Source organism: Rhinolophus ferrumequinum, chromosome 16, assembly GCF_004115265.2.
Source record: "Rhinolophus ferrumequinum isolate MPI-CBG mRhiFer1 chromosome 16, mRhiFer1_v1.p, whole genome shotgun sequence".
Taxonomy (NCBI): domain Eukaryota; kingdom Metazoa; phylum Chordata; class Mammalia; order Chiroptera; family Rhinolophidae; genus Rhinolophus; species Rhinolophus ferrumequinum.
Genome location: NC_046299.1, coordinates 40501954 through 41078669, shown reverse-complemented (window position 1 = coordinate 41078669; position 576716 = coordinate 40501954). Strand labels below are relative to the sequence as shown.

General features: G+C 37.7%; 1 protein-coding gene, 1 non-coding gene and 1 pseudogene across 26 annotated transcripts; 2 read left to right on the top strand and 1 right to left on the bottom strand.

Annotated features, from left to right (window-relative positions):
- Positions 1-1354: 1354 nt before the first annotated feature.
- LOC117035953 (60S ribosomal protein L9-like) lies at positions 1355-1922 on the bottom strand (annotated as a pseudogene).
- Positions 1923-68501: 66579 nt separating this feature from the next.
- TRNAK-CUU (transfer RNA lysine (anticodon CUU)) lies at positions 68502-68575 on the top strand. The gene has a single exon. It is a non-coding gene; the product is annotated as a tRNA-Lys (tRNA).
- Positions 68576-91236: 22661 nt separating this feature from the next.
- ANK3 (ankyrin 3) lies at positions 91237-564956 on the top strand. 25 transcript variants are annotated; one of them, XM_033130271.1, is made up of 52 exons: positions 261723-262288; positions 360027-360128; positions 360532-360630; positions 360841-360939; positions 368276-368374; positions 373194-373379; positions 374060-374083; positions 375272-375370; positions 398773-398871; positions 416056-416154; positions 421039-421236; positions 423098-423196; positions 425420-425518; positions 427377-427475; positions 430274-430471; positions 432582-432680; positions 432965-433063; positions 438884-439081; positions 443562-443660; positions 447854-447952; positions 448042-448140; positions 448672-448767; positions 452646-452718; positions 452891-452953; positions 465343-465396; positions 472386-472509; positions 477504-477606; positions 491884-491990; positions 496917-497141; positions 497692-497790; positions 499859-500013; positions 516026-516237; positions 517515-517722; positions 518835-518931; positions 519544-519772; positions 520412-520537; positions 521298-521420; positions 521856-521882; positions 522961-523042; positions 527178-533657; positions 535595-535669; positions 538720-538851; positions 539767-539910; positions 542549-542857; positions 543137-543224; positions 545618-545990; positions 547724-547774; positions 549792-549878; positions 555853-555936; positions 556061-556120; positions 557541-557618; positions 563533-564956. In XM_033130271.1, exons 1-51 carry the CDS (start codon positions 262175-262177, stop codon positions 557607-557609), a joined length of 12561 nt encoding a protein of 4186 aa, XP_032986162.1. In that variant the 5' UTR covers positions 261723-262174; the 3' UTR covers positions 557610-557618; positions 563533-564956. The 25 variants fall into 25 exon arrangements, with proteins under 25 accessions (XP_032986167.1, XP_032986150.1, XP_032986162.1 ...); XM_033130255.1 differs by adding an exon at positions 474139-474150 and having other exon boundaries at positions 477519-477606; positions 542549-543224; XM_033130259.1 differs by lacking the exon at positions 261723-262288 and adding an exon at positions 91321-91739 and having other exon boundaries at positions 542549-543224.
- The last annotated feature ends 11760 nt before the right edge of the window (positions 564957-576716 follow it).

Here is a 576716-nt window from a genome sequence, read left to right as displayed (position 1 = left end):
TAAACTCTCATCTACCTATCATCTAGCCTTAACAATTATAGACACATGGCTAACCTGGTTTCATCTATATACCCCGTCCATTTCTCTCTCTCCTGTATTATTTTGTAGCAAATTAAAGGTGTCAAAATACTTTAACTCTAAATATTCTACTTGTATCTCTGAGAGAAGAATTAAAAAGAAAATAAATCCTAATGTACCACAATACTTAAATCTTAACGATACCTAAAACTTCAATAATAATTCCTTAAATATCGTCAAATATCCAGTAAGTTCAAATTTCCAGTTGTCTCTTAAATATCATAATATTTTAAAATTGTTTTTATGAATCAGGATCCTAAAAAGATCCACACATTGTAGTTGGTTGATGTGTTTCTTGACTTTCTTTTAATCTATTGGTTTCTCCTCCTCTGTTTTTTTCTTTTTCAATTATTTGTTAAAGAAACTAAGTCTTTTGTTTGCTGATTGCATCCCTAAATTACCATGGAATATGCTCTTCAATTTCCTATAAATTAGTAGTTGGATTTAAAAGTGATATCAGATTCAGATTTTTTTGGGGGGTGGGTAGAACTTGATAGGTTATGGTATACCCTTCTATGTGGAGGCAAAATAAGGAATGCTTGGTTGTCTCTTTACTAAGGAAGAAATGCACAGATCCACTAATATTTAAGAAGCACAAAATTGTATTCTGATTCTAGAATTTATTCTTTGCTAAATCTGTAATTCATTTTCCTTTATTTGTGGACATCCTTCTGTAAAGGAAAAAAATCCTTACATCCACTATTTGTTTATCTTTTGGTACAGTTCATAGAGGAAGTTCTCAAAATAACAAGTTAGTTCACTTGTCTCCTATCAACATCCGTACCTCTCTTTTTACTCATTAAGAATTAGTCCCCAGAAATGATTGGACTAGAATACCAAATGATTACTCTCTTGTTTTATTTCACGGTACAGTCATGCACCACTTAATGAAGGTGATACATTCTAAGAAATGCATCCTTAGGTGATTTTGTCTTGTAAACATCCCAGAGTGCACTTACACAAACCTAGATAAGTCTAGCCTACTACACACCTAGGCTATATGGTATAGTCTATTGCTCCAAGGCTACAAGCCTGTACAGCTTGTTAACTTACTATAGAAAACAACACGGGATCAAATCAAACACAAGAGAAAATGGTGCAATCAAGATACACAGTACCCGTGAGATATATGAGGCTGCTGCTGACATAATTGTTTTACAGCAAACTTGTTTCCCTCCCAATACATGTCGTTTATTGCACCTTCAAAATATCACAAAGTTGAGATTCCCTCGGTGTCTTGATGTCTTGGTGCTTCTGTAACTGGACAACTTAGACCTTATTCATCAGACTGCTGAACTGTTCCTTTTTCAGAAACATAGATACCATCCTAAAATTTTCTAATATCCTTCACTGTTGGGGTTTATTGAATCAAATCAGCTGAGTTTGATACAAATTCAGTGTCATTTCCTTCAAGAATTAACTCATCTTTCTGGGCTTGAGATATTGAACAAGAAACACCTGACCTCATCCGAACCCTGTGGATGTATTTTTCACCCAAGAAATTTTGGATTTCAACAAGAGAACCATTCTGCTGAACAACGACGTTGATGGGGAAGTGAGCACACACAGACCTCCTCTTGTAACGGAAGCCCAGTGTGACACCCGTGATCATGTTCTGTCCATGACTACAGATAGTGTGAACAGTAGCCAGTTCCTTTCTCTTTTCCCACTGTATGTCAACGCGGAGACTCTTCTTCTTTCCAAAGAGTCTGAGTTCTGCAATGACGTGATTAAAGTCCCTCCACAGGGTGCCTCTGGGTCCTTCCCAATCACTGTGGTCCCTTCAGAGTGATGTCAACATTTTCTGGAATGCCCACAGTCTGATTGCTGAGAATGGTCTGCATCCTCGCAGTAGATTCAGCAAAGAGCCAAACCTTTTTTTTAATAAGTAAAAAAGTACACTCTACAATAACGATAAAAAGTATAGTACAGTAAATACATAAACCAGTAACATGGTCACTTATTATCAAGTATTATGTACTAGACACAATTGTATGTGCTATACTTTCATGGGACTGACAGTAGGTTTGTTTACATTAGAATCACCACAAAGAGTGAGTAACATGTTGCGCTACTGTGTTGCATTATGACAGCTGTGAAATCACCAGGTGATGGGAATTTTTCAGCTCCATTATAATCTTGGGGGACCACCATGGTATATGCAGTCTGTTGTTGATCAAAACATTGTTATGTGATGCATGACTGTATACACTTAACAATCTCAAAATAACAATACCAATATTGTAGTCAACAATGTGATTACTGCAAAATGTGTTTTTCTCCCCTGGTTTTTTGTCTCTGTGTATATCTCACTTGAGCTATACAAATTACTTGTTTCAAAATCACGTGGTGTAGTTTCTATATAGTTAGGCCTCCAAGTGACCACACATTTAAGTTTGTTTTCATTTTATTTTTGATTTTTTTAGGAATTCCTGCTTTAAAATGTAATTTGATTTTGTAATTATGTACATTATTTATTTTCCTTCTGCCTTGTTCCTTCCCTTCCCCTTTAATTAACTATTTTAAAGTTTATGGTTTAACCCTTACATTGTCTTTAGCTTAATAGGCCATTTTTGGTAGATATTTACATTCCCTTTTTTAGATAAATGATAGTATACTATAACACACTTACCCTACCTTGCTCATTTTACTTCACAAGATATCCCTGAGATTACTTCAGAACTGTGGAGAACTCCATTGTGTTAGTGTACCACAATTTTATTTCTCTCGTCACCTCTTGATGGACTTTTGATTTCCAGATTTTTGCCATTATAAATAATCCTGCCATGAATTGCCTTGTCTTTTCATGAGGTTTTTTTGTTTGTTTGTTTGTTTTGCTAACCTATGTCTTTTCATGTTTTTGCTAGTTATCTTTGAAATAAATGTCTAAAACAATGTTGATTGGTCAAAAGGCAAATGAGCATATGGTTTTGCTGAATATTGGCAAATTTCCTTTCATAGAGGCTGTACTATTTTGCATTTCCACTAGTGTATAAGTACGCTAGTTTTTTCACAGCCTCATCCACAGAGTATGTCATCAAACACTATTCTTACCAATTTAATGGGTTAAAAAGTCACATATGGGCATCGTTTTGATTTTTGTTTCTCTTAAAAGGAATATTGAGTTTTTATTATACAATTAAGATGTTTTCCCTTATTTTTCAGTCAAGTATTTTTCTAGCCCATTTTCCATATCATTATTGTCTTTTTTTTTCTATTTTTAAGAAATTCTTTATATATAACTGATATTCCGTTTGTGATAAAAATTGTAAACATTTTTTCCATTTTTGTCATTTTACTGATCTTATTATTTTTGCCGGTTTGATTTTTCTTTTTCTTTTTAGTAATCAAGTTATCTCTGTTATTGCTTTTAGGGTTTGGGTCTGTAATTAGAAAAGCTTTCTCCATTCTTTGGTTATAGAGGAATTGACTCAGGTATTCCTTTAGTATTTTTTACATTTAAATTTCTGATCCATTTGGAATTTATCGTAGTGTATGGTATGAGGAAGGGATCCAATTTTATGTTTTTTCCATTTAGTTATTAAAATATCATTCTGCCAAGTGAGAGTCTGTCTTTATCAATATTAGATTTGCGATTGTAATTGGAAGTAATTCTTGATTTCATATTTTGCTTGATTTGTCTGCTTACTCATGTGTCAATACCAGACTGTTTTAATATTAGAGACTTTATGAATGTTTTAATATCTGATACAGCTAGCCACCCCAACTCCATCTTATGCAGGATTTTTCTGGCTTTGTTGTATGTTCATTCTTTTAAATGAACTTCAGAATTGACTTGTCTACCTTCAGGGGGGAAATGATATTTTTATTTGGATTGTTTTAAATTAATAAATTAACGTAGATCTGACATCTTTGGGATGTTGAGTCTTTCTAATCAAGGAATATTTTTCCCTTTCTAATTCAAGTCTACTTTTGTGACTTTCAGGTGTGTTTTATATTACTTTTAATTTGTTTTGGACATTCAAATTATGTGAAGACTTTAAATTAATTCATGAGACAGCTGATGAGACTTACTGTATGTGAAACTTAATATATTAAGCAGAAAAAAATGAAGGTTATTGCTTTAGTAAGTTGAATTTTCTCTGAGTTGTAATTATGTACGTCACTGATATTCTCTATAGTAGATATTTTGTATATGTATTTAGTTTCTTTATTTCAACTTACTTGTATTGCATCTGACTTTAGGATGCACTGTGCTCTATGCCCTGGTCGCATAAAAGCAGAACAACAACAAAAGACAAAACATCAAAGGGTGACTGGGAGAGGGGGTGGGATGGGAAAGAGAGAGAACTGTACAGAAACCTAAGCTGTGATGTGGGTAATATCTATATTTAAGTACAATATTTACATAAACTTCTAAGCTTGTAGTCTTTGCATCCCCTGAAAGAATTATGAAAAAAAAACTATTTGCCTCTTCACACATTTTTCAGTTGACATCTAACATTTTTACCATAAATTTAAACTCTTGCAAATGGTGTGATATCCTGTATATGGTAAACATTGTCACTTAAAAAAGATACCATTACATCATTCTTTTAAATGTAGCCAATGAAATTGAAATAACATAGCAATTTTAAGGTCTCTGGTCATCCAGTAGAAAAACATAAACAAGATCTTGAACAGCTAAATTTTACATTATTCCCTTTTCTCCTTGAATGTGTATATCCTTCCCCTTCCTAAGTAGAATTACATTGTAATGAAATACACTTTTATGCAAATTGTTTTTTTTAAATTGATCACTGCATTATACTTCCTTGCAATAAAAATGTATGTAAATTTAAAATAATTATTTAAAAATTTTCTGTGACCACAAAGATTTAAGTTCTAAGAAATTATCTGTTGGATTAATTTACCATTATAATTATTAGCAGTATAAACTTTATTCAAGTAGCACAAATTATTAAATTGAGAATCATTGTATTTTTATAAAGTAAAATATCTTGGAAATGCATTTCTTAAAGAGATAGATGATCCTTTTTGATGTCTTCTTATTTGAATATTAATTATTACCGGAATAAAACTGGGTTCAACAACAATTTCATCTGTGTTTTTATTTTTATAGCTATGATCTTGAGAAACTTGGTTCACATGAATAATAAATGGTAATAAAAGGAGTTTTATTATAACCGTGTCATTTAGTTCTTTCACCTGCTACTATATCATCTGCCAAAATTCACATAGCAATCTTTTATCAACAATCACTTTTTAAGGGTCAGTTCACAAGTGGATTATGCCTTTCTTCGGTTTTGTTCAAAGCAGAGAATTGAAAATCACCTGAATTACAAGAGAGTGTGTTCATCAAACAATAAGGCCATTCAGTTTCTTGAATTGACTGCAGTAAAATTTGAACTATCCTTATTATTGGAAACCCCAGTGATTGTATATCCTGAGGCTATGCACCCTAGAAAGATTCAGAATTGGAAAGAGATTTGCTTATTTTATTTTTATTTTTTTTGTAAATTGGGAGGAGAGCGGGGGCTATAAGAAAAGGAAAGGAAGAGGAAGAAAAGGCAAACTGTAGGACTGGTACTCTCACATATTCTTAGGTAGAGCAGATCAATTTTAGGAGTGTAAAAATGGAAATGGAGAATCTGGAAATTGATACATAAAATATCCATGTTCCAGTTTGTCCTCCTGAACCCTGTGGAGTACACATAACCCCAGTCTTAAGACCCCTGTTCTAGGTCTCCCATGTGAGAAGGCACAATACTTTGGACTGCATTGGTCTCATCTAACACAGGAAGCACAGCAGCTGGAGGTCAGCAGAGGCAGTGCTTCTGTGCTCAGGCAAACTTAGGCCAGTGTTGCTCATATAGAGGCCCTGCCCAGTGTATTGATACTGTCTTCACACGATGTTTTATACAAGATAATATGTGGTCGGTCAAAACAAAACAAAACAAAAAACAACAATCCTTAATAGTAACAGGCAACTCACCAAAGAATATATACCGATGGCAAAAAAGCATATGAGAGCATGTGCCACATCATACGCCATCAGGGTAATGCAAATTAAAACAAGAATGAGATACCACTACACACCTATTAGAATGGCCAAAATCTGGACCATGGCAAATGTTGGCAAGATTGTGGAGCAACAGGAACTCTTGTACATTGCCAGTGGGAATGCAAAATGAACCGCCACTTTGGGACACAGTTTGGTGGTTTCTTCCAGAGAAATAAACACTCTTAACACATGATCCATCAATTACACTCCTCGGTATTACCCAAACATACTTGAAACCTTATGTTCCCACAAAAACCTGCACGTGGATGTTTGTAGTGACTTTATTCATAGTTGCTAAAACTTGGAAGCATCCAAGATGTCGTTCATTAGGTGAATGGATAAACTGTAGTCCATCCAGACAACGGAATATTATTTGGTGCTAACAGGAAATGAGCTTTCAAAATATCAAAAGACATGGAAGAAATTTAAATCCATATGGCTAAGGGAAAGAAGTGAATCTTAAAAGGATGAATACCGTATGATTCCAACTATATGACATTCTGGAAAAGGCAAAATTACAGAGAAAGTAAAACGATCGGTGGTTGGGGAAGCGGCAAGGGACGGTTAGGCAGAAGACAGAATTTTTAGAGCAGTGAAGGTACTCTGTGCAGTAATGATGGGTGCATGTCATTCTACATTTGCTCAGGCCCATAGAATGTAAAACGCTGAGAGTGAACCCTAATGTAAACTATGGACTTTGGGTGATTATGATGTGTCCATGTATTAGGTTGGTGCAAAAGTAAGTACGGTTTTTGCAATATTTAACCTTTTAAACTGCAATTACTATTGCACCAACCTAATAGATTCATCCGTTGTAACAGATGTTTAGGTGATGTCGATAACGGGAGAGGCTGTGCATGTATGGGGATCAGGGGTATGTGGGAAATCTCTGTACTTTCTTCATTTTGCTGTGAACCTAAAACTGACCTAAAAATTAAAGTCTTAACAACAACACACATTGTTTTGAATAATGTCTATGTGAACCTTAAATAACGTAGTCCACATAAGTTTGGTCTACTTGAACACTACTTGAATTTAGCTAATGATGAGGAATAGAGGATTCACTGGCATATTCCTTAGAGCGGAGGCTATCGAGTCCTAATAACCCATCTTATTGGGCGTGAGAGAGAGGAGAGAGTTCTTTTCCTGCTGGAAATGAGTTTGTAGTACAGGTATGTGAGTGTGTGTATGTGTCGGCAGAAGAAACATTTCAGAAATACTGTCTTAAATTATTTATTCTTAAGTATTTCAAAAAGCTCGGCTGGGCTTTTGAGAGAAAGAAAAGGAGCAGATGAATGCCTAGGGTTAGGGATTGAAATGCAGCTACTTGGAAGGAGAACTGACTCCGGGTGGTGAACACACAATGGGATTTATAGATGAGTGGTACAGAATTGTACACCTGAAATCTATGTGATTTTACTAACAATTGTCACCCCAATTAATTAAAAAAAAAAAAAGGAAATGTAGCTACTATATTTGGTGGTGGTGTGTTACGAAGCAATCCATGTGAGACAGGCAAGAGACATAACTGACATGTTCTGTTAAAAGGTCAAAGACCCTGACCTATATTTTGATTGGGAAAAATGGTCTTCTCACTTTGCCTTTTGTGAACATCAGAGACATGCACCCTCTATAGGTTAAGAATTTGCTTTTGATCTGCTGGTAATTTAAATAAGTAAAAAGCGGTACATTCCCTGTATGCCAAGTACAATTCTAAGTACTTTGTATTTATGTAATCCTTATAATAACCCAGTAGAGTTCATACTGGTTTTATCCTCTCCATTTTACATACAGGGAAACTGTGGCGTGGTATGATTAAGTAATTTTCCCAAGGTCACACATTAGTTAACCCGCCAGTCTCTACTCCTAAGCATTGTATTACGCTGCCTTGAGGTATTTGAATAAAACCTCACAGAGCAGAGCTTGCCAATGATGTGCCATACCACAGGGAATGGGGTTCAGATATAGCGGTCCTCTCTGTCTCAGATTTGGCAGGAGCTCCCAGGCCAATTTGCCTATCACAGCGAGCAGCCTTTTCTTCTTACCCGGAGTGCTAGTCTAAATATTATTTTCTACATATGTCAAGAAATGGGAAAGATTGGGAGGTCTGCCATAGAGTGTAGGACAGCTGACTTTGATCTGAAGGATCTGTGGGCAGATGCCATAAATTGCCTATCTGCCCACTAAAAAGAAGTGAAAACATACAAATGGACATTTTGAATCAAGTTACTAATACAGTTTGTAAGAATGGGAGAGCAAATCTGTGTTGCTTTAATTCGGGAGTTATAAAATAGTGGCCTGTGAGCAAAATTAGCCTGAAAATGTCTATCAACAACCTTGTGTTATAGCCCAGCCTAATATTTAAACACGCACAGAATATGCACGCCTTTTCATGGGCTAGAAACAGTCCCAGCAACAGTTCTTACTGCTGCTATATACCCAGAAACTTCACACTTTTACACTTTCCTGCCTGGCTTCTGATGGCTTCTAAGTGTACAGCTCTTGGTTAAATCACTCCAAGGAGGGGTAGGTCACACTGGTTGATAAGCTATATTAATGATCTTTTGGTTATTTTCACCAGAGGTTTGGTGGAGGTGGAGGCGACAGCAGTGGACTTACCCAATGAAGCAGAGTAAAACATGCCTCCAATCGGTTGCCAGCCAATGAGAAGCACAAAACACAACAAAAATCCTCATTTCTTTCTTCTTTTTTGAAAAACTTATTTGGAAAAATTTGATTTCGTATTCATGAAAGGTATCAAAGTAATTTTAGAAAACTACATTGCCTGTCATATAAATAAATACTTTGACATAAGTTGAATTATTTTCTGTAATTACTGGTGAAATCAGAACTACTTTGTATTTACATATTCTGATATCTCAATATTGTTTTTAACTTGAATTGCATATTTTGAGAGGGCAGGATACTACAAATCTTGCACTGGAGAAGTGACTGTGTCCCTTGCAGAGGTAGTTTCTAGAAAAGAACATCCAACTTGTAAAATCATTCCTCAGGTCAAGTCCGTATAACCTTCCTGCCTTAGTTATTATGTTGGGTTGTGAATATTAGTATATCCACTCAGCTAGTTTCCTTTAAAAAACAGCTTCTTAAGTTTTTCTAATCTATACAATTAGGTTAAATATTATAATGATATCTGTGAATCCATCCATCAGCTTTCCTTTTTTTTTTTGTGGCCACATTTTTTCTAGATATTTCTTTAAAAGCAAAATATGTAAATACTGTTTATCCCTGCTATTTTCCCCTTTCTAATGTGATTTCTCTCTCACTGCATGCCCAGAATAATTTTATCTGAAAGTTGGTATTTGCTATTCTCGAGCATGTTCTCATACTACCATGGCATGTTTGCATCTATAAAGAATGCATAGTATTGTTTCAAATTTCATATAAATGGTTCAAGCTCTACATACAATTCTGTACTTTTTTTGTTTAACATCACGATTTTGAGATTTATTCATATTTATATATAGCTCTACTTCATTCATTTTTAATTGCTGTTAGTGATTTCATTTTATAAATACATTTTATGTAGGCATCCGTTCTCTGTTGATATACATACCATTTGTTTCCTCTTTTCTGCCTGTTATGTTAGAAACCAAGAGTCAGTATTTTATAGGGGCTAAAAGCAGGGACCAAGGAAATCTTTTCTGGTTCAAATACTTGTCACATCATTGACATTATTAACAATCTAGCTACTAGGTAAAAATAGGAGGAGATGATGTCAGGAATAAAGGATACTGATTCATCCAGTGTTGTATACATGAGCTCCAAAAATGAAATAAAAAGTAAACTGGTGATAATAATTATACCTAAATCATGGAGCTGTAATGAGGACTAAATGAGTTAATATTTATAAAAAACTTAGAATAGTACTTGACACATAGTAAGTACTATATCGATATTTGTTATATAAATATTAAAATAATATAAAACAATGAAAGGTCTTTAAAAATCTCTCCTTGGGTATAGGAGTAAGAAGAATTGCTGAATCTAAAGGTATGCACATTTTTTATTTATTTTTCAGCCTTTGGGATTTTTGATATATATGTACATCTTTAACTTTACAAGATATTACCAGATTGCTCTCCAAAGTATTGGTACTAATTAAGTTTACAGCAACCTCCATCATCCAAGAGATGACATTTTTTCATATTATTTCAACTCTTGAAATTGTGAGTTTTTAAAATTTTTGTCAATTTTTGGTTGTGAAATGAATCTCACTGTGGTTTTAATTTACTCTATTTCCCGATTTCAAATGAGGTTGAAGTACTTTTATATGTCTATTGGCTGTTTTAGCTTCCTCTTTTATAAATTGTCTAATAATATTCTTCACCTTTTTAAAAAAAATTAAAAAAAAAATTTATTGGGGAATATTTATTGGGGAACAGTGTGTTTCTCCAGGGCCCCTCACTCCACTCCAGAGCCCATCAGCTCCACGTCACCAACCCTCAACCTAGCTGTGGAGGGCGCAACCCAGCTCCAAATCCATTCGCTGTTTCCAGTCTTTAGTTGCAGGGTGCACAGCACACCATCCCATGCGGGAATCGAACCGGCAACCTTGTTGTGGAGAGCTCACTCTCCAACCAACTGAGCCATTCAGCTGCCTCTTGACTTTTTTTTTAATAAGGTCCTTTGTGTTTTCCTCATTGACTTGTTGGCCATCATTATATATTCAGGATCTGCATCCTTTTTGTTTGGCTTGCACATAAGCATTTTCAGTCTGGTATTTAAACATTTTTATAGTGTCTTTTGATAAGTAGAAGTTTAACATTTAATTTGGTTAATTTAATTTATTTTTCTTTATTTTTTGTGCTTTTTAAATCCAGCTTAGGAAATCCTTTCTTACTCAAAGTTCACAAATATAGTCTCCTCTATTTCCTTCTAAAAGTATTAATTTTTTTCTTTTGATGTTTTATTCTTTAATCCATCAGGAATTGATTTTTGTTGGTGGAGTAAAATTAGGATTCAAGTGTAGTATACATGTACAGTTTTTCTGTTGGTTATTCTTGTTTGTTCTTTCCGTGTCTGCTTGGGTCAGATAGCAAGTTTCTATGTACATGTATTTGGGTCTGTTTCTGGGCTTTCTGTCTGGTTTTAGTGGCCTGTTTATCTTTGTTTCAGTCACATGGGGTCTTAAATATGATAGTTCTGTAAATATTCTTGATATCTAGGACACACTGTCTCCCCTTATTTAAAATTATCCTCACTATTCATACTCTTTTACAAAATTTGATATCAATTTGTCAATTTTCATGAAAAATTCTATTTTGATTTTGATTGGAATTATTTTGAATTTATAGATTAATTTTGGGGAGAATTAATAATGCTATTAGATTTTCTCATTTATGAGAAAATTTTTACTTAGGACTTTTTTTGCTCTGTTTATATTAGGAGTGATGCTTAATTTTCTTTGTTCTATTTATATATTACTTTCCATTTTTATGCTTGTAGCAGATATGGTTAACTGGTGGGTTTATGTCTTCATTAGAAGTCCTTTGTTTCTTTCTTTACATTTTCTCCCTCACAGATTGGCTTTCAGAGTCCCAACATTCACCCGTGTACAAATGAATCTTCAGTGTCTCTTCATAGCTTATCTACTCCTGCTCTTGATTATCTAGGTCATCATTCTAGGCACTTATTTTCTGTTCCCATTTTCAATTACAAATAACATTTCCCATTCTAAAATGTATTATCAATGCTTTTTAGATTAAGTGAAGTTTTGCCACTCTTCAATAATGTAGATCATTTCTACGTAATAAACGTGCAGTAGCTATTTAGCAAATGCTAATGACTTAAGATCGACTATACTTTAAAGTCTCTTAGACTATAGTTAGTACAGTTACAAGGCTTTTTATCAAGGGAAGTGAATGCAATTTGACATCAAATGTTGTTGGCCATTTTGCCTTTACGTTGGTTTTTGAAAGGGTGTTTGGCTATCATGCAGCATAAACAGATTAGACTTTCAGACTCATCTCTGAATTAGGGAAAAATGCAAACAATATACTTAAGACTATGATTTGTGTGTTCACTCCTCAAGATGATAGAACTTCTTTTGTGCTCTTTTTATGGCAGCTGTGGCTTATCTAAGTGGATGGAGCAGCTGCATTTTTCTATAAGACTTTGAGCAATCTTGCCAAGAAAAATCTAAATGATTTAAAAGACACTCTCAGTCTGGAACATTAACAAGCATTTTCTAATAATTGAAGGAGGGGCATTAAAAACCATGCCACATCTTTTAACATACTCATATTGAGCTTTTTGTTCTGGCGATACCCCGCCCAAGTGAATGACAGTGTAATAATGAGGATGAGTCTTCACCAACATTAAGGTTTATCGTATTTGTCAGACTGCTTCCCCGCCCTTCTAAGACAGTGATTGTTAGTTCTCTATTTAATGTTTATACTTTTTTTTTGCTGCCTCCATCTTCACATTTATTTTAACCCTACATAATGATTTGATACTAGTTTTATTGGTTAGTATTGACTAAACAAAAACACACAAAAAATTATTGTGGACGCATAAATTAAAAATATTCTTAGGGAATTAAGGTAGTTCCATGCATTTTTAACGAGTAAGTGTATCTGAGGTAAATGTATCATGTTTTATTTTTCTTTTGATGAAAAGATGCGTCTATGTGACAGAAAGATGCGCTGACTTGGGAATGGAATGTCTGGCATGTGGTTCTGGCCACTTCCTTTCATTCTATGAGCCTCAGTATGTTAGTTTGGAAAATTCGGGTGATGCTTATGAGAACTGTATAAAGAAATGACTGTGTAAGAGTTTGGAGAAATATAAAAGGAGAGCAATCTGGTAGATTTTGCCCTTTATGAATTCAAAACAGACTTCTCATAGATTTCTGGCTTTTAAGGTACAGTTGAGAAAAGGCAAACTCTATGTTTCTAAAAAGGAAACCCCACTTGTGAAATATCTTCAGAGTGAAATTCAGGAATATGTTTCTACCGTGTTTCCCCGAAAATAAGACCTAGCCCGACAATCAGCTCTAATGCGTCTTTTGGAGCAAAAATAATATAAGACCCGGTGTTATATCATATCATATCATATCAATCATATTATAAAGACCGGGTCTTATAGTAAAATAAGACCAGGTCTTGTATTAATCTTTGCTCCAAAAGATGCATTAGAGCTGATTGTCCAGCTAGGTCTTATTTTCAGGGAAACACGGTAACTCCTCTTCCCTTTATGGCATAAGGACAGGGAACTGTACTATGTTAGACAGTGAGAGTGATAGGGCTGAAATTAGGCCTCCATCAATTAGCAAGTTTGATGCTGTTGGTTTGACTTCTACTCCTCGATCCTTGCCAAAAAGGCCTGTGTTTGGCACCATGAAAGAGGTACTGTTGATTTTCATTTTATAAACAATGGAGGTGCGGAGAGATGAACAATGTGCCCCAGTAAGTGGTGGAGCCAGAATTCAGACCATCAGTCTGAGCCCAGAATCCTGGCTCTTAAACACCACATAAGCCCTGCTGTGTCTGATCAATGGAGGAGGTGAGTTCCATTTTGGTGATGAGCCTGAGGCACCTTCAGGCCATCTGAAAGGAGAAACACAGTGGTTTGGAGTTTCGAAAAGAAATTCAATTACATAGATTTGGGAAACATATACTTGTACATGGTAATTGAATTGAGAAAGGAAGAGGGGGTTGAGTGAAAAGAGGAGGAGAAGGTCTCATGGGCCATTCAGTGTCACAGAGCCATTCCTAGAAGCCTGAGATTAGGCAAGACTGCCGAGTTATGTAGAAACCGAGGAGAGTGTGGGCTAGATATTCAGGGACATCTTCATGGGAGTAACTGGTTTTCAAAGGACTTTAGTAACCGTCTTCCACACTCCTTCCGTGACTTGGAGCCGCCGGGCCATGCTAACCCTGCTGCCTTGTTCCTGGTCCTCAAGGCGCTCCCATCTTCTGTGCTGTGTCCCTGCTGCTCAGAACCGATTACTGGAATATTTCATCTCTCAGATCAAGTTCTTTGTCTGCCTTGTTCCGTGCATCGTTTTGGATACTCTGGTATGTACGCAGACTGTGGAACTTATGCATCAATTCATTGAGCTTTCTGGTTGTATGATTCCAGACCTGTGGTTTAACTCTGTGTCAGGCTGAGCACCCTGCAATTCCCACCCTGAACAGTCAGTCTCCTTACCAATGATCTCCCCTGTTCCCTAAACCCTTTGCTCTGCGATCTCCACCCTTGCTTTTTAGTTCAACCTGTTTTCTGTGGTCCGCCACCCAACTCTTTAAAACCCGGTCTCAGACTCTTATTAACTTACTTCCGTGTCCAAGACCCAACCTTGGGTTAGGCCTGTGGTGGCTTTTTCCTGTATTCTTCTGGGCCTCAGACATTATGGAAAACAAACAAACAAACAAACAAAATAGTGATTCAGCCTCCAAAAATTCTTTTTATATTTCTGAGACTTTGGAATCCTAATATGTCTTTAATTTTGTCTTAGTAATCAACAATCCATAAGTGAATAATTTACATAAATATTCAAGCAGAATAAAATAATGAATGTTTGTTAGTAGCCTGATAGCATTATCCATGATAGCTTCTGTAGATTTTATTTAGTAATGATACTGAATATATATTCTGGTATATAAGGCATTTTATAAATTAAGCATTTTTAAATATATACTTGTTAATTCTGAGGAGAAGGAAACCATATTCAGTGTTTAAGCTAGATAATAAGATGTTTTGTGCTTTGCTTAAATATATACTCTTATGTATACTTAGGCATTGTGGTTCTAAAGCTATCCAGACTTCCTTGTTTTTATTCTTCTAACTCAATGTTCTGAAATTTTGCCCACAGAATTATTTCTTAAGTAATCATCTGTTTTCCCATTTTCCCATGTTTAAGCCAATATAAACTGTCAGCAATGAATATCCTGTTTTTGCTAAGCTGCCAATTTTAATTCACACAAAAGCCTTACCAATTTATTTTCTTGTTGGATTCCACAACCTTAATGTAGTTTAAAATACAGTTTCTTTAGGGTTTTTGAAATAGTAAAACTAATTCTCAGAGCTCTTCTTATTGCTTTCACTTCATGGAGAGTAAGAAAGTTGGTCCTAAAGTTACGTTGCCTTTTTCTCAGCCTGTGTGTTTTATATCATTTGTTCTTCATCTATGAGGATAAACCACCAGGTCACAGATAACTGCCTCATTTCCATTCCCCCCTAACTTAGTGTGGTAAAGTACTGTCCGTAAGTAGGGCAGTCCTGAGTGGATTTGAGCAGCTGGATGGAATTTAGCTTCTGTGACAAGGACCAGTAGAAGTCTAGCAGAGTCTGGCATTTGGAAGGAGTATTGTGCTTCATCATGTAAGGAAAAGCTAGTAGTGTTTGGTGTCTTTTTTTTCTTTTTTTTGTAGCTGGGAAAGGATTAATTTTGGATTCAGTCTCTAGGTGAGGCTGTGAGAAACAGCTTGGAATTAAGAGTCTCTTGAGACCAAACTTAATGCTTGATTGGAAAGGCTGGTGCTTTCATGGTTCATAAATAATTTTAAATCCTCCCTAACTATTTCCAAATCTAAGGCATCCAGAGGGTCCAAATATACTTACGTAGATAGTCCAAACATGCTGACTTCTTTGAAAACTGTAATGGTAAGGTTACAGCTTTGTAAGCTGCTTATATCAGTAGGAAAACTAAATGAATTATTCAAAATCAGTTTTCAAAAATTGTATCACCACAGCCTCCAAACCAAAGATTTTTTTCCCTTTGGTAAATTTTAAACATTTAAATAACACAATGTGTTCTAATGTCTTTGGAGAGGGACATGTACTGATTTAAATCTAGAAGTCAAGTGATTATTTATTTATTTATTTTAATTAAAGTTTACTGGGGTGACAATGATTAGTAAAGTTACACAGGTTTCAGGTGTACAATTCTGTAATACATCGTCTATATATCACATGTGTGCTCACCACCCAGAGTCAGTTCTCCTTCCATCACCATATATGGTCCCTTTTACCCTCAATCACCTGCCCCCACTACAAATACATATATTCCTTCTGCTCCTTTTCGTGTCTTAGCTTCTCCTTCATGGTTGCCTCACTGTGTGTGTGTCTCAGTCAGTAATTCTTTGAAGGAACATGATAGGATGAATGTTGCAGCTTCTTCCATCTAATTTGTTTAGGAGGATTGCTGATCATTTTCTCTGGACTATATAACTTTACTATTACACTCAAGGGCTCTTGGTGTCAGCCATCCGCTCAGCCCTGGGAGCATGTCCTCAGCCATGAGCAAGCATCACAGTGGCGCCACTTAACCTTCAGACTTTTGAATGGATGAGGAATCGTGGGGCTTATCTTCTTTCATCATTGTTAGTCACCTTTAGTTCTCAACATTTTGTACACCCTCTAGTGATTCCATTTTCAACATGAAACAATCATGATCATTAATGATCCTATAAGCGTATCGTAGCTTGAAATTTATTTATGTTAGTGTTTTATAATTGATAAATGTCAGTTTTAGTGTAGAAATGCAGAGATAGATTTTTCAACACATACGATGACTTGCTGGTATGTGTCATGAACACAGGTTACTAAAAATGTGTATAAAGGAAGTTAATTTATAATTCTATTAGCATATACCTATAATGACTTAAAGAAAATGTAGAATAATAAGCTTGTATATAAAGGTGATAGTCTAATTCATATTTTAAAATTAAATAAGCATGTGAACACACATTTAAGCTGATTTCTATTAGTTTCATTCCATTTTGATTGATAAAGGGTAAAATATTTTTAAATTATTTGCAAGAATTGTCTGCTGTTAGTTTAGTCGAGCAAGTAATTTGAATTTTTCATTAAAAAATCGAACACCATCTATTTTTCTTTGTTATAACATTTTCACTTCTTTTATTGAATAGTTTACATTCTACACCAAAATTAAATATGCCTTACCTTTGTGATAGTCATAATTTTTATAATTAACAGTGTACAGATGAAGTAGAAAAAAATGGAATATCCTTGTTTTTGAGGTGAACCTATGTTGTAATTTAAGTTTTAAATTACTACTTCAAATACAGATTTTTGTCTCTCCCCTCACCCTTCAAATTTTCTCAATGTTTCATTTTCTTGCTTACTACGTTCATGGGGGCTGGTGACCCCAATGTGTAAAGAAATGTAATAGCTAATTGACCTTTGCATAGCCTTGTGATTTTTACCACTTCTTTGGACTAGAGTTTAATTTAAGCTCTAAAGAAAGCTATGGACCCTTTTTGAGAAAAATGTACATATTTATAAACACAAAATTTAGTATACATTTCCAGGCATTTTATGAACTCTGGTTTAAGAACCCTTGTCCTATATGTAGGCACTATTCCTGTCTAGTTTCAGAAATGAAGTGCCCAATTTTAGTATATGTTATTTACTATATGTTATTTTTTCCATTTCTACTTTGGATTCATTTGAAAAATTGTTATTGATTATCAGTTTTTGTACATTTGTAGAATTCAAGAGTTGAGAAGAACCCAGGAATTCTCGGAAACAAAAATTCATACTGTCTGTTGCACAAATTTAGAAAAGGGCAAATTTTGTGGGCGGGAATGTTTTTGGGTACACTGGGTTGAATTAGGCTTAAGAAGATAGGTGGAGAAGAATGGGTCATGCTAGCCTGGCTGCAAATATTTAGTGATGACCTCAAACTCTGGAATCCTTGTATCTTCAAAGGGAGATAGCGCGGTTCTGTCAGGGTTAATGTGTGGGATAAAGAAGTGTTTTCAAACTTATGTAACAACTCATTTTAAAAAAAAAAAAAAAATTATTGTGGCCTGTCAGTGTTGACTTAATTTTTTTTTTTTTTTTTAGTTTCCCATTATTTAAATATGTAAAAGTACAAAGCTTGGCTTGAACACTTTATACTTATAACTTGTGCAACTGTAAACCCAAAACTGTTTTATACATCCCATATAAACAAAATAATACAAGCAATGATAATGATATGTTGCTGCAAATTAATTGCCACTTCCAACTCAAACTGGTCACTAGCCATTTATGACATGGGTTCAGCATGCCCATGTTACCAAGACTGAAAGGTGTTGTTTATGCTTTTTTTTTTTCATCAGCTCAGAAATATTTGATATATTACTACCTGATGTCAAGTTGATTGTGTGCATAAACTGGGCATAGTATTCAGTGACAGTTATCCAGATGATTCAGAAGGTATTTGTATGAATTTTTGAAAGATTGTAATTGGTAAGGTGATATAAATCAAAACCGTGGTTGCCTCAAAAGGGGAGATTGCTTAGAAAAGGACAAAGACAATGAAACTTTTTATATTTTGATTTGAGTATTCAACTTCATGAGTGCACGCATTTATCAAAGCTCATCACATTATACATTTTTAATTCACTATATCTAAAGTTTATCTCAATAAGAACCATTTATAATTGGAATAAAGACACATAATTAAGATAATTCTCATATTCTGAGATAGATCCATGGACTTCAGTTGGGGACCCATAGTCAAGGAGGACTCTGAAGGTCACCCAACAATATTTATGACTATGTGTGACTTTTGCCCAAACACATGTGCTGTTTCCTACCCATGTGAACTGAACTTGACCATTCATGAGCAGTGAAGACTCTGTGCCTAGAGTAGAGACAGTGTCAGCAGCGTGACTTATGCCACCAAGTCCTTAAGTCATCTTGATTACAACTCAGTCTTCAAATTCTCTAATATTCCTCTGAGTATTCTTGCTTCCGCCTTTGTAGCCACATGGGAGAAGAGAAAGGAGGGTAACCTGAACAGTGCAGAAGGAAAGGGATTCAAGGGAGCAGCAATCAAAAGAGGTTGAGTTTATTAGATGCTTTTGTCCTCAAACATCTTTATTTTCACAGTGAACACTGGGAGAGGTCAAAATTTAGAAAGCATTCTGAGGAGAGGTCAGAATTAGTTAGACCCCTGATACTATGAGTTATTTCCTGTTCTTATGACTTTTTTTTAGCTTATTGAGAAGAATAGGACCTTACAGTCTCTTAGGAGTGACTTTTCTATACCCATTAAAATGTTTTTTAAGCAAAATATGCTTGCAGCACAAGTTTTAAAAATTTCAATAGTTATTTCATCATCCTTGAAAGAGTCACATGAACTCTTTCAAGTTTTCCGGTTTTAGATAGGTGGTCCTCATCTAAATGCAAACATGATTGTTACTACATGATCAAAATGTATAAATTTGTTGTCTATTGTTAAGTAACAAACTACAGCAGAATGTAGCAGCTTAAAACAATAAATATTCTCTCCTACAGTTTCTGTGGGCTAGAGGCATTTTAACTAAATGATTATGGCTCATGTTCCTTCATGAATTCACTGCCGAGATGGCAGCTGGGACTGCAGTTGTTTGCACACTTGATTGGGGGTAGCTCGCTCACATGTCTAGCAAGTTAGTGCTGGTTGTTGGCAGCGGGCTGTACTCCCTCACTATGTAAACTTCTTTATAGGGTGTTTGAGCGTCCTTACAATGTGGACCTCTCCATTGGGCTTCTTGAATGCCCTCACAACATGGCAGCTGGCTTCCTCCACAGTGAGTGATCCAAGACAGAGTAAGGTAGAGATTGCAATGTCTTTTATGACTTAGTCTCATAAGACAGATGCCTTTATTTTCACAGTATCCTGGGCTGGACTGGATACTGGTGTCTAATGGTGAACAAGAGCCACACGGACACACATTCCTGGCCTTGCAGCTTACAGTCCGGCCAGGGGAACACATACACATGCACCTGTGTAGGTTCAGTAACAAGAAGAAAATTTACAAAGGCAAAAAGTGTTGTGACAAAGGCAAACAGGGTGTGGAGTTAGTATGTAACCAGGAGGACCCACTTAGGTGGGGATGCCAGAGAAGGCCTCTGAGAGGATGTGACCTTTAACTGAGACCAGATGGATTAGTAAGGGTCAGTCAGGAGAAGGGCTGGGAGGGGAGCGGGAAGATCTTGTGCAAAGTTCCCGAGGTAGGAAACCATTTGGCCTGTTGGAGGAATTGAGAGGGGGCCAGTATGACTGAAGTGTACTAGAAAAGAGTTGGAGAGGTAGGCTGGAGCCAAATCATGGAGGGCCCAGTAGATCATCAAGAGTTGGAGTTTTTAATATAAATGCCTGCTATATTTGCATTTAGATCACCTGCATATAACTGAATACTACTGCCCACCCCCCCCCCAGAGTGATTTATACAACATCAAAGTTTAAAGTTTATCCTCTCTCTCTCTTATGAAAGGACTCTTATGGTAGAAAATCCAGGGTAATCTGGGATCTAGGCCCTTATTAATTCATTTATTTATTCAATTAGTTTTGGCTCTGCTACCCTAGTGCATGGCTTCCATCCTGAAGGTTGCCTCATGGCCAGCAATATCCTTGTTGTAGACCGGAGAAGAAAGAAAGTCAAAAGGGCAAAATGGGGACCTCCTCCTAGCTCATCAGTTCCCTTAAGTAGCCTTCCTAGAGCCAGTTGGCCAGAACTTAGTCAAATAGCCTTCATCAATTATAAGAGACAGTATAATCTTTTTTTTTGGGTGAAGAACACGCAACTAAGTGTCATGTTTCTGTTACTTAGTGGGAGGGAAAGTGGACGTCGGGTCAGGAACCAACAACCTATGCCACAGCGGAAAGCTCCTGATGGTTTCAAAACCAGGGAGCAGCAATGATGCTTTCTAAAAGAATACTCTGGCTGCTGGTGGAAAATGGCTTATGAGGGGGAAAGAAGGGAAGCAGGGAGGCCAGTGAGGAGCCTGTTGAAGTAGTTCAGGGGCTAGATCATGGGCCTGGACTAGGTGAGTGAGTGGCAGTGGTGGTAGAAGTGGGTAGATCGAGGCTAGATGTTAGAGTTCCCATCTACAGGTCCTGATAACAGGGAGATGTAAAGGAAGAGGAGGACTCAAGAATGAAATCCAGGTTTCCTCTCTGAGCTACTCTGAGGTTCTTCGTGGTGCAGTTTATGGACATGAGGAAGACCAGTAAGGCAGCTTGAAGAGAAAATTAGGAGGTTGGTTTTGAGTATCTAGGGGAGGTGTCCAGTAAGCAGTTGTATATGTTTCAGGAGTTCAGAGAGGAGGTCAGAGTCTACCCATTGTGTTTGTAGTCATAGGGATATTTAAAATCACCCAGGGAAAGAATAGACAGAAGGAAATGGAAGGGTGGGGCATGACCTAGCCCCAAGGGACTCATGCTAACATTTAGAGGTTGGATAGGGAAGATGTCCACAGAAGAAAGTGAAAAGGAGTGGCCGAGGAAAACCAGGGTGTGTAGTGTTGTGGAAACCTTGAAAGGCAGGGCTTCAGGATGGCATGTTTCATTGTCCAAGGCGGCTGAGAGGCCGAATAAGATACAGTCAGGAAGATACCCAGTAGAGCTGGAAATCTGGAGATCACTGGTGCCCTTGATAAGAACATTTCAGTGGAGTGGTGGGAATGAGTTCAGGTGTGAGTGGCAACCCAATAGCACCCAACTGCTGTATATAGGGAGCCAGCCTCTGACAAGCTGAGCGTCCATCAGGACAGGAAAATGAAAATCCTCAGTAGATAACTTGCAAGAATCAGAATGGAGCCCTTGTATGAGTTTAAGCTGCTGCCTGCTAGAATGTGGCTGAATACTAGCTTTGGGAACAAAAGAAAAGTTTGTCAAATTACCGAACACTCACCTTCTGTGCCGACAGTTGTCAGGAGTGGACATGGTTGTGAGGAAACTGTTCACGAAAAGTACTCTTCTTTGATTGTAGCTTCAATCAGAACCTGAAAGGAGAAAAACCTGTTTGACATGTATACGGCCATAACACAAGTCTGATCAGTTAGACTCCGTGAAATCAGGAGATCATAAGCAAAAATTGCTGGCCCCAAAAGGTATAACACCATCATTTGAGGAGGACAAAGCTTTCTTGATGGTAACAAGCTGAGCTTGGCTGTTGTGCACCTGCTTGAAAGTGGTTTTTTTTGTACTTTTTTTTTTTTTTTTTTGCAGTGAAAGAGAAGATCCCCAGTGTCTTCTCCACATTTCTCCTATACAGCAGGAATGAGTAATATCCCTATAATTAAAAAATTCCTGGCACCTGGCAGCTAGCAGTACCCATCCCCTGATGTCAATGATGTAAAAACAGTCCACCAGCTCTTTATATTGTAACGCTGGTGCTTATTTATATCTGTGTGTTGGTCGGCTTCTGTGTCCTTGAAATACTATAATTAGTGCCACACTGCCGTGGTCCCCAGTCCTAAGAATAGTCACTTCCTAAGTAGTTTTTACATTTCAGGGACACCCTGTCTACTCAGAATCTTAATTTTGTCAGGAGTAATTGGGAGAGAGAGAGGGAGACCATACTTTCAGTGAGACCCTTAGTCCGATTAGTTATTTCTGGCTTCTCTGGGGGGGACAGTGAGTACCTATGTTCCCGGAGCTTCCTTCCCCTCCCTCTTCTAAGAAGTGAAGGAGGGTTATTTGGAATAGACCAAGGAGCAGGAGTGCATCTATTTCCTAGTGCACTGTTCTTGAAAGTGTGATCCCCAGATTAACAAGCCTCAGCAGCACCTGGGAATTTGCTAGAAATGCAGTTTTATTCACTCTAACCCAAATTTACTATATCCACACTGGGAGGTTTTTCCCAGCAGTCTGTGTTTTAAGGAGCCTTGTAGGTGATTCTGTCGCAAGCTAAAGACTGAGAAGCACTGCCCTAACCTAGAAGGAGAGAGACAGACTCGTAGCCATTCCAGAATAGGGAAATGGATACAAATTACTGGGGAGATAACGGGGCCTAGAGTTGACTCTGTTCCATAGCAATGCAAATCTACAGGCTCTGAACCCAGTGTCTGAGGCCGTCGAGATGTCCCCCGTCCACCCATGTACTCACTGGAAAGGAAAGAAGGGACAAGGGAGGGAGTCACGGTGGAACGAGAATTGGAGTGGAAATGGAGACAGCTTGAGTACAACCCTGGACAGGGTTGTAAAGCATAAAATTATACATAAAAGGTGTTTCCATAAGATGGTCCACCTTCCTATGTCTAAGACTTTGATGTGTATTTAGAGGTTGAGCCCTTTAATTTTTATGACATTTTTTCATTTTACTGCTTTGATTTCTTTTTTTAAGACTCAGAAATTGGTAAGAATCATTCTGTGCTGCAAAAATTGCTTTGAACATCTCAATGTTTTATTTAATTCAACAACATCTGTAACATTTTAAATTTGTAGTTAAGAACATTCTTGTTTGACTATAAGGACTGAAGAGGGACCTTTTCTACATCCTCTTAGTACGAAATGGGGAATTCCTTTTTATCTGACATCTGGCTCATCCTTAGAGTGTGGTTCTCCCTCCTCTCATTCACCATGGATGATAACCACAGGATGTGCGTCCTACTTCCATAGCTGGGACCAGACTTAAACCCCGCTCCAATTATGTAGGGACATATAACCAAATGGTGCTTGCTACAGCTTTTTTCTTTCTTTCCTTTTCTTTTTTCTTTTCTTTCTTTCTTTCTTTCTTCTTTTTTCTTTCTTTCTTTCTTTCTTTCTTCTTTCTTTTTTTTCTTTCTTTCTTCTTTCTTTCTTTTCTTTCTCTTTTCTTTTCTTCTTCTTTCTTTTCTCTTTCTTTCTTTCTTTTCTTTTTCTTTTCTTCTTCCTTTCTTTTTCTCTTTCTTTCGCTTCTTTCTTTCTTTCTTTTTTTCTCTTTCTTTCTTTCTTTCTCTCTCTCTCTCTCTCTCTCTCTCTCTCTCTCCCTCCCTCCCTCCCTCCCTCCCTCCCTCCCTCCCCCTCCCGCCCTCCCTCCCTCCTTCCTTCCTTCCTTCTTTCTTTCTCTCTTTTTTTTTTACACAGAGGAAGGGAGGGATACATATCCTAATGGCATTTTCAAGGTACTTAGGTAATGACATGAGATCTTTAAGGATCTGAAACTTAACAGAGAACAAATAAATTGGCAAATATAAGTTTAAAAAACAAACTAAAGTGAACTTCGATTTTGTACCTAGAAATTCAATCCACCGCTAATAACATAAGTGAAGAATATGCATTCTGAAAAAATTCAAAAATAAACTTGTTTTATTGTTAAAATAATACAGCATCTAATATTTCTGCAACTTAGTGTATGTTGTTGTATAATTACTTTCCTGCCTTTGATTTTCTGAAGGTATCTTGTGTTAAGAGCACATGTATCACTTCCAGGTGTTGCGTAGATGATTTAATTTCTTTTTGATCTTTTCCTTATTAAAATTTTTATCCCAGAATAAAATTAGGAAGAAATTAGGGTAGGTTTGCCAGATTTAGCAAATAAAAATACAGGGTGCCTAGTTAAATTCAGATAAACAATGAATAGGTTTTTTGGTTTTGTTCTGTTTTTTAGTATAAGTTATGTCCCATGCAATATTTGGGACATATTTACCTTAAAAATTTATTCATTGTTTGACTGACATTTAAATTTAACATGGTGCCCTGTATTTTATTTGACAATCCTAACTTGATAATAATTCTAAAATTATAATGTCAAACATTATAGTCATTTAAAATTGCCCCAGCTATTAACTAAAAGTTTCTTGAAAGAGTTATAGCCTTATATTATGTACATATGAATTGCATATTGGATATAAAAGTAAATGAAATTCCTTATATTTTACACTGTTTACAATCAAGTCGTTCATCAACATTTGGCATCTGTGGACTGGAAAATATTTCAACTTCTTTTCAAGATTAATTATTACTTTTTGATTAAATTGATATATCTATCTATCTATCTGGCACGAAGCAAATATCGCTGCAACACTTTTGGAAAATATTTATAGGTGTCTTATTCATGGAGGTCATTGTTGGAATTTTGAGTTTTGTGCTTTTAAGTAGATCCTGGAGTCACTGATTTTTTAGATTTTTAGGTCTCCGTGAGTTTATGAGCATTCTGCTAACCACTTGGCCTGCAGTGGTTTCTTTTAAGCTAATTTATTCTGGTTTCTCTCTGTGCTTTGAGACTTTAAATGGCTAACTTTGCATGAAACAAGCTTACACTAGGACCATCTGGTATATCAAGGTGACCGATTCTCAACTCATTTGATTAAATGTTTCTTTCTCGAATGTCCTCTGCTATGTACACACATATATACCTTTATCTGGATATCTTGAATTGTATCTTAGATTTAGGACAAGGTCATTACTTCTCAGTTTTTGGCTCTTTGTTTCACAGAATGCAATGACAGCGGTCATTTCAGGCACAATTATAAAATCTTGCTTGTACTTTGCCCGAACTTGGTAGTATTAGTACAAGAAATTCGATACTAAACTCTTCTCATTTGTTAATCCCAAGTGTCACTGTTAGAAATCCCTGGAAGTGCTGGATTGGATTTTAGGCTGGGTTAGTGTCACGATTGGTGCTGCCTCACTCCTATTTCTGCCTTCCTCCTGACACGGGTAGGTGAGCTTTAGGCTGCTTTTTGGGTCCCCACACGGCTGTTTGTTTGGCCTTGTGAGCACCGCCAGAGTGCAATGGTGGAAGAGCACTACATTGCAAAGCAGAGGACCCAAGATACATTTGGTTTTGAGTAAGCTTCTTAACTTCTTTTCATTTCCTTATTTTAAATAATAGTAATATCTGCCCTGGTCTAACTACCTTACAGCTTACTGTTGCTATGATAAATAACATATGATTTGCGAAGGCTCTTTGTAAATTCAAAAGCCCTATACAAAAATAACTTTTATGTATTAATTTGGAGAAATGGATTAATGTGCCACCTGTTAATAGTTGAAAGAATGAAAATAATTTATGTGCAATAGTGTTTTTAGAAGGTGTTTTTACATACAGGTCTCATTTGAGCAGTTAAACACCTTGTGAGGTAGGACAAAAAAGATATTATCAGGCCTATTCTGGGAATAAGGTAACTCAGACATTTGGTCCCCTCACTGAATTCCCAGGGTCAGGAGACTCAGGGTTCAGACCCTGGGGCTTCTCTCCAGCCCTGAACTACTGTCACCACTTCCAGTTTTCCCTTCATTCTTTTGAACAGGTGTAAGAAAGTCATCGCATGGGGGTTTCATGTTATAGCCTTTCTTTCAGCTGAGTCCTGTGACAAAGGTAAAGGTAAAGATGCTTGGGTTGAAGCAAGAGACGAGGGCCTCAGGGACCAGTAGCATCCCACCTGGAGCCAATTCAGAGTTCTCTGTCTTTGCCCTCTTCCTGTGACCATTCTAGGAAAGTCAGCAGCCCAGGGCTCTTTCCCCATATGATGCTTATAGTAACTTCTTGAATCAGAATTTTACACTTCCTGGTGGCCAAGAATAAAACGTACGAAGGGCTAAATGGTAGCGATCTGATGCAGGGAATGTGTGCTACTTGCAAGGCAGACACATTATTTTTACGTGGATTGCGTGTTTATTTGGGGGTGACTTCATGGGGGGAGTTACTGGAAGGAGGAGAGGGACAGGAAAGCTTAGGATTACCGTGCACTCTTAACATTATTTGACTTGACTTATTTCCCCAAGTAGATTGTTCTTCAGGACTTTTCAAGCACCTTAGATGAGGCTTATTTGTATATCCCGTGAGGTCCTACACAGGTGTTCTGGGAATATCCGAGTGACCAAATGAATAAAGAGAGAAGTCTTGGAATAGTTTAATAGTTTGTCTGAAGAGCCATTTAATAGTGGGCGGTATTCTAAATATAGTCAGTCATTTAACAAACATGTTTTGAGGACCAGTCATATGCAAGATACTGTTTTAGAGACTCAGGATAATGTCATGAACAAAATAGGTTCCTCTCCTCTTGGGGCTTGCATTTCTCTTTCCGTTTAGAAAACAGATGTAAACATTTCGAAGGAATTAATTAGTAAAGGTGCATATCACACTTTATATATTTATGTTAATCAGTGACTGAGAGTACATGTTATGAAGTGATGACAATCATGAGTGTGTATGTAAATATATATATGTATTTACCAGAAAGTTAGATTAAGATTTGGTTCTAGGGATCATCTAGCTTTTAGTTTTTTTCAATTTTCAGAAGTATTTTGTGGCAGAAAGATTGACAAAGGATTCGTTGTGTTCTTCTGTGATTTCCACATCCCTTTTATCTTTTATTGTATGACCTATATTCATCAGATATGAATTAAGCACACACTAATTTAACTTTATATCTCAATGTATCAGTTGAAAATATTTTTGGATTCCTTCTCATTGTAAGGCAATCCCACATTTAAAATTGGCTGACATGGCATCAGTGTTCTTAAAACCCTTTCATTTTTCTTCATTTTTCTCAAAATAAACTAAAAAAAATAAGGAGGTAAAAAGTATGTTTACAATTTTCCTGATTATAGTTCATATTTTTAAAAGATATGTTCTAACTGATTTTATCCAAAAGTTTCACTGGATGGATTTAAGATGGTCTCTAGTCTCAGTTCCTACTCTTGACAGCCTGTATGGTGTAGCAGTTTAGAGATAAGACTAGGACCAGATGATCTGCTTCAAATCCCAGTGTGGCTTTGTTTTGGGGATAAAAGTACACGATGGTGTTAGAGTCAGCTCAAAAAACTGAACTTAGAAGAAGTAATAATGCATTTATAGCCTAAATGAGCCAGATGGAAGGTGAGGGTGCCAAGGGGCTCCCAGCGGGTGGCAGGGCATCATTTGGATGTTTTGGGATGTCGTTTTTTGCAGCTACACCTGGAAACAGGCTGTTTGCCATTCATCTGGGAAATGGCTCCTTGATTTTTTTAAGTCTACAAGGTTACATACAGTGACCAGGCCACTAATGTGCTGGGAGTTCAGAATCCAAAGTGAAAAGAAAATGGAAACAGATAAAATAGGATAAAAATTAGTGGAATCTCCTTGGAATCAACTATCCATAATCAAAGGTGTACAATAGACAGATGAAAACAGTAAAGTTTGTAAAGGCTAAGGAAAAAGAAAGAAACTAGAAGGGCCAATGTCTCGGTCCTTATAATCTGTATCTCTGGGTACAGTGCCTCTTATAGATTGGAGAGACTCCCTAAAGAGCATTATCTTGGTAGAAGGAAAACAGAATGCCTACAAATTACAGTACTTTTATTTCTGGCCCTTGTTATTTTACATTCTAAGAAACTATTTCTTTAGTTTTATGATGAAGGACATCGAAGTTTAGATACACTAAGTCAGTAATATTTGCTTATATATTTATGTTATACCTAGTTAGCATGGGGCTTTACAGCAAGGATTGGCAAATGTTTTCTGTAAAGGGCCAGATAGTATACATTAGATGTTGTGGGCCATAACAGTCTCTGTTACAACTACTCAACTCAGCTGTTGTGGCTTGAAAGTAGCCATAGTCAACACGTAAATGAATGGACAGAACTTTGCTTACAAAAATGGGTAGCTCCCTGGATTTGCCTCATGTGCCATTGTTTACTGACTCTTGCCTTAGAACATAGGTTTGGCAAATTATTTAGTGCTTGTAACAGTTAGAAGGATAGGCTGCAGTGTGGTAACAAAAATCCACAAGATCTCAGTGACTTTATCCACTGAAGTTTATTTTTTTGCTCATACTTTTTGAGCAGTATGACAGGAGATTTCGGCTCATTCGAGACACTCAGGGACCCAGGCTGATGGGGACTTTATCTGGACATGTGCTTCCATGCAGGAAAGGAAGGAGAAGGTGACAGATCATGAACTGTCCCTTACTTAAAGCTTCCAACTGAAGGTGACACATTACGTGGCTGAAACAAGTCCTGTAGCCACTTCAGAGCGAATAGGATTGCAATCCTATCAAGAACCTAGATGAAGAGAAATGGGATGTCGGTTAATAGCTCAAGAAATCTTACGTGGACTGTAACAAATGAAAAGTAAAACAGCATGAAAATATGCAATCTAGAGTTGCTCAGTCTGAAGCTGAGATGGGGTGGTTACAAACCCTCCCCTAAGGCACCCTCAGGGGTCTCCTAGAGCTCCCTAGATAATAATTGGAAATATGTTTTACAGAAAACCATCAGCCTAACAACTGGTATTAGGGATTGGTAGTGAGATGGGTGGTATTTTGATGGAAGGTCTTACCAGTGCCAAAATTCTGGCATTCTCTATGCCAGAATTTCTCCCCGTGGAGTTCCTGGGACAGCATATTTCAGAAAAATGACAATCCAAGAGGCAAGATGCCTTCTCTTAATAACTGGGAGACTATGTTGGAGTAGCTTGAATCTGTGTCTTGGGAACCAGCAGGGTCAGTTAGGTGGTTCCATATGGAAAGTTAGCCAGGAATGTCCAGTTCTCAAGAAGAATGCTGAGTCCCATTACACTCTCTGATGCACAGAACCAGGAAAAAAAACATGGGAACATGGCTCTGAACCTTCTTAAGTCACACTAACCCTACCCAGTTGGTTGTGATTGCCTTGAGCTCTGGCCATCTGATTAGCAAATTTTCCTGGATGGGGGAAGGAAGATCAGCGTGAGCTTGGAAATAAGGATCAGAGGTATATCTGGGGTGGGAAGAGAGACAGAAGGAGTACCTCATCCCAACAAAAATTTTAACAAACTTTTTCCCAAAGGCAAACTATTTGTTTCTTTACAATTTCTAACACCTACTTTGAATTGAAAGAGGAAAGATTTTCCTTTATTTTGTGATATATAATGAGCTTGACATACTTTTCCCCCATAATTTGTTGCTTTGTGAAACTGATCATTATGAGTAGTAGTAGAGATATAACTTTTCCTCCCTTTTCAAAATCCACACAGTTCATGTTATAAAACTTACAATAATAAGGCTTTTTTTTTTACTTTTTAGACACTACATTTTGAAATTTATTAGAATTGAACTTCTTTTGTAACATCTGAATGTTTATATTATGTTTAAATTTACACTTATCAGGTAGTTTACTGTCCCAATTAATAGGCAATGGAGTTGGTTGTCTGTCACTTAAAAAAGAAAAACAAAAAAACTGTTAAAGAAAATTTTAGCAAGAGGCAGTAGATGGCAGTGTAGCGTTGCACTTGAAATAAAGCTCTGCAAAAGACATGGTGTTGCAGCTAAAATTTGGCATTAAGGCAAAATGACTTCATTTCTCATTAGAACAACTACATTTTAATCAACAGCCAAAGAGATTTTAAGTAAGCTCTGAGCAAGCAATTTCTTCCTCGCTTATAATCTGTATGACATTATTTTAGGTATACGTATTAGCTTTGCATCCCGAGGTTAGGAATAACATACTGTACCTGTTTTCTCTACTTTCCACAATGCTCACAGGGCAGTACTAGGTACATAATTACTAATTACTCAACTACTTGATCATGAGTGTTTTAGCTCAAAAATGATTCAAGTGTTTTAATATATTTATGTTTTGTATTTGAACTATAGTCCTTTGAAGTCCTATATAGTCTGTAAACACACACACACACGTCCAACACACACAGATACACCCTGTAACCATACTGTGTAATATATTTTTATATTGGAAACGTCAATGTGTGAGCCTTCATGTTCTGCTTCTACTCCATCTTCCATCTGCTTTCAGCCAAACTTAATAAAATTGCTGTTTGCCTGCCCTTGTCTACACTTCTCACCTACCATTGACACTCTGCCATCAGTTTGGCTTTTTCCCTCATCATGCCATCAAAACTTCTCTTGCTAAGAGCTTCCCAGGGATCTCCATGTTGCTAAATCCAGGGGACACACTTCCTTGCTCTCAGCGACTTTCCACACGGAGTCCATGGTCTTACAATGTTTTAGTCTACATTTTCCTAGTTGCCCTCCTTCTCCAGCTGCAACTGCTTCGTATTCATTAAATTCCTCCTCTTCTTCTGTCTGAGCTAAAAGTTGAGGTTCCTGAGGTAACAGTCAGCTCTGACATCTTTCTCTCATGTCCCTCAATCAAACCACCCACCTCTCTCATCACTATGGCTTCCACCCCAGCCCCTGTACTTGGTCACACGGTGTCACTTTACTGGTTTTTGTAAGTCCAGACTTGCCTTCCACCAATTCCTTGTCCACATTTCTTCAGAAAGATTTTCAAAAGCAATTTTACTTCTCTTAGAACACTCCTAAGGCTCTTCATTGCTTTTAAGATTGAGCCTCACATCCTATTACCTCACTGTGTATTTCATCCCACCTACAGTTTCAGCTCAGTCGTGAGCCATTCTCCTTCACTCAGTGCATTCCAGCCACAGTAGCCTCCGTTTTCGTTTCCACAGAAGCCCCCGGCCGCCTGCCTGCAGACACTAGATCTGGTTGTTCTCTGTCTGGTCCTCTCTTTTCAGCCCCAGTTGAGTGTGAGTTTCAATGCCTTTCCTCAAGAACTCCTTCCTTGACCCAGCAGACCGTATCATGTCCTCCTCCTGTGACAAGTGCTCATTTCCTGTGGCACTTATTTCAGAACCTTTATCACCACTCTATAAATGAAACTGTATATAATCATGGGTTCTTCCCTATACTTTAAGCTGTTATTACCTGGTTCTCTGTCATATCCTGGTTCTTAGCAAAATCCCTGAAACAGACCAGGTTAGTATAAGCATGGTAAACATTTAATAAATATCTGAGGAACTTCAGAAACACCTCATTTTTCAATTTCTAAAGTTTGTCTTTCCATTGTCATAGGTTATGTACATATCAATTTATTAGACCAATACCATTGGTAAGAATATTGTCATTAGAATTTAAAATTATTCATGTCAAAATAAACTTTGATAATACCAAGTGTATTTTTAAGAAGTGGCTTAGTTTTTTTTTTTTTTTGGGGGAGGGTTGGCGGGGAGAGGAATTAAATATCAGTGTGTTTTAATAGAACACATACCACAAATTTTTATTTTGTGTGTGTGCATATATTGTAATTGTCTATAACTGTGGACAGTATAAATTAGATGATAATAGAGGATTTCAAATTGCATTAAAAAACCTCATTAGAAAAATGTATACTTTTTTGTTTTAAGATATATGAGAATTATATACATCCTAGCCCACATTTCCAGATATATTCTAAAATTAAATGAAAAGGCATCAAGATATTTGCATAAAAGCCCCATCATTTTTAAAGTAAGTAAAATTTTAGTCCTAATAAATCTTGTAGACCACAATTACTTCTAAAAATATACCTACGTTTTATGTCTAAATTTGAACCAAGAAACAGCAGCAATGACTCATCATCATTATTATTATTTTTAAACTAAAAGCAGCAGTAATTCAGGCCTAAATGTGAGAGCATTTTTTTCTATCAACTTCCTTCGATAGCTTTCTTTCTGATTTTAAAATTGTCTGTCGGCAGAATAAGTATTGAACACCTTCCTGCTACATGACTCACAATTATACTTTTTTGTAAGATACATGATCTCTTCTATTTTCTAATCTAGGAGAAGAGGAAGGAAATGGGTGAAGAGGATCAAGGAGAATTATTTTCCAAGAAGAGTGTAAGCGATCCCATAAACCAGGCTGCAGTGTTTAAGAAACCCTGTTCTGATGATTAGACTCAAATCTTTGCTACATTTTTACCCCCAATAGAGAAATTTGGTACTTTTAAAAATAATTATTCCTTCTTTTGGTTCAGAGAATAATTTTAAAACCTCTGGCTTTTATTTAGTATTTACTTAGAAATCTATATAGCATGGAGGAAAAATTCTCATGGCTCTATAACGGAAATTTAAAAAAAAATCTTGTTCCACACTATATGAAAGCATTTTAATAAATGAATGGAAGTATGTTTTAAAGGCTGACATAACATTTAGAAGAATCTACCTTGTATACTTACTGGTCTTGGTAGATACCATGTTTTCCTTATGTTTGATGCCACTGTGTACATCTAGAGGTGGTTTATTTTCTCTGGGAGCTTATTTCAAGAGATTGGCCATGACTGATAAATGCAATGCCAGAGTGATGGGCATAGACAAAACCAAGAAAAGAGAAGTCATCTTATATTTATTGTTCTTCTCTCAAAAATACAGATAAGCAAAGTAGAAGTTAGTTGAAGTAACTCTTTTACATTATTTTGTATTAGTCACAGTTGTTTTGGTTTCCTCTGGCAGAAACCACAGTCAAATTAGTTTAAGCAAAAAATGGAAAAGAATTGGCTCATGTAACTGAAAGGTCCGGGAAGGCATGTTTTTAGGCAGAGCTGCATACAGGGGCAGAACTAGTATTGTCATGTCTCTGTTTCTTTCTCTTTGATACTCAACACAATTTTCCTCGTAGTAGGTTCTTGTCCCAGGAAAGCATTCTCCAGAAGAGTCAAGGATGTTCCTGTTGGTCCACGGTTAAGAGGCTCTCAGGTAGAGAGATCTTCCAGCACACTTGTAAATCCTTGAACAGGGAGCCCGAATAGGTCATTTTCCATTTGTGGATTCATGACTGAATCTAGGGGAATTGGATTACACTAGTTACTCTGGTAGAATGAGGGGCTCTCAAATTGAGAATTCTATCATACGAGAGGAAGAAGGGGTTCTGTTATTAGATCAAGGCAGGGTTGAGAGACAAAAGCAAGATGGAGCCAGGAAACCATTATTATGAATGTTTAATAGGTGCTTGCCAAAGAAAATTCTGAAAATACAGAAAAGTATAAGAAAGGAAAAAAAAAATGACCTCTAGTCTTACCATCTAGAGAATTTTCAAACATTACAGTTCTATTGGGTTTTGCATCATGTATTTGGAAGTTCTATTATAGGATGCATATTCATTGTGGATTGTTATATCTTGATGAATTGAGTTCTTATAAAATGTGTCTTTGTCCATAATATTACTTGTTCTGAAGCCTTCTTTTCTGATTAGAATGTAGCTCATCCAGTGTTTTTCCCCCCTTGGATAGTTTACATGATATATCTTCTTTTATCATTTTACTTTTAACCTGCTTCTGCAAATTTCAAATGGATGTCTCATAGACAGCATATAGTTGAATTTTATATTTTTGTGTAACTTGACGATCTCTTCTTTTAATTGGAATGTTAACTTATTTACATTAAATATAATTATTGATATGATTGGTTTACTTCTGTCTTTTTGCTGTTTACTATATGACTTTATTTTTTCTTTTCCTTCCTTTTTTTGGGAATAATTGAGCATGTTTTGAGATTCTATTTTATCTCATTTATTTGCTCTTTAGAAATACCTCTTTATTTTACCTTATTTCAGTGATTATAATTTAGGGATTATTATACACATATTTAATATATCATAGTATATCTTCGAATATTAGATTGATGCAAAAGTAATTGTGGGTTTTGCAATTGTTTTTAACCTTTTAAACCTCAATTGCTTTTGCACCAACCTAGTAATAATATGCTACCAGTGTGAAAATGTTACAGCAATGTACTTCCACTTATTTCTCCCATTTTGTGCTATTGTCATACATATTAGTTCTAAACCCTATGTTATAAACCCCATACTATAGGATTATTATTTTTATGTTAATCACTTGTATTTTAAAACAGATTAAAATATTTTAAAAGCTATGTTTTTATTTCCCACAGTTACACTGTGGGCTTTTTTTTTACTTCTTTGATTAAATCTAAATTTCCATATTTTAGAGAAACTTTCATGGTGATGAATTCTCTCTTTATCTTCATTTTTGAAAGATATTTTTGCTGGATATAGACTTTGTGTTGACAGTTTTCTTCTTTCAGAACTTTGAAGCCAGCATTCCACTCTTATATTTGCTTAGTTTCTGACAAGAAGTCTACTGCAATCTTATTTTTATGTTTCTGTACTTAATATGGTTTTTTACCTCTGACTGCTTTAAATTTTCTTTTTCACTTTATTACTATGAGCAATTTGATTATAATGTGTCTTTGTGTGGTTTTTTTTTAATGTTTATTCTATTTGAAATTCATTGAACTTCTAAAATCTGTCAACTTATAGTTTTCATCAAATTTGGCACATTTTCAGTCATTATTTAAATATTTTTGTACTTCTACCCTGAGTCTCTAGTTACACATATGCTAGACTACTTAATATGGTTCCACTGGTCATGGATGCTCTGTTAATTTATGCAATATCTTTTCTCTCTGTCCTTCATTTTGGATAGTTTCTGTTTCTGTCTTCATGGTCATTTGTCTTTTTTCTCTGCAATGTCTAATTACCTGTTGATCTCATCTAGCATATTTTTGTCTCTAGACATCATCCAACATATTTTCATTTGTATAAATTCCATCTGGGCCTTTGCATATTTCTCAATTTCTCTTATTATGGTTATATTTTCCTTTATGTCCTTGAGATTACTGATAATATTTACATTAGGTTTATTAACATTTTGTCTGCTGTTTTCTCTGCCATTTCTAGATCTGTTTCTATTGATTGATATTTTTTTTCCTGCTAATGAGTTATATTTTCTGCTTGTTTGAATGCTTGGTAATTTTTGATTAGATACCAGACATCAAGAATTTTACATTGTTGACTGTTGGATGTTGTTGTATTCTTTTTTAAAGCGTTGATCTTTTTGTTCTGGCTTGGAGCTAAGCAACTGGCAGATCAGTTTAATCTTTGGAGGCTGTTCTTAAGCTTTGTTAGAGTGGATTCAGAGTAGCCTTTATTTTTAGGCTAATTTAGCCCCACCTACTGAGGCATGACACTCGTGAAAACTGTACCCAATGTCCATGTATTACAAGGTCTCTCCACTCTGACTGGTAGGAGCATGAACTATTTCTAGTCCTGTGTAAGCTCTAGGAAGTTTTTAGCCTATTGGTTCTCTCCTCCACCTCATAAAGTTTCACCACGTGCATGTACACATCTGCACTTTTTAAAGATTCATTGATTCTCTTTGTAGATATCCAGAACCTTCTGTGCAGCTCCTTCTTCACTTGTACTTACCCCATAACTTTTACCTGTCTTTTTCCTCCACTTAGTAAGACAGCTGTGCTGTATTTGGCTTCTCTCTTGCTGCACTGTGGCCTGAAAGTACCCCCAGAGAGCGAGTTGAGGCAGTTGTAGGGCTGAACTCACTTTTCCCCCTTCACTCAGGAATCACATTTCACATTTCAGCACTGCTTATTCCCTAACATTTTAAACCATTGTTTTATATATTTTGTCCAATTTACAGAAGAAAGGAAATTCCTATAACACTTAATCCTTTAAGTGTAGAAGCAGAAATAAAAGTATTATATATGTGGGTTCATTTTATAAATGCATATTTCATTTATATTATATCATAAAATTTCCCCCATGTTATCAGGTATAATGACTATTATTCTATCCTGAGGATGATCCATAATTTATTTAACTCCTCCCTTATTTTTAGGATATTACACTTGTTTCCAGTTTTCTACTCTTTCAAAGAAGGCTATGGTAAACATTCTTGGATATGAATCTTTGGTTTGTATATTCAGTTATATCTTTGTGAGACATTTCTTGCAGTGCAGTTATTGGGTTGAAGAATTTGAAAATGTGAATACCCTATAAATATGTTCCTAGATACTTTCTAGAAAGGTTGTGCCAATTTCCCATTGGCATTGTATGAGAGTGCTCACGTTACTGCACCCTCAGCAGCACCGTCTGTTTTATTCTTTGCGTGAACACATATTGAATGCAGTTACAGTGTGAGGTCAAGTGCTAGAAAGAATAAAGCACAGCCTCTTTCCTCAAAGGGTTCATAGATGAGCAATAGAGACAGTAAACCCATCACCAGAGTATGATAAACTTTGGAAGGGATGATCAAATTCTGCCCGGGAAGACCCATGAAGTTGAAACTGTCCTTAAATATTTGAGGATAAGCAGTTTGTAATAAGGTCAAAGAGAGAGAGAGAAAAATGTTAGAATGGTTAATAGGCTATTTAACGTTACTGAAGTGAGATGCAGTATGGCATATTCACTGAATTAATTGACTGGTACTAGGGTGTGTTTGGAGTGAGAGCTTAGTAGGAAATAAAGCAGGATTTGGAAGCAGAAAGCAGATAGTAAAGAACTTCGTGTCATCTTGAGCAGGTGAAACACACACTCCAAAGGTGTACATTTCATAGGTATACTGAATCCATATATGTAGTAAAATTCAACTAGTAACCATTTGCTTTGTTTTTCTTCCTCTTTGTAAAGGTTTCCAAAGTCTTTTCACATCATGGGTCCTATTTCATCTGAGAGTTAACACCCAACATCTAAATATTGCAGCAACCATTTTTTTGTTGGTGGTGTGTTTCTTAAGACAGCAGATTGAAGTCTTATTTGCTCTTGTAAATTCAATACATTTGATTCTTTCATTCGTCATAGCCTGTGCACACATAGCCCTGCCTGGAGCAGTTTTTCTTGAGCTGAATACAAGATCTCTTTATCCTGGATGGTCTCTTTGGGGTGCCTCTTACTAATTCAGGGTCTCGCAGGCTGAAGGTTTTGTCTAGGTTGTACATCTCATTCGAACAAAAGCAAACCATACATATTTTGTACAGTAAAACCAAATATCCTTTAAGTAAAGTTTAGCCATCACACTAAAAGAAGGAAGTAAGAAATGTCACAGAGTTGACTGGGACTTTGGAGACAGGCCTAGATTCCAGCCTGCTGAGTGATTAATAGGTTGAATGATCTTAGTGACGTCACTTCGCTCTTTGGGCCTCTGCTTCTTGATTAATGAAATGATCTTTACATTCTCTACTAGTCCTGAACTTTGAGTATAGAAGCAAGGGTTAAAAAAAAAGAAGTTTAAAAAAAAAGATAAACCAAATTCCTATAATTTACATAAAGAAATTGTTTGTGGTTCCTATTAAAAGCGACTTTTAGTTATATTCCATAATTATCTAAGTTCCGGATTACCAAAAATCTTTAGTAAGTGCAATTCTAATTTTGTTATCTAATGATCTTCTTACCATAATGTGTCAACTTAATTTCTGAGCAAAATTCCTTTGGTCACTAGTCATTTATCCGAGATGTATAGCAGATATTTGTATTTGAGATTTTTACTAGAAGTATAGTTAAAATTAAGTGCTTAAATGGGTGTCAAATACTTCCTTAAGAGACTTCAAATTACAAGAGTTAAGATCAGAATAGCTATCCTGATTGTGTATATCCCTCTTTCCATTTTTACTTCTGGTATAATTCTAAGGCGTTTACTTGTCTTGCAATGTGAGATGAGAAAAAAGGCTTTCTGAGGCTGTGTATTATAGTTTTTGTTTCAAGTACTATTAATTTGATACTTCAGTTATTTTTTCTTAAATAGGCTTTTTGCATGCTATTTTGGATATAAATTTTAATAATGTTTTTAATGACTGGGAACACTTCGAATCCTGAATAACAAACTTATGCTTGAGCTTTGGTGCAAATACCTCTTCATAATTTGGAAACCATGTATAGAGAGCGTATTTGAAATGTCCTACAAATGACTTGTAGCGACTGGTATGAAATCAGTTATAAATTGGTATGTTGTTCAGTAACTATTGATGAGGTTAGATCTACCAGTCCTTAAAAGGAGGGGCCCTAAATTGTTATATTTATAGGTATTCTAATTTTGTAGATTTTTCTGTTAGATATGTTTGCTGCTGTCACATTTTTATTGACTGCTTCTGATATAATTTGTGCTTGGACTACAGTTACTGGAGTTTATTCAAATTACAGGAAAATCAGAAGATGTAGATTCTGAGGATGTCTTAGAAAGAACATCTTCTACAATAATGAACAGAATTCAGTGTAATCACTGAATTTTTGAATAATGAGAGGTCTTTCCACAAAGACCATATCTGCTGGTGGAATAGAGCAGAGAGTTGGGGAAACTGGAATATGCCTCAAGTATGACACCTGTGTTATTAGGGTTTTAGAAATGCCTGAGCTCTTAAAATTATAATAAAACTTTGTTTAATATTCAAATAATCAGATTTCTTACTAGATGAATTTTCCACTCAAGGTGTAAATCATAAATTAATGATTTATGAGGGGAGGGGAGAATTTTGGAATACTTCACCATCTTGTACTATTTCCCTCTTCTTGTAGAATTATCAGGTGCTTTTAAAAATTTCAACCCAACCAAAAAAATCCCAAACATAAAAACTTCCAAAGTAATTTTAAAGAATCTGTGTTATTCTTTAGTTGTAAATCTTATCATAGTGTGTTATAGAGGATGAGTGAACAAATTATAGCTAATCCCTTCCTAATCATATAGTTATAATGGAACGCAATGCAGACAGACTGTATTATAATTGAAATACCTATGTCTTATTTAGATTCAAGTGCTAGAGTTTATTCAAGTTTCATAGGACTTTTTTTGCTCTTTTATGTTAAATTATGTTCTCCTTTCTAGTTGACCCCAAAGCAGGAAGCTTTGGCAACATTTGTTAGGCAAAAACAACAGCCAACATTCAGTGGAAAGCATGGCTGTTTCGACTCAAGAGAAAATGAACACTTGAGCATTAGAAAAAGATGTGTATGTCTCACATGGTGTGGACACATAGGATATTGGTCTGCCAGTGATGTTGTTATACCATGTTGTGTGTTTGTAAGTATTACCTAGAGTTACCAAGAAAATCAGAGAACTAGAACATCATTGCCCATCCCCAGCCCAGCATAATTCCTTTTTCCTTGTTTCGTTTCTTTGGATTGACCAGCTGAAATTTAAAGCAACAGATCACAACCATTTTTTCAGTTGTATCCACATCTGGACATTTGTTTAGATTTGCTTAAATGTTTATGCCCATTGAATAAGTTTTTGTGTGCTTTGAAATTCTCTATTCACTAGTGTTTCTTTTGCATTAATAAGTTTAAAATTTTTTTTTTAAACTTATTATGTAATGATTTATTGTGTTTGCTTAAAAAAAACCCACAAAACTCAAGCCATCTATCATTAGGAAGTAAATTACTCCTAGCCATAGGATAGAACTTAAAAATAACTTAAAGGGGTCTTTGTGACTTACATTTATTTCCGTTTGGTAGACTATTTTTTCAGCATTTGTTTAGTGTATGGTTATTGCCCCTCATGCTAATGATTACTTGGTACAGATACTGTGATGACTGCATTGTTTTCCATACCTGCTAAAACTAGATTTAATCTAGGTAGAAATCCCATTTGATTTTTTGTTATTGTTAAACCAACTGTGAATAATAGTAAACTTCTAAATATATTTTTTAATTTGAATTGATTAAATTTGGGCTTAGTGTAGAATCTATACACACTGTTTTATCTGGAAAGAAGTAATAGAGATGATAACCCCAAAATAAACTACTAGAAATTCTCATAGCTTTAATTTTATATACTAAAAATTGGCTATCTAAGCAACGTTATGTAGTCTTAAACGAAAATATACTGTCTTAACTTCTTTGTTTTTCTAAGCCTTTTATTGTCTTCTCCTTTTAACAGAGGGTTTTACAAAAGTCAATGTTTTGAACTCCATTGAATTGTAATACAGAATTTTAAATACTATATGTAAGTGTTGTCTTATAAATTAGAAGAGATTGAAAATGTAATTGAAGGATCAGTGTCTTCCTGGTTGTAGGAACAATTAGGCTTTCATTTAAACTAATATATAGCATATGAATTGTAAAGAAATATAACACGAAGTTTAAGTGGTATTTTAAAAAAGAGGGCTCATGTTATTCGAGCTGAACATCTAAATTGTTAGATACAAGGTTTGAAGATGGCAATTGGTGGTGGGGAACTGGTGGTGGGGATGTGGTTGACTTCACAAATGGTTGGTACAACCCTCCTCAAGTATCAGTTCCATGCTTATGTCTGGAATTAGATTCATGGCCAAAACTAGACTCTGAAGTACCTGAGTATATCTAGGCATGAAGGTGTATTCCCTTGTTAATTTAAACAGTTTTGAAATACACATTTTAATTTTCAATAGCTTTACCAAAACTAATTAAACACATAAAGATAAAAAACATTAGACCCATAGTCACCAAAATGTTAACAGGATTTATCTCTGGATGGTAAGATTAGAAGTAATTGTTATTTTCTCTAAACTTTTTCATATTTTCCAAAATTTCTACAGTGAATCTATATTAACTTTTATCATAGAAAGGGTAGCTATTTCAAAATGTATTTTAGACGTATGTCCTTTCCTATGTGCTCTCATTACCACACAGGTACTCTTAGCATAAATCTACCTTTATTCATATTTTACTGTTCATTTTTTACTATTTTTATGTATAATTTGATGTGTGTTTTGAAAAACGAAGCTATGTATGGATTTTTATAAGTTTTCTATTAATGGGCACCAATTAATGAAATAGTCTTAAGTGTTTATAAGGAAATCTATGACTGTGGACTGAGAAAATATTTAATAGGCAAATCAGTACAAAATGGAGCCCTGTTTCTGTCTACACCTTCCTGCCACTCCAAACCTGTCCGTTCACCCCTTCATATTTTCCATAGTAGATGATGGTATCATCAACGACCCAGGTGTTTGTGCCAGAAATGTGGGTGTCGTACTTGATTTTCTCTTCTTCCTTACCTCCTGTCCCTAAATCCATCAGCAAATCCTGGGTTCTCTGTCTCCAAAATCTCTCTCATATATATCCCTTTCTTGCTGTCACCATTGCCTCTGCCCTAGTACAAGTCATATCATCATCTCTCACTTGGACAGCATCTGCAGCTTCCTGTGTGGTCTCCCTAGCCAATCCATTCTTCAAAGTTACAAAAACATGTCTCTCCACTGGTAAAATACATTGTACTAATAACAACCTTTACATTCTTACCAGGACCTCACTTTGGTTCTGCCTCCCTTTTGGTTTTCATACCGTTTATTCTTTACTCTTCAGCCCCACTGACCTAATGTATTTTGTTCATACATTAACCACGTTCCTGCTTTGAAGTCTTATGATGGCTCTTCCCTCTACTTGATTGTTCCTCTTTTCCCATTTCTAGCTCCTTCTCATCCTGGAAGTCTCCCTTCGTAGTCCTTCCTTCCTCTGAAAGGGCTGACGTATAACTTGACCTAAATTAGTGCATTTCTTCTCACAGATTCTTTCTGATCACTTCTCTCTGATTATTTCCTCTGTGGCACTTTAAAATCTTTGGTCGTCTTTGTTTACTTACTTATTTTCTTACGTTTTCTGGTAGAACATCAGCTTTGTGAATGCAGGGACCTATCTCTCTTGTTCTTTGTTCTTTGCTTTAACACCAACAACTAGCTGCATAGTAGGTGCTGAATTAATAATTGTACATCAAAACAGTTTGTAATTTGCATGGATTTTTATATGGATCTTTGTAATTAACTCCAATGTCTTTTAAATAAAAATATAAAGAGGAACATTTCAGTTCTTTTTCTTTAGCTAAGAAAATAAGTTTAGTTTTTTTCTCGGAGCGCTCATATATATCTAGCACATTTTGTAGCAAATTGGTAATAAGGAGGCAGATATCATACCCTTTGACAGATAAGAAACTGATACTCACATTAAATGATTCGTGCACATCCATACGCTGGCAAATGGTAGAATAGAGATCATAGAGGCTTTAGTGTCCTTTAAATATAACATCCTTTTGGGAAGGAGAACCTGAAGCTTTTAGAGGTTAAGTGATCAAGCCGGAACTCTTGCAAAGCATAGGCACTAGGAAAAGGATGAGAGCTAAACAGTGTTCTCCTGAGTGGTTTCTAGGTTTAACTTTGCATTTTAGCATGTAAATCTTCTTCAACTGGGAAATATGCATCCATTTTTATAAAAAAATTATGATTCTCTATTTTTAAAATATAAATTACATATTTTCACATTTAATAGTAAGGACATTGATGTGAATTCTTTAAGTACTATAGGCATTAGTTTTTTTCAGAAAATATTTCAGATATTCCTTTTATATTTTCTAGCTACTATGTCTTTGAACACTGATATTGTTTGTAAAATATACAAAAGCCTTCAGAGCATTTGTAATAAATGTAACATGAGCCTTTTGGTTTCCAGACATCACCTCTTTAACTCTCTGTTGCTATGGATTTTCATTAGTATTCCATGGGGCCTGGGTTGCCATGGAAAATGTGTAGTTGTAGAGGTGTTACCATGACAACAGCCCACCATTATGTATTTTTCAATATCAGCTAGCTAGAGATGATAGTAAATCTGAATGATGTTTGTTTAGGAATCCAGTAATGAAAAATAAACAGAATATTTTAATATCCTAGTTATTGCCAACAGATATTTTAAAGATGATGCCCGTTACCATTTATTCAAATAAATAAAATAGAAATGAGAGCTGCTTTAAAGGGGTGGTTTTAGCAGTCTTTTAATTTGATCTCTGGAGATACTAAAATTTCAAATTGCCTTAAATGTGTGTCATGCATATAAACTCCCATATAATAAAACTCTGTGTCAAATAAGCGTAAGTTTTTTTTTTGTTTTAACCATTTGCTCCTTCGACCTTGAACAATAACAGCTCAGGTGCGTGTAAGAAGACAAAGAGGAGAAATAATCTTTTTTCAGTCTTTGAAATGGAACTCAGAGGAAAGGAAATCACCTGGTGACTCATTGCTCCATGTAGTTTTTCAAAAGAAAGAAAAAAGTGGAGACTATTTTCAGTAAAATGGCAAATCCCTTGGTTGAAGAGAGGTTTTAAACATACTATTCAAAAACATTTTGATATATTCAACTCTTTAGCAATCGTTTGAAATTCCTAACCTGTTAGAAATGTTAGGCATATTATGTCAGTTGTCTACAAATAACCTTCCTTATTTTTACCATGCTAGAGTGACACACCATTATTTTGTCACAGGGACAAGTAGAAAAAGTGTTAATTATTCAGAAAATTGGATCTATATATATTCAAGATTAAAAAAGACTGAACTTCAAGTTTTACAATTTTAGTTTTGAGATCTATCTTAATTTTTTTTTTTAATTATTACTATGGTCTGAATGTGTCTCCTCCATATGCATGTGTTGAAACTTATCGTCCAATGTGTTGATATTAGGAAGTAGGACTTCGGGAGGTGACTAGGTCTCCTCCCAAAGGAATAGTATTAGTGCTCTGATAAAAGAGACCCCATAGAGCTCTGGTGCCCCTTCCACCATGTGAGGACACAGTGTAAAGATGGCCACCTATGAACCAGGAAGCGCGCTGTCACCAGACACCAAATCGGCCTGTACCATGACCTTGACTTCCCAGCCTCTAGAACTGTGAGAGATAAATGTTTGTGGTACATAATGCAACCAGTCTATGGTATTGTTATAGCAGCCTGAATGGACTAAGACAATTGCCAAACCTTTGTCTGAAGTTGTGGAAAGATATGATGCTGGGATTCTTTGTTTTTGTTTTCTTGAAGCTGTGTAAAATGGGAACTCTCCAACAATCTTCCCAGGAATTTTTTTTCTTGTGGGACTTGGGAAGCTGGCCCCTTCTATAGCAGAACAGAGGCTCAGCATAGAATCATGGGGTCATAATTCAATACTTCTGAGAATCGGCCATCATATGACTCACTCCTGGGTAACCATGGGACATCTGAGAGATTTTTTTTCCAGTGTTTTTATCAGGTGCAGCTTGCATAGAGGAAATATGTAGAATTTGGTATAAAACATTTACAAAGCTGATTTTCTACTCTATGATGTTACTGTGTCAAGTAACCCTCTTGCAAGAAGTAGCTTTGAGTAGAATTGAGTTATTAAAATACTCTGAATTGCCAAGCTGTGGAATTCTCAAACAATGATGTTCATTTATAGATGACATTTGACACATACAGTTTTATAGATTAGGGAATCAGTAACTTAATGGATATTATCAATCGAGGAGGAACTATTGAGTTTAGGAAAAGAATAAAACTAAATATCAATACTTGGTGTTTAGCGAATTAGGGTTTATTATTTAGAATGCATTCAAAATATTATTTTGTGCATTTACTTTCTTTGCCACGGGATATCTCAGAGCGGTGGGTAACAGAATGCTGTGGTTAAAAGCATGGATTTTGGAATTAGACTGCCTGAATATGATTCCTGGCTTGATCAACAACTAGCTTTGTTATATTGGACAAGTTCATTAACCTCTCTGGGCCTCAGTTTCCTCATTCATATAATGGGCATAATAGTAACTGTTATAAGTTATTATGATTAAATGGACTTACATTTGTGAAGTGCTTGGAACAGGACCTGGTACACAGAAAGTGCTATTTAGGTGTATATTAATTAAAGTAGAAAAAGTAGGAAGGTTGGAGTTCAGAGTCACTAAGGTGATGACAGCTGATCAGAGGGCAAACTCCAGATTGAATCAAAGATTAACTCATGTCAAAGAAGTCAGATGAACAATACCATAAATAATGAGCTTGTTTCCTTTTTTCAGATTTAAAAATCACATACAAGGCATTGGCATGACATTAAAAGCCTTTCCACCGCACACTCAGGTTGCGTTTGCTCACAAACTCACTCTACTCTAACCCAACAACAACTTACTAACCTTGCTCTGTACGATCTTCAGTCCCTGTATAGAGGTTTTTGGCAGTGCAAGACAGGTGCCTTTTTGTTCTTTTTAATGACAGAAGATAACAAAGTCAAGTAGAATTTATCATAATATATTACCATCTCTTCCGGCCTTTTTGCCCCCTTGATGGATTTTGAGTCAGTACTTAACAGAAAATTTAAATAGAAGATAAATAGTGTTTTCTAGAGGTTGCAGCTTGATTTGATAAATAATTTCTTGCTATAGTTGAATTCCTTTTATGGGAATGGAACAAGGTTGTCTGTGTAAATAGCTAATCCACAGTCCTGATTCAAGCTCTTTTCTTCCTTATCTGCGGTAGCCCTAGACTACATGAATGAACCATTCACTATTGCTCACTCACAGCTTTCAAACGTTTCTGTTTTCAATCCTTTGCCTTTCCCTCTAACTTTGGTAAGTCTCAAGGCTCTGCTCTTCTCTGCCCGATCTTTTCTAAGTTTTTAATTTCCCTCATCCAGTCGCATAGACCTACTTTTATTTCTACTTGAATATCTTTAAAACCATCCTGTCATCATCCTGTTGTTTTTTTTCTAGCCGGTCTTCAGTCTGACTGTACGCTAGTGTTTACACTTGGCGTACTCTGCTGTAACCTCCAATGGTCATGTTGCCCCAAGCGCTTAGTAGTTCTTAACTCTGCCCAACTCTTCCTCTTAACCATTTTCTCATTGTCCTTTAGAACAGTGACTCCTCTTACCTTTGAAATTCTGTCAGTGTACTAGCATCTCCCAGGCACCAAGACTCAGTGTTGTGGAAGATCTGTGACTTCAGGGTAATTAACAATAAGCAATTCCTAATGCTTTACTGCAAGGGATTTGAATCATCTGCCTGTGAGTAGAACTTACAAGGCCCCTGAATTTGGATGGGAAAAAAATTTGTTTATTTCAGTAGTTTCTAAGTCAAAACTTTAGCTTTTCCTTTGATGATTAATATAGGTAAGAAACCACAGTAGTATTAATAGTACCTATGATTTTGTCACCAATAGTAATTATAAATTTTTTCATATTATAGTACAGTTGTTAAGAGGGTATCTTGAAATATCATTTATACTCATAACCACTTCAAAAGTACAGTTATTAGACCTGCCACCAGATCATAGAATTTAATGCATTAATAAATAAGGACTTATATTATTATACATTTATTTTTAAAAACATTTGGATAAATGTTTCTCTGTGTTTGGTTTCCTTTGCAATCCTATTTTATTTTACGTCTTTAAAAGTCTTACTTTGAGAAGTGCTTCAAAGGCTTTATCAGTCTGCCAAAGGGGTCTGTGGTCCAAAAGACGGTTAAGAACCCCATTTTTCTATAACATGTGCTCATAAAAATCTGACAGTCATTATAAACTTTGAGTGGTACTGTTTGATTATTTATTTTTTCATTCATTCAGCATTAAAAAAATACCTATTCATGTCTCAGGAATTAATTTAACCAATACTTTATCTCAGTTTTTAGAACCCTAATGCCATAATTTTACAAGAACCATGGATTCTATTGAAATATTTTTAACATACCAAATAAAAGTTAAGAAAAGGATTAATCTGTGCACGTGTGTGTGTGTGTGTGTGTGTGTGTGTGTGTCTTGCCTTCTAGTGTTATTACAGATAACACAGTGAGCATGCCAGCAATGTATCAACCAGGATTAGAGTAAAGATATTAATAAGCTGGGAAAGTGGAGATAAGAAGTAAGGGGGGAGGGTTAGCCAAGTGTAATCAGAGACCCGACTGAGCACGTTATCCTTAGCAGCTCCTTACACAAAATGAGGTACTTTGGATTAACTGATTTTGATAATCTATAGCCACATTGCAAAATGTTCTCAAGGTCTTTGTGTTATCTGGGTGATTTTAATTAGTTATACTTCTTACTCCTGATCTCCATCGTCTTGGAGGATCATATACTTTCTAAATAAAGAAATTAGCTAGGGAAAATGGTTAGTTGAATTACATTTACTGTCTTGCATTTCAGTTATCTATTACTTCATAACAAACCATGCCTAAGTACAGTGGCTTAAACAACACTGTTCTTTATCTCTCCTGGCTTCAAGGGGTTCTTGCCTAGGGTCCCTAGTGGCGTTGCAGTCCTATAGATGCCCCCCTTGCTCTGCGTGCTCATGGTGGCTTCTCCATTCACATGTCTGATGCCTGAGTGCTCCATCTTGCACCTGTCTCTCAGCAGAGTGAGTTGTTTTCTACAGTGGCTCAGGGGCCAAGAGGCAGGGCCTGTCCTCGTTTTTAAAGGCCAGGATCAGAGTGGGCACAACATCACTTACGCTGTGCTCTCTTGGCCAGACAAGATTCAAGGGGTGAGGGAACAGAGCCCACCTCTCAATGGAAGAATTGGCATATTTGCACGGGGGGAGGGGAATGAAAGCACCCACACTTCTCATTCCCCCGCTTTCCTTCTCAAACTAGCTTTTCCCTCTGATTTCTCAATTTTCTTTTACTAGGAATTCAATTGATTACATTCTCTCAGGCTAACTCCACTTAAGTTTCTTATATCTAATCAAGTCTCCATCCATTTTTGTTTGTTTTTCTCTGTATAGAGCTCTATCATCCATGGCTCTTCAATCCCACCAGTTTTTGGGCTACCATAACTTCCCCCTGTACTATTATGGGGGTGTTCTTACCATGTTTCCCCAAAAATAAGACCTAGCCAGACAATCAGCTCTAATGCATCTTTTGGAGCAAAAATTAATATAAGACCCAGTATTATATTAAATTATATCATACTCAGTCTTATTTTACTACAAGTAAAATTATAGTAAATAATAAAAATAAAATTATATAATTTAAAAAATAAATTATATAAGACCCGGTCTTATTTTACTTATAGTAAATTATTTTACTATTCTACTTTTTTTACTGTAAGTAAAATAAGACCGGGTCCTACAGCAATTTTTGCTGCAAAAGACACATTAGAGCTGATTGTTCGGCTAGGTCTTATTTTCAAGGAAACACGATATTGGTTATTTTACAGTTTGGAAGCCCCCAAGACCACCTCACTTCTGAAACCAGCTGCCAGTTTGGGTTCCCAAGATCACCCTCAGGTTTAATAATCCACTAGAGAGACTCCCAGAACTCTGAAAGCTGATAATCACACAGTTACGGTTTACTGCAGTGAAAGGACACAGATTCAGGTCAGTCAAGGGAAAAGGCGCATAGACTGAGGTCTGGAAGAGTTCCGTGTGCTTGCTTCCATTATTCTCTCCCAGTGGAGTCGTGCAGGCAGCGCTTCTCCCAGGGGCAATGTATGATAACACACATGGAGTATTGCCAACCAGAGATTTCATTCAAGCCTTGGTGTCCACACTTTTTACTGAGACTCGGTCACATTTCCATGGATGGTCACGATGACGTTGTTGACTGCTCATGAAGTTAATCTTAGTATTCAGTTCTTCCTGAGACTGAGTGATACCATGTGGCCCCAAGCACCCACCATAAATCACATTGTTAGTATAGCCTCTGTGGGGTGGCCCCAAACCCCAAAGTCAACAAAGCCACTCTTAGGAGTCAGGATAGTCCAAGGGCTTAGAGGTCACTTCCCAGGTGGGAGGGCAAAGGCTAGATTTTTCTTCAGACAAGGTTAATCTTTCACTGCTCAGTTACTTTATGTCTTTCCCTTTCCATTCTATCTAGCATTTCTTGCCAGATAAACCTTTCTAATGAATAGCCTTAGTCATGTCACTTTCCTGCTCAACAACCTATGATGTCTTCTTACTACACATTTGTCCCTGTGTTTCAGATTTCACAGGTGGTTTTGATTATAAATATTCCCTTTCCTTGGCCCCATAAACCAGTAAAATATCAAACTGGTCCCAAATTACTTAATCACCATAAGTTTTCCTAACTATTCTTCCCTTGCTATCTTCTCAATCTGCAATGTCCCTGTCTATTCAAAATCCTTATGGTTTCAGCCCCTTATCAGATGTGTCTGATATGTGTCAAATTTGTCTACTCCAGAACTTGCACTTTTCACCACTGTGTCATCGATTACTATCAAATTGAGTAAGCCTTGCCTCCTTTTGCTGCAGTTGGCTTCGATCTTGCATTTTATTCTAGCCAGCCATCAAACATAGCTCTCGCCTAATGGTGTTAAAATGTACACTTTGAGTTGCCACTAGATTATCAGTTATATGAATGGATCAAATCTGTTGCCTTGCCCATAGTAATATTCATAGTACTTATCTTTGTTCTTTACAGAGCCTTACTGTATTGCTTGAGTATCATCTTGGGGAAAAGAAAAATAGTTCATGTTAGAAATTTTTTCTTTTTTTTTAACTAGCTCCAAGTTGCTAACAATAATTGGGCCACTTGGAATTTTCTAGTAGTTCATTCTAAGTACATTAAATGGTCTGAGTTCAGTAAGTGAATTATGCTTTTTCTCACCAAGTTTGTTGACATGCTTCTCAAACCTGCAATGTGAATCACATGACTCCCGGAAGGTCTGGGATGTTGGTTTGTCAGTGATGAATTGTTTCACTTTTCTAATGGGAGAATACTATGCATGTTGAGTGTGTCAGTTTATTTATTCAAGTATTTTTGAATTGATATATTTGGAAATCTGTTACTGTTTGAGTTTCCTGAAGGAAATAAAAATAAAATGTCAAATTCAAGACAAAACAATCTAGATTTTTAATTCTATGAATGAGTAGGGGTGATGATACAGCTTTTTAAAAATGTCTTACTTTTCCAGCACTTCTCTCCCTTACAAGTCTTTGGACTGCCTTATTCCATTAAGTACTTCTCTGGAACATATTGATGGATGCATTTATGGGAGTAAGTGACCACAGTATATCCTGTTGTCTTTAATGGTTGCAGTGGCAAAATATTTGTTTAAATCACTTTTCTCTAATTGAACCCAGTGTTATTTCAATGAAATAGATGGAGGGCAAGTGAATAAAATAACTAAGAGTAGGGCTCTGAAGATAGAATTGGATTTAGATATTGCTTTTGCTATGGTAAACTGAGTAACTTTGGGTAATTTAATCTCTCCTAGAGTCAGATTTTTAATCTATAAAATGAGAATAATAAAAATTCCTACCTCATATTGTTTAAAGGATTAAACATATTTTGTGTTGGGCATATATTAAATGCCCAGTACCTCCAAAAGACTAGTTGTTATATATACCGGGGATGCCACAAAATGTATACACATGACTTGTATTCATCTTTTGTTATCGCTATCTATTGAGTATTACAATTTTAATACAGTTTTTAATACAGTTTTAATACTGTTCTTAAAATGTGTATACATTTTTTTGGCATCCTCTGTATTTTTCTTGGAGAAAGTATCAGCTTTCTTTATTTATTAAAACTAATCACCACTTTAAAATAATAAGTGGTCTCAGTTATTGGCATTATTGCTAAATACAAAATATCCACTCCAAGGAAGAACAAAAAGCAACAACACAGGTAAACTATTCATTTCTCTTATCATTGCTTTCAAGATGCCATACTTGATTCTAGTGGCCAGCATTTAAGAGTTTTGAATTCCTGCCAAATTCTTGGTATCAAACGAAAGCCTTTTGGAAACTGCAAGTTATTGAAATTCTGTGAACCCTGGAGCCACACAACCTGGGTTCAAATCTAAGTTCTGTTTCCTATTTACAGTGTAACTTTGAGCAAGTTACTTACTCTTCCTGTACCTTCGTTTCCTTGTATGTATAGTGGAGAAAATAAAAGTACCTACCTCATAGGGTTTTACCGTAGGTGAGGCTCAAATGAGATGATATTTGCAAAGCCTTTAGAACAGTACCTGGCACATAGTAAGCACTATGTAAGAATTAACTCTTATTATTTTATATTGATGGTTCTAACACAGCTAAACTTGATTTTCATACAACTATAATAATGGATATGCATTTTGAATCATGGATGGAATAATTCTTTATTATCATAGACATTGACTAGCTGGATATATACATAAGAAATGTATCAGTTATGAAAGAGTCACAAATTCAAGACCTCCTTGGAAATAGAGCCATTATTTAAAAGAAACTATTCATAAGATTGTATACAGTTATTGTGAATGATGTTCAATCTATTTTTTAATTATTTGTAGCAAAATGATAGTCTCCAATCCTGCCTTTATAACCATACTTTGACTTATATTTTCCTGCTTCTTACCTTACGAGATTGTTTAGTCAAGGAAGAAACAAAAATTGTGTAGGATGGTCTCGAAGTAATTACTGTGGACTTGAGAACAGTCTTGTTGGACAACAGTTGCTGAGAAATGAACCATGATTGCCTCTGTGGCTCCAATAGAATTACAAAAGTTTAGTGACTAATGTTTTAGAGACTGTCGGAGTCAGCATCAGGGAACAGGAAAAATTTTGGATTTGACGACAACAATCCTGGGTTCAAGTCTTGTTGCTGCCACTTACATAGTGTATAACTCCAGGTAACTTGTTTCTTTGCTCATCAGTTTCCTCCTTTATAAAATAATAGTGATAATGTCTGCTCTGCTGTTCTCACAGGATTGTTTGTTTTGTGGGCCCCATAATATAACGTCTGAAACCCCTGGACATGTGATTGTGCCTCTCATTTTAATTAATGTGAAGACAGGGGTGAGGAACTAAGCATTTTTGTTTTCATGATCGCGCTATTTGAAGAGAAGAGCAGAGGGACATTTTCTAGTCTATTCTACTATATTTAATTACAATTAATTATATTTCATTTATTCTAATTCTATTTAAATATATCACTTTTTCTCACAGCATGTAATTTTGACCTCTTTGGCATAAAGAGAACAGGGGAGTTGGAACTTGGGTTGGGGGCTGGATTTAGGGAGAGGAGAGGGTCTCGGTGTGAAGCTGGTTACCAGAAGAGGGTGTGTGCGGATAAATTTGGTCAAGCCTGTGTCGTCCAGGTAAGGTCTTAGCAAAACTCCCAGACCTTTCCTAGGAGGAGGGGAGGTCCTAGGAGTAAGGGAAAAGTTGGTAGGACCAATTTTAGAAAACCGGATGATACAGGAGCTCTCCCAGATGAAGGCAGAACTGACCTAAAGAAGTATGGTTTTCGTAATTACCTTCTAGGAAACACTAGGCTCACCTTTGATTGAGGCTTCTAGAAACTGCAACTTTGTTTTTATCTGCAGTTTTTCAACAATAGCTAATGTTAAAATATCCTAGAGCAGAATACAAAGACATGTATTTATTTGGGATCAGTCCAATAGAAGGGAAACTTGTCTTTCCAAAATGCAGTGGATAGGAGAGAGGGGAAACATTTGGTTGGATCAGAGCTTGGCTGGTGGCCATGAAAAGAAAAGCAGATGGGCCGAATCTTGTTTCTACTTAGTGTTTGCTCTAATAGGCACTCTCAACCCTAATGGCCCTATAGAGAAGGAGGAGATTCCACTTAAATCCTCTACTCTAGCTTTCTCTCTCTACCCTACTTTTTACTACCGTCTCTGTCTTACCTGCAGACTCCTAATTGTCTTCAAGAGTTCCTAGTTTGCTTCCAAGTCCTACCTTTTTCTACTGCTGGGTTTGTGCCTTCAGTGGCCCAAAGCTATGGAAGTTCTTTGTTTTTTCTTCCTATGGGATGAGTAGGGAGGAGTCTCAGCCATGTCCTGGTATCTCCTACTAAATTCTCTTTCTGAACAAACATTGACGAATACTGAAATATTTCTACAGGTAATAATGGATACTCTACATTTCTTCAGATCAGCTGAGAAATTAGCCATTCTTTATTATATTCCATTTATAAGAAGATATTCTATAAGGTCTAAATGAATTTATATGGTTAAGTTTGGGACAAAACATATAGCTGGGTGGGAGACTGACTATATTACAGGATGGTGGCGTGGTTTCATTCAGGCCCCACTACATACCACCTGTATGACTTTGGGCAACTCATGTTACCTCTTTAAAATTTAGTTTCCTCTGTGGGATGGACATAAAAATACTTAATCTTAAAAAGCTAAGACTAGAAGGCTGCTTCTTCTGTATTATACAGACTACCTATTTGATACCCACAGCCAACATCAAACTCAATGACGACACCATAGTATTTTAAGTATTTTAATCAGTTAAAAGATAAGGATATCTGTGTTCACTATCACTTTTAAACATTATTTTGGAGTTTAGACCTATGTAATAAGGCATGTCAGAGAGACAGACAGACAGAGAGGGAGAAAGAGAATTGTGAGCAGAAAAGAGCATCCATCCAAGAATAACTGAAATGAAAAGTGAGTTGGGCCCATGTAAAACAAATAGGTGAGACTAGCCAAGAACATCCTGAGAAGGTGGTTGGACATAGTTCTCCTACCACATATTATATGTTCTATCAAGTTTACACTGTGAGCACAAGAATTAACAGGTGGACCAGAGGAAGAGAAATAGAGAGCCCTGAATCTGGGGTCCAGCGATTGACTTACTGAGCGCATATGCTGTGCTAGGCACAGAAATAAGTAAGTAATCTTTACAACAAAACTGTAGTATAGGTATTGTTATCCCCATCTGACAAACAAGGAAATTCAGATTTAGAAAAGTTAAAAAAAATTAAACTTACCCAGGTGTCAAAACTAACATCAGAGGTTAGGTTGTACCTCAAGGCAACTGCTTTGAAAGGGAACCTTATAAAAATGAAGGAAAGAGTGATTTTATCAGTTGTGTTGGGAAAAAGGCTGAGTGGGGAGGGGGTTATCAGAAATCACATTAAGTACTCACCTCACACCATCCCTACAATAATTTCTACACAGATTGGAAAAAAGGAACCAAGGGTAAAAGGTGATGGAAGGGGTTAGTGGGCAAGTAAAAGAAAATATAAGTAGCTATTTAATTGAACTTGGACTGAGGAAGAACTTTCTAAGCATAGAAACCATAGAAGAAACAATAAAATAAATGATTGATATATTTGATTATATAAAATTTAAACTGCGTATTTTCTATAATGAATGCATAAACTTTTTACAATAATAAAAATGTTATTAAAATTATTGTTTTAGAAGTTGTTTTGAAGGTTAAATAAGAAAATATGGCTGAGATACCAAAAATAAAGTAAGGTTTTAGAAATGTTAATTTTCATCTGTTTCCTTTATTGGAACCTCAAATGGAAACTTCCAATTTCACATTTAATTCTCTGTGATTTGATAGTGGATTTTGAAAAACTGGCTCGATCAAGTCATTTTTGTGGTGTCAGTTTATATAGCTTTGGTAGAGTTGAATTAATTATTGCAAGCGATGTTAGAACTAAAGGTACAAAGTAGAATTTTCCTTTCTTCACAATCTACATATTATTTAAACGTTGATGCCAGTTGCAATAATTTACATCTTGCACACATTACTATATCCTAATAGGAAATGAGCTAAATGAATTTTTTCCTGGTGGAAAAAAGTTAGCATTTTGTAAAAGCAGAAAGTCATCCCTTAGTCTTCATCTTGGAGTTCCTGTACTCAGAGTGGTCCTTAGTTTTTCATTTTAAGGCTTTAATAAAATTATAGGAACCATGTCATCTGCATAATCAGGTTTTCGGCTTTTACATGCCTTATTATTCATGATATTGATTAGCAACATTTAGAGTAACATAGTTTGAGAGAGAAAATGGGTTTTTCATAATAACTGTGAAGGAGAATGATATGGGGAAGTGTTTTACTATGCCAGCATTTTCACACATAGAAAAATTGTTTTGCATTATCTGTATTATAACTTTTACAGTTCTATATCATGGGTATATTCATTTCAAGTTCAGGGTCATATTTTCTGTGTATTTGGCACAACTTCAGTTTTAAAAATTCTAACCAGGTTATCAGTGCCATTGACTTGGTGTGCATACTTCAGAGCTTTTCTTTTTTGTGTAGTTGTCTAAGGATGTCTTACGGACTTCTCCTTTTACTATATAACCCATCATACTACTTCTGGTTTTCTTTGTGTCCCCTTTTAAGGCACTTCCTATGTTTTTAAGTCTATCAATAATAAGCATTTGTAAACTGCTGTCATGGTAAACATATGAAATTCCTTCATGTTTGCTAAATGTTTGTTTCCTTGTTTTTAGGGTGACTACAGATCCTACTATTCACGGAGCTCTAAAAAGGTAAAGAAAATGAACGCTGCACTCAACAAATATATTATTTTTGGTTCTCCTTCTTTGTTGTAATTTGCTGTAATTATAAACATTGACTCATGAATTTTTTTTATGAGATACTACTTTTTAAATCAGCTTATTATTTTTATTAAATTAGAGAACAGTTTGAAAGCTTTTATAGTTTTGCTGAATAGGGCCACTTGGTCACTTGGACACGTGGTCATGGTAGACTGGCACCTTGGAGGTGTTAACTTTGTTCCACATCTGGTTCTCAGCTGTGCAGTTTGAGGTTTGATCTGACGGCATGTAAGAGTAGCCGTGTCCCCTGTAGACTGATATAGCATCAATTTCTCTGTTTAAAATGCTATGAAAACCAAATACTTGGCTTAGCTCATTAGTAGATTCTCCTGTTTGAAAAGTCGACATTGGAGGTCCAATTATGATCAGTCATTTGCTCCTAGATCTGTAATTAGAACAAGGAGAGCCAGTTTGATGATTTTAATAGAACTAACGGTACAAAGTAGAATTTTTCTTTCTTCACAATCTATATATTTAAACTTTGATCCCAGTTGGAGTAATTTACGTCTTGCACATATTACTATATCCTAAGAGGAAATGAGCTAAATGCATTTTTTTCCTGATGGAATAAAGTTAGCATTTTGTAAAAGCGGACTTTATAACCTCATGTGTCTCTCTTACCTTCAGGGGTATTATGCTCAGTGGGCCATGCAGGTTCCTTTCCCTTAATCAGTGATGAGTAAATGCTGCAAACCCTCCCTCTCAGTTTCCCGTTTACCTGGAGTCCCCACCATTCATCTTTCCATATGCTTATAACGCCACTGGTCTCGCTGCTTTTACTCTGGGAGGTATTCATTCTTTTCAACTGGCAGGCGAAGGTAACTGTTAGGACAAACTGCCTTTGAATGCCAACTCTACTTGATTCCATGATCTTGGACAAGGTACTTCTGTGCTTCATTTTCCTCGTTTGAAAATAGATTAGTCATAGTATCTACCTCATAGGTTTTGTGTGAGGTAAAACATTTATCTCCACGGTAAGAGCTCAATAAACACCAAATAATATAATCCATGTTATTATGGCTTAGTGTTTTTTTCTAAGATGACTTCTGCATTCAAAGGTATAGATTGTATTAGATTGAGTTATGTGAAAGTGCCATTTTGGTATGTCAAAAGTAATGAAACATCAGCTATTTCATATGGTTAAACCCAGTAAGAATTAACTTATAATTTTTTTCTATTTATGGAAACTTTAGTTATTTTGCTTCTTTTACATATATCACTATCCTAATCCTTTGAAATATAGGTGTACTTGAGTTATCTTCCTTAAATGATGTTGTGATGTTATTTTTTAGTTGTTATTCATTGTAATGGTAGAGTGATACTGATTTTTTTTGGTCGTGCTCTACTTGTAAGAATGATAATGTAATCTATTTAGGTTTTTACATCGATTCAGTAGGTGTTTCTCATCATATCACTAGCAGGATATGATGCAGAATGTTGTAATGTTGTTGGTCGGTGTTATTTGTATCACTAGTAATAAGCTAAACCCAGATTCATCTGAGTCCTGCACTTAATTCCATCTTAGCCATATATATATTTAGTATATACATACACGTGTGTGTGTGTTTGTGTGTGTGTATGTGTGTGTGTGTATGCAACCTCTTGAACAACTTTTGCATTTTTAGGGTATATTTTCTTTTCAGTAATTTTAAGGGATGGAAGTGTAACTATCTTCATTTTCTAAAGTTAAAAATTTGAATCATATGTTAAATAATTGGACCAAAAAGCATAGTTCTAGTTGGTGGGTATAAAGAGAGTTGAGCAGAGGTCTTTGTAATTTCAAAGCTAAAAGGAACTTTTATAGGTCTGATCCCAAACTGTCATTTATATTGTTGGATAAACAAAAATCTGAAGAGGTTATGTAAAATAATAATGGCAGAATCAAAACAGAAAAAGTATCTTCCAGCGTCCCCCAGTCCTACCGTATTTTTAGGATTCTGTGGTTGCTCAAAAGCATTTTCTGACCATGTTTTAGAATTTTAAATCCAGTATAGTTAATAATTAATACCATTTATAGAATGAATGAAAAATGGATTCACCAATACTCTGATGAAGAACAAAAATATATGCTGTCACATCTCCAGATTGAAGTATTGTATTGTTTCTTAAATCTAATGTAAAAATGGAACAACTATTCATGTGTGGATTTAGGACTTTCTTGTTCTGTTCTACTTATGTATTTGTGCACAGACCAGCCTCCTTTATCTAGTCCTTAGCTATTTAAACAGCACCTGGGATGAATGTGTGGTTATGCTTCCTTCGTAGCAATCTTTTACATGTGGTTTAAATGCTGTCTTTATTAAAGTACTGACGTTGTACCCACGGTGTCAGAAGATAGCAGCTATTCGGAATGCCAGGCAGGATTGATTTCTCTAAAGGCTCCAACACCATCAGGAATCCAGTGAGTGATTGAAACTGACTGGGGCAAAAAGAGCTGGGGGTCGTGCCTTTTATCGCCCAAATGACGGGTTTCTTCTACTTTACACTTTTGGTATCTTGGGAGTCTTTCTTCTGGCCTTTATACAGTTTGGGTATAAACCCAACTGCCCTTGGTGCTTTGGAACCTGACTGGATTGTCAGCTCAGTTTGCCTTCTGTTTTCCTTGTCACAATTTCAAAGAACATTCCAGACGTCAGAGATCTGAATTCTGAAGAGGTCCCTCACTACTCCAGCTCATCACATAATCACTTTGCCAGCAAAATGATGTCCGGGTCCTCAGGGGGCAACAAGAATCCTTGTTTTTGAATCCTCTCACCCAGTTAAAATATTAAAGCCCTCCTGGGAGGAGAGCTGAGGAAATATGATGACGTCATAGTGCACAAATTGAAGGGGTGGCTTGGATGAATGCTGAGTTTAATGAGATAAGAGAGTGAATAAAAGTGAAAGGAAACCCATTTACTATGTCTGGTATCTGATTCTTCATTTTCCCCCACTACTTCGATTATGTGTTTTTATAGACTGTGAATCAAATGGCAGCATTTAGGAAACCGAGGTCAGTTTTAAAATCTTGTACTCCAAAGGTAAGCCTTTGATTTAGATGTTTGTAAATGTGACTTGACATTTAAAGATAGGTGTGCTGTCAGGGTATTCGATTTACTTAATAGAAAAGATGGAGGAAAGCGTGAGCCTCTGATAGAATTCTTTTGTCTCTGAGCCCTGGAATATGAGTAATCAGGAACAAAGCTGCAAGGTATGAGGTGCCGTCTGAATCCTGATGAAACAATTCTAAAAACTGGCAGAATTGACTCATTCCCAGTTTAAGGGTATGAGTTACAATGAGGCTGACTAAAAATACCTGGATGGTTCCTGTTGCTTGCAAAAGTTTGTTTTCATGTTACGTTCAGAACAAATCAGAGGTACCACAGTGCAGACATGATGCCGCCCTGAAGATCTTTATGTGGCGACATTGGCTTATGTCAAGTTCTGATGTGAGAGTACACTGGCTGGCGGCATCCACTGTCATTTCATTTAGCCTCAGGACAGATCTGACGGGGCAGACATCTTTCCTCTTTGTTACTTCACATGGACTCTTCCTGAATGTGTGTGGTCAGAAGGAAGAAGACTCATTTTCTTTGGAATATCAGTCCCAAAACACCTTTCTCTGACATTCAGAGAAGACATGTTTGCTTTGATTTTTGTTCCAACGAGAATAATGTTATTGTTGCCCTTTAAAAAATGTGAGAGAGAGAGAGAGAGAGAGAGAGAGAGAGAGAGAGAGAGAGAGAGAGAGAGAAAAGGGGGAAAGAGACTGATTTGGAAGATTACAAAATAACATCACTTAATCAAAACAGTTTTAAAAGTATACAGTTTACCTATATTAAAAATCATCTTATATATGTCAACTCATCAGTTAACTAATATCTAATTATCACAGGTAAGTAACTGATATCAGCTTAGAAACCACAGGCTTAGAATCCTGGCTCAGCAGATCAAAAAAATAACCAAAAATTAATGTCATTCTCTCACAAAATGACACTATCCTACTGCCCATGAGAAAATCTAATTTTTCAATTGTCCTATTTTTCAGGACCACTACAAAGTTGGTAAAGATTTTAGAAATGAAGTCTAATATCACAGTATTTTCTCCCAGACCACTGATATTAGACCACTCCCTGATGGTGGAGGGATAATCTATGTGTGTTTTTTTTTGTAAAAATACAATATTTAGAGACCAACCATGAGAACTGTACTTAGTAAAAGACCGTTTCTACAAAAGGGTCCTGTCCTTGCTTTTCTTTGATCACTGAGATGAAACATTTTTTTTCATGCTTTGTAAACATTTTAACTTCTTTTGTGAGTTGTGTATCCATGTCTTTGGGTATTATTTTATTAGTGTATCAATGTTTTCATGTCAATTCATATAAGCTTTTTGTGTACTAAAATTAAGTCCTTTATCTCCGTTTTGTTGGCAGATGTTTTTCTAGAGTCCCTTTACCTTTGAATTCTCTTTTTATTATGTTGAACTTGCAAAGCTCAATTTAAACAGTTAGTAAACAAACACTTATTTTCTAACTGTGGTGGAACTGTTAACTGTAGACTTGTTTTAAAAATGTTAATTTTTAGAAAGTATGTTTAGGCACAATTTCAGATTAAATTTTTTATTTGAAATCAAAAGGTGGTAAATATGCCTGAAGAGGTAGGCTAGAGTCACGTCGGGGGCCTTGAATTCTCAGCGCAGGAGCTCAGTCTAGTTTAGATATGTTTCATATCAAACTGGATGCCGTTGTGATCTAAGGTATCAGTGCATGTTAATCTCTTCGAAGTAGTTGACAAGATACCAAAGTATCTGAGCACTGTCACATAATTTCCTTTTTTTTTTTTTTTAACTCTCATGGAAGTCCCCTCTGTGGCAGACCTTTTTATGGGTTTTTCCATATCACATCTAAACCCATGATCACACCTAAAAGGCTTCATAATAAACATGTTTTAACTGACTCTCTAGAACTCAAATTATCCCCCTGGCATTATAAGGTAAACTCATACTCTGTGGCTCTCCTTTTGCTGAGGAAAAGTGTGGTCCTAAGTTGGGTAATGTTATGGCTCCTGATCATAAACCACTTCCTTTTGGAGGGCAGGAGAGTTCAGGGGTTGGAGTGGGGCCGACTAGTTACTAGTTAGGAATTGTGAACAAGCTGCGTGGTCTCTCTATTCCTCCATTTTCTCAGTATAAAGGGGAGTGATAATAGGGGCTTACCTCACAGGGTTGTTATGAAAATGAAATGAATGCACCTTCCTCAGAAAAGTTCTGGTACGTTCTATGTGTTTGATGAATGTTAAATATCGCCACCACCAGCAGGCAGATGCCCCTTGCTCTTTCCTTATCCTCGTTGATGACCTTCTAAGCCCATCTTCTATGCAGTAGGTTTTAAGAGCATGCTAAACCCCAGAAAATTGTGAAGACTTAACATTTTTAATAGTGTGGTAATGAAGCCGTAGACAAGAAGTTGGTGATGGACCCCAGGAAATGACAATTTAAAATCCAACTTCAAAAGGGTCAAAGTTTCTTGTCATAGATGCTTCCCCAGCCCATGTGTCACAAACCTCCATATCCATTTGTGATATTCTAAAAGTTGGATCAAAATAGATGAACAGGATTTGAGAATGTTAATCTCATTTCAGTGTTTAAAGATATATGTTTATCTACCTAATGTGTGTGTTATTACTATATGTATATAGATATTCCTATATATAATATGTGTATGTATATACATGTGTGTATATATTATATATAAATACATCTATATATAAATATATATAGATATATATGTTGATATAAGTTAGAGCTCTAAAAAAAATCTCCATAATTCCAGATCCCTGCTGAGCCTCTTGACGGGAGTTTCACTGCTAATTCACCCCCAGGGGAGTACCTGGAGAGGAGCTTCAGCATGATAAAATACTGTTTACTCCATGCTACAGTAATGGGTTTTTTTGTTCATGGTAGAATATGAGGTGTATCTTCCACTGTTCAGAATGTAACTCCCAACTGAAGAGATTACTGGAATAAAAGTGATTCTGTCTCGGGCCATAAAGAAAATAGGACACATATGTATTCTTCCTTAAATTCAGGAAAGAGAAAAAGACGTCCTGATGTGGCTGATTTTTGTTTGTCTTTTAAACCTAGAACCAGTCTGCTGACACTTAATTACTTCAACTGGTGCAGTAAAGGAGGAAAAGAACTAACATTTACTGAGTGGCCTTCATGTGCACCAGGATGTGAACTCATTTGAGTCTCCAGTGATTCTGTGAGGCTGGTTTAATTACCCCAAATTTATAGGTGGGTGAACTGAATTGTGAAGTAGTTGGTAAATAGGAGAGCTCAGACTTCAACCCAGATCAAGTGATACCCCAAATCATGCTCTTTCCAGGCCTATGCTGTCTGCTGGTAAATTAGATTCTGAATCAGAGAGAGCAGGAAAATTGTTCCAAGTTTTCCAGGTGTAGCATTTCAAGTACTGGCCATGGTTGGCCACACCCAGGGAAGTCAGAGGTAGCTGCTGCTGCTACTCAGACGGTGTGGGGTCGGTGTCCCCCTCAGCTGTGGGTTCCTCCGCAATCTGTTCTCACCAGCTGTTTTCTGGTTTGGGGGTGCTGCATTGCTGTTCACCTCGGCTTTCTGACTTCTAAGCCCTCCTACCTTCCACTAACATTTTAACACTTGGTAGACTTGCTTCCTAACTACTAAAGCCACATTGGTAACAGTTATAAAATTTACCACACTTATTTATTTGAACTTTGATCCAGTGTCTTGAATATCCAACTATAATTCGAGGCGTGTATAACCTCCCGAGAAAAGAGTTGGCAATTAAGATGTCAGCCTTGTCAGGATTCCTGAGCACTGAGCTGATAGGTATTTGGAAATAATATGGATAGAACATATGCTAAAACCTTCTGGCATGTAAATGTGTTGCTCTTCAATGAAACATTTCCAGGATTCAATAGGCAGCCTTTTGCAATGATTGGGATATTCTGGGTTGGTTTCCGTCTTTCTTGGTAAGATTTTTTTAAAAAAAAAAAAACGAAAGAGAGGACGTGTGGTGTAAGGAAAAGCAGATGTGCATGAGAGTCCAACTGATGCAGACTCAAGTTTTAGTCCCGTCCTCCACTGTCTGAGTGCCCCTGGACAAATCACTTTAGTTCTTGGAGCTCTGGTTACCCATCTGTGCACTACAGAGACATGATACGTACTTCACGGGACTGTTTATAACACCCAGTGTGGTGCCCAGCACATAGCATCACTGGGCAACTGTGAATTCTCTGCATCTTGACCTGGAAGGGGAATTTTTTTCTTCAAGTTCTTGCCTTCAATGAAGGCATCTATATGGGGAAAAGACTGATTAAATAAGCCTTTCCTCATATAAGACTGTGTTTCCCTAACAGTTCTATATCTGTTCCATTTCAAATAAAGGTGTTTTCTTTTTTTTTAAGTTTAAGTGTAAGACCCGAAAACATAAAACTCCTAGAAGAAAATATAAGAAGTGAATTTGCAGACATTACCCTTAGTAATATTTTTATTGGGCAAGGGAAGTAAAAGAAAAAAATGAACATAAACATATGGGATTACATCAAACTAAAAAGCTTTTTCACAGAAAGGAAACCATCAATAAAACAAAAAGCCATCCTACTGAATGGAAGGTATTTGTCAAGGATACATCTGATAAAAGGTTAATATCCAAAATTTATATAAAAAAAAACTCATTGAACTCACAAAAACCAAAAACACAAACAACCCAATTAAGAAATGGGCAGAGGACATGAAGAGGACATTTTTCTAAAGAGGACATACAGATGGCCAACAGACATATGAAAAAATGCTCACCCTCCCTAATCGTTAGAGAAATGCAAATAAAAACCACGATGAGATACCACCTGACGGGGGTCAGAATGGCCGTCATCAAACAAAGATTTAAGCTCTCTCATTTCCCTGATACGTCTGCATGAGATAAGACGTGCACTCAATACACAACAGCTTGTTGGGTATATTCCATACATCTGTTCAGTGCAAGTGTTCTTCCTGCCGGATCTGGGGTGCATTGAGTTGAGAGTCACATTTTTCTGGTAGACTTAGCTATTGATGATTCCAGCACATTTATCATGACGTAGGTGATGCTTTTGAAATTGTGGAGGAGGCTGAAATGACTAATTTGGCAGGTCAAAGCTTAAAGCCACAGGAGAAAACACTTTCGGCTGGCTAGGGACTATGTTCCATGTCAGATTTCTCTTCTCTCTTCCATGGATTCTGTGTTCCCTGATAAAGACCGACCTTTCCTACCTGCCTGCCTTATTAAATAAACTCAACAATTTCTGCAAGTGATGTTAAATATACCCAAACAAAGGTTAACTGCTTATGTGTACAAGCCTAACAAGATTTTACCTTAATCAGCTATTAGACACTCTCCAGTATTGAAAATTAAAATTGACAACTGTTTTTTTTTTACTTTTAATTCAACAGATATTTGAATGCTTTTATACACAAGGCATACTTTTTCATGAAAAAGTAAATATGTTTAATCACCAAACGAGGGAAGACTTTCCTTTCTACAGAAATACATGTTTTAGAAAGGATGATGTATACCTTTTAAAAATCGTCTCATGAGACCAGTTACTTTGATTAATCAAAGCTTTTCAATTATTTATAGTGTTGTACTGTTATTATTCCCAAAGAAAATATTTTCCAGCCCAATTTACAATTGTGTTTATTTTTGTCCTAATTCAGCCATTGAAACTATAAGAAATGCATCATTTTTTAAAATCAGGAAATACAGGGAAATGAAGAATGATACCTTTCATTTTTAATATCATTTTCTAATTGTCCACAGCACTGCCCATGAACAGCTAGCACTAAATTTTCTGTTGGTTTGCAGTCTGTTGATAGCGCTGCATTTTTATTTTCCCTAGCGCTTCTTTATAGACAGAATTAAGCTGAAATATGTTACTCCCTACTAATGATTTGGAGCCCTGGAAATAATCAGTACCAATATGACAGCCCTGCAGCATGACTTGAGGAAGCAAGAAGCGTTGTTGAAGGTCTGAAAGAGTATTTAGAAGGTCGTGTATGTTTTCTATTGCTTTGACATTATTTTATTTTTTTGGACCATCCTTATGAAATGGGCAGAGAAGCTCTTCTTAATTTCTCTTTAGAGACCGAGAAATGGAAGCTCGGCTTATGTGACTTACACAAAGTCTCACAATGGATCTATCTGTGACTAGAACCCGGACCTCGGTCCAGTGTTTTTCCCACTGTCCCACAATCCAACTTACTCATTTAAGAGACCACATGTCCCCATTCACATCATTTCCTTGTGAGATGCAGGCAAGCCCAGTTCCTTGGGGGCCAGGACGTTGAACATTGATGTCTGGAATCTGTAAGTAAGTATAGAGAAACTAACACACCAGTCCACCAATGCATGTGAATCATTTCTTGTAGGTCTCTGCTTTTCCCTTCTTTCAGAGCATTTTGGTCTGGGCTCATCACACCTGGTGATATGTGTTGTTTATTTTCCCCCCTGTGGAACCTAGATTGAGCAAGACTGAGAGCTGGTCTGTGCCTATCAGCTGTGCTGATGCCAGTAAGTTCACTGTTTATGTTTACCAGACTTAAGCTTTTAAGATAAGGCTCTATGGAACTGAATTATTCATTTTCAAGCACAGACTTGTCAGTGCTGTGATCAACCATATTCAAAGATGGTGAAAAAGATACTATTATAAAAGAATAAATTATAATAATGTCTTTATTGGAAAACTAAGACAGCAAAACCTAAAATAAATCTAACGTTGTTCAGTAGCAATCTTGAGAACAGCATAGAGAGTAGATGATGAATGGTAGTACTTATGGAGTGAAGGTCCACTTGCTACCTGCTAACTCTTGAATGTATTGATTTAGTTTTATGGAGCTTGGTTATTGTGTTTCAGTGATAAGGTGCACTTCCTATGGGTGCACCTTTCTTTCCCGTGGGGGAGTTGTCTGCTTAGAGTACATAGATGGTGAGGGATTGTTTTTACAGAAGAGCTCATAGCATTCGGGAACTTCCTTCCGGATTTTTGGTTCTAGAAATGCCAAGGATATTATTCTATCTTCCTTTTTTTTTTTCTTTTGCAAATATAGGTAACCTTGAAAAATATACTGAGTAGTTAGCGTCTATTTCCACAGCTCTGGCATGGAAATTTCTTACAGGCTCGAACTGCTGCATAGATTGGTTGCTATGCAACCAGGAGAGAAGTTCACAAGCTTTATCACAAGCCAGCAATCAAATGAGAGACACTATTTTCTTTTGAGTATGTATTTTGAAAAATCAGCTCTTGTTTTTGTTATTCTGTATTTACATCCTTTGGGGAGTTTTCATTTGTAGAAATGCCTTTTCCAGAGAAACTTTATTTTATTTGTTGAAAGCACTTTGGTTTTATCTTGCTAGAAAATCAAAAAAAGGTATGCCCCACCTCACTGGCAGTAGGTGTTGAAATGAGGTCTTGAAGCAGATAAAATAGTTCTTACAAAAACATAATGGAGTCAAATACTGATTTAGCTACTCTTCTACTAAGAAAACATCCATGGAGCTTTGCATTCTTCTACTTCTGGTCTTTACTTATTGTGCATTTCTCTGATATAAATCAGTGGCTTTGAACCTGCAGTACCCGCACCTCTCTTGTCCTAGAGAGTCATTTCTGAATAAAACAATTATTTAAACCTTTATAATCAGGATTTATTCTGACTGAATTCTTTGGAGCTGCCTTTTCTGTAAATCCTTCTTGACCTTAACAGCTCTTGTCTTTCAAATACTAATGAACTACCATTTAAACAAATGCTTGAGCAAATACTTGTAACCAATGTTTATATTTTCAGTTATCCGTTTTTAATTGTTCACTGATGTTTATTGAAGGAGGCTGAGGGGTGTGCTTCAGAACTGTTCATAGTACTCTTACAGGTAGAAAAGAGGATATGCGAAGACTAAAATCATACAGATCTTAGCCTGTGTCCCACGGGAGGAATTGATGGATTGAAGAAACTGCATATCAGGGAACTTGATCCTGATGACGGGCAAAACTGCAGTCTGGATTATTGAACTAATAGCTAGTGATGACTAAGAAGAAGTGATAATTAGGGGCTGACATGATTTCACTAGGAAAACCTCAGGATTTAGACCTGTTTTCTTTCTGATAATGTTACTATGCTGGTGATTCATGTAATTCTGTAGCCACTGGATATAGATTTTAGGAACACATTTGATGAAATTTCTTATGATAAGCAACATTCCATTATTGCAATCACTAACTTTTATGCTTTAAAAGAGCACTTAGTATTTTTTCCCCTGCAAATGGCTATGTAAATTATTTGAAGGAATGAAACAGAACATTAAAACTGATATAAATGTTGTTGAAATTCAGGGACATGAGCATTTGCATATAAACATTATCATTTACATTTTCCCCTTGTACTGTGGGAAAAATATTTTGCTTTTTATCTTTTAAGGTTTGTATTTAGTGTTTTATTGCATGAAGCCATGCTCACATTTTAGGACAGAGACTCCAAGCATTCAGGTTGAGCTTATGTTTACCATTCCTGCCCTCCCAAAGCAAAGGTGATTCCTTCCAGTTCAGGCCTTGGCCACTATTCAGGTTTTGTGTATGAAGTGTCAGTGTGTCAATGACTACTGGGAAAAGGCCTGATACTGTCTCTCTGTTTCCACATTTTCTTTGAGAGCCTTGTAGAAAAATGGAGAGTGAACTATCTTTAATCCATAAAGCAGTAGTTAGAAATGCTGATTTGTTTCATTTCCTCAATCCACAAACATTTGCCTAGGAGGGTCCTTCATTGGTTTGAAGATCAGTGGGGCAGGTGCATTCTTGTCACATGCTAAATTCTCACATTGACCTTATTTTTAGAGCACTTGGCCTACTGATAAAGCCCGTGAACCCCTTTGCAGAAGAAACATGCCTAACTATAGTATGATACAGAAAGTAAAATGTTAGAGAACTTAATTATATTAAAATAGTTATTGAAAGATTAAAAATTGTGATAAAGTAAGTTTCTTAATGCATTAAATAATAAGATCTAGCAGAGGGTTAATAGCAGCTGTATTTTGGAAGTCGTGATGAATTTACACAATATTATGTGATACCGGCCTAACTATAGTATGATAGGAAGTAATTATTTCTGCTGGTGACATAGTCATGGGTACCGCTAATACTTTGTGGCTTGTATCATGCCTATATTTATAACATAAGGAGATGCTAGATTTCAGTTAGTTGTTTGTGAAAATAAAGATGTGCTTTTCCTGGTCCAAGATCTATCCACAGACCCATGGGTTGGGGTAGGGGGAGGTGTCCATATACCCTGATTTTAAAACCCCTGTTTATAAGTTTACCATTGTAACTGTAATGTTCACAGAAGTAATTGTTTTAAAAAGTAAAGCATAATATTAATATAAAATTATGATATATCCTTTTCAGTTGGTAAACTCTCTGAGGTTAGAATCCATGGGGATATTTCAGTTGGTATGTATAGCTTAAAACTATATTAAGTATATATAATAGACACAAATGAGTTTCAAACATGTATATTGTTCATGTGGCCTAGTTATCAATTATCAATAAAATAGAATGATAAATCTTTACAGAAGGTGCCAAATGGCTGCTCCCTTTGCCATGCTTTCATTATACTGTTGAAAAGCATACGAGGTAAAGCCATAGTTTAAATAGAGTTCATCTAAACGGTCTGTAAGAGAGAGGCCAAAGGGAAACTCATTAGTGAGTAACTCCAGTAGGTATATTGAAAATCTTCTATACAAATAATAGCACTGATGTCATAGGTAATTGTGGGTTGATACAGACATAACACTTAGCGCCATGCCTGTCACATAGTAAGACCTTGTATTGGTGCTATTATTACTGTTCCAACATGTTATTGCTACTAAGTTCTACAGATTTGCTGTGGAGGCCATAGAGCTTTGTTTCTTATTTCAAAGAACCACATTTACATATAAAACAGTATCAATTTAGGCCCTTATCAGCCCATGATTATGGGATGACTTTAGGGACATACTTTAGCTTTTTAAAAATAGGTAATATGTTGGGGCGGCCGGTTAGCTCAGCTGGTTAGAGCGTGGTGCTCTTAACAACAAGGCTGCTGGTTCGATCCCCGCATGGGCCACTGTGAGCTGCGCCCTCCACAACTAGATTGAAACAGCTACTTGACTTGGAGCTGATGGGTCCTGGAAAGACACACTTAAAAAGAAAAAGGTAATATGTGAACATTATGTAAAATATCAAACCTATAAAAGTATAGACATATTAAAAATAAATCCCCTGTTTCTTTTTACCCCAGCAATCCAGTCACCCATCTCAAAGGTACTGTTTTACATATAAAAGTAATAGATTCATCTTTAAAGGGGCATTTTATGCACATATAGGTTTTACACACACACGTATAGTCTTAAATGTAGAAATGATTGCATGCTATACATATTGTACTTCACCCTGAGTATATCAATAAATGATATATTTGTGAGATCATTCTATATAGAGTTGCCTTGTTTTTCTTAAATGAACTTTTTGTTTTAGAATAATTTCAGACTCCCTGAAAGATTGCATAGGTAGGTCAGAGTTACTATACTCCACTTCCCTATGGTAAACGTCTTACATTACCATGGTACATTTGCCAGAACTAACCAGCACTGGTGCATAACTATCAACTAAACTCCACATTCTATTTGGATTCTCTAGTTTTTCCCTAATGTACTGTTCTCTGTTCCAGGAGCCATATCACATGTAGTCATCTGTCTCCTGTAGCCTCCTCCAGTCCGTGATAGTTTCTCAGGTTTTCCTTGTTTTTGATGACTTCGACTGTTTTGAGAAATGCTCATGAGGTGTTTTGTAGAACGTCCCTTTATTTGAGTTTACCTGGTGTTTTTCTTATGGTTAGCCTGGGATTACGGGTTTGGGGAGCATGACCACAGAGATGAAGTGCCCTTCTCATCGCCACTATCAAGAGTACATGCTATCAACATGGCTTATCACCAGTGATGCTAACCTCAGTCACCTGAACACGGTAGTGTTTGCTAGGTTTTGCACTAAAAAGTTACTTTTCCCTCCCCTTCCATACTATTCTTTTTGGAAACAAGTCACTAAATGCATCCCACACTCAAGGAGTGGGCACTGAAGTTCTCCTTCCTTGAGAGGAGGGTGGTGTGTGTGTGTGTGTGTGTGTGTGTGTGTGTGTGTATGTTTAATGATTTTATAATAGTCCATTGGACTTTATATGACATGTGAAAAGTCTATTTTTGACTTCTGTTAATTCTCCCCACAATAAAAATCAAATCCAGAGTTCTAAAGATGCCTCCCCAAATCTAACTTCACTCTCTATATTTCTTATTTTGGGAAACTTCTCTTTAGCTGCCTGGAGATCTCATTTTCTTTCTTTCTTTATAATTTCCTATTTTGGGGGGTCATACTTGTGTAGAGAGCTGAATTCAAAATAAAACAATGTGCTGCTGTATTGGCCTTGTTGATATTTGTAGATGCTAACTGCTAATCTCCTTAAATGACAGCAAATTATTTGTTCCAGGTGACCGAATAAGCAGTTCTTCATAGAGCCACATTTTTTAAAGTATTCCTGTCTAGGGATGCTGCTGTCTTATCACAGGTCACATATAACTGTGTACCATCAAACTTGAGTCAGTACTCACACATATTTTGGTACTCTTTCTTCAGTGAACAGGTATTTATTGAGCTTCTGCTATGTTCTAGCCATGGTTTGGTGGTAGTCAAAAATGAGGTGCCTTACATGAGGCAGATCATGTTTCTGGTGGGAGACACAGACAATACACATGTTAAAAATTAATGGAAAAGATAATTTAGGGAGAGATAAGTGCTTTGAAGAAAATAACCAAGGTGAAGTGCTAGCGAATTATTTGGTCATGATGGTTATATAGCGGATGCTTTCGGTTTGGGGGCCAGTGAAGTACTCAGGAGATGGCAGTTGAACTGGATGAAGCCTGCGTATGCAGGAGGACCAGACATTGAGTATTGCAGCAGAACCTGGAGTTGTGATGGGTCTGGTGAGTTCCAGGAATAAGGAGGCCAGAGTGATATCAGTGAGGTGGGCAGGGCCTGGTGCCTGCGGGCTTCACAGGCAGCGTTACCTTTTATGGTACATCTCCCAGTGGTTTTAAGCAGGGCCGTGACACGATATTATATATGTGTTTTAAAAGACCTTTCTCGTTTCTGTTTGGAAAACGGACTGTAGGGGAAAGAAGAGGGAGCAAGAATGACAGGAGACCATTCTAAGAGTCCATGTGAAAGATGGATGATGGCTTGGTCTAAGGACATAGGAACACGATGGACAAAAGTGTACAGATTAGGATATATTTTAGGGATAGAGCTGCCAGAATTTATAGATGAATTGGGTTAAACTATTACAGCAGGGGGGAATCAACAAGAAAGATAAGGAGATAATGCCATATAAACTGCCTCAAATATAGATCATCTTTCATGTGAGTCTAATGCTAGAAAAATTTGTCAGAAGAAGGAAAGGTATCATCAGCATTCTAATCTCAATACTGCTTTAAAAGAAGGGTGGTATCAAATATCGACATTAATACGTATACTAGGAATAAGTTAGAGAGTCATGTCCACTATAACATAATTCACACATCAGTGATGGGAGAGGAAACTTGCTCATCGAGTTAATGAGCTCTTAACTTTTTAAAAATAAGCTCTCAATGTTTATTATCTAATACGTGCCATAACTACCAAGCCTACAACAGTAAGAATTTCTCTTAAGGGGTTAATAACAAACTAGGGGAGTTAAGCATTCGTTTCTCTGATGATTACTCATCAGGAAATTCTCATCTTAAGTCGTAATATTTTGATGGAATGGTCACTGTGAATTGCTTTTATGTCCTTATGATTGTAATATTCAGCAGAGCAGAACAAGTTTCAATCATATGTTGATATTTAACTTCGTAATCACTGAGAAAACATTTCGTTTTGTAGCTGTTACTTTCATGCAAAAATGCCTTTTGATAAAGGGCTTTACAAAGCTTTCTTCGGAATGAATACCTAAATGTAGTCACAGTTTTGACATTTTGACTTGTATATCAAATACAGCAATTCATTTTGTGAGGACTTGGAATTTAATGTTCTAAAAATTGGTTTGTTTTAAATTTTCAAGGTAATTCTTTTCCGTGTGAAGAAACTATGCTGTTAATCTAACACAAACCTCCTTAGTGGGGCTAAATTTAATATTTTTGGGTAAAGTAGGCATGATAAGGAAAATTTATTTTTGTATTCTAGAAATAAGAGTTTGCTATGGAACTGATGAGATATAGAGAAGGGAACTATTTGCCACTGTAATAAACTTTTAAAAATTCCCACATAAGTAGATGTATGTCACAAATAGGTGTTGGTATGTTCAGCATCTGTGCTTCTAGTCTGTTAACGGGTGGGTATAGCTGTAGTAGTTTAATTAGGTAACACTTAGTAACCTTGTGTTACGGTGTACGAGATGTTTCTGCATCACGGGGTGTTTGTTTGTTTTGAAAATAATAATCTATAAGTTGAAATGGGCTACCCTATCAGAATGTAAGTTAGTTTTCAAACAAAGAAATCTGCCCAAATTTATTACCTGGAATACAATTAACTCTGGTATGTTGAGTGTTCTTGACTGTCCTCTCACTGAAAGTTTTAGGAGTATTTCAGTGAGTAACGTCTGGAGACAGGAACCAAACTTTGTGAACCACTTTAAAATACATACTTCAAGAATTATGCAAATAAAGAAGAAAGATTAAAATTGCATCAGTCCTTTACAAGGAAAGAATGTTTTGACATTTTATTTTGTTATTCTTAAGAAAGAATCGTGGTTCTCGTAGCCCAAGGAGACTGTTCTCAGAGCAGCATGGAGTAAAAAAATGAAACCAAACCAGAGGTTGCCATTATGAATTATGTGGAAGCTTTGATTAAATTCCTTGCACAAAGAGGAAAGGTCGGTAGAAAATGGCATGATAATTATAAACATGACAAGGAAGCATTCCTTTCCCAAAGAATGTCAATCAAGTTGTGGCGTGAGGATGCTGCTCATGTTCTATCTTGAACTGTTTCTGTGCATGCCCAGGGCAGTGACTGCAACATGCTAGGAAATCATTCTGTGGGACAAAGTCCAGCCATGAGAAACTCCATGGAATTTGGCCTTTGAACTGATTCTTCAGGGAAGTGTAGAATTTAAACAGGTGGACATGACAGAAGTGGAAGTCTTGAGGAAAGTGATGGAGGTGGGAAATGACAGCTTTTATTCTGGCTCTTTTGTTATAGCAAGGGATGGTACTTACCACTTTACAGGTTACTGGGCAGCTGACAAAGTGTACTGAATAGAAAGGCTGCGAAAACAATACAACTGCATGGATGCACAATGTATTTGTACACCGACAGTATACAGATTACTAATGTGTATTTAAACCAGTTAATCAAGGTAACATAATCACAAACTATATTCATATTATGTTCTCTTGGCAGTCTGTTTTATTTTCTTCACATCTCCTTCGCAATTTCTGATTTGATTGTTGCAAATCAGAAGGAGAAAGAACATCTTTGATAGGAGAAAGAATTCATCAGGATTTCTCTGGATAAATGTTGATAGACATCTCTGAGATGAATTTTAGGGTGCTACTCTCCTGGTCTAGAAATCTATAAAAGTACAATTGTTTTGATGTTTCTCTTTTCCAACATTTAGAGGCTCAGTTTAGTGAAGGGGGATGCTAAGAATTTTAAGTCAACACATTTTAAACAGCTGTATTTTTTTAATCACGAAAATACCACATTCAGAATGAATACTTTGATATTCACTCTGTTATTCACGCTGATATTCACTTTTACATTAAAAGTCAACTTTTAATGTAAGTAGTCTTTTTCATAATTTGCTCTTTTAAAAAACTTGGTTTCTTATACATGTGATTTAAGGTTTGGGTTTCTACTCTCCTGATCTACTAGAACTCTAAATGAACAGTTAATTTAATCACTCTATTTTCTTATATTTAGGGGCTCCCTTTAGTGGTAGGAATCCTAATAAGAGTTTTAAAGAATATATTTGGATAGCTTTATTTTTCAAAGGAAGAATTGCATATTTAGAGTGAATTTTTTAATATGATGTAGATTCATTTGTCACTTAATCTTTCTATAATTTACTGGTTTCAAAGATGTTTGTATATTGGATTTGATTTAAATGAAACATGTTCCATATTCTGTTGACTTTATGTTAAGACCATTAGAGCATCCAATGGAAATATCTGTGGGTACTACTCATCATTTTGTTCTAAAACCCTATCATATTTGGAGGATAGATAACCTGGAAAATTGTTTTTGACACAATATAAAAATATGAGTTTGTTTAAATGGTCTCTACACTAAGCTAATCACCATGAAAGAGTATATATAGATCTGTTTCTATGTTTGATTAGAACAAGTATTTTTGAGATATAAAATATTTCTCTAATTAATGATCATAACAATGGATTTTGGGGAGCAGATTTTAATTTCAGTGTTGGTTTCATTATGTTGAGTGTTCAGTCATTTCACAGCTTGTTAAAGATCTATTTCAAGCATTGTTTTTCCTTCTGAACATTTTCCCACTATCTAATTATTAAGTGAACACACAGTATGTAGAACAAATTCACATGTGCAAAACTGACAATCCCAGAAGTGTTATATTCTTATTTGCATTACAGTCTTATTCGTGTCGGGTAAAATCCATGTATTTCTCTCAAATTTCTCTTCTTTTCCTCACTGAGCTTCTTAGCAGGGATGCTGTACATAATATTGCAGGCATGCTGTTAGGAATATTAAAAAGGCTAAGAACCTCACACTGAAGAATTACGTGGAAAGAAAAGATTCAGCATGAACTGTCAATCTGTCCTCTCTTGCCTTTTACTCTGACTTTCTTCTTGGCAATATCTTGGAGGAAATGTGGAGCACTTTACCTGCCATTAAAAAAAAAAAAATGATCTTCCAAGGATTTGAGTTGACAAGGCCTATGCTTAATATCAAGATCTGAACATTTTATTTCTTTCTCTAGAACGTTCCAGTCTCTCAGACACCAGAGATTTTCGCGGGTCCTTACCTTGTTGGAAGTAGTAACCATCTAAACTATGCCATTAGGCCAGAATCAGTCTCCGATTGCAATTATTACCTAAGAGGAGCAATTACCATTCTCCATAAAGTGATTGCAAAGAAACCAGAGAGCATGTATTTCCCAGGCAAAATCAAGAGCTAACCTGTAAGCTTCAAAGACCTCCTGATAATGAGCCTATTGCCATGCCATTGTAGGCCAAACAAAGGTATTCCGGGAATAAAAACAGGCTTGCTATGAATATAAGTTTTCTACAGATAAAACACAGGCCACAACATGTTAAATATCTATAAAAAAATTATCTGTGTTGTGTACATATTATTTATATAGGTGTGTGTCTGTGTCAGAAGAGATGTATTTTTATCCTTATATATAAAATGCAAAAAGTATGATCGTGAATAAGTTAATAACATTGTTTTAGAAAATTTGTGATAATGATTGACTTAATAACATATTTTTGAAAAAAGAGACTGAAGAAAATCAGATATATGTTGTCATCCAGTCTCTTAGAAGAAGTTAATAAAGACTTTAAGTGACAAATGCATTTATTTTTACAGAAAGCATCAAAAGACCAAGCACCATACGTTAAATTATTAAATGTTTCCTCGTTTGATAGAAGGGAAAGCTGTAGTCCAGGGCTTAGTCTTAGACTGTGTGAGTGTTTGTCCATGGCTGTAGCCCCCGTTTTAACTCTCTCCATGTAGAAAGGTTGAGAAGATTATAGGGAAAGAGACAGAAAGGGAGGTAGAAATCTTTATGTAGGTAGATGGGTAGGTTAGGGGGAGAGAGAGGAGAGAGAGAGGAGAAAAAACTGATTATTTCAGATTTTTCTCAGGCTCCAGACAAAATTAAAATAGGTAATTCCTTGATAGATTTGAGTTATGTAAATCTCCTCTATGGCTATTAGTCATTTACCCAATGCCAGCCAGGATATAGGGAAGAAAGCCTCAATGGGACTTTATTTACATGTGATTTATCTAAATTTGTTTTTTTACAGCACACGGAAAATAGATATTGGTTCTAGGTCATCTATCTTTAATGTATAAATAAGTGCTTTCACTGTAATAGCTTTTGAGTAAAAGGTTACAGGCATTTGACTCATAGAAACCCATATAGACACCTTCATATTTTTCAATGTGTAGGTTTTATGTCAGCAGAAAAATGAAGAGATTAAAACTCGAGTGAAGAAAACCTGGAATTTACCACAGTTCCTGTGAAGAAGAGTATTTTTCTTAGAATACTTTTATGAAAATTATCTTTACTACATATTTAATTTGCTTGTAGAAAACCCAGCCAGGCTTAAAGATCCTGAAGGAAATGAATAAACATTGTTCATACTTGTGGAAATACTGGGGATGTTCAGAAAGCCATAGAAACCTAAAAAATATATATTGATCATTTTTGTATCATTTTCTTTTTTCTGATTATGGATTAAATAATTTTGTTTGCTACATGAAAAATATTTGGAGCTATTACCATCTGCATTTCACAGTGCCTTTAAGAACTTGATTCTCTTTGCAGTGAGTTTTTAGAGATGAAGGCAAGACCTCCTGGGAAAGAAATTCAGGAATAATATTTTATAATAATTCGTATGTTTTGATGGGGACACTTTTTTTCACTTCCTGGCTGCAGGATAGGCGCAAAATATTTTAAAACATAGGGGGAAAAAATCGTCATCAATTCCTTAGGTTTGTGGATACCTATAATGGTGAGAGCTAATTAATAAGTACATAAAACTCCTTAAGATTAATTGTTGTGTTTACTTAAGTATCAGTTATCTTTCTAGGCATTGCTGTGGCCCTTGGCGGCTCTAAAGATTTCAATGTTGTGTTGATCTCAGCAAAGACGTAGGATCATCCCTACTGCTTGAGTAACAGAAATGCTAAGTAGGTTTTAAAAAGAGGGAAGCAAAGGGAAAAGAGCCCCTCATTTTCTTTCTACCCCTTCTCTCCACTAGGATCTGTGCCTTGGCAAATAGTGTTCAGGAGCATTTTCCTTGGGCCCATTGTGGAATGTTATCTTAAGCTATAGCTTCTTGTATCATTTGGGCATCAACAGCCCAGTGAGCCTACCAGAACAGTTGGAAGGAATGTGTCCGAGGGGAACACTCTCAAATGCTTATCTGTTTTGAAGTAGTTCAATCCAAATTGTGAGTAACTCAGCTACTCAATTATTCACTCGAGTCCTTTTTAATTTCTGTGCCTTACTTCACATGTTGATTGAATATGGAGTGCACTCAAGCACCATAATGCTCAGTAATCTTTGGGCTTACCTTCTAGTACATAGCCCTATAAATTCTGTAACCTAAAATCATTTAGTATATCGTTCTTGTTTGCAAACCACAAACTGATTCTGGCTAACAGAAGCAGCAAGAGTCTGTCGAAGGATATCAGATGGCTGCAGGATTTAAAGAAAGCTTGGAGAACAAAGGCTTGGAGTTATGGCAGAAGTGGAGGAATGTGGGCAAGCTGAGTAAGATGGCTGAAGTCATGCCACAGAAAATGTCTGGCTAGGACTTTAGTACTGGAACTTGTCATGATCCCTGCTGGACATTACACCCGATCGCCACTTCTGTGAATAACCTGCTGCTTCTCCTATGCTTTGTGTCTCTTGCTCTCTGGCACATGTGTTTTATGAGGCATTGAGGATAACTGCTGGGTCTTCAGGAACTCTCAGTATGATGCCATCAATGTCCTTAACTGTTGTGATATCCTGTAGCTTTGCAAGATGTCAGAGTTCTTGCAGACTAAGTGGTGGAACATGGCCAAAGAGTAGGTGTGATCCAAAGGCAAGACTGAAGGAGGTGTGAGAACCATCCTTACGAGGTAAAGCAGCCTGCTTCTGGTGTTTGTGCTTTGTAGAAGCCAGCCTTTGCAGTCAGTGGTTGCATAGTAGGTTCCAGGGGCTGAATGAACTTGTTCTGGTAAGCAGACTATGTCTGGAATGGCAGGTGGATGTCCATTCATCACCTGATTAAGCATGATAATCACTGTTCTTCTTTAAGATCCTTTTGTGTTCTGCTGCACAAATTAGGAATCACCATCTCTGCATCTCTCAGGTCTTTCACGCTGTTGTTAATGTCTGCCATTCCTTCGGGGATGCTGGATTACTTTGATTATGATTTTGATCACAAGGCAAAAAAGCGCAAAGGGCTTCCTCTTGGCCGTTCCTACGCTAATAGCCCCCTGTCTTCTCAACGGCCACCAAGTCCTTTGAGGAAGGCTACACAGGAGATTCATGAACTGTATTTATTATGTTCCTGAAGATAGGTGTAACATTTGTTAATGTTGTTCATCACTTTCAAATTGACCTTAAAAATATAGTGAAATAGAACTACTAAATCTTAAATACTTAGTTCCCAATGATTTGGGTGAATCGACCGACATGTTCATTTATCTAGGCCAATCAGCTTTTCATGTAGTTCTTAACACAGGATCTACTTTCACTCTATCCTAGAAGAGGCTGGAAATTATAATCCTGCCTTCCCCTCTTCCAAATAGGGTGGTGGCAGTCACCTTTTGGGGAGGTGGTGCTTGCCATCCTTGGCAAATGAATAAGAAAGTAGGAGTAAAGGAGATGGGAAACTGCCATGATGTTCTGTGGTTCATTTTTGAGTTGCATCTGCACAATGATGATTTATTATTCCTTTTGACTTATTATCAACATACTTCTAGAGGCTTAGATTTGAGAGGCAGTATAGCATGTGGCTAAGAACTAGGCCTCACTGCCTGGCTTCAAACACCAGTTCTGTTGCTTGCTAGCCGTGTGACCTTACACAAGTCATTTAACAAATCTAAACCCTGTTTCTGCATCTGTAAAATGGAGGAAATAGTGCATGTCTTAGAGGTTTGTTATGTGGATGTAATCAGAAAATAAATAACACAGAGAGAGCATTCAATAATATTAGCTAATATAGTTTTAAAAGCTTACACATTTTTAAGTATAGAAACAGAGTAATGCCAAATTTAAATGCTTTTAATCTTCCATATTAAATTATGTTTGCTGCTGATTTCCTTAAGAATTCATTTTTCCGGCATATATTTCTTAAATACCTACAATGAGCAAGGAAGGCGCCATGCTCATTTTTACATGATATGCTATCCTTGCCCTCTAGTTGCTAGTTGGCCATTGTTAGAAGACACAGAGTAGTGGAGAGAGCTTTGTTAGTAAAATGCTGGGCACATAAAAGTTTTTCCTTTTCTTTTTTCCTCCTTATCTGGGTCCCATCCTATCCTAAGTTCTTCAATGTACTAACACTTACTTAGGCTGCGTAAAATCTTCAAACACTAAATCAGCATTGTTCAATTGAAATATAATATAAGTCTCAAATGTCACATATATAATTTAAAATTTTCTCGTAGCTGCATAAAGAAGTACAGTGACTGAGATGAAATTAATTTTAATAATGTATTTGATTTAATACATCCAGAGTAATATCATTTCAGTGTGTCATAAATATAAATATTTATTGATCAGAAATTTTACACCCTTTTTTCATACTCAGTCTTTGGAGTGCAGTATGTATATTACGATTACAAGTCATCTCTAGTCACACCCACCACAGTTCACATGCTCAATCGCCACTCGTGGCTAGGGGCTAGTACAGTGGACAGTGCAGGGCTAAATTATGTTACTGGATTCTAAGAGTTAGCCACAATTTCTCCATTAAACAGTTTTGGACTATGGTCAGATCCTCACCTGGAAGGAGAAATATAGAAAGAATGAATTGAAGTTGTCTAAAGTACATTTTTAATATGTGCTTTTTGTAAAGCTCATCCAGGGTATGCATAAAAAGAGTTTGTATCAAAGACCAGCTCAGCTATTTTCAGAAATGCAAGTAGCAGTTAACAAGTGCTAGGAAAGAGTTAATTGTGGAAACTTAAAGGAGAGTTATACCTTTAGTTATTATTGGTTGGGAGTAAAATCAACAGCTATTTAGTGATGCTGAATGGAAGCTGGTTGCAATAGTAAATTTAAAAAATGGGTGTGATAAATTATCCATAATCGTCAAGTGAAATCTTTTTTCGTCAGAGATCTTTTAGTCAGAACGTGGTATTTGTCAAAGGTAGAAATGACAGGATTTTATTTACCTTTCTGAATGGTGGTGTCAATGACTTTTTTTCCTTTAAACCAGTTGTATGGTCTATTATAGAATGAAGCCATTATGTGGAGATAGATAAAGACTCTCTCTTCCTTATGCCATCTGTTGCCAGAGTTCATTATGCTTCATGCCATAGTCATTTGTGACTTTAGTTGTCATCGATATGGCTGATGGTCCAAGTCAGTGTACCACCTGGAACATTAAAAAAAGTCTATTGATAATTTGTTATAACAGTCCTATAGACCACAATTGTGTGATGCCATTACATATAGAAGAAGCATAAATATTTAATTTATTAGGCATTTGAATTTTTGGATCAGAGACATTAAGGATTCACATGAGACGAATGTCATTTTTTATTTTGTCTGAACTTTTTAATAGAAAAAATTTTTAGTAGAAAAATTCATGTATATGCAACTTTAGAGAGAATAGGATGATGAACATTGAAGTACCCTTTAGCCCAGCTTCAACAATCCTTAACTAATGGCTAATTTCTTTTTCATCTATAATTCTAACCTCAATTACCTGGATCCACAATGCCGGAATCATTGAGAATCCATCAGTAATTTTAATATCTTCAATAAAATGCCATGTCATACCTAAAATTTAATAATTTTAGTATTTTCAAATACCTACGCAATGTTCACATTTCGACAAATTTTTTACAGTAAAATTGTTTGGATCAGGATATAGACAAGATATACATATTGCATTTGGTTCCTAGGATTGATCCGTAGGCTTTCTCCTCTCCTTTTCTCCCCCCTTACATATTTTTTGAGATAACCAGGTAATTTGTTCTGTAGAGTTTTTCAGTCTGAATTTTGCTGATTGCATCCCCATGATGTTGGTTATCATGTACTTCTATCCCCTGCATTTTTTATAAAATGGAGTTAAGTCAGAAGTTCTGGCAAAATTCCGGCTTGATTTTTTTTGTAAGCATATTTCCTAGGTGCTATTATGTATTTTCATATGTAAGCACCTATGTGTCTTAATGTTATGCTATGTCTCTTAATGTTAACATAGATGAATATGTTCACGTATCATCAGCCTGAGCCATCCATCCATTATAATGTTCTCCATCCACTTGTCATCTAGTGGTTTTAGCCGCCATTGACGATCATTGCTTTAACCCACCATTTCATAAGGGATTGCAAAATAGTGATATTCTAATTCTGTCATCTCTTCTTAACTTATTAGCTGGAATATTTCTTCATACAAACGCTTTTCTTTATCAGCAGCCTGGTTACTTTGAAGTGTGGTTCCTATAGCAGCGACAGTATTAATATTTAATTATTTTCCTTTGTTTAGTAGTCTTCAGGTGAATTGGTTCCCTAACATATCCTCTAAAAGTAAATATGTGTGTGTGTGTGTGTGTGTGTGTGTGTGTATTCAGTATCCTTATAATTCATGGATTTAAACATATTTGATATATTTCAATCCATTGTATGTATTACTCTTTGTGATGCCCCACTTCTGGCCAGTGGATGCCTCTTCAAATTGGCTCTGAGTCCTTTGAACATGACCCCAGTGGACTTCTTTGCTTTCTGTGGTATCATATTGTTCCAGGCTCATCTTACATTTCTCTGCCCCAGATTTTGAATCAGCTATTTCTCCAAGAAGTCTTGGTTCCTTTAAGGAACAAATGGTATTTAGAGAACATACCTGCATACCTCAGGTTTTAAGCTTCAGAATCTTTTGTTCTGGAATCTGTATTAGTTAGGAAAACTCTAGTGAAAGAAGCCCCAATGTCAGTGGCTTAATGCAATCCAAGTTTATCTTTACCTAATATATTGGCAGGCAGTCATATATTTGTGCAGTGATTTGGGACGCAGAATCTTTTTTCTTGTCATTCTGTCAACCCATAGTGTCTTCTTTCAGCTTAGAGATGTAGAAAGGAAAAGTGGAAAGGCAAAGGCACCTACTTTTAATCACTGTGGCCTGAAAGTGACACACATCATTTTCACTCTCAATACGTTAGTGAGGCTTAGTCATATAAACCCTCCTCAAGGTAACATGGTAGTAAAGGTAGCCCCTGGCCAGGCAACTCTATACTGTAGCTGAACACACATCTGTGTTGAATGTCAAGCTGTATCTGCCAGACACCAACTCTTTTGCCATCCAAAATGATGTGCTCTCTCCAACTTCCTCCAAAGAGACAATTCAAAGTCTCTGTGACTGCATCTAGCTTGTTGTACATAGCATTTTCTCCTACCCTGAATAAATATGTATAGAGAGAAGATAACCACAATAAACAGTCCCATTTGGAAAAGAGAAGAAGGAGGTAGAACACAGATCACTGGCCATAGAAATTCTGGAATACTGTCAAATATATAGTATGATGAAATCCCTCGATTAGACTTGAATTCTCCTTTCAGTGGCTGCAAGCAGTTCCCTGTCCGTTGCTTTCTATGGGACCTTGCTTCTGCTCCCTGGAAATTTTGTCCTTATCCATTTTCACACCTGTCCACATTTGAAGTAGTTACTGAATACGGTGCCATCCTAGGGAGCTGTACATTTTTTGCAGTTGGCTTCCTGTTCTTGCAAGTTAGGAAATAACTTTGGAGAGTCAAAGTTTTTGTTTGTTTGTGTATTTGTTTTTAAAACTCAAACTCTTTTAAGTTTTTTTTTTTTTTTTTAAAGAAGAGTCTCTGACTTCTTCAGCAATATGTACTATTCTTTCAAAACCTGGTAGGATTATGATCTGTATTCTTCCTGTTAGTTCCATATGCCAGTAACTTCATCCAAAGGTCTGTCAAGGTATAACTATCAAACATTGTTTTCTTTGCATCTGAATTCCTTTCACTATATGTCTCATTTAGGAGTAGCTGTTAAGAGGAGTCACTGAAATAGTAGGAAGAAAACCATATTTTTAATTTAATCTTTGCCCCAAGGCTGAGTCTTAATGGGTCTGTCCCTCAAAGCCTTTCTCAGTCTTCTCTCTTATCCTTTGGGGTCTTGAGACACCTGGCTTTTCTATCCTTTCAAATTCCTAGATATCTGCACTTCCTCTATTCCACTCTTTTTTCTCATAAATTTTACCTAAGCTCATCTCTTTCTTCCCAAACCTTGCTGAATGCTGCCAATAACAACCAACATGTGCAAAATATACAGGCACAGGAAACATGCAGTCTGCCTTTCAAGTTCCCATATATGAGATTTACCAACTGTTTTCCCACTGTATGCACCAAGGATCTCCAGGTTTCCAGCCTCCAGCATCAGTTTCCTTGCTGCCTGACTGCTGGGCCAATTTTAGATATTTGTTGTGGCAGCCCCTCACTGGAAGGTACTAATTTCTGTGTTCGGTAGGGTAATGCTGGCTGCTGTAATAGAGACTGTCACAGACTTAGAGAATCTTAGGACGAAAAAAGGACTTTAGAGAGCATGTAGTACATCCAATTCCTCTTCAATTTAGGAATCAGAAACCAAGACAAGAGAGAGTTGAGGCTTGCTCAGAGCCACACAGTGACCTGGAGGCCATATAGGTAGTCGCCCGACTGGGCCTTGGCCTCTTTAGCCCTTAGCTTGTCCTGGGACATACTACAGGCTTAATGAATATTCTTCAGACTGAAGTGGGAATAAAGATGAACTCTACTAGGGTGTCACTGAGGCTAGACAAAAAGAGAGGAAGGAAGGAAAATTCAGAAAACAATTGGAACTTCAGTAAAAATGCCTCCAGAAAGGTACAGATTAGAAGACCTATAGTACTTTGTTCTGTAGATTTTGTACATTTTCATGCTTTTAATCTTAATCAAAATGCTAAGGACATTTGGATGGTACACTTCTGAGACAGCAGTTTTGATATAGTCTTCATAATAAACCACTGAATACTTAGTTTAAAACCCAAACATAGTTGACCCAACTGTTGTTCCCTTAGCCTGGCTTTCAATCTTCCTCTCACCATCTCTGAGCTTCTAGTGGTGGGTAGAGGTTGGAGTGGGGGTCATAGTTGGGATGAGAGGGGCCAAGGTTAAGGGAAGAGATGGTTTGAGAAAATGAAAACCACCATCTTTATGTTTTGATGATGAGTGTGCAGTAGCCTGCTGAGATTTCCACGTTAATGCCCTCTTCCCCACCACATCAAAATGTAAAGACAGGACTGTAAATTTTAGATAGTGTAACATTTTTGGTGTAGGACAGTGTCCAGCATGCCACAGGGCTCCATAATTCTGTCATTCATTAATTCAGGTGGTATTTATTCAGCACCTCTTCTGTACCAGGACCTGGACTAGCATTTATGATATACACACAACATGATACAAGCATTGTGGCAGGAGCTTACAGGCGATGTAATTTATTAAGCTTCAGCTTGTTGTACTGGACTGTAATACTGGGTGTAACATTTTGGAAGGTAATAAAAGTTTGTGTAGACATAGACGTGACCCTCTTGAATACTCGTATCTTCTCCCACAGAGATAGGGAAGACAAGCTTGGAGGCAGTTTCTTTGGGAATTTTTTTCTACCGTTCAAGCCTGAAAAAGGCCTGAGTGATGGGCTAGGCCACATCCCGGTGTAGGCATTCTATTCACTTATTTGGGGATGTTTTCAGTGTCTGCATGAGTATATCGTTAGTTTCTAAGTCAAAGTCAGTATAAAAGTTGAATTTGCTTTTGGAAATTTTTTTGCAGACTGTTAAAACAATTGAATAATAAAGAATGTCTGCATTCTGAGATTAATTATTTGGAGTGCTTTTTTCATAGCTTTGTAAGATATTGTAGTGAACAATCCCAGAAAATAAATAAATTCTCTCGCAGAATCATACTATAAAGGTGAATTGTGTCAAGCTAACCTTTATTTACATGAAAAATTCTTGTTCTTTAAAAATCTTTTATAGACGGGATTAGGAAGGAGCAGAATTTGGACATGTTTACTATTGAATGTTGTGTTTGAATTAACTAAAGATGGCACGCCAAAAAAATGGTGTGTATTCTGGCTGTCATCTGAATAGGACCTTTAGAAACTGATTTAGATATCAGTTGTGGTTCCCTAATCATTTATTTATTTCTCATTTTGGTTTAGACTAGAGGCTATGTGTTTTTTCAGTCCTCTCATTCTTAGGCCTACAAAGAAATTCATCTTTACTGATTATTCTGATAGACTTAAGTACAGTCGTGAAAATAAAAGTGACAAAGTAAGAAATGAAAGTGATTAGTAAACATGAAGAAATTCAACTTTTCTATCAAGCAGAAACATGCAAATTAATACCCAGCATAATAATAATTTTTTCTTTTTTCAATTTGGCAAATGTTACAAAATTGATGTTGTAACTTATGTTGGTGAAGATGTGAGTAAACACACATCTTTATAGCCTGTTGAGGTATGTTTAGATTGATAATGAATGATAAACTCCAGAGGAATGTCATTCTTATTGCTTATCCTGACACGATTTTCAGTATCACATTACCATGTCTTAAGTGTATAAACCCTAAACCCTTTAAAACTAGAGGTGGATTTTTGTGTCAAAGCATCAATATTAAAAATAATTTGAGGAGGATTATGAAAGGATTGACATTGTCCTGGGCTCCCTCCCTTTGAGAGGAACTTGTGTTCTCACTTATTTGGTTGGAGGAATATGGGTAGAGAGGACCATGACAGATCCAGACTACTGTGTGGCAACTGATTCACACTTAGTTCATAATTAAAGATATTCACCTAACTTACTTTCAACTAATCTGAGGATTCATCGTGACACGATAAAAACATCATTGTCTGGAGCCTAGGCCTGGCTTTAATTGCAATATCGTCTTGGACCACGGGGCTAAATGAGGCAACATCCTGCTTTCACAGGTGTGTGCGTAGAAGTGAGGCAGGAGGCTCCTAGCGCAGTTTTCTTGACCTTCATTCCACAGACTCTCCACTTCACTAACCAATTCCTATTTCATTGTAGCGTCTGCTTTATTTTTATTGTTTACTGCTAGGACCATCTCTCAAATCCATTCCTTCTCCGTTTCCACGAACAAATGATTTCAGGTATTGGTGGGAACAATTGTTAAGCAAAACCAGAGATCAGATGGTAGGAGGTAGTGCAGACATACTTGTCACTGTATCATGATGGTTTTAGTTAAGACAGCATTAACATTAGTATAAAATTTTAAGATATGTGAGCTATGGCTTAAGTTAAAGTTTTTAAAAATCTAAGTTTTTTCTAATCCCTTTTATTTTAGTAGGTGAAAGAATAAGGTTAAGGGCCTCAGTATTACTCTGTTGGTTGAAATGTAGAGAGTTGAGAAGCTGCTATTTTGGTGGCTGTTTGAAAAAGGACACCAGTAGAGCTGTATCTGACCATCTTTTGCATAATATTTCGAAAACAACAAAAAAACCCCAGCAGAACCACTGACCCCATTTGGGTGTGAACCCAAACACAAGCATCCGTAGTTCTTAATCATTTTAATATTAGCATTGCTGGAGATTATATTTTTACAAAGCAAGGGAATCTTTAGAATCTGTCACCATGGTTCTTTTACAATCATTTAAGATTTCTATTGTTATTAAGTAAAATACATGGATTCAGGGAAGATCAAAGGAATGACTCATCAGTCTGTTGCCTCACAAAAGGAAGTGTATCTGGCATGGAAATATCACCAGGCCTCTAAAGAGAATTGTTAGCCTAGTGAAAGAAAATTACCCTGCTTAGAAAATCATGCAGATTAACATGCAAAAGTTCAGGGATGAAAATAAACAAAAAGCACACCATCCATTTACAGGCTGTATCTTTTTGAAGATTCTGTCTCTCCCTGTTTCTCTAATCCACTTGGATTACATCATTACATTTTAATGGACACGTGGCTGAATAATTAGGAAAGAAAGAACACCCAGAACAAAACAGGAAAATCTAGCTATGGACCTGTCTGAGGCTTCTGATGCATTATCAAAAATGGAACTAGGTATCAAACCTGTACTTTCACAGATAGTGTTGCTTAGAGCAACATAAGAAATTCTATTTTTAAAAAGTATTAATGAGTCGCACTGAAGGCCATTGGATATGGCAAAAATCGTGTGGGTATTTGAGAACGTGCTATACATTGAGTGTCAATTCACGGTCTCATTTCACTTTACCTCATGCCCATATCTACCTGAATTTCGAGTTGCTCTAAGCATATGCCGATGACACTGTATGTTATTTTTCCCTATGAGGACTCAAGACTAGAAGCTTGTTTCCACTCACATCAGAAATATCAACACATTGTATAAAACAAAGACATAATGGCTTTGATCCATAAAACTACATTATGATAGTCTTTGTATTTACACAGCATCACTAGAGACAGGCCAGGAGTTTAGCGGCTCTGGCACATCACTTGCAGTAGTTGGGAGGCAGGAGGATGAAGCAGTGGTAGTGCTAATGGTGGAAGCAACCCATGGAGCACCCCAAATCTGTGGGATGAAGAGTGACTAACTAGTTGGGCTTATGAAGCAACCACCCATTTCCTGTCATACTCTTTCTCCTGTTTCCTTCTCTCCTCTACATTCACACAAAACAGGGCAAGGGAAATACCAAAACCCCACAGTGACGGTTCCGTGAGATGCCCCCAAGGGGCTCTAGTTGTATTTTTTTCTAATTTAAGGTAAATGCGTAACCGTTGGAGACAAGTTTGCTTACCACTGAATATTACCTCAGACTTCACTGTGGGTTCACGTTCCCCTCTCTGGGAGATACTGTTGTACTGGAAAGAAGCCCCTTCAGGAGAGCTGCTTCTGGTCCATCTCTGCTATTAACTGGCTGGGTGACCTCGGGGAAGCCCTGTCCAGGGCCACAGGTGGATGAAGAGAAAACACCTCAGTGTTTCACTCAGCTCTTAAAGAGATTTCCAGAAAAGTAGATTACTTCCCTGTAGTGTTGTCTTTAAATTTACAAGCATTTTAACCACTGAGGACGAATGAATGGTATCAGGGGAATGCTGTTAGTAAGATTTAGCAACTATTTTAGATTGCCAACGAGCAGTGTAACTTACAGTAAGTACATGATGTCCCAGCCTTAAAAATAAAATGAGTCTACTCATATAGGTATTTCTGTTGCATTTAAATGGAAAGTTGTTTTCTTTCACCTTTAATTTTGTACTTCAATTTTAGTCAAGAAATTATATTGTGTTAGTGTTTCCAAGTGAATTTTATGCAGCATATATTTTTAAAAATTTGCTTCCTAATAATTCTAGCCCAGTTATTTCTCCTATGGTAAGCTACTTTCATTTTAAAAATAGACCTGTTCTACGAGACTTAACTTGGCCCTGGTTGTTGTCCTCTTATGCGAGTTATTTAATTTAAAAATAGAACTGTCTCAGTAGATCTGTATCAACTAGTTTATGATTGTCTCTATCTGGAGGAAACTTTAATTAGGTAGTAAGTTCTGTGGAATCATGTTTGGGAGCATTATCATCCAGTTATATTTTCCTCTTTGGCATCCTGACAGAAGACAGTTTTGTTTCCAGGTTGATAGTTTCAGTGTATTTAGCTGATGTTTTTTTCCTTAAGCTAAATTTAATATCCTCAAGGGCTGGGGGATTTTATAATTTGGATGAAAAAGAGATTACCATTGAAAAGTAGTTAACATGTACCATTTTTGGAACAAGTAATTAGCCTGAGACTGTTTTTAGATCAATCAAATTATTCTTTTACCCGGAGCAATTTTAATTTAAAAGTGCATTGGTACACCTTTGGGCACATTAAAAACAATCAGTATTTCTGTGAATGCATATTTCTAGAGTACAAGTGTCTGAAACACCACTAACCAATGATAAGGAATAGTTTTTCTATTTATTAAGTCTAAATTGTTTTAATTTTCAACCTTTAAATGAAATTTGATGTCCAGTTGTACAAAAATATGTTTCATTTTGTTAGAAATTAATATTGATTTTGTGATATTTTAAGCCTTCAATTTTAACACAAACTCTTTTTGCCTTAGAGATGTAATTATTTGTCCCTTCTAAAAGGTGTAGAATTTATAAAGTTACAGAAAATGAACGTGAAACATGTTATACATCACATACTTTTATTATTAAAATGTAGCTCAATATATTTTATTACTTAAACATACAATTTGACATATTTTAAAATTAATTTTTCAAATTGTGCTATCAGATCCGATTATATAATGTGACAGTTTGAAATATAGTCAATCAGATTTATGAGTTCCTCATCAGTAAAATTAATTCCTCCCTAAAATGATCTTTTGTAGACTTTTGCCATGTAATCCAATCTTTGAAAGTCCTGGTTTTTCTTTTGTTTGTTTGTTTGTTTTTCCATCCAACCAGCAGAGACCACTTTAGCTTGTAATATGAGCATTGTATACATAAGTAATACAGTAGTCAGGATCATGCTTTTTACAAAGAAATGGGCAGACAATTGTCTTCAATCACAATCTTATTTTCTGTCAATTCCTGTGTACTTCACCAATTGCATAAACTTTTCATCAACTTAGACACACACTTTTATAGTTTTAAAAAGTTATTATAATGACATTTTCCCCAAACACATTCTTTGCCATGCACTTGGCCAGACATTTCCTTGTTAGTTGTATTTTGTATACTCATATTTTTTCATCTTTATCAATTGGCAAATTTTTACATGAATGGACTCAATTTCATCTCAATTTCTGTATACCTTTGTTTTTTTTTTTTTTTTAAAGAGTCTGATACTCTGTGAATATTCAGTTAATAGGTGTTGAAAAAGACTTTCCTGGAAAGGTGATTCGATTTGGTGATTCTTTAGACACTAGGGACCAAAATGTCAAGATTACTGCAGATGGATGCACTCTTTCTGTTGCTGGACTTGTGAATAATGCAAAGATTTAGATAGTCTGACTTTAGTCCACCTGCTTACATCCTTTACGTTATATAGAATTTGTATAAAGCACCTACCTTATCCTTGTCCCTCAAAAGGTCCATAGCTAACAAACCCAGGCTTACTGGATTAAAGTAAATGAATGATAGAGGTGGTACAAGTACTGTTTATTCCCCAGATTGCCCAGGGTTTTGAAGATGAGCAAGGGTTCAATCATGGTAGAAGGTGAAAAGCTTATTCTGCAACATTATGATTTTCTACCTTTTATTGCGAGATGAGATGTACATTGTGGAATAGCCCCAGAAAATGGGAATTGTGGATAGGTAGCTGTTTAAAGTCTGAACCGAAACTTGGAAGGTAGGCGGGAGTCAGATGCTTGACACCATTTTGAATTTCGGCCAGATTTACTGAGATAAATGTTATTGTAATTAAGTAGTGTGAAGCCTCACAGTGGAAAAGGAGCTCAAGTAGCTCACCCACCTTTGTAAACTCCATGCAGCTCTTTGAAGAGTCATTCACACCCCAGTCCCTGGCCTGCTCTGAGACTGTCCCTCATACTCAGGTCTTTCTGGGAGACTTGAGGTGTTAGGGAAAGGAATGTTGGTTGCATATGCTGTAAATACAAACTTCCTTTGTATGATAGGTAAAGAATAGGGAATATTTTAGCATAGACATCTGTCCTTTTGGTTCAACATTTTAGCATAATTTCTTCGAAACAGTGTTAAATCCTTTGATACACATCACTGAAAAATTAGCCCTTGTGATGTGTTTTTCCCTGTAAGACTGATTTATTATTTTAATCCAATTTGTCCTGAATGCAAATGTTAATATTAAGTTTAGTCCAATACTTCCTGAACACAAATGTTAGAGGGAAGAAATAATATGATTTATTCCTGGCTTCTGGGCTCCCAAGGCTGGATCTGACACTGCTCTCCATTTTCTTCTTTCCTTTCCACTTGTTCCCCTCTTCCTTCTCTACACCTGTGTCAATTATCTGCTCACATAACCTGTTTGGATCTTAGTGGTGGCCTGCGGTAGTTCATAGAACTGTGATCAGTCCTAAATCTGAATATATCTGACATTCTTGAAGAGATGCTTAAATGACAGCTTCTGATGATAATTCAGTTATGTTTCAATGGATGGAAAGCACGATGAGGGAGTTTCTAGCCAGGTGTGAAGGCACCTCCCCCTCCCCCTACACACCCCATACACAGAAAACATCCTGAAGCCTGGGGCTCAGGATGGCATGAAGCATGGAGTATGTAACTTGATCTGAGAGTGGCAATGCCCTAAACACGGTCGGTCGGGAAGCACAAAATGTTTCTGTCACATAGGTAGCAACTTTGCTCTTAGTATTTGCTGAATATTCTGGAGAGCTTCTGGTTGGTTGGTTGGCATATTCATGGAAGGAAACCAATGATTAAATATGAGTGATGGCAAATTGGATATGGGGCCTTCTGTGATTAGCCCTTCATAAGAAATCTTTAGCTGAAAATTGGCAATTTGCCTATCTTCTTGCTTATCACATTAAAAAAAAGAAAAAGCAATCATGGAGAAAGTGGAACCTTCGATTTCTCTAGTCATAGTACGGCTCTTTTATTGTTTGAATCGTTAAGTGTCTTTTTTTTTTTTTTTTTACCCACCAGTAACTTGATCTTTTATCACTCTCCGGACTGCCTCCTCCTCTGGTATGCCCTGATGTATTCAACACATGTGTTCACATGGGAGGCTCGCAGCACTGCGAGCAATTTACATTCGGCTTCCCAGCCTGTGAGAAGCAGCAAATCAGTCTCTGAGAAGGCTTCGGAGACTTGTCAGCAGTCTGTAGCTTATTTCTGTGCGTGTGAGGGTGTGTGTATGTCTCTCTCTCTCTCTCTCTCTCTCTCTCCCTCTCTCTCTCTCACCATTTACAGGCTGGAATCACTGTGGAGGAACAAGCAACAAAGTCTTGTCAAGATTTTATCTCAGGGTAATGATTAGTTAAAAATGAAAGAATAATAATACTGATTTTCCTTAGAAGAATAATTGACTGTTTGATGTAGAGAACACCCAGTTTCTTCCTGAGGAAAGCTGAACAGGGGCTACATTAGCAGCCGGAGGCTCTGACAGCAGCAGGGGCTGGATATAAGCAGCGGCTTGCTAAGCGAGCCCGTAAATGGACTTTGGTCTCAATGCTTTGACTCTTTGTCGTGGTTTTGGATGTTGGAATACGGGCGGTGATCTCCTATCTTTTGTCAACTCACCTGATTTAAAGGAAAGATGAGTGAAGAACCAAAAGAGAAAAATGCAAAACCTGCTCATAGGAAAAGGAAAGGAAAAAAGGTAAGAAATGAATAAGCAACATGTACTCTGTATTGTTCTCTGACTCTGGGAGGAAGTGATCTTCTGGCTGGATTGTTAAGAGACTGGATTTTAAGAAGCTGCTAGAATCAGAATGCTTTTGTTTTTCTGGTCTATTAATGGGTGTGTTTTGTGTTGAAGAAAAACATTACAACTCTCAAATACATTGCTAAAATATTTAAACAGTTAAATATAGTCATTTAGATTTCACTGAAGTAGTGTGTTTTTCATAGTGATATTTATTATTAAGTAAACACATGTCCTAATTATGTGGGTGGGTGTGTTTTTTTTCCCCCTTTAAATTTTCCAGAATGCTTGTTAATCAACAGGGTACAATTACTAATGAATATTATTATGGTATAGATGTTTAGCTTTAACACATATTTTAGGCAAACTTAGGGAAACCTGTAGTTACACTTTAAAATTACAGCATGGAGGTGAACTCCATCTTAATTATTGATCAGCTTATGGCTGACAAATCTCAGATTTGCCATTGACTCTGCAGTTGTACAGCCATATGCCTAATTTGTTCATTCTAATTTATGAAATTAATTTTGTTTTCCATGTAAATGGAAGAATCTTCAGCATATAAATAGGTGATTATTATAAACCTGTAGATTCATTTTGGTTTTCTTGAATGTGTATGTCTTAAAATGTGCTCCTAACTTTTTAATACATTTTGAAATGGGGTTGCGGGGGAGGTAATTCCCTAGGTCTGGCATTTGCTTTTGATCCATTGTGGTTTATAAACTGGCTTCTACAGGGCGTGCCTCCAATGGAAAAGACAGTTGTGTATCTGTAACAAAGAAAACAAATCCCTAAAATTGGATTATATTTCATAACTATTTAAAAATGTTATATAGAAAATGTGTACTATATTTTGAAATCTATAATCAAAGTCTTCAGATATTATATTTTAATTACTAGAATTATTATGTATAATTGTGACTTTAAAATGCTTCTTTGACCCAATGTAATGTATGCTCAGCCAATGGACATACAGAAACTGGATGGTTGTGGTAGGGAAGATAAAGCTTTCAACTACTCATTGAATGGTCAGGCATTTAAAAATATGTTCATAATCGGTGTGTTATTTAGGAAGCAGTCATTTGAATACAGTGTTCTTGAAGGAGTTACTAACAGCAGACTCTGAGGACATGCCAACTTTCTAGGGCAGTGCTTCCCATCGTGCAGATGGTGAAGCTGTGCAGACTGGCCTTAAGTCAGCCTGGACTCCCTGCACATTGTCTCAGCAGGGGTTGATGATGTTGCATAGGTGCTCTTCTGATTTCCCAAGGGAGTAGGTCGCAGCTGCACAGCACAAACCATTTGTTTAATGGTTGGCGTCATGGTGCTGGTCTCAAGGAGAGCTGTCAGCTTTGCTCATGTTTATGAGATACGGCCTAAGTGTCTGACAGCCTCCACCATGATTCTGCACACAGAGTGTCACGGGGAGCCCAGACAGACATTATGAGCCACGACAGTGCAATCCGGATTAAAGTGAGCAGTGGCCCGGTCGGTTATAAATCACTGAGCTTTTATGTGGAACCCCTCAACATGGGCATTTATTTTTTCCTCTCTTCTTTGAAAATTTGCCAGCTGTGTTCCAGTTTTCCTCATAGAAGGTTATCCTACTCACAGCACAACCCTTGTCCCTTCCATCCTACGCTCTCCTAACTGCTGCCAGGGTACTCTTTATGAAAGCCTTTATCACCACACTCTCCCCCAGTACCTTCCAAACTCCCTACCGGGGCAGGATGCGCAGTGAAATCCAAATTCCAAGCTCCAAATTCCTGACCACAGAGCTTGAGGCCCTTCGCAATCTAACCTGTACTCCCATCCCATGCTTTTTCCCCTTCACCATTTACTTCACTCACATCTAACTCCATCCAAACTGGATTCTTGCCAGTCCATGAATTAATCTATTTCTTCTGATGCCTGTTCTTTGTCTATGGAGTCAGCATTTCCATGCCAGCCTGCCTGGTGAAATCCTACTAATCTATGAAGATCCAACCCAGCTCTTCCCCTCCCTTGAATCTAACCCGAGTTAGAATGAAGTCAGTCTTCTGGATTGTCACAACACCTTATTACTGTCAGGACACTTGACGTATTCTGCTTCCTTGTCAGGTTGTCAGGTACCCGGTCTATTCCCTTGTCCACATTGAACCTGCTAGTATTCACGTCAGGGGGTTCTCAGCGTGTTCCCTGTATGCAGTTGAGTCTCATTGAATTATCTCTACCATTTACTGACCAGTGTATTACCAATAATTTTCAGTGTCAGAGCAGATATGTATCAAGTAGGAGATATCTTTTAAATGAATAGAGCTTTTCTCCCCATATTTTTTGGATAAGGGACACAGTATTTTTTGTTGGCTATTAAATACACACACAGATCCCGATCTCTCTCTCTCTCTCTCTCTCTCTCTCTCTCTCTCTCTCTCTCTCTCTCTCTCTCTCTCTCTCTCCCATGTCCTTCTGAACCAAATATTTCATGAGGTCTCTGGGTGTTCCAGATAACCTACATTGCACGATTGCTGGGTGTGATCAAATGAAAGCAATTCAGGTGGAAAATATATGCAACGTGACAAATTCTGTTGCAACAAGCTCCCCAAATATTTAAAATATTTCCCAGTTATTTATGGAATTATTTTGATATAAAATTTAGTGTAGAATTTTTTTGTGTAGGAATATATCTCAAAACTGCCCTAAAAATTGTATGTTGGTGTTGAGTGTTTCAGAACAGATCACATGTTTAGGGCATTTGGGTATAAAGTCTCTCATGAGACTTTAATATTGGAGTCAGTGAGATAACTGTGAAAGAATCATTGTGTAATTCCTTTGTTAGCACATAGTAGTATGTATTTTGCTCAGGAATATATAAGGATTCAAAAGGATGGTAGGAAATGCTTTTTTTCTAATAATTTCTATATCTTGTTTTGGAACGTGAAGAGGGTGTGTGTGTGTGTGTGTGTGTGTATCCACATCTTGTAGCTATTTATTTCTCCTTATGCTGGTTACCGGAGAAGGACTTACTAAAAGTCTGGAGACCTAAGTTCTAATCTAGTCCTGCTTCTAACTTGAAATCTTGTCTTTGAAAGAACAATCATAGTCTTTATAAAATGGGATCATACACCTGGTACTGCTACCAACTAGTATGACTATGTATGATAGTATGAGAGTGAAATACAAATCATCAGTAAGACCATATTTTTAAAAGGTTTTAAAATGTTGACTCCTAAACTCAAGGTGGTTGTCACCATGGAATTTCCAATTTGCTATAGAGTGGCTGATTCTCTAGTAGAAATGACAAATGAGGACATATTGTCCTCCTGATATTATTCCACCAGAAATACTTAGTTTAACTAGCCACTAAAGATTAATTGTAAAGAGTGACATTTAATGATTTTATCCATTTAGCATCTGGATTCCTTAATCAGGTTGCCATAACAGAATACCATGGACTGTGTAGCTTAAGTAACAGAAATTTATTTCCAGTTCTGGAGGCTGGAAATTCAAGATTAGGGTGCTAGCAGGGTTGGACTCTGGTAAGAGCTCTTGCTGGCTTGTAGATAGCTGCCTTCTCACTCTGTGCTCTCATAGTTTTTCCTTGGTGTGTGTAAGTTGAGAAACAGAAGGAGAAGAAGAAGGAGAAGGAGAAGGAGAGGAGAAGGAGAAGGAGAAGGAGAAGGAGAAGGAGAAGGAGAAGGAGAAGAAGAAGAAGAGAGAGAGAGAGAGAGCGCTAGCTCTTTCTCTTCTTATAAGGCCGCTGATACTGTTGGATTAGGATCTCACCCTTATGACTTCATTTAACTCTAACCCCTAAAAACCTTATCTTCAAATACAGTCACACTGGGGGTTAGGGCTTCAACATATGAATTGGGAGCAGGATGCAATTCAATCCATAGGAGCATCTAAAGAAGGTACGTTGTCCAGGTTCCCGACTTAAATATGCTTAGTAAAACACGTGATGGTGATTGAAGTCCTTTCAATAAATTTAGTTATTTAGCAGATGCTGTGTAGCGGTCAGCTCCAGGCCCCAAGCCAGTCGCCAACCAATTCATGCAGAAACGGTTGAGGCTACCAAATAAAGGTGAATTCAAGTTCCATCACTGACAGAAAGGAGAGTAATAAATTCCATTTGAGGATGATGTTAGGAAAGGATGCATACAGGAAGGCGTGCTTGAATTGATGTTAAAAGGATATGAGTTTCCCAAGTGTTCCCTAGAGGGTCGGAGCCGTCCAGGTGGAGAGTGTAGGATGAAAGAGAAAGGTTTGAAGCAGCCTAGTGTGCTCAGGAATCTCAGACATTGTTTTGTGTGGCTGGGGTGGAGAGTACAGGGGTGTGTTATTGCAAGATATGTGAATGGAGAAAAAGACCAGGACCGTCTCAAGGAGTTTGAGCTAAAGGTCTCTTTTGTGTCCTGGTGTTCACCAAAAGGCTTTGAGCAGATCAGTGTTGAAGTTCAGATTTGCTTTTGAGAAAAACATCCCTAGTATTTGGTAGGAATGCTAGATCTTTATTTTACACCATCATTCCATCTGGTAGGAAATAGGTGTCATATAGTTTCATTGCCAGTGATTACTGTGGACTTGGTCCCTTGAGTGTTTCATTCAGTGATTTTATTTATTTATTTATTTATTTATTTTTTATTTATTTATGTTTTAAGTGACAGATTAGAGAAAAAAAGCATAGATATTTAGAGCCTGCTGAGTAATGAGTCCCATTGCAGTTTGCTTATTTTCTAGGGAACTTTAGCAAAAGATTTTTGCACCATTTCAGTTTAGTTGCCTTTTTCCTTTTAAGAATCCAAAATAAGTTACCTTACTTAAGTTAGTTTTTATAGTTGACGTTTTTTTCTGAGGGTGAACTTCACAACTTGCTCCTGCCCCCTCTCCCTCTCTCTTTTTTTTTCTTTCTTTCCTCCCATGTGCTCGCCTTAATGTTGAGAGCTGTACTGGTTTCCTGTCTGATAAAGCTTCAGTTACAGAAATGCATATTAATTTTTAAGGGCGAGTCAAGAGAAAGTCCATTTCTGATTTTCATTCAATATTCCTAAAGCTGCTGGAGTTTCATTGTTGGCTTCTTCTTTGGATCTAGGTTCTTTGATGAGGTTGACTTGTGTACACGATGCCCTCTTACAAGGTGGTAGTGTGCCAGCACACCTTGAGCACAGGGCACATGTGTTTACATCTAATATTCATTGGGGTGTTTGGACATCGCTCACTTTGTTCTCCAAGCAAATAACCTGTCAAAGTCTTTTGTGGGTGAGTGGATGAGTTATTTGAGCTATGGTTCACTGAGCATGATCACATGTCCAGTGCATGATGACGTCTGAGGGGCTAAGGATACAGGCCAGGTCTAGTGGCTTTTATATCCTTTTCCGTTTCACTGGCAAAAGGTTTTTTTTGTTTGTTTTGTTTTGTTTTGTTTTTCTCTCTTAGTCTCATATAGCTAGAAATCTAAAAACGATTTTTTATTCTCTTATTTTTCTTCCTCTTGGTTGTTAACCTTACTTTCACAAATGCTATCAACTTCATAGTTAATAGGCACTTAAAATATTTAAATGTCTTATGCAGCCATATCTCAAAGCAGTAATTTTGACTCCTCCTATAATTAATTTGTAGTGGTTTTTCTTGAACTGAACATTGGAGATTGCTCATTTAAGTATGCGGACTTCCATATTGTCTTTGCCCAATATATTTGTACATTTGGAACTTGCTTTTTGTTGGGCGGGATTGAATGGATTAGGAGAACCTGGGCGATTACTTTTTATTACAGAATTTCATAAAATAATAGACTCTCAATATACTACTACCTTTTAACAATCAAATTTAGTGAGGCAGATTTACCTGGAGATTTTGTTCAAATTATTTGTTAGGAAGAGGGCAGAATAAACTTGATATAAACGTATTTTATATATAGAAGCCTTGGGGCACATGGCTTTCAAAGCGAGGCACTAATATTCCACGAGTTTAAAATCCCTTCTCCGTAATCCCCAAATCCAAAACGAAAAACTGAACATTTTTTCCTAACTTCTTTGGCGGCAAAATCTGACCTGACCTGAACTCATTTGGCAGCAAAACCTGTTCTGACCTTATGTGAAGCTATTTATAGTCTTTATTTATCTTACTTCGTGTGAATATTCATATGTTTTGTTGCAGAAGTAAAAATTGTTTGCTTATGTGGTGCTGTCCTAACATGCTGCTGGGGATGTCCATAATATTGGTATATACCCATCTAAATCTGGAAAGTTCTGAATTCCAAGTCTTTTCTGGCTGCAAGGATTTCAGAAGATGGATTGTGAATCTGTATTGAGTTCTGAGCTGGGTCCGATGAGCCAGTATGACTAAAGCTTAGCTTGGGGTGAGGGGTCTTGTTTTTATCCATAACAAATTCCAGATAAAGCGGTAATAGGGGGTGCTATATCAAAGGTCCCTAATGCAGTTTTCAGTCTGTAGGAAAAAACTATTCCCAGAAGCATTCTAACAGATATCAGCTTGCTTGGTAATCTGAACATTTGGACAGGGTGGTTTTGAAGATGATATTTATCAAGCCTGGTTTTCTGTTTTCTGTTTCTTTGTTTTTTAAGTAGTAACTGTGGCTTATCAAGAAAAAAAAAATTCTAATGCATTACTTAGGAAATTCTTAATTTTTTGTTGTTCATGACCATTTGATGAGGTTATAAAAAATAATGCAGGTTATGAAAAAAATATATAGACTTTGGGGGAAATTATCATTTGATTGAATCATTGTGCCTTCATTCCAAGAAAATAATGTTAATCATATGAAAGATAATTCATTTCCCACAATTAGCACATGAAATTACTTTCTCTGTTATCTATCTTTAAAAATTCTTACAAGTATATTTTTATACAGCTTAATTTTTAAAACTTTTTAATTCTATTTTTCCTCTGTTACACAAAATTGCAGATATAAAGTAATTTATTTCATGACTATGTTAATAGCTTAAAATCTGGAAGTTTCTCTCAATTTTTTATTCCTTTCTTACTTTTATTACTTCGGTCTCTGAAATCCATTGGTCCTGCCATCACTAGAGAAGTAAAAGGAATAAAGCATATTCAAAACATGCTGTCATATGATATCTCATTATTTATTAGCGATACCAGTTGATATACGGGTATTAACAGTGTCCTTAAGAAAAACAAAAGTAAATCACATATGAAGTTTCAATGCTTAAGGAGAGTTTAGATTGTGAAACTCAAAACATAATTAAGCTGTTTGCTAAATGCTGACTGCTTGTATAGACAGCCTCAAAATCTTTCATCCTTTACTCCCAACTGACTAGTGTTTTAAATTATATCTTTTACAGCACACGAGATAGGTTGATTTGGCATTTCTACCGTGTGTGTGTGTGTGTGTGTGTGTGTGTGTGTGTATTAAAGTATAATCGTGCAAAGCTATTTAATAGATCTAGTTCATCATTTTGGATCTGCCTCATTGATTCTTCCAACAAATTTTTTTTGAGCACTTACTCTTCTAGGTGCAAAGGATTCATCAAGGACCAAAACAGACAATAAACATACAAAGTGGATAATTAGCAATAAGTCAGTATAAAAATTCATGAGACTAGAGCTCATAGAAGGGGTCACTCCTAGGGCCACTTCTCTCTGAGAAGGCGACCCTGAGGTGAGCTTATGCACAGCAGGGACTTGCTCAGCTCTGGAAAGATGACATTTTAGGCAGAAGAAACTGTTTGGAAAAGGCCCTGTGATGTTTGGGTCCTGAGGAAGGAACATCACCCTAATGGACTTTCCCAGTTGGCATGAACTTTAAAGATTTCTGCACACAGATCTGAAATGTCTTTTTCCTCCCGGAATTCAGTCAGTGTCTTGGGAGTTGTAAGGGTAGGAAACAAATTTTAGGGAGTCAGCTGGGGATTCATGGTATCTAAACAGTGTAGTGTCCAGTGCATTTGTGAGAATGCTGAACTTTTATTCTACTTTTCACTTTCCCTTCAGGGCTACTTATTGTTAAGTACAGTGAGGAGCTGGAAAACTTCTTGCAGAAACCCCCATCTCTTAAGTCTCCAATTAACAATTACTTTCCCCCTTGGTACACAGTCTACTTGATAAATTAGAAATACAAATAAAAGTATACCAGAAACTGAATGTTTGTGCACAGTAACTTTTATAAATAGCATATGTGTAGCCTATAAAATATACATTGTCTTAAAGTATAGGCTCCACAATTCCAAGCATTTGTGTCATATGTAATGTCAGTATTTTGTGGGTACTTAATGAAAAATTAAACAATAATTATAGCGAACCAAGCTAATTTGTTGATACAAAACTTAACCTCTAGATAATTTATTTGGGACTATTGTGTAATTTTCCTTCGTCATTTTCATGATACCTATACTTGTGTATTTTGTCTTTACATGCAGTCATTTTACTACTAATTTATCTTGGCATTTTACAAAATTGAGAAGTCTCTTTGGAACATTATCATGTTATTTTAAGTGATGGTTCAATCATTTTTAAATCTAGTTCATTTTGATATAGAAGGCAAATCAAAAACACAGACGTTGAACCACAGTAGTCTGAATATTAATGCAGAAGACATTATGTGTGAGTCATGTATTCAAATAAATATTTATGAAGAACTGCAAACTTTCTCTTTAAAAAACAAAAGCAACTGCAGTTATGAATTTATGGATTCCCACCCCACTGCCTCTACAGAGATGTTTATCAGAAATTGAATGGATTGCCTCCTACTGTACATGTGGAGTTATTTCACTCAATCTGTTTTTTGTTTTTTTGTTTTTCGTTTGTTTGTTTTTTGTTTTGGACAAACAGACAAGCATAGGAAAAAGCTTGGCTTTAGATATTCCAAGTTGCTTGTTCTGACCTATTAAGCAGGGCTCATACTCACCTGTTTTTTATGACTTTAAGTCAGAAAAAAAAAATGCACAGGGAATTTATGAAGTTAGAATAGCAATAGTAGGTTCTAGTATTTCTTTTAAAATTGGCTTTCTTTTTAAAAATTTGCCTTTCTTTTTAAAAACTTGCTAGATATGCCTTTTATGAATTCAATTACATGAGCGTGCTTGAAATAGATGTAAGTAACTTGAAGCAACACATTAGTGCTGGAGAAGTTTTCACTGTCTTTCACAGAATTTTGCTGTTTTAGGGGACTCTACAGCAAAGGTCTAAAAAGGAAGGGAGGTCCTGTATATTATCAAAGTGTAAAAACTACAAAATATTAATTTTAATTTCTTAAATTAATGACCGATTTTCGCTGAGTAATCTCCCTCATGAAATGCTTTTAAACTAATCCCCATCGCTCTGTAAAAGGTCTTTTAGGGGGGTAAAGGCTCTATGTTACAGTACTTTGTGTACATTATAAATATGCCAATTATAGTTTTGTCTTTAGAAAATAGATGTAGCTGCATTAAACTAATATGTCAACAAGTGCCTTTTATCTTCTAGTTTTAAAACATTTCTGTAATCTCTAAAGTAGAGGTTCTTCTGAAAATATGATCATGGGCTTTGATCAAAAGACGACCATCTGCGTGGTGAACTGGCAGGACCAGCAAATGGAACCATGTACATACAGCACCGTTTAAATCCTTGTTCCACCATTTAATAATAATTCTCAGTTAGTCAAATTACTTACATTTCCTAAGCCCATGATTCCTAGTCTGTAAAATGGGGATATTTTGCTTACATAGAGGTTTAATGTGAGGATTAGAAATGGTATATGTCAAGTGGGCTAGCTCAGCTGTTGGCCAAAAGTAGGCATAAAGCAGAGTGGCTGTTTTTGTCATTAATGTTAAAATCATTGCTAGTATACGATTCGTTGTGGTGCTACTTATTACTTATGAAGAAAAGCAAAATTTGAGAGTTATAATTGCAATTCATTGTCTACACAAATCAGGATTTTTGTGTATTCTTTTAATATGACTTACTCTCTTTCATTTTTTACAAGTCAGTATAGCTTGTTCCATGATGGTAAAATTAATTTGTAATGTTAATTTCCTTCCTTAATTAGAAAATTATAAATTTGTATTCCAACTGTAACAGTCTGTTAAAAAATTATCTTTAGAATTGTTTTAGAAAATTACATATTTATCTCTACTGAAATTTTGATTTAGGAACAGCTTTATGGAATATACTGCATTATAATCATAAAAATTGGCTGAGATAGTGTATTACATACGTATTTGTGTAATGTTAACTTCTGATTGTACCTGTCAGATAGGATTTGGATTATCAACTCTAGTATATTAGCCTAGTAGTGTATATTTCACTCTAGTATTTGTACTCTAAAAATTCTTGTACTATGTATTTTATTTAACCATTTATGGTGAGGGAACAGGGTGATGTATGGAAAAGAAGAACACATTGTGAGTTTTCTTCTTGGCACTGGCGTTATGGCAGCAAGAGGTGGTGAGGTGGAAGGAACATACGACTCAAAATCAGCTGATCTTTACAATAAAGGCATTTAAGACAATATATATGAAAATATAAAGTGTTCATTGAGTTTATCTGTGTGACACTGAACTGAAACCCCACATGTTCTAATCTCTGAAATGTAGTTGAACCAGATGATACTTGTGACTCGAGTTTTAAGACACTATTTTCTACCAACAATATTGAATTCATATTTGCAAAGCAGTGGTCCAGTAGGTGAGATTTGGGGTGGTGCTCTGTGTTTGATGAAGGGGGTCAAAGGCCCAAGAGATCCTCCTCTTTGTAGGTGGCATCTTCTGTACATCACCTCCAACATGATTTTGCCTCTAACAAGATAGCCATCTTATTCGGTAATTTGCATTCTAGTTCCTCTATTTTTATAACGGAAGTGTAAAGAAAACAAAGAATGTTTCCTAACATTTTCTCTTTTCAAAGAGAATCCCAATTGCTGTTCTATTCTATTTAACACCACCATCATGTGAAACATTCTGAATTTAAAGTATGGGATCTAAAGAAGTTTTAGAAAGAGCACCCTATTTAATGGCAAAGTAAGTTGTTGGTCTCTTATTTCCAGTCTTTCATAGAAGTCCCTTCAGGGACAATTTGTGTGTTGTTTACACATACATCATGAACAATTTGCCAGTTTGACTTTTTCTTTATTAGTGTGGTAAAATACGAATAACATAAAGTTCAGCATTGTAACACTTTTAAAGTGTAATTTAGTGGCATTCACTACATTTACAATGTTGTGTGGACAGCGCCACTATCTAGTTCCAGGACTTTTTCATAACCCAAAATGGAAACCCTACACAAAGTAAGCTGTCGCTCCATATTCTCTCTTCCCCTCCGCCCCTGACAACCACTAACCTGCTTTCTTTCTTTCTGGATTTGCCTATTCTGAATATTTCATATGAATGGTTCATAGTTTGTACAGTACGTGTCCTTTTCTGTCTGGCTTCTTTCACTGGGAGTATTTTCAGTGTTTATCCATGTTGTTACATGTATCAGTACTTTATTCCTTTTTTTGCTGAATAACGTTCCAGTTTATGGGTATTCCCCATTTTGTCCATCTATTCTTCTGTGGGATGGCATTTTGGATGTGTCTACATTTTGGCTCTTGTGACTAGCCTGCAACAAGCATTTGTGGATAAGTTTTTATTTGAACATCTGTTTCCAATTCTTTGGGTTTATACCTAGGAGTGGAATTGTTTGGTCATATAGTAATTCTATAAAAATTATGAAAGCTATTGAGGAGCTGTCAGAGATTTTCCTCTGATTGGTTTTTATACTTTGATTTTTTGTTGTATGCATATTTGTATATCTTATTACTTATCCAGTCACGTGATATATTATTCTTTCAGAGGTTTTTGGGTGAAAATGTGTGCATATTCATCATAAAGAGATGCAGATGGTGGGAAGTGGTTTGGGGAGAATGACAGCGACACTGATCTAAAGCAAATAGAGGAGCCACTCGTGGGCTGTTAGTAAATGGCAGCAGGTGTATCCTAGCACATAGGAGAAAAGTGAAACTATTGTGGTAACATTCCTGATGAGGATTTTTCCTTGAGACGTGAACTTTGAACAGTGAATGAACTGAGAAGACTAGGCAATCTGTGTTCTATTCCCCAGCATAAGTCACTGACTATCCCAGAATAGAGGGTATGAAATGGACTCTGGTCTTCACCCAAGGCCAGAAAAATAGATGGTGCATTTAGCCACATCTGGCTTCAAGTTTCTCCCAGAGAGAAGTAATCTAGAGGCTTAAAATGTCAGACTCCCTCTGTGTTGCATATTTTTATGGTTAACTTAACTGTGAAGCAAATCATATGTAATTCTCACTTCATAGTGTAGCTTCAATCATTCTCAGCTGTTTCTCTTTTAACATCTCGTGTGAGAGGATGCCCCTGGGCAATGTTACAGAGAAGCTTCTGAACCAGGTGGGCTGTGACTGACAACAGTGGCCACTATTTTGGTGAACTTTTCTGGGTAAATCCAGATGAGCTGCACCACTCAGTGTTTCCTTTAAGAGCTACTGAATGTGGGACTGTAATAAGAAGAAGGTTGAAGGCAAAACCAACAAGTATTAACTGCTTTGTTCTATGGGAGATGCTGCAGGAAAGAGAAATAAATGTATTGGAAAGGTATTTGCTTGTGGGTCACATGATCTTTACAAAAGAAGCAGGAAAATTCCAGAGATATTCGGTTCCTATATCTCTTCTAGATGGGGCAGATTTTTCATTTTGTTTTTCTTTCTTTTTTGGTGATACCCAGCCTCATGAAAATATGCAATTATTCAAGCTATTCCACAGTTCACTGGGCAAAACTAGCATTACCCTGTAGGTTATTTTCTGGTCATGACGTTTGCTACGAAACTGAAGATTTAGAATTAACTATTCAGGAAAGCCACTCAAAGTCTGTTTTATGGTCTTCAGATACAAAATGCAATGTAGCCTTCTGACTCTAATGCTTTTAAAAATGTAATTGCCTTAAATTTATTTATAACTAGAAAATTTTTTATAATTTCAATTCTAAGAGGATATATTCCAACAGTAGGTGGCCTGTTTTTTGACTGTTTCCTTAAAATTTCTTGCTTTAAATTTATTTATAACTGGAAAATGTCATAATTTCTATTCTTATCATTTTTCTATTTATTTCCTACCTGCTTCTGTAAGAATTTTGGACTCAGGTCCCATTTAAAAATAAATACAAAACTGAAAAGTTGGGAATATTATTGCTGAAAAAAATCACCTTAGAAATTATTTTATCTTTTCATCCCCCACAATTTTTTTCTCCCTGAATATCTTTTAGGGTCTTGCATGATACAAGTATATTATATGACGTGTAACTTATAAAAGTGTACAGCAATTATGAAAACTGTATGTAATTATCAGATAGTGTACTAAAGATAAATGGTATAGTATGGTTGATTTTATCAGGAAAGTAAATTTACTAATAAACAGGTATAGGAGAAAATCCACACTGGAATCCACCTTAATATATACCATTGAAGATGTCAGCATCCCTTCTGTGGGTTTTGGATTTTTTTTTTTTTTTTGGTACTTTTCACTTTATTTTACTTTTTCTTAGCCATTGCAGAGGATATTGAATTGAGGTTCCCAGTTGTACAAAATCCCTGTGTGAGAAACGCAATGTGTCAATCTGACTAGTGGGGGCTGGCCAGTTTGAAGCGATCAGGCCTGAAGGGGCTGGGAAATTCAAATGATGATTAGCATATCAAGTATTCAAAAAACCCTCGTTTCCCAGACCAGCTCCTTGGATGCTTTTCTCAAACAGGGGGTTTTGGATTTTTTAAGAAGTTCACAATAGTTCTTGGATCGTCGTGTACTTTGAAATGTCATCTACTCCTCTGATTCAACTATAAAGCCTTCATGGTCTTGAACCAGGTCAGCAGGAAGCGGTTATCATTTATAGAAAGATGCTCCAGGAAAGAAAGGCTTAGAATTTAGCACTTGAGGGCTCATTCCTTGAGCTGCCACTAGTTTGGAGCCCAGTGGAATCGCCCGCAGTTTCCTGCACTCAGGGTGAAAACACACTGTACACCATGGGTGCTGCCCTGTCCCAGAGACATTGTGAACTCGCAGGACGACGACTAGAATTTTCCCTAGAGAAAGAGCTCTAAGTGACATAGTTTGAGAGGATAATCCGTGGAAAAAATAGAGCAGTAACCTAAGACCAATAAGGACACAGACTTAAGGGTGTATTTTGTGCAATGGTGTATGACCTGGTGTTCATCTGAAAGAGCTTTTCTGGAGAAGGCTTGTTTTGAACCAAGGCATACGGTCATATGATTAAAGAGCCAGAGAAGTAATATAAATGAATAAATTGGGGCTGGTGTGGCGGGATTTAGGAATTATTTAAGAAAAGCCAGGAGTCAATTTCTATGTGAAATCTCTTTATACTGAAATATTAAAGGTATTTAATATATTTTTAAATATATTGTATGGGCCAAAACAATCAAGCAAACAGACAACCAAGCAGCACAGTCTCTTGGATTTGTACTTCTTTCTTCAGCTGTGTTATGGCTTGGCTACTGTCTTCACTTCTCTCTGAGTAGAACCTTAGAACTGTGTTCCTATATGGGGAATCTCCATGGTCAATGTTTGTTTATCTCATGTAAATCTAACTTCCTTTATTGTACTGGTTTCTGGTCTTTTTTTTTTTAATCTTTCGATTCTTCAAATACTGATATCAGATTTTACTCCACCCCACTATAGTCAAGGCCCATTGGAAAGATGACTTACATGAACATTTACATGAATATATGCAATTTATTCCTCAGGGCACTGAATAGATGATTTCAAGTTGTAGAAGTAACAGACTGTAGCCGGGAAAAATCTGGATGACACTTGAGATGCTCAGGAGCTGTAAATGGGGCTGAAATTCCAGATTTCCAATTAGCACGTGTCAGGCAGGACTTTATTTTATTACAAAGTTATTGTGAGTCAGAAGATGAAATTAGTATTTTTCTGAATCCCTCCGATGTACCAGATATAGTTTTACCCAACTTACCTCATTTTCTCAAGTCCTACAGCAAACCAATGAAGTGTTTTCTTCTATTTCACTTATCCTAAGAAAGTGTCTGAACTTCCCCGGTGAGTATGTGGCAGGTCCAGGATTGCAACCTTTCCAGATCCAAAGCCCAATTTCTGTTCTCCAGCTCTTTAGTACTTCCCTATTTTAAGGAAATTTGCCATTTCAGCACTGTCATTAAATTTTAGTCATTGTAATTTATCAATTGGTATTAAAGGGAAGGAAAGGGAGCAGAAATACATGCGTTAGCAGATTTAGCAAAATAATTCAGTTCTTTATACTTTACTACTACACACAGCACATTTCTAGGATTCATACAAACAGCTCGGATTTCACATATTCGGAGTTCATGACTGATACATGAAAACTAGCAACAAGTAAGTCTATTTTCGCTCAAGTGCCATCCTAAATTCATAAGGTGCCCCGATCCTTACCATATGTTTGTGCTACGTCATTATACATAAAACTTTAAAGCCGGTGATGTTCACATTTATTGTTGTAATAAAAGCATTTTGTTGAAACCTAACATATGTATATTTTAGTGGGTTGTGAATGCTCAGACATGATTTATAAGTGTTATGTATCCAATCTTATTAAATACTTAGTTGAGAGCACAAAAATTAGCGTAGATTTTATAATTATAAGGTCGGAGATATATGAAGACTCCTATTTTTAATTGCAGATTAACAAGAAATAAATATGAATATCATATTTCCTTAGTTCTAAGCGATAGAGTATTTTACACATTTTAATGGCTTTAAAATTGGGATGCATCTCACAATCCATGAAGTTTTATATTTGCTTTTTCGAGACAGCAGCTGTGATGTAATTTTCATTGCTTACATGTGCTAACTTGGTTGTTAATCCAGGTGACATGACTGCAGTGGTTCAAATTTTCAGTCAACAAACTATTTAAAGATTCTTTGAGGAAGGAATTTGCAGAAAGGGTGACAATGGGTTGCGAGAAAATCCCGGAGACTTTAAGAAATGGCCCATCAACTACCATCTTGTGGCATAGAGATTGATATTGCGTGAGAGAACATATTAGTAACTTAACCTTAAAACATTCGTGGTACAGAAAATCTGAAAGTGCAGAAGTTTGAAGATAACCAGTTTATTTCACTTATGTCTTCCTGTTTTAGTGTATGTAAGAGTCATATATGATAAAAGTTATGTGTAAATGAGTCTCAATAATTCTTTTCAGAAAGAATAAATTTGAAATTCATATGAAAATGGGTTCTGTCATAATTAACATTTTTTCTTTATGTTACATTAAAAATGATGCGTCTCATAATCAATGGCATCTTAGATTGTGAAACAAAATAGTGCATAATTCACTTTTCAAATTAAAATTCAGAGCTCAGAAATAGTTTGTATTTTCATGACTAAAATTAGATATTGAATGGTGTTAAATTTCTACAATCTACTATAATAATGCTATGTTGCTAAATTATAATTTTAAAGCTCTTGTCTTCTGGAAGCTAACATTTTTCTTCAAGGTTAAACCAAAGTCAAAGTAAATAAATCAACTGCACATAGCTTCTTTTCAAGTTACTTTACTTCATAAATGGCAGCCCAGGGGTCTATAGTGTGCACCAACTTAAACTTGTAAATAAGACCAAATCACCTGTAAAAATATAATGGAAGGGCATGGAACTTAGTTGGCTTTCATTTTTATTCCTTCTGTAATATATTTTTATCAATAATAGCCCTTTCTTTATCTTTCAATTTGATTATTTTTTAAAACATGGTTGTATTTCCTGTTTATTAAATGTATGGGCCATGCATCTTTACTCTTTAAAAGTATTACAGTTCTCAGTGTTCTTGAATATTCAGTTTCTAAGTTCATGTATTAAATATTGTTAAGTTTAAAATGCAAGAAAACAAAAAGTCCAAACCAGGCATTTTACTGTGTGATATATTGAAAAGAAAACCTTTATCATGATGTTGGTAAAATATGTAGTTGAAGAAACAGGAAATGTTTAACTTAATTTTGTATATAGAAAATTCTTGGTAAGTATCCTACTAAACCTTCTCTTAAACTAAATATACTGAACTGATGTGATTCCACTTCTGAAGGGACACAGAGCAATATTTGTGATAATGTGATTGGACTATTAAATGGAAATATTAAAAAGGTGTAATATTCAGTGTGGAAGTAAAAAAATTAAAGCATAAACAAAATCCTCGGCAGTTTATGAACTGCCATAGAGTTATCAAGTGAACTTTACTTCACTACAGTAATGACTTCTCCAAAGATAGATTAGCTGTCATAACATGCTGTGTTCATGCTCTTCGGCTGGATATAAAAGGTGGACGCGTAATGGCGGAATAGAAAAGTCATTTATTTTAAATCTTTATATGCTTGTTTTTCAGTCTGCCATTTTGTGTTTATCTTTTAGAAAATGTATTTTATTCTTTTTAAGAATACAAGTAATACAATTTGTCCAGCAAATAGCAGCATATAAAAAAGAAAAAAAATAGAAGAAAGCTATATAAACATTTTAAAAATTCTGTTTTAGACTTTCTAGAAATTCTCTTCCTTTCTAGACTGTTTAGAAAATGCTAGACACATGTATTTTTCTTTTCTTTTTATAAAAATGGTACATTAGACTGAAGTTTTTGAGAATACATTTATAACAAGTAAATGCTTCTGAGTCTGTTACTTACAGGAGAGGAATCTGTTAATGATACAATTAAAAGCTACTGCTCATGTATCTTACTTTAATTAAACCTATTTAACCCTAGCACACAAGAATGTTTTTATAATAAATAAATAATATACAATATCTAAATATTTATGCACTATACTTATATAGCTATTCATATTACATACACATACATATAATGTTTTATAATACTTTAATTATTAAGAAAAAGTTTATAATGGTAGAATTCACACATTATTTTACTGTTGTGATTTTTCAGTTTCAATAATTTCCTTTCTCGTAAGATATGACAGATTACCGAATGGTTCTGTTGTTTTAGTTTAAATAATTTTATTCATGTCAACACAAACAAAGGTTCTTTATGAAAGCATAGTATGTACTCTTGCTTATTTCTTTGAAGGCATTCCCTGTCCTCTGTTTCGCTCCTTGATGACAAGCTCCTGTTGGTCTGGTGCAGACAACTCAGAGCAATATGCCACCTAGTGATCCCATAAAGAATTCACAATTTTCACTCAACAATCTAGCATGTGTGAAAGCCATTTCGTGACATAGATCTTTATTAAAATGCTTTTGAAAGACACCTGTATGTGTATTGTTTTTGATCTTCTCTTTTATTTATATTCTGAAATGTCGATTTTGATAAGAATATTTGTATTGGATGCAGAAAAAACTTAAACATATAATTTCATTCCTCCTAACCTAATAAGAAATATGATAGTTCTTAATAGAATATAAGTGAAATGGCCAAATTGCCTAGAATTCTGGGCAGATTAATCCCCTTTGTACCTGGAATAAAGTGTAAATGAGTTTAAAATACATTGTAAGCATTGGTTCAACTAATTATGTGCCATAGGGAAAAGTATTAGGTCTTTTCCCTGATAGAGAAATAAGAGTTTTGGTCTTTGAACAACACTTAACATTAATTTTAAAAGAAATGTCATGTTATTATAGTATTTACATTCTTGAAGAGCAAGAATAAAATATTAAACCATAGTAAATTAGTAGTAAGAACTTTTTAAAGACATCCCAGAACATGATGAAATTATTGCATCATAAACCATACACCAATTATTAATGTTTTAAACAATAGCTTTTGAAACCTATTTCAAAGTTGTTATATATTTTAGACTTATGGTATATGTAACATCTCTTGGAAAACCATGGTGTTTCTATGTATATGCCAGTTATCATAGTGTATATATGTGTGTGTGTGTGTGTGCATGTGTGTGTGTGTGTTTGAACGAGCCCTTCTCTCTTGATCACATGTGTGGCAATGTTTGATTACCCGGTTTCTTAAAGAATTGTTCTCTTCAGAAAGACTGATAATAGAGACTTGGTTTACTATTCAATGTCTTTTGGAATTAGAATGCCTATGAAATTGTAATTAGTCAAGGTGACAAATATACGTCCTTTTATGCATGGGATCTGGCTTTAGGTATGATGTAGTGGATTAAGTGAGCAGAAGCTATAAATTCTGGTGATAGAATGCCCTGAATTCTCTCAGCTTCCTCATCCATAAAATAAGATGATGTCTTGTCTGCCCTAAGAGATTGCTTTGAGAAGAATTAAATGAGATAAAGAATGTGTTTTGTGGTTTATATTAGTAATTGTAGAACAATGATATAAATGTAAGTTACCATAGTTATCCTATATTATAGAATTTTAAGCATTAGCTATATAAGAAATGGAGTAATAATATGTTACAGTCGATGGGAAATAGTACAATATGTTTAACTACTTAAGTTTATAAGGGAAGGATGTTAATAAATCAGGGCCAAGCCCTCATATTGAACCATCACACTTAAAGTTGTTTGGGAGACACATAAAAATGGGTTTTAGACTTCGTTTTTGAGACTTATTGGTTGTGTAACATAGGTGGGTTGATATTTTGTGAAACTGTATTATTGTCAGATTTTTTGAATATTCTCTGTGAATGTTTTCAAATACTTACTTTGGGAAGTTTTCCTCTTTGGGAGAAAATAATAAGAACCTGTCCTTAGAGCAAATGGTGCTCATTACGCCATTTAACACTTGTGTGTTGCCTTTACAGGGCCTTGTGACTGTAACTAATGATTTCCTTTATGTATGCTGTTTTCTTTTTTCTTAGAAATTAAATAAAACCTAGGGCTGTGGTGTTGACATGTCTCCACCTTTTCCTATTGCCTGTGATACCTAAGACAGAGTTGTATAGTATTTTTAAAAGTTTGAATACGTGAGAGCCTGCCTTTTGCTCTGTCCCGTTCTTAAAAACATTGCCAATCTACTCAAAAGGGCAATTCCCCTCTTCTTTTCCCCCCCTAAATATATACATTTTTCTGGTCAACTGCAAAGTTGTTTAAAGAATTTCACTGAAGGAACAGATAAAGAAGGTGACAAAGAAAAGGTAGCATATGGTTAAAGGGGTCAAAAGGTACAATATTCCACTCATAAGATGAGTAAGTTCTGAGACTATAATAGACAGCATGGTGACTGTAGTTAACAGTACTGCATTGTATGTTTGAAAGCTGCTAAGAGAGTCGTCTTAAAAATTCTCACCAAAGGAAAAAAATATATATCCCCGTGTGCGTGATGGATGTTAACTAAACTGATCCCGGTAATCATTTTCAAATCATTATCAAATCATTATGTTGTACACCCACAACTAATACAATGTTATATGTTAATTATACTCAATTTTTAAAAACCTGCTAAAAAGAAGACAATATATGCACATGCCGTGGTTAAAAGTGTACCTGGTTTCAAAGGGAGGCTCTGGCATTTACCAGCTGTGTGACCCAGGACAAATTACTTCCCCTCTTTGTGACTCAGTTTTCTCTTCTGTAATGTAAGGTCTTAATATCATCTACCTTATTGGATTGTGACGATGATTGCCTGAGTTAAAACATCACCTGGTACTAGAACGCACTATGTGAGGGTCTGCCCAATAAAGTCGCTTTCTGTTGTACCCTTTCTTGATCTTTTTTTTTTGTTTTGTTTTGATCTTTTCTTTTGATTTGATTATTCACGTTTTCATTTTTGTAATTATTGTTTTTCCTGTTTGTGTGTCTTTGACCTCTTGCATTGCAGAAGCTAACCTCAGTTGCTTGTTTTAGGAGGGGCCATGTTTCTGAAGGAAAGGAAGATAGTGCAGGAATAAACAGGCAGCTGAATAGAATAAAATGTTAGCTATTGCTAACAGAATACAGTCAGTACAGAATATACTAGAATATGACAGTTTACCCTGGAGATACACAAAGGTCCTTGTGTTTGCCTTATATTTTTAAATGGGCCGTCATTTCTGTGGATCCTCTTACGTTCAGGGAGAAGTACTAGAGAAATGTAATTGCTGTCAGAGGGATACAAATGGAATTAAGGATTCCAATAATACTGCAGGGTAACTAAAATTATGAATGTGGAAATACTTTATAAGTTATAAAAAGACAATTAAGATGTTAGTGATTCTATCTGTTATATCTTTCGCCTTCTGCAGGGGAGTCTTGCTTTCTGGAAGTCATCACAAGTCAGAGCATGTTGGTTTGCAGAGCCTGTTATTTCTCAGTCTCTCCAGGCTGAGGCCTCCTTATGAAAACTCATTATAGCATCATCTTATCTTATAAGTGGATAAAATCACAGACCTAGAATTGTATAGTTTTAATGACATAAACTGAGGTGATATTGCTCTGTACAATGTCCTTAATATGAGGAAGTCTAAATATCATATACCTAGTTCTTCATTAATAGTGCTTTCTCTATGTCTGTCTTGATTTTTGACCTTGTGAGTTCACTCTGATACACAATATCCTTTACCTGACTTGATGAACGCGTTAGGCTAATTAATCCCTTGAAAATCTTACTCATGAGAATGTTCCTTGCCATCATATTTGTAGCCTTCAAGGCTTCTTGAATATATATTTTTCAGGTTATGTCACCAAGGTCTGTAACACTTATTAGCACAAAACTGACCAGAACCCTGGTAACCTAGAACTATTTTTTTCTTCATCTGACATAGAACCACAGAGCTTCAATTCTGGAAGCACCTAAGAAAACACGTAGTTCAATAAAAGACGCTGGCATTCTCTCCAGAGACCCATAGTTGGAATGCAGGATGAAATTGCTATACCTGGACTGATAGTTTCTGAGTCTGCTAGTTCTCTAATCTCACTTTTCTCTCCTATGACATTGGCCTCTTCCTTGTATCACTTAGTTTTCATCTCTTCTCTCCGTCTTAGTTCCATCTCACCTTGCGGACCATCTTTCTAGCACCTGTAGCTTTCCTTTACGCTCTGATTCCTACTCTTCCCTCCCTACTATCGTCACTATTTATCATGATACCGATTTTCCTGTTTTATGCATCTTTTATACAATGATTATGCTTGTTTAAATTTTTTTAAAAAGCAAAGATCTTTGTAAGCAAATTCAGAGCACCTTCCAGAGAAGAATCAAGAAGGGACAATCTTAGCCAAACTAACATGGCAAGTTTTTTCCATTTTCAAAAATATTTTATCTACTCCCTATAATGCCGAAAGCATAGAAAAATCAGATAATCCCACCTCTACCACTGAATTCCTTTAAGATTTTAAATGATCTGTTTTAAAATATTTGTTGAGTAAGCAATATTGAATTTTGTATATCAGTAATAAATATTTAGACCTCTGTAAATGTCCTAGTTTAAGTAGTAGTATAGATGAAAACAAACAAAATGATTAAGACAGCCTTATAAATGAGAAAAAATAGATAGAATGTATTTATTGTACATTATTTTGATATTTGAATGTGTTGTTTCAGATTAAAATCTAAGTCTGTCATTTTAGAGTGAGTTGTCTAGTAATATTTTCGTATTTGTAAGTGCCATTTAGGGATAACTCGGAATTCAGTGCCAAGTCAGTATTTTTTTAAGGAAGAACTTGTTAACTTGTCAGCGTTGAAGATTACTAATGATGATTAAATATGAGAGAAAAATGAAAAGCAGTATTTCAACTGAAGTCCTAAAGGAAGCAGGAATGTGGCAAGGGTGGTGAATGAGAATGTTATATTAGTTTTACATTTAGGATTTAGTAATCATCGTTTCATTACTCTAATTTTCCTCTCAGAAGTTATAAAGATACTCTAATTTTAAATTCTACTATAACAGCATTGAAATCAGATGGTTTATTAACTTAAAGGATTGCATCTCAAAAAGGATTGCAATAGACTAATATTCTTTTATGCCCGGACACATTCCGTGGGCTCTTAGAATCTAGTATATATGGATATTTATTGATGCTTGCCCTATTCTCTGGGTTGCCTTTCTGCTATTGCCTTTTACCCAATACAGTTTGCTTTCTGTACACTTCTGGGCAAACAGTTTACACATACCTAGAGTCTACTGTATGTTTTGCACTTTAGCAAACCACAGAGAGAGGTATAAACAAAGCCTTCTCCCCGACCCCTTCGTCCTTTCCCTCAAGGACTGTTCATTCTTATTGACAAGATGGGAAGTGAAGCAACAATAACAAACCTAGTAGCATATGAAGCATAATGGAGGTGTAGACTCTATGTCCTACTGAAGTTTAGAAGAGATGAGAATTTAATCTGGGTAGAGTGACCAGGGAAAGCTCCATGCTGAAGCTGGGATTTGAATTGAATGAACCTTAAAGATTTAATCGTTTTAATGAAGTAGGTGTTAGAAACTAGGCATTGTGAAAAAATGGAATGGATGTTAACAATTAACAACTGACAACTGTTGAATTAACAATTGGAAAGTTTTGATAAAGTTTGATGAGATTTTAAAAATCATTTATTTAAGAGTAAGTAATACATGTATAGGATATGAAAATTCTAACTGTATAAATAATGGGTATATACACAGTGACAAGAATATTCCTCTCCCAAGAGACAATCAGTATTAGCAGTTTCCTCCCAGAGACCCTCTATGTATACTCAAATGTGTCTGTCTGTCTGTCTGTCTGTAGTATTCCCTGCACCTGATATTTTCCACAAAGAGATACTTTGTTCTTCGTTACAGCTCATCTCATGATATAGAAGTTGCGTACTTCAAGTACTTTAATTATTCACCTACTGATGGACATTTGGTTTAGTTTTTACAAATAGTGTTGCAGTAAATATCATGCACATTTATCTTTGCACACGTGTCAATGTGTCTGTGGAATGCATTCCTAGAAATGGGATTCCGGGAGCAAAACCTGTCTATGTTGTCCACTTACAGATATTGCCAAATTTTTATTATTTATTTATAATTTTTTAATTTAGTTATGATTATTTTATTATTTATTATTTATTTGATTGCCCGTTTTATCCCATATTTTCCTACCAATAGTGTATGGGTGTTCTTGTTTTCCCGAAGTCTTGCCATTGCAAGTGTTGTCAGATTTTGATATTTGTCAATATGAAAGGTGAAAAATGTCTGTCACTATAGTTACAGTTGCATTTTTTAGTTGTCACAAAATTTTAAGTTATAAAAATAGCGTGGTTCCTCATGGACTATGTAGAGCAGGACATTTAAAAGAGATTTATTATAAATTTTTTTACTGTAAGGATTACTCATCGAATAAAGTTTCTGGAATAGCCAAGAAGGTCATACTGAGGGTAAGCTGAATCATGTCGGGTATATGGGGTAAAAATTACCTCTACATTTTACTGGCTTCCGTAGTTTTAAACTCCATTAACATCAGTAAAGGGGAATGTAATGTTTCAAACCTCAGCCTGGCCCTGAGAGGGCACTCAGCTGCTTGAAGGAATGGCCCAGTTAATGAATGCAAATCTTAACTTTTAAAAAGGTGAGATTTCAGAAGTTGAAAGGACAAACCTGCTGTTCCAGTTTTATTCTCTAGTCATCTAATTATTTTAATTCATCGCACCCAAAGACTAGTTAAGGAAATAATGAAGGAACATGCATTATAATATTACTCTTGGTGTCCTGAAATAATAATGTACTTTATAGATAAAATGGCTATGGGTTTCTTTCCCCCTTCTTTATATCCACGCCTTCTATGAGGCATTTTGTAACTTAATAAAGCTGTGGGATTTATCTTATTAGTAAAACAAACAAACAAACAAACAAACAAATAAATAAAATACTGCCTACTAGGGAGTATATAGCCAATCCAAACATTCTTAGCATTTTTCCCACGTTATGATTGGTGTGTTGAAGGGAATGCTGTCCCCAAAGTAACTGGGGATTAAGGTAGGATTTTAGGGTAAATGTCAGCTGTTGTAACAGTGATGTGGCCCTCAGACACAATAAAAGAACCAGGCAATTGCTGGGGGTGGGGATTCTTGTATATTTTTTTTTTTCTAAGCACTATCGAAAGAGTCCAAAATTCACTGAAAGGTGAGGAAAGAAATTAAACAAACAAACAAACAAAAAAATCCAGCCGAACAATTGGTAATTGGTATGTGGTATTCACAAGTATGCGGGGAAGGGAGAGGACATTTCTTGGCACATTTGTCATATTCCTAAATAAACTACACATGTGTTTGCAAATGAAGAACTCACTAGTCCATGACAGCCCAGCCCCAAGGAAATGGATTTCATGTTGTGTGTTCACACATGAAAGTCTCCTGCAAGGAGCTGTGCCTAATAAAGCATCCTCACAAGTAAGACAAAACTCGTCACCCATTTCTGAAAAAGCGTCTATGCTTTATTTTTAACTTCAGTACAGTGATCTCCCAAATGAACCTTTTGGGGAAAGCCTGTCAGGGTGCTATGACAACCCTATTTTTCCTTCCCCAAAGGAGCTCCCTCCTTTGCCAAAGCCATATTCTAGCCTAGAAAGTAGGGCAACTTCCTCTCCAGCCACACGGTTAGGAGTACTCTAAAGAGTAGGGGTGCTATTCTTAAGGTATTTATAGTAAAGGGAGTTAAATGAAAGCTGGGTCCTGTGGTGGTATGGGGGGTATTTTTAGTACTTTCAGTACTTTGTGCCTTTCTGAAACTGTGGGTTTTTCTGAACAAGATGTAAAATTACTAGGTTTCTTTCTTTACAGGACTGTGTGCAGTTTAAAAAAAGAAAGTTTATATTTCCCTACGTTTCTAAATCTGTGAGTTTCCTTACAGATTTCATATAGTTGAACATATCTTTTATTTTATGCACAGGCATGGATTGAGTATAATTATTGGTTCACTGATTAGAAGAGTGATGCATACTTGTGAAAAATGTTAACAGTGGAGAAAATGAGAAATCAGAAAATGAAAATCTCCCTTTAATCCCAGTCTGACATAATCTCCTCAGTGAAGAGTTTGGAGGAGAGCCTGACAGATTTTTCTTTGCATATTCTGATTACATGTGTAAGTGTACACACATATGCTTATTTTGAACCTTGGATAATACCGTATATTCTTTCCTGAAGCTTTCTTTTTTCCATTTGCCATTATAATTTGATCCTCATTTCATGCCAATACATGTAGAATAACCTAATGACTTTTTAATTATTTGATGTTTCATTATGACTACAACATACTTTAGTAAACCACTTGACTTTTGATGTGTTTTTATGTTAATCCCAATTTCTCACTATTAGAACTGCTGCAGTAAATATCCTCATACATGTAAGAATGTGTACTTATGCAAATATTTCTGTAATATGGTTGGAGTGAAATTTTGATACGCACATTAAAAAACTGAAAACTTTAAAATGAGCAAATTGGTACTATCATGACAGGGTTTTCAAAGATAGTTATTTTAGGAAATCAAGTAGAGCCTAAAGCCAGTGGCCACATTGGCGATAGGTCCTGTCAACTCTCCATTCAGTGTGCCGTGATACAGGTGTATGCGCAGTCTCCTGAGTTTTAGAGACATCCTGAGCTCTCTTTTGTGTTTATTTGTGGAGCTATCACAATGGTGTCCCTTTGACTCACTGTCGTCACATCTCCATTCACCATACCATGCTTTCTCTTAGTGTTCAGTGCTAATTTGATAAATGGATTCCAAAGGTGCTTCCGGGGGCAGCTAGGGCAGCAATTTATCCCAGTTGTAATAACCACATTTTAGAAAGTTAAACCCATTCGGATTACTTCAAGTAAAAGAAGGAAATTTATCTGAAGGCTCCAGATGCACCTCATGGACCCCATGGAATGAAAACACAGCTGTACCTCAGAAGAGACTAGACCCAGGAACTGGGAAGCCATGTAGAACTGAGGTCATTGCATCTCCCCCAGGAACATGTGGTTTCTCATCTCTACTTGTGTTCATCTCCTTCATTCTTTGATGGATCAATGGTCTTGGCCCACCATGCAGCAACAAGCCACCCCAGGCCATCTTTATAGCACTGCCTGGTCCAAGCACTTTCAAAGATTACAGTCTTAGAGTGCTGATTCCAAGTTTCTAGGACAGAATATTTTATTGTTTGGCTTAGTCACATGTCCACACCTGGGAGACGGAATTAAGGTGAAGGAGTGTCAACACACCTGAAGCTTTCTTATCATTCACTTTCTGATTCTCAGATGTTTCTTAGAGAGAATGTCTTCCCAGACACCCAAAACCTGTCCGTGCATTTCCTCTCGTGATTATGCATTACTACTTCATAACACTTGGTGTTGAGCTCCTTTTTTTTCTTTGTCTTTTTCTCCCATTAGAATGTTAGCTTTGTGAAATAAGGAAATATACTCATTGTATTCACTGCTGTAATCCCAGGGCCTAAAATCACACTTGGTTCTCAGTAGGCACTTAATAAATACATGTTGAATGAAGACACAGATGGACAGACCTAGAAGACACTCCTGTATCTTGCATTTTTAATGGCTGGTGAAATTGTGCATTTCAGGTTCTCTGAAAGCTGTTTTCTCCTATACTTATATTTAGAGAACCATATATTTATTTAGGGAACCGTATATTTCACTACCTCCTGTTTTAAATAGCGTTCGCTAGCTTCCACGTGCTTACAGTTTCATTAACTTCATTTTCACAGCAACCATACTGGATGAGGAAGTCAGGTATCATTTTGTTTGGTAGAAGCATTTAGAGAGATGCTAAAGGACTGCACACTTTGTTTAAGGCCAAATACCTAGTAGATAATGGATCTCATTCTAAAACCCAGGTCTTCTGATTTCTATGTTAGGGTTAATCTCAGTAATTCTTAGTTCCTAGGATTAATTATTTGAAGGTAACAAGGAATTACCCAACGGTTCTATTTCTTAATAAGGCAAAGCAAGAGACCGTGTCAAAAACAAAACAAAACAATGGTATTATAGCCTATACCTCCTTAAGAAAAAAAATCCCATGGAATCATTTTATATACATAAAATTTTGAATAGTAAGAATCATCTTTTCATAAATTTCTATTTTAATATAGTGTAATATAATCGTGACATTTCAATTGTAAAGTGTTAGCTTCATGTTTGTATTGATCATCTATTTCATGCTTCCCTTGGTGATGAATCTCTGAAGATGTATTACCAGACAACAAATGCTGTGATACTGGCATCCTGCTTCATTTAGCTTTTGCCAGTACTCATTCACTCACTGTTAGCAGAGAGATTACTGTGTAGCATATAAAGAACTTTATGGATACCACTTAGGTTGGTGAAATTATAAAACCAACAATAAACACCAAATTGTAATGTATATGTTAAATGTTCCTATTAAAAATTACTATTTCAATAACTATGACACAGAGATTATAATTTTAAATATACCACTGCTTTTGAGAAAGGGTAAAAGTAGTTCTAATAGACACTTGGTATTTGTCTCTTCCAGCAGTAAATTTACTACTTTCTGTATGCAAGAGGATAGTCCCTGATTTTGGAAGTTTTAAATGCAGAAGGAAAAGTTACATTCAAAAAAAAAACTGTAGAACCATGGAGTATGTTAAATGTATACAGACATTCCTTCTTCGTTATCTGGCCCAGTGTCTAGCAGATTTTATAGCATATAGAGTATATGCTTTTATATAGCATATAGAGTATATGCTCTATATGCTTTTATAGCATATAGAGAGATGTTTGTTGAATGACTAAATGAATGGCTGAATAATTGAACATACTTCAAGCAGAGTGATTAATGCAAAAGGCTTGATGAAGAGGCAGACTTTTAAGAGGCAATGCAGGGGCCAGAAGGTGAGTATTTCAGGCATAGGGAACTAACGTGACTAATGATTTCCTCTTCTAAGGACATGAAAGATATTGTATTGTGGCATGAAACCTGCTGTCAGACGCATAACGGTGAGGTTCTGGTCGTTAAGAATCTTGTACTCTAGACGATAGGACAAGTATAGTGTACAAGACTTTCTTAAGTAGAAGACAGTGGGTTTTAATTTGGAATTCTTATGTTATTGCTACTCACCACTGGCTTGCTTTCTTTGCCTCACTCAATTTCAGTCATCATCCTGAAATATCTACTCTACTTCTAAAAACAACTGTCAAAGAACATGTGACCCAACCCAAATATTACACCATGGTTGGTGGCCTCATGGTTAAAGTATAACACAAAATTAAGTATAACCATGTTTTCCCTGCTCAGAATGAAATGGCATTTATCTGAAAGTATTTTTGATGTTCTCAGATTCCTTATTGTTATTTTAAAAAGTTTAGAATTTATTCATTACCCTAATACATTTAAAATTCCTTTATAAGAATGACTCATCATGAATCTCACATTGCATCTTAGTCATTGTACACAAATGAAATGGTGACACAAAAGAAAATGAAATGTCACCTTATTTGTTCCATGATATTAAGTACGTCATATAATTCAGATTTATTTTGCGATTATATCACATGGCTAATGCAATTACAATTTATCTTATTTTTAGAAATCAAATATGAATTTTTTATTTATGTGAAATAAGGCTACTTGATTATATTTCTTCCATTTGAGCAATACTTTATTTTCATAATTTAGAGAGTCATAAGTACGTTTTGTTTCTATAACGTACATTGATTTCCATTTACTTCTGTAAATTTCAAAAGCTAAATTCTCATTTAGGCCACTCAAGGTATTATGAATATAATACAATAATATGTGTATATTAACAGTGACATTATTTTGGTGACTTATATGGTAAAAATTTTACTCAGTTTTGCCATCACTTCCTCTGTTTTATGTGCATGAGATACCCATGTGATGGTTTGAGGTTCTCAGTAGAGGATGATCACCATTGTTCTCTAAAAGTACTTTTATATCATAATCTTAAAATAATTAGTATGTTCAGGAAATAAATGAAAAATCTAAAACTAGATTCACATCACATTAAACTGCTGAATTGTTTGACATGTGACTTTTTAATTATTCTCCACATCTTATGTCAACCATTAAAAAGCTGAATAGCTCTAACAGTGACATTTCAGAAAATAACTGTTTTCATTCTACAAAATAACAGTCCCCTAATGAAAACAAAACTCTTGTTTAGTTGACTGTGAAATTTAAAATCTTTTCCCCAGATTTTCATTTCTTATAAGTCCTTCCACTGATATGTGATTTTTTTTTTGTGCCATTTTTTTTTTTCTGTATAATTTTTCTCAACGCTGAATGTCAACATTAGCATTTTCTGGCTCTTGCTGAAGCAGACATTTAGGTTAATGCTTCTGCTGGCTTTGTTTCAGCCAACTGGAGAACTTTGATTGTAATTATTGGGATTACTTTAATTTAGAAGAGTGCCAGTTCCTTTTTGTGAGCATGATTTATTCTTGCACAAATCAAATGAGATGTTTTTATGGCAAGCAGACCTGTTTTCTTGGCTCTTTAATTCTCAGATGCACTATTACTTCAAGAAGAAAGAACTGGAAGGAAGGAGACATGACTTGTCATTAGAGATGACACAGATTCAGTTGTGGAAATTTTTGTCATCAGTTGACTGACACGTAACTGGTTGGAAGCTTCTTGCTTACACTTTCTTTCAATAGCAGAAGTGGCCATTTTTTGTTGTTTATATAATTTATTTTTTGAAGTGGCATGAGAAGATTCCAGAGAAGGGAATTTTATGCATAAACTCAGTTTGGGTGTGTTTCAGGATATTCAGAAAAAAATATACTTCTCCTTGAATGTGAAATATTTGAGAAACTTACCCTCTTATAAATTTTTAATGAGGAAAGTATTTTTAAGTTTAGTGTATGAAATTTTTTATTTGAAAGAATTTTTAGGGGGATAAGTAGATGAGTTGCAGGTGGCATTTGTCTCATTTTTTGCTATTACATCATCATAACAGTACACAGCTTATTCAATTTTTCATGCATGCTTTTGAAATGTGTGCATTTTTCTGCAAAACAAGCTTTCTGGAGTTTAAAAAAGAGATGCAGATTAATACATCTTTAAAATAATTCTGTTAAATTTTCATCAGGAATTATAAAACTATCTGTGATTAGGATTTTGACAGGAGAGAATGATATATATTTTATGATAGGTTTAATAAGAGAGATTATAAATTCCTGAAAAATGACATGATCAACTTGTTAAAAGTAGTTTCCAGTCATTCCCAACAAGATCTCAGGCATTTTGTAAAATATTTGTAACCATATAGAATTCTTTTCTGCTTTGTTGTGATTCACAATGGTTATCCTTAGAAAGAAAATAATTTGATTGTTCTTGAAAGCTTAAATTTCAACAACAAATTGTTATTTCCAAAATAATGATTGTGATTATTTTGGCTGGAGGTTTCAAACAGTTGTTTTGCAAATATCTAGAGCAGTGTTTCTCAACCATTATTTCGTTATTGTCCTAAGGAGCCTCTTTAGACATGTTTTCCCCCTAATCATGCCACGCGTGAAATTTTAATATGATAGATAGACTGTATATCATTTTATATACTGTATGTATATCTGTGCTTTATATACAAAAATAATGCGTAATATCTAAGATTGTTTCTCCTCCCACCTTCCAAGAACCAGTATTTTCCCTGCTGGGACCGTATCGCCCCACTGAGAATGCGTGGTCTAGAGCCGACCCCACTCAGCCCTAACAGGTCAGAGCAACATCTAACCAAGAAATAATGGCCTCCTTCTCTTTATTGCTTAGTTATGTGGAAGAGACGTACTTTTTTATACTTATAACAAACGGCTTCCTTGTCATGTTATTCCACCGCATGTAGCTAAGTCAGTCTTCACAACTTAGGATTCAAAGGGAAAATAATGATGGTCTCCTCAGATAAAGGGGCTTTCAGAGCTTTCTGGAGGAAAGGGAGACTGTACCCAGAGAGGATGGATTTGGGTGGGCATCACTGAATCAGAACTTTTGGATGACCTTATTACTGTCTTCTACTGCTAATAAACTAGAGAAATGAAAAGTAAGGAATTTCCCAGTCTGAATTTGGCTCACATAGTACGGTAAGCTAATATCTGGGCTAAATCTAAGTCCACTGATCCTAAGTGATTATGAAACTGCAAACATCAGAACCCAAATGAAGGTTTTGTTTTTGTGAAAACTACACGTTATGGTTTAAGGTCACCAGCCTGTATTCCTAGTGGTAATGATCAAGGGTTTGACAAAAAGAAAAATGTGTCCAATGTAGCAGCTCTGCCGCCCTAACTACAGTGAGCCCAGCTAGTCTCCAGGAGTTGTGTGGATATTTACCCAGCGGTGAGGAAATTGGGTTTGGTTTTGAGCGTCTAGGAAGGCTTAGTAGTGGAAGCTGATTGACACTGGTTGATCCTGCTGGCGTTCTTTTCTTGAGTTTGTTCCTTGCTGGAAGGCTAGGGAAGTATTTTTCCATCCTACAGCATTGAGACTTTTGTTACAAGCCAGCAGTTCACCAATTGCAGTAATAAGACACATGTATTTTCCCCATACTGGAAGACAGAAAGTTGTCATTTTAACTGTTATAGTTGGCTTATGGCTATGGTTTCAGGGTAATTCCAGTTTTCTCACATATACTAATAGCTCTAATTTAGAATTTTTTAAATAGGCACACTGTCAGGTGGAACTGACAAGCTTCTGAGAAATGGAAACTTCGTATATACCCTGGAGGACATTTAGCTTGTCGCAGATTAAATGTCCTGACCTACTATAATGTAATTACTTTTCTTGAGTGCTTCTATATTTTATCCATAGGACTCTTCAATTTCAAGTAGGAAAAAAATACACATCTTGAAGATTTTTTTGACTTGTTTTTGCAATTTGAAGCATCCAGTTATTTTTCATTGTATAGTTGACCCTTGATCTTTGCAGGTTTGATAGCATAGTCCCAGCCTTTCCCAAGTGACCCAGAGTCATCTGTAATTTTGCTGAGCCACAGATGTGTCTGGAGTTCTGGAAGGCTGGTGTGCAGAAGGAAGTGACCTGGTGAGCAGGTTTATCCATCCGCTCAGGGCTTACTGACTGTTGCACCTTAATTATCCTGTATTTTTTGTTACTTACACACGTGGACATGCATAGGGATCCATGAATTTGGGGAGCCACAGATGTCTCTCGCTCTTCCAGTGCTCTGTTGTAATCATTACTATTTTGGAATATTAACGTTGTGATTCTTCTTACCATCTGGAGATACTAATATGGCCCTCCTGAGAATCACTTCCAGAGTGATAGGGTTCTGTCAGAAAGCCTCAGGTGAGTCAGGGCAGGAGAAAGAAGTTGAGGAGAGAAACCAACTTGAACGAGGCTTGAAATATAACAACAGAAACAAAAACTTTTAATTTCTTATAAAATATTTTCATATATCCAGTATTAACTATATTGCAAGAAGAAATCATGTTGATATTTGATGGATGATTGAATGATTTTTTAATTAAGTCTTTTAATTAATTCTTAAGAATTAAGAATCTTATTCTTAACTAGATAAATACAAGTAGAATGTTACATAGGGGCCTGAGAACAATCTAGCTCCTCCTCTCCAGTTTTCTCCTCCACTAGCTAATCTCTTTACATTATAAATTTACCTTTGGAACATAAAACAATCATTTCCTAAACATAATTTCTCCCAGCTCATGAAAAATAACATGCATTACACATAATGGGGTCAAAAACGAATTCAGTTTTACTCTGCACTTGGTTCCCCCCTTGCCTCCCACTCCCAGTTGCTTTTTCCAATGTCACTGGTACCACCCCCAGCACCCACAGAAATACCTTCTTCCTAGCTCCACCTCCTGTGGTGCTGCTAAGCCGAAATATCCTCAAGCTTTACCTTTTGTTCCTGTGAAGCACTTATTGATATGCATGAGAGTGTTTGAGTGGATGAGACCAGGAGAGCTCCTAGGCTGAGCTACAGGGAGCCCAGCATGAGGTGCACGGACCCCCACCCTCGAGGAGAAAGGGGCTCCCCCCCACCCCCCCATGGAGCTGCTGAACACCTCATCTGTTTTGGTTTATAGCCTCCGCACCGGAAAATGCTGGGGTTTTGCAGTCCAGTTCTAAAGTTGTATCTTAATAAATTCTATCGCTCTTAGTTGCTCCCTCATTTATTTACACAAGCAAGGGGGCCTCTGTGTGACGCTGGGCCTTGTGCCGTCCTCATTTGGTCTCATAGCCCAGTCCAGATTGGACAGCAAGGTCATCAGACACGACGTGTAGGAGCTGTGCTGATGAGAACCGTGGTTCTCAGCCTTTAGAGTTCAAGGATTCACACACAAGAAATGTTGGAGGAACATCTTAAGGGGTTAAATTGCATTTCTACACGGTACACTCTATTGTATGACTTTTCTGCTAGATGAGAAGAATTGTTTGCAGCCCTGACCAGGCTTTGTCACATATTCCTGAAGGTACCTGTTAAACATTTAGTTGTAATTCTTATTAATTATCCTTATCAGGTGAACCCTACCCAACATTGCGAAGCACAACCTGCTCAGCTCAAAGTTCCGTCTCACATCCCCGTACAATTTTGCATCTTCCACTGGAACAAAAAGTATTATAGATACTGAACGTATTTGAGAACGGCCTGCATGCAGCGTCCTGGTTGAGAACCAGTCCCTTGGGAGAGAAGTGGTTCTCAAAGGGCTCAGAGCAACAGCCTCCGCAGCAGTCTCCCCGGGAACTTGTTAGAAATGCAAATTATCAGCCCCCTCTCCCCTTTCTACTGGATGGGAAACTCTGCACTTGGAATAATGCAGTTTGTGTTTTAGCAAGCCCTTCAGGTCATTCTGATGCATGCTACAGTATGAAATACACTGTGCAAAAGGAATTATTACCACACATACACTCCACTGAGAAGTGTAACTGTGAGAAGTGGGCCTTCAGATTGCCATATGCAAATTAATCTCAGTAAAACCTCTGGGTTGATCACAGCCCACTTTAGTTTTAGGATGTGATTCTTAAACGCTGGCTGTGTGTCAGATCAGACTCTTATTAAACAATACACATTCCTATGTTTCATCCAGGATATTGTAATGCAGGCTAGGTTGGGGCCCAGGAACCAGTTTTCAATAAATTATCCATTATCCAGGTGTGACCATAATCAGTCTGCCAGGTGTGTGTGTGTCAATCACTGATCTAGACCTCTGCTTGTGAGTGAGCCTTAGAATCTTCTAGAGGGCTTCTTGAAACAGATTCCTGCCCCCACTGCCAGAGATCCCTCTCCCACAGGTCTGGGGTGGGACCACGATTCGGCTTTTCTAATAGGCTTCCAAGTGATGCTGTTTTTGGACCGCATAGCACTTGTCTAGAATGCTACAGTAATGACTTCTGGCTCCCAAACAGATGTCGTACTTTACTTACATGAGCTCACGATAAGTTGTGATCTTCACCTCTCAGTCTTTTATTTATTTTTATTTTTCTTATGTTTTGAAATAGCTAATATAGTCACATAAAGATTCTAAAAATACAAAAGGATATATATATATGTGTATATATATATATATATATATATATATATATATATATATACACACACATAGTGAAGTGTCCCTCTTTTGGCCACTGGTTTCTCCTCACCAGAGGCAACTAATATTACTAGTAAACTGTGTATCTTTCCAGAGATATTTTTGTTTACCTGGGCATACATACATAAATGGACACATACCGAACTTCCTTTTGAATTAAAATGCTAGCACTCACTGCTCTATACCTTGATTTTTTTCACCTATTATATTGTGTGAATCTTTCCATTTCAGCACACAGAGGGATCCCAAGTTTTGTGAGACTGTGTAGTGTTCATTGTATGTATGTCCCATAATCTGTTTATAGAGCTTCCTGATGATGGGCGTAACTCAGTTTCCATTCATGGAGTCCACAAATAAAGAGCAGACACCCAAAGTCCAAAAACCTCATGTTTGAGTGAATTCCTTATACTCTGCGTTAGCTCTGGCATTGTTCAACAATTCTGTGCCCGTTGACTCTAAGTCAAGAATAACAAAGTTTAGTTTTGGTCAGTGAAAAATAATATTTTTTAAAAATCGTCATTAAAATATTGAACGAAGGGTTTTAGTGGGTAAGGAAGGGTGGAGAGTAATATTTACCGTGTACATCTTTGGGGCAAGACCTTTTGACTGACATGTTCTCCAACTCAATTGTCAGAAGTTAACACTTAAGTAGATATTATGGTTTTTCACAGAAGTAGCATGTGGCTCAGAGAAATTAAGGTTTACAGCTAGTTAGTAGTGGATGCAAGGTGTTAAGTCACTTCTTATTAACTCTAGCGCCCTGTGGTTTCCCTCACGACTATCCTGTTCAGTGTGTGCCTAAGAGCTGGGGCTTCACACTGCAGACCTTGCACTCCCAGTCCCTGTGGCCTCTGAGGCTTGAGGCACCTAGGGCACAAAATTTAAGGAGGAGCTCACTCTCAGTCATGCACTGTGCCTTATTTTTATGATTTTTTTATGAGCTTTCTTTCATGACCTAACTTAAACAGGAAGATCCTGACATCTCCTTTTAAGTTGTCTTCTTCTCAGGATCTAGCCGACCGAAGCCACTGTCTGGGCTTCGAGGTTGGCCTGTGCCTCCGGGTTGGGGGCAGGATGGCAGGACCCTGGCAAAGGTTGGTCTGCCCCAAGGGGTCAGGTCCGGAGCAGGCTTTCTTGTGACTCAAGTTTTGTTATCTTCCCCTTCAGAGGCAAGGACGTGGGATGGGGGAATCCCAACTCGTTAATTCCTATTCAATGCCAGCTTTTATTCAGTTCTTTTCGAGAATTCCCTCCTTCCCACACTTCCTCCCACTCAATTCCCCAAAATATTAATGCTTGAGAAAGAAAGTGAATTCTGAGACTTTTAAGTGAGTACTTCAAAAGTGTCTGTCACATATGTTTATTTGTAAATTGCTCCAAAAGTAACAGGCTAATATTTGTGTGTAGATGGTGAGGATGCCTAATGGCTATGTTGTCTTCATCTTACTTATGCCAACGCTACTGGGAACCAAGACAAACCAATTCATGATTAAAAGCTGTTTCACTGATGTTTTTTAACACATGTATTTTTCTTTAAGGATGAATGCGCCTTCAGACCACGTGAGTAAGTGAACAAGTATTTGAACTTCGCCCTTTTTGCTTTGACGGGAGGAAAGTGAGCTCAGTTAGCACTGTGTGTGTATAGGTACACACCCTGGAGTGTGTACACATGAACCCATGTAGATAGCATCAATCTCAATTTTCAAAAAGAAATGCTACTGATTAAATCCCTGTCAGTGTGTGGGGGTGGTGCTGGGAGATGGGTCTGTGACTAACATCCTTTTACACTGTGTGCATCTGGGAGGACAGTCCTTTGGCTACTGATTGCGACTCTCGCAGTGTTTATGACGAGGCATTTGAGAACATTTTGTGATCCAGTGTTCAGAGCCTTCTGAAAGCCTTCTCTTGGGAAAAGGGTACCCAGGCCTGATGACTGACAGCGTGCTAGCCTGGTCTATCTGGCACTGTTGTTTCTGGAGCATCCCAGATGCGTTTTCTCTCACCCTTATTGTCTAACCCCAGTTTAGCTGGGGAGAACAGCTGCTTCTGCATTTGCTTGTGACTGGGTCTTTGCACATGCTTTGTGTACATAGCATGATGCTGTCATGAGTACCCTCTATGTTAGGTCACAGCGTTCATGGTGACGATGAACCTGTCTTATCTTTATGGCTCAAATGTGAAACTCACTAACATGTCCAGATCAGGTTAGCACCTTGGTGCTATGGTAAATGTTAATGACAACGATCCCTCTCGTCTAGGCCAGTGGTAGCCACACTGTTTTGATCATTCACACCATTAGTAAAAAGAAATCAGCACATGCAGTCAATATATAGCCTTGGTTCTCAACAGGGGGTGATTGGTTTCTTTGTGGGACAGTGGCAATGTCTGGAGACATTTTGTTTGTAACAACTGGGGAGGGGGGCATATTACTGACATCTAGTGGGTAGAGGCCAGGGATGCTGGGAAACATACTAAATACACAGGATATCCCCCAAAAACAAAGAGTCATCTGGCCTAAAATGTCAATAGTGCTGAGGCTGAGCAACCTGGATGTATAGGGTGAACCATGTGAAATTGCACCCAATTTCTAATTATACACATTAGGTTGAACCACAGGAAACTGCTGATATTCTATCCGTTTTTATTTATAAAAATGGCACTTGCATACATTTCAACATAATTTGTGTAATTATAAATTGTATGAATGAACTACTCTACCAGTAAATTATTAACATTGTATAACTCGCAGAATAGCCTGTTTTAAAGAGGTTATTCACATAAACATATAGAGCGCATTAATATTTTCTAGTTGTGTCCCTGTGGGTTATTTTTATGTACCCAACCGTGGAGAGCACCGCTCTAGACTTTAGTTTAATCTGGAGTTTGAGGTGACTGCCATTGATTTACTAGGCCAGAGTGTATTATACTGTGCTATTTGGTACAGTTAGGGGTTCTTTGGTGGTATCTGGGGTGACTGGCTGATTCTTGCTGGGTAAGACCTATAGGAATCTGGGCTCTAATCTTGTTTGCCACCTCAATCAGAGCATCTTTCCACAGCAAACGCTTAGATATCGACCTTCCGTTCAGATTGCATTTCACCAGAGGGTTTAGCAGGTGGAATTATAGTTTAAAAACCATTGCACTGGACAGTGACCTTCTAAAATGCAAGGACAATTTCCTTTCTCTGTTTCTTCCATACATAGCACATAGTAATTGCTCAATAAATGCTCTTTTGGATGAATCCCAGAGGATATTCTCCTTAAATGGAGGAGGACTTTGAATTGAGGAGAGAAGGATCTTTTAGTAACATCTTCTGGGGAAAAAAAAAATCTGATTTTCCCAAGGTTCTTATTCTTAGGGAGGTTCATATGCTATTTTTGCTTTTTTGGTTTATCAGGTGGTATTTATTAAGAACTCATGTGGGTGTAGGTGTTTCTGAACCCACCCCCTCTTGTATTCTTAATGTTTTTGCAGTGAATATGGATTACTGAAAACAAAAGACTTCTCCAGCATATGGTTGCTTGCTGTGCCTTAATCTTATGAAACTTGTTGAAGAGATGCAGTGCTTCTCATCTTAGCACTTAAGCAATAGATTAATGTTACACTTACTCAGGGAGTTTTTGAAAATGTACATACCTGACCTGGGGTAGGTCTCTAACATTAGTGTGTTTTCAGTGGTCCTTAGGTGAGTCTAGCTTTCAGTCAGAGCTGAGAATCCTTGATTTAGAAGTTAAATATCATTTGTTTCCTGCAACTTTAAAAAAAATATTACTGCCTATCTAGCACTTTATGTAAAAGTTCTCAACTACTTCTCTATTTAAATTAAAAAAGCACAAGATATTGACATAGTATGTATATAGGTGTTTGTGTGTGTATATATATACATATATATGAAATGGAGGGATGCACCAAAATTTTTAGTACTTATCCTTTGGGTGGGATTTGGAGTTTGATTTGGAAAGGAGACTCACTAATTGTCCAGTTTGCGTTTTCCCATATGTATTATTTAAAAAACAAAACAAAAGCAAAAACAAAAACAACAAATAGCACTATTACCAATCCACAGCCTTTTCCACGGTACTGACATAATTTCTTTGGAAACCTGTTGAAGAAAATATTAATTTAGCACTGGGAAAAAGCTGGTTCTTTGTTTTCTAAAAGCCTATTTAGAAAGATTCTGATGTATTCCTACAACAATGCCTTTTTTATTTCAAATTCTTTATGGGTAAGCATATTATATTAAAGAGCTGTTTTATCACAATGGTCTGAAATGAGAACTACTTTTTTTGGGGGGGGGGGAACAGTGTGTTTTTTTTCCAGGATCCATCAACTGATGGATCCTGGAAAAACTTAGATTGTCCTTCAATCTAGTTATGGAGGACGCAGCTCAGCTTCAAGTCTAGTCGCCGTTTTCAACCTTCAGTTGCAGGGGCCGCAGCTCACCATCCCACGCGGGAATTGAACCGGCAACCTTGTTTTTGAGAGCTCCCGCTCTAACCGAGCCATCTGGCCCCTCCAGCAGATCAACGGTAGCTGGTTGTCTTCAATCTAGTTGTGGAGGGCGCAGCTCACTGGCCCATGTGGGAATTGAACCGGTAACCCTGTTGTTCAGAGCTCGTTCTCTAAACAACTGAGCCATCCAGCCGTCCCATCACTCTTTTTATGAGTCATTTTTAGACATTTTTTATGAGTCACTACAAAATTCAAAGAATGTCTGATGGAACACACAATATAAGGGGCCCCAATGTATAGAATCAGGGAAAATGTTATATATTATAGTTGCCTCAGCTGAGATTGATACTGTCTTTAAAGTTGCTACGGATTACACTGTTTCAAAAATATTGAAATCATTCTAGTGAACCCACCTTACAGTACTCCGAGAACAATCGATTAAATCTGTCTATTGTAAAGCGAGGAAGCTAAGAATTTCAAAAGCCCTTCTAATTTTCCTGTCACACTGTGTAGAAGAATGAGTGTATTTGATTTCACTGAGAGGACCCCCTTAACTAAGGAAGGTTTACAAGTGAAAACTGTAAATGGTAGAATGTTAGAATGGGGAATTTTTTCATGGCTGACTTGTTTCATATTGTCATGAAGCGTCAGAGTTTCTGACAAATCCTGTATCACCTGGGCTAGCTCACGTTATGTTTTATCTCTTTGATTCTTAAGATTCAAATCTCCTTTCTCTGCTGTCTCTGAGAAAACTTGATCAGTTTGGCCTGGTTTTCTTTGACCCAGCATCAGGCAGTCAGGCTCAGTTCCTTTTTATACAAATAATGTTATAGATTTTTACATCTGTGTAGAATAATTGAACTGACAGTAACTAGAATTTGTGAGGTGCTTGGCCATGCACACAATGCAGTGTCCCATTGGCTCCGTACAACAATACTAATGACGTAGGCATTCTATTCTCTCCATGTTGCACATGAGGCTCAAGGAAATCAAATGACTGCCCAAATTCTCACAGTTTATACAGACGGAACCAAAACACATACCATGTTTCCCTGAAAATAAGACCTAGCCGGACAATCAACTCTAATGCATCTTTTGAAGCAAAAATTAATATATAAGATCTGGTTTTATTTTACTATACCCCGGTTTTATTTTACTTATCGTAAAATAAGACCGGGTATTATAGGATATAGGATATAGGTCTTATAGGATATAAGACCTGGTCTTATATTAATTTTTGCTGCAAAAGATGCATTAGAGCTGATTGTCCGGCTAGGTCTTATTTTGGGGGAAACACATTAGTAAATGGGGAATAAAACATCCCTTTCTGTTTACTCTGATAGTTGACAAAATCCAATATTTTTCCATACAAAGGGATTGCATCTACAAAGGACAGAACCCATGTCTCAGATTTTGGTAACCACCGCAGTACAGGGCAAACAGTAGGCTTTCAGAAAGTATTTAGTATCTTACCTCTTTGCAAAGATATCTAATGCTGAGTTCTTTTAACATCATGTTCTCTTTCTTTAAAAAGGCACCAATGTTTGTTTTCAGCCCTTCTAGCTTTTGATTATTACCGTGTTTCCCCGAAAAGAACATCAGGTATTATATTAAGTTTTGCTCCAAAAGACGCATTAGGGGATGTCATCCCCAAAAAATCAGCTGGGGCTTATTTTCCAGTTAGGTCTTATTTTCGGGGAAACACGGTATTGAAACAGTGATTTTCCCCAGTGTATCTTGCACTTATATGGATAAACAATGTTTGCATGGATTTTCTGAGTTGCTTAGAACAGTTGTGGATATTAAAATTGGGAGTCTGATGTGAAATTTTTACAGGGTTTCTGAGAGTGAAAATGATAAAAATCTTTTCAAGATGGATGTTTATAATAGAATCTTAGATTTTTGCTCAAAATAGGAAACTTCTGTTTACATATGTAAACTGTGTTATTATTTTAGATTTAACTAATTCCTCCTACAATTTCCCATGTAAGAATTATCCTTTGTGGTGTGAGGGGGTTCTACAAAAAAAATAATGTCAGATAAAATTATTTGAGGGAAAATAACGTTTTAAATTACATATGCTTAGGTGCTGAATATCACAATGATATAAATGAATGAAAAGTGACAATGTTTGCTTCATGATTGATTCAGCTTGTAGTGTCCAATTACATTGCAAAACACCTCATTTTATGGGTGTAGTTCATCATGTGAACTGTAGGGTCATGGACTCTTCATGTTTGGGGGGTGATTCCTCCCTTCAACCTTGAGAGTGTGCCCTCACAAGAGTTGAGACGAATAGAATTTTGCTTGGCCCCAATCTCAGTTTTGTTTGTTTGCTTTACCATGGATAAATATATGGCTTTATTGGTTTACATTCTCCTATGGACCACTCTCTTCATTGCCAGGCTCTAAGATGCTGCCTAATCTACTTTTTTTTTTTTTTTTTTCCTAATCTACTTTTTGTTCAACTTGACTAATCATCAAAATTACCAGGGATGGTTGATTCAAATTTTTAAAACCTTTCCTTGGAGACAGGATTTTAGTTAGCCTCGAAGAGTCTTGTTATCAGGAGTCTATAATCCCTTGGTAATACCACCATGCCTAGGGCAGGCAGTTAGTAGACCTAAAGATAACCAGGATGGTAGAGGTAGGAGAAAGAAAGGGGAGGCCAGAAGGAATTGGATTTTTCTCTCCCTTGTGGACATAGGAGTCCCATAGCATCCCTATAATTTAATATAAGAAAAGGCCTGGCCAAGCCTTGGATACCTTTTGAACAGCCCAGTGTATGTTCATACATATGTGTGCACATGTACACATTTGCTGTTCTTACATAGCTGCCACTTGTTAAGCACCTGGCAGGTCCCGTGCATCCATTTAATGCTGCAACTCTTTTTTTTTTTTTTTTTTATGGTGGTGACAAAAAGAGTGCATGACCATGTGTTTTTAATCAATAGGAAAAAAATATATGTCTCTGACAAATTACTTTTGGTAAATAAATGTTTTAATTCATAAACCTCTTTTGCACAAATCTACTTCTGTGTACCCCAGGCAATGTAAAAGATTTTGTAATGGGCAAAAAACAGACTACTAGGTGTCTTTTGAATGGAGTAATAGATAACGTCTACTGTTTTCATACAAGTTATCTAATTCTCTAGGGATGCGTGTCTTTCATTATCTTTAACATGGGTTGCAGAAAACTGATAGTAAGGCAAATAAATGTTGTCTTATGTAGACTCACTTGCCACCACCCATCTTCCTTGTGGAAGTGGCTTGTTTAATATCTATTAATTCATCATTCCAGATTGCTTATATATATGTCTGCTCTGTGACCTCGTTGTAACAGCTTATTGGTTGCTTCATTAGTTTAATAACTTCCATGAAATTTTTGAAACATGTTCATTTATATTCATATAAGAATCATCATTTTCACCTTAAAATAGATTATCCTTTAACTCATATCAGCCTAATAAAGCCTTATGAGGGTATTATTGGGTAAAATGGGCATTATTATCTCCATTTAACAAATGACAAAAATTGAGCCAGTGGATGGGATTCGGAGCCCCTAATCCTCTAGCTGATGCAGATGAATATTTAGGAGCTTCTGGTTATGCTTAATCAGAGAATCTGGAGTTCCGCAGTTTAGAGTGGAGATTCAGGACAAAGCCAGACAGTGGGCAAAAATCCGAAACCTGGGTTCAACGATGGAAAGTCAAGTGTCAAAGATTTAAACAAACCATGGTTGTAGGATATAGCCACATGAACTGAAAAATTTGAATGTAGCAAAGGGGCTATACAGTGAGAAGCCATTATCCAAACAGAAATCTGGCAAAAAAGTATGCATCGCTCACACAAAAGAATGTCTTGATATGGAGCCCTAGCAGTTCCTTACTGTCAGAGCCATTATGTGGTCCTGTGGCAGCAGGAAACAAACCCCAGCTCGGGCATTTAAACTAAGCATAAAATTGGAAACACCTGGCCCACAGAGACGCTTGTGGGTTGAGGCAGGCAGAGACTCCTGAAAACTAGGTAAGGACAATGAATGGCTTTCAGCTGGGCTCAATGCAAGGCAGTGCATTGATTTTTAGCCATGTGGTTTATTTCAGAAAACTGTACACATTCCCCAAATCCCCATGGAGCTGACATTTTCTACCACTCTGATTAATCAAACTGTGTTCAAAGTGAAAAAACTTCTTTGGCTAGCCTATTTTTAATCTTTTGATGGTAGCAACAGTTACCTGGTCTTTTTGGTTTTTTTCCCCTCTACCTTTAATTATTCCCGAAGTTAGGGTTACTACCATTGTAATTTGGAAGCAAGGTAGGTATTTTGGTAGCCTTCATTATCTGCTACAGAGAATGAACAAATGGTGATGTTTTGGAAGTGATTTAGGAAATGTGGAAATTTTGTAATTACATTTTGGGGTAGGGCCATCTTTTGAATAAGGCAACCATTCTCATGGCTTTGATCAATTACATTACAAAGGAAAAAAGTAGTTCCAGATTAAGCCCCGCATGGTTTGTAAGAAACCATGAATGATGGTTTAAAATATAAGATGTAATAAAATGATTTGAGTGCTTTATACCACACCATTATCCAATGTCACAGCCACCGTTTTACGTTAACCTCTACTTTTAACTATGAGATCTTGCTCATGGTTTAATCATAATTTAACTCATTATGATTACAAATGAAGCTTAATCAGACCCGTCAGGAATTTGTTAATTATTTTTTCATGTAGGATCTTATCATGCAGGGTCTCTGGTCCCGCTCCCCGCATAAGAATGCAGAATATGGTGAGGCCAAAAAGGAACACCAACGAAGCCATAGTCGAGTCATACCACTATATTCCCTCTGGCGGCTGGTTTGGAGACACAGGAAGCAGGAATCACATGATCCGCAACCTGACATCCGCTTCTCTACCAACCAACCAACCCCCTAGCGTAGCCGCAGCAGTTGTATTAGTGGCTAATGGCTAACTGGTTACAGCTGATGGCCAACTAGTCACAGCTGATGGCCATCTGCTACCCAAGCCAGCACCTTTCCACGTGAGGTCGAGAGCCTGGTGGTCTCTTACAAAGAAGAAAAATAATTCTTTTATAGCTAATATACAAAGAAAAGGAAATGGTCAGAAGTCCATGATTATTGACAGGAATAATATGTATTGCCCCCAAATAAATGGGACTTGACTGTACTTGCCAAAGGGCTGTAACTACTTTTATTTTTGAAATAATGGATTTCGTAGAAAATAATGGTTGCTTTGCTGCTGATATGTATACACAATACAGTGTTGAACTAGTTTGTGAATCACATTTTGATAAACAAATATTTAAGACAAAATTGCAAAATGGGAAAATGATTAGGACTTTTGGGTCAGGTGTGAATTCAGAGGTTTTCAAATGTCACTCTATGTATAAGTGGTCTATTAATATCTAAAAACTGTTTTCCATTTTTACTTTTTCCAAGGGGTTATGTCATACAGGTTTTCAGAAGAACAAGTTTTTCATTTGTCAGTCAGTGTGCTCTAAATGACAGTAGTGGGCAGAAACACCGTTAAGTACTCAAGGAGTAATTTTAAAAATAGAAAAGCCTGGGCCTTCACTGGAGCAGTTTGTGACGTAGCTGGCAAGGAAGGCAGAATACATGGACAAAAAATTCACAGAGGAAAAAATATTAAAGGATTGTTAGTGTACTGGAAATCGTATAGAAATTGGGCAGGCTTTTTAAATGTCGTGATTGAACATTTTTTTCATCTTCATTTGTCTTACTCCTTTGCAGTGTCTTTCCATGAGACATTTCATGATTTCCTTCCATCCCTATGCATGGTTGGAGATGAGAATGGGACTTGAAATCAGCACACGTGAGCTTGAATCTTAGGCCCACCATTTTCGATCAGATTAAGTTATTGTGTGTGTGTGTGTGTGTATAATGCAGGGTCTCTGGTCCCACTCCCCGCGCAAGAACGCAGGATATGGTGAGGCCAAAAAGGAATACCAGTGGAGCCATGGAAAGGGGGTTCATACCACTATCGTCTCACTGGCGGCTGGGTGGGAGATACAGGAAGCAGGAGCCACATGATCCACAGTCCTCCGTCTGCTTCTCTGCCAACCAACCTATCCCACTTGTTAACTGCAATCCCCGCTTCTCTGCCAACGAACAACCCTTTGCTAACTGCAATTCACTTGCTAACCGTACTTGGTAGCCACAATCCGCCATCCGCTTCTCTGCCAACCAACCAACCCCCTAGCATAGCCACGGCAGTTATATTAGTGGCTAATGGCTAACTGTTACAGCTGATGGCCACCCAGCTACAGCGGATGGCCATCTGATTACAACGGATGACCATCTACTACCCGAGCCAGCACCTTTTCTCTTGAGACCGAGAGCCTGGAAACTGCTCTCTGGCGCTCTGTCCCCACAGTGTGCTTGTATTAACATTGCTTAAATTGAGGCTTAAGTCAGAACACAACACTTTATCACTTCATGACAAAGAAATTTCAGTAATTTAAGAACTGATTAATCCTCTAACCCATCTTTCTGGTCCTATACACACCCACCCTGAGTTTGATGTCATCCATATTCTCCAGTGGTGTATTTAAGATGCTATGTCTTTGTGTTTATCGTAATGATGTATAATACAATTAACACCAGAATATATGTTCTTTAAAGGCAATGATTCAGTTCTTTTGTTTTTGTTTTTTGTTTGTTTTTTTACCTTGTATCCCAGGGCCTAGAATTGTGCCTAGAACACAGTAGGTATTGCATATACATTTGATGGTTTACATAGCATTAGAAAACCCGGATGAAACCCCAGGCTCGTTCTTAACTAATTGTCAAGTCTCTTGTCTTCTCTGAGAATCCATTTGGAAACACTAGAATTTAAGGTGAATGGGAGCTAACTTTCCTATTAGTAAAATGAAGGGCCAGAACAAGATCAATTTCTCCAAGATGTTTGCAGTTCAGTTAGTGGAAAATGATTTCTCAGTCCTCCAAACCTCTGTAACATACTTTTGTCTATTCTACCTTTTTATTAACGTTTCGGTCGTGGTTGGACTCTCAATTCCTCCAGTGTAAGGACTTTGCCTGAACATGGATTGTATTTCCCACAGCAGCTGCCTAGAGCCTTAACAATGTAAGACACTCTGGGAGTTATTTGGTGACTGGATAGGTGGCAGAGCTTGTCTGTGTTGCAAAAACTGCCCTCAGGCACACAGGCAAATTTGCCAGCCTCTTTGTGGGAGTTTGTCATTCTTTAATGTCTCACCAAGGGCACTGGGTCTGGGCCAAGGGCACCTCATAGAGCCTTAGATATTGCAACCTTGCTTTTCTTTATTCTACTTATGCTTTTAGCAAAAAAAAGAGAGGCAAAGGTAAGATTCTCTCACTGTGTTCTTCAGCATCTGTAGGAAAGGCTTTTCTGATGAAAATAGGAGAACCCGTAATATTCCATCCCTGGGGCAAGAGGGAACCCAGTAGAAAGGAGGCTGGGAAGTGAGCCAAGGGTGAGATGGGGAAGCCACCTGTGCTTCTTTGTAGCACTGGCGCTGGTGCCTTTTATCCTTTTGGATCAGCTATGAATTATCAAAATGCCTACAGGCGTTGTAAGCCAGATTTGCCCATTGGATTGGATAATTTAAAGCCGTTTCCATTAGCAGATTTGTATTCAAGCCATTGGTAATCTTCAGGTGAAGATACTCTTTCTGTCATCAAGGTTAATTAGTGTGTGTTTATTGCTGAAGAGATTGGTTTCATAAACAAGGAGACTGGGGGTTGGAAGGGCGGGGTAATGGTACCCACATAACGGTTTGTCCCTAGTAGTCAGCTAGGCCGCTGTGTGCAGTGTATCCCAAACAGGCCCGATCATAAGACTCCTTTGGGGTACACATTCTCAGGACTGTTCCCTGGAAATCCAGCTTCCGGGATTCTGTAGTAAGCATGGCAATCTAGAGTTTTAACACGTGTTCCAGGAGATTCTAATTATGGGGTAAGTGAGAAGCCCTGCTGAGTGCCTATTCAAGTATTTAAAGAAGCCAGTTTCCAGGGCTCAGGCTGGAGCGCTAGCAGTTCTGATGGTGCTGAGAGCAGCCACAGTACAGCCTTCTTATGTGTCACACTGAGTGTTTCATCTTCTGGGAAATAGGAGGTCTCTATTTTTTTTCCCTTTGACATTTGCTGTTGTGCACCATGTTATTTGAAGATAGGAAACGTAAGTGAATTTTACATAAATTATTTGATGACTACACCAGAAACTTCAGGCAATGTGGAATAAGTTCTTTGGTGATTTCCTTCTTGCTCCAGGCTTTACATGTAGATTTGACCCAGGCAACCTCTAGGGTGGTGTAGTGCTAAGGCATTTTGGGTACTCTAATGAATAGGTAACATTTATTAAGTTTTACTACGTTCCAGGACTTTGCTAATGAAATGAATCATGCCACTCAGGCTTCGTGCCTCCCTGACACATAGTACTATTCTCATACTTAACAATGAGAATAATGAACACATAGGGAGGTTGAACAACTTGCTTGAGGTTACACAGTGGGCCAGTGCGGTTGTTCTCGGGTTCCTGAGCCTTGCTCCTAACCATTACCTTCTGTTGTATGCTAGGGAGGGAGTCTCTAGTGATTGGTCCGTGTGTACCTCTGGGGCCATTCTTAATTGTTGTCTTACACGATTCTACTTCTCTTCACGTCCTGCTAAAAAGTTTCTTATAATTTTTTTTTTTTAATAATTTACAAAGTACTTTCAAGTGGAAAATTTTGTGTATTCCCCACAACAATCCTGAGAGGCAAGCTTTGAAAATAAGAAAACTGAGGCTTAACAAGTTAATGACTTGTCTGGGGTTGCAGTCATTTCCTTTATTTTACTTTTTGTCTTTAGAAAATGTAATTAAGCTTTTGGGGCAGGTAATAAATACATATGGCACAAAATTCACTCTGTACGAAGTATACATGTAAAAGCCAGCTGGTTTTACGTGTTTCCTTCCCCAGAGGCAAAACCAGGGCTGGGAGCCAGCTCTGTGGATGCCATCGTTGTGGTTTCCTCCACGACTCTGCACATAGCTCTTTTCCACCGGAGCCTTTCCCTGGTCTTCTATCTGTAGCTGTCACTGCAAAGTTTGACTTTGATTAGTTGAGTGCCTAATATTTTGAAAGAGTGAAGCAACTATAGGTAACGTAATGAGGTTCCTCTAGCTTAGGGGAATCTTTTCTCACTACCTCTACCCACCATGTAAGTGTAGCTGTCACTAAAAGGCAGAATTTTTTTTCTAAAAAGGGGGCAGGGGACACGTTGTTCTTACACTTCTGTGATAATGGCAGACCTGAGGAAAATGTAGTGAGTGGAAAGAGCTTTGGAATAGAGCTTCTCCATGCTTTGAGTCGATCTGCTATGCGTGATCTTGGGCAAGTTATCTGATCTTCAGTTTCTCCATCTGTGAAACTGGTAGGGTTGTGAAGGTGAAATGAGATTTACCAGAACAGGTCCTGGCTCTCAATACCTGTCCCTTCAGTCATATGAAATTGTCTTAGAAGTCGTTTTTCCTCCTATTTCAGCAAATGGTACTTGATATTTTTTTCTCTTTTTCAGAGCCAACCTTTGAAACACCTTCAGTTGGTCCCTCCCAAGTTCCCCATTGTTCTTAATCGTGGTTCCCTATTGATGACTTTATCCCCGCCCTGGTGAATTTGTGAATTTCACTCCAAAACTGACCATAGTTGGTACTGCCTGGCACATTTATTGGCTGCTTTGCTTGATACCATCTGTCTTCTCCGTTAGATCGCCAGCTCCCTGAAGGCAGAGAACATATTCACTTCATTCACTGGGGTTTATCCAGAACTAGCACAGTGCCTGGCACATAGTTGGTCCCAAAGAGACCAGGGGAATTAATCATTTTTACCAATATGATACATTATTAGCTTTCAGTGTTGACAGTTGGTCTGCTTCTAGTCTTCTGTTTAGCTGCTTTCTTATACTTCTAGTCCGAAACAAGACAGAATCTGAGGAAAGAGGAATTCTTCATGTTCCATTGCTGTAGCCATAAGTCCTGTAGTCATTTCCCTTGAGAACAGAACTTGGTGTTGATAAGGGTCGGTGGTGATTCTAAAATATCCTGCTGGTTATGAGCCACTGGGACACACACAGTGGGATTTCATGTAAATCCCAGGCACTGATATCTTAATAACGATTTATAATGACATCAAAAGACCTTAAGAAAATGAACTAATTAAGCACTATTCTGGGCCTTATCTGTCACCAATTTATTTTGAAAAATTATTTACCTTCTTCTGGTGGGCCAGAGAAAGTCCTAATGAGCATGGTGATCCTTTTCCTAGCTATACCATGTCTTGTAAAATCTTAATTTCACTTTCATTTCAAGCCAGACCCAGACTAGACCTGACCCTGCTCAAAGTGCACAGGCAGCAAAACTGGGAGGATTTATGGCCAGTGCTTCCTGCAGTTGTACTTTAAGTCATAAGAACTGGAAACTAGTGGATAAGCTGATTTAATCATTTTGCCCTTGTTTGGCCTTTAATGTCAGCTGCCTTCCAGAAGTATTCATACCTGCGTCACCCCAGAATATCTGGCATAATACATTACCTATTATAGGCTCCCACTCAGAGTGTTTTGAATGAATAAATACTATTGGTCTAGTATCCATGCGTATCATTAAAACCCATTTAGCTTTAAGCTCAACATATTCACATTTATCTAATGGCAATGAGTCTTCTTTTTCTCTTAAAAAAAAATTAGCAGCCTTGTTGGTTTAGAGCCTATTTAAAGATCTAGAGTCATCAACCATGGATACAACTCTTCACAATAAATTTTGAAATTTTCTATATATTATTTGAGAGAAGCAGCTCATTAGATGCATCTTTCATTTATTTGCTGTGTTTTTATGAAATAAAATGTTGATTCAGTTAGGCTGACATACCCTGTTTCCCCGAAAATAAGACCTAGCCAGACCATCAGCTCTAATGCGTCTTTTGGAGCAAAAATTAATATAAGACCCCGGTATTATATTATATTATATTATTAGTAAAATAAGTCTGGGTCTTATATAAATTTTTACTCCAAAAGACGCATTAGAGCTGATGGTCCGGCTAGGTCTTATTTTTAGGAAAACATGGTAGTTATAAGCAACTTGGGAACATATCACCAGACTACTGATATATGTCATCCCCTAGTGGCTCTGACTATTTTATTTTTGAGTGCTTTTTTTAATGGGTCGTTTCAGAGAAGAAAGGATCCTGATAGGACAGTCACTGTGTAAGGTTGATAGTGAGGGAGAGTACAGAGGGCTCCAGTTTGCTTTGTGTTTTGTCTGTTCATTCTGGACTTAAAGGAAAAGAAATCCACTCCAAAAAGCTCAAATAGGAAGGAACTTATTTTAAAGGCATAAAAAGAATGGATATTGGCGAATCCAACTGCAGTAAGTAGCATTATTACTGAGAAACAGGAAAATCATCAGGCAGCTACACTGTCTCTCCTTTTTTTGTCTGAATTACATGATCTCCGTCTCATCTTTCCTGAGTTCATCTGCTTTGTTTATTCTAGACAGACTTTTCTTCTCATTCGCTTCCCACGTAGCCTCCCATAATGGCCACCTCAGCTTCCAATGGCTGACTGACTCGGCCTCAGCGTTTTTAGTTGAAATTTTAGTTCAAATCAGGGTACCATTGATCAGGTGTTTATCTTGGTTCCGATCAACTCTGAGTAGGGTTTGGGCCATCTGGTACTAATATGGCTGCCTAGGCTTCACTCTCCAGGAGGGTTTGGGATAGAGATGGATTCTCTGAAATACATGAGACCAGAGAGGCAAAGATAGCTAGTGAAGTTTTCTCTTGTAAAATAGATTTTTCTGGATCATTTTCGTAATTGCTGGTCTCTGAAAATTTATATATGAGTAGGGTGCCACAGATGACATGGAATGTTCCCATACACTGTCTCACTGAATCCTTGAAGCATTGCTGTAGGTTGCATCTCTTTGTTCTGATTTGGTAGGTGAGGAAATAGGTTCATACGTGTGAGGTGAGTCTCCCAGGGCAATACCGCTGTAGCTGGCAGACATGAGATTCAAGTTCCCTGATTATAGTACAGTTCCATAGATGTCTCTAATTTAGACTTCTATTCATATACATGCAATTAATCATGCAGATCACTAGATGTTGTTTGTTTGTTTTCCAAAAACACAAAGATTTTATTTTTACATTGATCTTGAAGCAAATATTAGGCAATTTTGAACAATGAAAGGTTAGAACTGGGGCTGAAATTCTCAATATCAATCAGTTGTACCCCCACACCCATTCTAATGAGCCAGGGGGCCATTTTGATTCCTTAATACCTGAATCTTATGATTTATTAAATGTTAAATATTACTCTTGATTAGAGTTTTATTTTTTTCCCTTAGTTTGGGAATTTTCAATTTATCAACCTGTTGATTGGTCTATACATGCAGGCATACATCTGAGATATTGCAGGTTCTGTTCCAGACCACTGCAATAAAGCAAACTGTAATCTTTTTGCTGGTGTCTTGCCTTTTTCAATTTGTAATAAATGCAACACCTGTGAAGTGCAAAAAAGCAAAGTGCAATAAAAAGAGGAATGCTTGTAGTTTTTAAGGCTATTCTAATTCTGTAATAACTGCTTCTTTCTTGTTACTACCTGAGTGGGTGCTATACATAAGAAGTCTTTAAATAAAACAAGTGTCTGTTTCCATTTCTATGAATGGTATATACTACTTTAAAATATTTTACAGATGAGGTTTTTAATTTTTCACACTAGGAAGAAGACAAACAGTATGTTGTATGTAGGGGGAGGTCAGTATGTTATCAATATGAAATCATTTGACTGTCACATTTGAACCCATATTTCATTATCAATTTTTTTCTCATACTCAGCACTAACCCCCATTCTAACCAAACGTCCCTTAGTTTCTAAAACTCATCCCCCTTCAGTTTTATCTCCATTGAGTTTCATTTCTTCAAGGAAGCCTCACTGGTTCCCTCTGTCAACCTAGAGTGGTCTATTCCTGATCTGAACTCCCTGGAATGATAGCACTTACCATCCGAACGAATAGTCTCTTACAAAGTGGATTCTTGACTGGTAGTTGGCTTTTTATGTTTACATAACCCCAACTAGACTTTCAGGTCTTTGAGAGCAATGACCACGTCTTACCATCTTTGTGTCCACTGTAGCACCTCACACCTTGATGTGTTTTCATTCATTTATTGAGCAATACTGAACACAACCTGTGGATCAGGTAGTGTTCTAGATACTAGAAACACAAAACATAAATGAGCTGCTCTAACTATTATTAACATTATTATCTGTTTCGTGAGGGAGGTAGACTCATACTTGAGTGAGAAAAACACTGATAGAAGTATGTACCTCTTGAAACAAATTCAGATTTGTCTATTGATGTTTCATTCCTTGTCTCATAAATTGAGACAAAGAAATTTTTAAATTAAAATTTTTCCTTATTAGACAATTCCTTATTGCAGATTTTCAGTGAAAATCAGTATGAATCATTTAAATTATAGAAATAATTGTTCCTCCTTTTTGTTTCCATTTTTAGTACATCTTAGGTGAATTAATTCCCTGGTTTTCCCCTAATATTTCTGCTATTTTCCAGCTGTTCCTGCAGTATTTAACCCTACTTGGTCATTAATATGTATACTCCAAATAATAAACAGAAGTAGTTTTCTTATGACTAATATTTCTCTATTCTGCATCAAAAGTCTAGTTAGTCAGTAATGTTATATCAAATGTTATTCCCTCGAGAACAATTTTTCCAAGTTGTCCAAGAAATCTTTGAAATAATCATCCTCCCATTAAATTCAGAGACTAAGAATATCTAAAGCCATGAAATTACTGATAGTATCCTAGGCCCGCAGCAAAATCATTTTCCTTGTGTTGCAATGAATGATTGATTTTGCTTAAGAATTTTCTTTTCTCCTGTAGAAAGATCTTGATGCCATTTCCTCAGTGTGAAAATAACCCCTGGCATATACACCTACCATGACACGTTCCCACGTGTTAGGAACTTTAACATCTAAAACCAATCGGGTTTTTTTCACTAATTGGATGAATATTTCCTTTCAGAATTCTTTATACTTCAGTTAAAAAAAAAAATCCAAGAAATGTTAGCATTGCTTTGTGCAGGGGGCAAAAAGAGCTCAAGATATGAGTGAGTGTTGGTTTTCAATCACTGAATTAAGATAACTGATGCAAAACGACCCTATTCAGTTCCTTTTAAAATTTACTTTGCCATTGGGGAGGTGCAGGTGACCTTTTTCTACACAGGATAAGACCCAGACTGATGTCTGTAGGTTGTACTTTCTTTAATTGCTAGAAAAGGTTAAAGTTCTCTGAAATCAGTGACGTGTATCCCTGTTCATGCAAGGTGACTTCCTGAGTGTCACCCATAGTGAAGTTGGACACCCTATGCTCTAAGGAGAGTTGCCAATGTTTCCACAATGTAGATAATTCCACGGTGGCTATCTCAGTCTTGACTCAATGGGCCTATGCCTGAGATTTGTTTACCCTGGTGGTTGAGACCTTTAAATGTTCTGTCACTACCAGAGACATTTGAACCTCTTTAGAATGTAAAATATTCTGTATACTACTAAATTTGCAAAGTCGTCTGCAATTGAAAAAAAGTTGCTCCACTACTGACCTGCTAATGGTTATGTGAAGAGTTGGGGAAGTGGAAGGTAAAAAGCAGGAGGGCAGTCTGGTGCTGGGGGAAACTGGTTTTACCATCTCTATATACTGCAAACGTTGAGGGCTGGTATAGAATGAAGGTGCATAATAAGAAGCTGGAGGCCATGTGGAGTCATCGATAAATGCTTTGAAAAGAATGTTCTAAGACACATTGAATAGCTATTTGCGTAAAAAACTCCTTTATTAAAGATATTGTCTATAGGATGCATTAAGCGTTTATTTTACCATTAGTTGCTAATAGTTTTTATTATGCAATTCTGGACTGGAACTTTATTAGTACGACGACAAAACACAGATGTTATTAGTGCTAATCTATCACCACAACTACCTTCTAATTTTGTGGAATTCAGAAAAAAACACAATGACTTTTGGAGGTGCTTTCTCTATTCTTTCGTCTGTCTCCTTGTCTTATTCCCTCTGTAATTCCCCAACAACTAAAAGTTATAGCCAATAATAACAAAACCCCAGACAAATCTCAGTGGCCAGCATTCTCTTACTAGCCAACATATTTAGGGCAGGAAAGCAATTGGCTTGTAAATGAATATACATGCTGAATTTTTCTCCAGCGTTCAGGTGGTATCTGGAGCAGTTGATATGTGTGGAACAGATCTAAAATATAAATCATAAGAAAGAAGGTGACTAACCCTGATGAATGTTTCTCTTTTAAAGAAAAATATTCCCATTCAGACACATATCTCACATTATCCTTATAAACAGGAGATGCTCAGTCGTGCAGTTATATGGAAGCTGTGGTGCACAGAACGTCTTGTGTTCTGGAGACTTAGGCTGGAATCCCAATGACTTTGGCCTTGCTCATTTTTAAGTGTCTTTCCTTAGCTGTAAAATAGGAATCATATCTTTCAGAGAAGATTTTTACTGAAGTAAACTCAGCTGATATATGTGAAAATACTTAGCATTGGACTGGGCACACATTAGGTAATCAATAACTATTAATTGAATCAGATCCTTTCTATGATTGGTCTCAATGATAAGATGATTAGGAGAAAACCACATACATGCCAGAACATTCAAAGGAATATTTTGCCCTCCAAAGTCTGCCTTCTAGAAAGTACTATGCGTATTCAAGGGATACTTTCTTGCCTTGATATATTGATATACATGTAAGCTATATCTAATTATCTGTGTCATCTGTCTACCTATGTGTTAAATTTAATAAATGCAAATATTTTAGAAGGGTGGATTTAATTTTTGAAAATGTTATTTGGCACTAGGTAAAGGACTATTTCCACCAAGTAATATAGTTTTTAGTCAAAAATAAAATGATACCATAAAGTAATGAGATGATTGTTTTGTGGAACTAATATGGCTGAATACAGTCCAAAAAAAGTATTCCAAAAATAGAGAAATCGCTACCGCAGTGGAGTAGGCACATAGTTTCCATGTAGAGATGCATTGAAGGGTGATGCCATTAACTATAAAAGGTTCTGTTATGTATATTAATATTAACATTTTATAATGTTGTATATACCAGGTATCAATCCTATGAAAATTCCTTGAAGAGACTTTTGTGAAGTCAGTTTTATAGTACCAGTCTAAGGACAAATAGTGATTTGATACTTGCAAACTTTGGTACATTGAAGCATTTTACTTCTATCACACAGTTACTACTGATTTGTTCTAAGGGAATGATGCTCTGTCTTATAGAAAACAGCTGTGAAACCATATTGTCATTTTGATGGGTTTTGAAGTGCACAATTACAGACTCTTCCTCAGTCTTTCAGTAGTATGTCAAAATGAGGGGGGAAACTTGATGTTTTGACTCAGAAGTCTGTGAAATCTAAGTTGGTAGTAATAAAAGTATACATGTCTTTATTCTACTTTGTCACTCCTGGCTATTTAGCTTTGAGCAAGTTGCTTTATTGCTGATTCGTAACTTCCCGATTTATAGAAAATGAGAATAATACTAGTTTTTGCTTCAAAGAGCTGTTTAAAAAATGAAATGACAACACAAAAACAGACTCAGAAAAAGAGACCAAGGGGATGGTTCCAAGATATAAGAGGGAGGGGGTGGAAGGAGAATATAGTCAATAATATCATGATAAGTTTGAATGGTGACATGATTACTACTAGAATCAGTGGGGTGATTATATTGTAAGGTACAAAAATGGCAAGTTACTATATAGTACACCTTAACTAAATACATTTAATAATTGTGTGCCAACTATACTTGAAATAAAAAAAGCAAAATGAGTTTGCAAATGGCAAATGCTCTGGTACTTGGCACATGAAAAGAGTTCAAAAATATTAGCTGTTACTGTGTTTCCCCGAAAATAAGACCTAGCCAGACAATCAGCTCTAATGCGTTTTTTGGAGCAAAAATTAATATAAGAGTGGGTCTATTTTACTATAAGACCGGGTCTTACAATATAATATAATATAATATAATATAATATAATATAATATAATATAATATAATATAATTAAATAATATAATATAACATAATGTAATCTAATATAATATATACTGGGTCTTATCTTAATTTTTGCTCCAAAAGACACATTAGAGCTTATTGTCCGGCTAGGACTTATTTTGGGGGAAACACGGTATTATGGTTTTAGGTAGGTAGATAAACAAACCATCTCTATAGCTGTTTCTTACATTTACTATTTTTACTTTTTTTTTTTTTGCTAGTTCCATGCCCCTGTTGCATCAGTATTTGGATATTTCCTATGCTTTGAGACAAGAGGAAGGTTCCTGCTAAAACATACCTCTGAGAATGTGTGAGAATGTACACACTGAAGTATACAAGGGCGAAATACTTCAGAGTAGCAAACAGTGATGGTGTTTGTTGCTCTGTTTATGGCTCTTGTCACTGTCTGTTGCCTGGGAGGCCATGGGCAAAATCCCAACAACGACTAGCACCATTTTATCCTATAAAGAAAGAGGTGCAACGATCTAATGACAATCATTAGGCACTTTCTGGGGAAACATCCTCAAGATCTGAAGAGATGTTTATTCTTATCACCTGTTTTATTGCCACATCTGCTCTTCAATACACTGTAGAGGGATTATTTATCAACTCATCCTAAAGAAAATACTGATCCCACTTCCGCATCCAATTAAGTTGTAACGGTTAAACAATTTATAGTTTATCAGTGGGAGAAAGGACCTTCTGTTTCCAAACGCTGTTATTAATTGCCACAAGGTTATATTTGTCTTTTTTCTGTATCGCATAATCTGCTTTAAGTCAAAGCTAATAAGTGGAGATGTGAGGAGATAATTGTGCCTTTTATGACTAGAGCATTTTAAACCTTTGCTTTTCCTTTTGCAGGTAAGTGACCGTGGCATTGGGCTTCACTCATTATGTTTCCCATCTGGCTCTCTTGACTCGTGTTGCCATTTTATGGACTAAAACTCAAGAAGGCAGTTAGAAAAATACTGATATGCAGGTACTGTGGATACTACTGGAGTGTGTGTTCTAAGACAGATGGTAAGTGTTGTCTGTTTTATCCATACCTCGTGATATCAAGCTGGGCAGCCCCACGCCCTTTCCCCCTCCTCCCAGCAAAAGTGGCTCTCTTGGTTTAATAAGCATCTCTAGTGGGCACAACTAAAAAATTGAAAAATGAGATTCACTTTACAGTCCTGTTGGATGTGTTTTTTGGGGGACAATTTTTACCAAAAGCTTGAAATCATTTGGCATTGTTGGTGTTTTAAGTAAGTCTGCATCACAGCACTTTATATTTCACATCTGGCCAGTTTGGCATAAAATTTAGAATGCTGTGATAGTGCAATGATGTAATCATCACGAAATGGTCTGTGCAGCTCAGAGAAAACAACCTAGGCTGAAAGAGAAGAGTCTAAAGTCCCACCCAAAGTAAAATAGTCTGTTAATAGTTGCCTAAGGACGAGAGTATTATTAGATCTTTTTTGAATTCACAGTTCTAAATCAAAGAAGCATAATTGGAGTTTGAAGACTGTATTTGCTATGTAGATGTTTATATACTAGATCTATATTTAGAAGGAAATCTAAAAGCATTTTCAGCTAAATAAGAACGTGAATTCCTATTCAATTCACCATTGAAAAGATTCAATGTCATTAAAGACTTTTTAAACTATTAAGTAGCTTTTGAATATTATAGGACTGTTACAGCTAAATCCTTTAAATATTTCCATTGTTATGTCTCTAGAAGTGAAAAATCTGTGACAATTTTGCTTTTTTTGAAAATTGGGGTTCAGTTTACTAGTTGGCTATTTCTTTTTGTTGAGTGATTATTTTTTCAGTCTGAATGATTAAAAATTAGATCAGAGTTATATTTAAAAAGTTGTATTTAAACAAATTCTTGGTTGTTTTTTGCTTTCATTTTTATTTTATTGGAAAACATTTTGCATAGAAGTATTGATTTGAAGTATTCATGTTTTCAAGTTGACATACTTAGTTCCTGGAGTCATTGGTTCCTTATTTGTTATAGTTTCATCTGGGATAAATGAATAGAAATATTGTCATGACCTCTAGAAATTTTACTCAAGAGAGGCTCAATGCTAAGAGTATTCCGACTGCTGATGTATTTCAGTTTTAGTTTTTCCCAAGAGGTTATGTTTACATGCCATGTATTTGAGAATGATTCTTTTAACTCTTAATTGTTATGCTACTGTGACAAATGAATCTTTGGGGAGGATTACTTTGGTAGAAAATAAATTCCCTCTCAGTGCTCACCTGACATTTTCAAACAGCCAATTTATAAATGCTGAATGGACATGTGAAAAACATCGTTTTTATGATGGTGGTTATAATCTCAATGAAATGTTATTTTTCATGTTTCACAAATAGGGGAGCTATGATTCATAAATGGAATATTATCTTTCTTACTGATTTATTTGCAATGTAACTACTTATACTGCTAATGGGAAACATCCTTTTTAAAAATAGGACATAAAAATAGAATTTTCAAAATGAGGCCTTGAGAGAATGGGCCATGAACCTCAGACCTCTGAAGCCTTTAGATCACCTTCTGGATTCTTGTATCTTGTGTGTTGTAAGTTTTAGTACTAGTTTAATTCATCAGATATTAAAATCTTAGTCAACATGCTTTGACCCAATAAACATATCAGTTGCTCACATCCTGGATCTCACTGGGGCATTCCTAGTCACAAAAGTTCTCAATACTGATTAGAAGCAAAGTCATGTCTGTATCGCCAAGCTGCTGAAATCCAGAGCCTTTGATCTTGGGGAAATCCAGGGTTCTTTAAAACCCTCTGAGAAGCTTAATGATAACTTGAACTACTTGGGAAATTGTGTTTATGTTTGGAATATATGGTTCACACCATATCATCCCGTTAATTCCGAGGAGACGCCCCAGCTGTGTCTTTCTCTTTGCTAGAAGTTCCGAAATAGCCAAAGCTGTTTATCTTAGGCGCGCTTTCTAGAGCCACTTTGGAATTTCCTTGAGTGGTTTTGTGTGCAATGAATGTCATTTGCACAGTCCTTGAAATGGTGCTGATGGTGACCGTGCTGCTTTTCCTTGTCGGAGCGGAATCATTTTGGTGGCCTTTATAGCAGGGCAGTGCCTTCCTTTATTATTAGAATAATGCCACTGTATGGGAAAGAAAGACTTGTATTTGCATATTTCCCATGTCAGTGACCGTTCTCATTAGCTGTATTGTTTACATTTGAAAACATGAAATAATCCTCTGTCCCTTTTCTGCTCTGCTGTGCTCTTCTGAGGAAATGGATTTGGGGTTTACTATGAATATGAGTAGTTACTTAATGAGGAAACGTCATCCAGGCATCTGTAGAAGCAGGTTGTTTTGGGGGGTGGGCTGAACAAGTTGGAACTTAGACCCCCACAGTGATATTCATCTTCACACTGTGGAAAGCTTGAGGTTACTTGAGCTGTGAGGGATTATAAGATATTTATTATTGTCATTGGAAACACAAAGATGAATTTTTGTAAAATCGAAAGAAAGATTTTTTTCCCCCTAAGACTTCTAACTCATTTCAGAGTTTTCTGAAATAGATACTGAAAATTTGGGGCTACAAAAGAAACTGGAAGATTGTCAGTCAGTTGCAGTAGGGAGAAAATGAGGACACTAATTGTCTCTTCACTTCAACCGCACCTTTGAACCCTGCCTGTAACTGACGATTTTGCATCATAAGCAACTGTACAAATGGCATATAAAGTAGCTGCCCATATGGTTGGGAATATCAGTAAATGCAAGGTTTAACCTATAATCGTGATAAGGAATAACCTCTAGCTGTATTTGCCTTGTAATTTTCCAGGAGAAGTGGCTTATGCTTACTTTGAACAATAATTATCCTCATGAGTTAAATATTAAAGACAAACTAATAAAAATGTATTGTGGTGGAAAAAACAAGATTGTCATTTAACAACTTTTTGTCAAATGATGTAAATGAATTTTTTGGTCTGTTTTTGGAAGAGTTGATGTTTGCAATCTTATATCTACCTTTTATTATAATTTTCTGAGAGCATGCATTTTATAATTCATGTTGATTCTAAACACTATGGACAGTATTTTGTACACTTAGAATTCTAGATTTTCTTTTTAAAACTTTTTACTAATTTCATCATACACAGAAGAGAAAATTATCTAATGAATCCTATCATCCCGGATTTAACAATTACCAACATTTTGCCATAATTGGTATCTTTTTTTTATTTTTTGAGAGGGGAATGCTGAGGTATTTCAAAACAAATTTTAGACATCATGTCATTTGCTCTTAAATACTTTAATGTGCATGCAAAAAAGGGGAGACATTATATAAGGACAATATTACCAAGCCTAGAAAATTCCTAATTATCTCTTCATACCCTCTGCTACCTAGTTTATATTCAAACTCCCCGTAATCATTTGAAAGTGACTTACTACAGCTAGTTTGTATAAATCAGGGTCCAAACAAGTTTCCATTCCTTCCATTTGGTTGTCACTCAAGGCTTTTAAAATTGAAAATAATTTTTCCTCCTCCCTCTCTCCTTTTTTTTTTTTTTAAACCCATTGACTTGATGAAACCTGGTCAGGTGTCCTATAGAAGAGCCTACATTCTACATTTTTCTGATTTCGTCTTAGTGGTGTCCTTTCATTTGTTCCTCAATCCCTCATACTTCCTGTAAAGTAGAAGTTGGATCTAAAGGATTGATTGTAATCAGTTTTAAGGTTTTCAACAAGAATATTTCGTAGACGAAGCTTTAATAGATTCTCCCCCAACCACATTTGTTTAGTAACTGACTTCATTTCACTCCATTCTTCAGTGTCTTTCACGGTCATTCGTCTTATGACAGCGTCCAACAGTTATTTCTTTCCAGAAAAAAAAAAAAAAAGATGCCTTTTTCTTCCCATTAAGTCTTTATTATAACTAAATTCTTTACAGTGAGTAGTCAACTTCAGTTAATTGATGCATGAAATACCAAAAGCCAAGTAAACACTTTAATATCTCTAAATTTGGCCATGCATAAACAAAGCCTCATTTCCCACATCTGTCATAGACTGTAAATGACCAGCAAGACTGAAACTGCTGCCCACACACTGCCTTGTTATGAGCAGATATTTTCATGCTATAGAGAGCTTGTAGTGACCCAGACCTGCCATTTGGATCTCTGATATCCATCAAGATTTTACTCCCGTCACTATATTAAAAACTCATGTTTTTAGGGTTTGGATAAGTATCTAATACGTGTTATTCAGGAATAAAAAAGATCACAAGAAAACATGATGCCAAATACTTGGTTTGTGTACAGACCTTGTTAGATCCATTTGCTTTCCCTTGTATTTTGAGATTTAATTCAACTCATCTGCTTCTACCCAGAGCGTGAAATTCTCACTGTTAAGGTCATTTTTAAGAACTTCCTGGAAATGTATATTTGAATGGAAATCATGTAGCACCTAACCTGGAGTGGATAACATATAAGACTCGCTGTCCTCCAGGCAAGATGATGGTCCCAGTGGGCATCATCGAGGAATGTTTTGGCCTTGGATGGACATCTCATCTGGGGACTATTGCCTAGGCTTCTGGACACTTGGGGAGCAGCTTGTGAAGACCTGTTCCTGTTGTAGAAGTGGGGGAACTTCAAAAGGAGAATGTGAGACTGAGTAGGATAATTCACTCTCGTTTCTGATAAAGTGAATTATATTGATCATGCCTATGCCAGACTCCATGGCACGTGGGAGGAACGGTGTATTAGGAATGAAGAGACAATGATTTCTTGTCCTGGATTTCAGGCAATATAAGTTGGTGAGCAAGAGCACAAGCTCTAGATTGACAGTGGTGGACCAAAATCACGGCTTTTGATTTCTGTGTGACCGTAGAATATTTACTCGACCTTCTGAGAAGCCTCAGTTTCCTGATCTGTAAAATGGTGATAATAATAGACTTTGGCCTTATAGAGTTCTTCTGAGGATTTATTGAAATAATTCACATGAGTGCTGACACAGTTCTGATACTTAGGAAACAATCAAGAAGTGTCATCACTGCAGTTTTTTTATTGATGGTTAACTAATGGTTGTTCCTTTCATTAAGAGTTTCACGGCAAATCCTGGCAGAGAAATATATTTACCAGTTGCACTCCCTTAATTTTTAGGTTCCTGTATGATAGTTGTTTCATTTAAAGTATTGCTCTTTGTATGCCAAAGTCCTCTAATAATAAAACTAAATTTTAAAAGTTTGAAGACCAACATATCAAAAGAAGCACAATCAGCCTGTCTGCTGATTATTTAGATCAGTAAAAATGAGTATATGAGTTTTCAAAAATATATAAAGTCACATATATAAGGCTACATATTTAAGCATGCATATGTAATTGCTTTTTCTTTTTTCTAACAACTCCATACGTTGAACCATTAAAGTTATAGTTCTAACAGCTAACCAGAAAGCTTTCAAATATCCTGCCACGTGTTTTATGGAGATAATTTAATCTGCATAACAATTGTGTAGGTTGTGCCTTTATTTCCCCATTTCACAGATGAGGAAACTGAGGCTCAAGGTCACACTGCTAGAATATGGAACATCTGGGATATGACGGGTCTGTCTGACTTTGGAGACATTCGGTATCTTCTATATGCACTCTCTGATTATTGGAACCTATCATTGTCAATCAAGGAACTTCTCGTTGCCTTCTTTTCCTAATGTGATATGTTATCTTAAGGGAAGAGTAAGGATTGCTTCTTGTGGTCTGAGAGTTTCAATTATGGCGGTGACCACCTGAACCGTCTGTTGCTGCAGCTCCAGAACCTTGGTTACTGTCAGCTCATCCTAAGACTTCAGACAGCTTTGTCACTTTAGGTAAGACTTTTCTAGCTAGTCAGTAGTTTTAGAAATGCATTTTCTGTCATTTTGGTTGAATTTAGGATATTCTGTAGTTATTTTGGAGGACATTTGAAACATGTCCTCTTCTAAAGTACTACTTTTCATTTCTCAGTGTTGCCCCATATGAAGAACCATATTCTCCTTTGGTAGCACTGTGGTTTGTAATCTGGAGAGAAAAATGCACTCCCCTTGAGAAAGTGAGTTCCCTGTAATATAGTTTGCTTGTGAATGGGATGCAGACTAGAATGAGTGTTCCATGCTGCTATCTTTGTCCTCTCCCCACAACCGTCTGCTCTCAGCCCTCTGTCCTCCCCACCCCTTCCTCTCTGGCATATCTTAAAGTAAAAAAAAAACAAAACTCTTAGAAATGTATTGATTTAGGCTTTCAGAGAATTCCTTTATTGATAAAGCAGACTTTTGAATATAGAAGTGTCTTTGTTTTTTGACGGTGTCCTTTTTTTCTACTTTTTAATGACCCAACTTGATTACGTAAATGAGACTGTGAACTCCTGGAAGGCAGAATACTTATACGGCGTATTTGCATCTCTGAAAGTGGACACTATTTGTAATTAGTAATATTTATTTAATCGAGGATAAAATTACCATAACAAAATGACCACAATCAATTATCTAATTATTGAGAGCTATCTTATGTGTGTATGTGACAGAAAGATTTCATGGTGAGAATTTTAGTCCCTCAAGGAAAAGTGATACAACCCTCTAGAGCAATGATTCTCAGAATGTGGCACTGTAAGGAATCACCTGAGGTACGTGTTATAAAATGCAGATTCCTAGCTCTCACTAGTAGAAATTCTGACTGAGTGGCTATAAGGCAGGGCCCAGGAATCTGTATTTGAAACATCCCGGTTGTTTCTGTGCTGCTGCTGCTCTGACCACACTTTGAGTGTCATTGATCTTGGGTTTTTGCTGTCTCAAATCTTCACTCTATTTTCAAATGTGATTTCAAAGGGCCTGCATTTACTATTAGGGTGGTCGGGCCTAGAACATGTGAAGCTGTTGAAGAGCATTTGGAACCCGTCCCTATTCTAGATCCTCCCCACCCCGCCTTTGTTGTGCACAAGGTGTCTGGTCTCCTCCGGTTGTGTTTCAGATGTATGTCCAATTCCTTCCACAAATCGAAAGTCTTGTTTCTTCATTGTGTTTAGCTTGCTGCCTCCAATAAAAACCGAAACACTAATCTGAGGTTGGATATGCAGGATTGGCAGCTGCTCAGTTGGTTACCCCCTTCCCAAAATGTAGTCTACAGAACCTAGATCAGTAACTCTCATGGTGAAATTTAGTTAAGACATGTTTGGGGGGTGGCCTGGGGGCAGAAATGATTAAGGTCAAGGATTATTCTTGGAACTACTCCAGTCAAACAGCACCCGTCAACCTTATCTGTAAATCTGTGTTATTAGTAAGTAAACCAAACTAAGATTGTAGCTTTTTCTGGTCAATAATTATGCAGCAATATACACAAATATCAAGTCATTATGTTGTAGGCCTGAAAGTAATATGTCACATCTCGATAAAAATAATAACGGGTGCGGCAGCAGCTCAGGTAATGTAGTCACGCTCTCTGGTTTTTGATGAGTGCCATAGTTGTCTGTCTTATAATGGATGGCATTTAGTCACCCTAGATGTTTCTGAATTCTTTAAATAATTCAGTAGCTCTATGTGGGTGGGAGGGTTTGTGAGCAGTCTGGGCGAAACAAGATTGTCTTTCTGTTGCTCCTCAGTGAAGCTAAGTAATGGGTGCATGGTGGTTATACACCCTCTATATGTTGTGTGCATTTGAGATTTTAAGACAGTAAATGAAAATGGGCTTCCGCTATTCCACTAAACTTGGCCAAGCTCTCCTTTTTGCTGTCTTTGGACTCGTCCCTCAAACGTAGAGTGTTCTAATGCTCTCTGGGTCTGGCTCCTCTGCAGGCTGTGTGTGCACACGGCAGGCAGGCTGAGCACCGGAGGGGAAGATGTACCGGCATCGGGGGAACATTTGGTCTTAAGCAGCCTTCATTAAGGTGGTGTTTTCTCTTTCTCTCCACATCCCTCACGGGTACATCTGGACAGAAAAGGTCAAACCAAATCGACGTTTTTGTTTGGATATTTGTTTGACTTCGTGAGTGTGGCATTTCATAACGTCTCACGAATTGTGTACAGTTTTCAAAAGAGTTGGGCTTTTTCGTTTTCCTTTTTCTCACTGGATGAAAATATGTATTGTACATAAAACTAGCACTATAAATCAAATGCTTTATAAAAGACTGATCACTGCTGCTCACAGCTGGAGCATAGCTGGATGGGAGCTATCTCAACTTTTAGAGTACAGCCTGGTATAAGTAAGATACCTGTGACTTTTCCAAAAAGATTTGTGTGGCTTTTATTCATGACCATTTTCGGGGAGACTGTATTTTTTTCAAGTAACCAGGATACTGACTAATTGAATTTTATGGAGATGTAGGCTGCCTGACCCTAGTGAGGGTGGGAACATGCCTCAGTCTGTGTTTTCTCTTCTGCGACATCCTGAAGGACAGTGTGACAGGGACTTTGACTATCACAGTGAATGAATAAACAGTGCTTAAAAGAAATGCCACCTTACCATACTGTGTTTAAGAAGATAACATGACTGGATTGTTTCAGTTGTCACTTCACATGTATGCATGTATTCATTAAAATCAATCATTTTCATCGGGTTAGTGTAAAGTGCTTCTAATATCTTTATCCTTAACATAGCTGTATGGATTTTTTTACACATATATTTTATTCGCCACATTGAAATTTGCTATCTATGGCATGTGCTGATTACTAGCTTAAGGAATGGTTGTCTACCTGTCAAGGTCAGTCAATTAAAGACAATGGAATGGGATAGAATGTTGAACAAAAGTTAATGCATACACTGCAACATTTATTCAATTAAATGTAAAAGTAAGCTAACTTCAAATTTTCAGTTTCACTCGAAAGCATTCTCTTCTAAGCAGTTAATATACCCAGAGTCAACGTATCTAAAGAACTGCACGTCACAGAGAAACAGTGCTTTGTAAATGGGAATTTATTTTCTTATGAAAAGCTCAGTAGTGTGTGAAGAGCAATTGTTAACCCCACACGGAAGGTGCAATACCCCCTGATATTCAAGGAGAAAGAAAGGAGGAACAGGTCTGTGGTAGAGAGGTGGAAATGGGAACGAGGCTTAGGAAAAAACTGGAGGAGAAAAGGGTGAGAGGCTGTTTGGGAGTGTGGGGGTTGTGGGTGGATTATCAGGAGTCTGTGGGGGAAAGCTGATGTTCTCCACCATGTCGGAGAAAACAACTGCAGGTAAAACCCTTAAAAATATTTTGTTCTACTGAGAGATGCTGCAGGTTCTGCTGTCTGAGATACAGGGGTGAAATTTTATTGATTTACAGCACCCACATTTTGTCTTGAGTTTATTGTGCTTTGCATGGCTCATGTGAGTCCCTGTATTATGAGTTAGGACAGTGCTTTTCCAACTTTGATGTTCCTCAGAATCACCTGCCTAGTATGTTTAAAGCTGTGAAGGGGACCTCAGCATGGTTTAAAATAGATGGCTGCCCAAACTAATCAACTGAACATTTTTAGGAGATGAATATTAATTGCACAAAATCCTAAACCAAGGTGTCTTTTCATTGTTCTTTATAAGAACCTCAAGAGCCATGTGAGAATACCAAAGTGAAATAAGAACAAAATCTCTAAAAATTGATCATGCACATATAGAAATCCTCTATGATTTTTGCTTTATACATTTTTATGCTCACATATGTCACAAACTTGGAAGAGCATAATCTGCACACATGGTTTCCTCAGACGTCAGTTTGTGTATTATCTATTGTTGACATTTGGGATTGAGCATTTTAAATATAATTAAGTACATACCAGGAAACCACAGTTACTTTTTCTGAGTATGTCATTGAGAGGATTGATTTCAGGTGTATATTTATTATAGATAACTTGGGATATAGATTTTGTTTGTTTTCCAAAGCCTATGTTGTATTCAAAAAGAAAAACAAAATCTTTCTGCAATAAGTCCTTTCTCAGAGAGAGTTGAACATGAAGTGGTAGTCTATCTAAATGTTGGTAAAATAGGACGCAAAGATTCGGTACAAATGGCTGAGAAATAGGAGACTCAGGCCCTATCCTTTCATCTGCCTCTGATGTACCTCCCAGCTCAGCAGTTCAACCTATCATCCCTATGTCTTTCTCCTTTGATCTATTTTTATTTTATTTTATTATTTTGGTCTTAAAAGATTGTACAAGAAATACCAAATGGGAGTTCAACATGTCTCTTACTTGGAAAGGGATGTTCTCTTGCCTTTAAAGTAATTAAAGTTGAATAAATTGAGCCATAATAATAACAAGGAAAGCTAATGTTTATATGGAATATTTCCTTCCCAAAGTCATTTTGGAGAAACGTGAGAAGATTAGCTTTCCCTAGAGATGGAATACGGCACAGGTTTATAATTATGAAAAAGTATAAATTACAAAGAAGTAGGAAGCAGAATACATTTAATTTTGTCTTGCTTGTTTTAATAATGGGTTTTTTGTTTGTTTGTTTGCTTGTTTTTGTTTTAGCTTCAGTTCTTTTATGGCAACCAAATTGCTTAAAACATAGGAAAGGACTTCATTCATGATTCTGCTATTATGAGCATAATAAAGTCTGCTTAGAGTATGTTGGTTTAATACATGGAGAGGTGGTTTGGAGTGGCTGGTTAGCTCAGTTGGTTAGAATGCGGTGCTCTTAACAAGGTTGCCAGTTCGATCCTCACATGGGCCACTGTAAGCTGCACCCTCCACAACTAGATTGAAACAACTACTTGACTTGGAGCTGAGGGTCCTGGAAAAACACACTTAAAAAACAACTGTGTGTGTGTGTGTGTATATATATATATATATATATATATACACACACACACACGGAGAGGTGGAAGGAAATGTTTCTTACGTTCCATTACTTGTTGGAATTATTAAGCATTGCTTGGTATTAGTTACTCAGGGAAACTCTTGGGCTCGGTGGAAGACTAGAGAGTATAGCAGAAAGAATTCTAGATTAAGCTTTGGTGGTGTCACTACTGGTCCCTACCCCAAAAAATAAATCACTCACTAGGAGAAGCAAAGAATCATTGCTATTTGCATTCGTTTGTTCATTCAGCATTGAGCTCCTTTGTGTGCCAGTCACTATGCTGGCCCTGGGCATACAAATTAGGATCAGGCAGTTTTTCATTTTTCTTTTTTTAAATCTGGGGGTTGGTGGGGGATGGGAGCAAAGAAAAGAAAAATAAGACATGCACACACCAGGGATCTGTCCTTCATTTAGATTACATCAGCTCTAAGAACACCTATTAAATGCCTTTTGGAATAAGGATTTGCAAAGGCAAGTTAATTATTAATGACAAGCGTCTGGGAGCCTTACTAAAGAATTTTAACTAAAGGTTGCCTCTCTGCTTGAGGCTTGATGTCTTTTAACTCTTTTCTTATATTATAATTACGTAATTGCGAATTTATTTTCTTCTTCTCCTTCGATCCCGTATGTTGGGATTTGCAGTAAGACTATAGAAATTTCCTCTCCAATCTAAGTATCAAAAATGATATCTAGTGCTTCTCACAGTACTTCATAAACAGGCAGCTGTCACATCGTTGTTGGTCTTGAGTCAGACTGTTGGCCTTGTGCTTTTTGCTGGAGCCCTAAGTGCACAAAGAACAACCGAGCACTGCACGAGAATTAGGGGACTAGCGCTCATGAGTCATGGACTCCGTATTACTTCAATGAGAGTTTAAGCAAGAGGACAAATGGAGAATAAGTGTGCTTCTCCAACTGCAGCAGGTGTGGGTGGAGCCTACTTTTCAGCACACTCCTCGGGGATGGTAGTGGTGCTGGACCATGGAACACACTTTGAAAAGCAAGGTTCTATGACTACGTATGGGATGAGCCTTAACCTTGGGTCTTCATATAGTTTTATAGGATATTGACCTTGAATTGATGGTCTTGCTATATATAAAGCTTTGGATAAAACATCTTAAAGCTGTCGCGTTGGCCTTCACTACAAGACAATTGCCATATGCTATTGAAATTAACTTTTTGCTACATTATGGACATTTCTTGTAGGAAACAGAGATTTCTTTTACAAAAGAATGAGGAATGAGGATCTCCGTGTTTCTTCTTACCTTCTGCTAACAATCTGATCCTTTGTTGGAGAAGGCATTGTTAGACTTCCCAGTTCCTTTGAAAGCTAGAATTATCCAGGCTTAGAAACGTCTTTACTAATCCTTATAGAATTCGTCTTTTTCTGTGATGTTGTTTTTGAATGATGGAGTCTAATGCAAACAGTAACTTTATGTCTTTATTTCATCGAATCTGTATTAGGTTGGTGCAAAAGTAATTGCTGTTTACAAGGTTAAAAATAATTGCAAAAACCGCAATTACTTTTGCACCAACCTAATACCATGCAGAACATTAACTTTTAAGTAATATTAAAAAAATCAAATCATGTTCCCCAAAAGTGTTGATCGATTCCTAAATTTTAAAGTGTATTTATTGAATGTAGTTGAGAGACCATTTCCCACAGTAAATAATTTAGAAATGGAACTGATTAAACAAGTTTTTAAAAAGAAGCTTAAAATAAAACAATTTACCTTGTTGAAACCAGTTTGCATTCATTCTACAAATATTTATTTCCTGCAAACTATATGCCAGGTATCAGGTTAGACTTTGGAGAGAGGACAGGTAAATATTTGGTAGTTTTTAGTCTTAATCGTGCATTTTTTAATGTAAAGAGAGAAAGAGCAAGCATATATGTCGAGATATATGAAAACATATGTCAATGTAATGAATGTTTCTATGTACATACACATATATTAATAGATTACATATGGTAATATATCGCTTCTTCTTTCCATGTTAAAGTTTTTTTCTCTTGATTTCAATAATAGTACTCTCTTTCCATTTCCAGTCTAACAATTTCTTCCCATCTCCGGCGTGGATACCTTTTATATCAGTCAGAGTGTTTTCTACTTCCAGTAATAGAAACCCTAACTCAATCTGGCTCACACATTAAAGACAGTTATTTTCTCATATAACGGAAAGTCCAGAAGTAGGACAGACTTCAGATCTGGTGGATACATTAGTTCAGCAATTTCGTAAAGGTCATCTTCTTTCGTATCATATAAACAAGAAAAAATTTCCCAGAAGTTTCCACCATGGTTTCCTCTGGCCATAATTGGGTCCATGTCTATCTTTGTTCCTAGCCAGGAACATGAAATGATCATGATTGACACGTTCTGATCGTTGATAACAAAGTAGAATGGGTGTTGCTGTCCACTATCCTCTCTTTTCTGCCAACTTTAAAATGTTATATTCCCAAGGACTGTGTTTGGGAATCTCTTCCATTCTCATTGTATACCTTTCCTGTGTAATTTTGTCCACTCCTATGGCTTAACTACCACTTTTATGTATGATGGTAGTTGGCATATTTTATATGCAGCCCAAAATATTTTTAGAATTTCATATCTATACATCTAATTTCTTCCTGAAAATCTCAACTTGAAATTGCCAACAAATTCAATATAGTCCGGAACTGAGGTTATTATCGTTACCTAAAAATCCCAACTCTTCTACTCCCATCTTGGCAAGTCATTTAAATGGGAACCGTGGGTGTCATCTTTGACTATTCAGTAACCAAATTCTGTTGGTTATTCTGTAACTTCTCTGGGTCTGTCCTTTTCCACCCCCTTTCACATTCCTTTGTCTGTCTACTCTCTCCCTTTTCATGAGTTTTGTCTTTTAACTGATCTTTCCATCTCTCCCCATGCTGCTTCCCCTTACAGTTTTTTCACATCTACCAAGTCCCCTTTCCAAGGTTATATGTGGTCATGATATTTCCAACTTACAGGGGAGCTCCTCTTTGTTAAGTGAAATTCTTTACCATGACATACATATATCAGGACACTCTATAGCCTGACCTCCTCTCGTGCCTTGACTGCCCTAGGACCCTTGTCTTAAAAACTTGCATTTTAGTTCGCTTTTCTTATTACTTTTTCCCAAACACACAGTGGTATTCCTGATAGTGCCTGTGTTTATGCTGTTTTATTTACTTATCTTTTACATCTCAACTCAGTCATTATTCCCTTTTTAAAGACTTTAAAACTCTTCTACTCCCTTCACATCCCCGGGAGAACTAAAGATGATGACGATGGTGGTGGTGGTGGTGGTGGTGGTGGTGGTGATGACTAATGAATATTTTGGTATATAAAAATATATATAGTATAAAGTAGATATATAGTCTCTACATATAAATATACTTTAGAGCACTGTTCTAAATGCTTTATACATATCAAGCCATACAAAAGCACTATGAGGTCGGCACTGTTGTACCTATCTTACAGATGAGGAGACTGAGGCACAGGGATGAAGCAACCTGCTCAGGGACTCAGAGACAGTCAGCAATACCACAGGGATTTGACCTTAAACCGTCTGGCTCTTAGATCTGTGCTGTTGGGCACTATGCCTTACAGTGTCTCAATCATTTGATCAGTCTTTTCTAGGGTAACATTGTACCTTGGAAATATTTTTCTTGCACTTGAAAGATTTGACGGCACTGGCATTCTGGTCTGATTTCCCCACTTATACCAAAAGTTCCTTGATGGCTGGAGCAGCTCTTGTTTACATGTGGTCCTCAACACAGTAAGCACAACACATTGTTAGGGTGAAGATGGAAAGAAATGGAAAGAATGCTTGCTCCAGTATTTATGGATAAAGATATGAGTCATACATTTTTCTCAAATGCTTTACAATTGTTGTTCAGCTTTGCACTCATGATGGCAAGCTTTTTGACTGAATAATTAGTGTTTTTAAGAAAGAGGTCTTCCTGCATTTTACTGAGTCTGAAACTTAAGAACAGATGATTTATTCAGGGCACATAACCCAGGGTCCTTCACTGTATGTGTTTCTTTATCAAACACAAGTCGCTCTACAAAATGACTTATACACGAATGGTCATTGTAGCATGAGTCCTAATATAAAGAATTGGAACCAGTTCAAATATCCACCAACAGGTGAATAGATAAACATGGTGTATTCATATAATGAAATGCTACTCAGCAATAAAAAATAAGAAGGAACCGATAACTTACACCATGCAACAACATGATTGACTATCAAATGCATTATACTGAGCAAAAGCAGCCAGACACAAAAGGGTACATACTATATGACTCCATTTCTATGAAGCTGTAGAATAGACACAATTAATTGTAGTTCTATATATCAGATCAGTGGTGGCCTGAGTGGATAAAGTAGAATTAATTGAAAAAGGGCAGAAAGGAACTTTCTCAGGTCATGGAGCTGTTTTATATTTGTTTTGGAGGGGTTTAGACAATTATTCTAACTTAGTAACCTGAACCTTTAGAATCTGTGTATTTTACTGTGTTAATCATACCTCAATTTTTAAGAATGATGGCAGTAGCTAGCAAGGGAAGTGGGGGTCAACAGGAATTTAAGATGGGAAAAACAACAGCAAGTTTGTATGCTAATGAAAACGGTCCAGTTGAAGGAAAAAATACTAGTGAATAAAAGAGAATGGAGAACGAGTGAGGTGATGTATTTGAACAGGAGAGAAGACGGGCTCAAGTGCACATGTCGAGGGACTTGCTTTAGAAAGTTCATAGATAAGGCAGGGTATTTAGCTGCAGCTCCTAGTAGATGACTGGTGGTGCTGTTCCAAGTCTATACAAGTCCTCTTTGCTTGATTCATTTTTTTCTGAGGGAAGTAGGACGCCAGGACAACAGTTCACAGTGAGGGCAAAGGAGGAGATGAAGGGCAGGAGATTTGAAGTGTAGGACAGCGATTGTCAGAAGGATGCTGCTGCATGTTCAAATAAATCTGTTGGGCCCCACCCCAGAGTTCTCTAGTTCAGTAGGACGGGGGAAGACGCTGAGAATGTGCCAAGCTTGTAGACGATGCTGGTAGGGGCAGTACCCTGAGAACCATCGGTGTACAGCTTTCATTTTTATTGCTAAGACAGACATGCTTTGAGTAATAAAATGATTCCTCTAAGGTGCTTAGAACTGGGACGAGTAAGGAGTCCAGGCTGCTGCCTCCAGCCTAGGATTGATTATCCTATGTACCCTCTCTGATTTCAGTAAGGCAGAGCAGTGGAGAGCAATGGGTGCCAAAGGTGAAGTGGGTAGCGTGGGGGCACACTAAGATGGAAAGTTGGAGAAAGGAGAAGCTTGGATTGCCAAAGCCAATCTTGTTAAGGTCACGTTGGTATACTGTGCCCTATGCCCTGATGAATAAATATGAGATTGAAAGAACATGTTTTTGCCCTGTCTAGTATACATGAGCAGAGCTTCAGATTATAGGAGAGCTTCGTGTTTTTCTACCTGTGAAGAAGGGTTGCTCTTAGAAAGTTCTTTAATGGAGGTATGATTATGTTTTTCATTAGGTTGGTGCCAAAGTAATTGCGGTTTTTGCGATTATTTTTCCTTTTAAACCGCAAGTACTTTTGCACCAACCTAATAAAAGGTTGGTACTTATCTCATTTGCAAGCACATGCTTTCCTTTGGTCCTAGTGTATATGTTACATGTCACAGATGTTATAAATAGGATTGTGTGAATGTGATTGCAAATATATTTATGAAATTAATACTTCAAGGCATTTTTACTATATATACACATATAAATTTATTGAAAAGCGATGGTGAAATGTGACTTGAACTGTATATGCAATATACTAATTAATATACCTGTTTATACATAGAAAATGCTAGAAGGAAAAACGCTAAATATTAGCTGTGGCTTTTTTTGTGAATTTTGACCACAGATAACTTTAATTTTTCTGTTTTTTTCATGCTTCTAAAGTGAGTGTAAGTTATTTTCATAAGAAAGTTATCTAAAAACAAACTCTACTCATAACTAATATAGCAGATAATATATAATATAATGAATAAATCTAAAAACTAATATTTTTTTAGTGTACTGGCCTTGAGTGCTTGGTATCTATCTATAAACAAGTGAATGGTCCTTGTCCTTTCAGAATTTGAATTTTGGGACATCAATGATTAAACTCATTGCATCTTAGTAAACCTATTGACCCTAGTGGTTATTTCAGCACAGGGTAACTGCAAATTTATATTTTGGTTTGAAGTACCTATTATTCACATATGTTGTTTGCCCCTTTTGGATTATAAATTGCTTGATATTATGGACCATGGCCATTGTAGAAATTGTCATGTGTAATGAGTGCTATAATTTTGCCAAAAATAAATTATTAAATGTATTTTGTCAGTATAAAAATATAGCAAAAATATGCATTTCTGGTTGGAGTCTATTCATAGATATGAGTAAAAATTGTCAAGAGTATGTCTGGTAGTGTTGAATCATGTCAAAAATAGCATCCATTCTTTGATTAAAACAACTTAACAGTTGCCAACATATGATATATTAGCCTGACACATGAATAAATAAAGGCTTTTATAAGAGTTCTTCCTTTCTGAACATTTGGTTTAAAAATACTTTTTTCCGGCAGTAAACAGGATGAAGTTCACACTACATGCCACAAGGTGGGTGAACCTTGAAAACTTACGCTAAGTGAAAGAAGCCAGGCACAAAAGGCTAATAATATATTATTCCATTGATATGAAATATCAAGAATGGGACATGAAGGACAGAAGGTAGATTTATGATTACCTAGGACTGGGGGCAGGAGGGGAAGAATAGGGGGAACTTACTAATGGATATGGGGTTTCTTTGGGGGATGATAAAAAGTTCTAAAATGGATTTTGGTAATGGTTACATAACTATGTGACTATGCTAAGGCTATTGATTCTGTTCTACATCGTAAGTGGGTGAATTATATGGGATATGAATTATGTTTCAATAAAACTGCTACCAAACACTTTCTTAAACATGTTTCAAGCTCTTGGGGAGCTCTTCACCTAAAGTGTGACATAGCGTTTTCTTACTCAGGTGATTGATTTCTGGCCCTGCCACAGACTTTCACTGAAGTGCCTTTCCCACTCACCTTCCCACTCCTATGGTGCCTGTAAACTTATCTGAGCATTTAAATTTGAAGTGAAAGAAAACTTGGCCTAAGGGAGTTTCTTAAACTGAGTTACTTTTGGCGAACAGTTTCATTAGCCGATATGCAAAGAAAATCCAGATGGTATCTATCTCATACAATTAAACACTTTAAAACTTATCTGAGTGTTTCTAATTCTCTAGCCTCTCCCACATCTCTTTCCTCCCTGCCACCCCCTCGTTCTTCACTTTCTTTTGGTGTAATAGGAAAAAAAAACACTCAATACCTGAATTCTATCCCTAGGTATAATTTTTCTCATCTCATAAGAAGAAATTTTGATTAGATGCCCAGGGTTTTCAAAGAGTAATTCATGAAACAACAGTATCAAAATTATCTGGGGGAATTTTTTTTTTAATTTTTATTTTTCTGTTACATTTGACTTACAATATTTTGTTTGTTTCAGGTGTACAATGGAGTGGTTATATATATATATATATATATATATATATATATATATATATATATATATGTATATATATAAAATTTAGGAAGTGATCACCCCGATGAATCTAGTACCTATCTGACACCATGCATAGTTATTACAATATTGCTGGCTATATTCCCTATGCTGTACTTTACATTCTGGGGAATTTATTAAAAATGCAGATCCAATGTCCAATTTGCAGAGATTCTTGGTGGGGGTTGACCAAATATACCTTATTATTTATTTATTTATTTATTTTTTAGGAGGGTGCCGTTCACAGTGGCCCATGCAGGGACCAAACCAGCAACCTTGGTATTATTAGCCCCACGCTCTAACCAACTGAGCTAACTGGCCACCCCGAGATCTGCTTTTTACTAATTGTTCCTCCCTCTGCCCCTCAGAGATTCTTATGGGCACTAAAATTTGAGAATCACTGTTAATTACTCTATTAAAGGTCCTGTCCATCTATGATTCTTAACTAATGTTCATGTCTTTTTTGTCTCACTTGGTTTATTCTCTTTGGGTGTGAGGAAACTGCTTTGCTTTAGTCTTTGCTTAATAAAGAGTTGGGGCAAAATGGTTGTCTGAGATATTTGATTTCCTCTTGAACAGTGCTTCTAAAATGTCTTACATTTTTCTTGGATTAGTTTATTTTTTATACCTCTCCCTGTTTCTGTTCTTTCACTACAACGTATTGGGGGATTCTAGGTGATGTGCTGCTAAGGACTGGGTGTTCTGGGCGTTCCAGGGTGAATAAAATACAGTTGGTGTCTTCAAAGACTTACAGACAGTACACTTGCCATGCACTTTAGTCCCCCCACCACCCCTGTGAAGAACTAGGTCTTTTAAGTTGTTGTTTTTTCCTTAACTGCTAATAGCTATAACTTTTAGAACAAGTAATACCATGTTTCCCCAAAAATAAGACCTAGCTCTAATGCGTATTTTGGAGTAAAAATTAATATAAGATCCAGTCTTATTTTACTATAAGATCAGATCTTATTTTACTATAATATAATATAATATAATATAATATAATATAATACCGGGTCTTATATTAATTTTTGCTCCAAAAAATGCATTAGAGCTGATTGTCTGGCTAGGTCTTATTTTCAGGGAAACACGGTATATATGTTATATTAAATTTGGGAAGAAATACACGTAGCTTTACAGCTTAATAATTTAGCAATGAACATAAATAGCATGGAATTTTAGTAAAGAAAATTTTATTTTTAATATTATAATAATACGAACATTTACCATGTAATACTTAGGAATTAAAATCTACTTTGAAAAAAAATCTACTTTGAAAAACAACTTTTAAAAGTTGTATTACTGTGTATGCTACTAGAAGTTGGGGAGACACATTTCTTTCTCTGTTTGCATCAATAGATCAATAAGAAGTTATTAATTCAGTTTCTTTTAGTATACACTGTTAAAGAAAAACTTTTCTTAACATTCCATGGCTTGGGGTATTTTAAGAATAAAGTATTGACTGAAGATAGATTCCAGAATAAAATCAGAAAGTTTGAAATTCAAATATGCTTATAAGATTTGACCATACTTTGATTACTAATAATCATAAATTTTATTTGAGGCTTACTATTTTATTTAAAACTGATAAGCAACTCTAGTTTGCTATTCTTTTTATTAATTAGAGTATAAGTGAGAATTAAGTAATCAATCTCATTGTATGTATTTTTATCAATGCCAGGGAATTCCTATTCAGAGCTAATGCTTTCAGTGTGTTGGGTAAAGCTCTTGCCATTTTGCACAACTGGCAACTGGAGTATCAGCTGCCAAGGTACGATATTCCATCCTGTTTAAGTTTCTTCAGTCCCTGAGTAGGCCTTCTTTCTTCAACAGCCCCTTTCCTGTTTCATTGGTTTCCTCCTTTTTTCTCCTTCGTTTTGCCAACTCCTTATTTCCATATTCTCTATTAGTTAGAACTTTCCCAATCCCCCCTCCCTTTTATGTATCCAAAAAGCCAGGTTTTAAATGTACTACTTAAAATTAGCAGCTGCTTTAGATAGAATGTTCTCAGAGTGCCAATCATGTTCATATTTTCCACGTCATCCTATGTTATCATTACTCTCCCAGCAAACACAAGAATGTCGCACTGTTCTGAATGCTGGAGATACACACTATGAATCAGAAACCCACAGGCTCTGCCCCAATAGTTCACACAGCTAATTATAAATCAGTATGGCCAATGGGCAGATATGTTCCTGGGGCCTTGGGCACATTTATCCTCCCTGGGAGAGCTGTGCTTAGGGGTGGTTGATCAGCGTCTTCCCTAACAGCCTTCCCTGCTCCATCTCCCTCTGAGGTCTCGTGTCCTTTGTTGGTGTCCCTAGAACCCCCTTATACAAATCTCTGGCACAGAGCTGGGCACATTGATACATTCTTCCCTCAGCATAATCCCTGCCATATGACCTGAACAAAACGCTTAGATTCTCTGCCTGTTTGCATGGAATTGCCTCATTCACATTCGATGAGAAAGGCCAGAAATAGACTTCTCTTTGCTGTTCCATCAGCTAGACTTGTTGAGACCTGGAGCCTTCTAAAATTGGAGGTGTCATAATCTATGGTGAGCACTGGGTTCCTGAACAGGTGTAGACATGGGGACAGATTTCAGCCTGTAGGGTGTCAGAAACAAGGGAATCTTGGATGGCATGTAATGGAATCTAGTCATAGTACAGACGAAACTGGGACTCGGGTTGAGTGACTTGCTTGAATTTACATGGTAGTAAGATTTATATCCATGACGATTACCTAAGTCTCCTAATTTCTCATTTATTCTGGTGCTTTTTCTACCATACTACTTTTCTGAAATTAGTGGCTCTTTATTTTCCTTTGGTGGTTATCATGGATTATATTACTAGATATAACTATATCAATAATATAGTTAAGTAAATGTCATTTTTACAAATGCAAAAATATACACACATATACATATATATATATGTGTGCGTATAGTTTCAAAAATAATTCTTTTACTTGATACAAACATAAGTGGAAAGTAATATTGGAATCATCTTAAATTAATTGTTAAATATAACCATGAACTGATTTCTGAAAATCTTAACTTAGAGTTAGAATTTGGAAATTCTCAGTTCTGTGGCGCGGTATATGATAGTGGGAAGCTGCTGGGATTTTATTTATGTTTTTACTTGTGTAACAGTAACACTGAGTCTATCAACAGGGGAAAAGAATTCCTTCCAATTAGTTAAACATTCCTGTTTCTCCCTTATGTGTGTTACCTAAACCCTTTACTTAATTACTTAATTCTTTCTAATAAGGAACAGCATAGACTTTTTTTTTCCTTCTTTTTTTTTAAAGATTTTTATTGGAGGAGGGGAATGGTGTTTATTTCTAGGACTTTATTGGGGAACAGTGTGTTTTTCCCAGGACGCATCAGCTCCAAATCAAGTTGTTGTCTTTCAGTCTTAGTTGCAGGGGGCGCAGCCCACCATCCCATGCGGGAGTCAAACCAGCAGCCCCGCTGCTCAGAGCTTGCGCTCTAACCAACTGAGCCATCCGGCCTCCCTAGACTTTTTTTTAAGAGAATAATCTAATGAACCACTACTTACCTGTCATCCAACTTGTCGATTATTAATTCATAGCCACCCTCGTTTCGTTTCTTTCTCGTATCACATATGTTATTTATTTGTTTACGTTTTGCTGGAATGCTTTAAAGCAAACCACAAACATCATAGTATTTACCTGTAAATATTTTGTGTATATCTCTAAAAGACAAGGATTTAAAATATTTTTGTAAAACCATTATTGCATATAAAAACAATCCATTGATATTATCTAATGCCCATTAATTTAAATTTCCCCATTTGGAAGAGCCAGGATTTGAATAGTTAATCCTCTAGGCTGGCTCCTTGCTTTTATTAATTTGATAAAGTTTTACTCTCACTGTGTCCTTTGCTTTGTAAGCCTGGCTGTCAAAGACATCATCTGCAATACTTTCTTACTATTCTCTATTCTGCTCACTAACTTTTAGTTTTCCTTGTAATTTCTTTTCTGAATTTGCCGGTCTTGGATCTCTGTTGAATGCCTTATACATGTCTAATACCCCCCTGTTTAGCACCAGTGGTGCTGAATTTTGGCAGTGCTTTATTTTTGCTTATTTAGGATGTTAGCTTAATACGAAAAAAGACATTTCTGGAAACATGCTATATGTATCAGGAGGTAAAATTCCAGGATCTTCGCCGTAGTTTGACTCTTTCTAATGGTGTGAACTTGGGCAAGTCTCACAGTCACTGTACCTGGACATTATTTTGCCCTACTGTATGTACCTTTTCAAGTCTATCCGAGCTGTTCTGGGCTTAAGCCCTGGCATAAATAATTACAGATTCTCTTCTTCTAAGGTTTTGGTCAGGGGTATAGACAAGCACACAGAGTATGCAGTTGACCTGGGTTCATGCTTAGAAGGTATCCATAATGGTTCCTGGGGGATACAGGGAGAAATCAACAGAAAAGCATTTAGACCTGAAAAACTATTAGTACTTCACTAAAAGCAGCCGCATAACAAAATACATTCTGTGTTATTTTCAAATTGCTATGACATACCGATATAAAAACAAAGAAAAAATGCTAGTTAACTTTTGTAAGCATACAAAAGAGCTGAATGGAGCCCACTGAATCAAAGCTCTGTTTCACTTGATTTCTCACGATGCTGAAAATTATCTTTGAAGGAACATGAGCATGAAGAAAGCAAAAAATGGGCAAGGAGCGGAAAAGGACATACTGCTGTTTACAGATCTTTACTTGAGATGCCATCATTATCTATTTGGCAAAGATTACATGGGATTCGACATGTAAATATATTTTGGGAATGTTATTTAGGTATTTCCATTATTTTCAGAATTAACTTTTTGTTATAGATATTAAGGCATAAGTTCCTTTGCTTACTATGAATCCCTATTTTTCAATACTTTTCCCCAGGAGAAATGGTGTTTTAGGGTGGATGAAAAGCTAGGCCCTGATTATATAAATATTAAATTATAGTTGACATTCAATAACATTCAATATTGAATATTCAATGACATTCATTGAATATTGAATATTAATGACATTCAATAATATTGAATGTCAACTATAATTTAATATATATATATATATATATTGTCATGGGATGTGGAGTAGAGCATAGGGAATAGAATCGATGGAATTGTAACAGCTATATACGATGTCAAAGGGGTAGTAGATTGGGGCAGGGAGGTTATCACTTTGTGAGGGTTGTAAATGTCTAACTAGTACATTGTTTTGTACACCTGAAACTAATAAAAAAATTAAAATTTAAATAAAAAAACAAAAAACGCTGGGCCCTGGAGTCAAACAGATCTTGCTTCAAATCCCATCTCTGCCACTAACATTTATTTCTCTTGGAACTAACAAGGTAGATAATTTTGCCAAATTTCAGTCTATTCATCTACAAAATAGAAACTATTTCTTATAAATTGGTACAAGGATTAAGCACTATTCTGTACCTAACAGAGCTTAGCACTGACGCATGTGCATTAAGCACTAGAAAGAGGTAGATGTTGTGTCCTTCCTTCCTTGACACTCAAATCACAGGATTATCTTTAATTTTTCTCAATAAGCATGGCTCTGTTACATATGTGTTGTATTGTGCTTCTGTTTTCTGTTTCTTTGGGTCAGAGTCTTGTATCTTGGATAAAATTTTAAGTATTTTTGTTTTTTACTTCACTTGAATAAATGAGACATCTTAGATCTTGGTAGAGAGTAGTTGGAATTCTGATTAGGTTCCTGAGAACATTGTGAATCTGATGAAGGAGATTTTATTTTAAGAAGGTTGAGGATTAGATGAAGGAAAAACTGGGAGTACCTTTCGCTTGGAAATGAGGAGATCTGTGTTCTGCCAGGAGCCAATTTGCTGATGTCATGCAATTTGCTTAATTTCTCTGGACACCAGTGTCTTGTGTTGTGAAGGAGGGTTTGTAGCAGGTGATGGTGCAGATGCTTGTAGTTCCAATGCCCTATAATTATTGTCGGGCAGGTAGAGCTTTGCCATTTGAGTCAGAGAGTAACATGGGAGCAGGGCTCATGGGTGGGAGTAGGGAAGGAAGGCACAACAGGAGATGACAGAAGGCATTACTTTTCAGAATAAAGGGAGCAATATGGGGAGTGGGAGGAAATAAGCAAATTGAAGAACAGAAAAGGAGAGCAGTGCCAGGACTTTCATCTGACTTTTATTTTTTGAGTAATTCCAGTATTTTATAGCAGTGTCCACTATTGCTTCTGGTACATTCTTTTTTAAGGGGGTATCTTTGAAAGAGTGTGTATTCTGAACCCAAATTCTCGGTATACCGTAGGTCTTTGCAGCTCTTTGGAGATAAAGACAGTATGTTTTGATATTTGTGCTAGGGTGCAAACAGAAGTATGATGTGATGGCTTTTGCTCTCGGGTTAAGTAGGAGCTTAAAATACGTGGCTCGTGTTTGTAGCCAATAAAAACCATGGAATTTCACCCAAAAACCAGGCACCAGAATATAAGGCATGGCTTTCGCTAGAGAGCTTATGACTAGCCATGTGACAGATATAATGAAATCACTTTAAAAACGTGCTCACCTTGCCTTTTGTCAGTCTTCCTGTAGGATTTCCAAAAATCCTCCTCTTGACAATTTGGGATTAGACATAGGCAGATGGAAAAAAATAGCATTCAGCAGAAAGGTACTCCTTGCTACTCTTTGGCAAATAGTTTTCTCCGTTGTCAGGCTTATTAAAATCACTCTGAGCAACCTTTCAAGGAAAGTTTCATAGTGAGAGATGATTAACCAGTGAGATTGGATTGTTATTCAGGCACAGCATCACAAAACGGCATTTTCTCAGTGAGGTCATTAGCTTCTAAAATCAGGTGCTAAGCTTGGGAGTCCAGAAGCATCACTTGTCAGTGCGTTCATTGAACTGATCATAAACCAAATCTACAAAATGCTGATGTAGAAACCAACATGATAATTTCTAATGAGACATATGAATAGATCTAAAACTTTTGTCACCTGTTTTCTGGCCAATGGAAAATTTACCTGGAAAGGTCATTGTTCTTAGAGTTTGCACAGAGGTTGGGGAAATAGTTGATTGACCTTGGCCAGTATCCTCAAGGTGTAATATCATCAGTAGTTGAGGGACAGAACTACCCAAAGTACTGAATATCCAAGTTTCCTGATCAGGGAGCTCCCTGGGATCATGTTTCACCTGCTTTACTTCCATGTCCATCATCTCCTTATATTAACTCTGTCTTGTTTATCATAGCATTTCCTGTTTCCGGCAAAGTGCTTTTCAATCACATATTTGCTGAATGATTGAGTGAATGGTTGGTGCTCAAATATATTGATTTGAATTTTGTTGAAATGGAATAATCATCAGGATTTTTCAGTCTTTGCATCCTCTTTTCTTTCACCTCTTCTGACTGAAGTTGAATGTGCCCAAATCTGGGGACCAGAAATTCGGTTACTTTGTCATCTTGTCCATTAGGTGTTAATTCTTACAAATTTCATTCACCTCTCCCCTAAGTATCCTCTCTTCATGAATTCATCTGTTCCCGTGGCCTTAAATAAATGCTGATGGTTCCTACTTGTAAATCTAATAGGTCTTGAGTGCTCATGGCCATTTCAGACTGAACATAACTGACCTCATCATGGTCCCCCAAATCTCCCTAGAATTCTCCTTCAGTAAGGACTCAAGTGTTCATGTTGGACCTCCAGGAGTAACCTTGACCCCCGTCTCTACTCATCTGATCAATACTGGTGTGTCAGTGTTCAGGATTAGCTGCATTTCCTGAGCGATAGTTTTGTTTCTCCCAGGTTGTGCCCCCCAGCTTTTTGTATTCATTGCTAACCTCCAAATGTACCAAATAGTTACTATATATAATATAGTAGAAGATACCAAAGGTAAACAAGATCAAGCCCCTTCCTTCAAGAAACTTATAAGGGAAAAAGACTTGTTGTATAAACGGTGAGCACAAGTCGATGTGCAGTAAGTAATTAAAAGTGTGAAATCCTGGAGGTTAATTTTGGCCATGTATGAGAAGGCTTCAGGGAGATGGTAAGTGAACTGAGCCTTAAAGGGCATGATTTTGATGACCGTAGTTGGCAAAGTTCTCATGTGTGTCACCAGTCTGTAAAAAGAGGTAAGCAGCAATGTCTCTTCACCTCTTTGGGGCTGTTCAGTTCCATTGTTGCCTCGTAAGAAGGAAATATATTTCACTCAATGACTCTGAAAACTATTTAGCTGACTTGTAATTCTGTACTATGGTTTCTGACTAGCTTGGCTTAAAAAAAGAAAAAGAAAAAGAAAAAACCGAAGCTGTTACCATATCCCCTCAATGTTCAGTTTTGTTTTTTTTTTTAGGAAGGAAAAATCATTCAGTTGCCATTATCTGTTTTTATTGCTCGAATTTCAATCAATTTACCAGTACAACCAGTTTTAGTTCAACTTGTTAATCATTGGTGAATAAAATAAAGCTTGAAAATAACTTTAGTTGCATGTATAATATCTAGAGATATTTGGTTAGTACAGATAAGATGGTGGTTTGGGAACAGCTACCTTTTCTAGAAAATATCAACAATATTGATAATAATATTGTCAATAATATTAATATTGATAATTCAGAATTCATAACAACCTTACAAGGGAATTATTACAATCATATTTTACAAATCAGGAAAGTGTTTCAGAGAGGTTGGAAACCAGGTCTTCTGACCCTAAAGCCTCTTCTGTTAACCAATAACATGCTGCCATTTGATTTTTTCTGCCATTTGTGTTAATGAAACATATTTATCAAGTTTTGCTTTTAAGAAGAGCAGTTCCATCAATGATTAGCTCTAAAATCTCATTTTATTCTCTCCCCTTCCTTATACTTGTTAGACTAACAAAATGATTTGTCAAGGTAAGTTAAGGTATCAGAAATATATCTTTCTGGTACAGTTTTTCCTCATTCTCAGAAACAATTTTGCTGATATCATTAAAATGATCTGTGTATATCTGAAATAATTACCATTTACTCAATCATCAATTGCCTTTAAATATTGCTGTTAGATTTGAAATGGAGAGCTACAATGGTAATTTCACAAAGTGTCATTAGTCACTCTTCATTCCATACAGTTTTTGTTTTTACCATTGTATAAAATATTCTGCCATATAACCTATAATATAGTTGCAGAATTTCTTTTATCATTACTAAAAATATGTGACTCTTAAGAGAATCTGAAAGTATGGGAAATGGCAATTTTCTAAAGCTTTGAAGTTGAGCTTTTAACAGGACCATGAAAAGGACCCCATTAGATGAGACTGCTGACGTGTTGCCTGTTTCACAAATTGACTCTTAAAAAAATCTCCTGTCCTAAATGTTACGTTGCAGAAGAGAAACTCATCTCTTTGGGGATTAATAATCAATCAATTCTGCCCCTGTCCCTTTCCCCAAAGAAGACTGGTATTTCTTTTTTCAGTAAAGGAACATCTTACTTAGTGGGTAATGATAGTTGATTTCTTACATAATTATAGAGTGTGAGTTTTACACTTAACAATTTTATGTGCCTTTGTATTATTCCAGATGTCCTTCCTGTTGGATAATTATAGATTGCATGAAACTGTTTCAACCGGTCCATTTTCAACCATTCTTAATCTTGTTGTTTTTGTACTATGGAAATAATGGGGATCTACACTTAGATTCCCCTTAATGGTTTTCAGAGTGATTCGTTTTTTTTTTTTGCTTACCTGTTTTCTCAGTCAGTTTGACAGTTTTTATGTGGCAGTTTCCTGAGCTTTCTACATGTATGCATTTTTTTCCTTTTAGAGTAAAGTGACTAAACTGGAGCCAGCATTCAATATCTTACTGATCCTTGTTGATGGATTTTCCTTGTTGCATCTTGCTGTTCATTCCTCATCATTTCGGTATTCTGCCTTGCAAGGTCTTTGTTCTACTTTCAGTTGAACACTGTGAGTTTTCCTTTTTTCAAACAAATTGGCCATTCCCCTTGTGCTTCTCATTTGTTGCCTATTTAGTCTCTGCAAATTAAATCTCGTGATTATGAAGTCTCCAAGGGGAAAAGTTTACTTTTATTTTTAAAGATGATGGCATCAAAGGCCCTCTATTATTCACCGTCCACCCCCCATTCTTGAAATTAAAATGTGTATCTTAAATAGTAATTTTCTGTGACGTGATGTGCATAATTGTGGAATTACATATATTTTATACAGGGGGCTTACTTGAAGAACAGAGTGACTTTTTGGCGAGTATGCTGGAAGATTGTTTGCAAGCCTCATTTCCTTTATTGTGCTACCTTTAGCAATCTTGAAGCTGAAAAATGTTCATAAACAATTTTTCATATTAATTTAGGTTAAAAAATATACTCTCCATTCCTGGTGGTATTAAGTTTCCAGCGAGAGTTGGAAAAATTCATGATTGTTATTTTTTTAATTTGGCATCCATAATCTAATTTAACTTTTAATCAAGGGCCTCATTTTACAGATGAAAGAACTGAATCTCCAGAGATTCATTGCTGGTTCAGGTCGATACAACCTGTAAATAACTGAAGCAGAGAGAATTCAAATGCAGAATTTAGAGTATAAATGTAGTATTTTCACCACTGGAGCACAGCTGCATTTTTGGAAATTACCCCTTTAAACTTCATCAAAAGCATATGGTGAGTGTCTCCATAAAATTTTTGGCATTGCATAAAATACTTTTAAATAGCAGATTAACTACCCTTAGGAGCACAGAGTTTTATATGAAGTTCTTTGTAGTTGAGACAAAATAGTTTCTGCCTACTATTCGTTGTTCTTGAATAAGTTAAAATCATTTAAAAAGGGATGTCATAATCAGCAATGCCGGGAGAAATTACATTAGTGTTTATCCCCTAAATAGACAACTTAAATGATCAAATCACGTGTGGGCTGTCATACATTTTGAATGTTGATGGGTCTTAAGACTACTTCTTTTGTTCCTTCAACTCGACTCCCTCCTGCCCTCTCCATGATGAAAACTTGTCTGGAGAGCAAATTGAGAATTCCATTGTTCTCTTTTCCTCCTTTCAAGTCCTGTCCAAAATATTTTTATTTCTTATTTTGTTCTAAGAGCCTCATCACCAAATTTATAACAAACGTCTAGATATCATATTATTTCTCTTAGCTTCTGGCCTTATAGTTGAAGACAAAATATTATTAAAACAGCAGCCAACCATGTAGAGGTGCTTTCTGTTGAGTCCTGTTGTTTTGATTTAATGAAAAATTTCCTTTTAGTTGTTTTCTTCTCTACATACTGGTCAAAAATGATACGTTTGGGACTATAAACAATTACTTTTAAAGCTGCTGTTTTTAGGTTGAGCTGGAGTTATCTATTGACATGCTGTGTCTGTCTTCAGTGTTTTGTGGCTACTATAGAACCAGATTTTTAAAAAAGCAATTGCATGCCATGAGACCAAAGTAAAGATGGTGGCAAGATGGACATTCTTTGAGATAGGCTCTCTTTATAAATGGATTCTGTTTAAAGAGTTGATAATACTATCTCAAAGTTAAAGTTCCTTTTTTTTAAAAAAACGTTTTTCTTATGCATTTGTTTGGGCTAGGAAAATTGTGCATGTTACAGAAATAAAGATTCTTTCTCTCTGAAATAGTTAAAATCTGAGTTCTATTGTCAATTTTGAAATAGGACTAAAACATATCTGTAGAGATGATGTGAAAAATAGAAGCCAAAACTTATAGACACAGCTAACACCAGTAAAAAGGAAATGTAATTCTTATCTATAGTCGGTAACCATAGTTACAAAGTGATTATTATTTTCAACTTGGATTTATATGAAAAAGAGAAACAGTAAAGCTTGTCTTGCCATACTTTATTCCATTTGTATTTTTCTGATAAGGACGATGGTGGGTAGATGTGGTTATCAGTGGGGTCCACTTGCTTTTATAAAAAAAAAAAAAGATTTGCTTCCATGGTTTCATTTTCATTCAGCATTAGTATATAGTGCTTCGATACTTTTGAATATGTCAATGCTGCCAACAAGTGTTATGATTTTTTTTATTAGGATTTCTGATTGGATTTGAATGGTAGCTTCGAAATGGCACATATTTTAGTAAATAAGACAAAGAAGGTTTGGGGTTATTTAACAAAATCTACAAATATATACACATAGATATGGTGGACAGTTTCCGTTAGGTATAAAAACCCTATAGAAAAACATTTAAATGCAGAAAACTATAAAGAAAATAAAAATCTTCCAAATACCTATTAATCATATAGTATATATGTGCTAAAAAATGTACACATACACACAGACACACACATATGTTCCTTTCAAAATGAGCATAGGATATTTTAAAACAGTATAATTGCATACATAATAATTAGATTTTAAGTTTATACTGGAGTGCCCTCTAAATCTTACTGAGCCTCTCATTTCGTCATATTCTGTCTTAACCAAAAGAAAAATTCAGGTCTAAATCTTTTGAAAGCCCCAAATTGCTGGAGGCCAAGAATGAACTCACAGATGCAGAAATCATTCAGTCTTACTGTTCCTTTGCACATCCATTAAGTACTTAAAATAAAGTTGAAAAATGTGTGTTTCATTTGATTTATACCCACTGTTTCTGTCACTGACCCTCCCACTTTCACAGAGAAACAAAGCCACATTTAGCCCACTCCCTTGTTGGCTGCCTTCTTGTCAAAGTGATGTAAACAATCTCAAGAAATTTTGGCCCTCCTCTGTGACACTAGAATGTTCTAAAGATTGCTAATTCTCCGTGTGTGTGCGGGCGCGCACAAGCAAGCTCACATTTGTTTTCTTTGGGGGGGGGCACTGTCTCCATAAAGAAGTGTGTGCATTCCCATTCTCTCTGGTTATTTATTCACCTTCCTTCCCTGCACTCCCCAGACTTTTTGAAAAACTCCTAAAGAACAGTGAATTTATATCTCTTCCAAACTTGAGCAGCTTGAAATTATTTTGGAAATTTTGGGAATTTCTGTCTTATTTTAGAAGTTCATGTAAACTTGGCATTCTGTTCTATCATAAGTCAGTATTTGTTTTGATAGAAGAATATGTCAAGCGTGTTACCACCCTCCTCTGTAGGTTAAACTGGCACGCCAGGAAGATGTCCACCTTTATCTTTGGGTTTTTACACTCCGATCTCCCTACCTTTAGCATGTGTAGTTGAGGTTAAGAAGCCATCAAAGTCATTCATTCAGGGATTTCTGTCACCAAGTGTTCCCATGTGAACATGGAAATGTGGTACCCTTTCTTAAGGGGACCTTCACACTCACCTTTTTGTTATTTTTGTGATAAGGTCACATGAGACGAGCATTATTGCCTCAATATTTTTCTGAGTCATGTTAGGAAATACAAAACCCTGAAGTTATATTTTTCTATTTGAATAAGCAATTATATGTAGACAAAGAATATGTAGGCATCTGGAAATTTTGAGACATCAAACAGTAGATTTGTATCCTTGTTTTCTTTTATGAAATGAATAAATGTAGGCTTTTAACGTAGATACTTGTAAAAATGCTGAATAGGGAAATATAGAGAAAAAATCAGTGGCATCCCATTACTCAGACAAAAGTCACTTTTTTAGGCATTTCCTTCCAGAATTTGTTTTCATTCAAATATGAGTATGAATGTCTGTATTACAAAATTGGAATTCATTTTTTATATTCACTTTTGTATCCTGCTCTTTTTATTTGCTATTGTAAACATTTGTTTGTGATATTAAATATTCTGCAGTCGTGCTAAAATTATCCTCAATTGTGCACCCTTTTACTTATACATTAAAGAATACCTACCTTACAGCTCTGTGTGGGAAGAAGGTGGCAACTCTCACAGAAGGTATGTTGTAGACTTGACAAAGGTTGTTTTTCCTATTAGGAGGGTTTTCAGGTTGCTTTACAGAAGCTTTATGTGCACAGTGTAGAAGAGATAATGCCCTCATCAGCAATAAATCCTATGATTTCACAAATGAGGGTAACTTTAAAAGCTCAGTTTTTCTTTATGATGAGTTATTCATTCATCAAATATTGAGTGAGTTTCTACCAGGTTTCAGGGAATGTGTGAAGAGTAGAGAAAGAGTAAGACATAGTCTCATCCACAAGGAATGTGAAATTAAGTGATCCAATGTTTGTTAAAAGTAACAGTGATGTTCCTTAAGATATGTATATTTTAGGGGAAGAAACATTCATTAGTCAGATAAGTTTGCCAAATGTTGCAACTATATCTCACTCTTGCAGACTCACAGAGCTTATTAAGTCTCTAAGAAGTCTTGCAGGGGGAAAAACCCTCTAGTTAGCTCGATAAGCATTTCCTAAACTTATCTAATCACATAAATCTTGATCGCAACACAACTAGAATTCTCCAGAATTCTCCTAAGGAGTACAGTTAATTATTTAGCACCACAATATTTTTGTGATTCTTTCTATGATTATGAAATCATGCACTTGTTTTAAATCTGGGCTGGAAGTGGTTACTGGAAAAATCAATGTGGTGGTATAAATCACCACTGGATACTTTTCCTTGTCTTAAATCAGTCTCAATTCATACCAAAGTGCTATCCTGAGATGTCAGCTCGATAATTGCAAAAAGGATAGCAGTGGTGCTTAACCACGTATATTTGCTCGAAGATAGTTCAGGATCTTCTGTTATTTGATATCTGTCATAATCATGACTTGAAATGCTGAATTAGAAGCCACTTGATCTGATAAGATCTTAACTCTCTTTCTCTAAAACTTTTTCTATTAAATTTCTCTGAAATAAATTCTGAGAGTACAAGGGCTTTCACTGATAATGACTCTTTATCAAATATTAATATTATAGAAGATTGGCTATTTTTTGTAACTCTTCTCTTGAGAGCCTTTATTAACAGTACAGGAAAACTCCAGTATCCAGTGGTGGCATCATTTCATGAAAGCTACATTGACGGGAATTTACAAGTCACATTTCCATCTCAGCTGACTTATTTATTTGGTGGCCATATGTTTCTGGTACAGTATTTCAGAAATGTATCCTGTTTTCAGGACATGGGTAGAACAATGTATTTCAACGTATACAAACCATGGGAAAATTGGTAGTTTTTTTAATGCTATTAATGGGAGTTTTAAATTATTCTAACATTATTGGAAGACAATTTGGCCTTTTTTTTTTTTGCAATAAAATGTATATACTCTTTGAGCAATTTAATGGCTAGGAATTATCCAATGAACAACCTCGTAAAAAGAAGCACATTATGTAATGTGCAAGGATAGTCATTTCAGCTTTGTCTTCCTATAAGGTATTAAATAAATGTTACATTCATGCAATTAAATACCAGGCAGCCATTAAAAAGTGTAAATATATCTGCTCAGGAAGATCTCCAACACATAACAGTAAGTGAATAAAAGCAATATGCCAAGAAGCTTATGTAGTATACCTATTATTTAAAATTAATAGCACTAGCAAAAAGGTTATGCATGCATACACATGCACCCACACTTGTATATATATATATACATATATGTATATATACATATATGTATGTATGTATATGTATATATATATATGTATGTATATAGGTGAGTTGCTTTTTTTCCCTCTAAGAACTATACACAAGAACTGTTGGCTGTTTCTTTTCGGGATAGAGACTTGAGTGGCTTGTATTTTGCTCTGCATATTTTTCTGTATTTGAAATCCCTAAATTAATTTTATGTATTACTTTTTTTTGGCAGTGTAGGTGTTTTCTGTAAGTATTGAATGCGATAACACATGTAAAAAAGCATAGGACATTGTTAACATTGATATTTCGATATGATTTTCAAAAATCAGTGCTGTTCAGAAATAATAAGGATCCGAGGAGGAGATGAAGGATAAAATGCCATGGAAAGTCAGAGGAGTGGCAATCAGGGAAAAGATATGAAAAGAAGGATGTGCTTAAGAAGTGGGGAAGGATGGCAGTTTGTAACTTTACCAACTATATTTTTTTCACTTTCAAGTTTTTTTTTCCCCTCTGTAAATCTCCTCCTTTTGTCGTTGTACTTCTACCTTATTCTCTCGCTGCTTTATTACTGGATTGTATCTCTCCTGTGTGCTGTTACGTTTTCATCCACTCCAAGTCATTAGTCTTGTGGCTCTGTTGTTAGGACTGTAGTTTGAGGGGTAGGGATTTCGGGGTTACCAGGTCAACATCAGCGTTTATTATGTGCTTGACGCTGGCAGGCCACGTGGTTGATGCCTGCCAGCAGTCTAACGTCCTGTAACGTGTATTTCTCCTTATTAAATCAATTAATTCTGACATGGTCTAGCCTTATATTAGCAGACAGTAAATTGCTGTGTTTCTGGATTTTTTTAAATATTTTTTTTGCTTTTTTCAAAAAAGGTAATGAAATGGCATAACCATGATACTTCATTGATATTATTGGAAAACGTGAAGTATTGTATGGTGGACAAACTAACCACACTATAACACAGCTGGATGATTGTCAGAGAGATTTGTTAGCAGGGTAAAAGAAATCGTTGTGGTTTATTTATTGTCATGATTATCTAACTTAATTTACCAAACAGAGCTCCCCTACTGTGTGATTGTATAATTGAACAGCTGAGGACAACACAGTTACCCAAACTGACTAATTCATATCCAGTTAAACAAAAACATAAAGCTATGTACATTTCCCCTGTGATTCTGCACATATCTTCATGAACAAATGCTTTATTTATATCCCACCATTTCTGTGATTTTTCTGATTTGACTGGATGGTAAACCAAAAAAATCCAAAGTACTTTGCGCACCGACATGGAGGATTATTACAACTGTTTCCTTATCTACACAAGCAAAGCAGAATTCAACTTGAATACGCGTCCCTGTTGGCTTTGCTGTATCAGTAAGAGCTTGGGGAAAGAAATATACACAAAAAAATCGGTTCTGGTAGAATTTATCTGTGACTATTCAATCTAGCTTCTAAAGCTCAATGCCTATGATGCCTCAGGTCCATTTTTGCGTGACTGTTGATTATATGAGAGAACTGGTTACATTGTCACAGATTAATTTTCCACCCAGGTAAGTGAAAGGATGTGACTCATTGATAATATGATAGCCAGTTTTTAAATATTAATAAAAGTACACAATTGTAAAAGCAATACTATGTCCAGCTCATGTTCAACGTGAATTAAAGGGATATGTAGGAAGATGACCACAAAGAAATATTTAAAAGAATATTGATCAAGACTGTCTTAGTATTTCATTTTAGCTTTGTCTTTTATTTAATTAATGCACAGCGTATCATAACAAACAATACTAACTAGTGTTTACTGAATCATGTAAGGTATTATGGTGAAGTGATTTAGTTGTGGGGTCTCATTTATTCTCACCTTAATATTGACTTTATCATTAGCTCCACTTCAAAGGAAAATAAATCTGCCAAAGTTCGCCCAGCTAGTTAGTGGCAGAGCTAGGATTTGAAAACCAGGCTAGAATATCCTTGTGGGTGAATCTATAACCACAGTAACAAGAGATTGATTAGGGGACTATCGGAAATGAAATAGGAAGAGAGGCAGCCTGATCTTTATGATGTCATTTTGCTCTTTTAGTTCAAATGCAGATTTGTAGAACATCAGATAGCCATACTTAAATATAAGTACAGCCAACTGCTGTTTTTCTTTCAGAAATATGACGTATAAAAATCTGTTTGGCTTAATTCACAAGTGAGAGTATCCCCACCACCTGTGGGCATTACTTATTTTAAGTACGTATGGTTTGGAATCACATGAATATGTAAAATTTTTTATATTTTTTTCAGTTTTTATCTATAAAAATGATTGTTTTATGTTTAACTTTGTCCCAATTACTAATTTCAACATTGTATATCTGTGAATTCAATTAGCATGTCTCATTTATTTGTGACATATTTATTAGTTTTTCCCAAGTATTCATAAATTGTTTATAGAATTCCAAGGAATAATTTGGAATTTGTTTTCAAACTGGTTTTCTTTTCCTTTAATTACATGTTCTCCTCTGCTATGAGGAAACAGTATGAGAAGATAACTTCACATGATTTACTGGGAAATATTTTTGGTTTTAGGAAAAAATGCAGTGCACCTATAAAATAAAGACTCATGAATGATCTGCAGGGTTGCTTCCCACTTTACTTAATGTTTGGATTCTGTTATAAGCAGAAAAATAGCATAACTTGACAAGTATCTTGGCTCTTTCCAATGAAATACCCTGACCGTTTCTCCTAAGTCTTCTTTTATTTTTTATTTTTTCTATTAAAAACTGTGTTCCCATTAGGTTATTTTTTTCCCGCTACTATCTGGTTTCTAGAAAAGTTATTTAAGAAAAAACTATTTGTTAATTTGAAATAAGCACCACATTTTAAAGCAAGAAATGAATAAAAGTGTTTATAATTAAAATGGTAAAAACAGCAGAAATAAAACCCCAGTAATCTCATGCATAGGATTTTTCTTTCCTGAATAAGTAATTCGTATTGTGCTCACCTCTTTAGCTCCATGATGTAAGTTGTCCTAATGAAAAGCACCACTCAACCTGTAGCATTATCATCTCCCAGTGGGCTTTTTTTAGCTGTTTCTTCCTTATTGTGTGCCTAGAGTCCCCACAAGTAAGGCGCAAAATTTAATACTGTGTGGAAATAAATTCTCCATGTTAAACAGCGCTAATCTCTATTTCTGGACCATGTCAAAGTTTTAGTGGAGTGCATTTCTTGGCAAAAAAAAGAAGGAATTTTTTGTTCCTCAGAGGAGAATTAAAGTGTCTTTTTGATGGAAGGAAGCTGTCACTCCCTGTGGAGCACTATATACATGTAGAGCTCCTCTCCTCCAAACAAATATAAAATCTTTCTAGAGGAGGAAGAGTCAAGTCTTTTTATTTTTCCTTCTTTAAATTTACGCTCAGAAAAAGAAAATGGGAAGTATTGTCAAAGAAAACTTATCAACTGTCTTAAAGATATCTGGAAAATTCTTGGGTACTTAGGCATTTTTTTAAAGCGAGGTTATTCAACTATGACAGCTGAGAATGAAAGGGAGTAGTTCGGTCATGTCAGACTTTCCTTAGCTTCTCCTTTGACAGGGTTGCTAGCCTGGTGGATCGGGGGATTTCAGTGTACAGTTAAGATCACTCTTGATATTGTTACGGAAAAGATGGAGAAATGCTGGGGAGAGACAGACAATACTAAGTAGTTGAATGATCCCCCCCCAAAAGTGACAGGGAGGTTTATAAAAACATGCCACAGGATTCTGTCTTGGGCCTTGACATAGCCACCATTTTTGTCAGGACAAAATGTTGACAAATGCTTCCATAATGCATATCCCCTCAAATCTAGGAGGGCAGGAAATACATTGACTGGCCAAAAATACTGTAACAAAATCTGGAAAAGTGAATGAAAGGGATGAATAAGGATACATGCAAGGTTCAAGAAAATCTATGGAACAAGTTCAAAAGAAGAGAGAAATCTCTTCGCTATTGAACCTAAGGAAAAGAACATAGGGCAGAAATTCTCAGCTTTGGTTATATATAAGGATTACCTGGGTGGGTACCTGGGGAGTTTTCTAAAAAAATGCCAATATCTGGGCACCACTCCAACCAATTAAGTCAGGGTCTCTGGGGGTGAGGCTCAGGTATTGATACGTTTAAAAATCTTCCCCGGTGATTTTATTGTGCATCTGAGGTAGAAAGCCAGCGAGTTTACCTTGTGGATAGATTATAAACGCAATAAGGCAGTAACAGTAGCTTGTGACTGTACACCTCATTTTCTTAATTAATCAGACCACATTTAGAGTATCATAAAAAGGAAGAACAAGATAAAAATGGTGAAATGATTGAAGGTCTTCTCTGAGAACTCGTTAAGAAATTATGAATGCTTAGATCACTAATATAAACGTACTATATCTTGTATAAGGCAGTAAACATTTTTAAAGAGATCTCAGCATGCATACTTCTATATACTCAGGGTTATCAAGAAAAAGTCTTCTGGATTACTATTCTGGGGATGTTACCCAAAAATATTAGGCTAGATTGTCTATAGAAAATCAGAATATCACAGAGATTTTCTTGCAAGAAAAGGGGCCTTATTCAAATGAGCCTTCTCCTTTTCACAATTTGCACGTGCATCAACCCTTTTTGGTCATTTTTAAAATTTTGTCAACACACTGGTCTAGAATGTAAAACCCTGGCTTTCTAATCATGGGAAGTACTGATTTTTGCCATCCCTTGACCAAATCTTCCTATTTTGCCCCTTGTAGTAGTTAAATAGTATTGTAAATCTCTTCTTTCTTCTAGTTTCTTTCTCGGAGCATAATCAAACTTGCACTTTCGTTGTTCTTCCCATGTTTCTCTTGGGCACCAAAACCACTGACTGCTTGTTTTACGTCTCAGCAACATGCTAAGAACCTCCTTTTTCTCCTCGATCTTGGGGTAGATAGGCAGCCAGGACAAACTTGGTGATAACAGGAGAGAAGGTGATGTCAGAAGAGACTATTTTCACTTCAATCTCTACTTTTTCACTTCAATCTCTACTCTGTCCGGACTGAAATGTGTAATTTGCTTGTGTGATTCTTGACCTTGCACTGCCTCAACTTGCAAAGGAGTCATTACGAACTCTTGAATACTTGCCCTGTTATTAAGCAGTCCGTAAGTCACTGATCGACCTTTCCTGAGGAGTTTTGCTGTAATTTTTGACGGGATGTTGGAGTCAGGGCTTTTATCTAGACTAGGAAGTCTACCCAAATGTATCTTCTGTACAGAATTCACTTTAAACACGTGTATTATTGGACCCATCCTGGCTGACAGTCTCTATGTGTCCTTCTTTGTTGATGTGTCTACAACATCAGCATGTGAAATCCTCCATAACAGATATTTGGACATTTTTATCCATTGCCAGTCAATCTATGTAGTCAAATTTTCATTTTGATCCAGTTACTTTTATGGGACTATTTTAGTAACTGTAAAGCATTATTTATTAATATGTGTTATTTTAATTCTAATTATAATATTTGGCAGTAGAAAAATTAGCAAAGGAGTTATGGCATTCATTGATTGACGTTTAGGTTTAAGAAAAGTGTATCTTCCTTCAGACGTGTTAGGGAAAGAAGGCACACTCCATGAGGGAGTAGGTCAGAAGCTAGAGCCTTCATTTTAGTGAAATGTTAGCTGATGTGACAGTAGGGGAAGCCGTACAATAAAGTTCAATGGGACCATTCAGGGTAGATTTGTGCACAGTTGAAAAATGGGCATGCATTGAAAGTTATGTGATCTGTGCTCAGAGCATGTCCCTTTTTCCGATCAGTCATTGACAGAAGCCACAACTTTTCTGGGTTTCAGTGTCTTTCTCGGTAGAGTGAGAGCATTTGACTACAATTATTCTAAAATCTCTTCTCACACAAAAACTTCTATGGCATATAATTTTAAAGCCATTTCCCATTTATATATATAGTATTTATGCCACAGAGTTGTATTTTCATAAGGTTTAGCACTAATTTTGATATTCATCTATACTCTTAATTTGCAGTTTTGTTTACATTGTATTGTTGCTGTCTTTTACACAGAAAATATGAAATAAAAAGAATTATTAGGATTATGGACAATAAAGACTCAGGTACAGTTTTTTGGGGGTAATACTTTCAAAATCAGAAGAACTACTACAGCATTTTCCCTCAAGTTCTTAGATACTTCAAATAATTAGAATGGAAATTCTACATAAATACAGGTATAAAATGATACAAAATAGATAATCCAGTGGCATGAAATTTGAACAGTTCCCTTCCTAAAGCCCTGGAAACACCAGCCAGTCTAACTTAAATGCCCGAGTAGACAACTTTTCAGTTTTGATACTACATGATTTCTTTGTGTTTTGAACAATATGTTCCTACCTACCTTGTGGACGCCAATTTTAATTCTATGAAGATTAATTAAGAGTTTGCATTGATCATATACAACTAGGACAACTGATAAATAACCCAGATGTTGTTGTTGTTGTTCTTCTTCTTCTCCTCCTTCTCTTCTTCCTCCTCCTCCTCCTCCTCCCTCCTCTTTCTCCTTCTTTTCCTCCTCCTCCTTCTTTTTTTTTTTTGGTAGTGGTGGTTGTTGCTTTTTTTTTGTTTGTTTGTTTTTTTTTTTTAATTGGGGAAGCGGTACAGGACTTTATTGGGGGAACAGTGTACTTCCAGGACTTTTTTCCAAGTCAAGGTGTCCTTTTAGTCTTAGTTGTGGAGGGTGCCGTTCATCTTCAAGTTGTTGTCCTTTCAGTCTTAGTTGTGGAGGGCGCAGCTCAGCTCCAGGTCCAGTTGCCGTTGCTAGTTGCAGGGGGCACAGCCCACCATCCCTTGTGGGAGTCAAACCGGCAACCTTGTGGTTGAGAGGACGCGCTCCAACCAACTGAGCCATCTGGGAGGCAGCTCAGCTCAAGGTGACGTGTTCAATCTTAGTTGCAGGGGGCGGAACCCACCATCCCTTGTGGGACTCGAGGAATTGAACTGGCAACCTTGTGGTTGAGAGCCCACTGGCCCATGTGGGAATCGAACCAGCAGCTTTCAGAGTTAGGAGCATGGAGCTCTAACCGCATGAGCCACCGGGCCGGCCCGTTGCTGTTGTTTTAAAGTAATTCTCGAAAACCATAGCTTTTCTAGATTGGATGTGTTTGTTTCTTCATTCTAACACAGTACTTTTTGGCAATCGTCTTTTTGTACCTTCACATTGCTTAGGTAAGTACCATGCAAAGCTGTATTTTCTCCCTGAGGTTCCAGTGATGCTTGCTCTCTTAAATATTGCCTTTCTGGCTGCTGCAGTTTGCTGAATCATTGCGTGTGCCTCTGGGAGACATGTAGTTATTTCCCAGAGGGTTCCCTGCTGACGAGAAGTGATTACCTGCATATTAGCAGTTTCGATGTTGCTGCTGTTCTGCTTCTATGTAGGTAAATCACAGTTGTTGCAGAGCAAACGTGCAGCTAAGCTCAGGAATAGGAGATTCAACATGGGTGTGCTCAAAGGAATTGAGCACAAAGGAATTGGTGACACGTTCTGTGCTGGCTTCTATCTTCAGACCTTGTTTCAGAGGTCAGAGGGCAAGGGTGATAAAACGGATCTGCCATCTGCTCTTTGAGCTGAGGTGTTGGTTGCAGTTCTCTGTGTGTAGGTTTTTAAAAGCAGTACATAACTGGGGATGTCCTCACCTAGACAGTCTGTTGAAGAAATTCACGGTGATTGATCTGAGATCACTTTGGTTAGTTAAGGTCATATTTCGTAAAGTGGCTGCATTTTACTTTCTGCGTGATAAAGACTGGGAAAGCTTTATGGAAATCATTTTCAATACCATCATGCATCATTAATTAGAGCTGACAAAAGAAGCAATCAGTCAGGAAGAGAAAAGACCTAGAACAATGCTTCAGCATGGAAAGCAGATGATTAGAAGGCAGAGGAGGGTCCCAGGCAAGTGCAAAAACAGCTGAGGTAGCAGGATCTGGAAAAGTCCAGTGCACCTCATTCATCTCGTCCACATGTGCATGATTGTCAAGTTGAAGGTTCTAGTTAGTACAGGACCCAGTGGTGGTTTCAAACCTTGACAGGGTTTGAGGTGAGGAATATGGCAAAAGAAATAACCTGTTCATTACGGATGTGGACAGCTTTTAGATAAAGGCAACACTGAAAATATTGGCAAACAACTTTTGACTCCAAGTGACTTACTAGTCTGTGAAATGTCATAGGAACAGAATCCATACTGTTTATATAATACATCTATTCTTAGAAGAGCAAATATATTTGTTCCTTGTAAACCGATTTTCCTAAGGTAATGATGAGTACTTTTCAGTTTAGGCTGTCTATAATATGTGCATCATAACTCATTTTGATGTGCTTGTATGTTTTATGGCACTTTTTTCTTTGCTTTTTATTTCATATTAAAAAAATCCCACCTATATTTTAAGTAGAAAAACAATGTTACCTACTTTTTTTTTTTTTTTTTTTTTGCCAGTAGCATGAAGACCAATCTAATTCTCTTTGATAAAGGACATGCATCTCCATAAACTCCTTGTGGTTTTTTTTTTGGTGTGAATAACAGACTTCTTAACTTTCACTACATTATTTATAGGCCATAAAAGAGGAGCCCAATTTTCTCATCTTTATGCAGGCAAAACTCCAGTGAAATGATTTGGGTGCTTCATGAAAATGGCTGAAGTTAATAACTTTGTTCAGCTACCATTTCCTTAGACTACCCATTGCTATGTGGTGGCTATTTTTACTTAACCTTATTTTTTTTTCTGTTTCCCTTTCATCTACTCATTCAAAGGAATATTGCAAGTTCACAAGGAAAAGTAACCTTTCTGCTTTAATCTTCTCTGCTCCCAAGGGATAGAACCAATCTCGTGTGTTCTTGCTGAATTTTCTCAGTTTAGCTGTTGTGATGTACAACCTGGATGTGATGTCGTAATCAGCTGGCATTTGTCTGTTTCTTTCTCTAGACTGTGAATTCCTTTTTTGAGGGGGTGGGTATCTTATTATTTATTACAGTGGTCAGAGCTGTACCAAACACATAGTAGGACCCTAGGAGATAGTAAATTGTATCTTCCTTTAAGGGGAATTATGGAACGTAATTATGAAATATGGATCACCGGGGCTGCTAGCAAAGTTTCTCAAGTTTGATGGCAATATGAGATCATTGGCAGACCATGACAGAGAGTGTATACTTCCATTTCCTAGCAATTTCCTTCCTTACTCGTAGGATGCCAATTCAGAAAAGATGCTTTTTGCACAGAATAGCACAACTTGCCTGGAAAATTTTTACATAAGGGAAATAATAGCAACCAACAATTTTTGTTCATGGTGTGTGTGTGTGTGTGTGTGAAAGAGAGATTGATTAAGTAATTTACTCAAGGACACATTAGAAATAGCACAACAGACCTATTATTGAGCCTGTTTCTGATCCATATCCCATCACCTCTTACCTACATTATTACACTGCCCCCAACACTTCACCACTGATATATTCTGAGACTCAACTGGTTGTTGGCAGGATGCAGCAGATTAGAAACAGTGAGGACCCAGAGATTAGGCAGATGTTAAGAAAGAACTGCATCCTTTAAAAATAAAACAGAACCCAGAACCTTCAAGGGGATTTTCTTGAAGGAAACCATACGGTTCTAATTCTTTTCCTCCTCGTTTCACCTTCCCCATGAGGCTTCTTCTTTCCTCTCTTCATGTTCCTCAGCCACCATCCTGCCCCAAGGAGATACTGATGATCTGTTTATCTGTGCTTAAGGGCTGATAGGGAGTGAATCCCCCCTTTGGTTCCATTAATATAGTGGAGACCACTGGAACTTGCTAAATGCCCAGGGAGCACAAAACTGATAAAAATACAATTCTTAAAACATACTCATTCCAGGCTTGTTTTACCTGACTTCACTTTTTGCCCCTTTCCTTTAAGACTGGCAGATCCTTTTTCTTCCACCCATTTCTTTCAGTATCCACATATTAACATGGTGAGTCCTAAAGGTTTTTTCCATCATGAAGACAACTTGTATTTAGCATATAGATGGTGTTTGCAGCTCATGTGAATTGGTAGGTCTTTTGTAATTGCTGTACTCAGTATTTCCATTCATTTCTGGTATCTACAGTTTAGCTCGAACTTTGCACATGTTTAGCGTCTTTCTGTGCTGGGGATACTGTTTTATAATCCAGTATTCAGGAGGCCCTTCTGAGTATTTATGACACACCATGGTTAAGGCCAAGGTAGAGAAGCCCTCTTTGTTTCTTACTAAAGACTGTCTCACAGGTCCAACTTCTTAAGAGAGATGATTGCCTCCTCAAGTGATTGCCTCCAAGAAGAGTGTGTGGCCTGGTGGCTAGACTAGAAAAGTCCCAAGTAGAGCTGACAGTTGAAGACCCAGACAGGAAAATTAGCACAAGACCCAGACTCCGCCTAGAGATGAGCCGGAAGAGGAATCCTATTCAGTGGTAGAGGGTAGTCAGACAATAGGTTAAGGTTGGTTAGCGTTAGCAACCTGACAGCCGGAAGCAGAGACCTAGTTTTGGAGATTGGGATTTGGGAGTCAGATGCTAATCCTTGAGCTGACTCTCACAAGGCAAGACTCAGTTTTGAGGAATTTGAGCAGAGGATCAAAGCAAGGCCGGCAGCTTAGCTTGAGTTGATGTCGGCTGCTGAGGGCCAAGGGTGGTGCAGCGCCTACCACGAGGTCATCCTGTTGATGATCACAGTGCCTCAGTGGGGAATCAGAAGGATGTGTAGCAAGCAGACAGACATGTATTCAAAATCACAATGGTCAGTTTCAGTCTCACTCATCATCGTGTGATAGTTTGATCCCTGGTTAGTTCAGTTAGGTGAGTGACGTTGGGAGGCAGTGGGAAGATGGAATACTTGCTGGAAAGGGTATATTTTCTCTCTGGGATCAGCCTAGGAAGTAGATATTTTTTGGGGGAAAAAATGATCAGTGTTTTTAATTTTCTTTTTTCACTCAGGGGAAAAACAGCCCTATTGTCTTTGTAACACAGAGACTAGAAACTAAAGCTCCATGGGATCTTTTGGGCTAGTGATAAGAAAGCCCAAAAGAAAGTGAATCAGAATCTCTTGGGGAAAGTGAGCTATTTTTATTTATCCAAAGGGGGCATTGGTGGCTTGGCTCCTAACTGGATCTTTTGTCAGCTCTCACACACGCATTTTATTCCCCTGATTAGATGCCGGGGAAAGGGTGTGTTGTTAGAAGGAATCCCTGGCAGGTGTCCTCCACTAATGGGAGGGCAATTGATTCAGGCTTTTTCATCTAGACAGACCTTCAAATTACATTGCATGAATGACATTTTAAAAAGAAGACATGCTGAGCCAAACTAACTGTAAAGACCTGCCTAGGCTGCTAGTAAGATAGAGTCACCTTTGACCAAAAAGGACTTGGTTGGATAGATAGAGGAGGGAACTCTTTAAAAATATTCTTGCAGTTGATCTCACCCGAATTTTCATCATGTCTCCTAAGAGGAGTGACACTTTAAGGAAGTTAGAGTGGAAAGGGATTGACACCAGTAAGACCCAAGAAGTATTCATTTAGGCCAGCAGCCAAGATTCAATTGACATTGCCTAATGAGGACCAAGAGAGTTGTCATAGCCTGTGACAGGGTCACCTGTTGATGGAATCCCATCACCTCATTTGTGGGGAATTGGAAGGATATATAATGAGACAGACATGTAATCAAAAGCACAGCGAGTTAGACTGCTCGACCATGCTACCAAAAAGGGGATCAAATATATGGTGATGGAAGCAGAACTGACTCTGGGTGGTGAACACACAATGCAATATATAGATTATGTATTATAGAATTGTACACTTGAAACCTATGTCATTTTACTAACCATTATCACCCCAATAAATTTAATAAAAATTAAAAAATAAGTGTACAAAAATTACAGTTAAATATTATAGTGAAGTCAAAGTAATTTTTGAATGTGATATGGACAAATGGCTTATGTTTATAGGCAAAGTAGAAGAAATTTTAAACTGTGTTTAACAATAAACATAATAGTTTTAAAGTGAGCAATCATAAACTATTTAAAAACTGTAATGAAATACAAAACGTTAGCACATTGAAGCCCCCTAGGGCATTAATTTTTGTTGCCTGGTTGAATTGTGTTGTACATACTTTGAATAAAGTTTGTATTATCTATGTTTAAGTGAAGAGTATTGTGACACAGCAGGGTGAAAAATTAAAAACTGTTATTGTTTGAAACTAATTGTCTATTAATTGGGCATTTTTCGGTACCATGCAACCAACAAGAAAATAGATATGATTTGGAAGCTGAAGCAAATGTTATTATCTGTCATGCTCAATTTGAAGTTTTTGGGTAAATCAAAACAGCCTCATTCTCGTTAATTAACTTTAGAGGGAATAAATTTGGTAATAAAATTAGATTTTGTAAAACGTTTAATACTTAAAACCCTTTTTTATCTGTTTTTTGCATTGATGATTTCTTATTAAGGTTTTGTTTGAAAATGGTTACATTTCTTTAAAACCATTTTAACAACAACAAAACAAACATTTGGACACACCACACCAAAGGCCACTTATTACTACATATAATGATACTGAAATTTAGTTTTTATAATAATTTGCAACTTTTTCAAATTTAAGAAGGTGGCCTTATTGTTCCCATTTGTTCGGTTTATTTTGAGTGAATAAAATGAAGAACCTGGTTGCAGTGCTGTGTAAGGTTTTACTATCTTAACACTAGATTCTTTAGTGGCTGAGTTTCCTTGGTAATAATTCATTTCCATTAGTGCTTCAAGTCCCAGAAAGTTTATTTGTGAACTTAAAGTAGGGAGAGAGATTATGTTATGTTTGATTTTTCGGGTAGAGTCATGCTGAACAGAGGAACCCTTTTGTGTGTATAATAAAAACATCATTCCAGGATGTCCTAGTTCAGGCAGAGCCAAGGGTGGCCTATTTTCATCCTAGTGCATTGAATGGGGCTTCTTTTTGGCAAGGGGCGTCCTGTAAACCGACCTCCCTGGCCTTCTGCCCTATTATAAAGGAAGTGCTCTTCCTGTCCTTATCAATGTTGGGGTTCCAATTTCATGGGGCTCTAAAGCCACAAGACACATGAGAGATCCTAAGAGGCTGGGCTGGCATTGATAGAAACTTCGGGAAAAGGCCCGAGGGCAGTCTGTGGCTAGGAAAAAGAGGAGAAAAGTATCATTGCAGATAGTACTTTGCTTCTACTGACTTTCCGTGGATTGTGCTTTTTCTCCCCCTTGTTTTATATATGCATTTTCCAGCATATATAAAACAGTACATTTTAATGTCAGAGAAGACCAAGAGTAATGTAACCAAAAGATGCAGTCCTTGAGAGGTTTCTAGTCTGAGTCAACATGACAGTTCAGTAGTTATAATTCCAACCACTAGTATGACTTTGTAGATGGAACAAAACAACAAAGGAAGTATCTAGTTCCTTGTGAATTTGAATCCGCACTGTCATAAAAGATGAGAAAAAGTGGTGGACACAAATGGTTTTAAAAAGACCAAATTCGCATATAAAAAAAAATATGCCAGCTGTTTGGCTCATTGTTAGACTCAGATGATGACAAACCTATATAAATCAGTCATGTTCAGTGCCTGGCTGTAAATTTATATTTTATTTATTTTTCAGTGTCTGATTACCAAGAGTAACCAGATAACCAGATTCTCATAAAGCAGTGCTAATGGGAGTATCCCAGATGATTGCTAATATTTAGGCATACAATTTGAAAAATGATATTACAGTATTTCAGAAACAATCATAATCTGGGGAATTCGCATTGAAATTTCTGTTTATAAATATAGAGGGAGTTTAACTTTCTCAAACATTTAGCCATTTGTTCTTGTATGTCTTCTAGATCCTATTCAAATCCCAACGTTCATTTACTGTTTAGCTCTGAAGTCTCTAAGACATAGAGAATTTGGTAACAGCACACAGAGATAAACTGAGACATATTTTAATTTCCTTTGAAAATAGAACATAATGAGACCAATTAAATGGTTGGAAAATATATTTAAGTTAAATAAAGAATTCTTAACTTGAAGGAGTTTGAACAGATTATGGGAATAACTCAGGATTGTCATCTCCAGAGCATCTGTGACAGAGAGAGTAGTGAAAGAGGGGGAGAAGAGCACCTACTATGTGCTGGCATTTTGCCAGGATTGTGTACATTCAGTGCTCACAACTACTTTATAGATTGCATATTGTTATTGACACTTTATGTGGGAATAAATGGACTTGTGTTACACAACGGTCCCAGGGTTTCACAGCTAGTAAATGCTGGAGCCAGGATTCAAATTCCAGTCCTGCTGTTTCTACCAGTCATGCTCTTTAACCACTCCTCTATGCCACTTCCCCTAGAGATTATTTTCATAAGTTTAGTTTTCTTTGAAGCAAACTGTTTGACTTACAGAGTTTCTTTTGGCCCCCTGCTGTGGTGTGACCCAGAACAGACACTTCCCTGAGATGACCCGCAGCCCCCTAGGTACTAAAGGAAATGTCTTGGGGATGATTGTGTCCAGGTAGATGTGATGGCATCCTTCCACAAAGGCTGTAAACTCTGAACTCCTTGAATTTAGCTTATGTGAAACTTCCCAGTAGCCACAAAACAAACAAGCCTTCCTGATACAACCTGGAAAAGGAGAAATTATATGAGAGGAGACATTCAAATTCTGCAGGTGACCTGTCTACGACGTAGATCAAAAGTATAACCTTTGAAATACTCATTTAAAAAATATAAAGCCTCACATAATTGGATTGAGCTTGAATTTCTAGGTATCTTTATAAAGGTCTGAAAGATTTAAGATGAAAAGGTTTTCTTTGTGGACCGTATTTGGTATTCGTCTCTCTTCGGTGTTGTTAAGCAGGCTCATTATGAGGGTTGTCCCTCCGTTTAAGACATTTAAGACATTGAAGGCAAAAGAATGGTTCCCTGAGGTCCCTCTTCATTTCACTGAGTCTAGAGTATCAAGAATACTACAAGAGTATAATAGGTGATTTTTCAGTGATGTTTCCTTTTGAAAGATGCAGCTGAGAATACTGGCTGGGACTTTGGTCATTGCTTCATTTTGGGGGAGTGGCGTTGCCATTCCTGTATTCTTTTCTTTGAATTTTAGGTTGCAGTTTTTCTTAGCACCTCTGTCAAGATGTAGCCATCTATAGGAGAGTCTTGTCTACAATGAGGGGAAACGATGGGATGCCTGATATTACTACCGTGTTTCCCGAAAATAAGACCTAGCCGGACCTTCAGCTCTAACGCGTCTTTTGGAGCAAAAATTAATATGAGACCCAGTATTATATTTATATCATATCATATCATATCATATCATCATGTCATATCATAAAGACCGGGTCTTATATTACAGTTAAATAAGACCGGGTCTTATATTAATTTTTGCTCCAAAAGACGCGTTAGAGCTGATGGTCCGGCTAGGTCTTATTTTCGGGGAAACGGTATTTCCGAAGCTCACCAAAGATCTCTTTGGAAGAACAAGATCACCATTGGTCTTGCCAGTGAGCAGCCATTCTTGTATCCTGCCAGATCTTCATCCCCAAGGAACAGCACTGGTTGCTATGAGGGAACCACAATAGAAGAACTGTCAATGCTGAGGGTACCCGTAGGTATGGTGGTTACACCGAGATCGAAAGGGCACATTTTTGGCAGTGTGAATGGCAAAGCAATGGTTCCTTACAGTTTGCCCTTGGAAAAGGGTGGCTAAAAGAGTTTCATAGCTGATCAGTCCACTCTGCTGGTTTGCACTGGGTTCTCTGCTGGGGGGATGGATGTCCTTTCTCTTACTCCTAGGATTATCAAGATTTCTACAAGCTTAGAGATAACATTTTCAGTGAATTTGCAGGAACATGTTATTCTGGGTATTCTTCCCCCCAGAAGACAAAGTGCTTCATCAATGTTTACAGAGGCAGGCATAGGAAGTGTGTCTGACACCACATGCTGGTGAGAATCCACTGTTTTTAGACATGACCTTGCCTCTGGGCCTCCAGTGTAAGCGCAGTGTCCTAGAAGATGGTAGAAATCCTTGGGGTAAACTTGTCAAATCTTTCAGTGATGGCAAAAATCACTCAGTTCCTTAAGTGACTTTCCTCTCTCGGGCTTGGCTGATGGCTGGCTCCGCACACACCCACAGAGTGGCAGAGTGTGAGATACGAGAGCAAACAGCCTAGGGACCACTGAACTTGGAGCTGCCTAAAGGCCCAACACTAACGTAAGGCCAGCTGATCCTGCTTGGGAATCAGCAGATTGCCCTGGACTGAGTGGTCATAAACACATTCATGGGTTCAGGCAATTGGGAAAATCGGGGAAAAACCATGGTTTAATATTCTAGGCGGGAGGGAAAGTTTATGTTCTGCTTCTCCCTATCATGAGGTGACTTTGTGCAGCTTTCCACTTTTCTTAGAACCCAAGTGTCCTTTGAAAGACAAGGCCATGTGAAATATTAGAGTAAGTGGGAGACCAACTTCCAAGAGCCCTGGATCTGAGTACCAGCCTGACCAACTTCTAGGCCAATGGTTTTGAACAAATCACTTCACCTCTTTGAAGCCTTCATTTAATTCTCATCTCTCTTCAGAGGGTTTCTGAGCTTCCGAAGGCTGCCATAACAAATCACCACAAGCTAGGCGGCTCAAACAACAAATTTATTTTCTCACAGTTCTGAGAGCAAGAAGTCCTAAATAAAAGGTGCTGGCAGGGTTGGTTCCTCGTAGAGGCTCTGAGGGAGAATCCATTCCACATCTCTCTCGCTGTTCGTGGTGACTGGCGATCTTTGATGCTTCTTGGCTTATTGTCGCATCATTCCAATCCTTCTTCCATATTCACATGACCTTTCACTCTGTGTTTCTCCTTTTCTGTCTCTTACAAAGACACTGTTCCTTGGATTCAGAGCCCACCCTAATCCAGGCTGATAGCATCTCAAGATTCTGACCATAAGTGTAGTCCTGCACCACATAATGGTGTTTTGGTCAGTGGTGGACCGAATATATATGACGTTGGTGAACCATAAAGATTAGGTTGTCGTAGGCTATACCATCTAGGTTGGTGCACGTGCACTCTGTGATAGTCACACAATGACAAAATTGCCTAATGTCAGTTTCTCAGAATGTATCCCTGTCATTAAGTGGTATGTGACTGTACATCTGGAAAGACCCTTATTCTAAATAAAGTCACATTCTGAAGGTCTGATTGGACATATCTTTTTTGTAGTCAAGTCACAACAGAGGTGATAATATCTGCTCTGCCTACTACACAGGTCTGTGTTAGACAAAAGCGGGATAATACCCATCAAAGTGTTCTGTGAAAGGTGGAGTGCTACATTTTATCCTTGTTACTCTCCAATTTGAGACCTTTGTAAATGGCCTGTTTTACAAAAGAAAGTGTCTTTCCTATTTTTGTATTCCTTTATGATCTGATCCTAATCTTTCTAGATTCGTTTCCAGCCCCAAAAGATTCCTTATTTTTTTGAATCATCATGCACTTTCACGCCTATTAATTTTTTCCCCCACTCGTTCTTTCCACCTCATTTTGAGCTCTTTTCTCTCCTCCTTATCTTTCAAAGCTGGGCTGATATCCCACTTCTTTGGCTAATTGTTCTTACCTTAAGTTGAAATTTTGCAGGAGTATGCTGGAGTTAGCTCATGCTGAATAGAGGGAGCTGAATGCTGATTGTTAAATAAATATTCAGTAATACTCTGGCAGCTTGAAATCAGCCATGGTGGGAGTATTTACATCATGGAAATTGGTAGATGCTACAGGTGGGAGCTTTTTCTTTCTTTTTTTCCCAGCACACCACTGAATTTTCCCCTCCTTTGCACCTCTGTTGCACTGTTATTACCTTTACAGTAGCATTTTAAACATTATTATACTTCATTTTGTGAATAGCCATCACTTCTGCTAGATTTTGAGTTCCTTGAGACCAAGGGAATATTCTGTGTTCTGTAAAGTTGTCTTATATCTCACAGCACCTGATATGGACTGAATGGCTCCCCGCCCCAAAATTCACATGTAAATCCTTAACCCCCAATATGACTGTATTTGGAGATAGAGACCATAAGGAGGTAATTAAGGTTAAATGAGGACATATGGGAAGAGCCCTGGTCCAGTGCGACTATTAGTCTCTTTATAAGAAGAAAGACGAGAGAATGAACTAATCTTTCTCTGCTATGCAAGGACACAGGGAGAAGGCAGCCGTTCTGTAAGCCAGGAAGAGAGCTTTCACCAGAAACCTAGTTGGCTGGCACCTTGATCTTGGACTTCCCATCCTCCAGAACTGTGAGAAATAAATGTCTGTTGTTTGAGCTGCTCAGTCTCTGGTATTTTGTTACAGCAGGCCAAGCAGACTGATACATTACCTACTACACATGACTCAATAAATGGTTAAATTGAGGAGGATAAAGGGATGAATAGCAATGACAACCGTTTCTCTCTGTGCTAGCAACTCTGTAAAACAAGTGCTATTATTGACCCATTTTATAGATGGTAACTGAGGCTTAGAAAGTTGAGTAGGTTGCCTAAAGTCACACAGCTAGTAGCTAAGTCCAAAGTCAGATTCCATAGCCTAAATTCTTCAACCCTATGTGACATTTTTTCTTGATTAAAATGAAATATCCTAGTAGAGTAGAGTAGCCATTAGTCACGTGTGGCTATTGAACACTTGGAATGTGGCTGGTCCGAAGTGAGATGTGGGTAGTCTGAATTAAGAAGTATAAAACACCTATGGGATTTCAAAGAGTTAGTCTGAAAAAAGCAAATGTGAAATATCGAAATGTTCAAGTATTAATGTTTTAGATATATTAGGTTAAATAAAATAAGTATTAATTTGTACCTTTTTAATGAGGCTCCTAGAAAATTTTAAATTATACATATGGCTCCTTTATATTTCTATGGAAATATAAACTACTGTGTCTTAGGTCCTGGGAACTCTAACTGCGGCATTCCTACACTTATATCCACAGAGATCCACACTTATCTTAGTATAGGGCTAACACATGGCTTACTATAGGGCTAATTCCCAGGCTAGTCCACTTGTCCCTAACTTCCTCTGAAATTTGCCTTTTGGTCATTCCAGTGACCCTTTGAGACTAGGCATTTGCTATGGGTAAAGGTCAGTGCTTCAGTCAAATTGGCATCTTGTGAAAAGGTCGGGCACCCGAGAGTCATGGAACAAGGTTGGAGCTGTTGGCCAAAATATTATCTCTGAATAATGTGTGAATATCAGTTACAATAAATCTTACGTCTGCTCAGTTGGAGGGGAGCCACAGCTCAACAGAAGATATTTCAAAAGAATTAGTAATCAATTCCTCTCTTCCTTTAGGGCAGGATGGTACTTCTAGTAAACACAAAGTGGGCCATGCTAGAATCCCACAGTTCTCCCCAACTAGCAGGTTGATGTCATGGAGATGGAGAGTCACTTCCAAAACAGGTGAGTAGAGACAATATACAAAGCAGGTAACTAAGACATAGGCATACTTTTCACGCCAGGTTATCACAGGAGGCAAGGAGTAAGGGAAGAAGATGTATGATTTGTGTAAGTAGGTCAAATCTTTTAGAAAACAGAAAATGGAACACCAGTCCATGTCAGTAAATAAATCCACCAGCCTCCCTGCTTTTCTATTTCTATGCCAAGGGAGTTCTCACTCACTCCAGCTGAGTCAGAAGGAAAGACAAGATGTGAAAGCCCTAATTTTCCTGCCTCTCTAATGAAGAAATTAATTCTGAAAATGTTATGATGACATTTTATGTTTCTCCAGAGTGCCATAGTTTCAGGTAATTATTTTGGATTTTCTTCAGTGCTCCAAGTTTCTCAGTCCACCCCCAGAAACATCATAAATCTCCCCAATTTTTCAGGCACAGAACCTAAACATTATGCCTAAGCCGTGGTGTTTCTGGCTGTCTCTGATTACCAGTTGTTCTCAGGATTCCCTGGTGCCTGGAACTGAGTCCTGTGGAAACTCCTAGGATGTGAATTAATGGGCTTTGTAAAGGATGTCAGGGAAGACATCCGGGGTGGGGGGATGGGAAGTGGGGGAGGAGTGGGGAAAGGGGACATCTGCTGCTCTTCCACTTACAGAGCATGATGTGAATGTCTAGAGTCTGTAGATAAATATCTAACCTCTCAAGAGAACAAAACCATAGATCTTTAGAGATGGTAAAGATTCTTAAAATCATCTAGTGTCACCCTCTAATTTTTAAAGTAAGTGACCCAGCCAGGTTAAATCCCTCAAGCAAAGTCACATGTCTGGGTCTCCTAACTGCAGGCCTAGCCTCCAGCACACCACATCAGGCCCCACATTTCACTACACAACCTCTAATTCCTCTTTTCATTCACAGGACTGGATGGCAGTCCTGTGAATGGAGGTCAGGAATAAGTCATTGTCATTTTTTGCATTAAATGTGACAATTTGTACGTGATGCACTTGGCCCAGGGAGCACCTAGTCTCACAGTGATTCAGAATCCCCAGCTGCATTCGTTTCGTAGGCAAACGTCATTTGTTTCAGTTAACGTAGGTGACAAGAACTGAGATGCTTTCACTGGAGTAGCACAGGCCTCCTTCCTTGGTGTTAAACAAGAAAATAGGTGAACTTGGCAGCATCCTTCAAAATGTGTTTCCTTTGGGAGAATTAGCCTCTCCAGCAGTCATAGAAACGCTTCTATTTTTGCCTTTCCTGAACCATCCCCATCCTTCTGAACACTCAGTAATGATACTTTATCTCTATTTTCCCTTTGTCCTGATACCCCCTGTGTCGCAGGCTGTGACAATTTTAGAATGCTTGAAAGTGAAATGCCTCATTTTCTTGGCGTTTTTTTCTATCTAGGGAAGCCCTCTAGTTTTTGAACACGCAAGTCTCTTTCTTCCCCCAAGGACAAGCCACTGTGCACAGACGCCTGTAATGTGGTTGTGTGGCATTTGGCAGAGCAGTTGCCACTGGGAGATTGCGCTGTCTCACACCCCACTGGTATTTCCTGCCACTTGTGGAATTTGTTTCCTATTACCTTTGCTAACTCATGAAGGTTAGTATTTTAAGCAAACACTTCCTGCTTCCGTAGCACTTCTCATATACAAGAGGCAGAGTAATCTGAGGATCAAACAGAATGACTAAATTGCTAAGTAAATTAATCTTACTTCCAGATACCTCTTGGGTGCCATATTTTGATGTTTTCAAAGACATTTTCATTGATTATGGTTTAGGGTAAGCCTTAATTTGTCTTAACATAAAAATGCCTTACTGTATCCTAGTCGCTTTGCGATAGATAAACCCCCAAATTAACCTTTGAAGTTGGAGCTGCTTTTAAAACAACCTTGGCATTGCTACTTGAAAAAACAGAGAGCAAGCAAACAAACAAACAGAAAAACCAGCAGCAGGCTCGATGGCCTGTACATGTTATCTGCCCTTGGCTGTATAGAAAAGCTCTAAAGAACAAACCAGGAGAGAGATAAAGGGAAATAAAAAGTTTTGTTTTGATAAAGCTCTGTCACTGAATGTCATTCTGAACCCAAAATGTCACCCCAAAGTTTCTAAACCTCTAATTCATCTATAAACTGGGAACTCATGTTAATTCATGCTAACTGTAGGAATTAAGAGATGACGAGGCTAGGGGAGCATTCCAGGCATATCAGATGCTGCCCAGAATTAATACAAATTGATCCCAAGTCCAGCTGCTTAAGCCCTGGAGGTGAATGGGTTCCCAGGTCATGATGGAGCCTGCCCTGAGATGCAATTTTCTCAAACTCCGTTGCCCATGGATGGGTACATTTTGTTCTGATGGATGAGGTTATTTGCTTCCTGGAAATGTTTTCCTTCACAGCAGGCAAGAAAAATTGCTCTTTAAAATATATCTCTCCATGGTTGAGAAACATAAAACCCTCCAGGGTTTAAAATTTCAAATGGCTCGCCATTGTCCAAAGTACGAAGGCATCACAGCACCCAGGAGCCAGGTTTGCTGTGTTTCAGAGATGAGTGTTTACAGCAGGCCACTGATAGCCTCTGGTTTTCCTTCCTCCTCCTTCCTCTGAACAAACCGGTCGTAATTTTAAGAGCAGCGCTAACAGAGAAAACTAACGTTGATAATGTCAGTGGCTACAGCGGGCAGGTATAAGACACGTTAGGGCTCTGGATTTGCATGCTTTTCCTTCACGTTCCATGATCACATGAGTGAGCCTTGGTCAACTCTCAGTGTATTTTTGTCATTGATTAATGTGCTGATGAGAGGTCTGGGAAACAAGACCCAACCCTGCATCAGCCTGTTCGGAAATTTCCCTGATCACCTGGATGGGCCACAAAGCTTGAGAACTACGGGATATTGTTTAGGTTACTATCCCAATTGGGAATTACAAAGAAATTCCTGTTTGCAGCTGCTATTACAGTAATTTGAGAAATTTTGTTTGCTGATGATGTGTGCATTTGATAGTGAGACTCGTCCAACCAAGACGAGTGTGCAGTGAAGTTCAATTCCCATTTTGCAATAAGGTAGAAGGCGGAGGGACTGTGCTACAGGTGGAGTGACCTGGACCCCGAATTTTGTTTAATCGGTGTTGTCGGCTTACTAACTTTTTATTGTGATCCTAGTCTGGGTCAATCACCATGTTTTATCTTTTCCGAAACACAAAATTTCAAATGAATTTTGTCTTGTAATCTGGAACACTGCATAAACTAGTGTTCTAGAATTGCTTCAAAATCAAGTTTATTAGAGGATAAAACTGTCAGAAGACTGACTTTTTTTTTTTTACCTTTTATTATAACAGCTATATAATTGTGATGTTAGTGGAAAGGATTCATTTTTAAAGCAGTGAAAATGCAAGAAACAAAAACAAACAAACTGATGTCATTAGAGGTTTAATTTATCAGCATCAAGATTGTACTGGATTCAACTGGAACAGTTACAAACTAGAAGCAAAGCAACAGAGAAGATTAGAAGGGCCTCCAGACCCCATGTGGCCATCTGTGACCTTTACAACATATTCACTTTTTAAAACAAATATATGTTAAGCATATTAAAGAAAGAAATGTTTTTCTTAGCAAATTAAAAATTTGCTTAAGAAGAAAAAAGAACAACCACTCCCTCTAGTGGCAAGTTATAAATTAGCAACAAAATTAAATTTGGCTGAAATTCTAAACATTGGAGAGGGAAAGCCCTGTGTTTCAGATGAAAGGCGATTTATGGCTGTAATCAATAGAGATTAAAATGCGGGAACGTGAGGGAGGACATTTACTTCGTGTTTTTAAGTGTTAATAGCCACTTCTTGTCCAGTCTGTCTTTTCTTCCCTTTAACAGTCTTTACCTTCATACTATAGCGGGGTTCAAATATGAAAGTTTGGAAATTGATTTGGAATTATCTCACATTTTTTAACTTCAGTAATATTCAGTTCTGCTCTTGAGCGAGGGTTCACTATTTTAGTTCTGATACTATATCATTTGCCAGTTTCAGTACTAGTGATGCACAATAAATTGATATAAAGTAGTAGAAACATTAAATAACAAAAACAAGAAAATAAACAGTTATAATTTCACTACTCAGATATATCAGTAATATTTAAGATCTATATGTATCTTTTCTCATTTTTTAATGAAAAATTCTGACATTTTCCTGTTAAATGGCAGTGCGTAAGTAGCATTGGGGTGGACCCCTGGTTTAATAAAGGTGAGTTCATGACTTTCAGATACTTCAGAAAAGTGGAGGGTTGAGTATATTCTGATATAAGTACATCTGAGATGAATGTGTGCTCCCAAATAAGCGATGGCTACCGTCTTGCCTGACATATTGGGGGCGGGGGCAGGGGTCAGATCAGAAAATGTTTGCTGAAAGAATGCAGGAGGTAGCCTCACTCTTTAAACAGAACTCTGAGGAGTAGGGAGAATCTCAAGCGAAGCAGGGCTTCTGTGTTGATACTAAACCAAGACAGATGTCCCCCTTCCCTCCAGCATCTGTCCATATCACAGTGGGGCACTGTCCTTGAAATTTCAAAGGCTTTTATTTTTAATCTACTCTTTAGTGCAATTTCCTACAGAAGGGCTAATGTTTTAATTGGAAGTAAATTGGGTGAAAGGTAATGGGGATTCTGAAATCAAGTTTAGGTTGGGAGCCTTGAAAGATGATAGGGCAGTTTTGGAAATCTGTGGTCTGTTATTTTTGAAAAGCTTGTGCAAAATCTTTTTTCACTTTCGTTGTCTCAGGGATCTAGTAAGGAATCAGATGTAGGGCAGAAAAAGCTAAGCATTTCAACTAGGTCATTAGACACCAAACATCTCTCTCTCTCTCTCTCTCTCTCTCTCTCTCTCTCTCTCTCTCTCTCTCTCACTCACACACACACACACACACACACACACACACACACACACACACAGGCAGACACACATACACACTCACTCACACCCTCCCCCACGCGCCCACCCACTCTTTAATTCTAACCATGTCTTTTGTTTCCCTACCTCTTTGCCTTTCCTTCAGTTGGACACTAGGGGAAGTGTTTTGAATGACAAATGGACACAAAGGGACAGGAACTAATAGAGATCTTACTGTACCTACTATAAATATAAAGTTATGTGTATTTCATTTATTTACTTTTGAACATAAACATTTTCTAAACCTGAGTAAGTTGTTTAAGCACAAAACAGATTTTTATAGGAATTCTCATGTAATTGCTATTGTACATGTGGATAGGACATGCATAAAGCATTTCTAAGAGAAAAATGCTAAATTTTTGGAAATAGAGATTAAGCTGCAGAAATTTCACTTCTTAGAAAAACATCCAGAGGAAAAAATATAGCTTTTCATGATATGAATTAGAGGTTTCACTGTATTAATTCATTATATAGTGATAAAAATAATGCTTTCAAACAGAAATATTTTAAAAAGTGTATTAGGATTGTAATTCTGGGTTTTCAGTTCCCAAGAAATTATTTGTTCTCAGGCTATTTTTAGCATTTTTTTCTCATCTCTGTTATACCAGGCATGGAATTATATTTTGACTAATGGTTATAAGAATAGTAATACTCATTGAAAAGCAAATGCAAACAGCATCTGAAGAAAAGTATTGTAAAGAAAGTAGAAATCGCCCACAATCCATGTTGCTTCCCAGACGTGACCACTGTTCACGTTTTGGTGAATATCTTTCGAAACTTTTTCCTACCTTCTGTTTCTTCACCTCATCCCTTTGTTGCCCGTCTCCTGGCCTATGGGCAGTAACCCTTAATCGATCCTGCCAGGGCAGACCTGTCTCCTGAGTGTCACTTGAATGTCTCACAAGCTCCTAAAACTCAATACCATTTTAAAACCAGTTTATGGACAAACATCCCTCCTTAGTTGTCTGTATACACTGCCTCAAATGTCAGTTCCGATTGTCGAGGCAATCTGCCAGCTCACATACATCAACCTGCCAGCTCTTCCTACATTAACTTAGGCTGTTGGATGAAACTTATGTACGTTTTGCCCTGTAAGTCTCTCAACATTGGGAACTCTCACACTGCAAAGGAATCACCCAGGGAGCCAATTCCTGTTCCCTGCTCCTGCAGATCCTGAGTCAGTGGGTCTTCTGGAATCTGTGTTGTTTCCCAAACTGCCCCCAACCCCAGGTAGTTTGGTACAGCTCGTCTCATGCCCACAGTTCCAGAAAGTCCGTGTATCTCCAAGGACAAGCAAGGGAACATTATTTAAGTTTTTGTTCACTTTATTTTCTTCCCACTCTCACCCTGATTTTTTTTTCTTTCCATAAATCGTTGGAGCAGCCAAGTTTCTGAATACCTGCTGACAGCTTGAGTGTTCTGTGTAACCTGGGAGGTTCCTGGGGCACTCAGCCGAAAAGGACATATTGAAATGTACTTGGTACAGATTGAAAAATTCCGTATGTAGAGTGTGAGAATTAATTGATTGGTTTTTGTTTTGTTTTTTTACAATTTGTTTAGGTTTTCATACAGGTTATTCAGCTGCTAGAAAGATAATCTGGCTAAGGTGGAAATTTAGGAAATATTAAGGTACAGTCATGAATTCTCAGAGCTGCAAGGACTCTGGAGGTCACTGGAACCAGTGTTCTTATTTCATGGAGAAGGGAACTAAAGGCCAGGGAGGTGAAACATCTTATTCAAGGCCACACAGCAAGTTATGGTCAAAATCAGATCCTGAATTTAACCTGAGCACCACCTCTGTCTAGTGTTTGTTCTTACCCCAGGTTGGATGGCATCCTGAGGTTCACAGGGGTTTAACATTGAATTATCTGCCCTGATAACTGGTTCCAGTGTTTCACAATCCCAAATGTAAGTTCTCAGACAAGGTCTATTATGTTAGACCATTGCTAGACCGTAGTAGACCAAGGTCTACCATGTTAGACCAGTGTTATTGGCATAACAATTTTATGCCAGTCTCTACTATAGGAATCTTTTAAGTGTAGCTTTTTTGATAAATAAGACTTTCCCTTCCTTAGTAATTTGAGAAGTACCTACACTCAGCCACCACTCATATTTGCAATAGAGTCAGATCCTATTCAGTGGCTGAGGTCTAAGAGTCAAGGCATTATCAAAATTAGCATTGGAAAACTCTTAGTAATGTATCATCTCTCAATTAATTTCAACAATACAAATTTTCCTGCAGCTTTGGAATCTTTGTTACTTTGGTTGAATTGGTTGGCTCTTGTTTGAGGATCATGTTATAAGAAAAAATGCTATTGGGGAGCATTTGTGATTTTGTTCCTCACCATGTTATCAGTTTGACTCAAATGAACCCTTATTTAAAAAGATTTTTTAAAAATACTATTTTTAACACTAGACTCACAGAGGCTCCCCATGCTGGAGATCCTGAGACTTTCTGAGGACATGACTCTGCTCCGTTGGTTTTGTGAGGCTTGGGGAACATTCTGTGGAATGGCCAAAGGAATTTTCCACGCTTGTACAATTGTGTGCCTCTCTCACTCACTCCCAGCAGCAAAGGATCCACTCATCTACTCTTGGGGGAATTAGAAGCAACGTGTTATCCTGGTGAAAGATACCACAGCTCTGATGCATTGTCCCTGAGAGTGAATTATAGAGAGCACAGTCATTATTCTTTGCCAGTTCCTTCCTGAGCATTTATTGCGGGCGGCTCAGCACTAGACTGAGGTGTTCTGGACACTTATTGTATCTTCCTCTCTTAAAACGTACATGTTTTTTTCTTACTCTAATAGCCAGTCAGACCGATGATTCTGAGGTTGTTAATGGCTGAAAAGGGCGCATGCAATCACAGATGCCATCTTCCTTCCCCTGCCTTCCATTTTACAGTAGGCTTTTTATTGCTTTAACTCAAGAAATAAAGCCCCAGGTATTGGAATGGCAGGAACTAGGGTAGGTACTTAAAGGGATACAGTAAAGGAGGAGGAAGTTGTGGGGAATAGATTTCAGCAGAAGCTTCCTTTCTTGTTCTTTAAGTGTAGGCCTAATAGCAGGCAGGTTTGGGGCTCTGTTATTTCAGAAAGTAGAGGCCTGTTTTTTGGTTTGTTTTATTTTTCATTTTAAATGCCTGTCGTCCTGCCCCTTCAGCCTCATTCCTCAGACCACACATGCACACATTTAATTTTGGAGGGGAACAACCTGGTGTATCAAAAGTTAGGTTTAAGCTAGACAGGTTCATTAAGCACTAGCCAATCTAGGCATTAGAGAATGGAAAATAGGTGCAATAATCACATACAGGGCTCATTCTGTCTAAGGTAGGTTTCAGTCCGCTCCTCGCAGCTTTAGTAGACAATTCAGGTTCTCTATTCTGAAAAAGCAGTAAGTAGCTCCTGTTACATACTAATTGTCAAAAGTTTCAGAGACACACAGGATCTTGGAGTTGATGTGACCTTTGGCTCTAATTCACAACAATGTGATTAAGTGGCAAGAGACGCATCTGGAGGCAAACTTCAAATGTCACTTTCTGTGTAGTCTCATATAAGATACTTAATCCTTTTAAGTCTGTTTTTCCATCGGATATGACAATTAGGATGAAGAGATCTAATGCATAAGCTTCTTATAAGTCCTTGTTCTAGGTCAAAGGATTAATAAATTCCTATTTCTGTTCCCCCTGTCCCTTCTGCCTGACGTAGGAATCCTTTCCACCATCTCCTTCTGCTTGAGTACTTCCAGGTACAGGAATTCACTTATTCTTTGGAGAGCCATTAGCATAGTTTGGTGGCGTGAGCCTGTTCATTCTTTTATTTATTCAATGATAAATAAATAGTGGCCCCTCCTCAGTGCCAGGCACTGGGTTATTATATAGAAAGCTTTTCTTTATTTCGAATCCCGGGTCGATATCCCTGTACCATCTACTCCTGGGCCCTCCTTCTGGTCTCTGGAACAATGCAAGGTACCCACATGGCAGCCTTTCCCTAAGTAAGGGCATTCCTCATGTCTTCCATGCCTCCTTTCTTCCAAGAAGTGTCTTCTGCTGTGTTCTCCAGGCCCCTCACTGTCCTGTTCACCAACATCTGATTATATTTCAATTTTTTATTTTCCTTAAAATATGGCTCCTGCCCCATCTGCTACTTGAGTCCTGCTGCATCCTCTAAGACTCTCACTTCCTCTGATTAGGACTCTGCTTGGAATGATGCATCTGAACACTGCATTTGCTTTCAGCCACTTTTAGATCATAATTGTGAATGTTGGATGTCTACACAAATGTCTAAACACACACTGGAGTCAGCTGTAGCTCTGCCAGCAGGAACAGTGTTTCAGGTGAAGGGAAGGAACAGCATGTGCTAAGGAAGGAACCTCCGAGTATAGGGTTCTGATGCGGATGGTGCACTCTGACCCCATCTACATTGCGCTAAATAAAGATTAGACACTGTGATAACAGATTCTGCAACAGCACGGGTATGTCTGTTCGGTCTCTGTTTGAATCCTCCACAATATTTGTGGGTTGAGATAGATTATACTAATAGGACACCAAAAACAGAAGCAACCAAAGAAAGAATAGATAAGACTTACCAAAATTAAAAATTTTTGAGCTTCAAGAGATAGTATCAAGAAAGTAAAAAGATAGGGGTAAGATATATTTGCAAATCATTTGACAAATAGTCAATAGTATATTTACAAAGCTGTGCAATCATTACCATTATCTAATTTCGAAACACTTTCATCACTCAAAAAAAAAATCTCACTCCCCATTCCTCCCTTCTTCCCGTCCTTGTCAACTACTGATGTATTTTCTGTCTCTCTCAATTTGCCTGTTCTACACATTCCATATAAATGGAACCATATGTGTCCTTTTGTGTCTAGCTTCTTTCACGTAGCATAATGTTTCAAGGTGCATCCCTGCTGTGACATGCATCAGTGCACTATTCCTTTTTAATGGCTGAATAACATTCCATTGTGTGGGTATATCACAGTCTGCTTACCCATTCATCAGTTGGTGAATGTTTTGTTTCCCCCTTTTGGCTATTAGGAATAATGCGGTTACGGACATCTGTGTACAGGTTTTGTGTGGAAGTGTGTTTTTAATTCTCTTGGGAATGTACCTAGAATTGCAATTCCTGGGTCATATGGTAACTTTATTTGTTTGGAGGAACTTCCAAACTGTTTTCCAAAGTGGCTGCGCCATTTTACATTTCTACCAGCAATCTGTGAGGGTTTCTCCATATCCTTGTAAACACTTGGTTTATATATCCTTCTGATTAGAGCCATGCTAGGTGTGTGAAGTGATATCTCCTTGTGGTTTTGATTACATTTTCCTCATAGCTAATGAGGCTGAGCATCGTTCATGTGCTTGTTGGCTATTTGTGTGTATTCTTTGTAGAACTGTCTGTTCAGATCTATTGCTCATTTTTAATAAGGTTATTTATTTATTTTTATTGAGTTGTAAGAATTTCTTTCTTACACATTTTAGATTTTATACCCAAAGAAGATTTTTGAGGAAGGCATCTATGGTAATTAAAGTTCATCTAAAGGAAAGATTTTATAAATAAAGACAATATGGTAGAAGCAAAAAAAAAAAACCAAACATTAATAGGGAGACAGAACTAATTTCTCAAGGCATTATTTATGCTCAAGGCATTTGTATTATGTTGTAATTTTTGATAGATGGATCATTATTTCTAATGTAAGACATTATTTATATCAAACCAGCAGGAAAATAAAATTTATTTATAAACTTTCAGAAACTTTTAAACGTTCCAATAACCAACACAAAAGACAAGTATCAACCCATAATCTTATAATGTCTTATAATACCTGAAAACAGTATATTAAAATTAAAATCTTGAGAAAAGCATTATGAACTTCTGTGAAAAGCGCCTTGTTTTCCTGTGCTATTCCAGTTATCACTATTATAATAATACAGTTCTCAGAAATGAGGTTGAACCATTAGAATAGGTCCAGAATTCAGGTGATCGCAAGCCTCTTTTCAGTAAGGTCAAACTATAGTTCATTGCCTCATGTATTCCCTCTTCCTTCTATTGGACATTTCCACAAAGCTTTACATAAAACACTATCTGGGGGAAAAAGTCAACATGTGTAAAAGTAGTGGCAAGTTCACATGAAATAGAAATTTTTACATTAATTGAAAATAGAACATCAGTAAGTTTTTAGTTACTTGGCGAGTAGTCAGTGAGAAATTCTACAGCGTAAAGTCATTTCAGATGTATAAACTCTGAAACCATTTGATTTGAATTGAAAATGCATGTACTGTACTATAGAATGAGAAGTCGACTACTTGGGGTTTGGAGGTGGCGGCGGTGGTGGTGGTGGTGGTGGTGGTGGTGGTGGTGGTGGTGGTGGTCCTAGTTATGCTTTCAAGTCTGATTGTATTCTTTGAATATTCCACATGGTGGCAGTGCAGGAAAGCCATATACTGTTAAAAATTCTATTTGAGGTGAACATTTTGATACACAAATAGGGTCTGCTAAAGAATGTAAGGCTGCCTACCCACAAAAGACCATTTTCTGAATTAGGAGTCAATGAAAAACTGGATTAAATTTGTAAAGTAAGACACAAGATGGAAGATGACTTACATTAAAAAGCAAAAAAATTTTTTTGCTTATTTTTATATTTTTTTATACCTACACATACATTCTTTACACCGTGAGCTCAACATGTAATTTGATTTACATGCCACATTCCAGTAACTCCATAGTATGATTATTAGACTAGATTGCTTCCAAATAATACAAATGTGTGCTGTGATAGTTACATAAGTTATATATATGAAAATAAAATGTTCAAAACTTAAGTCATTAGCTCTTACACCTATCGATATATTGTGATGAAATCAGGATGAGTATTCATGAGTAAAGGTAAAACTGTATTATTTAACCAATAAATAAGTATAAGAGACCACAGGAGTTTTTTTGTTTGTTTGTTTGTTTTAAGTAGGTATACAATATTAGTTATATTAGTTTCAGGTGTACAAAATAGTGATTCAACATTTTTGTACCTTACAATGTGATCACTCCACTAATTTTAGTAATTATTTGTCACTGTGCAAACTTACCATGATTTTATTGACTATATTCTCCTTCAGCTTTGTCACCCACTCTCTCCCCCTCTGGCAACCATCTCTTTGGTCTGTGTTTCCATGAGTCTGTTTTTGTTTTGTTTTGTTTGTTCTTTCGTTTTTTAGATTCCATATATAAGTGAAACCATATGCTGTCTGATTTATTTCACTTAGTATAATACCCTCTCGGTTCATCCATGTTCTTGCAAATAACACAATTTCATTCTTTTTTGTTGCTGTGCAGTATTCCTCTGCGTGTGTGTGTGTGTGTGTGTGTGTGTGTGTGTGAGAGTTTGTGTGTGTATCGATCTAGATATACCACATCTTCTTTATCCATTCATCTGTTAGGGGAACCTTTCATATCTTGGCTATTGTGAATAATGTTTCAATGAACATGGGGTGCATGTATCTTTTCGAATTAGTGTTTTTGTTTTTCTTTGGATAAATAGTCAGCACTGGAATTGCTTGGTTGCATGGTAGATCTACTTTTAGTTTTTTGAGGAATCTCCATACTATTTTCCATAGACTACACTAATTTGCAGTCCCACCAACAGCACATGAGGGTTCCCTTTGCTCCACATCCTTGCCAACACTTCTTATTTGGTGATTTATGGATGATGGCCATTCTGACTGACATGAGGTGGTATCTCATTTTAATTTTTATTTGCATTTCCTTGATGATTAGTGACATTGGGCATCTTTTCATATGTTTGTTGGCCATCTGTATATCTTCTTTGAAGAAATGCCTTTTCATGTCCTCCACCCATGTTTTGATCAGAGTTTATTTTTTTATTATTCTTTCTGCCTCTTTTTTCTCTTCTCCTTCTAGAATCCCTATAATGCGAATGTCAGTGCACTTGACATTATCCCAGAGATCTCTTATACTATCTTCATTTTTTTTCCTCTCTCTTTTTCATTTTGCTGTCCTGATAGGGTAATCACCACTATTTTGTCTTCCATTCTTCCATTCTTTGTTGCTAATCCATTCTTCTGTATTAACTAATATGCTGTCAATTTCTTCTAATGTATCCTTCATTTAAGTTATTATATTCTTCAACTCTGATTGATTCTTTATTACATTTGTTGTTGTTATTAAAGTGTTGTCTGAGTTCCTCAGTTCTATTCTGAAGTTTGTTGAGCATCTTATGACCATTTGCTTGAATTCTTTATCAGACAAATTACTTATCTCTGTTACATTTGAGTTTTTCTCTGGAGTGTTTTCTTATCCCTTCATTTGGGGCAAATTCTTCTACCTTCCCAGAGATCTTGACTTTCTGTGTTTGTTCCTATGAAGAAATAGCTATCTTTCCCAGTCTTAGATGAAATAGCTATCTCTCCAAGTCTTGAAAAAGTGTTTTCTGTGTAGACTGTGTGTCAACTAGTTTTGGCAGGCCAGTTATACACGGGGTGGGCATGTGCTGTGTCTGGTCTGTCCTCTGGCCCGAAGGAGTGGGTACTGGGTGGGGCTGCCTGGTGTCGATACCCTGCTGCTTTTTAACTGTTGTCAGAGCAGGGTCTGGGCGGGGCTGAACTGAGTGCTTGAGTCTGAAAGTCCGATGAGCTCCACCATTTCTCCGAGTGGGGCAGCCTATGTGCTCACAGCTGCACAGCACTGTGCATGTGCATAGCCACACCCCATTCAGTCCTCATGGGTCAACCCTACATGTGGCTACCACTAAGTTTTGCTAGCTCTGCACTTTATTCGGATGGGACAGGCCCACATGCACGTGTAGCAGTGCCCCACTATCTTCACACTTTCTTGAGACAGGAGTTATATGTGCAGGTATTGCAGTGTTTCGCCAGGACGGGGAGACCCACATGCAGCCCCCTGTGAGTACATAGTAGCGCTTCACTATCTCCACACTTTCTCTGTTAAGGGAAGCCCTGCAGGTGGGTACTGCAGTATTTTGCTAGCTCTGCCCTCTCTCCAGGTGGGGAGCCCCTTGTGCAGCCCAATGGGTACTCAAAGCAGCACACTGCGTACCCACTTGATCAATCTCTGGGTGGAAAGGCCCCTTGTATGCATGCTGTGGCGCCCTCATGTTTCTGCCAGATCTAGTCCAGTAACGGTGGCTGGGGACACGCTACAGCACCCTACAGATGGGGCAAAGAACCTGGATGGTGTTCCCGCCAGCTGTCCATGTGTAGGGGAAATGTAAACAGTGGCGCTCACCAGTTCCTCTAGTGTTGGATTGTTCCCTTAGCTCCCAAAGAGCTTTCATGGTTTCCCAGCCTTCTCTATGTGGTCTCTCTGTTGTTTGTGCAGAAGTTGTTCAGTTAGCTCACAGTTGTCCTTCAGGAGGACTTTCTCTAAATATAGGTGTACATTTGAGGGGTTCTTGGGAAGGGTTGAGCTCAGTGTCCACCTATGCCACCACCTTGGACCTGCCTCCCACAGAAATGTTTTTCATAGTTCCTAGAGATGTTGAATTTTTAACCAAGACTTTCCTTATTGTACGTGGCTTTAAAGGCATTTTTAAATTACTTGCTTGCATCATCTATGTGCCTCACTTTTATGTCACAGTTGACTTTAATGAAAAATAAATGTAACTGACACTTGCTGTGAGTTTCTACAAAAACTGTTTGGTACTTGTTAAGTCTAGAAAGTTTTACCAGCTAGGACAGTACAGTTAGATTCAGAATTATTCTGTAGTCCATGCAAATCCTGCTGGTGGTAGGATTATACCAGCAGAGCAATAGTCACGTGAGCTGCATTTGATGTATGCTCAGGATTTGGAAACAGATCCAGAACCTGAATATATTCTGAGTGATTGTATCAGTGATATAGTAAGAATGTTTTTCTAAATCAGTCTATAAGCATAATCAAGTAATTTCAAGCCTTCTTTCTGTTTCCTGGTCCTGTCTTTGCCCTCCACCTCCCACCCACCACCTACCTTACTACCCTCAGGTTATTTAAGGATTCGTTTTCACTATTTATATTTCCCTTTTCAGTGTTATTTTTCGTTCGCCTTTTTTAATGTTTCTTTTTTTTTTTTAATTCTACAATTTCTTGCTGTTCAGGCTGTGATTAGTAATGGAAATGTGGCATTTTGTTTCTTAATTTATGATGGACTTACTTTTCACAGCAAAATTAAGTGGAATGTGCAGAGATTTCCCATATATTAGATTGGTGCAAAAGTAAGTGTGGTTTAAAAAATTTTTTAAAATGCAAAAACTGCAGTTACTTTTGTACCAACCTAATACGACACGCTTCCACATACACACAGCCTTCTGAGTGGGGTAATTCTTTAAATAGCATTGGGGTTAGTTTCTGTTGTCACTATCACACTGTTTCAAAGGAAGCCCCATCTGCATGGCTGAAGCTGGAAAAAGGGATTTTTGATGGTGGAGTGATCTGATACAGGAAGCGAGGCCTGGGGCACATTTTCAACTTGTTCAGAGGCTGTAATACTTTATTCTGTAAATGACTTTCTCAGGATGGTGGTGGAGCCACACCGGGATGATTTCACTTGGTGAGTACTTGCCCCACGCTCCTGATTACTGTAACGTCTCAGAATAATGCTGATAAACATTTTATTCCCGAACCCATGTGGCGCCTCCTCCCAGGCCTCAACCTTAATGTACGAAAGTTGTAATATTTGGTCTCAGGCTTGCTCAGCTTTTTCGAATGCAACTCACAGTGTTTTAAAAGTTGTCCGTTTTTATTAGTTTGTCAGTGTTATTGGAGAAAGGAGATACCATAATCCTCCATGTGTGGTCAATTCCTGGAATTATTAAGGAATAAAATAGATGTCTGAGTGAAGAGAGCAATGAAGGGAAGGTGGTTAACTTCATATGTATTCACAGATGTTCTACTGTCAGTGCCACCCTGCATCAAAAGGGCCTAGTCGTTATTTGTGTCATTGCTTTAGATCCTGTCACCTAATGCTCTTCAGAGAACACATTTGGGTCAACTGAAAGCTTGTCCTAAGAAAATACAAAATACCTTAGAGACCAGCTTTCTCCTGAGCAGTTAGGCCACTTAACTCTCAAGGCCCTCATCTAAAGCAAGAGAAAAGCTGGTGTGAAGAAAAATTAGCATTCCTATAACAGCAGCTGCTAGGCTATTTCACCATTTGTAAAGAAGGAAGCCCTGGAGCCCTGCCCTGAGAAACAGATGTTCTGTCTTTTATGAATATTCGCCCTAATTGATGTGAGGTTATCACTGTTCACTTTGCAAATAGCCATCAGGACAGTGTTTATTGATCACCTCTTTATACATATTTTAGATTTATTTGAATGACCTGAATGTTTACTTGAATCCATGAGATTGGTAGGATGGAGGATGGCATGGAGACAGCTTGCAATACAGAAAACAGGCCAATAGGCAGATGGGGAGGAGTTGAGTCAAAAGGGCAGGCACAGGAAGAGTCATTAAGAAGTATGTAGTTGGACATTTTTGTGCCAGGTATTGTCCTAGAATTTCCATTTTAGTGATAATAATACTACAACTTAATATTTGGTATGTCCTAAGTCCTAAGATAAATCTTTTACATGCCTTAGCTCTTTTAATCCTTAAAACCAACCTGTAAGGCACACGGTTCTTTTTCCTGGATTTATACTAGATGAGGAAACTAAGGCTCAAAGACCTTGATTTTATTTAGCCTGTGGTCACACAGCTAGGCTGTAGTACAGTTAGAATTCAAATCCAAATCTGATTCTAAACTTATGATTTTTGACTTATGAAAGACATTTTTGAAATTCTATAAAACTGATTCTTCTAGGAAATGGTGACAAGAGTTGATTAGTTTTCTCTCATTTCCCCCAAGTTGATTGACTATGTTCCATTCTGATAGTCGCTGGAAGGGGGCAGATAGGGGGACATGTCTTAGTTTGGGCTGTTACGGAATATCATAAACTGAGTAGCTTATAAACAACAAAAAATTGTTTCCCACTCTTCCCGAGGCTGGGAATCTGAGATCAGAGAGCCTGCCTGGTCGCATTTTGCTGGGGCTCTCCTCCAGATTGTAGACTGCTGACCTCTCGTTGTGTCCTCACATGGCAGAACAGGAGCTAGCCAAGTTTCTGGCCTCTTCTTGTAAGGGCACTAACCTCATTCGTGAGAGCTCTACCCTGATGACCTCATCACCTCCCAAAGGCCCCACCTCCAAATACCATCACGTTGGGGGAGTAGATTTCAATGTAAGAATTTGGTGGGGAACACAACAAAGCAACAATAATCTGTGTAACTAGGATGACTGTAGCTGTGGATTTCCTGGGGCGAACTCTGTTTACATCTGTTGCCCTGCAGTACTTACTGATAGCACTCCCTTTCACTCTCAGTAGTGTCCCAATTTTGACAACAAATTACATGGTCACCCTATATATAACCTCCTCATTTCTGCCACAGCAGCCCTCATGGGAGAAAAAAGACCTGTCAGTTTGGAGTCCTTGAGCCATGTCTCTTGCTTTGCCATGGACCACCTACCCCACCCACTTCAGTCATCTTTAGAGGAATAACAACTTTTGGTCTTTAGACTCTCTTGAGTCTAGATGTTATGCACTGCAGCTCCATGAATTCTGGGGTGGTATTGCCTCACACTTCTGTATCTAAACATCTCAGTTCTCCCTTCTTCATTGTCTTGGCAGTCAGCCTCTGGCAGTGTCAAAACTTTCTGTTCAGACCTCTAAACTTATGAGACATTGACCACTCCAGATCCAATCAAGGTTGCCAGTCAAATGCATTGGTCAGAAACACTTTAAATAATAGCTCCTCTAACGAACACTGCATTCTTACGGATCAGATAAGATATTCAAGTAAAATTTCCAACTTCCAAAATACATCTTCATCCGATTTTTAATAATTTGTGTATAAACAGATCTGGAACCACATAGAGTAAACAGGTACTCTTACCAGTCATTACAAGTGGATTAGCAGTTTCCAAACTTTTGTTTTGCAGTTGCAAAAAAGAATATGAGGATCAAAGTAATTTTTTTTTTTGCTTTTTTCAAAATTTTCAATTCATCCCATATTTTAACTCAAAGTGATGAATATAAAATAATGCATACTTAGTTATTAATATATTTACATATGGTGCTCTGGTTTATTTCCTAAGAAATTTCACATCTATTACCTTATTTGATCCTCCAACACTCCTGTGATAAAAGTAGGACAGGAAATGTTATCCATTTCTATAGAGGAAGCACCTGAGCCAGGGAGAGGCTAAGTGACTTTCTGTCAGTTGGAAGTAAAGCCAAGGCCAAAGCCAGCTTCCACCAAACCGAAGTAAGCCTTGGCTGTTCATTTTCATTTCATCAGCACGTTTACCCCCAAAGCTTAAAAATTGTACTTACTTTGATTATACTCACTTCTTGTTTTTTCCCCACAAAAATAAAAAAACTATAAAGAATTTTCCAAAGAAAATTGTATCCACTCTATTTGGAGTAAGGGTACCCTTTTCTGTTTGGAGTGGTTATCCCTATTTTTCCCCTTCGTTTCCCTCCTAATTCAACATGTTATGACATAAGTCTCACCTCCTCTCTTTGACTTTCTCCTAACTTTTTAGAGAAGCAGGTAGGAATATAAGCTGCTTAATATAAGAAGAAATAGGAAAGAGCACCTCATGTTACGATGTTTACAAGTGACTCAACAGTTGTCAATTAGTTGGATCTGATGAACCACAAAGATTTAGGATCATAACTTCAAGCCACATGATTTAATATTTGAAGATGGGGGCCCTGGTGCCTGTAATCACATTAATTTTTGGAGCTGGAATTACAGCCAGATTTTCATACTGAACTTTTGGGCTGCACATGGCATTAATTGGTAGTATTATCCAATAAAACACATAGAACTCTCAACAAACAGCGGTTTTATTCCTGGGGATTGGATAGGACTTAATATTGAATTGCCTTTCTCACAACACTCAAGACAAGGCGTGTCTTCCTCCTACCAAGCCGGGAAAACCTCCCTGTTAGAATTTCTTCTTTGCTTGTGCATATTTACTGCCAGTAGATGTGGTTTCCAACATGTCACAGCCCATTCTATACCCATGGAGACTAGGTTGGAAACCATCCAGCTCTTTTCTATTGAACTTAGAAGGGAGAGGATAGTATTGATTGATTCAGGGAAACTCAGCATGTCTCATTTCCAGGCCCTTCTTAAGTTGTAGGATGTGATTTCAACGCTGATGGAGTTTCTGGAAACAAGTGTCGCATGACTTTTCCAGTAAATCCATGTTCTCAGGGTGGTGGTGTCATTCTTACAACTCTGGCACCACTGGGAGTGATGTTGCAGTATAGTGATGAAGCAATCAAGTAAAAAAATAACTGTGAAGAGCTTGGAAACTGTGGGGAGCAGCTTATTTTGGGAATGTTTTAGATAAATGGTTTCTTGAGGCTTGTGTGTCTCAGTACTGAGCAAGTCATAGCACCCTGAAAATGATGAGTTGTGTTTACAGAAACTAATAAAATATCAAAGGCCTGCTGCGCATGGAATCTAGCTACGAATGGCTCTACTCTCAGGATTTGATAGAACCGTACGCCGCATGCTTGGTTATATTTCAAAGAGCCTCATTGTTTGAACTTCATTTTTTGATATGTTTATGTAATTCGGTGATGGTCCAAATAAGTTTTTGAGGGACTTTATAAATAGCTATCAAGAGTTCACTGCCTGGACTTACTATATGAAACTGCAATGCAATCAGCCGTTCTGAATTGGGTTTGGGGGGAAACAAAGCCGTCGCAATACTAAGAGATGTAGCTGGTTGCTGAGCACTGGCCACTGCCTCAAGGGAGAAAACAAGGGGTCTGGGAGGGTAGAGGGCTAAGATGCTGACTAGTATCGGTATTGTGTGTTCATGCAAGTATGTTCTCTCCAGAAGGAACTTGGGTGATGCTAACCTATTCCGTGCACTTGCAGAAAGTCTGAGTTCTTGTCTGGCTCTACATCTCAGCCACCAACTAACTTGGTGACTTTAGGAAAATCACTTTGCTTCTCTCTCGGCGTGAAGATTGGATGCCGTCAGTATTTTCCCACCCCTTTTCTTTTATTAACCCACGAACCTTTTCAAATCGTTAGAATTTCATGCCCGTGCTGTGTTTGAAAATCACACAATGCCCATGGTACCATCAAAACAGTATCATATTGAGTATGTTATTTTTGAAAGATATTTGGCAGACTCAGTTTTGACATGCCATTTCTTTCACTGCCCAAATCAGAACTCGGGAGTTTTCTGAGGGCTCTAAAACCCTACATTTTATGTAATAAGACATGGTGATACAAAAGTGCTCTGAAATAACAACTTTGTGGTTTTCTCTTATCTCTATGGTTTATCAGCAAGAATGTCAGGAAGGCTCACTTTACTGTTTATTTTATTGTGGGTTTGAGCTGCCCTAGCCTTTTCCGTCAGATGCCCACACATATACAGGTTAGAGTCAGGATGTGTCTATTTATCTCTTTCTTAGTTCCTTTCAGTGGTTAATTTGTTCCAGAGTTTGTTTATTGCTGTCTTCTTTGATAATTTCTGGTTGCTTACTTGATTTCGATGTAGCATTTTGTTGGCTTGGTTCCTGACGTTGGATGTTGGGCCTAAATGTTGCCCTGAGTCTATGGATTATTCTCAGAAGGGCCTTCATCAAATGCTCTGTTAGTTTTCCATGAGTTAACACATTCTTTATCCCTTATTTGCCTGCGTGGTTACACAGAATGTTAGAGCTGGACAGGAACTCACAGCATCAGATTCAACCCTCTCATTTTTACAGATGAGAAAACTGAGGCTCCAAGTTCACTATAATTTAGCCTTTCTGGGAATCAGCCATTATAATTTTGCTTAAACTGTGGCCTCTCCCTTAATGTGGTTATACAACACCTACCATTTCTCACAGGTGCTATTCCCATCTGCTGTTCTTTACATATTGGCTTCCTTCATAAATGTAGAATTTGGGTGACCTAACCGAAGACGTTGCCTTTTGCTGTGCTAAAAGCTTCTAAAGCTATAAATAAGAAATTGTGGGAAGTTGCCTGATGGCCTCTCAGTTGGAATAAAAATCTCTTGGGTTGATGGAGTTCCTTTCTTACAAGAGCTAAAAGCTCCTCTTACATATTAGCACATTTATATTCAGCATCCTTTTGGAACTACTGGGACAGATTTGATCATCTGGATGATTCAACAAAACTATGAGGCTTTATTGAATGACCCACTATGTGTCCTAACCATAAGCTAAATGTAAGTTATTGGGATTAAAGAAATTGTAAGACAAAGTCTTGGTTTTTGACTAGTGGTCATAATAAGTACTATTAGGAGATGAGAAAGAGAACATCAGGAGGCTTTGTATGAAAATTATGAAAAGTGGAAGACAGTAATGACACAACTGGAGGTAGCAGCTTAATACAGGGACACAGTACCTGTGGGAGCATGTGGGATGCAAAGTAGACTTCTGCAAAAGCAAGGAGATGGGAGAAGAAAACTAGCCTTATGACAGGTAGCGAGGCATCAGTGATACGACGGGAGTTTTACTGGCCAACCTAGAAGCAGGAAGCAAGGGGAGACCAAGGAAGAAGTTTAGAGAATGTGGTGAGCTACAAAGGTTAAAATACAAATCAACTGAAGAGGAAGAAAATTAGTTTAAAATTGGTATACATTTGCATACCACTTCAAGCTTTTTCAAAGTATTTTTACTTCCCTAGATAATCTCTAATATTTGTTCTTAGTCCATCAGAAGGATCTACTCTTTCTTCTTCTTTCTTCCTCTTTTCCTCCTCCTCTTCCTCTTCTACTTCCTCTCCTTGTCCCTCCTTCCCTCCCTCCCTCCCCTCCTTTGTTTTTCCTCTCTCAGACCTTAAAGATTCATAGGATGATTAGGATTGTACCCATTTTAATAGATGAGAAAACTGAGGCTCAGAGAACATAAAGGGCTTTCTCACGGTCACATTGTAAGAAATAAACTAGACTAAACAAACCTAATATCTTTTGGATCATCTGGTAACTCACATACATTGTTCTGTTTTATCTTCTTCCCTTTGTTATCGCTAAGCCTATCTGAACTGAAGCCCAAGACCCGGTTCTTTTGCTGACTTATCTCAGTCATTCCCTTGCATGGCAGAGTGGCCCACCTTAACTTCATGAGTCTTTCACGATCTGTGTGCTGTGTGTATTTTAACCAAGCAACAGTCTGTGTCAGGAGCAAAAACAAATTTATGGAGTGTGACTCTCGTTAGGGTTTGTTATTTAAGCATGGGCTTTAAGCGAGGATTAAAGGCATGTGGTGAAGACCACAGTGTTGAATGAGCATGGCTCCCAGAGGTGAAATGAAAGGCAGAACCTTTCCTACTTACCAGTGACTGTAACTGCTGCGAGGAATTTATTATTTGAATACACAGGACTTGAAAATAGACGTGGAAAGGGAAATAGAATCACTACGTATTTCAGTATTGCTTCCCAATGCTTACAGTGTTGTCGTTGTAGTAGCCCCCATACTCTTTTTCTTACCTCTATTATTGTCCTCAGAACTCAAACCCATCTTTCCAACATTGCCAGAGGTATTGGTCTGAACCATGCATGAGTCGGTGTCATTTATCTACTAAAACCCTGTAGTAGCTCCCTATTTGCCTAAAGGAACAACCCAACTGTCTTAGCTGGATATACAAAGAACCCATCACTTGGCCCCCACCCAGCCCGTCTGGTCACTCACCTACTCTGAGATGTGCTACCACCGCACTCGTATTTCCACAGCCTCCTATGGAACATCACCTTTTCTTATCTTTCCTTTTGTTCTCTCTGCCGGGATTTTTCATCTCTATTGTTAACATGACCATGACAACTTTGCTCATCCTTTAAGAGTCAGCTCAGGCCATTTCTCCTCTGAGAAGTCAGCCCCGAACTGTATCTCTTTCCTGTCTCTAGTTGGCCGAAGAGCCTCTTTTTGGGGGTCACATATCCCTTTGTGTGCACTGTTCTGTAGTTGAAATGATACATTGATAACACTGAAATAATAAACATCTTAAAATTTGTTTATCACGCATCCTCACTGTGTTAGCATCTCTTTAATCCCTGTAACCACCTCGTACGTGGCAAGTTTGAAACAATGAGGAAAGGCTCATTGAATAGAATCAGTGAACCTATGAGAGAGGTATTATTTAGAGTTTTCATAGGATAAAATTCGTTTTCAAAGTGATTCCCTAACTTGCCCAAGGTTCACAACGAGGAAACGGGGGAGCTAACTGCTATACCACACTGCACACCAGAATTAAAGGTTCTGCTTTAATGTCCATCTGTTCCACTAAGTTGTAAGGGTAGAATTTAAGCTCTCCAAGTACAAGAATGAGAGCTTTTCCTCTCTTTCCCAAAGCTCAGAATATTAATGTAGTAGAAGCTCAATAATGTTCAGTGGAACTGACCCGAATTCTCTTTTTATACTCCTTTTGATTATTTTTATTTTGGGATAGGGCCTGTCTCTACCTTTGACTATATATGAAAGGGTCTTTATTTAAACTATTTTACAACTAACAGACATTCAAAAAATGGTTTATTTTGTTCTGCTAAAATGAGTTTTCTATATTCTCTTATTGGTGACGTTATTATCTGTCTCCCAGTGACTCTGAATATAATAAGTGACCATATAATTGATCACACTTCTGAGAATGAAAGGGAGTGCTATTGATAATTTCATCAAGAGAACAGATGGGACTGGAGCTATCCTGGCAAACCAGAATGTGTGGTCACCCGAAGTGCAATGAGACACACAGGACGTAACCCATTGCTTTCAGCCAAGCCCAGAAATCAGACTAGTCTTTTGAGTTTCTCAAATTGTAGAAAAGTTCCAGCAGTCTACCGCACCTTCTCAAAATGTAAAATTCTTAGGAGAAGTTTGGAATGGCCTAGTAAATAATACATACTTGCTAATATTAATCTGCTTGCATGAAGCTTGAAGTTTATTTTTCTTTAGAACCACCACCAGAGGCAATTTCTGTGAAAAGTTGGTAGAGTTGTTTGCAACCAGAGCTATACAACTTCAGTGTACTGTATGCCTTTCATGGGATTGCTGCCAAGTTTGATCATCATGTAAAATATATATTCTGGGTCCTTGGGCCATTATTAAGTGCCTGTCCATTGATATCCCAACTGATATAATGGGTCATGAAATGCAGTGGAGAATAGGGACTACTGGCTCTTCGGTAAAAGGTGAAAGTGTTGGGCAACATGAAGCCATTGGCAAAGAGTGTTTTTCCTAGAACATATAAGAACTTGGCTTTGTTGGCACCTAAGAGATCAAAGCAGTCGTCTACAAGAAGTCACTTGTGCCTGCAGGGTATGCGTATGAACTCCGGGACAATCACAGCTTCTATTATTGACACTGTGAACTAGTGTATCACTGTAGTTTGATTACGAAAAGTTCTGGTAATAAAATACTAGAGAGTGCTGTGAACACAAAAAGACTGACAAGCACTATTGCAGAATAGGAATTCCATTGTGCTCTAGCCCTGCTTGCATTAAGATTTCTTTTTTTTTTTTTTTTTTTTTTGGACTCAGAGGCAGCTGTGGATTTTCTTTGCTCTCTCTCTCCCTCCAGCTTTGTCAGGGATAAAGGAAAGGTCATGTGCAGCTACTTGAGATGGAAATAGACCACAAACACGTTTTTTGAACTCAATTAAGTTTATCTTCTTTAGTTCTCTTCTTGCCCTACAAATGTATTTCAGACATATACCTGGGAGAATTTCACTAGATTGGTATTCTTCTGGACTAATACCATTTCCCTAGAGGTTTTGGGCAACCATTAGGAGGTGTCTTGATTGTCACAGTGACTGGAGGGTCATCATTAACATTAGTGGTCGGAGGTCAGGTCACCCTTCAGTGCACAGAATTGCTCTGTACTGTAAAGACTTGTCCTTCCCCAAATGTCAGCAGTGCCTGACTGTGCAATGTCTTGGAGAGAGAGATTCTGATTTGGATAGCATATATTCTGTTTTTTCCATATGTATGAAAAGGGAAACAAAGGATTCAGGTCTTAACATTAGTAAAAGTTTCTCCTGAGTGAACTTTGTCTTTCGTTACTCGGTGAGATTATTTAAGAACTTAAAAAAAAATAATTGGCAGCACTCTGTTTGTGCAATCTACCTATTTCCTATTTGCACTTTTAAAACTTCCCTTATTCCAAGAGCTGTACAAAAGCCAATACAGATTAGGAGGAAAAACCAAAACAGATGATATTTCTGAGCCAAATTAATGAAAAACAAAAAGAAAATGTTTTGTTCAAGCTTTGTGACCTAGAAATGAATAAAACAAGGTGTTGCTGAATTCAAATTGAACTGAAATACAAACGATAAGAATCTTCTAAAAAGATATTCTACCTCTTGCCCCTAAAAGCTTAGATTTTTAGGCAGCTATTTATGATTATTTTAACTAACTTGGATAGCAATATAGGGTCTGGAACTCTTGGCAAATCACCTAAAGTTTAGAACAATATTTCTCATTTAAAATTTACATTGTTCATCCCATGCAAAAGCAGAATAATTTTGTAGGTAGAAGATGCTCAACAGGTATTTGTTGGCAGCTGTATGAATGAATAACGGAGTGAAGGAATGAATGTGTATATGTAGTATGTTCCTTGTGGCTTTTTAGGAGCCAGGATTCTGTGGCTTTAAGCCATAGCTAAGAGAAATTAAAGGTGGAAATGTTTGGGGAAAACTTTGGAGGGAGTTATTCAAAATTGAAAAGCAAGACAAAGTCAGCATTTAAAAAGTACTCGAAGCATATATCAAAAACTGAAAATAGATGACTTCTTCATGACCAAACCCAACACATTTCCAAAACCATGCTCTGTAATGTCGGCATTGAACTTTTGGCCAAGCCTTACTATGTTTTTATACTACCTAGTTGTAATAATCCACTTGGGGACCTCGGCCCTCCAAACAAAAGTCGCATTTCAACAAACTTTCTCCTTTTGGCCATCAGCACGTTTCCTACATTACTTGAAGCCTGTTGGTTTTAAATATTGATACAGCTTGATCACCATGACCAAGTCTGAGTTTCTGCACAAATGCTAGTGTGGTTGGATTTTAACGATATATTTTGAAAGGTCCCTTGAGATTACTTGTGCCTGGTTAGCACACTCCTTGAGAGCCTGTCTGCTTGACATAAGAGCTAAGGTTTTACTAAACTTGCCCCTTAGAGTGAGGGTTTGGGGGAAACTACTCAGCAGAAAGGTGAGGTCACAGGACCTCACCACTGATGTATCTGCGGAAACCCCCTTGTAGAAGTGCACTTCCCCTTCATTCTTCTGGAGGAAATCAAGCTATTTCTTCAGTCCCACAGGCCAGTAGGTGGCGCAAATGCCCATCCTCATTCCATCAGTTTCACTGTAGTTTGTATGGAGTGCGGAGAGATTTTAACTGACACTGCTCCCCACCCCCGATATTATTGAAGAGACCTTTCTTTTTTCCCCCAATTTTAAAAATTGTGGTATGTAGATATATATAGATAGATAGATATTATAGATAGATAGATGTATATATCATAAAATTTGCCACTGTAACCTCTTTTAAGTATTCAGTTCAGTGGCATTAATTACAATTGACCTTTGAACAACGGGGTTTGAACTGCATGGGTCCAATTTTACGTGAATTTTATTCAACTGATCCACTCAGTTCAGATTCCCATTGTTCAAAGGTCATCTGGCAGTTGGGAATCCACGTACTCAGAGGGGTAGACTTAAATTATACCCGGATTTTCAATTGTGCTGGTTCTCAGATCAGGGCCCCTAACCCCTCAGTTGTTCAAGGGTCAGTTGTATATTAACAATGTTGAATAACTCTCTTCACTATCTATTTCCAAAACCTTTCTATCACTCCAAACATAAACTCTGTACCTATTAAACAGTAACGCCCCTGGGAACCTCTGATCTACTTTATGTCCTTATCAATCTGCCTGTTTTAGCTATTTCATGTAAGTGAAATCATACTATGTCCTTTTGTGTCTGGCTTAATTCTCTGAACATAATGTTTTCAAAGTTCATTCATGTTGTGGCATGACTTCGAATTTTATTTCTTTTTATAGCAGAATAGTATCCCACTGCATTCCTATACCACAATTTGTTTATCCATTCATCTGTTGATGGACACTTGGGTTGTTTCCGCCTTTTGGTTATTGTCAATAATGCTACGATACACAAGTATCTATTTGATCCTTGTTGTTACTTCTTTAGGATATATATCTAGCAGAGGAATTCTGGGATATATGGTAATTCTACGTTTTAACTTTTTAAGGAACCACCACACTATAAGCTTTTATTCCATTTTGGGAAAGGTATCATCTCCTCCTCTACCCAGGTCTGGAGATGGCCAGATGCATATTAAAGCTTGGTATGGTTTCATTTATGTCTCATAATCTGTGTCTATATGTAAACACTGTTTCGTTTAAGGGGGAAAAAAGGATACTAGATAACAGTTCATTTTGACCCAGACTGATACAAGGCACAATATTTTCCTGGAAACATTTTTTTCATATTTGTTAATTTTGTGGAACATCTGCTTTATCTGTTCTGGGTAGAATTTCGCTGACCAGCAACTATACCTATAGGTGTACCGTCTACACTCCAAAGAGGAATGATAGTAATAGAACTTGGGTCATTTTCTCTCTTTTGATGCTTATTCATAAAGTTCCTTCTCTCTTCACTCTCTTTATCTTTTTTTTTTTTAATTTATTTTTAATTTATTGGGGTGACAATTGTTAGTATAATTACATAGATTTCAGGTGTGCAATTCTGTATCACATCATCCATAAGTCACACTGTGTGTTCACCACCCAGAGTCAGCTCCCCTTCCATCACCATACATTTGATCCCCCTCACCCTCATCCCCCCCCCAACCCCCTTACGCTCTGGTAACCACCAAATTACGTTCCCCAGATTAATTTTCAAACCCCGTGGCCATCCTGTGGTCACCGACTGCCCTCCAATCCCCTCACCCTCCCCCCCACCCCCCACCCCTCCCGCCCATCTAGCAACCCTCAGTTTTTCCTCATTGTCTCCCAAACTGTTTCTGATTAGTTCATTCACTTATTCTTTTCTTTAGAATCCGCAAATAAGTGAGATCATATGGTACTTATCTTTCTCTGTCTGACTTATTTCACTTAACATAATGTTCTCTAGATCCATCCATGTTGTTGCAAATGGTAAGATTTCTTTCTTCTTTATGGCTGCATAATACTCCATTGTATAAATGTACCACAGTTTCTTAATCCAGTCATCTACCGATGGGCATTTTGGTTGTTTCCATGTCTTAGCTATTATGTATAGTGCTGCAATAAACATAGGAGTGCATAAAGATTTTTGAAGTTCTGGATTTCTCCGGATAGATACCTAGGAGTGGAATTACTGGATCATAAGGTAGTTCCATTTTCAGAATTTTGAGATACCTCCATACTGTTTTCCATAGCGGCTGCACCAGTCTGCAATCCCACCAACAGTGCACAAGCGTTCCCTTTTCTCCACATCCGCGCCAGCACTTGTTGTTTGTTGATTTATTGATGATAGCCATTTTGTCTGGGGTGAGGTGGTATCTCATTGTGGTTTTTATTTGCATTTCTCTGATGGTTAGTGAGGTTGAGCATTTCTTCATATGTCTGTTTGCCATCTGTATGTCCTTTTCAGAAAAATGTCTCTTCAAGTCCTCTGCCCATTTTTTAATTGGATCGTTTGTTTTTTTGGAGTTGGGTTGAGTAAGTTTTCCATAGATTTGTGATATTAGTCCCTTATCAGATATATCATTGGCAAATATCTTTTCCCATTCAGTAGGATCCCTTCTTGTTTTATTGATGGTTTCCTTTGCTGTGAAAAAACTTTTTAGTTTGATATAATCCCACATGTTTATTTTTTCTCTTAGTTCCCTCGAGCGAGGGTGTATATCAGTAAAAATCTTACTCCGGGTAATGTCTGAGAAGTTTCTTCCTATATTTTCTTCTAGGTATTTTATGGTTTCAGACCTTACATTTAAGTCTTTAAGCCATTTTGAATTTATTTTTGTATATGGTGTAAGGAGGTGGTCCAACTTCATTTTTTTGCATGTGTCTGTCCAGGTTTCCCAGCACCATTTATTGAATAGACTGTCATTACTCCATCGTACATTCTTGCTTCCATTGTCGTAGATTAAATGGCCATATAGGCGTGGATTTATTTCTGGACTCTCTATTCTGTTCCATTGATCTATGTGTCTGTTTTTATGCCAGTACCATGCTGTTTTGATTACTGTAGCCTTGTAGTATAATTTGAAGTCAGGTATTGTTATACCTCCCACTTTGTTCTTATTTCTCAAGATTGCCTTTGCTATTCGGGGTCTTTTATGGTCCCATATAAATTTTAGGATTATATGTTCTATTTCTGTGAAAAACGACGTTGGCAGTTTGATAGGAATTGCATTGAATATGTATATTGCCTTAGGCAGTATGGACATTTTAACTATATTAATTCTTCCTATCCATGAACATTCACTCTCTTTATCTTGAGGGCAAATACTTTTTGCACCCAGGCTCTTAATATAGATCATACCTTGAACACGGTATTTGCCCAGTAAAGTGCTGGTGACTAGTACGAGTGATTTGCATAGCATTTTGTTCTGTCTTTAAATAGTCTCACATGAACATTTAATAAGTTGGGTGATAAAATATGCCTCTGTGGTACTTGAAAGAAAGAGAATCAGCCCCCTTTGGGCAGTTGTCCTAGGCTGTTTTGATCTTCTCTGTGGTGTAAAAACTGAGAAGCTCTGGTGCACAGAACTCCCACCATCGGATGCAGCCAGGACTCTTTGCTAAATAGTGTCAAGGCAGATACAAGTCAGAGATTGTCCACGTTAGGTGTTCAGTTTTTGTTAATGAGAGGTCATTGATCAATTTACTGCCTCTGAGACTGAAATCTAGAAGGTATACCCTAAAAAGAAAGGCAAGCCTCTGAAGAAGTTAGATGTAACAATGACGTTCACAAATGAACACTGGGGTTATTATGTTGTGTTCTGATGTGACTTTACTGAGGTTTGCCTCCTGTGAAAACGTGGCCTTCCCACAAGATAGGTGTTCCTTTCAGGAGTCTTTCAAAAACATCAACAACAACAAAAACAAAGCAGGTGCTTGAACCAAAAATGAGAAATGAGAAGGCAGGGTTTGGTAGGCAAGAGAAGGGTTTCAGTGTCCCCACATGGTACAGGCCAAAAAGGCACCCATTATACCAATGCAGACTCTCTCTGCTTCTGACATTCCTTTGTCTTTGTTGATGTCTTAATATAGCAAAAGTGAGCTGAGTCCACTTTTGTGAGCTGAGGGGTTGTGAAGCTAAGTGGCATAAGAACTGCAGTGCATGGATATTTTCTGCCAGGCCTGGACACAGGGGCACTTTAATATATGAAGTTTCCTGACAGACTCGGGAGTAAGCCCAGGTCTGCTGACTCACAGCCCAGTTTCATTCCTTCCTACCGCACCCCATGGCTTTGGCTGCCTATAGTTATAGACTGTTGGAGTGGGAAGAAAGGGCCTTTGAGATCATTTTAAAATCGCTCCTCATTTTATAGAAGAGAAAAATTAGTTATGTGCCATGTCCAAGTTCACGTTTCAAACTAATGACCAAAGTGGGGCTGAACTACAGTTTTCAACCTCTTTTTCTTTTTACAGGCCCAACACTTTTTCTATGAAATTTGTCTCTTTTCAAAGGATGTGTTTTTAGAACTTGTGGGTCTTTTGTAAATGTTTCCAAAACTTTAAGCTTCAGTTGAGATCACAGATGTTTATATTCAATAGAAGACTGAGTTCACACATTCGTTCCTTGAAATAATCAAATTGAGAATTATTTTAATCTAAAATATGTACTCTATTTTTTTCAAATTAAAAACTCTTAGAGAATTCTTTTCTCCTGATACAGAATATGAATATAACTAACATTTTTACCTTTAAAAGACAGTAAAAATATGGATTTTAGAGCCTGGGTTTGATCAGTTTAAGAACATGGAACATTATGAAAGTCAGATTACTTCATACCTCTGAACAGATCACCCTAAATAAAGAGGATTAAAATAATTTCTCTGAAAATTTCTATTTAGAGTTGCCAGCAAAATACAGAACACTCATTTAAATTTGAACTTCAGATAAGTAACACATAATTTTCTGTAGTGTAAGTGTGTCCCATGCAATGGTTGGGACATATTTATACTAAAAAATTTTGTTTGTTTTTTTATTTGATATTCAAATTTAACTTGGAAACCCATATGTTATTTGCTAACCTGGCAACCTTATTTCTATTATATTTACAATTTTGACAATATTATTCTCACATTTTCTTATTATATTTAGATCATCAACAGTTTAGATGCGGGGCATTGCAAAATGAATAACACATCTTTCCATCAACGATTTTAGAGCAGGTCTGAACAGATAATGTTAATATTGCGCTAAGTACAGCTGTGAGAGCAGAGAGACAGGACGTGCAGTCAACCTAGTGGTTCAGGGAAGGCTTCTGTTAGAAATGGTACCTGAGCTCAGCTTTAACAGATGAGGGAAAGTTAGTCATGTGACGAGACATAGGAATGGTGTTCCAGGCAGAAGCAGTGGAAATAGTGAAAGCTAAGAAACATGAACCAGCATGGCATGTGTTTGAGGACCTACGAGTAAGAATCAAAGAGTGGGGAGAGCTTTCAGTTCACTCAGAATCCTGCCTCAGACAGCACACTCTGGTGCGACCTGGAGGGTGCATTGCAGGAGGGTGGGATTAGGGGTAAGAAGGTCAGCTTGGAGGCTCCTGCAATAGTTCTCTTCATCATCTCAGAAATGACGAGTCAGTACCAGGGCTGTGATAATTGAAGAAAGAACAGACCAAACTAAAAAGTCTTTGCTTTTTGGTTAGATGTGGGCCTCACAAATAGGTGATACCCGTTACTGTGTTTCCCTGAAAATAAGAACTAGCCGGACAATCAGCTCTAATGCGTCTTTAGTAAAATAAGACGGGCTCTTATATTAATGTTTGCTCCAAAAGACGCGTTAGAGCTGATTGTCCAGCTAGGTCTTATTTTCGGGGAAACGGTAGGTGTTTTCACTTCAGGGCAACTGAAAAATTGCATATGTAGTCAACACATACAATTTTTAAAAAGACCCTTTCCCTTGTAATAAACAAATGTATTAGTTTTCTTTCAGGTGATGATCTTGATGGTGTATATACCTAAATGCCTGTTTACCAGGCAGGTGAGAATGGCCTAATGGTATTAAAAAGAAAAGACACTGGTCCTCATTTTCTTTTTTCTTTTTCTTTTTTCTTTAGATTAAACAGCACCATTCATTAGCTAACAGTTTTGCAGGTCAGAAATTTGGTAGGATGTGGCTTGGGTCTCTGCTTAGGGTACCACTAGGCTATCTATAATCCAGGTGTTTCCTGGGGTGAGAAAGGATCTGCAGAGAAATTTGCTTCCGAGCTCCTGCAGGTTGTTGGCAGAATTCAGTACCTTGCAGTGGTGAGACTGAAGTTTCCATTTCCTTGCTGGCTATAGGCTGGGGGTGGTTCTCATGTTCTTAAAGTTCCCTCCCCAAAGTTCTCTATAGGGAGTAGCAGCTCATTTATTTCTGTTGGTCCTTGTGATGGCATCATCCACCTGCCATTCTGTCCTCCTCCAATAGTACCAATAAGCTTTCCATGAAAACCTACATAAACTTTTGTGGTTTTCGTTCACTCTTTCTACAGGGTGCTGACCACTTCATAGGTGGCACATCAACCTTTCACTTATATGTTTTTCTGGATCCATTGTTCAGCTATAGCCTCCTCTAAATAATGCATGCTAGACATCTGTTGTTTAGTTCAAAACTTTTAGGTGAAACACCAAGCCTATATAGAATTCCCGTGTCCTTAGGAACCAGGCCTGCACTACTAAACTAGCTTAACAAACAGATCAGTTTCTATGTTTTTATTCCAAGTTTCAGACCCTGACCAGGTTTATGACTTTTTCCCCCTGACCCTTGAGGCACTCAGTTTTCTCTCGTGGCCCCAGCGAAGCTGGTCTTTCTGAAAACACCTGATCTTGGCCTAGTGATCCATTTTTCTTGAAGACACCTTCCAAAGAGTTTATATTTACTATCTTTCCTCTAGAATTTGCTTGCTCCCTGTATAAACGTGCTCCTAAGAGATCTCTTGTAGCTCTCGAACCTTTTTCTTGCCACTTAACCTCTGTTCAGTTAACGTAGTTTTCAATCTGTTGTATGTTGTCCTACATCAAAGCTTCCTGCTTTCGCTGCTCTACCTTCCCGCTTCTTTCAGACTTCCTTTCTTTACCACCATCCACTTCCTTTCAGAGTTATTCTCTTAATCTCCCACACCCGTCTATTGCCAGGGCTATTTTCCCTCCAAAACAATTTTTAATTCAACTTCATTGTGTAATTTGTATATAGGTGTATCAAAATACCGAGTTTTAAGTGTATGGTTTGTGAGTTGTGACAAATGGGGACTCACATAGCCACCCGTGAAATCAAGATACAGAACATGACTTCCCAGGAAAACATTTTATGACAATAAAAAATGTTCTATTCTGTGCTGTCCAATATGGTAACCACTAGACATATATTTTTGTTGAGCATTTGCAATATAGATAGTGTGGCTGAGGAAAGTAACTTTTAATTTGTTTAATTTTTAAAATTTTAATGAATTTAAATAGCCACATATGGCTACCACAGAGGGGGCCAAAAATGTATACGTAGTTTAAGAAAGGAAAACTGTATTAAAATTGTACTACTCCATATATATCGATAACAAAAGATGAATACCAGTCACGTTTGACTTCTGCAATTACAAGAGATACTCAAAGTGGTTACCACCAGCATCCAGACACTTCTGATTATGGTGAACTACTGCTTGAGCAACGTTAACCAGAGCGTCCACTTGTGTACATTTTTTTGGCACCCCCGGTATATTGCGCAGCCCAGACACAGAACTTTTCCATCAGCCTAAATTTCCCTCATGCCTTGACCCAGTCAGGCCCCCGACCCCATCACCACTCACCAGGCACCACTGATACTGAATGTTTTTCTTTAGAACTTCATATAAATCGACTTATAGTGCTTATCCTCTTTTGAGTCTGGCTTTTAAAAACAGCTCTGCTAAGGTATAATTCACATACCACACAATGCACACAGTTAAAATGCACAACTCAAATAGTTTTTAGTATATTCACAGATATGTGTGTGTGTGTGTGTGTGTGTGTGTGTATGGCTTCTTTGCTCAACATAGTGTTTTTAAGATTCAGACAGTTGCATGTAACAGTAATTCATTTTTATGTATTTTCTGTCTCCATAGAAACCAAAATATAAATTGTGTCCAGTGTTTGAATGAGCAGGATTCATGAATCAGACACAACTCCTGTTGCTCATTGAAGTCCTTTCTGAGAGACTGTTTTTTCTTTGCTGCTTGGGTGAAATAGTAGTGTACACCCCGTGACTTATTCAGGTCACTGTCACATATCAAAATGCCTCAGGTCACTCTCTGTCACAAGAGTACTTTCATCTGGAAATGAACGGGTTCATTTAAGTGTAATAATTTAAAAAGGTAGGACTTTATTGAAAGTTAAAGTTTTTTCCCCATCCTTCTGCTGGAACCTGATTGACAGCCTGTGGCAGGGGACGAAATGTGGAGGTTTTGTCCCCACTTTCTCACTGTGCATTCATCCTCCCTCCCCTAGCTAGCTAATCCAGCTCCTGGCCATTGTGGGGTTGGAGCAGGTAGAGGGAGAAGAGCAGGCTCCACCACTGACATAATCTGGCAGTGATTCTTTCTAACTGTATTGGAGGAGTTTAAGGCTTCTTCTCTGTGTTTTGCAGATGATCAAAGCTGCCTCTTTTGTAGATTTTAGGAGACCCCCTCTGAAAACATTCAACCGCACTTTCCATGACATAGGCTCGCCACTCATTTTCCCTCCGCAGCTTCTGGGAATGCTGCAGGCCTGCTACTCCTTCCAGAAGTCCTTGAGGCTGGATTTTTGGTCGCTCCAGACTGACTGTTTTTACCCCCATGACCCTCAGCTCATCACAAGAAATACCTGGGCACTCTGGCCATGCTGCAGGTGGGATGGGGAATTGTGGGCCCTGCCAATGCCACCTGGCTCTGTCTTTCCGCTGCCTGCTGCCTCCTGTCAGTGGCCACGGCCTCTTGCTTGGAGAGTCACTCTGCTCACAGAACTCCAGAAGACCTCCAAAGAAATTCCTTGGCTCTGTCTCCCAGTCATTGTGGCTGGGTAGGGATTATTCAGAGGATACTGATGTCTTCTAAGGATTCTTCTCTAATCTTCACCTGTCTCCCCTCAACCTTTCTAACCTCTTTTATAGTCCGGAGGTGATGAATAAAGTAAGGCCGCAAAGTGGTCCCTCAGACACTCACTTTGCAGACGCTGCTTAGGTGTCTAATAGCTCATTCCAAACGGTAGAGGCGGTTGCCACTGATTTCTTTTTCCTCAGCCAAAAGGGAGATTGAAGCAGCCTCATTTTAACATCCTGTTAAACATAGACAATTTTGATGCTTACGATTTTTGCCAGCATTACACCATCAGCCTTTTTCCCATAGTCCCTTGCATGTAGGAGAGAAGGCATATTACTATGAACCCTACCTACGCTTCCAAGCCCGTTTCTTCCAGGGCTTTCTTCCCCGATCTCCCCCAGAAATCATACAGCTCCTTGTTTGTACCACCTTTTCTTCTTGTAATTACTTATACGATCTTGTCTTTTACTGTAGTTATTCGTGTGTATGCCTTGTGTTTGTTGAATTGCACCAAAGGCCAATCTCTGTTATATAAACAACCTTGTACACGTCTGAGAAATGCCCATGGACTTGTATATTCCTGTCATGTTCTGGAGTCTACTCCACGTGAGAATGGAGAGGGCATTCGGTAGCTGAACACAAAGAGGCCACATACAGTTCAGTGCCTCCGTGCCTGGCAGGAGGTAGGTTTGGGGAACTGCTGAGAACAGCATTGAATCCGTTTAGCAGACCAGATCTGTTCTAGGCATGTTGTACATGATGAACATAAATGCTGCTCAATTAAAATGTTGTTGTCTTTGAGTGGGAGAATAATAGAAACCATCTTTTTCAAACTGCAAATGTTTTAAAAATTGGGGCAAAATAAAAGCGCCTATATCATAATGTCAGTATTTCCTTTTGTGCTCAATTTTTGTTATGAATTACCTAGCACTTGAGAGTATATTTTAATTTATTGAATACTTATTGAATACTCTGCATCATTCTGAATAAAACATGTTCAACTCTTTCTGTTTTTCTAAAATAAAATTGCATATTTATTTTACTTTGCAGACTCTCCTAGGTTTCCCAAATGTTAACGTGTTGTCTGATGGTGAACGATGTTGCTTTGGAATGCAAGTGATGAATCTTAACAGACTTTTATATTGCCTCCAAAGAGAAGAGAAACTACTTAGTAAGGGTCCTGGGAGCTAGATGAGGAGCTTGTCAGTATAATAAAGATGGCATCTATCACCTTTTCAAAACTTACTCAGTAGAGCTTAACTTGAGGCACTTGGCATGGAAGTATTACAGGTGCTAGCAACATGGTAGCCACCACTTTCACGTGTCATGAATTCTTCACTTATGTGCTATGCGGCATCACATCAGAAGACGAAATAGACTTCTTTTATGAACTCAACATCCCTTTTAGTAATTTCACTAAAATAAAGTCTTCCGTTCAAGGTCGTAAAAGTTTAGTGAGAAATAAGTAGCTAGAATTGCTACAATTCCCTTTTATAAAAGGACTCAAGATGGGGATCATAGAAAGGTAATCATTATTTTGTGCTTCACAGTTCAGTTTTGTAAACTCAGATATTACTATTCTACAAATTGGGGAGAGAGATTATTAATTCGTAGACTTCATGGGTGATTCATCCTTTTATTGATTATTGAATTCTTTCAGGATTTTTTGATTGAGTCTCTGTTAGGTACAAGACATCAGGTTAGGTGGGAATGAAAAGATAAATGAGGTATGGAATACGGCCACAAGTGACTATAGAGAGAGATAAGATATGCACGTTAAAATAATCATAATCCTAAAAAGTTTTGATTGTCATTAGAGAGGTAAAATCAGTTAAATATGCATCGCGCATGTTCTCTGGCAGGGTGCAATAATTAGCAGTGGGGACACTGTAGTGAAAATGACACAGTATTAGCCTTCCCACTAGCTGTGTAGTAATTGGCAGGGAGAGTTTTAACACTCCTATAGTTTATCTATTTGGCAGCTCTGAACATCTCCCCAAATGCTGCCTGACTAGCAGCCAATGAGGAATGCCCCTCACATATCTTTTCACCAGGGTCATTTTTTAGGGTTCTTTTCTCTCGGCTCTTCCGTGGTGCTCAGAAGCCTGTTCGAGAGTTGAACATAGTTTCTCTTCAAGAAAACTTGTATGACCCATTACAAGGGGACAGTGCACCGCCAAAATTCATTGCCCAGGCTCTCTTATTCCTTATTTTTTTGATCCTACACTTTACAGGGTAGGACTTACTGGTATAATATATATTATGTAATATATAATATAATATAATACACGTAACATTAAATTATATAATAATTATATAATTATAATACATGTAATATTATATACCATGTTTCCCCCAAAATAAGACCTAGCCATTCAATCAGCTCTAATGCATCTTTTGGAGCAAACATTAACATAAGACCCGGTCTTCTTTTATTGTAAGACCAGGTATAATATAATTAATATAATAAATATAATATAATAAATATAATGTAATGTAATATAATATAACACTGGGTCTTACGTTAACGTTTGCTCCAAAAGACGCATGAGAGCTGATTGTCCGGCTAGGTCTTATTTTCGGGGAAACACGGTAATAACTTTACAAATATTAACTCATCTTATCACTGTAAAAAACTGTGAGTAGTTCCTTCTATATCCTCATTTCTGCATTTTACAAGTATGGAAACTGAGGCACAGCGTGGTTAGGCCACTTGTCTGAGGTCATTCTTCTAGTAAGTGGCAGCTGTAGGATTTAAGCCCAGGCCGCCTGGTTCAAGAGTCTGGGTTTATCTCTAATACACTTCTTCCCCGGCCTCATCCCCAGTTTTATTGAGATATAATTGGCATATAACTTTGTAATAGTTTAAGGTGTGCAATTTAACGATTTAATGTATGTATATATTGCAAAATAATTGTCACAATAAGTTTACTTAACCTCTATCACCTCATATAGTTAAACATTTTTTGTGTGTGTAATGAGAACTTTTACCATCAACTCCCTTATCAACTTTCACGTCTTAACTCATTTCTGTTCAGACTTCCTGAGGTTGGTTAGGTTGACACACAGGTGCCCCCACTCCCACTGGGGTCCAGCTTTCTTCCAGCATTCCCCATGCCCACCCTCCTGAGTGTCAGAAGCAGATCACCTCCACACTGGTCCCTTCTCTCCTAGCCTGCTCTATAAAAAGTGCTGCTTTGCGGGTGATTGTCCTTGTGTCATGCACACAGAAGAACCAGCAAGAAAACAGTGTATTTATCGTTAATAGCACAACATTCTCTGGCATAGAGCAGTTTAACAGTTCTCGGTAAAGGTTGCCCTAGGCAGAAAATATAGTTGTATATTTTGGATTGGAGCACATTTACCTTCTGAACTCTAAACATAGCTAGCATAACTTTTGGTTCTCTTGTCTAACTAAAAAAAAAAAAATCTATATAAGAAAAGTCATAGACAAAGGGTCGTAACTGCTTTATCTTGTCTCTCACCAATTGTGTAACTTGGTATAGCCTCATAACGGCTAAAACAAGCCCCAAATATGACACAATGAAGGTTTATTTGTGTTTCCCGTCACAGTCCAATCTAGCTTGGCGGAGGGTCGATGCATGTATTTGGAGTCTAGGCCCCTTCCTGTGTGGGGTTCCATATCTCGCAGTCCCTCAGAGTCCCTCATTGTACCCTTGGTAGCTGGTCAACAGCCATTAGAAGGGAGGGAAAGGAACAAAGATTCTGTGGGAAGTTTTTAAGAGCCAGGCCTGGAGGTGCCATACAGCATATCGGTCTGCATCCCCTTTCATTCTCAGTCACACTGCTTCATCCAGCTACAAGGAGGCCGGGAAAGGTAGTCAAGATATGTGCCCAGCAGGAAAATGGAAATTCTGTGGAGAATAACTAGCCAGTCTCTGCTATAACAACCAAAGTTTGATAAGCACAGAGATTCTTGTTTCCCCCACCCCTTCCTCCCTCCCTGCCTTCCTTCCAACAAATAGTATTTAATGAGAACCTCCTATTAAGTGTCAAGCCCTGTAACTGCTATGGAATACCATTGTGAACAAAAGCAGACATAGCCCCTTTCCAGCCGTGGAGCTGCCATTCACTAAGCTAAGGAACAACGTGCCTTAGCCTGTTGGGGGCACAGCATGTGCTTATGTTGTTGAGGATGACACATCCAAGGAAGATGTCACAGGCAGCTCAATTTGGGGTCAGAAGTTTAGAAGAGGGGTCTGGGCTGTGAGTCATCTAATGTAGGCAATAATTGAAGCTGTGGGTGTGGATGACATGGCCTAGGCAGAGAGTACAGAGTGAGAAGGCCCAGGATGGAGGCTTGAAGGACTTGGGTGTTCAACAGGAAAGCAGGCTGGGTCTGCAAAGGAGACAGAGAAGGAGCCAAACTCTTTTGCAAAAGCTACTTCCTCAGCTTCAGTTTCTTAAAATAATAGTAATTAATAATAAACAACCAATGGAAAGTAAATTAGTCAAAGCCTTTCTCTATTCCTCTTTTATTTAATCAGAAAAGAACTCAGGTTTTTTGTGGTTTTTTTTTTTTTTTAATGAGTAGCATGCAAGTAGACCGATATTCCCCACAATGTGATATATATGAGCGATGTTTGCAGTAAGTGCATTTCAGAATGCAGCCGCTAATACCAATGGATGAGAAAGGTTAAAATAATACTATCCTTTTTCTCTTGGTCTTTCTAGAACTGGAGAAGTTGCTATTTGGGAAGTTTCGTGAACCAAATTTGCAAGCAATGAGAAAGGAGGCTGCATGGCTACAGTAGTGAAGGGAGACTATTAAAAATTAAACTAAAATGGGCGGGGGGCGGGGAAAGTCAGTTGCAAGCCTCACTGCAGTGAAATTACATGCGTATAATTTCAGGCAAAGGGAATTTGAACACAGCTGGCAACGTGCAGTAGGATTTTACTTTGCCTTCCTTCCTGGATACGTTGACATTGTGCTGGCTTACTGGAGACAGTGGTGTCAGGCAGAAGCCACATAATAATAGCATTGCTCCATGCCTGTTTGTTTTCTGAACTCCTTACAGTTGTTAATTAGTTAATGCACCCAGTGTTATTAGCTGATCTCAGAAGCACATCTGAGAAGGTAGAGTCTTTACTCAGAAGGATCTGTGTTAGTGTAGAAGCTTGGCAGGGAGCTGGGGAGTGGGGGCAGAAAGAGAAGAAACCCCAGCTATAGGAGGAGTGCTTCCGGCCTCCGTGAATGATGCGGGTTCTACGAGTGCACTGGGAGGAAGGATCTCTTCAGATTGCACATTATTCTCGAAAGGTGTTGATAGCCCGATGCTTTCTTTCCCTTTTAGTCACTCCTCTGGAGTCATTATTCCTTGTTGCAGTGGCAGAAATCATGAGCAGTGTAGCTGATTGTTCAAGTATAATGGCAAAATTCAAACTTAAAGGAGTGTTACATTGGAGAGGGAGTCCCCGATTCTATTGCCTTCTGCAGATTAATTCTAGAGAAGCTAGGAATAAAATGAGAAATCATCACGTAGGGGTTGTGCTGGAGAATGAGTTGCCTGAACAGATGGTGGTGGGGGTTGAGGGTAAGAATCAGCAAAAGTTATTTATCTTCCTCAGTGCACAGAGCAGTGTAGGAGGTTTGGGGGACCGTCACAGGGAGTGAGCCTCCTGGTCCAGCCCTTCACAGAGATGATAACTAAGTGGCAGAGACAAGACAGATGTACTGGAAAAGGAGGGGCAAAACAATACAGAACACATTGAACAAATGGCATCTAGTGTATATTTACAATATTTATTAAGAGTCTTTATGATACTGGATCTGCGCTAGATAATGGCTTGGCCACCCCTTGGCCATGGGACATTGGGAAAGAGTTTAATTGCTTTTAGCCTCAATTTACACAATTTGTAAAACAGGAATTATAATATCTACCTTACAGGATTTTGGTACAGTTTGAATAGATAATTTATGTAAACCTTTGCATACAGTAGGTATTTATGCATATTGATGAAAGTGAGAACGAATGAATGAATGAAATGGTTAACAAAGTGCCTGGCACATAGTAAATGCTCATTTAATGGACCTATTATTGTTATTATGGTATTCCTTTGTAAGCAATTAAAGAAGGTGAAATAAATCTCTTCCCTGTAACCTAATGTTTGACTCTACCCTTGCAACTTTGCCCATTGATAGAGTTATGAAAAAAATGGTCAAACATTTTGCAACCTCACAGTTCTGTAGAAGGGAATAAATTAGAAGCATCACTAGCATTTTGCTGCCTCAGTTGCTTCATAGTGTTTAGAGAGAGGCCAAAGGTAGAGGCATCACACATTTAAGGAAAAGCTTGATTTTAGGTGGGACTTAGGATACGGACAGAGCTTGGCACCAAGAAGTGAATGAAATCATGCAGATTAGAGAGATGGCCTGAGAGTTAAAACCCAACAGCAGGAGTTAACCAATATGTTTACTAAGTGTGGAGTGAGGGAGATGACTTATATAACAGAGTGGAAAACCCGAAGAGCTCTCAATGAATTTCTATCTGAAAGTTAGCTTAGGAAATGCAGGAAAAATCATGCATTTCCATTTGCAGTACAACTGTTATAGATTTACTGAACAAAAGGTCTACTATGGTTAATTAATTTGATTGAGCAACGTTAAGCAGCTTGTTTTCTTGTTATAATTCATCCAGGTCATGAGGTGTAGTGGCAAAAATAGCAAATGAGAAAAAGCACAGTAATGAAAAAAAAATTTTTTTTTGAATACCTGCTATAAAACAAGCACTATGCTAGTTACTTTATAAGAGTAACCTAATTTAATTGTCATACCAACCCCACGTGGTACATAAAACACAGGTTAATCTGACTCTACAATCAGTCCTTCTATCTATATCCTCTATGATGAAAAAAAAACAAAACAAGATTATCATCTAGGGATCAGTAAACTGTAACTCACGGGCCAAATCTGGCCCCTCCCTGTTTTTTTTAATAAAGTTTTATTGGAAGATAGTCCCATCCCTTTATTTATAAATGGTCTGTGGCTACTTTGATGCTGCAAAAGCAGGACACAATAGTTATGGCAAGGACTGTATGGCTTAAGATATTTACTGTCAGGCCCTTTATGAAAAAGTTTGTCCTTACTGTTTACTGCCCTAACACTTGGGGCATGGTCCTTTATGAGACAGTTGATGGTGCCAGCCTTGTCTATCTTACAGGATTGTTTTGAGAAAGTAATCTCTTGTATATGAAAATTGTATGGAAACAAAGTGGTTTACTATATAGCATGTTAGTTTTTCTCCCAGCATGCTATTAAAAGAATTTTTAAATACACACAAAAAAGTTGAAAGAATTATACAATGGATATCCATATACCCACCACCTAGAGACTGCAATTAACATTTTGCTATATTTGTTTTATTACATATGTATCCACCTACCAATCTCTCCATACACCCATTAATTCACCTTATTTTTTTATGCATTTCAAAGTGAGGTATAGACATCAGTACAATTAACTGGCAATCAGTATGTATTTACTTCTTTTAAGATAAAACGTTCATATAGTGGAATGCACAAAACTTAAATGTATCATTTGATGACTTTTTACAAGTGACTCTTGTTGAGATATAAAACATCACTATTTCCCTAGAAAATTCCCTCATGCTCTTTCTCAGTCAATTCCGACCTCACCCCACTCCCAGAGGCAGCCACTATTCTGGTCTTTTTCATTCTGTATAATGTGTTTGAGATTCAATGTGTTATTGTACATAACAGTACTTTGTTGCTTTTTGTTTTTGATTGGTATTAATTGTATACATGCAGTACAGTTCATCCATTCACGTGTTGATGGACACTTAGGCGGTGTCCTGGTTTTAGTTATTATGAATAAATCTGTAAACATTCTTACACAAGTCTTTGTGGACATACGCTTTCTTATCTTATGTTGTGTAAACATCTGGGAGTAGAGTTGTTGGATCATAAAGTAGTTTTATAAGAAACTGCCAAACTTTTTCTTCCAAACTAGATGTACAATTCATGCGGCCATTAACAGTGCACTGGAGTTCTGGTAGTTTCACATTGTTGCCAGTGTTTGGTGGTATCAATCTTTTTTAACTGTAGCCTCTCCAATAGATGGCAGTGGTACCTCATGGCGTATTTAATTTGTATTTCCCTGTTGACTAATAACGAGCAATTTTTTTTATATGGCGGCCATTTGTGTCTTAAAATCGAAGTACTTTTAGTGTATAGTGTGACGTGGGAGTACATGTTCTGTATTATCCATACGGATATGCAGTTCTGCACGGTTTGTTCAAGATACTTTCTTTTCCCTATTGAATTGATTTGTGCCTTTATTATAAATAAAGATATAAATAAAGATATAAATGTAGGTCTATTTCTGTTTCATTGATATACTTATCCATCTTAACACCAGTTCCATACTCTCTTGATTACTGTGGTTTTATAGTAAACCTTAAATTCAGGTAGTGTAAGTCTTCCAACTTTGTTTTTATTTTTCAGGATTGGTTTGGTTATTCTAGGTCCTGTAGATTCTCACACAAAGTTTAGAATAAGCTTGTTTATTTAAAAAGAACTGGTGAATTTAAGATTGGAATTTCGTTGAATCTGTAGATCTGAGGAAAATTGACATTTAAACAGTTGGACCTCCAGTCCATTGATATGGTATATCCCTAAATGTATTTAGATATTCTTTAATTTCTCTCAGCAGTGATTTGTAGTTTCCAATGTGGAGTCTTGCATATCTTTCATTAAGTTTATTCCTAAGTATTTTATGGGTTTCAGTGCTTTAAAAAGTGGGATTTTTCTTTTTTTGAATTTTATTTTTCAATTGTTTGCGGCCAGCATATATTATATAAAATCCAGTTGATTTTTGTATATTGGTCTTGAATCCTGAAACCAAGCTAAATTCACTTATTAGGAGTTGTTATGTCTCAGGATTTTCTACGTAAATAATCATGTCATCTGTGAAAAGTCAATTTTACTCTTCCTTCCAATCTTTATAACTTTTTTCTTTTCTTTGTCTAATTACACTGGCTAATATCTCCTGTATAATATTGAATAGGAGTGGTAAGAGGACAATTTACCTTGTTCTTCTTAGTAGGAAAGCATTCAATATTTCATGATTATGTTTAATAATAGCTTTTGTGGGTCTTTCACAGACATTTTAAAAATCAGGTTGAAGAAGTTTTCTTCTGTTTCTAATTTGATGAGGTTTTTTTCTTTATATTATCGTATGTTGAATTTTTTCAAATGAGTTGTCTGAATCTGTGGAAATAATCGTATGGAATTTTTTTTCCTTTTTTATTGTAATGCACTATTTTCACTGATTTTTTTTTTTTTTTTTTTTTTTTTTTTTTTGCAGAATGTTAAACCAAGTTTGTCTTTTTGGGATAATCTCCTCTCTATTATTAGCTTTGATTTTGCTCATCTTTTCTAAAGCATTTTGCATCTATCTTGATGAGAGAGATCATCCTGTATTTTTAATTGTTGTTATTTTTAATTGTTGTTATCTTTGTTAGGTTTGTTATTAAGGTTATACTGACCTCATAAAATTAACTGAAGTGTCCCTGCTTCCTCTGTTTTCTAAAAGAGTTAATGTAATATTGATATTTCTTCCCTACATGTTTGATAGAATTCACCAGTGAAAACAAATGGGTGTGGAGTAGCCCTTGTGGGATGGTGTTATATGATTTCAATAAAAAAATTTGAAAAAAAGGCTCTTAAGATTTCCCTTTTCATCTTGTGTGACTTTTGTTAAGTTGCATTTTTTTTTTTTTAGGAATTTGTCTATTTCATCTAAAATTTCAATTCATTGGCATAAAGTCATTTATAATATTTATTTATCTTTTTAATATCTGTAGGCTTTGTAGTGATAGTCTCTTTTTTATTCCTATTATCTCTAATTTGTATTCTCTGATTTTTTTTTCTTTGTCAGTTACTTACGTTGTATAACAAACCTCCCTAAACTTAGTGATTTAAAATAGTAACCATTTATTTATTTAGCGGTTGGTAGGCAATTTGAGCTGAGAGCAGCTAGACAGTTCTTAGAGTCCAGGAAGGTTCACACAAGGGTCCATCCTTGGGACTATCACAGAACTACTATTTTCCCCCATTCTTTTGACCAAAGTAAGTCACAAGAACAACCCGCATTTACAGGGTGGAAAAATAAACTCCACCACCAATTCTAAATGAGTGTGAATGTGGGACAGGGGACAATTAGCACTAGTTTTGAAATCTAACACATAAGGCATACTGTTGTAGACCAACTGTTATGACTTTGGTAATTTTGTGAAAATAGTCTGGTCTTATCAATATTGCGATATAGTAGTCTTCGTGCTTCTATCTGGATTTTCAAGAGCATTAAGTTTTTGGTGTCTCATCAAAAGCAAAGCATTTCTTCCATTGATACTTAGAAAGATTTTGATTGTTTTTGTTTTACAAATTATTATATATTTTGGTTATCTATACAACCCCAAACTGCTAAAGATTTGGTCTATAACACTTTAAGAATTAAAAATATGGCACTGGTAGATATTATCATGGATATATTAACATTGGGCTTAAAAAACAGATTGGGTCTTAAGTAATTCTCAACTGTGGATAAATTGTAGGTAAAATGGAATGTAAACCTTTACCTTAGCATAGGTAATATATTTCTATAGATTTCTCATCCTGTCTATCAAAGAGCAATTCTTGGGAACAGAAAATATAAGTAGAGGTGGGAATGGGATGCTAGAAATGTAGTTTAATTTCACCAATCCTTAGTATATATTCAAACCTAACCACTAAGGGGCGGCCGGATGGCTCAGTTGGTTAGAGCAGTTGGTTTGAGCGCAGGCTCTCAACAACAAGGTTGCCAGTTTAATTCCCACATGGGATGGTGGGCTGCGACCCCTGCAATTTAAGATTGAAAACAGCGACTGGACTTGGAGCTAAGCTGCTCCCTCCACAACTAGATTGAAGGACAGCTACTTGGAGCCAATTGGCCCTGGAGAAATACACTGTCCCCCAATATTCCCCAATAAAATGTATTAAAAAAACAACAACAACAACAACAACAAAAAACCTGATCATTAAATATAATTGGTTTCACCTTTCTGGAAATCTACCTCTAGAAATTAATCCTAAATTATGGTTGTGTAAACTCATCTGGTGATAAGAGTGGTCATTTATAGTATTGTTTATCTCGTGGAAATAGTGGAGGCAAACTAAATGTCTAACAGAAGGGGATTAGTTTAAAAATATATGGTGTATTCATCACATGGAATATTATACAGCCATTTAAAAATTATAGAAGCATTTAGTGACTTGCATGGATATTCATTATCTGTAGTTAATATGTAATATATGTTTAAAAGCAGATGGTGCAGCTACTGATCAGATTATATTTTTGGTAAAATAGTTATATACAAAGATATGTATGTATAAAGAAAGGCTTGGAAGAATATACAACAAAATGTTAATGGTAGTTTCTGAGTGGTAGCAATATGAATGTCTCCAGTTTTATTGAGATGTAATTGACATATAATGTTATATTAGTTTTAGGTGTATACATAGTGATTTGATATGTGTATATATTGCAAATGATCACCACAATAAGTTCAGTTAACATCTATCACCCCACACAGTTACAATTTTTTTTTTCTTGTGATGAGAACCTTTAAGATCTACTCTCTTTTCAAATAAATGATAAAGTATTGTTAACTTTAGTCACCATACTATACATTACACCGCCATAACTTATTTATCTTATGACTGGAAGTTGGAACCTTTTGATTACTTTCACCCATTTCACTTACCTGTTACCCCACCTTCCACCCACCTGGCAACCACCAATCACCAATCTGTTTTCTGTTTCTATGAGATTTTTTTAGGTTTTGGGTTTTGGGTTTTTTTTAGATTCCACATATAAGTGATGTCGTACAGTATTTGTTTTTCTCTGTCTAACTTAGTTCACATAGCATAGTGCCCTCAAGGGTCATCCGTGTTGTCACAAATGGCAGAAATTCTTTCTTTTCTATGGCTGAATAATATTGCGTTGTATGTATATAGTACATTTTCTTTATTCATTCATTTGCTGATGGGCACTTGGCTCTAAAGATGCTGCAGTTATCTTTTTGAGACACTGATTTTGTTTCCTTCAGATGTATGCCCAGAGGTGGAATTGGTGGGTCCAAAGGTGGTTCTATTTTTAATTTTTGAGGAGCCTCCATACTGTTTTCCATAGCGGTTGTGCAAATTTACATTCCCACCAACAGCGCACAGAGTTCCCTTTTTCCCACATCCTCGCCAACACTTGTTATTGTCTTTTTGATAATAGCCATTCCAATTGGTGTGAGGTGATGGCAATATGGTTTTCATTTTCCTATTTTTAATCCATGATTTGAAATTTTTAGAACGATATATGTTGATATGGGAAAAATAATTTAAAATTAGTTTTAAAAGAGCCCTAAACAGTCGCAAATTTCAGAATTATTTGTATTTTTTATTGCTGTTCTCTAAATAATAAGAGATATTGAGCTTTATAAAATCTATAGAGTTACCTGAAACTCGAGATGATCTGCTTATATGAAGACTAGTTTTATTGCTACCCTAGTAGAAGACGGGTACAAAAAATGCGGTGGTTACTTCAAGATTTTTGTTTCTGTTGTTAACATTCACAAGTACTCATAAAGATTGGGAAAACTCTTTTCTAGCAATCATCAGGTTCTTATTTTTTAAAATCACCATTTTTGTGAAAAGGAAAGTTTATAAAACTTCTAAAAATTTTGGTTGGAAGCAGAATTTAGCATTCTTATTTTTATAACTCGAGTATTCATAGGGTCTGGAGTCTTTACAAAATAAGTTGGCTGGAAAAATATTGTTAAAAATAGACGTAGGTATTGCATCTGTGTTTAGACTGCTAGCCAGAATTCTGTGCTTTTCTCGCCAGCCTAACTGATGAGCTCGCTGACTGGATAATACTTTACACATCTGTAGCAAAGTGATATTTCTATTTAGTAAATCCCACAGTTATCACTTTTATCCCTGGTGGAACACACAGACTTTGGCCAAATGTTACCAGATTTTAGTGCCATGGCTACAAAACAAAACAAAACTCTGTATTGGAGGTTTTGATGTGTGTTTTATTCTTGTTGAATAGACTATTTAGGCCAATTTCCATCTACGAAATGGTTAATGTAGTCTGCAATCTGTCATACACAAGCATGTCTACAAGGGGACCCACATTAAATTTGATTTAAATGAAATATACACTGGAGAGAATTTCTAAAGTGAGGCAAAGTATTATAAAATCACCACAACTGCAGACTAAACCACAGTTTTTATTTTTTTGGTTGTTTGGTTTATTCGGCTTGCTGCAGGCAGGCACAAAACAAGGCTGGGTACGCAGAGTTGAGTGCCTGGTTTCTTGGGCAGGAAGATGTAACTGGGGAAGATTCAGCACACCTCAGTAACTATCACGGCCTCGTGCCTGCAGCTCTGTTGTACAGGCAGCTTTTTCCATGTCAACACCTGCTCATTAGGAACCGGACCAAGACTCCCAAAGAGCTCTCAGATGGCCCAAATTTTGTATCCCTGCCAATCAGCACTAGAATTTAATAACAACCTTGAGGTGAAACTTGGGCCTTCCCTCATTGCTAATCCTCAAAACCATCTGGCCTTTCCCTTTCTCTGAATAACAGTTTAGTGCATGTGTGGGGGAGGGTGAGGACGGGAGCAGAAAAAGGGGAGCAAACCGATCTTATATTTCTGAAAAGACCATCTACTCTCCTGCAGAGCAGATAGAATTTCTTTTAGGTCAGGGACCTAAGCTTGTTCGTTCCATAGCTTCCACATCTTTACTTGCCAGAAATTTGCACCATTCATTAGCTATTGACAAACCACCAGGTTTAGTTCTTTGAATGAAACAATGTCCCAAGGAAGCATGGAAGTCTATAATCATGATTCTGGTATTTAAATTTAAAAAAAAAGGTTATGCATTTTCTCTTAAATTTTCCATTAGGCTTAGCACAGTATTAGAAATATGGGAGATGTTCTCTAAATATTTGTTTATTCCTGGGCCTTGCTCTACAAAAGAATTGAATTAATCTAGTAGGAAATAGGTAAAATATAATGGTAGATTACAGATACAATATCAAGCGTCAGAACTACCGTGTTTCCCCGAAAATAAGACCGGGTCTTATGTTAATTTTTGCTCCAAAAGATACATGAGGGCTTGTGTTCAGGGGATGTCATCCTGAAAAATCATGCTAGGGCTTCTTTACCATGTAGGTCTTATTTTTGGGGAAACATGGTACTTCTGTCCTGTCCCCACTCCAGGGGAGAAAACAAAACACAGTGAACCCGATGTCCTGTGCATTCCATACAGTGGCATGTTTATGGTCCTGTTGGGGGCTCACTCCATCACTCCAGGGCTGATTGATGCCCGTCAAATAGAATCGCACACGAAATCAGCTGTGCTGCTTAGAGTTGTGCTCACTCACTCTCTCCTGAGCAATTGGTGAGTTTAAGTGTCTTAAATACACGTGTTGTACTCTGGTACTTCAGTAAAGGAAGTGCCCAATAAGTATTTGTCAGTGGCTGACTTAATAAAGAAACTTGACTTGTTTTACACAGGATAGAAAATGTGCATAGTAACCTGTGTCTTTCTATCACTCGAATGACAGGTTTAAATATGAAGGCAAGATTTCTATGGGTATCATGTAAATACACATTTGTAGACATGTGTACTTACATGTATGCGCATGCATATGTGTGTATATATATAAAACATGTGAACACGCCAAGCATCAGGTTTTGATCCTACTGTTCATTTATTCTTTTTCAGAGACCCTCAGAACAGTTTGTCACTAACCATGTGATGTCTTAGAAGAGGGGTTAGCAAACTGTGGCCCTTGGGCCAAATCTAGCTATTTTTGTGTAGCCTGCAAGCTAAGAATGGTATTTACATTTTTTATTGGTTGGAAACAAATCAAAAGATGAGTAATAATTGATGACTTGTGAAAATTATGTGGAATTCCAATTTCAGTATCCATAAAGTTTTATTGGATTATAACTGCATTTGTTTGTTTACATGCTCTCTGGCTGCTTTTGTACTACAACAGCTAAGTCAAGTAGGTGCAACAGAGACCATATGGCCTGCAGAGCCCAAAATATTTACTGTCTGGCCCTTTACAAAAATATTTGTTGAGCGCTACCTTAGAAGATACAAAAAATGAGTTGGATGGAATCTGCCTGAATGAAAGCACACCTCACAGTATTTGACAAGATATTCCCCCACCCTGCCCTTTTTGTAAGATATATTGGGAAAGAATAAGAACATTGTTCTAAACTTTTATCGTTTTTAAAGGGCCTCATAACTTTTTCCCTCAAATAGATAACCTTATATCCCAAACAGGATATTTTGAATATTCCAGCTTTGCTACCTGTTGTGATTCTATCCTGATATGATATCATAGAAAGCCAATTTGTAGAACACACAATAGAAAGTTTAGATGCAAAGTTATAGGACACACATATATAATAGAAAGTTTAACTGGTTTAGTCTGGTTTACAGTTGGCCTTCTGAAGCAACATGGAGAGGAAGACCCGCCATGACTTTAACAAGTAGTAGGACAGGCAGGGAGAACAGGAATCCGAGATGCACTTGGGGACCCTGAGTGCCAGTCTGTGTAGCCGTCGGCCCCAGTTTGATGACGCCTTGTGCTGATGTGTAATGCTTTTGTCTTCTGTGGTGGTCATATTGTTTCATAAACATTCACGGTTAAAGCACACTGGTAAGAAGCGTGGAATATTGTTTCCATTTTACAGAGGGAAGAGGCTATAACCTCTACAAGTAGCTCATTCTGTGACAGTAAGTCAGTGCCAAATCCAAGAAAATAAAATGTTTTTATCTTTTTTTGTCAGACATAAATCTCTGCACAGTTACTATGGTCCACAATATGAGAAAGAATTATTATCTGAATTGAAATTTGAATATTTGACTGATTTACATTACAGCAATTCAGCATAGTGTTTAGTTGTTGTTATCCTACCCTCGGCTGCTACACTACGACCTCATGAGTCAACCTCAGTAGATATTTTACTCTCTGAAAAAAAGAACATTTGCTTTATGTGTGCCATCCCATCCCTCATATACAGGATCAGCAAATGATCACGGAGTAGGCCAGCAGTTTCCTGAATCTTCAAATTCTATTTTCTTCATACGTTTTACTTTTCTTTTTTTTTTTCATACGTTTTACTTTTCTTATTTGCCTCTTAAAAGAAATACTTTGAACATGAACTTCTTTTCCTTGTGGCTTTACCAGAACACCAGCGGAAGTACACACAAATCAATCATTGCATCCTTACTTTAATTGTATTTCAGTGTCACAGAGTGTGTGCTCTGAGAGAGAGACTTTAGATACAGAACCAGGGACTTCTCTAAGGTCTTCTAACTACTTATAGGAAAGTTGGGGTAAGAGCTGTTTTTCTTTACTTGCTTGCATTATCATTCCTTTAGGGCACCTTAAATATGATTATTATATAAAAATTAAATAACAAGGGTTTAGAGAAATATCAAAAGAGTATCATTTCATAGACTATATTATGTGTGTTATGATACAATGAGACTTATCTCCAGAAGATGCGTAGAAAAATTTATTCCATTACTCAGTAGACATGCTCCATTAATCTTTGAAATAGTTATTAAAGTATCAGTCAGTCAAAGGTGATAGAAGTTATAATTAACCAGATAGCTTAGGAGACAGATAAGTAATACAAAAACATCTATTGTTTATCTTCAGTAATAAATATATTTGTACTGAGCACATTGTGTGAGAACCATTCACATTCTCTCTCAGCCACTGCAGTCAGTGTCTTGGTTGAGAGGGCTATTTGGGGGAATGACTCCCCTAAGAGAATGGAAGGCTCAACTCATTGGGCTCCTCGTTATCTTGATATATTTTTCTTGGAGAATCTAAAGATAGAAAGAAGCAGAATCCATGAGCAATTGTTCCCCATCTAGTCACTTTCCATGCAGTCATACTGTTTTATTTTCTTCGTAACACTTGTTACTATCTGAAATTATCTTCCTTATTTGTTTACTTGTTTACTCCCCCGTCCCATACTCACAAGAATGGAAGCTGCAGAAAGCGTGGCTTCATCGATCTTATTCACCATCGTATCACCAGTGCCTGTCATAGTGCCGAGGCCATATGATCTGTTCAGTACACGAGCAGTTGGCCAGGATGACTGCAGTGTGAGGGGATGGATTATAAATTCTATGGATGGGGAAAAAAGACTTCATACCTCACCTAGAAAGCATGGTTCTCAGTGCTGACTCTTGCGTTCTGTTAGATATTCCCCCACCCCTGCTTCCCCAGCAGGAGTACCTGTGTTGTCCTTGTTGGAATACTTGCCTCTCTCCCGTTGATTACATGAGGGCAGGAACCAAGTCTCATTCACCTGTGTGTCCCAGGTGCTGAAGGAATATGGTGACTGGCAGAGTGAGTGAGTGAGTGCATGCTTGCTTCTTTTAGCACAAGCACTTGAGAACATACGATCTGTTGGTGCTTCACCTCTTCCAATAGGAAGAAGCATAATGACTGACTACTAAGTGTCTTCTAATGCTTGTTTGGAGAAATACTTGCCTTCAGCTGGATAATTTCCAGCAAATTGGGCTTTCTTTTTGGTTAATATATGTTCTTTATATAGACTAGAACTGTCCAATTGAAATATAGTGTGAGCCATACATATTTCAAGTTTCTAATAGCCATGTTTAAAAAGATTTTTAAAAAGTAAAATTAATTCTAATATATTTTATTTAACTGAATGTAGCCAAAATATTCTTATTTCAGCATGAATCAATATATAAAATTATTACTGAGATATTGTACATTACTTTCTTTCATACAGTCTTGAAATCCAGTGTGTATTTTATATCTCAATTGGGATGCTAAATTGTCATCAGAAATACTTGATCTGTATTTTATTTCATGAAATTTAAAGTTGAAAACATAATTGACAAATCCAGATGGTTCCAAACACACTTAAATATGTTTCAGTATCTGACTTGAGTCTGTTTTTAAATATAAAGTTTTGAATTAAATGAAATTAAAAACTCAGTTCTCTAACCACGCTAGTCAAATTTCAGTGCCCAGTAGCTTAGTATGGCAGGTGGCTACCGTTTTGGCCAGCAAAGATTATTAACTCTTCTTGAATAAATCTTTCCTATACATCTCCCTAATTTCCAAGCACCCACAACCTTCTTTCACCTGAAATCCCAGTATTTTGGATTTGTGAGAGGATGTCTTTGAAGTCATCTGGTCCAGCCACCTCCTTCTGTAGGAACAGGAAGCCAGAGAAGAAGTGGCTTGTCCAATACATTTTGTTTGCCCATTACTTGTGGTGCCAGCTTTGCACTCAGTGCTCTGCCAGGGATTACCAGTCTACTCTTTTGGGTCAGACAGAATCCAGGGATGTGCCCACAGGGCTCTTCCATGTGTGGTGAGGAATCCCCTCCTCTCTGCCGGCCAACATGGGTGTGATAGAGAGACCTTGGGAAAGCCATTCCATGTGCTTGTACCCAGCCACTCATGAGCGGTTCCAGAAGCAGCTGGCAGCTTCAGGCCAGATGGCTATCCAGTGCTGAGGTCAGGCCGGTTAGTCGGACATACAGACTGCTCTAGGGATGGAGGGCAGACCGAGTGCTAAGACAGATGGAAACAAGGCCAGTGCGTACTTATCCAAAGGTGCCGCCTGTTATAAGAAGCTTAAAAAGGACCACCAGTCCCTCAGTGTTATCCAGTCACAGCTTTTTTTTTTTTTTTTTTTTTTTTAGGACATCATGTGTCTCCTCTGAAAATGAAGAATATTATGTGACTATTAGTTGAGAATTTCCCAGGGTGCTTTTTTGTCATTTGTAACCATTGACAGATTTAGTGTTTGTTTTCTTTCTTGTTCTCCACATTATTCAGAACCTGCCCGTGGTCTCTTGATAGCATCTTTATCTCAGATGCTGAAATTAATAAAATGACGATGGATCCATTTTTCTTTGTGAAAGAAAAATATTTTGACTCTCTCCTATGGTGAGGCTGCTCGGCTTCTAAGAAAACTTAAGTAGGTGCAACACGAAATAATTTTTGTGTTTTTTTTTTCATTCCATCAAAACATGTACTTTCCTCATTACCCAGAGCTGGGGGTACAGGTGGGATGGTGCAGCTTCCCTGGCAGACTAAACCATTCTTCTTTTTCTTTTCTTTCCTGCTTCCTCTTCCATTATTCTATATACTTCCCATCCTCCACTTCTCTACATCACTATGTAATAGTGTTTCAAAGTGCACAGCTATTGTAATTTTAGAGTTACCAAGTGACAGTATCATCTCCATAGAAATCACATATATTGTTGTTTGTATGTCAAGTCAGTTCAACAGTGTGGAGATACAATATAAAATGACAACTGGGAGTGGTCAAGTTATTAATTGGCTGAAGTCATAGTCAAAGTTTGTCTTGAAATCCTGGCAATGAGTATACCAAAACTGGGGAGAAAGAAATTCCATGGCCGTGGTCTCTAAAGTTGGTAAAACATCCCAATGAATTGATTTGTTTTTTATTTTGGGGGGAATATTTAGTCACAGTATTTTGATTCCTGGATTAGAAATTATTTGGTGGATAAACATTACCATAACTCAGATACCAAACTGGAAAGTGATTTTTACTTTTTTTGTGCTAGTTTTATGCTGTAATAATACACAGACAGGAAATACTTAAAATAACACTTGTCTCTCTGGTAAGAAATCAGGAATTATTTTGGACAAAATCATGAAGAACTTGTAACAGGAGGAATCACTTTTTGCAATAACTCGTGGTGACAAAGGTAGAGCAAGGAAAAGACCAGAAACCCTCCTTGCTGCAGTGTGCTGGTTTTCAAATTCTGCCCTCCCAAGCTACCTTCTGGAGCAAGGGTTGGGGGGCCAAAAAGCTGGGCTGTACACCATTCCTTGAATTCAGCCAAGTAGCTCTACTGTTACATTTATTATAACTGCCTTTCCTATAGGACTTATTCAAAAATTTCTGCAGCTAATAAGTTGGTAGGAGTACTCTCTTAATTTGTTTTGGAAGGATGGTTTAGGAATTCTTGCACCTGGGACTCTTTATGAAATGAGAACAGATTTTTATTTTCTGTCTTGATCGAAGTGGCTTAAAAATGGTTTTTCCTTAACTTTCAATAACTTCAGCATTCCATACACAGGTCACCCCCATCCTGTGCAAGTCCTGTCCATTACACCCTCGTGGCTGATGTCAGGGGCAAGGACTGGAGAAGTTACCCTGCAAGGGGGTGACCATTGGGCCCACTGAACCTTGCATTATTGTTTCTGATGGGATAGCTTCTATAATGCTATTTCTGCATCTCCTGCGATAGACCTGACGCTCTGCTCAGAGACCAGCTGGACAATCTGCTTTGCTTTGAAGAGTCATACAATTCTGTAATCTCCCAAGAGAACAGACTCTTGAGACTTAAGTAGAAAACTTGTATAAATCTTCAACCAAAGAATACAGTGTATAAAGGTTCTTTTCATGTTTCAGTTTCAGCTATTATTAAGGGCTTGCTTTCTAGAATTACCGTATTTTGCTCTGTATAATGCACTCCCATGTATAATGCACACCCACATTTTTGACCCAAACTCTCAGGGAAAGAAATCTTTCGTTTTAATTTTTTAATTCAACTTTTTATTTGTTTACATTTAGGCACTTGCTTTTTGTATTATAAAGGAATTTTAACATTTATTTTTTAACATGTCATGGTACAAGAAATTTTATGTACCGGTAACAAATGTACGATATTCACGCATCATAGAAGCCCAAGAAATCTTCGTCATTGCAAGTTTGTCGTAAGTTCAACAAAACCGATTATCGTATTCCAGGGTATTATTTTGCATACAGATATCGTTGTTGATTTCTAGAGTTACACTTTTAACTCATAAACATAAATAAAAGAATTATAAAGCATTTATATAGATACGGAATTAGTACTACCCATGTATAATGCGCATCCTTATTTTTCCCTCACAAATATGGGCAAAAAAGTGTGCATTATACATGGCAAAATACAGTATTAGCAGAACTGTCAGTTCAGTTTGGGAGGGAAAAATAATAATTGTGGCTATCTTGAGTAAATGCCTTTGTGTTGAGAATAAGTAGACAACAACCTTGAGAGTTACCTGTTAGGGTGTACACTGGATGGGGACAAAGGGAGTCAGATTTTACCGTGTTTCCCCAAAAATAAGACCTAACCGGAAAATAAGCCCTGGCATGATTTTTCAGGATGACATCCCTGAACAGAAGCCCTAATGCGTCTTTTGGAGCAAACCTTAATGTAAGACCCGGTCTTATTTTCGGGAAAACACGGTAGTAATATAACAATCAAAATCTTGGACCCACAGGGCCCTCTTCCTTGACAGTATCACTCCTAAAAGTTCTTCTAGTTTAAAAATGGAGGACAAAAGCCCACATTTTCTGTAAGAAAGAAAATCTGAACGAGCCATGACTTAGAATTTATTTTTGGTGGGTAAACCACTTACGAGATACTGTAAAATATACCATAACAAAAAGCTCGTGTTACGGCAGTTTAAAAGTCACGACAGGTCCTCAACTTCTGAACACTTTTGGAAAGCAAAGAATTATTCTAGAGAGAAATGTGTTGAAAAATTCCTGTAGTCTGTTTTCCTAATGTCCAACTGTGATTTTGATGATAGAGATCAATGGGAAAGTGTAGCTTTGCCAGCCTCAGATGGACAAGTTACCTTGATCAAACATACTTACAAATATATTTTAAAGTATCATTAGTGTCTCTAAAAGAAGAAAAACAAGAAGGTCCAAGAGCCAGTGGGAAACCAGCCAGTTTTTCAGCTGGCTGTCCTCTTCATATTGCTGAAAATACTGAAAGAAATTGCATGAATGTTTTTCAAAAATACAGGGTGATATTATATAGAAAGAAAGCATGCCAAAGTTTTAATTTTTATTCCTTTCTCCACCCCATTTGTTATTATTATAATAAAAATCCTTCTGTTAGAAACACTTATTTTTACTATGAAGATCCAAGTATGATTTTGGATCTGAGTTAAATTTAATTCTGAACCTTCATTTTCCCTTTCAGTTTGTCAAATGATAGTTTCATAGGCAATGGACAAGCTTTCCAAAACTCTTCCTGAAGAGAGTTTCTGTGAAAAAGTGAGCACAGGAGCATTAGTGCACACAGTAGGCCCTCAGGAACTGACCAGATGGTTTTCACATAGCTCACCGTGAGGTCCGAAAGGAGTGTGCAGTCCAGTTGTAGTAGTCCTGGAACGGCCATGGTCCACACACCTTTCCCTTCCACCGACTATTGCTGCCTGGCAGAGACTGTGAAGCACCTTGCAAGGGGCAAAGGAAGAAGATTTTCGATCTCCAAGTCAGAAATACAGTGTGTAGTTGTTTGCAGGAACTCACCCCTGGGGTGAACAACAGCTCCAGAGAACCCCAGCAAATCCTTGCATGACGCCTGTGGCCTTTTTGTTTCGGCCATCACACACTGTATCAGTCAGTCCTGCAAAGTAAGACGCACCAATCTCCAAACTATGGACTTTAGATATTGGAAGTGCACATACTAAGTCTTTTCAACAGATCATCTGCTTTCCCCCTCCCCCCCAACCCCCCCCCCCCACACACTCATTTTCTCAGTGAATGTAGGTTTTTCATTTGTTTGTTTGTTTGTTTACAAGGGCCCGGATGTTTTAGGTCCAGTCTGATATTCCAGTCATTTTTTCTTAAAGCTGTGTGAATACCGTGTGTGTGTGTGTGTGTGTGTGTGTGTGTGTGTGTGTGTGTGTGTATAAATGATTCCTGACTGAGTAAATTTCTTCCAGTGCGTGCATCCTAGGAGAAGATACCCCCGCAGGCCTTGAGCTCTGCTGCTGGTTCACTTCACATCATGAATATTCAGAGGCTGCAGTCATTGAGGACTCAGGTGGCAAAAATAGTAAGGTGATTGAAGCAAACCTGAACATGGAAGCCAATCTACGTTTACAGCGACTCAGAGACCCTGCTTACAGCACAGATTCCCCATTCTGTGACCCTCAGACCACAGGAGAGCAGGATTGTAGGGAACTCCTCTGAATCAGGCATCTGTTCCATACACCAAGAGGCTCACGTCTTTCTGTATGATGTGTTGTAATCAGCATGTTGTTTTTAAAAGACAACAGGCCCTTCTGTAGTTCTCTCCCACAAAATACATTTAGGCTAATAGTTCAGCATAAAGGACGCCCTGTTGAGACCAGCAATGCATGCATTGTTTTCCCCATAATGCAGTCAAGGTCTCCATAGCAAAACTGAGTGTATTTTGTGTATCTTATTTTATATATTTTGTCACCATCAGCAGTTAAGCTAAAGCAGGAACTGCTCCATTCTATTACGGGTTAAATTATGCTCAGTGCAGATCTAGTGGTGATGTATAAATTGCAGTCCTGTCTTGTTTTCACAGGATTCTAAAATAGGTTTTCAGAATTAGTGCTGGCTTTTTGCTCCTGCATGTGTGGTGACTCTTGGTTTTCTCCCTTCAGAGAAGCATCCTTTGCAGTATTCCCCCTTCCGAGGAATCACTTAGACACTTCCAGCTGGTGGCAGGGGATACAGCCATAATACAGCTTCCTCTGTCCCAGCTGTCTTTTTCACTACAGTAAATGCATTACGATGGCTGCACTCGCATGTAAAGGTTCAGGTAGAAGAAGGTGTAGGATGAAGTCTGGAAACCATCGTTTGGGTTTTTAAAAGCTTCAGCTTCTACAGCATCTTTGCATTTTGAATGTCTTCCTGCTTCTAGTCACACGCTTCTCTCCAGTGATTGGGATGCTGCTGTCAGCCTGATTGAAGGGGCCTCAGGATACCACCTTTTTACCAGGAAGCTCTGCCTGCTTGAAAGGGTCTTTTTCCATGCATTATGGCTCATGCAGCCTCACAGTTAAAGAAAAACAGGGATTTAGAAATCAATGCTGAAGAAGAGACTGAGAAGAAAAGGAAACACCGCAAACGGTCCCGGGATCGGAAGAAAAAGGTAGCTATGTGTGTGTGCCAGAGCATAGATCTTGCCTGGCTTTATTTTGTTTTAATCTCCTCCCGGCATCTGTTAGAAGCATTAAGGGCTTTTTTTTTTTTTTTTTTAAATGCTGTGTGGAGTGTAAATTGGGTGTGCAAATTGGGAACAGATGATAAAATCCTATGGCAGATGACGGCCCTAGGATGGGCAAAGCAAGGGAAGGTTGTACCCTGTGTGGGGGTGATTGCAGTACTGCTGCGGAAGGAAGGTGTGCTTTGACTCTACCTCGGCACCGGCCTGCTTCCACAGCACGGAAAGGTGTGCAAGGAAGTTAAAAGTTGTTTCTTCCCAGCCCACTCAAGGTTAAATGGACTGCGGTGATTTAGGTTTCGGGGAGAGGCCAGAGAGCCAGGCTTTGTACTTCTTAGAGGTCCGTCTCGTGGAGAAAGAGCTTTTGTGCTAGAACTGTGTCACATGTGTTGTGTTTGTTTCTCAGGCAGATCTGTGACCTTAAGGATGTAGCAGAAAAAGTCATTTCCTGCTTTGCTGTATGTTTTTCCTTTGGCCTCTTATTTCTACATGGCGCTTTCAGTTAGGTTGTGCAATGGCAATAAGCTGTTAGAAGTAACTTTCTTTTGTTGAATACAGCCAAAAATCGTAGAGGCATGCTTTTCTCTGCTGGGTGAAAGTGATAATATTGAATGCAGGGATTCCTATAACATGGCAAGGACCTGCAACCTTCAACCCTGACTGCTTTGGATGGAGGCCTGGGAGTTGGTCATCCCCTACTGGTATTCTAAGATGGGGCAAAAAAAAAAAAAGGAATATTCTAGGTCAGTGGTGTTTTATTACAGCCTGAGAGTACTTACTGTTTGATGGCTGTGCCCTTAAATATGACTCCTAGGTACCGACCCAGGAGACAGGGCCCAAAGCAGTTTCTTCCACAACAATTAATAAAAACTGACTAAAACTCTGTGATCTGAGTAGGGAAGCCAGGTCATAAAGCATTTTTATGTGTCTTTGTGAGAATTCCCAAGGGAAAGATAATCTTAATTTGCTCTGAGCAGTGAGGCATGTGCTCTCTAAATGACATGCAAATTTCATCCACCACATGTACCTCTCTCCAGGAAGGATCATGAATATTTGGGGGGCCTTTGCCATTTTCTTTCGAGTTAGTATCCATAGAAGACGCCTCTGCCTTTTGTTACATGGCAGACTTTATGAGATTGAGTTTGGAGGGCTGCAGTTGCTTTGCTGCAAGATGTTAAATTTAGATAGTTCCCACTTCAATATTCTTGTAAATAAACTTCTTGAATATATTTTCACAGAAGTGCAAACTTAGGAAATTCTGTGCCGGCACATTTCAAAGACTTGCGCAGCAGAGGTGTTATGAAATTGCCATGTTTTGCTCGGTTCTGGTCTAACTATATTGTATTAGGTTTGTCTGTGGGTAGGTCACTATTGATTGCCCCTCTCCACACACCTCTACCCACCCCCATCCTGATAAACTGTCTTCTAAGAAACATGTAGGGAAGGTACATATGTCGGTATGAAGGTATGGTATCCTTGCTGTCAGGACTCTCTCTGAGGGTTCTTAGCTGAGCCAGGCTTATGTATAGCAGTTCCCTGTGGCAGCTATGACAGGGCCTGCTGCCTCTGAGCCTGGGCCCCTGTTTGACTTGGAAGCAAAATAGGGCAGGGATGAGGCAGAGGGAGCTTCTGGACTCACTAAGCTGAAGCAAATGCTTTGTGGACCAAAATGCTTTGCTATGAGTACAACAGAGTCTGATGTAAATCTCTTAGCAACCAGAAGGGAACATGGAGAAATATCAATATCGCTATTGTCAACATACAAGCAGATTTCAATGTTTGTTCTCAGGACAGTCAGAATAGATCGAAAAAGTGGCTCATTGGGTAACACTTTCATTGCTATTGTACTTGTTAATTCTTAACACAGTATTAAATGTATCTTCCCTATCAAAGCAATGTGTCATATTCATAGTCAAATGAACAATGGATATTTCATGGACTACTTTTAATGTACACAGCTAAGGTTGAATTACTTTGAAGACACGCTAGATTTCTTCCAGTGGTGTAGCATATATAACACTTATTCCCTGGGAAGTGAATTGTATCGACTTTGCATTTATTTTTCCTATCTTTTGCTAAGACCCTAATTAAAGCTTGTGAGCTACTTTGCTCTGTATCGTAGGCCCCAGGACAACTGGCAAAGCTGCTTTTAAGTATTTTGTGGGGTATTACGGGATAGCTGCTCTTGCTCATATGCAGAAATATCTTCTAGGATCTTTTAATTACATAAAAGTAGTAGTGAGTACTCATAAAATCACAAAATAGGAAAGCTTAGGAAAAACTTATAGAGTATCTAATTTATAAAATAAGAAATTTGGTTCGTGGTACCCCTGCGATTCAGGTTTGAGCAAGCCCAAAAGGAACCTTTCCTGATTGTATTTATATGAGCCCGCATCATACAGTATGGGTTATTAGTAAGTACATCAAGTCATACATGGATTAACATTGGATTCACATTTCGTCAGTTTTGTTTTAAACCAATGAGTTACACATTTGGTCTATTATAAATATTAATAATCATGAATAAATAATCACCAGTCAAAAAAAGTAGGAAACTTCTAAGAATTTGTAACTAGTCAAATTTTAATAATGATGTGTCTTCTTGTTGGCACAACAGCTTTAGTGTCAAGAAAAAGAAAAATCTTCCTGTTTATTAAAAAGAAATGCCTTTAGGTGAACCCTTAATCTTTTCATCACCAATTTTTCTGTCTTGAAGCACAAAAGCAAGCAAGCAAACAAACAAACCAAACAAACAGCAGAACGGAAAGGAAAAAGGTTTCAATGAGTATCTAGCTTAAAAGTTTCTTACTACTGCATTTACTGCATTTACAGGTCTTCCTTGCCCACCCCTTTTTACTGCTCTTCCCTGATCCTGCAATGTGTTTTTCCCTTTCACTCTCCTTCTCTCCTGATTGGCTACTTAGGTTGGCAGCAAGTAAGAGGCATGCCAAAGGTAGGCAGAGTGCCTCTGGGTAGGTTAATATTGGCTCCATCTCTTCAGTAAGCAACTTGCAGAGAGGAGCTTTTAATATCCCCTGCACCCAGCAAGGTTCCAGCCGACAGGTGGTGGTCAGTAGGTGGCCCAAGCCACCATGAACTCGTGATGGTTAGAAGTCACAAACGCTCTTTAGTCGCTGCACTTCCCTTGTTGTCACTGGCTTCTGGTTCCATGTTACCAACATGTTTTGCCCTCTCTCCACATAAACTATAAAATACATTTCAATAGTGAGGACTATTAGGAGTATTGACCTTAATTTATTCAATTATTTTTTTAAATATATGCATGTGTGTTTGTATATGTTTACTATGTCCTGTCAAAAAAACTTTGAGGTTACCTAAGGAAATTTATACTAAAAAAAGGAAACATTTAGGGAGTTCTACTCTCTCTATATATGACTGACATAGGGATATACGTGGAGAAAATGACAATTCTGTGATTAATAACATTCCTGATTACTGATGTCAAACTCATACAGCTATTCAGTGGCAGAGCAGGAATGAATATTCACAGCTTCATTTTTTTTCAACAAACATTTATTGAATGATTTCTGTGGCTCAGGCATTGCATTCAATGTTGGAGACAAAGCTAGTGGTAACAGTGCAGTAGTTCCCTGCAGAGGGAGAAGAAAGGTAAGAGCACCACTAAACACATTGTATACTATAAAGTATGAAAAGAGCCACAGGAAGGCCCCCAATTCAACTCACGTGGGCTCAGAGGAGGTTCTTAGTGAAGCTGGGCCTTAGCGGAGGAGTGAGTAAGATAGACACCTCGAAGGATGGGGATCCCCTGCTCTAAGTGATGGAAGTAGGAGGGAACATCATCGGGATGTGTGGGAAACAAACATTATTTTGGAACACCCAAAGCGAAGGGGACATGAATCTATGGCAGAACAAATGGCTGAAAAGGAGTCAGGAGCCAGGTCATCTTACAGGGTTGGAATTATCCTGCTCACATTAGGGAAGGACTTGAGCAGACTTGAATGGTGGTGGTAGGGAGAGGAGACTGAGTAGGTTCCTGGTTTAGAACCATAACTCGAGCATCAGTGTAATAGACAGCAGCTAGGAGAGCAGTCAGGAAGCAGTGATGGTGATACAGGTACAGGAAACGCTGAGGGTCTGAACCAGGCGAAGAGTCTGCCAGTGGAGAGGGGGTGTTGCATACAAAGGTATTTAGGAGAAGACGCAGTAGAATTTGGCAATGGGTTGTATGTAGGACGTGAGAGGGAGAGATCAGAATCTCGGGTAACTGCCAAGTTCCTGGCTTGAAGCGGAAGATGAAGAATTAAATTTCCTGGATTCATGTCTTTTCTCCCAGGGCATTTATTGACCAGTTAAAATGCACCAGGTAGGGTTTTGAATTGCTTTATAGGTGGAGTCTCATTTAATCTTCACAACAATGCTACAGAGAAAGTATTTTTATTATCCCCATTTTACAGATGCGAGAATTGAGTCATAAGTCTTTAAGCTGTTCGCTCAGAGTCCCCACAGTAATTAGTGGTGGAGCGGAGATTTGAATCAGAATAGTCTAACTTTCTAGTTTGTGTTCTTAACTACTCTACAGCATGTGTAGTTTAATCTTTTCACAGCTATACATCAAAGTGGGCTTGGTTCAGATAATCTCCTAAATAGTATGTTATTTCCTAGAAACTGGGAACCTTAAATAACAGGTTTTAGATCTCTAAGTAACCCAATATGATAGTCTGTTTTTCTTACCTTTTTCAATAGATTTTAATGTTTTACCTTAAGGATTTAATGTTTTACCTTAAGGCTTTCTTTCTTTTTTTCTTTTGCAAAATGAAATGAAAAAATTACCAAATCCTTAGAGACGTGTTGCCGTAATAACTACACAACCGTGTTAAGTGCTTGCTGTATACCAACAATGTGCAGAGTGATTCTCACGTATCCTATTTTGTTTTTCCTCACAGCTTCTCTATGAGGCAGGTATTATTTCATTCCCATTTTCCATAGCTAAAACCAAGGTTTAAAGAGAATAAATGCCTGGTTTGAGGCCATACAGCTAGTAAGTGGTGGACCGAGACTTAAATATGAGCCATAGGACTTTGGAATCTGTATTTAACTACTGGGTTTATGGCAATGAAACTCTAGCAGTGACTTTTAGGATTAAAGCATTTTAACGACTTTAGAACAGATTTCAGGAGACTTTAACTATTGAGTATTGTCTCTTGCTGTAGAATCTTGGTTCTTCTTGACATTTTACAGGCTTTCTCCATTCCTAGTTACCTAGGCCCCTGTGGCCCCCCTGATGTAAGATGCCAAGCAGGGTGAGGTTCTGTACTGCAGCAGCTGGATTTTGGGGGGAGGGGATTGTGTGGAACCAGGTAGGATACGTGGAACCTACTCGTTCCTGCTCTGCCAAGCACATAGACTCCTGATCTCTAGGGAGCCTGGTTTCTCTATCAGCATACTTAATATTCTACACTGTAATTGTGTGTTTACATATGTGTCTCACCCAAGAGGCTATGAACTCCTTGAGGGCAGAGGTATCACAATCACTACCACCATACTGGGGCTTGCAGAATAGGTGGATGGGTGGGAGAGTGGGGGATGGATGGATGGATGGATGGATGGATGGATGGATGGATGGATGGACAGATGGACGGGAGAGTCAGTATAATGTAATGATGAAGGACTGTAGTGTAAGATTGCCTAAGTTCCGGTGCTGGCACTATCCCTTAGCTGGCGTGACCTTGGGGAAGTTATTTAACCTCTCTGGTGCCTCTGGTGCCTTGGCCTTTTCACCTGTGAACTGAATATAATAATATGTACTTAGCCCCAGGGTTGTAATGAGATTTCAAGGAATTAATACAAAGGCAGTGGTTGGCACAAAGTAAGAGCCATACAGTGGTAGTTGTTGCCGTTGTTGCTCATGTTCACAATGAACAGAAAAAAATGAACAGAAGAACGAATGGACTATTTCCAACCTCAGCCTTCACGGATTGTGCCAAGTCAATCACTAAAACCAGGCTGGGGAGCTCCCTAGGAGCACATCCGGCTGCTACCCTGTCTCCACTCTTCTACCATTTGGAAGAGAATGGAGGGAAGAAGGCTTAGCTCACTCACAGGAATGGTTGTCAACCTTTATCCTTTGATGATCCATGATATTTAGCAATTAAGTAAAATTTGTCAGCTGATTGGTTCCCTCTGCTCTTTGTTATTATAATAGTACATTTTTGCTCATTAAAATCATCTGTTCATTTTTTAAAAACTTAACACTTTTTTGTCCTTGATTAATTACCATTATAACCAGTGCAAGAGCTTGTTAGGTATGAGTTATACATTTATTAATGGCTGAATATGTTATTTAAAATTTTTTTTATTTTGTCACTAACATGCTGTAGCTATTGAAATATTTCTTCATTACTCTTGAGGCCCATGATCTTTTCTGTTTCTTAATTTTCCTTTGATAAGAATGATATTGTGTGTAGTGTGTAGTTTGTGTGTGCGCACGTTATTGAATCTCAATATTTAAAATGTTACCTTTTCATAGGTATGCTTGAGGAAAAAGAGGATTTGGCAGTGTTTTATTTTCCTTCTAGTAATATTAGAAGAAAAATTTACATTAATCATATTATATTTTACCTGCATCTATTCACTTAATAAAAATGTATTGTGCATCTATATTGTACCTGTCGCTGTGCTGGGACTGGTAATATAAAGGATGGGACCCTAGGCCCATCTACCTGCTCTGTTTTAGATTCTGCTGGTACTCTACACAGGTGAAGGACTGAAGAAAAAATGAGTATTTTCTGATGGACCTCCTTTTTGATGGATGCCTTTTGAATTATTTATTTGATTTTATGTTAATGCTATGCCATGGCGTTATTCACATGTACAAAAGCATTTCCCTAAGTTTAATTTTTTTATTAGTTTCAGGTGTACAAAGCAACATTTACACCCCTCACAAAGTAATAACCCCCATCCCCCAAGCTTCTACCCCCTCCAACATCTTATATAACTGTTACAATAACACTGACTATCTTGCTTATGCTATACTCCACCTCCTCGGACCATATATATATAATATATACATATATATATATATTATATATATGTATATATTATATGTATATAATATAATATACAGTCTACACAGTCTATGAAGCGGTCCCCTTGATAAGTCCAGTGCCCATCTGGCACCTTACATAATCTTTACAACATTGTTGATTATATTCCCCAGTCTGTATTTCATATCCCCATGACTATATTGTTCAACTAATTTGCTCTTTCTAAGTCCTTCACCTTCTCCCCCATCCTCTCCCCCTTCCCATCTAGCAACCGACAGGTTTTTTTTTCTATATCTGAGTCTGTTTCTGTTTCGTGTGCTCATTTATTCTGTTCTTTAGATTCCACATATATAAGTGAGATCATACAGTATTTGTCTTTCTCATTCTGACTTATTTCACTTAGCATAATATTCTCAAGGTCCATCCATGTTGTTGCAAATGGCAAGATTTCATTCTTTTTTTTATGGCCGAGTTATACTCCATTGTATAAAAGTACCAGTTTCTTTATCCAGTCATCTATCAATGGGCATTTCGGTTGTTTCCATATCTTAGCTATTGTGAATAGCGCTGCAATAAACAGAGGGGTGCATATATTTTTTCGAATTAGTGTTTTGAATTTCTCTGGATAGATACCCAGGAGTGGAATTTGTGGGTCATAAGGTAGTTCCATTTTCAATTTTTTGAGGAACCTCCATACTGTTTTCCATAGTGGCTGCACCAATCTGCAATCCTACCAATAGTGCAAGAGGTTTCCCTTTCCTCCACATCCTCACCAGCACTTATTGTTTGTTTGTTTATTGATGATGGCCATTCTGATAGGAGTGAGGCAGTATCTCATTGTGGTTTTTATTTGCATTTCTTTAATGATTAGTGATGTCGAGCACTTTTTCATATGTCTGTTGGACATCTTAAGTTTAACTTTGTTGTGTGACTTGCCTAGGTCACAGAAATAGCTGAACTTGGAATCAAGGTCTCTGTGGTTAGAAGTCCCTTGCTTGGGACATCAGAACCCCTCAAAAGCAGAGGTTTTTTAAAGGAGGTTTTTGTTAATAAACACCTATAGTGAATTCTTAAGAGAAGAATTATCACTTTTGGAATGTCAAAAGTTAAATTATTTAGTAATTGGAATTTTTATAATTTAATTATTTAAATTTAACTGCACAATCTAAATATTATATAAATCATTATACTTAAGTTAGTGTAATTTTACATTTGAAATAATTTTTAAGAGGAATCCAGTCAATGAAACAAAAACCAGAATTATTAGCTTATATCTATTGATTGATGTATAGGTTAAATATTGAAGGAGGATGTTTAACTGCAACGTTACACTGTCAATCGCATAACCCAAATATTATTTTAAAGAAATATTTGTATAGAAAGGTAACATTTATAAACAAGCAGTCTGCTATTGTTCTACCCCAATTGGTGTTTCTAATTTGTATAAATTAAAAGTAGAAGAATTGAAAACAAAGCATGGGCATCAATTTTGAATCTTTCACATATAGTTCAGATTTTTCTGGAGCTTATCCCATTCACTCAAGATTATGTTGTCCTGGATCCAAAGTGGTGTCATGAAATGGAATAGTTCATCACTGTCAAATATAGGAGCTGCTTGTAAAATGTACAGATTTCAATTTAGACCGGTACTTGGTTCCAGTAAGTTATTTCCCAGTCATAGGTGACCTCCATACTGATTAGGATCATATCATCAGTTCTGTTTGAATGTGGATAAAGCCCATTAAACTGGGTAGAATAGAGACCAGCGGTTATATCTGCCAGGTCTATCACTTGCCTTTTGGCAGAACAAAAGCCAACTAGTACTATCTCCACATGAGAAGCACATAGGGAAGGTATGGAAAAGAACGGGGAGAGAGAGCTTGGCCAGAGAGGGTTGGAAGGAAGGAAGTCCAAGATTTTCTAGCAACTGGAAGCCAATGACTCTGAAACATTTATAATCTCCCTGTATGTACCCCTGAAGCCCTGTAACTTCAACGATATGAACAGCATTATTTTATCCTAGTGAAATACAGGTTTCTAAAAAGTCCATACAGTTGAAGAGGGTTGTGAAAACATGATAGCTTTTGTTTAGCAGAGGGTTAACAACATGAATAAAACAGGCAAGCAGTAAGGAGAAAGTTGTGGGAAGGGGGCTAAGTATAGAAGGTCCTTGAAAAACGTTGTTTTGTTATAATGTTGATGAGACGCCTTAAGAACTTAACTCTTGTTTGTATCAATTGGCCTGTGGTGAAACTGGTTTCCTTATACGTTGTTTTATTTAAAATACCTAACGATGATATTGAGGACTTAACTGGATTGTAATCCATAGTGGAAAGAATGGGCTTTGGGCCCGCATGTGAGTTCTTATCACAGCTGCTACTGATTAGCTCGGTTTCCATGTTGGTCAACTGTGGATATTGATCCTTTACTTGAATACAAATTGTAAGGAGAAATACTATAAAGGTTATTGGCATAAAGGGAATTCTTAGCAAGGTCTTCCAGCTTTCCTTCCTTAGTGTATGGGTTCTCAGATGTAATCAAGTCAGTAGGAGGTGGAGAAGCTGAGAAAACAAGGGAATGCTTTTAAGAACTTTTACACCTAATAAACGCTCAGAAAATTATTTAATGAATGAAATATTACTCATAGACTGGCATCCTCAGACAGCCCTTTGAGTCCTGCATTCAGCTCTTGGCAAACTTTTCCACAACCCTCGGGGAATTAAATGTGTCATTTTGAGAAATACTCCTGAAGACTCATATTTAAATACATTTTCCATTCATTAACATTAGTATTAATTAGCTTCTCTCAGTACTTAAGTGATAACTAGGTAGACATTGAAGAAAGCTAAAGAACTTAATGTACAGATAGAAAAAGTATCAAATCATTTTTTAAACAAACTATTTGCGTATTTCAGCATAAACGTTGAAATATTTATAGAGGAAAAAAGTACTTATTTGGGTTGAATGAAGCAATCTTCACTGCATATTTTTATATTATAATTATTGAAAAGAAACAAATGTTACCCGTGCAATGTTACCAGTACCTATATGTCTGTAAGATATATATGTATATATTGTTACCAACCAATTTATCACCCCTTTTAGGTAGCACCACTACTAAACAGCTGGTGTTACAGTTTCGGGGTAGCTGAGGACTGAGGGAAGAGTGAGTAATCTGACCAATATAGACTTACCACCTTTTACATCTAATTTTAGAACCCAAAGTGACCTGTTGACTGTGTTTCTTTACCAGCACATTCCCTCTTCCTACTTTCTCAGACTGCCACTTATGAGGGCCTCTACTGTTTTCAGACACAGCAAGCTACCCAGCCCCAGACCCAATCGGCCCACTTCAATAACTGCCACTTAGAATTATCTGTGTGTTTAAACACGCCCATTCACCCTAAACCAAATAGAAACACTGAACTTGAAACCTGGACATCTCTCTTGAGACATTTTTATTATAGACTCCGTAATTTTTTGCTTTTTAAAGGAGGACAGTACAGTGAGATACCCAACAGCAAAAGCATATGGAAGAGAATTTATCCTTTCTTTATTGAGCTAAAATCCATTAAGGAACTACAGTGGGCCAGGCACTTTTCTGAGTGCCTTAAGTAGATTATTATATTGAATCTTCATGCGTGGATGGTATTATCCCAATTCTCTATTAGGGGAATTAATCTCTGCAAGTTTCAGCAAGCCCAAGGGTGCACATGAGTAAGTGTAAACCCAGGTCGCTCTGATTCCCAGTGCTAGGCTTTTTCCACTACTCTTCCCCTTTCACCCCTCATTTTCTACCAGTCCCAGATCACTTCCAAGACACCACCGAGAGCACCATTTTCACAGAAGACTGGGCTCCATGAGATGAATCTTTCCTGGGCCATGGAAGGCCATGCTGGGGTTTCTGCCCCTAGAAAAATTCTAATAGGATCCTTTTTGTGATTTCTCTCTTCTCTCCAAAAGGAAAGTACACGATGGAGTATGGAGAATAGGAGGATGAGGATATTGGATGCAATAGATACATTTACTGAACTTCTAGTCACTTTCCCTTCATGCATTTACTCAAATGCATCCTATCTTAAGGAGATCCTGATCATACTAATAGTAAAATAAAGAATTGTGAACCTAATTCCTAAAATGTTTGTATTTTTTAAGGTAAGCAGTGAAATCATTTTGTGTCAGCTGATGTCTTGGATTTTTAAATGAGTCCATTCCCACACATTTGCTGATGCCTTCCATTTCACGCTTATCATTTTTATGAGAAAACAATGGAAGAAACTGGTTTTAGATAACACACACGCGCCTTCAAAACAGACTACTTTTAATTGCCTAGATTAGAAATTAAAATACCGTTTGTGGAATGATAAGAAATGAACACCAACGTCAAATAGCTTCTTCAGCTGATGACATAGACAGAATGTTAAAATTGAGTCATCATAAGCTTTGCCAGATTCTTTTGTCATCATTAGGAAAGATCTCTTACACCATATGAAGTAATATATTTTGTTTCCTTGACAATAAGAACAATGAATTAGAAATCTTTAATTTGGCAGAAATTGGAGTTTCCGATTCAATCAATAGGAAGGAAGCCTGCTAGCAAAAGTTAGGTTCCATTTACAATAAAATCATTGGTAGGTGCCAAAGGCTGTTATCTCAGTTAATACTTATAAATGAACCCTCTGAGATAAATGGTTTTGTTCTCATTTTGCAGATGAGGAGATTGAGGCTTAGCCATTGAATTTATCGGTTACAGTCAGCAAAAGCAGAGGCAGAACTTGAGCCCATGCTGTCCGACTCTAAGGCTGCTCCCTGCCTCCCCTTTTCACCATTCTGCTTACGGATTATTCAGTGGCCGAATAAGATTCTTCCATTTAGAGAAGGCTTTTACTATCATTTCCCATTATTTTATTTTCTCATCAGTTTTTAAATCATTTTTATGCCACTCTTTATTATGAATGTTACTGCTCATTTGTTTGATGTGATCAATACCAGAGAAAAAGTGCTTTTTACATAATGATGCATGACTTGAGCTCTACGTTTTCATCTGCAAATGTTACATGGGGACATTAAGTATTATTACAAAGCACAGAGCAATTATGAATCAGGTACAAAAAGATCATAATTGACTCTGGCACTGTGGGATTTACAATAGTCTGAGGAAGCAACATTTACCGAAGCCATAACCTTGAGCAATGCATTTTGTTTTCTCTTAGTAAATTCCCATAATGTCCAGTCTCATAATTCCTGTTCACATTCCTGCTGCCTGGCTGGTGAGGGGTAAAGGGGAGATGACATGCTGGAAGGTTCTGTCATCACTGAATCCCCACACTGTCGATTGCTCCCTCCCTGTTTTGTAAGGACCTGCTATCCCTCTGTGCAATGATTTGGCCACTACATAATGAGTATATTTACTTAGCTCTGTCAACACTCAAAATACATTTGCCTGCCCTTAAATAACAGGAAGATAACCATATTGATATTGAAAAATGCTGACTACAATTAATTTGTTTCCTTTGAAGAATGGCCATTGTTAGCAGTCTGTACCTCTGTAGCTTTATTGTACCTCTTCAGCTGGAGTTGTTCTTTACCATCTAACAATAAATGGTTTACTGTGCATATGTATTTCATCCACATTTATTCCAAATAGAATTAATATGTTAATACTGGTTATTCAGGCATGTGAAATTCCCACATCCGCTTGCCTTTATTAGTGTAGAATTAGCTATCCTTATCATCTCCCTCAATTCCAGTCTGTGATTCTTTTCAAAAGGTTTTGATTGTGTTCATCTTATCTGAAATTGGGTGTTTGAGGGTCATTTAAAATAAAGATTTTTTCCCCGTTCACTGCGTTATGACCTGGCTAATGTGAGTCCTGGTCTTGATTTTGCACAGACGTTCGGTGTGGTTAAGGCAGCATGGCTTTCTCTTTCTTGCTCCACGGCATTTGGGTCCAGATTCGGGTCTCTCTGGGCATTCCATGGAAGAGTCTTGTCTTCATTGGCCAATTGTCCTTCATTTTACACATGTTTCAGTGGCTATTCCCTGGGATAAGATGAAAATAATTATATAGCCATCCATTTATCATCTGATGAGCATTCTTTTTGCTTTCTGGCGGATTAGTTAGGATTTTGTTTGCAGTGCCAAGAAGGGAAGGTGTTCTTAGGTGCAGCTGGCATTCCTGGCTTTGACCTGCTTTCCTAGAGCGTCCCTTCAGCGTTAGTGGAACCTAAATTATTCATTCGATCTGTGCTGTGCCTGCACATAGAGCTCATGCCACCCTTTTTTTAAGTGCTGCTGGGGATCTCTGAAATAATAGGAAAATTGATTTGGGGAGACTCGGTGGAAAATGCAAATGGGCCTGGGCGTGAGTTGTGGAGTCACATAGGCTTGAGTTTAAGTCTCGTCGTGATCACTTCTTTGCTGTGTAATCTCAAGCGGGTTACTTAACCCCTCTGAGCTTCTGTGCCCTCATCCGTAGTGGTACCATCTATTGCAAGGTGATGTTATGAAGACAAAATTAAATCAAATGTGAAGAGTCCAGCACAGTGCAGTAATTCAACAAATGTTAATTCCTCCCACTTTCCCACTTCTTACTCCTTCCCTCATCCAGTGGGAAGAGATGAGTTTGTTTTATGCTAAGCCTCGCTAGTGAGACCTGGCAGTTAAAATGAGGAAAATAAACTTGCTGCAGTTAATTACATGTAGGGGGTAAAGAAACAAGTAAAAATATATGCGTGTATCTGAGGAAAAATATATTTACATAAAATGTAATAATTATATACATCCTCATATATGTACCCTGTATCCCTGAAAATAAGACCTAGCCGGACAATCAGCTCTAATGCATCTTTTGGAGCAAAAATTAATGTAAGACTTATTTTTAATTAAGTCTTACTATTATATATTATTATTATTATATAAGATTCCGTTCTATATTATAGTAAAATAAAACCAGGTCTTTATTAATTTTTGCTCCAAAAGATGCATTAGAGCTGATTGTCCAGCTAGGTCTCATTTTGGGGGAAACACAGTGTATGTTACATATCCATAAACATATATGTGTGCATATGATGTGATATGTTCCAAATAGGACAGTGAAACCCAGAGCCCAATTTCTATTAATTTCTATTAGGAAGAAACGTGGTTTATGGAGACAGCATTGAACATGGTATGGGGTGTAAGGATACTTGGGTCCCCAAGATCTCTCAGTACAGCTCTAGCATATTCCGCAGCAGCACCCCACCTCCAATGCAGGTGTCTCTAATCCACGTGAGGGAAAAGCCAGTCCTTTGTCCCCTGGCTGTCCTGAATGGATTTACCTTTGCATTCTCATTAAACCTTGCCCACTGGCACCTAGCTGCTCCTTGACTTGCAGAGTGAAATCCACTTGGAAACCAGTCAGCAAAAGTTCAGTTTTAGTGACACTCCCACAAATGCTTCAGAGGCTGTCTGAGATGTTTGTGTTTCCCAGGGACAATGAAAGAGAAATAAGCAAACCACAGACAGCCGGGTATTCTGACAATATTGATACCTATTGTGCCACTTTTACTCCCTACTTGATTACTTGTAGTATCCTAAGGCATTCTGGAGTTCTCTTACCTTAGTTTTTCTCACCATGTAAATAATCAATGTCCATCGTCAATCCAGTGTTCAACACAGGCAGGCCAGGGTTACCCACAGAAAGCATTATTGTTATCATTTTGAAATGTTATTCCAGTATTTTACTGTACATTTGTATACTTTGGTTTTCTTTCCCTTCTCTTCTGTTCTCTTCTTTCCCCAAAATTAATGGAGATAATAGTGTACCTCCTGTTTGGTAACCTTATTTTTTCCCACTGAACAATATAATATGAACATATGAAGGTCGGGCAGTTAAGTTTGTGAACTTTCCACCATGCGCTGACCCAGTGGAAAGTTCACAAACTTAATTGTCCAACCTTTTGTATGTCCACACCAATAAATATATTTCTGTTTTTAAAGGATCTATAGGATTCTTCATTATGGATGTACCAAAATGGATCCAACTAATGTTTTATTTTTGTATAGTTAGTTCGTTTCAATTTTTGTTATAAAAATGGCACAAAGAACAACAAGTCTTCATCTTTTGTCCTAAACCATAGTGGTGTCATTTTCTGTTCTCCTTCTTTCTCGTGATTCCTTAGCATACCATTCAGGGTTTTCCATTCTCAAGCAAGTGCCAGCATTTACAACCTCATTTCCCACAAATCCGCTAGCTGACCTTAGTTCTAGTGAAAATAAATCTACCTTTCACCCTTCCCAGAACAGACCCCGACTCTTCCACCACTGTTCTTTGTGCTGCTCTGCCTGCAGTTCCTCCTTCCCCCATTCTCCTTCCAACTTTCAGGGCTTATCTCCAATCCCACCTGAGACCCTGGCTTACTCAGCCGAGGACACTATCTTTCCTCTCAGCTATCGCAACTGTTTACAACTATCTGTATCTCTTAGGAAACTTAAGATACTCTACATAGAATTATAGTATTTTATATGAAGACGTCCAGATGAAAACAGTCACAAGTCTTGATTCTGAATCTTGGCAAGGCCCATAAGTTTGTGACTTGAGCTGCTTCTTTCTTGTCTGTTTTCTGTTAAGGACCCTACCAGTGTGGTATGGAGAATCCTTCCCATCTTCAGTGGCTCCCTCATGTCCCTACTGGACTGCAAATTCCTTGGAGCAGGATCACTCCGGATTCCTGGTGTGTCTTCTTAAGGCCTCTTTGGAACTGTCCTGTAAAATGAATAAATAACGGTGGCGACACAGCTCTCTGCCCAGCGCTCTGTGCTTTTCCTGCAACCTTCATTCATTCATCTGAGGTTGTTTTAGGACTGTGACTCTCAGCTGGCTAGAGAAGAGGCTGTGTTATACTCACCTGGGGATAGTGTGGCCAGTCACCCTGCTTTGCCCAGGACTGAGGGGTTTCATAGGTTGCAGGACTTTTAGTGCTAAATTTGGGACGCCCTGCCTCTCTCCTCAAGAGCACATTTGAAATGGTAGAATATATCTGCAGGGCAGGCGGTGGGTGTACGTGGGTGTGCAAATTATAGAGCTAATGAGAGGTCCTCTATGCTACCTGTCTCTCAAACTCTCTCAGCCTTGCTTCCTTTGAGGATCTTGCCTGCCATTTATGATTATGACATCACTCTGTGTCCTCTTGGAATCCATTTTCCATTTATTAATTTCCAATGTCATCAGTGGGCATTATTTCTTCCTAAATGTTCTGTCATCTCTTGATCATTTAAGCAGAGTGGACCCTTCCATATGCCATGCCATAGTACATATAGGAGAATACATAAAATTTAGCTTTGGGCAACAACTCCTGCTTTTATTAATCAGGATCTCATCTGGGATCTAGTTATTTAGTTTTGTTTGTATCTCTCTGACTCTTTAACTCCCTACATCATGAGTTTTACTCACCTTTTTGTTTTGATTATTTTCAAATTGCCTTCTTGTTTTGATTTTTCTCAACTTTAACTTGCCAAAGCTGTCTTCTCCTTCCACCTACGCGACCTGAGCCAAGGGAAGGACACTTCCATCTCCCACCAGTCTCACCCCTGGAGAGGCTCCCTGGCCCAGTTGCCACCTGCCACCAGGCAATGGGGAATTGCACACAAATAGATATAAAGAACTTTGCTACTTCTCAATTTAATTCTAGTTTAGTTTCTCATGTCCTTGTCAGAGGGAATCCACCATTGTTTCGTTAGGAAATGTTTTTATGGGGGCCACTACAAAACTACATCACCATACGTGCAAGACAATCACATTTTACTCAAATTTACGTAATTGAGACAACAAACATGATTTCAAATTGTTTTACGATGAATACTGGGTGAAAAAAAAAATCTGTTTATCCTGCCTCCAAGTTCATATTAACCTCTCAAATCATATTTAATATATTAGTAATGATTTTTATGGACTACAGATTAAAATAAAGGATTCAGTCATGTATTAGAGTAAGTAAATGAATGATTTAACCTCACAGAAAAGAACTACAGTAGAAATCTGAATTTGAACTTATAGGGCTAATATAAAAGACAGATACATCAGTTTTGAAGGGCAAAGTTGTATGGAAAATTCCCAAAGAGTGTTAAGAATCGTGGCATCTTAGAGGTGGAAGGGATATTTGAGGTCACTGAGCTGGGCCCTCTGCAGAGCCCGCCTCTCCTTGACAAGAGCTCTATGAATTGCTTGTCACTCTTTGCTTCTGAATTTCCTGTGCCTGGAAATGTCCTACCTCTAAACATAACCCACCTCCTTTCTGGACAGTTCTAATTGTTAGAAGATACTTTTTATTTTGAGACTAAATCTAGCACCCTGTTATGTCCACCCATATGCCAGCTATTTATATAGATGAAAATAGTGCTGTGTTGGTGCTTCATCTTCTCTCCAAGATAAATGCTCCCTGTTCCTTTCGCCAGTTCCCGTAAGACATAATAGCAAAGGCCCCTAATTTTCTCCCTTAGCCATCAAGGGACACTCCAAATTGACGTAGTGTTTTGTGTGTAGATTGTCTAACTCATAATATATTGATACAGCACAGCCTCTGCTGTTGCCACAATTGGTAATAGGGATCAAGGTCACGGTCATTTTACAGAGAAGACAGTGAGAGCCCTGTTCAGTCCCTTTTCACGGGAACTTTGTTTCTGTTGACAGGTGGGTTTTATCCTTCCTTTTTTAACTTCTAGTTTTGTCTCGTGGCTGGCATTGAAATATATACATCTCACTAATTGGTGAATACATTGAAACATTTATAAACAGCAGCTGAATATAGATTTATAAAGATGTAAAAGCATGGTCCCTCCCTAGTAATTTATCTTCTGTGTTTTCCATTGTAATATCTCCTACTACTTGATCCCCTTGTACTTAGAAATTATTTTCTAAGTAATTATTAAATACTAACCATATGCCCTGCATTCTTCTTTGTCTCTTTTTCTACATGGCTTCTGCCCTTCTGCTTTTGTTTCTACTTTCATCTCTTCTTTATCATAAAAGTATTCACAAAAATTCACTGCAGCAGATGGAACTACTTCAATATCAGTAACATACCAGAGAGTAACACATTATATAATATGTTAAACGTTATCAAAGGTTGATGTTTCATGTATTTCAGATTAACCAATAGGTAAACAGTTGGCTTCGGAGAAATGAACTTTTATGGACTGAATCCTGAGACACTAAAGCATGTGGGATTATTTTGACAAGAAAATTAGCCAACAATATGAACATAAAAAGAACAAAATGCTGAAATATTTATTGTAGTACAGTGAAAAGGAAACATATTGTTTTGATTCAACAACATTTCAGTTCAAATATTTATATGCCTTGTGGATACAAGGAGAAATAAGTCATGCTTCTAGTCCTTTGGGAACTAGTAGTTTAGTAAGGAAGACAGACAAGTTTAAAAGAACTAAAATATAGTCGTATGCAGTAAGCCCTAGCTTAACATCACAGGTTCTTGGAAACGGCAACTTTAAGCGGAACGACATGTAACAAAACCAATTTTACCATAGGCTAAATGAAATAAACAAGAGTTGAGTTCCTACACATTTTTGGTCACAAAAACATCGCCAAACTTCTAAATAAAGACTTAAAACATTTCTGATAGTAAACAATGAAATAAGTGTGAGCTCTATATACATTGAAGAAAGATGAATAAAAGCAAGATCACTCTTTTCCAACCTGCTGATTCCAGTTCAGGGTCACAGTGGCTGGAGCTTGTCCCAGCAAATCAGGGTACAAGGCAGGACCCACCTGGACGGGACACCCTTACATGGCAGGGCCACTCACACCCACTCACATTCACTCAGACTGGGACAGTGTCGACACACCAATCTACCTCACACACACAGCTTTGGGACATGGGAGGAACCGGTGGTATCCGGAGAATACCACACAGACATGCAAGGAGGTGCCAACTCCACAGGGATAGTGAGCCCTGCCCGAATTGATTTTTCTCTCCGTGATGGTTGAACAAAACAGTGTTATTGGAGGGCCACTGTAGTTGATATAGAAAATGTATATAGTGAAATGGAGGCCCTATGAAGGGGCACGTCTACCAGGGTAGAGGGTAGAGTGACGTGGACACTGCAGCTGGCCCTGAAGGCTGAGAAGGTGAGCAGATGGTGTAGAGAACACACAGACAAGTTCAGTACTGGGATTCATTGGACAGGATGGCTTACTGTGGGGTGGAGGAGAAAGGAAGGAGCCAAGACGGATGTGTCAGAAATGTCAGATGTGAATATCTGAGAGGCTGGTTATACCTTGTGTTATGAAAGGAATGCAGAGGGATAAGCTGGCATTTGTGGCAGATGTGCCTCCTCCATTCCTCCTGCTTTCCCTTATTCCTGTCCACTGTTAATAATATTTTTGCAAAGTAAAAAATGTCACTTTACGTTGACTTTTTAACTTGGGCTTTTAGTACTACCTCAAAAATGCCAAAGCTCTGTACTTGGCACATCCAAGAGAACAGAAATCCACTGAGCTGAAAAATTAGAAACCTGGAGAATCATTGCTGAATTATTCTGAGAAGTGTTGAAGCCATTGCTTTTTGTCTAAGCTGTCATTCATTGAGCATGATGAATTTAGAAGTGCTAGTTAAAAGGCATCTCATATATTAGAGTCAATTAAATGGGATCTAATATATGGTGATGGAAAGAGAACTGACTCTGGGTGGTGAACACACAATGTGAGATATAGATAACGTATGACAGAATTGTACACCTGAAATCTATGTAACTTTACTAACAATTGGGGTAACAATTGTCACCCCAATAATCTTTAATTAAAAAAAAAGACGTCTCAGATTTAGATGGTGACAATCTTCATGATAAGAACTGTGATGTCATATTCATGCTGTCCCACATACTATAAGTATTTGTTCTGTTCACAATGAACCGTTTTAGACAGTGGCATGTTTTAATGCATTCTTCTGTTTTGCAAGCAATATACTTATAGTGATTTTTAAAAGAGAAAAGTAGAAAAATAGAAGAAAATCATCCTCAGTAAGCTGCATGATCATTTAATACAATCCATTTCTTTCACATAACATCTTTAAAAATTTAATTTTCAGAAGTTTTGAGAAATTAAAAAGGAAATATCTTGAAAAATAATAAATAGTTTTTCTTTACATATATGCTCTTTAACAAAAATGGGCATGATTACACTTGAGATGTAAGAATGCCCTGAAAATTTGTCAAACTGATTGTAACAACAACATGCATTAGATTTAACTTTTCTGAAATGTGCTTTTATTGAAAGAATAGTTCAAGTTTGAAGCTGCATTGTAAAGACTTCTACAAAAATATTGATATACTCAGCAGACCTTTTATTAAACAAGTCTGGAGAAGAGTACATAAAGTTTTGATGAAAAAATGTTGCTTTAATATTAAAGCCTGAATTACCAGTAAGGAATGTCATTATCCTAAAATAATAAGATTCATTTTTTTTCTAATTCTTCTTGTGTTTGTGTTCATGAGTGTTTGTATATCTGTCTGTGTTTTTAATTTCAGTAGCCTAACAACTTCATATCAGTATTTGCAGTTATTAGTTCTAGCAGAAATAAACAGACGTCTAATCTAATAAAAGAATTTTGTTTAGTTGAAAGTCAAAGTAGACAAAATGAGAGAAAACAGCACACAGTTTGTTGTTGTTTTTTTAAAATAAAACAGGTGTCTACTGCTCGTTGTAGTAGATACGTAGTTATGTTAAACCGGAAGTTCCTGGATAGATGTAAAATATATGATGGCACTTGATGATATAAAGGAATCCTTTTTATTAGAATGATTGTGTTTTGATGTGTGTGTCTTCAAGGTCTGTTACCCAAGTATCATAAACTGAGACACACACATATTCTATGGGTAGAGTCCTTCCTGAACTCAGTCTTTTGTTCTGTAGACCACAGCTGGGACATTGACTTCAGATATGTCTGGGAAGTCCCTTGTGTCACCGTGGGGAGTGTGGCAGGAATGCCTAGCCCAGAATTTTAGCTTGAACTTGCAATTTAATGCAGAGCTTTTAATTGCATCCACAGCAATATTTACCGTCATCTCATAGCAATAAACTTTTTATGGTAATATCTTAGGAAAGTGTGGCACTGAAGCAGAGGTGGGTGGCACCAGGAATCCTTCAGCTTTCATGTAAACGTTTAACAAAAGGCATTCTTTTTGTTTATTGCATTGCAGGTACATGTCCAGAAAATTCTGAATGGAACTCGGTGCTTAGAATCTTATTTTTTAATGTTTTGAGGAAGAGTTTTTTTTTAATTGAGTTATCATTTACTTGAGTGAAATGCAGTGATTCTAAATGCGTACTAATTCAGTTTTGACAAAGGCATTGTTGTTTAATCCATTTCCCCAGTAAGACACATTACATTTCATTGCCTCTGGAAGTTTCTTTGTGCCATTTCCCAGTCAGTATTCCTCCTCCCCTGGAAGCAGCCAGTTTTAGGAATTCAGCACCATTTTTGAAACCTTAATGTTAGTTCTTGGAGTCTTCTATGTCAAAGAAGGATCTTTAAAACTAGGTGTTTTTTTTAAGTAGTATTTTCCTCCTTCGGAAACTATTACAAAGTACACGCATAGGCCAAGAATGGGGATCTAAAATGTGGCCAGGTGGAATTTCAGGGTATCGCTTCTAAAACACGTTGGAACATCCTAAATGTCAAATTGTTAGTGAAAAAGAAGTGGATCCGTTTCCAGCCTGTCACATAGATTTCAAGTAATTTTATTTCTTGTTGTATTTTAAATTGGCTCTATTTTAATTTTCACTTCAGTAAAAAATTACTAGCAACACTTTGTGATTATACTTTAACTTTTGTGGTGTCCACGCCCATTGTGTACAGTGGAATAAATGATCGACTATTGGAAATTTAGTAAGAATGATCAGTAAATGTCATAGATGAAGCTGAAAAGTACAGTATACCTCTTTCCCCCACCCTCTGAATGTAGAGAACTTATCTTTACTTTGGTACCTGTCAGCCTCTGGGAGGTGATAAGAGAATAAGTCAAACTTTCTGCATCTATTTCTTCTCCGCAACTGTGTACCATTGCCTCAAAGGTGAGGCTCTATCATTTGGTTCTTACAGTAACCAGACAAAGAGTACTTCTGTTCTGAGAAAGAGAGAGAGAGAGAGAGAGAGAGAGAGAGAGAGAGAGAGAGAGAGAGAGAGATAAGCATTCCATATTGTCCCTAGAGATTTTTTCTTCCCTCCTTGTAGTGAATGTGCTCTTCTTGATAAAAAATTTCAGAGGCAGGGTTGGAAAAAACTGAACAATGCAGAGAGATAAAAGATTCCAGGATAGAGAGCTGCTTTTATTTCAGCACTGCAACACATGGAGCATAGAATGAAATTGTGCTGCTGTTGTAATTTATTCTCTTTATTAAAATAGACAAGCATTAGACAAACCATAAAATTTCCATCTGTATTCACAGCAGGCTCCCACCATCCGAAATACAGATTCCACCCCCACCCCCCACCAATCTCTCTAAAACACCCAGGATTGAAATATCGTAATGTTAGAGACCGACAGAATTATCATTTAATGTCTAAGAGCAATGGATCTCCACATCTGTTCTTTGGTTTGCTGCATCCGTTTGAAAAAAGGGAAAGCTCGCCTTCTGGACTTAAATGTCACCGAGGACACGGGTGCTAGGTTGGAAAGAATCTGCAGTGCAGCAAAGGAAAATGGGTGGTAATTGTGCTGCAGTTCTGCTTTCATCACTCCACCAGCCTAATCACCTTGAGAAGGGAAAAGAAAAGGCATTTTTACAGTGTGCAGATGATCAGTCCAGAAGCAAGGCACCCATTGTTGTTTCAGCGCATATTTCTCTATTGACTGAAGGACGAAGGCTTTTAATTATGGGAAATTGTCATTCTAAGCCCTGTAAGGTGAAGCACTCCTTCTCAGGCTAGAGGAAGAATTCGTTTTTTTTCTTTCCCTGATTTCACAGCTAAACACTTGCTTGACATGTTAGGCATAGAAAACATAGAGTCCTAAAAAGATGGTTATAAAGGTCATCGTCAATTCAAATCCTTTTAGCTAACTGTTCCCCCACTTGAGGAATATTCTGTTTGCATTTTTTATAAAGGCAGTCTGCTGAAAAATTTAAACTCTTTTACGAGCACATCTCTGTCAGGTGTCATGCCAATCTCCCCTTGGCAGGAATGGTTACGTAAGGCGGTATATGCCACCTGTCTAAATAATTAGACCTCTATTGTGAATCAAGGGCTCTCATGCTTGCTTGTCTCTCCCGGAAGACTTCACGTTTATGATATTTCTGCCTCAGTTAACTGTAAGAGCAAATTTTAATAATCTTACTCTGTTGGAACAACATCGGTAGAGCTGGATGAGAGTAAACTTCAATGTCCATACAGTGGTATAATAATGTAAATTTAGTAAGAATAAAAATGACATTAGAGCAGGTTTGTCCTTTGGGTGAAGCGCTAGGATCCCACAGTGCTTCGAGAGGGACATCTAAGGACACGGAGAGGGAAACTGGAAAAAATCAAAGTTTTGAGTCTGAAAGGATGTGTATTGGTTTGTTATTTACAAACGACGTCCACATACATGATCACATTTGATCCTTGTGACTCTGTGAAAAGGATATTCTCATTCTCAACAAGTTCAACTACTTGTTCAAGGTCAGCCAGCTAACAGATGACTCTGAATCCTGAGTGGTCCCCTCCTTACTCCCCTCCTTCAACATGTTACCATAGAATGTCCTCATGGGGACATGGGCATCCTGGAGACAGGCAAACTGGCCTCCTCAGGGTTTCAGTATGTCTCTAGAGAAGAGTTTCTCTTGAGACAAAGAAGTGATGTTGGGGCCCAAATTAAAAATATTATTGGCGTGTGTGTGTGTGTGTGTGTGTGTGTGTGTGTGTGTGTGTGTCGTATATGGGACTAAGACTGGAGAGTAAAGGAAAATTTCCTGATTTGATGGTAAAACATAACTATAGAGTTGCTTCCTGTTCCACTTGAACCAGTTTACAGTTCGGCGACATGTTGACCTCATTACGCCCTCTACAGCACTGAGCGTTAACTTTTTCTCTGCCAATTTCATAGATGAACAATTTGCATGTCATTATTGTTTTAATTTGCAATACTTTATTTAGTACAGGTGAGTATTATATGTTTACTAGCCATGTGCATTCTTCGTTTATGGATGGACTACTTACATAACTCACACCTCCTGCAGTTGTCTTTTTAAAAAAATGTTCATAATTATTTTCTTTCAGTTCAAAAGTAACTAGGAAGGCCAGTTCACATGGTTCTAATATCACTGTAACATGCCTTACACATGTAGAGATTGAGGTGATACCAACATAAAACATTAAACCTGAGCTGTTTTTAAATAGCCTATTCTCTAATCAGTGAACTAGAATTAGAGAAACATAGAAGGTAACGCTTTTTAATATTTCAAATAGGATAAACAAGATCACATTAGGACCACAGCATAACATGCTACGGATAACAGTTTTCAGAATTTGTTTAAGCCAAGTTACTCTATTTTGTTATTTCCATGTATATATATGAAAACCAAGATGAGCTCTCTTAAGTATGGACCCAGAGTACAGTTACAGTAGTTATTCATTTTCTCTCTGGCACCAAGCATCTGAAGAATCTCAAAAGTGCTGTCTTATTCTGCCAGAATAACAGCTTCAGTCATGTAACAATTTCAGGCAATGACCACAGTAAAAACAGTGAAGAAAGGTCTAACCCTGTGTAAATAGTATCCCAGAGGCCTGGAGGAGATGCTAAATGTGTTTCCTCTCCTGGTCAGTTCATTAGCACTAAGGCATAAAGGGAGGGGAAAAACGTTGTTATTTGAAAAAGAATTTCCAAGTATCGTGATTTAAGACTTTGGTCCTGAGAAATACAGATTTTGCTCTTGGCATGAGAGGAAGAACTACAGTGTGATGTAACTTATAAAGGTGAAATATGAATGAGGCTGTTCCAGCAACTGTGTATATGGTAATTAATAATAGTATTAGCAGTTGTTATCACCATCACTACCACTGACCCAATTAAACGTTAGCATGGTGTTCAGCTCTGCGGTAGATTTCCGCATGTTTTCTGTGTGTTCATCTCTCCTCCGTTGTTTACTGTGTGGTCTTGGGTTTCTTAATTAACCTCAGGAAGTGTTTTTGCTCATCTATAAGACAAAGGCAGCAATAATCCCAGTCTCAAGGTGATTGTTGGGAAAATTTCCTGAAATGGTCAACATCAACATAAAGTGTTTTGGAAGTGCTAAATAAATCTCTGACGCTTTTAAATCTCTGTCCCATTAAAGAATCTACTTCAGATTAAACCTTGGTTTAGAGTTTCATGGATAAGAAGGTATTTCTTAAATATTAGTCAACCGAGAGAGAAACGCTCCTAACAAGTGGTAATTGCTTGTAACCTCACTCAAAATAATATAATTCGACCTTCCTTTCTAAAAACAGATTGCCCTTAGTTGTTTTAGAGATTTATTCTTCAACAAACATAATTGTTCAGTGAAAATGGTAATTATAGATACTATCAGATTTTGAGTAACAGAATCTAGAATGGAATTTGCGAGTGATCTTCAAAATGTGTGGGTCCATAACCTACTTCATAAGAATGTTTCCTCTGTTGTTCTTTATTTCTTTAATAACATTTGGCAGCTTGATGTGTATTTTATATTGAGTGAGATATCTATGACTTGAAAAAGCTAAGTGCTTTATAAAAAACATATTGCTCTTCTAGGAAGTTTCCTATTTTCTCTCTTTTCCTTCTGTTCTTTTTTTTCAACATGTGTTTTGTTTTATATTTTTTATGTTTATTAAAATTATACACGTTTCAAGTGTACCTTCCTGTAATACATCATCTATATATCACATTGTGTGTTCACCACCCAGAGTCAGTTTTCCTTCCATCAGTATATATTTGACCCCCTTTCCTCTATTCTACCAATCCCCCTCTCCCCTTACCCTCTGGTAACCACTGAACTGTTGTCTGTGTCTATGATTATTTGTTTCTTTCTTTGTCTTATTCATTTGTTCCTTTCAGTTTTGTATCCCACATACGAGTGAAGTCATATGGTTCTCGACTTTTTCTTTCTGATTTATTTTGCTTAGCATGGTAATCTCAAGATCCATCCATGTTGTCACAAATGGTAGTATTTCATCTGATGGCCAAGTAATATTCCATTATGTATATATGTGTGTGTGTGTGTGTGTGTGTGTGTGTGTGTGTGTGTGTGTGTGTGTGTATATAGCACAGCTTCTTTATCCAGTCATCTATTGAAGGAAACTTTGGTTGTTTCCATGTCTTGGCCACCGTGAATAATGCTGCAGTAAACATAGGTGTACATATATCTTTACAGATACCTATTTTCAGGCTTTTGAGGGTAGATACCCAGAAGAGGGATTGCTGGGTCATATGGTAATTCTGTCCTTAATTTTTCAAAGAACCTCTGTACTGTTTTCCATAGTGGCTATACCAATTTATTATACATTCCCACCAGCAGTTGATGAGGGTTCCTTTTTCTCCACAGCCTCTCTAATACTTGTTATTATTTGTCTTGTTGATGATAGCCATTCTAACAGGTTTGAGGAGGTATCTCATTGTGATTTTGGTTTGCATTTCCCTAATAGCTAGTGAAGTTGAGCATTTTTTTCGTATATCTATTGGTCGTCTGTCTATGTGTCTTTTTGGGAAAAGCGTCTGTAGAGGTCCTCTGTCCATTTTTTTTAAACTTGATTGTTTGTTTTGTCGTTGAGTTGTATGAGTTCTTCATATATATTTTGGATATTAGCCCCTTATCGGAGGCGAGGTGTTGTTTGCCAATATATCCCCCACTCGGTTGGTTGTCTCTTGGTTTTGTTGATGGTTTCTTTCACTGTGCAGGAGCTTTTTAGTTTGATGTAGTTCCATTCATTTATTTTTACTTTTACCCTTGCCTTTGACGTCAAATTCATGAAATCCTCTCTGAACTCAATGTCTGTAAATTTAGTACTTCTGCTCTTTTCTATGCAATTTATTGTTTCAAATCTTATGTTTACATCTTTAATCATTTTGAGTTAATTTTGGTATATGGTGACAAATAGCAATCTAGTTTCATTCTCTTGCACATGGCTTTCCAATTCTCCCAGCACCATTTATTGAAGAGGCTTTCTTTTCTCCGTTGTTTTTGGCTCCTTTGTCAAAAGTTATCTGCCCATGTATATGTGTGTTCATGTCTGGGTTCTCAGTTCTATTCCATTGGTCTATGTGTCTGTTTTTTTGCCAGTACCATGCCGTGTTGATTATTATAGCTTTATAGTATAAACTGAAGTTAGGGAGTGTGATACCTCCAGTCCTGTTCTTTATTCTTAGAATTGCTTCAGTTATTCGGGGTCTTTTGTGATTCCATAAAAATCTGATGATTTTTTGTTCTATTTCTTTAAAATATGCCATTGGGATATTGATGGGGATTGCATGAAATCTGCATGTTGCTTTGGGTAATACGGCCATTTCAACTATGTTGATTCTTCCAATCCATGAACATGGAATATTTTTCCATTTCTTTGTGTCTCTTCAATTTCTTTTAATAACGTATTATAGTTATCAGTGTATAGGTTTTTCACATCCTTTGTGAAGTATATTACTAGGTATTTTTTAAACCTCAACAAGTATTTTATCACCTATTATTTGGCAGACACTGTGCAAGACACTGGGAAACAGTGGTAAATAACAACCGATGTCTTACCCTCTTAGATTTTAAAGTCTGTTTTTCATACGTGGAAATTTATCACACATCTTCTATTTCACACTTTAATGTGTGGTGATTTTGGGTTATTTCCTTCAGAGAAATAGATTCATAAAATAGTACCTATTAGTATATTGTCCCTCACCCTGTGAGAATATATAAAATGTCTCCATATTTGTTTCATCGTTTTTGTTGTTGTTATTATTTTCTTCAAAACACAGTTCCTCCCCATTTATTTATAATTTTATAAATTACCCATATTAAAATGAGTACCTTATTTTCTCATTACCTTGGGAAACTGTTACTAGGCTATTTGATTTGTTATGAAAACTGTCTGCATATTCATTGTCTTGTTTTACCAACAAATTATGTACATTTGTAACATTAGTTTTTCTCAATAGACATCTCTTTACATCATTTCTAGGTCACTTGAGTATCCTTGAATAATATTACCTTTAGATTGTTCAGTTGGCCAAGATAAATGATAGTCCAGATGCTGTGGTTTTCCTTTCCCTTAAAATAAAATATGTGTATATATTATATAATCTTTGTTTTAATTCCAGTGGGCTGATAGCACTTTGGCTGTTGGCTTTTTTAAAAATGGCATTTTCATATAAACTTTTAATGTTTCTGCAAGACAGGATACAGAAAAGACAGTATACTCATGCATTCCCTTTGCCTGGTTGTACTGCCTTTTCATTTTTGATACCTACATTATATTTACTCTTTGGTTCTATGATGCATGTTAGAGTTTGTTTTGGTTACTTTTGAAGTTGGTGTGTCTTTAGGATGCCATTGTTTTCAAATTTATTATCAGACAATGTCAACAAATTTTTCTACTAAATGCATACTCATATGCCTTTTTAGGCCTTGACACTTGGTAGAAAAGTTGTCCTATCTACTTAACTGTGCCTCCTGAACTTGAAAGGGCCATATGTTGAGAGTATAAGAGAGCTGTTTCGGTTGTACAATTTTAAGCCTAAAGCAGTCATCCCTATTTTGCCCTGTTTTAGTTCCTTATTCACCAGTAATTTCTTGCCTCTATCCAGAGATTATCTTGGTTGGAGGAGTGATGTGTTAGTTCAGAATGCCTTCAGCCGACCATAACTGTATATCTGGCTAATGGTGGTGTAAGCAAAGACAGTTTTTGTTTGTTTGTTTTCCTCACAAAACAAGCAGTCTGAAGGTTGACAGCTGCTGGTACTAGTTCAGAGGTGTAGTGATGTTGGTCTTCACAATTTGGTTACCTAGTTCTGTGCTTCAAATCTCCATTCAAGACAAAAACAAGTGAAGGACAGGACTAGCTTATTCAAGTGCTTCTATCAGGAAAAACAAAATGCCTCCCCGGAAGCCTCTAGCAGACTGTTGTCTCACTGGCCAGAACTGCATATTCTAGCTCCTCCAGCTGCAAGGGAGGCTGGCAAAGGGAGGCATTAGCCTTCCTCTTGTGGAGGTAGCCAAAGAAGGGGTGGGTGGGAATATCCAATGGACAACAAGAGAACAAGTCTCCCTCTATCCAAGGTAACCCAATCCATTCACCTTTCCAGGACCTGCTCTAGTGTCTCTTATGTGAAGACTTCCCTGAATTACTTCAAGCAGACTTTTTCCGTATGAACCCACCTGCTCCTGCAGTCATCAACTAGACAGAGTGTGCTCTCTGGGCAAGGACCACAGGGCCACATGGTGGTGCTCTGTGAGGTTTGCTGAAAAAATTGAATGAATGTGTGGGGTGTGTGCATGCATCCCTTGGTCATTGCCTGAAGCCAGCTGCTGGAAGTAAATGGAAAGTGCTGAATGAGGAACTCTTGCATCCACCTGACATTCCATCCTTGTCTTTGGGCATTCCCCTGGTGAAATGTGAAACCGCAACCCTGACCACTTGTATTCATTAAGGTGCTATGGGAGCTTTGGGCCAAAGCGCTGCTGGCTCACGTGTGATAGAAATGTTCTAGTTTGGGACAGTAGGCTGTCTGCCTTCCTGGAATTTTTTATACACAGTTTAAATAGTTATAGTTATCTGGTCTCTTCATGATATAAGTCTTAGCTCAACACAACCATAAGTACAGTATTCTGAAATGAGAAAATATACAAAATATCTATTTATAGGAAATATTCTTGGTTGTGCCTGCATAGGCATATGACTTAAAATATAGTTTATACTTCTTGGAATTTATCCTAAGAAGATAGTTAGACATATAATTTAAAATACAGTTTATACTTCTTGAAATTTATCTGAAGAAGATAATTAAACAAGTGTGCAAAAATGTACATGCAAAGTTTGGGGTTTTTTTTTATAGTGGTGCTTTTTAATAAAATTTGGAAACTTTCCAGTTCATCACTAGGTGTTGTTAAGTAGATAATGGAACACTTCGGAAGCATTAAAAATGATCAGGTAGGATATCCTAATATCATAGAAATGTTGCTGGATCTATCAAGTAAGCCATGTGGATGTGAAGCATAATCCCCTCTCAGTTTACAAGCTGCAATTATGCATGTATGGATGGATGTCTTTTCACCAAAATAGTAGACTATGGTTTTCTCAAGGTGGTGATTTTTTACTTTAAGTTTTTAGCATTGTTTCATTCAAACTGTGTATATTTGTTTAGCAATCAGAAAATATAATTTTCACAAAAAATATGCTTTAGGTTAATGGAAAAATAGTATGAGGTACCATACATGGAACCTCTACTAACTAGAACCAAACTAATAAACCTGAACTGACAGACTTTTTGCCCTTTATGTTCATAAGAGTGGGAAATCAGGACAAAATGAACTATGACCAGGAAAACATTGTAAGCAATAGTTTTCAAAATATGTCTTGGAATATATCTCCTCCATTTCCCCCATACCTTATTCTATTACAATCAATACCACCCATGACTACAAACTCCTGCCAGTTCCTTTCTTACGAAAGTGGCTGAAGTATATGAAACACAGTGGACTAATGCATTTATGAAATATTTTCAACCTCAAAGGCTAAACAAAAAGCATTTTCTGAAAAGTCTTGAGTTAAACTAAAAATTAAATTCACAATTCCATTCCCTGAACATTCCAGCTAATAAGGTGTTCACTATTGAAACTTTGAAGATGCAATTTAAAAATTCCTCTGTGGAATTCTAATATATCAAATTACTATTACGGAAGACCACAAGTATAGGTGAAAATTTCCAAGAGCAGTTCACTTACAGGATTCTATTGTCCTACTTTTTTTTCTAAGTAGCATAATTGTTAGTAGCAAAATTCCATTTGACTCAAGCGGGCAATGTATTAGAAAATATAAGGGCACACGTCAGTTAGTTCTGTGGACTACTGAATAACTTCCTCAGGTAGTTGAGTAAGAAAAGGCCCCAGAAGAAAGATTTCAAAAACCAGAATTGATCTAATGTCTTGATTCTAGAACATGTTCAGTACCACTTATCTTCATGTTGACATAAGCCTTCATGTGAATATAGAGTTTTCAGGCTAAAGACTAAAGATTTAAAGTTGTTACTTAATAAAATAGATATATCTGGACTTGTGTTTTTAATTAATAGTTTAAGCAGGTATGGTGGTTTTTTTTCATCTTCATCAATCTTTCTTAGAAAGAATCCTTCTCTTTAAAGTTCAACATCCTTTCTCTTTTATCAATAGATTATAGATAGAAGCCAAGAAAAATAATTCTGAGTTTCTGTTTTTAGAACAAACTCAGAAGAAAAGGTTTTTGCAAGATTAGATTCAAAGGTTAAAGTGATTTTTCATCCCAAAGATTTCTTTTAGCTTCAATAAATCCAGCTCTCCCCATCTTCTTGGATCTTCCGTCAATAAAAAAATGAGAATACTTAGATAGTCACCTTCATTTGCTCCTTACATGCTAAAAAATATTCACGTCTACTTTAAACAAATGACACTCCAAGTTTCTTGACCTTTTAATTGAGTACTCTTGTTCATTCAGCTCCCTGGAATAAAACAATTGTTTCTGATAAAATTAAATCTGCTCTTAATTCCTTAAGGTCTTTGTCAAAACAGGTGAATACAGTAAACCTAAAGGTGCAGTTGTTTTTTCACGCTCACCCATAGCGCACGTGTGTGTACACACATGCACGGACACACACTTAACACACACACCGGCATGCATGCACACACAGAGTGCGAGATTCATTGAGATTTGAACCTGTGGTTAGAAAATTCTATAACTATCAGAACTGTTTCTTGGATTCTGAAAACACTAGGTATTTTGGACTTTTCTCACAGTCAGTTAATTTAATATCTCTTTGTTTTAGTTCAGAAGTATGAAGAGAATTACTCATACCAAGTAGAAATTTTAGAAATGAATAGTAGAGCAGTGTTTAACCTTCTAAATTTGGTCAAATGAGATTGCTTGGCATTATGGTTAGCAATTTTAAATTTTCAGGTAGTATAGCTGAACTCTTGACTCAAACTGACGTATAATTTAAATCAGCTCTGTTGTTAAAGACATGTAAAAAAGTCCAGTTGATAAGGACTCAGATTGAATTCCTCTAAGAAAAGCATAAATCACACTAACAAAATTAATTTGGGGGTTAAGAATACATGTGACAAATGTTTTAAAGAACCTCAAACTGACCAATATACAATATATGATAGGGTGCTTTATAAAAAGTAGTAGTTCATTTAGGTATTATTTGAAGAGATGCCATCAGCTCTTCACCACTTTAAGGCTTATTATATTATCTGCAGACAGAAATTGTTCGGAGGAACTATTCTGACCAGCACTTTCAACTAAGGTTGAACATATGCTCCAGCGTAAAAGTGTCATTGAGGCCATCCATGTCACTGGTCCTCAGCCACTTTGTGAAAGTGAGGACAGCAGGTATTTATAAAACAGTATATAGTCAGAACACTGTACTCACTGATGTTAATTTTTGTTACCATTTATGTAGACGTGGCAAGTAGTCAAATATCAGATATTCTCTGAGTACTTCCCTTGTGCCAGACACCTTTCTAAGTACCCAGGGATAAGGCAGTGAATGAGATAGCCTGAGACCCTATAAAAATAAACCTTGTATCTAGTGGAAAAAGTCAAATAATAAGCACGCAAACAAATAGGCCAATAAGACAATTTTAGGTCCAAACAAATGTTATAAATAAGGTAAATGGTAAGGTGAGTAGGTAATGACTAGGGGAGCTGTTTTATTTAGGGTAATCAGAGAGTCCTCTCAGAGTAGATGACTTTTGAGTTGGGATCTGAATTACTAAAAGCAGAAATTATTAAAAACACTTTTCCAAGAAGAGCTTATCAAGTGTGCAAAGATGGAACAGAAGGACAGTCCGTGTAAAGGCTCTGGGGAATGGATCTCGGCTGGTATGTCCTTTTGAATGTGGGATTCTCTCTTTAGGGAACACAAAACCATCACTGTCTAAAAAAGTCATAGGAAAAGTAAGGTATTCTGTACTTAAAAATCCTGAAGCATAAAGTAAATGTATATTACACTGAAAATTTCTCCTTTTTTGTACAACATTTTGGGGAGACTCCTTTAAAATAGGATTGAGTCAAAAAATTAACATTAAACAACCAACCTTCAGCACAGTCTTTTCACTTAGTCAGTATCTAGGCAAGAGCCAAGAAGAACTGGGGCAAGGAGCTATTTTTATGTTATATGTTCTTTATTTCTGGGATTTGCAGGAGAAATGGTGGCAAAGAGTTTCCTGACTGCTGTTCTTAACTCGTCTATTTGGAAAGTGTTATTGTTAAAATACAACATCGGTTCTAGTTATTTTTCATTAAGGATTTACCAAACGATGTCATATTCAGTTTCCTATCGAGTTTGAAGACAGTATGTGACTTTTTGTGGTTATGAATGCAGCTTACTACTAGTGAGAACAGTTTTTCAAGCAAGTAAAAAGACGTAGTCCATCTCTTGTCTTTAAAAACACCCGTAACTCCGGGAGAAGGCTTAGTTATCCAAAAAGCTTGAAGCACTTTCACTTAAAGTCTTCTCAAATTGTCGCTAACATTTCTTTTAACAAATGTGTCATCTGTCTTGGGGGGAGGGGAAGAATGGCTTACATCCTAGTGCTTTATTTTCACTGTCATTGAACAATTCACAATTCATCAACTATTCAGCGGTCAAGTCTAGCTGGTTGTGACAGGTGGGATGGAACTGAAAACTGAGCTATTTGTTAGATTCCGATAGCTGGTATACAGTACTCTGCAGGAGACAGCAGTCTCCATGACATCATGGACTGCACGTGGGCACGGAGACGCATAAGCCAAGCACAGCCACTTTGTGCCTGGTCACAGGCCGCGCTGATGATGACCACAACGCAGGTGGCTCTCCTTGCCCTGCCTGTTGACATTTACTGGGAGACATTAGCAGGCTGGGATCTCCCTGGAAAATCTGAAGAGACAACGAATGCAAAGGTGCATGGGTGGAACTGGGTTTCTAAGGCCGTGTTGATTTTAGAATCGGTCTTCATTCTAAAAGTCACCCTCGTGATCTTTACAGACCTTCAGTGGTTGTTGCGGGTTCCTGAATGTCCCTTTTCCCCCAGAACAAGCAGGGGCACATGCGCAGAATAGGAGGAGGGATGGTCGAGTCTGCCTGGGCTGCTCAGCTGGGGGCAATGAGCCAAAGGTCTCAGTCACATGCTGTATCCTCAAAACAAACAACTCCCTCACACAAGAGTAGCCTCAGTAGATATACATCAACAAAATTAATGATAAAAGGAAGAGTATGTGGCCAGAAACCCTGTAGACAATAAATAGTATGGGAATCCAAACAGATATGTTGGGCAAGGATAATCAAGGAAAATGTTACAAATGAAACAAATAGGTATTTAATTAGATGATGTTCCAATCCTGGGTCATTATGGTGGATCTTACAAGGTTATGGGGTACTCAGATGGACTAAAGAAATTTGAGTCTAAAATTCACAGTACCTATTTTCCAACAAACACAGTACTCATTTGTTCATATTCTTTTTTTCTTTCTTCATCCCTCTCTCACTCTTCCTTCCTCCCTCTACTCAAGAGTGTCTAGTTTGATTTACTTAAGCTAAGTCTGTGCCGAATTCGGCTGCACTGTACATGTGTACATATAACAACAGAATATGTACTATCCCTGAGTCTTAGAAAATTTAGTTGAATGGAAGAGGAAAGTGTTCATAAACTTATATTTTCTGTTTGGTGATAATCCCACCTGCTCATCCTTTAGAAAGGGAACAAGGAGGGGAGAAACAAGTGTTGGAGGACAGTCCCAAGTGGTGTTGTTCTGTAAGAATATCATAGAAGGCTCTCGTCTGTGCCCTTGGGGCCATGGACACCATGGTTTCCTGTGATCCCGTGCCTTTTGCACAACTGTTCACTAACTTGAACTTCTAAGTCCTGCAGTTACTGTGAAATAGAACTACATGTATTTGTCTTAATGCAGACTCCTCCTTCAGCCAAGTTCACAAGCATCTGTGTTTGTGTAGGTGTGTGAATGATGTCCTGAGGCAAACCTTTAGCAAGGGCTCTATGGCAGACCTGGTAGAGTTTTTTTATTCAGGCTCTATTTTTCAATTTGCTACTTTTTTAAATTCATAATTCCTTAATTCCTAAACATGAGAAATAATTGCCATTGTGCACCTATATTTTAAAGTGTTGTTTTTTGTTTTTGTTGTTTCATTTTACATGCATTTCTGGGTGCCTTTAATGTGTTGGCGTCAATGCTTTTTGTTTTATAATCCTTGTCAGAGAGCAATGTTTAAGGTAATAGGGATGTGCCTTGTTATTCCCGACGCCTGCTAAGCTCTTCTGTGGGGCCCCACTGGCCTGAGCAGCTTGTCCCCTGCCCATTCCCTTCTTCTGAGCTCCCTGTGACTCGCCTTGATCTTTCCAGAGCCAGAATTGTACTTAGCTACCTCTTTGCCTTATCCTGCCGTACAGTTTTCCTCTGAAGCCTGCAGGTAATAAAGTTCTGAGCAGGAATTAACACTTTGACGGGGTCTGTAGTTTTTGCATGTTCTAGTAAGAGAACCCAGCCTGAAAGATGCAAATGGCTGGTCTTCTGTTTTCTCTTTTCTAATAGGGAACTTCCCAAATGTTTCTGCCCTTGGATTGAGCAGTCTGCGATAGTACTGAAGTGAATAAATCTATATTTGGCAGTTATATGTCAAAGCGCGTTGCATGCACGCAGCAGATGTACGTTCTGGGTGACTGCCATTACTGGGCATCTGGGGACTTATTTGCTGGTTGTTGGCAGATTTGGGGGTGGGGAGTGGTGAAAGAAGGGGAACTGAGGACTTGCCCCCTCATTGGTTTATTTTGAGTGATGGTCCCCAAAGAAAAACCTTCTGAGTCTGAACCCTTAAATGGATCTTTTTTTATTGAAATATTTGTGGTCCTGTTAACTGGGGGAAGGTTTTGAATTGGGGGGTTTTCCACTGAATTGAGAGAAAGAAGCCTGGCCTCTGTTGTTGTTTCAATTCTAATTGTTTCTACAAGAAAAACATTTGAGGGAAAATAAGTCTGTGCCCTCTGTGTGGCATTGTCTGGTTTTGTGAAAGTCGATTTAGGGGATTTTCTCTGTGAAACCAATAAAGCAGCTTAAGTAATTGGAGCTAAATTATTCTCCCTGGAGCACAGCCAGGTCAGTGGCCCTGGAAAGTTTGGAAGGGCACAGGGAACTCCAGGTGGGACAGCAGCAGCAGCATGTTATCTCAGCCCAGCGTGGTGAAGGAAGGGCTGCTGCAAACATAAAGACCCACTTGAACCCAGCTCATCTTTTCCAGCACTTCTGCGCACATTGAAATGTTTCTCCTCTCCCTGTTCCTCCAACCTTCTCTACCTTTTAGCTTGACAACAGTTAACGTTTGTAGCCTTCCACCTCTGCTTTTCCTTTAGAGGTTTGAGCTGAGGTTTAAGAGACTCTCTGGGTCAGATTTGTAAAGTGTCTTTCCTGGAGAAATAGGATTGAGAGGATTGGCCTGAATAACCTAAGGGACCTGCTTCATCTCCTCAGACAAACTTGGAAGAGCTTCTACAAATTGCTTAATATCTTTCTGTCTCCCCTTATTTGTACCATGTCAAGAGTTAAAGATCTTATATTGCTTGCTCATGGTGTAGTGATGATCTTTTCGTCCTCTAAAGTTTGACCACTTTCTTTTAAAGCCATAGCTCTTCCTTTGCTTCTATCCCTTTAGGCTGCTCCCTCCCTCGTATTCATTCTGTCTCTTAAAGCCAGAACATTTAGCTACCATCCTGGCTCCCTAATTAATTAGCTGTCGTATACTGGGTGTTTACTATGTACCCTCCTATGCATATTATATTATGGATATTACAGATACATTAACCTTTCTCCACTTAGATTGTAAATTCCTCAAAATTAAAGACAAGGCATTATCCATCTTTGATTCTCCCTAGTATAGTACCTTGTACATAGTGAGTGCTGAGTAAAAGCAGCCAGTACTATGGTTTTCAATCAATTTGGAAAAAAATGTAAATAATAGATATGTTAGTTATTAGGCATGTATTCTTAGCATCATTCTTTGTTTCCAGGAAAGTGCTTATTTACTGAATAGTATTCTTGCTTTCTTTTCTTCTTCTTCTTCTTATGCTATTTTCTTGCCTTATCACTTGTTCCCTTTAACTCTCCACTTACTTCTGGGAGATATGATTTGTGAAGAGACACATGTTGCTCAGAAGCTTCTTATTTTTCCATGAAAATTTGTGCCTATTAAAAGGGAGAATAGAGATGGTGAGACTCTTGAATTCTACCCTCATTCTAGTCCTGTTGCAGTGATTGCTACTATTTTTTTTTCTTTGTATTTAGAATTAGGGCTCATGTGAGCCTTCAGCTGATAAAGTGAGTTATGTATAACCAAAGAACCTGAGTTATTTTGAATCCATCATTGTGTGAAGCACTTATTGTAAGTGAAGAGGAAGGATTACGATTTTCATATATTTTAGAGTTTTTTGTGCATTAAAAATGTGTGAGGGGTAGATTTTTAGATGTACTGAATATTTCACAGATTTGTTTATTGAGCAATTATCTTCCTTGGCATCAAACAGTTATCCCTATCTAATCTTTGCTTACTATTTTCATGAGAACTGAAAGATCTTTCCTTCAGTTTTGAATTGCCTGCCAGAGCAGTAACACTTGAGGTCTTTGTACTTCATTTTCCAGTAGTTGATGAAATCCAGCATTCAGACTGTCTGCGTAGAGACATCTTGCAGAAAGAGATCTTTTTTCTGATTTCTCTGGTTGCATTCATGAGATCACAAGTCAAATGAAAGGTTGAAGTTCAAGTAGCAAATAAAAGGCCAAGTGTAACACCAAATAGTTTGCACCAAAAATGTTCTGCATTTCTCTCCTTAAAGCAACTGTTGCTCAGCTAAGTTGTGTTGGTGTTTTCTCCTTTCCTGTGTTTCTCTCATAAGCCAGTCTTGTCACCACTTTCTCAGTCTTAGAGCAAAGCTTCTTCAGTAACCAGTTGTTGCTGGGGAGACTGAAAGGGCAGTAGAGAATTGTAAATATGTATGAGAACTGTTCACATTACTTCAGCATTCCTTCTGTCTTTAGAAGTTACACTCTAAGATCTTTTAGCAGATCTTTTTGCTTTATCCATGTTCCTTCTCACTCACCATACAATTATTGAGAACCTATGATGTGAATGCCACACTGAACCAGGCATTTTCGGCCTATGTGGTCTGTATAGAACTACTCTAAATTGATTTCTGGTATGGCTTATGAAATCAGCACATTTTCTTTTTGAGGCACCCCTTCTCTAAAATATAGAAATATAATATCTCATGAGTGTTAAAACTACTATTATTAATAATACTGTGTTTCACCAAAAATAAGACCTAGCCAGACAATCAGCTCTAATGCGTCTTTTGGAGCAAAAATTAATATAAGACCCGGTATTATATTATATTATGTTATATTTATATTACATTATATTAGACCCGGTCTTGTAGTAAAATAAGACCAGGTATTATATTATATTATATTATATTATATTATACTTGGTTTTATATTAAAATAAAACCGGGTCTTATATTAATGTTTGCTCCAAAAGATGCATCAGAGCTGATTGTCCGGCTAGGTTGTATTTTCAGGGAAACACGGTAATAACAATCACACTTACCACATACCTAATGCCAGGCACTATTATAAACCCTTGAAGTATAACATTCCATTTAAACTTTTCAGCCCTCTGAAATGGGTAATGTATCTGTTTCATAGCTGGGAAGCCTGAGGCTCCTAGAAGTTAAATTACTTGTCACATAGCTATTGCATTTCTGAGCTGAAGTTCAAACCCAAGTCTGTTTTACCCATAAGTCTGCATCCTTAAGTCACTACATCCTACTTTTTCCTGGAGGTTGTCAATTGCCAGTACTTCCTGAAATGACCTGTTACTTTTTTAGATAGTTCTGAGATTTTCTTTCACAGAACAGATAAGACAAGTACATGAATAATTAAAAACCAAAGACCAAGGTTGCTGACTCAGAATGGGCTAGCTGGGGTGACAAAGATTTCATAATCAACATGAGTTAGCTTGGAGAAGAGCAGCAAGCAGGATGGAGGAGTCCCCTTTATCCTTTAAAGAATCAGCAATCCATCCTTGCTCTGTTGCTGATGAGGCTAGAAAGAACGTAAGACCCTAAATCAGTGTAGAAAACAAAGCCATTTCCTGGCTGACCCCTCCAGTGCAAAGGAAGCAAGCAAAGAGAAGCATGGTGATAGTGAGGGAGCTGAAGGAACAAGGCTTATAATATCAAGGTCACATCTGAAACCTCAGAGCCCATTTCTCACTTAGGCTAAAAAGAAGCTGCCTCAAAGTGGTTACACATTATTACATGTTTCAGTAGTAGCTTACAAAGCTGATTGATCCCCAGCCCTGCAGGATCAGCATCACCTGGGAACTTGATGAAAATACAAATTCTCGGCCCCACCCCACATCCATGAAATAAGAAATTCAAGTGCAGATGAGTCCCAGCAGTCTGTTTTAATAAGAAAATTCTGATGCACAGTAAAGTGTGACAACCATTGGCTTAAGGTGTACCTTTTTGCATCACTGCAAATAGGTGTGGTACAGTAAGCAAAAAGAACTGATTTGTAATAATATCAGCTCATCTATCAGGAACTTAACTATTCATTTATTTCTTCACCCTTTATTGCCAAGCATTTTGACAGATGTTAACTTATTTCATCTCTAATAACCTGTGGCATATTCTCATTCCCATTTTACAGTTGAGGGAACAAAGGTTCAAAAATATTAGGTGACTTGTCCAACAGCTATCTTGGGATTGGACCCAAATTTCTGGAAACATACTCTGCGAATAAGACAAGATATCTCATTCCAAAGAACTTAAATGGGTCAAACATGAAGACAGATACACAAGCAAGAATTGGAAACCCCACTATCTCTGCATGCTTTCATGGTAGTGAAATTAACCTTTTTTAGTCTACTGTGAGTTAACCAAGCTAATGTTCCCTTGTTCTCTTAAAAATATCCAAATAAACCCTTCTCAACAAAGTTGGTAAGATAAAGATATTAAACATTCAGTCTTTTGTCTACAGTTTATAAATTATACAACACCATGGAAATAGGTTTTAAATTTATGAGCTTTTGAACACCTGCTAGGGTGCAAATTCATTCAGTAAACATACATCTAGTGGGCACACTACTGCGTTAGGTACTGGGTAGAAACAAGAAAAAAAAAGAAGACGAAGAATGGGCTGTCTCAAGTCACTTAAAATATTCTTTGTGTGAAGTCATCAGGAAACAATAAAAGATAGAATATCAGGGCCTGAGTGATACGATGTAATAGTGGATGAGTAAGGGTGAGATCAGGGAGAGTCAGAACATCCATTCTCTCTAAGTAATTCAACCCACCAGTGTTTTTCAGGAGAATAAGTCCCTATGACCAGTAAATTGGTGTTTGTTCCTCTGGGCCTAGGGCAAACAAGCATGAGGCAGCATAGCTTACACACAAACAGAAAAAGACAGAGAGAGAAAGAATTTCTATGTGTATACCATGTTTCCCCGAAAATAAGACCTAGCTGGACCATCAACATATCTTTTGGAGAAATAATTATTATAAGACCCGGTACAATACAATACAATACAATACAATACAATACAATACAATACAATACAATACAATAATACAATACACTTATATTAAAATAAGACCGGAACAATCAGTAACCACAAGATGGCCACGGGGTTTGAAAATTAATCTGGGGAACGTAATTTAGTGGTTACCAGAGGGTAAGGGGGTTGGGGGGTGGGAGATGAGGGTAAGGGGGATCAAATATATGGTGATGGAAGGAGAACTGACTCTGGGTGGTGAACACATAATGTAATTTATAGATGTTGTGATACAGAATTGCACACCTGAAATCTATGTAATTTTACTAACAATTGTCACCCCAATAAATTTAAAAAATAAATAAGAATAAATAAATAAGACCGGGTTTTATGTTAATTTTTGCTCCAAAAGACGCGTTAGAGCTGTTGGTCCGGCTAGGTCTTATTTTCGAGGAAACACAGTATGTATATATTTGCATATGTATTTCCAATTTGTGAGAGTAGTTATGTACATGTAAAATCTCAACAATAACTGCTAAATTGCTTCCTAAATAGATGTTTCTATTTATACATCCTCTAACAATATATGGTAATCTCTCTCTTCTTCAACACTGGACGTTTTTATCAATATTCTTAATCTCTATCAATTTAGTGGGCAAAATAATATTTTATATTTTTGTTTGTATTTGTTGAAAGATTTATAAGTTAGAGTAATTTTTAATATGCTTATTTCACCTTTATATTCTTTACCTATCATCTTTGGAGGTCTTCCTTAGTTGTAAGAAATTCTTCGTGCTATATGTATGGCAGCCCTGTCTTGTATGAGGTACATATATTTCTTCCTGTTTGTTTTTTTCTTAATCTTACTTATTTGGTGTGCTATAGAAGTGTTGCATTTTTATGTACACAAATGCATAAACTCTATTGTGTGACTTTTGGATTTTGTTTCCTACTTAGAATCCTCTCCTTCAAAACTATTAAAATATTCACTCCTGTTTTCAACTATTTAGCTTATGGGTTTTTTATACACTTTTTTTTTTTAAATCTAAATTTTATTTGGTTGTAAAAAATGAGGAAAGGACCTACCTTCATTTTTTTTCTTCTAATGGCCAAAAACTCTAGACCTAATCATTATAAATCATCCACTGACCTCAAATGCTACCTCTATTATATATTAAACTCCCAAATTTACTTCAGTGATTTCATCATTTTTAACCAGTTTTCGGATTTCCTGGCATCTCTTCAAGATTAATCGATGTTCCTAGAATGAACTGCTAGTTTGATAAGGGACCATACTTGTTAAAACAGCTTCCTCTGAAAACTGCCTCCAATGTACTTTACAAAAAAGGAGTTGAAATGGAAACATTATTAAAGGTATTTTCATCAAGAATATGAGGTACATGATTTTTAATGATATATTCTCCAAGAAAGTAAGATCCATGAGGGCCTAGAGTCATTGTTGAATGGATGAATTCATGCTTTGGTATTTGTCATATTATGGCTGCTCTTCATTTTCTAAAAGATTAATACATTTTATCCAGATAAGTAATATATCTAAATGGATACAATTCAGCTATTTTGGATTTGTTACAATGTATCAAAAGCCATAAAACTTTTCATTGTCTTTAACTCAGTAAAACATACCTTTAAGACTCTAACTAAAGGCAAGAAATCAAAAAAGAAGGGGAAAATTACATGTATAAAAATTCTTATAGTAGCACTCCTTATATTAGAAAAGTATTGATAATAGGTAACTGAAATGGCCAGTAAGGTAATAATTTAAAAGCATAAACTAAGACATGATATGCCAACTATAATATATATACTGGCGGTGTCAAAAAAAATGTATACACGTGACTTGTATTTATCTTTTGTTATTGGTATATATTGAGTATTACAATTCTAATACAGTTATTTTTCTTTCTTAAAATGTGTATACTTTTTAGTACCCTTTGTATATTATATATAAGTACATATATAAATATATATTACATATATGTGTGTGTATATATATTTGTGTATATATACACACACACACTCACACACACACACACTGGGAGTGATATGTTGGACACCACTCCCTTATTTTTCAAACTGTTTATAATGCTAGATTTTTGCTTGTATAGTAATAAAATAAATAGTACAATAAATCTAATTTAGTGCCTGCTTAAGGCACAGGCACATGTGCAGCCTTGTTTCACAATATTGACGGCCGATTCAACATTTCAAGCTTCCTGCAATGAGAAATGGGTAAAAGAGTGACACCTCCAAGCAGGGTACTTTGCTGAAGTCCCCCCATACCAATGTCAGAAGTTCTACTAGGCTTTTGAGAATGAGGAAGTCCACAGTGATATCTGCTTTTTATTCTGTGTGTGCAAACACATCCCATTTATTTAAATCGCTTTCATTTTTCAGAGGTAACCAAACATTTCATTTGAATTTGTAAGTCACACAGTAAATTAGATGGATTGCAGTTGTCTGTAGATACTTTCATGGCTGTAAAACAAGAAGAAATGAACTATCTCCCACTAAATATCTATTCTTTATTTCTGTCTTCAAAGTTCTATAGACTTAGTAAAATCTTATTCTTGGTCAGATATCATAGCTATATATTTGTGATCTAAAAAAATTTTTTTTTAGAGAATTTTAAGTTCCATGTTTAGTACTGACAGCAAATATGAAATAGATGGAAGATATTTTCAGGGTTGGGGAGGTGATGACATTTTTAAGGGAAGTGTTCATTATAACAGGCTCTGTTCCTGTGAATACCATGGGGATGGTGACCCGTTGATCTGGTTCCTGTGTGTCTTTGCAGTGTTCCTCAAACTGTAACTGCTGAGCTGTTTGTCTCTATTCCTCATAGCTCCCGTCAAATCTAGACTCTCACACACCCTCTTTGGCGTTAGGACAAGCTGGCTTAATAGCTATGTTCAGTATATTTCCGTTTTATTCTTCAGTTTTCTACTCCCACAGGAGAACCTTTCCGGAGGACATTTGTCTTGGCTTTCACGTGAGACATGATATTAGACACCTGCCATCAGTTCACAGATTACTTTGACTGCTTTCTCTTTCCAGCTGTACAAATGGATGGAATGTGTATGTTGGAATGTGCATGTTGATTACCTAATGTGTCCGGTTTGATGCTCACACTCAGTGAACCATTGTTCACCGAGAGCCTAGCCCTGCCTTGTTGCACCCAAGGAAGTACTTTGCCCCTCAGCTACCATATTGGCTTCTAAAAGCCACATGTGTGGTCTGGGATGTAGTCAGGCACTGCCACACCATTTGGCCTCTGTCTGCATGCTCTTTCACTGATTATCTTCTATCAGATAATGTGATTGTGATTTCCGTGCTTCCTAAGTTCTCTTGTTTTTCTCCAACTTATCCTAGAGATAGTGACCGTAAGACACCTACTCCTCAGAAGATATTTTCTTTCTGAATAGAGGAGCCAGCTAATAATAAATGGGCTCATTTAATAATGAGAAAACGCCTCAAGTACACTGTCAGTTCTTAAGATTTCATGATTCAATATCTGAATTTTTATCCACTTAAATCAAAAGGTCCTTTATTTTTGAAAGGACTGTTTTGGAAGATGACAATGTAGGAAACATTTCATTTCAGCCTGATTTATGCTTTAGGAAGAAATTATACCATTCTTGAGGACAAAGGCCTTGGCCCATTGTGACATATTGCAGACTCTAAGCAAGCACAGTAAAGGGACAGATGTTTAATAGAAACATTTATTAATCAGTTTTGACTGAATGAAAGCTTCCTCCCTTTTGCTTCTACAAATCCAGTTCCTTTTTTCCCTTTCTCATGAATATGTAATTTGTCAGTCAGAAGGAAGCAGGTTTATATTTATCTTTCTGGAAGATGTCCCCAGCTGAACTGCATTTAAGACACTTTGTTTGATAAAACTGACCACCATACCCTAGAACCTGACATTCTCAGATGACACCAATGCCTCGTGTGGATTAACCCAGTCTTGGGATATTTACAAACCCGTCTAGATAGTTTTAACTCAAAATGAGCGCTGCCTATTTCTGTTGACTAAGACTGAGAATTTGGTGTAACCCTTCTTCCAGAACCCATTCACTCGATGCCTGCTGTATGGAAAGTGGAGCTCCATGCCAAGCACAGGCAGAACACAAAGAGGAGCAAGGCATTGTCCTCATCCTGAAATATTCAGTCTTTAATTGGGAACATTGGACGTGTGCGTAGGTACATAAAATGCAAAGCAGAGAGGCGTGCCATGTAACAGAACCATGATTACAGTCCTTTTGGAGTTGGGGGAGCACTCTAAAAGGAATAGGCATTCGTAGGTTATTTTAGAGGAACCTCTGATACTATCCAATCATAGCAACTAACAATACATCCTATTTGTTGACGCTGAGAGGACTATAAGGAAACAAAACCTGGTTGTGCCCTTGAAAAATTTGATCCGGAGACAAGCCATGAATGCAAATATTTAAGTTATGATAGAAGAGGTAACCGATGTCAGCCAAAAGGTGTATGAGCTGTCATAAAACAGAACATGATTAAATACCAGGTGAATACATTTTGCATTTCAAAAACGCTCCCTACTGGCATCCATTGGTCTTTTAGAACACTTTCTCAAGAAATTAGAATTGCCCAAATGCTTAGTAATAAAATGGCAGAGCTGAGTAGCCCATGTCAAGGCTAAAGAGAAAAGAAAGGTCAGAATCCTTAGAAGCAGTGTCACTAAGGAAGGGGTCAGATTTTGAGTGGTTTGGAGCAGACGCTAGAAGGGATAAGAAGCAGACAGAGTAGAATAATGATTTAGAGTTTCTGTTCTAAACAATCTTGGGTTTGATTCCCAGGTTTACTACTTTGCTCATTTTGAAGACTTTGGCAAGTTTCTTATTCTCCTAAGCCTGTTTTCTTATCAGCAAAATGAGAATAACAATAGAATTCATAGGGCCGTAGTGAGGATAAAATGAAATACTGCACATGAAGTGCGGAGACTAGGATTTGCACAGACTGATTGCCTAGTGGATGCTGGCTGCTCAATGCTGCTTCTGTTTTGAAATTACCTCTACAGTCTCCGCCCCGATCTGGAGAATAATAGTACCTCTTCGTAGACTTGTGTGTGTGAGAATTAAATGAGAAAAGCATGCAAAATGTTTAGCTAGGGCTACAGCTTTCTATCATACGATTGTGCATTGCACATCTCCACAGGAAAACAATCCCCTCATAGTCCTCAGGGATAATGTATAGTCATTAGTACACATTTTTGAGGAAAGGGCAAGTCATTCCAATTTGTACAGAGCCATCGTAGTTGTTTACAGGAGGCTGGCCAACAGTGAGTGCGTATTAAATTCTAGCTGGTACTGATACTGCTAGTACTATTGCGCCTTCTGGAAACCCTGGTATTTTCACCTCTGCTCTGCTCGTGTTCTCTGTCCCCAAAAGCCTCAACCCTGCCTGGGAAGGAGAAAATTGTCTGGACAAATCAGGAGAGCTACTCTGGTTTTGTTATTTCATTTCATATTTTCAAAACCTGTGTAGGATAAATACTGTGTTTTGCATTTTATAGAAGAAGAAAGCATTCTGCTTATTTCTGAAAGGCGCTTGGTCCCTAAATGACAGAGTGATAAAGCTGGAATGTAAGCCCAAGTCTGATGTTTTTTTTTTTTTTTCCATTAACACATACAGCCTGCCTAAATGAAAGGTCCATCCTTGCTTTAAATGACAGGGGTGACTGCCTCAAATACCGTGTGAGAGGATTATGGTTAAATAAGTATGTGAATGTGGAATGGTGACGTGTTTGTAAATGAAGTGTGGTGTACCTGCGGAGGAGTTTCCATTCGCATGGGCAGGTAGAGGTCATAAGGTCGTCTTTCCTTTCCTAAAAGGGAAGTCGTGGGGTTTTAAGAAGGCTCACTGTGTTTTATCTCTCTGCTAATGTTTTCATTTTATTCCAGCCCAGAAATATTCTTGGCCTCTGAGTAGATTACACAGCAATGCGGAGGATTTAACTCCCACAGATGTTAAAATGGAAGCCATGTAGCTACACAGCACTTTTACAATGTACCACTTAATGGCTGATCCTTTTAATCATGCTAGAAATTATTTTTTCTAGCAAATAAACACAAATTTATTTTTGTACAAACAAAGAAAGGAAACAAGCACACACTGTTTTATTCTGCTCTTGGAATATATACTGATTTCTCTCTTTGAAAAGTCACCAAACCTGTGAAACTTTCCCCCAGATTTGATGGCTTCCAGACTCAAACATGGCTCCCATTTATTTGGAGACAAACAACCGAACAAACAAAACCTCCAAGTCCCTAAAATTTTTCTACATGAAACTTCTCTGGCGAACTTTTTTCCAGGAAGAGTCTAAGAGAGCCAGCTTTTATCAGGGATTTGTTTTAAAAAGCAACCTAAAGATTTTACCAAAGGATAGGACACTTTCAGCCCAGGCTCCTCTGCCTTATAAATTCACTGCAGGAGACGATGAAAACTGGAGTGGCAACAGACCCGACAAGGGATGGACGCACAGGGTGTCACACACACCGTTGTATTCCCATTGCTTAGCACACGTTGGCCTATCATGGTTGTGCCTGTAGGCCATTGAGATTACAGAACACCAGTGATAGATTCTACAAGCTCTCCAGTTTGAGGGATGAGTTTGCTTATTGCTTCTTTTTCTTTCGTGATCACTTCTCTAAATGTGTTCCTTGGGCCAGCAGCATCCGTGTTATCTGGAAACTTGTTAGAAATGCATGTTCTTAAACCCCAATCCAAACTTACTGAATCAGAACTTCTGAGAGTGGGGGTCCAGTTACCTGTGTTTTAAACAAAACTTCCAGATCATTCTGATGTATGTGAACACTTGAGAACCAGTGGTCTAAGAATTGAATTAACTCAAGTTCTGTTGGGAAGCCTCTTGGGTGGGTAAAGGTTTTTCATTCTGTCGCCCATTCTTTATACCAATTAATTATGTTTGCTTGTACTTTAACTCCGTCAGTGCTCTTTCATGCTGTACTGACCCTCCCCGTGTGCAGGGAAGTGGAACCCAAGACTCAGAGAGAAATCAGAGATGGGGAGAGAGACAGAGGACAGGTACAGGGGCCTTAGTACACAGGTGAAAGAGGTCAGGCGTCAGCCTTCTTCCTAATCGTTCATAGCAGCTGTGAAAGCATTTTTGAACTATGGAGCTGAAGTGAAAAAATGGGGCTAGACAAAATGTCATATGGAAGGTCAACTACCAAAACAGGTAATGGGTTAAATTCAGTGCTATTTTATTAACAGTTATGTGTAATCTACTTTCAGCTACTACTACTACGCACTACTCCTGGAATATTACTTCGGCTACAGCCCTTACCATGAGGCATGGGAATAACTTGTTAATCTATGTCCATACTCTGTGAAGGCAGGGAATACCATGCTGTATTTCGTTTTGGTATTCCTTAGTACATGCCTAATATATATTTCGTGCTCAGTGGATATCTGTTGAACTACGTGAAGCACGTCTGCTTTGCGGGGAACTTCATGCTTGCCAGTATGAAGAGTGAAGGGGAAACAAAGAGCACAAACTGGGGAAAAGTTTAAGAGATTATCGGGTCAGAGGGAAAGAATGGCAAATAGGGAAAATATCCAGGGAGAGCCTGATAAGAGAAAATGCTGTGATTGGACGTATGAATCTGGGATTGAGAAAGGAAAGGAAATGGTGGGGAAATGTGATGTTTGGAGGAAAACAGAAAGGGTTGTGTGTGAAGAGGAAAACTTGGATTGTAGCATTTGACAAGAATAGAGCGTTCAGAAAACAGAATGGAACAAGGTGGGGGTGGCAAAGGAAAGACTGGCTGCAAGATATGAAATGCCATGAGCAGTAGGAGAGAATATAAAAAGCATGGGGGAGGAGGTGGGGCTGAGAATTTCATATTTTATTTGATCAGCTAGACAGAAGGACTTTAAAGTTCATTGTTGTCTTGTTGTTTTATCATCAAAGGAAAGTCCAACTCACACGATTAAGCCAACTCTCAGTGTCCCCACCACTGCCTGATTGGCTTCCTCAAGAGCCCCCACTGGATATTTTTGTCCTTGGCAATGCAAGTTGTTTCTCTTCAACTGGTTTCAGAGGCGTTTTCTTGGTGACAGCCACTGAATGGCAACCCCTTTCTTCAGCCTTGTTAATTAGGTCCCTGAGAACCAAGAGGGAAGGGCCAGTGGGCTCCAGGGTCAGGAGCCATTGCCCATGAACTTGACTATGATGAGATGGTAGACGCAAGGCACACTGGTCCGAGGCACAATTCCTTCTTTTTGTCTCAACATCAGGTATTTTGCCCACTGAGTACATGTTTTGTTTTCAGGATGCTATCAGAGCTGTGGGATCAAAAGCATCAGCTGGCATCAATAGATACGCAAGCTGTTCACTTACAGTTGTCTTAAGCAAAATGCACATTTTAAATTTCTCTTTTTAATAAATCAGTTGCCTTTTCCTTGAAAATACATGTTAATTTTAGAAAATGTACATAAACAAAAAGAACTTAAAAATTTCTCCAAATCCCACCCAAGCAGAACTAACTACTGTCACCATGTTGATATTGCACTTCCTTGATGTAAACATGTGTGTATGTCCTAGAAAAAGAAACATATTCTTGCAAGAAAATACATTGGTGGGATAGTGTATTGGTCTTACAGTTCGTGTTTTCCGTTGTGAACTGTCAGTTATTGTAATTAACTGATTCAAAGGAACAGGATGAAAAAATGAGATCCAGGTTTTGATGTGTTTCCTCACACTCTTGCAGTTTCAACTTTTGTCCTTCTCAAGTCCGTTCACATCCCACCGCAAGTGTGCCTAGTTCTCCTCCCATCTAAATTAAACCTGGGTCACCCCAAGACCCCGGCTTCATGCCTCCCTCTCTCCTTTTAACCTCATTTTTTGTAAGTGTACTCTAGACAGTCTTATTACCCCCAACCGCCCAACATGACTTTTGCCTGGTCATAGCTCCCAGGTTCCCCTGCCCCCCAAACTGTGATAATATTCTCAGTAATGCACCAGTGATATCAAACTTCAAAATCAAAGGAACATTTTGTCCTGTTCTGACAGAGCTTCTATGCTACAGTTAGCATTTTTAGGTTGTTTGCTCCTTAAAATTCTAATCTCTTGGCTTCTGTGACTGAGTCTGAGTTTACGTTCGATCTCTGCCACATAGAGGTAGCAGTGCAACTTTGGGCAAGTGTCTTGACCCCTCTGTGCTTTGTTTGCCTCACTTTTAAATTAGGGATAATAGCAGAGCCTAGTATATAGGATTTTATAAGGATTAAGGGAACTAAAGCATACAAATTACTTAGAATACTACCTCCAGAAATAAAATATGATGCTGTGGATGATGTCCTCCAATGCCTGCTCGTTTCGTTCAGGTTAGTTTTTGAGTCAAGACTGATGGGTCCAGTGAAATTCTAATCACTCCATCCATAATTGCTCAAAATTCTAAGTTCCAAGAATGGCTTCATTGCTTGTATTTATATAGCCTTGACTCTTTGCCCTTATTTGCTATTGGGCAGCTGTTTGTAAAGGCTTGAATTTAGGTGCTCCAACTTTCCTCATTCTCTTTGCTGAACAGTAGGAATGGTCCAGATCTGACTTGTCATTTGCAGGGGACAGAATTTTGTAGGTTACCTGGACGAGAACAACTTTCAGGTTATGTGCTACCTAAAAAATATTCACTCCTCTATGCAGAAATCGTGTGTGTGTGTGTGTGTGTGTGTGTGTGTGTTTTATGTCTCTCAATAGCATTATTCCCTCAAGAAAACAAAACTCTCTTTTTTTTGAGCTGCTTAGAGGTTGAATGTGAAATAGACGAGTTTGTCCTTAAGCCTGTTATTTGTAGCCATTACTCCCCTCAATACCCATAACCTCACGCTTGTCCTGGCTGCCCAGGGACCCCGCTGGTCAACTTGGGAAACATCCTGTACCCTGGAATGCTCTCTCTCAATCTCTCTCTCTCTGCTGCCCTCCCTCTCCCTCCCTCCCTCCCTCCCTCTCTCACACACATACACGCACACATTTTCTTCAAGTCCCATTTTCTCAAGGTAGCATAAGTTTTAATAAATGAACAATCCCCAGAACTTTATCTTTCATAAAATCCAAGTGCCTTTTGGAAAGTGACCTTAATAGTGGGAATTTAAGGCCATAGAAGGCCAGCATTTTGAACTCCTGACAATCTGATGAGAGCAGTAGACTCTGCCTTCCACCCCAAATGTGCATCAACCTGATAGGCACCTACTTTTTTAGGGCTCATGAGTCTCCTGACCCAAGTTAGTAAATGAACAATCTCGAGTTCAGACGATTATTTCTGTACCCGTATAATGCTAACGTGTACGTGTCTTTATTACTAGGAGGGGGTGGCCCTTGGCCTGGTTCTCAATTTTACGGTAAAGCAGTTCCCATTTTCCCTAGTTAAGCTAATAAGAAAAAATTTACTGGATCACAAAAAGACTTCCAAACTCCATCATCTGACACTAAAAACCTTCCACAAGTTTTCTGACGCAAGGTCATTGCCTTCCTTTGCACTTCAGGCAGCAAGGGGAGTCCCTGGCCCAGCAACACGCAGACCAATTAGAGAACTTGCCAAGGAAAGGAATTGGGTTCCTTCCAGTTCGGCCACCTGCTCCGATTGGACAGATCATTTTACCTCTTAAACTTCTCTAACTGGCATATAGCTAATGAAGCAGGCAGGTGCCAGATTGCTAAGACTGAAAATTTTAACTTAACTGTTAAATATTTTGTGAAGTACAGGGGGAGGGGAGGATGATGGTGGCTTGTGGATCCTATTTAATATAGATCCTTTTTATCGGGGGGAAATATTTTTCACTGAAGTACACTTTCAAATGTAACAAATTATAAAGATTATTTAATGTGGTCAACATATAAATATGTGAAGCTATGGCAATTGGAAGTGTTGGTAAAAAAAAAAAAAGATCTTTATTAGGTAACAAAGTTCAAGATAATTGGTACCCAACAAACCCAAGACTGCAAACATTGTATAAGAGCTATGAATACTAATAGAAATTAGCCTAATTGCTGTCACCTGGCTTTTTAACCTTTTATAGGTTAATGTTCATTTCCACTCTCTCTTGAAATTGCAGTGAGTTCTGAGCTAGGAAATGAAAAAAAAACACAGCTAAATCATCATTATACATCATTTGATGGAAATAAAGAAAAGAATAGTATAATTAGAAATTAAAATAGCATTCAAGAGTCAGAATAGCAGAATATATGTGTCTTGTTTGGCCCTTTCTGTAGAAAAGAAAATTTACTTTAAATATACTAAGGAGGTTTGACGATGGCAGATATATATACACATGACCGATGTTAGAGTTCTTTATCAGAATTTAAAGATTAAAGATCCTTTCAAAATATATAGTTGTATATTTTTTGCTACTTCAACTCTTGGAAAGGATAAATACACACACACACACACACACACACACACACACACACTCACACACACACACGTTAGGTAGACCCTGCCAAATAAGCCTAAAATTTCCTCCAAGTTATAACACTGGAAAGGTACCATTTACTCTTATTTCTACTTATCCTCCCAACAGATCCGTTCTCTTTATGTTATAATCACTTTTCACAGTCCAGCAATCTCTCTGATACTATCTTAAAGCACTGATTCTCAAAAGGGTCTAAATTAAACAGCATCACAGAAACCAAGAGGCAGCACGCAGCCCATAACCTCAAACTCATTGTTGCAGAAGACAATTGTCAAAACAGGACCATGCTTTTATTTTATTTAATGTGGTTTAGAAATTAGGATACGGTGCTTTTATTTATATATTTGTTTTTAGTCTTTCCTGAATGTCTGCTTGTGTCTCCCCACCACCGCACCCTACCCCACCCCACCCCCGTAGCTCCTGCCAAGCAAATGTGGCAGCACTGACAGTTGCCGCTTTAAGCAGCTTTGCCATTCCCTTCTGTTCCCCCTCCATGTGTTCTTCTAGCTGGGCCAACTGTGAGGTGTCTACAAAAGGGTACAATGGCAGTCATTAGTAAATATTCTAAAAGTTAGGAAAAAAATTATAGGTACTGGATGCATATATCAGAGCAGCAGAGCCAACACCGATCTGCAGGCACAACCTTTGCAAAATTGGTACTTGCATTAGGTACAATGCAAGTGTTTGATTGAGGGTAAGCTTCTAAAGGAAAAGTACTGTTTCATTTTCTCTCCACACTCCATTAATATATTATGCATACAATTAAGCTACAGATGTCTTCAACAGAAAACCTCTAGTTGTCCTGAATAAAAGCCCAGCACTGCTTTTTTTTTTTTTATCCTTTCTCAGTTTAGGAGCAGAACATTAAGGAAATGTGCCCATTTGTATGTTCTTATAATGGCAGAGATAGAAGACTGTCTTAATTAGTTTTAATCGTGAAGAGAATGGTAACTAGACGATGCTCAGTTATGCTGAGCTTGCCACAGTGGAAAATGTGCTTAGACTGTGACAAAAGAAATTGAGTCACCTACATGGATACATTTCCTGATGCTATAAGTTGTTCCAATGAGTTATTAAGAGACCAGATCTGTAGTTTACAAAAAAAGAAGGTCGCGACTCTATCTGAGATATAAAGAGAAATGAGCCAATTTCTTCTCTTGTCGATTTACCATCTCTACAATGGTTCTTTGCAGGGGTTAAGCTGCATTTAATATTCATATCTGAATAAGATTGGGTCACTTTTCAGTTTTAATTGATTGGTACTTGTGACACAATAGTATATTTTAATTTAGAATATGAACTCTTATTTTTTAGACTCCTGGAAAAATAAGTTTGCTTTATTTATTAGCTTATGCTAACTCAGGGGCATGCTAATGTATTTATCAAAAACAATGACCTGTGTGGGTTGACAGTGAAAGAGAGGTGAGCAGAAAGCATTCTGAGTCACAGGGAAGATTGATGAATTGATGAATACCTGTATGGTAGCTACAGTGACCGTTTTTTTTAATGAGGCTATTTTAACTTCATGGTATGGTTTTCCTCTACTTTATCAACATCTTAACTTTTACAAAACTTATGGAAGTAATTGTTCTTTTTTGTAAATATTGATTTAATGTCTGCAACCTACTTTAACATTGACATATAATCCTTTTATTTAATGCTATTCTGTTATCAGACATTGCTTCTAATTGTTCCCTATTTCAAATAATGTTGCAATTGACACTTACTGGTAACTCTTTGTCAACGTTTAATATTATTTCTTTAGCAATAACATCTTTTTTCCATGATCTAAAATTTACACGACCTTACAATGGACTTCATAAGCCTATGGAAGACATATAGGGTGTTAAAAATGTCATTGAGACTTTTATTTCTTGTATTCACTTTCATTGTTTCATCAACTGTTCTCTCTCAGAAGTATCACAGCTTCATAGACTTCAGTTTCCTACTTTGGAAATATTTACTTTTAATGAACCACGTCTAAGTTTGGATAGATAAAACAGACAAATTTAAATATGATTGCACATCTTGCAGAAAGGATTGTTTTTAAAGAAAAGATTCACTAAAGAGTTAATTTAATTGGTATCAACCCTAGTGTGCCCTGTAATCAAATTCACCAAACTTCAGTGTATACATACCTTTCCAAAAATTAAATCATTTGGGCTCTAAAGTAGTTGTGTGCAAACCTGATTGAGCATCCAGGTTACCTGAAGACTGTTTTAACAATATGATTTATTAGGCTCACTAAATGAGAATACCCATGAGGTGGCTCTGGAGAATCAGTATTGTTTAAATCTGAGCAGTTGGTTCTTACGATCAGCCAGATCGGAGAGCTATAGAACCAAGGACGTCCTTTAGCCTTTATCCTATGATGCTCTTTGATTTAAAAGGATATCAAACAAAAGGCATGAGGTATGGAAGAGCCAGAAGACTATATGTGTTAAGACAACACAGCCTTTGAACCTCTCTTTCACTTCCAAGAAATCCCACAGCACTCTCCCATATCGTCACCGCTATTCTTTGCTGGGGACAACGACAGACTCCAAGTCTAGAAGATTGTGTAACTCTTATGGACTGCTTTGCTTCACTATAAGGAGTAGAAACGATGGTAGAATGTGGGAGTCAGTACACACATAAAAAGGTTTTTATATAAGGCAGTATTTATCAACCATCTCACTGTTCTAAATTTACACATTAACATGTATTGTATTCTATTCACTTTCAAATAAAAAAACAATCAGAGTTTGCTGTTCTAAGAGAAATTTTCCCCCTCCCTATCTCAAAAGAGAGAGGACACGGTCTCCCTAAATATTTATTTACAGAACCCATTAGATGCACTGAATATCATCATCCCCAGATGTTTATTAAAGAATAAGCATAGTAGTGACAGTGATCATGACTTGCCATTTTACATTCCTTTAATCCCACAATTAAATCAATCATTCTGGCTCCCCCCTTTCTTCCTCCCCATTTCATGAATATTTGTATGAAAGCTACATGTTCAGATAAAAAATAAATATATACAGTTCCTGCCAAGATAAAATTTTTTTAATAAGGGAAAGAAGACAGTCAAGCTGTCCACACCTACCTGTTCATGTGAACAACTAAACAGCATCAGCAGGAAGGTGAGGGAGAGGGAGGAGGGTCTGTGATTTGGCTGATCCTTAGAGAACAGGTAGCGATGGTAGGAGAATGCTTCTGCCATCCCTGTCTGTACTTGAAAGGTGAGAAGGGCTGTGATATCAGAAATTGGAGGGGGAAAATTCTTTCTCAAGTCCAAATATTTAGACATAGGAAGTGTGTGTGTGTGTGTGTGTGTGTGTGTATGTGTGTGGCAGAAGCGGGGAGCAAGGAGAGGCACATCATGACAGAGAAGGATTCGGAAATAAAAGTATGTAGGTAAGACACAGACTCCCAGTGGAAACTTTTCAAGGCAATTATCAGAACGTAACCCTTCATCTTGCATGAAATGACATAGGGAAGCTTTTGCAGCATGACAAACTGACTCAAACTTTGGCTTTCTTAAGCAAAAGGTGATTTACTGAGAGATACTGGAACTCTGTCCTAGGAGACGACTGGAGAACCAGGCTTTGCAAATAGCAGAGAATCAGTACACGTTTGTTGCTCATGCTACATGTCAGGGGTAGCAAAAGGTAAAATCAGCTCCTCCGAGTTACTCCAAACCATCTCACCGATGCTGATGGTTCATTGTAACAGGGAAAGAAAGCTCTGGAGGGTCTCTACTGGCAGTTGGGTGCCCCAGCCGTCAAATGACATGTGTAATCTCCGCCCACAATCTTTTGGCCAATGTGTGTCATTTGTCTCCTTTCAACTGCAAGGAGATGATACCCTCCCACAAGCCCAGAGAGGAAACCCAAGTATAGATGTGCATTTGATACCTTTGTGATTGGCAGGAAGTAAGGCCAGAAAAGCAGGGACAACAGGAAACTTTTTTTGGGTGGCCTTGTCTGGGTGCTTCTGTAGGAACGGATGAAGCCGACCAATACTCAGACTCTGTCACTGTCTTAACATTCACAGGTCAGAGAGGAAATGTCTGACTGGCCTAGCTTCGTGCAAATGCCTACCATTTTACCCGGGTCGGTGGGGCACATAATGGGCAGTAACTGGGTATAACGTAAACCAAAAGGGAATCCAGGTGCTATTAGGAAGCAGCCTACGGTATGAATATGAGGTGTTGGTTGAACAGCAAAAATACCCACCTCAATTGATAGTCAAGAAGCTTCTGATTTCAGTATTCACCAATATTTAAGGAGTACTTACTAGGTGTTTTCCTCAGAACTGTGGATCTAGCAGTGAGGTGGACCTACCTTTGTAATGGTCAGATAATCATGGTTGGTGGATTGTCTGGTGGTGTGGAGAACATTCTGGAATTGTGGGGATAGGAAAAGATTATATGGTCTAGGCAGCCAAAGTGAGAGCTCTTAAAAAAAGATGTTTAGACGGTGTGTCTCTTTGTTCCTTATTCCTGGAAATTGTCACACTGGCCATTTATTTCAAGTGTTATAGAGGGATGCATTGATTATGTTGGAGAGAGACTGTGAACAACCTTTCTTAGGTTCCTTCCCCCTCTAAGTTCAATGAATTAATGAGAACCCAGTAGGAAAGTTGTCATTGGGAAACAGAGACATGGAATGATAGACGTTGAGCAACATTATTCTCAGGGAGGAGACATTTTATCTTGGCAACAGAGGACTCCAGAGGTTGTCTTGAGTAGAATTCTAACCTGGAGAACCAGACGAGCCCTCTCAGCTCTGATTGTAGGGGGTGTCCCGACCTCCACAGCTACTCACCTACTACTTGTACTTTGTCTTCTGTCCTGGTCTGAACCATCCGTATTCCTATCTAGGGTCAAACTCTTGATGTGTACACTAGATCCTTCTGTTCTTGCCAGCTGTAGGTCATTATTTAGCATTTCTCCCTTCTCCTTCTGTTATAAATTTTTCTCCTTTGTGGGTAATTCCAATTAACATTTTAATGTGTAATGTCTCCTTTCATTAAAAAAACAAAAACACTCTCTTTGTCTCCTGTCTCCCTCTAGCTACTCCCTCGTTTCTCTGTCCCTTTATGGTTAAATCCGCCTAAGAGTTGTTTGTACTCACTGTCCCCAAGCCTCTCCTTCCTCTCCCTCATAAGCGCTGTCTAAACAGACTTGCTCTCTTACCACTCCACCAACACTTCTCTTGCAAGGACAATAAGACGTCTACATTGCTAAATCCTACAGTCATTTCTCAGTCCTCTTCTTATCTGGCCTGGCATTTGACACATTTGATCACTTCCTTCTCTTTGAAACACTTTCTTAACTTCACATGCAGGACAGCTCTCCTGGTTTTCTTCCTACCTGGCTTGCTACTTTTTCTCATTTTCTTGGCTGATCCTTCATTATCTCTCCAAGTCCTAAATGTTGGCATATTCCTGAGCTCAGTCTTTAGATGACATCCCTTTTCCATTTTTGCTTCTTCCCTGGTTATCTCATCTAGTCATGGCTTTGAAAACCTGTCTACATATTCATAACTCCCAAATTTATATTTCCATTTAGACATCTCCCCGAAAATCCAGGTGTATATATACAACAGCCTTCTCAAAATCTCCATTTGCTTGTTGGGATAGATGTAGTTGTCTCGTCCATATTTCTTCAGAACTCACAGTTCCCATACATTTTGGCCTAACTTCAGTTGCAAATACCTGTGACTTTGCTGGAAGACTTTGTCTACCAGAGTCTGCATGGCCTACTTGGCGCATGTATGTGGCTAAGTTAACTCTAGGCGAGCCCTTCAACCAGTGACTAATGGAAGAGGACGTATAAATGCTCCAGCTCCCTCACACTGAGGGACCTCTGTGCCCCTGCATAGAGCTATGTTTTGAGGTATATTCTGTTTCCCAGAGTTCCCCAGAGAGATTGAGCTCCATTGGCCCATGGTGCCAGCTGGTTTAGTAACATACTCTATAGGGAGTCTTTCAAATAGCTGTCTCATCTCTCTAATCCCTTATGTGTTTCCTGGGAGTGTCTCCCAAATAAATTATTTGCACTCAAATAGTTGCCTGGAGGTCTGCTCACAGGGAAACCCAAACCAAGATAGATGTCAAATAGGTTTCTCACCTCTAACATGTCCCAATCTAAGCTCAGTCTGCTCTTCCCATGGTCTTGCCTATCTCAGTAAATGAGTGATTCTCGTTCCTTATCAAAAACCTTGATGGTTGTCTTTCTCTTGCACCTCATACCCAATTAGTCAGCAAATCTACCTTCAAAATTCAACCACTTGTTTTTCTCCAAAGGATTTCACTCTCTGTCAGAGATGATATTCAACATTTTTAAATTGTTTGGAATTCCATAAGAAAAGAAATGTTCATTTGTTTTGTTTGCTGTTGTACCCCCAGTGCCTAGAAGAAGAGTGTAAAACATAGTAAAACCTGCACACACACACACAAAAATTGCTGAATGAGTTTGGATGCTGGAAAAAACAGTTAATGAGAAAAGGCTTTGGGGATGAACGGTGAAAGAGCACTATAGAGAATGCTTGAATTGATAAAAGCAGTTTTTTTACCAAACGAAATATCTTTGTTAGTAAAATATTTGTACAATTAGAAAAAACATGCTCTGGAGAGTTCAGATACCCATGGTTTACACTGTCGGATCTTACCACAGTAAGAGGCGATGTTACAAAGGTGGCGAGATCAAATGACTAATGAATCATTTTCAATACTGCAATCGGCCTCCTCCCACCTCTACCACCCCAACAGTCTTACATGTGCAACTTCGCAGGAACACACCTCTTTCAGTATTTTGAGAACAAATTTGCAATGCCAGGATCACTTTGAATAAGGGAATTACTTCCAGTGTCAGTAAATGAACTGTCCTCCTGACCCTGAGGATTAAGGAGGGGCAACCCAGGAAGCGGGGTGTCACAGAGCTGAGGGCCCTGGGCTCGGCGGTCAGCCTGCTGAGTTCAGTCCCAGCTTTGTAGCTCACTTGCAGTATGACCATGGGAAAGGTTTATGTGACCTCTTTAACTTCAGCTTTTGCACTTGCAAAATGGGCCTAATAACAGTACTCGCTAATGAGGTTATTGTGAGGATGACGTGAGCTAATACTTGCAGACTGCAGACTGAGTACCTGGCACAGAGTCAGTCATGAAGAAGTAAGCAATAACCTTCTCCAGTTGGTTTATGTATGTGCACATACCTGTCATATGTCCCAGACTACACTGTAAGTTCCAGATATCGGCTATGCTTTTTCATAGCACCATTATTCTGTTTGTATAACACTTGACACAGTTAATGCGCAGAATGGCACCTCTGTGAGTAGAAGGGTATCGTTATTATCCTGATTTTACAAAGGAAGCACAGAAAGTTTCCCTATAATAGTGATTGTCAGCAAGGCTTGGGATATGGCAGACGAGCTCGCTGGGAGGATTTTGTCACTCCACACATACTCACTAAAGATTCTGTATCACTGTTGCAAGAAGCCACTCTTACAAATGGGTTGGGAAGAGAAAAGGGGAAGGATTGTGTCCCACAGACAGAGTACACCCTATTCAGTGGTATTTCCCAGTTGTGTGCAACAGGTTAACCTTTTCTCTCAACTCCCACTGCCCCTCCAAAATAGATAGGGGGTGCCACCACTACACTTTTGACACATTCTGTCTGCTCCCTTCAGATCTTTGGGATCACTCCAGTGTTCTGCACACAGCAGCCTTTAGACAAGGCGGAGCTTTGATTACAACCCCAGGGAAGGCTGGAGTGTGAGCTTCTGTTCTTTATCCAGCCTTGTGCTTCTCTGCTTATAGATAACTGAAGTGGGTAAAATGTGGGGCAGAGTAGGGGTAAAGTCACACAAATGGTTCCAGGCCACTCAGAAGGTACATCGTAAATGGTAGTCCGGCCCTTGCCACCACGGTAGGTACAGGGCCCAGCTCCTTTGCTATTCCAGGAATGAATGTTGTTGGCACCTGAGAGAAACTGTAAGGCATTTAAGGAAGGAGAGCCTTGCTTAGGTAAGCATAATCGATATGAGGAGGAAGCATTGGAGGATGAGAGGAAACAATGTCCGTTTTCTCCAGGAGTTTCTGTAGAGCACCAGTTTGAGAAACGCTGATCTAGAGTTGTGCGGGAAGTTGGAGTGAACGGGGGAAGACAATATAGAAGAGTATTTAGCTTACCAGCAATCATCATCAGTAACGCATAGGCATACCTTATAAAGAAAGGTACTTTAGAAAAATACTTATAAATTGGATGTTCAATAGATAATTTGAAGACCAGGATTTACAAATACGAAACAAGTTCAAATAATCTAAGGTAAATTATTTGTATAAACTTTACATGGTAAATGGTATTTTTTGAAGCTCTGTGTGTTGTGTATTTCTGACGCTATGACTATGTCAAAACTTTTTCATGAGTTGATGTTTGGGGCCATAACTATATCTCATTATATAGCTGATGATTTTGTTTCAGGCAGCCTTTCTGACCTCAATTTACTCATTTATCAGATGGAGATAATAATACCTACTTTATAGATATCTGTGAGTTTTATGTCAAACAATTTATTCAATGACTGTTTTTTTAAATAGACATAAAAAAGGTATATATCATGGTAGAAGGTGATAAGTGCTATGGAAAAAAAAATAGGCTGAGGCGGATAGGGGATGCAGGGGCTGAGGATGGTGGTTAAAGGTTTTCTGAGTAGGACTTTCTGGGTATGCAAAGTGCTTGGTACATATCTGGTATTCAGTAAAGGGTGGCATGCACACATATGGATACAATTTACCCCTGTCATGTGCAAATCCAAGTCCATACACTACACGGGTGGAGGGATGGATGTATGGGTAGATAGATGGAAGACGGGTGGATGAGCTTCCTCCAGGACATAGATATGAGACAGGGCTGTGTTGTTTTTAATAGGGTAATTATAAAAGCATTTTTCTCTTCCTTTGTATAAACCACAATAATGGTAATTACATCTAACATTTTTAAATACCTACTGTACATGTATTAAATAACTTCTTTGTATATGTTACATATATTTACATACACTAACTTATTTATTCCTTATAAATGCCTTCTGAAGTAAAATTATTATTTATTCTCATTTTAAAGATAAGAAAACCGAGAAATAAAAGACTTACTTGCTCCAGATTAAGAGCTAGGAAGGATAGAGCATATTTTAAACCCGGATGTCAGCCCCTAGAAACTACTCTCTGAACTATGACACCTGCTACCACTACATTTTCATAAGAACATCTAGTTTGCTAAGGGATAAACTTACCTAGCTTTTCTTGTTCTGTTTCTGCTTCCTTACAATTAACAATTTTTACAGGGTGAAATACCAGCCTGCCCCAAAGCCTGCCTTGATGGCAGCTTAGAAGAATTAATGGGTTCGTAAATATGTCCTCATAGCTCCCCAAGCTCAGGGAATTCTCAAGTCTTCCCTGTATTCCCATAGGAGTTGTGGCATGGGGACCTTGGTGTCAACAGTCTTTTAATGCTGAGAGAGTCCTGGATCGCTGGAAATCCTATCTGCTCTGCAAACTGGAGTAAATCAAAAGCTTTTCTCCAAGATTTCCATCAGAATTAGCCTCCCTTGGTATGTGGAGTGAAATCGAGGGAGATTTCAAACACTCCTGAAATATAACCATTGGAATATTCTCAGTTATCACCTTCTTTCTTATAATATCCATTGGTGAAATATCTCCAGAACACCTAAAATGCTTAACATGCTAGTTAGGGAGAGAATGGTGGTAAATGGGACCAGCTCCATAAAACCACATGGATTGCTGAGATTAAAAGGGAAGTAGAGGAGGAAGCAGTATATTATTTTTATTTTAGAACTTTCCCAAATCCCCTGGAACAAATTAAATAAGTGGAACTAAATCTCCAAATTGTTCCAAACATTCTCTTCACAGTGACAGGTGGATAGATTAGATAACTCCCAGGTCATTTCCATTTTAATTGTTAGTATTTTTACAAATGACTCATTTCTGTCAGTGGTTTTGGCAAAATCACAGTGATTTTGGAACCTATTTTTACTTCTTAATCAATATGTATTTGAATTATTGCAATCTTAATGGACTCCAACTGGAGTTTTCAGTGCCAGAATTCTTGGGTTCTTGGAAGGGTCGTTGAATTCAAATAAGCAATCTGGTTGTGTATTTCCTTTGTACACCCTAGTGAAAATTACACAGATGAAAAAAAAAACATACTTTCATGAAGGATTTAAATAAAAATGTAATGTTCTAGGAAATATTATAAAAACAGTGCTAATTCATAGGTTTTATCTGAGAATTTTTCTTTTTGCAGAAACATTTCTGTAAGTATTAAATGTGTTCTGATAATGAGCATGGTTTGAAACTACAGGAAGGAATATTTTAGGGAGTTGCTGAGCTATAGGGGTAGGGCCAATGTCAAAGAAAGACCAACTGAAGAGGCAAGAAAATCAAGAGATTGATGGTTAAAGGAGTTCGAGAGGAAATGAATGGCTCCAGAGGATAGACCAAAATAAAATAAGCATTGGACAGCAAGAGAAAATTCTGTTTAAAAGAACTCATAGATACTGCTCAGCTTTCTGCACCAATGTCGTATCTCCTCTTCCTTTGGCCCCCATGGTTGTTACTGTTAGAAACTCTTCTCCATACTTCCCTAGCCCCCATCATCCTGTGTAACGCTAGGCCAAGCTAAGAAACAAGGAAAGAATGGATAATGGGCTTTGTAAGCTAGAAAATTCTGTGGTTCATGTAAGTTACCATCGGTAAGTGAATCGTGTCGTCATTTCCATTAGGTTTCTATAAGTGTGATTTGGAAATCAATCTAGCAGAAGAGTTTTACCTTTAGATTTGAAATCATGTCGCTTTTTGACATGGCCCTCAGATCTGGAACACACACAGTCCTTTCAGATCTGTCTTTCATAGTATACTTCCAGCTTTTAAGTTAATTGCCAATATATATATTTTAAAAAAATGAGAGTTGCTCTGAAAAACATCCAGGTTCACAACTTTCCTTGAAATATTCAAAGACCCATCTATCAGTTTGAGCCAGGAGGGCCCTGCCCCCTTCAGATGCAACCTGTACCTTCAGTTATCAAGGCCCGTACTTCCTACATGAAATGCTATTCACCCACGGAAAGTGAGGCTCGTGTTTTCAGTCCTGGTTATGCTTTTGCGGTTTTATATGCATGTAACGGTTCCCCAGAAATGTGCCTATTCCTCTTCCGGTGAGTCATATGTTACTCATAAGACGCATATTCTCAGGACTGTGCCCTCATTTGCACTTCTTGCCTGGTGCAGACCTGGCTCTCTTTACATAACACAATTGAAAAATTGCTATTTTAAGGGTTAATGTGGTTAACTCTTGTTGGTGTTAGTGCTCTGCAGATACTCTCCAGGAGAGCACAGTAGTAAAGAGACCTTGCACAGTTCACTTATAGAACGCTGACTTCTTACAGTGTTATACAAATTACCTGGGAACACAAATGCACGGGGCTTAGGTCGGTGCCTGGAATATATCATAAAGTGTTCAATTAATACCACTAGCATTACATAGCTCTGTCTTTATTGACCACGTTAACTAGATATTCTTTGATGAAAGCCTTTTAATTTGAAAACTTTGGCTTTTGCACTTGATTCTCTCAGAGCACCCTAATCAGAATCTCCATCAAAGTACTTATTACTTATTCAGTTACTCAAACAGGATCTACTGAATAGCAGGCACTGTTCTCCATCTGAGGGCTACTGCAGTAACCAACAGGCAGATTCTTATCCTGGAGGAGCCTGCAGTCCAGCAGGGAGACAGACAATTCACACAGAGTTAAGAGCCAGTAAGAAAAGTAAAACAGAGTCAGGAGCTAGGGTGCTGGGTGAGGTGGATTGGAGGTGCTATTTTTTAGCAAAAATGTTTAGGATGGACGTTGCTGACAAGGTAACATCTGCTGGGATCAATTAGAGGTGATTTATGAACTTTGTTCAATGTCATCTGTTGTACTATTTATTCATAGGTTTTATCTGAGAATTTTTCTTTTTGCAGAAACATTTCTGTAAGTATTAAATGTGTTCTGATAATGAGCATGGTTTGAAACTACAGGAAGGAATATTTTAGGGAGTTGCTGAGCTATAGGGGTAGGGCCAATGTCAAAGAAAGACCAACTGAAGAGGCAAGAAAATCGAGAGATTGATGGTTAAAGGAGTTCGAGAGGAAATGAATGGCTCCAGAGGATAGACCAAAATAAAATAAGCATTGGACAGCAAGAGAAAACCTATATATTATAGCTTACCCTTGCCTGCTGTAAAGATAACTAATGCTAAAGTAAACTCAGCACTTTTCCCTACTCTCTGCACAAAATGTTATCTACCTCAGTCAAGTGAGGCTCATTTTTTTTCAATCCTGACTATGATTTAGGGTATTATATTCATATGGTTGCTACACAGAAATATGCATATTCCTTTTCCTATGATTCACACATTACTCACAAGTCACTGGCTTCCTGTCACTGAAACTCCAAAATCTCTTGAGCATATTTCTCCAGCAGTAGTGGTGACTCTGACAAAGCCACAGTTTGTGTCATCCCCACGGCCCTGGCAGTGAGTGCCATTTCCAAACTGGGTGCACTCAGTGCTGTTCTGGTGAGTTCAATGACCACGTTTCAGGTATTGTGCTAAGTGAAAGTGGTTCAAAGGGGAGTACGACACCTACCCCTGGAGATTACCGCCGCCGAGGCTGTCTTCTCTACACAACCCCACCATGTCTGTCTACACCCTGGAGAGCATCCAGGTACTCTCAGTTGGGCCTCGTTTATTCCTCCCAATCATGGAGCTGAAAAGTCCACTGTCTACCAAGGCCAGGCTGGGGGACTAGAGGAAACAGCTTTGGCTCAACTACCGCTGGTTTTTGCCATGTGGAAATGAAGGGCTGGTTTTGCCAAAGCGTCTGGTTTTTTAAGAAGAGGTAGATACCTGGCTTTCTATGTGAAATCTCTTTGTTGAACCCTTAATGAGGGTTGTCATGAAGGAAGGTGTGGAACTCACTAATGAGCAGTGTGACTTTGGACAAGTCATTTTTCCTCTACAGGTTTATTATCGGGAAAATGGGGTCCTATTGTTTGTGAGGTCCCGTCCAGGTCTAAGATTTAGTGTTCGTCTTTTGGAGACCACAGATGAATGCTGTGGTATGACAAGGTCAGTGGGACTGTGTCCACCTCATCTACGCAGTCCCCCTTTAGTGTGGGACAGAGCATCCACATTCCTGCCTTTTGGACCATTCAGTAGGGAGTAGACACTTCCAGCATTCAACAGACATTTACTGAGGGCTTGTTCTGGGCCAGGTCCTGTGCCAGGTACCATCCTTGAGCCTTCTCTGTATGAGGATAAAGAGATTCGATCTTTACAACTCGGAGATGCAGGGCACGCAGGCCCATGCTGAGCGCTAGAATAAGGGCTCAGTAATTGTTGGCTTTCCTCTCTCCCTTCCCTGAGGCTGTCCCCCTGGACGATCATCCAGAACTCACTTTGCTCAGCCTAGGATATGCTCATCTTCCTTTAGCAATTTGAAGTATCCTCAAAAGCCGGCGTAAACCTGTCCCCTTTCATTCCTGCCCACAAACTCTAAACCCTGGCTGTTCTCATTCATTTAAAACTATTTATTGAGCATCTGCTATATTCCTGGTCTTGTTCTATCAGTGAACAAGAAACACAAGGTTCTGCTTTTACAAACTAAAATTCTATGGAGGTTTGGAAGGAAAGGAAGAAGCAAACTCTAAACTAGTAAGTGAAAAATTTAACAAATAGTGCTACTTAGAAAATAATAGTGACATGGTAGTTATCTCGGGCCTACTTTAGATTGAGTGGCCAGAAAAGGCCCATCTGAGGAAATGTTATTTATTCTTTGACCTGACTGATAAGAAGAAACCAGGCACGGAAGGTCTAGCCAGAGGAAATAGCAAGTGTAAAGGCTCTAGGGCAAGAGTACAATTAGCACTTGGATTGATATAAAAGAAGCCTGTGTGGCCAGAGCATAGATTGGGAAGAGAGGGCAGAGGTAATAGGGGATGTCAGAGAATTTGATTAGGTGTAGATTTTTTTTTGCAATTACTTCATGCAATAAGTTTTCTTTCCCCCCAGCTGGAGTATAATTTCCTTAAAGAAGGTAATAAGACTAATCTATTTTTTTTTTTTGTCTCTTGTAGCACCTAGTTGCTCAGTTAATATTTAGTTAATTGACTGATTATAAGGAACTCACATATCATTTGTGTGGCAAAGTAGCTCTACATTTCAGTGTGGTTTGACAGGAGTCTTCAGAACGGGCTGCCTCTAATTGCCTCGGAGGTTTGAGGAATGCATTCTTGTCCAACTGCTATTTCAGCAGTCCCCATGTGAGGACATACGATCTTCCCTTTCGTCTTCGTTCATCCATGTGGTCTTTTAATTGCATGTTCCTTTTGAGCTAGTAGCCAATAGACCTCCTCCATCTGGGTTAGGAGATAAAGAAGCAGGGATGTTTCCACAGTCTTTGCAATGAAACGGCCACCACCACAAGATGGCCCTTCTCCACTAAGTCTGGCACTTTGATGAGAGGAGTTCTTTTTCTCATCACCACTTCCCAGCCCCCCTTCAGCCTCTGTGGGCCTGAGAGAGATTAAAGATGGCTGGAATGCCGGCCAGAGTCATTAAGTGTTCTCACCCCTTAGAACAAAACACATGACATATGCCAGTCCTTTCTGCAGAGCAGCAGATCATCATGTGACTTGCTCCACTTGACCTTTGCAGTTCCAGAGTTGAGGAAAAGGACATTGCAGACAGAAATGATGGGTGAAGATTTTTAATTATACCCCCTTTTTGAATTTCTGGGGAGAAAAAAAACCACTTTCAGTAGAAAGGCAATGGCTTCAATAATTTTATTATTTCTACACATTTGAGACATTGGGGTTAACTTGTGTTAGAATCTGGGGTTCAACATGACAGCAATCAAATTGCAGGTCTGTCTGGCATAGACATCAGGGCTCCAGAATCTAGAGTTGCTTCTCAATAACTTAGTCACATTGATTTATTAAATTGTTCTCTTTCTGTCTCCTGAACTTTTGTTGATAAATGCATTTTTAATTCCTCAGATTAAACTAAGCTACTTTTTTTCCTAATGTATCCAAATCATGCATAATTTCTTCCAATGTATAATTTTCTGGATTAATAGTGTTTTCCACTCATGAAAAACAACCAGTTTTCTTTAAAGAATTATCCATTTAACATGTCTCATATAAAATACGAGTGTGTGTGTGTGTGTGTGTGTGTGTGTGTGTGTGTGTGTTACAAAATCAGTGCCTGGAAAAAGAATCTTCTTTTCACTTGTGGATGAAAATCTGTCATCCATAAGTCAGACCCAGAATGAGAACATTGCAATTAGAGTTGAATAACCATTAGAAGATTCCTGGAAACCTAGATCATATAATGTACGAGTTTGTGTGTGTGTGTGTGTGTGTGTGTGTACACACACACATTTTAGCTCTGTGTCATAAGATTTTTAAAGAAATGGAGTAAACTGATTTCTGCCTGATTAATACAATTTAGGAAACTGCTAAATGCTAGATTTTGGGGTGATTGATTTTTCAAACCTAAGTCCTCTTCTTCTCTGTCTTTGGTTTCTTCCTTTCTGATGGTTTAAATAGAGAATTTTGAAAGGATTGGTATATTTCTGCGAGTGTTTTTCCTTTACTCACAAGTGTTAAGCAGAGCATGTTGGGATGCAAAATGCAGAGACGACCTATGTGAGTTATCCCCGCCTTCTAATTTCTCTTTGGAAATGTGTATGGACATCCCCCTGGAGTAACGTGTCAATGTCTAGAATGCACAACTGTAAGCTCATCATCTTTAAAAGTGTTGTTCTTAAGCCGTTCAGAACCCCCAGAGTTCATTACATTTGCAAAATCTCAAGCCCTGATTATACATAACAGCAGAATCATAGTCAATTTCATCTAGCTAAGAATATTTACATTCAGTAGAGCCCTTCTGAAAAGCAGGAGGAGGAAATGATCATTTCATGAAAAGTTCTATATTTTGCATGCTGCACGTTTATATATTCAAGAGTGTATGAAATAATGCAGAAATATCTCACCATCACGTTTCTTCAGGCTACACTGAACACAGCTTTGGTAGTCCAGAAATCACTTGGCTTTCCTACTGTGATTTGGGTACATAAAAACCAGTGTGCTTTCCTCATTACTGGACAGCACCTTTTATAATCTGTTAGCTATAAAGCGTGCAGGTGTGGAGAAACGCATGTATATGACGTGTTGAAGACTGTATGTTACCTCATCTCATTTGCTTTCTTGTGTCTTTCCATAGAATCTTTATTCTACTGGCCTCACTGTATATAGAGCCAATTGGAAAAGGAAAGAAGGAAGGAGGAAGGGAGGGTATGTTGAGTCTATGTATTCCATTTGCCCTGGAATACAAGATTTTGAGGGCGTGTGGTAGCAGGGCTTGGGGAGTTAGGGGTATGTGCCGATGAGTAGAGGAAGCTGTGGAGTCAGTGGGAAGAGCAGCACCTCAAGGAAAAAGGTCTCCCAGACATTCAGCTTAAGAGCAATTTGTAGCTACTTCCTGTTGGGGATAAAGCAAGCCTCTTCAGGGTTCAGTGAGTTGGTCATGCCCACCGTAGAATTACTTGTTTTACTAAATGTGACCCCGCGGTGGCTGTTGTGTTGTGTACTCGCCTACATAGGATATCACTGGATTTTGGATGGTGGAGACTTGAGGTCCTGGGAACGGAGAGAAAAGGGAAAAGGGAGGTGGAATCACTTCCCTGACCAGTTTGTCTCCTTTCCACCCTCACCACATCAAGTTCCTGGCCGCATGGGGCCATCCAAAACCAGGTTCCCTTCCACGTCAAGGGTCTCCTGTCCAATCTGGGTCTCTCAACTGTTCTTTTATCCTTTATCTTGTCCATTTCTCTGCTGATAAAGAAGGGAGAACATGCCCTGATGAAGATATGGAAAATATTGAAAACAGCCAATCCAGATTACTGGACTGTTTCAAAGCTCCCTTGTAGATTAGATCATTTGCCCTCTTAAAAGCTCAATGAGCTGGTTTTTCCATGTGTTCCTGTGAATAATGCGTATGTCATGGTCTCAGCTTGAAAGAAGGGGGAAAACAAGGAAAAAAAAGAGCACACTTTGTTACTACAAGGTTTCAGGAGTCACATCAGTGATGTAAATGTTGTCATTGTTTTTTCCTTTTTAAAAAACATTTTATGTTTATGCCGAATACTGAACCGAGAATTATGCACACAGTTCAGGTCCTCGTACTCAGTATTCTCTGTGTGACACCCAAAGGCAGGGTAGTGAGTATGTTAATACCATAAATTGTCACATGAAAAGAGTGATACTTTGTGTCATCTAAAGCAAATGGGTAAATGCATCCTACTGGGGTTTTGTGGGGTTTCTGCCAGTTTTCAATCTCAGAGATCAGACAGCATACTAAGTATACAGGATACTGCACTGCCTTTTGCAAAAATGCATCCTAGGGATACAACCTCCAGATTCCTGGCTCTGGATCAGGGGTTAGCAAGCTTTCTCCTAAAAAGGGAGGATAATAAGTATTTTAGGTTTTGTTGCCCATACAGTCTCTGCACATTCCAACCAAACTTTATTTGTGAACACTGAAATTTGAATTGCATATTATTTTCACGTGTCACAGAATATTATTATGTTATTTATGTCAGCCATTAAAAAATGTAAAAGCTAGTTTTAGTACAGGGGCTTTCCAAAAACAGGGAACGAGTCAGTTTGGGACCTAAGGTCATGGTGTGAAGATCCCGGATCTAGATATTAGTGACATCTCAAGACAAGCCAAACCATCACAATTAAGAAGTTGGTATGTGGGAGGCCCATTTTCAGGATGGACAGTATGGGAGTGGGGCAGCTCTTCAACCATTTGTCTACTGGGTCTTGAAAGGATTTGTGAAGTAGTGGAATTTCAGGCACAAAAATCCTCTTGCTTGAAATGATTTCTGACATTGAGGATTATCTCTGAAATACATTGAATATGCAGATGCTACCAGCCTCGCCTGTGGTCTTCACTGCCTCCTCCCACCTTCCTGAAACATCTGTTGGGCATCTACTGTGTGGAGTTCTTGGTTAAGGGTGGGTGACACGAAACACGGCACAGAGTACTCACAGCCTGCAGGCAGAGCAGATGGAGTGAGAGAAGGACCTCACACACACAGAGTGAGCAGCCTGTTGGGAGGGCGGCACCAGCCCTCACACCACCCAGACCTCATCCTCAGCTCTCAAAGATACCTTTGTTAGCCACACCCAACTGGATGGCTCATGATTCAGGGTGGCTTCACATGAGCAGACGCTGGGTCCTCGGTTCCTAGTCAGAAATTTGGATTAATGGGAAAGGCCATAACTTCTAAGCTGCTCTGTGTTTTAAAGATCCATCCAGAAAAGTATTATCATGCTCTGCTTTGAGCCAGTGGCTGTTCCACACAGCCTGATGCAAGGTTCTGTTCCTTAGTCTGAGCCCCCAAATAGTAAATACCTGAAGGGACGCTCATACCGTCATTTTTCATGAGCGTTGCTCTCCTTCGTTGAGCAGTATTGTTGTACGTTGAAAAATCGCAAGTTGAATATCATTTCGTACATTAAGTCACTGTGCAAGTACCCTAAATCTTTATGCTTGTTAAAGGAATATTGTGATTTCTAGGCACGGCAATCTCATTGATTCACAATCTACCATCATGGAACCACTCCAGGCTTCCATTTCTTCCTCTTGAAAATGACGGGCTTTCATTAAATGAGCTCTGAGATTCTGCGTTTTACTCTACTGTTTATCTTGTGTGTGATAATGCGTATATTTTTAAATTTTGGGTTTCCTAGAGGTAGGGTACACTTTTCTTCTGAAATGAGGTAGGACATGTAACATCACATTCTACTTATGGAACATTTAGTTTTTCAGTGGACCCACTAGACTCCCGGTTCAGGCTACACCAGCCTCCCACATTGGCCTGTACTTACCGTATAGGGATATTAGCTTCTGTCCCTGCTTCTCCTTTTGCAGCTGCAGTATCTGTGAGATGAGCACCCATAGTTTGGGACACAAAATGCCCTGGCCAGAGGGTAGGTTGAAAGACACAATTATGGGAATTGTTACTCTTCTGATTTAGTATAATTATAGAGTGCTTTTCTCTGAAGAGCCCCATAGAAAGGTTCAATCAGTAGGGAAGAGAAGACTGGAGATGGGGATAACTCAGTCACAGTTTGAATATTTGGAAGACGATAACCAACTCTTCTGCCTTCTCACCAAAGACAGAAGATTAAAAAATTGGTGGGAGAGGTCTAAATTAGATGTGAGGGAAAATGCCTTGCCAGTAAGCATGCTTAAACACCGATGCAAGTTCCTTGGGGGCGGGGGTGGATGGAGGGGACCTGGGTGGATAGGACCTTTGATGCCCTGCCTGGAGCCGGACATCTTTGCTCTCTGATTTCCTTTGCTGACACGAGGGACTGACTGTAGAACCTGAGTGATAGATCTATAGGCCTAGACTCCCAGACCCCCGGCATTATGATTAACCAGGTGTGTTAATACAGACATAAAGGACCGCTTTGAAGAGGACAAGAAACATGGCAAGTGCCATTGGCAGGAAGTCTGCAGGTCCAGAGGAAAGGGCTGGGCTTGGGGATGAAACCTAGTGTTTGTTGGAAAAAGAAATTGCCCTCAATTGGCCAACATCCAGCCTGGGGATGGTGAGGATTTCTTACGCTAGCCTCATCTTCTCCAGAGCCTCAGCTGATGGGACCCTTCCCCTTGTCTGACTCTGCCCCCAGATGCAGCAGGCACATCAGACTTCCTATGTTCCAGAGATGACTCTGGTTCTGCCTCCCTGTGTGTTAGTCCAGAAACAGGCCCGGAGTGAACAAGGCGATGGTTTTCCTGGTCTTTCCTGCCAAAGCACTGTTTCCAGCACCTACTAGGTGCTCACCCCATATGTGGTGACTGTATAAATGAATGAGTGCAGGAAGAAGATGTACAATCGATAGTGAACACACTCCCCAGACATTTCAGACTCATGACCAACCCCTCCAAGAGTGTCACACCCCTCTTGGGTGTCATATGCCTTCCTGGGGTGTGATATTCCCTTGGTAGTCACTAGTGCTGTGGTCAGAAGCACAGGCTTTTAGGGCAGAGGCCCAAATTTAAATGTTTCTGGGCAGCCAGGTACCTAATGTCAAGGAGAGAAGTAGACCATGGTAAGGCAGTAGGGAGTCCTGGAGGCCAAGGTACCTGAACATCACTGAACACCAGGAGACCGTGGCCCCACAGAAACACGGGCTCAGAGTTGCCAGATCCTGGAGTTGTTTTTCTTTTTCAAACAATAACTGAAATCTTCCCATTTTTAAGAGTTGGCAACTAAAAATACTTTTTTAAATGCAATGAAGGCCAAGAAACATGTATTTGTTGTTTGCTGCCAGTGTGTGACCTCCCCTCTAGAATCATACAGAATTAGTTTGAAATCCTGGTTACTTACTAGCCAGTGACCTTTGCAAGTTACTTAACCTTTCTGAACTTTAGTTTCTATCTCACAAATGTACAGATAAGAACAAAAAGAACAAAATAAATGAACAAACAAAACAGGAACAGACTCATAGATACAGAGACCAAACTGATGGTTGCCAGAGCAGATGGGGGTTGGGGAGCTGGCTGAAAAAGGTGATGAGATTAAGAAATACAGTTGGTAGTTACAAAATAGTCATGGGGATATAAAGTACAGCGTAGGGAATTGGTCAACATTGCAACAACTATGCATAGTGCCAGGTGGATACTAGTCTAATGGGGGAATCACTACATAAATTATATAAATGTCTAACCACCATGATGTAGACCTGAAACTAATATAAAATAATATTGAATGTCAACTGTAACTGAAAATAATAATAATAATAATAATGGTAATAAAAATAATAAAAATAAATTTTAAAATGTATAGATAAAGATTGCTTCACAGGGGCGGCCAGTTAGCTCAGTTGGTCAGAGCGCGGTGCTCTTAACAACAAGGTTGCCGGTTCGATCCCCACATGGACCACAGTGAGCTGCACCCTCCACAACTAGATTGAAACAGCTACTTGACTTGGAGCTGATGCGTCCTGGAAAAACACACTTAAAATAAATAAAAGTTAAAAAAAAAAAAAAAAGATTGCTTCACAGCGTAGCTATGCCTAAAAGAACATATGTAAGAAATGAATATAGAGCCTTGTATGCAGAGTACTGTATAACTATTTAATAACAATAATATTGGCTATGATTATGTATTATTAGATTGAACCATATAAAATTACTAGTGTCCATGCAGATTTGACCTATAAAAACATCAGTTTCATTTGGTTCAACATATATATTGTTAGTGTAGAATCATACCTTGTATGTTATTATTTTATCATTATTATTTATATTAAGGATAGCCACTCGCTCCTTAAACACATTCTCTCCTGCTGTTTTCCATATAGCACTCATCCTGTCGATTGGATGTAATAACTTATTCATTATGTTTATAGCTTTTATCCTTTCTGTCCCACCCTGGTGGTATATAAACTTCATCAAGGAGGGATTTTCTCTATTTTGTTCATTGTCTTTCTCTGCCCATCCCACCCCAGCACCTAGAAGAGTAGACATGTGGTAGGCTCTCTGTAAATGTGTATTGAACTTACATACTGGACTTACATACTGGCTGTCCTAAAGATGAATTCAGTCCACCACAGACACTTTCTTTAAAGCCTTGCAGGACTGAGGGAGCTACTGATTAATCAGCACTCTTCTAAATAAAGCATAAATACAAGTTCTAATGATAATGGGTTTTTCAGGGCTTTGACTTTTGATATCAAATATAAGACTAGTAAAAGTTGCCTATTATGTGTCCCCAAATGTGAAAAACTGAATTCAATTAGTTTAATAATTAATTGATTAACCAAAAGCATTTAATGAGTTTTTCTTTCTTTTTTTTTTTCCCCTGGTGTTATACATGAGCTTAGTAGAGTGCTGTATTCTTAAAAAGATCAAGTGTATTTGCTCTCAGATAGAAGGAGATTAGGTTTGTAAGATAAGTCTCCTTGGCAGTACAGTATGCTTTCACTGAGTGTGTGTGAACCCATACATATATTCAATAGTAAAACTAATGGAGCGAAAGAAATTCACTTTGAAAAGCCCAGTAGTAAAGGGCAGGCCTGACTGGATTCCAGAGACAGATGAGAAAATGGTAGTATTGTCTTTCCACGGAATGTCAGAGTAGCCTGCATACAGAGGAAAGTGCTGATAAGCAGGATGACAAAGCTGGCTTCGTGAGTGATTCCCAGCAGCCAGAGTACGCTTCCAGCTGATTGCCCTGCTATTTTCGGTATTCCCCATATCATGACTAAATACACAGAGCTCCACTGGAGGCCACAAATATGGTAAGTCAGTGGGGAATTCTGGGAGATGCCCCATTATTTGGAAGGCACCTTCTATTTTCCTGTCGGCCCCCACCCACGTCCCATTTAAAAAGTTAAGAAAATTCTGACCGTCTTTTACCTCTTTACTAGGAGGCAGGGAAAACCTTTACATTTCCCAAGGCGGATATTTTTAGACTTGGTGCTCAGTCCAAAGTGTTAACTAATTGAGTTATCAGGTTTCCTACTTGGCCACACAGAATGGCAGTGGAAGAGGGAGAGAGCTTCCCAGAACAAGTAAGCATTTACAGTTTCGGAATGAAATGCATTTTCCTTATAGAGGTGCTGATTTGGCATGGGTAGTTACACCTTTTAAAAAATGGTTTGTTGCCGGATAGGAAGGAAGCTAGCCTGTCTGCACCATGAATCCCCTGAGTTTAGTGCTTGGGGGACAAGGGGCTGTCGTTTCTGTTTCGCTCGGATCTGGATTCTAGGTACGTTTTGCCTCTGGTGTCATTTGGAGTGTGCTCACCTCAGGCCTGTCTTAAGAGGATGCTTAATGAAATGCAAAGAGATGGTGGGCAATTCGGGGTGCAGGAGGGCCTAGTGGACCCAAGAATTTACGAAGGTTTAAGTATTCCCACTTTTCTGCTGAGAAATCTGTGGGCTTTAATACTCAGCTTTCTCTGGTTAATTACAAGGGGGAATTTGGAATTTTACAATTGGGGGAGAGAACACCATAGAGTTAAAAAGTTGTTTTGAAAACTCATATAAATGGGAGATGGAGGATGTAATTAAAGGTTGAAAAATGTAATTTGATTTCTGTTTTAATAGAATCACACATACATATACATATGTCATCTTCTTTAATAATTTTAAAGAATTAGCATAGTAAGCCATTTTCCCCTTAAGGGATGCCACATTAAAGGAAAAGGGAGTAAATATTTGCTTTATGTTTATAAAGTTTTGAAGTATTTGATTCTGAATGCTTCATAGAATGCTATTTACATTATGTCATAGTTCAAGATTTCTTGTGATCTCTTGTTTCTGTGTCTTTTCAGTTTATCTAACTAGTTTATCTAACTATGAGAACATACATACTACGAATAGTATTTGTTGACAGTGTATTAAATCTTGAGCATAAAATGAACATTTTGTAAGTGAAAATTGTCATAATGACTAGAAGGAGACATCATAAAAATGAGGACACTGGTGCTAGTTTTAACATCAGGTAGGCAGGCATGCTAATGGTTTTGAGAAAAATTTCGTTTTGTAGTGTTACAAAAAGCAATTTGGAGAACTCTCAAATTTTTGGACTTATTTTAAATGGATTCAGTTTTAATCTTTGTATTCTTAGAGATAGATTAATCTTTTAGCAAAGAATATTTTTATGACCTTTATGTAATGTTGCTATATTCCAGAGGAGATATTTATGAGATTTTAATCTGAGTAAAACTTTGCAAACATTCTGTGTGCCTCAGAGAAAGATAAACTTTGAGATTCATAATAAAGATATAAATATTATTCATGAATCCCAGGCACCAATTGTGATTTACTGGTAACATAAGCATATTGGCAGATGAGTCCTAAAAATCATATTATGTCACTCTAAAAATAATTGACTGTATCAAATTTATGAGCTGTCCTGAAGGTTGAATTTTGAATGTCCATTCTGTTCCATTAGTTGTGGGATTGAAAACTTTACATATAATCATAAAAACATTTGCTGATTACCTAGTGAGACTTGGCTTTGAGAAAACTAATTGCTAGGAAGTTTTGAGACAAATGCAAAAAGAGCACATCTTAAAGAATGTACCTGATAAGCTTTGGCCTTTTATGACTTAATGAGTTAATTTTTTTGAAAAAAAGACCTGACATCTGAAAGAAAATTTCAAATAAAAGCAAATCATCTTGTTTCTGCCTCATGTCAGAATACATCAACTAAATGGTGAAAGCATTTGAATCAGCCCATATGTGCAGCATTTTCTGTTTTGGTGGGCATGCTGTTTAAAAAATGTGTAATAAAATGACAGACTGAATTTGAAATTATCCTGCCCTAAGCAGTGACTCTGGAAGGGCACTGACCCGGCACAGATCACACACAGAAGTCCCATCACAATAGAGTAGCGTATACTATTGCTGGACTGGGTTTAGTTGGACAACGAATAAGAATTATTCATCTCCTGGTTTCATCTCTAATTTGAATGGAAGACTGAGCAGTCTGTCTGCATGAGCTGAACTATGGATAAAATCCTTGCAAACAGGGTATTGTAGAGAATTTCATTTTCACAAATGATCATTAATACCTCCTGCTACTTCTGTTTGGCTTGTGGTTTCTATAGTTTTGTTTAGAGATTTTCTATAGGTTCGCTTAGTCTGTGTTTTAGAAGAGAAACTTTCAGTGATTTTGCAAATTGTTATTGAGAAATATTTGCAGCACAAACCTTCTAGTAAGGTAAATGTGTGTGTGTACCTTTGCCAATTTTAGAAACTCTCATGGGTTGTTAATAATCGAGTCTTTATGGAAGAACTAGTTTTGCCATAAATGATTGATGAAAAATTAACTCTTGAACTTGAAATAGTGCTCATGAAAAAAAAGAAGCTAGACTCTAATGTTGAGCAAAGCTCAAATTTAATACAATTTTAATGTGCATTTAGAGGCAGCTAATGATAAGATCTTTCAATAGCTGGGAATTATTTTTAAATCTTACAAAGGTACTCTATAATACCAAATAGAAATTCTTGGTATTATTTCATTTTCTACTTCCAACTCTGTTCTATTTTGTATGTCTGATTTTCAATAATCAATTAATAAACGCATATTTAATTAATGGGAGAATCCCTAGTTTTATTATTTTTACTTGGGGAAGTTAAGGGCAAGTAGGAAAATTTATAGTCGAGATCAAAAAAGGAATCACTAAACCTGTCTTTTCTGTTGATACTATCTATAGTTTCTTGTTTTGAAATGGGAATTTTTAGTTATGTAGTATGATATTTACTTATCAACTAACTTTGTTTGCTTCTATGTGAAAATACAAAGATACCACATCTTCTCAATTATAAATTTGGACAATAATCAAGTTTAAGCAATAAGATAAAAGAGAATTAATTCTAAATACCATATCTTTTTGAACAATCATTTTCTTTATAGTGCTGTTATAATATTTTTAGTCACAAAGTAAAATATATTTGCTGACTCTTTGTCCTAAAGCAATGTTTGCTGAATTTTCCTTTTACTGTTGTCCTCAGAATATATTGTAAAATCTCATTAAAAAATTTAAACTGTTTTCTAATTAAACTTCTGATGAATTTATTATTAGATTATAGAATAAATTTCAGAGTATATCAGGTAGATATCTACAGTTACTAATTAATCATTTATTAAAAACCTACAAAGAATTTAATTCTTTTATTTTAGGAGCCACTTTTGACTATTATATGAAATAAAGATCTATGTAGACATTCATGATAGGTACTCATTTCCAGAAAATAATATTAGGAAGTTAATGTCATTTTTCTTTGATCAAGTGACAAGTGAGTGATGTGACCAATTTAAAAAGTATAAAAAGTCAATAATGTTAAAAATTGCTTTGTAATGTCTGGGTATGCTTCAGTTTTAGTCTTGAATTCTTGATTACATTGTATTCTAACGCAGCATCATTTTGACATATTACTGGTTTACAGTTTCTGTAATCCAGTGATTGTTCTGTTATATTTTGAAAAGACATGTCAATAAGCTAAATTTTACTTTGAATTCTGTAGCTTTTTAAATATAGCCTGTGTCTTAGTCGTCTTTTAATCCCCTGAGCCTGGTACATATTAAGCACTCAATAAATACTTTTTAGAACTTTTAAACAAATCCTCATCTTTAAAGAATGTAGCCTCTTATAATTTTAAGCAACTCATCAAAAGAGTATTTGAATTAAATTGAAAGTAAACTTGATATTACTTGTATAGCTGAAAAGGAGCCAAAAATATTTAATAAATTTGATTTAAAATAATGTTTAGGCTTCTGGCCACCATTTATTCTTACAATAAGAGATAATATTTTAAATATTTTAAACAGAAAATATTACTAATTAACTTTCCACTTTAGCGACCAAAATGAAAGTTTTTATCAGTCTAGAACTTTCCCGAAATAGAGGATTTGTGTATATAGTTGTGTTTACAAAACAAGGACAAGTTGTCGATAAAGAATTTTCCTGCTATCTTTCTGATATGACAACACTAATTGCAATCGGATGTATTGTTCATTTCTCACAAGTCATTTCCACGATCATTAAGTTGACATTGAGGACAGTATTATCCACTGGAAAAGTGTAGTGGCGTCTAAGTATGTGGGGTGTATAGACAAAGCCAGTTGGAAAGATCCTATCTGGAAGAGGGCTGAATCAAGGGAGCAAAAAGGCAATAAACAGGCAACAATTATCGTGATCTTGGTCTGTACTTTACAAAAATAGCACTGCCTTTATTTAGACTTGGTCTTCCTGTTCAGTCATGACTCTTGCCTAAATTATTCTGTTAGGTGGTGGTGGGCACCGGTACCATGAGCTAAGTCTTTGACAACTTGGTTGTAGAACAGCCACTCTGAAAGCATGAACCCCTGAGATTCCCTGAGACCCTTCCAGAGTACTCCACTTCCTATGAGGTTCCCCCTTTTCTAACTCCATTATCTATTTGAGGTCAGCTTTCCTTCAAATGTTTCAACCAAAACAATACATGGCCACAGATTGAATGTAGAAGTAGATATGAGAATCTGTCTTCTACTGTCAGACAATTAAAGAGGTTTGCAAAACTATGAAATAATACCAGTCTTGTGACCATTTTTGTTTGTTTTGGAAAATATAGTTATTTCTCATGAGATTTTTAATGTTACTGTGTAATGTGTTATTGTTATTTTAAATTAATAAATATTTGTTTAATTCTCAGTTTTATCTTCTAATATAAGAAATAATAGTTATAACCCTCGTAATCAGAAGTTCTTCGATGATCCTCAATAATATTTAAAAGTATAAAGGGACCCTGAGACAAACATGTTTTGAGAACCACTACTCTAGACAGATTGCAATACAAATGTTCCCTGGCCTTGTTTAACTTAGCTACTGAAAGCATTGGTTAAAACCAGTCATATTCATGAATTCACCTTTTTGACCAATTATGTTCACTGGACTCTCATGACACTAGACATAGCCAAGCAAGCTTTAAAAAAAAAGTGAAAAACTTTTTGACTGATACTAAGGTGTACTATTCAGGGCCAACTGTATGCCCGGCCATTTCTAACCATTTTACATATAGTATCTCCCTTAATCTTATCAACAGCCTTATAAGTTAAATTTTACTGCTATTCTCATTTTACAAATAAGGAAACTGAGGTACAGTGTGTTTAAATACCTTATCTAAGGTCACACAGTTTATAAATTGCACAGCCAGGTTTTGAACTGAGGCATTCTGGCTCCAGAGTCTGAACTCTGAAACTGTCAAACTATATCGACTTGCTGATAGGTCCAAACTAATCCGTTAGTTTCTATCTTCAAACACTTAAAAACTAATGTATGGCGTGCTATCCCTGATTTAGCCCCTTCATCTTCATACGTGAAGGGCAATTTCTTAGATGTGAGTCTGTACTCCCCGGATCCTGGTAGTATGCCTTAGCTGTTAGAGTATCATAGAGCCACATATTTCAAAGTCACCTACCATGTTTTAACTACTTGTAACTACGTATTCCAATGGTTACCTTAACTTTGGGATAAAGTCTACTCTTATATATTTCACTTTATGTAATGAAAAATTACATCCTTCATTATCTTAACTACATGTTTTCATTGTACTTTTGAAAACATCTCTTCGTGCCTCTGGGCACTGCTTGCTCTGTTTTACTCTCTTCCATTTTATTGCATTCAGTGTAAAGCTGATAAGTCTTCTATGTATAAATCTTGTCCAGGAAACATGTAAATGTTACTTAAAGATTACTTAAGATTCACAAATCAAGCTGTCAATCTATATACCTATCTAACCTTATTTTAAAACATATTTTTTATTCTAACCTGATTTTAAAACATATTTTTTATTCATTCAAATAGGAACTTATTTAGCTATATTCTCTCTAAGGGCTCCTAAGATCTCTTTGTTGATCATAGACTCAGGTAGAAATGAAAAATGTAAATGGAAGGAGCAATAGCATTTTGGTATATTGGTGTTAAAAAGAATGAGTAGGAAACCATCCTTACCACAAGTCCCCCAAAAGGCAGATAGTTTCATTTACCAGCAAGGCTCCAGCTGCACCAGCTGGCACACACATTTTAGGATGAGAAATTCAGGAACCCTTCCTCTCACTAGCTGACGCCTCCTCTCCCTCTGCTGCTATGGGCCTCACTCTTCAATTCCTCTGGGCTTTCAACCTCAGGCCTCAAATTATCTGACCAGGAAGCTAAGTCCAGTGTATTGTGATTTCCTGACTGATTCCTGTCATACAAAGTATATTTATGCATTGGAAAAAAATAGTGATATTTGCAGTATTAAGTCTATCCACGCTAAAAATTAAGCTATTTCATGAACTCAAAAAAGAAAACAAGAAAAGAAAAAAAAGACTTTTGGAAAGTGTTCATCTACTCAAATAAATCCTTTCTCTTTTCTCCTGGTACCTAGACCAATTTTAGCTTGTCACTGTTTTCAGTTGCTATATTTAAAATGTGAATAGTTCCCTGGATTAAATATTTTAAGGCTCATGCCAATACCTCCTACATAGTAAGGATCCTTAGGCATGAAGCCCTGACATCCTTGTTCTGATTCATAACATACCACATAAATGGAAAAATCCCAGTTGACATGTTTTATATAATCCACCATATATAATGCCAGAAGTAATGGCTATGCATTTCCTAACTGATAAGTAGCTCATCTTACCATCACAACGTGCATCTATAAGGGACTCTGCAGTTTGTTGTTGTTGTTTGGCCAAGCTATGCCACAACTAGGTATTTGTTTTATAAGCAAAGATGCCCCACAGACTAAAATTTTGACTGCATAATACTATTGCACTGGGGGCTCAGAGCAACTTCATTTGATGTCTACAGAGATAAGGCTATCTGTTGTTTTTGGCCCTCTTCATCTGTGAGGTGTGGGTCATAATGTTTAGATGTTGTTCCCCGCAGACTACGTGGGATAACTGTGTAGGGAGAATTACAACATGGGTAGTATTTGGGGGAAAGGGAGTTTGGACCAGTTGACCTCAGAGAGGTCCAGTTCAACCTAGGAGGCTGGCAAGAATATCTTCAGCTAAGTTGTTTCACTAATTTGAACCATAAAATTGTGGACTAATTCATTCTTTTTCAAAATGTTCCAATTAAAGTTGACAAACAATATTATATTACTTTCAAGTATACAACATAGTGATTAGACATTTATATATCTTATGAAGTCATCATCCTGGTAAGTCTAGTACCTCTCTTACACCATATATAGTTATTACAATATCATTGACTATATTCCCTATGGTGTACTTTACATCCACCATATAAAAACATATGGTGACTGTTTTTATAACTGGCAATTTGTATTTCTTAGTCCCTTTCACCTTTTTCATCCATTCCCTCAAACTCCCTCCCATCTATCTGTCAACCATCAATTTGTTCTCTGTATCTGAGTTTGTTTCCGTTTTGTTTATTTTGGTTTTTAGATTCCACATATAAGTGAAATCATGCTATTTGTTTTTCTCTGTCTGACTTATTTCACTTAGCATGAAACCTTCTAGGTCCATCCATGTGTTGCAAGTGGTAAGATTTCATTATTTTTTATGGATGAGTAATATTCTATAGTTTATATGTATGACCTCCTCTTTATCCATCTGTCTATTGATGGACGCTTAGGTTGCTTCCATATCCTGGCTTTTGTAAATAACGCTGCAGTGAACACAGGGGTGTATGTATCTTTTTGAATTAGTGTTGAGGACCTGAATAGACATTTCTCCAAAGAGGACACACCCCTGACCAATAGACATGAAAAGTTGCCCAACATCATTAATCATAAGGGATATGCAAATTAAAACCACAGTGAGATATCACCTCACACCTGTCAGCATGGCCGTCATCAATAAATTAACAAACACGTGTTGGTGAGGATGTGGAAAAAAGGGAACCCTCGTGTTTTGTTGATGGGATTGCAAATTAGTGCAGCCACTGTGGAAAACAGTTTGGGGATTCCTTAAAAATATTAAAAATAGAACTACCTTATGACCCAGCAATGCCACTTCTGGGTATTTATCCGATGATATCTAAACAGTAATTTGCAAGATATATGCATCCGCCCCTATATTTACTGGAATAATTCATTCTTGTTCTTGTACCATGAGGTACTGGTAACATTAAATCCAGGAATCTGAAATTCTATGTTTAGCCATTTCCTAACTAGTTAAGAAAAATCACACCTCTCTTTGCATCACTTTCCTATTTATATAAATAGAGATAATTTGGTGATCTCCGTATACCTCAAAAAATACGATGCATGTAGAAAAATAGAAACATACTTTGGTTGTTAATACAAAGCAAGCTATGTAGTAAGACTAAGATATAATTATTACTATAATTGACTCTTTGCTTACCAGTTCATTAATTCAGGGCTAGAGATTATTTAGTAAATATTGTTGAGGTGAGTTGAGGGCCAGTACATGCCCCTCATGCTGTGAGTATAGTAAATGAAGGCATGATGAGGTCATGTCAGCTTAACCATTCCAGAGGTGGGAAAGCCTGATCATTGAAAACAGCCACTTCCTTAGGTGAACAATGGAGAATGGATCAATGATTTTATAGGCAGCCTCGCTCTCAGGAGAGCAACAGTGATTTTTTTAAGTGTTCATGTGGGAAACAATTGAGACAGATGAACTATATGAAACATAGAAGAGAAAAGGATGACAGATAATGAGAAAGTATAAGACCCCAGTGATTCATTTTTGTTCAGCACTTGCCTTCTGCCTAACAAATGGAAAAAGTTTCAATCACATGTTTTAGAGAGCTTGTCATCCACAAAATTTATACATTACAAACCAACACCAGTTGCTTACTATTTTATGCAGCCTTCGATTGAATTCTTGTTTTAACTCAGTGGCGAAAATAATTTCCTAAAATGAAGATGGTTAAAATTTCCGAAAGGACTAAAGCTTCCTTATATTAATATTCCGTCTTTGTGAATTAAGAGAAAAATAAAAATTCTCCAGGGCTGTCGTATGTTCTGAATTTCTGAGCACTGAGATTGCTGCAGGTAGATCTGTTTTGTTTTATTTTTTTTGTTTGTTTTTCAAAGCAACATATTATCATTTCTCTGGGTCTTTGTCCCGAGAGATAACCAGAAATATCCAAACACAGCAGAGGTTTCAGACACGCCTGGTAATGAGTACACCTGTGAAGCATACTTTTCCAAAAAGTTGTCTTTATCTGTGGTTATTTTCCAGGTGTATTAATTTGGATCTTTATGTTTCAAAACAACCAAAGATAAATATTTTACAAATTTTACAGTTTTGTCCTTGTATAACTTCACTCTTACATAAGTAAAGACAAATTTGCTGTGTTCTGAAATGTCCCTGAATGGAATAAAATGTAAGGGTTCGTTTTGTTTTCATTTTAAATTTCATTTTAAATATCTTACTCTAAATTATCTGGCAACTTAGAATGGGCACTATCTGAATGGATGTGTCCTAGGGTATAAGCAGTGATTCTGCTCTGCTCTAGTGGTTAAAAAAAAAAAATCTATTTATTGCTGCTGGCTCTCCCCTCATGTCCTTGGGCAGGACCACCGCCCCATGTCAAATCTCAAATATTTTGGATAAAGAGCTACTCCTCTGCACACATGTTCTGTTAAGTACCCTGGCTACAAAAGAACTTTTATTACAAAAGAACTTTTATTAACACGTTTCCATTTTTGCTCATTAGGGAAATCTGTCATTTACCATTAGCTGTAAGAGTACTTCAATATTGCACAATATCATGGAGAATTTAATTGAAAGAGAGAATTCACTCATCATTTAGTCTAATTCTATCTAATCTAAAATCCGTCTAATCTATCAATTCCTTACATCATTTATAGCATTCTACCAATCCATAATAGGGTGAGGACAGGAATCTTTGTGTACAGCACACTAAGACACCTTGCAACTTCTATACTGTGAAGAATATTTTTACAACATTTTAAGTCCAAATGGTTTGAAATTCTGCTCTAGGCTAGTACAGGACAAAAAATCAGGACAAAAGGCTACTATATTGACCTCATCTTATTAAGATATACACAGCTCTCCTGTCTGATGCATATGGTTTTATATCCCATGGAGGCAGCTGACACTGGCTCTTTAAAATTTTATTTTATGTTCTCAGAAAATTTCAGATAAACTCCAATGAATCCTGTTTGGTAGCTGAACAGAATCAACTTAGCGCTGAGAAATATTAGAAATACCCCACCCACCCCACAACGACATCCAAATGCACTTTATGTTTCTCCTACGGTAAACATCTTTCGTCTCTGTATTTATTTTTATTTCTAATCAGCCTGCAGGATAATTTTTAGGGGGTCTGAATTCTGAGCGAGAAAAGACACTGCAAGGAGCCTGGATTCTGGATCTTCCTTTGGATGTAAACCAGATCATAGTAGGAAGACTTGAGGAGAGTGGGTTTTTATCAGTATGGCAAAGGAAATCTCTTAAAAACACTGCCTTTGTAAAAACAAAAGCCTGCCAATGCTGTATTTATTTTCTTTAACTGATTCCTACTCCCCTCTCCTGAAAGATAAAGATGAGAGTGGATTTTGCCTTTACACTTCAGAGGGGCCCCTGTGTGCCCGCCGCTGCCCTGGCAGGGTTGTAATGTGCAACAAACAGCAGGGACCTTTCTGGCAAAGGTCCCAGTGTAAAGATGCTAACCATGCCTAACATGTGTTCGGGGACAGTGACCTCATTTTCAGGGATGAACTGAGGTTACTTCCAAGCAAAATCTTTACAATGGCAGCCTTGTAGCAGTTGGAAGGAATCTGTGGAGGCAGCCCCTTATACTGGAGTGGTTTTGATAGTGATCGTTACAGATACAGAGAGCCTTAAGAAGCATTTTTCTTACTGGTTTAGGCCCCCAAACCTTTGCACTCCAACTCGTACTGCTTTATGGATGGAAAATGTTGGTTTATTTCCAATAACTGAGTAGCTATTAAATAAAGAGTAAAATCTTAATAAGCCAAGGTTTTCCCTAATTAAAAGGGTTCAAATTTTTTCACACACACACACACACACACACTCACACACACACACACACACACACACACACACTCCCCTTTATTTAAAATATCTACAACCCACCCTCGAACACGTACTTTAAAAGTACCTATTTGCTAACATAAATACCTAATACCCCTTTGGTAAAAAAAAAAAAAGAGAGAGAGAGAGAAAGAGAGAGAGAGAGAAAACCAGTCTCCTAAAGATCTGAGGTTTTTATTGACAGGAGGCAGATTGTTGCATGAATATCACAGTTGTTTTGGTTGTGCAATTGGTCGCATTCTTTTGACATTGGTCAGAAATTAGATCACTGTGCAAGATATCTATAAAGTATCAGCACATAATATCTTACCCTAAATCATCTGGCAACTTTGAATGGGCACTATCTGCATGGATGTGTCCTAGGGCATAAGCAGTGATTCTGCTCTAGTCTAGTGGTTAAAAAAACAAAAAAAAATTGATTTATTGCTCTGGCTCTCCCCTCACATGCTTGGGCAGGACCACAGCCCCACGTCAAATCTCAAAGCATTAAACTCAGGAGAACATGACTCTCAAGTCAGTAGACCGTTTTTTCATTGAAAGTTATTTGATTCCAAATAAACACACTAGTCTTGGATTTTGAGAAGGTCTGCAAAGCAGCTCCATTTATATTTCAACACTGTACTTGGCATTGCAAGTGCAAATCAAAGATCAGTGCCCTAGAAGATCTGGAGATTTTGATAAGCAGACCCCATACTGTGTAAGTCCCTTACCTGATTGAGATTTTAGTCACCAACAACTACTGCTGATGTTACCAACAAAAGCCTCACATCTTTGATTTCTGGTTCTAAAACTTTGTTTTAAAAAGGGTGCCGTAGAAGAGTATGAGAAAAGGGGGAGAGGCAAATATGAAAGCCAAAATGTAAAAATCTAGCATTGAGAATTTAATAGTCTCTTATGTGAAGTTAAGAGTCTGTCAGCAGACCTTCACAATGCTTCTTGCAGCACTCCTTTCTTTTCCATTCTGCCTGCCATCCCCCCAAACCTGTCTGTCACGTAGAGCCATATTTTTATCATAACCTAATTCAGTGGCTCTCACTTCTAGTTGCAAAAAGAATCACTTGAGCTTCATTTATCCGAATGACCAATTGACTCTCTGGAGGTAGGGTCTAAGAGTCTGTTTCGTTGTTGTTTTTAATCTTTCCCTGGAGATCCTTGACATGGTAGGTTGAGATCCATTGACCTGCATATCTTTTTGTCTCCATTTCCTCCCACAGTCTAACCTGCCATCAATTAATTGGCCTAAAATATAGATGTAATGATTTCCTTCCACTTCTCAAAACCCTTCACTGTCTCCTGGTATCTTTACGGTAAAGTTAAATCAGATTTGTCTACCATTCCAAATCTTCTATGAACCGCTCTTTTACTATCCCCCCTGAGGGACTCTCCTCTTCAGTAGAGATTGTCTATTCATCATTCCTTACCATTTCTACATCTCTAACCACTTTCCTTTCTTCTTCCCACTAAGTGCCCTCTTGAAGTCCTACCTCTTCCTCTTAGCTGTGTGCCCAGCTATACCCAGAATGCAGAAATGGCTTTGCCCAATAAACCTCCATGGACTCTCTCAACATCCGTAGGTTCTGCTATTGTGAATTCTAATTCCACATGCTGGTTCCAGTCTGCGCAATTAGATTATAAAATCATTGAAAACAGTAACTGCATCATCACGGTAGAGGCCAAGTAGACATTACTGCTTTACTGCTAGGTTGAACCCTTTATTGAATATGAACCCTTAATCCTGGTGATGGAATGAACAATGTCACATCACTTTGATGATTAGTCTTTATTTTATAGTTAGGAAGCATGTATTATTTACTACTTCAAGTCCCAGACTTGTGATTTCACTTTCAATACAACCTCCCAGTGGCGTTTAGAATATGGATTTAAGAAAACAGATTGATGTACTTCCTGGATATGTCTGCACAGATATACTGGTACCACCATTCACATTTAAGTTAACATGTCCAATATGGGAAAATCAGAAAATTGGTGTTCTTCCTGGTCCATATTTTCTGATGCCAGACACCAGGAAATGTGATCTGTTGGATCTGGCCACCTAGGCAATGCATCAGGACATTTTTAGTGGAAGAAACTTTATTAGAGGTGTCTTAGAGTCTTCTTGAGAAGTATTAAGCATGGTTAATAGGCCTTTTATATAGCAAAATTTATATCAGTTCTTTTGTTTTATTTTTTTAATGGTTAGCAGCCGGGAGTAAAAAGGCACATGTATTGGTGAAACATTTGATTTTTACCGTAAGCCACCTAAGTGCGCTTCCATTTACCTAATGCAGGACGTGAAAATGAGGCCTTTTCTCTGAGTGTGGGTCTGCCGACTGGAGTTCATGTCCTCCTTCCATAACACTAATGCTTTTTCTGAGAGTCCCAGTTTCTGTATCTTTCACGGAAAGCTAAAAATCAAAGTGTTCTGTGGAGTAATCGGAACATAGCATCTTTCTGGATTTTTCTGATTTTTCATTTTTTAACAGTCATCCATATCTGTTTCAGCAGCAACATTTTAAGGAACTTCTTTCTAATAAGTCTTTCCAAAGAACTTAATTTCATTTTCATAAAAGTACTCTTTCTCTATATACTGTTTCATAGTTTAATACCAAATTAAATTACATAATTACAAGAATCAGAACAGCTGAGAGAGAAGGGGTTATGCCCAGTGTTTATCAGGCAAAATAGGAAAGATAAAGTGACATTTGCGCTGGACCTGGGATTTAGCGGGTGACTCTCTTGGTAGAGGGTGGGGAGCAAGCAGTGGTGGTGAGCATTACTGGCAAAGGGGTGTCCTGGGTGAAGTGTCAGTGCCCGGAAAATATGGGACCTATCAGGAAATCATAAGCCCTTGAGGCATAATAAGGCATTTGGATTGCCTTCAATATCAGTGTTCATGTTTTAGTACAGGCTGGACGTGTTTCTGTGGGGCAAGTTTTAAAGGGCCTCAAAGACTATGCCAGAGAAGTCGATTGAATACTGTGGTTTAAAACAGAAACATTTTAATAAATGAAGAATGTCATCAAATGTCAATAGTTAAACATGTCAAAGTAGATCTACTTGGGATGAAACTGCAGATAGGCATGTGGAATTCTACTTACTCAGAGTGTTCTTCGTCTCGGTGTGCAGAACCACGGGTATTGAAAACCGAGCTGGGCTTATTAGCAGAAGGTTGTGGGTTTCAAGCCTTCCTGCTTCCTTATTAGCCACTTAACATTTATGAGGCTCAGTTTTTGCATCTGTAATAAAGATTCCCATCTTGATAGAATTTTTAAGAAATAAATAATAATAATGCATGAATAATAGTAATAACAAGAATATAATGCTTAGTGAGGTCCCTGATCTATAGCAGGCATTCACGAAATTGCAGCTATCATCCTTGTCAGGATTTTTTTCTCAGAACCCTCAGTGGCTCCTCATGAGCTCCTACATAGTGTTCGATGCTTTTTGAGTAGTCAGCTAGGGACAGAAAGTGTGCTGACTACAACAACCTCCTGGAGGTGTGTAGAATGATCCTGGGGATCATATGGCTAAGAAATGAACTGGGAAAAGAATAAGGTAAATGGGAAAAAAAAAAGAAAAAAGAAGAAAAGGTTAAGCATATTTCCAACAAGAACCAATCTTATGTGGCTACATTAGACACAGGACACAAAGCCTACAGGTGTCCCGAGTGGATAGCCTAATATGAGACCCCTCCCGCCCACACACACACAGCGGGGCCCCAACGGGTGTGGCTCCCAATATAACGTTGGACAGGAGATACACCCACCACACAGAAGAGTATAAGAAAAGCTTGCCTGTCTCAATTTGTCACCAGATGGAAGGGAAAAATGTCTCCCCTGAGCATTTGGAACCACAAGGATTCCCTCATATCTATACCAGTTTGAAGTCTAATTTGTCGGTGTAGTCTTAAAATAAAAACTCAAAACCTTCATTTTTCATATAATCTTGAGGAGATAGTGCCTCTAGGCAACTGGCAAAAGCAATCTTAAATTTCTCTTTGGAATTTGGCAACATTTACCCAGGGCCAAAGGAATTCCCAGAGATTAGTTCCTAAGGATTATGAGCTCAAAATCAATAATCACAAACCACAGAAAGTCTAAATTATACAATCATTTTGGGGAAAAAGTTTGTCATTAACCAGTAAAGTTGAATAAGCACATACCCAGTGATCCAGCATTTAAGATCCTATTTTTAAATATATACCTTAAAAAAGTGTTGCCTGTGTGCACCAAAACTAGTGGCCAGAATGTTGATGGCAGCACGGTTCATAGTAGACCCAAACTGGAAACAATACATTCATCCACTCTACAATAGATATATAGATTGTGTTATAATCACATAATGAAATCTTTCGCAAGCACCGATGATAAATTGACTGCCATTACATATGTCAACGTGGCAAACTCTAAGAAACACATTAGACAAAAGAATCATGTCACAGAACAATCCATAATGTATGTTTCCACTTATATAGAATGCTAAAATACTAACAATCCATAATGTATGTTTCCACTTATATAGAATGCTAAAATACTAAACGACATAATATTTAGCTTAGTGACGTATACACAGATGGAAAAACTATACAGGCCTGAGAATGATTAACTAGAACAGAGGATGTCTCTGGAGGGCCAATCAAGGAAGGGCTCGTTGGAAGTCTATAAAGCTACTTGTCACTTTCTTTCTTGAGCTATCTGATGGGTATGTGGATATTTCTTTTAGGATTTTCCTTTAAACTGCTTATATATGTTTTACGTGTTCTTTTGTATGTATGATATGCATTATGGTAAATACTTTTTTAAAGGAGAATGGAAACTATTAAAGTCCCAAAGACAGAATATTTGATAGGATACTTACATGTAACTTTCTGGAAGAGGGTTTGAGGAAAAGAAGGAAGAAGAAAGAAATTGTCACAGATTCACACCAAAGTTGTATTCCTGAGTGACTCGGATAATCTTTGGACCTTTAAATTGAAATAAGGAAACCCTGGGAATTTATTATTCACATCTCTATCCTTAGTACCTACTTTCAGTACCACATACTTTATATTTTGTCATTCGTCATTTATTATTTTTGTTGTGGTGGTGAGTAACTTGTGGGACATGGAAGTGGAAATGCCTTGGGATACAGATGCACACAATGTCCATACAGAGTGGTGGGTTTCGTATGGCGGAAGTCATGATAATGAAGAGGTCATGCTGGCAATGAGCACAAGAAGTAAAGGAATGTAAGGTCAGAACAGAACATGGAAAAGATCCATCTTTCAGTAATGGGTTGAGACAATAAGGAGACAAAGAGGGGAAAGCAACTAAAGGGAAGATTTTCAAGAAAGAGAAGGTGATTGGTGCTGTCACGTGGCTCAACATTAAGAGAGGATGGAATTAAAATTAAATAATGTAATGTGATGGTTGTCATCAAGTGGTCATGGGTGATTTTGTACAGAGAGACTTTATTGACCATTAAGAGAAGCCATATGGCCAGAGACTCAAATATGAATCAGTGCTAAGGATGTATAGAAGCAATGAGCCTAAACCAGTTCTTCAAAATGTTTGATGTTTACAGGATAATTTAAAAATAAAATAATCATCATTTATTGAGTGCTTGCTATGCACTCACACTGTGAATCACCTTACATGAATTATCTAATTTCATTCTAATAGTAGATCATTTTATCCCTATTTGACAGCTGAGAAAACTGAGGCACATGTATGTTAAGAAACTTGCCAAAGATAACACTGTTAGTAAGTGGAATAGCTGGGATACAGATCTATTAACTAGTCCACTAAACTCATAGAGATCATCACTTACAAGGAGTGCTATGTAGAAAAGTGAAAGGAAAGATGTCTTTCAAACACACACACACACACACACACACACACACTCACACACACACACACACACACACACACACCTGAGTATGTTGCTAGGCAAAGAAAAGGAACCAGAAGCTTACAGAAAGGATCATCTTACCCTTTATGTGGTTCCCAAATAGTTGGGAAGATGAAGTTAAGGAGAAAGAGGATTGGTAGATCAGATATAAAGGGGACCCAGAAATTGTCCGCTGAGGTTTAGAAGCAATGGAGCAGAGCTCTGTTACCTACTCATTGAGTCTCTAATCTGCATGTCTTCTGGCAATTCACTGTTAGTCTGGTCTTGAGCCTTGAAATGAATTCAATTAAGGAATTGTGGTCTGGAGAGGGTATACCTGAAAGTACCTACATATTTAATTTGATGGTAGGGTGGATAGATAGATGGGTGAGCTGATTGATGGAGGATGAATGAAGGAGGAGCCAAGAGTTACTGAGCATGAACTGTAGACCAGTATTTATGAAGCCCTTTCTTAGAGTAATGATTAACAGCCTCAACTCTGGAGGCAGCCTATCTGGGCTCACGTCCTAGCCACTCACAAGCTGTGTGTTCCTGGGAAAGTCATTCATCCTTGCCAAAGCTCAGTTTCCTCACCTATTAAATGGAGCTAGTAATCATACGTACTTGTATTAGTTTCCTAGTGCTGCCATAACAAACCACCACAAACTATGTGGCTCAAAACAGAAATTTATTCTGTCACAGTTGTGGAGGCCAGAATCTAAAATTAAGGTGTCAGCAGTGCCACACTCCCTCCAGCGGCTCTAGGGAAGAATTCTTCCTTGCCTCTTCCAGCTTCTGGTGGCTCCTGGGGTTCCTTGTCTTGTGGCAACAAAAGCCTAATCTCTGCCTGCATCTTTACATAGGCTCTCTTATGTGTCTGTGTCCTCTTCTTTTTTATTTAATTAGATATAATTGACATATAATATTATATTAGCTTCAGGTGTACAACAGAATGATTCAGAATTTATACATTTTCTCCTCTTTTTATAAGGGCATCTCGTTGGTTTTACTGCCCATTCTAATCCAGCACAACCTCCTTATAACTAATGATATCTGCAAAGATCCTGTTTCCAAATAAGGTCACTTCTGAGGTTCCAAATGGACATGAATTTTAAGGGGACACTCTTCAATCCACTATACTTCTTCATAGAGCTATTATAAGGACTAAGTTAATATAAGAACATATACAATTAATATATATTAAGTGAATAATAACATAATTAAATTATAAGTCCTTCTGATAGTATCTAGCATATAGTCAGAGGTTTGAAGTAATAGTTCTTACTGATATTGGGTGCTTAGAAAATGCTTATTCTTTCCAATCACTGCTTTCTGCTGAATAATATCAATATTCTAGTACAGGTGGAAATGCTGAGTTATTAGATTAATTCATAACAATGCTTGACTCTATCCTTGCAGCTATTTCCTTGAAAAGCACTCGTGGCTCATATTTCTTTCCTGTCTAGTAAAATGACTAAGTAGATAAGATATTAAATAATGATGAAAGACACTTTCATTTTCCAAATTCTTACTTCAGATTTTGAACATCCAGGGGGAAAAATGCTGACCAGTCTGCTTATATTCATTTTGTGCCAATGGACTCCTTAGGCAATGACCTTTCTCTGTATGACTTTCCATGTAGCAGAGCTCAACTTCTCCTGCGACCTAATTCCTTCCATAATAATTCATCTGCAAGTGGCTTTTAAAAGGCATTGTTTTGAAAGAATGCTCAAGACTAAAAACCAAACTGTGCCTGTGGTAAGAGTAGCCCCTAGTTATTTGATGAAATGACAGCTAGAAGATGCAGCCCACTGATATTGAACCCAATGCAAAATGTGTATTTTTAAGATTAAGGAAATAAACAAAACATATATGGGTATCATAGGCAAAATTTGAAGGAAAAAAAAAAGTGAAGAATCCATGATTTACCCTGCCACTTAAGCAACACGATTTGGAAAAGTGTAAGTGACAGTGAGATGAAGACAAGTGAGTCTTAATATGTGCAACATCTGTTTTGCTCACAACCATATAGCCAGGTGTTGGCACAACTAGTACATGATTGATACTAAACAAATGTTTGTGGAAGGAAGATGTGGTTGTATTGCTTGCAGGTGGTTGGGAGTAAAAGGAGGAACTTCTTGGGTATTTTTTTCCTGTGGGCACTAATAACTTCACTTCCTAAATTGCTGATTTTCCTCAAGGCAACTTTCATTCTCTTCTTCTTTTTTCTTTATCTTTTCTGCCCTCCTTGTCCCCCTCTACTTGGAAGTATAAAGTGGCTGATTGTTAGGTATTGGTGTGGTGAGCATGTCTGTATGTAACAGAGGGCTGAGAAGAGTGAAAGTGAAGAAAATAAATTTTTGTCCTTTCTCTTCCTCCTAAAGTTCTCAGGTAATAAATTAGCTACCTCTGGGAATTATTTGATTCCAAGGTCATTGGTTGAAATAGATATAATGAATACATCCACCGGAGAATTCTTAATCATTAGAGCAGGTGTTTTTAAACCTGAATCCATAAGCAGCTGTCTTAGCCATCCTGAGCCTCATTAAATAGTGTGCAAATTATATATACATCTACACATTTGGTGTGTGTGTGTGTGTGTGTGTGTGTGTGCAATTGTTGAAAGGTATTTGTTGATAACTTTTGTTATTCTCAAAAGAACCCCAACTCCAACTAGGTAGAGAACCACGGAATGAAAAGATTTGGTTTAAGTTGTTTATTTTGCTTTAGAGTTTCAGGTGGGAAAATTCTGAGAAAATTTGAGAGGAAAATGGACAGTGTATGGAATTGCCAAACCGTTTCAGATTTGGCATCAATAAGAGGCTTTCCTTGAATTCTGACCACTCTGAACTTCTTTCCCTGCTGTTTTTTATGTACTCAAAAGTCAGAGTTTGGGATGCATCACTCATTTGTTATCTCTGGTGGTTGTTGAAATATCCAGGCAGACTGATGTCATTTGTTCTCAGAACAGCATCAGGGCCCTTCTGGGCAAATTCACTGATAAGTCATTGAGCAGGCACAAAGAAGATGGTATTTTATGGTACAATGAGCCATCCTTGCACAGCTCATTTAGTTCTAACTAAACTCACAAACCGAACAAAAAAACTAACCTTCTCAAAGATTGAACCTCTTTAAAGACTGTATTTTACTTTTCTTTACATTCCTGGAAGCTTTGGTTTGTCTTTGGTCTGATTTGAACCTATATCTCTTGTGCTCCTCTTACTGAACCCTCAGCTCAGATTAAATGATACATACTTGACTCACATCCCAGTTTTATTTTAGCAATTCCTATATGTATTCCCAGATATGTCTAGGCCTAATTAATGATCTCTGGTGTTCAGCTTTGTGTCAGTAGCAGTTTCTCCACTTAGATATCCGTGGTAGTGATGGTGGTGGTGGTGGTTGATAAAGCCTCCTGTATTGTTCCGGACACTATTTTAATTAATACAATTATTTCCACACAATTTACTTATTTATTGATTCCTTCATTCACAGAACATTTATAGGCACTTTCTGTGTACTAGGGATGCCTCTAGTCGCAGGGGAAACAGAAAGATAAATATTATACATAAAGTCATTGCCTTGGGCTAGTTCAGGGCATGTGGCAATCTAGATAGGCCGAGGATGTAAGCCTACTGAAGCCTACAATCTTTAAATAAATTGGTTTAGTATTTAGTTAAAGTAGTGGTTCTCAACTGGGAAGATTTTGCCCCATCCATCCCCCACCCCCAGGAAAATTTGGCAATTCTGGAGACATTTTGGTTGCTACAAACGGGATACTCCTGGTACCTGATTGGCAGAGGCCAGCGATACTGATAACAATTGATAGGATTGGGACCATCCCACTGATCAAAGAATTATTCTTTCGTAATGCCAATAGTGTTGAGGTTGAGAAGCCCTGATTTAGTGGAAGCAATATTCCCTCAGACAGAGGCCAACTGCTGTAAATAGAGAGGATGGAGACCGAGGAGGCAGTGTCCTCTCCTTTGAGGTCCTGAGCACGTCAGCTCTTACTGAATTGACCCATCACAGAACCAGAGCCCCTTCTGAGAGATAGAATTTCCTTCATCTCAATGACATTTCCAGGGATGATTAGCATTCCTCAAAGATTGGCATCTTGGTGGCCTTGAGGTTGCCTACCCCGTCACCGGCCTCTACTTATTCTGAGGGGCTTACAGGTAGGGAGGAAGAAAGGCAGGTATACCAAAAACTCTGATGCTGTGTGCTGAATGCCAAGAGAGCTCCAGGAAATTAATGCTTTGGGATCACAGAGCAATTAAACTCTGTCTGGGAGGTCTGGGAAGTCTTTACAGATGAGGTGGCCTGTGACCAGGGGCTTTGAAGGAGGTTTTTACCAAATGGCTGAAAGAAAACACTCTCCTTTTTGAAGCCATACTCTGCATGATTGCATTGATAACCAGTGAGATGTGTTTGGCTGGCCTTTCATGAAAACCTGCTTCTGTGTTGTTCTGCGTTGAGCAAGATTCCTTTCCAAATCGTGCAAGCCCAACTTTGCAGTCTTTCCTCTCACTGTCTTTTTCGTATTAAAGATTTCAATAGGAGGCGGTTTCACCTGTGTCCTTGTAGGTGTCAGAGTTCAGCAGTACTTCAGAGTTGTAAATTTTGGGTAAAAGAGTACAGACTTGGTTTTTGGATTTTTTTCCTTCGGTTTTCACATTTTTATTGGGGGCCGTTGTGGGGGACGCCCCCCTGTCAGTGGAGCTGCTCATAGCTTCTTCAGCCACTCCAAACTGGGGGTGGCTGGGTAGGTGGGTCATGTTTCCATCGTCTCGGACAGGCACTGGAAGTTTGTAGGGTGTGACCTGGTTGATCATGAGGGTATATTTGATGTAGGCACGGGGAGAGGGAGGGGTAGAATTATCGTGAGGCCCTCAATGGTGAAGGATGAGACCACTACCGGCTCCTTGGCCCAGGTATTCTTGAAGAAGGCAGCAAGTCTCCCGGCCATGTTGGTCTCCTGGTTCTTGTTTTTAAAGTTTATGTGTATTTATTTATTTGCTAATGCTTCTAATAAAGTTTTCTCCCAGGTGTGGCCTTAGCTAGCTTGAAAATATATGGAAAGCATACTTCATAGTCTGTGTAGACATTTGTAAATGCTTTTCAAATGCAATTGATGTTCTGACCCATGGCTGTGTCCGGTAGGAAAATCCAAGGGAACACCATTACCCACACATTCCTGTTACGTTTAATGTCGTTACACTGATTTATTTGTGAAGCTATTAATTGCAAAATTGGTTGTAATAGTTAGAAACAAAAGAATGGAAGAAATGTTAAATTTCTGATACAATAAAATAGTGAGCTTTTCATAGTGGAACCGCTAGGAAGTTACAGGATTTCTCTTTACTCGCAGGAAATTGTACATTGATTTAAGGTTCTCGCACAATCTGGAAAATGCTCTCTTTCACTTCAGTCGGTTATGCCATAATGTGAGGGGTAACTTTGTATACTTGAAACTAACTTTTAAAAAATTTGTCCTCTTCTTGGTGACTTTACAAAGACCTTTTATTAGTATTTTCATGTTGGAAATATGCTATAGGCATACTTGGGAGATTTTGCGGGTTCTGTTCCAGACCACTAGTAAAGCGAGTATTGCAATAAAGCAAGTCATAATCTTTTTTGCTGGTGGTGGCTCATGCCTTCAATGTAAAAAAAAAATGAAACATCTGTGAAGTGCAATGAAACCAGGATTGCCTGTAGTTCAATTTTAAAATGTTTTCCTCTTTTTTTCTTTTCTTGGACTACATACACGCCATGTAGTTACAAACATGGATGTTAGTTTAATTTTTCATCAAAATGTTTTTGGTTTTATTTTAGTCTGATGCCAACGCAAGTTACTTAAGAGCAGCTCGAGCTGGACACTTAGAAAAAGCCCTTGACTACATAAAAAATGGAGTTGACATCAACATTTGCAATCAGGTTAGTTGTGGTTATTGTTGTTGTTTATTTTTCAGTTTAAATTTTAAAAATCCAGACTTTAAATTCCTTAACTCTTTCATTAGATATTCCCTACCAAGACTTTCTCTTTTTTGCCAGTTTTTCATTAAATTTCATCAGTTTGAATTATCAAATTATTCTCTGCTTTCTTAGAGGAGTGCTCATAAATGTAGCTATGTGTCTTTTAGTAATTCCTAAAATTTAGTAAGCAATGATATCACAAGAGCCCACTTAATTTTCAAGTACTTTCATTCCTAATTCAAGTTCCTATACTGCACATAAGCAAGTGAATGCTGGAGGGATATTATCTTCAGAAATCTTCGTAGACTGTTTCCTGCTCTGTTTTCAACCTGCTGAGTAACACTTTCCCTTCACTTTTAATCAGAATGGGTTAAACGCACTCCATCTTGCTTCCAAAGAAGGCCATGTAGAAGTTGTTTCTGAACTGCTGCAGCGAGAAGCCAATGTGGACGCAGCTACCAAGGTAAGTATAACACATTTAATGCTTTTTACCACTTGCCAAATTCAGTGAGGCTTCAGCCCTTGATAAGAATCAGGGCTTGTTTCTCATGAAATACTTGTCAACTTGGTTCTCCTTGGGGAATTTAAAACAGAGAGATTCGATATATTGTAAATTGTCAAAACAGAGAGAGAAAGACGGGAGAGTTGATGTGTCTTGCTTTTCATTTTACAGAAAGGAAACACAGCATTGCATATAGCATCGTTGGCTGGGCAAGCAGAGGTGGTAAAAGTCTTGGTTACAAATGGAGCCAATGTCAATGCACAATCTCAGGTAAACCAACAACCGTATTGCGAAGTACTTTTGTTATTATAATGTACAAATAATGTTCTCTGGATCAGGTGTTTGCTTGGTTCACATATCCTCTAAGAATACAATACTTAAGAGCATGGTCAATGAATAGTTAATTTATTACAGATTATTTAAATTCATATATGTCCTCATCTGCAGTACAAATGTGTGAGAGGTAAAGATTTTTTAAAAGTCTTCCATCTATGTATAACTAGTAGTCATAGATATGTTTGAGGATATCTGTGATACACAGTCTTCTACTATTTCATAATGCTAGCTCAGGTCCAGTCTCAGTATTTATTAACCTACAAAGGAAATGGAGATGCCCTTAGAAGTTCAGAATGTATCAGTGCGTTATCTAGTTGAAAAGGGGAAGACCCTACTTAATTCCTGTTTACTAAGGCATCATTGTTGTTCCTTGAAACAGATTAAAAAGAAAAAAGCCACGCAGAATAAACTTAAAAAATGGCCAAACTTTAAAATTTCCAGATTCTTTGTAATGAATATATATTAATAATTTATTCAGTAGGTCCTCTGATAAATTCTGAGAGTCTTGTATGAAGTTCTGAGAACACCAATAGATTATCATTTGATAGATTTTGAGTCTAAAAGAATTAACTTTATTGTAGGTCCTCATTATCCAGATTGTTCATTATTTGAGCCCCCGTGCACGTGATGTTGTTTAGGAAAGCAATCATCATAACACAAATCTTCACTAAGGACCTGGCCATTTTTAAAGCTGGTCCCTACTCAAACATTCCTTCCAATTGAAAGCTGGCATCTATTCCGGTTTGTCAGTGTCTCCCTCAGGGTGTTGGTTATTCAACACATTGATTAGAGAACAAAATTACGAGTTTTGCAAAAGATGAAACAGTATGTGATGAAGTCAGGGAAAGTAATGGGGGAGAACTGCTGGGTGCACAGCTAAGCTGTGGGTATGTGGCTTTCAGGCAGCATTAGACCAGACAGTGTGGGAAGAATCAGGATGTTTCCAATAGGTGTTTCAAATGAGACTGATTAAAAATCAAAACGTTACATGGCACAAAAATTAAGTGAGGCCTTTGGTTCTCAAATACTTTTGCAAAAATCTATCTTCTTGCTACTGCTGTGAAAAAATAAAAAAGTCAAGTGAAGGATGTCAAGCTATCATACAATTTTGTTGGAAACTTATAGTCACTGTTTTCCACAAAAATCATATTTGGTTTAGTCTTTGTTCATCCTGAGAACGTGTACACGAATGCATTTATAACCTACATTTAGAAGTTAAATCATCTAAACTTGCTTTTACAATTTCTAGTTTTATCTTTCAAGATGAAGTCTCAGCCAAACTTTTTTCATTATTTACTATGGCCCTTTTATCTCCATTTTAAGAGCACTTGATTTCCTGAGCCTTTTTCAGTACTGATTATCTTTGGATAACAGAAGCCTGCTATATTTTATGGGTCCATAGAATTTCAATAATTTCTTCCCTTGTTACTACAGCCATAGCAATGGCAGCTCTGATGTCATTAAATATCAGTATCATGGAAAAGACACTACGCAGTGCTTCCAACCCTATGATTTCTTGTATATTTGGGCCAGTTCCTTTCCAGTTCCCTGTGGTTGGACCTTTATTACTTGGTCTGTGCCACTTATTCTGATTCCTTATGGGAGTTCACTTGGAGTAATAACATTTTCCAGAAAGGAAAGATACAAAATTGAATATTGACAAGCATAGTGCTTTGAGAGAGATATAGACTGGCTGACTACAGGAGAGGCTTTTAAACCTATATTTATTTTTTCAATGCCCCTATAACTTTTTACTGGAAAAATAACTAGTGTTAAGCTCTGAGATAGTGGGAAAGCTCTTGAATCCATTTCATTTCCTCCCCCTGCCCCAGCCAGGGATGAAAAATGAACTTCCTTGTTTTAAACATTGTACCCATTCTTGAATAATGTTTAGAGCAGCCATGGTTTTAAACTTTCTCTGAAATGTCTGGGAGAAACTGCCGCTCGAGTAAAATCCGAATCACATTTGATTTCAATTTGTACACATTCCCTAGTGATGAAGAAGTGAAACAGAAGATCACAGGCTGTAAAGTTCTCCCAGGTCCTTGCAGCTGTGCTTGGCACGCCCTGCCACACAGCTCACAGCAGAGCATGTCTCCTTCAGCTGGACACCTGTCCCCATATGCCTTCTGAACTGCATTGTTCCGTGGACAGAATAAGTAATGAGATGGCCATGCAGCAGAATGGAGTTTCTGTGATCATTCCTGGTAGAAACTTTTCAATAGGAGCTCTTCTCAAGAACAAGCCATACTGCCATGACATGAGATTAACTTCCATTTAGGTGGGAGCACATTAAAACATCACAGAAATATTAATATTCGAGAAAGACAGCATCCAGTTGGTTAGAGCGCATCCTCTCAACCATAAGGTTGCCAGTTCCATTCCTCGAGTCCCGCAAGGGATAGTGGGCAGCACCCCCTGCAACTAAAATTGAACACGGTACCTTGAGCTGAGCTGCCGCTGAGCTCCCGGATGGCTCAGTTGGTTGGAGCGCGTCCTCTCAACCACAAGGTTGCCGGTTTGACTCCCACAAGGGATGGTGGTCTGTGCCCCCTACAATTAGAAAACGGCAACTGGACCTGGAGCTGAGCTGCGCCCTCCACAACTAAGACTGAAAGGACAACAACTTGACTTGGAAAAAAGTCCTAGAAGTACACACACTGTTCCCCAATAAAGTCCTGTTCCCCTTCCCCAATAAAATCTTAAAAAAAAAAAAAAAAGAAAGAAAGAAAGAAAGACAGCATCACTGTCTGAGGGAAATTTTACCCTGTACGCAATATTTAATAGCCAACAAGCAATAGTGTAAAAAGTGTCCTCACCTTCCTTAAATGTAAAAATCCTCCTTATCTTGAAAATAAAAACAACGTCGGACAATATCAAATTCTGATCTTAGAAATTGAGGCTCTGTAAACTAATAATTCGTACATATTGTTTTAAACTAATCCTCATCATTGCCTTGCTCTTAGGTCTTAAGTTGATTAACTCTTTCTTATATTACTCAACATCGCAGGAATCATGTAGGCTTACCCTGAGAAAGAAATCAGGTGGAGTAATTAAATTGTGACTATAAAGAACTCTACTCTGATTTAGTCCTTAATACTTTGTACTAAATACAGCAACACTTTCAAACTGCCATGTCAAATGACATCTCTCACTATTTTTTCCTTCTCTGTCTTTATACTGTAAGGTACGAAAAAAAGCAAAGAAGCAAAGTATATTTCAAATGATATTTTATCTTAACTACCAAAGTATTTTAAATGGACAAGTCTTCATAGTGGTGTTAACAAAGAAAAGACCCTTTAATTAAACCAGTGCCTCCTTCGTCTTTCTGTATTTTTAATGTTTCCTATATTGGGGTGATTGAGTCCTAATGAAGTCAAACAATGGGTGTGGGCCAGATAGATCCTCTCTGACCTTTGACCTTATAGCATACCTCTAATCTAACCAACCTTTACAAAAATCAGTATCATATGTAAATCAGTGCAGATCTATCATGATGTCCTTAACATTTTAATTAAGAGCAGCACTTTATGATGTTCAAAGGCTGGCCGTAGGAAACTAGTTTGGATAAGAAACTTTCAAGGATGAAATTTAAGCCCTTAAATGAAATAACAAGAGGACATTCTACATGATTTTACTTTATTTTGGTGGGTATTAGGCAGCATGCCTCAGCACTATCTATAAAATTATACGTCTGTAGAATTGCGTGCTTATAATAATACCACAATAAACATTCAGAGCAGAAGGTATTGAACATATTGGATGAAATCAGACATCAAAGATCATACTCACTCAGTGTGGAGCTGCTCTGCCTTTTGAGAATTGAGTAGATTGTTGCTACAGAAGAGAAAATGTAAATTGGGCACCCATATGTTCCTTTTGGACAGCTCTTTCTTTTGGAAATTTCCTAAATTAGGAAATTAATATAAAACAGTGGTGTACTTTCGTTAAGAGAGAAAAATAACATTTTTTTCCCCTGAAATCTGACCATTCTCCCACCGCAGATGCTATTTCACAGAAAATCATTTCAGCTATAGGTTGTCCAATGACAACACTTTGAATTCCTTTTTGCACTAAAGAGTAATGGTGATGTTTTTAGTCACTCTTTCCAAAGGATACTTAACAATTATCTTCCTAGGACCATAACTAAATAGTATGTATGTGTTCTTATACCTCATTCATCCTTTTTTGATAGATGAAATTAAGGTTGGCCTTTGATATGTCCCTACATGTTATTTGAGGGTGGGGAGGAGAGATTTGGCAGAAAACAAATTGAGAAGGCTAGAGAATGGACCTGGAAGAGCAAACAGAAAATATCATGCCTACCCTGTGGTTGAAGAAGGGCAGACCAGTTTGTCTCCAAGTCCAACCAAGACAAGTCCTACCTACATATCAAGGACGAGGTAGTTCCCTTAAAGAATGTAGGGTGATATTGTCAAAAGAAGGGGAAACAGAGGCTGATTCACCAAAACTAAAGCAAAAGAAAATAAACACTCAAATGCCCACTTATAAAATTGAAATTTGCTTAGCAAAATATTTTATCAATATGGACAGCAGTAGAGTGAGACCATTCAATGCCATATATGATTCCATTTATACGAAAGGTCCAGAACAGGCAAATCTGTAGAGACAGAAAGTAGATAAATACTTGTCAGAGGGCATGAGAAGGGGCAAATAGGAAGTGAATATTAACAGTACACAGTTCCTTTTGGGGATGATGAAATGTTCTGGAATTAGATGGTGGAATGCCCAACTTTGTCAATATACTAAGAAACCACTAAATCATACACTTTGAAAGGGTGAGTTTTATGATATGTGAATCATATAGCAATAAAAATAGGTAAAACTGAAGGAATATGAAAGACCATGACTATTCAGAAAATGACCAGCTTTCACGTAATGGCTGTAGGATGACAAGCACTCAAAAAAGAAAAAAGGAAAAGGAAAAGCGATTGTGTAAAACAATTAATTATGGGGCTCCACCTTTCTGTGACTCTTGTCTATATGTGACTTCTGAGTAATTCCAGTTCTATACGTTTCACTCTCTGCCATTGTGAAGAGGGCTGTGGAATGATTTAAAAGTTGCACTTCTTAAGAATCACTCTTTGGAAGCGCCACATATGTAAGAATAGCACCCCCTAAATCTCAGTGCCTGATTTTGGATTTTCTTCATGGGTCATGAAATGTTTGGTTATGGAAGGTAGTCTCAAGAACAGTGGACGTACATTGGGCTAGAAGCCAGATATTGGTAAGTAGACCTGTGTTTCTTAGGTAATCTTGAACTACAACAGACCTCTACCCTAAAGTTGAGAATCCACTGACAAAAATAATCTACTTGATATTTATGTCTGAGAGAGTAACATCCATTTTGAAATTTTTCCTTAAAATCTTTACTCCTAAAATTCCAGCAGATGAGGAAAGACATATATACTCACTAGTTCACTGAGCTATAAGAAAAATCCACACTGGTTTTCCCCTTTTTTCCTTAACATTTTTGATTGTTGTTCTTTTGTTTTGATTTTTAAGGGATATGTAAATCAATCAATGGTTAAAAATATTTTATTTTGGTCAAATAAGAGAAAGAGAAAATAGATAGCGATATGATAAGGGTCAGCCTAACTACATTTCAATTTCCCTCATACCTCTGGGAAGAGTGACAAAGATGAAACACACACAGATACATGCACGCATACACACACACATACACACAAATACACACATTGTGTTGAAATTATTCTGTTTTATGCTTAATGTTGATAAAACCTTTCATAATAGAACAGAGTAACGTGAACTTCAGCCATGTTACTGGGCAGATAATTTTAAAGGAAGAAGCTTGAATGCTGTGTCATATTCTATCACCTCTAATTTTGTGTCTCTTATCTTGAGCTTGGAAACCAGATAACCTAGCTTGTTACAGTTCTGCAAGTACAATAGAGGGATTCTCTGATGGATAAAGTATATATGCCATGGTAGATTTGTTATGTGATCACTTTTGTTTGCTTAAAGATCTTTTAAACTTACTTCCTAATTCTCAGCGTTAAGCAAAAAATATGAGGTCACCAGAGGTTGAATTATTGATAAGTAAGGTAATCATATAGTAATTGATATTTAAATGATGAACCTAAATATTTTTAGGTTCACAAAGCCTTTTTAGAATTACAAAAGTTTGAGTAATATTTGGTGACATTTATTTAAAATATATTTATTTTTATTCTTTGAATTTACATAATATATGCAAAATTTCCAGAGCATTCAGTTAAATAGAACTACATTCTAAAAAAATTTATTCAGAGAATCTATTATAGTTTTCAATATATGTTTTGATGTATATATCTTGCAATAAGATTTTTAAATATTACAGTATTTCGTAGATATGAAATGATTATTCTAAAGAAATACATACGCAACATATTTTTTAATACGAAGCTTAAGACGTATTGTACACATTCATTTGCTTGAGTCCAAGTTCTTTGGCAGGTGGAACATTTCAGACAAACACATACACATATAGAGAATGTATATACATATATATGTATGTATGAATATATGTATAAATGTGTATATCTGCATATAAATGTATATATATGTGTGTGTGTGTGTGTATATATATATATATATATATATATATATATAATCTGCACATGGAAATACTATATCTTTGCAAAGAAATGCAAGAAAGGAAACACAAAAAATAGACTACTTAACTGAATTCTACTTTGAAATTGAAGTATGCCTTTTTGCGAATTGGTGTTCTTTCCATTGCTCTAAGTTACTCCATCTGTGGTAACTTTGGATATAAATTCCTTTCAAAGTAGGAACTATTTCAGTGCTCAATTTTATGTGAAATTATTACATCTTTTATTTAAAATAGCTAATGCTTGGTAGCTACTATGATCAAATGTATTTTTCTTCATGTCCTCATGGCATCTAATAAAATGCTTTACTCATAATAGGAACTCAATTAAGTGGTTGATAATTAAATGAATGTACTTATCTAAAGTGTATATATTCATAAAAATTTTACTTAGACTATTAACTATGAACTACTTTCAAATTATGAATTATGAAGTATAATTGGGAATGATATTTATCTTATAAATCCTACTTAAGCTATTGTGCTTAGGTTTTTTTAATAAATATGACTGTCTACATTAAAGTATTATTAAGATGATTATATATAAGCATTTCCTGGAGCATATAATATCATCAGTATAGTGGAAAACTAGATTGGCTCTAGAAAGCCACAAACATTGTATTTTTTATTTTGCAGAATGGTTTCACACCTTTGTATATGGCAGCCCAGGAAAACCACCTGGAAGTTGTCAAGTTTCTCCTTGACAACGGTGCAAGCCAGAGCCTAGCCACAGAGGTAAGACATTTTGGTTCTTTCTAAGGCTAAGGTTACATGTTTATCGGGCATTTTGTATTGTAACATTGAGAATCTGTGTCACTGGTATTTCAGTTTTAGTTGTATATTAATGTGGAGATTCATATGTTTTATGAAATACATTAAAAAGTCGATTATTTAATTTTAAAGAGTTTTCCATTGCATAGATACCCTTTCCACGTTTGCCTAGCTCTATCCTCTCATGGAGCTCTTTATTTAATATTTACATGTTTGCTTGAGAACACTTTTCTGTTTCTTCTAATTTTGTTTCAAAGGCAATCACTGTTTTGAAATATTTCGATGAAACATAAGTTTTAAATCTGTTTTTTTCCCCCAAAGTTAAGTTAGGATAATTATAATAATTGAATTTATAGATTTCTAAAGTGAACCAATTAGATTTAATTCATACTTATAAACAAAACTAGTATACATTTTTAAGTGTTAGATAAAGGTGATATTTGAAAAAAAGCTTTGAATAGAAGAGCAATTTTTAAATTAAACGTTATTTAAGTCCATTGTCCTGTGGTAGGTTATACAGTTTGTGTTTTAAACTAATCCGGATGGAAGATTGTGATCCCTTATGAAGTGTATCACTATAAATCTATGCTGATAATAAAGGACCAAAATCTGGATTTTTTTTTTTTAATAAAATAGTGAATTAGAATAGTTGATGTAGGCTTATCCCTGTCTTAATACCACCCCTCTTTCTTGTATTCAGATGTGTTTCCTGAATGGCACAAGAAAGGTGGGAATAGAGGAATCCCATATAACCTCACCCAGCTTTTGAGACCATGCCTTTGGGGGAAACCACTAAATAAATGAAGAGGCAGTTCACACAAAAAGAAATACAAATGACCATAAATGTATGAAAATATCTCACCCTCACTCATAGTCAAAGAAATATTAATTTATTAATCAGATAAAGAATGAGATCCAGTCTTATGCCCATGAGATGAGGGGAAAATGTGAGGGATAGAAGAAATTGGAACTTTCCTGTAGTCTTGGTTAAGGTGATAGTTGGCTGCAACACTTTGGCAGAAAATTTGTCAGTAACTATTAAAAATTAATACTTACATACCCTGTAACTTAGCAATTCCACTTTTCCAAATTTGTATTACAGATACATTAGAGGAGAATGCAAAAACATTATATGAGAAGTTAAACATAATGAATAATATTTTTTTTAACTGGAAGGAACCAAAATATACATCAATTAGGACACCTGTTTAATCAATATTGCTATACTTACACAATAAAATGCTATTCAGCATTGTTAAAAACAAGCCAAGGCTAGATGTATTGATGGAGGAAAGTGTCTTTAGTGTAGTGTTATAAGTAGTTTACTCTGAGGAATTAGCAGGGAGCCTTACTTTTCACTTTACAGCCTTCAGTACTGTAGAGGATTTTTATCGGGAGAATGGATTATTTTTATAATTATATTCTTCAAGCTAGTTAAGTCATAACTACTGGGTGATAACAAGAAGAAATACTTGATAGATGTAGAACATTGCCTCTCTTCACACCTGGGGTATAGCTAGCCCGAGTGCAGTGCCTCAGGTACGACGTGCAGGTTTTATCACAGTACGCAGGGAAAATGGGGACGAGAGGGGACATTGTTGAACAAGAGAAAATCCATTCCAATTTTTGAATGGGCGTACTAACTAATATAAATAGCCCAATGAAAATGATTAAATCCTTTCTTCATCCATGAAGGACGGGTAGTACTCTTCGTTAGACTTTGATGTACAAATCACTAAGTATCTCTCCTTTAGAAGCAAACATAAGCCCCACGTTCTGCTAATAGATCTGAATTACCTTGTACACCAATCATCAGTAGCTCACTGTTCTCTGGTATTTAAGCTTTCAAGAGATGCACGACAACTAACTTAAAGAAAAATAGTTTGTGAGATCCTCAAACCACTAGTGCAGTCTTTTGGCAAAGGCTATATTTAAAATTATATTTTTACTCCTTTGTATTAATTTAAGCTCGTGTTGTCTTTTTTTTTTTGGTAGCTTTAAGAAAAGAAACAATAAATATTCTAAGAACAAGTCACATTTATGTCTTCATGAGGCTTGCTGGTGCCTCACTGTATAAACAACAGCTATCTGATTATCTAGAGATATTTGAGCCTTTGACTGAATTTTAATCTCTTCTTTTGGATTATTGGTATTAGAGAATAAAAAGAACAGCACAAAATAAGACGTTTTATTCTCACAATGTTCTCAGCATGGTGTACTCTCTTATTAGACATTGGTGTCATTTATACAGAAGCCTGTATTTACAGAACAAACAGTAGGAGGCAATGAAAGGATAATTTAGATAGCAAATTTTAACAGGATTTTTGATTCATTCAGTAATGTGATATTGCCAAGGTTCTTGAATACATATTTTTTACTTGTAGCTTGCATGTATGGATCAAGTTTTTGGCATGAGAGTGGTTTTTAAACCATTTCTATATTACTGTATACTGCATATTGTATTTTTTCATATATACTGTATCTTCCTTCTTTTGCTAATTAAGATTCTGAATCACAAGGTAAATTTATGTGTTCATTTATTCCACTAGTAATTATTAAGCACCTACTATGTGCTAGATATTCCACAAGGCAATGAAGGCTGTCTTGGAGAGCCTTCACATGTCCTTTTGGCTTATATTTTTCTCTTAATAACTGTACAGAGCAAACCAAACTATTTAAACTTGGTTTGGAAACAAAATCTATAGCTGCTAATTTTAGATACTAACAACTTTGTGTGTCTGTCTTTAACTGGCTTCTTCAGGAAGCACATTCTTTTTATTCTACTTTTTATTTTTATTTTATTAGTTTCATGGCACATTCTTATTGGCAGTGCTAATCATCTCAATTACAGTTTATTTTCTGGTAGTTTTCTTTATGTATGGGCCCTGTATATTTAAAAATTCATTTCCGTGGAAACGTAACCATTTAGTTTTGATTTAGAATGGACATGAGTTGTCACTTTTACCCCTTAGATTTCATTCAGGCTTTAAAAGTGAGATGCAGTGTTAACTTTTAATTCACAATTTTCCTTTTACCACTCCATCATTTTTAAAAAATGTATTTTTCTTTTTATTGCAAAAGTAATATAGTACATAAATGAGAACGTACAATAAAAAGCAAAAAAGAAGAAAAAGCCACTGTTAATTTTCCCTAGACATAACATTTTTTATTCACTCAGTTTTTTGTACATGTACACAATACATAGTTACCTTTAAGAAAATGAGATCATTTATTTACACAGTTATGAAGATTACTTTTCTTATAACATTAAATTATATCCTTCACTTTATGTCCTTATGAGTAAACCTGTGATAACATTTTGGTGCCATCATGGTTGCAGCCTGTCTCTGTTACCTTCCTTATGGCTACCGGGACCGTCCTTCCGATTACATTAATGATCATCCTTTTCCACTTTTGGATCTTCTTGGAAAAGTTGAGAGGAGCAGATGGAACTTCAGCTGGATCTTAAAGCATGGAGAGTAGATAGAATTTGTATATGCAGAGCAAGGAGGAGGACTTTTCAGGGTGGGAGAAATTGCATGAGTACGGCCTTCAGGGTAGGAATGGTCTGCACGTCCTAAGCTGTAAGGAGACTGGAGAAAATGATTTACACAGAAAGATCCTGGGCAACATTGTCCCATAGATGCTTTGGGCCAATATTTTTTACATCCTTCAATATAAATGTGCTGATTTGCATTCAGGCAAATAAGTGGTAGGGTCCCTTATCTGTTTTCCAGCCAGGAAAATTACAGGAATACCAACAAGGAAGGCACTAGTATGCAAGTAACTAGGTTTTCTCTTTTTCCCTTATAAACACTCTTCTCTTGGAGTAACCCTCGATTTGTGCCACAAGGACTATAGAAATGAAATATCGTGACCCAGATAAAGTAATAAGTAACGTACTTGCCAATTCTCTGGTAGAAATAATTTTTAAATATTCTTTTGAGTGCATGGTAATGAAAGTATTTCAGAATTAAAATTCGTGAGCCAGTCCTAGGATTTTCCTCTATGCTGTTTATTCTGTAAGTCAACAACACTAGATCATCCACAAATTAATTAACCACAGTGAACTCTGTACCTACCTCCTCTTTGTCAAGTCCCAGGGCAATATAATGGGAATGCTCAAAATGTAAATAGGTGTGTGTGTGTCTGAATTTATTCCAGTTATATTTGGCCCGGTCCTTGTGTCTCCTTCCCTCTTTGGTCAGAGAAGTGAGGAGTCTTTCATGTAGACCTTTCTTAAAACAGCAATTGCTATAGTTCACTAATTCACCCTGCTGATTGAGCACCAGATATCTGCTAGGCAACAAGGTACAGTGATGAACCAGACAAGCATGTTCCACAATTATAAAATACCAGTGGAATTTTTTACAGCTTACTGAAATGAGCTCCTTTGAAAACTGTGCCTGGATTTAACTTGAAATGTTATGGCTTTCACTGAGATTATATTATGGTTATTGAAATTATGTCATCTTTTTATTCTTTATGTAGTTCTTTTGTATATTTTTCAAATTTACACTGCTAATGTCTACCACTTTTTAACAGAAAGAAAACTTCATAAATGTATTGCAAATTGGTTATTATTTTCTGCATATATATATATATTATACACACACACACACACACATATATATATATATATCATATATATATATCATATATATATTTGTTTACTTGCATGTCTTAGCTTTGGTAATCCTAAACAAAAATTAACTCTTATTTGTTAATCAAAACAAGCACTATGTCCATTGGAACTCATGCTGACCCATCCATGTCTTTGCAGGATGGCTTCACACCATTGGCAGTAGCTTTGCAACAAGGTCATGATCAAGTAGTTTCACTCCTGCTAGAAAATGACACTAAAGGAAAAGTGCGTCTTCCAGCTCTTCATATCGCTGCCCGAAAAGACGACACGAAAGCCGCTGCCCTCCTGCTGCAGAATGACAACAATGCAGATGTGGAATCAAAGGTGAGGCACAAAGGAAATGACTGGTCCTGCAGCTATCCTATGTCAGGCTCCCAGAGTTTACGAACGCCTGGTCTCCCTTCCGGCAAGCTTATACCAAACACTCAGCCCACCAGAAGGGATAAAAATATGTGTCCCAGTCAGCCAATTGAGAGCACATCCTCCTCGGCATATAAAGCTAGGAGATAACTGTGGATGCTGCCCTCTGCATGCTAACTGGGAAGCCACCTCAAAATCGATGTATATGAACCTGATAGTTTCCTTCCTTTTAATGTATTTGTAATGTATTGAGCACTTCAGCTCAAACATCAGGGTGAAAACTGACAAAATTCTAACAACCGTGTGAATAAATAAACCTTTGGTTGATCTCTAAGGCGACCGGCAGGCAGTGCACTGTGTGTTGATCAGCTGTGGAGAGCATGCCAACAGCTAGAATCCTGGCCAAAAACTCCTGTTGTCTGGACATGTATTACTTCAAAGTGTCTGTGAAGGAAACGTGGCGTTTGGAGTAGGCCATTGTGTAGCCCTTCATTCAGTCTAGCTTTCTTTCTGTGCCTATTGTGTTACATCATAGCTTTCATCCTCATTACTTAGCTGTCATGAGCTTTCTGCAATCCATATCACCAATAGCAAACTAACCGTTCATTTTTTCCTCCTCTTTGCTTCCAAATGTGTTAACCTAGATGGTGGTGAATAGAACAACAGAGGTATATATATATCTATGTACATACACATCTAATCTATGTTTGCATTATCATTTTCCCATTCCGTAGTGCTGCTGCCTCATTTCTTTCCCGTCGTCTTTGTGTTGCCTTCTGTAGGCTAGATACTTGCTTTATACCGCCGCCCCCAAAGTAGCATGTGCCAGAGAAGATAGTAGTTTGATTACCAGGGCTTTCTGCAGCTGAACCCGGTGTTGGACAGGAAGAACGAGGAATCCTTGAAACTTAAGGGTCTTGCGATAGTGGAATGTGAGATGGAACATTTGGACAGCTTAGATGCTTATCAGCTATACCTAAAGCTAAAGCTGCAGACAACCCTGTCATTCTACTCATCTAGGACTGATTTCTTTAGCGTTCTGCATGACACTTAACCCTCAGAGGTGTCAGCAAAATGAAAGTTACCTACGAACAGTGCCAATATATGACCCACCCTTCCACAAGAGTCAGTAAGATAGCTAGCATGGCTAAGGAGCTTGCTAACAATTTAGAAATGCATCTAGTTCCTATAAGGTTTCAGTCTTTGGGGACTAAGTGAATTGCTGCATGTTTTAGCATTTTTTTAAGGAAGTAAAATGACCTTGGTATGAACAAATCAGAAAAAATGTGTTACCGACTAGGCATTTGCTAATAAAAAGACCAACCAGTGGATTCTTCATAGAATGCAATCACCCATCATACAAAACCAATTGTACTAGCACCTCTTCCCCAAAATGGATTTTATCATTAAAATTGGCATTTACTGTTGGTTAATTTGACCCTGTATTGCATATGTAAAACTAATTGCATTTTGACCAAGAGTCGATAGACAATTCTGTCATCAGTAATAAAACAGTTGGTACTAATTGAACTTTCTATGAGTGATAAAGATTTTTCTTATCATCCCTATTTAAACTTTTTGAAACGTTGCCCTCTGTATGTGTTCTGCTACTGGATTGCTAAAATTGCTCAATCCCCATCCTTGGTTCCTTCCTGGCTCTTCCTCTGCCTATGAGTTTGGCATTTATTTGAAACTATGAGCAATTGGCACGAATCGAAAGAAACCTAGTACAGAATGGAATGTGGACCTCCGCATATTTTGCTTCCTCGTTTTTAGTTGGGCAGGATTATGGTATTAATGCGACAGACAAGGGGCCGGTAGGAATCAATTGAACGTCTGCTGTGTTTTCTTTACAGAGTGGCTTCACTCCGCTCCACATAGCTGCTCACTATGGAAATATCAATGTAGCCACGTTGCTGTTAAACCGAGCGGCTGCTGTGGACTTCACCGCAAGGGTAAGAGCACTGCACTGTAACATTCCCTTAAAGCATTTGACACGATGCTTAACCTTCCTTCCCCAGCACGAGGAGGAGGTTGAGACAGATCGTCTTGCTTTTATACAGGTGTGCCTGTTTCCTAGCAGGAAAAGTAAACCAAGATGGAGGGTGGAGGGGTGATAAATATAGGTGAATATATAAAATATGTGATTCAAGTAATCCCGACTGGAAACCACAAACTGTCCCCCAAGTTGAATTTGCTGAGACTACTAGAAATTGGTCAGATGGCAGCCAACAGGGTCCTATGTCAGCGTCTGGACCTCACAGATGGGAACGTGCTGTGTGGGAATATCTGGAGGAGGCCCAGACTTCGGAACCCAAATAATAGAGACTATCTTTTACTTTAACTTCTGTCCCCTACGTACTTTCGTAACGTATAACAAGATTCTGTAACCTAAGGAAGCTCAGATTCAGGGGGACAGGAATTCCAGTGTCCTGTGCACCACTGGACAGCAACTTGGACATCTGAACAGAGATATTGCTCTGAATGTAAAAACCGGGCTGGTGCTGGGCTTAATCGTCAGAAACGTCACCAGCAGCAGATTGGAGTAGTGGCGAAAGGTGTGGACTCAGGATTCAGACTCTCTGGGTTCAAATTTTGGCCTTAACTTTTCTCTCTGTGTCCACTAGTTTCCTCATTTATAAGATAAAATAATATGAATTATGACATTAAGTAACAATATATCACTCCCTCTTCGTGTCACTGTGAGAATTAAGAGGGAGGTTGTATAAAGCACTTGGCACTCTCTGAGATATCGTCACCATTGACAGCAGCAGCTCTATGATTTTTGAGCACAGCTTTTGAAGTATTATTGTTAATAAAACCTCCCTTGTTAGAGCAGAAATGAGACTAGATCACACAGGGAGCTAGGGCATAATACTATTACGAGCAATGGCAGCAGCAATAAAAGTAATACCGTCTTCAAAGGAGTTAGTGGGTGGCAGATGCCAGACTAAGCATCTTTATCTCTTTTAGCCTTATACCAAAAAAATGTGTTGTTTATCCCTGTTTTACAGAAGAAGAAACCAAGGCTTAGAGGTAAGGAATAGCTGGTCCAGGATCATACAGCTAGCACATTAGGAAAGGCAGGATTTCAGCCCCAAAGCTCTTAACTACTCCAGGATTCTGTCTCCCTTAAGTAACCTTAGGGGTTCATTTTTCTTTTCCTTCTTATAATTCATTAGTTCTATAAAAATTAATAAGAGCTCAGAGTGTACTAATATAAAAGCTATTTCCTACCCTGTCGTCCTCAGCTCGCTAAAAGCCTTTATGGTGAAAATGACCTGAGAGTGCCAGTCTGCTCATGTCACTCTAGAGCTCCATTTTTATGGCACTAACCGCATTCATAAGCTTCAGCGACAAGGCAGACCTGAGGCCTCGTCTGACATTTTGAAGGACAAAGTTACGCACACCTTTAAGTCAAGTATAAACAGGGCATGTCGATGTTTAACTGGAAGTTCTTGTCTTTAAGATGCATTCTTCTGGCTTTATTTCTGTAATTCACAATATTATAAAAGCCTCATTAAGTCACATGTTCTAAGTAGGACATTTGGAAAATTCATGTCAGGATAGGGTTTGAGGTTTGTCTTTGTGACACTGTTCAGAACTTTCCTGATGCTGCTGAAACTAAGTTTGGGGCCATGTTTAAACAAGTTAAGCAGACAAATTACAGTATTTTCAGGCTCCAGGCGATGCCAAAGCATCCATTTACATTAAAACAATGATGTGGTAATTATAAACAATGCTAATTTATTGGTTAAAGATTAATGGAGACCTCAGACATACGTTGTTAACCATGCCTGAATTACCACATGTGATTTAAAATTATCACATCATGCTTTTGTTTAAAACAGGTTACAATTCATACTTGTTACTGATTTAGGAAAGCATTTTCTCTGGTCATTCCTGATTAATGAGGCCTAATAGGCCTGTGAGCTGAAGGCTGTGGTGGAATGTGATTACCCCTTATAGGAGGCCTGCCTGCACTCCTGCTTACACCCCACAGCCCATGCCTCCCTCCAAAGCTGGTGATTGATGACTTGCTTTAGGTTGTCTGGGAAGAACTGGTCTTCATAAAAAGCTTAACTGCAGCCGCTGCTAGTTGCCTCAAGAAACCCACTTTCAGTTCTAAATCTCCGGTAGTTCTGTTACATAGTAATTCAGCATCTATACTTTTGTACTGCGGAGGCCTCTCTTTTCCCAACTTTAGTGCGGTCTTTCCAGGTCACAGCCCTCAGGAATGTAGCAGAAATAGCAGGTGAGAGTAAAAGACCCTGAACACAGATGGGATCAGATTTTTACCTGGTCAGAACAATAAAGAGGGGACCATTAAGCTATATTTGCTAAGAACTAGCTCCAAATTATAACCATAAATCATATGCTTCAACAACCAGGTATAGACAGAGATATTGATTAGATGGTTAGAGGTAGACTGAAAAACAACTGCAACCTTTGTCTACGGGGGCTGTGATTTCGTTATCCTGGCTGGGAAGGATCACTGAAGATGGACAGATACAGTTTTATAGTTCTTTGTGGGCAGAGGGCGTGATTTAGAGAATGGCTACCTGCTAGCAAATAGGGCTAGGGAATAGGAGCAAGGACACCACTTGTCAGATCTTTTCCTGTATATAGTAGATGGGCATTTCCAAAGCAAATACGAGGCAGAAACAAGTGCGGTGTGACTAAAGGGACTACACAGTAGAACGGATTGCTTTTTGTGCTGCTTTGCAGGGCTAGCTAATTTATGCAGGAGTAAAGCAGATCCTAGCCCATGGCATACGTATGCGCCGATGTAGCAATTATGGTAACCGATTTATAGCAGTTATCTGTTTTATTAACACCTTTTCTTAGATTTTTATTATGATGTCGGTTTTTATTTTTGTATTGTAATTTTGCTCTATATATGTAAGCTATCCTGTGTGACAGCTTAAATATTTCCTTCGGGATTGTCCACGAAGACCCCTTCAGCCCCATGGGTCTGCTGCCCGGAGTTAATAGAGAAGTTGCTGAGTGCTGTAATGCAGCACCAGCATTCTTCATTCTTTGAACTGAGTCTGCTGAGATGGCGTTTATAGTGTCTGAATTTATGTGTGACCCTTGTTCTCTTAGCAAATCATTGTAGCTCTCTTGGGGAAGAGAATATAACCAAGGCGCACCAGAGCTGCTACTGATTTCATTCCAGTAAGGAGCATTTCTGCACCGGAGTAACTAAAGGCCAAATTATATTATGTGGAGGGCTGCAAAGTCCCTTTTATTGATTGAAGAGGATAGATTGATATTTTTCTGTCTTAGAGCTTTTTTTCGTCAAATATAATGCAACACCTAACTTAATCTTCGCTCCTGTCATTGACCTTTCTCTTGTAAAATATTATTCAACTTCCTATTTTGGAAACAGCATTGAATAACATATCCTTTTCTTGGTCTTGTTATTTAGTACTTTTTGGGTTTGATCTCCTACAGGATTAGGAATTTCGATGTGGGAGGGCTATACTCGTTTGTTTCTAAAAGGATTTCAGGTAGTTTACACATTAAAATATACAAAGTAAGACATGTAAGAATGAAACAGAAAAAAAGTAAATGTTACCAGCAGCTGGAATGAACCAGTGAATATAACTAGAGAATAAATTGAGGTCTTAGAAGGTTTGCTATAAGTAGTGGAAAGGGAATCATAGTTATGCAGTTTTTATTTTTGACAAGTAACTCTAACAGTTATTGATTTTTGTGTATGTGCAATAACTCAAATATGATTTTTATCATATGAATCCTTCTAGTAAGATCAGTGAATTACATAGTTGACAATATCTTTAATTACTACACGTCAAAAAGCTCAATTCCTACTGCCCCATACTGTCTATTGATTCTAAATCTCTACCTGTGAAGGCACCTTGCCCAGGGAGGCTGAGAGACTGTGGGCCAGGTACCTAGCTTTATCGTGTTCTACCTAAGTGTGTGATAGAACTTGGCATGATGTAGTTAACATGTCCATTGGACTGCCTTTCTCAAGTATCAGATGTTTTGAACAAGGTTGGGGCAAGTGCTGGGCCACATTCAGAATTCAATTAAGTTATACGAAAGTTTACTCTGTTTAATATACAGTATTTTAATTTGGGGTGAAAGTGAGAGCAATGTTTTTTAGATAGTTGAACTATTAAACCTGTTGGTAGATAAACGAAAGTGCCAGACTTAAGTTCTGCCCAAGTAAGAGGCCACCATGGTTCAGCACATGCATGAGCAAAACAGTGTTCATGGATAGACACTATCTGGAGATTTCCTTCCCCGATTAAATCCAACCTAGCGGTTATCAATGAGCTTCTAGTATGGGCCAGGCTTGGAGGTTCAGACTTATGTGACCTACTGACCTTACTCTACTAATTTGTTTGGTCTCCAAAGTCAACACAGTCTCTCCCCGAATACCCCAAAGCACAACTAAGTCTAGGCTCTAATGCCAAACAGGACTTTTCTAAAAACTTGGAGATTGACAAAGGGAGTTCAAAGCAGAGGCAAAGCTGAAGGACTGGTTCTGGACAACTCTGTCCCCAGAGTCCATAGGCTATGACCCCTTTCTCAGGGTACCTCAGGGTACTGCCTCCCCCAGCCCCCAAAGGCCACTGTGTGGCAGTGTCTATCTCATTCCCCACCAGCGGGAACCCCTTTTACAATGTATCTCCTAACCAGACTCCAAGCCCCCTTAACCTCTTCTCGGGAAACCCTGTTTTCTCTGCATGTGGGCTATCTCAATATAATACCCACTAACTACTATGCTTCCCCGAAAATAAGACCTAGCCAGACCATCAGTTCTAATGCGTCTTTTGGAGCAAAAATTAATATAAGATCCAGTATTATATTATATTAAAGACCCGGTCTTATATTATAGTTAAATAAGACTTTATAGTTGAATAAGACCAGATCTTATATTCATTTTTGCTCCAAAAGATGCATTAGAGCTGATGGTCCAGCTAGGTCTTATTTCCGGGGAAACACAGTAGTGGGCGTTGACTTTAATTTAAATAAAATTAATTTTAAAATTCCGTTCCTCATTCTCAAGAACCACATTTCAGGTACTCAGTAGTTACATGTGGCTGTGGCTCCTGTATTAACACAGTATATGTGACATTTCCATCATCACAGAAAGTTCTTTTGAACAAAGCTGAGACACCATCAGTGTGAGGCCGTCCTTCCCTTCAGTGTCACAATTATCTGTAAACGTAACTCACTCTCCTTCCAGGCAAATGATCCTTTGAATTGTTATGCAGAGCAATTTTACTCCTAATAAACTTGCCCCTTTTAACTCCAAAAAAGGATTTTTGCCTTTCCCACCACCAGAAAACCACCACCACCACCACCATCACCACCGGAAACAACAATAAAACTAAAATCTTCTCAACAGGGGTAAAAAAGTGACTAGAAACTTTAAAATAGTAATTTCTACCTAATCCATGCTGTGAGGTGTTCAGAAATATCAAAAATTGAGATAGATCTCAAGAGAGGTCTCCAGTTGCCAGAGTTTATGCCACATGGTTACATAACTTCTCTGAACCTCAGCTTTTTAATCTGTGTAAAGAGTGACTGTATCCTATTCCTCAGACACTTTCTCTGACCCCCTAAAATGGGTCTCTACCCCTATCAACACACTATGTGTGTTAATTGCACCTTATACTTCCTCTCTCACAGTGGACATTTAATATTATTTTATTTATATAGTGTTGTTTGTCTTGCACATTCTGTTTATTAGCTAAGCCCCTTGAAGGCTGAGATGCCTTTTGCACCCTCTATCTCCAGCTTCTCATCTGGTAAATATTCTCTTCCCAAGTGCTCACCGCATGCCTCCGTGTTAATGGCTTTAACATGAATTTCCTCTCCTCAATCTTCCAGTGAAGGAATCAATAACAGAGAATACATTTTTTGACACTTAGATTTTCTTTTAATTTTTTTGTTTGTTTTTTTAGGTGAGGCAAGCATTTTATTTTCAGAGAACCATTCTTTGCTGTACTGTAAGAAGGCAGAGCCTTTGTGTTTGCTGCCTGGCAGCCCTTTATCTACCTTACACAAAATGGTACCTTGGACAAACTAATGGAGCCACTGGAATGTTCTATTGTATTCCATTCCGTCAGAGAGCATCAATGTGAAAACATCAAGGATCCTGCCTGTTACAAAATAAGCGCTCAGTAGATGTTCATTTGCTTCCTTCTTTCTGTAGGTAAAATTTCTCTAATGATATGAAGTAGTTGTAATTTGAGGATTTCCTAAGTTCCAGCTTCTTTCTTAAGCATTTTGTATGTATCATCTTCACAATCTTATGAGGGCATGAAGTGGAGGTGTAATGAAATATGCCTGCCGCATCCTGTTCTTCACCTCATTTCTAAGACTTTGAATTCCTCAAGGACAGGCCTGAGTATTATTACAAACTTTGGAATCCCTAGGGTAAAGCCAGCACCTACTACTGGGAAGGGCTTGATGTATTAGTTATTGAATTCCCTTATCCACTACTCCTGGGTACCCAGCACCTATTTAAACCTGCCTGCCTCAAGCCCCGTGCTCTCCCTAGTCTATTAGAATTTCAGACTGAACCTCACTTGATGTTAAGAGAACTGCTTCCCAAACTGACGTCAGCTGCCTTAAGGGCGACGGGAAACCATCAGATGCTAATAGTAGAATTTTAGGCCAGTTTATCAAACCCAATATTGACTATCAGACACCAAGGGGCAAGTTTATTTAAGCGTTAGGGAGGCTTGCTTTTCGGCACTCTACGTGACCCTAGAAGACAAGCCTAGAACAAAAGCTACTGAGCAAGGGCTGTTTCCAAACTTTGTTCACTTAAGGGTCTTTTAAGCCAGGGCCTCAGGCTGTGGCGACAAGACCACCACCAGAGGGTGCTAGCAAGGACATCAGCAACTCAGACATGGAGAAGAGATGGGCATCTCTTCCATAAGAGTGTGGCTGAGTTTTGCGATGGTTTTATAACATAGCATTCCAGAGGCTCCACTATTATGTCCAAGGTACCCTGTCCTGAAAGGCTGTGAGGCAGCAAGGGGGTAGGGCTTCTGGGGACTCTACTTTGGTTTGTGTGGTGGTACCATTGCAAATATATTGTTAAATATATTTTCCCCTCATTGTACAATTCATTTTTTAAATAAAATAGAAGAAAACAAAAGAAAGAAAGTAAAGACCACCCATAATAGTCCTTTTATGGTTTTTTTAACATTTAGGTATCTGCCCTTACAAAGATGAAACACACACATAAATACATTCATTTTTATTGACACCGATTTTCAAATATAGGCTTAGCTCCTAGAATCGGCTCACCAGCATTAATGACAAAGACATTTTTTAAATCGGTTATATAATCCTCCTTCAGAATGAAAGTGGGGATTTGAGAGCATTAGCAAAGGAATGTGAGTTATGTGAAAGTAGCTATGTGGCCACTGCATTGATCATATTCTTGTTGCCATGGTGATATTAACACCTCTGGAGGAACAAAACCAGTAAGTAAGAGGAGGGCAGAGTAGTGGGGCTATGCCTTTTATAGAGAACTTGCCCTAAGCCTGCCATGCAGCCTCATTTCTGCTTTTTGCACTTCATTCCCTGAATGCCACATCAAAGAAGAATCCCTTATATAATTTTGAAAGGAATCGTTTTATCTTCAACCTGTACGTCCATTTGAACTTATTAACATCTCACTGTGTATTGTGGGACCTATGTTGTTGGCCCTCACCTGAAGAGGTGAAGGTTCTTTAAGTTGTAGCAGCATGGAGAGAAAAAGAGCCCTGAGATGTAGGCTGGACCACTGATGGGGTCCGGGACAAGTTCCTTCATCACGTAGCCTGTGACATTCTTAACAGCAAGACGAGAGACATTTCGGTTACCACCAGGACTTCCCCTCTGCCCGACTACCTCGTCTGACAGTAATGGAGGTGGCCTGTGGCTTCCCTTCCCTTTCCCAGCAGAGAGGAGGTATAGTACAGTGTCCGCGTAAACACTGTCACAGTCAGATGCTGGAGACCCACACTGGCCCTGCGGCTTACTTTGTGTACTCTTTGGCAAGTTACGTATGTGTCAGCTTGATCATCCGTAACACAGGCCCAGTAATAATACCTGCTGCATAATCATTGTGATGACTGAATGAAATGATCCATATAAATTGCTTAGCACAGTGCTTGACCCATGACACATGGTAAGGCCATGGCCTTGTATGTCACTGTTGGTATCATTGCTTTCATCCAGGAAGGGACCCATCATTATAGAACACCTTCACCTGGAAAGCATGACATGTCAAGCAGGTGGCATCATGGCAGCTCTATAGTGTACTTCTGAAAGTAGACATTACTTCCCAGAATGTTGCAGTTACACTGTTTGCAGTGGGGTTTGTCAGCGTGAGAGAGAGACAACCTTTAAGAAACTATTAATATGGCATTGTTTGAGACAGTAAGAATGCCAATAAAAAAATCATAGAAATTGGAAGGTACCTATTTCTCTTTGTTTCACTTTTCCTCTTTCAATATGTGCTCTGCTTCCTGCAGTGCTGCTCTAGAATTGTGGCTCTGAGAACATTTTTAAATGGCCTGAATAAGTCCTATTTTGAAATTCTGTGAAGTGGAGTTGTATTAAGGTAGGAGGTGGCAGAGCTTGCTTTACTTATATGCACTTTAAAGGAATTATTCATTAGCTCTAGAATTTGCATTTCCTCCCGTGAGTGCAAATAGTGGCAAGTGGCTGCTGTGCTCCTCTGCTGAACATTCCAGAACACTGACCATACTCAGTCCTCAGACAGTGCATTTGGATCAATCCCGATGTACCCTGGTCCTTTCCTGAGCACTACAGGTTGTCCTCTGAGAAAATCTTGCTCTTCTTGCTCTGACGGTTTGAGACTATATCGGAAGGGCAAGTGCGCACCTAGAGAGGGAAGAGGTTAGGACTTGGAAGAACAAAAAGTTTGCAAAATGAGTGAACTTGAACCACATGATTATTTACTGGCTCTCTCCCAAATCGAAGCAGGAAGTTCCAAGAAAACAAGCTCAGGTAGACGGTCAACATGGACTAGCATAGTTAAGAAAACAAACTGGAAAGCTAAGCTGTGATAGAAATACAAGGATTAGAATCAACTCCAAGAAATAGAGAGTTGAAGCCCACTTGCGCAAGTGAAATGAGACTGCAGATGAATGGTGAGTCCAACCCAGGGGAAAGGGACTCCTTAAATCCTGCAGGTGACAGGGAGTCATTGCAGGGTTTTTTGTTTTGTTTTTTTGAGATAAAATCGACATATACGTTTGAGGTATACAACATATGGGTTTGATACACTTATATATCTCAGTGTGATTACTACAGTAGTGTCAACTAACATGCTATCACGTCACACAATTATCATTTCTTTTTTGTGTTGAGAACAGTTGATAATGTCAGTGGTGTTGAAGATGCGGGATGACGTGCATATGAGAGCAAAGGGGGTGGCTTGGCTGTGAGCTGTGGCAGGCTCCAGTCACATAGGGAAAAGAACTGTGGACAAGAAGAAGCATGTCTGACTCCAGGCATGATGTTCCTCTCTAAGGACATGACTTCTCTGGAGTACTACTAGATCCTGGTTCTCCTTAGAAAATTTGGGAGTTTGTAGAGGTGTTTTTAGTTGTCTCAGTGGCTGGCATGTAATGGGAGAAGACCAGGGTGGATAAATAACAACATCCGAACCAAAATGCCACTGGTAGCCTCACTGAGACATGCTGGGTTGAACATCTCTTTACAGCCAAGAGACAGAGAGGTGGGATATTTAAGGATGGTTAAGAAGGGCCTGAAATTTCATGCTCAGCCTGGGATGTTTCCTCAGAGGCCCTAAGAGCCGCTGGGCTAAGAAGACCTGAGGTTCCTTTTAGCTCTTATTACTGAGGCCTTCAATTAGGTGGAAAAAATGTATACAAAATTCAAACCAATTTAAACAATAACCTTTCATTTGTTTCTAGGTACTATAGGAAGTTTCCTAAACATTATTGCATTTATTCTTCGCAGGAATCCTTTGAGGTGTGGGTATTATTTCTATTTTACACTAGTAAGCAAGACATTAGATAACGTGTACAAAGCCACACAGCTTTAAGGTGGCAGGGCTTGAGCCAAGAAACCATAAAGTAAATAAAGTAAAATAAGAATAAAAAACAATAAAGTAAAATAAACTACACTCAACTGTGTAGTCCGTACTATTCTAACATCGAAGGCAGTAGACTGAGCTTTGGACGTAATCCAGGGTCATCACAGGAAAACCAGAACTGACAGCTGCCTCTCTTACACCAGCTGGTGGTTCGTTCTCTGCCTGCGCCAGAACTGCAAAATGAATTAAGGACATTTTCAAACGAGGTTGTAAAGGGGTTTTTCTTACTTGCTAAGAAATCCCGTTACACATTTAAGAACATTTTAATTGAGAGATTAACAAACTTCAAAACTGGCAAATCATCAAATTCGTTCTCAACTATAATGCATTCACAGTTCCACTACATTCTCTGTATTACCTCTATCAGTTCTGCAGTTTTGAATTCCTAATGATCATATTTTGAAATGAGCTCTTGATTTACGACAAAAAGGTAGAACATACATTTTCTGGTAAGAAACCCAAAGTAGGCTTATCTCTAAAAGGAGACAGTCTCTCTTGAGTTTGAAAATTACAAACCGTTATTCTATAGCCTCCATTTCTGAGCCTCGCAGTAGTTTCCCTAGCTGGAGCAGACTCCTGTTCCCCTAGATTTGAACTCGTTGCATCTAGGGTGGGGGCCTTGCTATCTGTGTTTCTAACAAGTTCCGTAGGTACTACTTCTGATCAGGCTTGATTAGAAAAACGTTGACTGAGGCCATGCTATAGAAACTTTTCTCTGTGTAAATTGTCCAAAGTTGAACCATGGAAATCGCAGGCATTTTCTGGCCATGTGACCGGTGGCTCCTTCCAGCTTTACTTTACTGTCCTGTAAATTTGAGTTAAATAGCATCTATTTCTTGGGTGGTTGTAGAGATTAAATGAGATGATGCAGGTCTCATAGGGTTTACACAAAGTAAGAACCTAATAATTGGTAGGGTTTTGTTTTGTTTTGTTTTGTTTCATTGTAATTACTTTTTTCTCGTGTAAAACAAAAAAATCTCTTAGTCTAAGTAAGTATGTATCAGGGTGGTGTTGTTTTTTTGGTGGTTTTTTTTAGCAGAACTTTTTTTTCCTAAAAAATTCTTACAGGATAAAAAGGTATTTACTATTTTAATCTTCAGTGGCCAAAAATATCTCATTATTTATACACTTACGGAAACCCTGAAACGTATAGTGAAACAAATATTTTAAAAGCATATATTAAACACCCATAGGGTAGCCATGAAAGAAAGAAAGAAAAAGAAAGGAAGGAAGGAAGGAAGGAAGGAAGGAAGGAAGGAAGGAAGGAAGGAAGGAAGGAAGGAAGGAAGGAAGGAAGAAAGGGGAAGGGAAGGGAAGGGAAGGGAAAAGGAAAGGGAAAGGAAGGAAAAGAACAAGTGTTGGTGAGGAGAAACTGGAACCCATGTGCTCTATTTGTAGGGATGTAAAATAGTACAACCACTATGGAAAAGAGTATGGAGATTACTCAAAGATTAAATATCTAGTTACCATATGACCCAGCAATTCCACTTCTCGATATATATATATATATATATATATATATATATATATATATAAAAGAATTGAAAGCAGAGTTTCGAAGAGATATTTGTATTCTTACCTGCATTATTCACAATAGTCAGAAGGTGAAAGCAACCCCCGTGTCCATTGGCAGATGAATGAATCAACAAAACGTTGTATATACATACAGTGGAACATTGTTCAACCTTAAAACGGCACTAATTCTGATGCATGCTACAACATGCATGAACCTTGAGGACATTATGCTTGCTGAGTGAAATAAACCAGTCACAAAAAGAAAAATAAACATTGTGGTTCCTTTTGTATGAGGTACTGGGAGTAGTTCAATTCACAGAAATAGAAAGTAGAATGGAGGTTGCCATGGCCTGGGAAGATGGAAATGAGCAATTGTTTAATGAATATAGAGTTTTAGTTTTGCAAGATGAAAAGAGTTCTGGAGGTTGGTTACACAACAATATAAATGTACTTAACACTACTGAACTACGTACTTAAAAATGGTTAAGATAGAAATTTTTTGTTACATGTATTTTATCACAATTAAACATTTTTTTAAAAATTTAAAGCATATCCTGAAACCAACTGGACAAGATATCTCCAAAAAGCCAGAGAGTTGTAACATCCAATGGTGCAAAGGTAGAGGAGACACTTAAAATTGAGGGAAGAGGTCCAGGACCACTTTTGGTCCCAGGTTCCCTGCCCTCTGGCAACAGCTGGGACTGTGTGTGCAGCTGAGGGTATGTATCGGGAAAAGAGGGTGTGGAATATTTACTCTAAATATGCTCCGTCTTCCCCCACTACTAAATCACCTGCCTGAACTAGAGAGACACCGGGCAGTACCTTATATAAATTGTTGATGAGCCATCCTCTGTTACTTCAAGTGAAAGTTTCTGACAGTATTCACAATAAATAGGCTCATACTGTCCATAAAAGAAAATAGATAAACACCTTGAATTTTTTTAGAGAAGACCAGATCAAATACTCAGCCTAATTTCACAACAGACATCAACTATCCAAGCATTTGCTGCTGCTGCTTGTTGGGAAAACTGGTGCTGGCAGGTGTCTAATGCAATGGGATTGGTTGGTCTCGCTGGAAAGGCAGTGAGGTTGAGGAAGTGTCAAGGACACAAGTATCTTCAGTGACAATCTCACCCGGAAAGACCTGTGTGGATTTAATCTCCTTATCCAGAAAGCACAGAGAGAGAAGTTGGTGTAGACTCAGCTAGCAGCTAGCATAACTGGAGAAGAAAAAAAGACTTTTCTACAGAGACCAATTTCATTTAATTAAAGCCTCAAAAGAAGAAAAAAATGGACTTTTACAAACAAGGGTAGTCACCTTAATGATTGCTATAGTATAGGGGAAATTTCTGAGTTTATTTTATACTTATATTATCAATAATAGACCACCTATAAGAAAAGCCCTACTTATATGTCAGATTGTAAAGGCTGAGTGTTTCCTTATCTTCCATTGTTTATAATTTTCCTGGGTATATCCTTGAAATCCCCAGTCCTTCTCATTAAAATCATCATTTGTTTGCATATATTTTATGTACTCCTTAAGGTAGTAAAAACTTAGGCATTCTCATAAAAAAATGAGGTACTGATACATACTGTAACATGGATGAACCTTGAAACATGCTAAGTGAAAGAAGACACACAAAAGGTGATATATTATATGATTCCATTTCTATGAAATGTCCAGAATAGGCAAATCCACAGAGACAAAAAGTAGATCAGTGGTTGCCAGGGAATCAAAAGTGCCTGCTTAATGGTATGGTATAGGGTTTCTTTCTTTTTTTTTTTTTTTTAGTTTATTTTTCAATTACCGTTGACATACAATATTATTTTAGTTTCGGGTATACAACATAGTGATTAGACATTTAGATACCTTATGAAGCTATCACCCTGACAAATCTGGTAACCATCTGACAAGTACAGCATAGGTTATGGGATTTCTTTTGAGGTGACAAAACTGTTCTAAATAAATAGTGATGGTTGCACAACTTGGTGAATATACTAAAATCATTAAATTGTACTTTAAAATGATCAGTTTTGTGGTACGTGAATTATATCTCAGTAAAATCATTATACAAATAAACTATCAGATAAGACAGTAGAAAAAAATTATAGAAAAAAGTTTTTATACTCTCAAGATAATTAAAGGGAACAGAAATTCAATTCTTTATTTTTCTACAAAATATGACTATTAAATGGTATTTATCAAACATTGATTGAGTACCTGTTCTGTTCCTGCCTGAAGATTAGAAAATATGACCTTGTAGGAGAAGAAAAACTTTTTCCTCTATCCTCTTAGGTTCAGGTCCAGAGGCTTGCAAATTAAACTGACAAAAGGCAGATTAATAGGAGAAAAGGTTTATGTATGCATAACGAATCCTTCATAGAAATGAAGCAAAGACCCAAAGACATAGTTAGACCCTAAGGGCTTATATACTATTTTAACAAATATTAAAAAGTTTTTGGAGAAATAAGAAGTCAAAGGAAAGGGGATTGGGGCTTCTAGGGGTGGTAGATTGTGGGAAGGTAAATATATGGGAGAAGACTATAAGGGTTGTATAGTAAGGTTTGTTGTGCAGATTGAAATTGTGCCTTCTCCACTGATGATGAGTGATTAAGAGGCATCCTCCTCTTCTTGGCAAGAGAAATTTATGCCCTGCTTTTAGACAGAGAGGGAGAGGACAGAGAGCTGCAAATAATACTTAGCCCAAACTGGCATACTTTGGGATGGCATACTCTGATCATCAACCGACCCTCTGACAGGTTAGAAGACTTTTCAAAAGATATATATCTATGGGGTGAACAAGGATGCTAGTAAGCCTTGCTGCAATGTTTTTCCTGTGCTTTCTCTGTGTACCAATTTACTAATCATTTTTCTGTTTCTGTGTATAGTAGAACTAGTGCTAAAGTATAAGAGACTAGAATAAAAAAGCATCCACTTACTCTTTCATTTAGTGATTACCTCCCCAGACATTTAAAAAAAAGAAAGAAAGAAAAGGAGAGAGATGAGGTGGAGGAAATCAGAAATCAACTGCACTTAATCTATTTAAATAGATTGAAAGTCTGCCATTTATCACAAGGAAGGTAGGCAATGGCGTGGATTTCACTTTGTGGAGTTGCAAAAATGATCTTGCTGTTGAGATTATTTCATAAAGGAAATGGGATGGGAGGGGTGTGCCACCTCAGCTGGGTTTTTCAGAAACAACTGAGAGGTGAGAGATAGGCAAGCAGTTCCACCATGTTCCAGCAGAGGTAGTTTTCTTCCAGGTCCACGTTTTTAAAAGTATGACATTCACATGATTCTATCACGTTTGTCATATATGCCATGTTATATACCAAGTGTACCTATCATGTTGCATGAGCCACAGTCCTGCCCCTTCTTTCTCCTCCTCTCTGCCACGACCTACCCAGCCACGGATCTTCTGAAGTCTCCATAGACTGAGCTGTGCTGAGCTGAGCCTTCTAACACCTTTTGCATCCATCCTAAGAACTGCTGGCTTTAGCACCTTCTTAGAGCTCACCACTTATTTCAGGTCTGCGAGTCTTTACTGCCCAGATTTTTCATAATGTCTGTGTGAGATGTGGATATTTCACACATTTTTAAAATGTCTACCCTGTATGATAAATAATAAAAAGAATAATAATAGGTAACACTTTTACAGTGTTTACTGAATGCCAAGTAACCATTTTTAAGGCTCTATGCTTATTAGCCCATTTAATCCTCATGACAATTCTATAATCTAGATACTATTATTATCCTGTTTTTACAGACAATCTGTGATATAGAGAAATTAAATAAATTTCCCTAAGATTATGCAAGTAGTGTGAAGTAGGTCTGGGATTTGAACCTAAGCATTCTGGCACCTGATACTATCTCTTAACCACCGCACTACCTGACCACAATATTTTCTTTATCTTTTAGCACACTATTGGATGCTCTGAAAATGTTCTAATAGTAAGAATTGTACTGTTTAGAAGTGCAGGGACACTGTGATCTAGTCTAGTGAAAGAAGCATGATTTGGGGGTCAGATTATGGCAGCTTTGTGACCTTTGGCAAGTTACTTTGACTTTCTGAGTTTTAGTTTTTTCATCTGTGAAATAAAGTACAAAACTAGATAGTACTTCTTTCTAGAGCTGTTGTGTATGTTAAATGAGATAAAGAGACATGGAATCGCTGTGAGTTTCCTTCCTCCTTTTCAGATGAGTTGTCTCATATCTCTTGGCAGCCCTCTGATGGAGGGACTGGAAGTATTTTGTCCGTTATGAAGATGATAGTATAAGTTTATAGAGAATAAGACACATTCCCAATATCACCTGGCAGGAAAGTGAGATTTAGGGCCTGGTCTTCTTGTTTCTAATGAAAGGTGCTTTCTACTAGACCTACATTAAGAAATGCAATTGAAGTAAAGTAGGAACCAGGATAGAATTCCCTAACTCCCTAAACTCATTATTAAAAATCTTTAGGGCGGCCGGTTAGCTCCGTTGGTTAGAGAGCGATGCTCTTAACAAGGTTGCCGGTTCGATCCCCACATGGGCCACTGTGAGCTGCGCCCTCCACAACTAGATTGAAACAACTACTTGACTTGGAGCTGATGGGTACTGGAAAAACACACTTAAATTAAAAAAAAAAAAAAATTTAAATCTTTGCATTTCTAACATAGTTTATAGTTTATGAAGCATAGTAAAAATATTTACTTTTGGAGTTAGAGTGTAAAGAGAGACCATTATGTAACATAATATAACAATATAACATAATATCATACGATATATATTTCTGTAGAAGAGTATGAAGGAATATGCTGAATTTGTAGAAATCCTGAGAGATCTTAGCTTATTCTGGGTGATTTGCTTCTTTTTTCCCCTAAAAGTGGAAGGTAAAACATATTCTGCTTAACTGAGATATTTTTCACTCCCTCACTTCAATTATTGGGGCCTTCCAGAAGTGTAGGTTATAAATGAAAAGTCTTATTGGAAAATCAAGATAGAAAGAGATTAGTGTAAAAGGACATAAATAAACTGGACGGCGGGTGAGATCACAGATCCTCACATTAGGGGACACTGCAGTGATCCGTGTCACTTTGTTACGTACTTGATTGTTATTGGCCCAGAGATTTGAGAGAATTAAACCTGCTGAGTAGTGTAATTTTGTTCAGTCAGAATTCTGAATATTTACCCAAATCATGTTAATGTTTTATATAAAATATTTTTATGGCCAATTTCCTTCATTGTTTGGAAAATATTTGTGTGTATGTAAGTAATTGCTTTTTTGTCTTTATCTCCCATCTTCGAAAAGGGTTGAGGAGAAATAAATACTAGAGAAAGGAAGGCATTGGTTAATCAGATTTGCATTTTTAGAGTAAATACCGTGTTTCCCCGAAAATAAGACCTAGCCAGACAATCAGTTCTAAAGCGTCTTTTGGAGCAAATACTAATATAAGACCCAGTCTTACTTTACTAAAATATAAGACCGGGTATAATATAATATAATATAATATAATATAATATAATATAATGTAATGTAATGTAATGTAATGTAATGTAATATAATATAATATAATATAATTAATATAATATAATATAATATGCCAGGTCTTATATTAATTTTTGCTCCAAAAGATGCATTAGAGCTGATTGTCTGGCTAGGTCTTATTTTCGCGGAAACAGGGTAATGGTTACATTGAATAGTTTAATGAGAAAGTTACATGAAGTAAGATGCTACTGTGCTAGAGATGAAAATAATTGTTCTTTCAATGAGCCCAGTGAAATGGAAGGGGCAATGCCTGGGAATTCGGAACCCCAGGGTGTTGGCCAAGCCTCCAGCTATATGATTGTAGGCAATCACTTCACCTCCCTGGTCTCTTCCCTATGTGTAAAATAGGTAATGAGACTGAACGAACTCAGACGTCCTCATCAGTTAAAACACAAACATTTCCGAAATGTTAATGTATTCCGTTACATTGACTGTTGCATCTTTGGAACAAGAAAACATATTCTATTAAGAGCTAATTTATACAAAATTAGACTAGCGTTTACTTTTGTTTTCGCTAAATTCAGGTCAGATTCAAAGGTAGAATTTGTGTTTATCCAAGTTTTAATTCAGGTTTCTTCTTAGAAAAATCTTAGATCTTCAACTCTAGCCATCCTTAATTTGATACATTAATGGGAAAACAATTAATAGTATATATTTTCCGTCAGGATATCTCCACACTCAAAAGGTTCCTTCAAAGTTCAAATATTAGGAAAGTTAATGAGTAGATAAAACCTCTCTGTGGCTCTCTGAGTGGAGAATGCAAATGGTCGGATCTGAGACAGAAAGCATGGTGGTGGGACTGCAAACTAGGTAATAATAAAAAAGAAATACAACCATTTTTTCACTGTACATTATACAAATATACACAGAAATTTTTAGAAAAGTGTGAAGAAGAAATCATCTGTAATCTCCACTGAGAGAGAAATTGTTAACATTTGGGCCAATGTCTCTACAGCCTTTTTAACATGTATAAAAATGAGAGTACGTTTTTCGTGTTCTTTTAGATCTTTTTACTTAACATATCATATTTCCTATATTATTAATTTATCACAATCTACCTTCAAATGCTATATCACTTTACATATAGTGTGAGAGTCTGACCACAGGTTAGTCCTAATTCTTCCCTCCCATCTGTGTGTAGTTGATGTCTTACACTTTACTTTTGCACATACTGTAAATGTCACAATTTATTGTTCATATTTTTGCTTTAGACACTTAATTAGCTTTTTTATTTGCCTTCATTTTTTCCCATTTCTATATTTCTTTGTGTAGGTCTCATTTTCTGCCTGTTACCATATTCCTACTGCCTAAAGAACCTCTTTTAACATTTTTTGTATTGCAAGTCTGCTCGTAATGAATTCTCTTAGCTTTTGATTCTCTTAAAAAGTCTTTATTTCTCCTCGATTTTTTTTAAAGATATTTTCACTGGGCACAGACTTCTCATTTGACATTTGTTATTTTCAGTATGTAAAGATGCCGTTTCTCTGTTTTCAGGATTGCATGATTTCTGATGAGTAGTGTCCTGTAATTACAGTATTATCTTTGCTCTCTATATGAAATGTGTCCTTTTTCCTCTGGCTATCTTCAAGATTTTTCTCTTTCATGTTTCAGGCATTTGCCTAATGTGTCTAGAGGTGGAATGTGTTTATTGTTTAGTTCGCTTGGTGTCCTCTGAGCTTCTCGGATGTGTGGTTTGATGTATTTCATTATTTTGACATAATTGATTCTTAACTATTACCCCTTGAAATATTTCTTTTGCCCCATTCTCTCTTCTTATGTGACTTCAATCAGCTGTTTTATATTGCCCGATGGCTCTTGGATGCTCTATTCTTTGTTTTCCACTCTCTTTTTCTGTTTGTGTTTCAGCATCAATCACTTATATTGACATGTCTTTCAGTTCCCTGATTCTTTCTTCAGCTGTATGAAATCTACTTATGATGCCGTCAAAGGAATTCATTTCTGATATTGTGGTTTTTCTTATCAAGGGTTTCCATGTGACTCTTTCTTAGAAATTCCATCTCTTTGCTACCGTTCCATAACTTTCATGCATGTTGTTCATTGTTCACCTGTCCCACTATATAGAAAGCTGACTATTGTATGCAGAACAGGAGAGACTGAGGTAAATAGTACCTTTTCCTGGGAATGGGCATGCCGCGTCTTCCACCAGGCTGTAACTGTGGAAGATCGAGCCCGTTCAGTCAAAAGTTGAGCTGAGTTGATGTGTTCAGTGCACCCCAGTTTTTAAATTCTTCTAGAGGAAGGCTGCCATGCCTTACGCTTAGGAGGCTGGGTGAGGGGTGGTCCGTGAATTTTAATGGTGTCAGCGCTCCACAGTCAGCTTTCCTTGCACACCTGTTGCACGGAGGACATCTCTTGTCATGCTTCTGCCTGACCCCAGCAGTTGGCTACTGTTGCTTGCTCCACCTGCTAGGCTCGTGCTGGGGCTGAGGGTCTTTCATTTTGCTCAGTTTCCATCTTAGGGAGTGTGCCTAGGCCGCAGGGCTGGGCTTCTCTTAGCATCCCTGCCCTTTCTAGCCTGCACTCAGCCTCAGCCTTATGTGTGTCATCGTAGATTTGAAGGCTCTTCATACACAGGGTGCCAAACAAATGTATACACATTTTAAGAAAGGAAAAAACTGTATTAAAATTGTAATCCTCCGTATATACCGATAACAAAAGATGACTACAAGACACGTTTGTCTTCTGCAATTACAAGAGGTGCTCAAAATGGTTACCATCAGCATAATTTTAATACAGTTTTTTCCTTTCTTAAAATGTGCATACATTTTTTGGGCACCCTCTCTATATACTGCCAAATGGCATCCCAGAAAGCATGTGCAAACTTGTATTTCACCAACTGCAAATGAGGGGTCTAGTAAACAAGTCCTTTTGTCCCTAACAGTATTGGGCTCTTTTGATATGTTAGGATTAATCATTTTGTTGCTTGCTTATGCAATGGAAATGCAGCACCAGGCCTTGTACATAAGTAAGGTATAAAAAGTTTTATTAGTGAACTGAGGAATCAATATATAAATACCCCGTTGAGTAGTCCAAAAGCTACCACTGTCATTTAGATTTGAATCTAATTGCTAGAAGCAGTCACTACCTGAGTCAGCAATGCAGACGTATGCATTTCATTCAGGAGCTCCATTTGACAATGATGAGAAGCAACAGCCTTTAGACAGAGGCATTATGATCCCTGAATGAAAATACTGCGGCCCAAGGGTCTAGAACTGAATTCTCATTCTGATTCTGCCTCGAATTAGCTGTCTCTTAAATATGCAAATTGATGACCAGTTCTATTCCTCAGTTTATTTGTCTGTTAAGTGGGTTTAATGATAGTTATCTTACTGCAGTAGATAGTTTTGAAGAGAAAATAAAATTACATAGTAATTACATAGTAAGCCCTGTACAACACATTTTAGGTGCTATAGAAATAGAAAATATTCCTCTAAAAGTTGTAGGAGAGGTGTAGAAAAATGTGGGAGTTAGAAATTCAAGCTACCCTTTTGACATCTGTGTATCTACTTATGAGTACATGTGTCTATGAGAATACATGAGGAGACAAAATTAGAAGTAGGGTTCTTCCTCTCACTAAAATTAGCCCACTAGTGATAAAGGTTAATTAAGTCCTTCTCAGCCAGGCAAAGGCACATTTTTAAAGGGAAATAGCATGTAAGCCCTGACTCACATAGGGAAGTGATGAGCACTAGGTGTGACGTATCTCGCTCTGGGCTCAGTAAGCCTCCTGTTAGACTGTTTCCTACAGACCTAGCTTGACACTCCACCTGCTATCTCTGGTCTAGAATTCATCCACTGTGCTGCTTGGGTCATTAGAGTGACAGACACTTGTACTCGGACAACAGAGACAAGCAAGACAAAAAAATTATCAGGAAGTTTATTTGCTTCTGCCAGCTTTCATTCATACCGAAAAAGAGTCTACACCAGTGAAGACCAAAGCATATACAATACACATATATGCTGTTTTTAATGCACATGCACACATATATATGCTCGTATAGTTTTACATCCTCTTTCGTAACCTGTGACATACAGTTAAAATGTTCAGTTGTAAGCTGATAATTCTAGAGTAGGGGTCAGCAAACTACTGTTCCCAGACAAAATCCAGCCCACCATCTATTTTTGTAAATAAAGTTTTATTAGAACACAACCACTCTTATTTCTGTATATGGCTGCTTTGTATATGGCTGCTTTACTTCTACTATTGGCAGAGCTGAGTAGTTGCAATAAAGATTGTATGGCCTGTGAAGATGAAAATATTTGCTATCTGGCCCTTTGTAGGAAAAGTTTGCCTACGATATGAGGCCTGCCCACTCCCCACCACCATTACCAAAACAAATGTGTTTTACTCAGGTCTCTTTCTTCTTTCATTTAATGAATGAATTACAGATTTATACTTTATCATAATGAGATATAAAGGATAATGAGATATAAAGAGTTCTTCAGATGGGAGAATGTACAATGGCTAAAAACATTTTGTTAGAAACGTTTATAGAAAATGCAGGGCAAAAAGAACGTGCTAAACAGCACTCCATGAGGATGCAATCAGTCAAGTCCTGAGTGTAGAAAACTGTACACAATAACTTACCCAGTTTTTCCAATGAATATATGGACATGGAAAAACAAAGGTAGAGTAGGGTACTTGTGGAGATTAAAAGAGATTTAAGGGCCAGTTCAATCTGGAAGATATGAGTGTTCTAATTTGAACAACCCAAGTGAGATCACTGGAGATAGTGGGAGAAGCTGAACATTGACAGGGTCTTAGTGTTAGGAAGTTATTTGTATTTTGTGATTTATGATAATGATATTGTTATTTTTTTAAAAAAAATCCTTATCTGTTAGGGATAATTAAATTGTAGTATTTATGGAGGAAATAATTTGATTCTTAGGATTTTTTTTCCTACTCTTCTTAAACTCCATCAGCAAGAAAAAAAAATAGTAGGGAAGATAGAAGAAATAATATTGGCAAAAGATTGATAATTATTAAAAATAGGGTGAGGAGTAAGTACATAAAGCTCTTTATGCTTTTCTGTCAAACTTTGTGTCTATCTGAAAATTTTCATTATAAAATGTTCTTTAAAACCATGAGTGTGTATCAGATTTTAATTTGACTCATGGTTTTGCTAGTTGTTTCCACATCTGTAAAATTTGTAATTCAGATTATATGTGACATTGTGAAGATTATGAAAATTAAATGAGATAAAGAGTTTAGCACAGGGCCTAACACACAGGAAATGATAAATACCTGCTAGCTGTTATATTGTATCTGCTATCAAACAACAAAAATAGAACCCCTTTTGAGCCTAGTTTATTTATCATATAATAGACTTTTGTGAACAACAACCCTTAAACTCACACTGCTGCTACATAGGAATAAGGAACCGAAATAGAGATGTTTTTCACTATATGCACTTATTTCCTTGGCAGTCTGGAAGCAATCGTAGCACCTATAAAGATACATGGAACAATGGAGGTATCGAGAAGATCATGACTGGAATTTCAGATTGTCCTAACATTATCGCTGTTTCTCCACAGCAGTTAAAAAAATAATGTAGAAAAAAATAAACATAGTTTTCTGTGAGATTGCTAACAAATGCCTGTGAACACGTTTTAGCCCAACGTACGTGGGGAATCCTGTGCCTTATGTACAGTACTGACAGATTTCCCAGTTGGAGTTCCTGTTGTCTCTTTTTGACATCTTGTGCTCAGATGAACCTAGTTCAGAAGGCTCTGAGGAACATATGATTGCTGTAACTCGGTCTGGGCTGACCTAATCAGCTGTTTCTTAGTCAGCCACTCATTAGCCATGCTGTATCACATAAATTTATAGAAAAACACATTGAGTTAAAGGTACAGGATTTTACAGCAAAAAAAAAAACAAAAAATGTCTCACCCCATCAATCATCTCGAGTAACTGAAATAAATAAACTTGGACTCTACCCCCACAAAGTGTCTCCCTTAAAATCCATGCTTTTGGGGGGTTCTCCTTCCAAAGGCAATGACTGTCTGAAATATTTAAAGCATACTACTGTTCATAATAGATGTTTTTTTAAAAAAAGAATGAAGAAGAAAAAGAATGAGGACAAGTTGGGAGCTGTTTAGGAAGCAATATTTTAGTTGAATTGAAGTACAGAAATTGTACCCTTTTTTTCCTCTTCTTCCACAGAATGATATCACTCCTTTACATGTTGCATCAAAAAGAGGAAATGCCAACATGGTAAAACTACTGCTTGATCGAGGAGCTAAAATCGATGCCAAAACGCGGGTAAGAGTGCAATTTATGTACATGGTTATATTTATTTTCAGGCAGTAGGAATAATTTTTTTTTTTAACATCTTTGCGCTGGTTCAACACTGGCTTTATTTTTGTTTAATTTGTTATAGTCTCTTGGAAAATGACTGCTGAGTTTCTTCTTCTTAAAAAGGGATGGTGATCCATATTTATAAATCTTTAATAAATGTTTAAATAGTGCATGGCTTTAATTATAAAAGCTCAGGCCAAAGACCTAGGGTTTTAGTTTAGTTAATATTCAAGAATTTAATCACTGCTTGACACTGCAGGCTGATCTGTTCAATCAGCTTGATATTAAAACAAATCTGTCTGCCTTGTGCACTGCTGGTGGGAATGCAAAATGGTGCAGTTTAGTATGGAAAACAGTATGGTGGTACCTCAAAAAACCAAAAATAGAATTATCACATGGTCCAGCAATTCACTTCCGGGTGTATACCCAAAAGACTAGACAGTAGAATGATGGTTGCCTGGCAGACAAGAAAATGGGGAGCTGTTGTTCAGTGGGAATAGAGTTTCAGTTTTGCAAGAAGAAAAAGTCCTAGAGAAGTTACACAGCAATTTAAATATAGTTAACACTACTGAACTGTATACTTAAAAATTGTTAGGAGAGTAAATTTTGTATATTATATTGTTTTTTTTACCACAGTTAAAAAAAAACTATCTTGCTAGGTGTTTGGCATGTTGCTTATTTGATGTGATGTGAGGCCGGGAGAGAACAGACTTAGAAACAAGCTTGAATCCCAAATTCTAAGCTTAGCTCATAGACTCGGGTAGGCTGTTTCATCTTCTGCATGTAATTTCTCTCTCTGAAAATAAAGACAGTGGCTACCATGCAGCACAGTTGCAAGAACAAACTAATATTTGTAAACTGCCAGTATAAAGTTGGCCAGAAATCAGTCTCAGCCAATTCTAGTGTGACTCACAGCTCCAATTATCATTGAACTTCTAACCAAAGGATTTTCTTGTGTTTGTTGCAGTGTATGATCAAGAGCAAGGCTAATAAAAAGGTGGGCTAGCCATAAGCATCCACCTATCTAAGGGTTTTGGATAGTTTTCCCTGTGTTATGATTGTACCTCCTATAATTTTGTGCTTCCTCCTTCAAGAATCCTCATCTCCATGTTTCTAAAACTGTCCTGGTAACCTGAACCTAATTCCTGTAGTTCCTTGATTGACTACTTCATTTATTATTGACTACATTTATTCCCTCAATCAGTAAATGATTATTGAGTGCCTCCTGTGGGCCAGACATAGCTGGGTGATAGAGCAGGACAAGACACTTTCCTTGCCCTCATGAAGCTGACGGTAGTTCGTCTCCTATATTCAAGCCCTAAGGCAGCCCAGCCATAGGTATTTGGCAGAAGACCCAGACTTCTTTTTCCTGATGACTACTGACCCTGAAAAACATGTACCGTGTTTTCCCAAAAATAAGACCTAGCCGCACCATCAGCTCTAATGTGTCTTTTCGAGCAAAAACTAATATAAGACCGGGTCTTATTTTAATATAAGACCGGGTCTTATGCAATATAATATAATATAACATAATACCCAGTCTTATTTTAATATAACATGAGACCCGATTTTATATAATATAATATAATATAATATAATATAATATAATACCAGGTTTTATATTAATTTTTGCTCCAAAAGACACATTAGAGCTGATGGTTTGGCTAGGTCTTATTTTCGGGGAAACATGGTATGTACCTTAAAAGAATAAGCTTTCTAGTAAGGAGGAGTGAAGGAAGTGAATGTTGGCTTCTAAAGGTCTGTCTGTCTGGGGAAGTAAATCGAGAGATCTCACTGAACTGATTTTGAATTGCTGGATCATGTGGTAATTCTATATTATTGAACTGACTTTTTCATTTAATAAGAAGCAGTTATCAATATGTAAAGAGTGCTGAAACCATTGCCTTAAATGTCAGAAGTCTTCTGCTAAGCATGGGCCATTTAAAGAGATTGTAAAGAATAAAACAGAGATGCATTGAGTATGCCACTTGATTATCAGAGAGAGGTAAAGGATCATTTGTAAAGAGGGAGAATCTTTGTGAAGAGAAGTGAGAGACACTGCAGCCGAGCAGGACAGAGAAGCTTGAAGAGAGATATCTACATATCCAACTGGGGTTTTCATGTGTGTGTGGATTAGAAATTATTGTATTTCTCTCTCTCTCGATAGTCATCAATGAACAAAACAGCAAAATAACGTGTCAGGCAGGCATTTTGAATCTTTTGTCAGATACTCGCTGTATTTGATACAATAAGAGGAGAAAATGGTACATAAGACATTCAGGCCCCATCTTTATGGGGCGTAGAGTGTCACAGGGGAGAGCCAAGGTGAAAACATAGAAAACTCTTCTTGATAAAAGTATCAGAGATATGCAATAATATGCACAGGCAAATTCAGGGTGCTACTTGGTTTCTGTGCCACTTCGCCTCCCTGTTCTCAAAGGCTGTCTTATTTTAAACAAGATGGAGACTCCTTTTTACCCTTCGTTCAGTTTTTACTTGGATTTACTTTTTCCGGTGTTGTGTGAGCAGTGTGTGAGTGTGAGGGAGACTTGGAGAAACAGAGCAGGGAAAAGCCTGTCATTCTGTTGTCGTCCTGCATAGAGAGGGGTGGGGATGGGATGTCAGTCGGGCGCAGCCTGAATGCCTGGCAGACTATGCGGAAGAGAGTGGAGTACATACCCAAAATATGTAAACTCCTTTGTATTCTCGTCATCAAAGCTTCCCTGCTCTCTTGCTGAAATGACTTAGTGATTGAGTATGTGAGCGAAAGCGGGGAGCCAGCTAAAATGTCAGAAAACCCTAGGGACAAGCCTACAAACAGACAACAACATTTTTCATAAATACGAGTTTTAATGACCCAATCCAGGGGCTCTTGAGAAAATAGATATTGTTATCTACCAATCCATCTCCTACCGTTGTGGCTACCTTGTTGCATCAAGAATCTGACCTGGTAAACAGCAGTCCCCAATGTGTAGAGACAGAAAATCAACTCTGGACTTCACCTCAGATGTCTTGGTCCCTTGCTCTGTTCCCTGTGTGGGTTGTTGACCTAATAAAGGATTCTGTTTAAAAACAGACCCTGAAAAGTCTTTCACTAAGGAAATAAACTTGAGTGGTGGTCAGAGCAAGATTATACCAGCTGGAAAAGCAGGATGAGAGTGAATTTTATTTTTCCCTAGTGCCTGAACTCGAGCTTTAAGTGTGAGTAGCAAGTGATGAAATCGTGACCTTGGAAAAGTACACCACCACCCCCCCCCAGTCTTAGTTTTTCAGCCCATATAGAGAAGGATTTGTTCCTGATGACTTCACAAGCTCTCACAGCTGGTAGGGCCCTGGGTGTTGTAACTCTAAGAATAATTGGTCACTGTGAAAGTCAAGATGGTTATATGTGCTGGAGTGATGTCACTAAATGGCGAAGTAGGAGACCCCAGCCTCCATCCCCCCACAAAGATCAACAATTAGCTATCCGCAAACAAAAACGGCTCTGCGAGAGATCAGAAGTCCACCTAAAAAACTCAAGCAACACATTGGAACAACAATCACAAAAAAAAAAAAAAAAGAAAGAAAAAAAACCCTCAAATAACTACACAGAAAGGGAGGGATGGCAGCTTCACTTTGCCCGCATTTTCCCATCTCCCGGAAACACTGCTCAGCGCCAAGAGGGAACTCCGGGACTCCCCAACTAGAAAGATTCCCCCTTAGAAAAGGAAAAGCAGGGGGAGCAGCCGGTTTCCTCAGCCCTCCAGGGCTCTGCACAAACGAACCATTTAGGCTTCACACACCTACCCGCCCTCTCCCCAAGCAGAGACTAGAAAAGCCAAGACAAATAGAGATGGGAAGGAAGAAGGAAGAAGAGCAGGGCTGCCAGTATCAGCCGTGACTGCAACAGAAGTGACTGCAGTTCCCTGTGACCTGCTCTGCAGTGAACCCCAGCGCTTCCACCGCTGAAGGAAGCAACGGCCAGCCTAGCTGCCGTGGACCTCCTGCAGATTTCACTGGTTTTTGCCTCATAGATATTCCCATTTGCAGATGCCAGCCCCCGGAGTTCCTCCCTGCTCCCTCCGCTCCCAAGCTCCCCTGTCCAGAGCCCAGGATCCTCACCCGCAGCCAGCCCTGGCCTCTGCGGCTGCACAAGTACAAGGTGCCAGCCTAGACCCCTGTGGATGACGCCAGCACTGGGCACATGCTTGGGACTAGCCCCTCCAGCTTTTGTACAGCATCACCGGCCTGACCCTCATCACTGGCCTCTATTGCTGTACACACACCTGTGCAAAGATCCGCAGCGACAGAAATGCACACCAACCACCCAAGGCCCTTACGGCTGCGTAGGGGCCTGAGTTTGGCTCTATGCAGTCACTGGCCTCTGCCATTCAGCACATGTACACTTAACCACCCAGCTGCACCTGCATGCCCCCTACCAGAACCTCATGACCAGCGCCCCCTGCCATGCACACACCCATGGGAGATCCTGCAGCCACAGGAGCACGTTCCAGTAACCAGGGCCTCCACAGTTACTTATGGGCCAGGATCTGGCCCTGTCTCCTATCACTGGCCTGCACCACTGGGCTCATCGGCAGCTAGCTCCTCCCGCTGTGTACCGGCATGTCCCATCCTGACTCCCAACAGCAGCCTTCCCTGCAGTGTGCCTGTGGAAGGACCTTGCAGCCACAGTAATGCACACTGACAGCCAGGGCCCCTTCCGTTAGCACTGCACCCACAGGTGGCCCAGGCCTTTGTAGCTGGTCCTGAAGCTGAGACTGTGCGCACCTCACTTCCTGCCAAAGTCCCTGGAGGTGCCGCGGAGCCATCCAACAGCTGAAAGGCTCAGCAGGATCACACAGTTGTCAATGCTGTGACCCCAAAAGTATGAGCCGATGAAGGATCAGCCCCCCCACCCTCCCAGATCCAGAACCACCACACACCCATGCATTTGGTGCCCTGTACCAGCTGAGCCAGGGTTACAGCACGCTCCAGCACACCCCCACCTGCAGGTGCTGGGCTTTCTATACCAAAGTCCACCTATACAGTCTGGAGGAGGTGACTTGTTTTTTAAATGCACAGACATCTCTACAAGGCTACGGGGATTATGCAGAATCAGGGAAATATGACATCACCAAGAGGAATGCAGTAAACTTCCAGTAACTGAACCCAAAGAAATGAAGATGCAGGACTTGCCAAAGAAAAGATTTGAAATAATAGTCCTAAAGATACTCAGAGAGTTACAAGAAAACACAGATAGAATATTTAATGAAATCAGGGGAAAAATACAAGAATTAAGTGGAAAGTTCAACAGAGAGGTAGAAAACATAAAAAGACAACCAAACATAAATTTTGGAGGTAAAGAATACAATGACTGAACTGCAGAATTTAATAGAGAGCCTCAACAGCAGCCTGCAATACACAGAAGAAAGAGCATTTGAAATTATCCAGTCAGAGAAACAAAAGGAAAAAGAATAAAGAACATACAGTACTTGTGGGACACCATTAAATGAAAACTACCCGTCATCGGAGTCCCAGAAAGAAAAGAGAGACTCACTGATGACTTAATCAATAAACTGGATTGATGACACCACCCCCAACTCTGGAGAATTATGAGCTCAGCAGGGAAGGAGACTGGGCAAAGAAGTTGGAGAACAGGAGTTGGAGTTTTTAAGAAGAAATATTAAAGAAAAAGCACCTACTCGTTTTATGCAAAACAAAAAAATCATTATATATCTCTTTATTGATTAGTTGACAAAGCTTTACTACAGCATTTAAACTGTGTTTCCAAAAGATGTTTTGGAACATTTCAATAAAGGCTAGCAATGCCTCTTCTCGGTATCTATCCAAAGGAAAAATGAAATCACTGTCTTGAAGAGATAGCTACACTCCCATGTTCATTGCAGCATTGTTCACAGCCAAGACATGGAAACAATTAAGTGTCCATCAACCAATGAATAGATAAAAAGAGTGATATGAGTGATACACATAAGAGTGTGTGTATATACATATATACACACACACACACACACACGTGCACACACACACATACATATACTGGGGTGCCAAAAAAAGGTACACATTTTAAGAGATGTCATCTATGCATTACTTTTCGAAGTTGACTTGAATTACAGTAGCAATGTGTAGTATGACATTCACTCAAAAGATGGCGTTAATAATCAAATGAATGCTGGTGTCATTCATTGTATCACAATTTTAATAGTTCTTTCCTTTCTTAAAATGAGTATACATCTTTTGGCACCATATATATATATGTGAGAGAGGGAGAGAATATTATTCAGCCATAAAAATAAAAGCAAGCATGACATTTGCAACGACATTGATGGATCTTATGCTAAGTGGAGAGCATTATCCTAAATAAGTCAGACAGAAAGACAAATACTATGATATCACTTATATCTGGACTCTAAAAACATAAAACTCATTGAAACAGAGTAGAGCAGTGGTTGCCAGTGGCTGACAGGTGGGGGAAATGGGAAGATGTCGGTCAGAGAATACAGCCTATCAGTTATAAGATGCATACGTTGAGGGATCTAAGGTACATCCTGGTAACTAGAGTCAGCGATATTTTATACTCGAAAGTTGCTAAGAGAGTAGAGCTTCAATGTTCTCACCATAACAACAACAAAATTTATGTGAGGTGAAGAATGTGTCAACTAACCTTGTTGAGGCAAATATTTCATAATATATATGTATACCGAATTATCACATTGCACATCTTAAACTTACACAATATTATATCTCAATTATATCACAATGTTATATGTCAATTATATCTTAATAAAGCTAGAGCACGAAGGACAATTCTATGTGCATCTTGAAGGAGTTTAGCCAGGACCTGAAAAGCCTTAGGGTTCTGTTTCTATTTTGCTCATTTGAAGAAAGCTTTTCCTATTTCCGCTGTCCCACAAGCTAGCTGATATCACCTGCCTTGTTATCTTACTATGCTGCAGAATTGACAGTAGTAAGTATATAGCTTATGTACATACTTACAATAATGGTGGCAAATGTACTGAGGTAGAAAATATATAGGCAAATTTTTCAATCTGGTCTATACGCAGCATCCTAATTTTAAAATGACTTCTGAAATCTATTTTTCCGACAATGTCTTAAAGGGCTTTATTTGTGTCTTTATAGACTAAAATGCTTTGCTAAGAATGGCTGCTTGTGGTAGTCTACTATTTCTTTCCATTTAACGCTTGCCCTCTGCAAAGCAGGCATATGTATTTGTATACTTATTGAAGGAAGGTACTTCGCAATGGATGGTCTCTTGTCGTTTTCATTCTCCTTTGCATCAATTCACAGCCTAATCAGAGGCTCAATAGGAACCTAAACTCAGAACGATTTCAGAATTTGTGGCATCTTCGGAGCTCTCCATCGTTATTCGCTGACTCTTCTCCATCCAATAATAAAGGCAGCTGGCTTCTACCTAGTGCTTCAGAGACGATGCTGAAGTTCCAGGTAGATCGGTAATAGCAGTACTCTGATTGCCAGAAGCTGCTCTAAGCTTGCCTCTCCCAACTTCCAACCCTCCTAGTACATGCCATCACCCACACCTCATATAGTGCCATGAGCTTACATCCAAAGCTACACCTTGGCACTGAGATGCACACATTTATCTTAGTATTTGTAGCACTGAGCACACTTTCTAGTACACACTGGATATTTAAGAAGTGTTTACTGAATATATAGAAATAAGATACACTTCTTAATGTTACATTGCCAGAAAGTCTTTACTTGACTTTATGCTGGATCTGTGGTAACGTAATTCTTCTCTCTGAAGTTAGTGGCATGCAGTTGATCTATAAGAACGAAGAGATATTTGTGCAAAAGTAGACAAAGCGTTTTCAGAGTACCTCCAATCTGTTACTTGTTAAATTCTTACTATTCTGGGAGGGTTTCAGGAGACACTTGGATGTCCTTTAAATATTAGGTTATTCTTTCCCAGAAATGCAACTGGTTATATTTCTCAGGTTAAATGTGAAGGAAAAGGAAATATTGCTATTGACAGTTGCTTTCTATTATATTTCCAGAAGTATGACTGCCTTGGTTAAAAATAAATCCTTGAAGAATATATTAAATATTGCATAGTCATAAAATAGTCTCTATCAAAGGGAAAATTCTAATCCAATATTCCTCCTCAGAGCGCTAATGTAGACATGTTGACAAGAGCATCTGAAATAGTGCAGAAGACTCTGGGGTTCTACATTAGTCAAGACTAATTTGAAAATATTTTTATGTCATTTAAAAAATATTCATTTTTAATTTTTGTGTCAAAAATATTAAAAGTTAACTGAAAGCATTTATTTAGATTCCAAGGTGGTCAAGGGAACCTACACCACATTTTTGCTGTGAATCTGCTCCAAAAAAAGATAGTCTTAGTTTTTTGTTTTGTCTTTTTAATGTACAGTGATCATGAAATTCCCTTAGCTTTCCAAACATGAAAATCTCTTTGAAGGAAAGAAAGTTTTTGAGTTGCAAAGAGTTCTGAGAACATGACAGGAGCACTTTTTTTCTCTCTTTGTCTTTCTTTGTCCCTCCCCACTTCCCTACCCCACCTCCAATGACTTTATAACATATAGGAAACCTAATTTCCATTACCAAATTAGAGATCTAATTCAATGTTGAGTAAATTTCATATGCCAGTTAAGCCTTGTTCTCTTGAAGAATCTACAAAAGCTGCTCAGGACAGTTATTTTTGTTAAGTGCTATGTGGATCAAAACACTGGTACTCAGAAAGTTATCTACTTTTTCTCCTATTTTCCTTTTATATAGGTTGGACACACTCACATCCTACTTCTTTTAAATAACTCTACATTCATTAGACAAATGTGTACTCTCTAGTTATCAACTATAAGCATCTTAATTATCCTCCTTTCCCAAAGGAAAAATACAATAAATAAAGTCATTAATGTTTTTTTTTCATTGTGAACCTTAATTTTAATTGATTTTTTCTGTCTAACATCTTATAAGAACTATATAGAACGTCCCTTTATATATTTAAATTTATATTTTATAGTAAGTTATTGTTTCTACCTACTCAAAGTTCAAGAATTTCCTTAGCACTTCATAGAAGGAATACTCCTAAAGGAGTGTATGATAGAAACAAACACACAAACTATGATGGAATGATGTGTAGAGGCTACATATTTATGTTTTTACTGAAATGTGTGAGAGTTCTGGCTTCAAGTAATGATGAAGTAGCTTGTTTTGAATTAAGCCTCCTGCTGATAAAAATCTAAACTCCAGAAAAATATTTTTTTAGAAACTTGTTTAGAGGCACTGAAAAGCAATCAAAAGCAGGCATATATTGGAGTAAAATCAACTCTTGAAAGAACTAAATAACATAGGATGAAATCTATATTTATATGGCAGACACTCGGCAGTCAGCACAGCATACTGTTATATAATTTATGTCAAATTTCACAGTTTTATTGGCTTGAGGACAAAGAATCAAGTCTGGGGCTGTAAGAGTAGCTGGATATTTGGGAGAGAAATCACTGAAAGGAGAGAACCACCAAGGGTAGTGGTAAAATCAACATGTAAAGTCCCCACAGATTCTTGACTGACTCCTGAACTATACATATGCAGGGTGAAACTCCAAGGAGGCCAGAGGGAAATAATAGCTATAAGATTAAAAACTGATAAGAAAGTTCAGCAGCTACCTGCTCTAAGGGAGACAGAATTGCCATGTCAGAGAGGCTTGGTAAATGTCTTTGGTTTTTTTATTGAAACTCCAGAAGTACTGCGTCTCAGGAGTGAAGACTGTGCCCCAGGACTAAAGGAATTATTCTAGGAACAAGAACAAACTGAAATAGATCTACCATTAAACGCCTAAAGCCAAGCTCCTACAAGTTCTAGAGTCTCTCTAATATATCGTTCACAATATTCAATACTTAATTTAAAAATTACTGTACATAAAGGAAACAAGATGTGACTTACACTCAAAAAAAAGAAGTTAGGTAACAGAAAGGGATTCAGAGCTGACTGAGATATTGGTATTAGCAGACTTTAAAATAAATATGATAAATATGTTAAATAATCTGAAGGAAAAGACAGATATAGCAAGTAAAGAAAAGACAAATTTCAGGAGAAATATCTGATCTTTTAAAAAGAATCAGAAATCCTAGAATTGAAAAATACAGTATCTGGAATTTTAAAAATTCATTGAATAGGATAAAAATCTGATTGAATACAAAGAAAGAATTGGTGAACTTCAAGACAAGTCACAGAAATCATCCAAACTTAAGCACAGAAAGCAAAAAGATTAAAAATCAAATGAACACCATGTCAACAGCCTGTGTAATAATAGCAAGCTAATTACATACATACAATGGAGATACAAATACAGCCAAGAGGCAGAAGAGAAAGAAGATGAAGTAGAAATGGTGTATATATGTATTTACTTCCAAAATCATAAACTACGACTTCCAGATCCAGGAAACTTAACACACTCCAAGGAGGATAAATACAAAGAAAATCATACTGAAACTTCTAAAATCAAAGATAGAGAAAAAGACTTTTAAGCAGCCAGAGAAAAAGGTACATTATTAATGGAAAACCAATGATGAGAATGTAATCTGACTTCTGATCAGAAACACCGACGGCCTGAAGTCAATGGAACATCCTTAAAGTGCTGAATGAAAAATATGTCAATCTAGAATTTATATCCAGTAAAAATATATTTCTATAATAAATTCAAAATAAAGACAGTTTCAGATAAGCAAAAGTTGAGAGAACTTGTTAACCACCAGACATGCACTAAAATAAATAACAAATGAAGTCTTCAATCTGAAGGAAAATGATACCAGATGGAAATTTGGATCTCAATAAAGGAGAGAAGAGCTAGAAATAATAAGTAGGCAAATTAAGGACAATTTTTATTTTCTTAAATTCTTTCAAAGTCAATTGTTTAAATAAACCTATCAGTCTATTAGGTTATAATATATGTGGAAGTAAAATATATGATATAGCACAAAAGATGAAATTAATAGTAAATGGAATTATATTGCAGAATTCTCATATATGAAATGGTATATTGTTTCAATATATAATGACAATATTACCATTTAATAATATAATGAATAATAAAATATTGTTTAGACTGTTATAACTTAAGAGAGTATAACTTCATACTGTAGTCCCTAGGGCGATGACTAAAAAGGGATTTCGTTAAAAAGCCAAAGTAGGAGATAGCCAATGATATATATATAATCAATCATTCAATAATTAGAATACTAAATAATACTCAATCCAAAAGAAGACAAGAAACGAGGGACCAAAACACACAAAGAACAGTGGAAATAAAGACAACAAATAGCAACATAAGTGACAGCAAAAGAGACAACAAAGAGACAACAAAATAAGTGTTTATTTTTAGCCTCAGAGACAAAGCTCTAGATTTCCAAACCAAGAGAAGGATTTTACCTTATTTTTGTTTAATATTAAACATAGAATGTACAGCAGGACAACAAGGAAAAGAATGAGAAAGGGATATCTCTCTTCTTTATATATAAATGACAGAAATGAATTCTTGATCTTAAAAGGCAATTGCTTGGTACAGTAGAAGGAATTCAACCCCTCTGACCAAGGCAAGCCTGAGGTGAAATTCTAATTCCAAGCATGTACTTTCATGTGACCTCAAGTAGGTACGTTAATCCTCTGAAACAGCTTTCTCAACTATAAATGGAATTTCTGGTGCAATTCTCATAAGCTGTAGTAGAGATTCAATTAAGATCACAATATAAAGCACCAGTGACAATAGAGGGGTTTCCAAAAATGTTATTTCACTTCCTCTTAGGCCAAATCTACAGTGTATAACATGCACAAAATGAGAATACAGTCAGATTTTTAGTGAAAATCTAGATATGAGAGTAGCTACTGGACTGTAATCGATGCTCTTTATCTCTGGCTATTGTCATAGCTCTCTTCTCCAGAGCACCATATTTTGTTATTGTTGTTGTTGTTTTGTTTTCAGTTTTTAATTAATGATCACATCCCGTTTTACATCCATAATATTGAAAAAAATACAGGGCTGGCCTGGTGGCTCAGGTGGTTGGAGCACTGTGCTCCTAACGCCAAGGTCACCTGTTCGATTCCCACCTGGGCCAGTGAGCTGCACCCTCTACAGCTAAGATTGTGAACAATGGCTCTGGGGTGCAGGGGCCATGGAGGTAGAAGAAGTGGGGGGGAGGAAAAAGTACATATCCACAGAGTTCTCTCTGCTTGATTTCCTCTTCCTTCTTTAGAGTGAGTTTTTAATTAGGAGAAAGAAAAGGAAGGAACCTAGAGGATACAAATCTCAATATGTCTCTTTTGAAAGTATTTCTCAAGTCATGAATTTGTGTCATTTCAGTATGGGCTTTGAGCAAATTCAACCTATTAAGAACATATTGTGAATTCAGTATTCCTAACTGAAGTGATGCCTTATTAATGCCCTGCCCATGCTATTCAGAAAAAAACAAACAAAAAAACCTGAAAGAAAGTCTTTTTGACCTTCGAGTGTGCAACGGTTTGCTGTTAAGCTAACACAAAAGAGCATTTTTTCCCAGCCAGAAAAGTGCAGCTCCCCACCTCCCTAATAAGATTGCTGTCACTGAAATGAAATATGAGATCTGGCCTAGCCAGTTTGTGTTGCTTCAGAATTCTGCCCAAGGGAATACTTGTCCATTATGTTAGTGCTTTAAAAATCAGGGGAATTGGAAAAAAATTACCCCATGTAATTTCATTTCCCTCCCATAATGTTACTATGGCAACTCAGCATCCCTCTCTCGTCTCTCTTGTCCAACTGCATTGGCTGCCTTTCTTGAGGCAGCCTCCCTTGAGACCCAAGAACTGCCTTTGTCAAGCATTTTTCATGTGGAGGTTCATGCTGTTGTATGCAAGTGAATTGCATTTTGGCCCAGATTCCATTCTAAGTGACACTGTATATTAATTGTAAATTTCTAGGTGTTGGGGAACAGGTAAGAATCCTTATTTTGTATTGGAAAGTGAATTGCTCTAATTTTAGGGAAAGGAATATGCCAGTTCACTGCTACCTTGTAAAACACAATATTGACAGTCACTCTTTTTTTAAGCTTATAGTATTCTGAATTAAAAAGAGGAGAAAAAATCTTATTTAGAGCAAGAAATCTGATATTTTTCTTATTCTGAGAACTAAAAAAACGGAGTCATATTCTTTAGTCTAATCCTAATTTACAAGTCACTTACCTATTGAGAATTTTATTTTTCCAGAAGGAAAGACGGGCTATTTTAATAGTACTTCTGAAGTATAAAATGAGTCTAGTCTCAAACAAAAAGGATAACAAGGAAAGGAATTTTTAACCAACTAAAACATTTTTAAAAGACTAGATCAAAAATCCATTTTATTCACTCCATTCATTCACTCAGTCATTTTTATGAAGCAACTTTCACGGACATGGTACTGAATTACCTTCTCTCTGAGATTTAAATTCCCCTTAGACTGGTAACCCTATCCTCAGAAGCAGACCAAGTGAAGTGATAATGCTCACAAATAACTAAAATACCAGGTAAAAAGCTGTAGGTTCCCCAACAGAACTACCAACAAATTAGGACAGGGGTCCTGAAGGTAGAATGGTCACTTCTAATTTTGGAAAAGGATTCAAAGAAACACTGCACTTTAAAACAGTAAGGATTTGTCTGTTGGAGAAAGTAGGAAGTAAACTTCTAGGTACATGAAGTAGTGTGGGCAAAACAGAGAAATAGGAAAATGAGAGGCTCTTGCCAGCCCCTGCACAGAGTTTGTTCATTAGAATAGATGTGAAAGGAATGAAGGCCAAGTGTAGCTGTGACTGGTACTAGAAGACTTTGAATTCTAACTTGAGGAATTTAGACTTGGCTGAGGAATGAATGACGGTTATTGAAGATCTTTTGAACACACGGGTATCATAACAGTGTTTCAGGAAGGTGAATGATAAGCCACAGCTATTTCAAAACCAAATAAACCTGAAATCTATGTAATTTTACTAACAATTGTCACCCCAATAAATTTAAAAAATAAAATTAAAAAAAATTAAAAAAAATAAACTTTTTTGAAATTTAAATATTTGGTTTTTTGCTCAAAAAATAAGTATTAAGTAAAGTCAATACCTGCTAATCCCCTCTCCCTTTTTTTTTAAACTGAAGTGTAAATCACTAAATGGCAGGTAGTTTTCAGTCTCACTATGGATCAGCTGTCTTTGTGTCTAAAACGGTGATGCTAATTAAAGATCTTACGTTAACTCTGGATACTAGTTTTCCACTGACCTGTGAATGTCCCAACAAACAGGCTGGCACTGCCTGTGCCGCCAGGCAGTCGTGACATTTTGTCCAACTTCCTGATGAGGCACCTCTCCTGCCAGGAACTGGCTATTTGAAGGGCCCTGCACCTTTGAAAAGTGTCAGAGCACACTTGCAGGAGATGCAAAGGTGTCAGCCAGTTGTAATCAATGTTAAAAACACTGCAGGTAAAACTACAGTTGAAAGCTGTGCTTCAGGTAGTTCTTTGTATTTCAGCTGGAAACGAATGGGTCTTACCTTGGGGAGCTAGGTAACTCCATTGAAGCAAGGTGATAAAAAGAACAAAGGGTAGAATGATAGCACTTCACAGCGCTTGCACTGATGAGAAAGTCACCTCTCCTAACTGAGTCTCTCGATTCTGTAAGTTTTTAATAAATAAATAAAGGTCAGAAGTAGAAGATCCATAGTGTAGCTAACAGAAGGCTAAGTGTGGCTGAAAGTTTGAGCAGAGGGTTTTTGTCTTACTAACTCTTCCCAAGACAGTCCTTGATTGTCTTGCGATGACAATCCAGTCAGCATTGGCCTGGTTCTAAATTCAGCCGAATAATTTAACCTCTTTGAACCTTAGAGTCATCAAGTATAAAATGAAGATTATCCCTTCCATATAGGGGTACTTGGGAGGATAAAATGATAACATGTCTTGGATTTGCTTCAAAATAATATAAGAAAGAAAAAAAGGTCGGGATATTAATCAAGATTGATCATGAGGCAACAATTGTTGACAGTGAGCAAAAGGCACAGATCACTGGTCTACTTTAGGCTGAAATATGTTTGAAAATTTCCATAGTTAAAAAATTTGGTGAAAGGTGAAATCAGAAAAGGAACAGTATATTTCAAAGGATTAAAGTGTTGAGATAGACTTGGCTCTTAAATAGCCACACACTTTGCATTCCATATGTAGTGTAGCATTTTGCTTTGGGGAAGATCATTTTCAGGGATAAATGAGTTGGCCTAGAATGATTTCTTTTTCTGTGTGACCATAGTTGGACAATGTCTACACATATTCTGTCACCTCTTACATCTTAGAGGCTACTTATGAGAAAATGAAAGAAACAGATTTGACCTTTAAGTTCATAAAAGATGATCACATTCAGAGAATGTGAAATGTTTCTCTGTGTTGGAAGGTGATTGTTCTATTATTTTTCCTTCAGATATTTTCAGGTTTATCTATTAATGGGAAGACATTAGGTAGGACTCCGTGGTGTTTTTTATTTGTTCTCAGATTTTATATTATTTTATTAGCAAAATGCTGTTTCCGACTTGAAAGACTATTATATTGTTTTACTTTGGTTTATAAGAGCAAATGTTATAAATCAGCATAAAAGGCAGAGTGTTCAAACATGCTTAAAGAATGTTCAAATGAGGTCATGTAATGTTTGTGATTCACATTTCTGTGTTTAAGGAATTTTAATTCTGAGATTTGGCTAGTCGTTTAGAAATAGGATTGTACTTTATTATACACTAGGGTATTTAAGCTTACTTTCAAGATATCACACAATCTAGAAAGTGATTTGCATACAGTGCATCACATTTTGATGTGTTTCTTTGAGGTGTAGGTCTTGGAAACTGTGGGAATCTTCAAGTTGGGGAATACATAAGCTGGGGTGCTGAAAACATCTTCCATAGAGTTTAAGGCCACTTAGATAGTGTTAAGTGAGTAACCTTCCACTTCCTTTCCTCCCTGCTAATTCTCCTTTCCCACCTATCCTTTAATGCAATAGTTCTTCTCCTCTAATATGATAGAAAGGCCTAACTCTCTTTCACCCACATGGCGCAGAGTACAAGAACCTTTAAGAGTGAAGCGGGAAATATGAGGGGGCAAAGGGAAGTGTTCAGAATAACGGTGCTCTGTTAAGAACTGCCTGTGTATAATGGTTGAGTAACATATTCTTCTGCGTATCGGGCGGTTGTAAATCCTATTGCTGTCGATAAAAATGAAGGGCCTAATGAAATTGTCTTATGATGGATCATTTTAAAAAATCTTCAAGGAAAGATTATTAAGTGATTTTGGCATGTAATTCAGAAGGTATTCAGAGAATTAGTGACAATGCTATAGCAAAAGTCCATCTACTTGTTGATGCAGATAAGATTTCTCAGCAGTAACGTTTATAAAGACAAAATATGGGATAGTATTGATGCTAAACCATTTTACCAATAGGTAATATTCATTAGCAGATACACAAACTAGTTTTGAAAAAATACGTCTCTTCGAGGGGAGTTTTTAATAAGTTGTTACTCTTATTTAATAATCATAAAATTTGTAATATATTTTTGATGTTTTGATCAATTATGTTTGAATAATTATATTGATAATTGCAATCAGGAGATTTATTTTTGATACATAAAGCTTATGTTCTCGGGAAATCTATAAATCTTTTTTAAATTTAAATTTACGTGTTTTTGTGGTAGAGAAATATGGTACGGTAATCAATAAAAAACACTCAAGCATAAAATTATATTAAGATAAAATTATGTAGGGGAAGTAGTATGGAAATAGAAATGCAAGAAGAAACATGACCAATGTAAAATTACTATTTGCAAAGGTTATTTGTATTTTTTTTAAATGGTGGATGTCAATTTAAAGTATTTGGATTCCATTGGATATTCAAAAGTGGTCAAACAGTTAGTTTTTAAATATTAATATTTAAATATTAATATTCTAATATGTGGGAAATTACACACTGTGCAACTACTATGAAAAATTTAGTTTGCTAGTTTAAAAAATGCAATGATTGCATCAGATATATAAATAAAGTTTGAAGCTCACTGGTCCTGAATCTTGAAGAAATACTCTACATGTGTCGAGATCCCCATCAAATCTAATTGAAGATGTCGCCCTTTGTTCAACAGGACGGTCTGACGCCACTGCACTGCGGAGCAAGGAGTGGTCATGAGCAGGTGGTTGAAATGCTGCTCGATCGAGCTGCCCCCATTCTTTCAAAAACCAAGGTAACCTCTCCCCAGGTTCTTGGATAATTAGGCTGTATTCACTTTGAATCGTTTTGCTGGTTATGTAACCCGTTCTTTTGAATCAAGAGGAAAATGCCATCATTTCAATTTAGCAGTTGGAGAGGCTCTGTTCACCAAATCTTTGGAGAATCTCAAAATACATATGGGTTTAGGAAGTATTGTGATGGAATGCACTCTATCACAAAGACATTTGTGCGTGTGTTGTTTTTGTCTTGTTTCAAGAGCACTTGGAACTCGGTTTTACTCTCTGAAATTTTCATAGCTCAGAAATGTTCGCTCGTTGGGGAAGGAAAGACTGTAAGATCTAGGCTCTCTAAAGTCCGGGTGCTGGCTTTCTTACATCAGCCTCTTGATTTATTTTTTGGGAGGTCACCAACTAGAAAAGAAGCCAAGGATGTCATATTATTGATAAAGAATAAAACTTTAGAAAGATTGCACCTTGATTGGGCCACAGGGAAAATTGACGTATCTGAAAGGAACACATGATGATTGCCTGGAAAAATGTGTTTTACTAAGTGTCTTCTGGATTTTCTAAGTGATAAAATCATTTGATACTGTTTGAAAAACAGAGTATTTATAAATTTGGGGACATACGAACTACCTCATAGTCACTATTATTTTTATTAACCAGTGATTTTTGCAAGCTCTATCAAGCTTTATAAAAAGCCTTACTCTCTAAATATTATCAAAACAAAATTACATATTACTCCTGTTCGCACCCTAATCAGTGTGTCCTACTCTAGTGAAGATAGGCAGAGTTGAAGTGGTCTGAATAATTCTATCACTCGTTGCAGGGTTTAGATTGTCAAGCTGATGGAGGTTTTATCCAAAAGAATTAAACAGTCACAATTTTTCATTGTATGTGATGACATCTTGGCCTTTTCAGTGCTTCTCATCTAAATCATCTATTTTTTCTTTTTTTTTTTTCTGCCCCACTGCTGTCTTCTGAGCCATATCATCTCTCACTGAACCATTATAATAGTTTCCTTACTGGTCCCCCATTTCCCCCCCTTCCTCTTTTACAATCCAATTTCCATTTTGCAGTTATAGTGGCCGAATGAGCTGTCAACCAAGTCATGTCACCCTTCTGCCTAAAAACCCTCCAATTAATTTCCATTGTTCTCTTTAAAATTAATTTTAATTTTATCAAAGCAGTATAGGTATAGTTAAAAATCAAATCATTGTCTCATCTTTTTTCTCTTATTGTTTATTTCATTATCTATTTGTTTTATTCCGAGAAATCTCTTTGATTTTTTTTCTTCTCTGCTTTCATTATTCAAGAAATTTTTTTAAATTCTCTGATAGCATCCAGTTCTTATTTTATGGATGTAATATTTTCTATTACCTGTCTAAGGACATTCAAGATAAGATTTCTTTAATGTAATTCTTTGTGCCTCTTATACGTATATCCTAATTCCTCAGATTTGTTATTTTCTCTTTGTTAGTTCCGGCTCACTCTTTCATGTTGGGGGTTTTCCACGAGTGTTTATACCCAACTATAGCTGTCAGGTACTACAGTTAGAGTAGAAGCTCTGTGAGAGTGTAGGCAGGGCTCCACTCAGGTGTGTCAGGCCGGAGGGGTCCTGTAATGTCAGGATTAGTTGTCCTTTTCTCTGGGAAGTTCAGTTTTTTGAGAGACGAATCCTCCAACCTGTTGCAGTATACAGCTATGTGAATACATTCAGAGTCAGGAAAAGGAGCTGTCAGCATCCCTGTTCTCTATGCATACTTTAATCATACTAATGATATAGGTTGATTACTGCATACCAGGTTCTAAGCACTTTACATATATTAACCCATTTAATCCTCATAATAACTCTATAAGGTACTAATGTTACTATTATACCCTTTTTCTAGATTAGAAAACTGAGACCCAAAGAAATAAAGTAGCTTCCTCAAGATATCTCCGCTAGTGGCAGAACAAGGATTTGAACCCAGTCAGTCTAACTCTGGAGACTGTACAATGCCTATCCAGTCCTTCCCTTTTTTATCCAGTCCTTCCCTGTTCTCAGTCCAGAGCCTCACCACTGCCCTCTGCTCCTCCTGGGCCCCTACATCCAGAATCTCTCTGGTTCGCTTTCTCCAAAGACTAAACTGATTTCCTGTAAGGTGCTGGGGGACAGGCATTGGGCTTGGCTGGGTTGGAAGGACTGGAGACCTGACAGCTCCATACACAGGCGAACCAATCCTGCTTTCAGCACCAAGCCTCATCTTTATTTTTCAAGGTACTGTGTTTCCATATGCCCCACCTTTGGGCGTTGGAGAGGTAAATCAGTCAACTTTAGTGTACCCAGTGGCATGCTGGAGCCAGATCATTGAGGCTGTTTTACACATCTCTTCTCAATTCCGCATGCAGTAGCATGATATTGATAGCTTGAAATTGGTGATTGTAGGGGTCATTATATCATGGAGATTGGCAAATGCTATCTGTCAGTGCTTTTCTCTTTTCAAAGAGCTGCTGTTTATCAGCACACTACTGATTGTATCCCTCCATAGACACTTAGGTCTTAGCCTTCTTTCTTCTGCTGCGTGAATTAACATGCATAAATCGTCTTTTCATATTCCAAAATTTGTAGACATCACGCATGTATTTTTGTTTTCTTTCCCATGTGTGTATGTGGATGTATAGGTATACCTGCAAACACATGTGCGTGGCCTTGCAGATTTTACCTTTCAAATTCCTGTAATGCTTTTTAGTGCAGTTTGGGAAAGGAGGGATAAATACATTGTCACATCTACCAGGTGTAACTGCAAGCTTCCCCTGTTCTGACAATAAACTCCTTCCCACCTCTCTGCCTCATCTCTTCTCGTTCTGCTCCTCATCTTCCAGCCAACCAGCCCTCTTTCACTTTCTAGAATATACCAAGTTTATTCTCACCTCCGATTCTCTCAGATTGAATTCCCTCAGCTTGTCCCAGATCTACAGTCTCCACACAGTTTCAACTCAAACGTCTTCTTCTCAGAGGCCTTCCTCTTAGTTCGTTTACTTGTTTGCTATCTCTCTCTCTTCATTAAAAGGAAAGCAAGGACCTGGCCTTATTCAGTGTGGTGCCCCAAGGACCTAAATCAGTGCCTGGCATATAGTAGACCTTCAATAAATATTTGTTGAATGAATATTAAGTGAATAAGTGCATTCTTAATTTTAATACCATCTGTTTAATTTTTCAAGACGTTTGTCTATCTGAGCTAAGAAAAATCCTATCCCATTGGTTCCATATTTTCAGCTTGATGAGGGTATCATATGTAATAAGACCCTCTCCGTAAGGCAGATGATCTTTCCTTTCTTTTGGCCTTCCCCAATGACCTAGAAGTTACCCACTCATATATCGTTATTTTGTGTATCGTTAGAGAATCTTCTCCTTTTACTGACACTGCTTTCCTTTTCTGCTCTTCACTAAGTCACTTATTCTCCTAGATTTTGTGTCTTTGTTTACTTCATGTTTTCCTCAAAGACTGTATCAAAACAGAAAGCAAAAGAATGTTTTGGCAGAAAATAAATGTGTGCATATGTTCGGGGGTGGCAGTATCTCAAATGAGAAATGCTCCTATCCTTTGTTGCCCCTTAGTTTCTACTTTGGTTCAAAATGTTTGCATGGAATTTTTTAGGCAAAAAATATTCTGATTGACAGTGTATGAAGTCTTTAAATTTACCTAAATATTTATTGCACTCTTTCTGTATATGCACGGCTCTGACGGCCAATATGGGAAATGATAACCCATGAAACTCTTGCTTTCACGAAGCACAAGTAGTTGAAATATATGATGGTGAGTGAATGATGCCATGAGAATGGCTAAAGGAAGCCTTGCATTTTTTCTTTCTTATCTTGAACTCCTGTTTGTGTGATTCATAGATAAACTGTGGAAAATAACTTGGCCTAGAGGATTCAGAAATACCTGGTTCATCAGTGCATTTTTAATATATCATTATTTTCAAAGTTCACCACTTTTAGGGGAACTGAATTTGCTGTCACTTTTTTCCCCAAAAAATGTTTTTAATTATGTTATAGTCATTAATAGAGACACTCTTGATAATTGGATTCTCTAAGAATTTCCCAGGCTCCTCCACTTTGCCTCTATATTTAAAGGAAGCATGCTTTAAAAAACTGACATCTTAATGCACACTTTGTTTTTGCCTTCAGTAGGAAACACATACTGAATGCTAAGTGTCACTCTAATCTTTTTAAGGTTCTGTTTATCTTTGACCCCATTCATGTCTTGTCTCAGCTCTCAAATGAATTTTTACTCATTCCTCTTGCACATAATTAACTCTGTCATCAAACCCCGTTGATTTAAATAACTAGGGCAGGCATTAGTTAATGAGTTGGTCAATGCCTTGCATTTTCTTATCATAGATACATGAAGGCGCCAGATTGATGAAATAGGGAAAAGTTTTCCTTTCTTCGTTGATGTGAGATGAAATGGTATTCTGATCAGACCCTCTTTATTCATTGAATCAGTGTAGTCAATATCATGTATTAGTAACTTGTAAGGACAAAATAAAAACCAGTCTAATGAACACCAATCTGTGCCTGCTTTTGTTTTATCCTTTTAAGTCTTAAATATTAAGAATTCCAATTCACTGGGAATGCAATAAGTAAATGCACCTAGTGGAACTCATGGTACTTTTAAGTCAGAAAAAGAAGTCATCCTTGAAAGTTTGTTTTCTATTGATATAAGAAGTGAGAAGACTAGTGTTAAAGTAGCTGTAGTTCAACACATTTGTCAAAACCTTTTACAAACAGAATGTATTTCCATGTGGAAAACTAGGTTCTCACTTGTTCATAGTTGTACTGTACTTTGTGTTTTGGCACATTTATGTTTCAAATGTACAACAGTAAACTCTGATGTTCTTCTGTGTTCCAGAATGGGTTGTCTCCACTGCACATGGCCACACAAGGGGATCACTTGAACTGTGTCCAGCTTCTCCTCCAGCATAACGTGCCCGTGGATGACGTCACCAATGACTACCTGACTGCCCTACATGTGGCTGCCCACTGTGGCCATTACAAAGTCGCCAAGGTTCTCTTGGACAAGAAAGCTAACCCCAATGCCAAAGCCCTGGTGAGTGGCTCAGCCAACAAACCCAGCCTACGTTGTTTTGCTGACAACAGGCTTCCTCTGTATGTGAAGGGACTGTTTGTGAGGAGATACACGTGGGAGGTCTAATGAAATAAATTGTACTTTTTTTGGTCAACTTCTTCAAGTTTCCTTCTCAGAAGTTTACGAAACCTATTTCTGACACCAACCAGGCTGATGGGGTTAAAACATTAACCCCTTTCTGATCACGCTAGTGATTCTCTTTCATAAATGAAGCCCAAAGACTATACAAATGTAAAAAGACTGAGGGGGTCCATCTTATCTTGCTATAGGTAAAGTTATCATTCTATAAATTAAGTTTTTTTGAAATCTAAAAGCAGGCAAAATGATCAGAAAACTTAAACGAGAGATCTAGGAATTTATGAGCTAAAATTTTCTGTTAACCATGTAAGAAAATAAAATATTGCCTGTCATCTACTTTTGCTGCGGGTACAGATCAAAATTTTGGTCTGATCTGTAGTCTCAACTCCTGAAATGATTTGCTATTTTAACCCTTAGCTCTGTACAATGGTTTGGTTTTCTCAGCAAAACAGCCTTTGTTGCCTTGCAAAACTAAACGGTCCCAATTTAGTAAGCTGTTTTTAAATTTACCTCAGAATAAGCATCCATGTGTAGGAAAACATAAGTCACCAAATTTTAGGGAGAATATCTGAATTTACCAGTAATTTTGAGGTAAAAGCTGTCATCCAATCAACCACTTTAGGGAAGGTCTGTGCTTCTTTCCAACTGGTGCGGTCACCCTAACTGAATGGATCCACGCGCCTCTGGGGCTCTGTTGGCTCTGAAATTCTGAGTGGCCAGAAAAGAGCAAGGAGAGAGGAGCTCTCCAGACCCCAGGTAGCTCTGTGGCCGTGGCCGTAGGAATTCTAAAAGCTTTTATCAGAGCAGCATTTTAAGAGCTGTTGACCTGCCCAGTATATCAAACATATCTTTGAATTCTGAGATGGGAGGAAAAGAAATGAGCAACCATGACTCATTTTTCCATACAAGAAAAGAGCCTGAAAACAGGGCGTGGGCTTTCACTCTCATTTTCCTATGCCTCTGAAGATTTCACAACATATAAAGGTTGGATCCAGTCATCCTGGGATGGACTATAGCCAAGTAAATGCTCCCAGAACATCCACAGAAGTACCTGCGGTGACTTTCACCTAAGCTTTTATAGTGGACCCTCATATTTTATAGTTCTCTATGGTGACTAAAATATGTGCCATGCTCTCAATTATAAGGCGGTACAATTTGGTAGGTAATTTGTTAAATAGGAGGTTCTTTTATTAGATTAAATATTAAACCAAATGATCCAAATAATGTTGGGTTGTTTAACTTTCTGTTTCCTTGGAGTAAGTACCTACTTGAATCTTAAAGCTGGAAGGAATGAAAACATTCCAGAACTGGCCTTGTGCTTGCTCTAAAATGCGGCAGAGAAGTCAGACTAGGCACTGGTGAAGTTTTGGCTTTGTGGACAAGTCTCTGGACCAGCTGTTTTTAGTCCGTGTTTGAAATGAAGTAAAGAAGGGATATAGTATTTGGAAGAGTGAACTCCAAAATAAAATACTCTAAAGAAATAGCATGAGCATTTTGCCTGAGCTCCCAGGAGACTGTAACAAAGAAATTCACTTTCTGTTCATGATTACGAGGGCATCTTGGGTTCCTAGAACCAGCTAGACTACTTGTGCTTCCAGAAAAGAATCTGTTTAGCCCCTTGTTGTTTCTGTTCATTTCCAAATCTTTATAGAACATCACTTGAGCAAAAACATTTTACCACACACAGTAGAATTGAACTTCAATGGAATGTAGCCAAGTAGATATGTGTCTCTGTCCCTTGCAGAATGGCTTTACCCCTCTTCATATTGCCTGCAAGAAGAATCGAATTAAAGTAATGGAACTCCTTCTGAAACATGGTGCATCCATCCAAGCCGTAACCGAGGTAAGAGGAGTACGATTTCTGGGCTTCCCCGGCTGCAGGAAAGTATAGCCTCAATAGCCGGAGTCCCGGTGTCATTCCCAGCTACCCTCTAGTTTTGCTGTGTGTGATCGCCACAGACGACTGTGTAAGCCTTCCCCCCCGAGGGGCTGCCAGTACTGAGGAGAGCAGCCAGGAGTGTGGGTGGGTGAGTGCTGATACTTTACCATGACGAGAAGCATAACCCAAAACACAGGCTTCGTGCTCAAGGGTCCCTGAAAGTGTAACTTATAGGAAATCCTAAATGCAGTGCTTCTCACTGCATGGGACAATTTTGCCCCCCACCCCCAACAGGTGTTTGACAATGTCTGGAGGTATTGTTACTTGTCACAACTTGAAGGTACTACTGGCCATGTGGCTAGAGGCCAGAGATGCTACTAAACATTTTACAATGTCCCGCCTCCCACAACAAAGAATTATCTGGCTGAAAATGACAAATATGCCAAGATTGAGAAACTCTGCATAAGACAACTTCTGTCTGTTTGTAAACTGAGGATTAGTCTCTATAAAAACTTAATGAAGCACAGGGTTGTTGAAGGTAGTAAAGAACTAACTCTAGGCTTCTTCTGTTCAAACTGACACAGGACTTAGAGAAACAATCCATGAGGGTCAGGGCAGAGCCTTCAACACAGCAAAGCAAGCCTGGTATCTACCCTCCAGACTCATGACCTCCCCCACCCCACCTCAAAATTCTGGTCTCTGTGGATTCTAGCCTTCAGCACTTCCCTAGACCATTTTGTTCACCTCTGTATCTGAGCCCACTCTATGTGTTACACCCCCTTTGTCAGACTAATCCTACACCTCCTTCAGGACCCGATCTGGGGTCACCTTCTCCAGGAAACCTCCCTCACCCCCTTGCCTCGTCTAGGAGCTCCTCTCTGGGACCATCACCTCTTCCTGTGCATAGTTCCATCAAAGCACTTCTCCAGCTGGTTTGCTTAGGACCTAGCCATCCCTCTGCCCCCTGGAAATTGCGGGCTCCTTCCAGGCAAGCCTGAGTCTTACTGGCGTTTGTGTTCCCCCAATGCCTGGCCCCTAGTAGATCATTCAGTAAAGGTTTGTTGAGTGCATCAGTAACAACAAGGGTGTGAAGCAAACATAAAAATTGAGATCTGGACTGGTGATCACTGTTTTACCTCATACCTCAGTCTCTTCTCTTCAAATGAAATATTTGCCTTGATTTGTAATTTTTAAACTGTTAAATGGTTGAAAATATCAATACTGATTTACTCTTGTATCATCAGTCTTATGGCTTCATAGTAAGTACCGTGTCATTTTAATGATAAAATAATAAGTTTATTCTCAGTGCATGGCAACTCTTCTTAAAGATTAGAATAGGCTCAGAAGTAGAAGTGCATTTTTGACTGATGTTTGAATAACTGCCCAGAAATGTCAGCCATGGAGAAGTTCCTCTGCCAGGCCTTTGGTCCCTAAGAGCTCCAACAGGCAGTTTAGACCAGGATGAGGGTTTGCTTTGCACACGTTCTAATGACTCCCCCTGCTGATGGAAAAAAAGCTCCACGTTATAACAAAATTATTTTCCCCATTTTCCTCATTTCCCACTGTTTCAAGTCTGGGCAACCAGAATTCTTCCTCTTCTGTTTTTTACCTCACTTTTATTGTATAGAATTTGGTTCACTTTTTTTGGACATTTTTCAAATTTCTGTTGCGATTAGTCATCCCCTTCTCTCTCCTTTTTTTTTTAAAAAAGGTTAGCTTTTCTAGCCATATTAAATGTTTTTGCCAAATTATGATATTCATGTTACAAGTGGAATTAAATTCTCAAAATTTAAAAATGGAAAAATTTTATGTAAAAAGCACAAATATTATGGGGGCGTGTTTGTAGGATTTGAAGCAAACATAAAAATTAAGGTCTAGTCTAGTAACCATTATAATAATTTCCTTAATTATGTAACCTTAATTGCTAATACTCATAAACTTGCGTTAGGGAAATGATGATTATGTATTGGTATATTTGCCTTATAGAATCTGTAAAATAGAGGTGAATGTCTAGACGTCTTCTGATCTAATCAACAAACTAGTTGTCTTAAAGTAGATGGACCAATCAATGGATGGATAGATGGAGGGGATGGATGGATGGATGGCAGATCGGCAGACAGGCAAACAAACCCTTTTTTATGATAAGCCAATGAACCGACTTTCCCCATTTCCCTCTTTTCTCCCTAGTCGGGCCTTACCCCAATCCATGTTGCTGCCTTCATGGGGCATGTAAACATTGTGTCACAACTAATGCATCATGGAGCCTCACCAAATACCACCAACGTGGTAAGTATCTTTCAACAGAGAAGGTCCAAATGTGAGTATTTAAGAAACTGGCAAAATTGCTCTTATCTACTTATTTTTTATTATAAGTAAATTGATTACAATATTTCAGACATTTTTATTGGACTACTAAAAAGGACAGAATTTAAGAATAAATGATTTCCTTTACTTCAAAGGCAAGATCCATTCAATCACTGTAGCTGGTTACTAGTTGTTAGGACTTACAGACAATGTACCTTGCTGCTGGATAGTACGCTTTTAAAAATTAAGTTTTTATGGAGGGGGAGGTTTTTTTGGTTTTTTTTTGTTTTGTTTTGTTTTTTTTAGTAATAGGTAATAGAAGCATTAAGAAGTGTTGCACATTGAAAAGGTGGTTCAAATGCTATCATTATTGTGATTTCTAGTAACTCCAAAGTAATTCCTCTGTAGCGTGCTTGCCCGTGTTATAGCAAACCCATGGAACTCATTTCATAGATTATCAGATAATGTTCCCCCACTAAGCATCTCGCTGCAGAATCATGAGACTCACTTCAGAATAAATATCAGAGGAGGAACTTATCAGTCTAGATCTGCATGTGGCATTTGACATTGTTTTACAGGATTTTAACTTTGACATAGTAATATTAGCACACCAGACCACAAGCGTAAGAACACTAGATGGGCTCAGGAGCATGAAGGAAGTAAAAATAAAAGAAGCCCAGAAAGGGCCTCCATCAGGTCCTGCACATTGATCCTGAGGTGTGCTTGCAACACGGCTCTCTGTCATCTAGCAGCCAAAATCAGCACATCTACCCGATAGAAACAGACCAGATTCTCAGCTGAAATACAATTTTTCCTGGCACTAACACAAGAGAGAGAGGTTTCCCTCTATAGAGAATACTGGGTAATATGGTAAACTACATCCTCAAGGCCTTTCCAGTAAATACCTTAACAAGTTTTGTGTGAAATATGTCTTTGTATACCCTTCCATGGACGTGGGTGACCATCCAAATCACAGCTCAATTTATAAAAGCAGGGTTTACATGGGCACACTTGTGTGGGAGAACATAATTCATTGTGATGACGGTTTACATTTCTGTCTATCCACGTCTTCTATATTGTTTTCAATTTTCTGTTGTTGTCGAATAAGTGAATAGGTAATCTGAATTAAAATCTCCTTGGTGAAATGGAGGGGCAGGGGGGAGGAGTTCAGTGCCCAAGAAAATGACCCCTTGGGAGAATGCCCAAAGGCGAGGGTGCTGATCTGTTGAGAGAAAGCAGGGAATGCAGACCAGTAGCTGACAAGCCAGGTTCGGCCTTCAGGTGTGTCTGTGTTGCCCGTGCAGCGTTGTGGGCTTTGTTTTGCGTTCTGATTTTGTGGCCAACATTTAAGTGTTCACAAATATCCAGACAGCCACTGCTTTGGGAAAATATGAAGGTGTGGCATGATGTGGCTGGCATCCTGCACAGGTACTACAGCAGCCTGCAGATGGTCCAGAAGTGGCTGCCTCTCTCCAGCAGGGCAGGGTTTCTTCTGAGCACTCCCCACCTGCCCTCTTCACTCGCTCCCCCTCCTTCTTGGCCCCTGTGAACAGTGGCCTTTCAACCCCCAGTGAGGCCACATTCAACATTATTCAGTAACACTTCTGATACAGCTAATGACTAGGCTCCCTAGGGTTGCACCAAAATCCTTCCATCATGGATCAGGTTTCGGTGAAGTTCTTGTGTATTTAATTTCCTGTCTTCCCTAGTTTTCAATAAGGAAGTGCTTCGGACTCCTTTTTACTTAAACTGTAAAACCTACATCATAAGCTGTATGCAAATAAATTATGCCACTCTTCTTCAGAGCTGCAGTTAATTGACTCTGACTCCTGTTCCCCAGAGAGGAGAAACAGCGCTGCACATGGCAGCTCGGTCCGGGCAAGCCGAAGTCGTGCGGTATCTGGTGCAAGATGGAGCTCAGGTGGAAGCTAAAGCTAAGGTAGGTGCAACACATGCAAACATTTGCTATTGAAGGGAAAACCCTGGATTTTAATAAAACCTTGAAATATATGCATGCTCTCATCCAAAAACAGTTTTTAAAAGTAGTGAACAACCTCCAGTGAATAGTCTCTGACCAAATAGTATTGTAGAAACCCCTTCCCACACATTTCTCCATTCAATCAACAAACAGAATTAAATAGAACAGGCACTTAGTGCCAGAAAGAACTGTGTGTGCTTGGCATGTTGCTCATCAGGAACAGATTAAGAAATGAACCTAGACTTGGTCCAAAGTTCTTTGCACTCTATAGAGAAGGTCTTATGCACAGAGCTTCTAGAACAAGCACGAATTGGAAGCATAATTGAGCTCTTTTGGTTGACTTATATGTCAGCTGTCACAGCTACAAAATGAAAAAGGAAGTTTTTACTTTTCCTCCGTAAGTTATGAAACCATAAACCCCAAGGCTGGGATCAGAGTTGCTTCAGGGATCTGTCTTCACGTGGAAAAAGAGCTGTTCGAGGGTTAAGTTTGAATGCTTCATTTTCTGCCGGATGTTTAGCCTCCAGAAGAAACCCACTTATCTGTCACTATTGGGGATGGGTATGGTTATCAAAATGGTAGGTCAGATCAGGAATCGTACACATAAATGCCCTAACGATTTAATTTTAACCTACAATATATAAATGTATATTTATCTGCTATTTATTTACATGGGCTACAGTTTTAAGTATTGGGTTAAGTGGAGAGAAAACAAAGACATTTGTGAAGCAGTGTGCATACAGAATATTTCTAGACTTCTGTTATTGTCTCCCAGTGTACTCAGCTGTCTCACCCGTGCCTAATTAGATCATATTTGTTTGTTTGTTTGTTTGTTTTAATCAACATCTATCAAGGTTTTCCGAAGCTTTCAACTTAGTATTCTTAGGAAAAAATAAAACCTTTCCTTTCATATTGATATTTATCATTTAATTGTATAATTAAAGTAATTAGTGCAAATATAATACAGATTAGTAAAGTAACTGGAGCAAACATACTACTGTGGGAATAAACACTAGGTCTTGGGAAGCATAAAATCTGCAAGTGGATCCAAAGGTTGTGACATTCTAAGCAGCAGACCACAAGTCTGGAGTGTCCAATACAATGTGGTGCCAGCTGGTGGATTTTACAGAGGATCTAGAAACAAAGTTCAACAAACTTTTTCTGTAAAGGACCTGACAGTAAGTATTGTAGGCTTGGCACAAAGCACCGTCTCTGCCACAGCTATTCAACTGTGTGGTTGTAGAGCAACAGCAGCCACAGACAACACAGAAGCAAATGGACATGACTGTGTTCCAGCAAAACTTGACTTACAAACACAGGTGGCAGCTCGCTTTGGGGTTGTAGTTTTCTGAGCCCTGATCTAGAGATATTGGGTACTCCACTAAATCAAGTAAGTGGAATGGTTAAGAGAGGCCGCACTCTACCATGAATTTCAAGAAACCTCACATTTTTTACTTCTATTACATATCAAAACCATTGTCAAAGAAATGATTCTGCCCAGAAACTGAAATTGAGGAGAGGATTTATAGTTACCAACTTGTTAAGGAGGCAATATGTATCATGGTTAAGAGCCTGACTTCCTCAGCCAGACTGCCTGGACTTGCACCTTGGTCCACCCTTTACTAGCTGTGTAACATGGGATGGATCCATTACCATCTCTGTGTCACATTTCCTTTTCTAGTTTCCTCATGTAGCAAATGAGAATAGTGATAGCTGCTATTCATAAGATTGCTGTGATGATCAATGAAATAATATAGGTGGGGTACTTCAAACAGAGCGTGGGACACATAAGTACTCAGTACATGCTTAGCGCTGGCAGTGACATTAGTAGAGATTCATGAGATTTTTCCTTTGACAGTTATCTTTTTCTGTTTTCAGGGCGCCTCTTTTTCCTAGTGGCACTTCCTACTAGTAACACAGAAGGAAGTTTTGGCCTTGCTTTTGACCTGCTGCTTTGACCTTGACCCATATCCTGCTTACCTTTCCAAAGCAGTGTCCTGTGTTGTACCCTCTTCTCTCTACCTTACCTACATAAAGGATTTACCTGAACTTTTTTGTATTCCAGTAAGGGATTTCTCTTTGGAGGATCCCCGTAGGGCTCTTTGTTGGGCAAAGAGGAGTAGACGCCCCTCCTCCTAGGGGATAAGGCGCTAAGGGTACAGGACCACATGAGGGCCTCAGGCCTTTTGGTGAATTGTGATAATGTGCCCCTCCACTTGAGGCAAATACAGCCCATGCCACGATGCACAACTTGGCAAAGGGAGGCTGGCTTTCAGCCCCCACCAGCCCTGTCGGCTGGGAGCCATTGGGTAGGTATATCTGTGCCACCCTATACTGCCCCTTCTCCCTCAGCTTTTGGATATGGGAAGGCAACACCAATAAAATAATCCATTCCATATGAGTGCACAATAACTGATGTAGGTATAATATCACTCCAAGGTATTGGAGTTTTACCTTGGACTAAATGAGTCCCTCACAATGAGTCATTAGAAAATAAAAACGGATAAAGTATGACAGATGGTAGTGGGAATAATTTATAGATAGAACTGTCTTTCATACTTTCATACTAATAGGTTCGTAGAAGGGCATTTAAGGAGCTTAGATCCACCGTCTCCACCTTCCTGAACCTTGAGATTCTTTTCAACATTGACTCAAAGAGTTGAACATAGCCTCTGATCCCAAGCAGTTTGCTGAATGTTTCGCAACCACGCCATTGTTTTCTCAGCTAATCAGCTGTGCATTTCTGCCTTGCCGTTTAGGATAACCAAACCCCACTCCACATTTCTGCCCGATTGGGGAAGGCAGATATAGTACAACAGCTGTTGCAGCAAGGAGCGTCTCCAAATGCAGCCACGACATCCGGGTACACCCCACTCCACCTTTCAGCCCGAGAAGGGCATGAAGACGTCGCTGCATTCCTTTTGGATCGTGGAGCATCTTTATCTATAACAACAAAGGTATGAAAGGGACTCTTGGACTCCTGCTTTGTCCCCCCAGATACATCTTCCTTACAATTCCCAGTGTGTTCATACAGTTCCTCCTGTAGCCCCCAAAATATATCCTCCTTACAATTCCTTTGTACCTATTGCTAGTAATATTAGGTTGGTGCAAAAGTAATTGCAGTTTTTGCAATTTTTTTAACCTTTTAAACAGCAATTACTTTTGCGCCAACCTAATAGGTATTTAGATGCTCTGTACCTAGTAGTAGGTGCAAAGGCTGTACAACATCGTGTGTCCTTAGGGTCCCAGGGTAATCGTAAACATTGGCCTGCAAAGCCCTGGGGTGGGGAAGGGTAGTTTAGGCGGGGGTGTGTCTGTGTCTGTGTCTGGCTATCCGTCACAAGTTTCTCAGTACATAACCTTCTAATGAAAACTTATTGGTATCTAGAGTCAGATATTTCTTTCAAGTTATTTGATAGATTTAAATGGTGGTTGAGAAACACACCCAGAGTTTCACTTGCTGAGGCCATGTATATAAACCGCATTATCAAAGCTCAGTTGGTTAATACTTTTATGACACTTTCTAATCAGGAAGGGAATTTTCTTGGGTTCTTTTTGTTTGTTGTTCTTGGTATGGTTTGAGTTTTTCTCAACTCTGATGTCTTAAAGTAATAACACCCCACACAGGTGCAGAATGCAAAATTTAGAGCTCATTTTTCTTATGATACTATGTAAACCTAGCAAGTGTGATAGGAAGATGAATTAATTGCCCTACAGCATGTCTTAGAAATCTAGAAATCGTGTTGCACTCTCTTTATTTGGATGCAGAGAAGAAGCATTAATGTGTAATCAATGCACAAGCTAATTATAAATACTGGGAAAACTATCTGAAAAAATAACTCCTTCATACTTCATTCCCTGTGATTCTTGAGGCTGTTCAGTAGATGTAAGTTCCTGGATCTTATTCAGTGTGTGAAACAGAGAAATGGGTGATGGTGTTTTGTGTGCCCCATCCTTTCCACCAAGCCAGTTGCCCATTGACTCTAGTTGGCTATAATCTCTTGAGGTCAAATGTGTTGATCACCCTCCAGTCCTGAGTCATGTTGGGACCCTTCTACCAGTGCTTGTTGACTCACTGCTTGGTACCCAGATCCTTGTGGAAGTTGGAAGCAAGGGCGCTTAGCTACTTAACCTCAATATCCAACTCTACCTATTTCTTGGGCTAGAACCATGTGTTATTATTCTGTTCCCCTGTGGTGGCTAAGGTGTGAGACTCTCTGTCTCGTACTTCTGAAGATTGAAACACACATAAAGATGCGTATATACATGTGGAAATGGTGAAAGGAGAAGAGAAAGACTCTAGTCTGAGATTACGGGAGGTCCACATTTGCTCTGGATTTTCCCAGGCCCTCCAATCCAAATTGCACCTGGGACTCGAACCTATTCTTCACACAATGTGAAGTCCCAAAATGACCCTAAAATAAGCCCTGGATCCAGCTCTCCAACTTTTTCCTGGTCAGATGCCTGATTAGCCCAGAATTAGTGGCACGTTGTAGGTTAGTCAGCAGAGGGAGAAAGTTGAAATATCCTGCTCTTCCTTGTTGGTAAGGGGACTCTTTCACTGTTACCTACCAGTCTTGGTCCTTAAATGCAGGCCTGACTGCTCTTCATCATTAGCATAATTCATCCGTTCCAGAAAAGTGATGCCTTTGTGTCTTTTCTGTTGTTCATTATTTTTTTTTTATGTATTTTTTTAAAGATTTTATTGGGGAAGGGGAACAGGACTTTATTGGGGAACAGTGTGTACTTCCAGGACTTTTTTCCAAGTCAAGTTGTTGTCCTTTTATTCTTAGTTGTGGAGGGTGCCGTTCAGCTTCAAGTTGTTGTCCTTTCAGTCTTAGTTGTGGAGGGCGCAGCTCAGCTCCAGGTCCAGTTGCCGTTGCTAGTTGCAGGGGGCACAGCCCACCATCCCTTGCAGGACTCGAGGAGTTGAACTGGCAACCTTGTGGTTGAGAGCCCATGTGGGAATCGAACCGGCAGTCTTCGGAGTTAGGAGCATGGAGCTCCAACTGCCTGAGCCACCGGGCCGGCCCCTGTTGTTCATTATTTTTATGTTTCTTTTTCCAGAAAGGATTTACTCCCCTTCATGTGGCAGCAAAATATGGGAAGCTTGAAGTAGCCAATCTCCTGCTACAGAAAAGTGCTTCTCCAGATGCTTCTGGGAAGGTATGAGGTCACCGGCCATCCTGTAACAGGCCACTTCCATAGTAACAAAACAAGCACTTGCTAATATTCACCAGCATCCCCCTAACTTATAACTGAACCATATTTAAGTCTCATAGGATGAAGAACGCTTCACAAAAAGGAGGTGAATGCTGAGGTCCCAGTATTGTGGACGATGGAATGTAAATTATTCTCTGTTATATCCAATCTAATCCCATCTGCTAAATCTAGTCCTCTGATGTTAACACACTTTTGACACTGGTTGTTGTTTCTGCACGTGTTTTCAGAGCGGCCTCACTCCACTGCATGTAGCTGCACATTACGATAATCAGAAAGTGGCCCTTCTGCTTTTGGACCAAGGAGCCTCACCTCATGCAGCTGCAAAGGTACCTGTAATTCGACAGCATGAGGACACTGACGGGCAGTGTCCCTCAGTCTCTCTGTGCACTCCCACTTTTGCGTCATCTGTCACACCCTCCTCATTTAGGCACCCCTTAAAAATCACAGAAATGTAAGCCCCTTAGGAAATTTGTGCCTTCAGCTATTTAGTCAACTCATGTGGTTGACGCTCTACAAATATTTACTTGTCAATTGATGTTCCTTGAAAATTTAGGACATCCTGGAGCCTGGGAAGGAAACAAAGTTAAAGTACTCTTTAGCCAAATTAAAAACATAAGAACAGCTTGAGGGTGTAAGAAAGTTCTGATTTGTCAAAGTTATAAAATATGTGTTACAGTTTCCCCGACCATAAAACATTGTCTTCAAGGGATTTATGTTTCATAAATTAAGTGGGGAGGTTTTGCTTATGTGTTTTGGTTATTGCTAAAGAGAATCTTTATGCTTATTGTTAGAGCGTTTTTGACAATTAGACAACCTAGATTTCTCAGCAAAGCGATGTGTAGAGGATATGGCTTTCTCATTACCTTGGTGTTCTGATTTGAGAGGTGAATCACAAAGAAGAGTTTATTGAAAAATAGGTTAATAGAGTTCTGTTGGTTAAGTAAGTTCTCTATTGTTGAGCAGGTGACTATGATCAAAAAACATTGGAATGATGCAAACTACAATTTAAATGGCATCCAATTCTTTTATGAAGCGCTATTGGTTGAAGGAACTTTCTGCATCCTTAGTGCTTTTTATATCTTTGTTTTACTCATTAATTTTGGGGCAGCTACATTGCTCTTCTTTAAACTTAGTGTTTAGATCAAACCTCTTATACACACAGATCAATGAATTTGGGCTGTTCTAGATTAGTTGGAATACTTCAAGGGAGCAAGTTTTAGGTACTTTCTGCATTTAGAGAATGTGTTATCTTTGATGGGTATTTCTCAGAACCTCTTTTTCTGTATTTCTCAAACATCTGCTACCCCATCCTCTCCAGAATTGTACCCAGTGAAATCTACAATTCAAAATCAAGCCCCCAAGCTTGCTTTTCATCTAAATGCTGCTTTCCCCTTTCCGCCACCACCCCCCCCCAATAATTTCTGATCCTGACATTCTTTCTAACAAAAAGCTATGCTTTGATTTTTGAGACAACTTTATCTTAAAGAAAGGAGAGAGAAAGAGAGAGAGAGAGAGAGAGAGAGAGAGAGAGAGAGAGAGAGAGAGAGAGAGAGAGAGAAGGAATAGCAGCACTATTCACAATAACTAAACGGTGAGAGCAACTCAAGTGTCCCTTAAAGGATAGCTGGATAAACAAAATGTAGAATATTCTTGCAAAGGAGGAGTATTCAGCCTTAAGAAGGAAGGACATTCTGACACACACTACAACATGGATGAACCTCAAAGACATTACGCTAAGTGAAACAAGCCAGTCACACAAAAGGACAAATGTTGTGTGATGTCACTTCTAGAGGGACAGAAAGTAGAATGCTAGTTGCCAGGAACTGAGGTGGGGGAGAAAGGGGGAGTTAGTGTTAAGTTGGTAGAGTTTCAGTTTGCAGCTGGATGGTGCTAATGGTTGGAGAACAATGTGACTGTACTTAATGCATTTTAAAAATAGTTAAAATGGTAAGTTATACATTATATATATTTTACCACAATTTTAAAAATGATATAAAATTGTAAAAAAATGTCATGCTTGTCTATTTCATTCCAATTAATTTTAATATCCCTTTAAGCCTGGGCCACTTTTCTATTATTATAAATAACCCCAAGTTCTTGGTAGACAACCAGTGAATAATTAATAAGTGAACTATTTATTTCTCACTTGAGAGCAATAATTTTGACACAACTAGTGCCAAGCAGTATAGAAGTAACAAGAGTTACAAAATAATAAATGCAACAAAATGAATCCAATCCACCTTTCATCCTCAAATAACTCTTACACTGGTCACTAGCTGATATATTTGTAGTTGATTTCCAGCTTTGTATTTGTGAAACAAGACTTTGTGTTTCTGGTTTCGCATCTGCCAAACATCTTTGACACAGAGTTGAAAAGCAGTTCTTAAACTAATTCCTTATAACAGCCCTTAAGCCTTAGGCATATCTTTTACAGTCAATTAAACACAAGTTTTTCTAATAGGACATTCTCATTCCCGTAGCACAATTGCCTCCATAAGAGCCTGTGTAACGCCATCTCTGCCACATGTCCAACTATCCCTACTTTCTGAGGCAGTGGTCCTGGTCAGGAGTTTTTTCTAGACTTTGATCCTAAGCAAAGGCAGTTAGGGATTCGCTTCATCTGCTAGAAAAAAGACCTAGCTACAGTGGTTTAAACTGATGAGACTGTTTTTCTCATGTCGTAAACAGACAGGAGCTAGGCAGTAAAGATTTTGAAGCAACAGGCAGGAAAGAAAGTCAGGCGATAGAGTATTCCCACAAGCTCCACCTAACCATTCCTCTTTATATCTCATTGGCTCCTTCTTTATGCAAGGGAAGCTGGGAAATAATAATTTTTCATCTGGGCACAATGCCAGTTTCATTTATTAAGGAAGGAGGAAGAATGATTGTAGGGTAGGCAAATACCCTCCTTTCCTCCAGGGAACTCAGGCATTTCTGAATCCTGGCAGTGGTGAGAAATGGCGGACAAGGGCTCAATAGGGCGTGATTCACATGTGGATATGACAGCAGTGACCTCCGTGTTAACTCTTCTTTAATTCACATTCTGGTTTTTAAAGTATGTGATGCTTTCTTCTCACGCTTTCTTCTCTTGGGTAGGATTGCCAACATATTTTCTTACTCATACATGCCCTAGAATCATGACGTGATTTTCAGTAATGGGGGTGGAGGACCTAAAATGCAGATGGGCTTCTATAATCCATTGTAGCCTGACCTATTTCCTGAGGCAGACACTGTGCTGGAAAGAGGATTGGCTTGAGTTGAGGCATAAGCTGAGCACGAATTGTGAAAGCGATAGTGAGCCTTAACTGTTTCTTTGTCAGATTTGTCTTCCATAGAATGCGCAATATATCTATTGATATGGATCAGTAGAGATTGTGATAGTTCTTGGAGACGATATAAAGGATGATGTAAATATACAAAGGGTGCCAAAAAAAATGTGTACACATTTTAAGAAAGGAAAACTGTATTAAAATTGTAATACTCAATATATACCTGTAACAAAAGATGAATACAAGTCACATTTGACTTTGCAATTACAAGAGGTGCTCAAAGTGGTTACCATCAGCGTCCAGACACTTCTGATTACGACAAACTACTGCTTGAGCAACGTTGACCAAAGTGTCCACTTTTATACATTTTTTGGCACCTTCAGTATTATTTTTGATAATTCAAAATTATATTTGCTTTTGTTTTCATTTTGGAATGCAAAAGCACACATGGCACTTTGGACAAAGTTCTTTAGCCTCTGCATCAAGAGGAAAAGATTGTTGATTAAGATTATTCTACAGTTGAATCTATCACTATTTTATTTGTCATCTGATAAATGCGTCTCTGTCTTGTTTAATGTGATGAGTAAGAATCATTTTACTTTCCAGAAATTAGAAATAACTAAAGAAATTTAGAAAATCCTATTGTAGGTCTCAAGATCAGCTATTTGTTGATTATTTTAAATATTTCTTAAGTCTTTCTGAGATTAGCTTTCCGTTCTAAACAGTACAATGATTGAGTTCCCCCTTGCTTTATGCTTGCCTTTGTAGCTGAGGTAAGGAGTTCAGGTAAACCCCTCAGTGACTTGAGGCAATTGGCAAGCATTACAGAGACACCAGAGCTTCCCTTGATTAGTGTTTTCTAGACCCAAAGATTTTGGGGTGGAGATAAAAGTAATCAAGGGGATTGTTACATCTCAGAGCATCCTGATCTGCCTTTAGGGGTTGAGAAGTGACCGACTTGAAGGTTATATCAGTAGCAAAAGCAACCAAAAAAAAAAAAAAAAAACACCACATAAGATGTATGCTCAGACGCTAAATTCTAACTTTATCTTGCCTTTACCACTCTAATTAGCTAGTGTTAGACTTAGTAACTCATCTGATTTCTTATTTTAGCACTGCTTTGTGAATTTTCATTTTTATGTAGGGGTAGGGGGTGGCAGTGAAACAGCTCACCCCCTCCTGTCACTCTCCGTAGAGCTGGGCTCAGTCCAAAGCTCTCTTGTTTCTGAAGGGTGTGTCTGAGCAGAGGCCCAAATGTTTCCCAGGTCAGCTGGGGTTTCCAGATGGCAATAGGTCAAAACTAAAGATAGGAATATAAAATCTTCTTCTACCCTGGCTCATCGCATTTGTCAGAGGCTGGTTTCAGAAGAGTCTGAAAGTCACATTTCCACATTCATGGGCTGATATCCAACAGCTTAAATCCTCTCTCTACAATCGATTGCAGAAAGAGCATTTATCAAGTAAGAAATGCTGTCGTGTTAGGACATGCCAGTAACTTAAATATCAGAGTCAAGTGGAGTAGGCTGCCTGATCAGGGGGCAGCAGCCCTCACTGCCTTCTGCATTGTTTCTGATGCATCCATGCTGTTTATAAAGATTGTGACTGATCCATTATCTGGATTTGGATCCTATTCCTGAATATAAATCCTGCATTCCGTTTTTTTCTCTAAATCCTCTAGTCTATAAAAAAAAAAAGTTAGTCTTATTTTATTGGCATATTTTATATACTCAGATGTGTGTCTGTCAAAATATAATCTTGCATTTCTGTTAAATGACTGTGAGCCAGGACACGGTCCCCTAAGGCAGAGGCCCTTTCTTTCTCAGGGCAGAGGACTCTGAAGGCTCCTGAGGCATGGCTAATTAATAATTTATCAAAGGAATTTTGGTTGCCTCTACCTCTGAGCTTTCTGGCTCAGCCAGGAGAAGGATCTGGAAGTCCTTCTCCTGAGTAAGCTTGACTTAAATTCTAAGGATTCTCCGATCATTGTGAAATGCTATAGATACAAAAACAAATACAGCACAATACATGCCTTTGATAAATTTATAATTTTAGTAGAAGAGACACATGTATAAACAAAAATAATAATAAATATTATTGAATATCTAATATAGCCATTACATATTTCCAGGACTTTGATTGGAGTTAGTCAAGGGGGGAACAGGTGTAGGAGGGTGAGAGGGAAGTAAAAGACTTCATGAAGCTGTAATATTTGAGCTGAATCTTCAATGGATGGATGGTGGCCCAGAGAGCATATTGGGGAAAAGCATTCTTAGTAGAGTAGGCAAGACAGAAACATGATTTGTACTTTGTCCTGGGTTTAGTTCAGCTGAAACATAGCATGGAGACTGGAGTTTTGTGAAAGAGGCAATCAGAGGGGCGTATAGGAGTAGATTATAGCATCTTGACTATCATGAAAATTAAAAGGTTTAACTTGTAAGCAATAGATAGCCATCAAAGGGATTGTCAAGGTGGAATAATGGCTCTGAACATGTCCCCGTGGTACCACATTGTTTGTTGTTTCCTAGTAGGTTTCCCTCTCATCCCCAATTTAAATAAAGCAAGTAATTATTGAGCACCTACTAATGTAACTACCTATAAGAGGGAACCCTATCTACCTTTTTGTAAAACCGTTGTTACTCTGACTCTCTTTCATTAAATTGTTTATAAGTATTATGTTTTCCCTAGGTAGGTGTGGGAGACATGGGGACCCCATACGAATGGCATTGCTTGATTTACCAGTGTTAGCTTACTTACTCTTGAGTTTTTAAACCATCAAACAAACAAAAATCACGAGATAGGGAGGCAAACTATTGAAAATGCACTACACACGTTTTTACCTTGTTCCTGGGCATGTGACCACGTGATTCGTGTTGACAGAATGGTTATACACCGCTGCACATCGCTGCCAAAAAGAACCAGATGGACATAGCGACAACTCTGCTGGAATACGGTGCTGATGCAAACGCAGTTACCCGGCAAGGAATTGCTTCTGTCCATCTTGCAGCTCAGGAAGGACATGTGGACATGGTGTCACTGCTTCTCAGCAGAAATGCCAACGTGAACCTGAGTAATAAGGTAGATCACCTTTTTCTTTCTCTCCAAAGTGAACAACACAACCAAACCTCAGCTCTCAGAAAGGTCAGTAGGAAGTCATGAAAAATCTGGGTCAGGTCGAATGTGTAAAGTATAATATTGCAAGTCGTTTGCCAAAGTGCTCTTTACCGTAGCAAACACTTGGAAGCAATCTGTTTCACCGATAAGCGTTTGCGAGGTCAATAATTGCAAAGTCATACAATTGAGTAGCGTATAAAAATGAAGTCCAAAGTTTTCTAAAACCGTGAAGGTTTGTGATAATGTCCATTCGAAGAGCAACATTGTTACCTCACCAGAATGTAGCAACTAAGAAGTTATAAATTGTACTTTGTCTATGCATTCGCAAACATTTCTGGGGACACGGACTCCTTGCCTATCCCAGTTTAAGTCCAAGGTGAAAAAAGAAACTGGAAACAGTGGTGCCTTCAGAGAGTTCATTTTAGTAACAGAAATGTGGAGTGTCTTTTTTATTCAAAAGATTGGAAAGGTTATTAGCTTACACGTCTAGTCTAGTCGTCGTTTATAAATTGGCCATTCCAAGGAACTTGTAAATACTGTCTCCAAAATTCTTCAAACTCCCCTGTCTTCATATGACGTTCCTATTATTAGTAAAGAAAGTGCCAGAACTTTGTGAAGCGAAGTGCAAGTCCAGCCCACAGTTGACCAAAGACATGTTAATGATGTGACTGCATATATCGCAGTGTCATTGCATGTGTCAGAGAATTAATAAGCTGACTGCTTATTAATACCTGAGTCTGAGATCTGCCTAAAACACGGGACAGGTGTTTCTAAGTTGTCAGATAACACAAAACTCCCAAGAATGTCCCCAGCATGTAGCTTCTCCTCTACCAGTTACCAATGGCACAACTGGCATTGCTCAGATGTAGCTCAGATATTAGAATAGAGTTTCAGCATAGGAATAGTTGTATGCTGACTAATAAGTGATTTAATTATTTTTAACATATGTGGCCTGTGTTTTGGAATCACAGAGGGAATGAATCCTAAATCTGGCTCTGACTAGATGTGTAATTTGGGCACGTTATGTGAGCTCTCTGAGCCTCAGTTTCATTCTAGTCAATGAAGACAATATTTATTTCACAGAGATGTCATGAGGATTAACTAGATAACACTCAGCACCTTCTTCTAGGTAGAAAAAAACACGTTGTGTTAAGTTTGGACTTTGCACAATTTGGGGAAAAGCTTACTCTGCACTAATCTGAATCCCCAAGGTTGTAATTTTACAAATTCTGTAAACCAAAAGACCAGGGAAACCTTTCTTTTTAATTTCAGTACCTTGAAAAACCTTTTTAATCATTACAGAGAAAACACCTTTTTCAATTTTTTTCTGGTGTACCAATTTGATTTTCTCATATCTTTCTTTTTACACATTCCTTTTAAGAACGCGTGTCTCAGCATTAACGGGAAACACAAAGCAATTTCAAATAATCATTATAATCAGGATTTGTTTGAGCTTTTGAATTTTCTAAGTTTCACATACCAACATATAAACTAGCCTTGTAATAGTTTGCTGCAAAATTCAACTTATCTAAATAAGGTAGAGAATCTGGCCTTCTCGGGTGGAAACACATTCTACCATCCACTAGAGTATTTTTCTCTCATGAGCCCAGAATATTGCCTCCTTAATTCTCCCAGTAACAATGTAGACCTTAATAATTGGTTAACAGGTTAACATTTTCAGTTGGCTTGATACCAAAGTACATTCTGACTGTCTCTTTTTTTTTTTCTTTAAAATCCTCCAGTCAAGTGGTTACAATATGTATCCAGTCTTGGAATTCACCTTAGACTCATGAAATATTTCTGGGCTGAAACTACTTCAGAAAGAATTTGTCAGCGTTTGCTTGGGTAGGCTGGGCATTAGCGAGGGAATTCTGAAGACCAAAAGACATGCATAGTAAACCAAGGAAACCTGGTAATTTTCAGCCACCTTCCTGAATACATATTAGCAGAGATACTGCCAAGGAAATTTGAAAGAGCCGGTCAGCTGGTTTCCCGTTAGCACATGGTACTCAAGGAACTTTCAAGAACTTCATAGCCCCTGGAAACTGTTTAGTACAAAGGCATTTGTAAATCTTTGCTTCCTTTCTCAGTTGTCCTTTTCTGGTAAAGTATTAAATAAGCTCCAATGTGAAAACATTATCAGTGGAACTTTATCATTCGATAAGGAACCCTGACAGTTTTTCTGTCAGTGTCCTGAGCTGCCAGAGTTATAATAGTCTGTAATTCCTCTCCTACCCAACCATCCCACCTTCCCCATTTAACATGAGACTTTATTTCCTTGCTATAAAAATTAAATACTTACAAGATAAGATTTAGCTTTCATGAAAATTTATGTTGAACCAAACACTTTATTGTTTCCACTTACTTCTTTCCATACTAGTAACCAGCACTCTCAGTGGTTTTAAGGAAAAGAGACCATGAACCTAAGTTACTGCTGAAGTACTAGTATCTGATTTGCTTTGATTTCACTTTTGATGCTGTTTCCCCACATGGATTTTGCAGACCACAAGTGACTATCTTTCTGTATAAAGCAAATAGAATATCAAACAGAGCTGCTGCTATTCTGAATTGGTATTGTTCTCGCTGTTCCAAATAAATGCCATTTTTAAAATGAGCAATGGTTGAAACCCCATAAAAGATAAACAGATAACTTCTGCACTCAATCAAACAGGGCTGTTTTCACCATCACGTTATTCTTTTTAATCTTTTTAACCAAACTCATGACTATGAAAATAAAATTTTCTTTATTTAATGTTTCACCTGAAAGATATTTGTTGTGTCCTCTGATTTAATCAGTTAGTAGATGGATTAAAAGCTGGATACTAGACGCTGATTATACAGAGGTTAAACATACAGTATTTGCCTCAACAAGCTCACAGTGGTTTGAGGAAGACAGACAAGAAAACAGTTTAAATGCAGGATTAGGATGATCTTAATAGAGCAGGTGTGCACCTAAATTGTCACAATGAGGCCCTTTGTCCGATGGAGGAAAAGGACGCCTGAGAAACTTGAAAATGACTCTGTGGCAGGTAGGGTGGGTAACCCACGCATGCATGAATATAGACGGGGTGGGGAACACGAGAGGTTAGGTCATGTGCCAGGATACATGATCAAACTTCACTAATTGCCACGCAGTAGAGTATTTTCGGAGTTCTGAAAAGTCTCAAACTCAGAATAGTCGACCATGACACTTTTACAAAATGTTACGGCTGAAAATATTTGTTTCCTCTAAAGTTGAATATGGAACATTGTTCTATGATTATGTCAGTGTTTGGGTGGTGCCATTTTGGCCCTGGCTTATTTTTCTTGGAGTTCAAGTGAATGCATCAGTCCTCCTTTTCGTATTTCCCTTTTATTCAGTTTGAGTGAGCTTCCTTCAGAATTCTATAAACATTATTTAAAAGTCAACAGCGAATTACTATTCCTGAGTCTGGAATTTGTTTGACACAATAGCAAGCCCAGAATAAATAACGTGCAACATCTAGATGGTTCTGAACCCTTTCTGATGCTGCATTTGATTCACTCCTTTTCTCTGACAAAAAGGACAGTTTGATGTTGTCATTGCACAGATGTTAAAGGGGGAGAAAGAAGGCCTCCAGATATTAACTTCTGTACTCATAAGGGATGAAAGGAAATAATCTAGAAGCACTCACACCAACTCACTTTCTCTTAATTATTATTGATGAAAAAAGTACTTTACAACACCAAGGACTTTTAAACCAGGGCACAGTCTTAGTGATTGTTTTCTTGGCCATCAGAACAACCATATAGCCTGTACGTTCTGTGGTAGAGTCAGTTTCAAATATTCAGTCTCGTTAAACACATACACCATCTAAATGACCTGGAAATGCTCCTGATCTAGCACTCACATTACATTTCATAGGCCACCTTTTTTACCCAGCACAACATACAGAAAGTATGTGTCAGGTTTGGGGTATTAATATTTAATGGAGAAAATATCATATATCAGTGTTCAATTTATAAACTTTTTATTTTAATATTTTTCGCTAAAGCTACTACCACTGGTAATGCATTACAAGTGCATAATTTTGAAAAAAAAAGTCTCTTTTTTAAGGCGATACTGACTTATGTAGCAAGAAATGGTATAATGGTTGTCATTTGCTTTAAAATACTACACAGAGGGAAAAGCAAGGGAAATAAGGCTAAATGGAACAAATGTAGGAAAACCTTGATAACTGCTGAGTCTGTGATGAATATTCAGAGTTCAGCCCCTTGCCTCCACTTTTGAATATGTGTGGAATTTTTCATTAAGCCTGCAGATAACAGTGTTGCCACAGTGCTAGTATATAAACTGATTCCATAGATTTTGTTTAACATAGAAATTCTAGGCTCACTCTCCTAGAATTCGCCAATTGTTTCTCAAACATACCCACGTGTGCTCCCTTTCTTCCTGTGAGATGACTGTCCTTTGAATCCTTTGCAGAGTGGCCTGACCCCGCTCCATTTGGCGGCTCAAGAAGACAGAGTGAACGTGGCCGAAGTCCTCGTAAACCAAGGGGCCCATGTGGACGCCCAAACAAAGGTATACAAAAAGCATGTGTCCGTGCGAAGTGTCATTGAGTGACTCCTGTATGGAAGCAGGTGCAAATTTATAAGGGAAAGAACAAACTCTCCATTATATCTTTTATACACAGTATTTCAAAGGTATGTCTGTGCATGGGACACTAAAGTCTCTGGGGATTATAGTGTTCCCATATGCTTTTATCTTTCATGGCCTAGGTACATTATCCTAGCTGCATATCAATATCCTCCCGTGTTAACACTATTGATCCTGTTACAACAGATTCACCCTTCAGGGACAGAGTATAAAAATTTGTACCTTTCCTAGTTTTGGTGACTGACGTAAAAAATGCATATAGAAAAGTTTGTGAGTAATTTGTGACCTCCAACTTTGTTCAGGCATAGTTTATAATAAGGAAAAATTAAATTTTATTCAATTATTACTCACTTGCTAAATTCCTTAAGGTATGTGTGGTCACTAGTGGCTCCCTAGCCTCCCGCGCCCCAATCCCTCCAAAATAGCTCTTTTCCAAAAGAAAAAAGAAATCACTGATTAATCTCATACAATGCCACAACTTCAAACTAAGATAAGAAAAATGGACGTTTTGTGTCATCATCAAAGATATGACTTCACATTAATCTCATTTCTCTGAACATTTTCTTTCAGTGCTTCATTTTGTTACCTCTTCATATCAAATTTGTTTTATCTACTCTGCAATAGAACCTTCCTTGCTATGTCACCTTTTGACAGAAAAACGAATGCTTATCAAATACTGGGAATACAAATACTTTTGTGTATAATACAGATGCATTCTGAGGTATATGGACAGATATTGGAGATATTGGTAATATACAGGTATCACCAGGAATTAGCCAGGTAAAAAAGTTTGCAGACATCACATTCAGACTGAATTTATGGGACTAGCACAGATGGAGCAGCCCTGAGTAGATACCCTTTGGACATTGCTTGCAGCTCTATTGCTTGACTGCTCCACCTATACTGTGTTCTGTTAGAAAGAAGCTGCCCAAAAGAGACCTGACCAGGCAAGATCCTTTATGCTTTAAAAACTCTGTGCTAAAATAGTAAAGCCAAGGTATGGTCCTGGGCCAGGATAGCCCTAGGCAGAACTGGGAAGTATGCGAGCTCCTCTCCACATCTCTTTCTGAAATGCTCTGTGCCCTTGAAGTCTCCATGGCCTCGTTTGGTAGCCTAGTTGCCCAGCTCTCCCTTCACTCTATATCCCTTCCAAACTTTTCATTGTAGAACATTTCATTGTTCTTGAATGCCTTCCTAGGTAGCTGAGTATTTAACAGAGAAACCAGTAAAGGCAGTGGTAGTGGCTGAAAGGTTTATTGTTACTTTACATTTTGAAAATAAAAGCATTTTTAATTCCAAAAAAAAAATCAGATGGGATTTAGCTGATAGTTGTTATTTTGCTTGAATCCTTCCATGAAAAAAGAAATCTCTAGAAATTTTCAATTTCATGGTAAATGTATTCACCCCATGTTTTATTTACACACACACACACACACACACACACACACACAGACTTAAACACATTTTTGGTTACCTCTCTATATAGATTAAAAATTCTAGAGGGCATGGACAGGGTTAAGTTCCTCAATATTTTCTTTTGCCTCAACACATCCAAGGCATACACTAAAATTCAGTCAGGAAATGTGGCAATGCGTCTCAAAGGCAGTTTGGGAGGAGAGGAAAGGGTGCTGTACCTTCTCCCAATTTGACAAATGACCCTTCAGTTTAAGAGCTTCAGGTCTGTACGAGGGTTTTCTCCTAACTCAGCCTAACTCAGGTTACAGTCAGTAATCATTTTTGTTCTTATTTTCATATTTTTGAGGTATATACCTTTTCTGCCCTTTACAAGTGATACAATTAGGAAAGCATCTCTCTGTCTCTTAAAAATGCTTTTTCTTTCCTTTCTCAGCAAAGAGCACAACATATGATCACCGCATAACTGAGTAGAGCAGAGGTGCCAAAAAGAGAGTGTGCTCGGACTTGCTCCTTAACCGTGTGAATAGGAGTTTATTATATTCTATGAACTTTCAAAGTCTTACTGGTAAAGAAAACATCCCCAAGGAGCCTACACATTGGGATGTAAAATACCATTCTATTCGTTCGCTTGAATTACAAAGTAGATGGGATGCTATGAGGATGAGTAGGAACTGTGCAGCAAAATACTTAACGTGATCCAATTGGTTTTAAAAATATCGAATACATTTAGCACAAGAGCCGCTGGACACTGATCATCATTGTTTAGTCAACTTGACTGAAAACTTGAAGAGTCTCTTAAAATTTCAAGTTTAAAGAATATTTTCTGTATTTTGTTGGCTTGGAATCAAATTCTTTACCACGAAACTTGGAAATAATGTTACCTCAATCAATTAAGTTCATTGTGCTGAGACCTGATAGGAGAAAAGTATTTTCCTGCCTCCCTCCCTCAGCAGCATTCTAATTCCCAATGCCTTTTCCTGAGCCTCTCAGAACCAAGAAAGAGCCCTGCAAAGCACGCAAGTGGATTCTGCTCACCAAAAGGGGATATCCTTCATTGGGCACGAAGCAGCTTTAGGGACATAAGTCGGTTGCATATACATGCAGTTATGGTGAGCATATCAGAGGGAGTCTGGTCAGTGTGGAGATACTGCTTGTTCACTTCATGGAATAAAATGTGACCAGAATCAGATCTTTAGGACAGCGCATCGTGGGGTGGTGTTTTTACTTCCCAGAATCGGCTATGGTCTCAGCATCTCTTTTTCAAATTCAAATATATCCATCTACCAGAATGTCTTGGTCAGTTTGGGCTGTTCTGTCAAGAATACCATAGATTGGAGAAACCTTTACTTCTCACAGTTCTGGAGGTTAGGAAGTCCAACGCTGAGGTGCCAGCAGATCTGGTATCTGATAAGCTCCTTCTTCCTGATTTTCAGGTGGCCACCTTCTCGTTGTATTCTCACATGGCAGAAAGCAGAGAGGAGATGAATTCTTTCCTATCTCTTATAAGGCCACTAATCCCATTCAAGAGGGCGCCACCCTCATGACCTACTCACCTCCCAAACGCCCCACCTCCAAACACTGTCACACTTGGGATTAGGGTTTCAAGATACTAATTTGGGGGGCACATTCAGTCTATAGCACGAAGTCACCACAAAGACACAATAGTGCCATTAATGTGAGATGCACACCCTTGAAAGCATGGTCACCCTCATGACCATTTAGAAATATTATAAAAAGTCAGGGCTCTCCCTTTCAGCAATCTGATACTGCCAGTGTCATCACAAACAGATTTAACATGGGCACTGACATTGAGTAGTGGTGTCTGTCGCAAGGTGTCTATCTAGAAAAGTATCTGGAATATCTTTGTTTCTAAAAATAATTATCTGGAATGTATACACATACTTGATCTATTTTTAAATAAACAGAACTTATAGCCCCTCAGGGGCTAGTGGGTATTATTCTGAGAAACAGTGCATTGTTTTGTCTAAAGCAGTGGTTTTTAAACGGTGGCCGGGTAGGCAGGAGACTTTACCTGGAGCATACGTACCTAGATCACGTTCATACTTCTCAGCCCGCCTGCACTCACACCAGCCTCCTCGTTCTCAGCATCTCTGTTTCCTGCTGTCTCTGTCATGCATTCTGAGGTTCGTCTACTGCCTTACGTTGTCATGTAGCCACTCATGTTTTTAACCTTGATTTTATATTTTTAGAGAATAGAGTGTTCCGTAAATTCTAGTCCAAGTCTTACCGTAGAACACTCTTCTGACCCCTCGATAAGAAGCCACTGAATCACTCTATCTAGGCTTCTATTGCTTCATCTTTCCTTCCAGTCTTGAAAAGTTGTTATGAGAATAAAATTAGCTGTTACAAGAGAGAGTGCACTTTGGGAAGTTTCATATTACACATATATATTATATATATGATACATATACTTATATATGATATATATACATATATATCATATATATGTATATAATACACACACACGTGTATTTGCACATGAGATGGTATTATTGTTTATACCTAAGACTAGCTCTGAGAATTATCAAGGACATTTTTTGTGTTTTTTTTTCATAAGAGAAAACAAAAACAATTTTTGTCAGCTCAAAGAGAAAGGTTACATAACAGTTTGCATCTCTTTCAGCTAGCTGCCCCTAACAGTGTACTTAGGATGGTTCACGTATGTGTATGTATAATTACAGATGGGCTACACGCCGCTACATGTAGGCTGCCACTACGGAAATATCAAGATCGTTAATTTCCTGCTCCAGCATTCTGCAAAAGTTAATGCCAAAACAAAGGTAAACTCCTTTCTCCTTTGTTCCCACCAAAATCATTGATTTTTGTGTCCAACGAAGTAAGAGTCATTTCTTCCATCCTCCTCCTGCAGAATGGGTATACGCCTTTGCATCAAGCAGCGCAACAGGGACATACACACATCATCAATGTGTTGCTTCAGAACAATGCCTCCCCCAATGAACTCACTGTGGTAAGAGCAACGGGCCCACTGAGGGGAGAGGCAGGAGGTGGGCCAGGCACTGGTGTCTTCTCACATCCCTCGTGCACCACTGTTGCTTGTTCACCTGCATTAATAGGCATGAACAGAGCATTCATTGGCATGAAGGGGAAGGACAATAACTCCATGGTTGTACACTGTCCAGAGAGAGAGAGAGATGGCATTAGTGTTTCACACTTAAAACCTCCCGATTGCCTTGCCATCCAGTAGGAAGTAGATATATAAAAAGACATACATGTTTGTGTCCTTGATTACCTAGAACGTGAAGACGCTTCTTGGAGTCTTTGTGTAGCAGCCCAGACTCTGCTGTCTGAGTAGGAACAGGTTCGGTGGGTTCCGTGCGAGGCCTGTCTCTGATGAAACAGCGTTTTGTGTGTGACGGTGGGGTGGGACTGAGGAGACACACACCTGAGGTTTTGTATAGGTGACATGTGTGGGAACATACAAGCGCTGAGACACGTGGGATGACTTGTGAATTCCTTGTCCACGTTTCCCTCTCGCCAGAATGGGAACACTGCCCTCGCCATTGCCCGGCGGCTTGGCTACATCTCAGTGGTCGACACCCTGAAGGTCGTGACTGAAGAGACCATCACCACGACGGTAAGCAGTGGATGCTGGACTTCGTTACCCTGAGAGCCAGTTACCACAGTCGACTTCTGGGCTTCTCAGGAAGGAGTTGGAGCCAGGTTTGCTCCATTCATAGACTGGGAGCCATGTTTCAAAATGTCGTCACCTCATTGGTGGCGGTCAACATAGCCCAAATTCTCATTTCTGATGTTAAGAAGACTTTAGAAACACCAAAAATACCCTTTCAAAAGTTGCATTCGTAGCCACAGAGTTTTTACTTCCATAGAAAGCTAAATGTATGTATTTATTTGTTTTGACATTTGAACAGTTTTAATGAAATGAAGACAGAAATGTTTTAACATCCTTCTTTGGCAGTATAAGACAATTCTGCCAAAGAACATTCTAAGTTGGTTCTTTAAAACGTTTTAATTCAAAAATGATAATGGATACATTGTCATTATTATAAAAACTTACATTGTTATAAATACAAAACATAGGATCAAATTGATTTTTACCACCAGTCTCCTTTTTTCCTTCACTTAGTAGAGTTTTCATAGAAAAAACAATAGATGTTTTCTTAAAATTTAAAGTAAATCTTTACCAGGAGGACTTATTGCATCAGATATGTTTTTACAAGCTGCAGCCTCTAGGATAAGTCTTTTTTTTTTTTAAAACCCCATCTGGTGCCTTTGAACTGCCTCAGGATTTGGTGACTTTGGAATCACGAGCAGATATTGCACTATGTCAGAGGCTTATTTGGATTATTCCTGAGTCCATGACTCAACACACAGGCCTGAGACTGACTCCTTACAAGGTGCATCTAGGAGTCTGGAACACTTGGAATGATCAGCTCTGCCTCATTTTCTCCTCTACCACTTTCCAACATGAAAGAAGGCATAGTTAGTATTTGCAAACAGTTGTACACACAGTGCTTCATAAAAAAAAAAAAAAAAAAAATGATTTGAGAGCCTCTGGAGCTACCTGCAGCTTGAGTTATTTGGCTATCTACATGCTTTAGAAACTAAATAATGAGTTCGCTGATTACAAGAGAGACATTTTGTAATGCATAAAAGAGAAAACAATAGCTCTGATGGACTAGCATGAATTTTCTCACCCAGGTTACAGTTCTAACTTCAACATGGTTTGAGTAAGAGAGAAAATCCCACATGTTGCTTTCACATACCTCTTGAGTATGTCATTATCTTTAAATCTATTATTAAATTCTCTATTATTAAACAAATAACGTTTATTAGCCTTAATTTTACAGGTACCCCTTGTAGCTCCTTCTAGGGTGGGGAGGAGAGGGAAGAGGACACGGTATGAAACACTGGCCTAGTGTCACCGTGTTATAAAATATCTGAAGCCACTGCAATAAATACATGACTTCTGTTTCAATGTTAGAGAGTTTTGACACTTGCATAATAGTTCAAAATACAAATCTTATTTGGTTGAATGTAAATGACTTTGTCACCCATTAGGAAAGTTCAAAATGTTTCTTTGATCCCCATAAAAAACTTTAGGAGAAAATAATGTTACCGACAAAGTTACAGCCTCAGGAAATCTACTGACAGAGAAGGGTTGCAAGGCTCAGGTGCCTAGTGAAAAACTGAACATGTATAGTTGAGCCGTTTCACGCTCAACCACATCAGCTAACTTGGTTTCTGCAAGGGGAGAGGACAAGACTCTTGCTAAGATGAAAGGTCCCGTTGGCCTAATGAGGAAATGAGACTTCCACCAAATGAAGCACTCGCATTGATTAGAAAGGACTCCACCCAAGTCCCTAAGCCTTAGCCCAGCATTGTGGTATTGAGCCTTCTATTTAGAGCTGTAACTGCTCTGGCAGTTACATGTAATCTAGTTTACATGAGAATCGACATCCTTCAGGGTGGAGTCTGTGATCTCAAGCTCACAAAACACAATGTAGCCTCCACCACAAGTAGATCTTTGCACAGCCAGTTGCTGGGGCCCCTTGTCTCCATAAAACTTCACTTTTTAAAAACCACTTTAAAAAAAAAAAAGAAAGGTTGCATCTTCCATGAGACCCAGGTATGATGTGACAGTTCTAAGAAAGATGCTTTAGTTAATGACTTTACAATCATGAAGCATAAGAAACTGAGTTGCTGGAAGCTGATATTCAACAGATATGAATTAAGCTGTTTAAATTGCATTATTTAAAATACTCAGTTCCCTGAGCAGCAATGAGCAGAGTACATCGATCACTCAGATACATGTTTCTAATACCATTGTCTAATCCAGGGCTCCTTAGAGAAATGGCTGTCTCTAGCTAGAACTGGGGTAGGACATGTAGATTAGTCTGGAACATCTCGTAGTGCCAAAAAATAAGGAAGTACCCCTTCCTAGGTAAGTAAGTAAATACCCAAGCACACACACAAAATGATGAGGATATGTCAAAGTGACACAGAAATCAACTGAAAGAGCTCCTCATACCCACAGCTGGAACAATTTGAGCAACAATAAATAAATAAAATTGTAGTATGGGATATAGTGCAAAGTATGAAATAAATATCCGCGAGTCTGTGTTAAATAAATGACTGGCTAAATAGGGAAGAAGAGACAATTGAGGGACATTCCACACGCTATCTGACCAGTTTACCTCAAAAACTGTCAAGGTCATTAAAAACAAGAAAAGTCTGAGAAACTCTCACAGCCAAGAGGAGACATGACAACTAAAGATAAAATGGTATCCTAGGTGGAATCCTGGAACATAAAAAGGACATTAGGTAGAAACTTTAAAAATGTGGAAAAAAAATACAGACCTTAACAATAATATATTACGATGGGTTCATTAATTGTGACAAATGTACCATACTAATGTAAGACATTAATAATAGGGAAAACTTGGTGAACTCTCTATACTAGCTTTACAACATTTCTGTAAATTTAAAATCATTCTAAAATAAAAAATGTATTTAAGAAATTTTCAGTTGCAGTATTACAGGCTAGAAGAGGTACCAAATAATGCTTTATTTCAACGTCATAAGTGAGGACAGGGTGTAATCACATTTGCCAAGTATTCTCAGAACTATAATAAGAAACAGTGAATTTTACCCCTTCTTAGTTTGAACAAGCCTAACTTTTTTCAGTTGCTTTATTTAAATGTGCATCTTCCTTTGTCCCATCGTTTTTCATATGCTTAGTATTAAAAGAGGACTCTTTTTGAAACTAAAAACATGAAGTCATTAAGATTTTCTAAGGAGTACTGCCGTTGGTGTCTTTGGGTGGATACAATTTATCTGGGTAAAAAGTTATCAAAAAGCCAGTAAAACATGCAGTAAGGCCTTTGCTCTGTACTATACACTTCTTTAAATTTTTGTGAAGGTTAAAATAATTTTGCAAATGCATTACCTCTAAAATATTTTCTTCATATACATAGTTGTTAAATTATGTAATTTATGCAATCTTAATATTTTGATTTATTCTGGGAATGAAAATGTACACACAGGCGGGGACGACAAAATAAGTGGCTGCCTTGACAAGCAGTAAAGACATATTTCTTGCCATTCATTTGGTGTCTCTTTAGCCAAGAAATTGAATAAACCAGGGTGGCATGTTCATCAGGCCATGAAAGAGTATAACAACAGTCTAGGAGATGCGACATCTCTCTTCTCCTTTTCTTTGAAAAGCATTATGAGGGACTTGCATCTTTTCAGTTGGTGTGCTTGGCCACTGAAAGTCCTTCCCTTTGTATTTGTTCTCGGCCGTGTATATGGTGAGGACCTTCCTGCTACTAATGGACAATTTCGACGTCAAGTTAGATGTGGGGGCTTGAAAATGTGCAACACATAAGTAAACTAATGATATACCACGTAATTTAGGAAGGAACAGTCTCAAGGAAACCCACAGTTTCCTTGCACTAATGTTAACTGCTTTTTTTTTTTTTTGGTTACTAGACTGTCACAGAGAAGCACAAAATGAATGTTCCAGAAACGATGAATGAAGTTCTTGATATGTCTGATGATGAAGGTATGAAAACCTCCTTTGTTTATAATAATTAAGAGTGACTATGTATTTCCTGAAGACAGTTCATTGCAAAATGTTTTTAGAAACATTGTGTTTTTGTAGTGTCAAGAATATGCATGTAGTATCAAGAGTATGCATTTTTCCCACACTTACATTCTTCACTTAAATCATGCAGTTCGTAAAGCCAACGCCCCTGAAATGCTTAGTGATGGCGAATATATCTCAGATGTTGAAGAAGGTATTTGCACATTTTTATTGTAATGAAACTTAACCTACCATCGTTAGCTTCCATTTCTTACCTTTGAAATGTAACACTTCCTTGAGTTACTAACTTTTCATTTTATCTTTAGATTATTAATTTGTGTCATTTAAACAACACATATTTGGTGTTACTTATTGTCTTCTTTTCGTCTTTTTAAATCACTTCTACTTGAACGCATTTTTCCAGTTTCAAAATACAAGTGTCACTAATTATCCAGATTACTTTCCTTCTACTTGTTTCTATTAAGCAGGAAATTGATGTTTTTTATTGTTTACATCTGGAAATCTGGAAAGGGAAAACTAATTAATACTTATAACTAAAATATTGTTTTAAATAAGTAAGAGAAATTATCCTTACAGGTAAAGGATGAGTTGCCCATTCTACGATTTACTCTAAGTTTTGTAGTAAAATGCACCTTTTCATCTTGAACTAATAATGAAAACGCAAACTGAACAAAACTGCTTTTAAAATATAAAATTTCAATATTGATTTCCTGAAAGTAATCAAAATATAAATGATTGTAGCTATATTTCATGTGCTTAAAAGAAACTATTTGTTTTCTGCCTTCCTTAAAAATCAATACATTTGACTAGTTCATAATATATAGCTATGTTAGTGAATGACATCTCTAAACGGTTCATTGGAAAACTAGCATTTTTACAGTGGATAAATATTATAAAGACGGCAAATTGTGGAGTATTGCTGAAATAATGGAATGTTTACTTGCAGAATTTATACTGTATTTATGTTCCTTTCTTGCATCATTGCACTCTCCATAACTATATTCTATCTTATTGCTTCCTCCAGTTGCCATTTCTCATGTAGTAGTTTTCTCCTAGATCAGTCGTAGTGTTGCTAGTCTTTCTCTGCCTCTAGGTAATCTTTCCTATTTTAATTATTGGTTCCTTCTTTGATTTGCACAAATTTCACTGAAACCCAAATATGGGCAAACTGACCTGATGCAAAGTCACTTTGACTTTTTCGTGTCCAGTGACTACCTACTATAAGTACGAGGCTGGGGACTGCCTACCCAGAGGAGCTGATGCCCAGGTGGTCATTAGAGACCTGGGAGGACCTATCGCATTGTTTGTAAATGTTTTGATCAGTGTTAAAGGCTTTCATTCATTTTTCTTTCTTTCCCTCTAAAATATTAGCTATATGTTTACCTCTGTTCTGTCCCCAAACGGATAATATTTGTATCATCTTTAGGACTTTAATATGTCTTACTGTCATACTATATTTCAGTGCCATATTATGCCACATTTTCAGAGTAATTTCTGATATGTAGAAGATAAAAGGAAAATGGTGTTCTCACATAGATGTGTATGCACACATGCAACCCATGACATCAAAAGTGTTTTTTTAAATGAAATTATTATGAAATATAATATGACAACCACAGACCTAAAAATTTGCTTGTTTCTAACAAAATATCCCAGAATAGCTGCATTGATGAGAAGCCAAGTTTGAATGGACTACTCGTATATAATAGCCCTATGTATGGGGATACCTAACCAAATAATTTCAAAAAAGGAGAAAATTTGAATCTCTGAATTTCAAGAGAGTTGATCTAACTGTTTAACTAGAAATGATCGTCATTTCCTTTAGATTTATCTCAGCTTGGGAATTTGAAATTACTCAGCAAATTGTAGTTCTCATTTTATCCATCTTTAAAAACGTTGGCCCTTGTGTAATGGGTGTGCATGTGGGCTGCTAGAGTCAAATGGCTTTTGATTTCATAATGTTGTAGAATTTCACGTTGAAAGGGGTACCTTAAAAGTCCTTCAGTCTGCACAATAACAATCTAGTGCTGGAATAGCCTCTAAGGAACCCTCTGCTTAGGAGCTCCTTTTCCCCAATGCCTCAGATGATGGGAGTTGCCAAACTGCCTATTCCGTTGTGAACCACTCTGACTTTAAAAACTCTTCGTTTTATTGCATGTCTTGTAGCTTCTACTCATTGATTCAAGGCTCTGAAGTATTTGGCACTATTTAGAACAAAATCTGCCTCTTCTGTGTGACAATCCTTTCGATATTTAAAAACACTTTTCATATTTCTTCTGAGTCTTTTGTTCTCTAGACACATTATCGCCACTTCTTCTCCCTGTTCCCTCACCACCACACTCAGTCTCCTTTGTACATCTCAGCGTGCCTATGTCCACCTAAAGTTGAGATGGCCAGAACTGAACACCATATCCTAGGTGTAGTCTGATCAGAGCAGAATATAGTAGGGTTATCGCTTTGTCCATGGAAGGTATTTAAAATCTATTATTGAAGATTAAGATATTTTTGAGATTATAATATACTTTTAATTTGAGCCTGTCAGCTAATTTCCCTCAATTTTGCTTATATGAACTCTGGTAAACCACATTTGCCCTATCATGTATCTACATCGTTCTTTGCTGCGTAAACTAGCATTTCTGTATTACTGCAAATCCCAAAACAAATCATTTTGAGATTATAATTCTAAAAGGCCCCTCCAACTTTAATGATCGTTTTTACTTATGACTCATTTGCCTGATAGTTTTGCCAGAGTTTGGTCACTTTAGTTGGATTTGGGGCTGCCTATTTCACTAAGCCTTGTGGATTGTGGCAAATGTTTATTTCCATGAAACCACAGGCATGCTGTGAAAATCTCTCTCTACAAGAACTCGTACGACATCATTACACTGGTATTAAAGGGTGCTGAGGGTATCAGCAGCTTTTTAAAGCAAGTGAAAATAACAAGCAACATATGCTGTCAGTGTTTCTCAAGAAAGAAAATTATGAGTTTCTAATGTGGGAAAACATAATTTTAATTCTAGACAATAAAAAATGAGTTAATATTAAGAAACACGTGCCAATAGCAGCCTTTCTTTTCCTTTTTCTTTTTTGCTTTCTGCTTCTCTATCTCTTTCTTTGGTCCACTTTGAGAAATTAGTATAAGAGAAAGAATGTTTGGATTACTTTCTTTCTAAAAGGAAAAAAAAAAGGAAAACAAGTCTAGACAATGTTATCAATCAATGACCAAGGGGCACAATGGAGCCAAGTTATAGAGTAGAACAAAGGATGATGTCTCAGCAAAACAGAGCCATAGAAGGAAAGAAACTTATCTAAGGTGGGTTTTTAAGCCCACACGTTACACACGTAAGGGATAAGCAGAGCTCCTCAGAGGGCTAGACTGATTCACAAATATCTTAATGCCCTCTGTCTTCTTTCCCAGAAAATATGTTACATATATTAAAATTAGTGCAAATACGTTAATATCTTGATTCTAGTGCCAGCCAGATTCTTACGATTTACAATTCAGTTTGTAATTTAAATCAAAGAGGGAGAAGGGGAGATTCGAGAGGGTGGGAGGAAGGAAGGAAAAAGAAAGAAAGAAAAAAAGAGAAGGAAAAAGAAAGCGAGAGAGAGAGAGAGAGAGAGAGAGAGAGAGAGAGAGAGAGAGAGAGAGAGAGCGCGCAGAGAGAGAGAGAGAGAGAGAGAGAGAGAGAGAGAGAGAGAGAGAGAGAGAGAGAGAGAGAGAGAGAGAGAGAGAGAAGGAGGAAGGAAGAAAATTGAGATTAAGGTTCAAATTGTCTTCTACTTTAGGTTCTCCTCCCAAGCGATCTCACAGTTAGCTTTAGTTCAACAGTGATTTTAAATTATAAATTCCTATAAAATGTATTTTGTGGGTTGTAAAAAAAAAAATACCTAAAATGTTATTTTAGCTTGCAGAATTCTGGTGGGTTAGGATGTCCTAGAGGGTTTAAAGAACTATAGATGGGACATAATGAGAACTGAGGGAAGCCATGGAAAGCAAAAACCAAAAAAGTGTCTCTGTGAAATACGACGACTGAACAGGTTTATGGGACAACTGCGCGAGCAAACCGTTCCTGGGAACAATTATTTATAATCTCAGCTACTTACAAATACGATAGGGCTCCAAAATCTCTTCTCTTCGGGATCAAATACAGATACTAAATACTAAAAGAAAAATCAGCTATGTACACATGTAGTAGGAGTTATGATCAGGTAGGTATGGGTTTGAGATATGATAAAGCAGTATACATTGTATCAGATACTAGACTGAGCTGAAGGGTGAGGAGAGTCCTGCTCAGCTCAACTTTGGGCAAAATTCAGTGCCCAGTGGAAGCCACAATAAATCGAAATCCACAAATTTCAAACAACTGAGAGGAGTGGGTCAGTATTACGTAGCCCATGCTCTCTATTACACTGATGAGGAAGTAGAGCACAAGTAAATGCGGAATGGCTTGCCCAGCCAGCTTAGCCGCAGAGCTAGACAGATCTGAATGTCTGTGGTTTTAGATAATCTCTCATTGCTACTCTAACATGATCTGTTTTCTTATATACAAAACCCAAAAGCGTATTTTCTTAAGCCTCTAAAAAAAAAAAAATGTGTGTTTAGGAAAAGGAACAGATCATCCTCTTGGAAATTATCACAGGGTAATGAGAATTATTTTTTAAAGACCTGAGACTACAATAGAAATAGTATACCCTCCTCGGGCCATCTTGGCACAAGAAATATATAAACCAAGATGCAAGTTCAAGTAAAATAAATATATACATAATTTAGAATAGACTTTGAGAACTAAGTAACTTCAGTAAATATAGACAAGTATTCTCCGTTAGAATAAGTAGGATTTGCCTTGGCACAATCTGACACTCAAAGATGGATGAGAAATTATTTGGGGAAATGTAAAGCTGGGTATCAGGAAAGTTATCAGGAATGTATCCTTTAGAACCTCTACTCACCAAATGCCTAGGACTCTCCTACTTTCCTAATCTCCTTTTCATCCCAATAAATAAATCAGACTATTATGTTTTTAACTTAATTGTTCTGGAAAGAGGCGTTGGAGATTAGCTTGCCCTGAGGTGGTCCAAGGGAGAGGTGGTGGTTGTGCAGAAATTGCTTTTCACCTGAAATTTTGTCATTGTACAGATACCTCTTAAATCATCTAGACTTTTGCCTGATATTTCTCTGCTTACAACTGACCTTATTAAACAGATCTTACATAACTGTATGCTACTCTCAGCAATAAAGTCAAAATGAAATCCCAGAAGCAGAGACCAAGTCTTATTCTCTGTTGTATCCCCAGGACCCAGCACAGTGCCTGGCACACAGCAGATCCTCAGTGCATGTTTGGTTGGTTGCACTGAAGTGGAGGGGGAGACTCAAGGGATTTCTGAAAACAGGCAGGATGGAGAAAATCTGCCTGCCGTGCTCCTTTTTCCTTCCATTAAACACCTTTTCACTGAGTCAGTCCTAAGCTATGTATTGAATTGATGACCAGCTTTTCAATGACTCCCCCAAGGTGTATCTGCCCCTCAAAGAATAATGAATTGAAAGGAATTTTCAGCTAAAGAAAAAGATCTGTGGACTAGGATCTAGGCCTTTATTCTGAAACTGAGTCCATCTTATCTTTGGTAGCCTATCTTTGGAATTGGAGTTATTCAGTGATTTTCGTCCACACTGTCCACTTCCCCAGCTAGGTACTAGTCATTTCCATTGAGATTCTCACAGATGTCTTAACTCATCATGCCTTAAACATACCCTCCGAAACAACGTCTCTTTCCACCCTTCTCCATCGCAGTAAATGGGTCCATTACCCAAGCCAAAACCTGTGGCTATGTGTAATTTCTATTTTTGTACCCCTCATATCCAGTCCATAAGCATGTCGTATCAGTTCTACGTCTTGAAAACGTCTCAAGTCCCTCTTCTCTGCATCCCATGGCCACCACCCTGGTCCCACCCACTGGCTTTGCTCCCATGGAATACTGCAGGAGCCTTCTCTGCGGGGCTCCGCTTCTCCTCTCGCTCCATAGACTCAGCTTTCTGCGCCGCATCCTACAGCGGTCTTTTACAGCTATGCATCACATCGTGTTATCCGTCCCCCAACTTGAAACCCTCCACAGCTTATCGTAATGTTTTTCAGATTTATTCATGTTGTTGCATATAACTGTAGTACATTCATTTTTATTTCTATATAATATTCCATTGTAGGCCTGTACCATAAGTCAATGATCCATTCTACTGTTTATGGACATGAGGCTTGGGGCTGTTGCAAACACAGCTGCCACGAACCTTCTTGTATACTCGTATGTTTCTTGGTACACATATACGGGCATTTCCATAGGGTATAAACCTAGCAGTGTAGTTTCTGGGTTGTAGGTTATGCAAAGACAAAAATCCATCAAAGCTAGGTAACACTAAAGCTAGGATTATCAAATTAGATAGTGAAGTTATTTTAAAAAAAAACGCGAAAAGAATACTGTAAAGAAAGTGATTGATGGTCGAGGAGACTGATTGGAAGGGGGATGGGGGAGGCTTCCGAGTTGCTGATGTTCTGTTCCTTAACCTGGATGGAGTTTATTTTATAACAAGTTGTTATCATGTACATTTACATTTTATATTGTCCTCTGCATGGTCTCTGTATTTTGTAATAAAAGGAGCCATACCCCACCCCAACAAATAATACAAATACTCCCCCCAAAATAGCAAAAACATACAGCTAAAATAAAAACCTCCCACAGCTTCACACTGCCCTTAGAATAAACCTCAGGCCCTTTCCATGGTCGGTAAGTCCTATGTGACGTTCCCCTTCACCCCCCACGTCTTTTCCTTTGTCTCTCAGTCACACTTTTTTATTTCTTTCTAATGCTCATCTCTGTTTGTTAGGCATAAATTTCAGGGGGCAGCAAATCTCTTTCTGCAAAGGGTCGATGGCAAGTATTTTAGGAGGTTAAGGCCATAGGGTCTCTTTCCCAAGGACTCAACCTTCCCTTTGTAGCACAAAAGTGCACAAGACAATACCTGTACAAATGGGCATGATTGTATAACAATAAAACTTGATTTACAAAACTAGGAGGACAGTCTGGATTTGAACCACACACTGTAGTCTGATGAACTTTGTTTACTTTCTTTCAAATTAGACTCTTAGCTCCTTGGGGGCAGAGCTGTCTTTGGCACTATCAGAGCACTTAGGACAGATGCACAAAGCCCCCCATTCATGGATGAGTGTATCCACTGGTTAAATTCCACACCTTTACGTGTGTCTCTGTCCCTTCACGGGATCCCATAGAAATGAACACTCTCGACATCATAAACAAGATGCTCACCCTTCCTTAAGCCCGTTCTATGGGCGAGGCTTTAAGCTGCCTACATTTTGTGCCTTAGGTCACTTATCACTCACAGTGGCTCTCAGAGTTCGAACTATTAGTAGTCCTGCTCTTAGATGTGGAAAATCAGTTCCAGCAAGTTTAAGAAACGTGGTCAAGATCATACAAATCCATGCAAGTATAGGGGCTTCTACTCAAATTCCTGTCCTTAACCTCTGCTCTAACATCGATGGAGCCTGGTAATTTAGACAAAAGTCAACAACAGTTGGATTGCTGTAAGTTTTAAATGAGATAATGTATCAAGGGTTTAGCCAAGAGATCTCAGTACATGTTAGTTGCAACGTACTTCCTCCTGCTGAATTTTCTCAAGGTATTTGAGAGTATTATCAGTACTGTTATGACTCCTATTTTATGCTCAGTCCTAATTGAAAGTCCTATTTTAAAATGCCATTAGAATTCTGAGGCTCAGAGAGTTAAGATATTTTGTCAGTTTCCCATGATCAAGGAAACTGGAATGTGAATTTGGTTTTTCTGCTTCGACAGTGAGATGCTGTGCAGATAAAGCAAAGAAATTCAAAAGAAGGGGAGACCCCTGAGGGTCTCAAAAAGGAAACATGTTAAGGCATAGAGAGAATTTGGACTAGCAGACGTTTGGGGGTGGAGAGGGAAGTCAAAGATTGGGGATTGGGAAGAAGTGTTCCAGATTTAGAAAACTTTTTAATCCAACTCTCAGAGCCGTGGAAGCGGAGAACCCAACGAAAGAGCCAGCACACACGGGGAGATGAAACCAGGCAGTGGCCAGGTGAGAACCTAGGGTAGGGCGTGGGGAGGAAAAAAAGCAGTTCTAGAAAGCCTTGGGCACACTGACATTTAAGAGGAAGAGGAATGCCAAAGGGGAAAGAGAAAACCAGAGCGTGGGTTCTAGTGGAAGCCCTGGGAGGAGAAAATTCCCTGGAAAGGCCTGATGACCTGAGCACACACACTGTGGGAATCCTTGGTGACCTCGGCAGCTGCCATGCCCATGACGTCATGAATGTAGACACAGGAGTAGTTCTGAGGTAGATGAGGTAAGTCAGACAGCGAGTGTATTTTCTTTTTCCAAGAAGCTGTGACAGAATTGAGTAGCTGGAGTGAGTAGCTTGGAATGAGTGGGGAAAGGGCTTGTCTGTCTTAATGGCAGGGAATTAAGCAAGCTCATTGACTAAGGACAATAGTCCTGTTTTTTCATTTGCCCAAAACAAGGTGTAAGTTTGACTAGGCTTCTCTCGCCCACATCCTTGTGCCAAATTATTTTAGTCCCTGCCCATCTGCCTGGAATGTCTGACCTGCTTCCTGTGGAAGCGGGGCCTAAGCTGACCACCCCCTCCCACTAGGATGCTTACTACAGAGAGAATGAAGTAGAACTTCAGCATTGAGAATCAGTGCGCAGGGGGAAGGCAGGGTGGTGGGCAGAGAGCTGGGGGCAGGAGGGGTTGGAGAACCAGGGGAAGATGGTACAAATAAAAAGGGGTGGTCTGACCCCTGGACCAGAGCCGTGATGGGGATGAGAGCTGAGAACAGGCCCCAAGTGTCTTTACCTTGTATGTACATGTCTTTTAGGTAGAGGTCAGAAATATAAAATGAACCAATAAACGGGTATTGATTGCCCTGCACAGTGAAAGGCAGTTTGGGTAGAAGAGAAGGCGGAGGCCAAACCCTTGCCCACAAAGTTGTACCCGATTCTGGTACTCTTGTATACCTGGGGACGGTGAACACGTTCCTGTTTTGCACGTACGGTCCTTAGGCACCTAAGTAATGAGGCAATATTAATGACGTCTGCATTTGGAGTCAAAGCTAGACAAATAGCTAAGAAAGAAGGAACAGAAGAAAGAACCCAACTGGCAGGACACTGCCACCCTGAATTGAGCTACCTAATTTTTCTGCAAGTAAGAACCAACATTTTAGTGCATAATACTTTCCCAGGGCTGGTTTGTGGCTCGTAACTGAGTCATCATGTTGTCTTCTTTACAAGGGGCATAGATTTTAGATAATGAAAAGAGTGTACGCACCTCGTACCACTTCCTAGCTGCATCTGTCGTTATTCTTTCATATTCATTTGACCAAGCCAGTGGTGTGCTGTCTAATCTTACTTAGCTGACTGACGATGATTTCTGGATTAGGGTTAAGGAATATTGATAACAACATGGAAAAAACTACAGTGTCTGTCCCAACATTGTCTTTTTCTACCTCTTTACAGGAAAGACACTGAATTAGTTTGCCTTTTCTGGGATGGGTTTGTTTATTAACCCAACCAAGATCACAGGGGACGTTTTTCATTGCTACATCTGGAAAAGTTCCAACTCTGAGTCATGCACGCTTACTTTAGAAACTATGTCTAGCCTGGATTAAGGAGCAGTAAAGTGCTATACAGTTAAAAATAAAAAAATAAAAAGAAGCACAAAAAACAGAATAATGTTGAAGAGAGAGTAGAGAAGCAAATTGACTTACATGCTCTTTAAAAAAAAAAAATCAGCCTGAGCAAAAAAAGTCGTTTGTTCTGTGGGGTAACAGCAGTTTGTTCTTGTTATTGTTTAAGAGATGTGCAAACTTTGCCATTCAAGCCTGATTCCTTGTGGGCCACCTATGAAGCCATAATCTTCTGAGTGCTTAAACCTAGGGAAAGGAAACAAAGAACACAGTGGATGGCCCTCCCCTGAGTGATACGTGAACCCCTTAAAATGACATACACTTCATCAGCCTTTTTAAGACCACCTATCTCACTCATTGCTCATCGACACATTTTCTCAACACACCTTCATTCTTTTCACATGTCTGACAAGGGAAGCAAGAAAAGATTATATTCCAGCACTTCATGTATATTTTGAAAGAACAACCACTGTTGCCAGGAGATGCTGGAAAACAAATGGTTAAAGTGAAGGCCTCCAGCATCTGCTCATTCCTGACACAGTGGAGAGTGAAGGGAGCAGGAGGGAGAGCTCATTCCATTCTTTACCTTGGGCTTGAGGCCATCAGCCTCTCTCTGAGCCTCCAACCGTCTGAGAAGGTCCTAACACGAGTCACAAGCACCTTCGTGGGCCGAACCCAGGAGTGCCTGTGCAGCACACGTGACCCGCTTAAGTAGCTGGCACAGCTCAATCATCCACGCATCACCTCCTTCCTCGTATCCGCCTCTCAGGACATTCATAGTAAAAGCTCTTGAGCCCAACAGCAAAATGCAAGGTGAAATAAGTGTAGATGTGGAATCTAAGTAACTTTCCCATTAACTACTGTGTGACTCCAGGATACAATTAGACTCGTAGAACTAAAGTTTGATTGGATCAGGGTCCTACGACTGTCTTATTCCGCCTCTTCCTTTCTGCTGCTTCCTTGCTTTTCTGAATATGCCAATGTCAGGGGATTGAGGGAATGACATGTGAGCAAATACAGTCATTTGGATTCTCCATGCTGAAAATGTACTGTCTGAATATTACAGAAGATAAACATCTTTTTATTAAGGTTTTGAATTGGTGGAAAATATTTTCTCTTCAATCTTATTTGTATTTTTATGTCCCTTGTTTGAACCTTCAAAAACTCAAATATGCTGAGTCTTATTTTTCTCATCTCTGATGAGGTTAATAATACCACTTGGAGTTGCCGTGACCATATAAAGAAATAAAATATATGAAGCATTTAGAACAGTGACCGGCATATATTAGGTGCTCAGTAAATGGCAGTTTCCCTTTTTTTGTTAGATGGATGCAACTATTTATAGATCCTGCTTCCTGCTGTAGGATGGGAGCAGAACATGAGAGAAAGAGGGAGAGCTTTGAGAGTTTGGGTCTTCAATTAAAAAAATGTAGGTGAACAAAAGATTATGTTTTCACCCACTGCTGGGTATATGTTGCTTGTCACTTAGATGGCAATTGTTATTGTATCATTCAAATGCAAGGGTCATAAAAATATGGCCTATCCATCCCATTTCCTACAACTCAGATGCCTAGCACTCCAATAAATGTGTCTACTTGCCGTTTTAGGAACATTCTCATTCTTTCCCTCCCATGCTTCCTTCTCTGGCTGGGAATGGCCAACTGCCCATTTTTTTCTACTTTCTACCTATCTTTACTCACACACCCTCCATTCGACATCTACCAGATCTACTCAACCAAATGTGATGGCCTCTTCCTTTGAGCTCTTGTAATACTCTGTGATTTCTCTTGTACAACTTCTGTCATTGAGGTGTGGTGGTTAGGAGCCAGGGTTTTGCAACCTGACTGTGTGGGTTCTAATCTAGACTCTACCACTAATTAGACATGTTTTCTAAAATAACTTCACTGAATCTGTTTCTTCGTCTGTAAAAGGGAAATAATAGTACCTGCTTTAAAGGGTTGAGGATTAAATGAGACGTGCATATAAAGTGCTCGGTCAGCACAGTGTCTGGCACATACAAAGCACTAAAACCGTAGGCAGCAGGAGTAGTGGGACAGTGTTTGTATTATTTCTGCCCTGGTCTTCACTTCTTTACCAGGAATTAAATGCCTCAAAGGCAGTAGTTGGCTTTACTCATAAGTAGGTCCTATCCCATTGCTCTACTATTTCACTACTCAGAGTGTATGTGCAGTCACCTGGGAGCTTGTTATACATGCAGGATCTCAGGATCTGCCCTAGATCTGTGGAATCCGCATCTGCAGTTTGGCAAGATCTCCAGGTCATACAAATACATGCATTGAAATTTGAGAAACCCTGTACTTGATTCATTGAATTCAGTTGCTGAAGTTGATGTTTTAATTATTCTAGTAATTCCCACAAGGAAAATAGTTCCATAATTCTGTAGAAACAATACTGGCGTTAGATAACTGTCATTAATTTGGACGTATCCTTTAGATCAGTGATTATCAAAGTGTGGTCCCACGACCAACAGCATCAGATTTACTTGGGAACTCATTAGAAATGCAAATGTTCAGGTGATTCTAATGCATCCTACAGGTTAAGAACCTGTAGGGAGCTACCAGAAGTAACACATTAATAATGTGCGTCTCTTTCTCCCTGCCTTCTTAGTTCATTTCTTCTATTCCATCTCTTAAAGAGGGAAGTAAGGTCAAATATTATAAAATATTGAGTTTCCATGTTTGATGGATATTTGCTGGTACACATAAATATCTTAATGTCTACCTGGCCGACCTGTATATATCAAAATACCTTTTCAGGTGCATGGAACACACAGCCTAAATGACTCATCTGCAGTCCCTGTATTTTGTTTTGTTTTAATTTTATTCATTTTTTGAATAGGTGATAGATGCACATGGTATAAAATGCCCAAGGTACAAGAGTTTACGGTGGAAAGTAAGTCTCCCTCTTCCCCCTCGCTCCAGTTGCCATCTCCAAAAGCAATCACTGAATTTTCATTGCACACATTTATTGAGCAACTACTATGTGCCAGGCACTGTTCTGGATACCGGATATGGAACAAAACAGGCAAAAGTTCATGCCCTCATGGGGCTTACATTTTGGTTACCAAATTCTTATAGTATTTATTCAATAGCATAGCATATTGCAGTAGTTAAAAGTGGAGCCCTGTAGTCAAACCAACTGATTTTTAATTTGATTTTCCCTATATTCTAAGTGATGTTACTCTACCAGTGTGAACTGGGTTTTCTTTATCTTGAAATGGAGATAACAATTCTATTTTATAATGTTATTATGAGAATTATGTGAGATAATACTTATAATGCTCCAAACTGTGCCTAGAACAGAGTAAATGCTCAATAAATATTACTGTTGATTTTAATGATGGGATCTCATTCTACTGTTCTATAAATGTAGATGAGAAATTGAAGGATTTCTTTTCCCAATAGTTTCCATTTCCTCTCTTTGCTATGTGATGATCAAAAAAATCACTTTTTTTCAGAACAAGCACAGTAAATTTAAATCTTCTAAGTTCTAATCATGAACTGTTTATCTGTAAGACTATCTGCTGAGTTCTATTAAGAAACCAACTCCTAATAAATCACTAACGTATACAGACTATGTTCCGCTTTATTCCTTCTAATCTAGCTTTTCAAAAAACCCGTGTAATTTGGAGGTTTTCTACTATTAAATCATTGAAAGTATTTTATACTATTAACATCAACTTTATAATGTTATAAAATACGTTGGGAAGATTCTGCATTTCACAGCAGAGGAATTAAGCAGTGTTTCTGACAATATAATTTGGAACAGTTACCTGAAGAAACTTTATGAATCTAGTCTCCATTCAGATGGGAAAACAATTTTCCACCCCTGGAAAAGCAACAAACGTATTCCTTGGTGATGGTCTTAAGAGTAGAAGAAAATTGCATGCATAAAATATGAATGAAAAAAAAATAGAACCACTTTCCACAAAAACACTTTTAAATATTAGAGCCAGAACTGTTTCCTTTATTTAGCATAACAGGGATCATTAGTGGACATAATGAAAGACTGCCAGGAAGTTGGGTGGGGTATATCCCACCAGATACTGACACTGGACCATCAATTTGCAATCTAAAAGAAATGAGGGCACACCTATTTGACTGACCATAGTCCTGATAATCATTGAATATACTTATTATCTTTCTTTCTCTCTTTTGTCCCTGATTCTATTTTGTATTATTTCCTGGTAGACAAAGTGTTTGTATCTTTGAAAGGTTGATTGTGGTATAGGAAACCTCGTCTCTTAACCTAGTCATGTTAGGAGGACTAGGAAGAGGAGATAACTGAGACACTAAAGTGAAATGCCTCTGAATAGCTTTTGTTACTTGGTTCATGGTGGGATCAAGGTAGATTTGGGGTGTTTTATGGTCTTCTTTAAACACTTTCCAGCCTCTGGTATTTTATTATCAGAAATGGATTAACAATAAGAACACCAGTGCTCCAAATTTTGAAAGGTATAAAATCAACACTAAATAGATGAGCCTCCTCTAGTGGCATTTACTAGTGTACTTTTCCTAGACTTTGTCTACACTAATCATATAATGCATTTTGGAGCTAACTCTAATTTATTAGGGATGCACTAGGCAACCAGTGTGTAACCTCTTTGCTTATCTCTGGACCTTCTCATTTCTCATTCTGCGGTGTTTCTGCTAATTATTACAATGTAACAACCCGTCTCTCAACTTGTTGGTTTAATTTATTATCGCCCATGGTTGTGTTAGTTAAATGGGCTCAGCTGGATTCTAGAGATCTTTCATAAGATTACAGTCAGATGGCAGGTAAGGCCGGCGTTACATGGCAGGATGTTCAATATGGTGTCTTCATTCAAAGGTCTGTCACCTCAGCTAGGATGACTGAAACAGCTGAGGGTTGACTGGACATCTGTCTGCCTATGCCATCTCTTTGGCTACCTTGAGCTTCTTTACAAGCATGATGGTCTCAAGGTAATTAAATGTCTTACATTGTGATTGGCTTCCTCCGAACAAGAGACTTAGGCAGGAACTGCAAGATTTATTTTAACTCAGACTCAAAAGTTATGCAAAATGACTTCTTCTGCATTTTATTGCTCAAAAATCAAGCTACTATGGCAATCACTTCTAGAAAACATAAACCTACATAAATACTTTTTAGTATGTGGAAAATTGTGGTTCTTGATTATATATATATTAACCAAATATATCTGACACTGTGTGAGTGCTGTCCATTAATACAGAGGGTGCCAAAAAAATTACGCATATTTTAAGGAAAGAAAAAACTAAAAAAATTGTAATACTCAATATATACCGATAACAAAAAATGACTACAAGTCACATTTGACTTTGGCAATTACAAGAGGTGCTCAAAGTGGTTACTTACCATCAGTGTAATTTTAATAGATTTTTCCTTTCTTAAAATGTGTATTATATTTTTTTGGCACCCTCTGTAGAATTACCTTTCTTGGCTTATACACTCTTGTATAAGAATTGTTGGTCAGAGGCTGCCACTAATCAAAATATATTTGGATTATAGAATGTATTAGAGGCAATTAATAAGTCACTCAATACAGTTTACCTCATTCCTTTCTAACCTTTGGTCCAGTAGTGTGTTTTACTATACCATAATTACAGAATATCTTATTTATTGAAAGGAGAATGAGTTAGTTTTGTTATTGTTGTTCATTTATTCATTCATTTATTCAAGAAATATTTATTGAGTGCCTATGATGAGCCAGGCCCTGTGTTAAGTAATAGAGAGCAGGGAAAATTTGATGCACTTGTTGGATTTTTGCCCTTACCAGTACAAAGAGCAGTAATTTAAACACTGATTATATGAGTTCATGCATTCAGATGCTTGGGCACTAGAGAAAGCTGTGCTACAGAACAATAGTATCAATTAGTGCTGATTAAACCCTTACTTTGTGCATTATTTCATTTAATCCCCCCAAGAGATTTTAGGATAGAGGCAGACTTCCTATCCCAGTTTTGTAGAGGTTGAAACTAGGACTCAGAGTAAAGAGTGGCCCAAAGGTTACCTGATTAGTAAATGGTGGAACTTGGGTTTGAATCCACAGCACCTACTATGCAAAAATGCATTAAAATAATACCATTGCCTGTTTTTCTAAATTCGTGCCTTTTAAGAAATGTTTTCACCCTTCTAAAATGGTAAATGCTTAATTACTTAATGTCAGAAGTCTATTTTCATTAATCGTTGACCAAATATATTGACAACTCCCACTCCCACCCTTGCCCCAGGTGTCTTTTGGTTTCACAGTGACCATTTCCAAAGTCTATGAAGGAGGGGTAAAAAAAGAATGGAAACTTAATTTAATTGACATTTGACAGTATAGCAGTCATCAAGCTTGACATGCCAAAAGAGTGCTAAGCTGCTGTGGCATGTAGATGGGGGGAAAAAAAAGGCGAAACCGCCAACCTCTTTAATAAAAGCAATCATAAATTCAAAAAGATGTTTCTAGGCCCTGGCGTACAATATGCCAGGCCCATGAAAAATTTGGTTCCTAATCTAGGGGATCTCACCATCCAGTGGTAATGACTAAAAAGATGTTTCTACTGGCAGTACAGGTGAGGGACACCTCACTTAAGATGGTGCATGAGGGTGGAAGGAATTCTACAAAGAGTCAGAGATGGGAGAAATTACTCGGGTGAAAAAGAGCAAAGATTCCATCAACAGAGTGTACCCTACGTAATGGTTCAAAGTTTAAAGATGTTCAGGAATTCTAGGGACTGAAATAATTCTGTACAACAGAGAGCAGGGTGGGTGTGGAGAAGTGGCTAGAGAAAGGCTGGCCAAGAAGTCAAGAAGAAGGACCCTTTTCATTGCAGTCCTTCTAAGGAAGTTTGAGCAAGTCATTGAATAAGACTGCTAAGTAGTTTGGATTGTGAGTGCAGTCGTGTAGTACAGATTCATGTTTAGACATTTTCTCCATTTTAACCATGACTTTCCATTATTTACAGGATTGGAAATTATTATTTTCCTTGGGAATATTTTTCAGTAGTATGTACCAAGCATTAAAAATGGCTTCCCTTCTATTTCTGCATATTTATAATGTTGATTACAGCCATGCTGGTTAAATGAAAACACCAGGTATCATATTGTCTGAATATTAGATGAACCATTTATTTATTTATGTATGCATTTATGCATTTATACATTTATCCAGTAAAAGCAACTCTGTTTCCCACTTCATCAGTTCTACAGAGTCACATTTCTGTATATTTAGGTAACAATCCTAGAGATAGATGCACTATCCTGAAAAAGTGCTGCAAACCACTTACTTGGGCAAGATAGTTTCAAACCCTTTACTTGTTTTCTAGCTTAAGTCTCCAGTTATTACCAGGAAAAGTGAGTGGAATTGCCTCTCCAGCATACCCAGATGAAGGATGCAGAAGTCCTGCTTAGTTTTTTCCCTCTGGGGCCAACATAAACTGGGCGGAGCAGCTGAGAAGGGAGGCCAGGAGTCCCAGAATGAGGAAAACAATGTAACACCAAAGTGACAGAAGCACCTCCTCGGTGCTGCCCTCTACCCATTGCAGCAAAGACCCCTCCAGCCCACCCCAGCTACCCCTCTGCTTCTCTCCGGGGACCTCTCCAGGAGCGAGAACCTGTCTGTTCCTTTGAATGTATTAAAGAGTTGAAAGAACGTCTACCAAAAATAAAGCAGAATATCCACTTGCTTTTTCTAGCTTGTCTTGCTTCTGCTCCTTTCCTCAAAACTCTTGATAAAAAGCAGTAGCGGTGATGAGTACGTTCTCAAGAGCTTCTTGGAGAGTTTTGGAAATCACTGCTGCTTCCCTCTGCCCCATAGTTTCACAATCTCAATTCAAGGACAGGCCCTCCCTCTCTCTTTTTTCCCTCCTTCCACCTGACAGGGACCATAAATAACCGAGGCTCCTGGTGTTCCCAGCGGAGAACAAAGTTGAAAGTTTGCCTGGAGCTCCCTGCCACTCCCCGCCTGGGTCACTTCTTTGTTTTCTTCTCAAGTTTTTCCTCTACCTGGATTGGCCGGCTTTTCTTGCGTGTGGGAGAAGAGTCACCTCCTAATTAAATGCAGCACCTCGCTAGCTCGCTGGCTCTCCCAGGATTTAAGGCTGTCTCAGTTACCCGGGTAGGCACAGAGCACTGGTATCAAATTACCGAAAGTCTACACTCGAGCAGCCCTCATATTTACATACAAATAACTCCAGGGCTCGCATTTATGTCACCATTCGGTCCTGCTAGAGGCTTGCCAGAGGAGTTTCTAGTCCAATCAGAAGGAGCTTTAAAAGGATGTCTGCGGAGTGATCAAAAGGATCTTCATCTCAATTAAGAGTAGCCAGGTTTTGTTCCTTTTTTTTTTTTTTTTTGTCTCTGCAATATTGGAAATCTTTGAACTCTGATGAGTAGGAAAAGATGTGTGATTCCTCAGTTGCCTACGAGGAGTGGAAGATGCTGAGAGGAACTCGACGGTGGTGGTGAACACGGTGGATACAACCCAGGGATTGGTTTGTTTGGGCTGATTTGGAGGTAGATTCTAAATCACTGCTTAAGGAATTCCTGGAAACATCAGGAAAACATCTGATCAGCCTGGCCTGGTGGAAATGGCTTTCCCACAGAGTAAGATCTTTCTTTAAGTTGTATTGGGTGTGCACTGTTTTTGTCTCGTATGTGGTGAATGTGCAAGTAGCCTAGCTGTAAATAGTTACTTAAAATAATCTCTTGGTATACTGGGTCAGTACTCAGTTGCAGTAGAAAGTTGATCTGTTTAGTTTTTTCATTTGCAAAAACAGTAGTTGACAGTGTATTTTTAGACTTGATTGCTGGTTTAAAAGCTGAGCTCTTGTGGTTTCCTGCGTTTAAATGAATGGAAATGATAAACAGTACTGAGAAAGGAATCGGAAAATATAGCTGGAGCGGATGAATCACTTACCTTTGAGAAAACATAGTACGCTTTTGAAATCTCTCTCGCCCAGCCAAGCTTGTGTCCGGAAAGAGAATGAGAGTCATAAAAAGGGGATAGAGTGTGCCTGTTTGTGGAAGGAACTTTTCCACAGCCTGTGCTACACTTTGCAAAGGATGGGAACCAGGAACAGTCCCAGAGGGCGAAAGGCATCTGGAAAACCTGCCCTGTCACTCTTGGAATGTGGTTTTTCCGTGTGAGGTCATGTTATGCATATGTAGCTAGTAAAAGTATTTTACATGATTAACTCTTTGTATGGATGGTTAAAGAGCAATTCATGTAGTCCTTTCTTCAAACTGCTGAAAGCCCCATTTGATCTCTATAGAAGGTAGAGCTGCTTTCCAAGTAGGGTTCAAGCTCTGGGGCAGCTAGACTGAGTTGTTAGTTTGATAGGTTTCGAAACCGTTGAAAATTGATGTGTTCCAAGGTTCCCCAATTGCACAGTTACAGTTCAGATTAACGAACTTGCTCGTTTCTTACATAAGGCCCGAACTGGAATCCTGTGTGTGAGAAAACTATTTAAATAAGAGTCTGTTCCCTTCCCACATGTAATTTCCAGAATGGTGAAGAAGAGGTAGTTTTTATTTTGCAATCAACGTCCATTCAAACAAGCTGCCCTCATCATGGTGAAGAAACTGACATAAAAGACCCTCCTTTCTGGTCAGCCAGGGCTTGAGAAGGGAGGAAGAAGATGGGGGAAATGTTTTAAACTTGCTATTTAACACCAGGAACTCTTTCTGCCTTTGAAATTCACTCTCAAAATTACGAATTAACCTCTGCCTATACTTTTCCTGCTACACAGCAGTTACAAATATTATCCAGGGGAATAGGAGAACTTGAATATGAGAAAAGGGGTGATTTGCTGATGACCAAAGGAGCGGGTTTCTCCACAACAGACACATTTTCCAAAGGGAAGCTTCTGATTTGGGCTTGCTTTGTACATCCGCAGGTGAAGATGCCATGACAGGGGACACTGACAAGTATCTTGGGCCACAGGACCTTAAGGAACTGGGCGATGATTCTCTGCCCGCCGAGGGCTACATGGGCTTTAGTCTTGGGGCCCGTTCTGCCAGGTATTTCACTGTTGCTGTTTTTTTCATAGTTAATTTAAGACAACCATGATTTGTCATAAACCAAAGTCATTTTCATTTTTCGCCGTATCCCCTCAATGTGTTCTTTGGATGAGGATGTGAATTTGGTGAAATGTGCTCAATTCCAGTATACATGCTCCGCTGTTTTTCTTTCATGGTTTTCAGTCCTTAATTTTGTGTGATGGAACATGTTGATTATTTGTTCTTTTTTTTCCCCCACCTGGCAATCATGCTTTGAGCTTAGAGGCAAAAGAGCTCACTGACAAAACTGGGAGAACCAATTTGGGATCCACATTTCAAAATTAAATTTTGTTCTGTATTGAAAGAAAAATAATACTTTCCAATAAGGAAGAAATATTTGTGTTGATTGTTCACTATTTTCTCTTCATTACTGAAAGAATAATTCATGATTGAGACTTAAAAGGTAATTTTGGTTAAAAGAATTACATGTTTATTAGAATTGTCTATCAACGATTTGAGTATCTCTCCTAAAACTCTGCCATTGTTTTGTTTACAAGGGACATGTTGGGAACGTAACACTGACTTACCAAGAGTCACAAACAGGAATGGTCGCAAATTTAGTCCTTAAAACTGAAGCATGAATCTTTTCTATTGGGAAAACCTTGACTGAAACGTATCTGACACTGGTTGAAAGAAACAGGACGTTGTCCAGAATTTGGGGATTTCTTTCCCTGGTTGGATTAACAGCTTGTTTGCTGACAGTCAGGTTATTTTAAAGCTAATAATTAAACCACCTAAGCCAGAGCCCTGGGGATATTTTCCTATAGTTCAAGTATCTGTTGTAAAAAGTTTCATTGTCTAATAGTAAATGGCACTTCCCACAAAGTAAACCTGGGAGTTTATTCTCAGTGTCCTTGATGTAGTCAGTTTAGATACTGAATTGATGTTTTTCTTCCAGTTAGTCTTTTTTCAGTAGAATTTGGAACCTCGTGTAATTTAGTAGAATCTTTTATTTATAAATATATTTATAAAAGGCCTTAAAATCTCATTGTAGCAGGTGTCATTGATAAGAAGGGGAAAATAACTTATTGAAACTATGTAATGTTTAGATAATCACAGATAGCAACAAGTTATAACTGAAAATATGCAGAATCGTAAAGATTCTCAAGGGAAAATTCTATTTAGAGATTTAATAGCTTTTGTAATCCAATAATTTATCCTCAGATAATATATAAAATGAATCAATCATTTGTATATAGAAAATTATAGCAGCTGACATCCAGTGAGAGATGAAACCAGAATATTGTCTCATAATTTTTTCCCAACACAGTTCTAAGGCTTTCACACTTCTGGTTTTGATTACACCATTATTATTATTTGTTGCTGCTCTATGTAATTCATTTTTTTTTACATTAGCAACTCATGTTATGCTCAGAGGCAAATATAAAAATAAAATCTATAAAGCCAATATATTTTTAAGATATTGTTAGAGTATTGCCAAGTATGATATTCTGAGTGTAACATTTAAAGAGGATTACATTAAATGTGTAATTCATTCAACCATAACATTATTTTTCTTTTTTTCCCTGTCTGGTTTTTTTTTTTTTTTGCTTTCTACTTCTGTTTTTTCCTAAAAATACTTTAAAATAGTCCCAAGATCAGGTAAGAAAATACAGCACTTTTACAGTGTTCTCTGCCCTTCCCTGACTCATTTCTCATTTTTATTTTCGTCAGCATTGTGATATGATGTGCTGTGATGGGCTGCAATGTGCTTTTTTTTTTCCTGCTCAGCTTTAGAAAATCAGTTTTGTAATTCAGAGAAAATTAGCTAGTAACTAAATGTATGATAAGAAATGTTACTTATGCAAAATTGAATACTTAAGGAATTTCTTTCCCTTAACAAAGTTTGCATAGTGCATGAAGGAACTGGAGAAATTTCACTGGACTTAAAAGAAAAATTCTTGAAGGGCTGTTTGTTTGCTGTTCTATTTGAGTCGTGCTAGGTACATTAGTATAATTTTAGAATTTTGAGGCATGTGGTTTTCTAACACTTCCTGTATTTAACACTTAGGGTATACTGATGGCTACAAATAATATAATTGACCTTAGTTAAAAACAATTTAATGCTTTCCAGATCCCCATGCAAATAATGTCTAATTTTAGTAGCTGAAATTACTTCGATGTATTAAGGATTCAGAGTGAAGCTTGATGGATTTAATTGGCTCCATCTGTCTAATGTAAGTTGGTCTGGAACAGTCAGGAGTAAGAACTTTAGACATATAAAATGAAGACATTTTTAGGCCTTTTCATTGATTACTCCCAATTCTGGGCTCTGTTCTGTAGTTGGCACTCATACATAAGTTGAAAGAAAGAGAGGATGTGTAAAAAATATCAACAAAGTTTAGATAGACATTTAAAAACTGAAATTACAATGAATATGTAATTAATTTTTAAAACTTTTAAGTATTTGTCTACATATACAACAAAAGTATTCTCATGTACTACCCGTATTAATATACACTATAGGATCCATAACTTAAATAAAGGACTGTCTGATACAGAATGGAACGTCCCAGTGCCTCTCAAGTCATGTCACTGGGCAAAACAGAACCTTGCTCTGAGTACTCACAAGTTGCACTGTCTAATCGTGTAGCCCCTAGTGACAGCTATTTAGATTAAAACAAGTTAAAATTAAATGAGGTTAAAAATTCAGTTCTTCAGTCACCAGCCACATGTCTGGTGCTCAGTAGCCACATGTGGCCAGTGGACAGTGCAGATTTAGAAGATTTAGAGCACGCCCATCAACGTGAAAAATTCTGTTGGACAGTGTTGAGTTAGAGAATAGGAAGAGAATTCCTGCTTTGAGAAAGCTTATATTGTATCTGAGAGAAGGTAAAGGGGCCGGAAACAGGAATAACAGAAAGAAATGTTTGCAACTGAAATAGGAGAGGGAGAAAAGGGAAGGGTTATGTATGGGTCATAAGACTGGCACAGAAGGCCTGACTGTGCAAGCAGCCAGTCATGTGACTTACTAGGTAAACTCTATGCAGGGCTAATGCTTGCTTTTTTTTTTTTTTCCTTCTGTATCCAGTTTCTAATATTGTGACTAACTCCTATTAGTCACTTAGCAATTATTTGCTGAATGCACTAAATACTGACTCTATAGAATGATTATTTTGGGGTCGGGGATTCCCCCTAGGATTCTGGTGAAAGCTAAGGCTCTAATCCCAGAAAAGTATACCCACCCATTTGTGTAGACACTTAGAATTGTGCCTGTAATTCAGGGGCCTCTATATATTGATATAAAAATACCCACTTGGGGGTAATTTTTAGTATATAGGATGTCCAGAGGGGAAAAGAAATCGTTCTGCAAAGCAAGGAATCCTTCCTTATGTACGTCTTCTTCGCTGTTTTCCCTGTCAAGCACACACGAGGCCAAGGCCAAAGTCTGACTGAGTCTCCTGGTAAGGATTCAAGCAGCCAAATTTAGATTCAGACAGGTTATTACTTACATAGGCAGTGGCAGATGCCAACTTCCCATGGTCCTTGTGCCCTGTACCAAAAAAGATGACACCAAAACAAAAGGGGCTGTATGTCTGCCATAGTAGCTGTGGGATGCCCCATTGCTAAGCAGCCAATGCTAGCCTGCAGCTAAGCGGTTTCATGTTCTGCAGCTCTATGCCAAGAAGGACAGGGCAGGAAGCCTCAGGAGGCAACGAAAAGCTGTCTCCTGACAGCCTACCATGACAGGTGAGATAGGGAAGCGAGTGGGAGGTGGCCTAAAGCAGCTCCTCACAAGCCTCCATCGTCTGTGTTCCGGAATGATCACAAGGTGTTCTGCCAAGGCTCAGATTAGCTGTAGTCCCCATCAGCCTGCATTTCCTATGTGATATGTGCAGGGTTAGCAGGGTCCCTTCCTCTATTGCTTTTTGTTTTAATTGAGATATAATTGACGAAGAACATATGAATTTCAGGTATATGACATAATGGTTTGAAATATGTATATGTTGTGAAATGGTCATCACAGTAAGTCTAGTTAATGTCCATCACTACACATAGTTACAGTTTTTGTGATGAACTTTTAAGATCTACTCTCTTAGCAACTTTCAAACACACAATGCAGTATTATTAACTGTAGTCACCATGCTGTACATTACATCCCCAAGGACTTATTTATTTTATAACTTTTATAACTGGAGTTTTGTACCTTTTGACCACCTCCACCCATTTCACTCCCCCACCACACACACACACACACACATATCCCTGTTGGTTTTTAGTTTAGAGGTTAATGTGATGAGTGCATTTCAGGACGTAAGGGGGCTTACATAGCCCCTGGGAAGTTCAAGGGTTATGTAAAAGGTTTGAGAGTGGCTGGAAAGGAGAAGCATAGTAGGAGAGAGGAAGAAAAGAATAGAGCAAGGAAGGACAAAATAACCACAAATGGAATGGCCAAAAAGACAGTGAAGAAGATCATGTAAGGTATATTCGTAACACTGCTTCCTTCTTGATGTTTTCCGTGAGTAGCAACTGTAAACTTCTCATAAGTTAAACCCATGTCTAGTTCCCAAAGATGTTTAAACAGAACCATTTATAGCAGACATAATTCTATTTAATAGTGCAAGCTAGATAGATATGGACCAGAAAGAGACCCTAACATACAAGATCTTACCATAGAAAAAAAATCTCAAATAATCAAATTGCCTAGAGTCACGTGGTTCTTCTCAATTGTCATGTTGGTTCTACTGTCACAGTGAAACATCCAAAGTTTTCATGCATTTCATCTTCAACACCGATTGGCCTAATTTTAAACAAAATCTGATCATGAGATTGTCTAGAGCTGAAGAAATTTCCTCAAATATAAGGGATTTTACTTTTGATGGTATCGTTTCAAGAACAACTTTTGTTGATATTTTTAGCCATCCTGCCTGCTCTTAAAGTTGCATGCATTAATTTTCTTTTATTCATCTCATCATCACCTACCACTCTTGAATGGTTAACTGTAAATACAACAGCCTCCGCTCCTTCAGTTCGGATAGGTCTTACACCTTGAACAGAAGCTCCTATGCCCGGGACAGTATGATGATCGAAGAACTCCTTGTGCCATCCAAAGAGCAGGTATGCATTCTTTTAAAAATATTCTTTGATTGTTAAACTTGGATTTGTATGTTTGAATCAAACTCTTTTTCCCATGACAGAAGCTGTATTTCTGTATGTTTGATTTTGCATTTGTACCATAAACAGAACTAGCCCTCTCTCTTCTGCAGGTGAGTCCCTAAAGTCCCACAGAGAAACTCAGAAAGTCCTAGGGAAGGCATGGATACTGTTCTCATTTCTAGGTCAAATCTATTTCCATTTTTAAGAAGACAGTTAGTTAATAATTGGTAGCTTAGGTTGCTGACATCCACATGAATGTTTGAATATGATAAACAAGCTATGTATGCATGTTAGAATTTGCTACAGTTTGTTTTAGCAAGTAGTTAAGAATTAGATTGGTCATGTTTTGATCGCTTACTTTCAAAGCTGCCTGAAATGGACTTTCTCAAGATGTGATAGAATCTCCCTTAGGTTCATTTGGTGTTGGTGCAATTTCTCTCTTCCAGTAATTGTGGCTGAATAGATATTGGTTTAATACAAGAAGTCCCAACAACATAGTCCTGCTGCATATGGGCTCAAGATGGTTTCTTATTCTAGGTACACATAATACCTTGTTTTTAATTTGCAGTCATGAGTTGATGATAGATGAAACTGTTTGGACCACAAAACTAATTTTGAAGGTGGCTTATAATATTTAAACATGTAAGTGATTGGTGAAATCATGCTAGACTTATTTATTCACAGCACAATGAAGGTAAATTGGAGCAGATGAGTAAGCGATAGTCACATCCTCACCAAGTTAGAAGTTAAGCAGTGGACAGTCAGATCTTTGGGGTGCCCACATGTCTGGAGATGCTGATTTCCAGACATAGAGATGTACATTGTATTTCACAAGGACCTATAACACATATTGTATTTCTTTACACTCTCTAGAACATTCTTAGCAAGCAGGCCTTACAGAGATGTCTACAGTGGCTATTCAGTGTTTGGTGAGACAGAAGCATCCTTTGTGGAGTGATTATAGGTGCCGTAGCATGTTCTGGTTTAAGTGGGTGTTAGCACAAGAGAAATCACTTGTCTCCAATATTGAAGCGAAGCTATTGCACGTAAGGTGTTGCCCAAATATTGGTTGAGATTTTCTGAGGAACTCTCTGTTTGGTTGGCTGTGTTCCTTGTCGTAATCAGGTAATCCTGAACTCTTCATGTTACGAGTTGAAACGACATATTATTAGTGGATATGTTGTCAATAATGGAGAAATGGAGAAATAATGGAGAAATGCTTTTTATTCTCTGTGCCTCGAAGAAACCCCACAAAACTTATAAAATTTCAAGTGAGAAGAGATTCCTTGATTATCAGTGACTTTTTGCTCTTATATAAATAAAACGTGCCTACTTCTATAATGGAATAGCAAATCCTTGATGGAATGTAATGACGGTTTGTTTATATTTCTGAATATATACTCACTTTGGGGCAAGGGCCTGAAATTGGGACTACCACAGCCATCATCACCATCACCAGTCATATGACCACCCTAGTTACAGTACCTCTCAATTTCGGCACATCGCCTTAAAGTGTAATATAAATGTCTGTGCTTCTACAAGGCTACAGACAGGCTTCTGAGGGTTCTCACACCATTCATTACATGTTAGCTCCTACCAAGACCTGCTTACTTGGGTGGAATGGAGGGGCAACATTTACTCAAAATGAAGGATTTGTGAAAAGAAATCAAGGGTTAAAAGAACTTTTGAGGTAAAACTGATCTTATGTTCAGTTCGTTGTGCTTCGCTTTCAAAAGCACCTCTCTGGATGTCACACTTCTGTAGACCAGTCAGAGGAAAGGAGACCTTAGTACATCTTGAAACCTTTACAAAGCAATCTTAAGTTGATAACTACAGAAGCAGGAAGTTGCTTTCTTTAATGACCACAGAGAAGCCCATGGTCTGACAAGCATTCCCTGAGGAACGAGCGTGTGTAATGAGCATATAACCTTATTCCTGGCCACACACCTCGTGATAAATTCACCAGAGACTGAAAAAAAAAATATGAAAGGCGTAAAGACATTTTAGGGACAATTCAGGGCATTCAAAAATGTACTGGCTAGACTATTAGGAAACTTGTTAATTTTCTTAGCAGTGATAACCGTATTGAAGGTATACAGGGGACTATCTCTATTCCAGGGGTGTGCATGCTCAAGTTTCAGGAATGAAGTAATCGTAAAGTCAGCTATTTCATTTCTTATGGATCAGCAAAAAAAAAAAAAAAAAAAATGGGGGTGGGGGTAGAGAGAGTGTAATATGGCAAAGTGTTCATTGATGAATCTAGGTGGAGTTTATATGGTTATTCCTTACACCTTTTTTGCAACTTTTTTATTTCTATGAATGAATACCTTCAAAATAAAAACTTGGAGGAAAGGGGAAAACAAATTCTGAAAGAGGTGTATTAACCTATTTAGTCCCTAGTCTGTCATTTGTTATAAGAGAGAAAAGGCTAATTCCTCAAAAGAGGCTTTCAGAGGGAGAGTCCAGTTACACTGTGCAAGACTAATGAGAAGCATTTACTTTAGAACTCATTTGCACACTTTGCAATTAGAATTAAGTACAAAAATTACTGTCAGATTTAAAGTTCCCTGTCATTACCCAGTTACAGATTCTTTGATAAGCTCAGGCGAAAAATGAATAAACATTAACTCTCCTCAAGCTTCTGTTTTTCAACGAGAATAGACCTTACCCATACAAAGCTTAGTTGCCTCTGTATTGTCCTGATGCTGATTGATTACTTTGTCCAGGAGCCACAGTTAAAGAACAATGGCGACCCAGGACAATTCACACAGTCCCATCACCCCACTCTCCTAAGAACTTGTACTGGTTGAAGGCAGGTGTGGAGGCCAGAGCTGGTCCCCAGGCCTGTTGGGCCTTAATCAGGATTAGTGTGTAAAGCACTTAATCTCGAGCGGGCTTTTTTCTTACGGTCATACTGAGTTATCCATGAACTCATTACTCTTTTAGCTTTCCTTTGCCCTGCAATCAATTAATTATATGTAAATAAATCATGTCTTGCATTTGTCAGAAGATCTTATTTAAAGCAGTGACTCAGTCCTCACTGCTTTTGAGAATCACCTGGAGAACTTTTAAGAAGATGATTGCTCGGATCCTGATTCAGTGGGCCTGAGAGGAGCATGGGATTTTTAAATGCACCCAAAGTTGAAAGCCATTGATTCCTAGTGGGAGTTCTTAACAGGGAGGCATACTTTGGAATCATCCGTGGCTCTTTGAAAAACAATATGCCTACAGTATCAGAATCTCTCTAACGGGGTAACTGGGCACCTGTGTTTTTTAAAGCTCCACATACATGATTCTGGGATGTACCTCTAGTTAGGAACCACTGATGAAAAGCCACTCTGGCTGGGATCTTGTATATTGGTCAGTGAACATCTAATGGACTTGTTTCATAAGCTCAGATTTGTGTTTGTCAGGTTGTCTTAGAGCAATGTCTGTGCTTGGAAATATTCCTTTCCAAATGGGAGGTAATAAAGAAAAGGGATGACTGAAGCCCTGAAACCCGGTTGTCTAAGATGAATATGATAGACTGGTTCCTTCATTTCGTCTGACATAATCACTGAGAGCAACTGCCTGGTAAGGCTTGTGTAAGTGCTACGTGTGTGTGATCCAGGCCAGCCAGTCCCCATTACAGCAATGGAGTACTATTCATTAGACGCCATAAGTGTCAGGAGATATGGTGGTGATGCTTATGTTAATGGTGGTGAAAACAGCCAATTTGGAGCTCCCGCTATGTGCCAGGCACTATTCTAGGAATGCCACCAATATTCACTCATTTGCATTTCACAAAAACCCGATGAGCTAATTTCTTGGCTCCATGAAAAAGATGAAGAAACTGAAACACTGACAGCTTAAGTAATTCTTCCCAGGGGACACAGCTGGTAAATGGCAGAGTCACTGGCCATCTGGCTCCCGGTTGCCTCTTTTTAACACCACTACACTGCACATCTGCATCGCTCAGTGTAAGGGTGCGAAGCCAACAGAGAGCCCAAGGACTTGACGCTCTATCCTCCAGGATCTCACACTTGTTAATATTCTTACTATGGGTGTGGTACCCTCATCTTTATCCATTTTTAGCATGAAAGATTATGTTTAGACATGTGTTCTTCATTATGCTTCTTTCCAATTCTAATAAGAAGTTCTTATTTAATGTGTTTTCAAAGAAACTGACAACTTCTATTCAGCAACAAGTTATGAAAATTATGGAGAAAATGATTCTGATAAAAATTAGAACGTGTAAGGCATCATTAAAGGAATGGAAATATTTGATCTTTACTTGGATATGAGATGGAAGGCCTGATAGAGGTCTAAACATACTTTGCAGGCTAACGAATTAGTTACACTTCCTTTGAATGACCCTAGAAGTAGTTGTAAGACCAAGGGATATATACTGGAGGCAGAAACATTTAATTTCAATGTAATTTCTGGTAGTTATTCAAAGATTGGAGAAGAGCAGAAGTCACGTAGGGACGTGGGTTGTCTTTGCCTGTATGTACCCATTCTACTTTCATCGGGTGGCAGTCACAGGATCTGATGGTCAAACCTCTACCCACGTTCATTTCTCTGTCACTGTAGTTTAGTGGAGGCTGAAATCCCTCCCTCCCCTCCAAGGTTGGATCCAAAACTTGGCCATTCAGAGCATTCCTTTTCCTGGATTACAATAATTACTTTAGGGTGAAACATAAAATCTTAGCCAATCTAGTGACACTCAAATTTGAGACTTTGTCCAGCCCTTTGGGAGTTGCTAAAGCTAAAGATGATGTTAACCCAAAATGCTGGGGATGGAGCATGAAGACAAACTGTCCCTAACATCTTTTGAGCCCTGGCTGATTCAGCCCCTCCAGAAGTTAGGACCACCCAGACTTTCCTACTGTACAAACCAGGCAATCTCAGTCTCCCCCCACTCCTAGAGAGGTGTCTTAAGCCAACTTACAGGAGTATGTTCTCAGTACTATATGCTTGCTGTTGGTGGTGGTCAAACCTGGCTTGAACAGCCACATCTCAAGGGCAACATGGAAGACTTTGGTCTTCTAGCATCTTAAAGTGCCTTCAACTTTGAGATTCTCTTATTTTATGTTTTCTCTCTAGACCTAAATCTAACTTTAACAAAATAAAAAGAAAATGAGCTATGATTTACGAGAATGACTGCAAACTTGGATGTTTCCAAGCAAAAACTTTTAGAAAGGCATTCTTTGCCATTGGATCACTAAGGAATGAGCACCTTATATTTCCTTTCAGCCCTGTTGCTACAGGGACAGTACTTCAATGAAAAGAGAGAAATGGGGCAGCTGTGCTGCCCTGTCCCTGTCTGATTAGATTGCTTCAGTTTGCAGACTTCCCCTTTCAAATCAGATTTACCCAGGTGGTTTATGCCTAAGAGAACAAGTAGCAGGGCTTCAAAGAGCAACTAGTTGAGAAGGTTTAACTGAAGCAGTGTGTAAGCAGTGCGTTGGCTGTTTGAATGGATCTGTGAAGAAAATTCTGTAGTGAATATTGGAGACCTCGTTATAGCTTCCACTTAACCCAGAGGCAGCTGTCACATCTTCCACCCCGTAACTCTTCTCTTATACTCACAGCCTAGCAGTCCAGATCCTTTCAGTTAAACTTGGTCGTTTTTGAGACTAACGATGATCTCATGTATATTCAGTCATATATTTTGCTGTGTATTACTTGATGTATTAGCAAGTCATGTGCGTATTGAAGGGTCCTTCCGGAGAAATTGCACATTTATTTTTTCACCTTGGCAATTGTTAATTATCTTAGTAAGAGAAAAGGAAAAGAATGCCTAATCCAAAAGTTTGGTTATGCTAATAGTTTTCCTCTACCTTTCAAACCCAATACACACACACACAGACACACACGCACACACACACACACACACTCACTCACACACTCACAGTCCCTCCCTCCCTCCCACAGGCTCTCTTCCCCCACATCAGCAAATTAACCTTATTTCTTTCATTTAAGCTAATTTCTAAGGGACTCTCAGAAATGTGCTTGGTGGCAGAAAGTAGCCAGCCTGGGATTAAAGATTTGCTAGAGATAGTCCCCTGGAAGACAAGCACCTTTGACCAGTGATATTTAATATGCTGCTTTTTCTCTTCAAAATGCTTTGCCAGCATTACTCAGGTGATCCATTCAACACCTCTGGAAGATTGGTCCGTGAGATTACAGATTTTTTTTAAGGCAGAGAAGTTGGTGTTGTGACTTTCTTAAGGTAGCATGGTTAGTTTAGACTCCTTGAGCTGGATGTTGATGTGCTAACATTCTCAGCTTCCACCCTGACCTTGATTCACCTTATTTTGTTGAAGTTGATAGCTAAATTATCTTGAAATCAATCAGATTTGGAAATCCCAAAGAACCCAGCTTCATTATGGTTTATATTCTAATCTCAAATAAGTCTTCAGAGGTAATAAATAATTGAGGTCGAGAAAAGAAATACTTTAGGGAGAAAAAAAGACCTGCTTTAGTAAGCCTTTAATTTCTATTTTATTTTGCTGCTGCAATCAGGTTTTCTCTTATGGAATCCGTTTTTTTAGTTGTAGAACATGATCTTTTGATATATCAATTTATATATACGTTGTGAAATGAGTTCCACAATCAAGCTAATTAACACACCCATCTCCTCCAGTAGTTATCATTTATTTTGTGTGTGGTGAGAGCACTTCAGATCTACTGTCTTAGCAAATTTCAAGTATATAATTCATTATTATTAACAATAGTCACCATAATGTACATTAGGCTTCCAGAATTTATTCATCTTATAACTGAAAGTTTATACCCTTTGATCAATATCTCTCCTTTTCCTCCACCATCACCTCAGATTCTGGTAACTATTCTCTTTTACTATGAATTGGACCTTTTTTTAAAGATGGAATCCATTTCTTAAAAGAATATTTCCAAGTAGTAGTGCTGGATGTCCAAACCGACCTACTGCTATCTATTTCTGTAGCAGTTTGCCGTTTCTTTCGCTCAATATCCACCATTGGTGACAGTAATTATAATACTTAGTGCGGTATCGGCCACAACATTTTATTAAATGGATCTTCTCATTTCATGCTTTCAGCCACCTGATGGATTAGGTGTTACCATTGCCATTAACTCTTTACAAAGAGACTGGTGTTGAGAGGAGCATTTCACTTGTCCAATGTCCCATTAGGTGACATTAGGTGGTAGAGGTGAGAATAGATTGGGTCTGCTGGCTGCTTAAACCCATTCTGCTGCTGACACTAAGCCTCAGGGCCACTCTAATACGTTAAATATGGCAGCCCTGAGTAAAGCATGCTCATCACGAGGAAGTTGATCACTTTCATATTACTTGGGTCATTCCATTCTCACAGAGAATTTGGGCAATTACTACTATTATCTACCCATTACCTGATTTAGAAATGGCGGTTCAGTGAGGTTTTTTCTGACTTGCCATTCACTGGGCTATGAAGTGATGCGGCCAAGCCACCTATTCTTTGTGTAAGGGGACTAACACCTGCATGGGTTCCTCCTACCCTGGTCCTGTCAAGGCCTCCTGGTCCTGCAGGATCACCTTCTGCTGGCTCCTGGGAGCAGCAGAGTTGACACCCAAGGACCTCAACTGGTGTCATCCAGCACTGCAAGTTAGCAGTCAGCAACCTGGAGAACTGTGTAATATTGGAGCTGATTAGATTTCCCTGTCTTTTCTTTGCAAATATTTTCTTGTCTCCTGCCTCTTTTCTGCCATGCCTGGACATTTATTTTCAGACCTGAGCATTTGGGTGTGTCCTTATTTGTAAGGCCAGTGTGTACTTACTCTCCTCTGATGAATAAGGCTACTGAGAAACTATTTTTGGAAAGTATTAAGCTCTTAAAGACAGTGATATCATTAGTCAGGCTTTGGACTCTATTGAATAATGTGCATTTTGATTTTAATAGTATCCTTGACATCACTTCCAAGATGAAAAATGGTGTGCTTATTCATATCATTTTTGACATGGGAGTATAGGGTCTTATGAAGTCAGTGTGGATTTTTCCTAATGTACTGTTCTGCTAAAGCCACCCAGTGCTGTGTTGTCAAATGTTCAAAGTCTCTCCCTGAACTTCAGTTTCCTCACCTATAAAGTGGGTATAATATTGCCTCCCAGGGCTACTCAGTTCTGAGGATTCAAAGAACAAATGAATGGAAAGGCCTAGGAAAGTCCTTGCCATTGAGTTGATACACAGAGAGTTGTGACATTGTTGTTAACATAGGAATTTAAACATTTTTGGGTCAATAAATAAGACATAGGCGTTTATAAGATGCATTCTTGTAACTGAATGGGTCCTGTTGATTTGGTGTATATAACGGTGAAGGACAAGTGCTGACACTGGAATATTTTTGTTTCTGCTGTGTTTTCCCCACAAATTGCCAAATTTTAACAGACGAGTTAACGTAAATGAAAGTCCTTTGGAAAGCGGAAGCTACTACACATAGAGGGAGACATGATTTCAGGCTATCACTGGCTTTGGTGCCAGATTTTTGATGCATATTTTCATTTCACCTTCATATCAACCAATCCTCAATTTGAAAAATGAGAAAACTGAGACTGGGAAAAGTTAAGAAACACACTAAGGATCGTAAAACCAGCAACTAACGTTGGGCATCTCCAAAGGAGCTTTCAATAAATAAAAGATAAAGAAAGGTCAACGGTAAAATATTTCCTTTATCCCTGATGGAGGCCCGGTTGAGGGCTGGCTTGTTACCTGAGTCAAGTGGGCCCGCTACCTGAACCCGTGAAACTGCAGACCACCTAACCAGTGGTCGGCATCACCAGCCAGGGCAGGCATACCCCTCACAGCGATAGACGGAGGGGCACAGAGGAGGATATCTGCCCTCTGCCACCAAGCACTCTCAGGCCTAAGTGGAAATTGGATGTGAGCGGAGCCTTCCCTAATTCTCCCACTCGGATAAATCACTCCACATTTCAAGGGCCAAAGGGAATATAAAGGGAGAGGCCCACAGTTACACAATGGAGATTCCTTTCCAAACTGGAAAACTTAGGAGTAGGAAAGAAGTGTTCTCTATTAACAAGTGGCAAAGGCAATTTTCACATCCAAGGCTGTGACTCAACTTCAAAGCCAAGTTTTTCCATTAAACCCTGGGAACACCCCTACTTGCTGTGGGCAACTCAAGAGCCAACTCTAGTTCATCCTTTTTAACCATCATCATATGTGGTGTCCCATTTATCATTTTAAATGTCTGTTTGTTCAGTAAGCAAATGGAGGAGATGCTTTTCGTTGGTACTGTGATGCCATGCACAACATATCAGAACATTTGAAATTCGTATTGTTTATTAAAGTTAGTATGCAGTTCAAATTTCACATTTCAGTTTTAAATAAACACTTATCTATGGAAATAAGTATTCGGAGACAGGTAGCTTGGAAAATGAAGCTACAACCAATTCATTTTTTTATAAAAACCACAGGTTCAGTTGAAGTGCCTTTTTTGCATTTAGATGGATACGCTGTAGGATGAGCATTTTGTCTGTATTTAGGTTATTAAAATTGTTAGTTCTGCCAATTAACCTAGGAAACCTCTATGGGGAAAAAAATGGGACAAATATTGGAACATATAACTCGTTGTTTTGAACAAATATGTTTGTTCATTACACATGTGTTCATTTGTGTTATAACAAAGTTTCAGTAATGGCACAGTTTAGAGAGGAAAGGAGTTGGGAAGGACTTGTAGGGATGTGGAATCCCAGTGTGCTGGCACACTCCGGCCCGATCAATATTGTATGATGGCAGTGATACCTTTTTGTGTGATATAACTCATTGTTCAATAATTAATGTCACCAGCGCATGTTTCTAAGAGTACCAAAGGTAAATAATTTACTGTAATTACCAAAGAGGAGTGATGTTAATTTATTAGAAATTTTTTTGGGGGGTCCTTTGTGAAAGGTAACCTCAGGGCCTTAGATGCTAGAACTGTAGTTTGCTAAAAACTAAAGTGAGCTGCTCCTCCCACTTTATATTAAATATTTTGCCCTACTCTGAATGTTGATTGATTGGAGTCTCCAAACAGTAAAACTGGTAGATAAGTCTAGACTAAAATCAGCACCTCATTTTTGGTTAACCCAGTAGAACTGGGGACCTTTCTGAAGTGATGTGTTGCTCTTTTGGGGGTTACACCTTGGTTTTGTGACTCTTATTAACACAACTGATCACACGCCTCTCCACGGAATGTGTCTTCTCTCACTGAATGCAGAAAAAGCTATACTTCATTCACTTTTGCAGTTTCCTAGGATCTAGGTAAGATAGTTACTTGCACGTAAGTGATCCACACATTTCTTTTCAATTTGATTTCAGGGCTATTTTTTTTTTTAATCTTTGTAATTCAAAGTAATTTTTTTAAATTGAAGTTTTATTGTCAAAGTTATAAAAGCAAAAACTCATGTCATTTTTTTAAAATAAATTTTATTGGGGAATATTGGGGGACAGTTTATTTCTCCAGGGCCCATCAGCTCCAAGTCATTGTCCTTCAATCTAGTTGTGGAGGGCGCAGCTCAGCTCCACGTCCAGTCGCCGTTTTCAATCTTTAGTTGCAGGGGGCGCAGCCCATCATCCCATGTGGGAATTGAACCGGCAACCTTGTTAAGAGCTCGTGCTCTAACCCACTGAGCCATCCGGCCTCCCCTCATATCATTTTATAAGACATACTCATCATGAATGAAAAGAATCCCCTTATAAACCTTCAGCTCCCAATTTCTTCTCTCCAGAAACAATTGCTTAGAGTATCTTTTGATGACTCTTTTGATGCATTTTCATGTCTCTAAACAATTTGTACATGTTGCTTGTTGTTGGCTTTTCCCTATTTCCATAATTATTTATTGAATTCCCCAAATGTTAGATGAAACTTTAAGTTTTTAAATATCTCTTTTCTCCCACCACGCATACTCCCATCCCCTCATTTTCCTGAAACAGTTGTATTTTATTTTGGTTATACCACTATTTAGTGCTGCTATTATTATGCCTACATATATGTTATTCACAGGTGTAAAATATATTATGATTGCATTTTCTTTTTGGCACAATGTTTTTCTTTCCCTAGAGTTTCTTCATTTACTTTGCATTCTCTGTACATATCACCAGTCCAACCCACAAACTCCTCCCCTATTGTACAAATCTCCTCTCAATATGTTCATATTCATTAGGTGTTCTCAAAATTTCATCTACTTAATTCATCTGTCTTAGAGCTTTCTTACTTGTCAAGTTGCTTCTAGACCCACTACACAGATGTCCTCCTGGGTCCTTCACTGTCACCATGAAAATGTCCTATGTTTTTGTATTAAACCCTGTGTCTTCCTTCTTCTTGGTTTAAACCTTCATTTTGGTGGAGTACATCTTTCAATAGTTTCCTTTACAGAGTGCATCAGAAATATGTTTTGTGGTTTCATATATCTGAACATTATTCTTAATTCTATTTTCACACCTTTTTGGGGGAGAGGAAGGGCCGGCTGGTTATTGAATTCTGGGTTGAAAACCAAAGGGATTGCTTCATTGCCTTTAACTTCAGTTTTTGCTCTTAAAAAAAGTCTAGTGGAAGTCTACCATCTGTGACCATTTTTCCTCTTTAAATTCGGAGGCTCTTTATTTCCAAGTTCTAAAAATGCACGATGATGTACTATAGAGGAGGGGTTTATATTTATCTATATTGCTGGTGACTTAGTGGGTCTTTTTACTCTAGGAACTTAGGTCTTCAGTTCTGGGAAAATTTCTTGAATTGAATTGTTTCTTTTATTTCTTCTCTATTTCATTATTTTCCTCTTTTTAGAACTTTTTTTTTTTGGAGCGGGGAGGAGGATTTGAAATTTCTGAACTGATTCTCTACTTTCTTACATGTTCTCTCCTATTTTATATTTCAAAAAGTCTCCCACTAATTTCTAGGCTTTTTTTTTTCAAGTTTAATGCTGTCATATTTGTTACTTTCTATGACTTCTGTCGTTTACTGGGGTTTCAGTAGGAAGCAGATCATTAGCAGGACAAAAATTGAGATTGATCTTATTTTTGGCCTGTGGGATAATATATCAGATTAAAAACATTCTTAGCCATTCTCTCTTCATGTTTAGCTTCTGCCTTATTCTCTTACATTTATGTTAAATTTTTTCACCATATTCCATGTCTCATACTGTTTTCTATATTTTCCATTATTTTTTAAAATCTGTCTTTCACTTTGTATATTTTTCCATTTATGCTTCCAGTTCGCTGACCCGTTCTCTATTGTGTCTAGTCAAGAACTGGCATTGTATTTAGAACTGAACAAATGCCCACTGTTTCTTGCTTGTGTATATCCCAGCGCTCTGTGGAATTATCCTCCTTGTATTTTCTTTTTTTTATCTTTTTCCCTATTTTCTTCTCTTTTAAAAATTTTTTTTTATTAAACTTTATTGCGGTGACAATTGTTAATAAAGTTACATACATGGATTTCAGGTGTACAACTCTGTAATACATCATCTACATATCCCATTGTGTGTTCACCACCCAGTCAGTTCTCCTTCCATCACCATATATTTAATCCCTTTTACCCTCATTTACCACTCCCCTCCCCCCCTTACCCTCTGGTGACCACTAAACTATTGTCTGTGTCTATGAGTTTTTGTTTCTTCATTTGTTTGTCTTGTTCCTTTGTTGTTTTCAGTTTTATATACCACATATTAGTGAAGTCATATGGTTCTTGACTTTTTCTAACTTATTTACCTTAGCATAATAATCTCAAGATCCATCCATGCTGTCACAAAATGTAAGGCAGTGTGGAAGTTCCTCAAAAAATTAAGAATAGAATTACCACATGACCCAGCAATCTCTCCTAGGTATCTACCAAAAAAATCTGAAAACATTTATCTGTAAAGATATATGTGCTCCAATGTTTATTGCAGCTTTATTTACGGTGGCCAAGATATGGAAACAACCAAAGTGTCCTTTGATAGATGATTGGATAAAGAAGATGTGGTATATATACACAATGGAATACTACTTTGCCATAATTAAAGATGAAATAGTGCCTTTTGTGACAACATGGATGGGTCTTGAGATTATTATCCCCTATTTTCTTAATCATACTATTCTAAAGTTCTTATTAGCTTATTTTAAAATGTAAGATGACCTGGGAGTCAGTTTACACTTTCTATTTTTTTTCTGTTTTGTTCATGTGCTCTGAACATGCTTGGCAATTTTTCATTGCATGCTGGACATGATGCATAAAAAAGTTGCAGACAGGACACTTCTGATGATATACCGGGGTGCAAAAAAATGTATATACATGACTTGTATTCATCGTTTGTTATTGGTATATGTTGAGTATTACCATTTTAATACAGTTTTTTTTCCTTTCTTAAAATGTGTATACATTGTTTTGGCACCCTCTGTATATTTCTCCACAGAGGATTCACCCTCCCTCTGCTAGGCACAGGCTGGTTGATAAGTATTTAATCTAATCAAGATTTCGCTGAACTGAGGCTAGTTGGCAGCTCTGGTAAAGCTGCTGGCCCTTCAGGGTCCTTACTTGAAATCTGGTGTGATCTTCAAGTCTTCTCTGCTGACAAGTCCCAAACTCTAAATCTTTTTCTCATGAAACAGCCAAAAGCTCCATGTGCCTTTCAGAGATTTTTCTGGTTGGCTTTTTAAACTTCCTGTTCTGCACAGCCCCAGAATTCAGCAGATGTTAACAGAAAACTGTACCATGCTCGAGGCCACCCTCGAGTCAGCTCAACCCCTCAAGACCTCCCCTTCTCCAGAGTTCAGCTCCTCTAGTTGATGCCTCAGCTGTTCTCTGCTGCATTCAGCGATGATTTCCATATTTATCTGGTGTACTTGGCAGCAGCACTAGACTGCTGCTAGCTACTCTGCCCCACTTGAAAATAGAAGTCATCAAGATTGATATTCTTATTTTTTATTTTGAGATTTGGGAAAGAATTTTACAGTTGTTGTAGGATTAATTTGGACATGTGTTGAAATGCTTAAAATCATGGTTAGAATTATTTCTGTGATGTTCTGCTTGTCATGCCAGTTTCTCAAGATGCTTTCTTAAGAGATTGAAATAGCAAAGCATATCAATAAACTTTATTTTCTAATCCTAGAAACTTCAGTGTCGACCTGTAGTGGAATCTATAAAAATTGTTTATTTTGAATGTTAGACTATCTGGACTTACAGAGACATACAGGTATTACGTTTAAGTGCAGAGAAACTGGTGTCTTATGTGGGTTGTTGATGCACTGTATCATTTTATTTTTCAGCATCTAACATTCACAAGAGAATTTGATTCAGATTCTCTTAGACACTACAGCTGGGCTGCAGACACTTTGGACAATGTCAATCTTGTCTCAAGTCCTGTTCATTCTGGGTAAGTAACCTGAAAGTCACTTTTCTTTATCCTATTAAATTAATCCTATTGCATTTAATATTTGCAGTGTATAAATTCATAGGTATGAAATTTCGATATCCTATAGGACTTCATTAGGAAGTATATGTGACATATACCTGTAAATCATTAGTAAATATATTTCTAAGCAAATCTGTATATCTATTTTTATTAATAAAAGCAAGGTGTTGGAAAAGAAATTCACTAAAGTTTTGGTGCCTAAAAACTGTCTATTCTGGTACACTTCTAGGTCTGTAATTTTCCATAAAAAATTTAAATATAGTCATTTCTCTTAATTTATTCAAAATGAAGTTTTTTTCTGAGTATCTGATTTTCTTTATAATAAAAAATAATAGCCATTTTCTATTAACTTACCTCGCTATTTGACAGCTTTTGTGCTTTGCTTGGAATGATAGAGGAATTTCACTCAAATATTTAGTTTTTAAATAAGCAGTAAGCTCTGGTACTCTCATTTTTTTCTCATTTGATATAGGCCTTTGATTTGACAAATGATTGGTTTTGTGTGATTTTCCTTTAAAAAGAAAATACCAACTTGAAACTTCTAGATCAAGTTTGGTACCTTTTGCATTCCTGAAATAAAATTATAATTAAGTAGTATTAAATTACAATTGGAAAAAATAAATAAATTTTTTAAAGAAATTCACTTTTAGAAAATGAAGGTACCAATGTATGCGTATGAAATGTGCTATGGTAAGAACTACATCAAACAGGCCCCTCATTGCTGTCCCATTGGTCAGCAGAATTTGAGGTGGGTGGCTAAAAGGTGACCTGCTCTGACTGCTGAATTGATCATCAATTTATTTTTAGATATTGGATTCTTCACCTGTAATTCAGGGTAATTGACATCCATAGAAATGGAATAGAAATAATTCATTATGATGATGAAAATATCAAGGTATTTTCACTTCTGAAATTGGCATTGGGTCATACATTAGTTGTGATCCAGGACAAAAACTGATTAATTTGGAATTAAATAAATTAACAATAGTTAACATCTGTGAAGTGCCTTATGTATTACATGAAGTATTTTCTGCTGCTTTTAATTAAAATAAATTGTAATAGCTAACATTTACTATTGCTTTTCATGTACCTCACATTGTGCTAAAGCTTTTACATGTATTGTCTTATTTAATATTTATTTAAACCTTAAAATTACACTGTGAGAGAAGTTTTACTCATTCTCCCTAGTTTACAGAGGAAAAGACAGATTCAGAGTAATGCTGCAGGTTATTAAAGTATTCTTATGGAATTACAGCTTATAGCACCACAATTCTGAAAAACAAATCACTGAAATGTTATGCAAAAGGAAGCAATTTACATGAAAGTGCTTTATAAACCCTAAAATACATGGTCTTTGAGTCATTATCCTTGTATTTCTTTAACTAAATTAGAAAAACCTTTCATTATAGTAATAATTTTTAAACTGCTAAAAATATTTACATGATTTATATTAGATGTGTATGTGTCTAAAATTGCAAAAGCAAAAAAAGAAATAAAAATCAGAGTTGAGAACGAATATGTAAAATACTTGGATAAGTTCAGTGGTCAGACACGTTGAAGAATTCTTTGAATCGAGCTCCGAGAATTGTCACCATGTTACAAGGCTCTAGAACCAGCACTTTGTACCCTCTACATAGGAAAGAAAAGTACTAGGGCTTAATTTAGTCAACTGAGAAGCTGAGGGAGCACGGGATAATACAATCAAAAATGAACTTTACCATACTTGGAGACAGTGAATGCAAATGCAAATTACCTCTCCTTGAATTTACTGAAGAGAATAGACAAGTGCAGGAAAGTAAAAGTAATGGCAGCTAGTATGGGCTTGTTTTAAAAGGAAAATATAGACTTGGTATATACTTGGAAATAGTTCACTAATGCCAGGTGGAGTAGCTTATATAGTCATTTAAGGCAAGTATTTTTCCAGGTTGTCCCACAAATGCCAAATGCCGTGGTTTCATTTTCTGATGGTTTTTACTTTTCTTTTGCTTGTCATTGACATTTTCTGTTGCTTGCTTCTAATTATCTTACATTAATTTTTCCCATTTGCTTTCTAAATTATTTTGCAGCTATTCTTCTCCACTTCCTCAGTATGATTCAAGGTGATAACTGTGTCCTTTATGTGAACCATCCTTTTTTGTATTCTTAATTTATGTGAATATTTCCTGCAGTTAGATTGTGTCAGTGTGTGTAGTGTATCAGCATTTGTCATCCCGCTGTTCCTAAAACTAGGAATATTCATGTGTTAGTTTTAGGATCATTTGTAGAATTCCTGCTTTAGTTTAAGTATTAATAAGATAAAACAAATATGATTAAATGTCACCTTTTAATTTGTTTCTGGAAGTTACATTGCATGGAATTTTATTTTGTACAGAACATGTAAGGAATGAGTTTGGAAAAAAATTAACTATCTTTCATAATGTTATTGAATAATAGGACCCACATCCTGCTTAACATATACTCCCACCTTTCCTCTTTCTGTTGCCTCCATAAAGTTGTAAACCTCAGAACAATAAATGATTGGTAGTAAGCACCAGCTATGCACCCGGTGCAAAGCAGAACAAAGAAAGTGATTCTTTCAATTTGTCATTCAAATCTTCTAAGCCATGGTGTTTTCCATTTTGTTCTGGCATTCTTTGTAGCTGTGATATTTTTATATTGACACTGATTACCTTCTTACACTACCTTCAGACTACTCAGCTACAAATGTTTTACATATATATATATATATATATATATATATATATATATATATATATATGTCGGACTATTAAGTTCGCTAACTTTCCACCATATAAGCGCATGGATAAAAGTATTAGTAACCAAGTCTGACCTAGACAGTTTCTAAGCACACTTAACAACTTAACAAAATGGTTTTGTTCATTGGTTCATTTAATAAACATTTATTGTGTGCAGGCACTGTGCTCAGCTCTGCAGGTCAAGCAGTGAACAAGACAGAGCTGATCTGAAATACTAGATACTAGAATCTATATTATTGAGAATCAGCTGTTTGTCGCCAGAACAAATATTGTCTGTTCAGTATAGATAATCCAGTGTTTATTTGTATTACTACAACTGAATTTTCAAACCCAGCGTTTATCTTGAATCACTTTTTAATCTTTTCTGTTACTATTATTACCAATCACAAATTGGTTTTAATGACTAAATGCTGGGGAAGATCAGATTTTGTCTTAAACTTCTTTGTAATCTTGCCATATTGTCTTCATTACGGAGAAAAATAGCTGTTAAACATGTATATGTCTAAGAAAATGTGGGCTCCCTAGAACAGGTTCAAGTGAGCCTTGTTATTACCATGTTTCCCCGAAAATAAAACCTAACCGGAAAATAAGCCGTAGCATGATTTTTCAGGATGACCTCCCTTGAACATAAGCCCTCATCCATCTTTTGGAGCAAAAATTAATATAAGACCCAGTCTTATTTTCGGGGAAACACGGTATCTAGCACTGGAGGCAATTCTTAGTTTGAGTATCATAGTGTTCCCAGTCTCGTGAAGTAGGTATAATGTTATAAAAACATAAACCAGAGGAAATGGCTAAATCCAAAATGAGCAAAAGGGCATGAAGTTGATTCCACCTCTCTGCTGACCAGAGTTGGTTCTGGAAATCAGATAGGCTGAAAATTGATCCCCATGCTGTCCCTCTCTGTGGGGATGGCAGGCCAATTTGCTTTGTTGAAGCAGTTACTCTCCCAAGGTCAAAAGATTTAGTAGGGAAGGCTTTCCAGGTAGGACCTCCATGCAAAGTCCTAAAATGTATTTGCAGGATGTTAGAACTGTTTTTAGATGGTTCAATAGTAGAGGATTTTGATGGATGGGATTATTCTCCCCATTAAACACTTTAGATATTCCAACAATTTTCTAATCATCAGCATTTAGTGCTGTTCCAGTAATAAGCATATTTTCACATGTGAAAATTCAAATGCAAAAATCCGTGTTTCTGTTTTGCTGTCTGACTTACACGCTTCCATATGTCAGGCTCATTGGTTTATGTTCTCCAGAGTGCTTTACAACACTGTAAAGATGCAGGAGGACCCACGAGGGACTGTTTTCCATGATAGAAATCAAGAATTACAATATGCTGTTACCCTGATATGACATAATTAATTTCTTTACATTTTCATATTTTTCTCATTAGCTTTTGATATAAAGGTCAATGACAGAATTGTATAGTTTTCTAAAAGTCCTAAGTTATCACTTTTCTATTGCTGTATGAATACTCAAATGTAGGCTATTTTAAACAGTTTTAAAGCCAGATTTATACTGAAAAGATTAAATCCCTTTCCATCAAAATTGCCTTAGCAAAACTAGTCATCTCCTGCTTTTATTATATTCTGCTTTGTGATAGTAAAAATTAGAGTGTTGGTATGATTAAATATACATTCATTTTATGAGTTGTACGTGTTAAGACATACTGTGGAGTTTCATCTTACTTAGGGAGAGAGATTCATAGTCAGCAAATGGCTAAACTCATTCATAGTAGTTAAAATGGTCCTCCAATATAGCTTAAACAAAACAAAAAAGTGGTTTTGTCTTTGTGTTTTTAAATACACAACAGCCCTTTAATAGCCAGTTTTATTCCAACTTTGAAACATTCACTATTCCTTTCATTTAAACACTTGACAAAAACGTTGGCTTCTCTTAGGGGGCCACTTTCCACCAAAAATAAGATGCCATGTTTCACTTTTTGCCCAATTCACAAGTTAAATGCATGTTTGATGTGACTCCACCGTATTTACTTCCAATTTATTTTTAAAGAAAGGAAATGATAGCTTCATTGTCTGTCACTTTAAACTTAAGCATTTAATTTCAAAACCTACTATGAAGATAGTTTACTTCTTTCCTTGATTTGGCCTCTGGTCTTCTCCCTGCAGGTTTTTGGTTAGCTTTATGGTGGACGCAAGAGGTGGCTCCATGAGAGGAAGCCGTCACCACGGAATGAGAATCATCATTCCTCCACGCAAGTGTACGGCCCCCACCCGCATCACCTGCCGTTTGGTAAAGAGACATAAACTGGCCAACCCACCCCCCATGGTGGAAGGAGAGGGATTAGCCAGTAGGCTGGTAGAAATGGGTCCTGCAGGGGCACAATTTTTAGGGTAAGTTGTTTTGTCAATTTTAATCTTGGATCTCATAACCACATCTTTGATTTTCTTTCCCCTTGTTAACTCAAGTAGTTAACTATTAAAGCTGCTTAGTTGGACCATTTTGATTGAGTACACCTTTTGTTTAGTGTCAGAGGTCACAAAGCGGTGTAATTCTGTGAAAAGCTAGTAGGCTGATATTTCCTTAACTCAATTTGCTGGTCAAAGCTTTTACTAACCAAGAAGCATGTTCTCTGCTCAGTGAGTGCACGAAACCCTCATGGCCCCTATAGCAGTCACGACACCATTCTAAGGAAAAATATATAGATGCTGAAATTATAGCACCACTTTGAATAAATGCCTACTTTGGGTACATGTCTTTTTAAAGATAACTTTTAGGGAAACCATCCATTACAATATGGTGTTCTCCAAAAAAGAAAAAATAAATTTAATTCATTTTCTGAGGTGGCACTTGGGTGCAAATCAGGCAGGCTCTGTCATGACTGACAGTTTGTTCACAATTTCCCCTTCTTGTTTCTCTTCCTGCTGCATGGATGTTATTCAGTAAACTGCATCTTCCTACCAATCCTCCCCCTGTAAATGAGGGTGAGAGCTTGGTTAGCCGAATCCTGCAGCTTGGGCCTCAAGGAACAAAATTTATTGGGTAGGATCTTCATAGACAAGATACAGAATGTCTACAGTTCTTTTTCCATTTTCAATTTTTTTCTGTCATACCATGGTCGTCTTCTCGTCTTCAGTTGATTTTTATTTTTTCAGTTGTTAATGCTTTCAGTTGATGTGTGTCACTGAAAGGAAAAAAAAAATCATAGTGGCTTGACTTACTGTAGCACCGCTACCTATCTTTTGCTTTTCAAGCATGTGGAATTCACTGCAAGCAGTCTGCTTTCATAACTTTGTGCTTCTGTAAACCTTTCTTTAATTTGAAATGTTTCGACTGAATATAGTTTTTAAGACAGACTGAAAGTCTAATATTCATCCAATGTAGGAGAAGGTATTTGCAGGCTTTGAATCAACATATGTGTGTGTGTGTGTGTGTGTGTGTGTATATGTATGTGTGTAGAGTTAAATTTTTTTAAAAAGTACTTACTTGTACTGAGTAATCTTCATGGGCTTTGAGAAGGAAAAGTGATCAATAAGCAAACTGATTTTGAAAATATGGGGAATATAGGATATTTAAAGAAAACCAAGTAGCAGATAGCCTATTCTAAAGTTATTAAATTGTTTTGTTTTGTTTAAGCTGAAATGTGTTGGTACTTGTTGTCTGTTTGCTTATCTGTTTGACTGGTGTATTTGCTTTGGCAGTCTGCATGAAGAAACCTGTTATGAAAAGTTATGCTTGGCTTTCACCTTGGTCAGAGAACCTTGTTCATACCTTCTCTCCAATATCGTTGAATGTCGTACACAAAGCCACATTCCTTAAATATTTACAGAGACAGTATCTGATACATTAACCTGCAAAGATTGTATCTAGTTCTCAAAAAAAAAAAAATTAATTATCAGGTGTGGTTAAAAACTACGTAAATAACTCTTGAAATTATTAACACTACTAGAAATAGTTGATTTTGTTTCTTCCTGTCAAAAAGTAAAGTCATTATAAAAAAAAGTTTTATGTCCTTAATTTGCATTAATTATAATGATTTTGCCAAAAGTAAAATAATCATATTTATCATTCCATTTTAAGTGAGTACGTTTGTAATAAATCAAATATTCATGTTTTTGTTTGTTATTTGATCATTACAACTACTGTACCTTTTTATGCTCTTACCTATCTAAGCCTGTATCTTTGTTATCTCATGTACATAAACATATAGGAGAGGTTACATACAACCTCTGTAGGAGAATAATGATACTGTCTACTAAATGTCAGAAAAGAAAGCTGCACAATCCAACTACATAAACTGGGTGTGATTGTGGTCTGCTTACTTTCATTCATCTTTTTTAGCATTTATCCTACTTTAAAATTTAACAAAATTATTGCTGTGCTTGATTGGCTATCTTCAATTTGCAGCCATTCTTTCACATTCTTCTGCAAAAGGACACTGTCAAAAATTAATAGATTATTATATGACAATTGCAAACCAACAAGTGCTTTTTCAGAAAATTTAAATATTCCCACGCAGGTTATACTAGAGCTAGGAGATTAAGTTACCCACTACCATTTCACAAATTAAAAATCAGAAACTGTCTTAACTGCATAGGCCATGGAAGTCATAGAAACTGACTGTTGAAGGGAGTGAATTATTATATTGATTGTTTTCTTACTAAGGGGAAAAATCAGTAATCTTCAACGTAGGAAATTTACAAAATTCCTTTTTTAAAGAAATGACTGTGTCCTTTTAAGTTATTAGCATTTTGTATAATATACCAATTGTGTTTTTAAAAATGGACCAACTTTCTTATGATCTATTTTTATAATTTTCAATTCCTTGATTCAAAATTCTTTTTTTGTGTTCTGAATTTTTTCCCCTCATTAAATCAAATGCCTAACCTATAGTAAGCTCTCAAGAGTTGTTTGTGAATGAATGAATGAATGATGCATGTTTTCAGGCTTCTAATATTTAATTAGCAAATGATTCTGCAGCTTTGAAATCATTCCCAACCTTAGTGGCACCTCTGATTTTCAAATGAGTTCTGTTAGTGAAACATTTTATAAAGTATGATACTATAAATGCATTTAATTTGATACCAAAATAATGTGGATTTTTTTCCAGCCCTGTCATAGTGGAAATCCCTCATTTTGGGTCTATGAGAGGAAAAGAGAGAGAACTCATTGTTCTTCGAAGTGAAAATGGTGAAACATGGAAGGAGCATCAATTTGACAGTAAAAATGAAGATGTAACCGAATTACTTAATGGCATGGATGAAGGTAATTATGACGGCTCCTTGTTTCTGTACATGTCTGCAGGCAGAAATCAAAGGGATGACTTGACTAAAGTAAACAATCCTTGAATTTCACACGTTTATATTTCAAACAGGGAATCAGGTTCCTGAGTATTTATTGCTGTTTTCTGTTTCTAAGGCATGAAGCTCCATTTAATCTAACAACATTTTCCCCATACTACTAATGTACAGATATTTTGATGATTCATTCAGTCTTTAATCAAATACATCAATCTTTCCAAAACCCAAGAAAGTTTTCTAAGTCAAAAATGTGTAAAGAGGGGTGGAATAATAATGGAAGGTATGCAAAGTATGCGGAGAATTTTTAAGAAAATACGTTCACATTTTATTTTTGGAATTATAATTTCCGGACCCTTTCTTTGATCTGTTTTCTCCACGATTATTTCAGTATTCTGAATTTTTAATTTCCCTTGAGCTATAATCAGTTTCTTTTTAAAAAACTAAGTTTTATATTATTTATTGGGATCTTTGGTGCTTTAGTATCTTATTCTTTGACCTAGTAAGACTGATATATAGCTGAGCCCGTCACTTTTTTATACACACCTTTCTACAGGCTATCTGACCCTTAGAATCAGCAGTTTTTCTTAGTAGACATTGGCAATAGGCTCGTTTTAAAAGTAGGTGCTTGATGCAGAGTTTTCCTTAAAAAATGTAAAAAAAAAAAAACAATTAGAGCCTAAGCTCACCATAAAATAAAGCTAAGCTTTATACTGACTTCGTAATCACTACAAAGTCAGCAGTTGTTTTAAGTAGCAGCTTTATTGGAGCTATAAGTCACATACCATCAATATTCACTCTTTAGCGTTTAGTACATTGGCTTTTGGAATGCTTTCGGCACAGTTTCTGGTTTCAAAATGTGGACAAAGAAGCTAGACAGACTCAAGGGTGTTTGAGGAATGACCATGGGAAAATTCTTAGATCTCTATGAGCCCCTGTTACTTCTGTAAAATGGAGATTTCCTTCCTTACTTTATAGGGTTGTTGAGAAAAAAATAATTTTGTGATGCACTTATAAAATACAGCCCTTGTTCCTATTATACTCATTCCATAGAAGAAGAAAAAATGCCATGCCTAGAAATAGAAATAAAGGGGGATCAAATATATGGTGATGGAAGAACTGACTCTGGGTGGCGAACACACAATGGGATTCATAGATGACGTAATACAGAATTGTACACCTCAAATCTATGTAATTTTACTAACAATTGTCACCCCAATAAATTAAAAAAAAAAGAAATAGAAATAGAACTTTCTATTTGCGTAAGACATAGTTAATCATAGCCAACCCAGAATTTCAAGATGTCTTTACAGCAAGGTAGGGAGGAAACTAATAATTGTTGGATGTCTAGCATTCATCAGGCACTGATAAATGCCTTTATATGTGAATATTTAAAATGAAAGCATATACTATAGGTAGGAAGTTTTGATCCCACTTTATAGTACATGAAGGCACTGAAGTTCAGATAAGTCAAGTAATTTATCTAAGGTTACCCCGACTAAGTAGCAGCACCAGGATTGAAATCTAGTCCTACCTGTTTTCAAAGACTTTTAACTATATCCCACATATTTTAGAAATGTGTGTCTTGTGGAGAAGAAAATAAACCGAAAGCGGAAAATTCCTACAAACCTAGATATAAAGCTCCAGAAGTACAGTCATTGTAAATGTTACACATTTAATGAGTACCCATTAAATGTCCATACATAATACTGCCATTTGCATCATATACCATCCATAATTTCAAACGATTTCTCATGGATAGGGACATGCAATCGTAATTAAGATTTCTAATTTTTCTTACCCTAACTTATTTTAAAGCATGAAATATACTCATTCTCCTAGAAGGAAATTTACAAGCAAATACAATCAAAAGTTTTTAAAAGAATAAATCCTAAAAAGATAAATTGAATTAGCATTTTGAAAATAATGAAAGCATACAGATGATTCAGGATAAAAAATGGAGAGTATACAAGAAATGGGTTTTCCATAGAGGATAGTTTTTGTTTGTTTGTTTTAAGGAAAATAAAATTAAAGAATATTTTTATGTATCCAGGATTTCTTAAATGCTAACGTCGAATACTAGTTTTTAAAATGTAACATCTACTATACAGGATTTTCTTCTTTTTAATGGATAGCTACCTTGATTATGTAAGCTTCTAATCAGCAGGCACAAGGCTGATTTGGGCACTCATCTAATCCTGGTGAGTGGTCAGAAGGAGGAACCACATTATAATATGTAGCCCTGGACCAAAGTTCTCATTGGTCTATTTCCTCTACCCAAACTTCATTAATCTCTGGAGAAAAAATATTAAAGAAGAGCATTTACTTGGAGGAAAGGAACAATCTTCTAGGAAGCATATTGAACATTCTAAGACAGTGCTGTTCAATAGAACTTTCTTCTATTGGAAATATGTATGCTGTGCTTTCCAACATCACTAGTCATCACTAGCCACTAGTCAGTCACATGTCACAATTACTCTTGAGTAATTGAAATGTGACTAGTGCAACTGAGGAAGGTAATTTTTAATTTACTTTTAATTAATTTTAAATAGCCACATGTGGCCAGTGGCTATCTCACTGGACATTGCAGTTTTAGCAAAAACATTGTACATTCTAGTAATATATTCTCCTTCATTTTTGAGTATAGATTACATAGTATGTCCTATCAGATAGAAGTAGAATTTTAAAAAACATTTGTAATGTTTATTTATGGGAGTGACCTCCATGATTTCATGCCTATATGTTTTCATTTTGTTTTGAACAAACCAGTTTTCAAATAGAAATTAGTCATATCTCTGCTTAGACAAATGATGCCCCAAACATTGCCAGACTAAGATGTTTTAAAGAAATGATGATACAGCCTTCCGTCCTGGATTCTATGTGTTATCTTGGAAATAGTAGATAGAGTTTCTATGCTACATTTTTAAAGACCAGATAAACTTTGGTTCCATTTTAGACAATTAAAAGGAAATATAAATACTTCTAGGTTTAAGGAATCAAGCACTGAAGGCCACTGCAGCAAAAATGAGACCTAATTTTTAAGGCACAGTGGTATTTTTCATGTATTAAATTTTTAAATAATAATAATAATGAAGGAACTACTACACACCTTTTATAACTGAAGCTCAATTAATCAGATTTCATACCAAGCTCCACTCTTCTTCTGTTCCCAAAGACGCTTTATTCTTATTGGAACATCCCTACTCTAAAATCAGATGGGCAGAAATAAAATCAGTCTGTCTCTCAGAAAAACCAACCCTTCTATTTCCTGCAAGGTCCAATGAGTCAAAATTTTCATGGGAAGAGAAGCACAAGCACAGTTTAGGAGGTTTCGTGTTACATTCAACCCTCTCCACTCTGCTTCCCTCCTTTTTTGTTCTGAATAGTTGTTAATTAGCAGGATGAAAATAGCACATAAAATACACCAGTGACCAGATCACTCAAGATTTCCTTAAAGAAAACGAGAAATAAATCATTGTTATTTTATTTAGCCTATTAATTTTCCCCAGTTGTTAACAACTAAGTCTAATCTGTCATCTATGGCAAGTGACCCTTGATAATATCTGTCATTGTAATTGTCTTCTTTTTAATTCTCTTTTTCACTAATAAATTCTATGTGCTACTTTATAGCTCATGTATTTACCACTTTCATAACCAATCCTGTTGCAGTCTCTTCTCTGCAACTTAAAGCACAAGTATTTAAAAATCATCTTAGCCAATATTTTGATCATCGATTTTTACTAAACAACACAATTGCATTGTAAGGATTAGATTATGGTTCTATAGTATGTAAAAACTTGCAAAGATTTTCCATGTGCACAATCAAAGTTAATAGTTAGAATAACTCCAGGGAAAGACAAGTTCAAGGAGGAGGATAATTTGCCCAGTGTAATGTGGTCAGGTATTTAGGAGCATGAGCTATGGACATCGCATAGACCAGAATTCCCAACCTGGCTCCACCATTTACTAGCTGTTTGACCCTAACCAATCAGTCTCTGTGAACTTTAATTTAAATTTATAAAGTGAGTATACCTCATAGGGAACTAATGGGGAACAGATGAGCTAATATATGCAAAGTTCTTAGCACAATGTCTGATACATGAGAACCACTCGGTCAATGTTGGCAGCCATGTAGAGTTGTGCAGGAGAGCAAGTGGGGAAGTGGGGGCTGAAATCTTGCCTCTTCCACTTGCCAAGCCATATGCTCTCACACTGGCCTACAAAGCAAAAGGGCACTCTTATCTAATTTTCTCAATGCTACTGTCTAATATCCAAGCCATGTACCTACAGGGCTGTGTCCGTTTAACTGGGCACCCTTTTCCAAATCACACAAAAGACTATCAGTGCTAGTGGAAGCCCTGGTCACAGGTGACGATGGTGACACTCACCCCGTCATCACCCAGGAAATAGTAAATAGACAGATCTAGTGTTCCAAAATCTGGACTTCTGATTCTAGATCTAATTGGTTTTCTCCAGTACTCCTTTGCCTCTGTATGTTCTCAAATGAAGGATGCCTATGAAAGTTCTTTGTGTGGACAAAAATGTTACATAAATGTCAGTGGCTATGTAAATTTTCCATTACTAATCAGGTACCGCTCTAAGTACGTGTATGACTCAAAAGGATATGGTATGTGTTCAGGAAAAATTGTGATTGCAAAATAAGGTGGAATTAAGAATTATTTCTGTTAGCTACAAGCCCAGAGACAAGAACATCAGTGGATATGCTAGAGGAGCAGGTGTGTCAGCAAAGCTCAATTGGAGTAAGAGGCTAGAATGACACAGAGGACAGTTGGTCTGGGTGTGAAGAATCTGCTGTTACCACTAAGGTATCATGTGGCAGGAGCAACGTTTCTCTTTGGCAGCAGTCATAGGTCTTGTTCCAGCACTCATCGATTCACATTTTCGCAACAGAGATAAAGATACCGCAAAACAGAAAATATTCATTCTGCTCCCCCCAAAAACATCATCTTTCAAGTGTACCAAATCGAATCCATTTTGTAAGATTAATTAAAACGTTACTTCAATTAAACTCACAAAGTTCAATTAAACATGTTTAATTTGTGCCTCCAAAGTCAGACCCAAGGGGTGTTTTGTAGTTTGCAGTTATACTGGACCTGGGAGTATTTATTGGTAGAAGAATCCTTCCTTCTTAAAGGTCTCAACTTAAAAATTGAAGAGACTGAGGCATGCGCTAATCCTGCGCTGTTCAGTACAGTAGCCATGAGCTCCATATGGCTATAGAGCACTTGGACTTGGGCTTGTACAAATTGAGATGTCCTGCAAATGCAAAATATACCAGATATATGAAGTTAGTACCTCCCCCAAAATACATAAATAAATATATATATATGTGTATACACATATTTATATACACATATATATACATATATCTATAATAACTTTTACATTAGTTACATGTTGGAATGGTAATATTTTGGATATACTGGTCTAAATGTAACATATTGTTAAAATTCATTTCACCAATACTTTTTTATTTTTCAGTGCGGCTATAAGAAAATTTAAAATTACATATGTGGCAATCATTATATTTCTTATAGAGAGCACTGCTCTGGACAGTGTGCAGACTTTATTTTACACATCTATTCTGTTTTAAAATCAAAAATCATTGCTAACTAAGTATCACAAGTCTACTTTGAGGATATATCAATTATGCTATGATTTTAAGATCCCAATCACTGTATTGGAACAAAATGTTGCTGAAGTTCTCCAAACACTGTTATAATGCTAGGAAAATATTTTGTCACTTATTGTTACGGCTAAACTTTCAGATGAGAGCAAATGAGATTTTAAGATAATACATTTTACATCAAATACTTACACTATTTCAGAAATTGAAGCAGGAAAGGACAGTTGGTACATACAATATTATGTAACAGAAAATAAATTTTCCATAACTTATTATCTAACTATACCAACAATATTTTAGAAACAGACTTCTCAGTTAAATATTGCTGCTTTGGTTCATTTCAATTGAACTTACTTGTTTTTAATTTATCAGCCGTGAGACAAATAGTAATCCTAAAGTGTCCTGTTAGATTGTCGAAGTAGTTGAGCACCAGAAAGTGAAATATGTAACTTTCTGTTGTACACAGCACCATCTGTTGGAGAAATCTATTCACAATTTTGAAAAATTCTGGAGGAAAAATTTAGAACTGAATTTAAATTAGGATTGTAGTTGGGGTGCAAAAAAAACCCAAAAAACAGCCAAAAATTTAAACGAACCATGGCATAATACTAACTTACGTTCACATCCTTGCCTCACTCTTCTTTTCCAGGAAGGCTTCTCTAAACTCCAAACTAAGTTAGATCCACCTGGTAAATATGTCCACATCGCCTAGCCTGTCTTCTGAACTTTAGTATCTTTCCTTGGTGGGCCGTAAGTCCATGAGGGCAGGGACTGGTGCTGACATGTTGACAGCCATTATACTCTGCATAGAACAGCTCTTGGCACAGTGTTGTCACTTCATCATAATTTGTTAAATGAATGGAGAAATGAATGATTTATATCCAGTCATATGCCCCCAGTTTTGGTGACACCTTTCCTCAGTTATTCAGAGACCCAGACCCAAGAGAGAAAGCAACTTTGTAAAGGAAGGGATGCCACAACCAAATAGGGCAAGGAGGTCTAGGGGGCAGGAAAAGGGTACATAATGATTAAATATTAGTTTTCTGTTAGGTTGGTGGAAAAGTAATTGAGGTTTTTGCAATTGTTTTTAACCTTTTAAACCAGAATTATTTTTGCACTAACCTAATAAAAATAACTTTAAGATATATGATTGTCAGAAATTATATGGATTGCTAAAACTGGAGGAAGAAACAAACAGGTATATCATTTCCAGACGTTGTGCATCCTTAGCACATAATGAATTGTGCAAATTAATGCTGATCCATACAGACATAAAGTAGATTTCAGAAGTGAATAAGAATGTGAGTTAATTTACTAAACTTGTAGAGGTCTATGAGACCTCTCTTTACTGTCCTTACAACTTTTCATGAATCTAAAATTATTTTAAAGTAGAAATTGCAAAAATTGAAAAGTTTCCTGTTATGTTTACATTGAGGGATAAGGATCAAGTTGTATTATTTGAAGGGTTTTCTTTTCCTGTAACATCCTGGGTGGGCTTGTTACAAAAGTTGCATATTCAGGATGGAGCTGAATTTTAATTCCAAAGAAATGAGTGTCTATAATTTTATGAAATATTTCAGTGAATATATTACAAGTGCTCTTTGTTCCACATTCTACAGCTAGAGTTGAATATTATAGATTTATCTTTCATTTCCTTCATTTCTCCCAATTTATCTGATATTTAATTTTCTGTAACTGGTGAAATTTTCCTTTAAAAATGGAATGAAATTAAAATGATAGCAATGCAAATTTACATACTGTAGGGTAAAACAGATGTAGTGTGATAATTAAAAAAAAGAAAAACCCAACCTTAGAACTGCCAGAGACTATCTCTCTGCCTTTCCTCTACTCTAAAGCTGTGAGATCTTGGAAAGAATATGTAAGCTAAGTTATTATGTGAACAGAACTGTGCTTGTGGTTTTCTGTCATTTATCTATTATATCCCCCCAGAGGAATCTTTTCTTATCCTGATGTTAATAGACAAGAAACGCAGGACTCAGGGTTGCAAAACTTGTACAAGGTCCAAGCTCACGGGTTGGGGAGCTGGATTTGAACCCAAGGCACCTGTTTCTAGTGGCTTTCCACAGACCCATACTAGCTAGCTTGCTCTTTCAAATTCTAACATTCTAATGCTCCATGCTTTTCCTCTATGCTTCAATAGCAAATACTCTATTCTTAGATAAGTAAGCTGAGCCAAACATTCACCTGACCAGAAATTAAATCTTAGATATAGAATTCATCTTTTGTGAAATTGAGGTTGTGTTCTTCTACAGACTACTAACACTCAGACCTTATCAGGTCACAAATAGCCTTCAGAAAACAAATTTGATATAGGAAAGAGAATCATGGTACCATTTGACCAAGTTATCGAGACATTTAATCATTTGCATGTAAAAGTGAGGCAAAACCAATCAGGATGATCATTTGAGAGCTTCCAGAGTTACTCATTTAGTGGGAACATGATTTCAATTCTCTTATTTATGCTTCATTGTATTTGATCTCCATAACCATTCGTATTTTCAAGTCACTTTATGACGGATTTTCTGTCGGAAAATCTCATTTACAAAGACTGCTGTCCCACCTTTTGCAAATAAAGGAACTAAATGAGTTATAAGGTGTTTAAGAAAATTATCATTAATCAGAGGCAAGAAAACTGTAGAACATTAGTTTCTACTTCTTGTAATCAGGGCTTTCTGCTCTGAGTGGCCCAGGAAGAAGTCCCATTGTCACCTTTTGGACCAGGGTATTTGCAAATCTATTCATTACTCATCCATTTATTAACCACCACTCATGTGCCAAGTAGCCTGTAGACATTGTGTTAAATAGTCCGTGAAGTCCAAGTTGCTGTGACTTCATCCCTTCTCCCCGACCCTGTTCTGAGACCTAGGTTCTAATCTTAGCTCCAAAGCAGACCAGTGAAGTAAATTTGGGCAAGTCACTCAACCTCTCGGAACTTTAGACACCTACTGTACCATAATGCTGTGTGGCTCAACTAGGTAATTGACCTACCAGTGTGTAGACATTCAGGAAGCATAAATTTTAACCTTCCTCCTGGCCCAAACTGCCTATTACAGAACTCACCTCTCTTTTCCCTTTAATCAATTTTTAGTAAAAACTTTACTATTAACAGATTAAAAAGAGACAGTGAGAGAGGTGGATTCTAGGGTCCTTTCATGTTCTTTGGCATTATGAATCACCTTGAAAGGTAGAGATCTTAAATTTCATGCCCTTTTCTCCTTTAATTCTGTAGCTACAGATAGCCTTTTAAAAAATAAAACCACGTGAAAGTAATGGATATTTATTATTGCCCCATAAGCTCCTCTTCTCATACTGTGCTATTCTTGGGTCGGTTCTCATAGCACGCGGTTGTCATGTTTTTAGTCATTTGGGGTCTCACTTTGTAAGGACAGGTACCTCGTGAGAATCTATTGTGACCTTCCCAAATAGGTCAGGTCATAAAGTCACCTGAATTGAATGGGAAAAGCAGGTGTTTAGGTTCCACCTCTGGCCTACCAAGTCAGAATCTCCACCACAGAAGGATAGGAATCTATGCTTTTTCTATGTAGCACTAGTATTGCTTACAATCTGGCCAGTTTGTGACACCCTGCACTGGGAGCTATTTGTATATACAGAGGGTTCTCTGGGTACGTATGTGATACAGCATCACATTTGTGCTGCAGATTATTTTCTTGGGTTTATCTCTGTATATAAAGGGTGGAAGCAAAGAGTCTTGGCAGTATTTTCCAGCACTCTGGCTTAAGTAATAGACCATTTTTAAATCTAAATACATATATTCCATCTTGGGAGGAACATTGGCATTGTTCATTTTTACATTATCAGAGTTGATTAATATTTGCCTGGAAATCTGCGATTCCTGATAGAGTAGTCCCCCACCACTTTCCATGGTTTCAATTACCTGCTGTCCACTGCGATGTGAAAATATTAAGTGGGAAATTCCAAAAATAATTCTTAAGTTTTAAATTGCGTGCCATTCTGAGGGGCATGATGAAATCTTATGCTGTCCCACCCAGGCCGTGAATCATCCCTTTGTCCAGTGTATCCACACTGTACATACTGTCCACCCCTCGTCACTTAGTAGCAGTCTTGGTTATCAGGTCAGCTAGAGAGAGAGAGAGAGAGAGACCACATTTATATAACTTTTATTACTCTATCTTATTAATTGTTCTATTTTATTATTAGCTATTGTTGTTCATCTCTTACTGTGCCGAATTTTTTAATTAACTTTATCATGGGTATGTATATGATAAGGAAAAAACATGGTATGTATAGAGTTCAGTACTACCCCTGGTTTTCAGGCATCCATTGAGGGGCTTGGAGCGTATCCCCCATGGATAAGGGGGGACTGCTATATACCTTGTTAGTTTGCAACACAGGACTTTCAGAAGAGCTTTATATTCTAACAAGTTTTTCATTCAGTTCAGGTAAACATCCATTAATTTCTACTGTGGTTTTAAAAAACAGGAAGACTAGAGCCACTGTCATGAAGAATTATTTTTAATTTAAAAAGAATTAAATGAATCAACAATAACCATTCTCTGCTACTACATACATTTTAGAGCAAGCTATAAAGCACTATTGCAGTTATTTGGTAGGAAAAGTGAGTCTCATTAATTCCCAATTGATTTCTTTGTTCCGTGGACACTAATTGAACACGTACAATGTGCCAGGTCTCAATGTCAAACAACATTTAATGATGGGATTTAACTGTGGTTGTTGTGCATTTTATGGAAAGAAAATCAAATTTTAATACACATTAATGATTTATCAAAATTATAAGTATAATGTCTTGTGGTAAGGTGCTCATGATGCCAGGTAATGTGGCCACAAGTCAGGGCTTCACAGTAGCTGAGTGTTGAGACTCTTTTCGTTGCCTCTTGCAACTTTTAGTCAGCTGGGTCTTTATTACCTGTTTTCAAATATTCAGCTAACATTCAGTCATTGCACTATTGTATTTCAATTTCCTTTTTTTAAAGCAAGAAATAGAGGAAAAAATGTGCTTGAGTTGAAATCTATGTTAAAACACTAGTAGTCTGTGGTATTATTTGTTTTATTTGTATATACAAAAGGTGCTAAAATATATATACACATTTTAAGAAAGGAAAATACTGTATTAAAAATGTAATACTCAATATATACTGATAAAGATGAATACGAGTCATGTGTATACATTTTTTTGGCGCCCCCGGTATTATATTATTATATTTATTTTTCAGTAGTAGTATTGGTAGCATTGTTACCCACGTAATAACAAGTGCGTATACATTCGTTAAATTATGTATTATAAATTTCCTCTTCTCTTTTCCCTTCCCCTAATTTTTATATAAATTATGTGACTTCATGATAGATATGTAAAGATATGATTAGTCAGTTGTATATTTTTTGTGACGTTTTCATTTAAAATACCTTAAAGATTTACATATTACAACATATACTTCTACCCCATTCTTTTCTTTTACAGTTACAGTTGACAAAATGTTATATTAGTTTCAGGTGTACAACACAGTGATTAGACATTTATATAACTTACAAGGTGATCACCCCAACAAGTCTAGTACCCATCTGACACTATGCGTAGTTACTACAATGTTATTGACTCTATTCCCTATGCTGTACTTTACATACCCCATTACTATTTTTATAACTGGCAATTTGTGCTTCTTAATCCCTCCCTCCTTTTCACCAATTCCCTCAACCCCCTCCCATCTGGCAACCATCATTTTGTTGTCTGTAATCTGTGTGTTCGTTTCTGTTTTGTTTGTTAGTTTATTTTGCATTTTAGGTTTCACATATAAGTGAAATCATGTCTACCCCACTGCACAATATTCCATAGTACAAATACATCGTAATTTATTTCACCTCTGTAATATTGAGGCCAATAAGATCTTATGATAGATTTTCACGTCATAACAATCCTGTAGTGACTACTGTTTTTCCCCTCCTCTTACCTCCTCACATCTATTTACCTCCTCACTTACTATTCACATCATTTATTTTCCTACTTATTCAGATATCTTAGTCATAGCAGCCTAACCTTCAACGGTAGCTCTTGAAGATACTATGCTTCTTTTTATAAACCGCTATTTAAATGATTTTTAAAATAATTTTTACATTTCTATTGACTTTCATCCTCAGGAAAAAATACTTTAAAAATATTTTGAGTATACCTATAAAGAGAACATAACCTAGCTAAGGGAAGATATCATTTCATCGTGCCGAGTCCTGGGAATCTGAGTAATTCAAGAAGGGAATGAGTGTATGATTCTATTTAAAGAATGGTGCATGGAACTCGAATGTCTAAAATGCCCACATTGGTTCTTCCTTTGGGTTGAGGCATATCTTTAAAATACCTATTAAAATACGCAGGGAAGGTCAATAAGTTTTAATAATGACAGAGGAATTGCTAAAGGCTTTAAAATAGAGTACAACACAGAGGGTCCCTGACCCACTGGCAAATCCTAAAAGATGCTCAGAAGTTGAGTGTGGAGTTAGAAATCTGAGCTTCTCCATTTACCCCTCATCTGCAACATGTGAGATATACACGCTCACTTTATATTTGGGGTGACTTTAATGCTTTATCAAAGGTCATACAACATAAGCGAGGCCAGGCTGCCTCCACTACACAAAATGGCAGTTCTTCCCAAGCCATTGCTATTAGTTTCCAGGGGTGATACAGCTGTCTTGGCCTTAACTCCTCACAAATGCATGTACACATTCCAACAATACTTACACACAAACAGCTCAGAAGTGCATATTATTACCACAGGTCCCCAAAAGGTGCCTCAGTCCCCCTTGCAGGTCCAGATTGATCTTGAGTAAACTTCATATTCACAGGATGCATAACTTGTTACATGCAGTTAGGAAGTCTGTCTTGTTTGAAGGATGTAATTTCATGTCAGTCTTCTTAAATTGCTTGTACTCTGTGGAGTCCTAAGCCATTTCTAAAGGGGAATATAATCACAAGCTTGAGGTGGAAAGTAAAATATATATATATCTATTTAGCTGATGATGGTGCACTATGCAGCAATTTAACCAAATTACCTGAACTTTCTCGTTTGCAGCATGAGGTATGAAGTCTGAGAATTTAGACTTTCAAAATAAGCCATACCATGAAAAGGGAAATATATCTGCTCTGTATGGAAGTCTTGTATTTTCTGTCAATTCCTGAACAGGTGAAAACTTTCCCAGTGTATTTTCTCGAGCAAAAAAACTGTTTGATTCTTTCCTGTTTTTTTATACTAATTTTCTTTTGTATTCTTTACCTTTGTTTTATTTTTCTTTCATTAGGGACTCAGTATTTAAGTTTGGACAGAACAGAGAGGAAGGAGATGGTTAGTAAACAAAAAGGACCAAAATGCCAGTTTCACTTTTAATCTGGATTGAACCCAATTTCTCTCCTAGTTGATAATTAATTTGGTGCTCACAATTAATTTGGTGCTCCCATCTCAGAGTGTGGTGGGTAATCTGTAAAATGAGAAGATGTCACTGCTCCATTTACCTAACCATTCATCTTACCACTCTACAAATTTCTATTTGGAATAAGCCATGATCTCAGCCTATGTATCTAATAAAGGAGGCAGACATGTTCATAGTTCAGGGATGGTAGGACGTGCTGTATGTATCAGAGGTATGAAGAGAGGCTTATGTGAGTAGCAAACAACAAAAACAAAACCAACCGCCCTCCCTGAAGCTTGGGAGTTTTCCTTTTATTTGGTAACAAGTAAAACCACTCCAGTAAAACCCAAAGGTTTCACCATCTCCTCTGTTTCCCATCCTGCTAAAGTAACCAGTGCTAATGGCTTAGAATGTTTCTTATACAAATTTCTCTTGTAAGAACATACAAATATGCAGATTATGTTTTTTTCCTAAAAAGAATCATACTATGCATATTGCTCTATATCTTGCTTCTGTCTTCACTGTATATATATATTTTTCAGTCACTACCTGCCTGGCTCCCACCTTCCCTCAAATCTCTCCTCTGTTACCTCCTCAGAGAGGTATTTCCTGATCATCCATATAAATAATAACTTATCCTCCCTATCCCCCCTCCCTGGTCATGTTCTATTTCCTCCCCTCAGTTTATTTTTTTCTTCATGTTTTTTTAATGGTGCCCTTCCCCCATGAGAAGGTAATCTCTATGTATGCAGTGACTTTGGTTTGCTCTCTACTACATCTGCAGTGACTAGACTAGTGCCTGCACATAGTGGGTCCTCAGTAAATACTTGGTAAATGAATGACTCTGAATCATTCTATTTACTAGCCTTAGACTTGTATAGAGTGTGGATGAACCGTGACTTTTAATCTAAGCGTTGCCTTATTGGTGGGCGTGTGGGCTCTTTCAGGCTTTAGTCATTATAAACAATGCTGCTTTGCATGTGCTTGCAAGAAAGATGTGAGAAAATGGGATGGCTGGGTTCCAAGACAGGCACATTTTCATTTTGAATAGAGGATGCCCAATGACATTGTCAAAAGATTGTTGTCATTTATACCCCACCTGTAATGAGTGAAAATACCTGTTTTCCCAAAATTTTCTCTGGACAAGATGTTATCAGTCTTTAATCTTACCAAGAAGCAGGTGTGCAGGGAAATGGTATCTTGGTTTAATTGGTATTTCCATGTAAATTATCAAGTCTGAACATTTTAAGATATGTTTATTGACATTTTCAGCTTCTGTGAATTGCCTGATTGTAAGATTTTGCCATTTTCTCTTGCCTTTCTCATCTTATCAACTTGTAGGTGCCATTAGTATTGAGCATGTTAATCCTTCATTTGTAGTGTGTGTGGCTTATTATCTTTCCCAGTCTACCTTTTGTCTTTACTATTTGTCTTTACTATTTTTATCATAGAAAGCTTTATATTTTTATGTAGTCAAAACTTCCTTTTAGGCTTCTGGCTTTTCCGTTTTGTATAGGAAAGTTTCTCCTAACCAAGGCTAAAATATGTTCTTCTGATTTTTTTTTTTTTGTAATATTTTAATTTTTTAAAGTAGTTAAGTCTTTTGTCCAGCTGGAATTTTTATTTACATATGATCATATGTAGTGATTTAGCTTTGTTCTTCCAAATAGATTTTGAATTATGTCAACACTACCTTTTAAATAAACTGATTTGAAGTTTAAATATGACTTTGATTTAAAAATATTCATTTAAATATATAATATATAAGTAGATAGATATGGACTTACATATATGCCTGTGTACACATATAGAAATTTGAATCTATTTCTTGATTCTCTATTCTTGTCCCCTTGACCTATTTGTCTATTATGTTGTGTATTCCTATATGTCTCTCTATATAACTGTTTTATTATGATACTTGTAGGTAAGTTTTTAAATCATAAATTCCCACTCACAAATCTACTTTTCTAGAATACTCTTGGCTAGTCTCAAATATTATTTCATATAGTTTTTAAAATCATTTATTTCGATTAAACCTATCAACTTGCTGCATAAAATCTGGCTTTTGATAGGTAGGAGATGCATCTGGCCGCACGATAGCGGATGGGCCAGAGTCAGGGGAGGTGAGTGGCAGGGAGATGGTAAGGAAGTGGTCTCAGCAACCTAGGCAGCCAAAGCAGGGCCTGAACAGGAGGTGGCAGGAGAAGAAGCTATTTCCAAAACACATAGAATCAACTGGACCTTGACCTTTAGAAGTGACGTATAACGGAAAGTGAGTCACAGGTATTAAACAAGAGAACTGAACCAACTGTAAACCCTTTGCAAGAGTTAGGACTGCAGGAGAACTAGGTTTGAAGGTAGACAGAATGGAAGAAGATGTGTCCATTTGTAAATAGGTTGAGTTTGACATAGGAGGGCCATTGGTGGGAGACAGAAATTGGTGATGATGTTGCTAATCATTTGGGTAATTTAAAAATATTTTAAAGACGTTTTCAAATAAAGTTGTAGAGACTTTCAGAACATGGAAGTCCTTATTCACTTTATTGTGGAACCCTACTTTTTTCTGACTCATTCCTATTTTCGGCTGCTTAAGGGAAAATTATTATAAATAATCACAGAATGGAGTATCCCTTCTTGAAGAGTAGAAATTTGTCCCTATGGTAAAATGCCAGATTTTGAAGATGTTTGTTCCTGTTCAGTAGAAACATTTTTGTACAATACTATGTGTGAATATCTTATAATAGTTTTGCAAAGCTTGATGTTATTTTAAGGTCACTGTAGTTTTCTACTTATCATAAAAACTCTGCTTAGACTACTGAATATAAATCATTTTAGCTATCAAAATTACACATCGGTTTATCTGAAGGTATTGTGCAAACAGGCTTATTCTCACGCCTTTTTCATTCATCTGTCTTTTCAGAACTCGATAGCCCAGAAGAGTTAGGGAAGAAGCGGATCTGCAGGATTGTCACTAAGGATTTCCCCCAGTATTTTGCAGTGGTTTCCCGGATTAAGCAGGAAAGCAACCAGATTGGTCCCGAAGGTGGAATTCTGAGCAGCACCACTGTACCCCTCGTCCAAGCGTCTTTCCCAGAGGGTGCTTTAACCAAAAGAATCCGAGTGGGCCTCCAGGTAATGTTCACAAACAGTTGTTTTCCTTGGTACATGCAGAGAGCTCCAGGAACTATAGTCGTGACTCAATGATATTGCTAATCAAAGCATTAGGCCAGTTTGGGAACCAGTAACCTATTTCAAGTGAAAAGCATTAGTTAAAAAGTTAGCTCCGTGAGTATTTTAAAAAGGTATGTTTTTTAGGGTTTTTCTCTGTCAAAGTATCACCTGGTTTCTGATGAAAGATTTTTTTTTTTTAACCATAGGTTTTTTGGTCTCAGTATGTGGAGCCAAATAGAAGCACCAAAGAATAAATATACCATTAAAGCAACAACCCATATTTGATTTGGTTTATAATATGCCACTTCATAAAAATTAGTAATAGTGAAGCTTGCAAGAAATTTTGGTTTAAGTAACTCGTAAATGCTGGGTTTTATCCAAACCAGTTGGAATTTGTTTTGGTTTGGAAAGCTGACTGAAAATCTTGGCAAGGGTCTTTCCTGTATTTGTTCATTTCAGTTAGACTGAACCAGTGCTTAACCAGTACTTTTTTCTTATTGAATAAGGAAAATAACCTGAAATAACTTAATTTCTGTTGTTAATAAATATAGTAATTAATAATTTCCCTGAAAGTTCATGTTCTTTTTGTGAGGCTGGCTTCTCATGCCCAAGGAGTTGGATTTTTTAGAGTCGACTCTAAATCCTGAAAAGGCCTTCGGTAAATACTCGGAGCTAAAGAGACCACCTTACGTTTTAGTGGAATGAAGTTCCCTTCAACTGTCTCCCATATTGAATATTTTACCAAAAAGCAAACAGACACCAAAAGGAAGAAGTTGGGCTTTCTAGGCTAGAACTGAAATCATGAGTGCCTTTTTGTCACTTAACTCTGAAAACCTCAATTTTTACATGGGTACAAGTTGCCTTTGTATTGTTTTACTGAATGTCCTGCATAGGTTTAACATCTATTGGACTCAGTATTTGTTGTCCGTTACTTTGGATTAGATTAAGACTGCTGTGAGATTTGATTCCCTCTTTTGCACACAAGCCCGTACTGTCTGTGTTCCATTGCGAAAATACTCAGGCTGACTGGTTCCTGCTACAGTGTTAGGTTGTTTGGGGGTTTTGTTTGTTTAACACCTTCCTGCAATGGTGAGAAAGGATGAAGGAGAAAGACATCTTTTTGGTTGTGTGGTTTTGGTTTTTTTCCTCATCACTTAAAAAGTCAACTTTCAAAAAAAGTCAACTTTCTGATGAGAGGAAACTGTCCACTTTCATGTAAGGTCCTTTCTCTTCTCTAGGCTCAGCCTGTTCCAGATGAAATTGTGAAAAAGATCCTTGGAAACAAAGCCACGTTTAGCCCAATTGTCACTGTGGAACCAAGAAGAAGGAAATTCCATAAACCTATCACGATGACCATTCCTGTGCCCCCACCCTCAGGAGAAGGCGTATCCAATGGGTACAAGGGGGACACGACACCCAATCTGCGCCTTCTCTGTAGCATTACAGGTTGGTTAAGTTGTTGCTGTACTTTCTATTGACGCTAGCATTTGCAGTAATTCTGTACAGAGATATGAAGCCTTTGAAACATGCATGCCAACTTTATGAGTAGAAAAAGAAAGAGTGAAACATTTTTACTTGTCCATCACCTACCTCATTCCTTTTATCCTTGTCATCGCTGCTTTAAGATGTCGATAATCATGTCTCATTGAAAATTCAGTAATATCATTTTCTCGCTGTTAGTTTTACAATTAATAATAGCACCCTTTTAAAGTTTTTGAGGTATTATTGAATCTGCTGGAGCATCTAGGTAATCTCTCAGTGACTTAGACAGAGGTGGTGGACCCAACCACACCCTTTAGACTACAGGAAATTGGATGGACATTGTGGAAAACAAAGCTCCCACAGAGCACTGGGCGTAGGAAAGAGCAGAGTAAATGCTTCTTCTCCCCTACTCTGTTAATGGATGTAATCTTTTTCTTTTTTTTTTAAATTTATTGGGGTGACACTTGTTAGTAATGGATGTAATCTAATAGACTAAATATGCAAGGCTTAGGAGAACACATTTTGTGATAAACACCTGGAATCCAGAGCTCAATTCATTATTCAACCTAATATATATATATTTTTTAACTGAAAGTCCAAGATTAAGATAGGTTGGGGTTTTTTTGTTTTGTTTTTAAGAGTAATTTTAATGTCTGATTCCCCCTTTTTTGCTGGAACATTTGAGGGGTTCAGGCAGTACAAATGAGCTGCTTCCTAGCTTTCTTGAGCTTGCCTTTTTAAAAATTAAAAAGCAAAAGCATTATATTGTCTAAGACAACAAATCTTTCCACTTACAAATTGCACTTCTAAAATACACTTACAAGTTGTGGTTACCCCAATTTTAAGCCATTCATAGGTAGCCAGACAAACAGAAAAGTAATTTATTTTAATCTAATAATATCTTACAAGGAGATCACTATACGCTGGTAAAAATAAAAGGAGAGCAGAGAGGAAAACTGCCTTCAGTACATGTCATTATTTAAAGTGTTGAAGTTTTGCGAGTTACTGGCTTTGTGGGAAGAATAGGACGGTACTGCAAATGTTAAAGTCAACATTACCTGCTGTTGTTCTCGCAGGAGGCACCTCACCTGCTCAGTGGGAAGACATCACAGGGACTACACCTTTGACATTTATAAAGGATTGTGTCTCTTTTACAACCAATGTTTCAGCCAGGTATGGAAATAAAGGATTCCCGAAAGCACTAAGGAATGAGTTGTATTACCTTTTGGAGAGTAAAAAGTGTTGTGCTCAGTACTAGTTTGGTAATTTTGATGGTGACGTTGGATCTAACTCAGAAATTTAAAATTCACTGGGATAAGTTGTTTTACCCAGTTCTTACAGGAAACTATAAGGTGCTAAAATTGATTCTTCCACTAGCAACTAATTCTTAGCAAATAATTCATAAACACTAGTAGGATTTTTCTCCCATAAAATTACTGCTCCTTCCAATGGTAAAATAATTAAAAACTCTTAAGCAGGAATAGAAAAAAGCTTCTCACGGGTATGTGTAAGAGGGTTAACAAGAATTTTATGGGAATAAGAGAAAATCCTTAGCATTTTCTTAGCAAAATTACAACAAATAATATACGTAGAATTTTCTGTGTTTGATAAACAGAGTAAACATCCTTACTGTTTATTTAAATGAACAAGTCAATGTTTTGGTTTAGTTCCCTTTATACTCTAATGTTTTTAATGGCGAAATTTTTTAAGATATGGCATTTAAATCCCTTCTTTTTCGTACTTATATGTTTGGTTTTGGTTTTGTTTTGGTTTTGTTTTTATCAGATTTTGGCTTGCAGACTGCCATCAAGTTTTAGAAACTGTGGGGTTAGCTACGCAACTGTACAGAGAATTAATATGTGTTCCATATATGGCCAAGTTTGTTGTTTTTGCCAAAATGAATGATCCTGTAGAATCCTCCCTGCGATGTTTCTGCATGACAGATGACAAAGTGGACAAAACTTTAGAGCAGCAAGAGAATTTTGAGGAAGTTGCAAGAAGCAAAGATATTGAGGTACCTTATTCAGAACAAGTTCACTCAATTCTATCCCTCAGATATGGGGTTTTATTTTGAGACCATAATAGCACTCACTATAAATGTCAATTACATTATTGATTTTAGTTTTTGTCTAAAATTTTTTATATAAATTCATTCTCAAATTATTTTAAGTGTTTTTGAGGTGATCTTAGTGGGTTAAAAGGTAGTACTAATGACTCTAAGTCATGGTCTCCAGTTTCCTGTAGCTACTTGAGTTATCTTATTTTCATGGTCACTGTCTATACACATTACTATGATTTTCCTTTCTCAAACCCAGCCTTTAGATAAGTATCTAAGAGTTGGGGGGAAGGGAACCTTTCAGAGTCTAGCTGAGTAAGTGATTGATATCAGACCCTTTCTTAAACATGTTTAAAATTGCCAGAATAAAAATATATAATTCTGTCTTGTGCATGTCCATGACAGTTTCCAATTACGATTATTGAATTGTGAGCCAGTAGTTATTTTTGTGGCAAATAGAACCCTAGAAGTAATTTCCTAATAAGAAGACAAATGTGGCACAGGAACATGTCATTCTTTTAATGTTATAAAACTTAAAATCTCAAAATTCTTTCAACTAAAGTTAACATTAAATACGTATTTCTTTTTCTCTAAAAGGTTCTGGAAGGAAAACCTATTTATGTTGATTGCTATGGAAATCTGGCCCCACTTACGAAAGGAGGACAGCAACTTGTTTTTAACTTTTATGCTTTCAAAGAAAATAGACTGCCATTTTCCATCAAGGTAAATCGTCTTCAACAGAGACTTTGTGATTTAAAAAAAAAAAAAAAATGCTCCTAGAGAATTAAAAGATGAATTAATGATTTATTCACTTTGAAATATCCTACCCAACTTGAATTCATAGGAACAAGGTCAGATTTTGCCCTAGTTCTACCTGAGTGTACTTTCCAACCAGGAAATCTTTTTAATTAGTTAAAGGAGTCTTTACCATTTAAAGAGCTACTCATTTATGTTTAAACAAATGTTCGTAAGACCAATCTAGAATAATAATATGCATCCTTATCTGGTTAATGCTCAGTAATCATATAGTGGATGAAATCGAAATTCAGTATTTAAGTTTCATTTCTGATGTAACCCAGGGACATTCTGGAGAGACCAGCTTCTTCCTCAGAGAACAGAAAGACACATGACAATGATTTACTATCATTATTATTTGCTATTATTAGTGTTGCTAAAACTGAGGCTTTGAGAAAAAAGAAATTGTTAGACAGGAAGAAAATGCATACAGCCCAGAGTATGCAATGAATTGTCAAGATAAGACAAGGAGACACAACAACCCTGTGTTTAGACTAGGAATTGAACATTCTAAACCTTGCTGAGTTTAAATGTGATCACCTTGGTTGACATGTAACTGTTATCACCACCTTTTCCCTTTTCCTGCCTCTTGAAGAGCTCCATAAAACAAACATGCTTAGCTCTTGTACAGACAGGCATCCTCAAAAAAGTCCCTTTCCATAATTGTCAACTACATAAATTCTTCTAGATTAGAGACACCAGCCAAGAGCCTTGTGGTCGTCTGTCTTTTCTGAAAGAACCAAAGACAACAAAAGGACTGCCTCAAACAGCTGTTTGCAACTTAAATATCACTCTACCAGCACATAAAAAGGTATCTTTTAATAGTGGTTTATTTTAACTTTCTTTCCCTGGTGTTGAAGAAGTGGGCCCTTGGTATGCAATTAAGGAATGCTTTGTAAAGTGATTAAAGCTCTTGAAACAAGTTTTATTAGTCTCTTTGTGTAGATTGACTAAGTCTTGTTACTGTGGTGTCACATTCTTACAGTTTATATGATGGAGTCCTCTGTTTATTGCTTCTGCTTCTGCTGGTAGTACATAGATTTTTATGCTTTCAAATAACATCACATTAATTTGCTGTGGATGTACAGTTCTTGATAATTTTTGTTGGCTTCTTTTGATTTGCTTTGCCTTCTAAATCAGCTTGCATTTTGTGCTCCCTACTGAGTCTTTTTCATATCCTGATATTCTTTTCCCTGCTGTCCATTATAATATTCCTTGTCTCTGCAATGCATCTTGGAACCAAAAGGAGACAGAGTCAGATCAAGATGATGAGGTAATATGAACACTTCTGCTTTTACTCTATCAGAGATAGAATAGAAATTGAATCTGTATAAAAGAAGTTGCAGAGGGCTGAAATGTGGGAAACATATTATATTTTTGCAGATCTTGGCTTAAGTATGGTAAAGAGTATATATTTTTCTTAAAGAATGGTTTACTCTTCCTCCACATATACATAAGAGTACTTCAGTACATTCAATAAAATCACAATCCCGCTAATGATTTAAAAAAATGAACTAAAGTTCTTTAAATATTTTTAAATGGGAAAGATTGGCATATATAAATAAATATACATTTGTGCATATTTTCACCTAGTATCAACTGTTATAACTTTGAAATCAAGATCACGGTTAATATGTGAAATTTTATTGTATAAATCAACTTTTGTTTTATATAATGTAAATATGTACTCAGTGGCTATTGATCAACATTTTATATTTAAAGAAATTTATCCTGGCCATTTATTTAAAGGTATAGCTGTTCAATTAAGCTTTGAATGAATTTTTCCTTACAAGTTATCTAATATTTCTCCAACTTAGATGATAATTGGATTTTTAAAACTCACCCCTCAGTAATAAATATAATCATCAGGCTTAAGACTCGGTAACATTATTCCTAATAACACATTAACCTGTTTTTAAACTCCTCATCTATACTTTATGCTTATTAACATATGGAAGCAACAGCAGTAATGAGAATAATAAACTTTGTGTGCCTTTTTTCCTAGAATGTACTCACATAGAGTGAGTGTACATTGTGATTGATATATGTGCTTTCGATATGAATGAACATGGAAAAATTTGCTGCTCAGCATCCGAAGTCTCTGCAACGCTCGTCTTTTATTTGTAGTTCCCTGTAGTCTGCTGTGTTGGTGCTCATATATCTGCTAAATGATGGGTTATTTGTTTGAGACATTGGGGTGGGGTTGTAGAATCACATTTTCATGAGGAAAATCCATAAGAAGAAAAATAAGGATAAACAAGATATCAATATAACATCCTACAGAATATTTCTACACTGTGCAGCTGTCACAAGGAAGTTGGATATAGTCTGTTTTTGTTTTTCTTTTCCAGGCTGAAAAAGCAGATAGACGACAGAGCTTTGCATCTTTAGCTTTACGTAAGCGTTACAGCTACTTGACTGAGCCTGGAATGAGTGAGTTTCTAACACATTTACTAATCTATGTGGATTTTTATAAGAAGAGACATTTTTTCTATACAATCTCAGTTTGGGGTCATTTGAAAACCAATGACTAAAGAAAAATTGCCTGTAAGAAAACTTTATCATGAAATCTAAGTAACATATTATACATAGTTGAAGATCTGAAGCACAAACACCCCTAAATCATAGCTTCAAAACAGTTTTTAAAGCATTATTTTTATTTTTTTATTTTATTTTTACTTAGAAACATCTATTGCTTGTCTTTAAAAACTTTGATTTCAGTTTGATTGTTAACTATGCAAGGAAATAATGTTGTAGTGATGTTGCTTTAAATCTGTGCTCAAAAGAGAAAATATTCACTTTTATACATGCGAGATGGTAAAATGGATGATGAAGTAACTTTAGTTGTCGTCTCATTTTTCTTTTTGTCGGTAGGTCATCATATTTGAGTAATGAATCTTTTTCTTCCCACTTTGAAAGAATTATATTTTCTTACCTTCTTGAGGTAGCATTTGTTTACTGATTTCTTATTTCCTCCTTTCCTCTCTCTTTCTCCCTCCCCTCTGCTCATTCCCCCTGCCCTTTATTAAATCGGTTCTAAGGCTAGTAGTCTTCACTAGATTGGTTAAACCCTTTTCCTGTCTCAGTGATTACTAATATTTTGGTCCATTGCTAACTGGCTTGCAAGTATAAAGGTATAGATTCATTCAGTCATATCTATTCATATAGATTCTCTCTCTCTGTGCTCCTCCCTCCTCCTTCTCCTTTCCTCATCCTTATAGTTATTACCTCTGGTGATCACTGTAGCCCTCAAGTGTTCCCCTCCCTCCGTAGGAAGTAGGAGAATAAGAGTAGCACTGTGTTTGATTGATATAGTGGGGCCACTTTAACCATCAGAGAAAGATTTGTACAAAAAGCTTTTTTTTTCAAATTAGTGACTCATTTCTAGCTATTTCCCATTACTCGCAGACTCAAGTTCAGGGGATTATTGAAAACCTATCAGGAAGAGCCACAGCTTTGGTTTTTCCCACCTTTCCTGAATTCTTGTTTCTTTGGGCCAACATAGCACATAAAATGTGCAAAAGGAAATTACTTAATGCTGGTGGTCTTAACATAATCTTCTGGAGTCCAGCTCCTTCACTACTTGGAAAGTGTCTATATTCAGACACAAAACAAGGAGCATAAGAGCAATGAAGCCCTACTATATGCGTGAAATGTGCTTCCAGGTCTAATTTTTTTCCCTCTAGCAAAATGTCTAAATCCTTCCAAAATCATAAAGGCTGAAATTAACTCTCATTAAACTATTAATAAAAGGCAGAGAAGGTGTGTGTGTGTGTGTGTGTGTGTGTGTGTGTAAGTAGGTGGTTTTTCAATACAACTACATTTCCTAGGTAGAAGTTTTCCTTGGAATACTACTGTTTGCCCTGAAGCTCAGGCACTCACTGAGCAGCTGGTTGGGAATCCCCGGCAATATCCTTAAGCTTTGTACAAGCTCCACGGACCAGCTACTTTAGGCCAGAGGCCCTCTGGGCAGGTGAACTCCCATCTGATTCTGCTCCCTAAAGTATTTTGGGGGGGAAATAATGAGTTGTAAAGGCAGGTGTGTGCTAAGTCAATTGAATTTTTCCCGCTTATGCAAGTGTTGCTACTTTTTGGTTAATGTCAGTTAAGGTACATGTAGCTTTGTCTTCAAAACCAATACTTTCCTCAGTTTTATGAACGAGAGCATAAGGGTGGTGAATGGAGGAATGGAAAGGTCTAAGAGGGGCTCACAGAAAATGCATGGCTCCTGAATTGGTTAGAACTCCAAGTAAACGCAGCTTTTCCCTCATCGCCCTGTCTTTCCCATCCCCCCCACTGAAACAATAATAAATTCTGGTGTAATTCAGTGCCCGAAATCCAGAAATTCCCTTTGTTATAAAGGGTATCATAAAATTTGTAACCAAATAGTAAGTTGACTGTTTCATGCAAAGTATAAGACTGCAGACATGGTGCAGAAGACTTTTTTGCTTGATGGAGCCAACCTTCAATGATAAAGGAGAGATACACTGCCAGTTTCCGGTAGTTATAAAAATAAATTCTCTTGAGACGTTAGACCGAGCCCAAATCCCTGAATTGAAGGAATCGCCAGACCTTCCACATGCAATGTGGTGTTTCTAACCAAGTTTGGCAATATGATACTGAAATTTATGGCCAAGAGAGGTAATGAATGGGTGAGATTTGTTTTAGTTCCCCCGCTTTTCTTTAGAATAATATGTAAGCCTAGAAAAGGGTATGTGCTGAATGTTTGAATTTAAATGTACACTGGGAATGAAAATTTTCACCCTTGTGGGAGTAGCTGCAAATCCAAGCACTGGACTGTAGCGATGGCATGAGCACAGCATGAAGAGTATAAAAGATGAAGCAGAATCTCATCTCCTCTTAACCTTTCATTATTATTCTGAACCAGTACTTTCTGGGAGTGAGACTGTACTCAGCTGTGACATAAATGTTAGCCCTTTGCAGGCATCCCAAATATCTGTGACTGCTCGGTTTGTTTGTTAAAGTTGTAGAAGTAGGGCTAAGTGTGTGTTTGCTCTCCCCCAGCGAGTGCGTTTACATCATGCGTGTGCTTCTTGTCCCATTTCCAGAAGAATGCTGGTAGGAAATCCACTTTCCCTAATGATAGGCCTACCTCATGAAGCTCCAGTGTTTGGGGTATCCATGAGTCCCATGGGTACCCTTCTGGGAAGGTACCAGGATTGGTACCCCTGCCAGTGATTATATATGTACATACAGAAAAATATTATGTCCCTCTGTAGATACTTAAATATAGGGGTGTCAAAAATAAGAATGTGCTTTTTAGATTTTCCCCATGATACCTTTTGAGAATTAAAAGTATAATAGATTATGAAAAAATATAAGATAAACTATATGTTTTTATCCATAATGAAGACAACCTCAGATATGAATATATCTAGTTGCAAATGTATTTTTAATGTGCAGTATGAAATGTTTTCCTAAAATCTCAAAAGGTACCAAGTTTCACATCTCATGGAAAAAGTGTACTCTTCTTTCTAAATGCTCTTGTGAAAGTATTTTTAAAGTTTATATATTGTGCATACTATGGCATAAAAATTGTATTACTTCATTGGCTTGTTTGCCATGATACATTGTGCATGATAAAATGTTTTCAGTTGCTTTGCTTGCTTATGGTAACCATGAACCATATTTTCTCGGGTTTTTTTTTCCCTTTGTGTGTGTGTTCACATGCATTTTTAAAATCATTTCATATTACATTTTCTTTTTTCCTCACCAAAAGGAATATACTGCATGGAAACAATAAATGCAAACATTCCTTTTCTTTGTTTTCCTTTAAAATTCTGACTCAGAAAATTTCTTGCTCTTATTGGCTTTTTATGGGTGTAAAGCATAACCGAATTGTGCATGGAAGATACAGATTAAAAATCCAGTGGCTTCACAGTTTGCACATCAGTTGCCTGTCACTTAAAAGTTATTTTGGATTCTGCATGAAATAGGCTTGAGTGGTTTCCTAAAAAGACTTTTAGATATTTAATGTATAGCTACATACATTGATATGGTTCTAAATAGGTGCAATCTGGATCACCAAAAGGTTCAAGGAGAGGGAACATTAGAAATTACTAAAATGAGAGTTTTATGGTTGCACAAAACAAACATGTACCTATACAGGCAAAACAGAACGGCTACTGATATTTCAAAACCAGCACATAAGAAAGTCAATAGGAAGTAAGGGAACCGTTTTCCATTGTGGTTATTTTTCATCATTAATTCTTTCCTCATGTTTTCTATTTTTTCATTGTTGGCCTATTTATTTGCAACGTGCTTTTTCTGTCTTTCATTTCACATTGCTCTGTGTTATATTTATTTCGTTGTTTTTTTTGTGTGTTTTTTTGGGTTTTTTTTTTTAACTTTGGAGTAGTTATGTCTGTAGAATTTTTTTTCCTCTTTTACTTAATTGTTCCTTTTGCCTCCTCCATTCTAAATCATGCAAACAATTGTACTTGCTTTTGTAATATTTCAAAGTTTACTGACCAATTTTTTCTCTGGTCTCTCTGTTTCTCAACCATTTTTGTTGATTTTTGTGTTTGATTTCATTTTAAAATTTAAGAAACAGTTGAACGGAGTGCAGGAGCAACAAGATCCCTCCCCACCTCTTACTCATACAAGCCATTCTTTTCTACAAGACCATACCAGTCCTGGACCACAGCTCCGATTACAGTGCCCGGGCCAGCCAAGTCAGGCTTCACTTCCTTATCAAGTTCTTCCTCTAATACGCCATCCGCTTCTCCGTTAAAATCCATTTGGTCTGTTTCGACTCCTTCTCCAATCAAATCCACTTTAGGCGCGTCAACTACATCTTCAGTTAAATCCATTAGTGATGTGGCATCTCCAATTAGATCTTTTCGGACAATTTCTTCACCAATAAAAACAGTGGTGTCACAATCTCCATACAATATCCAGGTTTCCTCTGGTACCCTGGTTAGAGCTCCCACAGTCACGGAGGCCTCGCCTTTAAAAGGGCTGGCATCCAATTCTACGTTTTCCTCTCGAACCTCTCCAGTGACGACAGCAGGGTCTCTTTTGGAGAGGTCTTCGATTACTATGACACCCCCTGCCTCCCCCAAATCAAACATTAATATGTATTCCTCAAGTTTGCCATTTAAGTCAATTATTACATCAGCGGCGCCGCTAATATCTTCGCCTTTAAAGTCAGTGATGTCTCCAGCTAAATCAGCAGTTGATGTCATTTCATCAGCTAAAGTTACCATGGCCTCTTCTCTCTCATCACCTGTGAAACAGATGCCTGGACATGCCGAGGTAGCATTAGTCAATGGATCTATTTCCCCTCTGAAGTATCCATCCTCTTCAACTTTAATTAATGGATGCAAAGCCACTGCCACGTTACAGGAAAAAATTTCTACAGCTACAAACTCTGTGAGCTCTGTGGTCAATGCGGCTACAGACACAGTAGAGAAAGTGTTTTCTACCACGACAGCAATGCCATTTTCCCCACTCAGGTCATATGTTTCTTCCGCACCGTCAGCTTTTCAGTCTCTAAGAACTCCTTCCGCAAGTGCACTCTATACATCCCTTGGGTCGTCTCTATCTGCAACTACCTCATCTGTAACTTCATCAATAATCACAGTGCCAGTATACTCTGTAGTCAATGTTTTGCCAGAACCAGCATTAAAGAAACTTCCAGACTCTAATTCACTTACAAAATCAGCAGCAGCCTTGCTGTCACCCATTAAAACATTGACTACGGAGACACGTCCTCAGCCCCCTTGCAGTCGAACTTCATCTCCGGTTAAGTCATCTTTGTTCCTTGCACCCTCTGCCCTTAAGTTGTCTACACCATCTTCTTTATCTTCCAGTCAGGAGATCTTAAAAGACGTGGCTGAAATGAAAGAGGACCTAATGCGCATGACTGCTATACTACAAACAGACGTGCCCGAGGAGAAGCCATTCCAACCTGAACTCCCCAAAGAAGGGAGAATTGACGATGAAGAACCTTTCAAAATTGTCGAGAAAGTAAAGGAAGACTTGGTGAAAGTGAGTGAGATCCTTAAGAAAGATGTGTGTGTAGATAATAAAGGGCCACCGAAATCACCAAAGAGTGACAAAGGACACTCTCCCGAAGATGACTGGACAGAATTTAGTTCAGAAGAGATAAGAGAAGCAAGACAAGCTGCTGCAAGCCATTCTCCATCTCTGCCAGAGAGAGTGCAAGTAAAAGCAAAAGCTGCTTCCGAAAAGGATTATAACTTGACCAAAGTCATTGATTACCTAACAAATGATATTGGGAGTAGTTCACTGACAAACTTAAAGTACAAGTTTGAGGATGCAAAGAAGGATGGTGAAGAGAGACAGAAAAGAATTTTAAAACCAGCAATGGCTTTGCAGGAACACAAACTCAAAATGCCTCCAGCCTCCATGAGGCCTTCCACCTCTGAGAAAGAATTATGTAAAATGGCTGATTCCTTTTTTGGAACAGATACGATTTTAGAGTCTCCCGATGACTTTTCTCAGCATGACCAAGATAAAAGTCCCTTGTCTGACAGTGGCTTTGAAACAAGAAGTGAAAAAACACCTTCGGCCCCACAAAGTGCTGAAAGCACTGGTCCTAAACCACTTTTTCACGAAGTCCCCATCCCTCCTGTCATTACAGAAACAAGAACTGAAGTGGTTCATGTGATCAGGAGCTATGAGCCCTCAGCTGGAGAATCTCCCCCGTCCCAAACAGAGGAACCCGTGTCACCCAAACCATCACCTCCTTTTATGGAATTAGAACCAAAGCCCACCACTTCTAGTATTAAAGAAAAAGTGAAAGCATTTCAAATGAAAGCCAGTAGTGAAGAAGATGACCACAGTCGAGTTTTGAGCAAAGGCATGCGTGTTAAGGAAGAGACTCACATAACCACAACCACCAGAATGGTGTATCATTCTCCACCCGGCAGTGAAGGTGCCTCTGAAAGAATTGAAGAAACCATGTCCGTCCATGACATCATGAAGGCCTTTCAGTCCGGGCGCGATCCTTCCAAAGAACTGGCAGGTCTGTTTGAACATAAGTCTGCAGTGTCTCCAGATGTTCACAAGTCTGCTGCTGAAACCTCATCCCAGCATGCAGAGAAGGACAACCAAATGAAACCCAAACTGGAGCGTATAATAGAAGTCCACATCGAAAAAGGTAACCAAGCTGAGCCCACTGAAGTCATTATTAGAGAAACCAAAAAGCATCCAGAAAAGGAAATGTATGTATATCAGAAAGACTTATCCCGGGGAGATATTAACCTAAAAGATTTTCTGCCAGAAAAACACGATGCTTTCCCTTGTTCAGAGGAACAGGGTCAGCAAGAAGAAGAAGAACTTACTGCCGAAGAGTCACTGCCTTCTTATCTGGAGTCTTCCAGAGTAAACACTCCTGTGTCCCAAGAAGAAGATAGTCGCCCTAGTTCTGCTCAACTCGTATCTGATGACTCTTATAAAACATTGAAACTTTTGAGTCAACACTCAATAGAATACCATGACGATGAGTTGTCAGAACTAAGAGGGGAGTCTTACAGGTTTGCTGAGAAAATGCTTCTGTCAGAAAAGCTAGATGTGTCTCATTCTGATACCGAGGAATCGGTTACAGACCATGCAGGACCCCCTAGCTCAGAGTTACAGGGGTCTGATAAGCGGTCCAGAGAAAAAGTAGTCACTGCCCCCAAAAAAGAAATTCTCTCCAAAATCTATAAAGATGTGTCCGAAAATGGTGTAGGTAAAGTGTCTAAAGATGAGCATTTTGATAAAGTGACAGTGTTGCACTATTCTGGCGATGTTAGTAGTCCAAAACATGCCATGTGGATGCGCTTCACTGAGGACAGATTAGACAGAGGTAGAGAGAAGTTGATATATGAAGATAGGGTGGACAGGACTGTGAAAGAAGCTGAAGAAAAACTGACTGAAGTGTCACAGTTTTTTCGTGACAAAACTGAAAAGCTGAATGATGAACTGCAGTCCCCAGAGAAAAAGCCACGCCCTAAAAATGGCAAAGAATACTCTTCTCAAAGCTCTACCAGTAGCAGCCCTGAAAAAGTACTGCTGACAGAGCTGTTGGCATCCAGCGATGAGTGGGTTAAGGCCAGGCAGCATGGCCGTGACGGACAAGGCTTCCCCAAAGCTGATGAGAGGAAAGCATCCAGTCTGCCTAGCAGCCCGGAGAAGAAGCTTCTTTCCGAACATACTGAGGACAGCAAATCCACAGAGGAAGCCAAAGGAAGTATTTCCCAGAGCAAAGCACCAGAAGGGCCCCAGTCTGGGTTTCAGCTCAAACAATCTAAACTCAGTTCCATTAGGTTAAAATTTGAACAAGGCACACAGGCCAAAAGTAAGGACATGCTTCAAGACAAAAAGACAGATGGCCAATCCAGAATCCCAGTTAAAAAAATCCAGGAGAGCAAGCTACCTGTCTACCAAGTTTTTGCTAGAGAAAAACAGCAGAAGGCCGTAGACCTCTCAGATGAAAGTGTATCTGTGCAGAAAGATTTTATGGTATTAAAAGCTAAAGACGAGCATGACCAAAGCAATGAAATTGTTGTAAATGATTCTGGCTCTGATGATGTGAAAAAACAAAGAACTGAAATGTCAAGTAAAGCAGTGCCTGACTATTTTTCCGAACAACAGGCTAAAGACTTGACATGTCATGTAACCTCAGATTTAGCAACTAAGGGACCATGGGACAAAAAGGTCTTTAGAACATGGGAAAGTTCTGGAGCCACTAACAATAAGTCGCAGAAAGAAAAACTTTCGCATGTACTTGTTCATGATGTAAGAGAGAATCACGTTGGTCACTCTGATAGTAAAATTGTTGATCAAAGGAATGAATTTTTGTCTGTGACTGAGAGAGAACACAAATTGTTAACAAATGGCTCTCTCTCAGAAATTAAAGAAATGACTGTAAAATCTCCCTCCAAAAAAGTCTTATATAGGGAATATGTTGTTAAAGAAGGGGAACGTCCTGGTGGATGTCTTGGTCAACCTTCCAGGAGAAGTGAGAGCTCAGCAACGTCGCACATCCCAGTAAGAGTGGCTGACGAAAGGAGAATGCCGTCTTCTAATATTCCCGATGGTTTTTGTGAGCAGTCTTCATTTCCAAAATGTGAACTATCACAAAAGTTACCCCAATCAAGTATGAGTAAAGAGACAGTTGAGACACAGCACTTTAATTCTCTAGAAGATGAAAAAGTTACCTATTCAGAAATCAGCAAAGTTTCCAAACATCAGAGTTATGTAGGCTTGTGCCCGCCTCTTGATGAAACTGAAATGTCTCCCACCAAATCTCCTGATTCTTTAGAGTTTAGCCCAGGGAAAGAATCTCCTTCTAGTGATGTATTTGACCATAGTCCCATTGACGGATTGGACAAAGTTGCACCACTAGCCCAGACAGAGGGAGGGAAAGAGATAAAAACTTTACCTGTTTATGTCAGTTTTGTACAGGTGGGGAAGCAATACGAAAAGGAGATACAACAAGGAAGTGTGAAAAAAATCATAAGTCAGGAATGTAAGACAGTACAAGAGACCAGGGGGACCTTTTATACAACTAGACAGCAAAAGCAACCTCCTTCTCCCCAAGGTAGTCCAGAAGATGATACTCTAGAGCAAGTTTCCTTTCTAGATAGCTCTGGAAAAAGCCCTTTAACCCCAGAAACACCCAGTTCAGAGGAAGTGAGTTATGAATTTACGTCTAAGACACCAGACTCACTCATAGCTTATATACCAGGCAAACCCAGCCCAATTCCCGAGGTTTCTGAGGAATCTGAGGAGGAGGAGCAGGCTAAGTCATCCTCCTTAAAGCAGACTACAGTGGAGGAAAGAACAACAGTTGCACACGAAATGCCCAACAGTGTGAGCAAAGACTCTAACCAAAGACCCAAAAATAACAGAGTTGCCTATATTGAATTTCCCCCTCCTCCACCACTGGATGCAGACCAGATTGAGTCAGATAAGAATCATTATCTCCCTGAAAGAGAGGTCGACATGATTGAAGTCAGTCTGCAAGACGAGCACGACAAGTACCAGCTGGCGGAACCTGTCATCAGAGTGCAGCCACCTTCCCCAGTTCCTCCTGGGGCAGATGTCAGTGATTCGAGCGATGACGAATCTATTTATCAACCAGTCCCGGTTAAAAAATATACCTTCAAATTAAAGGAAGCAGACAGTGAACAAAAAGAAATGACAAAATCCAAAGCTTCTGCTGAAAAGGCTTCCACCCAGAAAGAATTGGAAACTAATGGATCTGGAAAAGATAACGAATTTGGCCTTGGCCTTGATTCACCTCAGAATGAAACTGCCCAGAATGGAAACAATGACCAGTCCATCACAGAGTGTTCCATTGCTACCACAGCCGAGTTTTCTCATGATACAGATGCCACAGAGATTGACTCTCTAGATGGCTACGACCTACAAGATGAAGATGATGGCTTGACAGAGAGTGATTCTAAACTCCCAAGTCAAACAATGGAAATTAAGAAAGATGTCTGGAACACAGAAGGCATTCTGAAGCCAGCTGACCGCTCCTTTAGCCAAAGTAAACTTGAAGTTATCGAGGAGGAGGGAAGAGTGGGACCAGATGAAGATAAGCCACCTTCTAAAAGTTCTTCCTCTGAAAAGACTCTTGATAAGACTGATCAGAAGTCAGGGGCCCAGTTTTTCACACTAGAAGGCAGACATCCTGACAGATCAGTGTTTCCTGATACTTATTTCAGTTACAAAGTAGATGAAGAATTTGCCACTCCTTTTAAAACAGTAGCTACCAAAGGTCTAGATTTTGACCCTTGGTCTAATAACCGAGGGGATGATGAAGTGTTTGACAGTAAATCACGGGAAGATGAATCTAAGCCATTTGGTCTGGCTGTGGAAGACCGCTCTCCAGCAACCACCCCTGACACAACGCCAGCCAGAACGCCAACCGATGAAAGTACCCCAACTAGTGAGCCTAACCCCTTCCCATTTCATGAAGGAAAAATGTTTGAGATGACTCGCAGTGGTGCAATTGACATGAGCAAGAGGGATTTTGTTGAAGAGAGGCTCCAATTTTTCCAGATTGGTGAGCATACTTCTGAAGGGAAGTCAGGGGACCAGGGGGAAGGGGATAAAAGTATGGTCACTGCCACACCACAGCCACAGTCAGGGGACACCACTGTAGAAACCAATCTAGAGAGAAATGTAGAGGCACCTACAGTCGAACCTAACCCCAGCATCCCGACCAGCGGAGAGTGTCAGGAAGGCACATCCAGTAGTGGCTCCCTGGAGAAATCAGCAGCCACTAACACCTCTAAAGTTGATCCCAAGTTGCGCACGCCTATAAAAATGGGAATTTCTGCATCCACCATGACCATGAAGAAAGAAGGCCCTGGAGAAGTAACAGATAAGATAGAAGCTGTGATGACCAGTTGTCAGGGAGTAGAGAATGAAACTACAACAGTGCTGGCAAATTCAGCCAATAGCCACATGGGCGCTAGGCCCCAAGAAAAACATGATTTTCAAAAAGATAACTTTAATAACAACAACAATTTGGATTCTTCCACTATACAGACAGATAACATTACAAGTAAAATAGTTTTGACAGAACATTCTGCACCCACTTGTACCACAGAGAAAGCTAATCCAGTGAAAACCTCATCAGGAAAAAAGACAGGGGTACTGCAAGGACACTGTGTAAGAGATAAGCAGAAAGTTCTTGGAGAACAGCAAAAGACAAAGGAATCGATAGGGATTAGGCGAAAATCCAAACTTCCCATAAAGGCCACTTCACCAAAAGATATCTTCCCACCAAATCATATGCCAAACACTAAAGTGAGTAAAATGAAGCAGGTTAATGAATCTGAGAAAACCAAAACCCTTACATCTTCTTCATGTGTAGATGTCAAATCCAGAATTCCAGTAAAAAACACACACAGGGATAACCTAGTTTCAGTTAGAAAAGCATGTGCCACACAAAAGCAAGGGCAGTCAGAGAAAGACAAGGCCAAACAACTTCCATCCAAGTTGCCAGTAAAGGTAAGATCTACCTGTGTCACCACCACTACCACCACCACCACCAGCACCACCACAGTTAAAATTAGGAAAAGTCAGCTTAAGGAAGTATGTAAACATTCCATTGAATATTTTAAGGGCATTAGTGGTGAGACCTTAAAGCTTGTGGACCGCCTCTCTGAAGAAGAAAAAAAGATGCAGTCTGAGTTGTCGGATGAGGAAGACAGTACTTCAAGAAACACGTCGTTGTCCGAGAGTTCCCGGGGTGGCCAGCCTTCAGTTACAACGAAGTCTGCTAGAGATAAGAAAACAGAGGCAGCACCTTTAAAATCAAAGAGTGAAAAGGCCGGCAGTGAGAAAAGGAGCAGTAGGAGGACTGGTGAGAATGAAGGCAGTCAGGTTTCTCGAGCACTCTGCTCACATCCTGGAGAACGAGCATAGTTTGTAAACACTTTCCAACTCGTAGACCCTAGTGCATGAACTGTTGTGATTGCCTGTGGAGTGACTTAACCGTAGTTTCTCATTCTGTCATTGTCATCTGTATGTGCTGTCTATATACTCCTCTTTCTTCCTTTTAACCGAACTACACTATAGACAGCTAGGGAAGCATGCTGAAGATATTGGTGTCATTCAAAATGAGCAACATTTTTTGTTTTTTTTTAATGTGCTAATGGATATGATTCTGTCAAAGTAAAAGCACAGATGTGGAAATCCCATCATGGTGTTTTCACCAACACAACACTTCTGTAACTGTTGTCAAGTAGCTAGCTTGTCAGCATGTGCAGTTCCATTACATTCAGCATCCGTGTAGTGTGACATTTGGCCTGACGCAGGTGAAACCAAGTGAGCCATGTAAAAGGAGAAGTGTTCATGTGGGTGATTAGGACACATTTAAGTGTACAGTGTTAGCATTAGTCTCTCTGTAAAATCTGAGTACTGCTAAAAGCAATTTTCCAGTGTCGTATTTTTTCTTGATGATTATTTTAATTAAGAAATTGTAAATCGTAGGTCCACAGAGTCCATGTGAACGGACAGATATCAGGATGGCAATAGTAGCCGATCACCTGGGACTTAGTTGGACAGGTAAGTGTGTATACTCCTGAATGAAACAGATACCATGTCTTAATTTCTTTGTCTTATCCACAAGTAGTTCATTGTAAAAAACAGAAATAAGCAATGAGTAAAAGATATTCTTATCACCCATAATCCTACCTACCCAGAGATAATTACTGTTAATACCTATATACTGTATTTTTCAAAGCCTTTTCTATGCATCTACATGAAAGAATAGAAATTTAAATCTAATTTTACATTGAATTTAAGCACTTTCTTCACAATGCTATTTCTGGTAATATAGGATAGCCTTTTACCTAATAGCAAAATTATTTTGTGTCATAAAAGAAAACATAGTTAAGACCTATGATTTTTAAATAATTCAAAACTTTTAAACATAGTTTATGCCCTTAGAGCAGCTCTCTTAGGCAACAGATCAATTGATCCATGCCTAGGTTTCACAAATTTTAATTATTCATGAGTCATCTTCACAAATTTTATTATATACACATATTACCTATATGTTTATTTACCTGATACTTTTAGGTGGACTATGGCCAAAGATTAAAAGGAAATCTCGAATCACTTTGATAATGGAAAATAAGGACCATTTTCAATAACTATATAAACAAGAAAATAAAGGGATGACAGTGATACATTTTGAATTAAAAATTTTTAAAATAGGACACACACATCTATTCAACATACAAAAGCAGTTGAGTTCTGTGAAATGAATGAAACCATTTATGAACAGTGTGTAGAAAAGTAATATTTAGCTTGATTTTGCTTCGTTAAAGATGAAGATAAAGTTCTGTGTCAACTGGACATTTCTGCTTTGGAGTTTTGATGTAAACTGGACCCCCCAAATTCTACCTCACATGAATCAGAGAAATTTTTAACTTTTATAGGTTGAGTGTATGTTTTTAATGTACAACCAAAAAACATAATAGTCAAAATTAATGTTAATTGTCATATCGAAAGTCATCTTACATGCCATCATTGACATACATTCTATACACAGGGAAGCAATTATCTATGGTGCTAAAAGGGAGAATACGAAAGTAGGTAACAGCCAACAAGGTCATCTAATTTTTTCTCCTTAGAATGCCCTAAATCCCCTCCCTCTCCATGTTAAACCTCTCTCCTACACCCAGTCCCTGCTCTTATACTGCTAATAACCAGGAACCTAGTGGAGCTCTGAAAAGACAGGTGGTCCGAGTAACTCTTTACAGGTTGTTGAGAGCTAATAGCAATTTGTTGTGTGTCAATATTGCTAACATAAAATTAATATTTATATTGTAACATTGGACCTTGTAATCTGAAAATATACTGGAGCGAATGTTGATTTTGCAGTATTATGTGTCCATAACTATTAGATTATTTTCCATAAGCAAATCCGGTCTTTAGTCTGTCAGAGTAAATGTTTGGAGAAGATGTGACACAAGAACAGCCAGACATGAAACCATAAAACTGTAAAATTTTTAGTGACAGTCTGTCTTTGCTCTCCGTTGAGTCTCTAGACAAAGGATACAGTTCCGTCGCGAGGGCTTGTTGGGCTGTCAGGAGTGTCTCTTAAAACAGATGAAGAACTTAAAAACAAATTTAACTTTTTAAATTTGAATTATTACATGCTCAATGAAGATTAGGAAAATTAACCTTTAGAAGAACAAAATTTAAGTCTGTCCCTCAGAATCACTGTTACCATCTTAATGTACTTTGATATTTTTCTAAAAATCTTTTAAAACATTATATACAGTGTAATTTCCTGCTTTTTGTATTTGTAATTACATAGTTTCTACAAAATTAAATATTATCTGATCTTAGTTTTTACAGATAAATTTTAACAACCAATAGACACACTTTACAATGGTCTTGTTCTAATTGTGTGTCATTAGTGAGTCATGAAATGAGTTCATGCTTTGTTTTTGTTTTGAAATGGAATAGAATGAAAATGAACATGTCTGTGTATTACATGTATTAAGGCTAGTTCTCCTCCATAATGACCTTGTTTCATTTATACAACACCATGATATGCAATGTATTTCTAATTGTAGGCCCTGATCAAAACAGTTTGCAAGCCACTGCATTCCATTAATTAACTCTTCTTTTGTTCAATATGTGTATTGTTTTCAATTTTTCAGTAGTGTAAGCCTACAATGAACATTCATGTATGTAAATCATTGTGTACAACCCTATGTATTGCCACAATAGATTTCTAGAAGTAAAATCACTTGGTCAAGGGATATAAACTTTTTGAGCTTCTGAATGCATTTTGCAAAATTGTTGGAAATATTTCTTAAGCAGGATAGACTCTTGACCAATTCCTTTTCCATGGAAGGATTTCTTCCCCCATTTCTTACTTTTTATGTTCATTTACGGTACTACATACCTGATAAATTTTAATTGTACACAAAATACACTGTGAAAAGTAAGTCTCCTGATCTTTATCTCCTACGTTTCCCTCTCCCAAGGCAGCCACTAATACTCAGACTCGTATGTATCTTTCCGGAGATACTCTCTGCATTAACAAGACGGAATGTATGAGTATATACATTGAGATGGACAGAAAGCCATCTCCCTTTTAATTTTTACACAAGTGGCAGCATCATTAACCTCTGAAGGTGGAGTTCATGAAACTTGCAGTCATGCAGAGTAGAGTATTGCCTATGGAAAACACTACCAGCCTCTCGTGCCATTCATATTTATGAATTGTAGCTCCCTATGTATCTTGTATGAAGTTTGCTCAAGTTGAGAGAACAATTTGGGTGAATTAAAAGAATCCAAAAATATCCTCTTTGTACAGATCACCAATCTTTATGAAACAATCACTAAATGGAATCTAACTGTAACTAAATAATTGCCGCAGGAGAGTTAAATTATAGCCTGCGTATGATCACTACTTTCTCATGAAATCAAGTGTATAAAGATTAATGCCCCAGGCTGTGCTTAGGTTTTACTATACAATTTCTTTCTTCTTCTTCTGTTTTTTTTTCCTCTGTGGCAGTTGAGCATTACTTTTATGAAATATATGTGATAAAAGTAGAATCTGAAATCTCAGTAACTTTTTTTCTTTTCTACAGAACTGGCAAGGGAACTGAATTTTTCAGTGGATGAAATCAATCAAATTCGTGTGGAAAATCCAAATTCTTTAATTTCTCAAAGCTTCATGTTATTAAAAAAATGGGTTACCAGAGACGGAAAAAATGCTACAAGTATGCTGAACTTATTTTACTTTAACTTTCAAAAATTGCATATATCCAGTATTTTAACTAAGCTTACTGTTAATAAAATCAGAGTGATCATAAAGTAATAGCAAGTCTTTTGAAGTTATACTTGTTTAGTGCTAATATTCTAAACTTCTGTCTTTAGGAAGCTTGCAAAAGGCAAATGAGAGGGAATTTTTTGCATCTTGTCTGTAGTTCTCTCTGTGACCATCAAAAGTGAAAATATAATTCTAGCTGTTCAAACATGGCGGTGGGGGGGACGTGGGTAGAAACACTGTGAAGTTATGCTATGGTTAAAGATGAATGTGCATCTCTAGGTAGAGAGACAAGGATAGAATCAAATTAGATCCTATCATTTTATTCAACTTGGTCTGTGGTGCCAAAGAATTCGCTGATATTATTGGGTTTCGTTTTGTTGGGGTCGGGGGAGGAGAAAAGGGGAGTTGTGATAAACTGCAAGTGCCAACCCACAACAATGTGGAGTAAGTGATTGTGGGTTTGCCTGTGTCAGCCTGACCTTAAGTCATTAAAATGCTAAGCACCAAATATGAGGGTGACCTATTTTGACAGTGTAAGAGGAGAGAAAAGTGCTTAAAATTATATTGGATCCCCTTACAACTAAAAGGAGTATAGCTGTTTTCAGTCTCGTGTACTCTGCATCTTACATGAAATGAATGTTGCTGTCACCAAACACAGCTTTACAGAGTGATTCTTTAGACCGTAACATGGCTTCCCTGTAGCAGTGGGTTTTCGGAACCCTCTGGATGATGACACTGCAGCACTGCAGTAAGGAAGAGCTGAAATGCCAGGAGGGTCGCAAAAGCCATGCCTTTGTGTGGATATCGTCACGACTGGAAGAAAATAATTTAATTGGATTTTCAATCTTTTTTTCTCCTTTTTCAGCGGATGCCTTAACTTCAGTCTTGACAAAAATTAATCGAATAGATATAGTGACTCTGCTAGAAGGACCAATATTTGATTATGGAAATATTTCAGGCACCAGAAGTTTTGCAGATGAGAACAATGTTTTCCATGACCCTGTTGATGGTAATTGAATTCAGTATTCATATTTATTTAGTCATTTGACAAAATGTATAAGGGTAGTAGGACAAGGCAGTCAGTTAAAACCAGCTAAATTGTGATTTGCTTGACTTAATTTCTCATTTTCACAGTCTTTTATCTGCTTGAGTCTGCAAATATACACTCTTATAGAATAGGCTTGATCAACATCTGTTATATAAAATACAAATAATGAGCCATAAAAGTAGGAAAAAAAAAAGATTAATACCTAGAGAATGCATTGCTTTTGTTATTTTCATATTAACCTTAAAAACTAGTGAACTATTTTATTCAAATGTAGGTAAAACCAAATTGTGAGCTGTTTTACCAAGTAAGTAAAGTATTGGGTCAAGATTATGCATAAAGTATACAAATTGTTAAGTAAAATGGTGAATTACTATTTTGGGACCAAGTATTTAAGCATGTACTAAAAAAGTCTAGTGTGACACATTAATCACTCAGAAAAGTATTTTAATCATTATTTTAACTTCATATGCAGCTATTCATTTCTTTGGAAAAAACCCTACTTTGTCTGTCATATGTAAAAGGCAGCATAATTTCTAATTCAATGAGAGTAGATGTTACTAATAACATAATTCTTCTTTTACATCAGCTGGATTTATATAATATTGTCGTCTTTCCTTCATTATGTAAATTTGGGCTTTGTTCATCAAAGTATTAAGTGTAACAAATGTCTTACAGTGTTTTTCAAGATGCTTGTCTTCACAAATGGAATTTATTCCTATAATGAATTTTGAGGAAAAAAATATCGATGATAGTGTGGAGGCAGAAAGAAGAGCTAGGGGTATTTTTCTACTACTCAAAATTTTGGGAAAAAATGATATTTGTGGTTTTTTTCCGGTTTTAAACCACCAAAGTTAGACTAAGAAGAATCTGTAACTTCTAATTCTGCATATTATGTGACAAAAGATCTCAAATGCTTACAAAGTTTCTGCTTACTAAAGTTAAAAATTTAAAGCATACCTTGTTATCCACATAACATAAACATGGTGGATAATAATGTCGAAAGTCGTTTCTTTTTAAGCTTATAAATACCATAGAACCTTGGAAAAAGCTCTCTTCAATGCCTTGTCTTATATGGGAGACCATATATTGGTAATCAAACTCCTTTGCACTAAAGATACACCATTTTTATATCAAATGATGAATTATTGCCAGGTTTTAGTTTACTGAATCTTTTAATATTCTTTATTGGGAAAATTTTTTAAGAACAGTACCTCTAATAAACAAGGTCACCAGAAAACAATGAAAGTATTCAATGGAATTGAAAGCTTCATTTAATTTTAACATTTTAAAATCAGAATATTAAAAAAATTCACAAAGGCTTTTTGTTGCTAGATCATAATAGTTTATATTCCTTATTTTAAAAATTATTGGGGAAATTTAGGAATGTGTATATGAAATAAATTTCACTTGTGCAAATTATAAATCTCAGCTAATCTTAGCCAACTTTTCAATAAGTTTCTGGTTTATAGGTGACCATAATAGAAAATGTTCACTTACCTATAGCAATATGAATTTACAACAAAAGCTAAGTTGGTATTTATCTTGGACTGATGAAAAATTAAGCTTTAGTTTTGTAAACTAATAATTCAGAAAATGTGCTTGGCTGTTTTTTTTCCTGTCTCTCCTCTTCATTGAACTTTTGTGAAACTTCCTTTCCTCACCATGACCAGACAGAACATTGTTGACTTTTCTCTCTGCTCAAAGAGAAAAATAGTCCTTTAGTCCACTCAGCAAAGTGTAAAACAAGGGAATTGCTCTCTCCTTCCACTTTGTGTAGTCTGGTTAATAAACCTCTGTGTTTCATAGCATTGCCATGAATATTCAGAGTTCTTTGCAAATGGTTTTCCTTCTCTCTCTGTTGTATATCATTCCTTTTTTCTCTTTATTTGATTCATGGTTCTGAGTGGACCCCTATCACCAAGTTCCCCAAAACCTCCATATATACCACAACCCTTTCATCTCTTGTCACATTGACACCTGACGACTTTACATGGAATCTTTTCTACTTTATCGGCTTTTTAAATCCTTTTCCTAACATCTTTTAGATTTTTTTTTCCTAGTGCTACTCCTCTAGAATCTAATAATCATTGCTTCCCAAAGATTAAATTCGTTTTTCTTTGCTGTAAATTTTATGTGAAATCAGTAAAAAATAGAGTTGGGTAGAAATTGCTTATACGTAGAGTTATTAAAGTAACATAAAAATTGGTTTCTTGTGGCTTGCTGTATTCAGTCCACCACAATATGGATTTTGCATGCTAAAAGTAGAAAGATAATTAATTTGGCTGTGGAATAAATGTATCTTATATAATGACAGATAACTTTATAGTGGATTAAATTAGTCTGTTTTAAGTTACTTTATTAATATTACCAAAATTGATAGAAATGATCTATATCTTAATCAGTATTCTATTTTATTATAGTTTGCACTAGTCTTTTATTTCATTGTATTACATTTAATTGGACTAAACCAATAAATTTATCACCATTCTGTAATTCCTCATACATTTTCATACCTGATATAATTTAAGTCATTCCATGTGTTTTTGTTTGATGTACTCTTAATTCATTCCAGTCAGTCCAAATGTACTGTCTTCCATAGGTTATCCTTCCCTTCAAGTGGAACTGGAAACTCCCACAGGGTTGCACTACACACCACCTACCCCTTTCCAGCAAGATGATTATTTTAGTGATATCTCTAGCATAGAATCTCCCCTTAGGACCCCCAGTAGACTGAGTGATGGGCTAGTACCTTCCCAGGTAAATGTAGAGTATTCAGCAGATGGACCTCCAGTCGTAACTGCAGAAGACACTTCCTTAGAAGACAGCAAACTTGAAGACTCAGTGCCTTTAACGGAAATGTCTGAAGCAATGGATGTAGATGAGAGCCAGTTGGAGGATGTACGTCTGAGTGAGTATCCTCAGTATCTCCGAAGTGTGGCTGGGGTCCCAAAAGATGTTAAACCAGCAAAGCCATTGAAACAGACTAGAAAAGTAGGAGTAAGCTCTGAGCAGCAAGAGAAAGGAAAATCTGGTCCTGATGAGGAGATGACAGAAGAAAAACTCAAATCTCTATTTGAGGACATTCAACTTGAAGAAGGAGTAGAATCTGAGGAGATGACAGAAGAAAAAGTACAGGCTATTCTTAAGCGTGTTCAGCAAGCAGAACTGGAAATGTCTTCAATTACAGGTTGGCAGAACGAGACAAGTGGAAGCCTCGAATCCCCCGCTCAAGCTCGAAGAATAACCGGTGGGTTACTAGATCGACTGGATGACAGGTATGACTCTGTTTCAATAAGGAAAAATAAAACAGGTTACATGTTCATAGTTTGCTTTAAATATATGCTTTTTGGCAATTAGTCTTTTTCTAAATTACCATTCCAGTTTTGGAATAACACCTGCTTTAAAGGTTATTCTGCTAATCTGGAGAGGGAAAGTTACATTAAACTCAAATATAATTTTTAAAACTATTGATAGTCTGAAGTAAAATGGAGAAAGTGTTACATACATGCCAAAGATTTATGTATTCTTTACTTAGAAAACTAGTTTACTTTTCTCTAGTTTATTACTGACATTATTCTTTTCATATAGCTGGTAATAAATGCTCATTCAAAATAATGTAATAGGGCAGGCCCAGTGGCTCAAGTGATTGGAGCGCTGTGCTCCTAATGCCTAGGTCGCTGGTTCGATTCCCACATAGGCCACTGAGCTGCGCCCTCCACAGCTAAGACTGTGAACAATAAAATTCCAAGTCTTTTAGAAATATAAACATTTCTATTGTTTCCTGTCTACAAATATAAGTATGCTTATTACACAAAATATTAAAGTACAGATTTGAAAAATCAATACAATACAACCCCATCATCTAACAATAACTACCATTAAAATTTTGGTAGATTTCTTTTACATACATTTTTTAAAATGTGTTAACATAGAAAATGCGGAGAAGAAAAAGGAAAAGTCATCTTTCTACCATTCTAAGAAAAACACTTAACATTTTATATATATATATATCCTTCCTTTTTTCTACATACTATGTTGCAAATTATATAAAACATAATTTGTAACATAGTATATGCAGTTCTTTACCCCAAATAATATTGCCATGATAGAAATTTGTTTATAACCAAAATAATTCCCTAATCATGAACTTGGTTGTTTATATAGTGGTCTTACTTTAAAAAGGTAAATCTTGTGTCCTCCAGACATTAGTTCAAATGCCACCATCATAAGGTTGACACTTTGTGACTGTGGATGAATTTTAAGCTCTGAGAATGTCATTTTAATTAGCTTTAGAAATAAGAATATGACTACTTGCCTCACACCACTTTATAGATTGAAAAAGAAAGCCTGTAGCATGCCTACAAAAATGACTGGTGCAAATAATCTCTCAATTATAATTGGCATTATTTTTTTATGCGCACATTAGACTAAAGTATATTTTACTTCAGTGGCAACTACTGATGAACTTAAGTTGGATACAAAAAAACAGATTCATAACATATTTAATATTTTTATATTGCTGATAAGCATCTTGCTCAATAAAAATTCCCAAAGAGGTTTACAACACTCCTTTTGGAGAATGGTAGCATCAATAAATTCTGGATTAAGCCTACCAAAGAGACAACTGCAAAGACAACAAATAGCATGAACTTTGAAGTCTATGTTCAGATATAGTTATAATTTATAGTTGCATAACAAAAAGCAGACTTAAAATGTTGTGTTACATGATCTTCACAGTATGCTGGCACTGTTTGTCCTTACAGATACAGAATAGGGTGTGCTATCGAATAGGTGTGCAATGGATGTTTTTTTGTAAATGTGTTTAGATAATCAATTTAATTTATAAGCATACGCCACATACATACATATACATAATACGTATATTATACACATAAAACATTGCACTAGTTACTGCCTTCAGAATTCTACAGGTAATAAGACATTAAAAACAATACCTAAGCTATAAAGTCTGTACGGAACCTAGTAAAAATTAGAAATCAATTTTTAAAAGTATTGGAAGAGAAATGCAATAAAGAAAAATAGTGCTCACAGGAGTAGTGCTCGCAGGGGGACAGCACTAGCACCCTAATCACCAGTGAGTGTCAGCAGAGTTTAGGAGAGGAGAATGATGAGAAACAAGTAAGGGCACTATGGTTGGAAAAGCACAAAGGCAGGAATCGCAATTGGAAACACAAAGGCTGGTATTTGGGGCTCTGGGGGTTGCCAGAGCTTTCATCACAGGAGTTCAGTTTGTTGTCAGCAGTGTTTTCACTGGCAGTATAAAAGTATATATATTTTGAGATATCCTGCTCTTTTAGATTGGTGGGTCTGGAACTCCGAGCTGTCCATGAACCACTCAGGATTACTTTTTAAGATGTAGAATCCAAGCAGCTATAGAGAAGTGCGATTAAAATGGAACACAAACAATGACAGCAGAGCTAGCCAGGTTGGCGGCTGGAGTGCAGGAGATGCGTGGAGCCTGTGCAGCTCCGGCTCACACCCATGATAGCCCTTTACAATTTGAAATCCAGTGACCATAGTTTTCAGGCCTATTTTATGCCTTCAAAGCAGTGAAAAACATAGTTGTCAAAACGTTCGACCTTCTGAAGCCCATTTTCAGCCAGCTCTATGTTACTATTGTGAATTTCCACATTTTTATCTTTGGCAGCCCAGACCAATGTAGAGATTCCATTACCTCGTATCTCAAGGGAGAACCTGGAAGATTTGAAGCAAATGGAAACCATGCAGAAGTCACTCCAGAGGCAAAGACGAAATCTTACTTCCCAGAATCCCAAAATGATATAGGGAAACAGAGTGCTAAGGAAACTCTAAAACCAAAAATACATGGATATGGTCATGTTGAGGAACCAGCATCACTAGCAGCATATCAGAAATCTCTAGAAGAAACCAGCAAGTTTGTGATAGAAGAGCCTAAACCCTGTGTGCCTGTCAGTGTGAAAAAGATGAGTAGGACTTCTGCAGATGGCAAGCCAAGGCTTAATCTCCATGAAGAAGAGGGGACCAGTGGGTCTGAGCAAAAGGTACGTCATCCAGTTACTCAGTATGCTGTTCTTTAAACTGAAAGTATTGATGCTGAGCTTCTTTGGATTAATCTTGTAGCACTTGGCCCAAGGTTCTTTACTACTTGCCAATTACAAATGTGTGATCAAAAATTGTAACACTAATATTGGGGGTAAATAAAGTACGGAGTAAAACATGCTATTTGATCATACTTTCACTCCTGGGTAGGAAAAGGAATACGCATCTCTTTCGCCATTTTTCAGGAGGTAAAAGAACTACAGAGAGGTTATGTAACTAGCTTACGGTCCACTATTATTTTGTCTGGGATTTAGGTTTCCTAACTCCTAGTGCAATCTTCTTTCTTGTGCAAGGAGGGTGATTATTCTGGCCCTTTCTGGTTCTTTTGCATTTAAAGACCAGCTCATCTAAGCGGTCTACCCTGTAAAGTCTGTTGTCTGAAAGTGTGTTTTAAATATTAAAGAAACCGAGTTCCCAGGCCTAAAATGAGATGGGTATATACCACCATTAGTCGACGGCATTTAGAAATTTAAAGTTAGAAGTCTCATTTTAATAATTTTTGTATCTAAGTTGATAATTGGTATTTATTTTTAATAATTTAAAAAACTACTGCCATATAAATATTTGCTTGCTCTCTGTACTTATATGTTTTTATGGACTGGGTTTTGTTTTAATTCTTTGAGGCTTATATCACTTTTAGATATTTAAAAAACTTGAAATTACAACTCATAGATGGATATAAGAAACTAAAAATCAGCTCTATTTTCTACATATTTTACTGCTTTCTTGCTGTCTCAAATTTTGTGTCTTTTCATGAGCTAAGCAGCAGGTGAGAGTTATACATACTTGCCATTTTCCTTAAAACATCTAGTTTACTTAAGATCTACCATAGTGTTTTAGATAGAAAAAAGTCTTGTCAAACAATGCTAGGATTAATCTGAGGTTTAAAAAAATGTATAGTAAACCCAGTTACTCAGGAGCTAATTATCAGTTTATCACCTGATTGTATCCTTTCCTTTTTCCTCCTTCAGGCTATGTTTTGACCGTTTTCCTGCTTGTTAGAAGGGAAAGTGAGAGGAAGTAAAATTGTCAGGCCTTTTTTTTACTTCCTTGCTGACAAGTGTAGTTTTGTATATCAATTTCTGTCTTTTAATTAACTCTTAGTATATGTAACAGTATGACTTTGAATAAAATGTTCCCTTTTTAAGTGAGCCCATAAAGTAAAGGGAGTTAAAACATACTGATGTTTTAACTGTGAAAATTTATTCTGCAAAAGCCTATTAAAATCAAGAGAGAGGTTCTGAAATCAAATTATAAATATAAATAAGCACTTGTACATGCGCATATGTGCATATGTACTGGCTACTGAGAAACCAGGGAGATGGCATAAAGAGTGTTTAAAAAAACAAAAGTCTTAACTCTGAAAGGAAACTCAGCTGAGTTCATAAGTGATGGAAAATGATAACTAGTAGAAAATGTTTACAAGATTTTTTATAAATGAGTTCGTACCTTTGTTATTGGTCATTGGTCCGACTCCAGTGCATAAAGGTTTCAAGGACATAAACATTCATAATGGAGTTCAAGCTTCTGGGAGATATAAGCCTGACTTCACAAGAGATCCAAAGATGTTCAGGACGTGTCTTTCGTGGCTAGACCATAATATAATAGCAAACAACTAGGTCGTCTGATGTATGATTTCAGAAAACAGCCCCCTTTTTGTCCCCTAAATAATCAGGTCAAAAGTCCGAGTGCGGCCCTTACACGGATGACTGTCTGCTGTTACAAGGTAAAATTCTATTTTCCCCCTCTTTCCCTGCAGTGACCCATGGCAAGGAGTACTGAGAAAATCCCATTTGGCCTCCTCATTATTCTCTTTACAAATTCCTAGAAAATTCTCTAAAAAGGAATCTTGATAAATCCTATTACCACCTTCTCTCTATCCTTCAACTTAAGAAAAGCAAAGACTCCAGGGAGAGGGTGTAAACTGAAATACTGGTTGAATGGCCACTTTTTCTTAGTGTGAAGGGCTGGTCTCATGACTCTTGATAGAATTATGATATAACTGACATCTAGGTTTGCTATTACTGTTTGCTTTAACATATGTTCTTTTGCTTTTAAAATTACCTAAGTGAAAACTTTCCCCCAGTTTACAATTCCATATAAAGATTAAATTTTCCCTTTTACCTCGTCTAATCTATTAAGCTCTGCATGCTGATTAGTCATTCTTTTCTTTCACAATATGAATTCCTCTTACCTTTTTCTGCCCTTTTGAGCAATTACATGGCCTCCTTTCACAATACTTAGGTCATTCAGAGTATACTGAATTTACAGTCCTTTTTTCAAAAAGCTTTAAAAGGAATAGGGAAGTTAGCAGACAATATTTTTATAAGGAGTAAGAAACTCAAAAACTGTTTCCTTTTGATACCACATTATTCAGTAGGCTATATTGTTCAGCTGAAATTTCCTACAAAGTCAAGGCTGACATTACTATATTTTTAAACATTTGTTAAGTTTACCTTTCGTGAAAAATGGCCTACTTTATTATCTATTTGACTAACATTTCATAAGTCATTTTAGCTAGCACTTATACCTCCCATAATAATTTTACTTGGTTTTTTTTTTTCTTTTCCTATTTTTTACCAATATTGCCATTGATTTTTCTAATGGGTATTAACTACAACTTCTAACTCCAGGACTATCAGATTTAGGGTAACTAGAAAATTTAGAAACTAAAATACCAGAACTATTTTCAGAATTCCATCATTAAAATTTAGAAATAAAATCATTCAGTAAATAGTCTTCACCATGACATTTAAGTAGCTGCCAAAGATATTTTTCCCTTTGAATTATGAACTGTTGGCCACTTGGCAGTCATTCCATATTCCTATCCTTATTGCCTAAATATTAATATTTGTGTGATTACTATATTGTGTGCCATATTCTTGTTTGTCAAATCATTTTTCTATTCTAAGTGCATATCAGTTTTTTTCAATTAGACCTCAAGCTTTCACATATTACATTATTCCTTTTTTCATTTAAACTCTTAAGGAATACCAATTACGTGTTCAATACCCATTATGCTGATACAAATTTCCCAATATAAATATATGTGGCAAGTTATGCTGATATAGATTCTTTACTTTTTATAAATTTGTCAAATCTGACCAAAATTTTATAAAAATCGGAAATGATTTTGCCTTTTTCTGTCGATCACATGACACGTGGCCTGAACTGTAAGGTTACACACCCACGTCAAATGTATGTAGATTTAAAACTAGTTTAAAAGTTAATATTAATGTTTCTTCAAACTAATTAGTAGTCGTATGTAGTTTCTAATGCCAAAAGTCTCTGATTGTTATTTTTAATTTATTTAATTACCTTGGCCTTTATCATATATATGCAGGTAAAGACCCAGGTAATTAAATACACACTTATGCATACACACACACACACACACACATATGCATATGTATATGTATACACACATACTCATATGCAGGTAAAAATCAAGGTAATTAAATATTTATTAATTCTATACATAATTTATATATTAATTATATACATAATTTATATTCACACATACGCACATATACATACATATACAGAGTAATTTCATTTAGATTCCTGCTCAAAATTTTCTTCCACTTCAATTATTTTTTAAAGATTTTTCACAAATGTACATCATGACTTCCTTAGGGGAAAAAAACCAACAAGTAAAAGTAATTCTTCTTTGATTTCCCTTCTCAGAATGTCTTTTATTTTAAATGTGATGGTAAAATTATACTAAAAAATGCATTTATCAGGACTTGAGAGGCAGTGAGAGTGATTCAAGTTCAGAGGAAGAACGGAGAGTCACTACCCGTGTTATTCGCCGGCGTTTGATTATAAAGGTATCCTGGAGCCGGATCCTTATGGGGGCATTGCTGTATTATTAGAAAGTCCTTCCTTGTGGTATTGAAATTTTAGCATGCGTGGTAACTAAATGGCTCTGTATGTGTTTGTTTGCACACTTGAAAGCTTATAAAAACAACTACGAAAAGGGAAAAGTCATGTTGCATGGTAGTGAGTATTCTCGTAGGCCTGTGTTTGACATGTGGCACTGATATCCTGCTTTCCCTGGAGAAGTGTTCTATGTATTAACTTAGATTCTATCTTGGTGAGAGAATAGTCCATATCAAATGAAATGTAATGAGATAAGACAGAGAAGAAAGAATGAAAGAATTAAAAGGCTTCCTTTTCAATCTCAAATTCCTACTGCCTTAACAGTTTTTAAGTGAAAATCAGTTCTTCATTATCAATCAATGACTGAGAATTTGGAATTACAGCCTGGCATGGGTGTCAATGACATAACGCAAATCTAGCAAAAACTTCTGAAATAGGTTTTTAACTTGACTAACATACAAAAAATACCAGGCTGTATTTTTAAATGTAGGAAGCCATTTTTACTGGAAGTGAAAACTATAAATCCCCTGTTATAGCACAGTTGAACACTATGAATAAATCTTGACTTCCCCCACAAAGCCTTTCTGAAGCACTGACCTTATGCACGGTGAGGTCCAGCAGAATGTTTCTTGCAGTCTGTTGCTTGTCTTCATTACTTTGTCTTTAGAAAGATCTTTCCTGATGTTAGAATAATTGAGTGCAGAGAACCAGGAAGCTCTTTTCAACGCACAGGCTTCTGAATGTGGTCCAAATAACTGGAGGTTCTTTGATAGGCAGCTCTGGAGAGAAAGAAGGGAAGTGGCTATTGAAAACCATTTATCAAATTTAGCCATTTCCAAAGTATCAGGCGACGCAACAGACAGCAGAGATGTTGGCTTAGGTATCCAAAACTTCTTAATCCAGCTGCTTGTCCTTCCCATGTAGATCAGATGAGGGAAGAAAATCTGCTCTGCTATAGTTTTTCTAAGATTCTGGAAACATTGGAGAAGAAAATAAGTCCTTGTCGAAATCTTAAATTATCCCCAAATCAACCTTGAGCTTAATAGGGAGCTATCAAAAAAAGCATGAATCACTTCTTTGAAAATTTCATATAGGTAAGCCAAATTACTTATTGGTGTCTAGCATCTTTCCAGGTACTCAACCTGCTATCTATAATGTCCTTATAATCTCGTCCCACATGTTCCTGGAATCAGAAGAAAGAAATACTTAATTAGGTTTTCTGAAGGAGTTAAAGCCATACTCTTTGCTCAGGCGTTGCTATTCCTGTAGTTGTTGTCTTCAATAAATGATATTTTAAAGTAAAACATTCAGAAAAAGCACATGAGATATACTGTCTTGTAACTTATTTTTTATGTTTAACACGACATACTCATGATGCAGCCAAATCACCTCATTCCTTTATAATAGCTACCCATTATAGAAGCTGACTCTCCTTCACTTAGGACAGAAAAAAATAAACATAATCCTGCAAAAAGAAAAGTAGGAAGGCAGAGGAATATAAAAACATCTGAAGAATATAAAAACATCAAAAAATCCCAAGTCAGTGAGGTTTTTTGATGTTTTTATATTTCTTTTGGTCTCCTACCATTCTAGACATGCATTATCAAAGTAGCTTTTGTTAGTGTTATTATATATTTGAGCTCAATATAGTATAATTAATTGTGTTAACATTTTTAATAATGTTAACAAAAATGTTAACAAAAATGTTAAGATTAATGTTAAGATTTTTGTTAACAAAACTATATGTTAACATTTTTGTTAGTGTTATATATTTGAGCTCAATATAGTATAATTAATTGTATGTTAACATTTTTATTAAGAACTTAAGTTTAAGTAAGCATGATGTTTTAGACTTCATAAAATAGAGGAGTTGGTGTTCTCCCCAAATACCCACTTTTTGAAGTCAGTGTGATTTTAGGGAGGTTGAGTGGAACCATCAGAGAATGGATGTTATAACTGGGGAAAACATTGTATAAACAGTAGAATCACTCAAATAAGCTTCAAGGAATGTCTTTTATGTGTGACAGAAAAATCAAAAGCTAAAGAATAGCTATAATTATCTTTGGAGGCTATAGGTATAACAAAAATCTGTATAAATTACATATATAAGAATCTTTCTGATTAATTTTCTGTCCAGATTTTTGGAGCACTTGAAAAGGATTGCACTTCTGTTGTTTTCTCTTTATTCTGTATGTTAATATCTTTCTAAGGTAAAAGAAGTTGAGACTGCAGTAGTATATGGTAAATGTGACATGGAAGCATCTCTGTCAGAAACGTAAAATGAGAATGTTAGGGCATAAAGGGATCATCAATGTTAAAATCACTTCTTTTCCTAGGTAACAAAACTGAGGATTGGAGATGAATTGATTTATCCAGAATCACAGCAGGGTGATAGCAGTTCTGGGACCAGAAGCTAATTCCTAGCTTTCTAGTGAAGTGTCTTCTACCTGCTTTTTCCACAATACTATATTCTTTCTCTTCCAGAATATAAAAGGAATGACTTTTCCTGGACTAAGTTAGGCACTTGACCATTTAGACCTTGCCAGTGGAAGAGGGCAGCATTGGGTTGTGTTTCTTGAAAATATTTGATGGGGCTGAAATGCTTAGAATTTGACCTACTTCATAGAGGCTGTCCAACCCTGGACTGAACCAGCATATTTATACTGTTTGCCATAGTAATCCCCCTAGCAATTAAAATCTCAAAGCTGAAAACTATCGGGGTTGTTCCGTCCCTCTCAGAGCTGACTTTGGCTGGTATCAATGGAAGCAGTCGGTTTGCTCCGGATTCCTAGACTTGGCAAATCTGTCATCTTCTTAGCCATTCAATTTGTATAAGTGAGTTGAAAGTATAATTTTATAATTTTTCTCTTTAATTTTATATGTGGATGTATTTATTTTACATTTAATATTTTTAAGTCCCTAAGGAATTACTCAAATTAGCAAACTCTCCCATTTGTTTTAGGATCTTTAAATTTTCTATGCACATTCATTTACTTCTATAAAATCTGATAATATCACAGTGGTTTCAAATGCTTAGAAGCAGTTTAAGTAAATTAACCAATCCTATGAGCTTGTTTACTTTATTTGCTCAGCAAATTCAGTGATTGGAAAAGTCAAAACTTTAAACCAACTCATCACAGCCCAACTGTTGTGAAGTTGGGTAAAATTCAAATAGCTGGATTTTCACTGTTATAAGTCAACTGTATTTTTATTTCTACTTGTGATTTTTTTTTTTTTTACTGATTTCCAGAATAAGAGTTTACATGTATGTTTTCTCCAAACCAAGCAATTCAAAAGTAGAAACTTTGATTTACCCATTGCATTTCCCACAGGTAACCACTGTTCAAAAGCTTCAGATTGTTTCTATATGTTAATATGTATATGTGTATGTTATGTACATGTATACATACATCCCCAGCAAGTGGGTTTCTCAGAATATAAAACTGGGTTCTACTAGACATATTGCTTAATAACTTGCTAAGTTATGTATGTGGCATATATATATATATATATATGATAGCCACCCCAGTTTTTGGAAAGTTGAAGTTTTAATGTGTACATCAAACAAATTGGTGCCTTTTATATTGGTAGCTATTCTTTCATTTTATTCAAAAACTCAAGGAGAGAGGGATACAAATTATAAAACGGAAAGCGTACAGTGGAGGTTAAAGGGAAGTACAGTTAGTCCTCATTAAGGTGGCCACCAGGGATGATCCCGGAACACCATCTGTGCTGTAATTTTCCTTTGAAACAGAAAAGAAAAAAGTGGGGGGAGGTGTTGCCAAAAATAATGCCTTCAACAAGACCGGGGGGGGGGTGAAATTTTGTTCACTTAAAAGTACCAACTGTTTGCAAGAATTTTAGAAACTAATTAGAGATTATTTTCTCTCATTAAAGAGAGGCCCCAAAGACCTCTCCTTGGTAACAGTTGGTCTCTCATATATTTGACAAAATTAAAGATGGATGATTTTTTTTCCATGTACTGTATGACTCCTTATTGTTTTTCCTATCTAATCCACTTTGGTGAGTTTCTACACAATCAGACAACTTATTTTGGCCTTATTAAAGCACTTGATTTAATGGCCATTTAAAATTAAGATATGTTTCCAAGAATTAGCTCAAAAAATGTTTCATTCATTCAGTGATTAAACTGTAATGAAATCTTTCATGACCTTTTATTGGCTTTTCTGCTGTCGTTATGCTTTAAATTAAAAACTGAAAATTTTTTTTAAATATATGAAACCAATCATATTAAATATAAATAACACTCCCATAAAAACTTATTGCAGATTTTAGTGCATTTAGTCATGAGACCTCTACATTTTTCCAATTTCCTTCCTTCTGTTAACTGTGCTAATCAAAACTAATCATAGCAAGATTCAAGGTGAACTAACCATGAGCAGCAAGAAACATCTTCTTTTATTTTCGCCCAGCTCTGTACCACAATGAGGTAAGATGAGTTATATGTCCCATGCATTGTCATGACCTTTGAGTCCACAATCTATTAAAAAGACAAAGTCACTTTGTAAGAAGAAAAAAAGAATGAAAATAGAATTTTGTTAGCAAGATAGTGTTTTAGTCTTTACTCTGTCATTTTTAAACTAGAACTGCCTTTCTACCTGTTTTTTATATAACGCAATCATAGAATTTTCTCACCGTTGGCTGGCACTGACAAAATTATCATGACAAAAACACTGAAAGAGCTAGAATCCTGGCTCTCCCCAAACTACAGCTGTCTTCTTTCTGATCTGCCAGTTTTCCTATAAAACCAGTAGTGTACACTAACTACGGTACACTCTACTCTAGCATTATCCAGGTCACCTTTTCAAGAAGTTTGACTGATAGATCTCTAGAATAAGTCTGATAGGTCTCTAGAATAAGTCTGGACTTAAAATATTTGTCCATGTTCCCCAAAACTGTAAGTGGCACTAACCTTAAGTTGAATATCTGTGAAGAAAGTAATATATTGCAAATACAGCCCTATTTTTGCTGAGTGGTTTTTCTTATACAGTCATTGAGCTAATAGAGAGATATTAAGGAGCCATCTCCATCTATCACGCTGCCTATGAGCAGGGAAATATGAGCCTACCTTGGAGAACAATTGATTCCATTTTTTAAATTCACCAGAGGAAGATCTTTTGACAGTTTCCACTTCTAAACCAGGTAATAGTCACTAACTGAAAGATAAGTATCTTAATTCCTTTAGTACTGGTATTTACTTTTTTATTTATTCATTCATGGTCTGTGGCAATGGAGATTAGATAATCATCACGTAAGACCCCTTGACTTGAAACTATGTACTTCATCAGATATAGTTATTCTCATTTATTTTAAGACCTAGGAAAGGCTCAGTCTAAAAAAAAAAGTAGGACCTTCCTGAACATTTCTCATCGTGCTTCAAAAAATGTATATATTACCCTTAGTAAGTAAATTTTAAAATGAAACAAAGGGCGATAAACAGAATACCCCAACTAAAGTACAATCTTAATTCAGATTAGACAAAATGCAACCCACAACAATGAGTTGATAGATTTGGTAGGACAAATGAAGAAATACTGTACTGAAAGTGAGATGATCTCATTAGAGCCCTAATTGTTGGCTACATTTTTTTTTTCAACAAATGCAACCTTTTTGTTTGTAAAGCAATGTGTAACTGCATTCTATTTATGTATTTTCAAATTCTTCCTTCTTGGAGTTTGTTGCTAACCATCATTGTTGTATATATTAGAGGTTTCATGCTGTGTATGTGGTTGACTGCTAAATAACTATCAGTGGAGTCGGCTTTTTCCCCTTGTGCTAGCATAGTGAGTAGAATGTATACCTTCTTTTTCTAAAGCTCCGCAAAGCATGAGTGTGGTACGCGGAGTGGTGTGGAGATCTGTCCATCTGGTATGTTGCTAATCTCTGTGCCACATCCTTTAGGGAGAGGAAGCAAAAAACATTCCTGGTGAATCTGTCACAGAAGAGCAATTCACTGATGAAGAAGGCAACCTCATCACCAGAAAAGTAATCATCATGGGGATTTAATGTATCTCTTGGAATTTAGATGTCATACTGTTTGTTTGCTGTAGTGTCACCTCTTGAAATGGAAAACAGGAAAATCTCTACTTTTCACTATTGCTTCCTACAGATCACTCGGAAAGTATTAAGACGAATCGTTATCCCACAAGAGAGAAAACATGAGGACGTGGTAATGGAGAGGGACTGCCAAAGAGAAAGTAGAGGATAAAGCTTTGTGTACTCTTCTAGTATATGCTGCTAACAGGCTGGCACCCTGCAGTGTGGTAGCTTGAGCGTTTGCTGCTTTTGATATCCTGTGCATTTGTTCAGGGTCAAAGAAAAGGACTCTTCTTCCTTAACGTTATTTAACATTATATGCTTTCACTGTCTTAAGAGATTTCACAGAGATAAGTATATTTATGGAGGTTAGAACTTGCTGGTCCGAGCTTCTGAGAGAAAATAAATAACTTCTACCACCAAATCCCTCAGCAGTGTCCCACCCCCGCCCAGCGCCTGCCTGGGACACAGATGGAGAGCACTTGATAAAGAACATTGGTTTCCATGCAATGCACAGGGTTTAAGTGTTAGGATGGCAAAAAACTCAGTTCAAGATCCTTACATCAAATCTCTGTATTTTACCTTTATAATAGATTGTACAGGGAAATCCAAATTCTCCAATGTAACCTGAGGAAGGCGCTCTTCTGGGTTTCTAACAGCCTGTTTCCAATGTGCTAGTTAAAGAACTAACCTCATTCCTACTAAGCAGTGTAACTCAGTAAATGAATCTCCCAGAGAAAACATTTCTAGTTCTTTCTTCATCATTTCTCAGATCTTTACCCTTTTCATTTTAAAAATAGAAAGTTTAATAACCTATGTTTACATAAGAAAAAAGTGAACTGAAAATTTCTCAGAAGGAATGAATCAGAAAATTGGAAAGGCTACTGTGTGTTCCGTGTGTGTTCCGTTCTAAATAGGGTAAAAGCTGAATATTTGTAAAAAAAAAAAAAAAAAAAAGCTTTGCTCTCAAAGAAATGTGTCCCTGGTACTCAGTGAAGAGAGGTCTTGTTTTATGGAAAATGGATGCCTGCTTGGTCTGAAGTAAGAAGAGGGGTTGGTAATTCCGCAAATTAAACAAACAAAAAATCCCTCGGATCACCGGCATTTCCATGGTATTAGTTCGTGATTAATGCTTTACTGAGAACTTTCAGTCTCATTACAACAGATCACTTAAAATTCTGCTGGCTTAAAAAGGCATAAATTATAATTTACTAATATTTTTTACATTGGGGTTTGAGTGCCTTGAGATCTTTAGCGATGATTTCTTCTAGCTTACTACAGGAAATGGAGCAGGTGCTCATTTTTCAATTTATCACTAACCTACTGAATTGTGCAGTTCAGTTCTATTGTATTCATTCTGACCTAGCTTGCCTTGATGATGCTAAGCTGTGTGGTTAAAGCAAACGGATTGTATTTTCGGACGTGAAGTGAAAAAATGTTTCTTAAACTGTGTTTCACTGACCCTAATCCAGCCCCAAGGAACCAGAATGGGAACTGCTTTATCACTAAAAATCTTTTGCTATGAAATGTTAACATGTACATTCCTTTTACAGCAGGGAGAAGGTTATAAGGTGAAAACGAAGAAAGAAATCCGGCATGTGGAAAAGAAGAGCCATTCATAACAGTAAAAGGTCAGTCAAGGTGATAATAAATATGCTTATATCAACAACAGTAGGACTTAACTCCCTGCGAAACTTCTAATTTTACTAAACAAGTGATTTAGATCTTCCCCCTTCCTTTCTTTTTCACTGTATGCCAGTTTTGAATATCTAATATCAAGTTATTGGAGTTATTTTTATGTCTATGTGTGCTACGTACACACACTAAAACTTGACTCTAGTCCGTAGTCCATACACTTGCTCCTCACAAATTAGTCAGGAACGTAAAATTGACGTTTGCAGAAGCAAATGTAAATACTGATTTTTGAGTCTTCTCTAAGAGCGAAGGCTCAGTATGAAATGCAGTAGCATTATACAATCTGACAGGAAGACTATTTGGCAACAAGTAATTCTTACAAATATACTCTGCGATTTGTGTTGATTCAGCCTTTCACCATTTTAGCAGAACAGCATCTGAGAATATAATTCTGGTTGAAACATAGTGGTTGTCAAGTTTAAATTAAATTACTGAAATCCCCATACTACTACTTTATATTTTTTTATATAAACCAAAGCAAATTAAATAGGAAGTTAATGGTACTACTGTTTTCTAACTTAAAATGGTTAGTGAGTTTTGTTTAAAGTGGTCTCAACTTTTCTTCATAGAGAACAGTATTTTCCTTTAATATTGTTTTCTACACTTTACATTGTCCTATTTATTTCTACATAGCTACCATTAGAAAGGTCATTTGGGGTGAAAAAGCAGATAGAGCTTTGAAAATTTCTCCAGTCTGTAAGGTAAAGCAGGATGATTTCCTTAAGGCAATTTACCAACAGTTCTCTTAGCCCCATTGGTCAAAGTAACAAAGAGAGCAAATAGATCCCAGTTTTCACTTTTTCACTTTCATACATCTGCTGACCCTCCCCCGCACCCCCTCCCCCCTTACCAGAATCCTGGTATTTGATGTGTTCAGGTAAGGTACTGAGAAATTATTGAGTCTCATTGCCCCTGATTTTTTATGTGAGATAAGTACAAATCCCAAATAAATTCTTAATCCCTCCTTCCTCAAAAAACCTATCATACAAGATTTCACTCCCTTTCTGTGAGGCTTTCCACATAGGCACTAAGAAATCATTGCTAGACAGTACCGTGCTTCCCTGAAAATAAGACCGGGTCTTATATTACTTCTTGCTCCACACATTAGGGCTTATGATCAGGGGATGTCATCCTAAAAAATCATGCTAGTGCTTATTTTCTGGTTAGGTCTTATTTTCAGGGAAACACGGTAGTAAGGTACTTGCCCTCACTGAGCTTACCTTTTGGAGATTTAATGGTAACCAATCATAACTAACTAATCACATCAGTATTTAATGGCATTGGGAAAACTAAGAACTGGAGAGTGCTCTGGAAATAATTACAACACATACTTTTCAAAGTATTTCACTTGTTACCTTCATTTAATTCTCACAGTCAACCCTCTTTGATAGGTACCCTTATCATCCCCATTTAACAAGTGAGGAAATATGCCCCAAATTGCCCAGTGTCACATAAATAAAAATTGGCAGAAACAGAATATACAAACCCTATCAGACTGGCTCCAGAGTCCACACTCTCAAACATATTAACCGGAGACTGGGTCTGAGCTGACAGGGAAGATTTCCTTGGGAAAGTGATGTTTGAGTTTTAAAGGATGAATAGGACTCATCTGGGTTGGGGTGGGAAATTTTGCATTATTTGGGGTTCGCCTTCTAGGTACAGGCAATAGCATTCTGCAAAGGTCAGAGTGGAAAGAAACAGGAAAGGAGGAACTGTGAGAACATGTCAGTGTAGCTGGCAGAAGAGTTTTGTTATTATGTCTGGAGAGGTAGGAAAAATCTGAATATTCAGGCCATGTGAGCCTCTCTGTAAGGATTCTGATCTTTACACTAAAAGCAGTGGGAAACCACTGAAGGTGTTTAGTTAGGCAAGGGTGGGATATGGTTCAGGTTATGTTCTGCATCACCAAGGCTAGCTGCAGGGCATAGAATGAATTGGAAGCAGCAATAATGGATGAGCAGATAACCTGTAAAGAGACTTGCAGATGCTGGCTTAGGCAATGAGAGTGGTAAGAAGTGGCTGAATCAAGAGAGAGCAACATGAGTTGTTTTTTATTGGATGACAAGAGTGAGAGAAGAGAAAATTAAGGATGACCTTAGTGTAGCCATATCTAGAATGAACCCACCTATTATGCTTATCTCACAGTTGAACTTGGTCAAAGGCATATATATAGCAAATTAATAAAACACAGAGCATGAATTTGCTGTCTTGAATTGGTCTTTTTAAGCAATTCTACGTGATAAATGAAATGAAATTTGAAAAGCGTTCAGTCAGCTTTAGTAGGCCCCTAAAAATTTACGAATTTGTTCAATCAGACTCAGACTCTGGATGGGAAAAAAACCAAAAAGGTCACCTACACTAGCTGTGCCATTTTTCTAAAGTAACCTATACCTAATATCTATGAATAAATGATACCAAAAATATATGACAGTGCCATGCTTCCTGTGTCCTTTAGAGACTATTAATATAGAAATAACTTGGTCACTGAATATACAAGAGGCTTTAAAATTATAAATAACCCACACTGTAAAGAAGTTGTCAGGAGAATTCATACGACCGTGAAAATAAATTCAGGATAAAGCAAACTCAATGTGTCAGACAGAAAGAACAGTGATTTGACTACAAGCCTCATTTTACTCTCTGGGGAAGTATTTACCTTCCATAAGTGAACCTAAGAAATGAGTCCAAGAATACTGCCTGGAATTCCAGGACATTGAATGTGTGCCCTGGAAAAATCAATTTGCAAATATACTGAGAGTTTTTATAGCCCTACTGGCTGCCTTTTTTTTTTTTTTAATAACAGAACAACTCAGCAAGTAGAATGCTGCCAAATTTCACTGAGTCTCAGATGGCAACATCAAATTTTTATTTCCCTTTGTAGAACCAGTTGAATTTTGAGTATCTGAACCCTGGACCTGCTTTTCTTTAACACTGAGTCACAGCCATCCTACTTTTAATGTAAGGAAAAATTGTTAGGAACGCAGAATCTCTATTTACCCCAACCTACTGAATCAGAATCCACATTTGAAGATCCCTGGGTGATCTATATGCACATTAAACTTTGAAAAGCACTGCTCTAGAATATATCACTGGCTCTCAAACTCAGTTGAACATTAGAATCAGCTAGAGAGGTTTTTAAAAGTTTTTTGATACTGGGTTCCAATCCAAGAAATTCTAATTTTTTTAAAGTCTCCCCAGATAATGCTAATGTGCACCCAAGTGTGAGACCCACTGCAGATTGGGAAACAAAGCTTTTCAGTGGACAACAGGGGGCCTTAAGCCTGAAAAGGTTCATTGGGCTGAACTGCAAAGAGCTTCAGATATCAAGCTAAAGATGTGATTTTTTTTTTTTTCTTAAAGCTAGGCTTTAGGGGCTAAAACCCACTGGTTTGTGGACATATAAAGGAAAGGTTGGTTCTAACTCAAGCATACTCCCGACTTGAAAATGTAATGACAGAAAGTACAACATTCATCTGTGAAATATAAACTGCCATGAAAATCCATTGAATAGCTGTTTCTCTATTTTAAAGTGATGCTTAAAATTAACAAATAATTATAGTGAAATAACTAAAAGGAATGATTAGCTTTCTGAGTTGGTTTCTACTACCTTTGGGTTTGAAAGGCACATAAAACCCAAAGCCAGATTTTTAGATGCAAATGCTTCTATCACAAATCCATTATTTTAAGCCCAGAAAAGGAAGATGAATTCTATTTCTGAAATGTCCTTTTGATGGCTCCTGCCCTCTCATACCTTTCCATCAGATGGCGCTCTCATCACAGTTTATACAGACTGTCAATATTTTTATAAAAGGCAGTCAAAAGCTCTCATGCTTTTTGTGCAACACTGTACTTGGAATAAAGTCTTTTATCCAATGAATGACCTTCCTACACGCCACATTGTTGGGGTCAACACACTCTGATTTCGTGACTGATAACAAGAGATTTATAAAAGGAACTAACTCCAACATTTTTTTTAAACCATCAATCAAATCATACCTGAATATAAATGAGCATAATTCATAGCATTTTTTAAAGATTATAGAAACATACCATTTCTAGAAAGATAATGGTCATTTGCATCGAAGTGATAAGAGAAAGACTTTGCTGCTTATTACAAGATTAACTTTGGAAGTTGGATTGGTTTGGCAGAGAGATGAAGCAAAACAAAAGTTTTCCTGGGTTGTAGTGATTATTTTGCATAAAAATCATCAAAGTATACATTTACCGTAGACAAACTATGTGGTATGTAAATTATATATCGATTCTGCTTTGAAAAAAAAAGGAGGGAGGTTCAATCAGAGAAAATTGCTGAGGATTCTCCCTAAGAAATCAGATCATGAGAGCACTCGGGTCCATAGTACTAGGACCATCTAAGAAACCTGGTGCCTGGAATTTTAGGAATAAATGTAAAAACAGAAGTGAGGAAATCCTGATCTTCTTACTCTGATTTGCACGCCTTCTGGGACATGGCTGGACCAAATGAGTCACTTTCCTTCTCTGGAACCTGCAGAGCCGTTGGGAGGGAGGGGGCAGGTGTGAAATCAGCCCAGAAGGAATTGATACTTGCATGTTCTTGGCTCTCTTAGTAACCTGGGATATGGAGGTCAGTAGCTATTTTAATACAAAAAAAGGAAGCCTTAGAACCACAGTGGGGCAGGCAGAGGAAATTCTGTACTAACATGTCTACATAAGCCAAGGGATCCTGGGTGATTCACCTAAAGGGAAAGGAACTTGTCCAGGATAAGTAAACAACCTCAAGGTCACTGGGAACACTCTTGGGCCCCAACAGAAAGAGAATTATAAAGGTTCTCCTAGACCTGCAAAAAAAGTAGCCTATTGCTACTAAAGTTGTTCCTAAAGTTCTTCTGGCCTTACTCAGGTTTTCTACAGGGCCTATGTCTTGTTCTTGGGCAGGCATTCAAGTTTGTCACCTTTCGCACTGAGCGAGGAGGAAGGACTACATGTAGGAATAATTTTGTTTTATGGAAAAGTGCATACCAAGAACAATACATACTGCACAAAAGTATGAACATCGCTGCCAAAGAATGTTGATTTATTTTGACATATTAAGACTGGCTATAGAACAGATACTTGATGCAGGTATGATCCAGTAAGACAAGACATTCTGAGGAGGACCTCCATAAAAAAAAACTCAAAATTAATTTATCCTGTCATGACCGATGTGGGGCAGAAGGGAAAGTATTCTTTCCAGTGGTAGAAAATGGTCTTTAATTTTAATGTGCATATGGCAAAACAATTTCAAAGTAATGAAGTAATGACACTGTCTTCCCTTTTTGAAAGATAAGTCGCATTTTGAGGGGTGAGAAACTTACTGCAAACTATACCGACATGACTAAGATGCTCTATCCTGATTCCATATCCCTGCCCTTTGTGCCCATATCCCTGATATTTTGATGTTGGTGGAAATCTCAGAGAGCACCTCTGTCAGTCTCCTCATTTTACAGATAAGTCTGAGGCCCTAACGGCTTTTCCCAGTACGCGAGTGAGTAACCTGAGCAAGAGAGACAGAGCTAGAAGAGGGTCTTTCTGACTCAATCTCTAAAACCACAAATAGAGTAAACAATGTCCCATGGAGGTCACAGGATCACCAAGAGAAGGTCACTGCATTCTTCAAAGAGCTTTCCAGTACACCTGAAGACCTTGTCCTCCGAGGCATCCAGCAGATATCCGGAGTCAAAGAAAGGCATCAGGGTAAACCACCTCATCAGGAAGTAGAGGGCCCCCATTTTCTGAGGCTTTTCTGTTGAGTGCAAGGAAGGCTTAGACAAGTTCTCTTTTAAAAAATGAAAAGAAGGCTAAACTCACTACCTACTACCTCTCTTTCCACAGGATCCTGTGTTTTTACTGCCAGTATTGAGAAATCCATGGAAGATATGTCAGCAGGAAGTAAAAATTCACAGAGAAGGGTGTGTGTGTTTGCTGCTCTCCCACATTAACGGCATGATTTTTCTTTTACGTAAAAAGAAAACAACAGAACAAAACCACCACCATTTTAATTTAGCATGAGCCAATTTACAAAGCATGGAAATTCACTTTCATTCCCAGGATTGGCACGCGTGCAATTAGCAATGCAGTGTATATACAAGAAGCCATGCTGTTAACAGTTGATCTCAAGTAATTTGGTGTCATTTACAAAAGGAAGAAATTGCTGCCTCCAGAAGGGACAGAAGGAGATGGACTGATGGAATCACAGAGAAACACTAAAATTACTAAATCCACAACAGCTCGCCTTATTTTTCTTGGGACCCAAACTGTCAGGGTATAAACACTATTTGTTTCTTTTTTAAAACATCTATAGTTTTGCTGTAAATAATAACACTGTATAAATTCTAACAGAAAACTAGAATAAATGTTGATAAGGTACTGCCTCTTAGAACACAACAGAATATTGCAAATGCATTTAACATAATAGGGGTTCTCAAGTGACTTCACCCTAGAAGAGGAGGGCGGGGTTCTGGGTGGGGGGGAATCTTCACTGACTCTTGTATAGTAGCAATTATAATGTTTGTATATGCAAAACTGCTAGCTTGATTTTAAAAAAAAAAAATCTTTAAAATCTGCTGCAAATTTAAATAATTCCCAAAATGAGGAATTCTGTAGTTCTGTGAAAAAAAATTTTCTTCAGAATACTAATATTTTGATGCATGTGTATCACCTTATTTTGATTAAATCTTTTTCCAATTTTGCAAACACTACAGTATACTGCAACACAGAAGATTTTATCTGTAAACACAAAGCCCTTCATCTAATATTTGTTGCTATTGCCAATTTTCCAATGAAATGATCTAAAAATGAAAAAAAAAAAACACCTATACAGTAGTTGCTTTAGGGGGCGGGGGGTGCTGTTAGTGCTTAAAAGGGGGTAATGCTTGCCGCTTTAGAGGTGGGTGGTGCTCATAAGAGACCCCAGTCAGGGGTAGTTAAAATGGACTGAACAGAAATCCTTAGCTAGTAGAATGGCAGCACGCTGTAAAATTATTACCGTATTGTGTACTGGCTCTAAGATATAGACACCTTTCAGTAAGCCAATCATTTGTAACCATTCTAGCAGTGTCATATTAGGTTAATAAGGCTGCTGTGTTTTAAAGGGCATTTTTATTTGGGTTTTGGTGAAATCCTTTAATTTGTTGATTATATTCATAGAAAATCAGCATTCATTGACACATAGCTCTAATTACATATGTATGAAAAACCATACACTGGATGACCTAGTTGATTATTTAAGCATCAAATAAATTGTGTTAAACTCTTCATCTCTCTGTGCTCTACCGTGTCCGTGTGTTCTCTGGCAAAAGGTAATCATCCCGCTCCTTGTCACCTGGCTGCACCCATCCACCTCCAGTCCTACCGGTGCCTCTTCCTCTCCGGTCACTAAACAGATGGTCCCTAATATTCAGTCTGTCCTGCCCATTCACAACTTACATAAATTCTGAGCATTTCGTGGAGGAGCCAAGAACTGAAGATTAACAAGGGATCTTTGCCCATAGCTGGGTTGGGCTGCCCCCCAAAAAGTGGGGAACTGGGGCTATTAGAGCCAGCATGTCCAGAAATTGTACATGGGTACCTCCAGGAACCATCCAGCTTGCAGTTGCTTTTAGCCCATAAAGCAATTTTTGCTTTTTAATTGACATTCACTGTTCAGTGCTTACAAGTTGGGAGATTTCACATAACCCAAATTTCTAACTTCTCTTGAAAAGCAAAATTTGACACCAATAGGCCTCGTTCCCAGAAAGCAACAAGCTGCTGGAGCCGTACACTGCCCGCTCCATCCAGCCAGGTGTGTGGTCCCCAGGTACCACCATCCCAGCCTCATTTCCTCACATTTGTGTGTCCTGACTAGCCTGGGAGGCACTGGAGTTTATAATAGACACCACGTAAGTTTAACAGGGGCAGAGGCTGTGGCTGTTTTAATTTTTATTCTAGCCAAGAGCCTGGCATCCAATAGTGGTGGCAAATATCAGCATTGCTAAAATCGGATGCTCACAGTATGCCCGACTATTCTAAGTACATTGCACTTATTAAATCCCTTAGTCCTCATAACCACTCTATGGAAGTAGGTACTGTTTTTGGTAGTAATATTCCTGTATTAAATGGGTGCGTAGAGCCAGTCGGCAATGCCACATATTGCCTGCCCCTTAAAGATTATTGCCAAATGGAATGTGTTGTTCCCAATAAGGATTCCGTATCACTGCAGAACACATGTATAGACAATCTACTTTGTGTAAAGAAGGGGACTAGACTGCATTTGGATGGTATCCCAAATAAATGGAATGTGCCCTTCACCAAAATCATCTTACGATAAGCAAACTGAGACCTCTGACAAGTATAAAAACTTGCAGAAAAAGCCTTTGTAAAACCAGCATCAGAATCTAGGTATCCTAATTTCCGAAGTTAGACATTTCTGACTCACGGTCCTTGAAAGAAAGATTCATTCTGAACTAGAAGCTCAATGAAATGTTCTTGTCTGGGTATTAAATGGGTACGTTTATATATCTAAAAATTTGACTCTAGAGCTATGTGTTGGGCTATACTTCAGATCAAACAAAAGTTCATAAATTTACTCAGAAAAATAGCCAAAATAGGATGATCAAGATTTTATTTGCATACATGTATGTATATGTATATATTTATATATGTACGTATGGATTGAATGGGGGCATGTTATATATTCCTAATATAGTTTTTGGCCCACTGGCTTATAAAAATGTATCTAAGCTTTTCCTTGATTGACATAGCTATAAAAAAAACTGATAGATTCCTGATATTTACTCTGTTTTTCAATTTTATATTCCTACCAAATTCCTGAGTTTGTTAAATTAAAATGTATTATCTCTACTATATTGCTAAGTTATGGCAACATGCTGTACAGGGTTATTTCACCATATCTAAGAGGGATCTACTTCACTGAACACATAAGCAGCCAGCTTCTTTATTAATAAATACTGCCTTAGCATCCTGATGTTCCACCATGTTCATTTGGTATCATCTGGGGGTTCCACCAAGTATGAGGTTTTTCTCCAGGGCAAATAAACAAAAGGTTTGTTCTTGCCTTGGTGAGCATTTGGTCACATTTGGATGTACGACAGGGATATGTGAGAAGCCCAGAAATACAAATCACAGGAATGATAACTCACCCTGAGTCTCTGAAGAAGTCATTGATCCAAAAGTTAACTTCCTATCTGGGTGAGTCTTGGTACTCTTGATTTCTTAAAAAGAAGCCCCTGGCATATTAAAAGGTATGTAATTTTCTAGTCCTATATCATTGCTTCTCTTTCATGAATTGATTGATGATCAGATAGTCCAGAAATAAACATTTCTAATTGAGATTTGAGCCAAACTCTACAAGAGTTCTTTTAGTAATAGAAGCAAAAGGAAATGGTATAATCTATTTTTGTGGTTACCTAACTATCCACGTACCGATACAAAGCAGTTAAATAAATAATGGAGTGGAGCATCCTCAGTAATAGGCCCAACAGCTTTCACTTCTTTAATAGACTTAAATGGAGACAGTTCAAAATAGAGCAAAATGAAATTCACCATTATAGCATGACGGATAGCCATGAATAATATGTCAACTAGCTGAACCTGCAGTGAAGAAATTTTATTCTTTATTCCTAGTGCGTCCTGCGTTAAGGAATAAACATCCCAAGGGTTGCATTTCCAACAGGACACCCTGGACTCCTCACGCATTCCAAAGGAATTCCAAAGCAAAGTGGAGATGAACATGCTCAGGATTCTAAAGACAGAAGAACCACGAGGCCGTGGGAAGTGCACCAGAAGCAACAGCTGTGAGGACCTTTTTCTCCAGAGCCACCTCAGAATGTCCTGTTGATGTCCCAGAAAAACAGGTGATCTCACGGCCTAATTTCCCCTCACATCCTCAGTTTCTACTTCTCTTCTGAAATCTAGATAAAGCAATGGCGTACTTCTGAGAGCTAGGAAGGAATGATGGTTTGCCAGCTTTTCAAAAGAGTTCCAGCATGTAAGGCACACTATCAGGTCCTCCTACTAGACTGTCTACTCCCTGAGGGTGGGGACTTTGTTCTGTTCTCTGCTATATCCACCGTACCTAGAACACCACCTGACACTTTGTATGGAGGTGCTCAATAAAGATTTCTTGAGTACATGAATGAATCCATCAACAAACATCAGAGGGCAAAGAAGGGTAAATGGAAAACGTTATTCGGTGCACCATCTTGTGCACCATTTTCTTTATAGACTCAAGCAAGTTGGAAATCAAGGAAAGCACAGCTTTCGATTCCAATAACTTCATTCACTAAGACGAATGTGTGTCACCATCCTCCACTAGCCCTTTCCAGCTGCACCATCCCCTTATTAGCCACAGAGTCTTAAGTAATCAGGTTTGGGGATACCAATACGTCATGAGCGAGGAGCACACCAGCCACACTGCCGAGTTAGGCGTCTTTCCCATGGCCATGGCTCAGTCACTGACAGGCTACTGAGAAACCAGGCAGGCGCGTGGAGAACCCATCATGAACCTAATCGCTAGGGAAAGGTCAGCTTAGTCTCCGCCCTTTAAGACACGATATCCAAATTTTGAAAAAGTCTGGCTACTTCAAGATCTCCACCTCAGTGTTAAGTGTTTGTTGGGTTGGTAAAGGACCAGAAGGTATAGAAATTACACCCTTGAAACCCTTGGGCCACATCCAGCCTGCAGAGATGTTTTGTTTCGACCACAGAGAGTTTGAAAAAAGATGGCCAACATCTTTAAAAAAATCAAGATTTTAGATGAAAAATTGATTTTGAGTTCTCTTTAAAAATCTAAAGAGGTGACAATGTTGTTTCTGAAATTCCTTGTAACAATAATCACCTGGAGTAAAACTGCACCTGCCACCTTTGGACAAGCATGTTTTTCACTGTTCGCCATGCTCTCTCCTTTTCCTATTGCCTCCCAAACCCAATCTACTTTATTCATTTCTATTTCCCAGTGTGTTTGATCTGATTGAAGGACGAAGAAGAGGGCAAACTCATGAGATCCTGCATAAATTCTTCCTTCCTTATGGCAAGCCAAATATCTACCTCGTTTTCATCCTGTCTCAATGCCAATAGAAAGATGGAATAAGAGTGAGCAATTGAGAAGAGAAAGATAGATCTTGTGGTTTTTCCAAACCCATCCATCTCGTTCAACATGTACTAAGTGCCTGCCACTTTTCAAGTGCTCTCCTACGTACAAGATACATCAGTTTCCTACCCACTGCCTTCAAAATGAGAAGAACACAAATAGCCTCTGCGTGAAATCTAAATCTAAAGCTCCTCAGGAGAGGAAACCCTCCTGTGGTAACAAAACTCCTGTAACACATGTAAGTAGTGCATCCCAGAGCACAAAGGAAGACCATTTAGGATGGAGAGAACAGCCCTGTGGCTGCCAAATGTAGCTACTGCCCTTTCATATCACCCCTGCTATTCACAATAGAGACTGAAGGCCTGACAAAAATACTAACTTTAGTAGGAAACCTTAACAACATTTCAAAGGGAACTAAGCAACTCTACAAGACACTACAAGCCCATCTTAGTTCCAAAGATGCTAGATTTACGTGAAACACTCATACTCAGTGCTCTTTACCTTTCGTATAGCAAGTCCTTCATAACTCTGACCTCTTCACAAAGCCTTCCCTGCTGATGCCAACCCACACTGGCAACTCGTATAACCTAAATGAGTACCCCATGATTCAGCACTCAAGTCTACATCCTTGATGGCTTCTCTGAACATCTTACTCTTCAAGAACAAGGACTGTGGAAAACACAGTCGAGCTGGGTACACAGAAGTTATAATAGATACTCAGCTTTACATGCGTCAACATTAACTTGTTCTCCATGGTTAAGTCTCAGCAGACTCCAGCTATGCTGCAAGACACACTGAGGGCTCAGTCTGGACACATACTCCACCCTCTGAAAGTGTAGCAAAGAGCAGAGCTAGAACTGCCTCACAGTCTGGCTTGCTCACACTGCTACCATGGTCAGTGTGCCTTGTCTGGGTAGAACCTAAAGCAAGTGAATAAAGGGTATCTAAGGACAAGCCTGTGAAACCTTAACCATTCCAGGCCGGTTGGTCGATAGGTGAGTAGACAGATAGGTAGATAGATACAGACATATATACTCAGATGGATAGATGTATGTAATGGCGACAGCTATCACATGGTAAGCTTTAGGGTAACTCTCGTGCGTCTGGCTACGATAAAACTTTGAATTCTCAAGTTCCACAGATCAAAGTGATGATACTGTCACATGTCTGTGGAGACTAGGTAGGGCATCTAAATTAGACAAAACGCTGTGGTCGACTGAACTGTACATGAGTTATTGGCTGCCTCTCCTGGGCAGGGGATTATACTTTTCAGCCCCATTGCCATCACCTTAGCGATGCAACTCGCTTTGGCCCAAGAAGAGCAGATGCTCTAGGAGCTGGTGCATTTTTCTTCATGCTGCCTTTCCTCTTACTTCAACACTAGTGACAGTCCACAGAGAGACTGCTCCCTGGCCTGGTGCTGGAATACAGATGATGTGGAGCGGAGCTAGAGCTGACCCACAGGAGACATGCACTGTGAGCAAGAAATAAACCTTTCTAGTTAGCCGCTGAGCTTTTTCAGTCCTGTGTTACTCTAGCGTAACCCACGGGTTAATGCACAAGTCAGACAGAAGACATGAAGGGGAGGTGGGTACTGAGGAAGCACAGCTCCCTTCTAAAGAGTCCGCCTTGTGGGAGGGCAAGCCTAGCTCTGCCCGATCGTTATGTCTTGTTTTTTCGGTGTTTTTTTTTTTTTTTTTTTTTTTTAATGTTGGCAATTAACTCTTCCCCCCACCCCCACCCCCAGTATTGTGTGGTCAAACAAAATATGCCCGTGGGCCACCCGTCTTCAGCCTCTGCCCCTGGTTCTTGGCCTTTGCGGAATGAACACAGACCTGGAGCATGCTGCACACATTTACTGATGTGTGATTTTGCATTACATTCTATGTAGCTGGTATGCATATGCGAGAATTCCGAGTCAGTCTAAAGGACTACTTGGAATTAGTCTTTTAGACCTCTGTGGGGCTTGGTTGTTCTCTATGTACCATTTCAAATACTGCAAGTCTCATTAACGGTCTGAAGGGGTCACTTGGCTTTTTTACGTCCATTTGACTGCATTTTCTTGAAGAGTTGATCTTCACTTGTGCATGTGGCCCTGATGTGGCTCCTGCCTCCCTCTCTACCCACATCATGCCATCGTGTCCTTTTCTCTCACTACATGTCAGACCGGTGATAAAGTGCAGTCCAGGAACTGGACTGTCTCAGAAATTTTTTTGTTGCCTAGCTGCAATCCAGAATGGACATCAACTATGTTACTAAGGCTATTCTTTAATTCAGTGGGTTTTTGGTTGTTTTGTTTGTGTGTTGTGTTTTTTCAGTATAGTAAAGCTTTCTTGAGAAGGAAACGATACACAGATTTACGATCTGGTTCAAGTTCCTTATCGTGTCAGAGTCTGGCATTCTCCACAGCACAGCTCTAGTCACACTAGCTTCCTTTCTGTTCCTCAAAAATGCCAAGTTCCTCCTCATCTCGTTCCCATCCCATTTATACTGACCCGCTGCCAGGGAAACTGTCATCTCAGTCTCTCAATGTCACCACCTCAGGCCTTCCCTGCAAACCCTCTCTAAAGTAGCCTGACCCCCACCCTCATCCCAGTCCTTCTCTGTCACACCACCACATGTATTCCCTTTATCGCGTTTATCACTATAATATACCTTGTTTATTTGTACACTAGTTTCTGTCCTCATTTATTGCTATATCCAAAGTATCCAGCACACGGCCTGGTACTAGTAGGTACGAAACATATTTGATACAAAAATGTATTCATCGAACATTTGTGGAATAAATAATTGAGGAGGAAAGAGAAGCAGGACAAGTATGGCTTAGAATACACAGCTGTGAATGTCCAGGAGAAACAGCGACATTTTCAGTGACTCACTGCCAAGTATCAAAAACATGTCCGTTTGCCTTTGAGGGTGGCTGTGCTCCCACCCCCAGTGAAGACGTGCTGAGAATTTTATAATGCATCTCCCCCTGCACAGCTTTGCTGCTCTCAGGTACCACCATGGTGTTTTTCCGTCTTGTACTGAGGCCACGTGGGAAGGTTGCTAAAGGTATGTGGTATGTGTCGCAGCATCAGATCTGCAAGTGACTCTTTGGAGTCACCTAAACACAGCACCACCCCCACTTCACCAATGCTAGAAAAATGAGCCCTCTTTTGCGCTGAAACAAAAACCTTGCTGGTGGGACAATCGCAGAAAAGGGCTGCTCAGACAGCCTGACTGGGTACATTGTATAATAGTTGCAACTCTTCCCACCCTGGCAGGGCCAACCTACAGCTACAAATCTAAATTCTCCTTTGGCTTCACAACGGTCCAAAATCAGATGCTACAGGGCCTGCTACAAGACATTCTAGAGTAGCAGGGACTGTGGAAAACTTGAGAGCACCTGCCCCAACTGAAAATCCACAGTGGCTAGTGAGCTCTAACAGAACATTACACTGTAGGAATGCAGGCCCTGGATTGTCAGCTCTTTTCATTTTTCTAGAGACACTGGAAATCTGTATGAGGGGATGAAAGTGAGGGATGAATGTATAGGAGTGTGGGTATACATCAAGTTCAACTGATATGCTATTTAATTAGTTCATACTATGTCCCAATCCCTGTCCTCGATATCCACATATATCTATGCATCCATCCTAGATATAGCTATTTGTCACAAATAAAAAGGAACAAAAGCGGGGACCCATAGACTCCAAAAGCTTTAATCTCATCAGGAAACCAAGATATGTTCTTATATAAATAGAACGTAAGATAATATGGGCAGTGCCACGTACTAAACAAGCCTTCTGTATAAAGCACAAAACAGTCCCGACACACAGTACCTGCTACATGTGTTGGCTACTATTGTGGTGATTGTTAATAGTGTTATTACATTATCATTACAACCAGGATCTCAGGACTACTCCTGATGAAGTGAACTGGAGAAGGCCTAGCCGACAGTCTTGCCCATACTGGGCACTCAATGAACACTGGCTAACTGTGGTAGGACTTGAGAAATGAGTAGGATTTTCACGTGTGAAGAAAGGAGGCTGTGGAACAAAGAGGCTAGAAGGATAAAGCCATCCCCAACACATGAACAAAGTGTATTTCGGTCAGAATTTGAGGAAAAGGCATAGGAGGCGAGGCTGGAAAGAGAAACTCACCAGGAAGAGCCTTGAATGCCACTCAAGACTCCGTCCACGTGATCACAAAAAGCACTTGAGCTGAACCTGACGCCCGGCTCCAGATTGTAGAAATGACTACTCAGCCAAAAGTGAGACTGGTTTTCAAAAGCAGTCCCAAATTTTAGATATTTAGGACATGAAGCAAAGAGTTTCATGTGCATCGATGCTTTTATGTCCTTTACATCATGCTGTACTAGTTATATGACCTCAAGCAATTTACTCAGCCTTTATATTTCTTCATCTGGAAAATGGGGGTGATAGTTTTATCAACCACAAATGGTAGAAATGAGATCATCTGCATAAAGCACCTCAAAAAGTACCTGACACAGAGTAAAACACTCCATAAATGTCACCTACCTCTTACTATTTGCGGTGGTGTATTATGCTGAAAGGTAAAACAGGAAAATGCCTTGCGTGGGCTTCTGTGGTTTGTGAGTGGTGGTGTAGGTGGGAGGCCTGTGACACAACCCTGCATGCTCTAGGATGCTACTCGCTGCGCTTCAGAGGCCAGGGGACGTCCCTTGGAGCTCAGTGGTCCAGCCCCATCCCCATTACCCTCCAAGGCCTCAGGGATCCAGCAGTCCCCCACTCCCTCCCTTGCCCGTGTACAAATGGGTCTGTATTCCCAGCCAAGAGACAAAAAGCATCCTACTAGAAAATCCCGCTCTGTCACCACCATGCTGCCCGCCCCCTCTACAGTTAGTCACTAACTTCTCTAAAGCAGGAAGGTCCCTTCTGGACACAATAGTCTCCAATCTCATTCTTGCTTCTCCAAATCCACTTCCTCTGCTCCACAAAAAAAGAGAAGTATTTGGTTGTTGTTCACAGAGGCATAAAATGTGGGTGGGGGCAGCGGGGCAGGGGCGGTGAAGAGTGGAGGTAGATAGAAGTTTCATGGGAAACTTGTATCCAGAACCTATTTTTTATGAGTTGGGCCCACCGTTACACCAACAGATTAAAAATAAAAAGATTTTGATTTTTGGATGATTTATCTAACTCTCCGTCATCCAAAATAATATGAAAGTTCAAAGCTTAGCAGTCATAAATGAGACTGAATTTCCTGCAAAAATCAAACAGGATATTAGAATGGAGCGCTGCCTCTTCCATGTACAGTCTGGGCAGGTGTCCAAACCAGCAGCCTACAGAGTTAACAGGTATGTGTGAGAGACCAGGCCCCACTTAAGATCCACGATAACAGGCAGCAAAGTCGGGGCCACAGTCACGACTGGCAATGGGTGTTCTCATGAGGACACTGGGAGGATTCAGAAAGCAATAACCTAGAGGCAAAGCTGAGTTTGGCAACCAGGCAATTAGGATAGGAGCTGAGGCAGGTAACTGGTTTCAGGTTTGCTGTCAAATGCCTTCTCTCTTGCTTGAGCCTATTTCCCTTATACCACTTTCAAATGTGGCAGCTTTCATTCAGGGGCACCTTAAAGGCACCAGTTACCTCAGACACAAGTCCCGACTCTGTGATCTTGAGCAAATTATATTTCTGTATGTGGAAATACCTTACAAGTGTATTTGAAGATTCAAGATAATATATGTAAAAAGTCTTTGTCCACTAATGGCGGCTTTTATTATTTTAATCACAGACAGAATTTGGACCAGGAATTAAATTACCATGGCCCTAAAAGAGTCAGGTTGAACACTGTACAGACATCGCAAATGAATCATGTTCAAGGTTCCAGGTGCTGTGGCAGGAATGCAGCGTGGTTGGATAGTAACAAAAGGAAGGGACGGGAGGGGCAGGAAGCAAATGGATTACAAGTCAAAAACAGTCCTTATCTTCCAATGAGCCCCCATTATAATTGTTCTGAAATGTTTTGTACTGAAGACATATGTTTCACATTGGCTATCGAGAAATTATACTGTTTAAAAAAAAAAGAGGTCTTTCCATTCTTGACAGATGAAAATGAAAATGTCTACCTCTAACTCCTTTCCAAAAGAGGGGGGAATAATACAGAATTTTGCTTTTATCTTAGAAAATGCATAATGCTTAAGATGTCTCATTATTCAGTACATTTTCTTGACTTCTAAAAATGAGCTCTGTGGATCAGTATTAAATCAGAGGTGTGCTTATTGCCTGTACTGCAGGAAAAAAAAAAAGGTTTTAATTACATTTGTATCCTTTTATTTGTCTAAAATTCTAAATATCCTGTAGTCATGGAAACCCATTCCCTGCTCATCATGTATTAGGGGTGTTTGTATTCTGTGTAAACAGATTTCTAGTATTTGTCACACTTGCCAAACCCTTATAGAGAAAGCTGATTATTCAGGATTCAGGTATATTACAAGCATCTGGCATAATAAATCCAGTAGCTTGAACTGGAATGGAGTTAAATGAAGGTATTGACAGCTACAGAATGCTAAGGAGGAGGAGGAGGAGGAAAAAGAATAAAATCAGAGTGAAGTGGACTTAGGTAAGAAGGACTACAAGGTAAGACTGCATGTTTCTTCTCTTTATTGTTCTCATGCTGATAAGGAAGGGTTACCAGTCCGTGTTCTTGGTTGAAAACAAAGGAAATCGACCTAGCTAACTTGAGCAAAAAGGAGTTTACTGAAAGAATGTCAAACAGCTCACAGAATCATGGGAAGTGTTGGAGCATTGGAAAACAGGCATAAACCCAGAGAAGCTGGGCGGCTGGAATTGGAGCTAGGGTCAGTCATGTCACAAGAGGAGCCTGTTAGGGAGATCCTACAAATGCCAAGGACACTCGATGCCACCGCTGGTGACAGTGGAGTGAACCCCAAACTGTCCCTGCTTCTTTGTGAACTCACTCCAAACACAAAGTTCTGGGTGAGATGGTCTTACAGGCGGAGCTCAGGTTGTGTCCCAGGGGCCAGAGGTCAAAAGGATCTGATCTTTTCAACTTCCTCAGTTGAGGTGGAACCCCCACCACCCACCACACTCACCAAACAGAAGGGAACTGAGATGTTTGGGCGGCCTACCAAAGACAAAGATTCCCCCACAGAAGGGGTTCTTTTATGTTTATGGCTTATATGTTCTCTCTACCTCCAGAGAACACATAAAGAAACTAACAATAAAATACGCAGATTCAATAGATGTGTGAAAATAAAGGAATTCAGACCATGGAATATGTCCAAAAAGGCCTTAGGAGATTGTGGCAGATGGGTGCTAGGAGGAGAAAAAAAAAATGTTTTCTATTATTTCTGTTATTATTTGCCCTCACATTCTTCTTTGTTTTTCTTTCTGCCTCCCCCTGTGCATTTTCTTTCATTCTCAGTCGTGTGAAAAAATATAAAAAACTCTCCCAGTCCATAGGGTTTCTAGAATTTGTCCTTCAGTCTTCCTGGCTCAGTTTTCTTGAGGTTTATACATAAAGGACTACTAGTACACAATGTTGAGAATCCTGGCATGTTACTGGCTAATGTACTAAAAGCAAAATTCTCTAAATCTCTCCAAAATATGAGGAGTGCTTGACTTCAAGTGTGTGGTAGGATGAGTCTTAGCCTGAGTCATCAAAAAAACCCATATGCTAGTCCAAGCTTTTGCCTCTTGGAGGAGAGATGACCACAGGAAACCCACCGAAACTCCAGATTGGTGCTCGAAGGAGCTGGGTGACAAAAGATTGTATATGAAAGTTGGGGTGCTTCTGGACAGCCTATGGATTCATCCATCCATCCATTCAGCTATTTATTTATTGGGAACTTACTATATGATAAGTATAGTGAATAAGACACAAAAGTTACTACCCTGAAGCTTACATACTAGTACTTCATTTAAGGTGTGGACAGAAACTCAA

Bases quoted from the DNA above. Each gene is read 5' to 3' on its own strand.
- ANK3 (XM_033130250.1), top strand. From the start codon at position 262,175: ATGGCTCATGCAGCCTCACAGTTAAAGAAAAACAGGGATTTAGAAATC. The intron at 360,129-360,531 runs GTTAGTTGTGGT...ACTTTTAATCAG, and splicing joins ACATCAACATTTGCAATCAG to AATGGGTTAAACGCACTCCA. The intron at 491,991-496,916 runs GTAAGTAACCTG...TTCTCCCTGCAG, and splicing joins TCAAGTCCTGTTCATTCTGG to GTTTTTGGTTAGCTTTATGG.